Source organism: Strix aluco, chromosome 17 (assembly GCF_031877795.1).
Source record: "Strix aluco isolate bStrAlu1 chromosome 17, bStrAlu1.hap1, whole genome shotgun sequence".
NCBI lineage: Eukaryota > Metazoa > Chordata > Aves > Strigiformes > Strigidae > Strix > Strix aluco.
In genome coordinates, this window is record NC_133947.1 from 3,667,568 (window position 1) to 4,222,519 (window position 554,952).

General features: G+C 46.4%; 13 protein-coding genes and 2 long non-coding RNA genes across 34 annotated transcripts; 10 read left to right on the forward strand and 5 right to left on the reverse strand.

The window, feature by feature from the left end:
- The first annotated feature begins 74,456 nt into the window (after positions 1-74,456).
- Positions 74,457-87,620, forward strand: GATA5 (GATA binding protein 5). 2 transcript variants are annotated; one of them, XM_074843259.1, is made up of 7 exons: positions 74,457-74,887; positions 75,585-76,184; positions 78,274-78,440; positions 83,921-84,046; positions 84,899-84,986; positions 85,574-85,698; positions 86,732-87,620. In XM_074843259.1, exons 2-7 carry the CDS (start codon positions 75,665-75,667, stop codon positions 86,888-86,890), a joined length of 1,185 nt encoding a protein of 394 aa, XP_074699360.1. In that variant the 5' UTR covers positions 74,457-74,887; positions 75,585-75,664; the 3' UTR covers positions 86,891-87,620. The 2 variants fall into 2 exon arrangements, with proteins under 2 accessions (XP_074699360.1, XP_074699361.1); XM_074843260.1 differs by having other exon boundaries at positions 74,606-74,887; positions 86,735-87,620.
- A 12,728-nt stretch (positions 87,621-100,348) lies between these two features.
- Positions 100,349-103,456, forward strand: LOC141931405 (uncharacterized). Its single transcript, XR_012625569.1, has 3 exons — positions 100,349-100,625; positions 100,893-101,099; positions 102,820-103,456. It is a non-coding gene; the product is annotated as an uncharacterized LOC141931405 (long non-coding RNA).
- Positions 103,457-151,308: 47,852 nt separating this feature from the next.
- On the forward strand, positions 151,309-165,619 carry RBBP8NL (RBBP8 N-terminal like). Its single transcript, XM_074843084.1, has 13 exons — positions 151,309-151,426; positions 152,739-152,781; positions 153,308-153,403; positions 153,803-153,915; positions 154,988-155,060; positions 156,383-156,549; positions 157,053-157,135; positions 158,594-158,757; positions 159,803-160,619; positions 161,059-161,167; positions 163,226-163,290; positions 163,601-163,727; positions 164,999-165,619. Exons 1-13 carry the CDS (start codon positions 151,360-151,362, stop codon positions 165,115-165,117), a joined length of 2,043 nt encoding a protein of 680 aa, XP_074699185.1. The 5' UTR covers positions 151,309-151,359; the 3' UTR covers positions 165,118-165,619.
- Positions 165,620-174,037: 8,418 nt separating this feature from the next.
- Positions 174,038-198,114, forward strand: CABLES2 (Cdk5 and Abl enzyme substrate 2). Its single transcript, XM_074842910.1, has 10 exons — positions 174,038-174,555; positions 188,242-188,313; positions 188,488-188,580; positions 189,317-189,394; positions 190,770-190,878; positions 191,492-191,657; positions 192,403-192,506; positions 192,908-193,014; positions 194,314-194,518; positions 194,988-198,114. The coding sequence occupies exons 1-10, from the start codon at positions 174,038-174,040 to the stop codon at positions 195,126-195,128; spliced, it is 1,593 nt and encodes a 530-aa protein (XP_074699011.1). The 3' UTR covers positions 195,129-198,114.
- A 344-nt stretch (positions 198,115-198,458) lies between these two features.
- Positions 198,459-203,521, forward strand: RPS21 (ribosomal protein S21). Its single transcript, XM_074843382.1, has 6 exons — positions 198,459-198,510; positions 198,710-198,803; positions 199,729-199,792; positions 202,498-202,569; positions 203,224-203,279; positions 203,459-203,521. Exons 2-6 carry the CDS (start codon positions 198,754-198,756, stop codon positions 203,466-203,468), a joined length of 252 nt encoding a protein of 83 aa, XP_074699483.1. The 5' UTR covers positions 198,459-198,510; positions 198,710-198,753; the 3' UTR covers positions 203,469-203,521.
- Positions 203,522-240,614: 37,093 nt separating this feature from the next.
- On the forward strand, positions 240,615-338,228 carry LAMA5 (laminin subunit alpha 5). The gene is made up of 80 exons (XM_074843364.1): positions 240,615-240,968; positions 247,045-247,197; positions 280,964-281,081; positions 284,966-285,084; positions 285,331-285,501; positions 285,977-286,074; positions 291,019-291,134; positions 292,065-292,183; positions 292,975-293,065; positions 293,811-293,945; positions 294,404-294,466; positions 295,833-295,973; positions 296,354-296,491; positions 296,738-296,872; positions 297,363-297,497; positions 301,403-301,540; positions 301,720-301,772; positions 301,951-302,050; positions 302,571-302,623; positions 303,028-303,133; positions 304,102-304,201; positions 304,397-304,553; positions 306,252-306,390; positions 309,210-309,352; positions 309,453-309,559; positions 310,272-310,425; positions 310,746-310,906; positions 311,475-311,583; positions 312,102-312,199; positions 312,741-312,942; positions 313,345-313,471; positions 313,665-313,804; positions 314,612-314,727; positions 315,010-315,221; positions 315,455-315,659; positions 316,298-316,442; positions 317,013-317,153; positions 317,539-317,700; positions 317,884-317,985; positions 318,068-318,151; positions 318,411-318,641; positions 319,207-319,320; positions 319,604-319,731; positions 319,974-320,054; positions 320,500-320,714; positions 321,285-321,385; positions 322,548-322,728; positions 323,012-323,155; positions 323,239-323,390; positions 323,467-323,577; positions 324,607-324,718; positions 325,274-325,444; positions 326,334-326,530; positions 326,626-326,742; positions 326,820-326,974; positions 327,202-327,343; positions 327,648-327,750; positions 327,835-327,948; positions 328,067-328,246; positions 328,644-328,786; positions 329,024-329,209; positions 329,488-329,624; positions 330,072-330,225; positions 330,365-330,498; positions 330,623-330,785; positions 331,215-331,346; positions 331,547-331,698; positions 332,055-332,187; positions 332,439-332,579; positions 332,806-332,936; positions 333,019-333,186; positions 333,282-333,414; positions 333,540-333,697; positions 333,794-333,980; positions 334,246-334,398; positions 334,520-334,679; positions 334,766-334,896; positions 335,617-335,707; positions 336,597-336,716; positions 336,857-338,228. The coding sequence occupies exons 1-80, from the start codon at positions 240,684-240,686 to the stop codon at positions 337,009-337,011; spliced, it is 11,082 nt and encodes a 3,693-aa protein (XP_074699465.1). The 5' UTR covers positions 240,615-240,683; the 3' UTR covers positions 337,012-338,228.
- A 161-nt stretch (positions 338,229-338,389) lies between these two features.
- ADRM1 (ADRM1 26S proteasome ubiquitin receptor) lies at positions 338,390-346,076 on the reverse strand. Of its 3 annotated transcripts, none has more exons than XM_074843371.1 (10): positions 345,990-346,076; positions 344,785-344,995; positions 344,411-344,527; positions 344,208-344,331; positions 343,700-343,786; positions 341,352-341,433; positions 340,889-341,115; positions 340,408-340,565; positions 339,240-339,342; positions 338,390-338,615 (listed from the first exon to the last, which is right to left on the reverse strand). In XM_074843371.1, exons 2-10 carry the CDS (start codon positions 344,992-344,994, stop codon positions 338,509-338,511), a joined length of 1,215 nt encoding a protein of 404 aa, XP_074699472.1. In that variant the 5' UTR covers position 344,995; positions 345,990-346,076; the 3' UTR covers positions 338,390-338,508. The 3 variants fall into 3 exon arrangements, with proteins under 3 accessions (XP_074699472.1, XP_074699471.1, XP_074699473.1); XM_074843370.1 differs by lacking the exon at positions 345,990-346,076 and adding an exon at positions 345,201-345,529; XM_074843372.1 differs by lacking the exons at positions 343,700-343,786; positions 345,990-346,076 and adding an exon at positions 345,201-345,531.
- A 143-nt stretch (positions 346,077-346,219) lies between these two features.
- OSBPL2 (oxysterol binding protein like 2) lies at positions 346,220-386,916 on the reverse strand. 4 transcript variants are annotated; one of them, XM_074843368.1, is made up of 16 exons: positions 386,823-386,916; positions 385,869-385,965; positions 373,950-373,988; positions 371,926-372,090; positions 364,131-364,278; positions 363,809-363,884; positions 361,994-362,128; positions 360,843-360,940; positions 359,949-360,131; positions 356,973-357,080; positions 355,566-355,655; positions 354,815-354,938; positions 352,798-352,926; positions 352,106-352,229; positions 351,363-351,453; positions 346,220-350,131 (listed from the first exon to the last, which is right to left on the reverse strand). In XM_074843368.1, exons 4-16 carry the CDS (start codon positions 371,960-371,962, stop codon positions 350,029-350,031), a joined length of 1,446 nt encoding a protein of 481 aa, XP_074699469.1. In that variant the 5' UTR covers positions 371,963-372,090; positions 373,950-373,988; positions 385,869-385,965; positions 386,823-386,916; the 3' UTR covers positions 346,220-350,028. The 4 variants fall into 4 exon arrangements, with proteins under 4 accessions (XP_074699469.1, XP_074699466.1, XP_074699470.1 ...); XM_074843365.1 differs by lacking the exon at positions 373,950-373,988; XM_074843369.1 differs by lacking the exons at positions 373,950-373,988; positions 385,869-385,965 and having other exon boundaries at positions 386,823-386,910.
- Positions 386,917-414,623: 27,707 nt separating this feature from the next.
- Positions 414,624-417,545, forward strand: HRH3 (histamine receptor H3). The gene is made up of 3 exons (XM_074843060.1): positions 414,624-414,864; positions 415,192-415,358; positions 416,234-417,545. Exons 1-3 carry the CDS (start codon positions 414,654-414,656, stop codon positions 417,116-417,118), a joined length of 1,263 nt encoding a protein of 420 aa, XP_074699161.1. The 5' UTR covers positions 414,624-414,653; the 3' UTR covers positions 417,119-417,545.
- Positions 417,546-430,577: 13,032 nt separating this feature from the next.
- Positions 430,578-438,838, reverse strand: MTG2 (mitochondrial ribosome associated GTPase 2). The gene is made up of 6 exons (XM_074843093.1): positions 438,597-438,838; positions 436,749-436,896; positions 435,999-436,114; positions 435,151-435,369; positions 433,529-433,667; positions 430,578-433,102 (listed from the first exon to the last, which is right to left on the reverse strand). The coding sequence occupies exons 1-6, from the start codon at positions 438,834-438,836 to the stop codon at positions 432,708-432,710; spliced, it is 1,257 nt and encodes a 418-aa protein (XP_074699194.1). The 5' UTR covers positions 438,837-438,838; the 3' UTR covers positions 430,578-432,707.
- Positions 438,839-439,455: 617 nt separating this feature from the next.
- On the reverse strand, positions 439,456-456,429 carry SS18L1 (SS18L1 subunit of BAF chromatin remodeling complex). The gene is made up of 11 exons (XM_074842900.1): positions 456,184-456,429; positions 452,465-452,541; positions 451,607-451,691; positions 450,641-450,785; positions 447,503-447,700; positions 446,351-446,515; positions 445,326-445,427; positions 444,828-444,920; positions 443,427-443,546; positions 442,010-442,137; positions 439,456-441,818 (listed from the first exon to the last, which is right to left on the reverse strand). Exons 1-11 carry the CDS (start codon positions 456,250-456,252, stop codon positions 441,792-441,794), a joined length of 1,209 nt encoding a protein of 402 aa, XP_074699001.1. The 5' UTR covers positions 456,253-456,429; the 3' UTR covers positions 439,456-441,791.
- Positions 456,430-456,811: 382 nt separating this feature from the next.
- On the forward strand, positions 456,812-463,283 carry PSMA7 (proteasome 20S subunit alpha 7). The gene is made up of 7 exons (XM_074843155.1): positions 456,812-457,049; positions 458,514-458,640; positions 460,024-460,148; positions 461,435-461,557; positions 461,948-462,067; positions 462,607-462,669; positions 462,940-463,283. The coding sequence occupies exons 1-7, from the start codon at positions 456,954-456,956 to the stop codon at positions 463,030-463,032; spliced, it is 747 nt and encodes a 248-aa protein (XP_074699256.1). The 5' UTR covers positions 456,812-456,953; the 3' UTR covers positions 463,033-463,283.
- Positions 463,284-466,244: 2,961 nt separating this feature from the next.
- Positions 466,245-478,765, reverse strand: LSM14B (LSM family member 14B). Of its 12 annotated transcripts, none has more exons than XM_074842856.1 (11): positions 478,511-478,764; positions 473,813-473,976; positions 473,392-473,455; positions 472,744-472,860; positions 470,768-470,938; positions 470,563-470,643; positions 469,412-469,573; positions 469,079-469,232; positions 468,667-468,749; positions 467,940-468,119; positions 466,245-467,557 (listed from the first exon to the last, which is right to left on the reverse strand). In XM_074842856.1, exons 1-11 carry the CDS (start codon positions 478,629-478,631, stop codon positions 467,313-467,315), a joined length of 1,542 nt encoding a protein of 513 aa, XP_074698957.1. In that variant the 5' UTR covers positions 478,632-478,764; the 3' UTR covers positions 466,245-467,312. The 12 variants fall into 12 exon arrangements, with proteins under 12 accessions (XP_074698957.1, XP_074698956.1, XP_074698955.1 ...); XM_074842855.1 differs by having other exon boundaries at positions 470,563-470,640; positions 473,320-473,455; XM_074842854.1 differs by having other exon boundaries at positions 468,667-468,746; positions 473,320-473,455; positions 478,511-478,761.
- A 327-nt stretch (positions 478,766-479,092) lies between these two features.
- On the forward strand, positions 479,093-486,682 carry LOC141931260 (uncharacterized). Its single transcript, XR_012625532.1, has 3 exons — positions 479,093-479,698; positions 480,837-480,948; positions 485,915-486,682. It is a non-coding gene; the product is annotated as an uncharacterized LOC141931260 (long non-coding RNA).
- Positions 486,683-495,039: 8,357 nt separating this feature from the next.
- TAF4 (TATA-box binding protein associated factor 4) lies at positions 495,040-534,777 on the forward strand. Of its 3 annotated transcripts, XR_012625518.1 has the most exons (17): positions 495,040-495,372; positions 497,326-498,414; positions 516,524-516,690; positions 517,218-517,337; positions 519,040-519,159; positions 519,928-520,050; positions 521,077-521,166; positions 522,254-522,505; positions 523,975-524,119; positions 524,476-524,590; positions 525,244-525,413; positions 525,990-526,120; positions 526,726-526,851; positions 529,098-529,154; positions 529,236-529,355; positions 531,333-531,622; positions 533,251-533,369. XR_012625518.1 is itself a non-coding variant. In XM_074843021.1 (16 exons), exons 1-16 carry the CDS (start codon positions 495,057-495,059, stop codon positions 533,416-533,418), a joined length of 3,309 nt encoding a protein of 1,102 aa, XP_074699122.1. In that variant the 5' UTR covers positions 495,040-495,056; the 3' UTR covers positions 533,419-534,777. The 3 variants fall into 3 exon arrangements, 1 of the variants encoding a protein (XP_074699122.1); XM_074843021.1 differs by lacking the exon at positions 531,333-531,622 and having other exon boundaries at positions 533,251-534,777; XR_012625519.1 differs by lacking the exons at positions 529,098-529,154; positions 529,236-529,355; positions 531,333-531,622; positions 533,251-533,369 and having other exon boundaries at positions 525,244-525,416; positions 525,992-526,120.
- Positions 534,778-554,952: the final 20,175 nt, after the last annotated feature.

Here is a 554,952-nt window from a genome sequence, read left to right on the forward strand (position 1 = left end):
ATTGTGCTGAGAACTAAAGTTTACAGCCACAAAGTATGAAAATGAGGAGAGATTAAATGCAGGGTTTAGTTTCATTGCTAGAGCTTCCTTTAAAAAAAAAAAAAAAAAAGCACCTTTTATTAGTTTGTAAACACAGAGCTGTTTCTGCATTAATCCCTCTCATGCATAATACAGTGAGGGGAAATGGGGCTGGAAATGCATTATATGAGGCAGAGACACTGAATGCCCAGGGCCATTGGGGTGAAACCCATCCACATCTCCTTGAATCCCATGAAAGACGGTGACATGTAGCTGTAGCTGGAGAAGTCACGCGCCCCATGCTGTAAATACACTGTGGTGGATTAAAACACTAATCAGCCCTCTTCCTCATCTCCCCTCACTTTAAGTCACCGGAGAGCATGACCCAGGAGCCACGTGCACCAGAACTGGAATTTCTAAAGAGAGGCACCTTCACCATCCAGCCCTGCTCTGCTCCCCTCTGTCTTCAGCTCCCTAATGGGCAACGGGGCTGGTTCCAGCTGACCTGACCAAATGGAGCCACCGATACCTCATGTAGGTCCTGGCTGCCCTTTCTCTCCACCAACAACCCTGCTACATCATGAAATTCCCCCACTCTCTGCTCCTCCCGGCTCTCTCTTTCAGCTCATTCAAGTAAGCCGCAAAATGGCACAAATCCAATGTGATCAAATGCTTTCTTAGTGTCAGTCTTTTCTTTCAAAGGACAGATAGGAAAGGGTACGCAGTGTGATATTTATGAGCCTGTCAAGCTCGCTGCTCTCACCAGAAAGTGCTCTCAGGTTTCCTTCCATACCGGGGAAGGGACAGAGCAAGTGCCGGGGAAGGGCAGCCGTGTTTGTGGGAGCTGAACTATTATCTGAGAGGCATCTTCCCATTCCTAACAGGCACAGTGGCATCACACAGAGTCACCCCCAGCCACCAGCCTGGCCCCAGCACAGGCAGGTTGCAAACGGAGGGTTTTTTCTGAGCAGAAAGAGTTTGGGGACACATCAAGTACTGCTCCTACCCTGTGTTCAACCATGACACCCAAGCAGTTCTCTGCAGAGCAGGAGGAGATGGGTCTGAATTTTGTCCCAGCAGATTCTTTTTCCCACTTCCCCAGAGGATAAGTGCGTCATGAAACATTTCCTATTTGCTTTCTTTTTTAATGTAACGTGACACACATACCTGAGAAAACACGAGCAGGGGATTGTGCTTCATGCTTTGGTGAGGAGGTACAGTTTGTGTTGGGGTGTATCTCCTAACTTGGCGAGTATACATGCCCTTGCTATAAACCAACACACTTAAATCTGTTCAGAAGTGGGGAAAATACTGTTTGTTTCTTCTCGTCTGCATGCCAGTCGTTTGCCATGTTGCTTCCCTGCAGGAAAATGATTGAAGTAAATGATAAGTGGTGCCTCTAAAACTGAAGGCCAGATCCACATCGGCTGCACATCAGCACAATTCCTTTGACTTAAACACATGTTTACAACTGCTGAGGAGCCTCCAAAATGAGAGCACTGTAATTACAGTATTTCAATGTATTTCAATGCCCCATGCCATGTCAAATGGAGGGCTATTGACAGAGAGCAAAGACCTGAGAAACACCGATAAGAATGAACTGCAAGTCCAGTCCTCCAGTGCAATTGCCCAAAATCCATAACTTATGAGCCCAATTTAGTTGTCTCATCTTCAGGAGGAATTGGCCGAGGGTTGCTTTTCTTGGAGCACTGTGCCAAGAGGTTGCCAATACCATATATGTTTCTGAGTGGTATCTGACCTGCCATTGATCTTTCGGGGTCACAGATGTCCTCCAAAAGATTTTCTTTAGGCTCAAGGAGAGCTGCATAATTTGCTGTCGTGAGGGTTGTCCTGCTTGCTCCTCATCCAAGGAAAAACTTGATGGCAATGGCTCCTTTAGGGCCATTGCCTAGAGATGACAGAGCCTCCCACTGACCCTTTTGACCCATCATCTACTTTCCATACCCTGAGGGAAGGTGGAAGGCGTGGGCTTTTTGATCAGTTCTGTTGGGTTTTTTTGCCGAAGAGCTTGTAAGTGTGCTGGGTCTCTTGGCCAGCTACAGTCTCAGGCACGTTGATCTGACATTTCACAGGGAGATCAGGAGATCACTCTTCTGGTCCATGATGGGAACTCACAGTTCTTCCTCTCAGGTTACCAGTAACGTTGAATCTACTTGCTCAATTATAGCAGCAGATGAGATCTTCTGAGACAATTAAATTAACAGTTCTCTAGTTTAAATGAAGAGGATGATGGCAAGAAATTTGTGATGAGCAGTGACCTCGGACACTGAAATTTTTTTCTCTTTTCATCCAAAACCATCTGAAATGCTTGGCCTTGCTTTACCCCTCAAAGGTTTTCTTTTTCCCTCCATTTTTAAGAAAAAGGGCAGTCAAACCTTAGTGCTTAAGGGCCAGCGAAGTAATAGCTTGTCATTTGATAGAGGTTTATGAGCTAAGATTAGTGACCCTTTCTGTATTGTACATGTGCTTAGGGGGAAAGGCAGGACTTCATGCGATGCCAGCAAAAAGGCTTACATTCATTTCAACAGAGCTGGCACACTGCTGTTAGAGGGAAAAATCCAAAACAAATAAAAGAGACCCTAATCAGTTATTCAGCATGTGACCATGCTGAGAAGACAGTCTCTCAGAAATACAAAGAGCAAAATTCCAAGATTTATTAATGCTATTATGCTTTTCCTAAAAGGATAATTGATGTAACCAAAGTCTCTGAATCAATATTTATCCCTCTCAAGCACGGTATGGTAAAGAAATATTCCCGAAAGCACTCACTTCTGAGATTTTGTTTTCTTGCATAACATTTCAGTCAACTGCAGAATGTCTCCAATAATGATGATAAATAAGTATAAAGCCTACGGTGGTCTATCATATAGAGCAGGTAAAATAGATACACCATGTGCTTCGTATCAAAAGCTCAGCCCCGAGTAGACTTGACCTCGTGATCTTTTAAATGTATGGCAAAGATTTTATCCACTAGATTTAGGTTAACAGCTTTGGGAATTTTCAGGTGTTAAATTAACCACAAGAGACAGTTTCCTAAGTGCAACAGAAACACACCGAGCATGATAAGGAATAATAATTAAAAACTGAATTAAAGGGCTGTAGAATTTAAGGAAAAGTATGTGGCTTTTCTCATATAAAAGTGGCACATACTCAGGAAATAGGTCTGATGTTGTGTGATACCCTGGGCAGTAGTTTAGGTACAACCCGTTCAGCTTCAGCAGAGACCTGGCCATGGCCCATCTGCCAAGGCAGAGATCTATTTCACCAAATAGGTGTGAAATCTGGAAGCCCTGTAAAACCCGGGGTCCCACAAGTGCTGCCCTGGTGGTGGGCAGCTCCCTTGGGAAAAGGACTGTGCTCTCCAAGCAATATGGGCTCCATCCCACAGAACAATTTTGCTATTTCAGGCAGATCCAAAGCTTTAACTCCTGCCTCCTTCCTCAGAGTCCTCACGCAGAGCAGGGCATACTCCCTGATGCCTCTTAGCTATTTACTTGTTGACCCATTGACCTGGTTTCTAGGTTCACTATACATATGAGTAATCAAACGCTGTTTCAGTCCAAGCACAAAACCTAAACTATATGAAACCCCCCAAATCATTATTCATTTCTTTTTCTCACCCACACGGCCTTCTAATTTTCCAGGTGTGCCACTTCTTGCAAGCATGCTCAGCATGAAAGATTAGATATTTATGCAAGTTTGGCCAAGATTTAGGCTTAAAGATAGTGCCCAGTGCTATCAGCTGAGCTGTAGCTCTATATCTGTAATTATTGCTTTAGCTGGGTGCTGAGTAAGGCTGGACAGAGATTTTCTTGCTCTTGGCTCCTTGCTTGGTTCCTTCAAAGCCATCAGCACTCTCAGGAGGCTGAAGCCAGGGACCAGGGTGGTTGTTAGCAACCATGCTGTTGAGGAGTATGGGGCATAAATACAGCCAGGGCTACAGGGATGAAGTTCAGCATTTCTCCCAGAGTTGGTTATGGAAGACATCCTTTGAGGTGCTTGAAACTATGCTGGACAAAACTGGAAAACGAACTGGTGGGAATGGTGCTTGGAGCTGCCAGGTCAGCCTCTGGTGTCCATGATTCACATAGCCCCAGTACAGTGTCCTGTTCCTGGCAATCACTCGGTAACGATATTGGAAGTTGCCTGGTTATTGAAGCCATAATTACTACATAATTTGCAGCTGTAAGATCTCATGATAACCCTCTCCCTTGCAGAGGGGAAAAAATAACATAGTATTTTATTTACCCTGTCAACATGTGAAACTTGCCTTACAGTGTAATTACATGGTCAGTAGTTACATGGCTCTCTGGTTGATGGTGTCCTGTAAACAAATAAAGATCTACACATTCCACCTGTGGGGATTCAGGCACTACATAAAACCGACAAGGTTTTTAAAGCCTCCTCAGTGTATGCAATACTGTGCCCACAAATCTGTGTGCCCAGACATCTTGCCCACGTCTAGATGTGTGTGAAGCATTTGTGCCATTCAAATAGTTTCTCCTTGTGACATCACCTAATCTACATGGTCTATACCTCGGGTATTCAGTTAGCATTGCAGCATCACCTTCAGGGCCCCAGTTTAGGTCAGCATTCCTTTCTCTTACACATCTATACCTATATTATAGAATCATTTAGGTTGGAAAAGACCTTTAAGATCATCAAGTCCAAAATTCTGAGTGTATTACACACTTCATTTGTGGCTTCTGCCCCAGCAAGCCAACAAACTACCTATTTTATCCAATTTACTGGTGGGGAACAGAGTAGCTCCCTTATGGCCCCCAGGAAGCTCGTAGTAGGATTAGGATGAGGAGTTGAGTTTCCAGAAGCCAAATCTAACATCCTGGCCCCCAAATCCAATGTTTTTCTCTGATGGGATATTGTTTTTGGTGACTCCACTCCCTGCTTTTGAAATCTGCTTTGTTGCACACCCTGGGAATGTGCAGTGGGTGGCAGGGGGAGGGCTGAGATAAATATGAAGAGTTTTCCTGCTTTGTTTATTTATATGACCTTAAAGATGATGTCCGCGCATAATGTTGAACATGACGGAGAGAAGCTGACAGGGCAGTAAGTTCTGGCTACTGCAGAGCAAAAACAAAATTGCATAAAAATATCAATTGTAAAATTACTCAAATCCATTAGCTTAATTAGCATCGTTAATCAAGGCAAAACATTTGATACGCCATGTACTTTCACAAGAGATAAATGAGCCTTTGATGAAAACCCAGCAGGTTGCCCTGCTTTTGGATCTGCCGGTGGCTGCCTGGACACGGAGGTGAGGCTCAGCGGGGCACGGGGCATGCTGGCAGCTTGGTGTGAACACCGTCCTCCGAGCAGGTTTCCAGCTCAGCGAGGGATTGGCACTGTATTTGGCCAAATCTGGCCAGAGTTTAATATTGTCAGGTCTATCTGCAAGAGTGTAAAACTGCCTAATGGGCTACACTCATGCAATATCATCCCCTGGTCTTAACTGGTTTTGAGACAAGGTTAGCAAGGATATAGCAAGGATATTAATAATTCCGGTAGCAATTGCAATAATAAATTCAAAGACTGTGCTACACTGTCTTACTTGAGGAAGGGAGGTTCATTGAGCTCTTGCTTTTGTTTCCTAGGGGAATCTCTGGGGAGAGCAGTATTTCTCTATCTGTAAACCCTTCCAGGGAGAAACACTAGAGAGATCTTGATAGCACACGACAGCACATCTGCAGGCAACCCATTCGCAAGATCGTGTCTATCTTGGAGGGTACTCTAGGCTCTCATCTTTCTTTTTCTTTCTAGATTCACATTGTTTCAGTCAATCAGGTCTCCAGTGTGCAGTTCAAGGAATCGGTGATTACTGTATGACTTTCTTCCCTTTGCATCAGGACTCAGTTGTTGCTCACTCCCTCTCCCCGTGCCGTGGCACATAATTGAATCTTCTCTTTGGCTCCTTGTAACAAGACCCAGCTACAAAGGCTAAATGCTTTATTCCCAAGAAAAGCCTTAGAGATAAGATTCACCAGCTGTGGCAGCACAGTGCGGATCTTAGTAAGAGAAATAAATGTCCCTTCACTCCACGACTGTCTTTCCAGCACTTTATCTGCAATGGGCCCAAACACAGTCCTCAGCTATTTGTATTGCTAAATATAATAAAAGAGAAGTCAGCAGTTTCTGAGGGATACACTTCCATAAAAAACAGTTCGATGGCATTTTCTGCATTAAACACATTATTCAAGGGCTTTTCTCCTTTCTAATAGCCAGTTTCTGCTGGGTGTACATGTGGCTGAAGCTTCCTTTGACACATACGACACCCAGACTGTCACTGAACTGCAAAAAAACTTATTCCAGTGGAAGACATGAAGTTGGATTTGTTTATCTAATTTGAGGATATCCTGAGCAGTAATTGTCTGCATAGTGATTGGGAAAGAAGGAATGGACTGAGAGCATTTCTGGCTAGTTGTCTGTTTGCCTTTTTATTTTCCTGACCAGTAGATGGTTTGGATGGGGATGGCTGCAACCAGCAAGGAAAGCCAGACGGCAGAAACCCAGGGGGTTTAAAGAGCTCTGCTTCAGTCTTGCAGGCAAAAGACCCACACGCAGCCTGTCCTTCCAAGAAGAGCTTTTCTGACCACCCTTTACTCCTTCCAGAGGCTCAAAGGCAATGCAGCTTTTCTCCCTTGCTTGCACTCTCATTGCCCCATTCGATGGCGGGTACCTGGGAAAGGACACGGCTTTGGGAACAGTGAGGCTTGGTTCTGCTCTGGGTGCAAAGCAAGGTCTGGATCTCACCCCAGAGATCCAAGAGTGCTATGAGAGCTGGAGGCTGCAGGTACATACACTTCTGCAAAGGGCATCACATCGCTGGCAGGTTTGAACCTGGAGCTGTAAACCATTTCTGGCTGGCAGACATCAGCACTCAGAGACACGGATCGGTTTTGGCCTGTGCTTTGCACGTTGATGTAAACACTGCGATGATAAAGTAATCAGAAATGGGTATACTTGATTGTAAGCCTTAATTAACTATTAATTAAATTTTATTAACCCACTAGTAAAACTGATGGTACCAAGCAATGAATAAAAAGGCTGCAGTCAAAGCAGTTAATGTATCACTCATTTTTATGTGGAAAGAAGACTCATCATTTTCTTGAGATGGCCAATATGTAAGGATTCCTCCTTGCTAAATCAGTCTGGCCATTTTCCTACATGTCACTGATAAGGAAGTATTTACGAATTTATTCCTAAATTCAAAGTATACTTCAGGCCTTAATTTACTGTCGTAATTATATCACTGGCTCAATTAGTCCCCAATAAAAACGTTATGCTATTGTATCAAAGAAATGTAGTACCTTTGAAGTAAATGGATTCACTTGCAGAGTAAGAAATCTTCTTTTTTATTGTGTTTTCTCATCTGCTACTTATAGTCACCCTTGTCTTAAATTGCCCTTTTTATTCTGTTCCTTGCAAGTGCAGTTTGTGCCTGAGCTCCGGATGCTCACGTAGAGTGAAATACTCATCTCTAGCCTTGGGGCTGCATCGGGAAGCTTGGTGGTAACTTTATCTCCTTAAAGCTTTGCCAGCCTCATTTGCATGGTGATTTACATGCACTGCCTCTGATGTTTGCTCTGCCACACAAAGGCTAGTGGGTCTGTAGGTTTTTCTTGACTTCCCTGCTTTTCCTTCTTGCCAGTGATGTGACCATGTTATGAGCTTTAAGGAAATAGGGCTGTACTTTTTGTCCTATAGATTTTCTCCTACTGTATTTGACAAATACTGGCCATGCCCTCAGCCTCACTCTACCTACCCCAAACCAGCTGACACCGACACAGAAAAATAGTCCCTGGGGTCCCTGCAGAGAAATTGCTGCAGGACCTCTGGTTCACTCATCCGCGCAGTGCTTGTGTTGGGCGAGGGGGCAATGCAGAGCTGCGATGGATGCAAAGTCCTTGTCTCGGAGAGTTCACCCTCCAGACAGGGCAGGAAAAATGGTCAAATTGGACAAGCGGTGTGTCGAAGGGATGAGGTAATAGCACAGCAAGGAGAATTTGGCAGGAAATCTATAAGCTGGCTAGACAGCACAGGACAGAGATCCGTCTAAGAAATGGGAACGCGTTGCCGTGAGCAGGATTCTTGTGGACATGGAGCTCTTTCAGACATCATTTGGCATCACTGCCTGTCCTCACTTCGGCAAGCCTCTGGAGGCCTCTGGGTTTGATTTTCAGACTCGGGAACTAAAGAACCATCCAACTATTCATCCAAAAAGTTGTTCGATGTATCTTTGATTGGCTTCTAAATATGCAATAACAAGACCCCCTTCAGACCCGAATGAGGCTCAAAAAACAACAGTAAAATTAGCACTTTCTGCGAATCTCCTCCATATCCAGAGCTCTGAGCTGGGTGACCTTGGAGGGACATGCCCCTGGGGCAGCCACTAGCCTGAGATTTGCTACTTTCCAATTCTAGCATAAAGAAGGAAGATTTTGTAATGAACCCATTAAGAGATGATCCTCCCACACAAAATTGCATCTTAATTCTGGCCAGTGCTGGCTGAAGAGCTGGCGGATTGCACAGCCACAAAACATGACAAGCACCAAATTGTGTCTTATCTGCATCTTCTCTCTAGCAAACGCATCTGCCTGTGGGTCAACACATTTCAGCTGCCAGTTGAACGACCAATGTCCGTGTCACCAGTTTCCCCCAGCACTCGGCAGGGAACGCCATGGGAACACCAAGCCACACACCAAACCCAGATTCCTCATGCTCTCTCTATGGTCGATCCAGTCATATGTCCAGGCGTGGCTGGATTTCTAATTTACCTGTCTCTAGAGCTGACATGCCAATGGGTATCATAGGTCTGTTCTCCCAGTCATATTAGTGGAGATCTCTACTATTCAACAGAAAGTTACCCCTGGACTCCTGAAGAAAACAGGGGTCAAGTCCCAAGTATCCCTGTTATCCCTAAGAAAGTCTATTAAAAATGGTCCACAGGTTTGTCCGCTGGCAGTGAAGCTATAATGAGGGAATAGCCCCATGTGCAAGTGCATGGTACGTGAGACTAATACTTCTTTTATTCTATTTATCAAAACCAACATATTTGACATTAAACATTAAAAACTCTAAATATTTTAAACCCAGAGAATAGTCTTCATCTCCTTTTCATGTCTTTAAAGTAGATGAGATTATTGGAGCCTACCATTTTGCCTCACCTCACATAAAAAATGCTAAAAACCAAAGTCAAAAGAAAGTGAAATTTCTCTGCATATACTGTTTTCTTAACGTCTGACTTATTTATTTTAGCTGACAGTCTCTGTGCCCAGGTCCATGGCTGCTCTCTGTGCAACCTGTATTTATCCAGGTGGCTTTGTGCCTATTAAAAAAGGGAATGTAGCAAAATTAATGTATCTTTTACAGCAGCAGAGCTGAATTTATTGGTCTCACCACGGAAATTAATTTAGCACTCCCAGCTCTCCCTCGCTGGACAATAAAGACACGAAATGAAACTGCCACACGAAGTTTTGACAAAATTCACAGTCACATGAAAAAAAAAAAAAAAAAAAGGCCATGAGTAATTTACCACCAAAACTGAATCAGCCTTTTATGCCAGTGATGCACCAGTGATACCATGAAGGGAATTTCCACTGAGTGACCAAAAAACTTACCTGAGGGAGTAGATAGAAATGCAAGATGGAAACAAACAAGCTCCCAAACAGATTTATCTTAATCGTCTTCAGTTTGAAAAATAAATTTGGGTGATAAAGCAGACAATGGGTCTTGTGCAAGGCAGCATCCTTTGGCTTCACACACCCCCCAGCATGTGAACAGCACACCAGTGGGTGCGTGGGGCTGAAGGATGCTGCACGTGGAGGTCCAGCAGTGGTGGAAACCACAGCTCTGAGGAAGCAGAGGTTGTTCTGCCTCTCATCTGGTCCCACACCAGGAAGAATTAAGCCAGCACATCCTCCAGATCAATATATAATTTACATGTTGGTCCCCACCTATCTGTCTGCACCCTTGTTTTAATGTTTCCTAAATATAAAAAAAATCAAATATCTACTGTTAAAGGAAAAAAAAAAACAAAAAAACAACAACAAAAAAAACCAACAGAAACACTTTTGTATTGGGGTTGACTGGGCAGCGGGTGGTGAAAGATTTATCTTGGTAGTAAAGCTGGAAAAGGGCTATAAACCTTAGCAGAGTGCCTCTGTGCCTGGGTCCGAGGGAGGCTAATTGTTTGTTTGTTCTTCGTGTTTATGGTTTATCTGCGGCTCAGCTGACAGGAAACCTAAACCTGAAGGAAAAAGCACATCAATCGCCATTATCTGCCTTCTGTGCACGCACTAAAAATAAAGCCAGGCAAAGGGGCGGCTTGCACACCCAACCCATTGCGATGCCAGCCGGAGAGTGCCTGGCTCCGTGATGCACCAGAGATGCAGGGGAAGGAGGGAGGGAAGAAGAGGGACTTGCCACCATTGAGTTCATCTCCCTCCTGAGCCCACTGCTGCGGTGAGGATGTCAATGTTGGTTGGACAAGAAAAAGAGTAATGGGTTTTTCCTGCAGTACTGCCCCCAAAATAGAGAAGATTGATCTAAAAGCAACATCAAGTGCCACAAGCTTTGAAATTCCCTTGGGATTTCCTTCTGTTGGTTTCTTTTACCCAAAAGGTGCTTGGGTGGTGGAGTGAGATCCACAGATCAGTGTTTTTAGAGCATGATAAGCATTAGTGCAGTCAGAGCAGCGCCGATCGCTGTCCTAGGCACATCCCAGCCCGTGTCTTGTTTCCTCCCTGCTCGTCGATGGGATCTGTTGTCTGTCTGTCAGGAGGTTTTGTACCAGTGTGGCAGAGCAAGCCCACCTTGAGGAAATCAGCCCAAGCCACCACTGCAGGGTTTCAGCCCCTCCAAGGGTTGGGCAAACTGTGAGAAGGACCATGGTGCCCCACTCACCTTCCCCTGCCCCGCGGGCACTGAGGAGGGGTGTGGGATGCAGGGAAGGGGGCTCCTGGGGAGGGGAATGCCCTGGCAGGGGAGCCAAAGCTCGAGGGGACATGGCACAAAGCCTGCTGTAAAATGGTCCGGAGCACAGTTGCATCATCTGAGTAGGTTTCTATCGCTGCCAGAAACACTCAGCCCCCAAAACATCAGCCCCACAGTGCTTTTCAGGGGCCCTGTGACTCTTGCACTGCTGCAGAGATGCTCCTGTTGGACTGGGACACCCTCATTCCCTGCCAGGGGACTTGGCAGTGAGGACTGAGATTTTCTGCTGTGCCATAAACTTCTCTTTTGAAACAGCTCTCTGCCTCAGTTTCCCTGTTGCTTCCTTCCCTTCCCACAGTGCATCGCTGCTACCATGGCTGTAAATGTTCTGAGTGAGGGCTGGATCCTGGAGTGAGGATGCACAATGCCCCACACACCGGAGACCCGGAGACACTATAATAATAATTATTGATTTTCCAGTTTACTTTATGTTTCATATGGTGTTTTGCTGGAAATGATATAAATAGCTGTCTCTGTCCCTATCCCAGGGCACGATACAGCAATGTATATTTTCACAGTCCAAGGAAATAAAATGCAAAGTTCATTTCGCAATGATTTAAAAGTTATATTAAGGCCCAGCGTTGGATGAAGCAGGAGCAACGTGCTTGTAACTAGATAACTCCAAAGCAAGAGTGACCGTTGGGGTAAGTCACAGCTGTTACATTTGATTTATCCCAGCTCATGGGCTCGAACGCTGCACCCCAGGTTTCAGTTTACAGTAACTCTGTGCCCACCACGAGCATCCTGCAGCAGAAGCAACTCCAACAACACACCCAGCAACCCCAATAGCACACCCAGGGCCATCAAACTGCTCTGCAGCCACTCCCAGCAGCCCACTATCGAGACACTCAAAAAAGTGGTCTTTGGGGAGAGTGGTTTCCATGTAGTAATGCATTTACTGTACCTGTGCTAAATATAGTAACAGAGCACACGGGAGTGTGGTCTCTCGCCCTTGTGAATTGCAGGAGAGATTATTCATTTTCAATTTGTTCTACCTTCATGCTGGCAGGAATTACTTTAGCCAAACAGGATTTAATAAATGATCTGTTCATAAACAACTGATCATTTATCTGGCCCCAGTGCTGCTCACATTCTGAATTTCTAGAGGAAAAGAGCATGAGAGCCCACTCGCTGGCAGGAGGGGCAAGGAGTGCCTGCAAGCCTGGAGAGCCAGGCATTGGCACAACCTTGCTCATTATACTTCCAAAGTATTAAAAAGTCCTGGTGTGATAAGGAAAAGGAGGCTGTAAAACTTCGTCCTTATCTTCCAGATAGTGGACCTGATCTCGCTTTTATTTATGCTGGTGTAAAGCAAAAGTAATTCCATCACTGCTGTTGGTGCAAAACCTGAGCGGGTGATCTCAGAAGCGTGCCCAGACTCTCGGCTGGTGTTTTCTACTTTTAAATCTATTAATTTGACAAAGGTTTTCTTGAGCTGCTGGAACTGCAGATCCAGCCTGCAAGGCTCAGAGTGAAGGGGGGTGAAAATGAAGCCACGTGTGCATCTTTTCTGCATCTTTTATCATCTCCACCTGCATTGTTCTGCTTGGTATGAATTTAAAGACAGCTGACCAGGTTTCCCGGGGGGCCAAACACAGACGGAGTGGGCATGCACAGCCCACAGGATCCTGCGTGGAAACCCGGGTGTGTGCTGGGGGCCAGCAGTGGGCAAGGGTCTGGGGGTGTAGATAGAACCTTTGCATATGCCCAGCTAAATGCATTTTCCCTGCTTGTGGACTTATTCTTCTCTTACACTTTTTTCCCCTGGTGACAAGAGGAAAACAAGTCCAGATTTGCATGTGCACAAAGGAAAACAAAATCATGTCCTTAACTTAATGCAGGCAATTCTAATTATTAGTCTTTGTTGTTATGTTAATTATTATTACCGTTGCATAAAAGGATTGTAAATAGATAACATCACCTTTTCTTTTGCACCATGTAGTGTTTTTTCTCCAGCATTTCCTTGATGACACCAATTAAGAAACCACAAGACAAATATTCAGGAATCAGATTGTGGGTGGTAATTTTCTTGACAATGAAGAAGACAGAGCAGAGCCCGCAGCCTGCTGCTCTGCAGGTACCGCCACGCTGCAGTGCTGACAGCAGTAAAAACTTGTCTCTGACAGTAAACTAAGCATGTATGACCCGGAAGACATAGAGAGCAGATAAGGGCAGTAACACAGACTCCATTTAGCGCTATTAAAACGGTTAAGTAGACTTACGATCAGAGATGCCAGGCTGAAATTTGAGAAGCTCTGGAAGTGAGGAGTGGGAGATGGATGTCCCGGGAGCCACGCTGGTGCTCAGGTTCCCGCAGCACAGACAACTTGTCTCATCTTTCCAGGCTAGGATTTTTTAAAAAATAAGAATATTTCACTATGAGAAACAGGGGTTTTTTTGCAAAGCAGTGTTTCTGAGAATATTATGCAGAGGGGAGAAGCAGCTTTGGCATCACTTTGTGGGACTCTGCCAGTCATAGCAGTAATAGAAAAGGATTTTTCTTATTAAAATACGTGGAGACACTCACAGGTACTGACCCACACCCTGCAGTACCATTGCTCAGGATGGGACACCCCAGTATTTTAAATATTTCAGTTTGGATCTGGGATGTTTGGGGAGGTCTGCAGTGAGCAGCTGGCGCAGGGCTCAGTCCTCACCCTCCATGCCAGCATGTGGCTGCAATCCTTGTCACACCAAGAGTCCTTGACTCTTCCCCCCATACCCCTGGTGCCACCGAGCCGTGCTGCCCTCCCAGGACCACCATGGCAAGGACCACCAAGTCCAGTGTCCAAGCACAGCTATAACGATGCTGCAAAAGTTGCTTGAATGTGGTGTTTAAGAGAACAAACACCTCTTGTTTTATTACCATCTATGTGACAAATTGATTTATGGTAGATAGTGACAGAAAGTGCCTGACACAGAAAAAATATTTTTTTTAATCAAGGAATGATCACCATAAAGAATGTACTATATCAGTCAAATATATCCAGCTGCAAATACCCTATATGGTAGCATTAAGAAGATGTAAACTCTCAGATCTATTATAAACAACTTTTTAAGGTAGCTGAGGCTTGGAGGATTTTGACACGGGAAAGGATGAGGAGTATCATAATTCCATATGTGTGCAGGCATTGTGGACTTCTTAATGAAATTTCCAGGGTTTGTAGGAGCTTTTGATATATGCCTGTTATAGCTGTCATGAGTAGTACAGGTCCTGAAATATTTATTGTTGCTTTTTTTTCTTCCCATTTCCCTATTGCTTTCCTTGTGCCCTGTAACACTGAGGCTCCCTGACACCCGTCACCTCATGTATCAACTGCTGTGTCCCCATCTGACGTCTTCTGTCCCTTACAGCGTTCTCAGCCTTCCTTCTCCCCAGGAAACTCCAAGGTACTTTCAGAAGAATCCTCATGTCCCACAGCCCAGCAGCCTCTTCTCCTTGCTCCTTGGGCCTTCATTCCCATTTTCCCATCCCTTACTTCCAATACTTTCCATCCCACTCCATAGATGACCGGAACCTCAGCTACTCCATCGGAACAGCAAACAAGACAGGAAAAAATGAAGGAACAGCATTCTCCAAAGGGTAACCCAGCAGGTGGATTTTCATGTATCCACCAGCGTCTCCCTCCTACTCCCTCCAGCTGCAGGACCGTGCCTCCCTGCCCGCCATCCATTACCCTCCATCCTATTACAAACACAGCAGTCGATCATTTGTTTCTTGTCCTTGAGGCATTGCCAGCGTGAGACCCGCCGAGATGGCTCCAATTCTTCATGCTATTCCTCACGGCTGGTTGTTTCCCCATCTCTCTGTGCAATAGCAAACATACATCGTCCGTGACTTCGCTCCTTGTCTTTTATCTTCCACTCCATCTTCTGAAGGTGTGTTCATCTTTTAAATTCCCGTTTATGCAGGTTTTGAAGATGGTCTGTAGAAAAAAACCTGGGGCTAGTTTATGTCAGGGGGGTTTGCTCAGTGAAAGTATAGGAGTAAATGGAGCCACCGTGTATCAACTAGAATCAAGACTAATATATGGAAAAAGCATCTGGAAAACCAGCCTCTTGCTTGGAAATTTTGATCCAAGAAGTACTTTTTGACCTTTTCCCCCTTCTAATTTTGGGGAACTTGTCCAAAACAAAAATAACATAATTCATGGGAACAATTCACATGCATAAAAGAAATGGAAAGGCCGCTGTGTCCCCACTTAGAGTGGCCTTTTGTTTCTTTTTTGTCCTCTCATTTTATATTGAAAACAGTGGGGGTGATGAATAAGCAAGACAAGGGAGAAAGAAAGCTGCTCTACTCCTTTTTTTGTTTTTTTCCAAAGTTTTTTTAAGAGTTTTGGATCAGTGTGTTCCTATCGGTGCATTTTCCCTGTGCCCAGCTGAATTAGTGCTACCTCCCTGAAAAGCAAAGCAGGAATGGCCCCAGGAGAGAGGAGAGGTGTCTCTCCCCAGACATTATCTGGCAAAGGCAATAGCTGTTTTGGGGATAAACAATGATGAATTGGCTCCAGCTTCTCGCCAAAGCGTTAGGTAAGCAATGTAGGACAGTGCAAATCAGTCCTGCCTATACCTGGTTGCATTTGTGCCCCTTCACCTTCTAAATGTGATGGTGCCCGAGGTGCCCTTTGCTGGCTGCTTGTTTATGGATGGTGTTGGCTTAAAATGGACGCAGCCAAAGGGAGACAGACGGCAAAGTGAAAGCGGCACCGGGCTGGTCTCTGATCCTCCCCTCCAGCCTCCGGACCTGGTTCTGCAGTGTCTGTATGTCCTTCGTTTTCTGCAACCTGCACTCAGCCCTGCATTGCAGCAGCAGAGGAGTCCCCTCGGCTGCTTGGCTCCTGGAGCTCAGCGTGGGGCTGCACCAACCCGCAGCTCGCTCGGAGACAGAGGGGAGAGGCAGGGGAAAGGCCCTGGGGACCCCCAGAGCCCCATCCCTCCAGTGGAGGTTTCCCCAAGCCAGCTCTGAAGGCTACACAAGGGGGTTGGGAAACCCCTCTGTACCAGAGCAACCTCCTCAAGCAAAGCATGCCATATTTTCTACTGGTCCTAGAGAGAAACAGCCTCTGTCAATGCTTTAGGATAGATCGTCTATATTCCTGTGTGCTGCAAAGATCCTCTGGACGGACAGACAGACACTCATTTGTCAGAGTCATGTCAGCAATGCGATCCTGGGCTGACGTGATTAAAAACTGTCATCCCAGATTTGGGGGATTTTCTTTCCAATGTCCTTCTTCCATGCACACACCCCCCAAATGGAAGAGGAAAACGAGCGCAGTCAAACCTTTGGCACAGCCCCTCCGTTGTGGCTCAAAGTAGAAAATGTTGGGTGCCAAATTTTTTACTGCAGTGTAAATTAAAATGCCTGGACTAAGATGATAGACACATCGCATGGAGATCGGCACAGCCTCCTGCCTGTTAGGAGATGTATTAGAATAAAGAGGAAATGATTCCCGAGAGCAGGGTCTGCTTGAGAGGAAAAAAAATAAAATAAAACACAACCAAGGGGGAATCAGCAGACTTGTGCCAAGGTCTCTCAAAGCCTTTGGATGGCTCGAAGGGGCTGGAGGAGGCTGACGGCTCTCGGGCATGAATCCTGCCCATGCAGACACGCTGCAGATATTTGTCTCTCCAAGTGTGATTACACTCCGAAAAGTGACTTGCCATTACTACCCTTGTGGGATTCTGGGCTTATAGGCTCCAGTTCATTTTCCAGGTTAAAAAAAAAGAACCATGACAGAAATGAAGGGATTTAGTTTCTTTCTTTTTGTTTGTTTGGGATTTTTTTTTTTTCTTTGTTTGCTTGTTTTCTGGCTGGCAGCTCAACAAGCTCACTCTGGGCTCTGGGGGTGAAGAGGATCTGTAGCTTATCCCATCAGTGGGACACAGTGATGGGAAGAGAGGCAGCTCCTGACCTGAAATCACTGCTGCAGTGGCTATGCTGTGCTAACAGGGGTAAAATGTAGTAAGAAAGACATATTTTATCCCTAAAGTCAGTAGACCCGAGGTTGAACATGCAGATCTGTGGGGTCGGAAGCTGTTGGGTTTTGCAGGCACGTCTGACGTGTGACCACAATTTAACCTGAAGGGATTCAATAGCAGAACACGGCGGGGACCAGCTCGCCCCATGGTCCAGGGGATGGTGATGGCACACACAGGCAGCACGGGCTTGTTCCCGAGCTTGGCAGCTGCTAAACCTGCATTAACTCTTAACCCTGGTAAACATGTACCTGCTCAGAAGGGAAAGGACCCTCCCTTCAGACAGCAGAGGAGTTAACTGGAGTCTCCAGGGTTTGTGCATAAGTGTACCGTGGAGTTTGTGCCATTTGGGTCATTTCTTTGATTTGACAATTAGGTTACTCATGGGTGGTGCTTAACTCCTCTAAGCCAGAAGGACTTTCCATGGCCTGGGTTCAGGTCCTTGAGCCCTTTATGATCCCTGCAGCTGCCAGCACCCTGCTGAGCCCCTGAGTTGGTCTGAGAGCCCCCACCAACGCTGAGGACCAGCCTCCCCACTGTGCTCCAGAACAGCAGCTCAGCATCCCTTAATTGCTGTTTCTACCCTGCGCATGGTTTCTGCCTGGCACTTTTGGAAACAAAGTCCCATTTTGCAGCATTGCAAACAAGTAAAATTCAGGCAATGGGAGCAAAGAATTTAGCAGGAGCAATTTCCAGCAACCAAGTTGCGTGTACTTGTGCATTTTTTCATGATTGCATACAGCACGCTCTTTGCTCACATTATATATATATTTATTAACTCACACTTGACTTGGTGTCAGCTCCTTGATGTCAGGCCCAGTCGTGGGGGCTCAGCAGCAGAGACCAGTTTCGAGTATTATTTCCTCATGTCATGTGTGAGCAGCACTTACTATTGAGGCTGCAGCCTCACACTCCCAGTGAACTGTAAAACCAATTTAAAAATGACATTTCACGAATTAATGCAATGACCACTGCAATTGCACGTTGGGCTGCTGAGGAGGCATATTCCAGCCTGGAATTTGTTACCTAGCCAGGCCATTCGTCACTGCACAAGAGGCAAAAAATTCCTCGTCTTGTAGCCCCTCTGTGCAAGGACAAGTTAGAAATACGGACAGCCAAAGGGCAGCTCCTGCCATCCTCTGCTGGGATGTGTTTTTAACCCTGCTCCCAATTCTTTGTAGTCAGTGCCATGCTGTGCTCTAGGTTTGCAGGTAAAGGGGTTTTTTTTAGCAATAACTGCAATAATCAGCCTTTTGGTACCACCTCTCTCTCTGATACAGCTCTTCAGCAGGAGATCTCAAAGGATTTCCCAAAGGCATGTGAATAATTTAGTTGCTGCATAAGGAAACTGAGGCAGGGAGAAGCCTGCCAGGCACCGGGGTGCAGGAACGGGGCCGGGGGCTGCGTGTCCCACGGGTGCTGAGCCACGGTGCAGCCGCCTTGGCACAACGTTCGGCACCGGGGTGCCGCTGGCAGCAGCCGCCCCGCTCCCAGGAGCCGGGTTTCAGAGGCAATTAGGTGCCTAATGATGCAGGCAGACACCTGGTGGCATTTGCACTGGGAATGAGGTGCTTTACATGCCTAGGCACTTCTGAAAATCTCACTAGGCATCTACCTGCAGCTGTAAGAGCCTGCTAAAAGCCAGAATATTTTCACACTGCTGCCTGGGAGGCTGCTCTGGGCTATACAAAAGGCCATTTTGGCTGCAGACATGGGCCTTCAGTATGGGGAAGAAGGGCTGGAGGGCACCACTTACTCAACCAGTCCCTTACAAGAAACACCCATCGCCCTGGACTTCCCCCTGGCCACCATCCACAGGGTGCCAAAGCTCAGCCACTGCACACAAGACCTGTCACCATGTCTAACCTGCTCTTCCAATGTTGCCTTTGGGTGAAGTTTAATAGTTTTTAAAGAAGGTTTTAGCACAGTCTCTGTCCCTTTTGCACAACCACTCCGTACCTGCACCCATATGTGCTTATACCTCTTACACCTGCAGGCACAAGGGCCACTTCACTTTGCAGGGCAGAGGCAGGCAATAATCCCTGCGGATGTGAGGGTGCAGGGGTGAGTTGGCTGGACACAGTGTCTGTACGTCCTTCACCTGCTTGTAAGCATCTCGTTGGGTTTATAAACATTGTGGCCAGTAATTTTACCATAAGCTCTCAGGACACCTCAGCTGCAGTTTGATTTGGATAACGAATACTTGTTATTTGGGTGATCAAATGGCTCAGGAAGGTGATACATGGGGATATTTAATAAATGCTCTGGTGCTTCTCCAGTTCCTATCTGCTCCCATATTCCAGCAACAAGCAGCACCTGGACCCCCCCCTGCCAGGCTTTGCAAAGGCTCTCACAGCTCTGTATCCACACCCTGCCCCTGCTCTGATCCCCCCAGCAGACCTTGGCCAAAACCTGCCTTGCTAGAGCTTCCCCCAGCCTCAGAGAGTGCTGCTTGCACTGCCAAGCTGGAAAGCCAATAATCCAGTAATTTATTATTAAAACCAATATTTCTAGGTGACTCCCGTAATAGGGAATTTACTTCAATGCTGTTTGGCAAAAAGTAGAAGTCACGCCTCCTGGTATATGGTTTATTTTCCACATTTGTGGAAAGCAGGCAGAGAAAATGAATGGCTTCAGTAACTGTAAAATAATCTATAAGGCAGAGTGCGTCTCCTCATCTTCTTTCAGAAGGTTTTATTCAGCTCAGGCTTTCTATATGATACAGTGATGAATGAAATACCTGGGAATGGTACAAAGTAACATTATTTATGGAGAATAGTAAAAGAGCATCCTGTTTCTTATCATGCAATTTTGATAACAACAGAATTTTGAGATTAAAATGAGATTCCCCTCAGATCATTTCAATTCATCCCAAACTTTAAAAAAAGTCTTGTGCAGAAGTGGTGTTGGCTTGGTCTTCCCAGTGTTCCTCATGTCTTTCAAACATCCATCCCTTGGTAAAGTCAAGGACTGGAGGACTGTGAACACAGCCTGAGCATCCCAGTTTTCCTCTCCACTACGCAAATTTTCTCATCAGTGAGCCCTAATCAACCATAAAGTCATACCCCACCATCACTTGGGACATTTAAAACTAGACTGAACAAAGAACTGGCCTTCATCACAGCTCAGTAATTTGGTGAGCCCAGGTACCTTGATCTCTGCAAATGACTGCCATAGCTTCAGACATAATTTAACCCATCACTGCAAGGATGCTGTGCTCCGGACAGGTACCTGCCTTCCAGAATTGCTCCTCTTGGCTCCAAATTCAATAAGCCCTTTGCAAACGTGTTAAAAGTTCGAGCTGGGTAGTGCCAGCTGGCTTTGGTGGCACGTGCCTTGGTACCATGCTGAATCGGGGCCCCCACTTGGCAGGGCTTAATTTGACAATGCCCCATGCTTGCTAGGCTTGGGATGAAAAACTTTTTTTTTTTTTTTTGTTTAAGATGGTTTGTTTACTAGTAAATTCACAGTATGGCTGAGATAGCACATTTGTGTTGTTAGGTACAAAGATAATGGAGGATTAAAATGCTGACAAGTGTGTAGAGAGGAAAATGATTTGGTTACCTCTTAGCGATGCAGCAGCAGCTGGAGTGATCCCCGCATCTGTGGCTGCTTCCAGGCAATTACTGCTTCCCTCCCAGCGCTTCTGACAAATGCTTCTGCTCTCCTGCTTTGAATTGTCAAATGCAAAAGTTGCCATGAGAAGTGGTTTCCCTCCCTTGGCCTTTCTTTTAGCTTTTCTGTGATCAGTCTGGAGTATTTCCATAGGAAAAAAATCCAAGTATTCTCGTGGTGTGAAATTCCCCCCTTGTCCGGGCAGGAGGGTGAGACGAGTCTCGGCACTCAATACATTTGTGCACTTTACAATTTTTCTCATAAAATACCCCAAATGACTTTAATAATATCTTTAATTCAAGAGTTTCACACGTTTGGGGTCAGGTCTGGTTTAGCGTGGTTTTACCGGTATTCCCCCTGGCTGTGCCAAGAGCCCATTATGCGGGTGAATGAGCTCCCCTTTGGGCCAGCCATCGCCTTCCTTCTGCCACCTCCAACTCCTGTAAAAACAAACAGGGGCTCCCTAAGTGCAATTAGCATCTGAGGAATGCCAAGAGAGGGAGATTAATCATTCATAAACTAAACAAATACTGTTCTGATCCCATTAGCCAACAGACAGCGTCTCCCGTTAATTTACTTCTGTTTGAGGTGTATCTATTAACCCCTTTTAATCAGCTATTACTCTAGTTAAACTCTTAGCCGGGTTTGGTTATCAGAGGAAGGTACCCTTCTGACACAAGATCAAATTAAGATTATGGAAAACTTGTTCAGGAATGAAGACCTTGCATTCGTAATTGAGTTATAACCTAATTAAAAAAAATGAGGTATGCTTCTGAGGAGGGCCCCGCCAGCACTACTTCTCCCGATCATCCTCTTCCCTCAATCGAGGTCCCTCTGCTGAATTTTTCATCCTAAACTCAACCAGACAGGTGTCATCATTGTCTGCCTTAATGTGCTCACCCCCTGACACGCTCAGCTTTTCTCTGTGTCTTCCTTTGTACCTACGACAGAGTCGAAAATCTAATTTTTTAAAAAATGTCAGAGAGGCACATAAAGTTAATATACTTACCAGTTTGCAGCCCTCCACTTAAAGTCAATTACTGGTGGTGGATATGTATGCCCCGGCAGTGTGGCTGCCTGCTGCGGGACGGGCTCGCCTTGCCTCCTCATTTAGGGAGCATGCTGTCTAGGGAAAATTTAATATTTTAGACTACTGGTAGCAGTGTATTAGATCTCCAGGTTTCTGAGGTCATTTTCAGTGAGTAGCTTGTTTCTACCCACATCCACGAGCAGGAGGCAGCTGGGGAGCTGGGGGGAGAAATGTGTGCCCCGGAGATGCTGCTGGCATCCAGCCTCATGCCACCTGGTTGTAGCACTGATGCCAGGTCAGACTTTTTTTAAAAAAAACCTGCCTTGGGATCACTGCTCTGTACTTAATGACATAAGTGAATGACAGCAGAGCAAGGGTCCCTGCCTGGTGCTGAGACCACCCTGGGAGTGCTGGCTTTGCTCCGGGGTTTGTATCAGTTATTCAACCCAAAAGTGAGAGGTGAGGCTGTCTCCTGCATCGTGGCAGGAATTGCTCACCCAGCTCCCAAATTTTCAACTTTTGGGTGTACAGCTACTGCCAAAGCAGAGCTGGCTTTGCCTCTGTGGGCAGCCCCAAAGGAGCTTGGTGCTGGGGCTGAGCCCCCTGGGATAAGGCAGCCCTGGACCCGCGGAGGCGGGAGAGCTGCTGTGGAAGTAAGCATCTGACAAAATTGTTTGCTTCCTATTTTAAAAACCAGAACAGCTCAAATGGATTTTGTTTTCCTTTAATTCAGACCAGAATTTTAAGAAAAGTTTGCAATTTAAGCCTGAAAATCTTGGTGCCAATTATATCCATTTTCATCCCACTGTTTCCACACCAGGAGTCATTTCCATGACGGCTGCAGACAATAACCCAAATAAAGGAAAAGGAGGAAAGTCTCACCTGAGCTGCCCAGCTCCCAATTAGCAAAAGGTAAATAACTCTTATTTTCTCTCTCTTGCTTCTTGGGCTGTAATGGCTGATGAGACTTGTAAGACGAGAGCCCTCGCTTCTTGCTTCAGTGCATAAATACTGCATCTTCGGGGATTTGCTTTGGTTAATTTAGGAGCTGCTTGAACTTTGCTTAAAGGCGCCTGCGTGTTGCTATCCCTTGGAGTCACCCAATGTATTTGTCATAGCTAAACCTGCAGTTCATTAGAGGTACAGAGTCAGCTAATTATTCCCAGAAAATGTAGTATAATTTTATGAATTATGCATAAAATATTAACTAATTGTGAAGTTCCCAGATATATATGTAGACTGCAGGGCAAATGCTTCTCTACTTGAGGGCTATATAGAAACTTGAAGCAAACAATACATATATTTAATCTAGAGCTGCAGGCAGGGTGGCTGCACACTGAGGACACGAGCATCTGGGGGAGAGTGTCATGGAGATGTGGGGTCCCCTCCCAGTGCTCAGACCATGGAGGGGGGCTGCCAGGCAAAGCCCCGCCCCACGCTGGTGTTTACAGTGAAGTCCCCATCGATGGAGTCTCGGTCTTTAAGCCAAGCTAGTCTGAGAAGGTCCACATTGAATTTCATGGATATTGTCCAAAATACTGCCTTTTTCCAGCTGAGAGGTTGTGGTGAAGCCCTCCCCACCAGATCTGTAGGTACGTACGTCCTTCTCTCAGCCTGGGTGCACTGGAAGGACAAACCCCCATCACACTCTCAGCCCCGAGGCCCTGCAACCTCCTGGGAGGTGCTGAGGAAGCCATCCCCTCCCAAACACACAGCAGCAGCGACTCCCCAGGACTTGATCCATGGACATTCACTTCAAAGATGCAGATCAGCAACAGCGGTCCTCCTCCCCTGACAGATACTCATTTCAGAGTTCGCCAGCGTGCTTTGGAGACATAAAAATCAATAGAACAGAGGGAACAATAAAGTTTCATTGTTCAGTAATGAGGTAGACGGCATCTATCACAAACTCCCAAAGTGCTGCTCACTGCAGGATTCTTCTCCACTGTCTCCTCCCGGCTGAAGATAAAGAGCCTCCGGCACTGGAGCTGGACCTCAGCTAAATAAGAGATGGGCTTAGCTGGAAGAAATCTGAATTCCAGAAGATGAGCATCCCTCCATGGCCAGACTCCATTGCTTCTTTCTCTTGCATGCAATATTGTAGCAGCACTCTAATACTTTCAACTCAAGATCTTGAGATGGTTGCTGAGTCCCAAATCTTGACCTCCAAAGGGTCCAGGAGTCAATACAATCATTTACTCTATTCTCACACGAGGATGTCCCCATAGTTGCTGCACTGGGTGGTACGGCAGCGTGGCAGCCAGCGTCTGTGCACACCTGGTGCCAAGGGACTGCCAGCAGTGGGCAACTGTGGCTCTCTGGAGAGAAGGGAGGACACCAGAGGAGCCACCTCAAACCCTTCAGCTCCAAGGATGTTAATACAAGTTACTGAAGTTTTAAAACTTTTGAGAAATAAGAAACGGGAGGAGTGTTTGAAGAGCAGTTATAGAGGGATGGCTGGAGATGGGGAGGCTGGAAAAGGAAGAAAAGCCTGAGACAGGTCAACATCAGAGCCAGACCCGCTGCCTGCAAAGGGCTGGAGGAGGAAATGCAGAGATAACAAACAGACTGACGACAGGAACCAAGTTTGCCCTGAGGTGCAAAACCCTGGGTGCTGATACAGAGGACTTCACTACGCAGAATATGGGGGCCCATGAGACACCTGGGTGGTGTTTCGGAGGACAGTGGGGGACTGACAGTGCAGGTTCAGGCTCTCAGCTCCAACCCCTCTGAGTCTCAGTTGCCCTCCCATCTTCACCAGAGGCATCACCCAGAAAAGCATTTCTTCCCTACACTCACAGCAGCTTTTAAGTTGTGTTTCATTTAGTATTATTTTAACATAACTTTAAATCACCTGCTTTTCTTCTTTTTTCCCCCTACTTTTCTGCTGAAGAAGGGGAAATGAGCTGCTGGCTATGTGGAATCATTTATGCTTTATCCAGAAAAACCTTTAAAACCTGAGACAAGGCACATGCTGCAGCATCCAGGGGAGCACAGGCTTGTCTCTTCCTGGTGCCCAACTCCCTTGTACTGTCACACTAGCAGGAAGAAATATGCAGTCACCCTTGCTGCATATTCTGGCAGGGTTATTGTCAACTTATTATTTTTTGACTCAAAGCCAAAATTGAAGGGCATTTGCATCTTGCAATTTTGCTGTTTGCTTGTCTTGCTTATGTTGCTGGAAATGACCTACAAGGAGTCAACAGCAGGCAACTAGGACAATACAGGAGTGGAAAAGGGATGAAACTGGAAAGTTCATATCTCACCCTAAAACATCCCACAATATTTAGTTAGTGAGAAGGGAGCAATTAAAAAGCACATGGACATTTTATCTATAGATTTATTCCAAATTTGCAGGGGTTTGTGTCATAAAAGAACACAAATGGGATTTGGATTTCTCCCTGAAAAAAAATATCTACAATTAAATTAAATATAGCAACCAGATGCTAGACCTGTACATGGAGATGACTCTCATTAACATCCATGCAGTCAGTGCAGAGAAAGGAACCACCTTGCTTGCCTTTCCTTTGTTTTATCTTGTACCCTATCTTAACAGCATCATTTTGCATCTTAAAGTCTGAGGATACTTTACCGGAGGGCAGCAGAATTTACATAGATGTGATAATGAAACTGCACAAATATAATTTACTGTAAGTGGCACTGAATTATATAACAAAGACAAGGTGAGGATCTTTGTGAAATATTGCCTCTCACAAAAAAAAAAAAAAAAGTCCTGAGAATAATATCTTCTTAAAGACAGTTTTGCATAATTGCTCTGTACATCTGACAGGGCTGGAATATACTTTTTCTTTTAGGTGTCAAAGACTCAGCATTGACTAGAAGAGTGGTGCACTCTGCAGTCTTTGGTGCAATGCCTGGTGCATTACGCACACGTTGCGAGACACCTCCTCTGTGCTTATGAAATGGTTAATTTTCAAAGATAAGAAGAGTTGCTGTACAGCAATCAAATGGAAGCTAATGCACACCTAAGGCTGCAGGCAGCAGCTCTCTGAGCTGCTGGCATTGCATGAAGAGTGAAAAAAAAAAGAAATAAAAGAAACCTGAATTTTAGCTATATGAAGAAAATACTCTCCATCCACACCTATCTCTGCTCTGATGACAATAAAACTTTACACACGTCTGTGTTGGCCCATACTCTTCCAGCCTGATTGTAGGCACTGGAGCACCTACAAAAGAAAGAGGAAAAAAAGAACTGGCTTTGCAAGAGGGGGTGTCCCGTCTCGCCTGCCTCCTTCACAGGAAAGTCCCTGGAGTTATTTTCCTGCAAGCGGGCAGCGGGACTTGATGGAGGAGGAGAGCAATAGGGACAGGCAGTCTGCAAATTATGTGGGTGCAAGACGTATCAAGACCCAGCCCTGACTCAGTGCACAATTTGGATGCAATGAGCCACGGATACAGATGCAGAACACTTATAACTTCATTTACTTCAGTGGCTTTAGATGCTCTGGTGAAAGCAAAAGCAGAATCCAACAGTGTTGCAAACACCCAAACCCCCATTACCAGCAGATCTCTCCTTGAAATGTCTTATCTCAACAAAGGCCCATTTCCAAGTCGCTGTGATTGTCCCCCAAAAGCCAGTGATGTCCTAGTGACCTATGTCTCAAGGTCGCAGCTTCATGAACTTGGCAAATGGGTTTGTTATTCCTGTTCTTTTAAACACACTTCTAGGTGAAACCCCTGGAAGAAAGCCTTACACTGCAGCTGTCTTTTGGGCTTAATCTGGAGGATTTTTCAGGTTGGATCACTTTTCTCAGGGTATAGTGTCCTTACTGGGTGGCATCTTACTGGGTCGCGTCATTCCAAGGCAGGTCTCATCCTCTGTTCCAGGTATGAAAACAACTGGGAGCTGCATGGAGTGAGAGGCTGCTAAATAAGGCTCTCACACTTAATTATCATCAGGCAAAATAAAATAAAAGAGAAATGTTCACGTAGTTAGTCATTACAGAGTACAACATCCAGATAGCTGCTTGGGCAGATCCCTCTGGTTGATGTGGAGGCTCTGTAGGAGACACAAAGTGCTCTTAGTTCCCTTCTTCTGTGAACAACTCCCTGTATCCTCCACTTTGTGATTATTTATTTCTGAGGTGAGTAATTATCAACTGTAGAGAGAAAGCTGCTGCAGTGTGAAGCGTGGTGAAGCTGCGATGGGCGGGAGGGCTGCCTTTCACCGGCTGCACGCATGAACGTACCCTGCCAATGTCAACCAATGCCACCTGCAGCTAAAATCGTTCTTCTAAAGACGGGAGAGCCCCAAGAGGGGACAAAAGTGAGGGAGCAGAGTGTGTTTCTCTCTTTTAGAGTCAACGGGAGACTAAAATGGCTGCTCCACTCAAGGGAGCTGAAGCATCCCAAAGGACTTTCCCTGCCCCTTGAGTGGAGCAGTAAGGCTGAAGCTGGTTTACACTCACTGTACACAGCCACAGCTACCCCCAAAAGGTGTCCCACCCCCCGGCTGATGACAACGTGGTCATTTTAAAACACAGCCTCTGCAAGCGCCCTTTCCAGAAATAGCAAGGCGGAGAGACAGCGCGAGGTGCCTTATCTGCCAGCAGTTCTGCACGGGAGAGAAGCCCCTGGGTGGCTCCTTGGGGAAGCGGGAGTGGGACTGGCTTTGCAGACAGCCCCGGACACTCATCCCTGACTCAGCAACTTCAGGCAGCAGAAAAAAATTATTCCAGGAGGTTAAATTGATTGCCAAGGAGGTCCTGCAAACTTGACAGCCTCCGAGCGGCTCAACTTCATTTAAGTTATTTCAAGGCAATTCCGGGAGGGCAAAGAGGAGAGCAGCACGGGGAGCCACCGGCCGCCAGTCTGCTCTTGAAGAGCACAGTCACGTTTTCCCTGGTCGTTTTCTCTTCTACTTCTTCAAGGGATAAAATTTCTTGCAGATAAAAATCTTTTTCTTTTTTTTTTTTCCTTTTTAATGCATGGGTGGATGTAGAGCGGGGCAGGAGCTGGCCCACATTCTGAGCTCTGCATTGGTGAAGCAGGAGCACCACTGGATGACTGTATTTCAGGAGGCTACAGCAGAGTCCCACATGCGACATCACGAGCACTACAATTAACTATTGCACTGTTGGATGCCAAACAAATTACCTGAGTGGCTGCTCTGAGGCACTTGGGCTATGGAGGAAGCAGATAATGTACTATTTGCCAGATATTTTCATAAGTAGGAGATAAGAGAGGCTGAAGGAGAGCAAATCAATGCCTTTTTTAGATCTATGGTGCTTGAGGCATCTATCAATGCTGGAGAGTAAATATTTACTTTTCAACATAAAGTCCATATAATCACTTTTCTATCAGTCACTTACTGCTTCTGAGTGGTTTTTACTACAATGTTGATATTTGCATTAGCTACTTACATTGGCTATAAGATTCATACAGTTGTCAACTGCATTTAGACTTCAGCTGAAAATCCCCGGGTCCTGTACCACAGCTGCTGTGATTGCTAATGGCAACTGAAAAGAGAAAGCTGAGATATTTCCCACAGCAAATAGCAGACAGAGATAAAGATGGAGCTACGGCATGAAGGGTATAATAATAGGGTCTCTTGTGCTCGTTAAAAAGTCCCATTGGATTCACACTGTGCAGATGTGGACAAGAGACAGAAAGCTAGACATAGTGAAGAAAACTTAAATTTGGAGAGAGGAAGTGTTATTAAGCCCATTTTATTGATGGGGGAACTGAGGCACAGATGTAGAAAGTGACCTTGCTCAAGGTCAGATGCAGAATTTTCTCAGAGGGTGAGGAGCTGAACCCAGATCTAGAAACTGGGGGCTCAGTAAAATGACACAGGACCATTTCTGCTCCTTGCACACTCAAAACTGGCAGGAAATCACTCGTGCAAATACATTCAGGTGGATGGAGAAAACAAGCAACATTTTTTGACCTGAGCAATACCCAGGGCTGGTATGGATGGGGAGGATGGAGGCAGCATCGGGCACGACTGATGACTGGGAGCAGACACTGCTTCAGCCACATGTCCCTACTCAAAGATACCAAATGAGTCAAATTAAAAGCTTCAGCAATGACCCCAAATACCATGAGAAAAGTCTTGAACAGCAACTTCCATCTCAACCATCAGAAATGACTTTCAAGTCTTTGCAAGTGGGGGGAGGCCCAAGAACTGATGGGGCAGCCAGAGCAGCTGGAGCAGTGCGGTGTCACGGGTGCCCAGCTAGGCACCGCGTCCCCGCGACACCGACTTTGCGCTTCCGCAGGATTTATTCCCAGCATTTGGAACAGACTGAGTAAACCGCACAGTCTGGTGTTTTTTCAAGACAGTGTTGCTCCAGCAGAGCAACTGCATTTGTGCTGGTTGTGTAAGTCTCTGGTGCAAGATGCATGAGCCCCCCGTGCCTCAAGGCTTTTCTTCTCCTTTTTTACAGTGCAGAGGGAAGGTGGAGGTTTGTGCTGAAGGGTGGGTGCTGGTGGGGAAGCCTGGGCATGGCTCTGCCTTGCCCACTGCCTCCCCGCAGGGCTCAGCACCCAGGGAGCTCCCTCAGCATCACCCAATCTATGGGGCTGGGTACCCAGGAGAGGTGAACCCTGATGATGCTAATGCGAAAGATTAATTCTCAAACTTGTGAAAAAAAGCCCAAAACCCCAGCCAAACAAACAAACATGGTTTATGGCTTAAGGAGGCCCCAGTGATAAGCTTTGCCGGGACATTAATCTCAGCTTGCATCTTTCCTGGCTGTGCTCCTGTGTACGAAACACTATGGGCCAGATTCTGGCAGAGTTATTCCTGCTCGCCCCCACCTTACTCTACAAGCACTAATTCAAATTGATGGAGCTCTTCATACAAAAAGCTGCTTCTCAGTGTGCAGGTGGCAGGACGTGGCCAGCAGATCAGCGTTTCGTGCTTGCCCGCTGCTTTCCCCCCCCTTGTCTTTCCTCTCTCCCCCCATCCTTCCCGCAGAGAGTGGTCAGCCTTCTCACCGCCCCGGCGTGTTGACATGCCAGAAATATCTCTGCTTCGCTGCCTGTGCTCTTGGAAGTGTTTTGCTGCTCTCTCACCTCTCCATGAGAGAGACACATTCATCTGTCAGCTTATCGGAGGAATTTCCAACAATCTGTGGCAACGTTACAAGTCTCAATCTTGCTGTAAGTACCTAAAGCCAATTAGCATACAAGATGTTTCCCTCTCACATAGTGCACCAGTGGCCTAAGGGCTTTTTTTCTGTACATCGTCTTTTTTTTTTCTTTCCTTTTTTTTTTTTTTTTCCAGGACTGATAGCAAATAGAAGCACACAGCAGCATCCACCCAGCATAGACGGGGCGCGAGAGAGGATCCGTATGGATCGGCGAGGGTTCATCTTCTCCTAATGAATTCCTCAGTCGCGCAGCCAGTGGCAGAGGGATGCGGGGGGGCGGGGGGGTCCCGCTACCCAGGGCCAGAGCAGCTAGAGCTGCTGTTTCCCACGAGTGCCCTCTCCTGGAAAAGGCCTCCTCTCCACGCGTGCCCCCTCCGTGCCTCTCACCGGACGGAATAACGGAGGATATTAAACACCCGATTTTAATAGCAGTGAAGTTTCACGTATCATCCCCCTCCCGTTTCCTCTGGCCTGTGAGCGCGCAGCTTGGTGCCAGAAATCCTCCCAGTGGTACTTTTCTGCAGCCGTACCCTTACATTTATTTTGGGGCATAATTAATCCTTTTGGCATGCTGGATTTCTCCTGCCAAGGGAGCCCAAACGCTGTTTCGGCAGAGTTGTGGTGATTTGCCGGTGTCCTTGAACGTGTGCCGTCAGCCGGGGGCTCTGTCGACAAACCTTGTCCTTGCTATCACACATCCAGCGTGCCCTGTGTATCCTAACGGAAAAAGGACACTTACCTTCCACATTGCTGTGTATTTTATTTGGGGTGGATCCATACATTTTCCAAAGATTGGATTTAAGACTCAAAGCTGCTGCAGCAAAGCTGCCCCACCGTCCTGCCAGGGCATTTCTCAGCCCCCTGAGGTTGTTTCTCACCCTCATCTGAACATGAAGCTCTGACACCGAGCGTTGAGCCTGGAGTTGGTTTCATACGGATGGGGATTGCTCTAATCGCAGATTTGTACGGGCAGATTGGGGTACACCTCTGCACCTCTTCCTGCAGGAATGTCTCCCCTCCCACCTGTGGTCAGAGCACTCCAGGTCAAAGAATCCTTCAAAAAAACCCTCTTTTATTTGAAACTGGGGCATAAGCAGCTTTACCATCGTTCTAGCAACAGCTATTCTTACAAGCAATTAAAACACCCAGCGAACCGATGGCTGGTCAGAAGGTCCTTCCCACCACGAGATCCGGGCAGATGAACCAGTTAAGAGGAACTTAGGACAATTTATTTCTTGATAGATAATGATGGGACTTCTCACCAGGGATCTGTAATTTTCCATTGATGAAAACCTGCCTTTTCTGATTTGCAGGGTTATCTGTCTTTCTCAACTTCAGGGCTCTTGCCAAATTCGCAGGCAGCCCTGTGAAAGTGGCGTGTCCCACAAGAGCCATGTATTTTAATATGAAGTAGTTTTCTTTGCCCTGGAACCAGGAGCAGTTCTCCATGCTGACAATCCATAAAAGACCTAATGACCCATCTGAGGAACGTTAACCAGCACCGTGGCCATTCCAGGCAGAGTATTTGTTTGGTTTTTGCCCCCCCGCTGCTTTGGGAAGCTATTTTCTAGAGAGGATCTTTGAGGGCACTTTGAGATCTTTTAGCATTGGATAATTAAAAATCAGGCTGAAGGGTGGCTTAGCCTTTAAATTTAAAAGCCCAATTTGTCAAGCCGAGCTTTGTTAAAGAGCTGTGGTGTGTTCCAGCATGGCCAGCAGCCTGCAACAGCCTCCTCATCCCCCAAAAAGTGGATTTTTCAGGCAAAAACCCATTATTGCTTTCACCAAGAGCTTGCAAAAGTGACTGCTAAGTTGAAGGAATTTTTGTCTTCTAACTTAATTGGCTTTGTTTATAATTTAGTGCCATATAAAAGCAAACTATTTACACCCTGCTGTATTTTCATGATCTATAGTTAACATTTGTGTTTAGCTGGAAGTTATGATCTGGCTTCATTTAGTCTCTGAGAAATGGTTGGAAATATTTAAATGCAAAAATAATCTGTCGAGGTCAGAGCCTTTCTGTGCTGCTGGGGATGCAGATGGGACAGGGAGGATCTCTACCACCGCTGCCATTGCAGCGGGAGGATTGGATTTGCATATGCAGGTCTGGTCCTGGCCACCCCACGCAAGCCAAGGTGGTTTCTGGGCACATATTTCCTCCCAATTCATCTCTTACCGCTGCCAAAGGGGTTTGCCATCAAAATGATTTCCCACTGGCAGCCAAAAGCAAACAGGTCAGTGGCGGTCAGCATGCTGAAGCGCCGGCTGTCCCAGCTGAGAACCGAGGAGCTTGTCTCACGTGTGATCAGCATCCCAGAGCTCTCAGCATTTTGCAGCCAGCACCAAGATAAAGGGGTTTTGCATCAATCCCCTAAGATCTTCCCTTGCTGCCTCTGAAATGGATTTAAAATCTGTTTGTTCAGGGGCTTGTGAGTTCTCCAGCCTTCAAGAGTCCTGTCATGCATTGAAGATCTTCTCTTTTTTTTTTTTTTTTTACCTTTTTTTTTTACCCTTGGAGTGCCCTAATTATACAGAGCATTGATTTTACAATGCATTCATGGATTGATTGTACTGCCATGCTCCTCCCACAGGAAACAGCTTGCACATGAGCACTTTTTGATCTCTCCAAAGTATTCCCTAAGGTGAATCAATGGCTCTTGCATCTTGTCTCTTGCTTTAGTTTAGGGGAAGCTGAAGATGTCTTGCCACTGAAATGAGCTTCAAGAAAAATATCTGAAGGGAGAAAAAGAGAAGGAAAATTATTCATTTCTTCCTCCCCCCCACCAAAGATTGTCTCATGTACAGCAAAATATGTTCTTGTTAACATAATGTTCTCATCCAGCTCAGCCAATTGCAATCTTGGAGAAAGCATGGGAACTTCCATATAATTATCTTTAATAAACTGGCCAAGATAAAAGTAATGATATCTTAAGAAACAGAGTGCATAATAAAATATGTATCTATATAAATGACATGCTAAAATGAGGAGAAAGAGGCAATTTATGTATTTTATAGCTTTGGCACCTCTGTAAGAGAAATCTTGAATATGGCACTGTTAACTAGACCAAACTTTTTAAAACAGACCATCTTTTTTAGTCTAAATGGTGGGTATTAGCTCCTGTTCCTAATGATACAGCGTGAAGGGGGTAATGGATTACACTCAGATTCAGGCTGAAGGCTCTAATCCCTGTGCCCTAATGACTGTACATGCCACCAGCCCCAGCCGCAGCCCTGCTCCGTGAGGGCCTGATCCACCCCCCCTGATGCCACAGATACCCCCAGTACCATCCAGCCCTTTTTGCATCCAATGCAACCAGATTTAGCAAAAAAGCCTTGACCTTGAGGAAATCTTCCCAAAATACGGGTTAATTCAGAGTTACCACCCAGACCTGCGCTGGATATTAAAGGGGTGATTTCTGCTGCCAAAAGCTTTATTTAAAGGGTTTGATTTCTTCTTAGGTTAATACTGGCGAGTGCACTTCTGCCCATTAAGTTGCTCAGTATTTATTTCAATCTGTACAGGGTTCATTTCAGCATGCTCTGCTGATTGCAGTGGTTAATTACCAGACGAGCATCGTCTCTTTAGCATGTGGTAGCAGCGTGCCAGACTGCAAGGGGTCTCGAGCCCCAAATAGGACCCCGAATCACTCGGGGGTCCACATGCTGCCCTGCAGCCCCTGCCAAATTTGAGCAGAAGTTCTGTGCTTCCCTTTACTCAGCAATTTCCAGAGGAAAAGCTGGTAGGATAGAGAGGGGAAGGCAAATCCCTCTTGTTCGGCAGCTCAGCGGGACTCAGCCCGGAGTCGGGGGATGCCAAATAGCAATTTTTAATCTAGGTCTGCCCAAGGTTATAATGCTCTGTCCTCCCCTCCCTGCCATGCTGCCTCTAAACTCTGCATTGCAGCACGATGTTGGGTTTCTCTATCAGTTTTCAGGCGCACGAACACCCACCCTCGGAGCACTGCTGTGCAGGTGTGTAGGTGCATGCAGAACGTGCTGTTATTTGTAATATATATATATGCATATGAAATATAAAAGCAGATTATTTCTTACCTGGTGAGCTGAAGGCTGTGATTGCTGGCTTATATGAAATATTTAGATCATGCACAAGAGATAACTCATAAGATATAATGGCGATGTACGATGGGAAGCTAGTCTTTATTATCACAGGTGTAAATTTTCACACCTCTGTTATCAATTTTGCAATTATAACTGGGTTTCCTGGTAAAGTAATTTACTACTCACTACCAAATAGGATGAAGAAAATGATCATTTATCCGCCTTCAACTCAATTAAATATTCATCGTTCCCAAAAAAAGGGGGAGAGAGGATTTAAATCACTTCCAAACTGTTCTCCAGGATTTTTTTTTTTTTTAAGGAGGAAGAAGTCTGCCTTGTAAAAAGCATAGATTTGATGCAAAAAAAGACAATTGGAGCGTAATACATTCAGGGATGCGGCACAGATTTGGCTCATCAGTCATTTGTGTTGTGGGAGTCCAAAACAGTCATAAAATCAACACAAATCCAGCTTTAGCATGAGAAGAGAGGGCTGACTCTCAAGTCAGATGAAAGCAGCATCATTCCAGCTCTGATTAAAGCAAGCAGGTTGTGCTTGGAAAGAGGGGAGCATAACAAAGTTCGTTCTGGCTTGTGGTTTTCAGCACGGATGAGCAACCGCTGACCTTTCCTCATTTTTGTCTCCTTTGGGAACTTAATATTTTGTGCAAGAAATTTGGGATTTCTTTGTTTGCAAGTAAGGAATTTTGGTGTTAGTTTGGCATTTGGGGTATTTTATTAATATGAGCCTGTGCTGGCCTTGGGGAGAGCTGCCTCCTCCTTCCCACGGGAGCTGGGTCTGTCCGTGGGAGCTCAAAGCTGAACCGTGAGTGTGGTGACATCTCATCTCCACTCCAACACTGGCAGACAACTAATTTTTAAGGCTAAAGATAAATATCGGATGCTTTCCTAGTGCTGCTCCCAGGGCTGAAGCTGGATGTTATAGAAGAAGCCAAATTCGCAACTGCAAAAAAACCCTCATCGTTCCAATCAGTGTTAATTACTCAGGAGCTTAACTCTCAGCACCTTTCTCCTTCTTTCCTGCTTTTCTCCTGTCCTGACTCTGCTCTGTCAAACTCTCCATCATTAAATCTGTGATGTCTCATGGCTCCAAACACGCTCCAGTTGTTGGCTAATTCTCAGCGAGACTTTTATTCCAAAGGCTTCTCCAACAGCCTGATTATATAATAACAGCTTGCTCATTACCCTGAATATAAATAGTTGAAGTATCCCTCGAGAATGGACACAGCTGGTGGAACTTCCCATATTAGCACCACATTAATATTTATGGCAGCACTGCGTAAGTATGCAAAATATTGGCATCCCTCCATGCAAAAGTTTACACATCTGTCATTAATGACTCTGCCCCAATATCACAGGCAGGTTAGGAAGTGAAAGAGGGGAGCCAGCATCCCGGCTGAAATCGCGATGAGACAGCCCCAGCTCTCATCCAGCCCCGTTTTCTCTGTAGCTGGGTCACCCATTCATATTTGGGAGGGATGGCAGTCCCCTCGCCCCGCTGGTGCCCCTGTGCTCCGTATGGCTGCCGACATCCCGCTGATTTATGGGGGTTTGTTTTGGCTTATGAAGTGAAATATTAAAGGACGTGATGAGAACCAGCTAATTGTACATATAACCTTTAAGATGTCTCGGACAGGATTCCAGCCTTCACCTAGGGTTATAAAGAGAAAGTAATGGGGCCATAAAAACACATTTAAGTATGCCTTTAAAGTTTAAGGAGAGTTTAATTGCGGGCGCTGGGGTGCCTGGGAGGAGAGCCTCTCGCAGGTAGCATTTCCCCGGGAGAGGTTCACAGAGGGCCAGGCTCAGCATCGAGCTCCCAGGATTTGCCTGTCCCGAGGGGAATTGGTTTGTGCTAATAAATGTCCCAGCTGCAGGTCAGATTGTAAGTGAAAGTGATATTTAATGGCCCGGATCCTCCACTGGTGTAAACCAGCCCCCTCCACTGCTCGTGCTGGGCTCTGGCTTGGTTTAAATCCAGGTGTTACTGACCTGTGTACGTGACTTTGGGAAGGTCTTGCGAGCCTGACACTGGTTTATAATGCTCCCAAGGATGGAGCAGTTGCAATGAGACAGCTCCTGCCAGGCTCGCAGCAGCCTGATCAGATGCACGAGGGTCCCCTGGAATCAGCACGCTCCCACCAAGGCAGGACCCACTGCCCTGCAGCACTCTGCACCCTGCACCGCGGAAAAAGGAAAATAGAAGAGGGGCAAGGGGAGTTGTTTTTTTTTACTCACAGTGTGACTTTTAGTTCTGCGGGTCAAGATCCTGCTGCGGAGCTTGTCCAGTGCCCCGGGAGGGCTGTGCTGGGCAGCCGGGGGTCACCACGAGGATGCCATGGGCAGCAGCATGCCCAGAGCAGGCAGGAGAGCTGGCCCCAGCCCCCTTAGAGGCAGGGCGAGATTCAGCAAAGCATCAAGAGGCAGGAGCTGAGCAGGCTCAGTGATCGCTGCACACATGTGAAGGTGCAGAGAAGAGATCAGACAAGCTGCTGATTTTTTTTTTTTTTAATCTAGAAAAAGCTTTTATTGAGGGGAAGTAGAGGAACAGAAAGCAGAACAAAACCTGGAGCATTTCTAACAACTATACATCCATGAGCACCTTCAGGCTTCAGTATAACTTTCACAGTCTGCGTTCGCAGGCTTGGGCACAAGAAACTTCCACTTGACAACTGTCCGATGGACCTCGAGGGACTGATAACTCTGAATGACACCTAAATGGGGACATGCAGATGTTAATGACATGCCTAATGGAGCTGCAGGAGGGACACCACCGGCTGAATTACCCTCTCAGAGGTGGTGGTGTGGTCAGAGAAGGGCAGTGCTCCGGTTGTGTTCCCAAGCGCATGTCCCACCGGGCTGCTGTGACACCAGGGATGCAGCTTCCAGCTTGGCATTGCTGTTCTGCTATTGCACAGGTACTGCCGGGGGTTTACTCTGCAGCGGGAAGCACCAAAGTCTTCGATATTGGCACTTTTCTGAAGAATCAGTATCAACTATACAGCAAGCGGAGGCCAGCCCACAGCCAGCTCCGCTCAGGTCTGTCTGCTGGCTTGGGTCTGCGAAGTGTTGAGGGAAGAGACATGCAATAGCTGATTTGCTTCTCCATCAGTCAGTCAATCCCGCATTCCCCTCAGAGTCAACGTTGATGGAGCAATATACAGTCTGCTGGCAACGGGATAGATAGCGCAGGAGTTCTCCACCTCGGAAACGTGGCCGGTGAGACACCTACTGAACAGCAAATATTTTGGGAGAAATGCTTGCAGGCAGGTGGAGGTTTAGTCTGTGCACACACAAACTTTCCCAAGGTCCCTCAAAGCTGAGTGCTGCAGGAGTGCAGGCAAAGGAGCAGCGATGTGACCTGCTGCCCGCTCCCGGGCAGCCCCTGCCTGCGCCGGGGAGGGGAAGGTCAGCAGGCACCCGGCACCAGGAACCTCTGTCCTCTCCGGTGCTCTGGGTAAAATTAATTGATAAAACATAATCGCTGTATCAATGCCTTTTTAGAAAAGATAAAGTACATTTCAAAGCTAATTTAAGCCTGCAGACAAATGGCTTAAAGAAGAGCTACTGTACTGAAAAATGTCCATGTCATTTTTTCCCCAAATCATAGTTTCAATGCACACAGCCTCAGCCTGACATTCTGAATTATGGCTTTTATTAAACATTAGTAATAGAGTGCACTTAAATCATGGTTTCCCTCTAAAAGAGAGATGTGTTCAACTCAGATCTGCACATTTTAATGCCATATTTCTTCCTTTTACTCTCCCCGCAAGATAAATTTACTTACTCCACAAAAATGTTTTGCTGAAAAGAATAATTCATCCTTCAGTGTCCATCTAATGTACCTTGTGAGTAATGTGAAATGATGCAAAAATTACAATGCACCGGCCATGTCTGGAATGCTTAGATGCCTCCAAGTTAGAGGTTATGCACACACAGTATTGAAATTAGATTTAACAACTATCATCTTTTACAATGTTGCCTTGATGATTTTTTTTTCCCCTTTTATAGCTTTGATCAGATGCCTCCTGAATACATTGCCGGTTGCAAACCTCAGAATCCGCTGCTCTGCAAGCCTTGCTCAGCTATGAGCCAGGTTGCCAATAGCTGCATTTTTTTTTTTTTTTAAGTGAGAATATTTGTAGCCACAATTTGCTCTAGCAGGCAAAATTCAGATCTTTTTTTTTTTTTTCTTTTCTCCAAGAGTAGATCAAAAAATAGGTCGTGGGGTAACCAGACAGCTAGGGAAACAGCATCCTCTAGGTACCAGTTTTTGCTCTGCTGAGCCCCCGGGTTCCTGCAGAGTGAGGGCATGCCTGTGCCCGAGGGCTGGCTAGCCTGGGAGAGCTCTGCATCCTCGGCACCAGGTGAATGGACCAAGGGCTCCATCCCAACGCCTGTCCCAACGCCTGTCCCCACCCCGACACTAGCACAGGGCACAGCAGCTCGCTCCTACCCAAACTCCAGCTCCAGCCTTCCCCTCCAGGTACACACACACACACACACACACACACACACACACGAGCAGAGCCAGCCCCTGCAACGTGACCTTTATTTAAAGGACAGCAACTGTACCACTGAATCAATGTCCCTCTGCCAGGAGCTCTGCATCAGAGCTGCATTGCAGTGTCAGCACCAGGACTGATCCAGCTACAGCTCTTACCTGAATCCCCCACGACCTACTGACCCGCGAGCAAGCGTGGGGCCAGCAGACCCGCTCTGGTCCTCGAGAGGGATGCTGGGTTTGATATTATAGAGCACCTCTATATATTGGGGCTGGTGAATTTGATGAAAATCCGGATGTTAACTCAACATGGAGTTTGATTAACAGGGAAAAGACTTGTATTTAGTAAGCACTGCAAATCTTTTGCTTTATATATTGGTAGCATAGTACAGACATTAATTAATTGATCCCCCAAGACTCCTCCAATGTTGATAAAAGAAGAAGCATCCCTCTCTTTTGCCAGCTCCAGGTGCCTGGGGAGTAGGAGCAAGCACTGTCCCCACCAGCGCTCCCCTGGGACTCCCCCAGCCCTGGAACTCACACTAAGGCACTGCAGGAATATTTATGATTTATAGGGTTTTTTGCATTGGTACCTGGGAGTCCCAGCAGGATTATGATCCCATTATACAAAGCCTATTGGAAAACCAGTCTTGTATATTGTTTGCAAGAGAGCTATAAAAATGTGACTAAGAGAAGCAACTTCATATATACCACACAGCAGTTTAGCGACATGAAATTTCTAACAGCATCTCTATCAGCTCTGGTGACAATTCAGAGGCTCGCAGAAAAAGGTTGTCTGAGTTATCTGCTCTACAAAGAGTCCCCAAAGAGCATGTAAAAGGCTCCTCAGTTTGACCTGCTGAACTGAAGTCTGGTGGGTTGTTATTAAGACCTAAAATTATTGCTGTGCTCTTGCTGTTTGGTGGCTGACAACAGGAAAATCACTGGACGATGGACGTTGGCAGTGACTTTATTGTTAGGTTGGTGGCTTTGGCTGTCTTCACTATGGTCCTTTCCAGTGAACTTCAGTTCCATTCAAATGTCCTCTCAAAGAGCATAAATGCGTCCAAAATGAGGTGGAAAAATCTTCAGCACATTAGCTAATAGCACATCAGAGGAAGTGCCTGGCTGCAACTGTAACCTCAGTAGCATCTTTACATGGGAGGACGTAAACTGTCTCTGAATTATTTATTGAACCAAAGACATCAAATTGGACAATTAACCTTGAAAACTTAATTTAAGCACCATAAAAGAAACATGTCCTGAAAAACGTGTCCTTAATAAAAGTCAGAAGAACAAACTGTAGCAGGTTCTGCCATGGTCTGTTGCAGGAACTCGGAACTTCTGTGGGTTTGTCCCTGTGGAGGGATTAGTGCTGGATGTGATTTGGCAGTAATGCAGCAGTTTGGAGAGGAGGGCAGGAGCATCCCCGGAGCCCTCTGCGTGCTCCTCCGAAGGACGCTCCTCCTTTGCCCCTGCTGGGGAGGGAGCCTGGGCAGCCTCAGGCTCTGCCCTGCACAGCCCCAAACCCCACTGCAGTTTCCCAGTGCCTCGGTTTCCCCGTAAGGACAGAGGGAGATAACACAGGCATGCTGGGGGCTGTGAGGTGTCTTCACACCCTCCTCTAAAAGCATCAGGTCAATGGAGCTGTTCAGAAGGGTTTTACCGGTCACACGATTTTACTCAGCCTGGAAACTCCTCATGTTTCAGTTTGGCAGCCAAAGGCAGTTTTTCCCCTGACTCCACTCCGCTGTGGATGAGCTCCTGCTCCCCCTTGGTGTCTGCCACACTGCGCTCTTCTGATGCCGCTAAATGATGGAAGCTGCAGAAGGCTTCAGCAATTTATTCTGTTTAATTTCCTCCACAAAGGTGTTTTATCCTCACTAATAAAAAGAGTGGAACTTGATCATTTCTAAAATATTGTCCCTTCTAAATCTTTATGGCTCAAAGTGGACTGAGATCATTAGAAGTTACTTTATGTGCAGCTCAATCAGTTCCAAAGGGCTATCTCAGTCACTCCGTGCTTGCTGAGAGCAGATCCCATTTCCCAGAGGCAAAAGGACAATACTTAATCACTTCCTCGCTTGTTAGGTGTTTTAACAAGTTGTATTAAGCTTCATCAGTTGGAGCTTTCATGCCAGCTTAAAAACGATAGTTCACTTCTCCATTATTATAGAACATCATTTGTTTTCTTTTATTTTGCTGGGCACTTGCATGCCACCGTAATTTCACATGAAAATATATGACTGATGTCACCCAGAAGTAATTAGGTTTTAAAAGCCTTGATTGCAATAGACACGAACGTTACGGCTTTATGGTGCCAGTGCATTGCCATCCATTTTATAGCTGTTGATTCTGCAAGTATTTCATAGATCTGTCAATAGGAATAAGTTAGCTGATGTTGACTGGAACTATTAATCAGAAGGAAGGAGAATATACATTCTTATTTCTGTGCTCAGACTTGATAGCACAGTAAAAACCTCCCTACCCAACTTCGCAACACTCCAGGGTTGCTTCATCACTGAAACCTGCAGGGATATCCCGGGCTCCTTCAGCATTATAGACAAATATAGACATTATAGACAAATTGCTTTAACACGCTGTGTTGCCACTCATTTGAATTCTTGTTGTACATGGATATTGTATTTTAATGCGTGGAGAAGAACACATTTGATTGTTTCAGCCTTCAAATAATATTCTTATAGGGATTCATAAAATTCCAGTAAGGGAGGGATATAGCTGCTGCCCCCCCAGTGTGCTCTTTAGGCAAAAAGCAGGTCAGAGTCAAGAGCTTGCGGGTTTGCAGCTATTCATTTTATCTGGGCTGCATTTACATCTCAAATCTCAATTCTGGTTGCAAGGAATTAGACCACTCATGTCAAAAGACATTTCTACAGTCGTGAAAGCCATGGAAACCTTCTGGTGTGCTGACCAGCAAGGAAACAGAGAGAAATACAAGGAGGTGAGATCCTGGTCCCGCTGCAGGTGATGCAGAGCATCCATTGATCTCAGTAGGACCAGGAATTTGCCCAGCCAGCTAAATGCTGATTTAGGTCTCAGAAAGACTGCAGAGCTTGGGAAACAAGGTAGGATTATTTAGGAAACTTTGTGTGCAGCCCAGCAGCCTGAACCATTTCAGAGAGTGATCAAAACCCCTTAGGCTTTGTCATGAGAACTGCAACAAAAAGTTCAGCTGCTTGTTTCACTTGTGACTTCAAATTCCCCATTTTAAAAAAGTTGGTCCCTTTCCACAAAAGCAGAAATGTTAGATATTTGCTTTTAAAGAGCATTTCTCCTACCTCACCCTTTCTTCTGATGTCACCTCGCTATTAAGGTGCTCCCCTAACCCTGGTGAAGGTGCCCCTGGGTAAGGCAAACCCAGACCGTTGCCATTGCTCACTCTGCAAGCTGTCCCCCTGAAATGGATGTGCTGGGACCTGTCCCAGTACATAAGAACCTCATTTCTCACTGGTTACAACAACCTTTTAATCAAATCCTGGGCGAATGTTCCAGGTAGCGAGAGTGGACTTTGCTGTGCCAAGAACAGGGAGTCCGTTCCAGAGCTGGGGACCTTCTCCCACCCAGTTCACTCCCAACCACATCGGCTACAGCTACAAAAACCTTTGAATCCAGCAAAGTGCGGAAAAGGGGAGCTCTCCTCTGGAGCACTGCACTGTCGTTGCTTTCCTAATGCAGAAGTTGTACCCCGAGGGCTCTCACAGTGCCATCCCCGGGGGGTCCAGCCATCCAGGAGGCACTAGGAAGAAGTTTGCAGGTTCAGGTGCCAACTTCTGTGCTTTAAAGTAGTGAGGAGACTTCTATCTGCTCATTATTTAATGGGAAAAGGACTTTTCTTGCACTATTGCTTGCATGAAGGGAGCTCTGACTTCCCTGTAATTTGTAATAATTTGGTGGTCCCAACAGTTTCATCATTCAGGGAAAACAACCCCTGGCTTTTCCACCCACAGTGCTGTGTCTGTCTTTCATCTCCCAATAGCCCCCAGAGAATATTTTGTTTGACTCCTGATTAGAATAGGGGCTGGTTTACACTTTCCTTTTTCTTCCTTTTTTTTTTTTTTTTCTCCCCCAGAAGAAAATTCTAGACAGCAAGCATAGGAAGAAAAAAGGTTAAATTGCCAGCAGATAAGCACAATTTCACTTGACCCCTGAGCTCTATCGGTCATTCTTAACAATGGGATGTACTCTTATCTCAGCACACCACTTAACACCCATTAATGCTTTGGGGAGTTAGTCCAGCTCTTTAAGATACCCATGTAAGGATTTATTTCAAACACGGAGATGAGGGGGATGACTGGCTTTAGCAGCTGCAATCTGAAGTGCTGGACTGTCCTGGTCTGTACTCTGTTCACTGTAAAGCTCTAACCCAGTGGATTAAGGACCTGTTTTTAAAAAAAAAAAAAAAAAAAAGAAGATCACTTAGAGCAGATTTACAGCTGGTTTGAATTGGTAAAGCTCTTGCAGTATACACTAGTGCCCACTGGTACCAGTTCCCTTACTGGGGGGCATCGGCATTGCTCCACAAAGGTTAAAAGGTGAAGGTTTCAGCTCCTCAGTGAACATTAATTCATCCAGGTTCACTGGCTGATGGTTACGTTGACTTGCATGGGAGGAGGGTCTGGATCCTCACTGAGCCTGGAGACAGATCCTGACTTTGGATACAAATTCTGGAAGTTTTTGTTGGGAATTTGGAGTTTCTCTGAATTGTCTCAGTTTGTTTCATTCTGCTTGGATGGCATCAAAATTCAGGCTGTACTTAAAAAAAAAAAACCAACAAAACAAACACAAAAAACCCCAAACAAAACACAAACTTCTAAAATATAATTATTCTTGAATATCTTAAAATCGGATGAAACTTAGTTGCTTCAAAGTTCCTCTGTTCAGGAAGGTCCAGGGAAAAACTTTGGGATAGCTGAGACAGATGCACAGATTTTTCGACCTCTTATAAATTGTTTGTCACTACCGGGCAGAATTTCAGAACTTCAGTGCAAGTTTGAAATGTTGACTTTATAATAGAAACAAAACTTAAATAAAGAGATACAATGAAGTAGCCTTCCCATAGCCTTGGCTACAGTGATTCCCACCACCATTTGGGCCAATACAACTACCCCCAACAGACCCTTCTCAGGGAAGACTGGCATCAGCTGAGAGCTCCAGTGCTGTTAGAGAAGTGTTCCCAGGCTGACAGCAAAATCTACTGCCTTCTTGCATACTTAGAGGAATAGCAGAAAAGTTGGCTTATACCACTGAAAAGGAAAAATTAAACTGTGAAAATTAAAAGAATCATTTTCCTTATTGATTCTGCTGGAGTAGAAGAGGCTGAAAATTGCAGCAATGAGCTCATCTCTGCTCCATCTGCATCTGTCCCAGGTGACTTGGTCCCAGTCACTGGTCCCAGCCAAAATTTGGAACAACCAGCTTGCCAGCACTATGAACGCTAACCCGCCTCATATTTCCAACTGGTCTTAAATTTCTTATGGATTTTGATTGAATGTAACATCTGACTTCAGCAAAGTGTGTTTTCTTTCTAAAACGCTTTTAGCCCTGATTCATAACTGGTAGGAAAAAATAATCTATGGAATGAAATATGCTGAGGGTTTTAAGCAAATATTTAGGCAAAAAGCAGCTGGTAAATCTCTAATGAATGGCTGTATGTAGAGCTAACACATAATTCACTGCGTGCCAGCCAGAAGGGTCTAATCCACCTCCTCTGCTCCTAACTCCTCGTGACACCCCAGGAGCTGGGGCTGTATCATGCACACTGGAGGCAGGCAGCAGGAGAGGAGATGCATCCATCGGCCTTTCCCTGTCTGTCCTGGGCTCTGGAACAAGAAGGTTGATGCTCGGGATTATTTTCTCTGGTTCAGCTTCTCCTGCCCTGGTTTTAAGGACAGGTTGTTTCTTGGGGGAATCCAGGTGACATAGGTTTGAAAGGACGAACTGATCATCTTTAGCAGAGGCCATCACTGCTAGAGACACCCATGCGCTCCCATTCCTCTTCACACACAAGAGCTTAATAAAATCCCACATATCCTATAACAAATCCCATTTTCCCCTTTAGTTTAGCAACACTTTAAAATAATGGGACATTGATACTACATTACAAAGCAATTCCCTTGGATGGATCCATGGCAGAGTCATTATTAATATCAAGTGAGTTCACGGTGATTTATGTTATCATGGTGATTTTGCATCTTGTTTATTACCTTCCAGAGATCACTTTGCAGTGATTTTTAAGGTGGCATGGAAATTACTATGTGTACTGCATCTTCTAAATCAATGCAGTCTTTTTCTGCCTGATAATAAAGCTCTCTTATGGTTTTCAATGAGCAGATATTAGCTAATGCTTAATTACTGTGGAGGAGCATGTACTAAGCACAGGAGAGTCAACAGCATTAATAAAACTCTTAGAGTAAAAATAAATCAGGATGTACAATAAGGGGGATGTTAAAGAATGAAACATTCACCTCTGGCTTTGCCTCGAGGGGGACAAAACTCTCACTGCGAGATTTTAGGTGCTCTCGTGTGAGTACCCTGGAGGCATCAATAGCTCCCTGGCTCCGCTTTCATGGTCCAAAAGCTCCTGCTGAAGCAACTTCACGCTGCAGTATGGCAATGCTTGTGCTTCCCCCATCAGTGTTTCACGGCCACCTCTCTTCTGTGAAGCTGTTGTTGACCCAGCCCATTGCTGCCTAAAATCCCTCACCGCTCAGAGTGCCGCCCCCACCGCAGGGCTTCTGGCTGGGATTCTCTTCATTGATTCTTGACACAATTTCCCATTGATTTGCAAGGATCGAGCTGCAGTTGGCACGGGAAGTTTTGTATAAATGCATCAGCAGTGACAAGCAGGGCAGGTTTTGCCCTGGTGATGTGGCAGCAGCTGATGCTGATGTTGGTGAGGCTTGTGAACACCTTGACTGTCCTGAGCATGCAGCTCCCACGGCCATGCCAGCAGCAGGAGGAGGAGGAGGAGGTTGCAGAGAGCTCAGCTGGGCAAGAGCCGTGCTGCTTCCTCCATGCCCTGCCCATGCAACGACTGACCCGCCAGCCTTCAAGCCCTCTCCCCTCTGCAGAGGCAAGCCACCTTCTCCTCTGCTTCACTGCAGACTAGCAAATTATAGCTGCAATGCCCAGCATTAAACAAATCACAAGCTGCTCCTTTTGGGAGACTCCCATCTGCTTCAAAAGCAAAGCTGGCTGCTGTCATCTTTCTCCATGCTTTCTCATGAGGAGGCCTTAAAAAAGCACATTTTCCAAATTTTCCCTGCTAATGTGGTGGCTAAAAAATACACTTTAATATGAGAATGGGGACTTGGCTGCTTCTTCTGTCACAGGACTCTTGGAAATGGCATTCGGTGGTGGTTTGGGCACAAGTTAATGGCAGCATAAAGATACTCAGGTGTGGGATGGCAAAAATTACCCACACCTGGGTCCATCCCAGAGTCTGAGCACAGGAGCAGAAATACAGGCTGGTCGTTGCAGACTCTACAGCTGCTTTTGATCGGCAGAGCCAAGCCACCGTGCTGCCGCCAGCCTGAGCATCCTTTTGCATATCATACTTTGCAGCAATGCTTAACCAAAGATGAATTACAACAGAAGCTTTGAGGATGATTTACCAAAACATGCTGAACTCACAAAAACCCAGCACTAGCAATAAATACTCAGTGTAATCTTAAAAACGGGATATTTAAACGTGACCAATACTCAACAAAGAGCATGCTCTAACTCTTGTCTGACACCCGCGTTACTTCCACTTCTGAACAGGTTTATTTTCATTCCTCAGAGGAGTTGCATATAAAATAGATCATTTTGGTGTTACTTCGTAATACATTCTTATAACTGATACATTGTGTAAATAAAATGAAACATTAATAAAAATGGTTGGTGTCTATCTCTGGGTCTAATTTTAATACTTACAGGGTGGGGGCAGGAAAACTCTTGGAATCGATGCCAACAAATTTCACAAACAAGGCATAAGAAAATGTGAGCACTCTAAGAGAAGGTAGCCACACGGCCAATAAATCATCTCCCTTAAGCCAACTAGTTATTGTCTATAATGCTCATAAAACTCTTCGTACAGAAGACCCTTCCCAATGAAATAAACCATCAATCTCAGCTGCATTACTATTCATTTTCCATGTGCGCTGAGAGCAAATGTCATTCAAGGCATTACAGTTCTCTCAAACTATATTACAATACATAGTTTGATGTTATATCTTTTCGAGCCTCTCTGTTCATAAATTGTTGCTGCTGATTGGAACATAAAACATATTTTATAACACCATAAAGCCCCAGAAGATACAAGATCACTCATGTTTGTCTTTATGGCTCAATGTGTAGGACTTTGAGACATGAAAGCGTTGTGTATTTCATAACAGAAATGGCCAGGGCCCAGTGGAGAGGAAGACTCAGACATTTCCATAAAACATTATTACCGTATTCCTTGATGACTGAAACACTGCTATGCACAGAACCCTGAGCCCTTAACTTATGGACTGTAAACAGATGAGTTTTCCTAATAAATCAGCTTTGTTTAGGAGCAGAGTTATCCCACCCAATGTTTGGCTTTAAATGTTATCTCCAGGTGTCAGCGTAATGATGACTTTTTTCCCTCCTCCATTTTTCTTTTCTTCCTGATATGGTTAAAACTCCCTTTCTAGAGATAAGTCCCCTGAGAAGTCAATGAGATGTTTTGACATATTAGGAAATTAGATCGGCTCCTCAGTGATGTTCCACGGCTCCATCAGACCTCCTATTTCTGGATCCTCTTTGGGGAGCCGTGGCTATCACCTTCCAACGTGCTGAAATGCTTCTGTGTGGAAGGAAACTTCCTGCCACCAGCGCCTGCAATCCCTAATGCCTCTCTGCCCTTATCTACCCCCAAAGCTTCAGTGCAGAAGAGCTTTTACACAGTGCTTACCACACTACAGCAGTGCCGGGATGCTCCAGCACTGAGCCCTGTGCAGTCAAGGTCACAAATCAGCCTGCAGGTTGCACAGGAGCCCCAGGGTGGGGGCAAAGACTGGGTGTGAAGCCTTCAATGATATGACCAGCACAGCTAAGCCAGCACAAAAGGCTCCCTAAATTGCCTCTGGCATCAACCAGCAAATGGCTCCATCGTTACTGGGGGCAGGAGAGCAGCAAAGCATGGCAGCTTACTTCAAGGCGGAACAGTTTATGCACCGTTCCCTCACCTGAGCTGGGTCTTAGCAGAAACAACAGCAGTAATGTGGGGTCTTGCCATTCTGCAAATTGATGAGACTTCCAAAAAATCACTACAAAGGTGCATGGCAGCACCAAACACCCACAGTTCGCTCAGGGGAGCCAGGATAGACACATGACTTTATGGCACGAGAGTTACAAGTGCTCTCTCCAGTTCATTGCTGGTACATTGAGTACTGAGCTGCCTGTCCTGTACGTCTGCAAGAAGCCCGGTTTCCTTCTGTACAGGCACTGGTTAGTGCTGTCCTTCCTGTTAAGCAAAGGACTGCTCTGTTCCCAGGAATCACTGACATAATCTAACACAGAATTGGCTTAAAACATACATTTTTCCTGGAGTCCCTTTATATTTCAAACAGTTAAATGTCTCCTGCATTTTCCTACGCCTTCCTTGTAAGTAGCACAGGCTGCCTGGTCACCAGCATCTGTGCGATGCTGCACTCCTAATAACGGCACTTGGTATTCACGCAGGCAATGCATGTGCCTCACACAGACTTTCTACTCCCATTTAGCTTTAATTATTGGACACTTAGACTAATACATTACTGGAAGTAGCTCCTGCTATATTTAGCCCAGCAATTTTATATTTTGCTGTTCCCCAGTCTCCCGATGAAGGAGGAGGGGGAAACCCAGGGAAAATTGGAAATCTATAAGGTTGCTAGTTTGGTTAATGACCTGAGAAACCTGAGGTTGTGCCAGCACCTGAGGAGACCAGAGAGGACACTGCAGGAAGATGGGTCCTGCATCTTGGAGGGACTGTCCATCGCCAGAGCATCCCAGGAGTGGCATTTTGGGTGGAAAGAAAAGAAAGACCAGCAAAAATAGGGACAGAGCCTGCCCAAATAGATTAATTTGTCAGTCAGGTTGACAAACCCTTAAAGACTTCAGAGAGCCAACCTCTCAATACAGGAGCAAGAATGCGACCTTGTTCTGCTCTCAGGAAAAGGCCCAAATACTCCAAAATTTCCAAACCCTGGGGCTGGCAGGGGCAACCACAACCTGCCCTGGCTCCAGCTTCCCAGACACGGGTGTGCGAGGGTCCTGGCAGCCCCAGTGATCCAGCAGCTCGGGCAGGACACCCTCATCCCATGTGCCACATAGCTAATGCCTTGGTATTCACGTGGTTTCCTCTCCACAGAAAGCCATGCAGTATTTCCACCCATTTAAAGGTCTATAAGAGGTCTCATCAAAGCCAGGTATAGTTTATATTGCAGATGGCTGCTGACATGATATAATCCACACTAACAGGCAGGCTGTTAAAGGTCAGAGTCTCACTTCACTTCTGTTATTAGCTTTGATGTTGGGAAGATGCTGAATTCCCTCCATGTCTTTTTCTTTTAGAGGGAGAAAAGACACTGTTTACTGTCAGGCTCTTCATCAACATAATTGGTGGCTTCTCTGGAATCACCCCTTTGCTTTAGAAAGTGCTGTAAATCAGCTGTAGGAAGCCTGGTCTTTGAAAAATCCTCCAGCGGAAGAGGAACATGAGCAACAGTTTGCAGGATCGGCTCCATGTCTGTGCCAGATGTGTGCAGGAGGCAGGCAAGGCTGAAGCCTTTCTCATCCTGCATCCCTATGCTGGCAAAGCTGCAGGTCACAGCTTTTGAGATGTGAGTATGCCAGAACCCCAGCAACTTTGGGGAGCCCCCCAGGAGCTGCTGGGGGCTCCGGGTCTGGATGGGACCTTCAGCTCCATTTGCTGCTTCCATCCACAGAGGAGGAGCTGCTCCCAGCATGTGCATGCCAGGTTGAAATGTGGCTGCTTCCAGCCCTGAGCAGGCAACACCATATTACCCTTGCCTGCTCCGGAGCCTTGGAGGTCTCCGAGAGAGCGGAGATCCCCCCAGTCTGGCTGTCGGGGCTGTACAGCCAGACCTGCAGCTCTAATGCACACCGGTAAATATTGCTGGGAGTAGTCTGAGCAAAATGAGGTGCAATAAGCGTTTTAGGGTTTGCAGTGCCTGAGTTGCTGTCCTTAGAGCCCCTGCAGGGCTGTATCCTCCCCATCCTTCCCCCCAGATCCCATCCTGCAGAATGGGGGAGGCAACACAGTGGGAATCGCCAGCCCTTTCTGCTACCCCTTTTTAAATAGGACCCAAAAGGGATATTTTGTAGGTAAATACCTTATTCAGAAAAACACTGACATTACACCAACTTCCAGCTCGCTGGGCTGGAGTTTACCTGGTGGCTGCTCCAACTCCTGGAAAAACTTCTCAGCACCTGATCTCAAACAAGAGGCACTGTGCCCATCCCCACAGTCCTTGGAAAGTCCCTGCCGGCCTTGATCAAATCACTCATCCGTACGGACCCCAGCAAGTGCCGAAGGCATTCCCAGGCCTGGGCATCGCAGGACGAGGAGCTGGCTGCCTGGTTGATGCCATGCTCGGCTCTTTGATCTCAGCAATATTTAAGCTTTGCCTGAAGATGGCACTAAAGAATGGCTGGGGCGAGCGTGCGGCATCCCAGCTGCGGCTGCACTTGCAGTGCGATTAATACAGCACTGTCTGACCAATAATCACAGCTCATATTCCCTGTAAAAGATGCGTGTCCGTCTGCCTTCGCCTGCGGGTTGGGGTTTGCTGGGGAGAAGACAGCAGAGGTCACTGTGTGCCCGGCAGACCGCAAACCCCAAATCCCCGGTCAAAGGCTGGACTCTTCTCTCCCCTGCAAAACTCCAGCTTCCCGGGGTGAAACTGGCCTCTTGCTTTTCATGTTCATACATTTCATCCATCTTGCTCCTGACTTGGTGAAACTATAGCAGCAGTTTTAGTCTGTCCATGTAAAAGGCACCGCATGGGCTGACAGGGTGCGGTTAAAGTGCTGAAGTGATCATAAACCCCCTTGTTTCGGAATAACACAATGGCGTAGTTATTCCCCCTCTCTTCTCCTTCCCCATTCCACTGGCAGCTCCATTAAAAACAGCCCACAACACAAAGAAGCTACCAAACTGCTCAGCCTCTGCGCAGTGAATTGTATCTCCCTCCCGCACCACCGGACCACGGCTCCAAAAAAACCTAAATCCCCACGAATTAATGACAAAGATCCCCAAAGCCCTGAGGCTGCTGGCACAGAGAGACTTCAAAAGCGCTTTCCTAAGGGTTTGCTGTGGACTCCATTGGGCAGCCAGGGGAAAATTCCTGGGCCAAGGGCCAGGCTGCACAGGGAGGGAATGGGGAAAAGTCAGACATTAATTGATGTACGCCCGTGAGGGGCCCAGGGGGAGGCAACATGCCTGGGCATGGGGCAGCCGCCCGGCGGGTGCCACTCAGCTGGCGGCAGGCAAGAGTGGCTCCACGTTATCACTCGCCATCGGATGAGGAATTGGCTTTGCTGGTACCGTGTCGCACCCTGTGCCTTTGTTTCCAGCTGAGGAGAGATAAAGGGCTCTGTACAAGCAGTGAGTGGGGGTTATGGTCAAGGAAAGATGAGTCCTGATTAAATCAAAGCTGGGATGCAGGTCTGCTGGAGATGGCCAGGAGCAGGATGCTTGCTCCGGCAGTCACCCCCAGTCCCCCTGTATCAGGACCTCAGCTGCAGGCAGGAGGGCAACCTGCCAGAGTCAGCTCAACAGCAGTTTACTGGAGAACATGAAGAATTTAACTGAATTGTCAGAGAAGTCATATGCCTGTGCCTGAATATGAACCCGAGAAGCCATCGCACACAAAACCCATCTCACTTTCAGTTACCAGCACTTTCCTGACCACTAGTCAGGGTTCAGAGGAATTTGGGTCCCAGCCCAGGACTAGCTGTGGCTGCTGTCTATCAGCGGCTCTCACCTCCACGCTGCAGGATGAACACAGGCTCATGTTTGGGGAGAGGGATGCATTGCTGTTCCTCCCCTCTGCAGCCTGTGCAGAAACATCCCTGGAGTTTAACCAGACATTTCTGATGCATTATATGAAAAAAGGCATTTTTTTACGACAAGAGTAATGGACCGTGATGGGGTTTAGTGTCATTTCAAGGCTGTACACATGGTTTTTCCAGTGAAAAGAGAATGTGAGGTATACCAGAGGACTTCCCAAAGAGGATAAGATATGAGAGAATGCCAAATATCCATATGGCAGCACAGTGTTTGTGTTGGAAGCAGAGCTGAGCCACAAAGTTCAAAGCTCCAAGCAGAGCTCCTCCAGAGTTCAAGGTCCCTCCAACTTGATGGGACGATTTTGTCCGATATAGCTCCAAACCATGACATGGCACTGGCACGTGCTCAGCAGGGCTGGTGATCACTTTCCAGTTTGACCCACGACCAAGCTGTAAAGTTCATATTTGAGCCACTCCAGTGTTTTAGCTCGTCAGCTTTTCTAAGCCATTTCTACACGAGACATGGCTGAAATTAAAGGCATTACAATGTGGATTGGGGCTGCCAGCCCGCGCAGGTCTGAATTCCTGGCTTTTCCTAAATCATGTCATCTGCCTGAGCATCCTTCACCAGCTTCCTAACATCTCCCATCCATCTTGGCCATTGGAAACCCTTTGGATCTCCCTTTTGTTTACAATGAGTAATGGGCAGGAGTTAACAGAGGTTCCAGAGGAAAAGGTCAGTGTAGTTCAAGCAGCATTAGGAAGACACTCTCAGACCCGCTTTGATCTGCAGAGGATTTAAGCGGTCAATAAGGCAGCGCGGGGAGCAGCAGCGTCGCCCAGATGCCCCCTCGGCGGAGCCACTCCAAGGGCCCCGGTCCCGGTCCCGGCCCCGCCAGGCTGCAATTCCTACCAGTCCCTCGGGGTTTATGGTCGGGGAGGGCGTGAGTCACCCGGCCCCGTGTCTGGCGGTGCCATGCACAGCTCCCCGGGCAGCCGCCCGCCGCCGCAGCCTCCCCGCGTGTTTGTAATTGCTGAGGCAGACTGTTTGCTTCTGCCACGTCCATGGCAATCCAGTAAAAGTTTACAAAGGGCTAGAGCTCAATCGTGAGCTTGTGAAAACATCATTCTGGGCTCTCCGGCTCTGCGGTTCAAAGTCTGAAGTGTGCCCCATTGATTTACACATTTATTTATTTTACAGCTGCGCCGTGGATGGGAGCCATTTCACAGAGATCGCTGTTCCAGGAAAACAGGGTGAAAACCCCTGAACCAGTGGGAGTGGGTAGGACTTTTGCTTTTTAACCTTCAAACACGTTGGGCTTATGGAGCCTACCCGAGTATGGCCAATTACTACAACAGAGGCAGATGATGTGCCTGGGGCAGGGCTGGGTATAAGGCAGCTCCATCGCCCAGGATGCACGCCTGGGCTGTGGGGCTCAGTGTCTGCTGGCAGGGGTAACACTATGGGTCAGATACCCAGCAGTTCAGCTGGACCCAAATTTTAAGAGTTATTTCCATCTCCCCAAAACAGAAAGACCACAGCCCACCGTTCCAAGAAGGATCTTTTCTCTAACATCATACCAGCATAGGCTATGGCAGGAATTTAAAGATGCATTTGTCATCTGAAATAACACCCCACACGGATGCTCATTTCATATTCATGATGGTCTTTTTCCGGCTTATCCTAATCACCTTTTGAAGTAAAATCAGCTAAATGTAGAAAAGGTTCTGTCATCATAATGTAGCTGTTTCTGTACAACTTTTGCAGAAAAAGTGCATGAGTTCACCCAACAATAACAGTCACATTCACTGTGGACAGGAGACCTGGCCCCATCCATTGAAACGCCAATGCTTAAAGTTACATTTCACCCTACAGTGCGTGATTTCCTCTCCACCCCTCTACCTGTGTGTCCCTGCCCCACACTCACCTTTCTTCTGCTCCCTGCCCACACACAGCCCCCGTCCCCAGCTGCGGGTCCCTTTGCCGTCCTGACTTTCTCCTCTACATCCGTCCCTCTTCTCAACCCACTGTCTCTGATGAGCATCTCTTCCTTGCTCAGCCTCCTTCCCTTCTCTCTCCCTCCCTGCTTGGCTGTTGCCTCGAACAGCAGGATACATTTGGAAGATGGCTTTTACTGAATAAGCCGTATAAATGAAGTTGCTCAGTATCGTACATGTCTCCTGATGGTTCCCCAGCAGGTTTCCAGATTAGGGAGGGGGAAACAAAAAGAAAAGAAATCAAAAGGAACCAGATGCTCAGGGGATTGATTATTCCTGCATGATCCTAGGGATAAATAAAGTGTTTGGAAAGTTCTTAAAGCACATTGAGATGCTGGGATCTAATTTATAAAAAGCAGAGGACAGGAATAGATATGGGTTCAGGCTTCCCAGCTGCCAGGAAATGATGTTAGGTTGGGTTTGCTCAGGGCCATAGCAGTGGAGAAGATCTGATGGGTGCCCACCACCCTTCAGCTGTGAAGTCTCCTGGGTGAAGTCTCATGGGTGCCTCCAGAAAAATAATTTTTGGGACAGGTCCAGGGCAGGTACAGACAGCAGCTCTTGCATTTTCTCTAATGTCCCATGTGAAGAACAGCCACAGTCTGCTCAGAGCCTGGCAGAAACAGCCTCTTTACATCCTCTCTTAGTAAGATCACACCCTCTCGATCTGGTTTAAATAAGTAGGTGGGTTTCTTCCCAAGCAGGGCCACACATGCTCCTGGGTGTGGGCGAAGCTTTGGAAATGGGGTCATGAAAGAATGTGACTGGGAGAAGCCAAAATCCAGGGCTGCATGCCCGCCTGGGGCTCACATGGGATGGCTCAGCAGGAGCAGAGCGGCCACGCTGCTGGCAGCTGCCCAACACGGCTTCTCCTCCCTCCGGAGGGGAGCGAGGAGCTCTGGGGCCAGCGGGCAAAATCCAGTGTCACCCCACGAGATGAGCCAGCGCCAGGGCGATGCTCGGAGCCAGCAGTGGGGACTTGATCCTGCACATCCCAGCGGGGGTCCCCTGTCCCAGCTACCCCCCATCATCCCACCACCAAGGGTTGAGGGTCCCCAAGCGGGACCTGGCTGGGGGTGGCAGCGAATACAAACCCAGGACAGGCAGGACAGTCACCCCACACACCCACAGGGACACTGCACATCCTTCCCCCGCACAGGTGTGTGACAGCAGGGGCAAAGGCAGTGGGTATAAAGGCAGGAGGATCAGAGATCCAAGGACGTGGGGTTGCTAGAGGAGATAAGCACTGGAAAAGGTCATTAGCCAGAAAGGTTAGTATTTATCTGGACATAAGGCAAAACTATATGGAAAATGCTGTAAAGTGACAAGGTCAATATTTCAAGTGGTGTTTCCATTAGCTGCAAATTCCCTTTACAGATTTTACTTGGTTTTGCTCTTGGACTTGAAGTCATTGCTGCCTTCGGTGACTTTTTGGTTCTTATCTCAGTTCTAAATGCTAAACTCCTTGAGTCAACTCATTCTAATATTTTAGCGTGTTGTTTCAGTGATTTATCAGAGCAATACAAACCAAAATGAGGTGTTATTTGGAAAGTTTGTTTGAAGCACTTAAAGCAAAAAGCCCATTTCTGAAAACATGAATGAGATTATTTTTTTAAAAAAATACCTGTATGGTAAAGGAGCTGAAATGAAGGAGTGACATTTTTCTGAGGAGTCTGACAATCAAAAGCTCTGAAATAAATAACCTTATGACCCTGAAACAGTATTCCTGCAAAGCTTTTTATGCTATTAATAAGTGTTAACGTTTCTATTACATAGACTGTTGTGCAAAATGCATTTCTGCCATCAGCACCTTCATTTATATGAACCTTTTTGTTGTGCTTTCATTGTTGGTATATTTTCAAGTTATTTATTACTTGTTTATTTCAAATCACTTCTCTATGTTGCCTTTATATTTCTTGGCTGAATTAAAAATACATATTTAAATAGTCTGTGCCTCTAAGAGGAACGATCTTTATGATAAAACATCCTGTATTCACTCGTCTCTCTCCTAGTGACTTCTGCAGGTTTTATAATCTCTATTCTTCCTCACCCTCTTTTGCCAAGGCTTTTTTTCCTCGTTGTATTTATGCAGGGTATAAATACCACAAAGGAGATATTGATATTATTTGTTTACAAGGCACATAACACATTTACAGCTAGGGTCCAGAGGTTCTCCCATAGTACAACTAAGAGAAACACAGGTTATTTTTAGTGTAAAATTCCCATATGGCTTTATAACAGAGATATTTCTGGTGTGCAATATTTGCTTTTAATGATAACGATTCCAGTTCTGATGATAAAACCCCGAATCTTGCAACAAGTGTTTCTTTTTTTTCTTTTCCACTACTCCTGGAGTTGTGTTATTGTGCAATTATCTCAGCTTTCATTTATTATAATTTTTTATACCTTATAGCTGCCAAGAAGAGCTTGAAATGACAAACCCTGATGTTTTAGGCATTCAAAGGTACTGAGAAGCGAGAGGACCCGAGGCAGGGCTCGTGTGGTGAAGCTACAGCACGGGGCCCCTCTCCACAATCCCAGGGAGGAGTTGGGGGTCTGCTACAACACAGGGGGCTCTTTCCTCCAAACTGGGGAGGAACTGGACGTTGGGGTCCAGCCTCGTGCCCTGCAGGCTGGCTCTCATCCAGCCGTACTCTCTGCGTGCAGTGAGATGTCTACTCCTACATCCAAAATTAGAGGGTTCTGTGAGGATGTTGCGAAACAGAAATATTTTTTTAAATACCCCTCAAAGAGGGGGCGGGTGCCTGGGGGAGGCCGCAAGATGCCCATAACACAGGCACATGGATGGGGAATGTGCAGATACCAGGAGCAGGCAGTTACGGCTTCCCAAAGCATCCCCACATGTTGCACAGCAACGCCATTTAACCCCCCCTAAGACATGTCCCCTGAGCCTGGGATGGCCCCAACCTGTTCCCATCCCACCGTCCCCCCCCAGTGCCAGCGCGGGGACCTGCTGTGCCCCACCGTCTTTGCAGCGTGACCTGTCAAAAGCAGGGTCAGCCGCAGGTCAGCCTCAAAGAGAGAAAACAGCAATCTCCTTCCCGCTTATCAGTCCTTTCGGCGGGTGGAGAGACACCCGTGGGGTGGGCGCGGGGAAGGGGGCCACAAGGACGGCCCGGGAGGGTCACCCCTGGGTTACTGCCTAATAGCTGCTCTGATGGGGAAACAAGATTTCAACGGAGATTAATCCCATTTGGTGCCCACCTCCCGCATCGTTACAGCTTTGATACAAAGCCAGTGCGCACTATGCAATGGCAAGTACCTGCCCTACTCAAAAAAGGTGCTTTCCCAGTCAGAATTACGCCCATTTCCATGCCTGGCCCAGGAGAGTGTGTAGCTTTGCTGATGCACAGAATGATCCTAACCAAGGCTCTGAATCCTGCCCGTATTTATTCTCATGCACCTTGCAGCCTGCATCTATTTATATATTTAAGGCTTAAAAAAATGAAGCATTTAATCATGTGCTTAACATCAAGGCCACCAGTAGTTTCCCTGACATTGATGAAATTATTCCCGTGTGGAGCGCCAAGCCCGTCACAGCCAGCTGGTTGGGACCCAGGCAGAACCCTTCCCAGACCCTGCTCAGAGACATTTTGGGGCAAATGTGCACAATTTCAGGAGAAAACAACCCCATCTCAGAGCAGCCAACTCCCCCACAGTCAGGGAAATACAGAAAACTCAGCACAGCCCAGAGCCAGGGTGAAGCAGCTGTCTAAAAAAAGTATGCAACACTCAGTGTTTTGGGGAATTTCTCATTTTTCCTGATTTCTGGTATAATTTTCACATCTCAGATGTGCTCCTGTTAATTCTCCAAACAGAGCAGTGAACTGTCCCCATTCCACTTGCCTGTGCAAGGGACTATGTATTTCTGAACCTCCCCGATGCCCGTGCCCCTTGTGTAGTGAGGGCTGCGGCGCTGGCACTCCGGCTCTATTTTTCTTTAGCCCAGCTGATCCAATCTGAGAACAAAAACAGAGGGAAACAGATGGTCCATTGTACGCGCTGCTCCTGCCCACACTGGCTCCCGAGAACCCAGTGCTGGGGCCAGCTCTTACCTCTGATTTTCCATGTTTCGGGTTAAATGCATGCGCCAATAGGAAATTGGGCAGGACAGCTTGTGTCCTTGCGGTGGGGGGCACCTCGGTCACTCCCTGCATTGGGATGGTTTTCCTGCTAGTCCTGAAGAAATTGGGTGGAGAAGAAGATCCCTGGGGCAAGAATTGGTGTCCTGGAGCCAGGAGCCCCAGGCGTGCCCACAGGGGTCCTTTTTGTCATCCCCGTTAATTGCTGGGTGACATCTCAGGTGTTACATCAGCAGGAAAACTTTTAAGTATAATATGTTGTTTGATATCAGTGGGTTATGTCTATCACAAAAAAGAGAGAGTTTTTACACCTGCAAAGGAAGGCACATCATGAAGACGTTTCCAAACTGTGTGTTACCATCTTCCCTTTGCAATTTTTTTGTACTGTATAATAATTCATTGATGTGACAGCAGATTTGGTATCAAACTCTGTCTCCACTTAAACCAGCTCCAGGGAAGTTTCTGTTTCACTTCTGCATAGCGAGCGATGGCCATATCCAGCACAGCAAACACCAGACACATGCAGCTGGTAGCGCCTAACCCTGCTCCCATTTTCCAGGCTTCCTGCCTACCTTAGGAGGCAAGAAAAAGCAGAAGGCTGACCCCCAGTATGATGAATTCTTGCTGAGCTTTTTCCCATTATCTTCAGTAAGGGCTTAATCCAGTGGTTTTCAGAAGCTGGGTGGCTGGTAGGGATTTCTGATGGAGGCAGGGGAGAGAAGACAGGGTGTTAACATGTATTTCTGATTAATTATGGTGTTCTCAAGAGTAAGTGAATAATAGTACTGGTCAGAGCCAGGCATCACACAGGTCTCAGCCCTGCAGGGTAAATGGTGTCTGAATTGTGAGTAATGTTGACCTGGCAGAGGCCAGATAAGATATGGATTTTTCACATCCAGGACTGGACAGAATTCCACATATTGATAACAAAATGCACCAAAATATAGCCAGTGCTAAGCACGCAACACTTCCTCGCTCTCAGAAATCGTATTCAGCCGGGATAGATAGCAGAAGTGCCGAGGAGGGCAGGTAATTGCGTATGCGAACGATTAGCCAGGAGATTAAACAGCTTCAATAACTTTCAGCTTGCTCCCTATCCGGAACAAGAAGCATCTTTTCCTGTTAATCTGGGTGAGAGCCGAAGGCCAGATCCTGCAGCCTTTGAGAGGGATTTCTGCAGGGACCCTGACAGCTACTGGCCTGAATTATGCTCCAGTGCCACCAGATAAAATAACAACTAAACAAGTCTTGGTGCTATAACTAATGTCATGGCAGAGATCTGGAGAGGATGGTGTTGTCCCTGCACGCTGCGTGTGTTTGGTGTCTGAACCATGCATGCTACACCAGCACCTTTTGCAAATAGCTCCTAAATTTACCAATACATCTCAAAGCCATCTCACTGGCCTATGTTAGAGCTGCCCAGAAAACTAAAAGTTCTCACAATAGTTTTTCAAAGCATAATAATCTGCCTAAAATCACCTGTGCTTGTTCTTCAGCATTTTGAAAATATGGAGATACCCAATGCTCTGAAAATACGCAGGAGGAATGCAACAAAAATAATAGTGTGACTTTCCTGGTTTTATTCTGGTATTTATTTCATATATATATATCATGACATCTATTTTTTTCTATTATTGACCTGTTCAGATGTTTCTCAATGGCAAATGTTCAAAATTTCCAGTTTACGAGCTGTTTTTGGAGAGGAGGTTACTTTTTGACACTGATTTGTAGTGAAAAATGGTTTGAATACTTCAAGTTTCCTACAGAATATAAGCTCCACCTTCCATCTGGATCTGGGAATGAGGGATAATTTTCCTCCTATCCCAGGTTTTCTTACTTATTCAAAGAAAACAGATATATGTCATGATACACACTTGAGTGTCTTGCATTTTTGCCAGGCTAAGTGATGGAGAAATTGGTTCATCCCTTCTGATGGCACTAGTGGAGGTGCTGAGAAATGAGCTGTGTTTAACTACATCCTCGCATTAGGAATCTGCTAAAGTCAGGGCCAAATGCAAGCAAGCATTTCCCCGGGAACAGCTCTTAGCACCCACAACGTGATGAGAACCAGTCTCCAGCAGTTCTCCCTGATGATGTGGTTCCTATTTACAGAGGTGCACTCAGGGGTGGGAAGAGTTAAACCAACCTTAACTATTTTAGCAAAGCACATTCAATCGCCTTCTTAAAAGATGTCAGAATGAGACGTTACTTATAAAAAGGTGATAAAAATACAAAACCAAACAGAAACTTGGGACCACCGCACCTATTCAGCACCGCTCTGTGCTGAGCTTTGCAGAAGCCCTGGCGCTGCTCTGGCTTTTGAGTCACATCACTGTAGTGTCCCTCTGCCCGAAACCTGAGTGTTGTAGGAGCTTTTCTGTTATGAGTGGGGCAGGTGACATCTCTCACTTTCTTTTTAGACTTTGCAAAGTCAGAAATGTTGCATCTATTTAGTATTAAATATTATCTCTTGCAAACATGACTTAGAAGCCTGTTTAAAAAAACACATGGGCTTTCCATCCCAGTACAGCAGCGATACACAGACCTACATCAAATGCTTCTTTTATGAATCACAAAATAGATGCCATCTTGCTTATGAGTATGTGTAAACTGGGAGTTATGACTAAAACCAGCATTTGACCCCCTCGCATTCCCCGTCGGATGCATCCTGGCATGCCTCATTGAAGATGCCCGTGTTCTGCGCTTTGCCTTGTCACTGGGAGATATGGCATACAGATGGAATGATCATATTGGCCTCTAAAGGAAAATATTTAACCCGGAGATGTCAATGGAATATAGAAATGATGGTTAAAATCCCAGAAGCCTGCCTTGTTTTTGTCTTTTTCCTTTCATCTAGCACTTTGGGTCATGCCATCACTTATACGCTTCAGCCCAAACAGGCAATTGCTGAGTTAAGAACCTGGAGTTCAAAGTGAACCATAAACCTTAGTCTATAAGATAAATCATACAAATTACTTTACAGAAATAAATAGAACATTTGGGAGAGAGGTTATCTTCTTGCCTTCAGTTTACATCTCTAATGACTGTAAGTTCACAAATGCATTCTGTCAAGAATATAAACATTGCTTTTATTATACCAAAGACAGATATTTATTACCAACTTTTACAGTATGGCCAGCCAGCTTAGAGGAAAACCCTGGAATCTGGGCAAGAATGTAGAAACTTTGTAACGATTATTATTACATTTCTGGGTACCTTTTTAAGCGCAACGAACACCACTCAGAAAAACCTCACCATTTGGGTTAAACTGCAGAAATCAGGTTTTTAAATGAGTGGACGGGACTGAGCTTTGCTAAATTTTTCTTGTGTGGCTGGTGCTGATAGGCAGAAATTGGTGTTTCCACAAAAACACACCCAGGTGGGATTTTTCTAAAACTTTGAACTCATCCTTCCTGCAGTTCTCAATGATTATATTATTGTAACCTTGCATAGGGCCATGTTTTGGGGCACAATCCTTACTCTCCTGCCCTCGCTGCCAGAGTTGTTTAATTTGGATTAGTCTGTCACTCAATTCTTTTTTCTCTGGCACAGTATAATGAGGGGTGGGGTGGGGTGAAATTATTAGATTAATAAAAAGGGTTTTGCTGAAACTGGGTGTTAGAGAGGTCAGGGAGATACAGAGCCAAACCCAAAGGGTGCTTGACCCAAGGATCCCAGCAGGGAAACTGGTCCTAATTCCTTCCTTAAAGAGCTGCCTCGTCCTGCTCTGCCCAGGCCAGCACCCAGACCAGATTACAGTCCCCAACAAAATAAAACCTTTTTCATTGCTCTTTGAAATGTTCCTCCTGCAGAGCAAAGGAACAGCTTCTGTAGGATGCAGTTCGAGTACCTTGGCTGAGGCTTCTGACACGCAGGATATGGGGATAAATAACATTTTCCTTGCACAAGTCTGGGAGCACCGAGGTGCCGTGATGCTGTCTGAGAATTTGGCCTTTCATCCTTGCTCTGGTTTTAGGAAAAGGCTTGCTGGAGGGAGGTTGGAACGTCGGGGACAGGAGGTCCTCCTTGTGCCTGGGGAAGTGGTGACATCAAGTGTTTTCGCTGCTTGATGGACTCAGGGTGCTTCTGGGGAAACGAGAGACCAGATCCGGGTCCAAAAGGATAAGGGAAAAACCTCCCTGGGCCCCAGAGGCAGCTATGCAGAGCAGGCAAGAGCCGTTTGGGCTCTGGTCCATCTCATCTCACTTACTCGTCCAGAACAAGTCCCTCTGAGCCCAAGCTAAGGTTAATTAGCAAAGCAAATGTGGGCACATTTCCATTCTCGGTGCCTGGGCTGTTTTACATAAGCCCACGGGTATTTCTCAGCTTGGCCAAATCAGCACCTCTCAGGAGCCCTCTTCTCTCCCAGCAAAAGCGCCTGTTTTGGAGCAAGAGAAGAGAAAAGACACACCGAAAGCATTATGCACTGCGTATCGCTGGGCTACATGTGTTCTGTGATTGCAACAGTCATGAATAAGGTATGAGAAATTGGACATGATATTGCATTTCCTGCTCATGCATCTGTCGGATAAGCTGTTTGGAGCCTGCCGCTCCAGCCAGAGATTGTTTCTTTCCTACATCATGGTAGTCACGGTGTCTCTGGTCAGTTGGGCTATGTTATGTCTGGTAAGGGAAGGAAGGGAAAGAAAAGAAAAAAAGGGACATGTTGAAGACAAAAGCGCTTAAGCCTGGACACGTCTGTGAGCATGTGTGTGACACATTCATGGGCTGGTTAGTCAGAAGCAGGAATGCAAAATCTGTGCCCCCAGTCGCACTCAGCAAATCAAAGGGTGGAAGAAAGAAGGAATTCCTCAGCTCTGGCTACGCCTGCAGATCTTGCCCAAATGTTGCTGGCGTGGCGCTTCCCCTCCCGGCGGCACAGCTCGGAGGAGCTGCTGGCAAATCTGGGGTGCAGACCAGCTCCTGCTGCAGATTTCACATCTGCAGTGCCCCCCAAACCCACACTGAGGGAACCCGGCGTCGGTACTGAGCGGTGGGAGGACGGGAGGGCTGCAAATAGGTCCTCAACGCTGATGAGAGCGAATTCATCACTGGTCAGGAGAGCTCCAGGCTTTGCCCCTCAACACAGCATCTGGCCAGGAAGCATACGGCAGTGGAGGGGAGAGGAAGGACCATCAGGCTTTGGGCATGGGTGAGTTTTGGGGTGAGTGGGATGTGAGGGGGCAGCAGGAGGGAGCAGGACTCCACCTCCAGCAGAGTGTCAGCGAGCAGCAGCAGCCCTGGTGTCCCCTGCGTCCCCAGTGCCACCACACCCAGGTCTCCTCCTGGCTCCATCGGGGTATGTCAGGGGGTGTCAGCCCCTCCCTATCTCCCCTTGCACCTTTTTGCTTTGCATACAGGGGCTGAAATATAGATTAGAATCTCACCTCTGCCATATAAACCCAGGGGACCGTTTAAAAACCTTTCCCGATGGAGGGACGACTCTGCTCTCTCACAGCGATGCACCAGAGGGTGTTTTGATAAACTGATTGTATCCTCAGCTCAAGTGGATGGGAGTTTCTGGATAAAGTCCAGGGATTTTCTGCTCGGTTTGACATATCCCACACAGACTCCTCCCCTTCTTTCCAAACAGAAGTGTTATTTTCCTTCTCTTTCCTTACCTTTTATTTCCAGAGGGAATCAAGATATGAGATAGGAAGGAACACAAATGAACAAACAAACAAAAAGCCAAGAGAAATTATTTTTTTATTGAATCATGCAGAAAAAGGCCCACTCCTTTCAAATAGAACTGAACAGCCAAGAAAATTCTGAGAAAATGGAATTTAATGGGAAAAGAGCGTGGAACAAAATAGATTTTGCTTCATTGAAGATCTTCTGCAGGAACGCCTGTGACTTCTCCAGCAGCCCTGCTCCTGTGCCGCCTGCCCTGAGCGCAAGGACCATGGGCTTGGCCAGAGCCCAGTCCTCATCTCCATCCTCAGGATTGCCCTTCATGGAGAACTTACCATGCCCCCACCATAAGCAGTGCATTAACCTTATATTAATATAGGGATTGATTAATATTTTGATTTAAATGGTGTCTCTGGGCTCTTCATTACTTGACTACTCAGTTGGAAGCACCAATAAATGTTTTGCATTTTAGCAAAAAACTGAGAAAGGGAGCGTATTAATTGCATCTCTGATGTAGTGTCCATGGATCAATAATTCCTGTTCCTTGGGAGACCCAGACATCTCCAGCTACTTCCCAGGCAGTCGTCTCTTTCTGTTGCACTGGAGCCATCCTCTCAAGGGCTCTTCTCTCACTATGGACTTTCCAGAATGATAAATTAATTATGACTTGCACTAAAACCAGTGCACTTCAATATGAGGTCTGTCATAATCATAGATGAATGAGGTATCTGGATAAACACAGCGAAAACTTGTTTTGTTGAAGCCATTTATAACGCACAAGTATGCCAGGATTAGGCCAGTTGTAATACAACAGGCCAGGACAACAATGATTAGGCATGAAATTGAACGATGGTAAATGTTTTAATACAATGGTTTATACAAGAAATAGTATAAAAAAATATCACACAAGCATGTTACCTGAATGATAAATGAAAACAGAGCCTCAAATAGTAATAACAATGTAAAACAATTTGTGAAGCCTTTTCTAAGCAGCACCCTGGTTAGATTCCAAAGAAAATACATGCAAAAAATATTCAAAATCCCATGTGTTACATTGACTTTGGCCAGCTCCCAGCTCTTGGGTATAAAGTTTTCTCCCAAAGTTTTGCAAGTAAAACAAGTTCTTTGAATGAGGGCCTGATCCTGCCAGCTGCTGAGCATTCTCTGTTCCTACTGAGGTCATTGACGTCTGTGGTTTGTAGGAAAGATCTAATGCATAGGTCAAAAAATATCATCCAATAACGAAATCCATCATATCAAACACACAAAAAAATGAAGCTTTCAGGATCCACCCCTTAGTTGTGTAATGCTTTTTTATTTTTTAATGAAAAATATCAGAGATTTTGATACTTAAGTCAGTGCTGGAAACTGTTCCTGCATCTGAAAGACTGGCCATGAGGCCCGCGTAACTGGACAGCTGCTCTCAAGGTTAGGGCCAAACACTCCTTGCTCCACTTGTGGGAGCAGCCTGATGCTTGGAAGCCGCTTCTGGAAATGCTCCTGCACACGAGCAGCCCCTTCGCCTCCGAGCACAGTGCAGGATTGGGCTCTGAGCCCTTAATCCCCGTGGTAAGAAGTGGAACACTGCACACAAGATGTAGCAACAAAACAGATTTAGTTCAAGGTTAGTCTCAAGAACCCTTATCTGATCACTGACAGTAATTTATCACGCAGAACCCATCATTAGTGTCAAGCTGTTTTATTACCCACTAACTTAACACTGTTTTACCAAGAGTCAAGTGTGATGTCACTCATGTTAAAGTAATTTACAGCTAATAGATATGAGGTAGGAGTCAATGTGGGCTTGCTGAGTTCCTTTCATACTCAGTGCTAGCTCCTTTCATTTTGCTCAATAAGCAAATAAGAGAGCATGAAGAGGTGGTAATAAAGGGGAAACCAGCCACACGTGTGTGTGCCCATGCACTCACAGAGGAGCTTTAAAATCTCCCAGCATTTCTTCACTTCAAATACAAGAATTCATCCAAATACATGAGCTCTGATAATGCAGAATTGAAATGGCCAATAAGATTTAAGAGACAATAACAAATAATCCGGTTTGTGGGACAAGAAAAGTGTAATGCTCTGGTCATGTGGAAGCTCCAGCACATCAGCAGATGGGGAATCCCTCCTGGAGTCACATCATGTACCCCCAAAACCTATGAAATCTGTCTCACCAGAAAAAAGTGAGCTTGTGCTGATTTGAAATTCCATTTTCAGTGGTCTCAGTTTTCAGGGTGAGAGTGCCCTTCATTTAGAACATGAAGAGAAGTTACAGAAACCTTGATAATGAGTTTTGTTACAAAAAATGGAGACCGTTGTGTATGAACATTGTTTTCCTTCTCTGCCTTCCCCGTCTCTCCAGCCAATTCTATTCAGTCTTGAGGTCAACCCCAGTGCAGGCTGTGTTTATAAGAGAATACATTTCCCATTTCCAAGCACTTGCCGTCTCCTCTAATGAATCCTCCTGCTGACGTCTCCAGGATCCATATTCTTAGCCTGCTAGACATTCAGAGATAATCCTGACTAATGTGTATATATTCAAAGAGGTTTATTGTGGAGAATTGTACATTTGGGATAAGGGAAAGGGCATCCTATATCAGTTCACCTCTCCAATTTTATACCCATTAAAAACATTTTAAATCACTGTATCTGCTCTTATTTCCTCTGGAAGTTCCTAAACTCTGGGCTGTTTGCACGGTGACTTCAAATGGTCCAGGAGGTGTGACCCTTCAAGACACTGCAGAAAAGCCAGGAGAGGTCTCCAGGGATTAAATTTTAACAGTTCTTGGGATCTCAGGTAAATATCTTGCTCTGACAACACACCTGGACTGTAAATCATTGGAGCATCACTTTTGTCAGGCCTGTCAATAACTGTCCTGGTCTGTAAATTCTGTTTGATCAAGCAAGTCTTGGAAACACACGATTTCAATGGTGACCTCAGCTTCAACCCACAGCGCCGATTGTATGCAGATTGGCCAACGTCCCCTGAAAGGAAGACCCCCGACACTTGGCTGCGGGAAGGGGCCAGCTGACCAGATGTGGGGCTGAAGGTTTGGAAAAGCTGGACAATGGCTAAACTCTACCTAAAGATTGGCCTGGGTACAGTCAGATGGGATATACATGCTCATAATTTTCCTCCCTTCCATGGGGAACTGAATAAAGGCTTGCCAGGACTTCTGCTTCTGCATATCTTCGCTCACTTAAAATCGTTCCAGTGGTTCCTTAAAACACATGGCTTTGCTCAGCTTGCTTCTGCAAAATCTCAAGAGTGAGCGGGAGATTGCAAGTGGCCCATTGCTGCGGCCTCCCCCATCCGCTGCTCAGGACTAGTGGGTTTCCACTGTGTTGGGAGAAAGCAGCTGGGTAGTACCAACTATGGTCTGTGCCTAAAACTGACGTGGTGCAAAGCTCAGGTTCTGGCTTAACTCTGTATTCACAAGTCTGGAGAAGCAGGAAAAATCTCTCCCCTCCTTCTCCCCAACTCTGGAGCATTCAACCAGGAAAGCCACCACATCTCCTGGGTAGCTGGGGTGCCCAGAGAGAGAGAAAGAAGTGCTTTGCTTCCTGCTCTGGCCAAACCAGCTGCCTCTCCACCTCTCCCTCTCCATACCGCCTTTCCAACTAATTGGAGCCATGTTTTCATGCCAAAGCAGATGAAAAATGCAGCCACTGAGGGCTGAGAGGTTGCTGAGAAAGTGAAAAATGAGGCTAGGAGAGGTCAGAGATGCAGCCGAAGAGACTGAGAGAACTAGGAAGGGGAGTTTCATGAGGTGGAGGAGAAGATTTGCTGACCCAAGCCAAGGCAGTTCAGATGTGGCAGAGAAGCTGTGAAAGGAAAGCACAGCCTGCAAACACAGAGAGCGAAGGCAGGAAAAATATTGGGCATGGGGTATTAAAATAAAGCGTAGCAAAGCAATGCAGGGAACATTAAATTTAGTTCTAGTAGATAGGAAAGGCTGCATCATTCATTTGTCACATCCTTTCAGTAACTTTCTTATGAGAAGTCGTAGTGCCATTTCTCCCTCATGGAAGATTATTTTTAGACACATAAAATATATGAGGAGAGAGGTGCAAAATTAAAATTAGCCCATAATGCAGCTAGTGTCCCGAATTCATCCCTAGGGCATCTGCGTTAACTTCAGTGGAAGACTTCCACCAGAGATTAATTCAGACCTGTATATGTAAGTGCACACCTGTGTATGCTGGGTTTTGAGTCAATAACTTCACACCAAGTCAGTAATGGGAAAAAGAAGTGTTTCTAGTTATAGATACCAAAATTAAGCAGACAACGAGCATTAATATCACAACTGCATTTGGGCAGAAATTTTATAGGATGTGAAAGTCTGTCCCTGTTATTGCAGAGTTAAATAAAGCTCCAGTAAGTAAAATGAGGAGTCATGTTTTGGTACCATGCTGCCTCCTGGGCCTTCAGAATCAAATCTGCGCAGTCTCCTGGTTAAAAAACCAGACTTCTGCAACCCTTCAGACCTTGGAAGAAGAAACCAGCTTCCATGCAGCCAGATTCTCAAGTGGTTGGATTTCCTAAGCGCTTAACATATTACTATTTTCTTTTTAAGTTCAAAATGTCTTGCCTCCATCTACTCTGTACACACGTGTAATGGTAAAAAAAAATGGGGATCTGGATTCAGAGCTGCTATAAAAACCCCAATTGGAAAAAAATGGGGATCTGGATTCAGAGCCGCTATAAAAACCCCAATTGGAAAAAAATGGGGATCTGGATTCAGAGCTGCTATAAAAACCCCAATTGGAAAAAAATGGGGATCTGGATTCAGAGCCGCTATAAAAACCCCAACTGGTTTATCCCACTGCAACACAGGTTCCTCCTGTCCTGAAGCTACACGCAGAAGAGGGCAGGCAGACCCGCTCACAGTTAACAGTCCTCCAAACCCTTCCCACGCTTCCCTCCAAGCGAGCAAGGACAAAGAACCAGGAATGTCTCCAGATGGTGAAGGGGCTACAGAAACCATGAGAACAGTAACACAGGTACAGCCTTGCTGCAGGGAGGCTTGTGTAGGGGGTAAATGCTCCCAGAAGGTGTAACTCTATCCTTTGGGTAGTTTTGGAAGACATACCTCCAAAAGAGACCCATGTTCAGGAGCCATAGACCATTCAAAAGCTGTAAACCAATTACTACAGTGAGCGAATGCTCTCTCATTTTCCAGATACAGGTTTTAATGTTGTATTTAAAAAAAAAAAAAAAAAAAAGACTTTCCACCAAGAAGACTGGTTGGAAGACTATCCAACCGCGAAGCAGGGGCAGAGCACCCATCAGACAACTTCTTGGTCTCCCACTTTTCTCCCAGGTACATGAAGTCAGTAATGCTTCCTGAAAGTCATGGCACTCCTAAAGAATAATGAATCTGAGGGTCTCCGTATTTGTCAACTGGATTTTTCTTTTTTAATCCTTCAGATCTCCCCATTTCCAGTTTCTTCTCGGCAGCCCACATAGCAAGGCGCTTTGTTTATGAGAACACTGCTGTTGATACTAGATCTCATGACTCTAGAGTCTGAAGCTTTAAGGAAAAACAACCAGTATCACAGGACTTGAAATGAAAAAATGATCTCATACCCCAGAGATGTCCAGCTGGGAGAGTCCACTTTATGAGAACACTCTACAAAGGTCTCCAAATGACTTGGGCACCAGCATCCCATCTCCCAACATTTAGCAGTAACATAATGGTCCCAATTTCCTTCCCTGGCAGGGGAAGAGCAAGATCTTTTGCACATTTCTCCCAACCAAGCAACAACCAGGTTACATCATGACTTTGGTGGCCGAAGCTCCTCGCTTTCCTCCCTCCCCCACCCCAGGAACAATGGCTAACTGTTCTTTTTCCATCTATAAATTTGTCTGAGTTAACAGTTCCCAAGATCTGGCAGCAAGCTGGAGCTGGGAGTGAGCTGAGAGATAGGAGAGTGACAGTCTGAAATGAAACACAGAGCTGCTGGGCCTGCAGCCGTCAGACAGGAGCCTGGCTCCCTCCCTTAAAGATTAGCGAGACTCCTTCGCTGGAGCCCTCCGCATTCCCCAAAATCCTAGCAACAAAGTGCTGTCTCTCAGCCGCCAATGAATCATGTGAATTTAACCTTTCACCTGGCCACAAGGAGGTTAATATACCAAAATAGCCTTTTTTTTTTTTTTTCTTTCCCCATTTATTGCCTGTAATGGCAGTGGGGAGCATGGTGGAAACCCCGCGTAGCTGGAAAGGCTCTGGAAGTGGTTTCATATCGGAGCTCTTTGCTCGCTGGCCTCTGCCAGGATGGGGCTGGCATTGCCAGCATCAGCCCACCAGCTCAGCGCATACGGGCTCAAGTTTATTCAGGGAAATAGTTTCCATTTCACAGTACAGAAGATTTTTGCCTCTCACTGCCTGGCCGGTGGCTCACTGTGCCCTCCGGCTTCAACCCCACAAGCATTTACACGCACAAGCAGTTGTATACACAAGGCGTCCCCCAGCATGCCCACACGGCCAGAGCCTGAGTCACTCGTTGAGCTCCTGCCTGTGGCAAAACTCCTGGAGAACTTCCCAACTGGGGTCAGATCCTCACCCCCTGCGAGGTGCTGAGCCCCTGTCTGGACTGGACGTCCTTGTCCTTTGGGCTTGGGGCAAAGTTGGAGCCCTCAGAGTCCCCTGCGTCAAATAAATCTGGAAACCACAGTTTGCCCATCTGCAAAAAAAGAGGTGGTTTATCCCTCGTGGGGTACTCCCAGCAGCGGGTGCTGCAGCCCCGGCCTGGTCCATTGGCCCTGCCATCCTCAGCCTGGGGATTTCATGGCTGCTCTGAAACGGGGAGTTTTCTGTTAAATCAGTCTGGAAGGAAAATAAATTTTAAGCAATTGGGGACAAAATCACACAAGCAAAGTTTGTGTTTAGGAGGCACGTGCCAAGTTACCCATCTTAGGGGGACACACATTGCCATCTGCATTTTGTACCCTCTAAATATTGAAGGACGTGGGGTGATTTTTGTAGCCATTGTTGGCTCGTGAGTGGCTGGAGGAACGGCTGAGACTGAAGCATCCCCATAAAATGGGTCCATAGGGGACAGCAGGCAACATCAGCTCTACGGGACCTCTTTTATTTTCCATGCCAGTGAAATCTTTACAGGCTAAAGGAAGAAAACAGGATTTCAAAGAGGAGGAAAGATTTTAAATAGTTCCCCCCACTCTGTCACAGCCCCCCTTCCTGAGAGCCACTGCCACATGCATACAACAGGAGATAAATATTTTTTGGCGGAGCCCGCTGTTTATTTAACCCTTTTGAGACACTCTGGCATCCCCTCACTCCTCCAAGCACAAAACCCTGCTGTCCCTGCCTGGCTGGGCTGGGGCCTCCCCCAGCCCTGGCTGTGTCCATCCCTTCTCTCTTCTCTCCGGTGCTGCCCTACGAATCAGCCCGGCCTCGGCCGCAGGAGGTACCTGAGCTCGGTCCCTGGGCAGGGGCCAACCCACCCCTTGGAGACGGGGTAGGAAGGGGCTGAGGGGGAGGATGGAGGGATGGAGGGATGCGGACCAGGGGATGGGGACCGTGGATGCGGACCGGGAGATGCAGACCAGGGAATAAAGATCCCCTCCCGCGTCTATCCCCGCCGCTCACAGTCCACCGGGCAGGGGGAAGCAGCCCCCGGGGAGCTTTTTCTCCCCTCCCCGGGCTGCTCGTCCTTCTCCCCCCACCCCGGGTCGTTGGCTTGAGAGCCGGGGGCAGAGCCGGGAAGCGGCCCGGCGCCACCCGCCGGGGCTGCAGGGGTAAAATAGGTGATGGGTGTCCCCCGTTTTCAGCGGGGGTGCACGGGGCGGGGCGGCTAGAAGCGGGCCCGGTACCGGCTGCTGGGCGGGCGGCCCGGGGCGAGCCCCGCCGCCGAGCACCGGGTTGGGCTCGACTCTAACGTCGGAGCTCGCCCTCGCCGGTACCCCCGAGGGCTGCGAGCCGCCTCTGAGGCCCGGGGGAGGATGCTGCAGCCCGTGGGAGGCTGAGAGAGGAAAGGGCCCGTATTTAATTCATTGCCACCTCCCGATGCACCGAGGGGGAACATGAACCCGCGGTTCCCCGCTCAGGGCGCGCCTTGCCTCTCCCCTGTCCGGTGCAGCAGGAGCGGGAATGCTTCTGCCCTCCTCCGTCCACTTTCCTTTTATTTTTTTCCCTCGGTTTTCGCTGGGGGGGGAGGAGGGGGAGCTAAAAGCCCCCCCCCCGGGGACCGCGCAGGACGCTCCCACGCGTCCGCCCCCTCGCAGGACTCACAAATCAGCCGGAGCGGGATTAGGGCCGAGGGGCCGGGGCGCCGGGCAGTCTGTCCCGGCCCGGGGGAGCCTCACCTGGAGGGGTCAGGGCTCCCCCGGGAGCCGCCCCGAGCCGCACCGGCCCCGCTCGGACCCGGCCGGAGCCAGGCTCTGCCTGGCCGGGGCGGAGGGAGGTGGGCGGAGAGGGGGGGACCTCTTCCTAACCCCCTCCCTCCTGCAAAATGTCGCTGTATCCCCCAGGAAGAGCGGGGCCAGGTCCGACCCAGCCCGTCTAATGGACCGTAAGCCCGGTAAGGGATGTGCACGGGTGGCAAAGCTCCCGGTGGGTACCGTCGGGGTGACACCGGGCTCTCCCGGGAGGCCTTCCCGCCTGTCCCCGCTCCGGACGGGACGGGAAGAGAGGATCTGTGGTCACCTCCGGGGAATCCGGGGGTCACCTGCCCCAGTGCTTGTGTTAGGTTTTTTTTTTTTTTGTGCCCGTCTAAGCCTCGCCGTGAGCTGGGTGCCGGGCAGAGAAGTCCGGCGCCCTGTGCCTGCCTGCCACGTCGGGGGTGCCCTCGGTGGGGCAGGGAGCGCCAGGGACCCCCCGCCTGTCCCCGCGGGAGGGTGCCCGCACAGCCCGGGCTCCCCGCGTCCCGCACCCCGGTGTCACCTCCCCGGGCGCAGTGCGAGGGCTGCGGACGGGGCATCGCCGCTGGCACCGGTGCCACGCTGGCACCTTCCCCCCCGGCTTCACCTAAAGCATCGCCCACGCCGGGCCTTCCTCAAAGGAGGACCCCCGCACCCCCCCGCCTGGCTCCCCGTTATCGAGCGCAGCCCAAACTTCACCAAATACCCAAATCGCAGCGATAGGGACGTTGTGAGCGCCGGGTGCGGCCCTCCCCCGTGGGCAGCCCCACGCAGGCCTCACGGGTGGGTGGCACCACCCCGGACCGGTGCCCTGCTGGGACGGGAATATGGGGCCAGTCCAACGGCGAAAGCCGCGGGTGGTGCTGGAACCCCCCCCCCCCGCGGTGTCGGAGCACCTTGCGCGGCGGCGGGAGGAGCCGCCTGTGGAACCCGGCGCCCCTCGCCGCGGCCTCGGGTCTCCACTGCCCGGTGGGGCGAGAGCCAGGCAGCCCCGGCCCCGCGGGGAGAAAGTGGGTTGAAAAAGTGGTTTAAAAAAAAAACAAAAAAACAAAAAACCAACAAAACAAAAAAACCCCAAAAAACCCACAACTGGATGGGTCTGAAGACAGACACGCAACACGTCCACGGGCAGGTTTTCGCGCACGGCGGTTTCCTCCGTCGTGGACGTGCTCACGGGGTAAATCCCTCCGGATTTCAGCAACGCCTCGTTTCTTTCAACGTTTTCACATTTATTTGAACGCCAGGAGCGATCGGAGCGGGCAGTTCGCACGCATTGAAAGGAAAAAAAAGAATAAATAGAATAAATCACAGTTAAATAACATCTTGAAATTGTAAAGCGTGGAAATCCACGTGTCTCCACGGCTTCACCCAGCTTTTAACTACCGAAACGAAACGAAGGAAGCCCCGGCGGTGGCTCAGCCACAGCCACGGAGGGGTTGGGGCTGGTTTTCCGCGGGGACGTTTCTGCCCGTTCAGCCGCGGGGCTCGCTGAGCAGGAGCCTCCCCGGGTTGTTATTTTCTTTTTCTATAGCTTTTTTTTTTCCTTCTTCTTTTTTCACTTTTTATTTTATTTTATTTTTTTCTTTATTTTTTCTTTTGCTCTGCGGGCACAGGGATACCCTGCGAGCCGTAAACGGCCGCTTTCACGAGCAAATAAATACATCTCCAGTCAGTTGCGTTGCATTATTCCGAGGGAAATAGCTGGCATTCCTGCACCAGTTTATTTTGGAGCTGAAATTTCCCACCCTTCCCGCAGCGCCGGTCCCTGCGGAGCCGGGGCTGGACGGGGTCCCCCGGGCGCCGGGACCCCACCGCCGGGCAGCGCTCAGCCGGGTTACGGGAGGGCTCCCGGGGCCGAGCAGGGCCCGATCCTGTCGGCAGAGGCCTGCAGGCGGCAAATCTCTGCCCGCCCGTGGATGGAGCAAGCGGCGGGTGAGACTCGCCGAGGCTTTTTCTTTTTTTTTTTTTTTTCCGTTTCTCCGAGGAGGAGAGCGCCGGAGCTTTGGGGCAAAGGCGCAAAAATTCCCCCTGACGCAAAACCCGATAACGATGAAATTATTTCCTCGCTCCGGCGGCGGGTGGGGATCAGCCTTGCTGACCGACACCGGAGGAGAGTTAAATCGGTCAAATGACCCGGGCTAAGCGGGCAGCGGGGACTAAGCGCTCCTTCCCCTCGTGCCGCCCCTTCCCGGGGTCGCACCGACGGGGAAAAGCGGGGCTTTAGTCCCCGTCGCAAGGCCAGAGCCCCTCGGCCGGGGGGAGCTGCAGGGAGGAGGACCCTCTCGACTGCTTCCCCCGGGGAAGAGCAGAGCCCCTGCAAGCGGGGCAGCGAGGGGTCCGGCGGCCCCGACGGGACGGTGAGGGGCCGGAGCGCTGCTTTCCGAAGCGGCCCGGCCGGCCAGAGCCGCCTTGAACCTCGGGCACGGCCGGGCCGGGCAGGCTGCAAGCCTCGCCCCAGCCTCGGGGGGGCCGTGGGCCGCTTGAGAGAGACAGGATGAGTTGTGGGGGCAGGCTGGTGGGACCCCCCCTTCCCCCTTAGAACGGGTTTTATTGCAAAGAGGAGCCGGAGCGCTCGCTCAGAGCAGAAAACCGCGCGGCCACGTCCTCCGCTACCCGAAACTCCCGCCGGAAAGTTTTCGGTGTGTTCCCCAGCACCTACCGGCGACCCGGGGTGGGGGGGGGAGGGGGGAACATCGCCTCCGGCCGGAGTGCCGGAGTGACCCCCCCAAGAAACGCAGCGAGGCCCGCAAAGGAGGGAGCCACCCCCCACCCCTCCCCGGGGGGGCGGGCGGACACCTCCAAGCTTGCGGGGGGCGGGGACGGGGAGGGGGTCAGCCCGCGGGTCCGGGGCGGTGCGGAGCACCCTCGGGGGCCGCATCCTGCCCCCGCGCCAGGGGGGAGCCGGCGGACGCATCCCCCCCCGCCGGGAGCGGAGCCGGCGGGACTTCTCCAGTCCGTCCGTCCGTCCGTCCCCCCCATCCCGCCTTGCCGGGAGGCGCCCAATCCTGGCCGGGACCGGGGCTACCCCGCCGGCCGTCACGTGGGCCGGACCGCACCGGGACCCGCCGTAAAGAGCCGCCGCCGCCGCTGCCGCCGCCACTTCCCCGCCGGGCGCAGCCAGGGACGCACCCACGGGAGACGGCGGTGGCGGGAGGGGAGGGACCGGGGGAGGGCAGCCCCTCTCTGCCAGGGGGTCCTGGTTGTTTTGCTTTCTTCTCCTCCCTCCCCTGTGAACTTTATTCTATTTTTTTACCATTATTATTATTATTATTATTGTTATTTTCCTGGGATTTCTCTGGATGGTGTGAGCGCAGCTTCATGCCCACCCGGCCATGCCCGGCTCCGCTCCCGGCCCGCTGCCATGTGAGTACCTGCCCGGGAGGGGGGCCGGGGGCGGGATGCTCTTGCGGTGCGCCGCGGTTCTCCTCCCGGAGAGGCCTGCCCGAGGGTTATTTTGCTTTTTAACACGAAAGCGGCACCGCTGGTGGATGGGGAACACCGGGGACGCTCCCAGGCCGGGGACGCTGCCCAGGGTCGCCGGGACCCGGCTCCCGCCCGGCCCGGGCGCCCGAGGGGCCGCCGGCTGCCTCCCTGCCAGCAAGGCCCTGAAGCGCGCTCCAGGCCCTGGGCTGATTTAAAAAAAAAAAAAAAAAAAAAAAAAAAAAAAGACGGGAAGGAAAATACTTTTGGGGAAAAAAAAAATTAAAAAAAGATCATTTTTTCCGGCCCCCTGGAAATGCCCAGGCAGGCGGTGGGACGGTGCCGGCGGTGCCGCTGCCCGTTCCGCGGAGGTTTTTTCTCGCCGTGGCTCGGCCGCTGCTCTCGGCCCGGTTTCCCCCGTGGGACAAGGTGACCAGAGGAAAGTTTAAAGGAAAAAAAAATAACAATTACAAATTACATCTCCTGCTTGAGGCAGGGAAGAGGCGATTTCGCCGCGCGAAGGGCCGCGGGCCGGGGTCTCCCGGAGTCTCCAGGAGTCTCCCGGGGTCTCCCGGAGTCTCCCGGGGTTTCCCGGGGTTTCCCGGGGTCTCAGCCCGTGGCTCTCGGCTCTCCCCCGCAGGTTCCTCTGAGTGAGCCCCTCGGCACCGCCGGGGCGCAGCCGGCCGGGCCCTGAGCAGCCGCCGCCGCCGAGGACGGAACATGTATCAGGGTCTGGCCCTCGCCCCCAACCATGGCCAGTCGGCTTATTCCCACGACTCCAGCAACTTCCTCCACTCGTCGGCCGGCTCGCCCGTCTACGTGCCCACCACCCGGGTACCCTCCGTCCTCCAGACGCTGCCCTACCTGCAAGGCTGCGAGCCGCACCAGAGCCACCTCGCCAACCCCCCGGGCTGGGGGCAGAGCAGCGGCGAGGCCGCCGCTTTCAACGCCGGCAGCCCCCACCCGCCGTCGGGTTTCTCCTACTCCCACAGCCCCCCGGGCAGCAGCCCCCCGGGCCGCGACGGCGCCTACCAGGGGCCCCTGCTGCTGGGCGGCGGGGGCCGGGAGCAGTACGGCAACGCCTTGGTGCGCTCCGTTAACGGGTCCTACTCCAGCCCCTACCCCGCCTACGTGACCCCCGAGATACCGCCTTCCTGGACGGCCGGACACTTTGAGAGCAGCGTGCTGCACAGCCTGCAGACGAGGCAGGCGGCTCTACCCGGCCGCAGGTCCACTTTCGGTAGGTCGCCGTCGCCCCTCACCGTCGCCTCGGGGCGCCGAGTCGTTTCCCGGCTCCCGGAGCCATCCCCATCCCCGCGGCGTGTTTGGTGGCCCGGCCCCGGGGTGAGCTGCCCCGCCGGCATCCCCGACGGGAAAGGAGGGGATGGTTTTATCCAGGGATGGAGAGATGGTGCGGGCACGGGGGGGTGTGTGGCTGACCCTGGACAGAGGGGGGGGGGGGGGGGGCGTGAGGGGGGGGTGACACGAAGGGCAAAGACCACGTTTCAAAGGAGAGCAATTCCCCCGGAGGACAGAGGAGCAGAGGCCGTTCAACCCCTTCCCCCCCACCCCCACGATATCTCCTTCCCACAATATCGACTTTGTGCCTGTGCTTCAATACTTACCCTTGTGTTTAAATTAGCGGGGCAGATTTATAGCTCCCTCCCTTTTAAGTAATTTATTGTGGTAAATTAGTTTATATTCGAACAGACTCTCGGTCTCCTAATTCGCCTTCACCCAAACAGGTCCGCAGCTGCATCGCTCTGCGGCCTTTGGAGAGACACTGAAACGCGCTCAGGCGTTGAACAATAAACCTCACTTCAATTCGTTTGCATCCACACCGGAGAGTCCTTTAAAACCAAGCCCCGAGCAAATAAAGTTTTGGGCTTGATTTAAAAGGACTCTCCGTGTGCAGGGTTTATAACCCCGGGGGTGTTTCACCATCCTCCTCCGGCGGTGGTTTGCAAAGTCCTTTAAAAGCCACTTCAAGATCTCAGCCGCGTTATCATCTTTACTGCGGTGAACCGAATTATCTTATCTTTACCCCAAGAACAAAGTTAAAGCAGGGAAGCATCCCCCTCCCCACGGAGCTGCCTCCCCGGCTCGGCTTTTCCTCCCACGCCGGAGGTGCTCGGGAGCGGTTTCTTTCCAGGATTTTCTCTTTGTCTGGGAAAATCCGTTGCGTTGTGCGGGAAGGGATCGCCCCGGTCCTGCCGAAGGAGGTGATGGCGCAGAAATCTCTTCTGCGCTTTGAAATTGGTGGTTTGGGATCCGGAACAGTGGCCGCCGTCCTCTCCGCCGTTTATTTTTTGCTCTTGAATAGTGTAAACCGCTCTTAAGTAACATAAACTATTCTTTTTTCATTTAATGAATTATTGCAACTTTTTAATTTTTTTTAGTTTTTACATTTTGTTTTTATTTTCCGTTTTCCCCTTTTTAATTTTTGTTCTTTTCCCTTTTTCTTTCCGTTGGATCATTATTAATACGATCGAAGACGATAAAAAATAAGAGCGTATTTTTCTTCGGGAGGAAATAACATTCCAAGCGGAGGAAGTTATTTCAAAAAGAGAGAGAAAAGCGGCAGGAGGAAAGAGACCGACTCTCAGTCGAGGTGTCCCTCGGTTTTGCTCCGGGCTGCCCGATTCCCGCGGAGCCGCGCTGGGGGCAGAGATGGACCGGGGTCGGTTCTCGGGGCGGGCGGCTCCGCGGCTTCCTCCCGGGGCTTTCAAGGGGGGGGAGAAAAGGGAGGAAAAGCCTCACTAACAGGAGTTCGGGGCCGCGGGCGGCCGGCGATGCTCTCCCGGGGAGCCCCGAGCACCCCGCGGGGCGAGCGGAGCCGCAGCCCCCCTTTGCTCCCTGGGCAGCGCCGAGCCCTTCCCCAGCCGGGCCGCCCCCACCGGCCAGCGACCAAGCGCCTTGATGGAAATCAGGAAAATCACCCCATTTTGCATCCCCCCACTCCCACCCCCAATTTATTTTTGCAGCGCGGCACAGGGATAACACCGCGCTCTCCCGCTGGTGGGCTCTGTTCCCATCCCAGCCGCACTCAGCCCTTTGGGGTCTTTTGGGGAAAAAATGTTGGGGAAATATGCTGTCTTTGAGCAGAATATTGAAAGATTAAAGCATGGAGGGAATAGGGGGGTTTGGTCTGCATGTTGTAGGGTGGAGATAAGCTCCCCCCCGGGCAGAGGTTGTCCCTCGCAGGGGAGTATTGGGGCACAGAGGATTAGGGACCCTTTCTCGCAGGGTCCCCGTGGTCAGACTGGCCCTGGGTGTCCCTGGGTGGTGGGGACGGCTCCTGACTCGCAGGCCTTGGGTGTCTCTTCCAGAGTACCTGGAGGAGTTCCCGGGGGACGGCCGGGAGTGCGTGAACTGCGGGGCCATGTCCACGCCGCTCTGGAGGAAGGACGGCACCGGGCACTACCTGTGCAACGCCTGTGGGCTCTACCACAAAATGAACGGCATCAACCGGCCGCTCAAGCCGCAGAAGAGGCTGGTAAGAGGGGGAAACCCCGCAGGGATCCCCTGCTCCATCCGGGGGGTGGCTGGAGGGCAGGAGTTGGGGGGCTGTCACGGTGCCTGCGCTGTTGCGGACTCTGTATGTGTTTGGGCCTGTTTGGCCCTTGATCCTCTCACAAATGCCATCAGCACATGCAGGAGCCCTGTGTTGCGGTGCAGGGCTGGCTCGGGTCAGGAGGAATGGGGTGAAGCTGGAGGGGGTCCTGCCCTGGACAGGGTGGCAGGGACCGGAGGGGTCCTGGGGCGGCACGGAGGGGCTGCACCGCAGCTGAGTGGGGGGCGATCGGGCGATCAGCCCTGCCTGTGGTCCAGGGCTCTGTGGGCTTCCCCGGGTCCGTTCCTGCAGTGGACATGTTGCTTTTTATTCTATAGTAATTATATTTTCTAATTCTGCATGCAGACACACACAGCCTAGGCAGGGTAGTTGAGCAGGAGACAGGGCTGATCCTGAGCTGGCCCAGGCAGGATTACAGCCGCTCGCGATGGGAGCAGGATGGAGCCCAGTTCTCCCGCTGCCTTCACCCGTCCGCCTAAGGGGGAAATTTGGGGTTTGGTAGTTCCCAGTTTCTCTGCAGGTTAAAGCATTAATTCCCCCCTGCAATGGGATATTGGGCTTCCTCCAATTGGAATCCCATCGTGAGAGAGGAAAAGCGCCTCCTTTTTTTTTTTTTTTGTAGAGTCGCTTTGGGATGTTTAAATTTGGTGGTAACAGTTTTAGTTTCAGAGCCTGTGGTCAAAAGCCGTCGTTACAAACAGGATGTTTGTTGGAGCCGTGCTGGGGAACAGCTGGGAGTTCCTTTTGCTTTCACTGGGGTGTATTCCCGCAGTTATTTTTTTGCATTGCAAAACAAATTATTAGCAGTAACCCAACAATGACAAGTTTCTGTGTAAGAAAAGCTTAAAAAAAAAAAAAAAGAGTTGTTTCATTCTGATTCCAAACCCGGAAACGTGGCTCTGGATTTGCAAAATGAAATGAGCAGCGGCTCCGTGGAAAATCACCCCGTTTTGTTCATCACATCAAAATCGAGGCATTTCTGTGAGACATTTAGCATTATCCGACAGGATTTGCCTGTCATACCAAAACCCTCCTGGTCTCTTTTAAAATAATGACATTAAATCTGCACCCCCGGCAGCAGGCTCTGGTCACTGCTGTGCTGCAAGTCTGGGAGTTACGCTGCTGATTTCTTCAGAGCAGATACAATCCATGCACAGAGAGATAGGTGCAAACCAGTTTAAATCCAACTCTACATTTCGAACTGGCATCAAAATGTGGTGCTGGATGAATTTCCAGGGTTTTTTTGAACAGCTTTCCCCTAAAGGAGTTGGAGAGGTCTCACTGTTATTCAGTATTTTGTTTCGGTGCATGGGAAGGGAGACAGCCTTGCATTGCCTGCACCCTGCCTGCCTGCACCCTGAGCTCCCTGCCTCTCCTCTGTCATTGCTGGCAGAGCCCCGTACATAGCACCCCTGAAGGCATTTTTTGGCAAATATTTCAACAAAGTTTCCTGGTGGAGAACGCTGGCTCACAGAATTAAGACCGTTTCTCAGGGATGAGCAAATCTTGACGGGAATTATCAAAGCATTTCCAACCATTTTTATTATTATTTTGGCAATCAGTACAATAATGATAAAGCCCAAATGAAAGAGCTGATTCTTATCCAGGGGAAACATTTCAGTTAGGTTGAAATATTTGAGGGGATTTTGTTTTATGAATTAGAAAAGGGGCCGCAATTTTGACTTTCCATCCTGACTCTGGAATGAAAATCATGGATTTTTCCAAGGGTTTGAAATGTCATGTCGTAACAAGTTCTGCCCCGTCAGAGGAACAGGGATCTGATGATAATGGTCAAGAGACTGCCAGGTGTAATCTGCAAATCCACCACCGAGGGAGTGACCTGCACCCCTGTGGCTTCTTCCCCCTAATGATTTCCATGGTGGGGGACGTCTTCCCTGCTTATAACCTCACCCGCGCGGGCTGGGTGGGAGCAGAGCAGTGAACACAGTGACACACCATTGCTCTAGGAACGGTGAAATACAGACACGCGAAGGAAAAATGGTTGCTTTTGTCCTTTAGATTATGACCTTTGTTCTGTAAGTGCAGGGAGTTATTCTGACTTCTGTTTTCACAAAGCAAAGTCCTGCTGAAAGCCCTGGAGGACGCAACGTGGCCCAGACAACACTGCGGGAGTGACGTCCTGCAGCTCGGTAGCGCTCAGCCTGCTTGTGCGTGGGAGAGGGCAAGCAAGTGAAGTGTAGTTTCCAGTTCATTTTTTGTTTCTTTTTTTGAGATAAGGGCAACATCCTCTATGCAGCAGGGACAGACATTTTGCTAGAGCCTGCGTCTGGAGTCAAAGCACTGTGGCTTTCAGCAGAAAGGATTTATCTTAGAGGAGGATGGAAGCAGCACTTTAGCTTAGGCAGTATCTTTTCTAGCCAAGGTTTCCTGGCACATTTCACAAGATGATACCTTAGACCCAGACCTGAAAGCCAAATCACTTTTACCATCCAGGAGCAGCTGGTGGAGCTGGATGACTCCATCCTTGCGGGTGCAATTCCCCCGTGTTAGGAGCAGAGCTGCACGGCGCGGCGCAGCACGGGGGGCAGATGCAGCTGCCGTCCTGTGCTCAGCAGCTCCCACACCATCCTGAGTCGAAGGACTCACCTGGAGTTGAGTTTTGCTGGCTTGGCTCAGGGGGTATTCTTTCAGCCTGTCCTTTTTTACAGTTTGCGATGCATAGTGAGTTTGGTGACGCTTTTGGGGAAGGTGGGGATTGGACTGACAACAGCCCTGGGACAATCTAATAGGACCCTAGAGCCATGCAGCGTTCATGGTGTGCGCCTTGGCTTTCTCCTGGCCGTCAGCTCCTGAAAATCCCTCATCCTCCACGGTGCAGGTTTCCCCAGAGCCATGGTAAGAAAGGCAAATCTCAGAGGATGCTGCTGCCTTCAGCCCTGAGGCTCAGATCTGCTCTCTTTCAGGAGCTGAGCTCAGGTATCTCATCACACTTTGCTGCAACCTCTTTCCTATCAATCAGCACCAGATCCCCTCTATCCTTCTGGCAAGCGGGGCAGAGAAGTGTTGATTAAATCTGGGGGTTCAGAGACTTCTTTTTTTCCTGTGAAATCCTGTGGTTTCATTTCCACCTTCGAAAAGGAGATGAAGCAGTCTCTGACAGCTTTGGGCTCCCTTGGAAGGACCTGCCCTGCTGGCTCTGAATTTTTTGGGCTCTCCAAGCAGCACTCACACACAGCTGATTCGATAGGCACCGACTCACCATTCCTTGAGCTTATCAGCAGCACTTGGCTGTCAAGCCCAGTCCGTGAAGAGTTTTTGTTTGAGTGTATGCCGCATTTGTATAAATAAACACTGGAGCACAATGTTGAAGTCAACAACTTCCTAGACAAGGTCAGAGTGGTACAAAGGCAGCCGGGTGGAGGCAGGCAGAAATGCATTTTCTTTTAAGGGAAACTGCTGGGAAACCAGCAATAATGTATTGTACCCTCGTCCTTCAGTGAGCAACAGTAGCCTTGACTGTCTTTTTCTTGCTAAGCTGGCAGGTTGTGGTGCAGGGCCAGGTTCTCATGGGGTTTCTGGGGTTTAAGTTGGATGGAGGATGGTTTCTGCTCTCCCTGGCTATGCAAGGAGGAGGCAGCCCACAAAGTGATGTGCAGGAGATGCAGAAGGCACATGCTGCTGCCCCAGCAGAAAGCCTGCGAGCAGGTTGCGATGCAGTGCTGGCAGGGCGGGCAGAGCTCTAGCAGGGCCAGCATTGCCCTTGGGCCACCGGAGCCACAGGTCTCACTGCCACCTCATCTTCAAGCCACGGACAAAGCGTTGTATGAAATAGAAACAGTGTGTCCCTCCTGCCCAGGGACCTGCGGTGGCCCAGAAATCTCAAGGCTTTCCAAAGAGCTTTGTGTTGGCCTTCCTCCATCCCCAGGCGATGACTGATCTCACCGGCCCATGCTGGGCACAGCCACCCCAGGGCTGAGTGCCTCCAAATTCCCCTCCACACCCACAGCAGGAGCTGGACCTCAGAGCCCTTGTCCCCGTTGGGTGTTCGGAACCTCCCTCTGTTCCCATCGGGGCTGAGGTCCCTCCTGGTTGCAGGGATGAAGGGCACAGCCCCAGCAGCTGAAAGGCTTTAAAGAAGCTCCAAGATCTCGCTGTGACACCATGTCCTGTATTAGGGACAAGGATTGCTGTCCTCTTCTCTGTCAGCTCACACCTCGGTGTATTATTATTTTTGCCTGGTTATTTCTTGAAAGCTAAGTAATTTCCAAAGCAATACCGTTATTTGCGAAGAGTTACTGAGACCTCTTTGCTGAGCAACAAGTGAATCAAAACTTGGGCATGTCACTTGTGTCTCTTGAAACTCAAAGCTGATCTTTATTTGACTGCTGACCTTGTAAAAACATTTAATTTTTATTCCTACTCTTCCCACCTCATTCGTTATATTGCTCAGTCATGATATCGAGCAATAATAGAAGAATAAACAAACAGGGAGTTCTTTATTGCCTACATCACCTATCGTCTGCTTTGAGAGGAATCAAAGTAATTTTTCTCAAGGCTGAAGAACATATTCAGACAGCTGAATGTGGAGAGCCTGTGATATTACTTATGTCATTGGTATCTTATACTCAGTGAAGTCTTTTACTAAAATAGTTTCAATACCTAGTGTTAAGAGACTTTCAAATGAAATGCCTATTGAGCTGACAGGTCTGTATATAGAGACTTGTGAATTTTCCAGTGGCTTGAAGTACAGTTATCAGAAATGAGTTTGCTGCTTCTGCCAGAATATTTTCCTTCTCCATTTGGAAGTATTAATGTTTCAGAGCCAGCGATCACTGCACTCACAAAATATGTCATTAATTAATGTTTGCACGGTGTTTCTGCAGTCTGTAAAAGAACAGATTATCTGCGAGACGTGCAAAGAATAACCTCCCTGGTCCCATCATGGGCCAGTTCAGTTTGGTTCTGCTCAGTTCAGCCAATTGATTCCAGTTGTCTTAAACCAGAGATTAATTGGGATGTTGCTAACTTTAGTGGTGGTTCTGAGTACAGAAAAACAGGTGAAGAGTTTGCCTAAGCATGAGTTTTCTTTGTGCGATTAAAACCTGGCTGGCATTTTCCATCTCCTTCTCCATCTGAGTGGATCTCCTGGAGGAAAGTTCTCTGTGCTCTGAGCCCTGATCACTTCCAGCAGATTTGCTGGAAGTTTGTGAAATGAGTTGCAAGGATATTTGCCAGGTTTATCAGGCTCAATAAGAAAAGCACTTGCAAATTACAGTGATCTCATTTGAATGCAATTTCTTTGATCTGAATTTGGCTATCGTGTGTGTTTCACATTTTCCAGGAAATTGGTGTAATTGGAGATTTTATTTTTATATGAAAGGAAACTTCCCAATTAATCATTCCTACGTGTGCATTCATGTGTTTGTTTGTTTGTTTTTAAGTCTTCATCTAGACGTGCTGGCCTATGTTGCACTAACTGCCACACAACCAATACCACCCTCTGGAGAAGGAACGCCGAAGGGGAGCCCGTCTGCAACGCCTGCGGGTTGTACATGAAGCTCCACGGGGTGAGGAGCATGTCCGCACCGGGAGGGACCCTTTGGGTGCTGGGATCACCACCCAGCAGGTCCAGAATATCAGGTCTGGAGGGACCAGCCTCTAGACTGGACCCAGAAGAGCCATAGCCCAGTCCTGTCTCCTTGAACAGTTAAAAGTTCAGTCTACTGAGGTTCTCCAGAATAAGGCTAAAGTGGTACTGGAAGTCTCTCAGGAAGTACCTGTGTAGAGGAGAGATTTCTGGCACTGGGTGGCTCTTAATTAGGTTGTTTGCCAAGTTACTCTCCAGAAAAAAAGCTCACCAGGCACCAGTAGCTGTAGACTGAAGCTCCCCAAACCCAGACTGTAGATAAGGAACGTATTTCTTATAGATGTGGTAGTTAAGAATGTGTGAAGAATGCTCAGAAGTCCACGTGGAGGCTAGCTGATAACATCTATCCACAGAGGATGGGAACTGTTGGTAACATGTCCATCAGCCAAAGAGGACACTTCAGAGACAGGCCTCTTCAAACTTCTGCCATAAAGTTTAAAGTCTCTTTATCCCATGACCATTCCCTCTGAGCCATGTAGGCTCTCAGTCTGTCAGCGTAATTTAATAGGGTCCTGTCATAAAGGTCACTAATAAATCAGGAAAAGGAAAATAGGAAGTAAAGGAAAAAACAAAATTTGTGGGAAAGCCTTAGCTGTTAGCCTTATACATCTTCCAGCCAAGGCCTGTTGCAGAGAAAAATAGCACTTAGTGAAGGACAAGGACTTTAGGTGCTTTGCATGAGCTACAGCATGTAAATAGGAGAGCAACATGTGTGTGGGAAGGAACTAAGTAAAATGCAATATTAATGATTCCAAACTTTATGAATGTCAAGGTACCACGACCTCTGGCCATGAAAAAGGAAAGCATCCAGACGAGGAAAAGGAAGCCTAAAAACATTACCAAAGGCAAAACCTCAACAGGTACAGTGCTGCTACGATCCATCATGGGGGCTTGGAGCATAATTCACCTCAACATGTCTTCTGCAAGAAATTATGATAATTAGAAAACAATATTGTGATTTTTCCCCCTGATGATTGCTTTGGATGTAGGGCTTGTATTTATGCATAGACCTCATGTGGAAGGAAGATGCTGGGTGGGAAATCTCAGTGCTGTCATATTCCCTTGAGGTTCCTCTGTGCTGTAGGCACCTGGCTCCAGCCCAGCAGCACTTGTGTTCACGCAGATCTGGGCTAAATTGAGTAATGGGAAAAATCACGGCTGGGAATGGTGTATTAGGGAGTCAAGGGGAAGGTATCATGACAAATTCAACATTAGCCCACCTGGCCTGTACCAGAACCAGCACTGCCAGGCTGTGAAAGGGTGCTCCTCCTCCTCCATCAGCATCTTGGCAGCCAAATACAAAGCCTTACCCTGACAGAGATGCAGTGGAGAAAGAGAACAGTAGAGTTGTACCATGAGATGTGATGGTAGCCATTAAAATATAAATTTCCTTAAGAGCAGATTTGCACCTATGTTGCTTCACTGTCCTGTACCAATTGTCTTCCAGGGTCTACAACTTCGGCCACTAACTCCCCTTCTTCCATTACGAATTCAGACAGCACGGTCACTTTAAAGTCAGAGCCCAGCACGACCTCACAGTATCCCGGACAAACCATTGTGTCGGTGTCCCAGGTAAGGCACAGGGGCCCGCAGCCATCGTCTGCTGGGGTGGAAGCTCCACACGCCTCGGTAGTCGCTGACTGGGTAGTCTTGATGAGGCTAAGCAGTTAGTTCATTGCACTGGGGGCCACTAGCCTGATGGACTGCCTCAGGCTGAGAAAAGCAGGGAGCATCAGCCAAGATGTTGCGGATCAGGAAGGGCTCCAGCCTGCTGGCTCCCCATTGGCTCTTCCATCTTGCAGTGGGGAACTGGGAGGTCCAAGCCCTGCTGCCATGGAGGCGATGGGGGGTAAACCAGCTTTGACACAGAGCTGGGTTTATTTCCTGTCTCCTGCCATGAAATCCTGGGAGTTACAACCCTGTTGAATTGGTGGGATCAGCCCAGGGTGGAAACCTCTGTAGCTCCCAAGAAAAACCTCCCTGGGCACACGTTATCTGTACTTTATAGCCCTGAGGTTCTCAGCGCTCACAGAGCTGTAATGCTGTCAGAGACCCCAGGTTGCAAGGCTGTGCTTCTGCCTCAAGGATTTCTTTGGGGTGGGTTGCTATTTTGTCTTGGCAGAGGGAAAAATGGCTCTAAAACAACCCACACATCAAAATTTTGTGACCCAGCACTATCTTTATGCTGGGTCTGAGCCCTCCCTGAGCTGGACATGTGTGCATGGAGGGGAAGCTCAGCTCCAGCACCCAAGTGCCTGGCGTGGCGCCAGCTGCGCCGTATGGGAAAGGGGGATTTTTGGCCAAAACCGATAAATCTGATTTGTGCTGTGCTCTTAAAAAATATACACATGCCTAGAGATCTCCAAACTGGACATGTTTAGTCAATAAATAAATGCAGATCGGCCCTGGGATGCCTCCTCCGCACTGGGGATGGAGCACCCTTCCTGCCCAGCTCCGAGCATCTCTGAAGGGCAGCAGTAGCATCAGGGATAACCCACCCTGTTCATAATCCATCCTAGTCCAGCTACTGCATTATGACAAGGGGAAGAGTGACCCGTTGGCTAGTAACAGGTTTTCTAATGACTTTCTACTTCTCTTCCTGGAGCAGGCACAGAGCCAGTCAGACGAGGCACTAGCTGGCAGCCACGGCGAGTTCAAATTCGAGCCCGAGGACTACACCTTCTCCCCCACCACCATGGCCTCACAGCCCGGGCTGAGCGTTCCACTCCGACAGGACTCCTGGTGTGCCCTGGCGCTCGCCTAGAAACCTCCAGCAAAAAGCCTCGGGACCAACGTTTTTGACTGGCCCTGCAAACGGCTGATGGGCAGGAGGACAGGCTGCCCCAGCACTTTGAGACTGCGGGGTGTCGAGCTGCGGCTGCAGGACAGGTTTCTCTTGGAGGATGCGTGTGGAAAACGTTGGCTGGACGGGGCCGGGATGGTCCCACTGTGGCACCAGCTCCCCAAAAAGCTCATCCTTGGCTGGAGCAATGCAGGGGTGCCTCCCCAAGGCCGGAGCCCCGGGGCTGCCTCTGTTTTCCCAGGGAAAGCCTTCCTCCTTTGAGATGAAACCAGCAAATAAATGCATCCCAGAATCTATGTTTATTCGCAGTGATTTCTCCCTCCTATGACTCCTCTGTGTGCAATTTATTCCACTTTCCAATAAAGACTGTAATAACATGGCACCAAATAACTTAATTTTATTAAAATGTAAACTGTGTGGCCTCCCTTATGTTTTATTGGCCACAACAGGAAGAAAAGAGGAAAAAAAAAGGCAACGGTTGTTTTAAACATTTACTGTTTTATATTAAAAACGATCATCTCTATAGAGTGTTAGCTTCTGAAGCGTTTAGCATATCACTGATGAGTCATACATGAAATAAACACGCTGCTCTTCCCTTTCCAGCTCCAAAGAAAGATTTTTTTATTATTATTTTAGGCAAACCACATGACAAAAATGGTCAAAACCTCCCAATAATAAAAGAATACTGAAATGCTGGTTTTCTTTTGTATTTCCTGATTGGTTTTGATATTGCCAACTCTGAGCTTTAGAAAATCAGAAGTTAGTCCTCCAAAAGTTAAGAGAAAAGTTTCAGAGACTGAAAAATAAAAGATGTGTTGGAGGTATATTTGCTTGCATCCAGTTTTGGGGATGTTTAGAATGGAGGATTTCCAGCTTTCAGCCATGCAGGGCAGAGATTCCTTTTTAATTATTTTAACGAAAGCCAAGTAGAAAACAATTTCTTGGAGCCGAGCTGTGGCAAAAGATCATCAGTGATGCAAAACCTATATCACTCTTCCAAAATCTGGCAACAGCATGTTCCTACAGCTTCCCGGAGCTGCCCCGGGGAGGTGGGCGATGGGGAGATATGCTCTGCTGGGAGCATGCAAGGGGACCCTGAAGCTCCCGAGGAGCCTGAGGGTGAGGAGAACACCATACCAAGTTGGGGAGATGGGTGGGAAATGAAGGGGGAGCAAAGTTATGGAGTTACTTCTATGGCCTGCTTTATTTGTTATTTCTAAATAAAATCCCCAGCCTGGCTGGACAGCTATTTATGGCCAGGAAGCCGTCAAGTAATAGTTCCTTAATATAGAAGTTGACCTGTCCAGGGCTTCCTGGAGCAACTCTTCCTCTTGTCAGAAGAGATGGATCACTTGATTTTTATTATAAACAACAGGCTAAAGATGATCAGGGAGAGTGAATCTGACATCGAGTCACGACTCAGCTGAGGTGGAGGAAGATGCTTTCCACCATGCAACCCTTGCTAGAGGAAAGGAGATGCTCCAGGCACTGGGGAATATTGGTCCCCTCCAGTACTGCCATAGCTCTGTGACTGGTCCCTTGACATGCGGGCATGGACAGGTTCAAGCCACCTTTTTATCAAAGCCCATGGATGAAAACCGTCTTTGGAGGAGTATTTCTTGTTCCTCCAGAGCTTCATTAGCAGCTTAAATCATGCCAAGCTCCAGTGCTGGGGCAGGGGCTGTCACAGGGGGGCATCCCTCCAGCACCGGGCTCGGCGGTGGCACACGGTGTTTGCATGGCCGGGCTCTCACCACAGATCCACATCACCACCGTTTGTTTTTCCACTCTCTGGCCTGCCAACACCCACAGCAGAGCCGGGCACAGCCGTGCAGCAGATAAGCCAGCAGCATGGGACTGGCAGGGTGACACCGTCCCAAATCCAGCCCCTACCGTACCTCTGGGAGTCAGGAAAATGGGTGATGTGGCCTGGGCTCAGGCGACCTGCAGGCGCCTGAGGTGACGTGTCAGGACACAGGCAGGCAGGAGGGAGGCAGGAGCCCTGGGCGTAGCATGAGTAACACTCATGGGCAACTCCCCAAACCCCAAGCTGTGCAGGCAAAAAAAAAAAGCCGCGCAACACAAGTCATGGCAAGATGATTTCTATGGACGATGGCAGGGGGTCCTCATTTTTTCATCTGCGTGACCCTGAGGGGGAGAGTTATTTTAAAGGCAAACAAGAAGACCCAAACAATGCCAAGATGTTGACACCAGTGGCTCCAGAGGTTTTATTTATTGCCTGTTGGTAACCGTCGACCGGGCGTCGGGATGCTCCGGGGGCTGGTGACTGACGAAACAAGGCAGAGGGACAAGAAGTGAAACAACCAGGACGTGTGTAATTTTTCCTTCCTGCTCGCTCCCTGCACTCACTGAACAACATCATCCACAACGCTGGATTTTCATTTCTCGGGGGTGTCTTCCAATCATTCGCTCCCATTGCCAAGGCAGGAGCCATCCCCACAGAATTCTGTCTCCTGGTCAGCCGTAATGGGAGAGGCAGCACTGTCTGCACAGCCCTGTGGGAGAGGGGAGCTTTCCTTTCCTCCTGGTCCTTGCACCCCCAGAGGAGCCAGCACCCTGGGAACCTCACCCTGTGCAGGTCCCAGCCTTGCAGCAACCACATCCAGGGGGACCCTTGCACCTTCCAGCCATTACCTTCCCAACCTGCCATTTTGAAGACCTTCCCTAGGGGATCCATGTCCCTTTGTATCCCTCATTACATGGCAAAGAGGAGCATTTTCCCCAATAGGTATGAACAAAGACCACAGGAAAGCTTGAGTCTTCCCAGCTCATGTTACATCCTCAGTCCTGCTCCTACAGCCTCTGGGTGCCTGGTTGCACAGCCCAGCTCAACCCACATGCTTGCAGGAGTTTGAATGGTTGGGGTGGCAGCAATGGAGGAGATCGGACCCAAACCTGAGGTCTAGGAGAACCAGACGCCCAGCTGATCTGGAGGTTATGGGCTTCCCACACGGCACCTGCTGTCCTGCCCTGCCTGACTCCAGCCAGTGGGCAAGAGGTGCCTCTGGTCGGACCCTGCCCAGGCTGTGACCAGCCTATGACCTCCACCTTCTGTGACCAGGCTCACCCCCCTGCCCCATCCCCAAACAAAGCTGGTTCACAGACACACTTCAGAGATCAACTTTTACTTCACTTCCCCAAACCTTTCTCAGTCCCCTTGGTGTTGTCTCCCCTTCCCAGGCATGGTGTGTATTTGCTCTCCTACAGGTCTGGTGGCTTGTGGACAACTATTATCTTTACTGTTGTTCTACAGCTGCCTCAGGGCTGTCAATTGCCTTTGTTCAAAGTTCACCTGCCCAGATGATTTTACAACATGACTGCAATGATCTGTTCCATTTTGCACTTTATACTGATGCCGCGGTGATTTTTACCAAGTCAGTGAGTGAGTAATGAAGCACTTGAGCCTATAAACACATCTTGTTCTTGTTTACGATCATATTAATAGCACAATAAAATCATTGCTCACACAAGCAGTTGCTTTTTTTAAAAAAACAAAAAAAGTTTGTTTCTTTTTGATTTCTGAGGGGAAAATGGAAAGTTGTGGTTTGATTTCTGCTGGGAGCCCTAAAGCCCCAGACTCTCTAATGGGGTGTCACTTTTACGTTGGAGCACAGAGAGCCATCATTTTTTCTGTGTTGCACACAGAAGTCTTCAGCACAACTTGAGTGGCAACTCAGCTGCCAACCGGGCTCTGCCTGAACTGCAAACACCACCCAGCTGGCAGACAGGCTTGGCTCTTCCTCTGCACAAGCACTGGGGACACACAACCCCCAGGTGAAGCTGTGCACCAAAGTCCCTGGTTAGGCTGATTTATGCCAGCTGAGGAACATGCCCATCATGGTTATAAGAGGATGTGGCTATTAAGCTTCTCTTTGTGCTTGGCAAGTCTGTGAAGTATTGTGGGAATCTAAGAGGGTTTTTCCTGGAAAGAAGGTGGAAGCCAGTCTGTGAGCCAGGTACAGTGGTGCTTAAGGGGGTGTAGGGCTTCCGTTGCTGATTTTTGATCACACTGGAAGTGTTTGGTGGTGTGGAGAGGCAAATTCACTGTTACTTCCTAGTCTTTGTCTCCTGCTCCTCTCCAGTGCTTTTTATTGCAAAGTTGGTTGTGTACCAGCAAGGTGCTGCAGTAATTAAATGTCCAGGCTATTTACTTGTGTAGCAGCTAAACCAGAGCCAAATATTCAATCTCACCATTGTATGCATAGGAGAAAACAAACAGCACTGCTCCTTTCATCACATCAGGTGGTCCTTCTTGGAGAAAGCTTTGTGTTGAGGGGTGAGGAGGAGGTGGTGTCTTCAAGAACCTCTCCTCTTCAGCATCAAATTTACATTGAATAACCCAGAAGACACTAAACGAGGAGCAATAATGCCTTTTGCAAAGTGTTTTTATTTCAAAGAAGCTTCTTCTCAAGGGGAAGCTTGGTGAGAAGCAGCACATTCAGAAAAGGCTCATTAAAGGAATTCCATCCCCATCTTGTTTTCTTCTCTGAAAACCCCAGTTCCCATGCTTCATTAAAATTTCTACCCAACAGTATCACCATAGGTAGAGCGCTGTGGATAGAGTAGGTGTTGAGAGGGAAGAGGAGCAGTGGTGGAGTGGTCAAACTTGGCAAAAAGCAGCTTTATCTACAGAGCTTTAATGCCACTGGGGCTGTTAGCATTTACCAACTTTTTTTTCAGTTTTTTTCAGGCTGTCATTAAGAAATGCATTAGTATTGGAATTTAAAGAAAGATTTTTACAGCCAACACTTCCACAGCAGTGTTAAACGTGGCCAAGAGCAAACCTTGACTATTGTGTTGTTTGCAAATGTTGGAGTCTGAGCTGCCTCCAGGGCCAATTCCCGAGCTGGTGCAAGGTAACAGTGCTGAATCAGTCTCCCATATAAACCTCTAACATCATTAACACAATGCTATTTACATTTCCTGATGATCCAGGAGAAAACAAGAGAAAGTGGGAAAGTTTTATCATTCAAGTAGAAGAATCTGTCTTGCCTTGGGTGTAGAACTAGCTGCTTCATGCCTGGGAAAGTTTTGGGAGAGCTCATCCTGGGGATGAGTGCCACATAAGAGCACACATAGGGGAAAGGATGGGTAGAAAGGAGTAAAGTAAGGGTGCCTTTCACTTTTTTTTTCCTTTAAACTAAGTGGCTTAAAGCAAGCACTGGTGGAAACTTCCAGTCCTTGCCCCAGTCTCACCTGTGTTTCCATTTCCCTGGCTCCAGGGCAAGGCATGGGACTGACCCTCCTGCGGGACTGCCCGAAAGATTGAATGGGAGGAAAGGAGAGGTGGGCACAGACGGGACGTGGAGCGGGGCCCTAATGTCGCTGTTGTTTCAGGTGTTGGTATCATTCTTCCCATCTGTTCACTCTTTGCTTGTAATAAAGAAGAATAGCTCCAGCTCGTGAAATGAATGGAAATGACGGGCGTTTAGCTGCGGGAGCCCGCTATAACATCTGACTAGAGAGGTGCTTAAGCTGTTTTTAGTGATATGGCTTTAACAAGCGGGGTAGGAAAACGGTGCTGGAGACACCACCCCTCCATGCGTGAGCAGAAGGACTAAGGTGAGCAGCAAGGTGGAATTGGCAGTGTTAATCATTTACCCCAAGTGCGATGAAGGCTATAATAGACACTCTGTGTGTGTACAGGGATCTGTAAGCATAAATGTTAAATGGGGAAGCCGCCGCTCAAAGGACACCATGAAGTGGCCTTTTGGGGAGGCAGTTTATTCAGATCCACCTTTGTTTGTTTTGTGGGAGCACATTCCTGTGCTGTGGTGCTCTGTCACTGGCAGGGCCATCCCCATGAGACAGCATGGATGGGGACTGCAGGGTGATTGTCACTCCTGAGCCTGACCTTGACATCTTTCCTCCCTGATTAATAATGCCTCAGCACCAAATAGGAGCAGAGGACTTCTTCCATGGAAGGTGATGGCTGAAGGTGAGCATTCAGGAATAATGGTTGTATTTGAGCCTCACTCCATGGGAATTCCCTTGGAAGTGTGTAAACTTACTTTTCTGCTCTCCTACAGCATTTAAAACCTATTATGTCATCATGGATATATTATTTTTGTATTTAATAATGCAGATATAATAACAAGGCAAAATTTGGGATTGACTTGGCACTCGGATATAGCTGAACATTTTGCCATCACCTTCCTTCAACAGGAACAAGTGTTAAATACAGACTGTTGTTCCTCCATAACCAAGTTCATCCCAGTCAACAGCAACCCAGACCGCACTGCCTTTAGCTTGGGTTGCTGGCTGCAGTGGTGCTTCAGGTCATGCCCAGAACAGGCTTTCCCCAGCAGCAAATCCTTCCTGCATGCTGAGGTGCCAGATGGATCTCGCAGTTCCACAAGAGTCTGTAGAAAACCCATGATAAAAACAAAGGGTAAAGGGATGTTGTTCCTGAATGTGTTTCTCTCTTGGTGCGTTGCAGAGCTTGCTCCTAAATCCAGCCTTGTGTCCACAGAAGAGGGTTTATGAGCATGAGCCCTGTGTGCCAGCTTGGTCCTGTGTTCTACCTTCAGGTTAAATGTTCCTGCAGTGCCTGTAGCTCCCAGGAAAGTCCCAAAGCATGAAAGGCCACACAGCTGCTCTTGGAGGAGGCTGAGGACCCAGTAAAGCTGTTCCAGAAGTACCTCTTCCTGCAGGAAAGTTGTTCTCATCAGTATTTCTGCAGCAGGCTTTGCTACGTGCCCAGGAGTGATTGACAGTGGCTTGAGCTTTGCTTTTAAATCAGGCAGCTTTGCCTCATATTAAAACATGATTAGAAAGGATTTAGCAATTTAAAATATTAATAATGGATAACTCATTTCTGAGCAGCAAGTTTTAATAACAGTGCTCCTCTTGGATGGGCTCTGCTCTAAGGTTATTGACTTTGACATTGCTGCTTGCCCTTATCTTTAGACAAAGATGCAGAATTGGTCCTCATGTTGCTTCCTTTTCCCTACTGTGTGCAGTTCCCTGGGCACCCCCATTTCAGAGCTGGAGTTACCTTTGCAGAGCTAATGGCAATAAACCTGGGGAGAGAAGAGCCACATCTGCCCCATCACCTCGAAGTCGCACAGTTGGGAGAGCACGAGCAGCACCCTGGGGTGCTCATGGAGAGGGACCTTGACCTGCCTTTGTCTCCCACCCCCTAGAAACTTGTGCTGATGTCTAAAACAAAGTTGCAGACAAGAAAAGTACTGCTGTGTACCATTTTGGGGGATGACAGCCAGGGCATATTGGAGACACCACTAGCTGGTTTCAGAAGGACACTGTGCTTGCACAGAGTGTTTTTTTTAAAAAAACTTTTTGAAGCTTATGGTTGCTCTGAAATGAAGATACCTCCTGATGTTTCATTTTCTGGTTTGCTTTTCCTTTCTGGCTTGGTTTGTGCATCACCAATCACTTCAGTTTCAGTGGTGTCAATGGGGCTTGTAACGTAACCACAAAATCAGTTACATCTGGAGTGTGCTGAGCAAGGTCACCGGGGACGGACTTTCTTTTGTTTTTTTAAAGGCAGCCTGAAGAAATGGCAACCAAGCCCTCTTGTATTTGCAGGAGGCAAAAGCCAAGAATAAAACCACAATAGCATTCGTGTTTTCCAGTTAAAATAGCCATCTTCTACTCTTGCCACTCAGTTTTGATTTTTTTTCAAAGAAAAACAGGCTAGGGATCAGTCCATAATTAGTAGGGAATTGGTTTGGATAGAATAGGAATCTACTTATCTCTTCATCAGAAACCAAGTCTAAACAAAACCAGAACTTGATTTGGGGTTTATAAGCTTTTGAACCCTGTATTTGAGTGCTTCTGAATTTCCCACTGAGATTGAAAACTAGGAGTAAAAAAAAAAAAAAGTCAGGAGAAATCCCTATGATTTCTCAGTCCTACTCAGAACCAGGAAGTTTGGGGACTTCCTTTGGAGGTTTCTTGGGAGACCAACATGCTTTTTGTTATCACCGATGCCTTTTTTTTGAGGTGCATAATTGGGCTGCAGAAAACACCACAAATGTTTAGGTTATTTTTCCATACTGAGTTAGGCTGCCCAAATGTGTTAATTCATTAAGCATGCTGTGCTCCTGCAATTGCCAGCTTGGGTCTAGGCTTCAGCCAGCTCAGAGTGTATCCTTGGAGTAGAGGCTTATCTTGTGAGCTTCCTGAGTCTGCAGAATTGAATGAAAGTCTCACCAGGAAAAGTGGTTTGTTTTGCTTTTAGTTTGTTTTGTAAGAAAGCTGAGAATTTCCCTTCCCAGCCAAGTCTGAATTAACCAGAGAGAAGCTCACAAGTTTCAATGCTTCATATCCTCAGGCTCTCCAGACTCCAGAAGTGCTAAATTCCTTTTTTTAAAAAATAAAAAATATCTAGCTATGCATTTTCAGCCCTCCACTTAAATTGAATTCAGTTCTAATTTGGAAAGAGGCTGTGAATATGCTGTCCTCTTATCAGTTGATTCCTTCCCTTCCCCAGAGAGATTTCTGGTAAAATATTGGTAAAATGTTTAATATCTATCAGACTTCCAAGCTTGGATTCCCAACTTTAATGCTGCAGTGATGAGGGCACTTTCTGGTGTCACTTTCATGTAAGAGGTCATCTGTCACATCCACACTTCGTCGGTGATGGAGCTGAGATGCAGTGAGGCAAAGTGACTTGCCAAAGGTCCAACAGGAGGTCAGTGGTAGGAATGGTCCTGGTTTCTTGACTGGATTTTGTCATGGAATTGGAGTAAAACCAAACTAGTAAAGTTTAGACTGTGTTTGAGAAATGCAACTGCTGCTGGGGTCAGCCAGTGGGCATGGGATAGTCCTGCTGATGGACCCGAATCTGCAAACCCATCCTGGAGTGGAGAGGAGCTGTTGTGGAGCAGCCCTGGTCATCACTGCCAGCACCACGCTGTCCTCCCCGGGGCTGGAGCACGGCTCCTGCTGGGCTTCTGCGCTCCAAAGCGACAGGGGCCTCATTCACAACGTGAACCTTGGTAGGATACTTCCACCACTAAAGTGATGCCCAACCCAAAGCCTCATGTATATACATAAAAATCCTATAAAGGCAGATGTATAGTAAATAAAACTATTCTCTAGGAGGTAGACTTCCAGTCCTCTGTAGTCTTCCTAAAAAAGATCATTTTAGGCTGAAAGGCAACAATTTCAGAACAAAAAGGGATTTTGTTGGGAGGGGGAAATAGACTAAATTTGGAAAACACTTAATAACAAAGTCGCCTTAATTTAACAACAGCTTTTATTAGATTGCACTTGTCCAACGAGATTAATGGACGTTTTCCTTTGAAACTCTGGGAGTCTTTCCTAGACACTGGGAATAAGTAGGCTCCTTCAAATGTTCTGCTTCCTACAGGATTTACTGGTGAAAGATTTAATACAATTCAGCACAAACATTTTAACCTTTCCATCTAAAATGCTGAATTCAACCGTTTCCTGAATGTGTATAATTTAAAGGCTTGTGTTTTCCCGTGTCATGCTCTCTGAAGCATTTTATGTCGCCTTGCTCCTATTGACTCTTTTAAGAAAACACTACATAAGTATACAGTCACTTTCAGATAACTCAGATGTTTACTTTATGAATGAAGGAGGAAATTGAATACTCAAATAAAGTTATGCATCGAAGTGCCAGAAGCTAACTGCCCTCTTAAATTCGCTTGTCTTCTTGAAAGAGCCTTTAAATACAATTTATGACGTAAAGAGTCTTTCCGTAGTGCTGAGTAGGATCTCCACTGTCTCGGTTATAAATGGATGCTCTCATCAGCTGCATGTGGCTCTTGCTGAAGTCTGGGCTGGGGATGCTTGTAGGGCAGGGACAAATGGGCTTTCAGGAGCCCACATGCACCCCATCGATCTGGTGAGGGGTGCAAATAAACAGGTTGCTGCCTGTGCTGCTCTTTTGATGTAGTTACCTGGTGCAGGCAGAGCTACAAGTGGGTTTCTAGCATCATCTAACCACCATCATGCTGAACCTTAATATTAGGTTTAGATTTCACAACTGGGGGAAGCGGCAGTGCCATTTGCTGTCCTGTTTCTGCTGTCCTTGGCTTGGAAAAACTTAAATATGTTTGGGTTTAGGGGTATAACTTAGGTCAGTCTATAGTTATGTTTGTCTCTGCAGTGTGTTAGCACCCGAGGTAATTGTGGGGTTTTTTTAAATAGTTGGCAAGCATGATTGAATTTGCCTTGAATTAAAGAAGAAAGCAATTCCCCAGTGAATTAACCTTGTAGACTCTCACCTGTTTCTCCTCCCCTTTCCTTCAAGAAGGTTTCTCCCAGGATCTCATTCCACTGCACTAGTGAATCGCTACAGTAATGGGAATATGATTGACAGGTTAAATGTCCTTCCTTGAGTCAGAGAGATTATAGGATGATAAATATGAACAGGCACATGTGGCTGGTTTGGCTCTGCTAGCCACAGGCAGGGCTTTGTGGGAGGCTCAGCGTGTGCCAGGGTGCCAGAAGGACTCGGCTGCAGCCCTCCCTACAGAGCATATGGCTTTAATGCCCCTAAGCTCATCAACTGGCACAGGACTTCTCAGGTTCACATCCGAGTATAACCCTTTGACATATATCACTTTATGTATGAAAAGAGGAAAGGTTTCAGAGACCCTTTGGGTCCTGTTGGCTGGGGTTTGATTGCAGCATGAGGGAACAAGGTTTACTGTCGTGGTTCCTAGTTGGATGTGGAAGCTTGCTGGCCTTCAGCTCTGTACTCCTCAGCAAAGCCATGCCGTGCTCAGAGGAGAGAGTGACCAGGAAAAGCTGCCTGCTTCTGTCTGACATCCCTGTCCAGAAGCAGGGCCACAGGCCAAGCTCTGCTTCACGCAGTAACCTTTGAGCCAAGGACTGCTGTCACCTTCACCCTGGAGCCTGGGCTGTGGGTGCAGGTATTATCCCTGAATGGATTATTTAGGGGACAAAAAGCTTCTGCCAGTGCAAATCCACTCTGGTTTGTTCCAGTTCAGTGAGTTCTTATGATTTCTTATTAGCTTTGGAATATTTGATTATTTTTTTTTTCCTTAAAGATTCAGCTTCTGATTTCATGCTATTACATCTCAGCCTGTGCTTTAAAAAGCAGTCTGTTGTCTCTGTGGATGAGGAGGGCAGTTGGATCACACGGGTCCAGTGACTTGAGATGGGGCTTCAGATGACTGCCCTGCTGATTTAGGATGTTAGGGTTGGAGGGATGAACCCAGCTGTGGCTCAGAGCTGTCCTGGAGCAGGGTGAACTCAGCAACCTGCCTGTTGGGGACAAAGTTGCCTGTCTCCCCACACCTCCTTCTGCACCCAAAAAGGGGAGCAGTGCGCCTGACCTGTCCCCCTAGAGCCACTGCCCTGTGCTGTTGAGGGAGTGGATATTAGGAGAATAAAGCACAGATAATAGCACTTCCACACCTCCTGTGATCACTGTATTAAAAAGGTGAGGTCCTTGAAAACTGGAGTAATTGAGCAAGTGTAAGTTAAACAGCAGGAACCCAAACAAGCTTGTGGCCTCCAGGGCAGGGGAGAGGGCCAGATCTGGAAGGGAGACCCATGGGAAGAGTCACTGATTTGCATCCAACACTGCCTTCAGCCCTGCTGCATCTCCCCAGCACAGAGCTCTCCCCGTCTCCCACAGTCCTTGCCGTAAGCTGTGGAAGCTTTTAGGGTGTGATGGAGGCCCAGAGAGATCTGTCTATTCCTGATGGCTTGTCCCTCTTACACAGCACTTTGCACAAGGGCAGTGACTGAGGAGGAAGGGTCCCAGACCTTCATCTCCCCTCCCAAAGTCACAAATACCCGTGCTGGAGCAGGGACATGGCAGGGGTTATGCGGCAGGTGAAGGCAGACCTGTGAGTCAGGCAGAGGTCACTCGCAACGTCCAATCTCTCCCTTGGCACGGGCTGCACCACCAGCAGGATCCCTATCGCACACTAATATTGGATTATGATCGTGAGACTCCACAATGTCACACTGATAAGGGCGAGGTTTTTACCCCGTACAAGTCTGTTTCATTTTAACACATAGGTATGTCAAGTGAAGGGAATATTTTCCCTTCTGCATCAGACTCCAACTATGCTGAGGTCGGTCACAGGAGCATGTGTGCAAATGTCAGGGCTGGCAAGGAGTGCAGTTACGGGGTACAGGGTGCGCCAGAGGCTGTGGGGAAGGGAAGGTGCTGGGTGGGAAGCCCTTGATGGGAATGGGATGCTGTGAGTCAAGAAGTGGTGAAGGAAAGTCTGATGTTCATGAGCCGCTCTGGCAGAACTGCCTGGCTCTGCATTTCAGATTACTGCAATATTGCAAGGACAGTTAAATCATGAATAGTTATCAGTTTACCCAAGTTTGTCCAGGTAGTGTTTCTAGAGCAGGCCAGAACAACAGCTTCACTCTTACTTGCTCAGGTCCTCCTGACACAATGAAGAGCTTGGCGCAGTCTGTGGGGGTATCTCAACTCTCCATTTACACCATCCATCAGTGGCCAACATGAGGTGCTTCAAAGACAGAGTTGGACCAAGAAGTCATAGTGGAAACAGCTTGCTTCATGGAATGAAAGAGAAAACCTTTTTGCAATCCTAGATAAAAATTTCCACCAGAAACTGATGGTGCTGAGACAGAAATACTCTGGGGACTGAAAAACTTAATGCTGCTTCCACTTGAACGTGGCCTGCTTGCACAGTGCACACCCCAACCCAAGTCATCTTTGAGGAAATTGAGGTGGGAGTCATTTGAAGGAGAAAAATACAGTGGCAAAAAGCAAATATGCGTTGGGAAACTCCATTGTCCCGGACTGGTTCCCACGTAGGCGGTGCGATCGCCTCCTTGCTCCCTTCAAACCCAAAGGTCCCTGGGGGAGAAGATAAAGTGGTACTTGAGGAAGTACACCAGCTTCCCTTGGGCTGAGCTCTAATTAACAAATTAAAATGCAGAAATGCACCACAGCTTGTGTTCCCTGGTCATTTCCTACTGAAAACCCCCTTCAAAACCTCTGCCAGATCCATGCACATCCAAGTCAATGCTGTACACCAAAATGTCAAAGTGGACAATAGCAACTAAAAATAGGCAAAGACAGGAATTTGCCTAAAATATTTTTAAACTTGGAAGATGGCAAAGCTATATATAGCCAATAAAGTTAAATGGGGTTTTTTGCTTAAATGAGAAAAACAAGAAGTGTAGCTGTTTAGCTGGTTTGATGTATGTTTAATTTCAAAACCAATAACCTTTTTTGGGTACTGTACCTTCCTGCACTTACCCTGGAGCTGTCGTGCAGTGTGTGGGGTTCCCAGGGGAGCTGGGGGGCAAGTATGGATCGTATCATAAAGGCACTGCGTGTTAGTGGGGTGGTTTTACCCCTTTCTCCTGTTTGCTATTTAGCCAACTAGGGGAAGGTGTGGAGGACAGGGCTCTGATTGCAGGCGCAGTTTGGAAGCAGGATCACGCAGCAGCGGCTGCCTGGCGCTCTGAGCCATGGAGCAACTTGCAAGGCGGCTCCTGACTTCACATTTTTCTCTCCAGTTTACGCTGGAAACCTGCTACCCACACTGCTCCTTCAAGGGACAAGGAGATGTGAGCAAGCCAAGGCTGCTGCTCCCTCTGCTGACTCTGGCCAAGAGCAAGAGGCTCAGCCCAGGGTGAGCTCTCGGGCGTCCCTCCGGTACCTGCACCCAACCCCACCGAGGATGGAAACCTGGCTACCAGAGGAGCTGCTTCGGTAAATATTCCAAAGAGCAGTGTTGCCTCACATAAGAAGTAGATGCATAAACAGGAAATAGGGGGTTGAGCAACTGTTTCTTTTTTTTTTTTTCATGTATATCTGTGACAAACTATATGATTTTTACCAAAGAATATCTTGATGATAAAACATTTAAGATCCAACCCTGAATCAAAGAAAACTTTGCCATTTAATTTAACGAGAACATGTTCAAGTCTGTAATCTGCAACTAGAGCTCTTTCTTTTTTTCTTTTTTTTTCCCTGCAGATCCCTTTAATCCTTTAGCAACTATGTGTATTTTCTAAAGAGGTTTTCTGTATGTCCCAGGGATGTAAAACCACAATGGGAAAGAAGTGCTGCTTATAAACTGTGAGCAACTGCAATCTGCCTCCAGCTCTGTTGGTAACACCCTGTGGATATTTGCTTCTCAGAGATTAGAGGAACAAAGCAAGAAGAGAGCAGCGTTCCATTATGGTAGAGCATATAATATTGTGATTATTACTCATGCCCTCCGTCTAATTAATCATTTTGTGTGTTATTTGAAGGCAAACAGGGCCTTTGGTTCATTATCGCTTATACATACACAGAACTGGAGTCACTTCAGTGCTGTCAGACTTGGTTAATCCCTGCCTGGGTTTTGTACATGTCTGGGTATCTGAATCATGTACATGGCAAATGATCTACTAATATGTTTGCTCCACCAGTTTGTTCATATGGAGCCAAATATATGAAAGCATTCAAACTCCGGAAAGTGCAGATATGGTCCTAATGGACCTGACAAAGGCACCTAATGCTGTGAAAAAGGGTTGTGAAAAAAGGGGTTGCTGATGAAATGCTTTTTTTCTTTTAAAGTATTTTGTTTGTATTTCTCTTATTAATTATATTTTATCCTGCTCAATGTTTTGAACTGGGAGGCAGAAGAGGGGATCAGGAAAACTCTGAACTCTATGAAAACAGAATTAGGGGGCAAAAATATAATTTTAATCTAAAGCAAAGGAAAAGTGATTGCTGGAGATGGGTGTTTTGTGGTACTCAGGAATGGGAGCCAGACTATGAGCTGCAGCTCAGCCAGTTACCAGAGTTACTGTGATGCTGCAGTGGTGGAATAAATCACAGTGGCCACCTGGTTGCTCCGGTGGCTACAAAGTGCAGCTATCCTGCCTGTCTGTCCCATCAGGGCAGCTGCCCTCATCCTGCCTCGCTGCATGGCAGCCTTTCTTATGCTGTCACCCTGAAAATCTGGGCCATGAATTTTAAAATTTGAAGAAGCTCCGATCCTTTTCTTCTCTGCTCATCCGTACAAGAATGGAGTCTGTTTTCAGGCTCTGCACTTGGAAGACTTCGCATTAAGACTGTAACATTTTGATTACAAGTGATATAAAATGCAGTTTGCTTTATTTCCTAATTAATGACAGTACATAAGGCAACTGTAAACTCAATTGCTTCCAACAGCTTTTTATATTCACTCGGAGGCATTTTCAGAAATATGACTCGTGTATCCAGCAAAATCTTTCCTTGACCAGATGTAGAAGGAAAGCACTTTTATTGGCTCTGTGATAATATCACTAAAGAGGAAACAAGCTATAAAAATAAAAAAACCCACACTGAATTTGAGAGTTGCTAAACTGAAAGATATAGAAACAAATACAGAGAAGATAATAAGGCCTTTTACTGATAGTGGTGTCCTGTGTAAATAATGCAGACACACTGAATAAGTCCCTCTGCAACGAGACTCATTAGAAACACGTACATCAGCCCAGAGCAATTACTTTGATTGTTCTCCAGCTGCTTTTCACAATAAATGTCCGCGGACCCACCAAGGTTGCAGCCATTTTGCTCACCGCATGTCCTTGCAGATATATGGCCAAACTGAAAACAGGTAAGTGCAATATATTTTCCACTCAGGATTTTATGCTTGTTGCTTTATAGACCAGCTTTCAGGAGAGGCGCTAACCCGGGACAGTAGATTAAACAAACCTGTTCAAACAGGTGGAGAATGAAGCACCCACTTCCATAAAGAATGAGTATGGCCAAGGAATATGTTGACACATGACTGTCTGGCACATAGATATTGCCTTGGGTTTGCATCTGCAAAGGGATGAGATGCTCCTGAATTGCAATGAAATACATGTAGACATTGTCTTCCTAAACCTCAAACCTATTCTAATTCACGCTTTTTTGCTCAAAATTAAAGATAATGGACTTCTGTACACATCGGCACTCCAAGAACTCAACAGTAGGTTCTTAAAGATGGGATGTGCCTGTGTCTCGCTGCAGCATGAAGATGAAGGTGGGATTGCCATATTCTGTCCTGGAACTCCTGGTTGGAGAGTTGTGTGCAGGTAACATGGACATCGGGAGCTCAGCACCAAAGTTGGAAGCACCCAGCAAGTGCAAAATTATGCCTAATGCCACCTAGACACAACAGAAGAGGGAAAAAAAAAAAAGAGCCAGGGGAAATCCTAAGAGTTTAGGTGAAAAACATACTGGTGTGTGGCTCAGATCCACCAGCTGTTGTTTACTGCTTAGCATCAAGTCATAGCCGCGGTGGTAAAAATCTAATAAACAACCAGCATCATTTTGAGAGGTTGCAGCAGTGACAGTTGTTAGCTGTGGGATCACCTTCAACAGCCTCTTTGACTGGCATAGTGCCCTAAGAGAAAAGTTGCCATCAGCTAATCAGAAACACCAACAATCTCCTCCTCAAGTGATCTTGCTGGAAAATAAGAGCTACGCACTCTTATTATGTGCCGAGCAGCAGGACGGGCTGCATGACTCATTTAAATAAGAGAAGTATAAAATTCAGGTGTTGATCATGCAAAGAGCTTTATTAAAGGAAAATTGAAATATTTTGAATTGTCATCCTTCTTAGATAAAATCCCATCCCCTCGCCTTGTAGAGTACAAGTACCCACACCGCAAAGCACGTTTCTCCTGTGGGAGCTGCAAGAAGTCTAGAGAAGTGTTTGGCTGAAAGTCAGGAATGAAAGCTAAATTTCCTAAGGTAAATTTTCTTTTTTTTCTCTTGGTTTTAAATATTTTGACTGGGGAAGGTCCAATGAAAGGACAAAATAAATGAGCATGGGAGACTACAGCCTTTGGCAGCATGATAGAAGTGTAATGTAATAATAAAAGTGAGCTGAAAGCCAGAGTGAAAATATATATATTGAGGACACTTTCGCCTTGTACAGTATTAGTACTGTACATCAATAATCTGAAGGTAAGGAGGTGGGTAAATGATACCCAACAAGCAGAAAGAGTAAAGCTGACTCAGCCATAAAATTTCACGGTAGCATGGGGAAAGATGGGCAGTGAGAGTCAAGACTGAACAAGACATCAAATAAATTTGTATATCACTGTTCCTAAGTGACAATATCCTATTTCCTTCCTTTTGGTGTCACAAGTTTCTTCTTCTCCTTGCAAGTTTTACAGAGGGATTGGACAAAGCTGGCCAAAAGACTTCCTCTAGCAGAAGCAGGGCAGTTGCTCAATGTCCAGCTACTGAAGGCAACTCTTAATTTGTCATGACCATCCTGCTGTGGCAATGGAAGGGAGGACATATCCTTTGGCAAGGCTGGAAAATGGGACCCCAGGAACAGGAAAACATAAAAATATATATGGAGAAAATTGAAGGGAAAGCAAAGAGGTGTCTAGCATTTCCTGAGATCCCCTTCCTTTGCAACAGCGCAATCCTCGCAAATGAATCAGAATGCGTATTTGCTCAAAAGAGTTAATCTTTATTAACAGCCCCAGAATGCCCTTCAGCTGGTGTACAACCTGGTTCAAAGGTTTTCAAGAAAAACAACATACCATAAACCAAAGTGCAACACTAGTTGGAAGCAACGTAGCTTCTCTGAAAACAGCAATACCTTTCTGTGGGTTAATAACCGGAAATTAAATTTCATGTGTGTTAGCATAACCCATCATAAAGCACCAGGTGAATACAGGGCACAAGCAATAAGGGCAAGGGTTCGGAGCACACACAGTCACTGTCTGACAGCAACCCCTATCCCTTGATCAGTCAGTATTCCTGAAGGATTAGTCTTCAGCCTTGATCCCCCTGGTTGAAGGAAATGGTTTGTGCAACGCAGCTCCAGTTGCTGTTTTGGTGGTGGAATAAGGAGGGACATAAATTCAGCTGTCCCCAGAAGCAGCACTGTGCTGCTCGTGTCCTGGCATGGGGAGCTGGGGCAGCAGCAAAGGGTTGCTGTGACTTGTCCCTCCAGTTTGATGTTGCCCCAATCCAGTGCTCACAGGTCAATGGTGCTTCAGATGACCTTGCCTTCTGCGCTGGATACACAAATGAAATACTAATCAAAAAATGAATAGTTTCAATGTTAAAATATCATTAAATGAAGAGTGGGTACAAACGCATGCTGGGATTGAGCTTGCTGATGATGGCATTGCCTGAAATGGAAACTCAGCTAATATTTGGACTGCAGGGCGTGTGTCTCTTATAAGGAAATGGCTTAATCTGGAAAAAGAGGCAGAAACACAAAGTCAGATCCTCTCTCCTCTGCTCTCATTTCCTCTTCTGACTGCGCTGGCTGCCCAGACACTGCAGAGGAGTCAAGAGGCTGATGTCTCTGAGACCGGTCCCCAGGATGTCTCTTACTAGGGATTCCGGCAGTGCAAACCCCCAACTCAGGGTGTACTGGCAGCTGTGAGTGGTGGGTGCTGGGCAGAGATGCTAGGGCACCTCTAGTTTGGTGACATCTTGCAGGTAGTACGGTCCTGAGGAGATGGATCCTGCCCAGAAGTTGTCCTGACCCTGCACAATATAATGAAGTTATCTGCTGGTCAAGCCAGATTGATCACAACATTTAGTTGGAGATACCATCATGGACCACCTGCTTTCCCAGGAGCTTGGTCATGAACAAACAGATGTGGCCTCAGGCATTTATTGTGTCTGTGATAGCACACCTGGAAAGCCCACACCTCTGCTTCTTAACACATTAGAGAAATGTTTGCTGTTATTTGCTTTATTTCCAGCTGTTGATCGTTGAGTTGAAGGGTGGGAAAGCCTGAAAACCAACATATGCCTGGGCAAGAGAAAAAGCTCTCCATCTACATCATGGGCTGCAGAAAAGATGGTGACAACCAAGTGGCCTCGAGGAGGAATGGATCTTTGTGGCTACAAACCATGAGCTCTGCTCATAGCAAGCTGCTGCTGCTCGGGGTCTATTTTATTTTTGCCTGTCGCTGTGTTTGTGAGACTTTTTGTCGGTAGGCCTCTCTCCCACTGAACCCATCCATCACCAGCGCTGACAGAGGTTCCTGCTGCCCGAAACGGCCAGGAAGACTCACTGGAGCCAGAACCTCAGGGGTCAAGTCCAGGTTGTCGTGTCTGAGTGAACACTGCTCAGGATACGCGTGGCCCGACGTCGTGTTTGGAAGGCAGCGGAGGACTGAGAGGGAGGAGAAGGAAGGATAGGATGTAATCTTTCATTCTGCAACCAAGCATGAGGGATGGGAATATTTCTTTTTGCTGCTGCCAGGGGTCTGTCCCTGAGCGGGTGGAGGAAGGGAGTCCCCAGCCCGGGCAGAGAGCAGCCGCTCTCTCCAAAGCCCTGGCACTGCTCTCCTGAGAATCTGCTTGCTATTTTTGGCTGCAGGAAAAATATAAAGGCAGAAAATGTCAGGGACACTGTGCTGAACTCAGTGGTGCTTCTTGTGTGGATGAAGAAATAGAATATCTAAGGGCACAAGTGCTCCACAGTCATGGTCCAGTGTGGGTCTGTGAGCTGAGGAGGAAGGCAGTATGCATGGCATTGAACTGATGGACACAGACATGAGCTCAGGGTACCCCAGGGCAGCTGTCTCCCAGCTCACCCCATAACACAGGTTGTGCATGCACTGGGCTTCCTTCCTCTCCAGGGTACCACCACCATCTTCCTCTTCATTCTCACCAGCCATCCCAGCAGCACCAGTACTGTAACCAGATAATACATGCAGCTGGTTTTACCCAGAGCTATTGCCCAAAGCTCCCTGCACCATGTCCCCCAGTACTGCCAGTGCCAACACTCAACTGGTCCAAGCTGGCAGCCCTTATTCACCTGCCAGTCTCACCCACAAATCCTCATGTCTCCCTCGTGGGTTGGGAGCATTGTCCTGGGGCTGAATCCCCAGCACGCGGCTGCTCCCGTGGGCTCCCCATTGTGGATGAAAAGCTGGACATGGGCTGGCAATGTGCACTCCCAGCCCAGAAAGGTAACCGTTATCCTGGGCTGCAACAAAAGAAGTGTGGCCAGCAGGTCGAGGTGATCCTCGCGCTCCGTTCTAGTGAGACCCCACCTGCAGTACTGCGTCCAGCTCTGGAGTCCTCAGCACAGAAAAGACATGGACCTGTTGGAGTGGGTCCAGAGGAGGCCACAAAGATGATCAGAGGAATGGAACACCTCTCCGGTAAAGAAAGGCTGAGAGAGTTGGCGTTGTTCAGCCCGGAGAAGAGAAGGCTCTGGGGAGATGTTATTGTGGCTTTTCAGTACTTAAAAGGGGCTTATAAGAAAGATGGGGACAGACTTTTTAGTAGGGTTGTGATAGGACAAGGGGTAATGGTTTTAAACTAAAAGAGGTTTGACTCAGACTAGATATAAGGAAGAGATTTTTTATAACGAGAGTGATGAAACACTGGCACAGGTTGCCCGGAGAGGTGGTAGATGCCCCATCCCTGGAAACATTCAAGGTCAGGTTGGACGGGGCTCTGAGCAACCTGGTCTAGTTGAAGATGTCTCTGCTCAGTGCAGGGGGGTTGCACTAGATGGCCTTTAAAGGTCCTTTCCAACCCAAACCATTCTATGATTCTATACTCCAGCTAACAGGGAATGTTGTGTGCCACAGCCCACCTCAGCACCCCCACTTTATATCAGGCAAACCCCATAAAGTGACCCTTATTCAACACAGTGGGACAATGGCCCCAGGGATGGGCACCCATGGAGCTTCCCTTGAGCAGGTGCTGGAGATTCCACACCAAGCAGTGACAACAGGCACCCTGGTCATATCCCACTCCCAAATTGCACTTTATTCAGTCCTGTCTCTCTGGAAGGATCCTTTACTCCCCGCCGTGCCCCGCTCAGCAGCCGCAGGGCTGCCTCCTGCCCCAGGAGCAGCCCCAGCCAGTACACACAGAGAAGTAAGCACCCAGTCACACTCACATTGTTTCAACACATTTACTTAATTAGTTTATCAAGAAATGTGTTTGGCCTCGTCTGATACTCGGGAAATGCTGTCTGTCATTTGCAGGCATCCTGCGGGGCCCCGGGGAGCTGACAGACCCTGGCTCCTTCCTATCTCTCCTTAACTCCATTTGCCGGGCCTATTTCCCATTATTTTTTTTTCCATGTAGCACTCCCTCACCATTTTGGGATTAAAGTAATAGATAACAACATTATGCCTAAAAGAAGACCTTGACAGGTAGAGGAATAACATGAGTAAGGACTGGGAAGAGTATCTGGAAAAATGTTAAATTCATGAAAGTGTAGGAACTTGAAATATTTTTTTATACACTTCCAGCTAAATTCTCTGCAGATTGGAGCCACTTCATAGAAGTGACAATGAATGAAAAATTACTAATTATGTATAAAATATTAATTCTGCACTTCCCTACATGGAGTAGAGTATGCTCTGTCAATGCTATGTGGCCCAAATAAGAGGTGGGCATTACCCCATCCACCCCCAGCTGTAGCACGTCTATCAGCCACTGCCCAAAGTTTTCCTTTGCAATCATCTCCCCCTAACAAAGCCTGTTCCAGTGAGGATGGGCCAGACCCAGACAGCGTCTCTTTAAGAACAAGAGGGATGTCCCTCAGCCCTGGCTGGAGGGGCTGGGCTATATAAGGGAAGTTATTTGGGTGCTTGGGTGTTGGTGAGCAGGGGGGGTGAAGGTACTGCTGGTTCCAGATAGGCTCAGGTAAGCAGCAGCCACCCTTGATGATGTAGCATTTACCCCTGTGTAAGTACTTGCTGCTCTTCTGGTGTGCAGCAAATGAGGTTCAAAGTCCAAGGGAGCCCAGGACAAGTGAGAGCATGGACCTGCTCCTGTCTGGGGCTCCTGCAGACTCCATCTGTGTTAAACTGCATGTTGTCTCAGGGATGCAGCTTCAGGGTCTCAAGTAACCTTGGCGTCTGACAGAGGTGCTTCCCTCATCAGTGGAGAGACCTGAAATCTTCTCTGTCCCCCAGTGAGGCTTGGATCTGAGACCTCTCTGTTCCTGCTCCCAAACTGCTGATGAGGACATGCCACTTACAGGGTTTCTGTGCTCAAATTTGGTGGGACATGGCCCAGAGAAGCCCACCTATTCAGCTTCACCTGCAGCTATTTATCTATATATGGGATTACTGGGGTAATGCAGGCAGTCCTGGCTGCTTTATTAGCTCAAACCCAGCTTTGCTGTGATAACAGCTGAGCATTTTCAAGGGATTACTTCTATTCTAACCCCTCCCATGGCTCCTGATGATAGTCTTGGGTATCTCATTTTGTTTCTTCTTGCTTCATAATAATCTTAAATTAAGCTCATAATGTGGAGGTTTTTTTGGTGTGTAAAACATAATCACAGGACTCTCATCGGTTCTCCTCTCAAAGTCATGTTAACAGCTGGCTAGCAGTGAGGAGGCTAGCACTGCGTCTGGTCTTCTGGTCTCTAACAGCCAGTTAATTACTGGTTGGCGAAGTCCCATGGTGTCCAAACTGGTGTTTCATGGGCTTAATGTCTCTATTCAGCTCCATCCATGTCTCAGACCCAATGAGCTGGAGTCAGACTTGCAACGCTTACACAGCAGCCAGCTTGTTACCTGACATTGGTACCACGGGAACAACGTGCTGCTCGGGACAAGGCTGGGGCAAAAGGGGTCTGAAGGGGTGATTCAAAATCCAGTTTTTGATTTGGTGGGCTTGGTGCAGATACATCTATTCTGAAACGAAAGCCTAAAGATGAGATTTAACTTATGCAAGCTGCAGAAAAAAACCAATACTATGGCTTTTTCCTCTTGATAGTTACCCTTATTTAAGTTAAACAAAAATAGCTCAGGTGGGAGAAAAAAACTTATTCTGCTCAATGCCTGGAAGAGGAACAGAGGAAGCATTTTCAGACTATTCCTTTCTTCCTAAACAATATTTTCCCTAGAGGAGTCAAAGTTTACCTGTGTAGGCATGCCGTGCTATAGCATCAGAGACCCATCAGCCATCACATAACCAGTGACATTTGGGTCTCCGTACAGGCAAGTCGCTGCTCCAGCAGAGTCAGCTCCAAGGAAAGGCAGGAGATCTTGGCATAGACCTACGGCTTCAACATGCGTGCCCCAAAAATCCTGTGAGTACTTATGATGATCCCAAAGGGGTCTTCCTTATATTTACACTATTACTTGGAGCTCAGGTGTGTGGCTGAATTGTGTCACCTAAGCAAGATGCTACAGTATCTGGTGAACAGCAGCAAAGGTCTGGGAGTGCTGTCAGCCCAATGCCAGTGCTAAATGTCTGCCCATCACTGGTGGGATGGAGAAAAAAATCTCTTTAATTGCTGTTGTTAAATTATTTTTTGCACTAATGGGACCATTGTGTGATGTTCAATGGCAGCTCCATTGTCTTTAGTGTGTCTAATCCCACCTGTTCATGTTGAAACTTGTGTGTTGTGGTTGTGCAACCCTGCTTGTATTGGTGAGCTAGAACTGTGGTTTATCCCCTTGCCCTAAATCAGACAGGAGGTACTGTAACTCGTCCATCTGGAAAGTGATGGCTTTCTCTTCCCTTAAGATTGATGTAATTCCACTTTTCCTTGTTGGGATTAGGAGAAGCATGCTTGCAGGCTTTCATTATCATAGTGGAGGCAACGTGGGACGGAGCGAGGGCAGGTGGTGTTGAGTGATCTTTGCCAGGTACCCAGCTGGCGTTGCCAAAGCATGCGGGGCTTTCCTCCAAACGCTTCCACCGCAGGAGAAACATGTCTTCTGCTGCCAAGGGTACAGGAATGTCACTTAACTTGGGGAAAGCACGCCATTGCAGTATGACAGCCACTTCACCAGTCAGTCCAGCAACGCTCTGTAAAAACAAAAGGTTGCGTGTTCCATGCCAGAAGGGCTATCTTCACTTGCAGTGAAATACATCAGATGTCTGGCAATTTCAGGGAGCCTTTCTCAATAAAAACATGAGGAAATGGGAGTCATGAGTTACACAGCCGTGTCCTCTATAGTTCAAGTCATGTTGGCTAAATATATATCACATTCTTATAGCTCTTCTTAGGATAAATGTTGTACAAACTACATCCAAAGTCTGCTTTCCTTCCCCATCAAAAACCCTTTCTAGATCCAAAGCTGAGCCACTTACATCCTGGATTTCTTTTGGTTTGGTTTTTTTTTTTAACAAATGAGTGAAGGTGGGTGTTTGTTTCTCAGACATCCCTTAAAATATAACACTATTCCTTTGACCTACATCTATGTGCTTCTCTTCCTATCACAATATCATTTCAGAACTATGACAAAAGACAAGAGAATCTTGTCTCTGTTTTATCAGTAGAAAGCTTGTGTGTTCTTTGTCCAAAATTGCAGAGCAAGCCTATGGGATGGAAAAAATGGAGAGGCGCTGAAGGAACACTACCTCTTGACCGCAGGTCTTTAGAAAAATGTGTTAACGGCTGGTAAAAGTTGTCACTTACACTGTCCAAAAAAATTATGGAAAGTAACATGAAAGCATCACTAAACTTTCCTATAGATCTAAGACCAACACGTTAACTCTCTGAGTGGTTGCATAGCTCTGAAAACAACTCCTTTTTATGTAGAGGGACTTAGTTCTCACTAAAAAAGTTCACTGCATCTTGTCCAATCTAACTCCCACTGCAGTCTTTTCATCGAGTTCAGTGAAATTTAGTCTGGTTTAAGTACTATTTAAGCACTCGCTTAAATTGAGGACACAGTCTAACTCCATCCAGGGCTCTGCTGTGCTGTAAGCAAGGTTTGAAGAGTGCCTTTGAGAAGGCGACCAACGCTTTCTGCTTGTGTACTCACAAGTCCTGAAGACCTCTGCACACTCTGCCCGCGTTGCTGATTTCTTACTGGCTGGTCATGGTCTCCTGTCCTGGAAGGGATGGCCTGTAAATATCTAAGCACAATTCTGCTCTGGAGAGGCTGGTAACATCACTCTTGTTCCCGTGGGCTGGGAGAATGCAGATTTCACAGATGCATCCTAAGCCATATTTGAAGAAGTCTCTTCCTTTACTGAAGGTCTGTGCCTGCATCTCAGCAACAATAGTGTGGTGTCCACAAGGCCACACCAGCCTGCCAAACATCACACAAATACAGTGTGAGTCACTTGCCAGCACTAACACTCAATATAAATACTCATTGCTGAAGAATAAATAACCTCTCTCCTTAGAAAGGGTCCTAAGCTTCATTAGGTGGCAAGTAACTTAAGAACACAGGAACCTGTCCCCAGGACTGTGAATATGCTCTTAATTAAGCATGTAGTTAAGTGACAGTACAGCTGCAACATATATATGATGCAGAACCATAAATTTCTTATTTATCCCTTCCTATATTCCCTCCAAATGGCTTAGGGAGACCACCTGGATAGCGTTACTTGCTGAACTACTAGGAAGCACGTAAATGTATAACAACCTCATTCCTAACTCTGCTAAGCAAGTATGTTAAGGACAGGTAACTAAAACATTTCAGGGAATCTAGTAATCCGGACTGGGATTAAGAAAGGAGCATCAGTCTGCCACCACTGCTGAGCTGGAAGGGCTGTTTGCTGCTAACTATATTCCAGATTTCCCAAGGCTGTCATACCATCAAACACTGCCATGATCTGTGAGTCTATTCCTAGATAAAGATGTGAACTCCCGGCTCTTGTCACAGATAACAGCACAAAGCATTACAGCGACAATACAAAGACTTAAAACTCAGCTTCAAATACACAGCCATTTGTTACTGTCCTCAGTGCAGCTGCTGAGCCGGGCTGCTGCAGGTTGTTCACAACTGGGAGAACTGAGCTGTGAGAGCTCATCCCTATGTCGTCTGGTTCCTTAGGGGTTTTTATCCTTCTGTGTTGCTGGGCCAGTGCCTCTGTACCTGCCATCAGCTGCTGGGGGGCTGCTAAAGGCTTGTTACAAAGTGAGGATGTGTAGCTTTGAGGTTCTTCACGCCGAAAATGCCAACATTTCTCATGTGTGGCCCCATGGGCATCCTTCCTTGCAGCAGGTACCTCATCACTGCTGTTCGACTCTTTAAGTGCTGGCAGAGCAGGAGCGGGTGCACATCAGAGGCTTTGTGCTGCTGGGACCAGGATCTGGCCCATGGGTTTCTTTCTCCACTGAAGGTTGAGAGTTGAGATCTTATTTTTCTGTTGCAAGTGTCTGACCTGTCTCCACTGGATATCTGTGACTCTGGTTCACTTGCTACATCATAGGAAAGTTCTCCAAAAAAGCCAGCTTTTATAAGAAAACCTGTTCTGAAAGAAGTTGTTCAATGAAGACACATCTGGAATCTTCTATTTACAATGGCAATGAGTATAGAGTAAATTTAAATTATCTTCAGAGCAGTACACAGCAAGAGCTACATCTTCTGAAGGTGATGTCATTCCTTCAAGTAGAGTTCCACCAATTCTGGGCTGATGTAGCTGATTTTGGGGGATTATCTGAATTACTGATGACGTATTTTAGAGCTGGAAAAGCTCCTTGTACATCTGTCCCTGGTAGAAAACATTTTTAAAAATAGTTCTCTGCTGTACTGTGTTGCAAGTGACCTCTTCTATGGCAGTGGAGGCTGGTACTATGGTGGTCTCCAGCATCCTCCTTTTGCTCAGCCCACTGCCAGTGCCCGTGACCAGGCAGGGACCGGCAGCGCCTGCCCGAGGCAGGGCTGGAATTGGGATCCCCAGCGTGGGGCCACGGCCGGGCTCCCATTGTTCCTGGCCTGCCAGACAAAGGGTTAAGTAAATGTTTGGAGAAGATAAGGTGCCCTGTTGACAAGCAGCAGGCTCCAGCGGTCTCAGCAGGATCTCTCCCAGCGGTGATAAATGGGGAGGTTTTCAAAGTGGGATCAGCAGACGCCATGGAGAGGGCGGTTGCTGATGCCGTGATTGGCAGCGGGGAAGGAATCTGAAGGTGTTTAATGATCCCACACTCTGCCGCAGCTTTTTTAAAGACTCTCTGTCTAGCCAGAGGAAAATCCTCTATCAGCCACAGAGGCTCGCACTCCCAGATCTTTTTGTTGTTGTTGCTTTTTTTTTTTTTCCACTAAAACATGAGAACATCCACTGAAAAGGATCCTGATAAGGACCCTCTGGGATTCCTCATCCTCTCATATCGGTTTTGTGCCTTTAATTTTCTCTTTGAAGTGTCCTGTGTATAGTAAGTGGACTGTTTTGTTTGGCTAACTTTAGTCAGGAGCTGTGTTTTGGGGGAAATAGTGTGTATTAAACTAATAAGGTGGTTTTTTGTTCTCTGCATAGCTGTATTATTCCAATTACTGACTTGCCATTTCTTTGCTATAGTAAATATATAATCAAATGACACCAAATGTAAAACCCTATGAAGGAATTGAACCCCCGATTTGACATTTTTAGGTATGCAGACCAACCATTAAAGGGTTTTCCTCCTCCTGTAAATAGAGCCCAAAGGCTGTTTGAAGGGCTGAACATCAAATACTTTTTTTCCAGATAGGTGAAATATTTTCTGTCTTCATCTCTGTCCAGAAGCTGCCCTGGGTGCTAGGAAAAGCTGCAGTGGTGGTGTGGGAAATAGGGTGGGTCAGCTGGGTCTGGGAGGAAGAAGCTTTGCCATGTGCATTCATGGGCTGCCTCTCAAACCAGGGTTTTAGACAGTTGCATTCCCTGCGGAGTGAGAAATGGGTATAAAATGCTGCCTGGTCCAATCTACACCTGATTTACCCCAAGAGGAGTGAGCTGGCTGGGAAAGTTGCTGGATAACAGGGATCCAGGCACAGGGAACAAGCTCGTCCCTTGGGCCAACCTCATCCTGGAAGGACTGGGATGGGCGGACAAGTCTTTTTTTGGGGAGAAAGCAGCCAGGTCAGTGCTGCGGCTGCTGAGCTGGGCGGCTGGAGGGAGCGAGGGATGGGAAGCTGCTCAGCCGGGCAAAGATGAAAGCAGCCGGGTATAACCCAGTGAAGGGCCAAATGAGTCGGGACATGAAAAGCCGTGGAAGGTATCTGAAGAATGTAAACACCAAGGTGGAAGAGGAATTATTTAGCATGTTATGGGCTTGAAACTAGGTGAGAGGGGATGAAACAACAAGGAAAACTCACCCTTGTTAACAGGGAAGCCTTGCTAGGGGCTAAGTCTGAAGGTGAAAAGGAAAGAAATGGTTTCAGCAGAGCAACTCTAGAAGTCTCAGTGTCTGGAGGTGGGAGGCTGCTGGGGTAGGGGGGCAACTGGAGCTGCTCGCTTGCAGCACGCATCCGCGCTCTCTGCCTCGCCGCCTCCTCCTCCAGCCATGCTGGGGCCGAGCCTGGGCTGCAAGCCAAGGGGGGGTCACGCCGAGAACAAATAGGATTTAGTGATCGTAAGAGGGGAATGCAAAATGCCCGAAGGAATTTTCATTGAAATTTTATAACTTAAAGAAAAGTCTTTTGCAGATAAATCAGGAGGTGGTTTAATAAACAGTTTGAGAGATTAGTATTGAAACAAATCCCAGTTAAGTCTCAGCAGAGGGATGGGTAAGGGAAGACCATTGCAGCTAAAGGACATCAGGGGTATTACAGGCACTAAACAGAAGGCTTTCCAAAAATATAAACAATCTGGGGAGGGGGCAGATTGGGAAATGTGTAAAAATAAGCAGAACCACATTAAAAGGCTAAACAGTGCAGCAAAATCAAATATTGAACATGGGTTTGCGAGGGAGCTTTCAGTTCATGGCATTGGCCAGACCTGTCCTACCCAGGCAGGAGCCAAGGCTGGGTCCCCAGGGGTGCGTGGGGCTTGGGGGGCACCGCCTGTGCCATGGTGGGGCCCTGGCGAGACGTGGCAGCCTGTGGCCACAGCAACAGCATCCTCTTCCAGAGATCAGACATGAGATAACAGGGGGAAATATCCCTTTAATGAGTATCCTAAATGTATTAGACACTAAGCAGATGTCTTTCACCCAAGATTTTCTAATATCTGAAATAATAAAAGGGATCTGTAGCTAAAAGGCCGCACAGCAAAGCCCTGAAGATCTGCAGGACGTGGGGATCCAAGAATAGACAAAGGATCCGGCAGAGAGTGCATGCAGGTGATTTACATGGAGCGAAAGCTGGGCCAGCCAAGTCTCACTGTAAGCAACAAGCTACAGGACCAGGAACGGGTCTGCAGAGATCTTACCCATCGGGACAAATATCAAACCCATTTCCACTACAGAAATCTGTACATTGGTCAATAAAGTCGCTAAGAAAGAGAGAGAGGGTGGTGGCAGGGATCTTCCATTTGGGAAATAATTTGAACACAGAGTCTAAAATGAGCTTGTAATACATCTTCAGCCCCACATCCCGCTTTCTCCAGGGCACCTATGGAAGAGCAGGCACACTGCTCCCTGCCCAGGATCTGGGTCTCTCGCCTGCCTGCAACAAAGCCACAGTGACTCCAGGTCCTCTCCCAGGTGGACAGACCAGGAGCTTCAGTTCAGAACCATCCACTGGGCACCTTAGACTCCCCAGATACCCGTTACATCTCTGTACCCCATCACTTTCACGAGTATGGGCAGCCTCTGTAATGACAGTTGCTGTGCAAGAGGGTCTGTAAGGAGCAGGAGCCCCTCAGCCAGGGTGGTGGAGGGAGCTGGGCACTGATGCTGAAGGCACAGGCAGGTTTCCATGTGTGATGTCCAGCAGAGGAGCAGGGAGTTCAGTTGGAGCTGATGGCATCCTCAGATATCACTGTTCTATCTGTCAGGACCCATCCAGATGAAGCAGTGTTGGTCCATCCAGCTCATCTTTTGACAATCAACTTTGCAGCCTACCTAGACTTGAGCGATCAGCCCTAGTCCAAAACACTCAACCCCTGAAGAAGGATCTAGGTGATCTGGTCCTTTCAAAGCAAGATGTACTTCAGCCACCAGCAGAAGTAAAGGGAGATGTTCTGCCCTTGGGCTATGTGACCCCTGCTGAGGGGAAACTGAGGCACGGGCAGGAGGGGACTGCAGAGTGTGATGGAGCTGAAACCAGGAGGAGGTGGTGCCTCCATCCTGGTCCTCTGGCCAACGCTCCCCATCAGTGGCTCAGTGACAGATCCTGTAGGTGTTCATTGAGGACCTATTTTTAATCACCTTTCCACTGGCTTTTTGCAACGCCCTGTTCACACTTGCTCTGTGAAAAAGGATGTTGGAGCAGATTAACAGCTGGTTCCTGCCTGCTCCGACAGCTCTGACAATGCGTCCCTTCTTCTCAAGGTGACAGGAACATGCAGCTGCCTAATGGGTACAGAAGTGTCTATTCTTTCCCAGTGACATTTATTGTGAAATATCTGAGTGGGACTGAGAGACATGCAAGGCTTTCCCTCTCTTATCAGGTGACCCTGGTCAGTGTCCTGCTGTCAAGGACTAAAGTAATTTATGTCAGAGCTGCAAGTGTTTACTTATCTGCCCCAGCGCCCAGCTCAGCCGAAAGCAGCCAGACTGGCTCCGGTGGGGCTCACCAGCCTTTTCCTGCTGGTGGGAAAAACTGGGTGCCGGCCCCATCTCAGCCAGCTGGGGCAGGAGGGGCGAAGTGGGGCAGCTGAAAACCTTCCGCAGCTCCAGGATGGGGAGAAGGCAGCAACGCGGATGCGAGAGGCAGGACTGTGCCAGCAAGAAGTGACATCCCGGGGCAGAAGGGGCTAAAGCAAAGCCCGAGCAGCAGCATGGAGCATCTGCACAGGCAGCATGGGCCGAGGAGTGAATTTAGAGAGGGTTTAGCCAGGCAGAGGGGAGCAGTGTCCAGCTGGTGGAGGCTGCGGCAGGTCCCTGCTGTGGTTTCCCCGGGCACCACACCTGGGAGCCCACAGAAAACGCTGGAGAAGGGTGGGAGATCTTGCTCAATAACTTCATGCGCTCCTGGTTTCTCGTCTTACGGACCTCTGGGGTTCCACTGAGTGGAGGTTTGTTAGGGCAGAGGGGCCCCAGGGAAGCAGAGCTGTTCAGGGTATGGGGGCAGCCCAATACTGGGGACCCACAGCTCCATAGGAGCTTGGCAAGAGCATCCCAATGAGCCTTACGGGTGGCTTTAAAGGACTTCTCCAGTGCTTCTGTCTTGTGTCATGACAAAAACTGGAGCTTTTAGTACATCTGGCCCTGAGACTCTACAACTTTCCCTTAGATTCAGTTCCAAAACTCTCTAGTTTTATAAAGCAGCACAATCATCCCAGCGGTCTTCCCCCCACACTGGCTACCATCCGTCATCCCAAACAGAGGGACAACTTTCATCTCCTCTGGAATCGCACATCCTTTGCAGCACGGGAGAGATGAGCACGGGCCTGATAACTCCGCTCCCGCGGGTGACTCCTTCCTGACGTATGTGCCCAGAGATAAATATTAAGCAGCGGTAGTTTCCTCTCTGAAGCTCACAAGCTCTTGTTGTTGGGCCGGGAAACCTTTAGCCAGTTGGGATGTCGTGCACAATAGATTAAAGGAGACAGACTATCTCTTGCTAAATGAGCTGTTATTCTAAATTAGCCTTTTTTTTTTTCCAATCCAGGGCACTCCTCAGAAAAAAATATTCCACTGACATTGTATTTCTCTTGACAAATATTTTTCTGAGCTGTCTCCTCTTCCCACCCAGCAGGGCATGATCAAAGGGCTGGTCCTGTGCCGGGGAGGAGCTGTGAGTGCTTGGGGTGGCCGTAAGGCCCCGGTCCTGTGCTCCCATCCCTGCCTGGTGGCACTGTCCCAAACGCTGATGGACCCCACATGTGCTCTGATATTGCAGCAATGCAAAATCCTCTAGAGATGCTCTTTGGGGAGGCAGCTCCGTGGCCATCACGGTGCCATCAGTCCCCTACCCTGCTCCTGCGTGCAGACATATAGCGATTTGGGGCACAGGTGCAGGAAGGAGGTTGCACCCTTTGGGCCACCACCACTCCCCTGTAAGTCAGGCCAGACTCATCACATGGCTCCCCAGTGACCCCTGGCCTAAAGGCAGCTCCTCAGCCTCAGGTTGCCTGATTCTGTGCTGGTGTGGCGACCAGGCAGGGCTGTGGGACACATTTACCCCAGGAGCGATGCCAGAGCAAGGGAGGCTGCAACCAGCCCCACAGGGTGCCTTTCACCTGGGAGAAAAAAGTGCATCTGCAGCAGGCGGAGCAGGAGCCTGATGTCTGCTTGCCTTTCTTTTCTTTTAAATACCGGGAGATTTTTTAAGTGCAGTCTGATCCTATGAACTGCAATGCCTTCTATTTCTCGCTCAAAACCCAAAGCATGGCAGACAATAACACAGCACCAGTGCTCATTCCTCCATGCTCTGACAGGCTCGTATGCAAAAGTACAAAAGCCTCACTTAAAAAAAATCAGATATTTATTATGCCTTTGATGTTCCATAAGAACAGTTGTGGCTTCTGCTTAGTCTCCAACGTCCGATTGACAATTGTTTATTAGTTTTAAAATAGCTGAAATTCATGTCAAACATTCCGCATGTTAGAAAAATGTTTATGAAGTGTTATCATAGTTTATTTAACTGTGAATGTTTAGGAAACCAGCATAAAATATAATGGACCACACAAGGCTCCGAGCAGCCTAATGATGGTAGGCACGTTTTATGGACTGCGGGGAAGAGCGATGCCACCTTCAGCCTTGTGGAGAGTCCAGTTGTGTGAAATGATCTCTGGGTATGCTGTCACAGCATCAGGAGACCAAGAGAATTGGGTTTTCATTTATTTTAAGGATATTCCTCCTAAAAAGTTTACTAGAGCAATGCTTGCACTTGCAATTTTTGCACAATTGGATTGAGCACAGATTTTAAATCCAGGGAGAGAGGGATCTCTCCTTGTGAGCCACAAAGGTTTGCTGGCGGGGACTGAGTGTCCTGAGAGAGATTTCAGATGCAGGGCATTAATATTCATGAATCATGAATAGTTACACTACACAAGCATTATATGTTCTGCATTAATATTTATGGTGTCCAAGATACTGCAAATTGGGCTTTATATGTGGGGAAAAAGATGTCTTTCTAACAGGTCTGGATGATATTTTAGTCCTCCTTTCTCCAGAGGTGTGATTTCCAGCCTGGGGGTGTGCTGGCAGTTGACCATGCAGCCAAACTCTTGATGTGGTCCTTCGTGTTTGCCTGGAGCTGGGCAGGCAGCATCCTCCAGACATCAGATACCAAATGCTCTCTGTTCAAGCAATGCCCATCCTTTTTCGGACCGTACTGCTCTGCAACAAAATCTCTTCACCTGAGAAGTGCAGATAAATATCTGTAAGACAAGTATTAAGTCAGCAAATAATTGCATGCTGGTCCTGATTCTGTTCAGGACCCCTGGATGTTAATGTCAGTGAAATATATAGTGGAACCATCCCTAGACGCATTGACCATCAACAGCTGCTTGCCATCAATGGTTGCATATTGGAGATCAAACTTGAGAAATTCCCCATTTTTGTGAGCTTTCCCTTGAAACCTGTGGTTTAGCAACAGGACAGGGGAAGGAAATGCCGGGTTGTATTTCCCAGCGTCTGACAGAGAAGTGGAACAATAGGAATGGATATTTTAGTCATTGGGTTAAAATGTTTTCCTCTGTTAAAAATGAACTCGTGGGTCTCTATTATTCCTGAGCCCCGATGAAGCCAGGAATACCAGCCACAGGATCAGAGGTCTTCATTCTGTTCTGCAAAGCCATCGGTTCTGCAAAGATGCTCTGATGCTGTGAGCTCTTCCTAGGACATTTCTCCAAGCCCAGAATCAAAAAGGAACAATCCACATCCAGATTAATTGCTTTTGTCTCTAACACTTGAATTTGACAACAATGTGTTGTTTCTTTCATTGATTTTATTTTTGTCTGTTGGCACGCAAGTGCATCTGGTTTAAGTAGCTTTGCTTGCTTCTTGTTTTACAATAAGAAATTACTTTGTGCCTGTATCTCTGGCTTCTGGGGCCTGATTCTGTTCACATTTAATAACAAATCCCACCGGTTTCCATGGATGCAGAATGGTAGAGGGAAGGGTTGACGAGCCAGGTTGGTGGGGACCCCGGCTCAGCATGGCAGGGTCGCTGCCCTTGGTTGTTGCTGGCACCACCAAGGGTACCAGCGCTTTACTTCTGCGCTTTTGCCATTCCCGTCACCTTCATCTGAACATTTTTTCCCCTCCAATCATAAAATTTCCACTTTTAATATTTTAAACTCTTATTTCTCATAAAACCCCCAAGTATGAAAATTTCTTTTAAAGAAATATACCATTAATGTATCTTTATGATGTGCAGCTGATGCTCACAGCATGGGCTATGACTTTTTTATGTTCCCTACTTGTCCTTGAGACATTTTATTTTGACACCATATCCTTACATTCTAAATTAAACCATATTTTTATTATCTGTTATATGCCAGTAGACAGCAGTGTCTTAAAGCTGTTGTACAGCTCCTCGTGTCCATCTCAGGGCACCTTCCCCTTTTCCTCCCCACTCCCCCCATCCCTCCACCTCTCAAAAAATCCATGGATCGAGTTATCCCCACTGACAGCAATTTACAGTCCCCATTAACGGTCATATAAATTCCAGTGGATCAAGGAAGCTTGGAGTATATGATATTCAGGCACAGCTAATAGCTCTGGGCTAATTGCCATCTCGTGTTTCTGCTCTCCGAGCCCCACTGTTTATATCTTCAGTACAAGCAAGTGGTAAAACAAGTTTCCAGGTTCCCTGAGTCACCCAAGGAGGGCTGGGAGCTGCTGGCTCCAGTAGCAAGCGGAGGGCTGGAGGTGGCAGTCATTTCCCATATTTAATGTGAGCTGCTTCTGCGGGGCTCTCCCGTAGGGAATGAGGTCAGTCCAATGGCCCTTCTGCAATAGTTGAATGGGAAAAAAATAGAGTCAGCTTGGTGTTATTACGGTTATCATCATGGCTTGAGGGAACAGCGAGTGGCTGGTGGCTTCAGTTCATGCTGGGGAATTCTATTAAATAATCAACATGTAATCTATAATTTTCTTTTTGGAAATCAGTAGCTTGAAAGTTTGATTAATAGGGTATTTATTGTGGAATCCATGTTGGCTTGGAAAGCTGGATTAATGGGGATATTAACCATGAAATCTTTGCTGATAAATAAACACTCACATGTTAACGGTCAAAGGAGCTTGGAAATTGGGACGTGGCTCATAGTGAGGTGGATTGGCGTGGTGGTGGCACCAAGGAAAGCTGTCCTCCTTCTTCCACCAGCCTACAGCAGAGGGGTTGTTTGTGTAGGACCTGGAATATATGTGCTCTGAGCACTGCAGAGCCAAAAGGAGTACGTCTACGTGCATCCCATCACCGTGGCAGGGCTGGTGCTGGAGCCACAGGTCCTGCCTAGGGAACCTGTCAGTATCCCCGGGAGAATCATCCAAGTGGTGCTGGATCAGGATCAGCATCACCTCTCACTCTGTGTCAGCCACTTGCAAAGAGGTGGAGAATTGTCACACAGGAGCATCAGGGTTCAGTTTTGTATGGAGGGAAATATTCATTGGGAGGATCCTGAACCTCTCCAGGGAAAAGAACCTCAGTTTGGGGGAAAATTCATGTTATTTTTCACATGAGTTTTTTATCTTCCTAGTGATGGCAACTAAAGATTATTCAAAGGATGCAAAACTGAGCATCTTTATGATTTAAATCCTGCTCATGTGTGTCATTTCACCAGGATTTTTTGGGGGAGGCGAGTCTGCTTTGTTGAAAAATAAATCCAGTGCAAAGAAAAATTCAAGATTTTCTTAGGCAAGACCAATACTGCTCTAACAACTAACTTTCAGCTGAGTCTTTTTGATCCTGCTCACGCAGACAGCATCATAGGAAAGTCTTTGGAGCAGGATGCAATCGCTAGAAAGTCACCCAATGATGCTCGGAGCCACCCCACGGTTCTCCCACTCCTGCATATCTGCCCAGCAGTGGGTCCCCAGCGGGTATCACCCCTTGGTGACAGGTTTGTGATGGCTTTATGGGTGGCTTGTGCCTCTGCATTGGGGCACGTGGTTCTGACCACCCAAAGGAAGGGCGTCGGGCTGTAGTTACAGGTTTCCATCACTGATCTGTCATCTGGTGTGTTAGAGGTGACAGAGACAGCTCTTCTTGGAAAAGTAGAAATCAGCCGAGCATATTTGTGGTGTATACCATGCCAAGAAGCAACTACTTTGTGTATTAAAGACAGGCAACTAATTGTCCTGGAAGGCACGGGCAGAGCTCCGCACTGGGCAGAGCGGGCAGGACACCATGGCCCAAAATCAGGAGCTATCAGATGTGGGGGAACAGCTGAAAAAAGCCAATGTCCCCGCTACCATGCCCTGGGGAGGAGGTGTTGCTCCAGCCCCCAGCATGGCCGTGCATCCCCATGGGTGCCCCCTCCAGCCACCCCACAAGGCAAGGAGGGTCTCCAGGTTCCTGAGCACAACATGATGCCCAGGGCTGAGCATCCATTGTGGAGACAACACAGACTGTCCTGCATCCCCACCCACCCTTCCTCCATGATTCATTGCAGTTTAATGCCTCTTCCCCCCCATCTCCCATTTGGTCCCTTGCAAGCCAAGAAAACCTTCTTTTTTGGGGGGGAAATTAAATCGAATCCTCTCCATCACACATATTTTTAATAAATTATTTGTGAGCTCACGCCTTTCATGTTGGTGGGGTCTGTCAGCAGTGTTTGCTCGCGATTGATTCATCCCACCCAGTGCTGGGGGGGGATTTGATTATGGCACAATTAAGCCTGACAGGGTTATCAGGTGACCTCTGGAAAAATTGTAAAACACTTTCCATCTTTTACAAGATAGATAGATAAAGCTTGAGGGGCTGCTTTGGTGCAAGAGCTGAAAAATTCAGTTGGGGTAGGACTGCTGGAGGGGTGTCAAGGTGTAAGAGAAAGGGCAGAAGTCCCATCTCTATTTGGAGTAGGTCGTGTTCACCCTGCTGGAGTGTGCTGAGGGATGGCATCCCCTTCGCAGCCATTTGAGCTGTCTTGTGGGTACTGTGCCCTTAGCAAGGATGGAAGCAAACTGTGCTAAGCTTAAAAAAGTGCAATGTAAAGGCTGTTTGCACTGCATGGCCCTAAAAGGCTGAGAAATACAGATGGCCACAGGATGAGGGTGTCACTGGGGTGGGGGGGAAATAGGACTTAAAAAATTAACCCATCATCAGCAATGTTTTCATAGTGCCGCTCAGGTGCTGTGTGTCCAAACCTCCCCATGTGCCTTCCAGGGGATGGACCCAGTGGTCCCTGGTCCTTGCTGTTATTTTGGGGATGCCTAAGAGCCCCCGGGCCAGCCGGCAGCGAGGCGGCAGGGCCGGACACTGCGCTCAGAGCCAGGGTTGTTTACATTGCCCATCCACGGTTCCCCCATCAATCTGCGTCCTGGCAAGCGCCGCTGGTTCTCTGCAGGGAGACACCGAGGCTCGTTCCAGAAGCACCTCGTTTATACAAGGTCCCCCCCAAAGGTGGAAATAGGGACTGCGCCTGGGGCTTCCAATCGGCTCCCTTGGACAGATATCCACACACACGCCAAAATCTGGGCACCTCACTGTTTTTGGGGGGGCAAAAGAGGAAATGTTTGTGTGCCAGCTCCCAGGTCTCCTATACCCAGAGAGAAACTCCCCCGTGCAAGCCTTGGGGTGGTGAGTGGTGCTGACCCCGAACCCTGTTGTCAGGGGTTGCAGGGATGCGGCTGGTGTGGCACCCAGTACCCAGCCTGGCTGGCACACCAGGCTTTGCAACCCCTCCTTCTTGCACACCTTGTTTTCATGTGTGTCTGACTGTGTTTCACCGTGGAGAACAGGCCAGACCTATTAATATCGGGTAGGAGTTTCACCCTCCCACCCCAAACATGCTCTCCCGAGCTGTGTGTCTCCTTCCCGGAATTTGCTGTTATCCCCAGCTATTTGCTGACTTGGTCAGTTCGGCAGCTTTCATCCTCCTCATCGCTCCCGAAACGTTTGCTTTGACTATTTGTAGAGCTGACCTAACCCTCTTTCAATATTTTTCTTTTTTTTTATTTGGGAAAAAAAAATAGTTTTTCTGCTACAATTTTTCCAGAAATTATCAGCTGGGCTGAAATTCTCTTTATATGAAATATTTGCATTTACTGAGAATCGGGACTCTGAGGGCTGAATGTGTCAAACTGTGAAGGATTTGCAAAGTTTTACCAGTGTGGCAGCCTGGCCATGGATCTCTTCTGGGCCACTGCTAAGGGACAGTAAGCCTGAAGCTCTTTGGCCAAACTCTTTGCACCACTTTCCACTAGCTCTGTTAAAACATGCATTGATTTTAGCCTTAAAAACTCCAGAAATTGAATTAAAGGAGTGGCTATGTGGGATTTGTTGGTGGGTTGGGCTGCACTGAATGATACCGAGCCACAGTGAAGTGACTTCTATGCACCTGCTTTTCCATTTCTTTATTATTTTGACCATTTGAATCACTATTACAATATCTTGATATTGTTTTGAACATGCATATTTGCACTTTCCAGCAAATAATCCAATTCCACTATAATGAAGTTCTCATGAGGGTTTTCATGCTTTTAAGCAGCTCCTTTTCTCGGCCGTATCCTTCACCCAGATCCCAAACCGTGACTCATGGCGGGGTCATAAACATAACCAAAGATACTGGTGGAGGAAATGGGCCATTTCCTTTTTGTTCAGTGTTTGTTTTTTCAGGCTGGACTTTTGGTCTTCTTGGAGAGGTCCAGCGAGAGGAACCCCAGGTAGGCTGCCAGCCACAGAGGGCGGCTTTGGTTGTCACTGGGAGAGGAGCCATGGGGACAAGGCAGAGAGCGGGGCTGTGAGGGACACGTCTCTCCCCGGGCACAGGAAGGGAGAGCAGCAAAGCTGCGGATGCTGAAAGAATTCAGGTTTTCACTTTTGTGATTTTGCAGTAAACTCAAGTTCAGTAAATTGATTTTCTTAGTAATAAAAACTGAACACTCATAACCCCCAAAGCGATAAACATTTTACTGCTGTTTAGAATTTATATTTTATTTCTAGTCTTTTCCTTGGATATGCCCTTAGGGGGAGCATTTTATGTGCAGCTCTATAAATGAACTGAGTGCAAATATTTTTATTTTCTGCTAAGCATCAAAATTTTGATGCATTCTCATGAGGACAAATGCACTTCTTAAAAGTACAGTGAGCCAGCAGAGCAACTTGGCTGTTTTTTTTCTGAAGAAAAAGCAGTATCAGTAAAAAAGCTGGGCACCAGTCACTGGGCAAAACAGACTGGACACAATAAGCACCAATCTCTGATCTCGACCCCTTTGCTTCTTGATCTTCAGATAGAATTTATCAGATTATTTTCTGTGTTTATAAGTCCCTGCAATTTCTACTCTAAGAGCCAGAGGAGAAGATACTGAAGTGCTTCAAGAAGGATCATTCATGTCTCTCTGGTCTTGGATCAGCGTTTTCTAATCTAGAGCTGTGTAGGTCAAGGCTTTCCACTGGTGTACGATAGCAAGGCTTGGTGTCTTGGAGTGGTGCTGGGCTGATTTCCACCCACGGAGAAGCCGGTCCGCCTTCTTAATTGTAGTTATTAATTTCTAGGAGGGTGTGGAGAGAGGACATGCAATGCTCACTTGCAGACTTGGGAAGTCCCAGGATGTTGAAGCTTAACATGGCAGTGCAGTGATGGATGAGGAATCTATTGCAGGTGCATTTTAGAGATTTCTGAAATGTTTGAGCTATAACTCTTCTCTCCTTACAAGTCCCAGGTGGCCAGATTCACGGCAAAAAAATACACCTAGCTTTTTATGCAAAGGGATGAAAGAAGCAATACATATAAATGATATTAATGCTCTCTAAAACATCCTGGAAACATTCCTTCTGTAAAATATATATGACAAGTATAGATGACAACTCATAAGGTGACCCAGATGATTCAGCACTTGACTGCACATGAGTAATGTGGCCATCCCTATCTCTATATCAGTAACCTCTTTATGCCGTGTAATACCATCCAGGAGAAGATGTACAGTGGTTTCTGTACATATAAATGAAGGCTGGGGGGATCCGGATGCTGGATTTTGGCAAGCTCTCTTAACCACTGCAATGCCCCAGAAAACTGGATGTGGGCAGGGAGCCTTGCTCGTGCATTCCCTCTGGCCCATCGGCTGGTTGATGGGCTGCCTGGGCCCTCAGACGTGCTCCCTTTGGGCTTGCTTTTAATTTACATTTAAGATTAAGAGTCACTTCTGTGCTACATCAGCAAAACAAAAGAAGGATGGGACCTGGAGAAACTTCCTTTTGCTTGGCACCAGCTCCGAAATCGCCTTCTCATCAATGAAGCCATACAATGAGCCATGCTTAATGAATCAAAATGTTAATTAACACACACAAATTCAGCAGCCCTGCCTGAATGATGGCTGGCCCCCTCTGCTACTATGAATTCCTCCCTCTCATCATCATCACATCTTCTGGCTCTCTCCTTCATTAGTTTTTATTTGATGATTTAATACCACCGTTAGCCAAAAAATTATCACAGCGTGCATGCACAGCAGACTGCAAGTGAGTGTTGTAAAACATGAGGCAATTTATGTTGCAAAGATGTCACACAACTGAAGAAATATCTCCTTCATTTCCACTGAGGACTGAATGGACATAAAGACCTGAAAACTTGGGCAGCACGGGTGGATAGCGCTTGACTCTTGTAGGAAGAAAAGCATAACAGCCAGGTAAAATGAAACAAAAAGTAGCTTCTTTGCAATAAAACTGGGTATCCTGGCCAGAAGGAAGAGGAGCATCACCTCCTGGGACTGGCATTTTGGAGAACATTGTCTTCTCATTGCATTTGGGATGAGGTGTAGTGCGTCCTATACAAGACATATTACATTGGAAGCATGAAAAGCCTAAATATGACTCCAGACAGTCTGTGACCAGCCCGGCTGCCTTTCCCCTTCGGGTCTGCCTCCGAGAACAGCCCGTTTGCCTCTGCAAACAGCAGGTATCACATTTTCCTCATCAGGGCGGTTTTCAGGGAAGTCGTGTTCATTTACTCTCTGGTCTAATGGTTTCCATCCATCCCACCACAGACACCCCGGTTCAGTGGTCTGAATCAAGTACAGTGGTAAGAGAAGGGGTAGGAGCCCTAAATGCCGAAACAGACGGGGGCCTTTGCCTGAGCTCTGCCCGAGTTGCCTCCAGCACCCCAAGAGGACGGAAGTCCTGCTGCTTGGGGCGGGCAGGGGACATTTGCCAGAGGTGTGGCTGTTCAGCAACAGGGCTGGGGGAGAATTAAGAGGAGTTTTCCAGAAGTGGAGCCACCCCGATCCTTTCCAGATACCTTGAGTACATCTTAGGCATCTCTCTACTCCCTAAGCCAGTCAAAAGGGGTCATTAATTCCTAATTAGTTAACCCTTTGTGGTGATCTTTTGCATTCTTCAAATTGCATTGTAAGAGCAGCTGTTAACTTGGTCACCTAACCCATGGGGGCACCCTCATGTCCCTGCTGTAGTGGGATCTCCATCCAGCCGGAGCATCCCATGGGTGCTGCCAAACTGGGGAAAAGGCCAGCATGCCTTAAGAATACACCTAGCCCTTCCCCCAAAGCTGCACCCCAAAGCAGGTCACCCACAGCCATGTTTTACATGCAAAAACAGTAGGGCTGGTGTTTTAACGTGTTTTCTTCTCATGAGCATGCAGTCCCAGCAAGATTGACTGCCCTGGTAGAAACCACTCACAACCATGGGCAGAGGAGCTCTGGGCTGAAAATAAATCCCCGGGTTGATGTGTACCCTCTGGGGTGCCTTCTCCTGCCCATCAGCATTCACTCAACACACTCCTATCAGTTTGAATTTTGGGGACCCAGCATCAATCACCACGGGGAGAAGTGTTTGACACCGGAGCCTCTGGGTGGGCTCAGAGTAGCTGCTTTTCTTTGGTAATTAGGAAAGATTATACAAATGATTAAGCCTTTATTTACCATTACTGACTTGAGTTTACCAAGCTGGAGGACTGATCTGTCAGCCCCACATGCTGGGGATTCATCCTGAGCACCAGGAGCCAGAGGAATCCTTGGGCAAGGTCAGAACTGGGCTTCAAAAGGGACTTTTGGAGAAGGATGGGTGCTTGCCACCCTGGCTCTCTAAAGGTCTTGAGCTGCTGATTCAGGTGCTGCTGCAGCCATTGTCTTTTCTGGGTTTGCCCTCAGATACTGAGCAGAAGGGAATATGTTAAGCGTCTGAGGCACTGACAGCTAAACATACACACAGCCTAGATAGCTTGTGCGCTAGATAAAGGAGAGAAAACATCTCCTTGAGAGAAAACACAGGATTTCTCCTTCTGCCATTCTTCAACTTTGTTGACTCCTGATTTTGATCTCCCAGCCCACCGGGCAGGCGGCTCCCAGCTGCTGTCCCTTGGCTGTGGGGCTTTCAGAGCCACTTCCTGCGGGGTAGAGTCGCCTTCCCTGCAAACTGTATCATCACTGAGTTTCCCTATAGACTGTGCGGGTTTTATGGGGGGAAACTGGTTCCCTGTGGTCTTTGCTGGGTTTGTTGGGTGCCGGTGGTGGCTCCAGTAGGACAAGGTTCTGGTGACGTGGCACACCCTAGACCACCCCTCGCCCCCCTTTCTCTAAACATCTTTCTGCACTATGCAGTACAAAAAAATTGCAAATGCCTTTTCTTTGGCTTAGAGAGAGGGAAACGTTTCTGGATCTAAACCAAATATTCAAACTCTTGCTTTCTGGCATCCAGAGAAATCCAGAGGGTTTTGTTTTGGGAGAAAGAAAGTGCTGGAGATTGAAAAGTGATCTCCACAGGTTAGATACAGGGCGTTTAAAGAAGAAAGCACCTTAAGAATAACGTTAATTATTCAAGACTAAGTGCACTGAATGATATGCTGGGAATTTTTTGTCCATCAGACAAGAGTTTGGATCAATTTGTGGTGCCTTTGCACCGCCATCGATTTCCAGTCCCAGACCATTAGTGCTGCCAGGCGGACCTGCCCGTGGGTGGGGGCTGCAATCTCTGCCAGAAAACCTCTGGCCGCATCTCCACTCTTCACATAAGAAAAATAATTCAGAGGCTGTGCAGCCCCTCAGAGACAAGCCCCTTTGCCTGGCTTATATGTGCCACCACTTGCTGGTGATGGGCGTTGGAACCCCTGGCCAGTCCCCCCATACTGAGCTTCAGGAAAGCTGCTGAGTGTAAGCCAAGGACGGATTGGGTGAATAGGCATGAAATCTCCCACTAATGGCCGAATCCTGCTGCCAACCCAGAGAGCTGGAGGGCTGCACATGTGCCAGTGTGGGCAGACTCCCTTCCTAAAATAGATTTTTGGGGTTGATGCTCACAGGGCTCAACATTTCCAAAGGTGTGGGCATGATGCTTTGTTATGATGCGCCACGTTGGCCTGTTAAACATCATGTCGTCTGCCCCGATAAGCATCGCAGGGACTAAAGGAGCTGCAGGGAAATTAAGTGGAAAACTGCATCAGTCTCCCCCCAGAGTCACAACTCTGTGTAAACACATATCCACCGTAAGGTCACTGGCTGCCCGAAGCGGCAGCAGAGCAGAGCTCTCTTGTAGAAAAGCAGAGATTTCAGGGATTTCCTTCACTCCTGCCCCAGGCAGGGCAAAATCTCTCTGGACATGTGTTAGTGTGAGTCGTTTTCATTTGACCGCAGTGCTGTGAAGGATTTAAATTCAGGATTTTGAAGAGACTGCATCAGTCCTGTCTTTTTGATTTTCTTTATTTCCTTAATACTCACAAAAGAACTGGGATATTTGTATCCCACAGCTCTGCAGTCCTCAGATGTCACAAATCTCTCCTAGCATTTTTATAATGCTGAAATATGGCCACTGCAGTCGATCCTTTGGGACAGGGAGACATCACGGTCCTGACCCAGCAACAGCAGAGGAAAAAAGGATCAACCACTTCTGAACCAGTGGGACCAGCAATTAAGGGAGAGTTGGCTTTAAGTTCTTCTCTACAACCTTGCTTTTCTGTTATTCTTGAGGAACAGGGCACAGCTGTGGGGATGGGGTCTCTGCATCGAACCGGGGCCCATGCAACCACCACTCTCCTGCTGGGATTTGCACCCACACCAGGGTCCTGCCAGAGCAGCAAAGTAGCCGGCACACAGAGATGAGGGGAAAAAGCTTATTGAGAAAGGAAAGGGCTCTACTGTATCCAGATATAGCTTAATAAGTGAACCATTCATCTGATAGGGACACGAGGGAAGTTTGCAGGTATTCGGCCCCACTACAATTCAGTAATACCACTTGGCTTTATCTCTTGCCCGAGTAACACAAACATTTATGGAATTACATTTTAAGGCTTTTAAAGGTGTATTTAGAACGTGTTTTCTTTGAAGTGTTATCTTTGCAAGCTCTCATACACTGATAAAACCCATGTTTAGCTGCCTCGCAAAGAGCGCTTGAAAACTGTCGGTTTGAAGATATTTCACTCTCTTTGGCCAGGGACAGGGCGGCCTCCGTGGGGGCTGTGCTTCACCCTGTGCTGCTGGTGTTTGCCACAGCCCTTTCCCAGCAGAGCCAGGTGTTTGCAGGAAAGCAGTGGTGGGAGGTCTGCCGTGGTGGGACTGATGTGGTGGGTTGATATTTGGAGGTGGGTAACATCCTCGGGGACTGAGCAGCTCTTCCAGGACTATGAAGCTTTGACACAATGAAACAAGAGTGCTGGGTTTTTGCAGACATCGACGCCTGCGAGCTCCGCTTTCCTCCCTGGGAGCCTTCAGGAGAAGGGAAACAGCACGGTGAAACAAATGACTTCACTCCAGGCTGGTTCCAGTTAGCATCCCCGTCCCTCCTCCCAGCCCTGCCCAGAGATGAAGACATTGTTCAACAGCTCATCACTCACCGGCAGGCTCCGAGCAAGCAGCCAACGCGCATACCCTGAGCCTCATCCCGCAGGCAGAAGACTTGACCCAAAGCTCCTTGAGATCCATGGAAAGGCTCCAGTGGATTTCTATGGGTCTTGGATCTCAGCAAATGTTGGCAAACTCTGCCGGAGCTAATGGGAACGTTGCTGGCAGCACAGGCTGACGGGTCAAGCAAAGGGAGAAAATTAATTCATCAACCAAGAGGATCTGTCTTCCCTTGAAGTTTCCAAGGAGTTTCTTAACGGGGTACTCATTAACATACCTTCAAGGGAGGAGAGATGCCTCTCTACATGCCGTTTTAAATACCATCGGCTCCGGATTGGCAGCAGTTTATTGCAAACAGCTCGAGGGGGTGTAAATATCTCTCCCCATCCCCTTTACCCCTTTTCTGGTCCTCCCCAGCTCTGCATAGGCTGTCTCGCTCCTGACCTCCACCCTCGCCTGGAGCCGAAATCTCGGCACTGGAGCCCGGCCACGCTCACTCCAGCCCCGCTCAGCCGCCCTTTTGGAGTTGCTTTCATTCATTTTCTTCCCCCCATACATAACCCCCCCTCCAAAATCACCAGGCATGACTTGTCTGAACGTATGCCGAAACTGATAAGCCTTTGGCAACTGCAAGAATAAATTGCTTTAATAAAAATGAAAACCATTTCGAGGGGGGGGCAGGGAGAGAAGGGAAGCAAAAGCAAATGCGAAAATAATGTGCAGGCGAGGGCCCATGTGATCACCTGGCAGGAAGAGGCATTCGCAAATCAAAGCATAAATCATGGGGCTGGGAGCAGCCCGGCCAGGCATGGAGGCAGGCGGCGAAGCCCTTCACCTTCAGGTTTTATTTGCACGTTCATTTCTGCAAAGGGCACAGAACGGGTGTTGCTTTTACCGGGCAATGGAGTGAAACTTGCTAAAATACTTCCCAAAAGGAGTTGCACGAGCACCGGGCTCCTGGGGGGGACCCGGCAGCGCGTGGCTGCAGCAGTTTTGCTGGGGTGGGTGTGCTTGGACCCCTCCAGGCAGGACAGGCAGATGTAGGGGAGAGGGAGGGTTTGCAGGAGCCATCCCACCGGCCACCCTCGTGTGCTGATCATGTTTGCTCAACCTTTTCCCATGCCAAAGCAGGGAGCAAGCTGGGCGAGGGGACCCTGCAAAGATCACGGCTGGAAAGTCATGATTTGTACACAGCCCTTGGCGCGGGTCAGGGGAGAAGTCGTCCCAAATAAACCACATTCCCCAAAGGAGCTTTCACATTTGGAGAAGGAAATTTCTCAGAGGTCCTTGCAAATCCTTGAAAATACATTGGATGACGTTGTGCTCAGGAGGAAGGGACATAAATCATGGGCTCGCACAGCTCGAGCTGTGGCATTGCACAACTGCATACATCACTCTGCGAGCGTTACACCATGCAAACGGCCGATCAACAACGAGGCCCTAGGGCAAGTCTTACATTTCCAAAGATTTTGGCCCCATGAGGAGAACACAACATCGCTAGCACCAGCTTAGCAATTTGTCCATGTAAGTACAGTGCTTGTTTCAGTTGTTTTATTTACCTTCTGGGTTTGGAGGCTATGGGAAACCTCTTCTAGGGGTTTTTGAAGCCTAACTTGGCAGAGAGCTACTTTTCTTGCCTAAGAGTTGACCACCCACCGCTGCAAACCAAAAAATTAGGTTTTCTATGTTTTTTCTAGAGAAAATCATTAGATAACAGGAGACTGGTGAGAAACCAGTGATGGGTTAGTGGCACTGGCTGCTCCACAGCTGGTTTGACATTTACTCTTTCCACTTCAGATGGACTCAGGCAAAACATCTCTTCCTGCCTTTTATTGTGGTGTGACCACTTTGCTGCTCATTTTCCATCGTGGGGAAGAGGAGATGTAAACAGAGTGAGAAAAAACCCAACTTAGGCACTTTCAGGGTTTGTACATTGAGTATTCAGGTGCTGCCCTGCTGGTGATAACACAACAAGAAGAGCTGAGGAGAGCAATGAACGTGTTTCTTTCCAAGGATCTGAGCCAGAAATTAAGTTCAAAATAAGTTTTCTTGTCTTTAAGACCAAGATATTATTGATGAATTAATTACAGAGGGATAAATGTGTTATGGGTAAACCGTTTAAAGCCTACCAAAAAAAAAAGAGCTGTCATCCTTCCCCAGCTCTTGAGAGCAGGAGCCTTTCCAATGAAAAGCTTTGCTAACGAAGCATTTGTGAAAAAATATTTACTGCCAGAGTTTCTTCGATTGACATTTGCATCTTCTATAATTTGCCAAACTCTCTGTGCAATTGGAGCCATTTTCATGGGACTATAATTTACGGGAAGGGTTTTTCCTTCACTTCTCAGTGTCTGCTTAAAAAAACCAAAAGTGTCTTTGGCTCTGAAATTCACACTTAATTTTTTATTTCTTTTTGGCCAGGGGAAGAGGGAGGGGCAAGGGAAAATGGATATTGTAGGAGACTGAGCAGAGATGGAGGAGTAAGAGATAGGAAGGACTGTTAAGTGCAGTGTTTCTCAAACTATAGGTCATGACCTCTTAAAAGAGAGCCAAGACATGTCAGAGGACAGTGGGGTCCTCCCCAGTTCAGCCGAGCGGGAGCCAGCTGAAAACGGACCTGGCTCCCCTCTCCCCATGGAAAAAAAGATGAATTTTGGGCAAGATCAGCATCCTGGTCCAGCTTGGATGGGAGCGCAGGCTGGAAGAGGGGCTGTCCAGCCATCTTCCATCCCTGGGAGGTGGGAGTCAGCTGTGAACATTGCCTAGACATTTTCATGTTAGTGAGGAAATGGTTAAAAAACCCTAATTGCGTTAATCTCTCATCCTTGCAGAAAGAAGGAAAGGCAGAGGTGGAGGTGAGGTGAACCGCAGCACATGTAGCCTGTTCTCGTTTCCCCAGCTTGGGCCGAACCGCTTCCAGACGAGGGGGTCGCATGAAGGTGGATGAGCCAAAAAGAGGGTGTTTTTGTAAAGTTTAAGACATGCTCATTTCAACAGGCTGATTCGCTGGGAGAGGGGGGGATAACTTCTGGCACAGCCCACCTGGTCCTCAGCATCCTCAGCATGGAGCCAGGCACCATGCACTCTGCAGACCACCCCATCCATGGAGCCAGACTACTTTTTTAGGGTATAAAATATTCATACACTGGGCTATTGGGAAAATCTGAGCAACAGCAATAGGAACAGGTGAATTTAGGTGGGATCACGAAAACTTACAACGTGTTTTCTGACTAGACAAGTTGTGCCAGAGCCTGACATCGACAGCTACGTTTCCATCATCCTTTTGCACTTCATTGATAACAGCTGTCACCCAGTTTGCTGATGTCTTTGTACTCTCCTGCACATTTGCAGCACCTTGGAAGGCAAGAGCCACTCGCCCAGGGTGTTTGCAACCCAGATGGTGCAGGTTCAAGAAGGTGAAATAAAACTGAGTTGGACTGGAAAGGACTCATCTGCTTTTCCTTCCAATCGAGAGAAAAATTACAGCTAAAGGGCAAAGCAGCACCGGTGTGAGGAGGTCTGGGGCGCGGGCGCAACTCGCCGGCGTGTGTCCAGGGCCGGAGCTGGCAGCCCTGGTTGAAAGAGAAGGAAAAGTGGATTTTTTGCAGGAAATTTCCTCACTTTCTGCCTGAGTCTGGACAACATATTGCCATTTTGAGAGGCAAAAGTATAAAAATTGGCCAGCTCCTCAATTTCTAAGTGACTTGAAGTTGTGCTGCTGGTTTTGTATAGCATGTTTGCCAGTGATGGTATCGCTGGAGTGACACCAGCTGTGAGCTGGACCCATCCCTGCTGCACAAAGGACCCCACAGCACCACAGCCACGCTCCCACAAAGCATCAGGTACGTTTCCTAGGGTCACAAGCGAGCTCCATTACCTTGAACAAGTCACTCTGATCTCTCAAATTGGCAGCCTCTTCATCTGCAGGGGGAGATAATGATATTTACCCACTTCAGAGCAAAGAGCCGGGTGATCTGCTGGAGAGCGGGGCTGCATAAGCGCCACACATTTACCTGCTATCACCATTTACCTGGAGTCTCCGTGGCCACGCCTCGTGCAGGTGGGTCCTTTGATTCGGGAAAGATTTGCCCAAAAGCACTGATATCCTTATACCAAGCATCCCTTCCAGAAATAGCCTTTCCCTGCCCGCAGTACTGCTGTGTCAGTGTGAAGCTCTGAGGTCTGGGAAGTCATACCCTTTGCTGGGGCTCTAAATGTTTAGAGGTTTCCTAAAGTTCATGCTCTGCCTTGATATGCGTTTTGCTCCAGTTTGCTAATTATGACAAGAGGTTTGCAGGAAGGTAACTCCTGGTTTTGAAATCAGTGAGATGACTCAGAGAAGCAGAGTTACACTCTCCAGGAGCAGATGGCAGGAGGAAAACTCACATAAAAACTGAATTTACTCTGTCTGTGCCATCAATACGCTTGCACTGGCCGCCCTTCTCCCAGGTGATCTGCTTTTATATCTTTCCGTAATGGAAATTTAAGATAGGTAACACCTTAAAACAAGGTTTTTCCAAGCAGATTTCCAAGGAGATCTGTGGGTGTCCTCCAGAGTTAAAACAGCTCCCTCTCACCTGCGCCCTGTGTCACTCAGTGCCACCCCATGCAAATCCAGACTGAACTGGCGCAACCGCCATGCACAAAGGCAGGATGCCCTTGTTATTTAGTGTTATTTAAATGCTTACAGTGCCAGCAAACAACTGGTTTAGCTTAACCTCTCCTTATCCCACTTTTACAGGGCCTTTGCAAGGCAGGAAAAGCAACTGGCAACCTCCTCCTCCCAGTCTTCCAGGCGATGATGCATCCAACCCTCGGGTCCAGCATCCAGCGCTGCCCGGTCTGCCGGGACCCCCTCCAGGCCCACGGGCACACGGATCCTGCCCCAGGCAAGGCCCGGAGCTGTGTCCTGTGCAGGCAGCTGCAGGCAACAGCGGCATTTCCAAAGCCGTCGAGCAGCCTCTGGTGGATGCTGCCTGCTATATGTGCTGCCTGCTGTATGTGCGATATATATATAGCCGGAAGGCTGCCCACTGAGGGGATGGCAGGGTTGTCGGGATAGGGTGGTTTTAACCAGGGAAAATGTCATTATCTCATTGCAGCACCTGCCTGGTTGTGTTTATATAGCTCCCCTTTACATCTGTGCCTTTGTTTCTGCGTGTCTGCCGCAGAGCATCATCCTGCCGACATGAGCCTGGTGATGCTGCTCCCATCTGCTTGTTCTTGCTGCGGAGAGCTCTGGGCATCAGCCAGTGCGTTTGCTCTTGTGGGGTTTTATGAAAAGCCCAAGAGGATCAGGCTCTGAATGTCCAGTGACGACATCGGTCAGACAGGGTCAGAAACGGGGACACATCAACCCCAGGCTCATCCTCGTCAACACAAACCCCACTGATGCCCCAAGCAAGGGGAACGTTTCATGCCTCACCTGCACGCTCGGCTTATGATCAGGGACCCATGGGTGGGGGTCAACTGTAGGACCAAGTTGAAAAGCCCTGCATAGTCCATGGGAAGATTTTATTCTCCTATTAGTATGGATTTGTACGTGGCACAGACAACTGCGTTCAACTCGCTTTGCTTCCCAGAAAACCCATGCCAGTTGCTTCCCAGCAAGGTCTCTGCATGCAGAGCCCACATCACTTGCCTTCAAATGAGGGAGAGGATGTATTTCCAAAAATTTCCTGTTCACATGACACACACTAATGATTCCTTCAGAGAAACTGTGTTCATCGTGGCTGCAAAAATGCCAGATCCCTGCTGACAAGGCAATGAGGATTGCAAGCCTGGAAAAATGTTTCTCAATTCTGCGCTGAGATGACAGTTAACAAAAGCGAAACAGAGGAGGTGGTAAGAAACCATACATGGACATTTTTTATGCTGGATCTCCAACCTGAGGTCACCAAAGACATCAGGAGCTCTGGTCCTTAATTGCACTGCCTGCCCCGCTGAAGCTGCACTGGTAGGTCCTGATTTCAGCCTAATCCCAATTTATTATTTACTTACAGTGTAACAGGGATAAGGGCCGTGCTTCTTGCAAAAAGGCAGCTGTTGGCAAGGCAAGTGGAAGATAGAGGTTGTGACCTTGCCTTGTATCTAAATGGAAATAAAAGTGGGCAGGAAAGCTTTGTGCTGAATGGCCACTGGTCAGGGCAATGCAACCAAGAATGGCAGCAGGTGATCCTGCTCTCTGGAGCTGGCAGACACTTCTGGCTCCTCGTGTCAGCCTGGGTTTCTATTTCATTTTATTTGACCTCAAAACACTAATCAGAATAGCAATGGGGTCTGGTGGAGTTATGTTAGCAGGCAGGGAGGTGCACACTGCAGGACCACCAGCTCCCAGGTTGCTGCAGATGATGTTGGCTCTAGTATCACTGTGGATGTACCCTAAAATTAGGCATTGAGCTCTGCTCCCTGTTTGCCTGATTCCTCACATCTGTAATTGGTTGCTAATAATGTAGGGATGCTTTTATCAGGGTCCTGAGAGCACTAATGGGCTTTAATAGCCCTGAAGAGCCTCACCTGTGGCCTCCACCCACATCCATGGCCTGGGAACCCATTTTAGCCCAGCATGGGGCTGGCAGTCCCTGTCCCAGTGATGCTCCAGGATGCTGGTTTCCAGCTTTAGCCATGTCACTATGAACTTACCTGGTGACCTGGGCTCTTGGGTGAACCTGCTTGTGATCTCCAGCTCTGCCCTGCTCCTTGCTCAGGTACTGCATGCCCTGGGTGTCTTTAGTCCCCTGTGGTGACTCCTTCAGTGGGAACAAATAATGTGCTTTCTTCCATTAAATAGGAATTTTCCCATTCTACTGAAACCTGTGGAGTGAAGGATAACCTACAGGCATAATAGATGTTATTTTTGGTGACTAGCCTTCCCTGAAAGCCTAACTCTTTCTTATCTGCTGATTTTGGGTGGGGTCAGCATGAATCAACTCCAGGAATGGGTTTTCTCACCATCAGACAGTTTCCCTGTTACATATATTGAGCTGATGCTCTCAGACCAATTATCTTGTTCCTTTCTAATGTGTTATTGAGTACTCTGGTACAAAAAGGTGGTGGGAAAACTATAAGGGTTACTTTCCTCTGTTAGCAGGAGAGGGAGGTATTCCCCCCCACACCTTGGGTCCTGTTTAGATTGACTTCAAAGCTATGGGCAAAGAACAACCAGCTTTGGGAATAATGGCTGTTTGGGCCCTGGCCTGGGTGGGTTGTGGTAGAGGATGGAGATGGCTCCCACAGAGCAGGCAGCTGCCTAACTCAGACCTCCCAGACCCGCAGCTGGGCTGCCTGTCCTGGGAGCGCAGGGCTCCCTTGGCAATTTCAGTCACGTCTTTCCCATCCAGCAAAGAGGTTGAAACCTATTGAAGGCCCTTCTTGTCTTGTGCAGTAAAGGTAACAGCTGGAATTTGGCAGGGCAAGAAGTGTGCTTGCAAAGGGAAAAACGTGCCTGATCTTGCAGAAAGAATCAATTAAGGGGAGAACCTGTATTAATTTTTTTTAAATGTACATTCAGCCTAATGCCCAGAGTCTGCTCTGGACATCCACCCTGGCAAATACCCTCCTCCAGGTTTCTTACAAGTTCATTGCGCTTTCCCAGCAGCACATACCTGTAGTGATTATAGAGGGATTTCTGCCCTGAGTCCAGTTAGTGATAATCCTCTTCAATGGCTGATATATTTTGGCAGAGCCTCTGACAGCTCTGGCTCTGAACTGGATTGCTTTTTCCCAGATGCAATTATCTGATGGCCCCTTCTTCCACAGCGCCCATCGCAGCTGGGGTGCTGCAGAGCCTCCCTGCCTGCCTGCGCAGCACCACTCTGCCCTCTCGCTGGCTTTCCAGTAGCAGCCACCTGTCTCAGTCTTGATCAAATACCTCCAGGTTACAGTAGTGGTTTTGTGTTTCTTTGCTTAGAAGTTTTGGGGTTTTCTCTTCTAGAAAAAGGGCTTGAATTTTTTTTTTTTAATTTCATTTAAGTTCACAGTTGTAAAGAAACTGATGTCCTGTTCAGATCTTCTGGCTTTTCAGCCCAGAAGCAGAGCAATCTTTGGTGTAATCATGGTTCTTGTGAGCAGTCTGCTTGATCTCCAATAGGTACGTGCAAGACAAGGTGGAGGCTATTTCAAAGTGCACCACTTTCTGCTTCCCAGCAATATCCATTCTGCCTTCTCATGGAGCAGCACAGCCCTTCCAGGCAGCTGCTTCTGTCTCAATTCTCCTCACTCCCCACAAGCAGCTGCTACCACCAAGCCCTCCCTTCTAGTGTTTGCCTTCCCAGTGCCCCTGTGGGTGATGCTGCAGATAGAGCAGTTGCTGCACCGTTGGAGGCAGGTGTGAGATGGTGGTGGTGCCCCCACGGCTCGTGCCGGGTGTCCCACTGCCGCTGCTCAGAGGTCTGCTGCTGCAGGTTATCTCCCCAAGATCCACACCTCCCTGTTACCCCACTGCCGCTCCCACGATATCACTGGGCTGGTCAGAGCAAGGATCTCCCTTCCATGTGGTTGCCTTTAATTCTACCACCGCAGACATCAGCCTGAGGTACTGGACTGTATCGAGCAATCAATCTCTAATTGCCATATCCCTCAGTAAAAGAAAAAGCCCAAAAGGAAAGAGAAAGGGAATGAAGAAGCCAAGAGCTTCCCTCTGCCTGTTGCAGGTGGCTTGTGAGAAGCCTCAGATGGAAAATAACCCCCCTTAGCCCCGTGCTAGGTCCCTCTTGCAGAGGAACAAGCCAGGAATTTCATGCACGCAGAGCAACCACCAAACAGTCCCTACAAGTCTGCCGAGGACCACGGCTCACCAAGCGGCTGCTTGTTTACCTGCCACCCATTTCCATAGTGTGGGCGTGCAGCCACATTCCTGGGAGCCCCGACTGCTCCCCACCTGCCCAACCTGTCTGTGCACAGGTAACAAATCTCAAAGCCACCATTTGGCAGCAGAGCTGCAGATGGGCCATGCGATTGCTGCAGGGAAACGCTGCCAAGGATGCTCAGCGCTGTGCTAGGCTTACTCAAGGAGCCAGCTCAGCAGCTGGGGTGTAAATCAGCGTGGTGATGTTGCTGCAGGTGGATGGATGCGACTCTACGCTGGCTGAAGGTCTGAGCTCTGGGGATGCACAGCATGGCAGAGCTGCCTTCCTCGTACAACGTGGCTGCCCCAGAGGATGACTCGGAGGAGGAGCTCAGCCTCAGTGTTCCAAATCTCCTTTCGCAGAAGCTCTCCCTATCCACTGGCCCTGGAAATATCACAGGGAAACCACCCTCCCCAGCTTACGTGTCCTATTAAGCAACACGGACGCGTCCCTCCCGAGCACAGAGCCACATTTGGAGGTGGTTGTGCCAGCACAGCAGGGCCCTGTGCTCATCGGGCAGCTCTTGGCCAAGCAGGACATGATGTCTGGGCCTCGGATATGTAGGCAACAGCTTTTTACTGGGTTTTATTGGTGCTGTGCTGATAGTGAGTGAATGCATCTCTTGCTTTCACAGCCCCTGCATGCCGCTGATGTCTGCAGTGACGTGGGGGAAGGCTGTCCCTGCCCAGCCTGGGCAGGGGAATCAGTGCCAGCATTTTCCTGGGGGATGCTGAAAGAGCTGCACTTCAAAGGCTCAGGACATGTCCACATTGCCTTCGGCTCCACCAGCCCACGGCTGGGGAGGAAGCTGCTTGTGTCAGCAGCTAGAGCTGGGAGGCAAGCCGGGCTGAGGCAGGGCTGATGGCCAGGATCAGCACCCAATCACCCAGCCTTTCCCCACTGGTCCCCAACGCATCCCCAGCCACTGCAAAGTGCCCCCAAGACTTTCATCCTGCACTTGCAAGTAGCCAATTGTGTCAATTTAGACACATTCCTGAGCCTTTCATGAGCTGTTTGGGCTCAGGGCTGTTGTGTGCCCTGGGCCATGCCACTCTAGTAGGATGCTGCTGCTGTCACATTTGATTTTTCTTTTTTCTTGTCCTCTCAGAAAGAGCAAAGTTATATAAAATGAAAAAATTCCCATGTTAATGGTGGATGAATTATTTAAATGGGTCTGTTTGCTAATGTGATTGACTTCAACCAACAGCACAGGTTGAACTGTAATTATGGGAAAACAATCAAATCTCTATCTGGGTTCACACCGTACTGGTCTTGCCACTCTTTGTATTATAGCAGAACCTGTTGGGCAGCTTTAGTTAAGCTGAGCCTCCTTTCTGCTGCTGGGGCAAAGAAATGCAAACCAGTAGAGCCAGTCAGACTGCAAGGAAAAATTATGGCTTATTGTCTGTGCAAGTTCACCCACACTGCTCACTCCTGTCTCCTGTGTCCCAGATGACCGTCTCCTGATCACAACTTAACTGAGCCGGAGGAATCGAAGGAGAGACGCAGAGATAGTCCCCCAATGTGAGTATTGTGCCTGCACTGATTTTTATCTCTCCCCTGGCGTTCCGGGCAGTGTTACAGAGATGGGAAGGGAGCTGGTGTGAGCCATGCATGGAGAATTGCCCAAAATCGGCACCGCAGCGTGCCGGGGAGAGCTGTCACTTGGTGCTGGCAGCTGGAGCCTGTTCCAGCTCCCATCTGATGGGCAGAGACTGTCGTGTCACGGGTTTGCTTTCTTTTCTGTCCCCTTTTGGAGTTTGTGGAGAAAATTTGGATTTTTCCAGCAGCCAGGGAGTCGGTGCTTGTTGCGAAGTGGTGGTTCTGCCTCTGTGTGCGTGTGGGGCTGGCAGGGAGCAGAGCTGAGCCTGGCCGGGCTGTGTGGTCACTGCCCAGAGAGGACCCTGGCAATTCCCTCTCCTCTAACAAAAACTTCTTTGGCATTTTCTGCTTGAGCGTGAAAGGTAATGAGATACCACTGGAATCTGAAATGCAAAGAAAGGGCATTCAGCTCTAGCTCGGATGAAGTGAAATGGCTGTGTGAGGGTCAGAGCTGTGGGTGTCAGGGTTTGTGTGAGTACCGGGGAGTCTGGTCACATTTGTATCTAGAGAGCAGGGACCAGAGGCAGCAAACATCAAAGATTTCTCTGACCAAAGATCCGGGGTGCGCGGCAGCTGTGGTGTGAGCAGAGCTGGGTCCACGGCCACGTTGGGATGTGCCGTGGGAGCACGTGGTCTGGCAGCGGTGCCCATCAGCACCACTCACCCGGGTGTTAGTGCCTGGAACTGGGGGTGCATCACCTCCTTTCATGCCTGATTCCACCTCCCATGCAGCATCTCATGCAGCACTGGCCCGCACTTAGAGACGCATATGCTTGGCAGTAAATAGCTTTCAATGGGGTCATGGGGCTCCCTTCCCACCCCCAGTTTCCCACCCTAAATTAACCACATCTCTGTTGGTAGGGCTAAGAAGAAATTTGTTCCCTTTTCCCTCTGGCACAGTGGGTTGCAGTGACCCCCACTAGCGGGTGAAGTGGCCCTCTGTCCCCCCCACCCCCCCTCCCCCCTTCAGACCCTCTGTCCCCGTTGCATTCCTCATGGGACATCCTGCCCGTGCCCTCCCAGGGCGGGCAGATACACTCCTGCAGGCAATGCAAATATTCAGCAACTCTGGAGCTTGCTGGGGCTTCCAGCAGCCCCAGGCACAAGGTGTGATGCTACTGGGGGGGGGGGGGGGGGGTGTGTGTCGTCCCTCTTCCCTACTTTAAATCCAGGTCAAAGGATGTGATGGTGGGATTGCTGCAAGGCAGAAGCTGTGTCCACACACACTGCCTCCTGCACAGGGATTTTGTTGCTGTGGGTTGGACTGTCCCCATTGCCTGCTCCTTGTCCCTTCTGCTGGGACGGCCCCACGATGGGGAATGCCCTGAAAGCACTTACAGGGGAGATGACCATAAATCCTCCCAGAGCTTCAGTGGAGGACACAGGACACTGATGCGTGGTATTGATTCAAAACCCAGCCCAGGCAGCAAAATGTCCTCAACACCAATGCATCTGGGACAAGCCTCAGCCTATAAAAATGCCTGGCTGTGGCTGTCCTGCTTGTTGGACAGCACAGTGTGAGGCTGAGCTGGTGAGAGAGTCCATAATGCTGCAGCAGGGCTAAAGCCCAGCTGGAGCGGAGCTACTCCGGAGAGGATCAAGTCACCACTTGATCTGGATCAGATGCAGGATGAAGCTGGCAGGGCTCTGCCCAGCAAGGTGGGGAAGCATGGTTCTGTGCAAGCCTGTTGAAGAAGCAGATATTTCCCAAATACAGCATCTCCTGCTGAGTTTTGCCCTCAGTCTGCTCGGAAGTGGTGAGACGATGTATGTGTCCTGGCCAGCCCGCAGATACGCAGTGTGTTAGGGGCTGCGCTCAGGAGTGGACTAGCTCTGCTCGGCGTGCCTGCGGCTGGCTGGACTGAGGTATGACTGCGAGGAAGGCAAAGCCCCACTAGGTGGGTTTTTCTTCCCAATTAGAGGTGTTGGGCATTTTCCCTTTCCAGAAGTGGGAAGGTAAGTGGGACCTTCTGCCTGTTTCGACATGAGCTGCAGGAATTCCCAAAGGTTGGGGATTTGGTGGAATGGGTCCTTGGCATCTTTTGTCAAGGCTTCTCCAGGGCTTTTGGAGGCAGCTCATTTGTTCCAACTGCACAACACCATGAGCATGTTCCCGTATCACCTCAGCAATGGGAACCTGGCTCCCAAACCTTGCCAGGGGCGGATGCCAAGGCCAGGAAGAGAAAGCATCCACCCTTCCTGTCCAGCTTGTGCTTGGGAGGCCCCAGCTGTATGACACCTGAAACCCTGTCATTGCTCAAATTACCCAAAAGGAGCCTTGAAAGCAGAGAAGCAGCACCTGGAGGTGTGCTCTACCACTGGTTTAGAACAGCCTTGTGGGATGTACGGGGAAACCCAAAGCACAAGGTCTTGCCCAAGACCAGAGCAGCAAGCACGGCTCATGTGGAGCAGTTCCCTGTGAATGAAACAGACCCTTGCAGCCCCCCCAACCTCCTCTTACCCCAAACCAAGCACCACTCTGGTCCCAGCGGCTCTCAGCTACTGATGCCAAGGGGACTGCATCCCACACGGGTGCCCTGTGGCTGCATGGGGAACTTGTTTTTCAGAATAACAGCAAACACAGCGATGTTGCTCTGGGTCTTCAAAGCATGCAGAGCCTTTCTTGCAGCTCCCGCTATTATAAAAGAGAAATATTTACTGACCACCAAAACTTCAGCCTTACATCAGTGGATAAAAGCCTGACGTGGTCTCACAGCTCTCTGAACGTTGGGGCATCCCCATTGGCAGGGGGTCCCCAGGGCATCCCTCACTGGGTTATCCTCCATGGGGGCATCCCCATCAGCAGGGGCTACCAGCCTCCTGGTTCAGCTTTTGAACCTGCACTACCAGTAGCTTTAAACTGCCCTGGCTGTGGGGATAGGGCCAGATCCAGCACCCTGAGGCCCTGCAAGCTCCCACGGAGAAGTGCCACAGGCCATCCCACCCTCATCCGGCTGACCTGGTTGAACCAGCGAGGCCCAAGCATCCAGGATGGTTTTGCAGGACTGAATCTTCCTAGCACATAACCCCTTTTTTAAATAGTGCTGAAGAGAAAAGCTGATTCAGTTAAAGACTTCATTACCTGCACCATATCCAGAGGAGAGAGATTTATTCTTTTCATTTGCATGGCCATTAGCTTGACTCAGGATGCCCACGCACACCCTAACACAGCAGGAGCAAAGGTGCCAGTTTATGTGAGCATGGTTACGATGGATCTTCATGCCCCTTACCCCACATAAGACCTGCTTGTCCATGCAGGACCAGGAGTGATAGGAGCAGCCTGAACTCCAAGGCATGCTGCTGTCGAGGTCTTCTGCCATGGAGGAGACGGTGAGACCAAGATGCTCTCCAGATGCCATGTGCAGCGTAACGGGATCACAAGCGGAGCGTGGGGTGATACCACCACCTATCAGAGCTTCCCAGGGTATTTACCACCCACTTTTTCCAGCCAAGGGCTCTGGGGACAGGGGAGGCAGCGGGAGGATGTTGGCTGGGCTGGGAGGAGGCGGCGGCCATGTGCCTCCACTCCCAACAAGGCCTTGAGCTATTCCCTGAGCCTCACCACTTCTCAATTAAAACACCTGAAAAATGTGATAATGCTTCATTACCCATTTCCCAGAGCATTTTGAGGTGTTAATTAAGTAATGTTTATAGAATTTGTGGTTACCCCAAGATGCACCAACAGATAAGCGTCTACTTTTAATCATCTCCTGAATCCTCATGAGGGCACACAGACCTGCCCGCGATCTGGCCAAAGCCCACCACGCTCCAGGGAGCATCGCAGCATGGTCAGCAGGTCCAAATGCAAATGTGTCCCCTCTGAGCGGGGAGCAGGACAAATATTTACTGCTAAACCTCAGCAAAGCATCAGGGAGCTGTTTGTTGAAGGAACTGGGGAGCAGGAGGACAAAGCCTCCCTCCCAGCTGGGGACGGTGCAAGAACAGACCCCTTAACAGCTCATCCCATTACATAAAAGCCAGACTTCAGTTCCTGGATGTACTCGGGTATTGCAGAGGACCAACTTCTCCTTCTTTAGTGATCCTGCAACACCAGGGCAGCAAAGACTCTGTTCTGGAGGAGGAATGTCCCTGTGTCCTCTGGACACCCACCAGCTAGGGGCTTTCAAGCAAAAATAAGGTAATAGAAGAATATCCCCATTGCTTTGGTGGTTGCCATGCTGGTTAGAGAACCAGAAGCTGCCCCCAAAGGGCCAGGGTGGTGGGGGAGAGGCTGAGCTGCTGGTTTTGTGATAGTCCGGGCTGCGCTGTATTATGGCAACACACTTTATAGGGTTGAAGTAAATAGGTGTGCAGGTTGGGACTTGAGGCTGGAGCTTCATCTTGGAGGATTCACTCTTGTTCTCCTCTCCCTGCAATGGGGCACATCTGCACACACGTGAGTAGGGGCAGCATCTCCCTGGCACTGCCGGTTCTGTTTAACTTGTTCAGGGGACTGTGACCAGCACCGGTCCCCAGCAAACCCAAAGGGACATCGAGACCACTCGTAGCCCCACTGCAGCTGCACGCTGCCCAGGTGGGATCCTCATCCTAACTCAGCAGAGGTGACCCTGGGACAGGGTGTCTGCAGCAAGGGCTCACTGCAAACCAGCCCCCGAGCTGGCAGAGCAGCACAGAGCAGCTGCCCTGCTTCGGGGAGGATTTTCGGGTTATGTGAAGCAGAGGAAGGCACTTTACCCTCCTTCCCGGTGAGGCGAGAGCCAAAGCTGCTCATCCTGTCTCACCTGTTGGGGGTAATTTTGCAATCTGCCAACCCCTATCCAACACCCACATGCAAAACCAGAGTGGTGGAGAGCGAGCACTGGGCTCCATTTTAGGACAACCTGTGCCACATTAAGTCATACAAATAAATAAATGCCCAGAAAAGAAAAAAAAAAACCTAAGGCACATAGAAAACTCTCTCCAATCTGCCAAGTGCACAGTACATCAGCAAAACAGATCAGCTTCACGCTGGCCTGCAAAATACTCCTGGCACTGCAGATTTTCCATGAGTGATCAGGCAGCTTTTCTGGGTATAAATTCAATTTATAATGCTAAAATTAGACCAGGAACATAGTAGGGTAGCCAAGAAAAGAAAGTTTGGCTGGTGAAAGGAGCCCTGCCCGGCAATCGCTCAGCGAAAGGTATATTACATAAATCCAGCCTGAAGCTGAACAACTCCAGCACTGCTGATGGGGAAATATCTGGTTGTAAATCCAGTAAGCTTCACTGATCCGACAGTGTCAGAACTTCAGAGTTCTGCCATTTTTGTTTTTATTTTTAACATCTTAAGCTTATTTAGCTAATGAGCTGCTTTATTCTTCTGAAAGGAAACAGTACTGAGGGTGAGGATGTGCCATGGCTCAATGTAAGTGTGGCCAGCAGCACTGGGGATGGTAATGAGAGGTCAGAAACCCCCCAGGGATGAGGGAATTGGGGACAGCTGTGCTGTCAGAGCCCAATGTCTGACTCCGTTCCTTCTCAAGACCGCTGGCATGGGCTGGGAAATAACCTTCCTGCCTCTTTTCCTTTCCCCAACCACAGTCAGGAGGATCCCACCCCGAGGAACAATGCCATTGGTACCCAGGCGATGCCAGAGGCTGCACCAGCCCCACGTGTGAGAGCCAATGTGCCGGGGACCCTGTGCCCTAACCCAGACCCTGCGTCCCACCCTGAGCTGAGCGTCGGAGGACACAGAGAGCAGGTGAGCAAAGCCACGGCCATCAGCGACTGTCCTGCCTAGGGGGCTTGGGCCTTCCAAACCCACTAGATTTAGGGGCTGGATGAGGAGTTTGCCTTTGGTCCCCAACACTAGGGCTCTGTTTGCAGAGGGTACCCGTCACTTTGAAATATGCCTGGCCCCACTGGCACGCCAAAGGGCTGCTCCCGGCCCCGCTGCGGGGCCGCGTCCGGCACCACCGGGTGTATATTACAGTGACAGCTCTGGAAAGGGCTCAGGGCTGTAAATGAAATCCCTGTCTCAGGGAGTGAGCTCCACACTGAGGGACTCTGTGGTCTGGTCTTCATCAATAAATCTCCCTCAATAAATCCTCTTGAGTGGAGCGGAGGAGCCGGGGGCTGCGGCTTCATGCCTTGGTCAGTCCACGCCGGGTGAGGAGGGAGCAAAGCTGAACCCCTCGGAGAGCCTGGGCTGTCTGTGGGTTTGCTCTGCTGCAGCAAAAGGCCAGATCCTGGGTACAGATACATGGGACTTGATGCTCGTGCAACATCTCTGTAACCAGGTGTGTGCACAGACCAGACACCCAAAGTCCTCGCCAGGTTTGCCGCAGAGTGGCAGTCCAGTCTGCAGGCAGGGATGGATGCTGGCGTCTCAAAAAACAGCAAAAATGGCAATAGCTTTTCTGATCACTGATCCCCGCTCACCTGTGGGCTCTGAGGAAAAGAAAATCAGGAGTGAGCCCCAACCCTGGTGACATTGCAGCTGCAGCCGTGCATGGAAGGCAAAGCTGCTGCCCACGCCCCAGCCCCAAATCCTGATCTGCCGGGCTCTACCCGCAGCGCTGAGTCACAGCAGCAGGGATCTGGATCCGGCGCTGAGCACCTGGGCTGCCCCGCGCCCTCCGCCTCCAGCCACATCCAAGCCCAGCCCTGCCTCCCTGAACCACGGCTGGCACGAGCCCCAGCCTAGATGTCACCTTCCTGGGGTGTCCCAACTGGAGCCTTATGGGCCAAAATACTGGGTGCTCTTCAGCCCCCAAGACATCAGCCTTGGGGAGAGGGCAGCGCCGAGGTGGGCAGGGGCTGATCCAGCATCAGCGAAAATCGTAGGAAGCCCACGTGGCCACCACTGGCTCTGCTCCCAGTTGCAATTCCTTCCCAGTTTACAGCACTGGGGAATGCAACAGGAATTAGTGCCTGAGCACTTCAAAGCCTTCGCAGCCAGCACTCGGGGTTTCAGCCCCATGATGGCAGTGGTGGGTCTCACAACCTCCCTTCAGCCCTGGGAGGGTTCTTTGCCCAGGGCAGAGCGGAATTGAGGACTCAGCAATCCCAGGAAGTGTTTACCGTTAACATCAGGGGTTTCATTTTTTTCTTTTTTGGAGTAGAGCCAATTATTATTTCCTCTGGCTCGTTATTCAGCAGAGATTGGTTCCCAATCCCATTTCACAGCAGCCGATCCTGAGCTGCACGAGCCGCAACAAGCCGTGCCATGCCTCGGGTGGCTTTTACTTGCTGGGAGAGATCACCCAGCCCTGGGAAACGGTGGGTTCTGCCCAGGGAAGTGAGAGCAATGACTATTTTTTAAATTGTTTTCAAAGACTGTGAGATCTCTGCTCCATTTTCACCAGATTTGCTCAAAAGGCAAACGCAGTGACTCTGAGATGGTTTGTGTTTAGGCAGCTGTTTCGCCAATCCAAGCATGCTGAGAACACGCAACCCGAGCTCACTGCTTCTGCTCGCTGGCGCGTGCCTCATTTCTTTTGAAAATCAGACGCTTTAGGGGAAAGTTTCTTCTTCCAGCTCTGCGTGCCCACATCTTGCATATGCAGGCGATCCGGCACACCTCTGCTCTGCATGCAGATAAAGGCACAGGCGGGCTGCAGGCAGGGAGCCAGGCTGGGGGTGTGCTGGAGCCCAGCAGAAACCTCCCCTGTGCCACAGTGGGGCTGAAAAACCCGGGTCCCAGCTCAGCCTTTCACCTTCGAACAACAGAGGAGATGTTTTCTCCCTGGTCATCTCTGTGTGGTTGAAGGCTGAGTGTCCAGGTGCTTTGTCAGGAATGGGATTACTGGCCACGACTCAGTAACCCAACATGACTTTTAGGGGAGAAGCTCCCGTGTGGCGGTGCTCAATGCCCTCACATGGAAGTACCTCTTCTCCCAGCGTGGTTTTGGTGGTCCTGGAGGACACCCCAGGGTGTGCAGGGATTTTCTGACCTGCTCGTGGGGGCAGGGAGGTTGCACACCCCTCCTGCCCAAACCCCCGGGGGACCCTCCACGATGCTCTGTGGGGATACTCGGACACACGTCCCTCCCCAGTACCACCATGGTCCAGGAGGGACCTGGTCCCACAACCATTTTGGGGGATCTGAGACTCCCCAAGACTTTGGCTGATGGAAAAGAAAGAATTTACCCAACATCAGCATCGCAGGGAGGAATGAGGTCATCACCGATGTAAGGAGCTTTCTCATCTCCAAAGTTTCCGCTTTCCATCCCTGCTAGTAATTTCAAAATTCATGGGATTAGGGCAAAATTCTAAAAATTAGGGCAAAAGTTCTTAAAAATTCTTAAAATTAGGGCAATATTCTTAAAAAACAACCCCTCAGTTTCAGGCTATTTGTTTACCTCCTGCCTTTCCCAGCTTACTGAGCTGGGGGTGTCATGGGTTGCTCTCCACCTCTCCTGTTGTTTGGGGATGTTTTCAACCAAAAAAGGAAAAAGCAAGGTTTCTTTTGAAAGTAGAGCACTTTATCTGTTCTTGGGGATTATTGAACACTACCGCCATCACTTAGTGATGGCACTCAGCATGCTGGAGCATTAATAACCCCGTAACATCAATGGGGAAACTGAGGCAGGGACAGGTGGAGCAGAGACCTGAGCCTGGGGCAGGACCTGGGATGCTGCTCCCAGTACATGGGGACTGAGGGCAGCCAGTGCACCCCGGGGTGCCCCCAGCTCATGTCCAACCCCCCCAGCACCCCGCACCAGCTCTCCACCCACCAGGCTTCCTGCAGGGCTCGGCTCTGTGCATCACCTCTCCAGGTTTCTCTGTAAAATGGGGTGAATAACACCCAGTTTGGTGTCTCCCAAGGGTTCAGAGAGGCTGCAGCCAGCAAGGCCATGTGGGGTAGCTGAGCAATATGTGTTGCCTCTGTAGAAGTTGTGTGTGGTGCCAAAGGGAGGAGAGATGCACAGAAGCATCTCGGGAGCCAGTGGGAGATGGGTCCATCAGGCTCAAGCACCAAAGCTGTAAGTTTTCCCATCATCAGCCCCCAGCAATGTGGTCCCGACACGAGTCCTGCAGTTCCTTCCTCAAGAAGATGTCTTGCCCTGCCTCATCCCAGAGAAATGTATTTTAAACAGCTCAAAAAGTAGAGGAAAAGCCCGATTTTCTACCTGGGCTTTCATTACTCTTCCATTTTGCCTGTGCCCCAGCCTGGGGCTGAGACACTGTGGACAGGTCTCAAAATGCATCCTCAGATGAGCCTGCTGCTTTATGTGTGTGCGTGGTTTAGCAAATGACTTCACCTTCCAGATCTGGGCTTTGCCCTGTTTCTGTGACTTTGCTAAACATCACATACACAAGATACTTCTCTTTTATTGGACTTTTTGTTTCTATTTTAGGCTGAAACCTGAATAATTTGAGACATCCTCACCTGGCGTGCAGCACAGCCCTGAACATGACCACAGAGAGTTTTGCAGAGTTCCTGAATAAGCTCAAGGAAATCCATGAGAAAGAGGTCCAAGGTAAGGAGACACGAGAAGTCATATTAAAAACTGGCCAAGGTCCATTTCTTTGTAATGCCACCTTGATCTGTTTGGTTTCAAATAACCTGAAGGAAGGAGGAGCGGGTGTGGGTTAGGGAGCTTTGGGAATTAGGGCTCAGCAAGTATCACCCATGGGGATGGATGGGGATGCAGGGTCACAGCCTGGCCCTCAGGGGAAAACACCCTCTGATACCACCTTGGTATCTCTCACCAGAGAAGAAGTAGGTTTACTGAGAAAATCAGTAACTTTGGATGATGAGGAGGAGCAGAAGAGAGAGGGTATTCCTGCATCCAGTGTTCCCGGAGGGCAAGCCACAGAGGTGCTGAGTCCCTGCAGGAATCCCACTTGCTCCAAGCATTAATCACTGGGGATTTGACTCCTTTCCTGCTGCCATGGTCTGAGATAAAGGTGAATTGGGAGGTTTGCACAAGTGACTTGCACACCTGCCGGGCATTTTCTCCGAGCAACCTGGATTGGGGTGTATTTGGATACTGAGGCATCAAAGGCAAAGTGGAAAGATGCAATAATCTATCAGACAGAAGCAGCAGGAGGATGAGGCTCTGTTAAAGAAAACCTTAGAGTCAGGTTGGAGAGTGTATTTCTCTAGGCAATACATTATTCCTCAGGTCATACATTATTAAAATAAGAACCACTAGGTTAAGCAACCAAATGCCAAATCCAATTGTTTTCTTATTAGAATAATTCCCAGTATCAATATTATGAACAAGACAACAGCACTTTTGGAGGATTCTGGCTTATGAATTCATTCTTCTCTTGTGTAATTTCAAGCCATGTGAGAGTTAGAGGAAACTGTTGAGCAATTTAAACCACATGTTTACATCTACTTTGCATAAAATGGATTTGACAAGATGTAACGTCTGCAGATCCATCAACGAAAGCTGTTCTTGTTCAGCTGTAAATATCCTCCAAGATGCTCTGCAGCCCTAAGAGTTATAAAATACTGCCCTCCTGGGAAATGCATGCTGTAACAAGAAATAAGTAGAAACAAAACTGAAACAGACTTTTTGGGGGTGGGAGGGAAATGCAGACTCATTAAATAGTGGAAGTACAAAATGTGCTCACATTTTGTACAACTTTCCCAGCTATATTAAACTGCGGTATTGTTTAACACAGGCAATGAGTTATTCCTTCTTGGAAATAAGGTTTGTAAATTGATGAGGTTTCTGCAAAGCCGGGCACCCTCCTGAAATTCCATCATCGCATTTTGTTTCTGAGTGCCAGGGAATTGGCAATAAATACCCACCTCTCCATCTCTGTTAATTATTCCAGGCCTGCAAAGCAAGCTGACGGAGCTGACGACAGAGAAGTGCCGGTAAGACATGCCACGTCTGCTCTACCCACGCCATGGTGGGATGGGGGGTGGAGGGGAGGTTACACCTCTTCCTTTTCAGATCTCCCAGGCACTCCTCCGAGGCTGCCTGATTTAGAGAGCACAGTTTGCCTGTCTGGCTCTGCCAGATTCAAACCTTTTGGTGACTTTTGCCATGCAAGTCCCCAGCACAGGCCAGGCTTGAGGTAACCCCAGCCCACCTCCTGTTTGCCTTCCCACCAGCAAGTGATGCTCGTACCAATGGATGCTTGTTCTCCTGGGAAGCAATAAACTGGAATGAAGCAAGCTGCTAACTCCAAGGGTGGGTGTCACAGGGCATCGTCTGGGCTCTAACACATTTGTTTCCCCTCCTGCCACACAAGCAAAAGCAATTCAGCCATACTGGTGTGAGCAGCACAGCAGGCTCAGGGCAGAAATCCCTCCCCTTGACAGGGCTCTGCGGATAAAGGCACAGATTTGGGGGAGAAATCTAATAACTTTCTTTTATTTGTTCTGTTTTTTCAATTAGTGATGCTCAGAGAATTGAAGAGTTGTTCGCTAAAAATCACCAATTAAGGGAACAACAGAAGGCCCTTAAAGAGAATGTAAAGGTGTTAGAAAACAGGTAAGATTTATTTTTCAGTAGGGTGTTGGTCAGTGGCAGTGAGTGCACCCTCCTAGGGGCAGAGTTTGGGGTTTGCTGTCTTCCCAGAGGTGGGATGTAGCCCATGAACCTCTTTTTTGCTCATACGTGGCTGCTGGGAGAGCTGGGGGAACCCAGACACATGCAGAGGAGCTTTCCTAAGTTGGAAACTGGAATGGAACTGGAATGGTGGAACTGGAATGGTGGAACTGGATCTAGGAGGGGTGGAAGGGCCAGGGCTGGGCTGTATGGGTGATAACCCCTCTGACCAATTCTGGGTGATGGACTGGGTGTTCATACTTTTCCATGGAGAGGGCAGGAGCTTATTTCCCCCATGGGAACCATGTGGTAACAAGCTGCTGGCCGTGGGTTTTCCTCCAGGCTGAGAGCGGGTCTCTGCGACAGATGCATGGTCACCCAGGAGCTGGCGAAAAAGAAGCAGAATGAGTATGAGAGCTCCCATTTCCAGAGCCTGAAGCACATCTTCATCCTCAGTACGTACCACCGCCTGCTGTAAGCTCAGCTTTGGCTGGCTGAGTCTTTGCTCAGTTAATGCCTCTCCCAGATATTTGCACATGAGTGTCCCGGTGATGGGGAACCCAGGAGGGGTTTGAGAATGGAGATAAGGGAGGGAGCCAATGTGAATGTGGGGATCTTTAAAAATCAGATCTGACCAGGACTGGCAGCTCATGTCCCCCCCAGGCAGAGGTAACCACTCAAACGAAGTGGCAGAGCTGGGGAATGAGAGATGCTCATGTCGAGAGCAGCCCCAAGCTGGCCAGACCATGTCAGCTGCCTGGAAAAAAGAAGCATTTGGCACTGCAGAAGCAACACTCTGGCAAAGACAGGAAAGTCATAGCAGCAGCTCAGCATGGGTAAATGGAAATCAAGCAACACGTGTGATGGATCTTCTCCCGAGCCTTTGGCAGAGCTCCCAGCACCACTCAGGCTCAGGGTGTTTTTCCCTGGGGATCTGGCTGGCCCAGGAAGGGTCATGGGGGTAAAGGAGATAAGGCATTCAGGAGGGATGGAGAGGTGCCAGCAGCCCTTGGTTTATCTCCCCTGTTATGCCATTCCTGCCCCAGTGCTGCTTTTGAGCAACAGCAAGCCAAAGCAGCAGCCCACCCTGCCCTCGCTTGCTGGCTCCTCGCTGGGGCAACTGTCTGCTGGGTGCTCACAGATCCCGCTGGCCTTCGTCCGATCCCCCCCAGGCCCCCAGCCCTCCCCTTAACACAGCACCCGCTCCCCAGAGGCGGCCGTGGTGCTCATGGGCTGGCTGTGTCCATCCCGCCGTGCCACAGCCACCACCCCATCTGGGTCATGCTCTTCCCCCAAGTTGGATGGGCTGCAAGCAGACCCCAATCCTGACCAAGCCCGAGTTGGAAAGTTGCTCCCTTTTATCCCTTAGCCCCCAGTGTGTTTTTGGAGAAGGAAGGAAATTCAACACCCCTCCAAAAGCTTTTGTGGCATTCCCTCCTCCTCCCCCATGTACCCCAGCAAGCTGTGAGGAGCATCAGCTCTCTCCTTGCAACACCTGAATCCACAGCACAACTTGTGTCCCTGCAGCTAACGAGACGAACCGCTTGAGGGAAGAGAACAAAACTCTCAAGGAAGAACTGAAGACGCTCCGGAGCCTGGAGTAAGTGTTTTCCTGGGTTTCATTTATTATGAAGGGTGTTGGCAAGGACAGAGGCATCTTCATAGCTGAGCAGGGCTACATCAAGTCCAGGTTGTCCTCAGGAGTATTTCAGCATCTGCTTCCCATGGATTCCTGTAGATGTTGGACACCAAAACACCCATAATGTTCTCTAAGTCCTTGTTGACCTTTGCTCACTTCCCTGTTTACCTGCATCCAAGGATTCAGTTTTTGGGGAACAACAGTATTCAGCACCCTACCATGGGAGACTGCTTATGGGAAGCAAAGCCCTGGGCTTCTCGCCTTGGCCATAGACCTCAACCTGGGCTTCCATCGCTTTTCCACGGCACCAGCTCCCCTCCTGCAGCAGCCAGAGAGGGTCTGCAGGAAGCAGGTTGTGTTTTGGGGGAAGGAGAGTGACACACAAGGGACTGAGACAGGGTTAAGAGGGAGAAGTGATCTGCACCAACAGGTTCATATCCCAGCAGAGCACTGTGCTGAAGCCAAGTAACCTGCCAGGCTGGCCAATATATACAAATCAGTTCATTCCTCAAGGGTTTAAAGTCCGGAGGAATTAGCACTGAGGGATTAGTTTAGAAATGTGTTTTCTTTGGAGCACAGAAACACCATATGCTTAAAGAGAAACTTGTTTTTACTCCCCAGTGCTTCCCAAGGCCTGAGGAGTTTCAGATCTGTAGGTCGGGTTGGGTTTGCTGAGCACTGAGTGCTCCTCCTCTGCTCTGCTCTGCTCTTCCTTGGGTTGCTCAATAGGAAGATTTCCAGCCGTACACCCATGTCTCAGCATCAGGGTCCAGTCAGGACTTTGTCCGTGGCATAAGCGTGGATCTCCGAGACTCAGTGATTCCCTCATAGTGGCCAAGAGCATCAGCCCCACCAGGTCACTATGGTGAAGGGGGACAGCTGCCATGTCCCCATGCTGAATCCACCCCTACGTCAGGCTGAAAGCCCAGTCAGGGACGTACAGGTTCTCACAGAGCTTTTGCAATAGCCACAGTTGGGTTTTGGCTTACCCAACGTCATGGCTTCCTGCGATGTTACCCACAGCCAAGTGGGGAAATCAGACCTTGAGCTGTCGTGCTGGCTATGTCCCATGCTCCAGACTGCAGCTGAGCTAGCGATAAGCTGCAATGGAAGGAGGTAAGTCTGAGGATCCAGTATATCCACATACATATATACATATATATATATATGAATATGTATATTTATATATCAGGCTCTATAACTCAGTGCTCCCAGTACTGTGGCTCTCAAACCTTCCTTCTCCTGCCCGAATTCATTCATTTGTGACCTTCTCCTTTCAACAGAGACAGGACAAAGCACGCAGGAGTCACTGCCAGAGAAAGCAGCTCCACCCCCAGCTCCCCCTTGCCTTTACTGTCCCCAGTGAGTAAGAATGCTGGCACTGAGAAAGCAGCTCACAGGGGAGCAGAAGAAACTCATCACGATGTGTCAGGCCTCGAGCTGGAAGAAGGTGGGTGCTGCTGGCTCCCACCACCCTTGAAGACCTGGGAATGGGGAGAGTGACTGAGCCACAGTGCAAAGCTGCTCTGGGAAAGGGTCTGGAGAGCAAAGACCAAGCTGTTGGCAGCTCAGATGGACATTGCCATGGGCAGAATAGCTGCTGGGGTGCGAAATGCATGTCAGGGGAGAAACACGCTGCTCTGCATTAGAGCAAGAGTGGTTGGGTGCCCTCACTGTAAGATGAGTGCTGTGCAAGTGTGGACCCGCCACCCATTTCATGCAGCGACCATGTCGTTGCCTTGCTGTCACCCACACATGCGATCAAGGGTACATTCAGTCAGGTGCTGGCTTAAGCCAGACAGAAATTTTGACTCAAAATCTTCAATAGGAGGTTGTTGGTACCAGCCAGTGACATCCTTGGGAGGTTGTGAGACTCCAGCAGGCTGCAGGGCAGGGCAGCCTGCAACAGCTCTGCGGGACCACCACAGTGGCTGGTTGTGTGTTTTTTTGCAGAAAAGCCTGCAGGACAGAAAAGCTCTCCAAGCAGTAGGACTTCCCCAGGCACTGTTCTCCAAGAAGTCAGCCTCGCAGAAATGGTGAGTTGCCAGAAGTAGCCTGATGCCCTCAGGCCTTCTCCCCACCACTGTGGTCATCTGAACTGGATCAAGAGAGGTAGACTGGGATAGGGAAAGGCAATCAGGGGTGAAACAATTAACCAGACTCAGGGAGTTTGCAGTTGCCAGAGCCAAGAAGGGCACTAACCAAATGCCAGATGCATCCTCTCTGCAGAAATTGCCACTCACTGCAAGCAAAGCATTTGGAGTTTGGCACAGGGTCCTGTCCCTGCTGCGAGCGTGCACGCCTTTGTTTTCTCCTGTGTTTATCCTCCATGACAACACGTCTAGCATCCCTGAGTCCTCTGCCCATTGCTCTGGTTCCTCTCTCAGATGTCTTGCTGGGGAAAGCTCTGAGGAGTGAAGGATCTGGGGAGATTGTGCTGAGCCACATTTCATTGCAGCTTATCCTGAGTTATAGTCAGCTCTCCATTATCTGGGCGAGCAAGGCGCTGGAGCATTGTGTGTCAGAAAACCCTGGAGAACATGTAAACTGTGGGAGTTGTGGGTACTGAGAACAAATACACCACAGCAGCCCTGCCCAAGAGCTTCGCAGATGTGTCTCCATCTGCAGCATAATGAATATTGGTATTTTCAGAGGGCCTGGCATTCAGTGGTTGCCATTTTGTGCATTGATGCAAGACTGCCATGCCTTTAAAACATGGAGAGTATGTGTCAGCTGAGGGATGCTGAGTGATATGGTGATACTGGGCACTGGGAGATGAGACTGCAGGACCTGAAGCCCTGTTCCTGGTCGTGGGAACTCAAGCCCATATACACACCCACATAGATGCTTCTGTTCTGGCACAGGCTTCGCTTACCTGAACTCCACAGAAAACTTGAAAGAGCAGGTGAAAAGGGGTTTTGGTAAGGCTGCAGGCAGGCTGTGAGGATAATTAATAGGGATCGCAGGAAGGGTTGGTGACATCTCCAGGTGGGCAGGGGAAAGTCAAGTCAGAACATGTGGTGAGGCTTTTATGACAGCAGATGGAGATGATGATGTCCTGGCCTCACAGACAGGTACTCCACTGGAAATACACCCACCAAATCAGTGCGTGCCAGGAGCTTGCATCAATAAAGTCTAGTGGCCTGACTAGGGGTCAAGGAATTTGCAGGGTCTTATCTTGGTTAAGCCACTGAATCATGGCTTGACTTGAGAGGAGGCACAAGACCTGCTGGGTTACAAATCAGTGCAGCCAGAAAATAAAGAGTACTGTATATCTTGCTAGAAAAAATGAAGGGGAAATTTCCTAGGAAAACCAATAAAAATATGGCTGAGTCATTGACCAGAATCATACCAAACAGAGCACTTAGGAGCTGTCTGTCTTGTTCACACTGGCGAAGAGCTGCGTCTCTGCTTGGTGGGGGTCCCCTTAGCCAATGCACTGCCTGGGTTGCACAGCAGAACAGCTCACCTGGACTTTCTCCCCTCTGCCACAGGCATCCCAGAGGGTCGCCAACCAGCTGCATGGAACCATCGCCCTGGTGAGACCTGGTTCCAGACCCTGCTTCCTGGAAAAAAGTCCCTTGGGGGCAGCAGTGTCCCCACCAGCAAGGAAGACTCCTCTCCCACCAGAGCATGAGCACAGCCCCAGCCTTGAGGCGTGAGTTACCTGTTCGTGGGTCGTGGTGTGTTGCAGCTGTCCCACCGGGCAGACTGTGATCAGATGGCCAGTATTCGCTGCATCTGCCCACTTTCTTCTCCACACTTCTCCCACAGCCTCAGGGAGGGGGGGGTCTCCCTGTTTACAGCAGCAAAAAATGACTGGAATCCAGCCTGACAAGATCAGCCTCTCATTACTCCAGCTTCCTCAGACAGACCCATAAAGTAAAGCGGGTGCCCCCATCTCCAGCCGGGAGGAGAAGGACTTGCCTCATGGGAGGCAGCAATCCCTGCTCCTCCTTATCTTTTCTACTGGGCTTTTCTGCAGGGATCAGCATTTCCCTGGGCTTATCCTCCCCATTGATTTCAGAAGCGCAGAAGGCTGAGCGAAGCCAGTGAGTTCACCTGTAGAGACAGTGAGTTTCCCAGTGTGGGAGTAGATCTGCCGAGCATTCCCAGGAAAAGCTCGCAGTCACAGAAGTTGCCAAATAACCAGTGATAGCAGAGACTCGGTTTGTAGGGGAGGATCATGCACCATACTGACCTTCTTAGCATGGCTGTAAAAATCTCCCAGTGAGTGAGATCGGGGAGGATGGGCTGTTCCCCTATCCTGGAGGTCTTCAGGCCCACCAAGGCACTAAGAAAGCCCAATGCCGGGTATTTAGGATGCTTCTGGCTATAAGGCATCATTTGACAAGTGACTCCTCAGCAGCAGTGCTGATGTGAGCAGTCACTGCATTCCCCCACTCACTCAACCCCCTGTCTGGAGCTGCCGTGGCCCAGGGACAGCAGAGAACTCTTGGATGGTGGGATGGCGGTGGTTTCCTGCGGTGCGTGCTGTGCAGAGACCCACTGCCGGCTGCCTGATGCCCGCAGCCACCGGGACCCTCCTCCGCAGCACAGTACCCAGAGGCAAGTGTGATGCATGGTCCAAGAGCTGCAACAGGGCACAGAAAGAGCAGGAGAGACCACACACATCACTGCAGGAGCTGGGAAATCACATGAAAATTCTCTAATTGTCATTATTTTTTTCCTGCTTCTTTTAGTTATTTAACAGCAAGCAAACCGGACTCCCCCAAAGTTGCTCCATCCTATGAAAACCTAAAACTGACCACCCGGAGAGAGCAGCTCTGCCTCCTCCACAAGCACCTTTCCCTGCACCAGTTGGGACTGGCGAGCAACTGTGCCTCAGCTGACCGGGACGGCAGCAGCTTCTCCAGCCATTTGCTCAGGACCAAAGATGCCGACAGCAGGACGCGGTCGCGTGATGGCTGGGAAGATCACGCAACCTTGCTGAAGCTCCCCGCCGCTATGGTGTACGTGAGGGATCAGCAGCTGGAGGAGAAGCTGCACCTCCTCAAGCACAGGGAACGGCTGCAGCATTTCCTCATGCAGCGGTGCCAGCCAGGCCAGCGGGCAGATGGAGACCCAAAGCCCCTGCCCGAGGAGCGGCCCCTCTCCCCATGGCCAAACATCACGGCAGGGTGCAAGGAGGAAAGGTCCTTCCTGGAGGATGCTGCAGATGGGAAGGAAGAGAAGGCGCTTTGGCTGAGCAGGGACAGCTCTGAGCTCCAAGAAAAGGTGAAGGCAACAAGGGACGATGGTGCAGACGCACCGCTGGATCTGTCAGACTCTGGCCGTGGCAGGGACACAGGCTGGCACAGCCGCCGGGAGCCATGGGGGGCCAGCAGCCCACAGCCAAGCCCCGGGGAGAGCCCCACTGTGTCGGCAGCCCACGGCCCCGGCAAGAGACACGAGGCAGAGCGGGACAACTTGCGTTTCCCCTACCGCTGGCCCAATGCCACCCGGGCACTGCCTGGTGCTGTTGAGGAGGAGGAGGAGGAGGAGGAGGATGCAGCTGTGGTGAGTACAGTTCGTGTTGGCATCAACCATGGACCCTTCCCCTCCCCAAGGTGCCCGGCACTGGATGCTGGCACCATTATGACCACCATTAATGACCCGTGGGAGGATGGCTTTGCTGCCTTTGAAGCCAACGGGGACACATTTAGACATGGCAAAGCCACAGCCGCTCAGCCCTGGCTCTTGTTGCCCATCTCCCCTCCCTTCCAGTGCCCGTGGGGTTTCCATCCAGGTCCAAGGACCAGTGTGCAGGAGTGCCTGTGTCCCATCCCTCAGGTTGGTGCAGGAGGGGTGCTGAGCTCCCCTGCAACACACCACCAGTGCATAGAAAGGCCTCTGCGATGCTCGTCCCCACGGGTGTCACAGTCATCATGTAGGGGCTGGGGACAGCCCTTTCCTCCTGCCTGGCAAAGGCAGCATTTTTGCTCCCTGTATCCTACAGCTCACGCTCTCACGGGCACATCCGACAAACAACTCCACGCCGAGAGACCCAGAGGCCCTTCCAGAGACTGGGGTGAGACTGGATGCCAGTGCACAGAAGGGAGAAGCAGGTAAAAAGCCCCAGGCAAACATGACTCTTGATAAGGCAAGAGCAAAAGGCACATTTTGGTGACGGTATCTTACAGCAGGAGCTCTCTGTGCTGGGCTCTGCACGCACCTGCAATCCCGCTGACCAAAGCAGTAGCTAACCAGCACAGGATGCCCTTCCAGGGACCCAGGTGGCTCCCAGCTCTTTTGGGCCATCAGGGGAACTTCGTGTTTCACATTTCCATCCTTGAGGTCTCAATTTTCAACCCTAGGGATGCCCAAAATTTAGGCTCAGTATCTATAGGGAGAAGAGCCCAGTATCTCTGCCCAGCATAGACCATGAGCCACCCGTGGGGTGCCCTTGGTCACCCTGCAGAGCACCCTGCACTCAGCTGCTGGGTGACGCGGAGTTCTCCAGGAGCTAAAGAGGTCAGTTAGCACCGACCCATTGGCAAAACCCACCCCACGATGAGCCGTGACAAGACAAAGTTGCTTCTCCAGCATTACCCGCCCCTCTCAGGGAAGCAGAAGCTCAAAAGTCACCCCAGCAGAGATGGGAAAAATCTGGGTTTGCAGGACTCACAACTGGAAAAACCATCCCTGTCTGTGCCCCCTTGCTCCAAAGCATGCCCTGTGCTGGCACAGCGTGTAGGGTTGAGCATGGAGCAAGGGATGCTGGTACCTGCAACAGGTAGGACAGGATGCTCTCCTCCCCTTCCCTTCTTCATCCTCTGTAAGAGTCCTTTCCATTCCCAAAACCAGCAGTGCCCTTTGTCAGGGGACACGCGGTGCTTTCTCCCTGCCTGGCCGCCATGGGACATGGGTGCCAGGTTTGCCTGGGCGGGTGGGAGGCAGCAGCCATGGGGAGCGGAGCAGGGAGCACGTCTGCTGAGAGCTGCTCGGTACCGGCCTTACTGGCTTGGCCAGAAAGTTGAGCTCACCTGGATTAGTTGGTCTGGGCGTGTCAGAGCGGTTTGGGAACACTCTCCAGAGCAGGATTTTGCATGGTGGAAAAAAGAAAAAAAAAAAGGGAGTCCTCTGTGATTTATATGCTAAGGAGATATCATCACAGCAGAAGAATTTCAGCTGATTACATTCTGGGTGTGGGAATACAGGACTTTCTTCAGTTCTCACCTTAAGGTTGACACAAAGCCCAGGAAACAATACACAAATACTTCTGCACTTTCTAGTGAACTTTAACCCGCGGAAGAATAAAGTGAGGATGGGATCAGACTACGGGGGCTCCAGGAGTGCCTGAAAGCAGCACCGTCTGCTCTCCCACCTGAGCAGGGGCAGCGGGTGAGGCTGCCCTGCCAACAGTCCTACCCCAGCTAGACCACCTAGGTGTCAGGAACAAGAAATATTGAGGTCCCTGCCCCTCGGAAGAGGGCACAGCTCCATCCCCAGCCTTTTCTGCCCCTCCACGGCCAGCACAGGTGTGCCGGTGTGGGTGCAGACAGGGTGATGCCACCGCCAGCAAGGCTGGGTCCCTGGCGCGGGCAGCTTTGCTCTGTGCAAAGGTCGGGTGCGTGTCTGGTGCGTGCAAGTACGTGTCAGGGGTTGTATAGCCTCGGGGCCTGTGTGCAGCAAAATCCTTTTGCTGGGCAGAGAAGCAGCTCCCCCACCTTTCCTTCCTCTGCTCCTCAGCACATGTTCCCTGCCGAGAACCACCAACTGGCACAGGCAGTAAACGTGAGGATTTGGCCTCTTTACCCAGACATGCATCTCCCCACCTGGGTCTCAAATGGGAAGGTGCAGTCTAGGGTTTTAAATATCCCTCAGCTTCCCAACCCACACACGGCCACAGACTTTGGGGCAGCACTTGTGACCTTGGGGTAGCAAAGTCCTACAGATACAGCTTTATTGGGAGCTAGTTCCCTAACAGAGTCCTGTTGGATCTCCCATAAACATTCATTTCAAGCCACATAGCTCAGAGTGCCTCTGCTCTACAACACAGTTTATTGCTGAATCTGTTTTCTGCCTCGATGTCTCTCAGAGCCTGGGCTGGTGACTCTACACCTGCTCATGAGCTTGTCGGGCCCCCCACCAGCCAAAAAAACCTTCCTTTTTTGTTTCCTTAGATGATGATGATGACACTGAGTCTGGGAAGCAGGAATCTGATGAGCCAGACACGACGGACAGCGAGGTGTGTTTGCTCTCTTCAGCCATTAGCTTTGGCTGTTGGGTCCGAAAGGTGTAAGATGGGTTGTCCCTGCCTGAGCTCACTCCAGGAGGTGATGGCTCTTTCTCCATGAGGCGTCAAACCCCATTCCCACACTTTTACCCAACTTGTTGCTGAGGGGTAGAGATATCACTCTTTCCAGCTAGTCAAGACAAATGCATTTGTCACCACTCCGTAGCAATGGTCACAAAGATCCCCAGTAATGCCGCTGGGCCATCAGCTTCCTGAGAAAGTGGGGCGGTTTGTAGACTGACTTCTCTTCTTGTTGGTGTAGGTGGCTGCCTCATATGAAGATGATATCCTACAAGAAGCTCAGGCTGAAGGGAAATATTTTTGCACCAAAGACAAAGCTCATGCATTGCAGAAGAAGAGAAAAAGAGGACAGGATCCCTGGACGAAAGGTAGGAAGGAAGAATTCCTTGTGACATCAGCTCAGGGCTATAGCTTCTGCTGCTTCCCCAGGGGCTCCCGTGAGAAATACCCGAGGGCACCAGCTGCCTTCCCTGTGGTGGAGAGGAGGGTGCTCCTCCACCGAGTGCATGCCACACTGCAGACAAATGTTTGCCCAAGGTGATACAGTGGAGTCTTTCATTTCCCAGTGATAAGACACGCTGCACTGTGCTTTGGCAACGGTTGTATCTCCAGCCAGAGGAGCCCCTGCTAATGGTTAGCCAGGGGAGCCTGGGCAGGGTAGCCAGGAGAGCACTCCTGAGCACCTAAGCTAACAGGGTTAAGTCCCACGTGTTTGCTTAGCTGGTCAGGGAGGGGGTGATTGGAGAAGGACAAATTCCCAGGAGTGAGTTATTGACATTCAGGGAAAGGTTTCTGCCAACTCTGTTGATCTTCCAGTGAGGCTGCGGAGGTTTTCCCTGCTGACAGAGGAATGTGTTGTACCCATGTTTCCTACAGGTGAATAAGCAGAAAACTGCTCCTGATAAGGACAAGGATAAGACAGTGTGTCTGTCAAACCTTAAAAAGTGCTCTGTCAGAAATACCCCGCTACAAACCCCCTTTGTACTCTTGGTAAAGACAGGGAAGTGTTGACTCAATTATAAATGTAAAGAGGGCAGTTGCTTAAGCATGAAGGGAGTTTGTTTAATGGCAAGCACTGCCCTTTGTGCCCAAACTTTTGAGGTGCCTGCTCGCTCAGGGGACACCACCACAGCTGAGTGAGAAGAGGATTTGCTCTATAAAACCAGCCACTCAGAGCAACGGGGTGGAAGCTGCTCTGTGGTCCCTGGAGCAGACACCATCCAACCCTCTGGGACTGGATGGGGATGTCCCAGGTGAGGGCTGGATGCAGCTGTGGCAGGCATGGGGTGATGGAGAGGTATAACCCCTTTCTCAGCATGTGGTGTGTGCCATGTACCACACTGGAAGCAGGAGAAATCCAGGAAATGCATCCTGCTGGTCTGGGCACCCTCAGGTACACTCCAGCACCAGGTCGGTTCTCTGCCTATTTCTGCTTCACATATTTCTGTTTCCAGAGACACAACAGCCTGCCCCAGGTACCCGTGCATCTCACGTGTGAGAGGGGTTTCTCTTCATCTTTCCTTTGCTGAGCTTTGCTTCCTCCTGCGCTGTCCCTATTTCGGGAGGAGGTCACGCTGACCTTGTACATGTAAATCCATTGCGCTGCAGTTAACTCTTGCGGTCATCTTGCTGTTTACAGGAGCTAAGAAGTCAATGAGAGGAAGAAAGAAAGTCAAAGTGGAGCAGGGCTCAGCAGGGATCATGAAGCAAACGGAGAACTGCTCTGCTTCCCACAACGATACCTCCGAGGAGAGCTAACAGCAGGGCAGGAGGAGAAACAACACACACGCTGCAGACCAAAGGAGAGGGCTCAGAGACCTCAGCACCCCACCCACGCTGGGAGAGCAACTTCTCCTGCCGTGCTGGGCCAGGCAGTGGGGAATTCATAAGGACTTATTAATGAGTAGAGCATCCTGAAAATCCTCACTCAGTGCCCTGGGAGAGGCAAGGAAGAGCCGTGCAGATGATACCTGGAGCAGCCAGGTCACTGCTGGTGGAGCAGCGCATTCAGTGACCCCCAGCCCTGCGCTGGAGCAGACCCTCAGACTGGTGCAAGGAAGAGGAGACACCCTCTTTGCAGCACTGACCATGTTCTTCCCTGGAATTTCATTCAAGAACGGACTACCCAGACCCCACTCCCCTTGTATGATGTCCTGGTGGCTGGCCCAAGGGTGGTGACCAAGCAGGGCCCCGTGAACAAACCTGCACTGATTAAATCCCTATCCAGGTTTCATACTGGATTGTGTTTGCCTTGGAGAAAGCCGATGGTTTTCTTTTCTAGTTAAGTGAGGAGCAAGCACGTGGCGGGCAGGTGGGACTTGTCCCTGGAGAGGGCAGGGAGAAGAGCATGGGAAGGGAGGGCTTGTGTTGCCCCCTCTCCCCAGGGTGTCCTGCATGCCTGGAGAAAGCAGGTGTGTGAGACGAGCTCAGCAGTTCACACTGACCTTGGCAGGATTGCTGGGAGCTTGTTTTCACGTGAACAAACTGTTCTTAAACCATTTTTTCTGATGTGTTAAGCACGGGCAAGTATTCCTTCAGCATCAAGTATCCCTGCAGCCACGACACTGCACCAGGACCCAGGCTGGGTTGTTCCTAGTGCACGTGGGGAGAACAGGGCAGAAACGGAGGGAGACCAGAGGAGAAGTGCCAGAGATGATACCTGCCCTGTCTGATGCACCACCATTTCCTTTACCCACAGTTATTTCTATTTAAACATGGTTTTGTTTGCCTGTTCACAAGAACGAAGGGCAAAGCACAGCAAGCCAAGAGCACAGCCTGCCAAAAGCATCCTTTCGCAAGCAGGCAGCAAAAAAAACCCACCCCAAAAAGCCCCACCTGCAAAGGAGCTGGGGAGAAGAACAGGGCTCAGCCTTGCCTGGTGCAGCTGGAGGGCTGGGGGGATGTCAGCCCTGCACCCAGCCAGGGAGGAGGATGTTTTTTCGAGGGAAAGGTGAATCCGGGTGGCCAGGGAAGGACTAGGGAGGGTGTGGGGATGTCCAGGGAAGGCAGGGGGGCGCCCGCAGGGGTGGTTGCTGCCAGAATATTTCAGAGCAGCTAAATGTCCCAAGCTGAAAAATTATTTAGACAGCTCTCATCTGCCTCCCATCTCTGCAGTTTTGCAGGACTCGTTGGGCGCCACGGGGTATTTTCATTAGCAGCTGCCCGTGGAAGCTCAGCCTCCAAATGACCCTCGGCAGAATCACAGAATCATCTAGGTTGGAAAAGACCTTGAAGGTCATCTAGTCCAACCATAAGAGCAGCGAGGCAGGACGGGGTGTTACATCTTGTGCAGAGCACAAGCCACCGTGTCCCAGGTGGGCTGTAGCCCTTTGCCAGAGATCATGTCCCTTGCTGATGGGCTTTTCCTCCTCCCATTCAATCACGTCTCTCAGCAGCTTCTCATTAACACAGGCTAAACCCCGAAAAACAGAGAGGGTTGACAGGTTGGAGCCGTAGCAGGAATTTGTAGCTCTCTTGCACTGCTGTGGCAACCACTTCCCCTCCTTCCCCCCCGAAAAAAACATGCAGTAGAGGCTGTGCTCAGCTGGGAAAGCTCCTCTGGCTCAAGCCTTTAGTCATGCTCTGCGCCAAGGAGCAAAGTCCCAGCTTTTGAGTTTCCGACTGGCAGTGGATATTCTGGGAATCAACGTCCTGGAGGTCTGTGCTCAGAAATGCTTGAGCCATCCAAGTTATAAAGTGGTGATGGGTCTAACGGGCCATATCCGGGTGAAGCAGAGGGAGGCGGGTGGGCAGCGCAGGAGGGAGCCCAGGGCTCTCATGGCATGACCACCCGATGAGCAGACCCCAGCTTACACAGCACCTTCTCCTGGGGGCCAGCTCAGCCCAGGTAACATCCATCTCTCATTTTGCATCTCAGTGCTGGGATGTGGACCCAGCACACAGGAGCTGGCACAAGGAGGGGGTGGGCAGGTGGGGGTGCGGGGTTGCAGGGCTGGTTTATCCCAGCTCAAAGCGTTCATCAGATCACAGCCCTGGGAAGTGGATCAGGGCCACAACTGACACCTTCTCCTTTCCCTCCCGGGCAGCCAGCAACGCGTCTGTCCCTTGCTCAGACTGACTTGCAGGGGGCAGCAATACCCAGAGCAGCACCGAACGCTCCTTGTGAACTGGACAAATCTGTCTTTTAAAAATACCCCATCCAGAAAAAAGGAAAAAAAAAAAGAAGTTGAAATGTAGTCCTGTAAAGAGGCCCCTCAGACTGCAGGGAGGCAGCCTGGGATCAGGAGAACTGAAGGAGGGAGGGAACTTTTATGTGACTATAAAATAATCTCCTCCCTATAACAATCCCTTGATAAGCAAAACGTGCAGAAGTCCTGCCAAAAATAATGAATTCCTCAATTTCTTTTTTTTCCACAGAGATTTTTTTTTCCTCCCAGTGCACAAGACCACCACAGAATTCACCTTCATTTATCAAACTTTTATTTTCTTTTATGTTGTTTCTTGCCTTTTTCCAGCAGGCATTTTCAGCTGATGTCCCATATCTCTGTGCAGGATGTGTTTGAGGGTCTGGCAGGGACACATATTTCATAGTTAGGGCAATCCCATAACTATAAAAACAAAAAATAGTTTTGTCAGCTCTGAGCAAAGTGCTCTTCCGAGGAAGTTGCTGAAGTGAAATAAACTTTATACGGTGCACTTGATCCAGCCCTGGAAAATCTGCTCCTACCCAGCCCCTGGCTTGCTGTTGCCCCCCACCCCCACCATGTTGCAGAAACATGGATAATTGCTAAAGTCCATTAATTCTCGTAATTATGCTTGTCAGTCTTTTGTTCAAGTCATTCTTGACAGATAAATGTATGTATTGATTTGGTGATATGCAGGCAGCCTCAGACTTGAACTATTCTGCAGTGAGGAAGAAATCTGAGACCTGCAAGGAACTCTGGAGCTTCGCAGAGGTTTTCCGTATGCAAGTTCAGCTCTGCTCGAGGTAACGCGTTTGCAGGAACACACTGAGCAGCATTCAGCCCAACGGGCTGATCCTGCCTTCCCTGAGAGCACAGCAGCCTTTTAATAACTTCACTGGAGTTTAGCTAATGATTCCAAGGGGCATCTGTGTAGCAGACCCAGCAATCTGTGTTTTTTGCAGAGTTAAACCATTCTTGTTGCCACGTTTCTGTTCAGCACAAGAAGGACGTTTTACACAATGATCTCCAAAAAGCCACTGAAATTACCCTTAAGAGTGCATGAGTTATGACCCGCAGAGCAGTAAAGAAGAAGAGAAGCTGTCCCATGAACAGATCAGTCCTTCTGGGAGACTGGCAGCTCACGTTTGTTTTGTTTAGACAAATTATAGCTCTGATGTCACCAGTGACACGATGTAGGTAGGATGTCTGGGTCGATGAACTGGTTTCCCAGAGGAACGGGCTCAGAGCACAGCTTGGGTTCGCTCAGGTCAGGGGCTGGATTTGAAATTGCACACAAATTTGAAAGAGGAATGGTGTAAGCATTTCAGTTCACTTTTAGTTCATTCAAAATAGCAACAACTGGTTGCTTTATTGCCTGTCATGCAAAACAATTCCAATAACAGACCATCACAACTCTTTTGCTTCCTGATCCTTGAGCCTCTGTACATGCTGAATCATTCTCACAGCACAGATCGCTGCTCTCAGCTTGCAGACCCCCCCCAGTCCTCCCTACGCGTCATCCTCCCACTAAACTCAGCAGTAAACTGACATTTTCAGCTACTCTCTAGACCTGATTTGTAAAATTTCGTAAGAAATAAGTTTGTGCAAGTCTAGCCGTGAGTATAAATCTCCATCTCGGAAAAAAAAAAAAATCGCCACCACACAAAGGTTCCTCTGTTGCCTGTGTAATGGAGACGGTGCTGTGCAGGGCAGTAGGAAGCCCAACGAGCTCAAAGCAAAAGGGAACTGTGCTGGGGACGCAGCTGGCTGCAATGTAGGAACCAAAAGCACCGAAAAAAGGAGAAATGCACATCAGATTCTTCCCCCTTACGATCTTCTGTGGTAGTATTGCCTCTATGGCAATAGATATTTTGAAGGTGACTCAATCCATGCCCTTTTCATGAGACTGAGCACCACCTTCTCTGTAGTGAAATGCTTTTAGCCGAGATCTGATCAGTAAGTGATGCCCATTTATAGTGCTGGCTTTGGAAACACAGCTTCAGTCCTCAGTTCACCACAGGAAAACTCATTCCAGGCGTTACTGAAGTCTTGCTTAAGACGTGTTTTGGGGATTTAACTGGACTGGGCATTTTGTGCGGGTCCTTCCCAAGGTCAGATGCACCCTGCATGCGTGATGAAGGCAGCAAGCACTCTGGCAGTCCCGTGTGCAGCTCTGTGGTGCACAGCTGGGAGCTCGGAGGGGACAGGGACAACTCGGGCGCTCAGAACAGAGCACAAGGGCAAGGCTTTACACTTTTGAAAGGAGGCTGTGAAGTTGTGGATCAGTTTATCAAGCCCAGCATGCAGTGGTGGTTCTTGGAAGGGAGACATTTGGAGAAGTCCTTTGCTCCTTTATCTCAAACAAAGTTTATTGTAGGAAATTCTGAGCCAAAGTGCATGTCCCTCCTGCATCCCTTGGGCATCACAGCTTTCTGCTCTGCCTTGAAAGTTGTCATCAACCCTTCAAGAGTTCCCCAGCTCCCGCAGGGCTGTGCTGCACACCCTGCTCTTACCAAACTTGCTGCTAGGTGGGGTGATGTCCAGTGGGACCTCTCCAGAAAACACATTTTGAAAGATCTTCCCATGAAAATTATTGATCTATTAATAACAGCATGTAGTGCAGTGCCACATGGTTCAGGGGAGAGGGTTTGATTCATTCATTCACAAATCCTCATGTAAACACCACATACATTTTTCATGACTCGAGCACACGGCCCTCCTGAGTGCAGAGCTATATGATTAAATCAATCAGCTCTGTGTTTTTTAAATATTTCATGTCACACAGGAGAGCCTGAGTCATTTTCCAAGGCACACCGTTACCAGCACAGAGGTCTGTTGGCAGTGTTTGCCTCCTGGGGCTCAGCATGTTATTCCGCTGTAACGGGAAATCTGCAGTGGGAGCAGAGGATTGCGTCACCCACCATGGGTGACCGCTCAGGAATCCAGGGGACACAGTCACTCTGCTCCAGCAGCGGCCAAGAGAAACCAGGACTCACAACTGGAACCAACTGGAGGCAGGTTGCCACTGCAGGCTGCACAGATAATGTACTGGTAGGGCCAACAGCTTGAGTCAAACCTGGCTCACAGGTTTGGGATGCAGGAGGAAAGCGATGGAGATGGCTGTGCCAGCGGAGAGCAGGAGCAGTCCAACATGTGAATGAAGCTAGGAAGGGTTTCATAATTTCTTACATGCGTAACATCTGTAGGGAATGGTACCTCCGGGCGTTTTCTGAGAGATAGTAAATAGGAGGGGGAAGACGAGCTCAGGAAAATGCGTATTCCCAAAAATGCGGTGGTTGCTCTTTAGATGGATGTGGTGAGCCTGAAGCTTAGCTCCAAAGAGTGCTGGTCCCCCTGAATGTGTTGATTTAAGGAGAGGATTTAAAAGGGGTGAACTGCGATAGATCCTCGGTACAAGGTCCTTGGATTAGAGCCTGTTCAGGAGAGAGGTGACAGTAAGCTCTGGATGCATGTTGCACTCACGCATCGCCCTCCCAGGCTTCCAGAAACCACCCTGGTCCCCTGTGAGGCCTCTTGGATACCCAAAAATGTGTACAGAAATATCTGGTGCCTTATCTTAATACTAGCAGTTCCTCCAACTGGAAGGCTGTTCTTCTGGTTCCCAGCCTAAATATATTCATGACCTGTTTATCTTTCCTTGATTTTGGGCCATAATTTTGCAAAAAATGTAACACCCAGCCCACATATGTACTTTAAAATGCTGTTTCATATCAGATGCTTAGACCAAATCCTGCAGTTCTTAAATGTAGAAAAATCTTTGGTGGCTCTACTCGCCATATAATATTGGAATAAGGGCTTGCAGGCTCGGCCTGCTCCACACCAGCTCCTTATTGCAGCTCAGACACGTATCCAAACAGCCCAGGACTTCCTTTAAGGCAAAGCAAGAGCTCCAGGAGCAAAATGAGCATAAGTATGGGAGATTCAGAGTAATGCTTTTCCATTTGTGCAATAATGCTGTTGTAAATGCAAAGCTACCTGTCCTCCCGTTTGCCTGGGGTTTTGCAGGAGTGAAGATCGGAGCGTGCTTCAGCCCAGAACTAGAATCTGCTGTGCAGCAACAGCGTGATGAGTCCAGCCTTTCCCCAAAACACCACTCCTGCGTATGAATTAGGAGCATTTCCAGTCAAAACAGAGCTCGGGCTCCCTCCATTCCCCCCACTGTGGGAACTCCCTCATTGCAGAAAACAGGGAGCAAAGGTTGCTTGGGGTTGTACCCAGTCGCTGCCATTTGTGGAAATGACGCTGATGTGCCACCCATCTGTTTTAGCGGCAGATTCCTTGAAACACAGCAACGTGCCCACTGTACTCGTGTACTGTGAGCTAGTTCGCTCGTCAGACGTGGATGAAAGCTCCCCAGCATTAACAGCAGCAACATTCAAACTGCTAAATTCAGCTTTGAAGTTAGCAACCCACTAAGCTATGGAGGCTGGCTTCTCTCTGCTTCGTCCTGCGCTGACTCAGTGTCACAATTTACATCCTACAGCTGTTTTTACAAGGAAAGAATGAAAAAAACTCATTTCTTTTATAAAATCCAATCTTGCATTCTAGAGAATTGTTTGCAGCAAGCCTAGTTAGGTTTCCATGCCCCTTTACCCCTTGGCTTATTTGATGAGCTTCCCAGCAGGAAGAATTTTAATTCCTTTTTATCCCAAATTATTTTTTCCGCAGCTGTGATATGAGATGGTTCTGCCAAATAATTTAGGCTCAGAATCTGACCTATATTGAATAGCATAAGATGCTGAGGATGTTCTTGGGATTTTAAGGGGAGAGTTTATATTTTTAATGGAAGCCTACAAGAAAACATTGTCTTATATTTCCTATCCTAATCCTATTATTATTAGTAAATACTTTTAATGTGAAAAGACAAGTGTTGATGTCCCACTTGCAACAGTATACAAACAAGGATCTTATGAGACAGCCACATGAAAAGACAAAGAACCTGTATGTGTTTTATAGGACAGTTTCAAAATCTATCTTTTATTCAGTACCCATATTTCAGGTCATATCCTCAGACATCAGTTTGATTGCTGGTATAAATGGAGACCAATATTAAGAATTGTCATGCAGCTTCTTTAAAGATATTTGGCAAAAGCATTTACCATTCCAAGGGTCCAGTGTTGTGAATACATTAGTACTCGGTTAATTGTGAACATCTCAGTAGTCCCTTGTTAATGGCAAATTTGGTCTGGTACGTCCATGTCTATGGGCAAAATCCCACTTGGGAGCATGACCTGCTTCAGAGCATGTGAGGTGGGAAGCATGGGAGTCTGCCAGGGCCATTTGGGTTTCAGAGGAACACAGAGGCCACCAGCACCCACACCCTGCTGTTCACAGCACCAGAGGCTTCCTCACGCCCAGCAAAGCTCCCAAACCTCCTCTGCCAGGCCCAGTGGCATGGACATCATTGGTGCACATCAATGTCCTCCGAGGACGGCAGAAAAGGCAGAGCTTTCTTTCTTGGCAAGCCGTCAGAGCATCATCCTGGGATGTGGCAGACATCAGTTTAACTGCCTAAGGGGTATGTTTATTCCGTGCAGTATAAACACACCAGTCCGGGAAGTGGCGTGCTGCGCAGAAATGCCTTGAGTCACTTTGTGGAGATAAATACTAAGTTTACGCTCTCCCAGATGCGGGTCTGCCTTGCCCATATACGGCCCACGATCAGCACTGCCTCGGCTTTGCTTCAGGGGCCAGGAGGCGTGGGAATTCACCCCTCCGCAGGGGTTTCGGGGGCTGCCGGTGAGTCTCAGCGCCGTGCACGGGTACACGCCACGCACGGGGATTCGCACAGGGATCCACGTCCTCGGGGCCAGGGAGTTGGGGTCCACCCCAGCTCCACAAACGAGGACGCCAGGTCCCAGGCTGCTGGGCTGGAGCAAGAGGAGCAACCGCCTTCATCTGCTTTTTGTAGGAACGGTCTGATGGGCGCAACCACCTGCTGATGGTTTTAGCTGATGTGTGGTCCCTGCCTGCAGGAAGGCCACGAGACCTTGGGAATGGGAGATCGGTGGAGTCATTGGGGTGTTGGGTGAGGAGATGAGGGGAGGAGAAGTTTTTAAAAAGTCATACAAAGGGACACGGCGGGTGTTTGCGTGGGCACATGGTGCGTGGTTGGGTGGGGACACGATGGGCTCGTGGCTGTGGTAGGGGAGTGCCTGAGGGAGGAAGGAGCTGCCTGCGTGACGGGGAGAGGGCCAGGGAGCGGGGTGCCGGGCCGCGGCCAGCCCGGCCGCCGGGGCAGCGCCTGCCCGCCCGGCGGGGGCACCACCGAGCCGCTTGGGCCCACGGAGCCGCTGCGCGCCGGCACTAGGACCCGGCAGAGCCCCGCCGGCCGGCGCGGGAAGGGCGGGGTCTACCCGTGATGAGCAGCCGAGCCAATGAGCGCGGGGGCCGCTGCCGGGTTCATTTACATTCCGGCGCGACGCACCCAATGAGCGTGCGAGCTACCGGCCGCCCCGCCCCTCCCCGCCGCCCCGCCCGCCCGGCCCAGGCGGTCGCGGCTCATTCGGAGAATGGCCGCGGCCACGGCGTGCGGCTCCCCGCCTCCCCGCCCGCCCCGCGAGCAGCCGCCGCCGCCGCGGAAGCGGGGCGATTCCCGGCGGCGACAGGCCGCGCTCTTCTTCCTCAACAACATCTCCCTGGACGGCCGCCCGCCCTGCCCGCCCGCCGAGAAACCGCCGCTGCCCGCCGGCCCGGGCGATGGGGAGGAGGCGGCGGCGGCGGCGGAGCCGGCCGGAGCCCCCCCCCCGCGCCTGCTGTCCCCGCTGCCCGCCTGCCAGCCGCCGCCCGCCCTGCTGCTGCCCGGCGTCCCCCCGCTCGCCGCCGCCGGAGCCAAGGGGGAGGCGGACCCTCCCCGCGGGGGCATCTTCCTGCCGCAGCTGCTGCTGGGCGGCCCGCTCTGCCCGCCGCCCCCGGCGCCTCCCGCCCTGCCGGGGATGCTGGCGGCCGCCAAACCGGGCGCCCCGGGGCTGCTGAGCCCCACGCAGAGCGCGGCGGGCGGCGGCTTCGCGCTGGAGGCGCAGCGGCAGAGGTGAGTGAGGGGACGGGGCACGCCGGGCCAGCCCGCACCCCCCAACACCACACCCCCCCCCACCCCTTCCCCGCCTCGGCGGGGCCGCCCTGACCCCGCGGGGCGTGGGAAGCGGCGGGACCCCCCGGGGCTCTGGGAAGAGCCGGACTTTCCCAGGGCCCTCGGCCGGCCGGCGGCTGCCGGGGGGGGGGAGCGGAGCATGGGAAACGGCCGCCCCCGGGGAGAGCGGCCGTGGGAGGCGGCGCCGGCCCCGCTGTCGCCTGGCCCCGGGACGGGAGCACCTGCCCCGGGGCAGCCCCGCCGGAGGGGTGCCGGGGGATTGGGGGGTGGTTCAGCCTCACAGGCAACCGGGGAGCGCTGGGGGTGCGGCTCGGCCCTGGGAGGGACGGCTGCTTCTGCGGGGGGTACCCCCGCTTGCGGGAGGGTCTGGTGAGGGGCATCCGCAGAGTTTCACCACTTGGAGTCTCTGGCTGCAGCCCTGCGGGATCCTGAACCCCACCTCCTGCTTTGCCCTAGCCCGGTTTTTGCATTTTTCTGTTTGCAGATGAAGCCGACAGAGTCATTGCTGGGTAGGACGCTTCCTCTGTGTAACGGCCACACTGCTGATGCAGTTGCCTTCTCCTAACCTCTGCTGCTTGTCTGTGCAGTAACTCTGGATATTAATAAATGCTTGTACGCTGGGAACTTTGAGTCAGCCTCAGGGGAGGATGTTCTGGCCTTCAGTGCAGGATTACCGTTGCATTTCCAAAGGACTTCTGTCAGCCTGAAAGTGTTGGTTTTCTAATCGACTGGAAGGCGGGCTCTGGCTCAGATCTTGGGGATGTGAGCTCTGAAGGAACTCTTTTCAGGCCGTTTCTTGCATAAACAGCTTTGTAAAGTGAGCTGGCCCTCTGAGCCTGCAGATAGGCAAAGCCGTATCAAAGGCTTTAAGTCTCCGTGGTTTTTATAGTGGCTTCCAGAGCTTTGTTAGCGAACTGAAATAGAGATGTTGTCTGTGCTTTAAAGCCAGGGAGCTTTGCTACTGCAGTTGATGGGTGTTCCTTTTCAGCGTACGTCTCACAGTGGAGGTGTCGTGTGTATCCCCAGGAAAAAGGCTACTTGGAGGTTTGAGTGAATTTAAAGAGAAGTAGCTGTCTGTCAGTCAGGTGTGGGGGCCCTCTTGTGCATTGTCCCTCCTGGGTTTTTTCCTTCTTGAACTGTCATTTACCACCCGTTGCTTCTCTTGCAATGGAAAAGACCTTTCTTTCCTTACTTCTTGGAGAAGTTGAAGCTGGGCCTGCTAGATGGATGCCCTGTATGCACAGATTGCACTGTTGTATACTGCTTGTTGAGCAGGAAAGCCTGAAGTGAGGGTGTTGCTGTGGCACAGCTCCTTCCTAGCGCTCCTGCTCCACAAAAGCCGGCGCACTGGGTGCTGTGTGATTCGTTTTATTGCCTTAATGCTGTAGGTAAAACTCTTGAGGGCAAGTTTTGCATCAAGAGCTTCACAAGCACAGTTACCTCTGTGGGTGTGACACTCGGTGTGCCTGTGCGTACTGACTTCTGGACTGATGGAGTTCGTGTAAATGATTCAGTCCTTCCCCTTCCCAAGCCAAGTCAATAGGATGCTAAGAAAATATTCATAGGATCTTCTCATTTGATGTCCTTCCTGCCTCTTTGCTTGGCATCTGACTTTAGATGTTATGTTCCACTATAGTAACTCTAATCAATCCACCTGAAAAGAATGATAAATCAGAAATAAAAGATAAAGAAGTATGAGGATGTAATCAAGGGAATGAAAGGGCTTCTGTCTGACAGAACAGACCGTGATTTTTCAGCTTGGAAGAAATGGCTGAAAGGGTATATTGTATTGCATTTATCATTTTGTACACTACTTACGAGGATGATTTGCAGTGAGAGTTCATGTATTTCTTGTCTTTAAAAGGAGTGGAGAACATCTGCTGAAACTATCAGGCAGAAGATCCACATCTTTACTTGGAGATACACCCATCTTCTGACAAAAGGACAGTTTTATGCTGCCTGTGGGGATGTGTTAGACCCACTGTATTTCCTCCCAGTCCTGCTGGGCACAGGAGCGGGTGAGATAGTCTGTCCCTCTGTAATTTCGGTTTCACCTGTGACTTGCAGGGTGTGGGACCTGGAGTACTATTTTTTTTTTTTGCTGGACGGTTCCATGTTTGCTGTGTGACAGACTTCCCTTCATCCCAGCAGAACAGCGGCGTCTCCTCCTGTCACAAATACACGGGTGATTCGGAGACTTTCTTTCCTGCAGGACGGTGATGGTTATGCTGCTTTCCCTTCTGTATGTGGCATGCTGTTTGCACAATAAGATTCAGAAATCACCGAACAATCACAGAATGGGTTTCCTTTTATTGGGACTTGGGAATCTGGGTATCGTTTTGCACGGTAATGTTGCTACTTAGATAGGTTAACTGTGTGTGTCGTGCAAATATACAGGCACATGAAATCATCAGAGGGAAGGGGGAGGTGGAATCTGTGCTGCGACTCTGGACATCTAATCTTTGGTGCCCACTTAAGGCAGCTGCTCTCCTCAGAGTCCTTTTTTAGTCACTGTCAAGAGCTGCTTTGAATTGCCCTTGGTGGAGCCTCCCTTAAATGCACCAGGAGCACGGGCTGAAGGGTCTCCAGATTTGCTCCATCTGTGATCGGTGCCGCTGCAGTCGTGTGCCGTGACGGGGATTTCATCGCGCTGGACCTTGCCTCGATCCACGGAGATCACTTTATCTAGAACTGGCCCTTTCGTTGGGCAGAGTTTTATTACAAAACTTGATCTCCTTTGACTTGATTGTGAAGTTGCAAGAAGCCAATGAGACCAGCCAGCGTAGCTCGGGGCAGGTTGTGACGGCACCTCTGCTAGAGTTGGTGGTTCTTTATTAGCAACAGGCAGGATCTTCGGTACGGCCCAAGGAATCGGTGATCTGCTCAGCTGATGTAACGTGGAGTTTCTCGGAGTTGCTCGGTAGCTGTCAGGTCCTTTAGGATGGAAACTTCAGCGGTGCATGCTCCCTGGGAGGCACCATTCAATCTGGATGGTTTCATTGCGCTGCTGGCTGAGCATTATAAACTTAATGACTTTAACCTTCTACTTTTGTTTTCCTAAGGCGTCTTCTGTTTACAGGATCTTAATTTACAATGCTGTGTTATACCAGCTTGCTTAATCTGAGTGCCATCCCTCCTCCCTTCTCCTTTTCCATCTTGCTCTGTTCTTTTGTTCTTTCAGAGAACAAGCCTCACAAAAAGCAGTGGAGGGAGGCAGCAAACAGCGAACAAATCGGCATTCACGGATTTTTAATGAATTTCTGCAGCTGGGTCTGAAACTGGCAGAGCTGTCTGGGGAAACACAGATAACAGAGGGCCCTGGAAATAGCCAGGTTATGAAAGCTTGAAGAATGGGAACAGCAGCCCTGAATGGCAATGCTTGTTGTGCTTCTGAGGTTTCAGTATAGTGCCACGTAAAGCAGCCAGTTCTGCCATATAATCTGCATTTTGCTGGGCCTGAGAATAAATACGGAGACTATTATTTGCAACTGATGCTTTAATGTCCTTGGTGTTCAGTGGTCAGGGAGCTGAACCGAATGTTCATGGTTGCTGATAAATCAGAAATGACTGAGCTAATTTAGGTCATTATAAGGGGGGGAGCTTAAACAGTAGTTGATAAAAGCAGAGTTGGTCCAAAGTGCTGCTGTTAAGTGTTAATTGGATGCTGGATTGCTGACATAGGTGTGATCAAATTAGTTCCTTGGGTGGAATGGCAGAAATGCTTGGTCAGGCTTCTATCCTTGTGATGGTTAATGTGTTGTTTTGTCCTACTGTCAGCTTAGCTGCTGTTTTCAAGACATACAAATATTTTTAAAGAAAACCCTATGCTAATCAGCAGATTTTGTTGAGATGGATGAAATATAACGTTTAAAAGTCTTAGTTTTAATTTCGAGCCTTATTTGGAATAACCTGAGCGCACATGGTGCTTTTCAGAAAGCAGCAAGATCTGTGGGAGCCAGTAAGCTTTGACCTTTCAAGCATGAACAGTAGATTGGGATGTGCTGCTCGGAGCTGAAAATGAACATATTCTAAACCTGAACTTTATTTAAACGTCAGCTGAAATGTTAGGGCTGTAGTCTCCTCCTTGGGAAGCACAGTTTGCTTCGACAGCTTTCTCTCATATTTGCAACTGCAGGTGAATTGCATGTGTCCAGTGTTAAATGCTTATAATTTATAGCTGCCTGTAGTATTCATTATCTGACATTCCCAGCCAAGTATATTAATCAGAAGTTGTATGCCTAGCAGGAAACTTGAAGATCAGAAAATCCACGTCCTTAAATCCTGCACTCCTCTGCGAATGGGTCTGGGTCAAACAATCCTAGACACTTTTAATGCCAAGGTTGTTTGACCTCTTCATTTAAAAGAGTCCAGAGGCTTTTAAAGTAACTTTGATCTCCAGGCAGAAGAAGTCTGTACAGAATTAACTGTACCTTGCCGTTGATTTCACCAGCTTTTCAAAGCAATTGTGCAGGAGCCCCAGCCACGGGTTTTGGGATGCTGCGGGAAAGGGGATGCTCTGGAAGCCCCATTTCTATCTTTGCTTTTCCCTGGCTGCCAGCTCGCAGTTCCTCTCTGCAGGAGGCGATGAAGGTGGTCGGAATGATGTTGTCTTGCTTCTTCAAGTCAAGAGTCATCAGCTGAGAGGGAAACTTCTATCAAATGAAATGTAAAAAGCTGAATAGCTTAACTTTGGGGAGGAATTGGTGGGACCCTTTTTTAGACCTCCAGTAAGCAAGTCCTGTAGGAGTGTTATGCCGGTGAGGAGGACGTGTTTAGGTTGTCGGGGCTCCTTGCCATAGCTTTGCTGAGCCCCAAAGTCCTTCTTGATAATTGCAGAAACGTGAACTGCCCAAACCTGCACCTGCTTTGCCGGTTGACCAGACAGTTGTCCCGCTTAGCTGTAGATGAAGCTTCTTCAGGGCTGTTGTGTGCTCTTGGCACCGTGACTGAACCAGTTCAGAAGTTAGCAGAGGTGGTGATTTTTTTTTTTTTTTTTTTTACAAGCTCCATGAACTGTGGAATGAGGCAGGGAGGGAGGGAAAGATCTTTGCTTTCAGTATAAAGAGTAGTTCTGAACTACAAAGGAGCTCCTCTGCTCTGGGTTTGGGTATGGTTTGTTTGGTTTAGAAGGAAAAAGAAAAGGTGGAGAGAGGGGAAGTGACTCTTGCAAAATTCTCTATTAAATTTTTTTTAATTTCCTGCAGTATGTGTTTTAGTTATATTAAATCTTGAAGATTTAATGTCAGCTGTCATGTGTTCCTCCTTTTTCCATCTGTCAAACAGTTAAAGCTGTGAGGCTGTCAGGCTGAGCAAGCCTGAAGATGCTTTTGAGCCTTCATTTGAAGATTGTTCTGAAGTCTTCTGGCTCTGTAGTTTGAGTTAAAAAATGCATAATTTGACGTGCACGCAAGCATAATGACATTTGGATTCTTTAATGAGCACGAGGTATAAAAAAAAAAAAAGCAGGTGACTGCAGATGGAGAGTGCTCGGCCAAAGCCACTCTGTCACGCTAGCTCTTCAAATGCAGAGCTTTAAACTCCTAACCTTTGGATTATAGCTGTGGTGTATATAATTTACTGTGAATTATTATAGTCTAACCTCTGAAAACAATGTTAAATGAAGAACCTTTAACAGGTCTCTTAAGTGCAAGAGAAGAAAGTGTTTCACGAGATAGCCCTCTAATTCATGAGATGTAGTGAGTCTTTTTAAAACTAAAAGCTTGCTGCCAGCTGGCCCTGCTGCCTGGGGCTGTGATCCCGCAGCCCTTCCCCTGACTGTGCAGCCACCTTCTCCAGGGAAGGCTCCTCTCAGGCCAGCTCTCGCTCAGCGTGGTGGTACCCCAGCTCAGCGTAGCCCGCAGAGCTGCCTCAGAGCTGGGTAGCCGTTTCGTTTGCTAGCCAGCCACAGCATGGGCTGAACTGATGCTGGTCAAAGCTGCTTGCTTGACAGCATGGACAGATTTGCACTTGCTCTGTTGTGGTTGTTGCAATTTAAGCATTTTGCCCTGGTGAGGCTACAGCCTTTTGATTGTGGGTTAGAGGGGATGACTGATGTTGCGGTGGGAAGAACCAAGTGCCCATAAAAACACTGGGAGACCTCTCTAAACTTTCTTTGACCGGGTTTCCTCCAGTCGCCTATTTTGTATTTTCTTCTCCTTCCCAGTTAAAAGCTTCTCTCTTTTTTTTTTCTTTTTTTTTTTTTTTTAGCTTGGGAGTATTATTGTGCTGAAGGCTTTTATTTTAACAAGGCACGTGATGAAATGACAGCATCATCTCTTGGGGAAGTGCATGAATATTTCTAGCATAATGCCCGCAGTGTTATCAAGGACACACTTTGACTTTATCTTGCCTGTTCTGGTCATTGGTTCAGTGCTTAGTGAGCAGAGCGCAAAGCATAGAGGGAACCAGGTTGGTGAGCGAGGAACACCTCCAGAAACAGGAATAAATTTGGAGAAATACAGTTACTGGTTGTGTCCTGGCACCAGCACATCCGGTCTGCTTTGTGAGAAGCAGCAGGGATTTTAGGAGTGGGCTTTAGAAGTGGGCTCTGAGCACGGCAAACCTTGCATCTGGTTTGGTGGTTCTGTTGCAACAGATGGCTTTCATAATACTTACTGGAAGGCATTATTTTATCCTTGGATTGTCTAAACATTCTTAGCACCAAAACAATGTGATTTATGAAACACAATGAATACAAAGCTCATTTCCTAGTAGCATTAGGTCTTAATCATATGTGGTTGTGAATCAGCAGTGAAGTAGCAGCCGCTGTGAAAAGTATCTAATTTCTTTCCTTGTTAGTATTTAAAACTCTCCAGGCTTACTGAGCTTCCCACTTACTCTGCCTCCACCTTCATTCAAATTATACTTCATTTCTGTTCTTTCTCGCCTGTCCTGTAGGCTGCATGACACATTTTTCCCCCTTGCGTGTGGCTTTACTGGTGTTTGAAGAGCGCAGGATTTTCTCCTGGCTGTTTGGGACCAGCAGGAAAGCCCTTGGTGACCCTTCAGTTTTGCAAACAAACCCTGAATGAGAACACAAAGGTAAAGGAATTGAGCCTCCTCCTTCATCCTGAGGTCTCACAGAAGGACCTGCTCTGAAGCATAAAAGTACTTTCCATGCTCATGTGGCTAATTTGATTTTACTCTTTAAAATTAACATTACTGGAGGAATAACTTAAACTAGCCCTGCTGTGAGATTTGTATTTATTCTCTGGCAGTCTGATACTTAAACAAATGTCAGAACAAGCTCCTTGGATGGTGGCCTGCAATCCAAACTGCGTGTTTGTGGTGCCATAAAACAGTGAGTAGCTGACTTTGTAAAGAAGGAGCACTTAGCTGTATGCTTACTATTGGTTTTGCAGGGTGTCTTCTCTGCCACTGCATTGAACATCAGAGCTGAAACCATCTATCCATGAAAATAGCTTGCTTGGTGCTGGGCACTTCATGGTGTAGATTCTTCGTTAAAGTCATTTGTTTCACCAAATATGTGGATTTGATGGTGATTCAGTATAAATGTCTCTGACTTCTTTTGGCTTTAATAACTGAGAACTCGTTGCTACTGGTGAGCTGTCCTCAATCTGCTTTTGAGCAGGAAGCTCAATGTAAGCACCAAGGGTGGTAGGGCACGGGGCACTGATGGGAGAATAGGGATGCTCACAGTCATACACTCTGAGATGCCAGCCTGAAAACAGTAAATGTCTCTGGGGCTGCATAAGTAATGGCAGTTGTGAAAAAGTAAGCTTAAAAACTGGAACTGGTTTTCTTAATCCCTTGATGCCAGTATTTTACCTAGTCAAACCAAAGCACAGTTCATGCCTGGTTGTTGACTCGCCCGTAAGGAAGGAAAATGATATAGCTTAATCTTTAAAATATGGCTTGGCAAAACAAATCTGACAGGTACGTCTTCCTATTGTAAACAGAATTTGGGATCTGGATTTCTTGTGCAAATTACCTTTGGCAGTTGTTACTAAGCTAGTGCTTCCAAAAACCAATAAATTATTTTTGTCCTTGTTATATTAGTAACTCGGTCCCTTGATGCCTGTGATTATACTGAGGCCTGTAAAGGACCTTACAAAGGGACATCCAGATTAAAATAAAACTCTTTCAAGTGAGAAATAGGAAACCAAATTTTATTAGCCCCTAATTTACTCAGTAATTAAAAATCCTTGACCTCCCCCATTCCACCCATCTATTAGCAGTCTGTATGGGTAAAGAGCAACAGAGGATAGGAGCCTTGCTGCTAATTTTAGCCCAGTGCCTGGGGGCTGTGTGCCTGCATGGGTGCATGCAGCGTGACATCCTTCCCCCAGCAGAAGGGCGATGGACGTGACTCCATCTGAAACAAATCCACCCTGCTGGTCCCTTTGGCTGGAAGAGGTCTCAAGTCATGTTACTGTCTGGCTTTTGCAGGCTCTTTGAATGCTCGTGTTGCAGGGCTTGGCGATGCTAGAAGTGGTGAAGGTAAGAAGTCACGGCGGAAGATGGGCTCCAGGTGCTGCATGGCTGCAAACAGCTGAATGCTGATGGAACGCTGGCTGTGTTGGCTCAGAGTGCAAACCTGTCTGTGTGAGAGAGAGGTGGGGTTTAATTGGGATGAGAGGAGAATCCTTGTAAGATTTTAGAAACTTCTGATTTAACCCTTCATGAAGGAGCGAGACCAGTCGGTCTGTTCAGCTGCTGGGGCAGAAATGCAGGAACCAGACGAGCAAAACAGAAAAGCTTCAAAATGGCCAAATGGCAGCTGCACACAGGGGCTTAAGTAAGATCACTGGCCACTGTAAGGCCCAATATTAGGGGTTAAAATGAGATTCATGAGGGCTGTTTGTTTCCAAGCTTGGAAGTGGAGCCTGGGGCCTCAGTGGGGGTGTGGGTGCCCAACGGGCTGCCCCACTGTCCCTTGGAGGACACAGTGGCCGAGAAGCAGGTGTGGAAGAGGCTTGCCTGTGCCTGAAGCCACGTCTGATAGCACAGGGTTAGTATCTGTTTTGCACTCCACTATAATATCTGCTAAAGAATGGTCAGCTTGGACACTTCCAACTATAGCAACATCCTGAAATGTTACCCTTGTCTTCTTGGGTGTCTGCAGGTAGCCCAGCGTGTGGGTGGGAAGGGGGAAAATACTCTTGGCAAGCCATCAGAAAGGTCACTGTCCTTCAATCTGGAGCTGTGACTTAACCAGCTTTTTCCTTTCAATTCCTAAGACAGGACATGTAAGGATTACCAGTGCTATACATAGATTGCTATTAGCTGTGTCCTGTTCTGCTGGAACACTTAAGAGCTGTGTCAGCATCAGGGCAGGGGCTCCTGCATGCTGCTTGTCTGTTGTTTGCCCTCTGCAGAGAGTTTCTCTGCCATCACTCGGTGGGGCAGTGGCAGGACTGGAAGAGGACAACTCTGAAGCTGGAAGCACTCTGAAGTTGGGTTTCCTCAGTGGGAAATCCATCAGAAAGGATAAATGTGTGGGGCTGGCTACTGCTTCCCAGGATGGGAGTGAAGATGCAACTCAACTTAATTTGGGGTTTTATCTGAACACAGGAGGTTTTGTGGGTTTTTTTTCCAAGTGCATGTTTAGCTCATCAGGGATTTGGCAGCAGTGCTGGATTGTGTGTGTCCGTGTGTGCACATGGAGATAAGCTAAGGCGTAATCCAGAATTCCTCTGCTTGTTAGCCCCTTATCTCTGAGCATGTGCTGCGCATGTTTTCTCGCTTGGTGGGTCCCCTCGGAAGTGCTGGCTGTGTAAACACAGTTGCTGGTTTTAATGTTGAAGTTCTGGGAGGGTCCTGCTCTATTGGCTCCTGAAATAGCGGGGGGAAGCACCCAAAAGTGAGCTCCTGATCAAGGATGTACAAACAGGCAAACTCTGTAGCTTGTCGAGGAAATAGCTGGTGTTGGTGAACAGAGTTTGAACTTTCTTTAGGGTACTGTTGAAATTACAGCATGCTCCACAAAGTCATTAACATTTTAATATTGGATACTTCGATTTCTAATTGTCAGGTAGCACGTCAGTAAGGGTGTGTGTAAGGTAACTTACAGTGTATATATTTAATATTCTGGTTTAGTATTTGGGTTGCATTTGGCAACAAATGCTCTGTGTAAACTACTTAAAATCCTTTGAATTCCAGTGGATCAGAGCACAACCAAGAAGTGTTATCCCAGGTGAAGCTGCCTAGCACAGGATACATGACTCGATGTTTTTTTCATCGAAACTAGCAGCTGCTGAAGTGGTCTTGTGCTGCCTCTTGTTAAAGTGTGGATTGGCTGCATGAGAAGAGCACTCTAAAATGTGTATATGTAAGTGCAGACTTCTCAAAGTATTAAATTTTGCAGCATACTCCAAGTACTGCACTACCTAATAAAGAAGCTCTGCACATTAGTGGTACTGAGGAATCTCTTGGACTGCAGCGAGGGAGCTGTGTTGCTGTAAAACATTGGCTGGAGCATAGAGACTGGGTTGGGTACTCTGACTGGATTAGTGAGACTCTTCATGTACACCTTGTTTTGAGATTTCAGGGACAGTGTCTTGCTTAGCACCTGGGATTCCTCCAAGGTGACAGCTTCGCTTGAGGACAGAAAATATTTACAAGCATAGCTAAAAATGAAGTTTCCTGTTGGCAGAGTGGGGATGAGTCATTGTGGTTTTGAGTCAAGGGGCAGGATCTTCCCTTCACTGCAGCAGGTTTTTTGTTCCAGATATGCTCTTACAGAGCAGGTTCAGGTGTTTGTCACTCTTGTCCCTGTTACTGAGGAAACGAGGCGGTGTTCAGAAGGTGTAACACTTCGGATGAGTCTCCACCATGGTGGTGAGCACACCCTCATTGACCCTGAGGGCGGTTGCCCCTACAGCACTGTGGAGTTACTAGTGAGGGTCTAGCCCAGGCTCTTCCAGTCCATCCAGTTACTTACACCAGCATCCTTTTACAGAAGGACATGGGTTTTTTTGTACCAGTGCCTGTTGTCATTGGTGTTAGCTGTGTTTCCCCTTTGCTCACCACGCATGGCGTCTGCATCCAGCCCTGTTTCCCTCAGGAGGGGAGGAAGAGTGTGGATGTTACCAACTGCATTCATGCCAGGAGGTTTGAGATTGGCCTCCACGTTTCATGAAGGGTTTTTTATGGCAGGTTAGGTGTCAAAGTAGACTGGAGAACCATGTCGACATGAAAGCGTTAAACTTGCCTGTGCAGTTCTTGCTGAAAAGCAAAAAAATAATAATTTTAAAACTGCAGTGCTGATGAAGGGCATTGAAGCTGTGCAAGGAATGTTCTTCAGTAGCACCCTTTAATAACTGTGGACGTGTAGGAGGCAGTCTCTAGCAATGCTGAAGGTGTTAGTCCTGTGGGAGGATTTACCTCCCTTGTGTTTACAGAAGGGGACACTAATTTTTCATCCTCCTACCTGAGTTGTGAACAGCACTGCTGAGAATCTGAAGACAAGTTCCTTCTAGGGAAAAAATAAAGTCTTATACAGAATGTAAGGTAATACAAATTCACAGAGAAAAGGCACTAATTATATTTTGTTAAGGAGATTGTAAGCAGACTTGGGGAAGAAGAAAAATATTCATTAGTTTGGCATTCATTCTCTCTGTACTTGAGAATACAGAGAAAACGGTGAATTGTTTCTCATGAACTTGTAGTGAGGAACAAACCTGGTTTCAGGAATACTCAGATTGAGGTGTTATTTTGCAAAACCTCTAGGTAATCGTTGGTATGTACAACTACAGGAGTAACTTCAGAGACCTTATTGCAGAGGCTTGCCTGCAGATCAGCAGTTTTAAGTAACATTTATGTCAGTGTATAAGGAAGAATACCAGAACACCATCTGTTCTGAAGTGCCGGCTTTTGTGTTCCCAGTGTAGCTTGAAGCAAGAGGGGTAAGTGCTCCTGTTGCTGGTAATCTGCTTGTTGTGGAGATCTGTAATGTTACAGCAAGTCCCGTGCATCAGTGATGCTGCCTGTAACGGCGATGTGCCATGGAGAGGGAAACTGCCACGTCTTGCTGGCACAATTTTTGGCAGGCAGCTCTGGCAATAGCTCCAAGTGGCTCAGAAGAGAAGAAATATCTTGCAAGAAGAGGGGAAAAAGAGGTGAAAGCACCTGTTTTTTCACTCAGGCAATTTGCGTTTCTAGATACCATGCTTAGAAAAAGCAGACACTTTGTTCATGTCCCGAATTCTGGTGTATCTCTTCTGTAGCAACAAAATAGTGTAGTTTGGTTTCTTACCCAGCTCAGGCTGGAGAGGAGGAAAGGCAAAGTCACTAGGATTAGCAGATTGTCCAAATGTTTCAAAACCTTGAAGTGCTGGACTTCAGGACCAGACTTAATCCTCAGTAGCTCTTTTTGATCTTTAACTTGAATGAACTGAAGCTAAAAATGGCTTTGCTGTGTAAAAACTTCCATAGCCGTTAACAATAAATCCCATTTTTCTCGACCTCTCCCCCCCACACACACCCTCCCCTTGCACCCACCCAAGGTGCCATGTTTTTGTGTTGGTGTTGGATGTTAACTTCCAGTCATGAGAGCCTGGCCTGGGTCTGAGTGGTTTGGCTGCTCATGGATGCCAGAACTCTGATGCAACTTAAAGTTTGAACTTTTTCCAAAAGTAAATCTTGTCAAACAAGACACCTGCAACTTCTGTCTCATATGCTGCTTCTGCATTAACTTCCGTGGCAGTATTGTCCATTAGTTGAGTTACTGTGTCACTTTGGAAGAAAACCTTGGACTTGAATGCATGTGGCTTGTGCTAAAAATGCAGCACAATGGACGTTTAAACAAAAGCAGAAAATATGGAATCTGGTAGCTGTAGTGTCAGCATTTTGCTGGTGGCAGTTGAATCTGAGTGCATTGTTCCTATGGAAATTGCAGTCATAGTTTCACAATTCATTTGTAATTCTCTACCAACAAAGAATGACTTGGCTTTGACAATAGTAATGTTTCTTTCTTTGCCAAAGTCTAGTTTTTTGCTTAAATGTAATATGCTATTACTGTTACACTAACTCACATGATTCCTACTATTATTCTTCTTACATCTTCCATTCTGGGATTTCAGATGGGTACTGAATACTCTTTGCTTCCTCTAATAACCCTCTCTATTGTTTTCCGGAGAGATCTGTCAATTTTATTGAGCCACTGCCATAGACTCTCGGTCTGCCGACTCCTGCAGCTGGAGACAACTGTCTTCTGAATCAAGAATACACACAGATGTTTGGTCATCATACAGATATATCTGTATTATCCATAGATTGATATAAAATGACTTATTCCCTTGCCTTGATGGGGGGAGGGCTTTTTGTGGTCTTTCTTGTAAGGTTTTAAATTAGTATTTGGAAGCTTTTTAAGGTGTTTAACTTATAGGTAGGTGTTCTTATTTGTTGAAGGTAGTGAATGCTTTTGTTAATGAAGTTAGTGTAAATATGTACTTCAAGGGTCCTGGCGGGGGAGACAAGTTCTTGGCCTTTTTAGGAATTTGAAACTCTTAGTTAAGTGCTCTTCCAACAAAACCAAAAAATAAAAATAAAAAAATCCCCAAATCCTGCCATTTGTCCTAAGAGCTCATAGATCTGTTGCAGTTCATAAACTCAGAGGCCATGAACTAATATTGTTCACTCTTCGTGGTGTTGTACATTTTGCAGAAGGCGTTTTATCTCCCAGCGCTGCTCTCTAGACTTTTTAGAAGACATAGTGGAATATGCCAGTGTACGAAGGTACTTTTTTCAAAAGCAGCATTAATCTCAACTCGTTGCATGCAGTCCTCTCCTCCCTCTACCCTCTTCCACGCCAATATCTGAGGTCCTGCATGCTAGTGCTGCCATCTGATCATACAACTGGCATGACTTTTTTCAGAGCACTTAACAGGTGTTGGTTTTTTATAATTGCAGAACCAAGCATATATCTGGGTCTCCAAGACACAAAAGTTTGAAGAAGATGCACTTCATCAAGAACATGAGGCAGTATGACACCAAGAACAGCAGGTAAGTTCTTGGAGAGGAAGGTGCCTCCTGTACTCGGGTGAAGTAGGGTGTGCTCAGGAGACTCTAGTTCAATGCAGTTAGGCATTTCATACCGGTGGGAATAAGGGGATGTCCTTGGGGTCTTGTTAGTTTTATACGTACTTCTATCGAAGGCAGTAAGTGATCATATCTGCTGCATCTGCAGCAATTTTCTGGTGGTTCTGCCATCCTGCTTTGAGGAGGTTAAATCATTCTCTTCTAACACCCTCCTTAACTCTAGTGCACAGAGAGGTCAGAGCTGAGGAGGATTTAAGAAGAATGGCTTGATTTAGCCAAATTCCTGGCTCATAGTTGCTGGGCAGAAGAGAAAGGGGAGGCTGCGTTCATATTTATTATTAATAGAGGTGTGAGTCTTCATCTAAATGTCAAAAGATGTAGATAATATTTTACAAGGGGTATGTAAAAATTACATGAATATAGATACATCTTTAAAGAGTAGGATCTCCTTTGAGGACCTCCCAAGGTGATGGCAGTTACTGAATGTCGGGCTTTGATACAGAGCTTGACTCTAAGGATCTGCAGTGTCAGAATGAAACCTCGGCTTTTGTGCTGCTTTCTGAAAACATAAAACCCATCGCGGTATCTATGTGCCTTGCGGAGCAATATAAGAAGAGTCTTGTGTTCACGTTCCATAAAAAGCTGCTTTGTAACTTCTGAATCTTAATTCATATCCTGATCTTTTCCCATCTGCTTACAGGATAGTGTTAATCTGTGCTAAACGAACACTGTGTGTGGCTTTTTCTATCCTACCTTACGGGGAGAGTTTAAGGATCAGGTGAGTCATCTTTAACTGCTTTGTGAAATGTCTGGTCTATTGTTTGCAAAAGATCTTTTTAAGTGAGTATGCTTGGTGTAGGTCTCCTGTTTTGCAGCAGGTGAACTTATTTAACTTTTAACTTTACATTTACATGTAAGGACAAGACCTTGCTGTCAGAGCAGTAAAATCAGACATTGCCACAGTGTCAAAGTGTTCATTCACACTCCAAGAGAAAAATAGTGGAAAAAGTAGACTTTTCTTCAGGTGTCTATTCACATTTTAAAGCCCTCCAGTCCTGTGAAATCCCTGAAGCCAACTTTGAACAGATGATATTTGTTGCTGTGTAGGATTTCCTGTACTCTTAAAGTGGTCAGAAACCAACTGTCTGTAGTGCAACAAAAAATAGTGCCAACAAAAAGCATACAGAGCATCAGGGAAGGGTGCTGCTGTTTGGACTGATTGAAACTGCTTTTAGTGTTTGTACTACATTTTTGTGTAGAACTGTCAATATGATCACTTATGAGAAACAAAACCTGCTAACTGGATTTCCCTGCAGCTTTGCTTAGTCTCTTGTGAAGTCTCAGTTGATTCTGTGGAGGTCTGTGATCTACAAGGATACCATAGAAAATACTAATTTTATTCTAATCCACTTTTGGCAAAACAATTGTGTTGTCACTTCTGTCCTGTACATAATTTATGGGTGAAGGAAACGGATGTTTAGTGGTGGGAATTGTATTGTATGCAAATGCACTTGCCATAAAAATAGTTGATGGGAAAATATTCTCTCGCTTAATAGAAAAGCAGCAAGGTCACTGGAGCTATTTTAGAGCAGTTCTGAGCTGTCGTTCTGCTTGTATGCTGGCAAGGCAGTTCTTCAACTGAAAGCTGCTTTTTCACATTGGAATGTAGGTGACAAAGCTACATGCTGCCATCGCTGAAGCAGAGTTCTGCCAGCAGCCTTAATTCTTAATCTGAGCTTGTGTGCACAGTGGTTGGAAAATTGCACTTGAAAGGCAAGTTTCTAATCCTGGAAAACTAGTAATATAAATCATGTTTGCTGTTAAGTGTTTGAGCACTCGTGTGTTTACGAGTGGTATGGTCTTATGCAGAAAGACCGTATTAAAAAAGTTGATATTTGCCAGGTATATTGTTACAGATTTGAGTTAAAATTATATGAAATCTGATTCTTCAGTTAATGAACATCTGTGTTTTGAAAAGAGTACTTAAAAATTAATGCTTTCTTGGAGATGGGATTGAGGGATTGCACTGTTCTCACATAGAACCCTGACCTGGTGGTGTTGGCTGCAGCTGGTGGATGGCCCTGGTGTTTAGCATAGAGGAAGCTGGGCTTATGCTGCATTTTCTAATAGTGCATTTTCTTATCTGCATTTAGTGATCTAAAAATGGAAGGACAGAAGCAACGACATCCTTCTGGGGGAGTTTCAGTCTCTACTGAGATGGTGCTTGGACTGGAAGGAGTAGAGCTGGGTGCTGATGGCAAGGTAAGGATTTTTTTCTTTTTTTTTTTTTAACAGAAGCAGGGGACAGCAGGTGGGTAAGATGGCTGCTTTCACCCCAGGACCATTTCATGCTGGGGCAAATCACTTAATTTATGCAGTGCTTTGCCATCCATAAAGTGAAAGATGTAACTTTTCAGAGTAGTGGAAGTTTGTTTTGATCCTAAAAGTTTGAAATGTTGGGCTTGTGGTAAAGCTTCTTCTGAGGAGGCTGTTGAAGGCTGTGATCACTTCTGCCTGTTTCTGGAAAACTGGTTTGATTTTGGTACTTCAGGCAACATGTGAGTGATGTTTTGATAGAAATATAGGCAAAATTTATACCTCTTTAGTTAAATTTATATACTGCCAGAATTTTACTGATGTGATTCTCCCCTTTGCCACCCCACTAAATCTTCCACAACACTTCCATACTGAAGCTGTGGAAGTAAGGCATTCCTCATCCAACTTTTCCCTTTCCTCCTGTCCCACAGTTTCAAGGTCCCCACTCCCAAACACAAACTCCAGGGGACTCAGAGTTGGAAAATCCTGCAAACAGGCTTTTCAGTAAATTTTCCCCTATAACTACTACAACTCTCTTTTTTTTTTTTTTTTTTTTAAGGTTGTGTCCTATGCAAAATTCTTGTATCCGACCAATGCCCTAGTTGTTCGCAAAGCTGACAGCCATAGTGCTGTTCCCTCATGCCGAGCTGGTGCTTCACGGAGTCTTCCTGGATCAAGATATAAACCTGTGACAGCAAAAACGATACCAGCAGCAACAGACATTGGTAAGGACAGCCGCCAGCTCTGTCATCACTTGTGCACACAGCAGAAAAGCATAAAAGGAATATACTGGCCTGAAACAATTGCAAGTGGTAAAGTGCATTATTGGGAAGGATGTGCTGCAGCTGGAAGGAAACTGTTTTTATCACAGCCTAGTAAAAAGAAGGCTTGTTCATGAAGTATAAATGATGAGCCTTAGGACTGAGACTTGCACATGTTCCTTAGATCCTCCATATACCTGGCCTAGTTCTGTTTATGCAATTGAAGCTTTTCCTTGGAAATGTGAAATTTTATATTACTCAACAAGAACATCTGGTGTACATGGAGACAGGTGGTCCTCCTTGCGGTCTAGCCCAGTAACAAGGCAGAAGCCAGCGTTTGTGATAAGAATCCCTTCTCTTGTGTAAAAGAGCAAGCCTGACAACTCTGCTGTCTGTTATAGGCAAAAGAATTCAGTCTTGTGCAGTTGTATTCTGCGCATATTTGTAGGAGACAAACTTAGTTTGTGCTGAGGCTAAAATGGTGCATCAGGCACAGGCTGGAGAAAGAGCTTGTGTGGGTTTTTAATAATTCTTATACCTGACTGGTGCATTTCTGACATGCAAACATGTGGCTGCAGCTGCAGTTTGCCTGTACTATGGGATCTGCAGACACTCTTAATGTTTGCTGTTTGAAAACTTTTTTAAAGAGGAAACAGGGAGTTTAAAGCTCTGTATCCTGTGACCCAATGTGCTTTCCTCGTTCCCTCAGGAAGCGAAGCTGGGGAAGCCGCGGAGTATGATCCAAATCTTCTGGATGATCCTCAGTGGCCCTGTGGAAAACATAAACGTGTTCTCATCTTTGCCTCTTACATGGTGAGTGACATGACGCTGAACAGAGGAGTGAGTGCCTGGAATATCCTCCTATAAAGAACTTTCTCAAGGAAGAAAGCTTCCTCTAGGAAGAAGTTGAGACTTTTTCAGAATTGATTAGGAAAAATACAAATAGTTGGGTTTGTATATGCAGCTTGTTGAGGACGAACCTCACACATATTTCCATGTTGTCATTTGCTTCTTGTAACCATTTGCTTACTAGTTTTTTTAAAATTTGTCTCTAGCTGAGGTTCGACTTGGTCTATTACTTAGGATGTTACAGAGATGTTAAATTGTGAATAATAAAACTCAGGTTTGCCTTTGCATTAGTGTCTTTGGAAGACTTGTCTGGCTGTCAGTACTGCTCACAAGAGAAATTATAAGTTTTGCATCTTGTGTTTCAGACTACAGTCATAGAATATGTGAAACCCTCGGACCTTAAAAAGGATATGAATGAAACCTTTAGAGAGAAGTTTCCTCATATCAAGTTGACACTGAGCAAAATTAGGAGGTAAGAAACAAGCATTGAATAGTGAGAATGTCTTCTACGCTGTGCAAGGCTGCTTTTATCTTCCACTATACAGAGATAATGCTAGATCTATCAATAGTATATATGATTAAACACTAATCTCTTGTTGCCAGTTGAGCTGACTGTAGGATGACAGCCCTGTACAGGAATGTTTAGGATGCTGAGAAAGGGTAACAGTTGGTTTTCATAGTTCCACCTAAAAGGGTTTTGTTTCACCATCTGTGCTGTACTAACACTAATGGCCAATTAACGGCGAAGCAGCATTAGCCTTGAAACAAATACTTGTAACCTGATTGTTTGGCTGTAGCACAGTCCCACTCTAACTGGATTGTCTTTCTGGACCCTCTGGCTATTTTCACCCCTTAATTACCAGACTCTAACTAAAGATTCTAGGATAAAGAGCAGCGTTAGGTCTGGGGAGTCTTGGTAAAGAAAAGTGTTTTGTGAAGGCAGGACTAAACCACACAGAATTGCTCATCTTCCAGAAAATGCATCTGGCTCATCAGCGAGATGCACTGTTGCGCCTTCAGAGAGCTGTAATCTTGCTGGTATACGTGGCAGTTAATGCAATCAGGGCATTTTGAAATAGCCAGCTTAAACACGATTCTGCTGAATCACCAGGGCTATGTGTAACTCGGCTCCAAGGGGAAGGCTTGCTCAGGCAGAGCCTGTGTTCTGCAGTGTCCTGCATGCTCCTCTTTAGCTGTTTTCAGTAGTGTGTTTGTGCAGAGATCTTGCAGGGGTAGCGTGGATGGCAGCTGTGAGAGGTAGCATCCACCATAAAGTCTGCCTTAATGCTGAAGTGAAGGGCTAGCTGTTGTGGGACATGTGTAAACCAGTCTGCCTTCTCCCTCAGACCTGATTCTTTCTCCAGGTGTGTAGTCGACAGGTCTGTAAGCAGCAGCTGCTGTGATCTGCAGGGCTTTGATGTGGTTTTCTGTAGGTCAGGGTGGTTCAGTCTTACAATATGAATCATGAACCAGTTTGGGAGCCCAGAGGGAATCATACAGCAATATCCTGTATGACAGTGAGGCAGCTAAGACCCTGATGTTTATGGGCAGATGAGGAACTGCTCTTCCACAGTTGTCAGCCAGGTTAAATCAGTTTGTGCATCAGCTCCAACTTGCTGCCAGCTGGACTTCTCCAGTCTAGGATAATACTTGTCATGGGTTTCCAAATATGAGTCTTGCCCATATGTCTTCTGAGCTCGTGCTGCAATGTTTGTAGACCATGTCATAAAAGCTGTCGTGTTTGAGAGGGTGTCTTTTTTCCTCTTCCCAGTTTAAAGAGAGAGATGCGGAACCTGAGTGAAGAGTGCAATCTGGAGCCGGTTACTGTCTCCATGGCTTATGTTTACTTTGAGAAGCTCGTCCTCCAAGGCAAACTCAACAAACAGAACCGCAAACTGTGTGCTGGTGCTTGCGTTCTGCTTGCAGCCAAGATCAGCAGTGATCTCAGGAAACATGAAGTTAAACACCTTATAGACGTAAGTACTGAGGCTTGTTTCAGGTGTTGTCAAAGTGTTCTCTCTAGCTCATAGAATAAGACAACGATTAAAGCCAAGACTTTCAGCAGTGCATGCTTGCATTTAAGACCAGCTCTTTCAGTCAGTTTTATGTCTCATTAGGGCTCTTCCTTGATTTTTTTTTTTTCTTAATTCCCTTAAACTACCTGACTGGTGCAGTCTAATGCCCTACTGATCCTACAGTGAGGTTACTATTGCCCCTACTGTTTCTCAGGCAAACACATGTAACTGTTGTGTGGGTGTCACAGCTGAGCTGATAAGGTGGTTTACTTGTCTGATCCCTGGCAACACTTTCAATTCTGTAGGTACAGCTCTGGCCGTGCATCACTGACTCCTGTTTTATGCTGACTTAATCTAACAGTGCATTGGTATTCTGTGGATTAACTGATTTTTTTTTCTTCCCACCCTTTTTTTTGTATTACTATCATAGAAACTAGAAGAGAGATTCAGATTCAACAGAAGAGATCTCATCGGTTTTGAATTCACCGTCCTTGTAGCTTTGGAACTGGCTCTCTATCTTCCTGAAAACCAAGTTTTACCTCATTACAGACGGCTCACGCAACAGTCTTAACCAAAGCTGCGCTCCAGCTGACAGCCAGTGGCGCTGGGGATCGCATCACTGACTGCTGCTGGTGACGTTGCCACTGGCCTTTGTGTGCCGCTGTGTGCATCCTGCCCTGGCTACAGCTAGTTGTGAAGTCTGCAGTGTGTTATTAAACTGTCAAGGTGTGCATTATGGACACGTATGCCAAGTCTGGGGGATGGTACGAGAAGAGTTATTGAACTTTATTTTCTTTTGGACATTTAAAGCACAAATATTCACCAGTCAGCTGTCATGGCTGCTTTTATTATTCCTTATTTATCTTTTTGGTTTTACTAAAACTGTTCTTCCCTATGAAGAATACTATGGTATTGTTTCTTTTTTATTTTAAGCCTTTATTGTATTCCTTAGACTAAAGGAAGCATCCCTTCCATTCCAGTGCACCATAAAGTTCAGACGTTTCTAAGAATCTTCTTACATTTTTACATTAATGAAATGCATACTTTATTTTTTTAAAGATGTGCCTAAAACTGGTCTGGTACCAGTGCTTTTTAAGTTAGTTATGTTATTTAGTGGGGAACCCTGAATTTGTATAGCCATTTATTCTTTACCTGCATTGGCCTTGCATATAAGGAAAAACAATTCCAGTATATCTGCACTAACGATACACAGGGCATCTATTCTCTACTATACTATAGATCTATAAGTAGCAAGATTGAAATTACTCCGTTCCAATTTAGTTAACTATTAATACCTTAAAAATATACATTTTATTTAAAAAGGAACGATTGTTTGAAAATCTGTCATGAAGTATCACATGTTGAACAAGGTAGCTGCAGCAAAGCGATTGCCATCCTAATTCACTCTTCAGTGGAAGGTGAGCGCTTGACTAGGAGCATTTTGCTGTCAAATGTATCATTATGATTTTTTGGATAAAGTTTCAGTGTTCCGTAGTCTGAAATAAGCACCTTTTTAGTACGACTGTATTATATATGGTCTTATGTGCTCTGAGCAAATACTTGTCAGTAGAGCTACTGCTGCCAAACTAAGCCAATGAAACAAAGCATGCTCAATATTTAAAATGCTACTTTTTTACTCTGTTCTTCCAAGCATTGCATCACTGTGACGGTCCTCATAAAACTGGCATTTGTTGCACATCTGAACAGCCACATAACGGCTGGTGCCCAGCGGCGCTCTAATGCTTATGCAGAGGTTAAGGAACTTCTTACCATTGGCTATTCTTTCTCTTTTTTTTTAAATATCCGGGTTGGGAATGAACTTTTGATTATATGTGGAACCTTCTGTGATATCGGCTCTTGCGTTTATTTTCTGAAGCAATATTATGATGCAAGTAACTGTGTCCATTTGCAAGGAACAAAACTGATGCTTGGCTATTACAACTGAGAAATTCATAATTTAAGTTTGACTCCTAAATGAAATACTAGACCTTGTACTGAGGTGAGGGACCTGCTACCTAATATGTAAAGTAATGTAAATTCCTGTTCCTTGTATTAAATGTTGGTTGTAGCCAAAAACAAAGCTGAATCTTTGCTCTTCAGCTGTGTTTTGTCTGAAGCTAATTTGGCTTCATTAGAATTGCAGCAGACTTTACTGGAGCCCCTTCCTCTTTAAGTAGGGCTGAAAATGTATTTTTCATATGTAATACTTACAGTGACTATCAAATCTTTTGTAACTGTGTTCAGCTGTATGTAGCTTCAAGTTATTTGTGTAAAATTTAATATGCTTGTGATTTCTCTCTAACACAGAAGACTTTGCAGTCTCTAAGTGAGACGGTAGCTACTATGTTAGACAGTAAGCTTGCCAGTTATCTTTCAAGAGGTTTAAAAAATTGCCTACTAGTTAAAACTTTCTACTGAATATAACTGTGCTTGCATGCAGGAAATAGTGGTGTACTAAACACCTAGCATATAATGAGCCTTCAAATTAGCAAACAGTGGTGAAGATGGCTGAAGTGGTCCACCAATTCCTAAAGTCATTAGGGGAGGGGACAGAGGTAGAACTGAGCAAAGGAATTTCTTGCACGCTATCTCCAGAACTAGTAAAACACTTTGGTTAGTATGAGTGAAATCAGAAAATGTCTTTCTCTGGGAACTTCTTTGTTTAGTATATAAAGAGTTTTCTGTAACAGAATTAACTTTCTCACCATCAAAGGAAAAAAAAAAGCACTTTGGTTTGCAACACTTTGCAGTCTATTCAGTGGAAGTTTGTCTAGTTGCAGTGGGCGTTTGGGGCTGTAGTTACACTCCCAGAATTTACGGTTTCATGTCATAAACGGGCAAGCTTTTCTCTTTCAGAAGAACAAATTAGGATGAGGAGCATTAAATTAGAGAATGCTGACCGTTGTCTGAAGGTTACTCTAAACATTGGCATGGGCACACGCAGTGTTCTTGAGCTCAAAAGCTGTTTTGGAGCACAGGCCAAAGACTCCGCGGTGGAGCAAACGCTGTGCCAGTGTCTTGTGGAGTGTGGGGTTGGGGCTGATGCTGTTGGATAATTTTGTTGTGGTATCTGTGCAGAAACAGTCCTTCTGCAGAGATACAGTAACTTGTGTGTGTATATGTGTTGATTTTTCAGTTTCTAGTGTGGCTTGCAGTCCTGTGTGGGAATACTTATCTTTTCACCTAAAAGCTGCCACCATGTGGCAAAGGACTATTACTACGTCATCCATTGATAAACTGAAAGTGGGACCCAGGATAATAAATGCCGGCTTTACATTTTCACAGCCCAACTCCTCTTGCTTTGACGAGAAGAGCTGGTTTATGCCGAGGGGTGGTCTAGCGCTGTGTACCGTGTAAAGATGCTGCTGGGTGGACTCAGCACGGAGAACTCTTTTCATAAGAGGCTGTACATTTTTATGTAAACAATACTGTCTTACTCCATTATTTAAGTCTGAGTTGTAGCCTGTTCCATTTCTCCCCCCTCTCCCCCCATATCAACTTGTGAAATTAAGATGCTGTGAAATAAAAACTGTTTTGGTACACGTTTTGTAACCAAACGTCTTGTTTCGGAGTGGTCTTTCGCTCTCCGTGAGGGTCGCTCCGGGGGTGGTCGGTTCCCCTCAGGTTCATGGCGCCATGACCCTCCCTCAGCCAAGGGCGGCCCGCGGGGGGGCGGGGACGGCACCCGCCGTGTGACCCACTCCCCCCCCCCCCCCCCCCCCCAGCCGGCGGGACGGGGGTCGAGGGGTGGCGGGGCTGGTGCCCTTCTCCCGGAGCCGGTGCCCTTCTACCCGGGCCGCCTCAGCGGGGTGAGGGTTGGGGGGGCGGCGACCGTTTAAGGGCCGCGCTCCCGCGCGCGTGACGTCACGGCGCCACGCCGGAAGCGCTCCGCGCGCGCTGGCGTAGTTCCGCTTCCGGGACCGTGCCGTCCTTTCCGCCGCGGCGCACGCGAGGTAGGAGCGGGATGGCGGCCGCTGCGCTGGAGCAGGCGGCGGGGGGATGCTCTTCCATCGCTTTCCGGGGAGGGAGCGGCGTGCTCCGGGTCGGGCCCGCTGCCCCGCGGGGCGGGCTGGGTGTAGGGCCCGGGGGTTGCACTCTGCGCAAGCCAGGCCTTGCGGAGACGGCCCCTGAGTCCGGCCTTGCTTCCTGTAGGTATTACCGCTTGGTGCCTGTGCCTCAGCGGCAGCCCGAACAAGATGCAGAACGACGCTGGGGAGTTTGTGGACCTCTACGTCCCTCGGAAATGGTGAGCGGTTCCCTTCAGAGGCCAGGGGAATGGCGGGTCTGCCGCGCGCCTAGCCCGGGGAGCTGGGCCCTGGGGAGTGAACCGCGCCTCGGGCCCGTACAGTCTATACAGAAGCAGGGCTTTTGTAGTAGCGAATATCTGTGTGTGGGGGAAATCTCTTCAGTTTCTGTGTTTTTAAATACCTTGTGTAAAACGTGAAGTAAAGACTTTTCATTTTCTGTTACATAGCTGTCAGCCTTGCAGTGGCGGTGACAGCTCATCTATGGTTCATTTCCGAACTAGATGGACATGCTTGTAGCGTGCTAGTGTGTCTGTGCTACAAGCCCTTGTAGTGAACCTGTTAGGTAATCGCTTGTTGCCTTGATAGAACGTCTTAAGGACAATTCTGAGATTATAGTAAATGGACAGTGAGAAGCTTTTTGTAAATGCGTGTGTCAAAAAATAATCACTAAAAAAATAAACCATTTGTAAACATTTTATTAGGTTTAAGTCAAATGGTTTTTACAATCTGTGATTTCTGAGCGCTTGCAACACGTATTTTTTGACAGCCTTAATGGATGCTAATAAAAAAGGCATAGAAACTGTACTCTTGTGTATTATTTTAATTGCTGTATTTTTTGTGCTTTAGAAGAGAAAAACTCGATATTCTGTGTGTTTTGAAGGCGTGTGTGGCTGTGTGCAGTGTGTAGGGATGAACTGGACATATAAAAACCAAAGTGAAGGGATGGTTGGTAACTTAGCATGACACTACCAAGTGAAAGTCTTCTCTAACTGTACTTAAAACTGCTTTTTAATTTTCTGAGCACTGAAAGCTTAAACTGTTACTGTGCAGCTTTAATTTGCATGTAAACTTGGCTTTAATATTTTTTTTTCATTGTCACTGTTTCCTTTTTTTTTTAATATATCTTGTTATTTTATTCCTCAGCTCTGCCAGCAACCGAATAATTGGTGCTAAGGATCATGCTTCTATTCAGATAAATATTTCTGAGGTAAGTTTCATAACAGAAATGTGTGATGAGAGCGCTGCACCTTTAAACTTATATCAAAAGTTAAGAAATGTAACAGCTTGTCATGCATCTCCAAATAATTCAATAGAGACCATGTCAGTGTAGAGCTTGAGGGCTTTCAAACTTTTATTACTATGTCACCACTGGTTATTCTTCAGTGTATTGGAACATACTCATTGGAGGGAATTTCATAAAGCTCTGTACAGTCTGTTCCACTGCTTAGCTGTTTGACTGAATACAACTTCCAACTTGAGATATTAAGAGTTATAAATTAGGGAATTCCTTGTCCTGAAGGAAAGAAGGAGAAGAAATGCTTGTTTCTGGGAGTTTTTTACCCATTCTACCTTCACTTGTCTGTGAGAAAGGACCATTCTTCGGTCTCTTCTCGGGCACCCTGATTTGTAATTTTTTATTTTCGTTGATCTTCCCTTGTGCTTTTTCTAGTTTGTCCAGACTTTAAGAAAGATACAGTTTCCGAAATACTCCCCCCCCAAAATAGTCCCCCGAATGCTCTCCCCTGAAATAGCCCCCACTGAAGTAGTCCTGCTGAAATAGGCCACCCCCAAAATGCTCCCCCCCAAAACAGTCCCCCCACAACAGTCCCTCCCAAAACAGTCCCCCCTCAAATACTTGTCCCCCCAAAATACTCCTCCCCCCAAAAAGCTCCTGCCTGGAATACTCCCCCCAAATTACTCCTTCCCCCGAAACACTCACCTGAAATGCGCCCCCTGAAATAATCCTCCTGAAACACTGTCCCCCAGAATACTCCCCCTGGAATACTACTCCTGAATTACTCCCCCCAGAAATACTCCCCCCCAAACTGTCTTCCCAGAATACTCCGCCCCCAAAATAGACCCCCCAAAATACTCCCCCCTGAATTAACTTCTCCCCCAAAATAGTCACCACTGAAATAGTTCCCTCTGAAACACTCCCCCCCAAAATACTCCCCCCAAAAAACTCTCGCCTGGAATACTCCCCCCAAATTACTCCTCCCCCAAAATACTCACCTGAAATACCCCCTGAATTACTCCCCAGAAATACTCTTCCTCCAAAATACTCCCACCTACGATACTCCCCCCTCCTTCCCTGAAATACTACCCCAAAGATACTCCTCCCCCAAAACACTCACCTGAAATACTTCCCCCTGAAATGCTCCCCCCGAAATAATCCTTCTGAAACACTGCCCCCGAAATACTCCCCTGAAAACACTCCCACCGTAATACTCCTCCTGAGCTACTCCCCCCCTGAAATGCTCCCCCTGAAATACTCCCCCCAAATACTCCAAGAGACTCCCCCTGAAAGTCTCTCTCCGAAACAGTCCCCCCCAAAACAGTCCCCCCTGAAACACTTCCCCTGAAATGCTCTCCCCAAAACAGTCCCCCTGAAATACTCCTGAAACACTCCCCCCCGAAATACTCCCCCAACACCCCACCTTGGTTAAGACCCCCCAGTACTTATATTAAAAATTACTCTGCCTTTACTAACCACCCTTTACTTGCACCCCCTTTACTTACCCCCCCCTTACCACTGTTTACTCACAGCCCCTTTACTCACCCCCTCTTACTCTCCACTGTTTACTCACAGCCCCTTTACTCGCCCCCTCTTACTCTTCACTGTTTGCGTGCACCCCCTTTACTCACCCCCCTTACTCTCCACTGTTTACTTGCCTGCCCTTTACTTGCCTCCCTTTACTCTCACCCTCTTACTCTCCACTGTTTACTCGCACCCCCTTTACTCGCCCCCTCTTACTCTCCACTGTTTACTTTACTCACCGCCCTTTACTTTAATGGGGTGCGAGGCCAAAAAGGGATGGGAGACCAGAAAAAAGTGGAGGTCAAAACATGGTGGGAGACCAGAGGGAAGTAGAGGCTGGAAGGCAAATATAGGCCAGAAAAAAGTAGATGCCAAAAACTTCTGAGCTATATAGCTTGATTCATTTCTTCTTAAATGGGAGGTCACAAATCTACATTCCTATATTTTTAAATAATTGAGTCTCTTCATCTGTCTGACTAAAATAATTTTTAAAAATGTGCTGTTTTCAATTTCCTGTAAATGTTAAGACAAATACTTTTCTTGTTCACTCTGTTCCATTCCTTCAGTGATCCCTATTTCTTGTTTTCAAAGGATCAGAGATGAGCAAAACTTGAGAACAAACCCACGCGGTATTACAGGGTTCACTACACTGTTTAGTTTCATGATTTATGTTGTTTAGTCTTTTTTGCTGTTAAATTTCTCAGCAGCTGGAGGAAGTGAGACAATTTGTGTCTCTCAGCTTGGGCATTTTTCTACCTGTGTAACAAGACTGTCCCCTTCCCCCCTTCCTTTCAATTTTCCATAATACTGACCTTAATTAAAAGAAATACGAAAAAAAGAGCAAAGGCAGTAAAACCCACAAGTAAACTTTACATTGAACTTTTCTATTATTCTCACCATTTTGTATTCTGTTCTTGTTATGCTGTGTGATCTATCAAATTTTATAGGTGCACTATGTAATTAACTCTAAATGTGCTGTGAAAAGCTATAGTTGTCTTTGTAACTTCAGTATTTGCCTTGGGGTTTTGTAGTTTGAAGAAGAAATATTTGCAGTATTTAACAAGTAATTTTTCTCTTTGGGTGCTCGGCAAGTGTGATGTGAGAGCATAAAATTTTACAAGAATCTGTATGGAGTAACTTGCTTGTGTTTGCAGGTTGACAAGGTAACAGGCAGAGTAAATGGCCAGTTCAAAACATATGCCATTTGTGGAGCAATCCGTAGAATGGTAAGTACTTTCTTGATCCACAAAATGATTGTGCTTCCTTTTATTATTAATTAGTAATTTTTTAGATTTATATTTGGCCCTGAAAATACAATATGCCTTCAGCTCATTCTAGAGGAAGAGCTTTTGTGGGGATAATGAAGACAGTGAAGACATGAACAAATTCACTTGCAAGAATCAGTTTCTTCTGGGATTTTTTTTTTCTCAGTCCTTTGGTTTGTAGAATTATGTATGTTTATATTTCTTTAAAAATCACTGAAGGATGCAAGTGATTTTTTTCTTTTAAGAATGTACCAAGTTACTAATATCTGGCTTTTATCTGTTGTTTATAATTATTAGAGATGATACTACCATGACTTAAATTTGTTAAACATGTTGTCAAGCTTCCTAGAGTTCATCAGAAGTCTGCTTACCCAGAAATATATCTTGTTAATGCAAGTGTATATTTTATCAAGTTAAAACTGTTTCTTACCCTGAAGGGTGACAAAGACTTTAATGGCTTGTTTTGAAAACCTTAATCTTTGCCTGTAAAACGTAGTGATCTGTGGAAGGCGTTGTGCATTTCACTACCAGCATTAAATACTGCAGCTGCTTTTCTTTTTAATGTGTATCAGCAATTATTTGATCACTTCAAAATAATTTTTATTTTTTTTAAAGGGTGAATCAGATGACTCCATTCTGCGTCTGGCAAAAAATGATGGAATTGTTTCCAAGTGCGTATGTTTATCTTACCCTCTAACTCTTGCAGGGTAACTTCCATACCCAAATCCAGCTTTTAGGATTAAAGTGTATACACTGTATTTATGCGGTGATTACACAGTTGATCAAAAATATTTACTTGAGCTGTTGAAGCAAACTAGTTTGTAACAGTGTTTGTTTCATTTTTTTCTAGGAACTTCTAAGTGAAGAAACTCCAGTATGGAACATCTGATGTAAAATAAACAGTTCAAACCTATATTGTGCTGTGTCTTTTGTTCAAGTCATAAACATCGGTGGATTTATTACAGCTAGTCTTAAAAGACTTGGAAACGTGTGTCTTTAGAAGATATACAGATTCGGATTATTAATTCTTAAAACAAATCAGCTTGGAAATTCTTGATTTTCAGCTTGCTTCACTCTTTGGTTCACTATCATCTTTCTTTTCCAGATTTAGTAAGTTTTGCAACTGTAGTTCAGCTCTGGTTTTGTAATGGAACGTTTTGCAATGTAGCAATCTAATTCAGCTTGCTGCTTTTCACTGACAAAACTAAGGGAATTCTTTTGGTTTCGATATCAAAGTTTAGTGTTTTTTCTGCTGATAGAGGCTCACAGTATTTGTTCTGCCATTGACACAGTCTTTAAGTGAAGTATTAAATTCATGGTAAACTGTCTTATCAGAAATACTTCTTGGTGTGCTAACAGATTGATTGCCCTGTGAGAGAGACTTAAAGTTCTACCTTCTTACTCTTATATAAGACCTTAATGTTGAATAGCAGGGAGATAGTTTAAGGAGAAATAACTCTGAATAATTGGCAATATTTTCATAAATTGCTTAGTAGCCCTTTAATGGCTAGATGGACTTTCTACCTGCTGATGTGATATTTTCTTTAGCTATCTTACTAGCAGAACCAAGGCAGGATGCAAGCAGTTTGAATGATACTACATCTGCTGATATTGCCTCCCTTATCTGTCAGTTCCCTGGCTCTGGCTAATGTCCATCACTTCTTCTGGTGTAACACACACACAAGGTTTTATGATGTAGATTGAAAGAATTGCTTCGAGATTCTACCTGTTGTACATCAGGTGTTTTAGTTTTAATATGAACTGCTTGGTTTTCTGATAATGTAAAGCTTCTGAAGCAGTTACTGGGAAAGAAAAATATTTGTTGGCTCAGACTACACTGATACTCAAACCACAAGCTTTGCTGAGTTATCGTCAGGCATTAACTTCAGATACTGGATTAGAAATAGAGTTGATTTTTCTGCAGGGCTGAGATCATAGATAGACTGTCAAGCTGAGGTGTTTAAAAAAAAAATAATAATCATTCTGACCTTAGAGTACTATATGCTGACACCTCTGAACTTGCTTCTGCTGTGTGTGCCAAAAGACACCAGAAATACGTTGTTTCATGGCCTGTTCTTCAATCAGCTCTTCACATTTGGGTTTGGTACTGCATTTGGGAAGTGCTCAAGGTGCTACAGCTGCCCTGAAGAACCGTTGGGATCTCGCGTGTCGTTCTAGAGGGCCACTGCTTGCAGCAGTATTCTGACCTTGTTATGTCTTAACAGCATTAAGCACTGTATTAAATTGCAAAAGCTCTCCACAATATTTTCCTATACTGTCTGCAGAAATTGAGAAACAGAATTGCAGTAAGTGCTAAGCTAGAAGCAACTGCTGGCTCTAAGATATGGGTATGAGAAAGGGGAAAGAACAGGTGTTCAGAGAAGAGCAGATGCTTTATTTTTATGTTAAAATCATAGGCACCTCGGGGAAAAGAGATTTCTCATTTACTTTGGCTAATTCCACAAGGACTTAAAAGCATGGTGTCTTTTCTAGTGGTATAATGTCTCAGATTCTTGTTTTGCAGGAGACATACAAGAAAAGGCTATATCCTCTCTTCCAGGTGCTGCTTTTGTTTGCATACGGTACTTTTATTTGTCAGTTGATGTTTATTAAACTAGAATGTCATATATGGTTTTGGTAGTTTTAAAGTATGCTACTGTGATATGACTGGTAGTGAAAACTTACCTTCTCAGCTGCATTTTACCAATTTCATAATATCTACAACTATACTCAGGCTGTCCTTCAGGTTGTGCGTTCTCCAGAATTACCAAGGGAGGTTATATCCAGACCATACCGTGTTCACTCCTGTGTGGTCATCTCTAGGATGATATTTGCAGTTGCCCTTACATCTCTGCATAGGTCCTCTCTCAAAGTTTCCTCAAGCGATAGAAACTGTTTTGGTGACGCTTTGCTGTTTATGCTGTAAGCTGTCTCCATGTGGAGTCGGTTACCATGTGGCTTATTTCTGACTTGGTTGCAAGTTACTGTGGCTGCATGTGGGTGTGGGAAACCTAAGCCTCTGGCTTCTCTCAGGAGAGCCTGGAATAGGGATGCTGTTGCCTCTGAACTAAGGAGGATGGCCGAACTACCCAAGTGTATCTTTGTCCTTATCTGTATTTTTCTTGCTTCTCAGGCATGTCAAAATGCGGCATGTTTCTTTGGAAGATCCAGTCTTGACACCATGGATATCTGTTGAATCTAAACATAGCAAACCAGGCCATGTTAATGTGTAGTTGCAGTGTGGTGTGTTTTTTAGTTTGAATCACTTTTTTTTTTCAAATCATAAAGTGAATTAGGATTTCAAGTGTAAGCTGCTGTATAGATATAATGAAGTATGTAACTAAACCTTTGTTTCAGCAGAGAAGACCGAAAAGGACAGGCTGTTCGTCCTTTTTAGCAGAGCTATAAACTAAAATGTCTTTACACATTTTGTCTTTACACTGATAATGCTTGAATTTACTAGTTGTCCTCCAAGCTGATAGAACTTTTAAAAGATAAACTCCTGGATGTTTCAAGTTAGAGAGAACTCAGATGAAAAAAAAAAAAACACCACCACACAAAAAAAAGGCTTCTTGTTGAACTTAATAATACAGAAAGCACGCAAGAGAGATACCTTTCAAATACCACAAGCAGAAAAAAAAAAAATAATAACCCACACTTTATTTTTGACCTATTTTCTTCTGACACCTAAGTGAACCATAAAAGATGCGTTAAAAAGAAAAGGGGGGGGACAGGACGGCAACAACACTCTTAGTTGTGATTCTCCTGGAAATAATTCGTTTTTCCAGCAGATAAATCTCTGAAAACACTTTCTGGAAAGACAAATACAGTCTCCAAACTGGAGAGATTTCAGCTTGGCTTATGTCCAATGCTTATTACTTTCCTTTGTACACAGTAAAAGGAGATAAGTTTTAATTGGACTTGATGTCACTTTCTGACATATCTTAAATTAGCTGCTTCTGCCTTGGCGTTAGGGTAGAACTTTAAATAAAACCAGTAACTGTTTACTGCTGATAAATGACTAGTTTACCAAAGAGTTTAAATATTGTTGACTTGCTTCTAATCCCCTGGGACTCTGTTCATCCATGTGGATTTCAGTGGAATTCCTCTGTAAGGCAACGTGAACTGACAGCTTAAAAGTTCAAGATGAACTTGAGGTCTCTCAGATGTCTTTTTAAGCAGTGAAACTCCATTAGCATACAGTTATACCAAATTCACACTTCTGTATTGATTAATTTTTTAAGAATTATGTTGTAATTTGAAGCTTTCTTTGCTTTGTAATACTGATTGTTGCCCTTTGCTTTTCAGACTTTTTAAAAGATTGAAACAAATTACTTTTTCATTAATTGTCAAAATAAGCTTATGAAATGTTATGGTGCCATATCCTAAAACCTAGTTCAATCGGAAAAGGATTAGTGCTGTGCTAAAGGCTTCCTGACGTTCACGCCATCTTCACTAGCGAGACTGCATAGCACACGAGATCTTATAAAAATTTCTGCAGAATCCTAACAAGGGAGGACATGTGTCCCTTTAAAATCAAATTTGAGTTGCATTTTCTAGTATTGTGGTGTAAAATGTTCTTTGTTTTCCTCGGACAGGAATAGTTCAGATCTTCTAGAGCCATGAAAGGGAATGAACTGTACTTGTACTGTACAAGATGGACAGAGTTGCCCTTACATGGTTACATTGCACCAAGTCGTGAAATTCTTTTCTGTTACTTACGAGGACTTGGCAGTGACATCCTAAAGACATCTGATTTAACTGGGGCTATTTTCGTGTCTTTGGCCAAAATTTTGCTACTCAGACAAGAGCCTATCTACTTCTTAAAACACCTGTTTTTTTGGTAGGCGCTTGTAGATGTCTCATAATACTGATTTTTCTTTTAAGCCTTGACATTCTTTTGATGAACTACATGGTGTTGAAAGGCTGCTTTAGTCAATCTCAGCTGTAAGTGTGTTGTGGTCAGAGGTCCAGGGTTAGGAGGCCACAGCATCTCCTGTTGCTGGGGGTACAGAATTAGCAGCTTTGATAACATCACCCTTGCTTGCAAGGTGCCAAACAGGCAAAACGCTGCCAAGGCTGGGAGGAGGCAAGAGGCAACTTGCTTCCCTGGCATCACTGGTGCTTCACTGCAGAGAAAGGAGCACTGTGACTCACCAGAGACATAAAAGAGGCCAAGAGTGCCTTTTGCCTTCCAGTATATCCATTACTGCTGCCATCTGTTTCCTGGCTCAAGCTCCGGAGGAGAGTGTGGAGCAGAGGCTGTCTCACTAGTGCTCCCTACAGAAAGGAAGCTGGGACAGCTTGCGAGGGGTATAGTTTATTTTCCTAAGTGTGCAGTGAAAGCCTACCTAGAGTACTGAGCTAAGCTGTTACACTAGATTTGGCAGCAATTTTGTCTTTCAGTTGGATGTTAGGGAGAGCTGTCTATTCCCATCTGTTTTGTTCAATTGCTGTCATTCGTGGTGATAACACAGAGATAAAAACACCTCTGCTGCAAATATTACTTTCAACAGGTTAAGGGAGGTTTTGATTTTAGTGAACTCATTGATGACCGTTTGTGTTGAGGCATCCCAGGGGAGGCAGCTTCCCCATATGTATGTTGGACTAATCAGCCATGGAAAAAACACAGAAAACTAATTAGGCATTTTTTCCTGCTGGGAAATACACTATTGTTTAATATCAGGCAGGAGTTCTCCTTGACTAAATCCTCATTGGGAACTGCAGGTATTGAGATTTTAAGAATTAAGAGCAATTAATAAGGTCAATGTGGGATTGGTTTTTTAGTGTCTTATTATGTAAAAGGTATTATTTTACCATCTATTCTCAGATAGCCGACAGTGAGTAAAACAAATGTGGCCAGGCTGAACCAAGCATATTATTCTGCAGCTACATACACAAGCTTTAGTCTGTTAATAAATCCTGTTCCGTGGTTTCTTTCTACTAGACTGGGACTGTGAAGAAAAGCAGACACATGCCTCTTCCTCTGAGGATGTGGGACCCTCAGTTCGGGAGCAGAGCCTTAGCTGGTTTTTGCAGTCCTGGGGCGGGTTGACCATGGCCGGCTGCCAGGCGCCCACCCAGCCACTCCCTTGCTCCCCCTCCTCGACAGGACAGCAAATAAGATGAAAAAGCTCGTGGGTGAAGGCAGGGAGATCACTTAGCAATTACCGTCATGGGTCAAAACAGGAAAATTAATTTATTGCTTATTAAAAAGGAGTTGGATGGTGAGAAACCCCTTCCATGCTCTTTTCCCAGGCTCAGCTTCAGGGCAACACCCGCTCTGGTGCCTGGAGCTGCCTGTCCTCCCCCAGCCCCAGTGCTCGCAGGGCTGTCTCTCACAATTATTTTTTTTACCTCACCTATTTTGCCCATTCTTACACGCGTTTTCCCAGCCATGCCGACAGCGTGGCGGGGGGGCTGGAGCCGGCCAGATCCGGCTGTGTCCGGCATGAGGCGGCCCCGCTCCTCCTCACAGAGGCCCTCACACTGAGGCCTGGGCACCCACACCCTGCAGAGCTCTCCTCCCCGTCAAAAGGTAGTGGAAATAAAAACTTCTGGTGCTACAACTGGTGATGGGCTTCAGCAATGCCTCGTTCTTGCGTTGTGTTTCTCCTGTGGCAGATTTCCACCAGCTTTACGGAGACATGTATAATTATCCATGTCTCGCACCTGGGAAAGCAATGGCGCTCTAGATGTGAGGTATGGTCATGGGTCAGACATCTGATAGAGCCAGGATTAAAATGCAGATCTTGGGAGCCCCAGAGCTGTACATATATTATCTGTTAACCCACAGCAGATGTTCTTCTGAGAGGACAGAGGACGATCCTTATGCAGGGAGGCCAGGCTTGCTGGGCGTTGACTGGAGATTATTGCAGGAATGGAAGTAAAAGTCACACTTCATGTTTTGATGAGCTGATTATAAACTGTGTGCTAGGACACACCACATACATCAAAATTAAGCTGTTGCTTATTTGGCTCTAAATGCAATAATCCTTTTGCTGCTTTTGTAGGGCACCAGAGTCCTGAGAATCACCTTGATCCATCTATCGATGCATACCAAAAGGCAACCCACCGGCATCCTGATGTGAAGTTACTCAGATTGTTGCCCACTCTCACGAGTTGCAGTGCCTCTCAGGTAAGTAAGGTTGAGCAAAAATTCTAAGATACTGCCTGTTTTATTTCACAAAACAGCATTTTCAGAAAGTGTTTAGCACAACTCTATATGGGTTGCTCATTGAGCTGGGAAATATAATAGTTCATGCTCTAGGCAAAGTGTTTCAAATGTCTGAGGCTGAATAAAAATAGCACTTCAAAATAAATTGGGTAGTGCACTGGGGAGGTGGCAGAGATCATTACTTGTAGCTTGTCCCTGGTTCATTCAGTTCTTTCCTTTACAAGGGCTAGAAAGGTTGGGGATTTAATTCTGCCTTTGACTAGTTTGGTGCTAAAAGAAAGGGATTTACATGCCTGATTTCTGTTCTGACCAATGGAGCCATGCTCGCAGCAAACTCCCTCTGCATTCCTGGGAAAATGGGGTCATTTGTGCCGGATCACTCAGCCAAGCGCACGAGCCGGATCTGTGACTGTACAGCCCACAAGCCAGCTGTGCTGAGGAAATAATGACCTTAAAAAGTTGATGCTGCAGTTGAGTTCCGTGTCTGATGATGGGTCACTTTTGCTGCTGTCTTGTGTCTGCCCTCAAGTGCCTGGAACCGTCATCCCAGAGTTCAGTACATTAGCTGGCAATCTCAAACTTGGAAGAGTTTCCAGGCAGGCTGACCAAAATCTGAGAATCTAAGACTGCCTGTACCCAAAAATAAGTAAATAAAAGGAAGCTAATCCCAGATGGTGCTGATTAAAATGTGAGCTACAAAAGGCAGATTAAAGAAGCGGCTTTCAGGCTGCAAAGTATATTACCTGAGAGGGAGCTTGATCTTTGTAGCACAGAGCTCATATTTCTGGAAACCCAGCACATCTTGACACAGCACTGCCTTTGGAGAGCCTGCATCCTTCTGCAGAAGGTAATGGTGCCACGCTTTGGGTCTTTTGATCACAAAAAGAACTGATGTCTGGGCAGTCACCTTCTTACCAAGTGATACAAGTGTGACCATGTTAGGCATAAACCTTTTCAGGGTAAAGGGAGGCGATTTTATAATATTTTTATGACCTTCTCCCAAATGCTGCACTTGTCTAGGGAATGGGAGGCTTTGCAGGTGTGAGACAGGTGGCAGTGTACCTGCCTGCCAGTGACCCTGTAGCCAGTGTTCATTTCTGATCTTGGCTACTGAATGGTAGGTGTCAGACCTGGTTTGGTCTTAAGGCCCTAGATGCAGATTTTTTATTTTCCAGAACGTATTGTTTGTCACGTATCTCTGTGGGTTTTCTTTTCCAAGCTGGTTTGAGACTATCCTGACAGCAGTATTAATTCTTGCCTCAGTTGGAACCAGTGCTGACTCACTGTTGTGAGTCTTAATTCCCTGAAAACTCTAAATATTCAGGCAAGTGTTATACACATGTATGTATAACAGCTTTCCATGCGGTTATGTAAAAATCTCAAACTATGTCACTTCATCAGGTATCTTGTGGCACATGTCTGTTCTGTTACTCAACCTTCATTGATTTCAGTGCCTTTAAAAAAAAAAGAAAGAAAAAAAAAAAGTGCTGTTTGTTTCTGCTGAGGAGAGAGCTGTTTCTGGCATGCTTCCCAAGAAGTGTGCATCACAGGCATTCAGAAAAACTAGAGCACTGGGGCCAAGGCTCAGGAGACCTAGTTTCTACTTCTGACAGTGACATTTCTTTTGAGCAAGACCTGTTGACTGCTACATCCTCTACTAGAATTTGCCCATCTCTACAATAAATGTGACGAAAAAAGTAGGAAGCTTTGAATCAATCTGAGGAGTTCTCAGAAAATGCAATATGAGGAGTTCTTTAAATAACTGTTATATGAGGAATATACTTTAAAGAAGATCTGCAGTAAGGTCAGTAGAGTTGAGACAGAGGCAGGTGTCCTAATTTATCATTGTAACTTCTGATTTTATCCTCTATTCAGCAGGGAAATTTTACATCACCAATTTTCTGGACATGCAAATAAATAATCCAGGTATCTTTTTTTCTCTTTTTGAATCTAGTACCTTTCACGAGGGTAGGACCGTTTGAGAGTTTTTTCCTCCTTTAAGTAGTAGGTAATGAGAGGGAGGCTCATATCAAAGTTGACTAGTGGAAAGAGTGACTCTGATTTATAGCACTCTGCAGCTTGAGATAATGCCTCTGGTATGTGGCAACTCCAAAATGCAAAAAGCCATGCTCATGGGGAGCCTGTTCTCAGCCAGCCATTTCTTGTACCAGTAGCCATGAATGGCACAAAGAACTGATCACGGTACAATCCACTGCTACCCCAAGGTTCACAGCTGTAGCTGCCGTGTTTGCTCCTACTCCTCTGGCCCAGCCTAAAGATTTCTTGGATCTCTGAGGTCAGTGGAGCCTTTAATGCAAATGCACAGGATACCATTAGACTTAGATTGCCATTTTCATGAATCTGCAAAATACAAAGCTACACCGAACACTCCCCAGAAGTGCTCAGAGCTGGGAACAGAACAGACCAAGAGAAATTCCAGCAAAGGTGGTGGTAACTGATTCTAGCTCCAGATAACAGTTGTTATCAGAGAAGCTCATAAATCCACCCAATTTAAACAGAGTGTCAGGCAGCATCCCGTTCTGCGTTGTGTGTCGCCTCAAGGGATCTACAGCTGCTTGTTCTGATCAACAACTTCCATTCTATCCTTTAGGTTCCCAAAAGTCACTGTTTCCTGGAAAATGTTTGTGGGGGTGCTAGATCTGAATGTCTGTGTGGCCTTAGGGAGAAGGAGCAGAACATGTTACTGTTCCAATAAACAGCCCCAAATTATGGTTTGGCTGTCACTCAGGTGGCTGAAAAATGCACTAATGAGTAAAACAACATATATTGGCAAAAAACAGCATTCCCGAAGTCTGGAGGTTGTTTAAATGTTGACTTTGGGATCTGATTTTCTAATCCAAAGTGTCTGTTGGAATACAAAAAGTCTCTGTTAAAACACAGTGCCAGTGTCTCTCCTGGGACTTGTAATTAGACACCCAATAGCCTCACGCTTCTTGAAGCATGAACACACAGGTAGCATAGCCTTCACCATGTCACTGTCGCCCTTCTGGTGTCATCACTGCATTTGCAGAGCTACCCTGCACCTTGGGGGATGAAGATTACTTGAGGAGAAGGGCATGAGACCACACCATGGTAATCTATGTATTTTAACTCTGGTTTTGTCTCAAGAATTTGTTTTGAGGTACTATGGCTTAACAAAAACAAGGCAGACCTCTGGGAGAAAACTCATGTTTACTGTTTGGAAAAAAAACCCACAGCTTTGTTATGGAAAACTATGGATTTGCTGTTAAAGAATGATGTAGATGTGAGAAGATGAGCATCCCCGTCAAGTAGTTGGTCCCAAGTACAGTGTTAGGCTGACTGTCATGTGCTCCAAGTGATTTCTCAACTCCTTCCTGCTACATGGAAAAAATAATTTGTATTGTGGTCAGCCATCCCTTTTAGGGAAGTACCACAACAATTAGGAGCAAGAGGGAATAATGACCTTGCTATTATTCCAGCAACTCTATTAGGGGGAAATCTGTGGATTTATTTCAACTACATTTTGTCTCTTCCAGCAAAGAGTTCTGTAGTTTCCAGTACACCAAAAAGAGCATAAGGGGATTTTGCCTCCACTGTCATGACTTTTGAATGACCTCGCAGAACAAGGACTAGATGATGAAGTGACCTCATAAAATACTCTTTTAGGAAAACACCGTATCATACACTGCTGGGTTGAATTGTCTGGAAGAGGATGCTGGGAATAACTCTGACATTTTGCATGAACCTATAAAACAAGACTCTGGACTTGCCCCACAAAGTGGAGAGAGAGGTATGAACCTGTGAAACTTGGTGTCAGCCAAGGAGATGCGTCAAATCTCTATGGCAGCCTGCAGTATAAGTGAGGGGGTATGGAGAGGGGAAGGTTGTTTCTTCTGCTATACGAAAAGGTTCAGGATCTTGGCTACCTTCAGAAGTGTGCAACGTAGCCTCCCTGACTTCTGTGGTGAGGGAACTCAGGTCACAAAAGCTATGTCCTTCTATATATCCAGGTAACTTCTAAATAGGCCGGTTTGTGCCTAAGTAAAATAGTAGCTGTATGCTGAGAGACAGTGCTGGAACACTGCTGGAACGCTGCAAAGTGGTATTCCCAAAGAACAGCTCTGGGGAGCAGCATTTAGGGGAAGAAATTGATAAAATGAGGAAACAGTGACACAATCATCTTTTTCCTTTAGTTTTACTGTTGTAAAAGGTCATTGAAAGAAAGGAGCAGATGGAAATATTTTGTGTTTAGTGAAAGGTGAATGCAGGTTGGGCAGCAAGCTCTTCTTACTGTCCTGAAACGAGCTGCTTACCAAAGTGCTGAGCCTGTGATCTTGCTTGAAAAACCATCCCAATACAGCATCACACAGTACGGAAGTGACAGTATGGATGGAGGCATTTCTTCCTGCACTGTTTTGAAATGCATTGCGCCAGGTGAAGGGGATGTTTTACAGCTGGATGCAACCCTCTCTCATGGCTGAGAAGGGAGGGCAAATGGACCAGAACAGAAAACAAGAGGTGAGATGTGGAGAGAGAGAGAGTGGCGTGGTAGAGAGAGGTAAAGAGCAGGGAAGCCACGAAACTGAAGCTGATGCCACCAGAACAGATCTGCTGAGCATCTGGAGTGGGTCTGCTGATTCCCCATGCCTGGCCTGCCCTCCTTGTAAGGAGAGGTAGAGCAGGATAAATGCAGGACAATGGACACGTTCAGGCAGCAATGGGTGAGGAAGGAGTGAGCAGCTGACAAGACTGAGAAGTTCTCAGTCATCATGACTTGGGGGCAATTTCAAGGAAAGCAGCAGTGAGATCTGGAGGGAGGTACTGCTACCTGCTGGAAGAGATTGGGAAGGGAGAGGTTTTGTGTATTTATACACTATGTGGGGCCCAGACATTCAGATCACTGTGCAAGCACTGCACTGCCACGTGTTCTTTGTAAACGCGTGGACAATCACAGCTGATTGTGTACTTTCTAACCAGCTGTGCCGCATTCATCTGCACTGTCTGGTAGTGGTTAATCTTGAAAAGAAGTAGTACTTCCCTGTCTGCTTGTTAGAAATGACCTGAGCAGCAACAGCGTAATCACTTGCACTGAACACATGGTTGGAATCCTTTTGATAAAGTCCAAGGCACAGGACAGCTTCCTACGCATGCTTTCCTAACGGCCTGCCTGCCTCCAGGGCAGACCTGACCGTCTGATTCCCATGGTAGTGACACTGCAGAAGCAATTTTATTTGTTCCGGTCGGCTTTAATTGAACATCTGGGTTAATAACAGGGAGATTCCCGAGGTTGGCATCAGAGTCGGGAAGGAAAAGGAGTCATTTTGGAGTCCTTCCTTAATCCTAGCTTCTTTGTTAGAAATGTCGGTGTTATTTAATTGACTGTTAAATCCTAATCACATGAGCACCCTCCCTGGGTGTAATCTCCTGTGATAAATTGCCCAGTACTCATGTCAGAGGCGCATTCTGGTCTCCAGCCTTTGCGAGACTGAGAGTGCCCTGTGATTACAGCTGATTTTTAGAGAGGGAACAAGGGAGTAATGGATCTTATTTCAGTTGAAATAGATTTAAAAAGACAATTGACTCCAGATTTGGATAAAGATACTGTTCTCTAGTCTGCTTGAGGTCTTTGCAGATGTAGCTATTTTTACCATGCTTTTCAGCAAATGCTTACAGGGTGCAGGTCTTATCAGACAAAGGCAAGGTGGTACAGCCAGCCCTTAGGGGAGAGCAACCAGACAATTGCACAAGGTCTCATCTCACAGGCAGGAGAGAAGGAAGGAAATGGGCTAAGTTAGGGTTAGGTAGGAACTACTTATCTGTTGGAAGCAGCCTGCACACAGTCAAATCTCTAGGATCAGGAAAGAGAACTTGAAGGTGGAAATGGTAAGTAGATATGAAGAAGGAACTGAGCAGATAAGAGGATGGGAAGGAAGACCTGTAAGTCTGAAAGAAAACCTACAATCTGCTAATATTTCCCCAATTGATTCTGGTCATTCTCCCCTGTCAGAAATCTCAACCTATGTCTTGGGGTATCTAAGAGCAACCAGAGCCAGGAAGATAGGCCAGAGTCAGAGCAAGGTGCTGGCATCCTTGAGGAGCACAGATGCTTGCATGGGTCAGTGTGAAGGGGACAGTAAGTGACTTCTGGGATGCTCATGACTCCACTGGCACTGCATTCCCCAAATCTTGGGAGTTAGGAAGGTGGCAGCATCTGTGAGCTGTGCACCAGAAAGGTCTCTGATCTCAGACCTCTACACTTGAAAGAGGGGCAGAATTCGTTGGCTCTCAGATGCAGATTTCCATCCCACTGTGAAGCCACTTACATTTATACCCAGCTGAGAGGGCACGTTTAGCTTTGCTCACACGCTCTCCATTTAGAGATTCTTCACCTGATGTTTTCTTAACTCTCAGGGCAGCAGCAAAATAGCAAAGGACTCCATGCCTGACTCTGGGAAGGTGGTGGCATGCAGCAGCAGCCTAGAAGTTTGCTGGGATCAAAGCCAAGAAACCAGTGTTGTGCGGCAGGAGAGGAGCAGCCCTGTGGGAAGCAGCTTGCAGCATGAACACGTCTAGGTAGGACAAGAAGTCTGGCCCAGACGGGCTGCACGTGTGTGCCAGATGCAGGCAACTACACCCGGCAGAGGCATGGTCTGGAGTGACTGTCCCTGGTGTCAGGCATCTGTCTCCCTTCTGGAATGCAAGGCTTGGGCTGGGACCAGCTTGTGGGGTGCTATTTATCCTGTAGTTTTAAAGCTATGGCACTAAGGGAAATGGCAGCGTGTGTTGTGGTGGGCTCAGGAAACACAGCCCTGGCTGAGTCACGGGACAGCAATACACCCAATCTCGGATGCCTGTTCCTCGGCATGCTGCCTGCATCCAGCCCAGCAGCAGCTGTGACAGGGCCTGATGTCCCACCACGCTCACAGCACGTCCTTTGGCATGGCCCTGCTGATAACAGCCTGTTCCCTCAGCCAGCTGCAGGCACATCACAGGCCATCTCATTTAATCCAAATACCATTTCCCTCCCCAGTCCTGATTCATCACCGGGCTAATATCAGTGCCTGTGTGTCAGTACCAAAAGAATGCTTGATAATATCCCTTTTTCTCCTCAGCTTTCTCCCAGCTCCCTTTAAATCCAAAATAATTTGTACTTCCTTATGACCCCAAAGGCAGTACAAAACAAATGTATCAACATGAAAGTAAGCGCTTTAATCAGTAAAATCCAGGATTTTTTTTAAAAAATAATAACAGGACCCTGAAGGGAGAGAGACTGAGAAAGGAAGAGCAAATAAAAAGAAATGCTATGTATGTCCTGGCTAGGAGCCAAAAGCCCTCTGGGCCAGGTTTGGATAAAATAGGGTTTAATTTCTGGTGTGAGAAACCGCTAGAGTGAATCTGTAGCAAACAAAGGCCAATTCACAAAAGGACGTGGGCCATGGATGGAGGAGGAGGGGGCAGCCTGCCAGTTCTGCCAGCTCCTGTGATTTTATCATGTCTTGCAATATCAGATGTTTTGCTTGCAGCTTCCTTTTCTGCTTGCATTTTTTTAAAACTGCATTTCTACTCATGAAATCTGTAGGGAAAATCTTGAAGTACACCCCAAAGATGGTCCAGAAACCAAAAGGCAGATGAAAAACAAGAGAGTTCATTAACTTATTGAAAATTAAATTGAGATTCTTAAAGAAGACTCAGGGAGAGGAGGGGATTTTTTAAATGTTTGGGCCAGGAAGTATGAAATGCTTTTTTGGACCATGAACAGCTGTTTAGATTTGAAAAGAAATGCTGTGTCAGCAGTCCTACTGGGCTCATCACTCAGAGACAGCATTATCTTCTTGGAGAGCTTCCAGTGCCAGAGGAGTGTGAGATCCCCCAGAAATGGTAGGGCTTAGCACTGCCCCCTTCCAGACCACCAAAAACTCTCCTCTGCAGCTCAGGGGGGTCAGAGAGATGACATAAAGCCAACTATGGTAACAGGGTAGTACAAACCTACCAAGGGAATTCTCTCCATAATGGGAATCTTGCCCAATTCTTAAAAGTTCAGTCCATTTTTTCCCTTGGGAGCATACCAGAGAGCATGTACCCAGACCTGTGGCATTTCGATCGCAGCCCACAGTATGGGTGGTACTGTGCTCATGTCCTGTTACGTACTCTGATTCTTTCCAATAAAGTGAGCAGAGAGTTCTTGTTTGTTCTGAAAATCTAAAGCTTTTCTATTAGTTGCACACTGTGCTTAATACCCTTGATAATTAAACAGTTGGCTGGTAGAATATACTTCATTTTTTTTAAATTGCTCAGATCTAGGCAGTGTGTTTGGTAGTCAACTCTCAAACAACTAGGCATTTACAGAAACTAATGGCATTATGTGCAGTGAAAACAGCTTCAGAGTCCCTCTCAAGAAGGCTGTTGGGGATACAGGATTGCTTCCCCCAGGAGTTATCCCTGTGTTTTCCCATGATATTATCTGATTTTTGAGGCCAGTTGTGGACTCGGGAATTCTGCCTACGCACATTTCTTCTGGCTGTTGTAGGTCCTGGGATGACAGTAGTTTGGCCCACACAGGGCAGCCTGTGACCATTTACCAGTCCAAGACAACATAAGCTCACTCCTAATTTTTGATTTTGAAAACACCATTATGGGGGTGTAGGGAACAGAACTTTTGGGTCAGCATGTCCACTTGGGCTTACATCAGGCAAACATAAGTTGGGTTTTCCCTATAAGCTTGATGGTTGAACACAAGTGGGTGTGAGGTGCATCTGTGGAGTGGTTTTGGCTGTCTTGACGTTCAGCCCCAACAGAGGCACTTCTAGAAACTGCTGCTTGAGTTGCTGCCACTCTAGCAGACCAAATCCATTAATTTTTTGAGCAGAGATTGAGGTAAGGAGCTGAGATGTCATGATGTAGTTGGTTGAGAGGAGGTTGGTGGAGTTTACATCAAACCCCACTTTATGTTACTGAAGGATTCAAGCCCCATCCCAAAAGCAGGGAGGCCATATATACAGGAAGGTGAGGGATGAAATAACTTCAGTTTGCATGACAGCTTGTAGTAGGAATCCAAATTGCTCCATCTCCTCTGTGCTGGAGGGGCACTGCCAGGCACAGGCCCACACAGACTTTTGTACACCCAAGGCACCAGCTTCAGTGACAGCCAGTCTTGTAGCGTTGGTGACAGATGCGTTAAGTTACTTTCCAAGACAGATGTACTGGGAGTGACTGATGGGCCAGTAGCCCTCTCCCAGTCTCCTGTGGCCACGAACAGGTGTCCGTTGCTGGGGAAGGGAGCCATAGCTGCAGCCTCCTCGACCACTTGTCACTGCTGCCAGCTTGCCCGTGTCTGGAGACCAGCCCTGGCATCATTCTGTGGGCACTGCCCTGCTCAGTGCCTGGAGGTGGGCAGATGCAGTTTTTCCACTGTGTTACACAGGCTTGATGTGACAAATGGAAGGGAAACAAGGAGTGTTTGACCCTTGTTAGTGTCATAATTTCAAGTGATGCCCACCAATTGCATGAATAGTCTTTTACACTTGCAGGGCTCTGACACAAAGAGGGCTGTGTTCTTGCTGTATATGGTTAACTAAATCCTGTGTTAGATGTAACAGGCTGAATGGGGAGCTGAGGATGCTGTTTGCAAAGATAAAGAACTTGCAGCTGTATCGGCACAGGCAGTGCCTCTGCAGTAGTGGTTTTTTGAGCGGAGAGAGAGCCTGGCTCCTGTTTTTATCCTGTTTGTAGCTGTGGTACTTACAGTACATACTTGAAATTTGAAAAATCCCTTTGTTTGGCCTCCCTCAGGCTTCCCACGTAGAAAAAGGGTGTGTGGGGATGGGAGTGTATGTGGCTGTGAACACAGCGTGCTCTCTGCTGCTTGCATCGCCCAGGCTGATCCGGGCAATGGTGAGGGAAGGAAAAGTCACTCGCCTGTGTAATGGTAATTCCTTGGCTACCACCACTGAAGAGGTGAGGCTCTGCACGTCACCCATCAGGGAACCCCCCAGGGATCTAGTTCTCCTGTACAAAAACTGTTCTCTTTTCTGCTCCCACACCAGTGTTTCCCACTGTTTAGACACAGACTTGCTCAAACACCACTTTTTCTCCACTATTTCCACTTGCCTCTGTTCTCCTGATCCAAGACCACATACATCAAAATATTATAAGGATCAGCTTCTTGCAGGATGAGGAGATACAGATAGGTCCCCAAGACTTTACATGCTAATTCATTTCAGCATCACATGTCTCCACTGCTCATCAGCTAACACTAGTTTTATTACTCAGAATTTTTCAAATGGAGTCAAATAGTTTGGGCAGGTCAATTTGACTGCAAACGCTTTTGAAGATTGACGGGAACAACACTTAAATTGTCACATTCCAGCATGAGCATACCTTTCACATCAGTGATTGGGATAAAAATGATATATTGTTGTGGTGTTCCAGGTTTCATTTCACCTACAGCATCTGTATATTATATGGCAGCAGCCGTTAGAAATGAATGATGCCAAAACCAGACAGAGCCTGTGCTCTTAATTGTAGGGGCCATTTGCTCTGCTGATGACAGACAGTGACTGCCTGTGTACGCTGACTTCACCCTATTCACGTGTTTCTATGTTTTTGCTGCAGTGTTTGGTATGGAGGCAAGTGAGAATATCCCATTTTGCACCACCTGTGGGGCGTTTTTTTCCCCAAGTGTTCTGAAAGATTAACTTGTGTTCAGACAAGTGTGATGTCTTTGAACTGCTTGGAGCCCACAGGAATTCATGCCAGCTTCAGGAAGTGGTGTAGAGGACACTGTTCAGAAATACTAGAGTCCAAAAGCTTCCCCACGTTATCCTGGTATGGCTGTGTCTTGCCTGACGCTGCTGCCCATGGCACAGCCCCTCCCAAGCACATTCACTCAAGGGAGGAGCAAGTGTAGAGGCAAACGTGGTATAACTGCTCATGCAGTTTATTGCCCAAATATAAGTCCTTTGCATGTAGAAGCAGCTCACCACGTCATAGTGTGGTGTTCATCAACATGCAGGGCATCATTTTTAATGGGTTTACCTTGGTATAAATATTCAACGTGAATTAAGGTAGCCAGTGGGACTGGGAGAAGTGTAAAATCCATACTAGATGCTTTCTGAAAGTGTCATTAGAACAGTATATTTTGTGAGATTTTTTCCTGTTTGCAAAAATGTGCGTGTCTATATACGCACATGGTGAGTCTCTCTTGTAATGAGTCGTCACCTGTTTGCTAATTGCTGCAATGCAAAGCACTGCTGCATTTGGCATCTGGTTTCCTATGAACACCTTCCCTTCTGGATAATTGCTTTGGTAATCCTAATGAAAGCCATCCTGACAGCTCTGACTGATTGTCCCCATTTATAAAAATGCATCTTACTACCTAATCCTCATCACCACTGCCAGTCTGGCAGTTTCATTGTTAAAAAGATTAAACTATTATCCCATACAAATACCAACCTCTAATTTTTAAATGATATGCTAGAGTCTTCCAATGATGGAAAATGCCAGGATGCGTGGGACATTGCATTCTCTGGAGTTTCATGACCAACATGTTTAAAACTCTGTGAAATATAACCCACTGTCTCACTCATTATTTCTGTAGGTAAATTAGTGTCCCTTCCCCCAGTCCAAACTCAGCTGGTTTGTAACTCAGAAATGAAAGTGAAGCATCTTTTGTTTTGCTTTTAAAATATTTTTAAAATTTTGCTTGAGTCACAGGCTAAAATTATAGTTGATTTTGGACTATTTACAGCATAAGGATTTTAATAGCAGGCGTTCACTGAAAACTCAAAGAACAGTCCCCAGACACGGACAATTTAAACTCTTTGCTACTGTGTCTTGTACTAATACCAACTTTTTCCCATGGATCAGTATCAGACAGAGACATGACCTAACCGAGGTGCATTTTGAGTCAGATTTTGGCTCTCTCAGAAGAGCAAACTTCTTGTTTTACGTATTTAGGAGGCTTTCATGAGAAGTCATTTGTACCGCGTTGGGTTTTCAAGCACCTTTGGGTTTTATCAAGCCTGCTTTGAAAGGTGCAATTACACCCCAACATATGTTTTAAATTAAGCCATTCTGGCTGACGGGAGTCTAATGTAGAACAGATTTAAGTAGCTTGAGTTACAGTCAAAGATACCCACGAGATTGAGCTTGGCCAGCTGAACACTTGCTAAAGGATGACTCATTTAATCTTTGTCAGCATGGTAGATGATGCATGTTAAACTGCACAAGCGGACGTATCTAACAGTAAACCTTTGTCCAGGCCAGCTCGTGGTGTGGGGCACTGCTGTGAACCAGCCCTACCGAAGCTCGCAGGGTGGTTGCAGATGCCTGTTCTTGTGCGTGAGCGAAGGCAGCAGCAGCCCGAGCCGTGGGGGTGGTACGTCGGGACGGCCTGTTCATTCGTGTCACTTGCTGGAACTGCTGAGCTATTGCATGCAAGATCTGGAAAGTCAGCAGGGTCTAGAGAAAGTGATTAAACAAAGATATGGGGGCCTAAGGAAATGCCCTGCTTAGCTGAGATTTATGACCTGTGGTCGGATATGTCACTTGAAACTGCCAAAACAGAGGGGGATGGGCCTTGGCCCTTCCTGGATGTGGCTGAGAGCTGCAGGCGGTACGTTCCCACCCGTTTGGTGTCCATGCTACGATACAGCCATCTAAGTGATGCCTGTAGCTTCAGGTGTCTGGGCTCTTCCTTAGTGTTTCTTGCCTTGTCTACTTTTCTTTAGTAATAAGAATTTGGTGATCTCACTTATTTTACATCTTCATTTAAGAAAAAAAAAAACCTATTTTTCTACATGGGCTTGTCTTTTTCTGCAAATCTTTTTACTGAGGAGGGCAACTCAGGTGAGGAATTGTGAGGCTGCCTGGTGGTGCTGTGCAGTTACTTGTGTTGTGATGGCTCTGCATTGCACTCAGGGCAGGATCCGACACTGATAGAGCTGCATGATGGGCTGAAGAACTGATTTTGGTGTTTGATCCATAGCTGCTGATGCTGGGGAGTCTCCTGCTGACATTAGAACGCCTCTGTCTATAGCAGAAAGGGACTCTGAAGGGTTATATTTTAATAAAGCAGCAGCATCTCTCTGCTTTGCCTGAAGTAAGAGAATGACTGGACTTAGTTGCTTGTGCTTTGGTGATTTCTGCTCCCACCAGTTCTGGAAATGAAGGGGAGTCACCAGCCTCAGAACAGCTCCTGGGGCTTCTTTTCAGAGCTAAAAAGAGACAGTGTCCAAGCTGGGAAGAAGACAAAGCAGATGCCCACTAACTACAGTGCTCTGAAGAACCAGGAATGACCTGTGGGATGAGGATCTGTCCTATCTCTCCATGTTGCACAGCTGTGAAAGGGGTGAGAAGATGGTGCCAGATCCCCTGTAGCAGTTGTAGCCTTTGCCACAGCCACCTTGTTGTGCCAGGAGGTGACTGGGAAAAATACCAGCCATGAAGCACGGAGATCCCTCGAGTGCCAACTGCTTTCATCTCAAGGAGAGGGCATCTTCTTCTGATACGTTTTATCTTTAAAACTCTCGGGGAAAAAATGAGCTACAGGGGCTAGAAATGGCAGTCAGGCAGGGGAATGATTTCAGAGGAGAAAAATGCTCATGAACCTCTGCTCCTTCCAGGCAAAGAAGCTGCCAGCCTTGATGGGGCATGTCATTCGTCAAGCTGTCACCCCGGGGCCTGGAGATCATTCTGCCGACGTTAGTTCACCCAGGAGGGAGCGTGGGGCACACCTGTAACCTTTGCCTCCCAGAGCTGTCTGCGGTTGTCCCCAAGGCTTGCTTTTGACTGCAAATACAACAATAGGCTGCGGGGGAGGTGGGGAGAGGCTGCGGATTTCAGTGGGTGTTCATACCTGCAGGGGTGAGAGCCGGGAGTGTGGGGAGAGTGAGTGCCCTGGAAATCCTCAGCTCTGCCGTCTCAGGGGTGTGTTGTAGCTGAAGGGGCACCCCCCCCCCCGTTACAGCGAGCAGCAGCACAGCCAGTCTCTGCCCTGGGAGTGTCGGCGTTAGCTGAACCCAAACCCACAGAAGACTCATTTCTGGGGAGGAATCCCTAGTGCTGGATTTGTTCGTGCTGAGAGCTGCTTCAGAAGATTGCTGGTCGCCTTTCTGGGATGCAGAGCACCTCCCAGACCTGACCTACCACAAGCAGACAGGTTGGGGCTGTCAGGTTTTGTTTTGAAGTAACTCTTCCTCTGCCCATCAACTAAAGACATGGGTGTGCATGTTCAGATTTTCTTTTTAATGCTAGTTTCCAGATGTTATAGCAGCTTAGTCTGTGTGCCTTATCTTACAGCAAAGCACAAAAGAAGAGTCCTGTGCCCGTTCCCCAGCTCCACGCAGGCAGCACAGCTGCTACCCAGCCTGTCAGAGCGACAGTGGGCTGTACAGGCTTTGTGTTTGCTGAGGATATGAGCTGCAATACGTTAGCAGAGACAATAACTAGGCAGGAGATGAAAAACACACCTGGTAGGAAAAATGAGTGGATGCCAGCTTTTTTTGAAGTAACATGTGAGTATCTGTGCAGAGGGAGTGGTCTTTAAACCAGTGCAAAGGCTTATCAGGCTGGTAAGTCCCACTCTTCTTGGTTATTGTATAATTTATATAGTACTTCAAAGGTATCAGGGCACACTGCAAGCAAGTACTAGTGGAGAATCCACCCCCCAGAAAGCCTGCAATATGACCTTACAAGTATTAAATCCCTGACTCTCCCTTTTTGCCATAACCTGGAACCATTTCCTGCTCTAAAAAGTCTCCTGAGGTCCCTTTTCCTTCCCTTCAGCTGCTTTCTTCTTATTACATATAAGTCTCTAAATTAAAGCAGACGCTGTTCTTCCTGATATTTAAGAAGATGCATCAAGGAATCAATTTCATTTCTTAGCCACTGAATATTTACAGATATTTATTACTTTGTGTTTTAAGGTCTTGCTCCTTTTTTTTTTTTTTAAATTTTTTTTCATTTAACCTTCCAGCTCAAAGGGAAGTGGAAGCCAGGTGATACCACTTATTGCTTCAAAACAAAAGCTACGCTATTTCTGATATCAGGGCTGTAATGTTTGCTGAGGATCAAAGGAACCTTTTCAAACATCATTGTTTGTTACCGTTAAGATGTGGTAGCCGCATCTTAAATAACCAACCCTTTCATCCAAGGGAGTAGGCATTAGTGATTGAGATACACTAAATCCAGCAGCGTGGGCTGGATTTCAGTTCCTTTCTGGTCAGTTTGGGCAGCCCAGTTCTTGTAGCTGAGCTTTGGCCCCAGTGAGCCCCCAGGGGATGATTTGACCTTTAGTATGAATTTAGATCAGGCGCTGTGACTTTTCTAAATTATGCCTGCCAGAGGTCTGCGGGTCACAGAGCTCTATCGTCAGAGCACTTCCAGCTCCCAGCACACTCCCGGCAGTGTGGGGAAAGGGAGGTAATTATTGATATTAATTTCAAAAAAAGCTGGATGTAAACTGGGTGTAAAAATGACAATGCTTGCGGTGTGTTCTTGATATTTGTGACTGCTATGTATTTAGGGATGCTTCTGCTGATATAAATGGCACCACCTAAATTACTGGTGTAGGACAGCAAATTAGCTTTGCACATGTCCCAGACGGTAATGTTTCTGACACCATATAAATGGTTAAAGTAGAAGAGCTGCTCTCTTTCCTTAGATAAACAGGGTCCCTGTGTGAATAGCTTGCAGCCCCCTGGTCATAATCCCTTTCTGATCTTTGCTTATAAAAATGATAGATGGAATGTAAACTCCATAAAGATTTGTAATCACCAAGAGAGTAGAAAAATTATTGGGAAGAGTTGTAAGGTTTTTCTGCATTCCTGAGGAATTCTGCAGGGATTCCTTTTCTTTGGTGGAGCTTGTGCTATTCCCCAGCTCATCTCCTTTCAAATCGCTGTCTGGAGATGGTGGAGATGTTTGTGGAGGATTTTCAACTATTTTTAAAGAAATCTGGCATGGATTCACTGTGACCTTGTGTAAATGACATGACCATTGTTTGCCTTAATTTCTGCAGTTGTAAAGCAGGGTAACAGGATGTATGTACTTGTCAAAGAATTTGGGGATTTACTGCTGGCTGGGATGGTGCTGTGGTGTTCTCAGAGAAGGAGTTCTGACTGTCAAGCGTCATTGGTATATGGCAGAACAGCAACCCTCTGTCATTCTGTACATTTCAGCGTATTCATGTGAGATCTAATCTTTTGCACGCAGGGCAGCACTTCTGAACACAGGTATTGCTCTTGAGTGTCTGGTGTAGCATGTCTGATTTTCAGAAGCTCATGGTTTACCTTAAAATGTAACCATTTACAGTGTACAGATTTGGAATGCAAGTCGCATCTCTCTCAAAGAAAAAAATCTCAGTCCTTTAGTAAACCTTGTGAAATACTCTGGGGTTAAAAAGCGTAAAGGTAGATCTTCCCAAAAACTGAATGGTTGGGAACTGGGTTATGACAGCTGCAGCCTTTGAAAAATCCGGCCCATTGCACACATGGAGGATTCACTGTGTTTTTGCTAACTGGTGATAGTAACGTAATTTGGAGGAGAGGGAAATGCATTCAAATTACTCTTTACCCACACCTGTGAGTTAGGATATTGTTGGTCTTGAGATCCATCTGTAATATTGTATTCGGAGGTTCATGATCGATTGGAGGAGGTTAATGATTGATTGCTAATGCACAGCAAGTGGTAAAACAGAAGAGCTGAACCTCTGGCTGGCTCCTGCTTCCTGTTCCCTGGGTGTAAACCGCTGAGCTCGATGGGGGTCCTGGGCAAATCGCCAGCAGCAGTTTGCCAAGCTTGTCATTTCACAGAGCTCCACTTTGGGGAGGCTTTGGATGCAGTTCAACAAGAGAGATGTTCCCATCCTTTGGGATGGGATGGGCCGGGGGGTGAAGGTCCCAAGTCCAGCTGGGGCAGACGGTTCAGTGGGGTGGGGAAGATCTGCTGGGAATGAACCCATCGAGAGATTGTGGTGTGGTGAAACTACCAATGCAGAAGCCGTGCCTGGGCTGTAAGCTGAAGGATTTGGGGGAAATGAGAAGGTTGTTTCACCAACACTTCTGCAGGGTTTTCCCATGTACCTCCCACCTTCTGCAGGGCCTTTGGACCGTGTTCAGAGCAGCTGTGTCAGGTTGAACAGTACGCTCCAGGGACAAAGTTGGGCTTTCATTTAGTAGGAAAGTGTTTGTGGTATGTTGCCAAGATGGTGTTTTATTGCAAATTACCAGTGCGAGCTGCATTGGAGACCACCCAGATCTCTCCCTGAGAACATGGCTGTGCTTCAAAACTCCTGTCAGGAGATCCCATTGCCATCTTGTCCCTGCAGTGGGGACAGGCTTCCTGTCCTCTGCTGATGCCATGTGCTGGTATGTGAGTCCTTTTTTTGCAGTTATTCTAGGAGAGTCTTTTACCTCAGTGTCTAGCATTTCATCTGCTGTGTCTGCAGTGCTATTCCAAGTGCTTCTTCCAAGACCATGTAGGAAACTCATGAAAATCAAGGACTCAATCCAGCACCCAGATAAGCACTTAAAATATTTTTTGGTTTTTTCCCTTTTGCTGCTGATGAATGCAGCTGATTTATCTTTCCTGACTAACTCTGCTATGCTTATTGCAAATCAGGATTTGGCCGGAGACTACTTCAGCAAAACATTTGGGCTTTTTGCCCTAACAAGATCTGTAAGTCTAGCTGAAACAGCACAACTTATGCGTGCTCCAAGAATTAAAAACTCTTCTATAAGTGCATTGACCTGTCTTCCTCTCCCATGAAATGGATGGATCACTTTCAGTTCTGGCCTGGTCATACTCCACTTTGCTATACATCATTGTTCTTAATATTCGGAATTGCTGTCTTAAATCAGCAAGAGCTGGGTGTCCCTTTCAACAGCTTCTAGTGCTTACCTGTGTTAACAGCCTTGTATAGAAATAGTTGTGCTTCCAGATGTCTGACTTGTGCAGTCTCACAAAGAGGGCTATTTCTTAAATGGCTTAAGATAGTTTAAAAAAAAATAAACTGTAAAGAAATTGTTTACACCGCTTTTTATAGCTGGGTCAGTTCCCTGTTCTGGTTCACAGCCTAGTTCCACAAATGGTTCTGTTGGCACAAGCAGAAGAGGAAGGAGGGCAGAAACAGATTAGGTCACCACTGCTGCCAAAGACAACATGTTGTCAAACCACGGCCTTGGTCCCTCCTGTGTGGGGAGCAGGTCTTCCCCGTTCTCTCCAGCCCTAAACAGGATCAACAAATAGCAAAAGAGAATCTGATGCTTCCTCTCCCAAAGCCAGCCCTCGCCTGTAATAATAAGGATTTGGTAAACACCCCAAAGCACTTAATCTGCTTTTTCAGTGAGCTGCAGGCCAGGGAACAGCCAGAGAGACATTAAACAGCAAAAGCAGAATAGATTGTAATTAACTTTAAAACCCTGTGAAACTCACACTGCTGTGTGTGGCAGGCTCACTTTGGAACAAAGTTGGGTTTAGTGCAAATTCTAATCTTGGTTTCAAGTCAAGGCTTGTCCAGAGAAAGTGTATGTGCCTTTATTAGCATGCAAATCACATACCCTCTTTATTACACTGTCTCTGCATCCCACTCTCTAGAGTGGTTTAATAGAAGCAGTCAAGAACTAATTAAATTCCTTTATTCATACCTCATGCTTGAAGTGCAAAGCTCAAGGCAAGAATGCCAATGGGCACACGCCCATACCCTCTCCATTTCCAGAACGAGCGTGGCAAGCCTGACCTTCACCTCATTAGGGAAGGAATAAATCCCCTAGCATGAAGATGAGGATGTCAGGCACTATATGCATAAATCACCTAAGGAGTTTCCAAATGTCTTTTATCTTGGGAGTCCTTAAAAGTTCAGAGCTATGGATCAATCCAGAGTGGATACCTTTCAGCAGTAATTCCACATCTGAAGCTCTTTAATAATGTGGCTCCTTTACATAAAATTCTAAAAGCCCAAACCAGCTGAAATGGCCATATACAATCAAGTTAATGACTTTAATTTCTATAAAATTACCAGACAGTGTATTTGTAATTTTAATCTCCTAATCCACAAAGTACCTTTTTCCCTTTAGTGTTCCTAAAGAAAGTAAAATAGCTTTTGGTTTCCCTGCCAGTTTTTCAATGATCTTTTAAAACTGAGGAGAAACCTCCACAAATAACCCAGCTGTGATTATGAGGTTTCTTTTTTCTTTATTTAAAACATTATCCTTGATATTAATGTGAAATATTTAAAAGCAGCATCAGGATCTATCCCAGCAAACCAGCCATTCTGAGTTTAAGGAGATTTCTTTGGTTACCTGTACAAAGGTTATGCACAATACAAACCTTCCTTAAAGTGCTGAGGAAAAAATTGGAGGTTATTGCAAGGGAGGAAAATCTCATGCGGAAAACCAGTAGTCAAAGAACGAATCCAGGATTACTCTCTGTTATGTTTTCAGCTACTTTATTTGAAGTGTTATGGCTGGAAAACTGCACTCAAAATTTTGCGCTGAAGGATCCCAAAGTGCTTCCTCATGTGTATAAACGAGGGTTTCTGACCTGCAGGAATGCAGCCATTCTGCACCCCAGCTCATCCTCTGGGGTGAACCGAAATTCTCCAGCTTAGCAGGATGGCTTGTAGGGAGGCTGCTGTAGCAAGCTGCCGCAACCTCCTGAGCTCATAGCCTTGGAGAATCTCCTGGGCTGCCCTGTGTGTGAGAGCTGGTGATGGCCTTTCCATTCACCAGCCCTTGGAGCTGAGTTTAGAGACTGCTGTGTTTCTGAATTGTGTAAATCCTGACAAACCTGTCAGGTTTTGTGCCTCCTGTTTAATCTCCTGGAAGGTGAACTGGAGAGGTTGTGCACAATGTGTGGGATTCTCACTGAAGTTTAGTGGACCTACAAAATCAAGCAGGGCTTAGCTGTTAAATCAATTTCTTACAAACTTAAAGATGCACCTACATTTGATTGTTGAGCACCTCACAGCTTTTATTCTCATCATACCCCATGACTGCGACTTCTTTTCATTTTGAGTTGATGAAGAGAGGCAAAGAGAAAGTTAGTGATGTGTCCAAGATCGTGCAGGAAACTAGTAGAGAAGGGATTTGAGTCTCAGCCGTAGCCTAGGTTCTTGGCTGTGTCACCATCTTTCTCTGTGATGTTAGAAACAAGCTCATAGCTCTTCTATTTTGGAGAAAGCACCTATTTTCCTATTTGCCATCTCTTCCTACTTGGGGGAATTATTTTAAGCACAAAATAGCTAGCTGTTCCTATTAAGCTACTGTAGGAATAATCTGCATGGAAAAAACTCAAATGCTTTCCCAAATAGGAAGTAATTTAGATTTCAGATTAATGGCTGTGACAATGGAAATATGTAAAATCTTTTCCTGATATGGAGCCCAAACCATGGCTAGTTCTTATCTACGGTGTACACAGGTGTGAAAACTCACTTGTGGTGCACGCAAGAGACAAACACTAATAAAAGGCATAAATATCCCCATTACCGCAGCGCACCCAGACTGCGGTTGTGTTTAGAGGGTGAGCCAGCTGGTACTGGTGAATAGCTTAAGAGTGGGCAATAATATATTTTCCTGTATCCCCTATAAATTGACTCTTAAAGCTGGTTTTTATGCATCTTAGTAAAGCACAAAACCAAACCGTGAGTCCCTAGTGCCAGGAGAGATTGTGCTGCTATAGTTATTTTTTCCTTGTTGTTAAAGCAGCTTTTTTTCAGGAGTAGGTTATGCTGATCAGAGTCCAGGGCAGGCACCAGGAGGTTCGAGTACCCCATGCAGTGCAGCTGTCCTTGTTTTTACCAGCCAGTCAGGCAAATATTGCAGCCTGAAAGGAGCTCTGCCCTGCAGCAGCTGTTCTGTTAGCGAATCTGGTGCTGCTTGTTTCAGAGCTGAGCCAGGAACATCTGCAGGAACCACAGCTGCAGGCTTGCAGCAGCATGGTGTTGTGCACCTTGAGCTGCAGGAAGGAGATCCAAAACTTCTATGACCTTTTGCTTTCACCAGGAAAGCAAGGTCTTAGCTGGCTGAGGCTAATCCCTGCAGAGGATATGGTTATGTCTCATGTCCCACTTGGGGATGAAAACCCACAGGCAGGTGTGGAGAACCAAGTGATCTTGTAGCAGCAATAAGATACAGCTCAGTGGTCATCTTGTAGGAGCTACACAGTGCTCACTGAGCAGTGCTTAGTCTTCCAGCTCAAATGCTTGGACAGCTACTGACATACCCCCTCATTTAACTGAAGAGAAAACATCACAGTGTATGTTTTCACCCTAACCTTCTCTGTCTCTGATATTGTAATTGCCCTCCCTCATGTCTAAAGCAGAAATCTTGGGAGCTTGGTGTGCTGGACAGAAATAGGGGGGTCTGAATTCTGAGATTATCTTGTCAAAAGAAATTATTTCATGCATTTCCAAAAAGTTTTAAATAGATGAGAACTCTTGATCTTCCAAGTCTTCCTCTCTTGCAGGCTCTCTTCCCCTGATTTCACTCAGGGAAATGAATTGTACTCCTAGAAATAAGAGCAAGAGTGAGAAGTAGGGAGGATCAGGGCACCTCTGGGACCTATAAATCCTCAGTCCTGGCAGTGAAAGGAGCTTTGTAAAAGAAAAATTAAGGGCTGGGTGGACAGCTGGGATAGAGGGAGCCAGCACAAGAAGTGAGCCCAAGTTTGGAGTAATGATAGTACTCTGTTGCTGTCAGCTGCAGCTTACAAAGGAGCCACTTAAGTTTCTCCTGCTGTCACAGTCCTGTGGGTGGGATGGTGCCAGCCTTCCTGGGGACAGCAGGACTGCAGTCTGGGGCTTTCTTTGCGGGCCCTTGCACAAGCAGAAGAAAATCTCTTTTCTGTGCAAGCCTTAAACCGTGCATGGTCAAAGGCACGTACCTGAGCAATTCAGATTCCACCCAGCAGAAGGGGATCCCTGTGCATGCAGTGCCAGGGAGCTCATGGGCAGGGAAGTGATGGGGGCAGAAGGCTTGTTCAGGCCAGGTGAGGATCTCTGTCAGTGCCTTTCCCTGTGTCTCATGGTTCTGCTGGTTTTCTCTCACACCAACGGTTTTAAGCTGCTGAAAATTGTGATCTGGGTTTTGTGGCAGAGGGGCCGGTGAGGCCTGTACCTGGAGTGCTTCTTGCTTTGCAACACATGAAGCCCTCCACAACCCCCATGCGTTACGCTCACTGATAAGCTTAACAGGATAAAGAAAATGTTACCAAATGCATTTTAGCAGATGACTGCAATTTGCACTCAGCTGTTAGGCTGCTGTTTTTTCTGTCTTAGGAAATGCAGAATGGGAAATCCTAGCCTGAATTAGCAAGAGGGGCAAGATGAAAGTGAGGAGCTAATGATTGCAGAGTGAAGCTCCACAAATTTCTCTTGCACTCAGTCAAACTACAAAATAATCAGATTAAGCCATAACTGTATAAATGGGGCTTGAGTGTGTTTGCTCTGCTGACTTGGTCATGCATTCAGGACGTTCAGAATGGTGTAACTGCAGCCCAGGAGGTATTAGTCACGCTGAGAGAACTTCAGTGAATATAAGAGGGCTTCATCTGGGCAGTTACCAAGGCAACTCTTGCTAATATTTCATTACAATGCTTTCGCCCTCTGCAAGTCCCACGGATTAGGACTGGGAATCTCAGAAAGAAGAGTTTATTGTCAATATTGTGCTTGGATTGAGTGTATCCCAGAGAAGAAAAAAAAAAAAGGTTAAGCATTCCCCATAGGCAGAGCTCACAATGTGCAGCTGGAGCTAAACTCTGTCTTTCATCCAGCACTGCCTTGTGCCCTGTGGAGAGTCTTGGATAGTAACTAATGTCCCTCTTTCTGGCCCTGAAATAAGTGAAAAATGCAGATATGAACTCATCCTCATCTGTGTTGAGATGATGCTAAGACACCCTGCAGCAGTGCTGTGCCAGGTTCCATTCAGCACAGCTTGCTCCAGTGCAAGCTGGTGCCCTCAAAGAAAGGGGCCAGCCTGCTCCAGGTGGTCCAGCTTCAGAGCGAGCTCCTGGGACTGGGATCGGTGTGTTTGCTGGAATCATGTCCCCAGTGCCAGCATCTGGGGGTACAACAAGCAGAGGCTGTTTGACCTTCGTCCGCCATGGGGGCTGAGGCACTGCACACAAATGTCTGTTGAGTGGTTTATTTTTTGCATTGTGGCTTTTGCCCTGGTAAAGGATGGGGACTACTGGACAGAGTTAGTGGTATCACATTTATGTCTCCTAATGTGCTTAAATCAAATAATGTAAACATGAGGGTGTTTAATGTCAATGGTGCATACCTAGGATACCAGCTCCTTCTGCTTGTCCGCATTGGTCTTTGTCAGTCCAGAGGAGTTATCCTCTCCCTCACCTTTTGTGGCCCTTGCCCTGTCTGAAGTGAGAAGAAAACACAAGACCTCTGCATTGAGGCTGGTTTTTGCCTTGACAACTTGTACACAGAAGGTTCCAGTAATGTCTTAGTCTGTAATTCTGACGAGTAACGCATGAGGCAGGATGGCAGATGGCTGGTCTTTGCTTCCCATCTTGCAGCCAAAGCCCTGTGGCTGCTTGGTGACGTGTGGCAGAGACCTCCTGGCAGAGACCCCACAGACTCATTATACCAGTGCTGCTGGTATTGGTCATTCAACTTCCTAAACATGGGGAATGAGGTTATTTCCCACATTCAAAAACTGCTTCGAAAGGGACAAGGGAAGAAACCCTTCATTTTTGATTTTTTTTTTTCCAAACTTTGCATTTAATCTCTTTACCAGTCGGCACTCTTTATAAGACCCACAGTTCTCATTTCATCTGGGAAAACATGTGCAGCAGCACAATTAGAGAACATACTGGGGAGCAGCAAAAACTGGAGCTTTATGGCTGGAAGGTGTCTCTGCTGCTTCATTCAGTTTTGTGCATTTTTAAACATCAAGCTAAACTGCGTATTGGAGGTAACAAGGAAATTCCAAATTTAAATGTTTGTTCTGCTAAGTCCAACATGTCCATTGGGTGGCTGGGTCTGGGCACCTTCCTCTAACTCTGTTCCTTGTGACTGACACAAGAGCTGTTGCTGATCCCTTTGGGGACCCACAGCCGGGGTGTTGGACTGGGCATCCCCTTCAGCTGGCAAAACACACATGAAAACCAAAGGACATCTGCTGTTGTGGGGTATTTGTTGAGATGACCCCTTCCTCTGGCTTGGCATTTGTAATGTTGCTGGGGTCTGTTACTTGTCCCTAATCACACTTTTCAGTAACTATGTATTATTTCTCAGTAAAGAAACAGGGCTTAATAGGAAAATGCCAATACTACTATGCTATATGGCAGAGAAGATAGTCTCTCCATGAAGTCCATGTACTAGAAATTGATAGTGAAGGGGCTTTAAGGCATATTTTAGGTCTCATCAGTCCTGGGAAAATTGGCTTTACATGATATGATAATGGAATTAGCCCTAACAGGAACTGTTTACCTTTGTACTGGGTATTTGAGCGCATGCCCCATCATCTCATGACTCTAGTTTAATCTAGATTATAAGTAGAAAGATTTCCCATGCAAAACCAGAAGAGTAGATTTGGATCAGTCTGATTATAGGAAAGGAGAAAGCCTGACCTTAAAGCCCCTAAGCACAAGTGGCAGAAGTTACTGACAAAAGACCAGTTTGAAGGTAGTTGTTTCCATAGTAGGAGCTCTGTGCTTGCCTGGGGGGCAGGTATATCTCTATCAGCGCTGTGGTCCCTGCAGACAGCCATGTTACCTACCAAACGCAGCACACAAGCTCTGTTTTGTGCTGGTTTAGTAGCAGTAATGAAATCAGAGCATTTCCCTGATCTAAGCAAACCCGTAGCTTTCCAGCTGGACAGATACGCGGTTAATGAAAACGCAGTCACAAGGGCAGGGCAAGCAGAGGGAAACTGTGCAATGGTCAGCTGGTGTCTTGCCTTTCTGACCTGGATGAGTTCCTCCTTTTGACATGTTAGCTACTAACTTTCTCCAGGACCTATTGTCTTCAGAGTTATTTGTGACATAAACACCAGCTCTCATGAATGGCAAGGAGAAAAGAAATCCCTTGAATGGAAATGCAGTGGATGATTTAACCCAAGAAATCCTTACTGGCATGAAGCATTCCTTCCCTCCTTCAAAGAAATGTATGTACTTGCATTAGAAGTGCTAACTGTTTTTTCTGAATTCCCTGAGTTTCCTTGCCACTAATAATTTTCATGTACATTTTGAAAAATTGGATGTGATGTGATGTTAGTGGAAGCCAGCAAGGGTCTGTCTGATCCCATGCCTGAAGAATATTTGTGCACATAGCCACAGGGTACAGAAACAAACCCGGGTGAAGTAATCTGTGGGAGAATGAACTTCCCGGTATTCAAAGACGTTATAATGACATAGTAGGAAAAATCCTATTCTCTGAGTCAGGCTTGAGTCAGTCTCCCATTTGCAGTGCTGGATAGGTCCCACCTTTCAGACAAGAAGTAAAAGCATGTCTCTAGCTTGCCCCCACTGCTCATTCACACTCGAGCGGGTGCATTAACTCCCATCATTGCACTGGTTTTCATCCTGAGCACATGCACTCATCCCCCTGCTTCCTCTGTGGCTTCAACTTGACACAGCAGTCTTCATTCTCCTGCAGTGCTAAGCAGTTACCATGTCTCACCCTAGAAAGTAGCTGCACTTTTCTGGTGGGTGAACTGATCTCTGTTGACATGTCAGCTCGTTAAATCTGCAGGGCCCTTCTGGCTGAAGGGAGAGCTGTGTGGCATAAATTTAAAGCATGATTTAGTTATTAACATAAAAGCAGCTGTGTTGCTGTTTGATTTGTGCAAAGAAAAGCACGTAGCTAATGATGACCAAGCCTGAAGCATGCCTAGGAGACAGTACATACGTATGTTTTCAGTGAACCCTAGAATAACACAGAGTTTAGGCTTTAAAAGAAAGTATTTGGGTCCTTGCCAGGTAGACAGACAGTATGAATGAAACACCTGTTCCGGCTTTGGGAGGGTTTTGGAACCATTTGATTACAGGGAAGGTACAGGCTGACCTTAAAGTGAATTGAATTCTCTGGTGTAGAGTAACATGTCCTGCTACATTATGAAACTTCTTGATCTCTTTGTGAAAATGGTCACAGCAGACAAAACACAGATCCATGCCTTCTTTTGTTTTTAGCTAAAAGGTGCTGCCTGGGCATGGCAAATTGACCAGCTGTGTATCAAAACAGTCTTTTTCAAATTTGAATGAGTATTAAAGGGGGAACACTGTAAAGGAAGCAAAGATAAGACACATTAAGGTAATTTTATGGGGTGGGGGAAATAACTGATAATTCCAGATGTGTCGTAATTCAGCTCTTGCTAATGCTCATTTGGCACTCCTCAGTTTTAGGGGTTTGCATTTTCACATAATGTAATTAAATTCTGAAACGATATAAAGGATCCTGTCTTTCCTAGTGTTGCTTCCTATTGCATCACCATATCAGTCTGGTCTGATTTGTCCAGTTTTAACCATTTCTGTTAACACTGTAAAACCAGCATCAGGAATACGTTAATAAAAGCAGAGCTGTGCTAGGTATAACACTGTGGGGTAGAAGTTTATGGCCTGTAGTAGAAAGCAGGTGAGGTAGTGTGATGAGTCCGATCGTCCCTTCTGGCTTTTGGCTGAGAAAGTGAGGCAGATCCCAGTCAAATTCCTCATGCCTTCACCAAAACTCTTCAGTCATTTCCCACTGTAGATTCAAACTGTGCCCTAGCTCCCCTATGCAGAAGAGTTTAAAAAGCTGTAATTGAGCTGTCAGTTTGAAGAACAAACAGGGGAAATGTACTTTGGGTCTCTGTTTGTGGGCTGTTTGCAGAACTGTCTGTATGTGCATGTGTGCGGGGGTCTGGGTGAACAGAGGGGAACTCCTTTTCGTGCCTCTGGGAACTCAGCAAACTCAACGCAAGCCTCACTTGAAACCTGCTTATGACTTTTTCATTTTGTTTTACAGTCTTCTCAGGTACAGCGTGTGAAGCTTGTAAAATTATAAAGCTGGAGATGTGCGTGAAGCATATTGATTGCTCTTCTGGCTTGTGTTGGTTCAGTTCCAGCTCATGTGGAATTAGTTCTTACCTTCTAGTAGCTGTTCTTGACACACTCATGTCAAGACACGACATGCTTATGAAAATGGTGATCTTGGTATAATCTTCTTAGGTCACCACAGAGCAGAGCTCAGGAAACATGTTCCTTCACACTGCTTGCAGAAAAGTAATTAAATCTTCCGTAAGATAACATGTTCCTGACCCTATACAATACACGGTACAAGAACCATATGCTCACTTATTTCTCTTGGCTCAGGCACTGCTTTTACTGATGGCTCTGACTGGTGGTACCTTGCTAGGAAATACTGCACATGAAGGCAACAGTTCTTCTTCCACTGGCCATATGCTGATTTTCACAGAGTGGGGAGCACTTCTCTCATTTCTCTATGTAATAAACAACACAAAACCAGAGAATTTATTCACAGCAAGCAGAATGTGTCTGCATTGCCACTGAATTGCTCAGACCTTGCTTCTGTCTGTGGGACACTTCCCTGCACTTCTGCAGCAGGTTAAAAGGGTCTGTGTAAATAGGAAAACTCCTGTTTGTAATTTGCTGAATCTTTGTTCAGATTTAGGAACTGGGTTCCCTCATCAAGGTAAGCTGTTGGGAGCCCAAACATTAAATTTGTTCTCAGATCTCTTTTAAGCTCCTCCTGTCCATCCACACTCCCCAAAACCTGCTGTCATTCTACAGCTTGCTTAAAGAAAGAGCTTGCAGTTTCTGGTGACAGCTCCTGGCAAGCTCCTCCCGGTCCTGCAGTTTTTTAGGGAGGCAAAAGTAAAAACTTCAGTGGAACTCAGATGCCTTTAATGGTTGCAGATGGATAGAAGCATGGCTGAAGTCGTGTTGCTACATGTAGGTTCACAGAAGATTGGAGTAGGATTGCTACAGGCTGCGGTTTTTTTTTTCCAGTTCTTTCTGCATTCACTGGTAGTGGATTGGTTTTAAATGGAAAAGTCTCTTCTGCTTCAACACCTCCTGTTTTTGAAAGTGTGTCACTATGACCAGTAGCTTTGTGAAGCCAAGCCAAGAAGCACCACTGCTAGGCTCAAGAAACTAGCAAAATTCAAAGAGGAATCAGAGCAGATAATAACATGAATGGTAAATGGCCAGGGCTGTTGTAGTTAATGCTTAGAAAAGCTTCTTGAATGGAAGAAAGGCTTCAGTATTCAAGCTAAATTCTACCTGTTACAGATCAGGGGATGTCTTTTTTGGGAGCAGAGTATTCCTTGCCCACCCACAAGGGTTTCTACCTGAAATGTTTGCTGCTGGTGTCTCTCAGATGAGATGATGGACTAGATGGCACTTGTGTCCACTCCGGATTAGCAAATGTGCCTTGTTTTCCTGAGTGTGGCTGACCAGAGATGGCATCAGGATAGGAGTTCAAGCCGTTAACCTCAACTTTTTGGTTAACCTCTAAATTGGATGTTTAGCTATGTCAGAAACCACCTGCCCCTTTCTTTCTGTGACGGGAAAAAACCCTCAGAATCCTCTCTCTTCAAACCATTTCCATTGTCCTGGAAAACTCAGATCCCCTCAGTAGAGGTAGCCTGAGTATGTTTTCAGTCTTCAAACTGTCTTTGCAAAGTAGCTCTGTGGTTGACTAGAGGCCAGTTCAGACTGCACAAGGGTCATTTTTTCTGCATGGGGCTCCTGAGTCACTGCCACAAAACCCACGTGCTAACTGTGATTTCACTTTCCTTAATTGCATTTTGGAGAGGTGATTAAATACGTGCTACAACGTTACCACTAGAGGGATTAGGGATATTAGACTGGCCCAAGTGTTTTGCCTTGTAACTCTTGTGGGAGTGGGAGAAAGTTACTTTCCTAACCTGTGCCCGGCTTTCTTTATTAACTCTTTTGACATATTTACAGGTGCCATGGGGTGTAAGTAGCTAATTAAATATGGCATTTGATAAAGTTTAAGGACGTTTTAATTCCTGTCCTGTGGAGTATTGGTCTCCCATACATAAACAAGTTAGTTAACGATTACTGCAGAGCACAAGTATTTTCGAAGGTGGCCGTTCCACTTTCCCCAGAGCAAGCTACCCATTTTCAAGTGCGGTTTAAAGGGCAAACACTGCCTGTTCTCTTTACAGGAATTTGTTTTAAAAGGTTCCATTTAGCTTTTAAAGGATACATTCATCCGCTGAGTGATAAGATCTTGCATTAAGTGGGGAAACCAGGGGAAAGATCTCCAAAGAGACGGACAAGCAGGAAGGGGTTAAAAAAATGTCTGAAAGCCCTTTAGGAAGTCTTTCTAACTGAATGGGCTTGGCGGCTGTGCTCCAGTGCTTCCTGGCCATGTGGAACCAGGCACCTCTCACCACCCTGCCTTCACAGTCCTGATGTCATGCTAATGCCATCTGACCCTGCGAAGTGCCAGGAGAGAAACAGCTGGCACTGGATGGCTCCCTGCTCCCTGATGGCATGTGGGTGTGCCGTCCTCCACCTCCTGCCGTTGGGAATGGCCAGTTTTCCCGGGCAACACCTGGCCACAGGGCTGCGAATGTCCCACTGCCCGCAGCACAGGGCACTGTGGTGAGCAGGGCTCCACTCTCGATAATCTTACAATATCTGGCTATATGATAGGTCATGTACGGTGCTTTACATACGGGAAAAGGGATCTTTGAAAGGCCCTTGAAATGGGTGTAATTGCATAGTCTGCCAGGTACATGTGAATGGAGTCTGTGGAACTACGTATTTGAACTACACGCATCACGATGCTTTTTTTAAAAAGAGCTTTTCATATGTAAGACAGTAACTTTTCCAAGAGGGCTGGTTCCTGCTAGGCTGTCCCCAAAAGAGAAACAAAGAGGATGATGTGAGGCAACGAGCAAATGCCCAGCATCAGCCTGGGAAGACCTGGACACTCTTAAGAGCTTGTTTTGATTCCTGTGGGGTTCAAATACCGTGGCAATCCAACTGCATGGAGTCCAGACCTGATCTCCCTTGGTCACTCCGTATCTTCTTCATTTAAAGAAACAGTATTGGCCAGTTCAGGCATAACCTTTTGTGTGTATCATTCAATTCTTGGATTTAAAAAAGTCTGTGCTAGAAAATCGAAGTAGTGTTTTGATGAATTAATTTATGTACTGGTGTATATATAACATTTTGTAATATGTTCAGTTTCTTATCTGTAAAGTATCTTCCCCCCAGTAGTGTATAAAGACCTGACTCTGTGTGTGTGTCCTTGCCAGTCCCACCATGGAGGGACTGCGGGTGGGCAGCAGAGGGATGGGGAGAAGGTTGGGTGATGGCTGAGCTGCTGCTTTCCCCCTTAGGTGAGAAAGCGAAGCCTTTCCCCGAGAGCCAGCCTTTCTGGGAAAAGCGGAAACAAATTTCCACTGTCCAAATGTAATGAGACCCAACAGCACACCCCGGGGAGAGTAAACTGGATTTTGTGGAGCCTTTTACTGTTTTGTTAATTAGTAATCGAGTTTTTTCCTGGAGACAAACCGATCTATCAGTTAATGGAGTTTAACGTACTAAAATACCAGCGAGCGCGACCAAGGCAGCGCAGCCGCGCAGATACAATAGGCGCATTGTTTCCCTGAGGATCCTATCCCCCCTTTATTGGGGGGGGAATCACTTCACCCCATTTGGCCTCTCCTCCCGCAAGGCCGCGGCTGCCCGTGGGACTGTGTGTGTGTGTGGAGGGGGTGTTCAGAGGACCCCGGCGCTGAGCGAAAGGGTTAAGGGCGGCGGGGCCGCGCAGGGGCGGGCGGCCCCTCCCCGCCGCCGGGGCTGAAGTAGCGCGGCCGCGGCGGCGCGGCGCGCAGTGCCGGGACGGGACGGGACTGGACTGGGGGAGGCCGGTGCCGCTGCCCGCCGCCCCCCCTCGCCGCTCGGGCAGTGCTCGGTGAAGATGGCGAGGGCGGCGGAGCGGGGCGGTGCGCGGCCGGTGCTGGTGGTTTTGGTGGTGCTGGCGCTGCCCGCCGCCGCCCGCCCGCCCGCCTCCTTCCCCAGCGATGTGAACGGGCACAGCCTCCACCCGCCCTACTTCAACCTGGCCGAGGGCACCCGCATCTCCGCTACCGCCACCTGCGGCGAGGAGGCGGCGGGCGCCGGCAGCCGCCGCGCCGTGGAGGATCTCTACTGCAAACTGGTCGGGGGACCGGTGGCGGGGGGGGACCCCAACCAGACCATCCAGGTACGGCCGGGGCGGGGGGGGGGGGCACACCCGGGCAGCTTGCAGAGCCTCGCTAGGGTGGTAAAGCCGCCTCCCGGCCGGGGGGGAGGAAGGGGAGGGTGTGCGCAAAAGGGTCCGATCCCCCCTTTGTGCTCCCCCGGCCGTCGCTCCCTCGTCCCAGCCCTGTTTTTCAGCCGCCGGTGCGAGCAGGGGCAGAGCTCGGTCTCACCGGGGGCAGGGAGGGCTGGGAGGGGCAGCAAAGAGTGGGGCAGCTCGGAGATGGACGAGCGAGCGGGGTTCAGGGCCCCACGGCCCCCACTGCCGCTGGTGTTTTCCCACACGTCCCCCCGACTCGCCCGGCCCCTACAGCCGGACCTTGTGCTGAGCTGGTCCACCGGCTGGCTGGTGGGTTAGTGGGGGGGTTCTCTGGCAGGGAGCGAAGGGGTGGGCCTCAGGGCATCCTCCCCTGCCCAGGCCTGTACACTAGAGCCAGGAGCTGCCCCCGAAGCCCCCTGGAGCAGTGAGGTGATGAGACACACGTGCTCTTTCTCTCCCAGCCTTGCCAGAAGTTGCACATGTGCAACGCGGCTTGCTGAGTTGCTTTGGCGTTATTTTTAAAGTTATTCGTTCTTTATGTTGACAAAACCCTGGGCAAACCAGCTCCTGAATTCCTCTGCCAGTCAGAGAATCAACGTAGGATAAATGTGATAACATTTGCCTTTATGGATCTTAACTGTGCCATTCCCTCTGTGTTCAGTGGCGCACTAGGATGAGCAAAGGAGAAAGTTAAGAGGGTGAATTTTACAAGCCAGTGTCAGGTGACTTATCTCAGGGGTCCCATTTTAACTGGACCAGAGGGAGCTTGCAGCAAGGAATGTAGATGCTAAAAACTGCTGTGGGGTTTAACAGCTATGGCGCTCTTGAAACGAGGAAAGAACGGTTGTAAACAGGCTTGTAAAACATGAGTTGTAGTTGCAGGAACTCCAGACCCGCTGCTCCCCCCCCACCACCTCAGGGCAGCCCAAGCTGGGAAGAGCAGCTCTGATTTGAAATGCTTTGCAGCCTGAAGCTTGTCCCAGAGCCACCAGTTGCTGCTCGCCACTGTTTTCTGCTTGTTGCTTACGAGGTTGACAGTGCCAGTTCACCTGTTGCAGTGGAGCAGTGGGGTTGTCCGTGCTGTATATAAGAAAGGAAGAGCAAGAAAAAACTGTCAGTGTTTCGGTTTGAGCCTTGCTTGGCTTTTGGTCGGGGTGGCTTTGTTATGAGATGATCTCTGAAGCATTTTTCTCATTCTGGCCACATTCTCCCAAGTTAGTGCTGTACTGGGAATTTTCTGGCTATTGTGTGGTTATGACATGGAATTTTTCTCTGTATGTAGTAGAAATTGTTAAAGATGTTACTGGATGGCAAAAAGCTGATACATCCTCCTATGAGTGTTGCCACCTTTTAAAGTGATCTATTTCAGTTTGCTGTACGGTAAAATAACATAACTTGAAGAAACTTTGCTTTAAGTAGGAGACTTATAGGGACCTCAGTGTGGTAATTGTACCTACAGTGAGGCAAAGGTAGTAAAGAAGTAACTGCTACTGTGTGCACTTGCAAACAAATGTGAATGATCTGGCAAGCAAAACTGGGAGGATAAGGCTGCTTGGAAAAGCTGGCAAATGCTTTTATCACTCCACATCTGTCCACCTGTGCTCCAGCCACACCGCTAGCTTAGCATTACACGCTGCACTAACGATGCTGGTGACAAAAATAAACCCTTCAGGCTGGACCAGCTCTGGGGGCAGTTGTAACTCATCCTTCAAGTGCAGCCCTTTCCTGGCACCGCAGGGTGTGCACATTCTCTCAGCTTCCCCCGCTGCTGAACAGGGTTCCTTCTCTGCGGCTTTCTGCAGTGACCCCCTCCTGTCCCCTCTGCAGCTCTGGCACAGGGTCGCTTTGATCTGAGCACCACTTCCCAGGCCCGTGGTCTTCGGTCAGTCTGAAAGCTTTAGAAAAATCCTTTTGTAGTGGCTCCTTTCCGTGACCACAGGCAGCACCTAAAAGGGAGGGGAAGAAACAGGGGGCATCAGAGCAGAGGTCAGAGTTCCCAATTCATCCCCTTTAGGGGTTTCAGCACCACCCGGTGACTAAAGCAATGAGGGAGGTGGGAGGGAAGTGTTCAATTTGAGCAGACTGAAACAACAATAATGAACTCCACATGCACATCCTCGCTGCTGGCGTGTCCCACCAGCCACAGTTCCCTTCCCTTCTCTGTTCACCTGCTCCGTGCTGCTTGTGCACAGTGCAGCTGTGATGTAAAGGGGGTTTTGGTCAGGAATTCTGGAAAAACACCTCTTGGGACTCCAAGAGATTTCCATGTGCTGTGATGGTAAAGGGACATTTGCTTGATGAAAGACCAAGCTAAACATTAATACAATCATCTAGTCAATGAGTTCAGTCCGTTCTCTGCTGGTTTTCATTTGACATTGTAGAAGACTTTCAGGAAAGGGAGTTCATTGACTTTAAAACGTGACAGTCTTAAAATGTCGATAATCGTTAAGCTTTCTGCAGTAATGCTGCCCTAAAGACACTTGCAGTGGTTTTGGCACAGCTTGTGGGAAGGCTGTAAACCTTTTCAAGGAGTTTCCTTTGCTTTATTCAGGGCTTTTTGGCAGAAGACAGCATTTCTAACTGTGGGGGGCTTTTCAGTCCGCAATAATGTGATGCGCAGTGATGCTGAGGTGTGCTGAAAGGGACTTGTCATGGAGGTTTGCTTCCCTTGTCCCACTCGCTAACCAGCATGGGCAATCCTACCTTAACGATAGTGTTTGAAGATGAGGCAAAAGAGAGGGATTATAGGTTTATTTTTCTGTTCAAGCTTTACTGAAGATGCTTGTAGCTATCTGTCTTCCAAGAGATAGCTCTGCAAAGGCATAGCCAATGTGCTCATGTTCCCCATCCCACCCAGCTGCCTGGGGGCTGTTCAGAGACCTGCCAAAGCCGACAGGGATTGTACGCTGCTCAGAGAGACAGAGTTGTAGATGATTGTTTCAGGAGATTAGCAGTATAACAATAAGGGAAGTTACTAGCATTAATTGAAGCAATTATAGACCTTAGAATTTACAAACATGCAACAAACCTCATTGATTTCAAATCAGTGCTGCTTGTGCTTTCAGCGGAAGCCTGTCTGCACCCAAACCCCACTGCTGCAAAAAACTTGTTTGCACGTTGATTTGCAGCATTGATCTACACTTGCCTGAGCAGTGCTGGGGCTAACCGGAGGTCTTGTCCTCTCACTCTTCCAGGTGTTGGTAACAGATGAAGTCTAGAGCTGCTTCACACCTGAATCTCTCCTAATTAAGTGGCTTTCTCTTCTGATACCCTGCAGTAGTCGGTGACCATTTGGCCTGGTACTTTACCCAGTGCCTCATCTCTTGTGTGTGATGCTGTGCGGCACAGGGGAGCTGGCTCAGCCCAGGGTGACAGTTGGTGCTGTACCTCTCTGTATGTGTCTTTTTGTGTTTACATACACGATAGCACTGGACTTCAGTGGCTCAGCTGCAGCCGAAAACATATTTTTTAGAACAAGTTGCTGTTGCCTGGTGAGATAGCACCTGCTTAATTCTCTGTGAGCAGTTACTTGATCTGCAAGGACAGCCCCAGTAACAGTTTGTAAGCATGCACTTTCTTTGTCTGAAATACTACTTTTTGCCCTCCATTTCCTGCCCTTTCTACCTCATCCCCAGCAGCCCAGGCTGCCCCATGCTCCCTGTGGTTTTCCGATAAATTAGGTAAGGTTGGGTCATGGCAGGGCCAGATAAACTGGGACAAAGCCATCTGCTTTCCCCCAGGCCAGCAGTGCCAGCGGGGTGCCAGGCTAGCCTTTATGCTCAGGGCAAAGTTCCCACTGACTTGAGCTGGGAACAGGATCAGGCCTCGAAGGTCTCTGGAAGCTGCCCTCCATTCAAACCTCCTCCTTATCTCTCTCCCTTTGCAGTTTGCTCTGATAGTGGCAGTTTCATGTTCTCTAAGCTGCCTTGCAACTTCTCACATTGCTGAAGTTCTTTCTTTGGTGTACCTTAGTGATGTCCACGCCTCTCCTGCTCTGGCAACCTGCTGTCTCTGCTAAGCCTGCAGCTCACAATTGCTTTGTAATTAAAATCCTCTGCTGATGTCAGAACTTCTCTCTTCCCTGTAGAGACCTGACGCACTGTGCAGGAGCCTGAGTTGCTCTAAAATACAAATAGCTGGAAATTATTCTCTTTGGGTTTAGGTCTGGCTCTAATGAAACAACTAATGAGCAGGTGCATCAGAGGGGCTAAGCCACTTTTAATGGCAAACTTAGTTCAGCTGTTGATGTGTTACCAGCCCAGTGGCAACTAATGCAGGCTGCACAGCAGTGGGGAGGGATAACAGCAGTATTACAAATGGGGAGCAGCTGATCCTAACTTTTAGTCCTCTCTTACTAAACTTGAAATGACTTTCACCCATCAGTGTGAACTTAGGGTTCAAAACGGCTTTCACATCTGTGGCAAGAATTTAAAGTATGAAAAGACTTTATTTTTCTGTTATTTATCCTCATTTTGTAACCTTGCCTCGCTTCTCCCCCCACCTTGGTGTTGTGTATTGCATGGCAGAAATTTCCACACAACCTGTTGCACCGGTTCCCATTAAAGGTTTGAGCTGAAGAGTTGGGTCAGTTTTATCTGGTCTGCTCTCCCCCCTCGCTCGATGCGTGTTGAAACGAGCCTTGTCCTGACCTCTCTGTACGGTGGGAGCTCCCTGCGTGAGCGTCGGGGTTACCTGGATGGCTTCAGCCGCCCTTTTCTTTGGCCTTGTGCTTGCCCATCTGCTATTTTCATATCTCTAGAGGAGTTAATTAAAAGGTGTTCTTATTCAGAACAATTTGTGTTGCATAATTGCCTGCAAATAACATAGCACATGGCTGTGGGGAAGAATGCTGTGAAATCTGTTTCCTTTGCACTGAAATTCCTCCAGAGTTTGGGGCATCTGGAAAATCACACGCTCTGCAGTGGCTCTGTCTTGTCTCAGCCCTTGTAGGGCTGCAGATGCAGTAAGCAGGAAGGAGATTGCCTGTCTTGAGATCATGTACCTGATACAATATTAAAGCTGGCTGCAGCTTTCTTGCCTGGGGATAACTGCGCCTTTAAAAGGAAAAGTGCCTGTAACAGAATTCCCTTCTAGGCTGTTTGTAGCAGCAATTCAAGTGACAGAACAGTGGCTTCACAAAACAAATAACTTTCAAATTTTCAGGTCTATTTGCAGATTTCCTTAAGAGTGGGTCAGATTCATTTGTGCATTAAATGGGAAAGAAAGAATTGCCCCTAACAGCTCAGGTCTTTGTCTGATCCTGCTTAGGAGGTGCTGTTAGAGTTGCAGAGCTGTTTTCTCTGGCAGCGTGTCCATGGAGCTGACAAAGCCACTTGCACCACAAAAGCGAGGCAGAAAAGTGCTTGCAGCTAGGTCCCTGGCCGGGTGACAGCAGGGGCTGTCCGTTTCTGGCCTTGCATTGCAGCATCGCCAGCAAGAGGAACTTGGCTGCTAGACTATTAAGCTTGAAAATGTAGCTGAAAGGACTATACTTGTGAAATGAATAGGTTGACAAGAAACAGATTGCAGGGAGCTGGGCAGAACTGCCAGTCTGGGTCCATAGGAATGACTGAATGGTCTGGGTCAGGATCTCTGGGTGTCAACAGGGGGGTGAGTGGCAGCCTCAGCAGAGGAACTGGTGGCCCTGGAGCCTGAGATACTGCTCTCCATTGCCGTGTGGCTTCACCCTCTACATACTCTTCTGCATCTGGCAACCTGTTCTTTGTGCCTGGGTCCCTTTCCTCATGCTCAGTGCGTATCTGAAATACAGAAGAGATGCTTCTTAGAGCAGCCCGAATTTTACACTTGGTGGTTGTTGTGGGGTTTTTGAGCTTTTTCTTGTTCTTTTTTCTGTCCATGCTCTGAATTGGTGCAAACAAAAATATATTAATTTGCATTAGCAGGTTTACACCCTATGTTTTCTGAATTGCTGTGATACCTGTCTGCTTTGTGCCACATTTTTCTGGCTACAGTTAAATGTTATTTTTGCGCTTTCCAACAGGGCCAGTACTGTGACATCTGCTCCTCTGCAAACAGCAACAAGGCTCACCCCATAACAAATGCCATTGATGGGACAGAGCGCTGGTGGCAGAGCCCCCCTCTTTCCCGGGGGCTGGAGTTCAACCAGGTCAACGTCACTTTGGACCTTGGACAGGTAACCTGAGTCCTCCTTGGTTATGTTGTAGGACATGCTCCTCTCCTACTAAAATCCTTTGGTGGTCCTTGCTGGATGGGTGGGACAAAACCCACTCATTTAATGACAGGGCAGGAGGCTCTGCTTAAAATATGAAAGAGAAAACCTCTTGTCTGTCTGTTTGTAGTATTAACTGCAGTCTGTGCTATTTGCTGTTCCTATTTAGGTTCTCCCTAAAAGTTGAGTTGCTCATGGAAAGCTACTGCACTAAGGGGGTACCTGGCTCCCAAAGGGGGTTGGTTAGCAAGGCTTCACCCCAGCACAGAAAAATACAGCCCTGAGGAATTTGAGGTTGGGCTGTATAACTTGAGCTGTTACGTTTAAAACTCTTTTAAAAAAAGCAAGTCCGTGCTGAAGATCTTCCTATAAAAGACAAAGAATGACAATGGATGTTTGGTCTCTAATACTGGCAAGTCAAAGGGAATTAACATTGTAATAGCATGGCTGCCAGCCCCCACCGCCTCCTTTGCTGCTCCTATTCATCTGCAAAACTATCACTCTGGAAATGGGTTATTCTCTCAGACTTTCCTCAGCTTAGAGGAAAGCAGCAGAAAAGATGTCCTGGCTGAAGCCGCAGAGGCAGGAAGGTACTACAAGCCAGAGACCTGAAGGGCTGCGGGATGTGGCTCTGCTCTGGCTGTTGGATGGGGGAACTCCTCAGTGCTAGGCCCAGGGCAGGGGGTTCATGAGACGCCCCTTCGGCTACAGTCTGTTAGCCCTTGTAATTCAGGATTTGGGGCATTTGCTCTGTAGTCTATGACAGTTTAGCAGTTAACTACTGAAGTGCCTCTGTGGGGATAGGCTTTCACCTCCTCTGCTCCGCTTCCCCAAGCTCCGCTACCAGCCCTGCAAGCACCAGAGGCCAAGTTTGGGTCCTCCTTAGCAGGAAGGTCTGTGGGATGGGGCAGTTGTGGGCTGCGGGCAGCTCACCTCTTGCATAGAAAACCTGTCTGCTGTGATTGCTCGGGCAGCCTTTTGGGGACTGGGTGCACTGCCCCTTTATTTGGGAGTTTGCATGGATTGCAGTGATTTCAAGCCTTGTTGGGCACTGAAGCTTTGCTCTGACCTTGCAGGTGGCTTTTTCATCCTCTCTGGTGGAGTAAAGGCTCATTTGTCACTGCTGTTTGTAAGGTGTCTGGCTCCAAATTTACAGCTACAGATACCTGGGATGGGAATGTACTGGTGACGATACCCTTCTGTTAGATGCCTCAAACACACACTTTAGTCACCAGGCTTGTCTCTGATCTGCTCCCTACCCTGCTGCAGCACTCACTTGGAGCCTTTCAAATACTGTCCACAAATTTGTTCTCTCCCATGAGCGCCAGCTATCTAAAGCTGTGCTATACACAGCACCAGCAAAATATCTCCTCTAACGCCTGGGGCACATCATGCATCGCATAATAGCTGTGTGGGCAAAGCCTCCCGGGGCCGCACACAGTGTGCTGATCCCGTTAGCCGACGTAGGTGGCATCTGCTGTGTCTCCGTGAAACTTCCCAGCTGGCAGGGGTGTGCTGGGTGGGTGGATGGCTTGCACTCCCTCCTCCAACCAAGGGCCAACCTGCAAGGCAGCTTTCTGACCTTTGAAAGGGATTTTCAAAGACCAACTTTCCTTGAGAGCTTCTCCTCCTCTTTGGCATTCTCTGTGGCAGCTTTCTGGCTTCAGGCCAGAGCTACCCCAGCTGTGCTGTGTGCTTGCAAGCTGCTGCAGTTTGGATCACCTGGGGATTCGCAGCCTTCAGAGCTGCAGTGCTGTGAGCCAGAGCCTGGAATAATGTGGTGAGGCTGCAGTACTGCTAAAACTCAGCTGATGTAAGTTTACCTTCTCCCTCCTGCCCTCCTCTCCCAAACCTCCGTATTTGCTTTCGGTACCCTGGGCAGTGGGATTGCACCATCGTTTCTGCAGGGTTGGTAGCAGAACTTGCACACGTGGTGCTGGTTGTAGTTGCTTCACCTGGTCAGGGGTTTCTCTGGGCTCACGGATCCTCTGCTTCTCTGCCACCTTAGCAAAGCAAGCTGTTGCCCAGCTGGTCTCAACAGGAGCACAAACCTTAAGCTTCAGCCCATTTTTAGTGGTTTCCTCTTTATGCATGCCCTTATTGTAAGTAATTGCTATAGTAATCTGTTTATGCTCCGGGTGAGAGTCAGTTCTTTGCTTTTCCCTCCTTTGTTTTGGTAGGTCGGGCAATAGGAACAAGATGAAATGTTACAGAATCGCTAATTTCCTCCTTTTGAAGTTGAGGCTGGTTGAAGGGATGGCAGATAAAAAGATGAATTCTTGAGACCCAGTGGGGTCTGCAGGGGCGGTGCTGGATCAGGCGGTCATACCTGGCAGCCAGGCTTTGCAAATTCCTCAGATACCTGTGAAACAGCACAGGTAACACCCTCAAAGGCATGTCTGAGAGCAGGGCCTTTTTTGGCTGGCAAACAGGGCCTCTCCTTGCTCTGTGTAACCCTCTAGGGAGCTCTTGGACCAATTAAGATTTAATTTAAAGGACTGGTGGCCACTAAAAGCTGTTGTCCCTTTGGGGGATCATGAGTGCCTGGAGCGCCGGTGCTGATGGCGTGGTGCTTTGGCAGGGCACCGCAGGGGCTGGCACAGGAGGTTGTGGTGTCAGCCCCCTCCCTTCACTGCTGTGCTTCCCTGCTGGCTTTGTCCCTCTCAAACCTAACTGCTTAATTACCACCAGGAATCAGGTTTCTCCAGCATCTGGCAAGGCTGTGGCAACTGGGAGAGGGGCAGTTAATTAAGCAGCCTGTTGGTCTTTGCTTTTGCTGGCTGGGAGCTTTTTCTCCTCACAGGGATGTTAAAATCCTATGGGAAGGAGAGAGGGAAGGAATATCGTTCACAGCCAGCAAATAAGTTAAAGAACGGCTCAGACTGGCCACCCAGCTGGTGTGAGTATATTAAACACTTGCATCACGTCATCTTAGTGCCAGCAGTGGCCTAATCTTAACGGCTTCATTGGCAAGGCAGATCAGAGCTCCCACCACAGCATGGGAAGAGATCATGTCTGATTATCTGCTGGGGGGTCGGATCTGAATTGCTCCTGCTGGTGCTGGGTCTGTTCCTGCCTCCTTTGGGAAGGATAGATTTTCTTTTCAGAATTGGTGAGGGTAAAAGCTGGGAGGGGATGAAATGTTGCTGAGGGTTCCCATGTCAGACAGAGGTCTGGGAGTCAGAAATGGCATATGACTTCAAGGAGGGAAGTTAAGTGGACTTTTAGGAGCTGCTGGGAGGGGAGTGTGAAGAGGGAATGTTTTTCTGTTCTTGCTTTTAACCATAACCTTGTACTTAAAGCTTTAGTATGTTTAGGATGAATGGCTGGGCCACTGCATCAGTTTGCTGCAAAATACATCACGGCACCATGATGAAGGTTTTGTAGGGTGGAAGAATTGAAGGGTGCTCTTTGCTGGGAGATCAGCATTGTGTGTTGTGGTATTGCTGGACAATCTGGACTTGTCCCCAAGACTGGCCACCCTGCCTGGCTTGCAGGGCAAAGGCCCGCATTGTGACGGAGGCTTTAGAGCCTTGTCCCATTGCGGCTCAGCTCCGGGCTCCTTCCTCTCCTGCCCGGAGCCTCCAGACCAGCTGGAAATGGGAAAGTGCCTCTGCCACAGCGGGGCTGTGTAGGGAGCAGAGGGACAGGAGATCATGACTCACTGCCACCACGGACACTGTCCCCTGGGATCCTGCTGTGATTAAGTGCCACAGTGGGTGGAGGGGAGGAAAGGGTGTGATGGAAGTTTGTTGGTGTTTTTTTTTTTTTTTTCCCCTCCCAAGAAGGTCGTTTGAGTCAGAGCTGACAAAAATCAGGAGGTTTAAAGAAACATGAATGACTGGCTTCCTGCCAGGGCCTGACATCTTCCTTGCATGAAGGTGAACCCAGGCCAGCCCTTCCCAGCGATGTTTATGGATAGTTGGTGCTTTATGATAAACTTGTGGAGAGGAATGCTTGCAGTCATGCAAGAGCAGGAGCTTCATGCCAGTGCTTGCTTGAGGTTAATTACTGCAGTGAGAAGGTGGCTGGATAGCATCCCCCTTCTCCCCCCACCTCCATCCCCAGAATCTGCTGGTCCCAGTGACACTAGAGAACAGCAGAATTTCAAACTGAAGCTTTGCAAGTAGTTTTAATTTACACCCCAAAGGTATTTAATTTGGCAGTGCCGCAGAGGGCACGCAGCCTCCCCTACACACTAGTCACCAGCAGAAACCTCTATGTCCATTCACCTCTGCCAATGAGGAGAGAAGAGAAACCTCCTCCTTTGGAGAGCTCCAGGCTGTTACTGCTTAAAATGCAGATCCCTTTAGGGTTAAAAAGAAGAAAAAAAAAAAAAAGTTGCATTCATTGGTAACTCATGAAGATAGAAAGGAAATGAAAAGGATTGTGAGCTGAGCTCCTGGCCCAGTCTTGAAGGTATGTTTTGTAGTCACTGTAGGATGTGTCTAGGCAAGGGAGTAGATCGATAGCTTACCAGGTGCCTTGAGAAGTACCTCTTGAATTTTCTACTAATTAAAGTGGGATCTGCCAAAGTTACCATTTTTTCTGGCCTCTGTTGAACAGATTTACTTATGCTTGCCAAGCTCTTCTAGCTCCAAAGTAAAGGTGTTCATTGGCACAATACACACTGGATGCTTCAGCCCTCGGCCAACAGGCTGCTATTCTTTCAGTGTGAAACTTCTCTCAAAAGGAGGTGGGTGTTCTTCCTGTGGTGGATTTCCAGGGCATAAACCTACTTCCTTTCCCTCTTGCACTGCAATCGTGGCCCCTTGGGATGGGCTTTGCACAACGGTTAGACGTGCAGGATGGTTGTAGGTCCTGTGAATGTGGCTGAATGCCTGACTTGCATGAACAAGTCAATGCTCTTTGTGCAAACTTATTTGTTGTTAATGAATATTACGTTCCTACTCATCCTTGGTAGATCTGGGCTGGGTTCTGGAGGTGAAAATGCCACTTGGCCTAATGCTAAAGAAAGAGCACTGAACCAGAGCATAGTACCTTGTCTGCTCCGAAATCTTCTTTCACCTCAGTTTCTAGCCTCCCATTTATTTTCATTTAATTGAAATATTAATGGCAGCTGCTGGTGGAGATCTTCAGGAGCCCTCTTTGAAAAGCAGCTGGAAGAAAAGCCTTGCAAGCTGATGGGCTGAGTCTTACCTCCCTGTCCCTGGCAAAAGCCTTCAGCACACAGATAAATCTGTTTATTCCCTGGCTTAATTAATTGAAAAATCCTTCTTGATGAGTAAACTCATGAAATCTCAAGAGAAAGCTCATGTTTGTTCTTGAATGGAGCTGTTGTCCTAGTGGTTGCTTTCCCTAGGCTTGGGGTGGGATGGGGGTGATGGTCATTCAAGAAGAATTTTCAGCTAAAAACTAGATAAATTTCTCTCTTCTTTCACCTTGTTTGTTTAGCACCTTTGTTTCAGTTGCTGTGAGGGCTCTTTCAACCTCTGGGTGATGTAGCTGCTGCCCACATTTCCCTTTGAGGCATCCTTGTTCATTCTTGCTTTACATAGGGGAGAAACTTGAAACGAGTCTCTTCCTTTCCTCCCCTTGGTGGGGATGTCTTTTGCATCATTTTCCCCAGCACACATCGCTGGGAAATACACAGCTTCCCCTTCTCTTGCAACCACAGGCTGCCTTATCTGCCTGGCATCTGCTTTTCATGAAGCATTGCAAGAATGGGTGAAGATTTAAGATATTTTTTTTTTTGTACATAGTTTTTACTTCTCTTAATTTCCCTTACTGTAAGGACTCTTGGTTTTCACTGTGCTGGGGCACCACTGTGGGAAAGGGGTAGGAGGACTTTGTGTCATTTATTGTGAGCTTTTGCACCTTAAGTAAAGGGCTGGGGCGTAAAAATCTCTTAACAAAGACATTCTTTCTACAAATTGTTCTCCAGCTCTTGGAGCAAAAGCAGTATTAAAAATAAAGCACATTAAGCAGGCTGAGCAGAAATCCTTTTTGCTTTTAACAGCTGAGCCTACAGTCTCTTCTCCTGTGTAGTGTCCTCTGCAAGTGCCATAAAATCCTCCAAAAGTAGTTCGAGATCTCTCTTTGTCCATTTATAGGCTTCAGAATCCTAGTTCCCTGGTCTGAAACGGCCTGTGGCTCCCCTTTAGCTACAGAGCCTGTTCAGTGCTGCTGTATTTTAACATGACTGTCAAGTGGAAGCAGGGTGCATATTTGTAATGCTTCTCTGGGAAAAACAGAAAAGGTGTGACTGTGAGAGAGAGCACAGCACTGGGAGCTGGCACTGAGCCCGGATGTATGGATCGTCTCTTCTCTCCCAATATATTTTCCTTTTATTGTTTGAAATAACTTAGCTTGTGAAGGCTGTTCTGTTTCCTTCAAAGTTGCAGTTCCCCTGACCCAGACCAGCAGCGCTTTTTTTTTTTTTTTTTGTGCTGATAAGGGGAGATTTTTGCCTTTGCCCCTTCTCAACCTTTTTGTGCTTTCTGCCAGCTCCCACCGGATTCCTGGCTCCAGTGGCTGTGCAGGAACCGCTCAGGTGAGTGGGAAGGGAGTGCCTGATTGTTACTCGAGTGGGGATCTGTCTCCTCCAGCAGCAAGAGCAGACCCATCCTCTTTTCAAACAGCCTTGCCAAGTTGGATGCCAAGTTCACTTCTCCAGGATCCAGAGCAGCTGAGGCTTCTTTCCTCTTTGTTACTGCTGATGTTGGTTGCTGTAAGGGAAAAGATGTGCAGAGTATCAGTTTAGGTAAATCATGGATGACATACAAGTTTTAATTGTATGTTATGTTTAGTTAAGTCATGAACCAGTACTGCTTAAAATCAGTTTTCCAGGGCTGCAGTGAGTAGATGGTATTTCACTTGTAACATTTGATTTCCAAGAGAGCTGCTGTACCTCACGTCTGCCAGGCTGTGAGCACGAGAGAGGAGAAGGCTTGCAGCGGGGCAGGAGGCTCTGGGCAGATCACTCGGCATTGTGGCACGTTTTGTGGTCTCCAAGGAGGGTGTTTCTGCCCATCCTTTGCATCTTGTACAAATGACCCTTGTGCTTCAATGGCTTAATCTTCCCAGAGGCTGTGCTTGCTCTGCCTAGACCTGAACCAGCTCCGGAGAATTCAGGTGTTAAAATAAGCCTCAGCCTCCCCCCAGAACAGCTCCAGGTAATGACTGATGAAAGGATAATTACTCTGTTTCTAAAACGTGTGTGCAAGATTTCCACTGTAATTTCTCCCTAGATATTGTTGCCTATTTTTAATTTTGGCGTGATGAGAAACGAGGAGGCTGATGGTGAGGTTTCCTGCCATGGAGCTCCCCCTTCCCTCCAGGCTGCCTGTTCCTGCTCAACTCCTTGGGATTCTTCAAAGATTAGGAGAAAGCCTCAGGGCGAGCATGAGCTGGGGAGAGGTCAGGTGAGCTGCAAGCTGGCGTATGGGAGGCTTTAGTTTGTAATGAATAGCTGGAAGGCAAGCCTTGTAATTTCTTGCTGTTCTCCTGGAAAGTGTCTGCTTGGCTGGGCTGGTAAACAAGAGCGTGCCTTGAATCGGGTGTGAATGTGTGCAGATATGCGTGCTCCAGGGGTCAGCTTCCTCGGCCTGTTTGTGGTTGTACCAGGCAAGTTAAAACAGACCAGTACCGTCTAGGTCAGGCCTCTGTTTACTGGAGAATCATGTTTTCCTACTTCAGACAGATGTTACAGGAAGCATTTTGTGAAGGTCAGTGTCCCCAGTGGAGCCGGAGAGGTTCACAGCTCTGACATGGAGTGTGCTGGTATCCAAGTAAGTGAGCTAGCATTTTCTGCACTTTGGCTTGTCCCATCTCCAAAATGGGAATACTGCATCTGTCTCCATCATTTTGGATGCACAGCCTTTGTGCTGGAGCCTGCACAGCACCAGACCAATGAGTACAAAATCGTTTGCAGAAGAGAATGATTTCTTGAGTCAATCCCCCAGGACAGCTCTTGGCTTGGCCTTGTGCAGCCCTTCTCTTCTGTCTATCGTCTTCCTCCAGCAAGCGACAGCATCTCTCCCCACTGCGGGGGGTGCTTGGCTGTCCGTGAACTCATGTCCTGAACACGCACCCGAGTGCACGCTGTGGAGGCCAAAGGCTGTGAGCCTGTTCTTTGTGTGACCCAGACAGACGTGGGCTAGGAGACACACTCATCCTGTGGCATTACACAGTTGGTTCAGTTCTTGACGTTTGTCCTGATGATGATGATAAGCCCCTCAAGTGGGCTGTTCCTGCTTCCTGGGGCGGGTTTCCAGGAGCGGTCCTTGCTCTCTGTGGCTCCGGCACAGCTATGTCCTGGCTCAGATCCACTGGGCTGGCAGGGAGGATAGTAAATACACTTCTGATCATCTGCCTAGTCAGCTTCTCTGCTCTTTCAAGCCTGTTCTAGCCCCCTGCACCTTTCTTTTGATGCTTTACCAAGCCTGGCTCAGCCCTGCTTTCATCTCTGCCTTATCCTTTTATTATAGTCATAAATGTGGGCCTCCGGGCTGTGCCCAGCCTTGATCCTCAGCCGTTTCCTGTTTTCTGGATTCAGTGCTCTTCAAATTCCAGACCTCCCCTGCTATGTGTGATGCCAAGCAATGCAATAAATAGTCCATTGCTTCCCATTTGATAGAAAATAAAAGGGAGACCAGTAAGGAAGACACAAAATAGAGGCACATGCCCAGTGACACAGCATGGAAGAGTCTAAATGGCTTATGAGTAGACTTAAGATCAATGGCAGCTAATTAGGAAATGTGGCTTATTCACACAGACCTGATAACTGAGTTTTTGCTGCTTAAGGCGTGTTGAGGAGATGGTTAGAGAGGAGAGATTGGAACAGGGATTTGTCATACTGGGATATCCAGGGAGGAGGACGAGGCCTTGAGAGTGGCACGTGGATGACTCTGTGCAAGGTGAGGAAGGTGCAGTGGTCTGAGGCTACTTTGGTCACCAGAAACTGGCAAGGATGGGAGGAGTGATGTTATTTTGTGCTCTGTAGAAGGACTTGTCAAGCATGACTGTAAAAAAGATCTTTGTTAACATGATGTCACTGCTAATGGAAGGTGGGTCTGGATGGTGCCAGCTCCCGTTTGTGCAGCACAGGTAGCAACAGTGCCTGTTTCCTTCAAGCGCCCCAACCTGGCCCAGTGAACGCTGCTTTGGAAAGGCAGCCACCCAGAGACAGGGAGAACAGAGGTGGGGCTGTTGGTGTAGTTTAGGTACTCAGCATCCACTTCCCTTCTCAGTCCTCTTCTGCGATGGTTCATTGTGTTCTCTAGGTGGACTGGGTATCACCTGCTTGACATCAACAAGGGTGTGTAGTGAACTGCCTGCCAGCATGATGCCACCACTGATAGGGTGTCTGGTGGCTCTGAAGCAGCTGGGATGGGGACATGCTCCTTCCTGACAGGTCTGCTCAGAGGGGACAGCAGCCTTTGGCAGAGAGCACGAGAAGGTAACAGGGGCCAGCCATTGCTGCTGCAACAAGACTTGCAGGGGCTTGTCAGTCAGAGCTCCTGGAGGACAGTGTTAGGATGGTAGTTGGACTGTCTTGTCCTTCCCTTTGTCAAACAACAAAACATTCATGGGAGACATGAGTCTCCTGGATGTGGCAGGAAGCATCATACCTCTTCTTACCAGCCACATTGACCTTAAGAAGCTGTAACTCTCTGCAGCAGGGTTAAATTAGCTGAGCTGCTGTTGCAGGGCTACGTTTGCCTGTGTTGCATGGTGTACATGGTTCTCTGGAAGATGGAGTAAGTTGCCTTTATCCTAGAAGATTTGCATATCCTTGATGACTTTTACCATTGTACCTCTGTATGCTGAAAACCACATCTTTGATGGAGCAGACTTGCTGGCAAAGCCTGCGTGTATAACTCTGCTCTAGTTGGTGTGTTCTGCCTCAGAATAATTTTGTGTCTTCTGCTTGGCATCCTGAGTCTTTTCAGTGGTGGTTAAACCCATGCAGTGACAAGCAAACAGACAAATCCTGAGGGTTGCCACTATTTTTCACACATGCATTTAGTTGCTCTTTCCTGTTTCTTTCTTTGCCTGCTTTGATACAGAACTCTTCCTCACACACACACACTCAGCTGAGCTCTATTTATGGGTTCCTACAAGTTCCCGTCACTGTGGATTGGAGCATGCCCTGTGACCAAAAACCAGTTGGCATGCTGCTGTAGGCATCTCTTGGATCTAATTAAATGCATGTGATGCCAAGCCCTGATGGAAAGGGGAAAAGAATGGCTTTCTGGTATTTGCACATAGTTGCCAACTGTAGACACAGACTCACGACTGCAAACAGAAATCTGTATAACTGGCTTCATCATGACTTCACTGTTGTTGTCCTGGCTCTTTGCTAAAGCTGTTCCTTAATCCTTTTCCAGGCTTTTGCAAAGTCTGCATCCACCCAAACTTAGCGGGCACAAAGATTTTTGGCTGGACTCCAGGACGGGTTTTGTTTTTTTCTTTCTTTATCAGTCATTGCTTTCTGACTTGGAGTAGCCTTGCTTCAAGTCTCTTTAAACGGGACTATAAATACAAGGGGGCTCTCGGGGGATTGTGAGTGCAAAACCCATGTTCTTGTGAGCCTTGAATGTCCAAATAGCAGCAAGAACTGCCCAGCAAACGCTGTAGCTGCAGATCTCTGCTGGTGTTAGCAGTGGCATTGGGAATGTTAATCCTGCTGCGGCCCTGGTATGTGCTGCTGTTGGGTCGGCTAACCCAGCTCTGAATGACAGTGTCATGGTGGGGAAACTTGCTGACAAATGCTAACATAGTGCATGGCTATAACACAGATTTTTAGAAGAATAAACTTGCTTGCACGTGTCAGGTTTGGCTTTGTTGAAATCTGCTAACAACTATAGCTTTAAACCCAGTGTTGTCAAGGCTTGCAGGAACCGTGCAGAAGAATTAGAGAAAAGCGATGCTTCTGAAATGTCTGGAAACTTGGCTCAGTTGGGTTTGGCACAGGGAGCTACTACATGGTGCAAGGGAGACTTTTCCTGTTGGAGCTGGGTCTGCTCTGTATGTGTGGGACCTGGAGCTGATGCCTGACAGTGGTCCAGAAAGGGACCTTCCAAAACTTCTTGGCCCTGGGAATGGACAAGGTGAGTAAGAAAGACAGGGAATGGAGAGCAGAAAGGAAATGGCATTTGCCATCTCCTAGAACTGGGGTCAGAAGCAGACAGAAATAAGGTGTTGGAGCTGGAGCATCCATATCTTCTTCCAAATCCAACAGAGGAAGGATTTAGGTATACTGCTCTTGGATGCCAGAGGGCTTGGGACTCCTGTGACGCTTGTGTGAGTCATTCATTTTTGGCATTTGGCCATTTAAAATGAAAAGTCTTCATGGATTTGGTGGCAGGCTGAGACCTCTCACTTTGTGCCAATTTTTAGCTAATTCATCCTCTTCCGTTTCCTTCCCTTCCTCACCCTGCCCATGCGCGCAGGTTTGTGACAGGATATCCACTCCATTCAGGGGAATGGGGGAAATATTTGCTTGTAGCATGGCCAGCTGCCAAGGTTGCTTTGTTCTCCTTGTTACTGAAAGGACGTCCCAAGGAAACCCTCGGAGCTTAAGTTGGCATGCGACTTGGAGTTGATTTCCTGCAGCTCTGGAAGTGAAATGCATGACGTTGGGACTTTTTTTTTTAATCCCATAAACGCAAGGAAAGGGAAGACCTGGTTTGGGCTACAGACAGGCTGGATCTGAAACCCTCTCTTCAGTGGGAAATTGCTGTGACACAGCCATAAAAGTTGTACCTTGTCAAGGTTAAAATCAGTCTAGGTTTTTTTTAGGTGGATAAGGTTAAAATCAGTCTAGGTTTTTTTTAGGTGGATATAAGCTGAGCTTGCAACAGGCCTGGGTTTTCTAGGAGAATTCAAATTCAGTTGTGTGGTTAAGACGATGGTTGCCCCTGCATCCCTCAGCATGTTGTAGCTGGAAGCTCTTCTTGGTGACACCCAAGCCCTGCCATGATTGCAGAAGACCCTTTTGTAACAAATTCAGAGCTATAATGATGGTGGCAAGAAACATCGTGAATTGCAGTGTCTGAGGTTTAACTCCTTGGTCTGGTCAAAGCAGGGCTCTGGGGTGATGGGGTTATGGGCTGTATAGAGAGGGTGAGACAGCTCTTCCTCAGTGAAGCGGGTAGTGCAGCGGGCTGACGCCTGGGCTGATGCTCTAACACCTTGCTCTGCCTGCTGGCCCTGCAGGACAGAAGATTGGGCTTCTGTGTGTCACAGTAGCTCAGGTGGCATCTATCTGTGTGCATGCTGTGTTGTGGTGGGATTATTACATCGCTGCCCCAGGCCCCCATGAAAACTCTGGAACTTCCCAGACATCTAATTCACTGTTGGCCACAGAAAGAGCAGGAGCTCTTTCAAGTCTCATCTAGTGTCTAAAGCACAAAATCGTATTTGTATCCTATGGAAGGGAACTTGAGTGCTTCTTTTTTCAGCCCATGATTTAGCCAAGGGCTTCCTGAATAAACAGATCAGCAAGGCTTTGTCAGTACTGAAAAGGGTTTTACTATAGCTCTTTTACAGTATTTTTTTTTATTGTTAGTACTGCAGGGTCATGGAGCAGGTCCCATATTTGTACAGCTCCTAGCATGCTTTGGAGAGCCCATCCCAACAAGCTTGTGGTCCTAGCTGTTATAGCTGTGCTTGTAAAACTATCCTGCAAGCTGCAGAGACAAGTATTCTTCTGTCTGGCTTTTCCATTTCAATCGCAAACTGACCCAGGAACTCTTTAAGGATATTTAAATTGTCTTGTGCAGTGAACCTGGATTGATATTGCTATAACTTAAGTCATAGAATGTACAGTTGGGAACATTTGTTTGCTCTAGATGGTAGGAATGTCCTCTTGAAAATGTGCTATGCTTTGGTAAGTATGAATAAAGGGTTTTTCCATCCCCCTCTCCAGGTTTCGGAAGGCCAAAGTCTTGAAACCACTTCGAAAGCGTGCTAAAGCTGTGCTGATAAGATATGCAGCAAATGTGCTTGAGAGCCTAATGTAGGAACAGAAATGTCTAAGCTGTTTACTTTCCCCTTAACAGTGTGAAAAATTAGTATGTCTTAAGGAGCCTGGGGAATTGTATGCTCAGAGTAAGGGCTACACCAAAATATTATTCCTGGTTTACGTTTTCCCTGGGGCTGACAGCTGAAACGCTTGGTTCAGACTTACTGGGTAGGAGACTGGAGCAGGTTTGGACTCTGCAGAGCCTCAGTGGTTGCAGTTTCATTTCTAGCCAGGCTCCCTCTAGCTCTCTGAGCTTGGTACAGAGGTGGGATAGCCTCTTGATACAGCAAGTCCCATGTTGTTTGGAGATGTGATTTTTCTATCCCGTTAATTCCTTATTTTCTTCACCCACCACTTTGTTGTTAACCTTCTTCACCCAATGAGCCAGGTTATCTCAATTTTGGTAGTAGATCTGTGCACCTGTTAGAGTGCTGGGAGCTTTTGGCAAGTCTGGATTCACAACACCAGCAGCCCAAGTCAGAGCAGGATGCTGTACTACACCCTCTGTTTTACACCAGTGTTCTCCTTCCCCGTGTCCAGCACCCAATCTCTACCACTGCGTTCGTGATCCAGAGCGCAGCTTAAATTCTCCAGCAGGAGGACTGGAGACTGTTCCCTGGAGGTGATCAGACTGCACAAAGAAATTGTGACTCAGTTGTGTGTTACCTTTAATGTGAGCAAAGGGCAGATCTGGGCCTCCTGCACTGACAAACGCAGCTGGAATTCCAGCCTTTTCCAGCACATGTTGCTCACCCAAACCAGGGTGGAGGCAGGTGCTGTAGCCTGCCCAGCAGAGAAGCAGGTCTGCTTCCAGCAGGGAGGATGGATGGGTGCTGCAGGCAAGACCCACATGGCTTTGCTTCCCTCTTTGCTGCTTTTTGCCTGAAAAACTTGAGTGGTTACCCCAGGCCACGGGGCAGAGGAGCAGGGCACTCATTTGAGTTGGGGCCCCGTCTCTGCACACGCTGGTTCCCTCTGACATCACGAGCCATCTGCAGAAAAACACTTCTATGGAAGGCCAGGTGCTGTGGACTGTAGTACCGTGAGAATGACAATGCAGTTATTGCTTAAAAACTTGTTTTTAACCTTCCAAGTAAATGACATACCTGTGCTATGCCCCCACCCTGGATACATGCCATTGCACATGCCCTCCCTTCTTTCAGCAGTGGTCTTTCTTTTAGTGGTGTGTGCTTACACACCCAGACCTTTTATCTTCACTAAATCACAGCTTTCTTAAGCCCTTGTGTTTTCTGTAGCACTCCCCTTATCTCTGTTCCTTCCCAGGGTTGGGCAGTGGGAGCAGGGAAGCAGGAGGGGCTGAGCAAGCTGTAAATGCCTGTTTGCCCTGCAGTGATGCTGTCTGGCTTACAGCGACACACAAAACTGAGAGCAATAGGGGCACCTGTAGGACAGTTACTTTCTTCCAAATTGCTGGGCAGTTGGGGTTTCTGCAAGGTGATTTTTTTTTTTTAAGGGTCTGAGGCAGTAGGATTTGCAGCATGTTCGTGCAGCACAAACTTGCAGTTTCTCATGTGGATGTCAACTCATGGAAAGGGGCTGAAAACTGGATTGAAGGTTGCTGTCAAGTATCTGTATGGTCTTGTCTCTGCTCTCTGGCCCCTTGTCTCTGCCTTGTTCCTTCTTTCCAACCATCAGAATAAGGATACTGGGAAGTGCTTGCAGTGATTCCAGGCAGACTGCAAGACCAGTACACGTGCACTTTCACAGCCTGGTGTGCTCCGGGGTGCTGGGACAGGGCTCTGCTCTTCATGCAGTCCGGGGCTGGGCAGCCCCACACACTCTGCTGTGCCTTTCGGTCATATGTAACACTGTCAACAAGGACAGTGTGGCTGGTGTCCTGCCCAGCTCATGAAATGAGTGTTTCTGATGAGAAGTATTGCAGTTCCTCCCATACTTTCTCTCCCTTTCCTACAGTAGGCATTCAGGGGTGGCTTCACAGCATGTGGTCACCTCTTGGTAGCCCCCAGGGTCTGGATCAACCCTGTGTGTGTGCAGGTGTGTGTCCATATGTGTGTATCTGCTCTTGTCCTCCTGTGGTTGAACCTGCAGAAAAGACCTTGGGTTTCATGGCTGCTCCTTGCAAGGACATCTTACTTGCTTGTTGACCCTTTGAGTTGCAGAGCGATGGCTCAGAGCTCTGCTTCCCAGCAGGTTTGTTTTCTGTATCGGGTTTACAATCCACAGCGAAGGGCAGCAACTCCAAAGCTTGCACCACCTTTGCGCCATTCTGTAGCCAGAGCTGAAGGTTTGGGGGATGATGTGAAGAGTTGCATCTTCGTGCTGTTTTGGGAGAAACCTGCAACATGGGTGCACCTGGATGAGGTATGATGCCTGCGGTGGTGCAAGCAGCTATCCTTTTACAAGCGTATCCTTTGAATAATGTGCAAATAGTTGCAGAGCGCTATCAATTTTGCTCAGTTTATAAGGCATCTGACCTTTCTTTTGCTAAGGCTTTCAACAAGCCAATTTACAGTCTTGGAAGGGACCACCCAGAGTCTGGTTTCATGGCCAGCAGAGGGGGAAGGGAGGGAACTCTTCAAAGAGCAGAGGAGGCAAAATTACTACCGTGGCCTCTATATTGATTTCATGAACCATGAGGCTCAGAGTCAGATGCCAGTCTGCTTTGCTGTGATCTTAGCAGAATGTGACCCCTGTCCCTCAGCAGCAGAGGTATGGAGGTGATCGCGTTTCCTCAGGCAGATCCGATTTCTGGAGGCCGTGAGGGTGATGTACCCTCCGCCTGGGAACAGTGCTGGGAGGCATCGCAGGGGAGGCTTTGGCTGTGCCTGGTAGACACACCATCTAGTATAAACAGCCACCACAACAGCTTTGGAGGAGAGTGCCAAACAGTGTGGATTGCTTGTAGCTACCCTGTTTGCACGAATGGCTTTGCCTCCCCTCCTTTGAAGACGATGACTCTCTTTGAAAACAGGAGACCAAGAATCTGGTCTCAGACAAGTTGAAAGACACTATTTACAAATGTTTATCCCAGAAAATATTTATAAATCTCCCCTTGGGAGCAGAGCCGTACAGTACCGTGTCCTCCCTTGGACTGTGAAGTACAGCTATCTAACAGCTCGTGAGCCAAACCCGCGCAGGTTAGCGTGCATCCTGCTGAGGGACACTGCTTCTTCCCAACAGCCACTTATTGTTGACCCCATGGTGTTTAGATCACTGTTATACACTGTGCTGTATTCAATGCTAAATTGCACTGGCAAGGTCCCTGCCTCTAGAAGAACTGTGAGTGTTCAGCAAAGGAGAGTAGCTAAATGGCTGCTCTCAGCAGCTGCTCTAAAGGTGTTTTGGAATATTCACACCAGGTCGTTAAAAGCTTCTCCTTAATCTCATAGTAGGATGACATGCTATAGCAATGCTACTGCTGCTTCCAAAATAACAGCCTCGTGCCCTTTGTTCTCGCTCCAGGGTAGCGTGCACCTCCCCAAGTGCGGTTGTGTGCTGCCCCTTTCCCTGTCCCTGCCCCAACAGCACCGCAGATCCTGGAGCCTGATGGAGATGAGCTGCCTGTGCCTGCAGTGCTGGTGGTCTCACGCCTCTCCAGGGAGGACACGCGCCGGGTATTCAGGGCATGCTGAGTTTGTAATCCCATGTTTACGCTGTATCCATAACTAGTACTTAAATTGCGGTCCTTTTTTTTTTTTTTTTTTTTACACGTTGAGGGTAGTAAATCCCTGCGGTGATGCTATTTTTTGGGCAGGGAGTGAGGATAAGGGCTTGGATTTCTGCAGTGGTAGGACCGATCAGCTATCATGTACCTACACCACCAGGAAGGAGGAAATATGAGCCGGCTGCTGCGCAGACTGGGACCCTGCCTTTGGTGCCAGTGTTGGAAAGGCTTTGGGGTTTATTTTCCCCACATCCCAACGTCTGCATCTCACGTCAGCAGTGAGGCCTGGTGCAGTTCAGTGTTCCTGCCCCACGTGCCTCAGTGTCCCCAGGGCCGGGACAGGATGTGAGCACATTTGTGGCGTCGCTGCCCTGGGTCGGGTTGCTGAAAGGGAGAGGGGGTGACAGGTGCCTTGCCGGCAGCACGGCCAAGTGCCACGGCGCAGCTCCCCGTGAATAGAAACCTCCCGGATTTGAAACTAGGTCAGAAGTGTGACCTGAAACACACTGCTGGGCTTGAGAAGCTTCAGGCTGCACCTCTTCCTCCGGTCCCTGGCCGCTGGGGACTGTGCATGTCTCATCTGCCAGAAATTCGGTGTTAAAACTGCGAGCAGGTGGATTAGTGCTGCTTCTGTCTTGATGCTGTCTGAGCAGAAGTGCTTACAGGAGTAATGTTGTTTGCAGTTGGCCTCTTCTTTGTGTGCTGATACCTTTCTGACCAGGGTAGCGGGAGGTGTATTGAAAGCATCAGTTCTCAGCTAAGTGAAGCTGTTGCTTTTGAGCTGGGCTTGTCTGTCAGCAACAAGACCCACTTTCTGCAGCAAAGTACCTCCAAGGTAGCCCTGGGGCGGATCAGAGAAAAGCCAGGTTCTACGGTGAGCAGAGCAAAGCAGCTGCAGATGTCTGAGCTGCAAGAGCTACTGGGACTCAAGACCAGAGTGACCGCACGTGTCTGCAGTGTGCTTCGTCTTAATGCATTGTTTATTTGATGTCCTGTTTGTTCTGGCAAAGCCTGATTGCCTGCTGAGATAGATAACTGAATGTTGGAAAACAGCATGAGTGAACTCTGTTTCTCAAAAAGAAATGTCTTGCATTTGCCAGAAGCAGCTTTTCTGCCAGTGGCTGGTACATGGCAGCCAGGGATCCCGTAAGGGAGAGGAGAGTCTCTCTGCCTGTCCCCAAGGCAGGGGAGGTGGCACACCTTATTTTGGAAGTGCTTTTGGTGTCCAGGGTAGATGCAACAAACCCAGATTAAAGGCTTTAGGCTTCAGTTGCCTCGCAGCTCTGGGTGTCAGATGGGGTGCATGGGAAGGCTTTGGCTCTGGGTTGTGCCTTCCCTCTTCCCTTGTACCTGCTGCTGGCCCTTTGAGGGGTGCCCGGTGCTTTCAGCAGTCTCCACTACACACCCAGCAGTGACAGCCTGCACGCAGGACATGGCCACGGTGGGGACAGTCAGCAGCCTGCCCCAGAGGGACTGCCTTCTGCCCCACCACATAGCGAGCCATTAATTTCCTGTTATTAGTTAGAATAACACAGTGTGTATTTAAAAACAACCCCACATTAGTCCTCCCTCTGAAAGAATTCGAACCTGTCATGAAATTCAGAGGAGAAACGTTTTCCCAGACAGCCTGTCCAAAGCAGAGCATTTCTGTTCTTGTCAGCTGCTTGTGTTTCTGGGAAAAGCAATCAGTGCATCCGACAGCAGGGCTCTTCTGGAGGTGTGGGGGCAAAAAGCACTGTCCTGGGGAGCGCCTGTCGGGCAGGACTTGCCGCAGAGGTGCCCAGAGCAGAGGCAGGTTTGGGCAGCCTGGCACCACCTTTAAGTTGTGATTCAGACATGATAAAGGTCATGGATATGTGTCAGCAAATAATGTGTAGCCCTGCTCCCTCCCACCATGGCCCAACACCGTTGCTCCACGATGTTTAATCAGCAACTGGCTGCAGAAATTGGGGTGCACTCAGGGTGTGGAGAGCGATGGTGTAACAGTGAATTGAAATAATTCCCTGGTTGTTTACTGTGAGCATCTGCCCTGGACGAAGCAATATTTTATGTGCATGCTTGCAAGTGTGTGTGGTGGTTGTCATGCCCTCTGCTGTGTTCATGCCGACTTGGGCTGGAGGAGCTGGTCCTAGGGACAGTGTGAAGCTTGTGGGTACACCTGAGAGGGTAGAAGTTGTCATCCCAGGGGGGAGGAACACATCAGCATCGCCCAGCTGAAGAGATGTGAGATGGAGATTGAAGAATTCTGTGATATTTCACTGGCTGATGGAAACCATACTGAAAACCTCTGCCTGGGGGAGTTGCTGCATTTCATTAAATAAAAGCAGCTTCTTTTCATCCTGCTGGAATTGAGCTGCCAGGGGCAGACAGAAAACACGTTGTTGATACCACACTCACAATATGATCTTATCAGCTCCTGCCCGTGAATTGTGACCAAGTTTAATTGACTCTTTCCCCAGGTTGGTTTTGGGATGGTTTCTCTTCCCCGGCAAACAAGTTTTCCAGATGCTTACTTTAAAGGAAAAAGGAAAAAAAAAAAAAAGGTATTTTCTTTGGCCACCTTTTCAGCTTCCAGCTGTTAAGTACTGGAAATGTGTTCTTCATTATGTCCAAGAGAGAAATGTTTCTTTCTTCCGATTGGGGTGGCAATAAATATTTCAAAACATAATATGCTGTAGACAAGTGAGTTAGCATAATTTGTTTTCTGCACAGCAGCATGCAGCAGGCTGAGCTGGTTGAAGTGGGGAATGAACGTCGGCGTGATGAACGGGCCAGGGAGTTGCTGTGGGCTTGCCTTAATACATCAGCTGTCCCCAGGATGTTCACAGTTACTTTTTTGGGTATAGATTCGATAACCAAGTGTCTGGTTCTGCCTTCAGGCACCTTTGCATTAATTAAAAAAAAAAGGCAGAAATCATTAGCAATCCTTAGCAGCCCCTTTGCATCAACCTTCCAGCGCTACCACTTTCTGCAAACATGCTCCTGCCTTCACAGCACATCTCCAGCCTCCAACTCCTTTCTCCTTGTCTGACCCCAGAGCAGCTGAGTTCTGGTGTGAGCCCGATGAGCCAGCGATGGGGCTATTTTGGATTAAGAGGAGGAGGGATGAATTCCAGCTTCGTGGAGTATTCCCTCCTCTGCCAGTGTTGGCTTTGCTCAGAGCAAGGTTGCTCCAGCTTGTGTGGATCTAGTGATTGTGGCCAGGGCACCTCCACAAATAGGAGGGTTGCAGGATGCCACCTTGCACTTATTCCAGCTAATTTAGTAATTAAGTTGCCAAAGTTTGGCACGTAGTTTCCTGCTTTGGTCAAGAAGGTGCATGGAGGTAGAGGATATAAATTTGGACATCTGCAGGAGTTGGTGTCTCTAGTCACTGCATCCAGCTGGGGCTTCCACAAAGGTGATGATGATGGGGACTGCAATGGCAGCATCCAGATCTGAGGGAATCTTCTCGGAAGGACAGAGAGAAGGAGAGAGAGGGCTGTCATCAATGGTTAACAGCAACCCATGATCTAAATCAGCTCATGAAAGTGGTGGTGCAGCCAGGACACATCCATGAATAAACCCTTGGATAAACCCTTGGAGCAGAAGAGCAGTGGCTGATGCTGTAGATGATAATTTGTAGTGTGAGAGAAGAGGGGGGAAAAAAAAAAGGAAGATTTTGCTATGGGTTAAATGAAAGTCAAAGGACTATGAGCCAGCATAAGCCCCAGCTGGGAGAGGAGATGATTGAAAGAGCAGAGCTGGAAAATGGGACTGAAGTATTTCTGAAACGGGAAAGGAAGGAGTAGCCCAGCAGGCAGGAAGGTGGTTGAGCCACAGAGCTGAGGTTTCTCCCAGGTCTCTGATGCGGTCCCTGTTCTGCAGCTGGGACAGACGGCTCTTGCGCAGCCCGTGTGGCGTTTGGGACATAAGGAGGCACAGATACCCGTGCAGGAACGGATGTGAATGCTGCCTGTGGACTGGGCGAGTTACTAAATGTTTGTTTTGTAACTGCCATCTCTGCAAAGGCTAACTTGAAGCTTAAATCATCTATTGTGCTCTCTCCTGCCTATGTACCTTTAAAGATGTCTCCATTCTTTTTGTTTCTCCCCAGTTTTCTGTGATAACAGCCTGAAGCTAACAGGAAAGGCAGGATGTGAATAGACTTTTCAGACATTCTAGACCTTCATTCCCCATGTGGGAAATGCTTTAAAGTATCTGTTTTGTCCACAAAGACTGCAGCATATTTTTCCCTTTAAAATAATGTTTAATAAGATTTTTTTTAAATAGAATTAAAATACCAATAGAAGCAGGAGGGCATAAGACAAACATTAAGAAAAAACCCTTGAGGATAAAATGAGTTTGTGAGCAATTTGGTCTTGAACTCTGTGGGAATTGGACTAAATCTGTGAAGTCTTCCCGGATATCCCTACATAATTTGGAGCCCTAAAAATAACACAAAACTTGAACAGCCCAGATGACCTCGAAGCTGCTTTGCAAGAGACTTGCAGTGTTGCCAGAGTAGGTGAACACCCTGCAGCACATCTAGGTTTCAGAAACCCCTGATAAGGCAGTTGGGGGATTGCTAATTGGTTACTGGTCTTCATTAGCATCAGGCTGTGATGGATAGGCCCCTGAGTTTGCTCCTGCAATGAGCAAATAGTGATGGGGGACAGTGGCCTCTTGGAAATGTGAAGCGAGTCTAAAGGGTCCGATTAAGTTGGTCCCAGGGAGGGCTGTTTCACAGAAGACAGCAGCCCTCGCTGCCGCTGGCTGTGCTGGCGGGGAGCCTGCTGCAGTGATTTATTCTTGGGCTCTGCTGCTGCACTGAGCGCCAGTGCTGACCCATGGGCCCGAGCAACTTAGTGGAGGAGATGAAGCATATGCAAAAAGGTACTTACAACAGAGTTCTGGTTTGAAACAAAGCAGCCAATTTCCTTTCACCACAGACAAGTCTTATCTTGGGAGATTACGTTTGTCTCAAATGGAGCCGCTGGTGTCATAACCACGCTCTTCCTGGGCAGATACAGGCTTGTGCAAAAATCCCATAGCGGCAGGCTGGGCTCTGGCTGTGGCTGTGACTCATGAGCCCTGGCCTGTGTGGGAGGTGCTGGGGCTGGGGAATTTGGAGCTTTTTGGTTTGTGGTTTTTTGGTTTTTCTTTTTAAAAACTGGCAGAGGAGAAGAGCGGCAGGGCTTGTCCTCATGTGGTGAGTGGGGCAGCTCAGGTGCCTTTTGAGGCATCTCGTCAGTGCCTGACTGCTGCTGTGTGTGTGTGCCCTTACAGATGTGTGCATCCTGCTGTGCTATCAAGGGAGAAGGCTGCCTGCCACCTGGGATCCATCTTACTGGTCTGACAGGCATGGACTTTTCTCCCAGGAGGCACAGATGCATGTTGTCCATAGCAAAAGGTCCTTTCCAGGACATGATCTCCTCAACCAGACAGAGCAAGTTGTTTTCTCCAGCTCCTCAGAAACACTTTCCAGTGCACTCTCACAAATACAACTGCAGGAATCAACTGCTACATGGTTGTTGTCCTAAAAGGATTGCAGCATGGATTGCAGATAGGCTGCTTAATTAGTCTGTCATACCCAAGAGTGGACTGTGTTTTATGGTCCTGGCACAAATGTAACTGGGATGTGTTTGCCTTTTCTCCTCCTCCTATGAACCCAGTGGATGCTACCTAGCTTGAGATTAGTAATGGGCTGCACATAGGTCTGTCTGGTTTGACCAGCAATTTACCAAGCTGCACTCAAGGTGCTGGGGGAATTTTGTAGTTATCATGCCCTCATCAGCCAGGGGAGATTGCTTCTCCTCATCTCTACGTGCAAAACCCCATCCCGCCTCTGCAAGTGTGCTGGGTAGCCAGGTTGCCAGTGTTTAGACTGGTGTATGTATATATATACACTTTTTTCTTTAGCTGATTCATATTTTCTGTGATATTGTTCTTTTTGAAGCTGGGGCAGGAAGAGGCTGGAGATAAGATGACAGTAAAAGGCTGGAGTAAACCCTGCAAGCAGAGATAATGCACTTCAGAGAATACAAGTGAACTGGCAGACTGGAAAGTTCAAGGAAATCTAAACTTCTTGCCAGTCCAGTCAGGACACTTACTTTTCTCACCAGCTGCTCTGCACAGCCAGCTTGGCTTGTGATGTACCTGAAACAGCTTCTGGTTTATCTTGGACTACATGTTAGATACAAGTTCATTATGTTCGAAGTTGTATGACATCATGTATATTACTTCACTGAATTTTTATTTTTTTAACCTTTGTCCATTTAAAGGATTTTGCTTATACCTGGTCTAAATCACAAGGTCTCTCATGTACCCTCCTCAGCTTTTCCTTCCCTGCATTCTTGTTCCATGAATCCATCTTGTGATGTCTGACACTTCTACAAAGAGGAGAAATTAATCACTGTGCATTTTTGTCTTGATTTTCCACCCTCCCGCCCCAGCTTGTTGGGCAGTCAGCATTATATCATTAGGGATTTGTTAACTGAGTGGAGAGAGGGCTCCTGGCTGTCTGCATTGCAGGTTTCTTTAACTGCCTGAGTTCGGGAGGGGTTGAAGGCAGAGTGGTGATGGGGAGATAAATTGAGCTACAGGAACTGGTTGCAGGGTCATGCAGGCTCCAGGGGGTTTAAGACTTTCAAACCAAAATCGCTTCTTGAAGCATGGTTTTGGAAATTGCCAAGCATTACCTCTCATAGGAGCTTGAGAGACAGCTTGGGCTGTCTACCTACCTGCTCAGTTTGGGCCCAAGCTGAGAACCAGGCAGACTCTTCTTTCTGACTGTGCCAGTTTCTTTGCTTGGCTTGAAATACCTTCAGGAGTTCTGCACTGGGAGGCACCCCGTCTTTATTGGGGTGTAATTTAACCACAAACAGTGTTTGCTGAGCTTAGACATCAGCATACAGGTGCCACATATTGTGCCACAGAGTTATTTACTTCAGCACTCCCAAGCTCATCTTCAGTGGCCCATGCTGTTTCCAAAAATTGTGCAAAACTTAATGATCGTGCTCTGCTGCTTTTTAATTGTGGAGCAAAAGAATTGAAGTGGTATGAAAGGTCAGACCAGATTTCTTAGCAAGGAGCTGTTTGCTGTTTGGAGGAAGTTGAGGAATTTTGGCCTAGTGCATGCTGAAATTCCTGCTTGGCTGTGTGGGAGCTTTGGCTCAGGGGAGGCAGCTCCATTCGCAAATCCATTGAGGCTTCGCCTTGACTTTTATTTATAAGGACACAAGCACTTTGCATCTTGCAATCTGTATGGTGCTTGCCCCAACTGGTGGTGGCTTGCAAGAGTGGGCAAGCAGGAGCCATGCGGAAGAGCCCCTCTGCTCTCCCCAGCCTCCTCCCAGAAAGGCTCACGGGGAACGGGCTGCAGCGTGGGCAGAGCCTGGAGGACCCAAGTACATCCGAGACTTTGAGCTCTGCTGTGCTGGGCCATGGACCTGCACTTTCTCACAGCTGTGCCCATACATCTGGGTCTGGAATGTGCCACGTTTTAATGACTTGCTTTCGTCGCGATTGCTGCCAAAGTCACGGATTCCTTCTATATGTTTTAAAAGCAAACAATCCGTGACTACAGACACTTTATTCTCCGCATCTCAGCACTCATGCAGCTGGGTGAACAGTTAACCAAATTAAACGAGAGCTGTTAAATTATACTCAGAGGAAATGAGAAGGATTGGGAGCAGCGCTGAGCTTTGACTGGCAAACTCTTGGTGAAATCCTCTCGTGGTGACGTTGTCCTTGGCTGGTAGAGGGATGAACGTGGTCTTTTAATGGGATTCTTTCTCTTCCTTGTGCTCAAGGTCATAGTTTCTACCCTGTTAGACTGCATGTTGGTAAACAGGAGGTACCAGGCAGGGCCATCGTTACTAAAAGTATTACAGCTCTTGACTTCAAGCCCATTCTCTGTCCCAGGAGCAGATGCCCGTGGAGGCCTTGCAGACCATATCTGTAGCTGCTGGGACAGTTTGGCAGTAGGTGGGACCTGGGCTGGGCTCTCCTCCCAGCCGTGCCAGTGCTTGCTGTGCAAGAGGTGGTCAGTCACTGGAGAAGAAAAGAGGGACGGTTTTCTCTCTAAAGCTGGACTTCTCTCCTCTGCATAGCAAGAAGTAATGGATAGATGGGTGTTTTTAGCTGTGTGGGAAGAGGTTGTGACAACATACTGTGCCGTCCTTCCCTTCATACATGTGTGTTGTCTGTTGTTTGAGTCTTCCTTCACAAAGCAACCAGTTGATGTTCTTCAAATATCAGTGTAAGATTGTTCCCGAAGCAAAGGCTGTGAGCTGCTCTTGAGGGAGGTTGGCCATGTGAACAGGAGCATTGGAGAATGACCCAGACAGATGCAGAGTGAAGTGGACTGAAAAGGTTTATTTGCAGAGTAGTTCCATGCTGGAGCTCACTGTGAGGTACTGAGCCCTTCATCCTGGGCATGGGGACCGGCCATGTCCTTCCAGGCCAGGGATGTGCTCGTCATCTAAAATTTGCCGTGGTAGGGTGGGGTACTCCAAGGAGAATTTTTTTTTTCCATTAACCTCTTCAAGTCTAGCTGGCATTAAAAACTTGAGCCAGTTCTTTCCCATTAGTTACCAAAAAAAATACTCTCCCTATGTGTGAACTGACAGGTCCATGAAGAGACTGCTGCTTTTTGCCATCTCAAATAACTGCAGTCAGATTACATCCTTCAAGTCATGCTTTTTCTTAGCAATTTCAGATTTAGCATGCAAGCACATCAGTTAGTGTTAGCAACCAGGAACTCCCTGATTTTCCTATTTATAGAAAAGCACTTTTTCCTGTATGTTTTGGGATTACTAGAGTTTTTGCTGGTATAGTTTTCATTTTGCTAAAATTAGTTACAAACTCCTGTTAATTCAAGGGAGGAGAATCAAGGCAATGGACCAAAGGCCTTTGAAAATCAGCCCCAAGAACAGTGTGGTATTTTTTTCTGCTCAAAGCCATCATCGTGTAAGTGACTGGATTTATTTAGCTGTCTAAATTTGAGTAACTTCCAGTTAAATTCCTCTACACTATCAAGTCTCTGGCGCATCTGCTTGTTGCTCACCTATCTACATGGAACTGCTTGCAGGCAGTTTGACTTCTTTGCTTCTGCACATCAGACAGCACGGCACAAGGATATGTTACTTCACGGTGGGGGCCATCAATGCCTACCCGTTAGTCCACCTTGTGAGCCCAAAGACTGATGTTCATTTTCCATTTTTCTACTTTGAGCCATTTTTTTCTTTAACCCTCTTTTCAAGTAATACAATATTTTACTGGGAGGAAGACCCTGTTGTAAACTGCTGCTAATCCTGCCAGTGACTAATTATGATGGAGATATTTTCCCAGAACACCTGACTCCCAAAAAACATTCCCAGAAGCTTCCTAGAAGCATGTAACAGTCAAAGACAATTGACACCTCAAGGTAAATAGTCTGAGAATCTGAAATCCTGAAGATAGTTACCATGTCTTATCTCTGAAGCATTAGGAAGTTTTAAGGGCATTGTTACAGCCACCACTGTGCTGGGCTTCTGCTGGTGTCTGCAAGATGATTAAAGCAACTGGGGAGGACTGCAGCCCTCAGGATTGAAGGACCCACTTGTCTCCACGTTCGTGGCTTCAGCCTGCTCCTGGCCTGGGCTGGCCTTGTGGACCAGCATTTGTCCCCCTTTATGGGGTGCCCAAGGCTGTCCGTGTTGTAGTGGCAGGGGAGTCCACTTAGCCCTTCCTAAGGGAGTTCAAGTTTGGGCTAAAAGACAAATATTTAAGTCTTGTCTCTAAGGGATTACTTTACACTCTTCCCAGCAACCTAGAAAGTGCAAAGGCCATCTCAGCCAAGTCCGCTCCTAATCCACAGTGAAAGCCTAGTGTGGGCGAAGTCCTTATCTGTAAGTGACTGAAGCCTCATCCAGAGGAATTCCAGCCATCCCCTTCTGTCCTGACAGCATTTTGCTCTGCTGTGACGCTTCTGGTTACCTACACCCACCTTGGGCACGTCTGGCTCCAGTAAGTGACGCTTGGGTGGCTGTTGTGCAAACACAGAAAGGGCCGATTCTGAATTCAGAAGGCACCCCAGTTGCTGGGGTTTAAGCACAGGCTCGTGTCTGGGCACGTACAGGTTGGTGTGTCCGCGTCCCCTGAACGCTGCACTGTAGCTGTGTGGCATTTGCTGTTTGCAGCTCCAGGCGGGCACAGATTTAACAGGGTGCTCCCCAAACCCCACGTCCTGCCCGTACTTGGTGTCACCTGGCTGAACTTGCTGCACATCAGGCTCTCAATGCTGCACTCTTGGTGGTCATTTCTAAAAGGTGGCTATCTAAATCTTCAATTCAGCACTGTGCAGGCTCCGCGAGGCACAAGTGATGGCACTGCTCTGTCCTGCCTTGTGCCAAGTGCTGCAGATTTGGTCCCCCAAGGAATTTTGGCAGAAGGCGTGCGTGGTGCTGGCTGGGGAGGGACAACTCGCACAGGAGGATGCTGTGAAGATAAAGCCATGCTGTGTGTGAAATTAGTGAATGAGCCAAATCCCTCTCAGAAGTGGTGTTTAAAGAAAAAATCCTTTGTGGAAAATGCCCTATCAGCTGTTCACCTAAGCCAAGCTGCTTAGAAAGGGAACAGTCGCTGTTTAGAAAATAACATCGTAAAACATTGGCTTTCTGTTGCTGTTAGTTATGACACTGAGCAGGTTTCATGCTGGCTGGTAATTCCAAATCTGTAGTTTCCAGGAGAGTGTTTTCTTTGATCTGTCTCAGTAACTCCTGAGCTTTGAGAGAAAAACTTGAAAATGGGTTGGTGCAAAACTCAATCCCTTTCCTGTCCCCCGAGTCTCGGTGCTCGTCTCTCTCCCCAGCCCTGCAGAGGTGTTTGAACATCTACAGCTTTGCAGCTCTGTCCTCTGCCCTTGGGCTTGGGTCTGCGCAGGGCTCTGGCTCTCTGGTGCGTGTCCTGGGCCAGGCAGGGGCTGGGTGTCACCTCCCGGAGCTGCTGTGGGCTCAGGGCAGCCAGGGCACTGCTGCCCCTAATTCTTTGCCTTGTCCCAGGGTTTCTGGAGGAAGAGAAGAGCTAACCTACATACCGGGGCAGGCAGCTCTGGCTTCCCTCAGAGGGGCGTGGGACACCCTGAAGGGTTTCTGAGCATGGGTGTGATGAGTTGCAGCAGACTCTGCAGATGGTGAAAAGGGATGGGTAATTTTTTCTAAAACTTGGCTATCAAAATGTTGAGATACAAGCATAGCGGGCCTTTTCATTCAGAACCCTGTAACCCTGCATGGATAATTTGGAAAAATGTCATTTTTAGGAGTGAGGGTTTGACACACGGACATACAAGAATGAGGCAGGAGGTGCTGTGAGCAAAAGAGGGAAATGGAGGCAAAGTGTGTTTTTGTACACGCCTGTCTTTCAAACACCGACTTTTGTGCTTTTTTTATTTGGGGTTTGTTTGGTCTAAGGGACTTGAGTAATTTATAAAAAATGATTGGATAAAAAGCCACGCCTGCTTGGAGTGGAAACAACTTTTTTTGTGCTGCCTAGAAGGGTTGAAATAGTTCTTGTGTGATTGGAAATAAAAGGTAGGCACGTACTAACCAACAGCTAAATGTGAGAGATTTTAATAAACGATACTGATGTATGGGCTAGAAAGAAATAAATCTGCTGTAGGACAGCAGAAGCTCAGCAGGGGGACAGCCACACTGTTAATGAGTAAATCCATTTCTTCAATGAGAATAAATGATTACAGGCAAAAGATGCAAAAGGGGCAGATCACTGACCTAGAGAAATTCAAAACAAGTCAGAAGCTCTCTGGCTTTCCAGGGCTTTTTCACCTTCTGCATACTTGTTTTCGGGGATAAAAGGTGCATGAAGAGGCTTATTAGCTTTAGCTTCTGCCACTGCTGGGAAGAGCAGATGCGGTGCCAGCGCTGCCCGGTGTTTCCAAGCCTGATGAGTGCTTGCTGTGCCCACCCCTGAACGCTGGTGCCCAGGCTGCGGAGAGAGGTGACCTGTGCTCCTGGGGAGCTGCTTGTCCCTGGGGCTGTGGACTGACAACCCCATCCAGGCTCTGGCCTCTGCCACGTCTTCCAGGTAGGCTTGTGGCTGCAGTGTTGGACCAAGGCAGTGCCTGGGGGATGGACAGGCCTGGGAGGAAGCAAAGCGTTGGTCACTTTTGAATGCTCTAGGGAAAAATTAAATTAAAAAAAAAAATAATTAAAAAACCAAACCAAAACCGAAAAAAATCCACTTTCCGCAGTGGTTCTGACATGGTTTATCTGGATTTTTACTGCCTTCCCTGCTTCAGTCTGGGTTTTGTGGATGCCTGGAGCTGCCGTGCAGTGACCCAGCCTGGGGCGCAGTTTGCCCCAAAATGCTGCAGTTGCCCACTGTGCGTGTGCTGAAGCCCTTTGGGCTGGCCACTGCTCTCAGCCATGCTGTGTATATTCAGGAGGCCTCGTGTGCCCCTGAAGAGTGGGATTTATTGCCCATGTGCTGTGCCGTGGAGCCGCACCTGCTCGCCTGGTCCATCCGATCCTTCCAGGAAATCCCAAGCAGGAATACGGCAGCGCTGGTAATGCTATCCACACACACGCTCCACGGGGGTATTTAGCAGCGGTTAGGAAGAGATGAACTGCTTTGTTTTCACATGGTCTATTTTAGTAAGTCAACGCCAAAGGTAATAAATCTGTCTTACAGAAAATTAGAGAGTGGTTTACTGTATAAACTACTCCTGTGCACTCTGGGGCTAGGAGTAGAGCTGCACATAGCTCCCGACCAACACAGCCTGCTCATACCTTTCTGTCAGAGGACCAAAAAAGGGCCTCTCTTGCTGTTTGTCAAAATGTAGTTGCCAGTATTACAACAACGTGAAGATTTATTTTGCTTATTAAATGTTATTCTATGGCTTTATGGCACCTGGGAGGAATATCAGTGAGACTTCATCAAAAATCCCTCACCAAAGAAACATGGGATGTGGCTGGGTCCAGCTTGCTGTCTTGTTTCCACATGTGCCTCCCAGACCTGGAAAACTGAAATCAGTGTTTCAAGGGAGGAAATAGAGGAGAAATGTGCAAGTTTGCTATCGTGTTTTGCTTATGCAGGAGGATGGATGGACAGAGAATGTGCTGCTCCAAAAGCAGCTAAGTTTCTCTTGCCTTGCTGGATCCTGGTTTTACTCTTCAAATCTTTGCACTGTCACACTGGGCAGTAATCAGAATTATATTTTCATGGATTTTGGTGCTGGATAAAGCTGCCTGCCATTCAGACATGCAAAGGGATGGAGTGGGTGGGAGATGGAGGAAATGCCCTAATCTCGATCTTCCTCTCCTGGCTCCAGGACTTGCTCCATCCTTCCAGGCACTGGGGCAGCCGCAAGTGATTGTTACTAAGGAAACATGCTTCAAAACCACTAACAGCAACATCGGCTAGATGTAGGGATGTTACTGTTTTCAAAGAAAGTTGGTTTCTAATTAAAATACTCGTGTCAGAATTTCCTGGCTGAAAGCTCGTTTCATGAAATCCCAGGCAAGGGTGGAAGGTTGAGTTGTACCTGGCATGCTTTCAAAGGTGGTAAGAGCAAGGGCTCTGCTTGCCTGGAGACAAGTGTATCAAATCTGGTGCTTCACCTCCTTCCTCCATGGAGAAGGGAAAAAAAATTGCCTAAGAGGCTGGGAGCATAGAAGTTTTTATTCATCTGACTGATAATAGCAGCTAAATAAAGGCTTTGGAAAAAAACCCAACCATTTCTCTTGCAATATTGGTTGGGCAGAACTGTACTGGAACTAAACACGGAATGAAAAGTCTGGCTTTTCTGCCAGCTCTATTTTTAGAGCCACTGCTCCATCTTTCTATCTCTCTGAGTTTTCTCAGCATGTGCACTTGAAGCAGGCAATCTGCCTTTATTTTTTCTGGCAGGCTATGATATTCTGCAAGATAAGGATGTTGGATGGAGGGGCAGGGACTCGCCAGATTTGACAAAAATCCTGAATACCAGGATTCAGGTCCTGTTCCAGGATTGGGTTCACAGTGGTCACAGACTCCTGAATATTTTCTGTGCTCCACATAGGAATGACCCTAACTCTTACGTGCTGGAGGGGAGTGGGTGGGCAATATTGTCTGGCTTCTTTATGTCCTAAAATTGCGGTCACGACTGGAATAAAATTGAGCAGCAGTCTAACAGCGTGCAGCAGTGCTAACGATGGGTTGGGTATGGAGCAGAGGAATTGTGTTTGGCTTTGAGAGTGGAAGCGGGGTAGGAATATCCAAACTGGGCTTCAGCTGAGATACTGTGGCTGATCCAGCAATATCCAGCAAGAAACCAGAGGTTCTTGTTCTTCCCTGTGAAAAGCATCAATAAAAGATAAAAAGTTAGCATGCTAGCCCTGGTCTTGGATATTTAACCCAGCCAGTGGGGGTGGGACTGGCCTTTTAGAGAGCTCCCAGCAAGCATGGGTGCAGTTCTCCCCAGTGCCAAATGTGTGTACATGCACAAACCCACATCTCCCATGACTTAAAATGTACTGAAAACAGCTACATCATCTTCTTTCAGCTAGAGGGGGCTCGTACAGGTCATGAGCCTGTGCGCTGCCCAACCCTGCCGCTCCCCTGTCCCAGGAGCGCTTACACTAGGGCTTGCAACCAGCAGCACTATGTTCTTTTTTTGGCTGTTATTTTCACTTTGTAAAGCACTGAGCCCTAGGCTTGGTTTTGCATCAAGTTTCAGTTTGTGCAAAAAAACAGTGCTCACCATGCACCAATTAGACTGGATTGTAACCAGTGCTCTCCAGAGGCATGGGACTTCTCAGAGCTAGGAGCATGCAAGGAGATTGAACTTGAGGACATTTAATTAGGATCATTTCTCTCCAGCGTGGAATTGAACAGCAAGGAGGACCCCTCCAAAAAACTCCATGGGATTTACTGACTATAAATGCATGGCTGGCTTTGCAAAAAGATAAATGCAGAAGGTAGGGATATGCCTTGCATTTCTAATTTTATGTTTGTGGTTGCTGTTCATTCAGAGCAGAGGCTCTCCCAGTGCCTGAAAGCAGAACACGTGCAGGTACGTTGGAGCTGCAGTGAATTTTGTCCAGCTAAAGGCTATGCCAGATTCCAGCAGGAGCACTAACTTATTCCGTGTAGAATAAAGCTGGAAGAGGATTTGCAGTGGAGGGAAGGTATAACTTCACTGGCTGGTACTCAGCCCTGTTCCCATGCCAAGAGGCAGATGTTAAGCTGTGAGAACTGGGCCTGCAGAGAGAGCAGCTGCCTGAGCTGAAGCCTCTCGGGCTTCACTAACAAATAACAGCTCTGCTGAGATGGTGAGCGGGCAGAAAATGCTGTTCCTCCAAGAAAGCTTGGTCTTGTATGCCTTGACAACATGTAGGTTGCAGAGGGGAGTTAAGGCAGGATTTAGGTCTGGTTTTCCTCAGTTTTTAGCAACTTGAAAAGGAGGTCTGTTTCCTCCTTGATTGGGCTCACAAGTCTTTTGGCAGCAGGGAACCACTTTGATTTCTTCATTCTGGATGGCACCAGTCCTTACCAGTGCAAACCCCGAGAGTGGTGACAAGTCCCACCCTCCTGCCCATTCACAGCTGAAGTATGGCCCCTGACCTACTGTGCTTCAGCATCACACAGATTTCCCAGCTGGATCTTGTTCATTCCTCCCCGAGCATCTCTCTCAAGCCCCCTTAGCCTACACCCGGGTGTAAGTTCAGGTGCCACCAGCCTGTGGTGGGAACCAGAGCAATCCCTGATAAGTGGAGGAGAGCCTCGTCCAGCAGGGGCCTGATGGAGTTTTTGTCTGTGTGTCCTGCTGAGGAGAAGGCTGAGCTGGTGCCAATCCACAGGGCTGCACCCATCCTGTTGCTCCGTACCCACACAACAGCGCTCAGACCCCCTCGTCTGAACGACCATACCAAGACGTGCTTTATGAATGACGTAGTAGATTTAAATGCCTCTTTCTTGTCTCTTCCCTTTAAAAAGCCTTCTATGGATTGTCGGGGCTATTTTGGAGGCATGTTATTGTTAATACTCGTCCTTTGGCTCAGCGATGTGTGTGGCCAGGGCAGGACCAAGGTACGTGCTGCTGTTCTGGCCCTCCTGCAGCTGGTTATGGCTGGGGCGGGCAGGCTGAGATGGGCACGGAGCCGTCCTTTTCCTCCCCTTGCTGAAGTGTCCCTCTGGAGACCTGATAGTCTTTGGGGGATGTATGCTCATACAGCACCAACTTGGTATGAGGAGGAACTCCTGAGCTATAAATCTCTCCTTTTCAAGTACTAAACTCCCTTTTGGGTTGTTTTTGACATTAGGAATTTTTTCTGATAAGAGAACTTTATTTGCCTTTAAATATCACTTTGTGACAGGATGATGGAGTGGGGATTCTTGGAGCGAGCCTGTGCCAGCCGGAGAAGGGAAATTCTGGTGGGGCTTTTGTTTCTCCAGCACTGACATTTTAGCTCTTGAAAGAGTATATTTACTTTATTCTTGGCAGGGGTGTGTGTGCACACGTCAGTGTCCAGACAAATGGGAGCAGCCCAGTGTTGTGCTGAAGCCAAGTGGGTCTCCTGCTCTTCCCTCCCGGTGGCACCTGGGGAAGAGGAGCTGTGCTGGGACTTTTCTGCAACCAACTTCTAAACACAGGCTGCATGGGTGAAACAGGGCTGCCATGTGGAGACCCTTAAAATTAAAAAAGAAGGATTTTGTGATAGTGTGTGCAAGGTGCAGTCGGATGTTCCCAGGCTGCCACCTGTTACTCCAAGAACAGCCCACAAGCCAGGTCCCCCAGAACAGCTTCATAGCTGGTTTATAGTGCTGCCTGCTTGGGTCAAGGCTAAGTCTAAGGTGTAGCCCAGCACAACCTCCCGAGTATGGCCCGTAGCCACAAAGCCTGGGGTTTGTTTGCATTCAGACTGGTGGGAACTGAACTCCCTAATCTGTCTCTCTCCAGCAGCCGTGTCGTATCACGATCCTTTTAGATATGGAGGATTTTGCTCCACAGGCTGCTTGTGAGCAGCAGGATCTGTGAAGTGCCAGTTTGTTTATTTGGCTTGGATCCCACTAAGCTCTCCTTGATTTTCATGATGCCTCAAGCAGCCAACTAACTCTGTATTCCTTTCTTTCAGCTCTTCCACGTAGCATACGTCCTGATCAAATTTGCCAATTCCCCTCGTCCTGACCTCTGGGTGCTGGAGCGATCGACTGACTTCGGCCTTACCTACGAGCCCTGGCAGTATTTTGCCTGTAAGTATGCCAGAGTTATGAGAGAGCTGCAGCTTAGTGACAGGTAGCGAGGCCACAGTGAAGGCCACTTGCTCTTTGTGCAAATATGAGGCTGGGTTTGGAGTTGTTTCTGTGTCGCTGCGGCAATGTGGTACATGTCCTCTGTTTCTTCTGCCCAATAAGGCTGCAAGAGTTGAAGCTTAGATCAGAGCAGGTGGGTGAAGTTGCAGCACTCCTCAGGGCAGAAGAACTTTTTTGCTCTCTGGGGCTAAATGTATTTTTTAAAGTATTGTCATTGGTGCCCACCCAAATCTGTGTGAACGCCAAAGTTGGCACTAGTGTCAATAGTTGGACATTGCTGATCTAGGTCTGGAACGTGAGATTTCTTATCATTTCCTCCCTGCCCTCCTCTCTCTGTCTGTCTGCCCTGTATTGTATCTAGACTGGCGTGTTTCAGCTCCTCCAGAACTAAACCAGCGGCTCGCTTCCAAGTGGCTGCTGTAATAGAAAAATCTGGAGGCAGAAACAATCCCCTTGCACTTATCAGTATGGAGATCAGATACAGCCTGTGCAGGGCAGGGAACTGCTGTCCTGCTGCTGGGCAAGGTGGGATCAGAGATCAGGATGGTGGCTGCAGAGATCCAGTCTGTGCATTTGGCTTCCCTGTTCTCTGATCCCTTTAGAAACAGCTGGTTCTACAAAACTCATCTCCCAAAGGGTCTGTGGGGTAGCTGAATGCTGAGGAACTTGTTAACCACCAGCCCCTCCCAGAAGCAGCAGCAGTAATTGGGAGAAGATGTGAGTTAAGATCTACAGCCAGAGCTTAAAAGCTGGCAAGGAAGGACCTCGGAGCACACAGAGGCCTCACCTTGGGCTGCCCCTAAAGGCTCATATTTCTGGCTTACCTGTCAGCCTGTGCTTGAGATTTTCTGGCCTTCTCTCATGCAGGAAGGAGCTGCAGACATTTTACTTGCTGTGTTGCCTTAGCGTGGTAGCTCCTCTCCAGTGAGGGTGTTTCCCCACGAGCACAGAGAAGAGGGGAAATTACTGCTGTCAAATTGCCTGCTTTGTTTTTTTCTATTTTCTCTGAGAATTTCTCTTCCAGCTCTGAAGCCTCTCTTGGGGCCCGTTGTGGTCACGTTATTGCATGGTCTGGGGCTGAGAGGGGAGCTCTTGTCCCGCTTGCTCGTTCCTGCTTGTAGTGTCAACGCTGCAATGTCTGGAGTCCTCTTCCCTCCCACAACATCAGGCCCTCTTACTACCCCCCTTGAGAATTGACATGCAGTGACACAGCCCAGTGGAAAATTCCCATGGAAATAAAGAGGTGGCTGCTCCAAAACCTGCCAGATTCGCGAGCACAAGAAGTCCTTTGCGGAGGTTTATTTTTGGCATGGGGAATTCTGTAGGTGGTCTAATAAAAACACGGGTCAGTTCAGTAACAGGGTTAAAAGCAGCCAACAGAAATGTAAGTGTTCTCCAGAGCAAGCCTTGCCATGGGTGACACTGACCCCGCCAGCTCAGCGCCGCCCCTTGAGCCCTGCTCATCGTGGGGGGTGTTCGGTGCCTCGTGTCCCCCAGCAGTGAGGAGGCTGCTGAAGAGCTTTTGGGCTTAGCTCTGTGGGGGGAGGGAAAAATGACTGTCGTGGAAAGCATCTGTCAGTGCAGCTGATGGGTTCTCTTGGGTAGCGAGGCTGGAGGGACCATGGCAATGCGAATCCTCCGTGCATTGCGACGGGGAGGCACCGTGCTTTCCTCGGCCACCAAAGGAGAAGCAGGAGCGCTAGGGAGAGATTTATGGTGGTGTTTATCTGCATGAAGGGTTCCCCACACAGCGTTTCAAATGGGGACAGGACATGAAAGATGCCCAGTCCCAGCTGTCCATCCAGGCCCACGGAGCCTTGTCTGCCCCAGCTCATCGTGTTGTGCAGGATTAGCCCATTTCGTCTCGCTTTGCTGGGCAGTGCCACCATGGAGGGGAAGGCAGTGATAGTGCAAAGCGAGGTTCTGTCTTTTATCTGCTGAGGGTAAGCTTCCACAGTCTGCTGTTTCCTTAAAGCGTTGCTGTGGTTTAAGGCTGATGGGTTACTACTCTGTTTTGGCTCAGAGTGCCCGGCTTCTGGCTCACATGGTTGTGTAGATTTGCAATAACTGGAGGAGTTCTTTGGTCTTCCTGAGTAGCTGCTCTTGCTGAGCATCTTGTTTCCATGCTCAGCCATTGCAGTGCTCTGGGAATCAATCATCTTGAGCCAGTGGTGACAGGTTCCTCACTTGGGGCTTCAGAATAAATTGCCTTTAAAAAAGCACCTGGTGAAGCAAAGCTTGGTGGCCAGAGACCTGATGTTAAATGTTTCCACACCATCTTCCCATGGATGCAACTGAGCTCCTGCTGTTGCCAAAACAGTGTTTCATGGAGCGAAGCCACGTTACTGGAGATGAGGTGTGGGCGGGTGCAAGTCGGAGGTGAAGGCAGGGGAGGCAGAAGCTCTCTGTGCTCCCCCCTTCCTGTTCCTCCTGCTTGGCTTAGCCTACCAGTGCAGCATCTGGAGAGAGGGCCATGCCTGCTGGAGCCACATTGCAACAGATTTTGGAGGATTATTCCCATGAATTAGGTTAATGTTTCCCCGTCAACTCCCAGTATGATCTGAGCAGTGCTGACAGGAGCAGCAGGTTGTGTTGGCTGCCTTTTCTTCCTTCTCCCTGTGGAAACACCCTCAGGAGAGCTACAGCAACATGTGCTTCAGCATGCACTGCTGAGAACTCCTAGCGCAGGTGAAACCAGAGTGGGAAGGAGCAGCAGCCTTTGTCCCAGGCTCTTCCCTGGTGGAACAGCCCCAGAGAGTGGCCTGAGAGCAGCACTGTGTAGGTTCTTGCATGGGTAGATGTGGTTTGCTCACCACCCTGAACAGTCAGGTCCTGAACTGCCCCAGCATGTTCACTGTGGTTTGGTTGTCTCTGCCAGCACAGGGATGTCAGACATCCTGGGGATGAGGGTGCTGGACTCGCGGAAGTGGCTGCGCAGGGAAGCCAGGACATTCCTACAGCTGCAAGGACAGTCTTGGCACGCAGTGTCCCCAGAGCAGGTTGCAGGGCCAGCAGTGTGACTGCCTGGTGGTGCCTGTCCCCGGGCTTTAGCCAGCCTTGCATTGCCACTTAGTGGCAGGAGCCCTCGATTGCTGTCCCCAAGGGGTGGTTCCAGGTGGCTTTGGCATTTCTGTTTTGTAGTGATGGTTTAAGAGTGATTGCAGAGTTCAGAGTAAGGTGGGAGAAGGAGACATCCTGCAGGCAGTTGCTCTGTCTCTCCCGAATGCTGCAGATCCGCTTCCCACACCTGCCTGTCCACCCTGCCTGGTGGGAGATGTCGCAGTGGTGGCTGTGGCTTGTGGTTGCTCCCGTGGTGTGGTTCTGTGCTAGCTCACTCCTCAGGACTTACCCAAGAAGTTAAGGAGCCATGTGAAGGTGATGGTACAAGCTCCTACATCAGGAGCAGAGTTCTAGCAGCAAACAGCCCTTTGTCAGTCCAGTGGAAGCAGTGTAGCAAATCCAGTGCCAGCAAGCCAACAAATTCAAACCAGGGTTAGATGTCACGGTGGTTAACTGTGCTTAATGCCAAAATTAAGGGATAGGTTTCTATGCAGGTGGTTGCAGTAGGTGCAATGGCCATTCTCACTCTCCTGCAATGAGGTGATTTGGGGGGTTTTCTGACCATGTTACTCTCATAGTGACTCCCTCCCTTAGTGGAGTACATGTATGTTAGCAGTGACAGTTAATGATACAAGCAATCTATGTAGTAAATGCTTAACAAAGAGTATACACCCTTCTCTCTTGTTGGTCAGTGTGGGAAAAACTATACAGGGCTCTGAATTGTTCCTTTTCTCTTACTGCTCTTATCTCTGGTTGATGAACAGCTTCCAAGAGGGACTGCATTGAGAAGTTTGGACTGCAAACTGTGGATCGTATCACCAAGGATGACCATGCCATCTGCACTACTGAATACTCCCGGATCGTGCCTTTAGAAAATGGGGAGGTGAGCAGTTGCACATTTTTATCACCTAGAGTTTCCAGGGTTTCTCAGTGAATGTAGGTACTCTTATTAATTGGTTCCCTCTTGACTTTTGGATGCCACTTAAACTACTCAAATTAAATGAGACTGGCAGGGAACTGATTCAGTCATCTTGCAGGGAGGTAAAGATTGGGTTCGGCTGAGGGAGAGATTGATTTCCTCCCGCCTCACAGGATTACACAGATTTGTCTTCTCTCCTTGCATTCACAGATTGTTGTCTCTCTGGTAAATGGACGCCCGGGAGCCATGAACTTCTCCTACTCTCCTCTCCTGCGGAATTTCACAAAAGCCACCAACATCAGACTGCGCTTCCTGCAGACAAACACGCTGCTGGGGCACCTGATGGGCAAAGCTTTAAGGGACCCTACGGTGACAAGAAGGGTAAGGCAGGCCTTGATACCTCTTGCTAATGAGGTGGAAGTGTTTGAGGGCTGTGTGTGCCACCTCTGGGGAGAAGACATCCCTGGGTGTTGCCCATGGGGATTTTCTCTCTGTACTTGTGCTCCCCAAGCTGAAGGTGTCTGTGGCAGATGCCACTGCTGCCGTGGCTGGAGCTGGAGGCTGCTTGGGAAGAACCGTGCTTAGCACCAACAACGTGAAACTGGGAAACACCTCTTGGTGTTGCAGGTGGCTTTCTGGCTGTGCTGAGAGACCCGACTTGTAGCTAATGGGCTCTATTAGTGGTGGTGGGTCTTACCATAGGCAGATATTGCAGCCTACAAGGTCCAGCTTGTCGCTGTAAGGGAAATATCCCAATGCATCGTTTTACTGGTAAAGTCCTGCTGAATCCTGGGAAAGGCAGATATGAAGGTTATTCGTAAAGATATTAATGACTAACTTTTCCTGTGCTCTCCAGTATTATTACAGTATCAAAGATATCAGCATTGGAGGGCGCTGTGTCTGCCATGGCCATGCAGACGTCTGTGATGCCAAAGACCCAAATGACCCTTACAGGTACATTTTTCAAAGTCCCAGTTCTGTGTAAAAACATTTGAACTGTTGTGCTAAGAGTGAAAGATACCAGTGTGAGTTTTGTCCTCTCTTGAGCTCATAATTGTGCCAGCACTGTTGTTTGTGGCTCTGTCCTGAGAACGAATCAGAAACTGGTCCAGTCGAAGTAGCAAAAGCTAAACATTTTGTCAGGCCGTTTTTCAGGCAGATCAGCTCCCTGGTCTGGTTTCCCTGCCCACAACTTTGCTATCCCCATGGGAGCAGAGTGCTGGAATGGGAGGGTGGGTGTGCAAAGCTGATATGTTGTTGAACATGGAGGTTTCTGGTCAAAACCCAGGGCTGTTTTTTGAAGTTGTTCAGAGAAGTCTCTTGCTTCCCATGTGGCTTCTTAAGAGTTGGGGCAACGCTCTCATAAATAAATGGTCTCCCAAGAAACCAGAGATTCTACTGCCCATTTCTACTCATAAGAGCCATAAATCGGTTATGGACGTAGCTAAACAGCTACTCTTTGCCAAAAATCAGGAGCATGCAAAGCAGTTACATTATGGCTCATGGGATTCTTCCCATCCGCCTTGGCAGCTTGAAATACCAAAGAGCTCCTTCAAACCATGAATGTGTTGCTTCTTAGCCATCTGTTCGCAGCCTGAATGTTGCCTTTATGAAAGGGATGGGTAGATTCAGCTGGATGAGGGAAGCTTATATTTCTTTCTCATCAGGATCATGTAGAGCTTTTGGATCTTCTAAAATAAAATTCCAGTGAGTCTCAGCCAAGGTTAAAGCTGCTAAGTATTAAAACAAAGATGTATTGGTAAGCAAGTCTGCCTTAGCGTGCCAAACTCTCTGACAAAGGGAAGTTCATAAATATTTCAGTGTACAGTTCCTTGGTTTTGTTTTAGACTTTGGTGTTGCTGGATGCACACTACACCTGTGTACTAGGGCAGAAGGGCTTCATGGTGCGAAGTGATTCTTTAACAGAGAAACGCCATGGCATTTCTTGGGTGTATCGATGGCTCAGGGCTCTCCAGGAAGAGAGGGAAAATTTGAGGGACAAGAGGTGTGTTGGGAATCCTTGTTCAATGCCACTTCTGCTGATGACTGTCTCTGCCTCCCAGAACTCCCCTCCTCCACTCTCATTTGGATGCATTTGGCAGCTTCGCTCTTGGCCCCAAACTGTGCTCTAATGTTGCAGCACATGTTCGTAAGCAGCTGTTGCATTTCACCCAGAGCAGATTGCTCTTGCCTGGAGGAGAAAACATTTCCTACTTGGGTGCTTTGTACAGTCGGCACATAACATCTGTAAAGCCCTTTGGGATACATCAGGACAAGGGTGCTGGGTAAATAGAAGAACATCTCATGGCATTGCTGTACCCTCTTAGCCAGCTCTGGAGCACAGAGAAATCAGCAGAAATATGATACTTTCAGTTGAGAAAATGAGTAATTGGTGAAACGCTGACATATTCTCCAAGGCTCCAGCAGCAGCTGTGTTGACAAGCGGGCACTGCTGGGCAGTCATCCCACCCCTTCTGCCCTGGTGTAGCACAGAGCCCTGCCATAACGCTGCATGACGAGGCATCGCAGAGGCAGCTGGGGCTCAGACACACTGTCCCTTCGTGTCATGGGCTCCAGCTGCCAAAACATGTCATTTCTTCAGAAATCTGTGTGACCTGTCTTGAGTAGGAGGTGCGGTGTGTCCCTCTGCACATGTCCTGCCTTTTCAGATGCCAATGTGTGACAGCAACAGGGCAAGGAAATGCAAATAGAAGGAGACAAGGAATGTGAATTGGCCTGACCTTATTAAAAATCCCAGTTATGTCTCAGCCTGTCTGGGAGGTCTCTGCTTCTCATTTTAACATCCCTCTTCTGCACATGCCTGTGTTTCTTTTGCCTGTTTCCCAGAAAGGCAGGATGAGCACTTTGATAGAGGTGAGGTGAGCTAGAAATCTTGGCAAAGACTTTAGGACGTGATGGAGCATGTTCGTGAGCTGACTTCCTGGCTATAAATGATCATGTTTATCCAGCTTTGGAAAGTTTCTCTGAAGTGCCAAGTTGCAGAGACTGCACATCCAGCTATGTTAAGTTGGCAGTGTGTCCGGTCCCCGTGTGAGTGTGTATGTGCAAGGGCCTACAGTGTGTGGGCAGATGCAGCCTCCTCAAGGGTCCTTTGCACTTTTCACAACTGTCTCTCCTTGCCCCAAGACCGAATGGGCTGAATTAAGCGGAGGGAAGGAAAGTTCTCCTGGTTAACACCAGCAGGACCAGGCACAAACCCTTCTCCTGGCAAACCCCGTGAGCAGTGTGATAAGCATCATCAGGGACCTGGCATGTTGCAGATGGAGAGCCCAGATGGGAATGCAGCCGCTGTTGATGTGAGCTCAGGAGAACCCTGCAAGTGCTCTGCATCTGTCTGATAAGAGCAACTGTTTCCATGGGTTCACTGCCCCATCATGGATGCCACAAGAGAGGGAACAGTTGGAGAGTCCAGCTGCAGCTTCTGTGCCTGATGCTAATCAGCATGACAAGCCTGGCTGGTCAGAAGCAGATCTGCAGGAGACCAAGAATGCTTTCCCACTGCTGGATCCTGAAGGCTAGCTTGCTCTTTCCCATTTTGGAAGGGAAAGCACCATGCATGCTGGTAGATTTGTGCCGTCTGCAAGTCTCTTTTGCAGATGATTTTCCCTCAGTACAGTCAGAACCAGTTAGGGGAAGGGGCTTTTTTTTCTTGATTGTGCTACTCGGGTGTCCTGGCCAAATCCAGATGCTGTAGTGCTTGTGTGCTGCTCTCAGCTCTGACACAACTGCTCCCTGGAAACTGTTTATAGTCTCTGTTACTGAGCATCAATTCCAGTGGGAAGACTGTGGTTTTATTTTTTATGGCAGGATGACCAGGAAATATGTCCTACGTGAACACAGCCGCTCCCTCTTCTTCCTTGTATATATTCAATCAATGAAATATCTAAATATTGTAGTTTATGCACATTTGTCCATAGTTCATTAGCAGCACAGACTCGGCACAAGGTGCGGTAAAGCTGCCATGATGGATGAGCTCTCTGAGAGGTTGTTGCTAACTCTAGACAGCAGAGACTAAATAAATAGCTCCTTCTCCATCTGAAATGTGCATCTTTACTCATTGAATGCCATCTTTTTGCATTCTGGGAACTGAACCAGTGCTTTTCAAACATCTTGAACATTAAAGAGCTGGGGTGCGTGGCTGGAGCCACATCCTCCAGCCAGGGAGATTAGCACTGCTCAGCAGGTTTATAAGTTCCCTGACTCAGTGACCGTCTTTCTCCACACATATGTATATGGGTGTTAATCTTGATCTCCAGCTGCTGCCATGGAAGAAAACCATAAAATAGTGTTTCCTTGAAAACTGTGTTTCCTGAGTGGGAGTCAGCCAGGTCAGAGGTCTGCGAGTGGTTTCATTGCAGAGGCATGGCCAAGGTTTGCCTCTCATTGAGTCTTCCTGTTGGGTCTGCAAAGCACGGGGAGAACAAAGTTCTTGGTGAATGTTTCAGGGCTCATTTCTGCCTCTTGGGCTCCAGCCAACCTCTCAGGGGCTCAGTTTCATGTCTGGACTCTGCCAGCCACAGCCCAGCCCGTGAATGTGGGTAGGGACAGGGCATCACAAGCGCTCAAAGTGCTGGCTGCGGCCAAGCGTTTCATGGCATCTGCAAGGGGAGGACCAGGAGCAGGGCTGGGACCTCCTGCCTCTCAACCCCTCTGGCTGAAGCAAACATGCTGAGTCTCGATCCTGCCCGCATTCCCCCAAACTTTCAGATCATCCTCCATTTCATTAAAATTAGTTCACTTGTCCCATGCTGCTGCCTCTGTCTGGCCATTCACTATACATACACTTGCAGGTCCCACATCTTAAAATACATGTAGGTGGAAACCATGACACTTAGCTCGCTGCAACCATGGAAGAGTGTATCTGCACTCCTGCAATTCACCCAGAATGACTGCTCCATTTGTTTCTAATGTTTTAAAAAATTACATTTATTTTTAAACACTGCTTTTGAATGGAAAAGCATTGGGGGAGGGAGAGATGGGAGTGGCAGACCAGCCCTGAGGGGAAATGAGTAATTGCACAGATAAAAGCTGGAACATGCTGTATTATCCATAAGTCTAATACAACAGAAAGCGTTTGTGTTGGATGGGAATCGCCTTCTGCTAAGTGGAAGTTTTGGAGATGATGTCACTGATGTTAATGAATCACCGTTGCGGTCGAGCAGGGACGAGATCCGTCAGTCCACTGTCGAGATTTCTTGCCTGGCGCCTCTGGAGCTGCCTGTTTACCCAGCACAGCCCTGCCTGTGCCGGCTCAGAAAAGCAGGAGGTGCATTTCACAGGGAGCATGGGGCCAGCATCTGCTCAAAGTCTGAATTCAAATTTCTTGACCTTCCTCTCTGCAAGCACAGGTATAGCTGGAGGACCAGATGGGACCCCTGTGGCCTCATCCCTTTCTGGCTCTGGGCTGTCATTTATTCTCTTCACGCTGCTGCTGCACGGTGGTGGGGACATCTTTGTGTCCCTGCACCACGCTCTTTCCCCTCAAGTAATTTGCTTCAGCTCAGGTTTCTACCGCTGCCACCTCCAACCATTTCACACTTTATTGCCTGTAGAGCCGGCTAGGCAGTGGCACGCTGATTTTTCTCTAGTTCTTGTCTCCCTGTGAAGAAAAGAGGAGTGATGGTGGGGGAGAAGGAAGGGCGAGAATGACACTGGAAGAGCAAAGTTTGGTGTTTGACTCAGGAAAAAAAAAATCAATTCAAAAGTTAAAAAAAATGCCTCAAAAGCCTCTTTTTCAGAATATTTGGATTAACAAATATCACCTGGTGTATCTGACTAGCGATAGTTCTGCACAGCAGGGTTATGCGTCGGCTTCCCATCCCACACATCCCCGTCATCGCCACCAGCTTGGCTGTACCTCGTTCCTCTCCCTTGCAGGCTGCAGTGCGACTGCCAGCACAACACCTGCGGCGGGTCCTGCGACCGCTGCTGCCCCGGCTTCAACCAGTTCCCATGGAAGCCTGCCACTGCCGACAGTGCAAACGAGTGCCAGCGTAAGTTGGAGTTGGGTTTTTCCTTCCTTTTCCAGCTGTTTTTCAAAGCACGGATTGACCATGTTTCTCCAGCCCCTTGACCTTGCAGTGCAGAGAAGCCGTTGGCTGAAATGGTGGGGTTTGTGGTGTGTGGTGCTGGGTGAAGTGGAGATCACTGGCACTGCAGACAGGACAGTTTGCACAGTGGTAAATCGTGTTCAGTCGAGGCTCACGCAGGGAGGCCCACGGGGTCTGTATGGGACTTTGATTCTGCTAACGTTCCAGTTCCTCCTCCGTGTCCAAGGGTTCCTGCAGGCAAGTCTTGTTGCTCAATTCTGTCTCCAAGATGAATTACATTTGGATGTGTTTACATACAGGACATCTTTATTTGTCTAGAGAAACCTTTGGTAAATGCCGACAACAGAATTTATGCTGCACCGGGAATGCAGAGCACGGAGTGTAGTTACATCACATGTTCTCTTATAAAAGCAGGGCGGCAAGGGACAGTTGGATCTTAATCCTGTGGGTTTGCAAAGAGCACCCTCACCGGGTGCTGATCTTTACCGCTCACCTCTATCCCACATGGGATAAAAGAGGGGAGAATGTTGCCCTCTAAACCAGACTACTTGAGGCCCCAAAGTTGGGTAATTTCTCTTTCTCACCTATACATGCCTGCATGTATTTTACTTCCGATTTTGTGCCTGCTGCTTTTTTCCAGTCGCACACTAGATTTTGTGAGAGAGTTGCTGCTTCTGCACTTTTAAACTTGAAGACTTCTGGGAGCTTGGGTGATCATGTAATCCCCCAGATGCATTCAAGCATCTTTCCTCAATGAAAAATAACCCATCCAATGTCAAACCCGTGAGGAAGAGTTCATATCTTGAGATCCAGCTGGTGACTGAAGGACCTCCATGGACTGGTGGCTTAGCTTGCGTCTCTTTGTATTTTCAGCTTGCAATTGCAATGGCCACGCCTACGACTGCTACTACGACCCAGAGGTGGATCGCCACAAAGCCAGCAGAAGTCGTGAAGACAAGTTTGAAGGGGGAGGTGTTTGCATTGACTGTCAGGTAGGCCTGAAGAGCTCCCGTGGAAAAGGTTTTTGTAGATTTTTCTGTTTGTTTCTGCTGTTGGCCTGGAGTTCAGCTTTGCTGTCAGCTCCACCAACCCCCTCGCATGCCCTCTGTTATCTTAATAAGGTCTCTCCCTGGAAATTTAGTCTCTTTACCATAGATTAGAGTGTGCACCAGTAATGAAAAGAGCACTTGGGTTCCTAGCTGTCCCCTGTGTAGTACCATTACCTTTCTGATGCTTTAGGGGTAGGTCTGCTGAGGAACAGGCTGGTGTTGAGCACGTTGGGAAGTCCTTGCCTAGTTTGCAGTGCTCAGGTGCTGCCATCTCTCTGGATCTCTCTCTGACCACCAAAATGCCAATTTCCTGTCTCTGAAGTTCCCAATAAAAGTGGGAAAGTAGTTCTTCTGCTCCCAGTTTGACTGTGAGCTGGTTAATTCATGCAGTGGTATGAAACTTTTAGCTGTGCTTTCTTTCTGGGAGGAAACAGATTGTTCCCATCCTCCTAGCACAAAGTGGTCAGGACATTTTACCATCTGAAGCAAGTGAAATAGGCTTGAGGTCAGATATGAACCTGAAACTCGTACTGCGTTTATGTGAGGATACAGTTTGCAGGAAATGCTTTGTTTTCAAATTGGTGTATGTGGAATTTTGAGCAGATTTAGGTCTTCTGTGTCCTGACACTCCTGAGTTGCTTCCTCCAGATCCTGAAGCTTTTAGTAAATCTGACAGGTGAACATGAATCCTGTGGGCAGAGGAACTGACACCCCTCTAACCCGTTGTCTTTCAGCATCACACCACAGGCATTAATTGCGAGAGGTGCATCCCAGGATACTACCGGTCCCCTGACCACCTGATCGACTCTCCATACATTTGCTATCGTGAGTGTGATCTCCTCTGCAGGTTGTAGATGCCCTCCTGGACTTTGTGACACTGGGGAGGATGGTCTGGAGGATTGGGCTGAGAGATTTTTCTGGTGTAGGCAGTCCAGCACCATGAGAGATGTGGCCATATGGGTGGTTCCTGCTGCAGCTGGTATTGCCTGTGGAAATGTACATGTGAATGCAGACAGTATGTGTGTCTGTAGCACCCATGAAAGCAGAAGTGGTGGCATGTTCCAAGGCTGAATGAGCTAAACATGTGTTGTCTCCCCTGCTGTGCCCACAGGGTAATCCAGTCTTAGCTGTCATCTCTGTGCTCTTTCAGCTGGCCACTGGTCTCCGTGCCCTAAGACAGGGATTTCTAGGCAGCAGTGGATTATATCCCTTTTGTTGAGGAGTCCGGCTCAGTCTGGGAGCTATGACACATCAGCTGTTCTGCACTGTGTCCTTGTGACAGCGTGCCACCACTACCCCCCTGGGGCAATTGGGGTCTCCCAGAGAAGCAAGTCAGGGCTGTGCTGCTTTTCTTGGGACCCCACAGTGGGACAAGCACAGTGGCAGCAGTTCCTCTAAACCAGACTCCCTTTGAGGAGGCAAAATCTCAATTTTTATTGTTGGAGAGTATTTGCAGCAGATGGTGGGGTCTCTCATAATGTCCCTGTATCATAGTGATACCTCTGTGGTGCTTGTGGCTAGCAAGGGTCTCTGTCAGTGACAACTGCTGCTGGCTTGTCCCTCTCTGCAGGCTGTAACTGTGAGTCTGACTTCACTGACGGCACCTGTGAGGACCTCACCGGCCGCTGTTACTGCAAACCCAATTACACCGGAGAGCACTGCGATGCCTGTGCCGAGGGATACCTCAACTTCCCCCACTGCTACCGTAAGTGGGGGACGTGGGACTGTGGAGTGGTCAGCTTTGGGACTCTGCAGACCCAGCGGCTGCAGGAAGGGCCAACAGCTCCAGTTGGGGCTGCTCTCCAGGTGTCTTTCCCCCTTGCCACATGGCAGTTCTGTCCCAGGAAGAGTTCTTGCAGGTGGGGATGAGTCCATGTTTGGCTTGGGTGGAAGCCGGACCAGAGCTGAGCTCAGCCCAGCTCTCTGGAGTCAGCGGGAGCTTCCCATTTGGCTGAAGTGTCCTCTCTCGCTTTCTGTGAAAGGCATCTTTCCAGAGCCCAGGTTAAAAATGGCTGTAATGATCTTTGTTTAGTGGGATGCCTTCGCTTTGTTCCATGTTTTCATTCAGTCTGTTCAGCTTTGGGGCTGTCAATGCCTTGATATCCCAACAGGATTTCTTTGAGCATGTGTGATGACCTGTGCAATGTCTCTTTCTCTGCGTAGCCGTTCCAGCTTTCACTCACAACGATACTGGAGAACAAGTGCTCCCTGCAGGACAGATAATAAGTAAGCAGTGCAATTTTCCTTCGTGCTTTGGCAATCACCATGCTGTTATTTCTGTTATATCTCACCATCCAACGCAAGATCAGGTCTTCAGCTTACTGGGCACATATGTTGTAAGAGACAGCCCTGACACAGAGTAGTTCTGGGAGAGAAGGCAGCTAAGGGCTGGGGGAAAGGAAGTTTTATGATCCCCTTTTATAGACAGGGAAACTCTATCCCAGAGTGACTGTGTGATTTTCTGGAGTCCAGGCCATGGGGAGATGTCCCTTCTGACCTCCCTGTAAGGCACCCCCACTAAGATCACGGAGGGGCTGTGGCTGAACTGGAACCCAAGCTGGGTTCTCCCAAATCTCAGCCTTTGGGTTCAGATACAACCCTGTCCTGCTGCACCTGCATGCCCTGTGTTTGGGGGTGGGTCGTGCCGATGGCCCCCCTGCACAAAGCTGCAGGTAGCACTGCTGTGGGCGCCGGGGAAGCGTGCACAGGCTGCCACTTGCTCTGTGTCGCTTTCTCTGTTGTTCCAAAAGCTCACCCGTGCCCTCATCCCTGCTCCCCTCCACCTCCCTCCTCTCTCATGCTCATTCCTCTCAGTTCATTCCCTCCCTTATGCTTTTTTTTGTCTCTTTTCCCACCAGATCCTCCCCTGTCTCATGCTCACCACCACACTCCAGATAACCATTTCCTTCCTTCTGATTTTTGAAACTCTGTATCTTCCAGACAGGTTTTTCTTTCCTGATCTGGAATTTCTCACTTCCCCTCTTATTTCCCACCTCCCCTTCCCTCTGGTTCTTGGATGACTTTTGCCCTTCCCTGTCCCAGCCCAGCACCCCACACCAGTGCTGTCGGTGAAGGCAGGGCTGGTCGGTGAAGGCAGGGCTGGTCGGTGAAGGCAGGGCTGGTCGAGGGCCTCAGTGCTGCTGGCCTGGAGCACCCTCCTGCCCTGGCAGCTGGAAGGTCTCAGATGCAGCTGAGCATGGAGTGAGCAGAGAAAAAGCCCAAACCCCCACCCTGATGGCTTTGGTTGTTCTCGCACCGCTCTTGGGCAGTGCTGCACTGAATTGGCCCTGTCTGGGCTTACGCAAACAGCATCTGTCTGCCCTGTGCTTTGCCCTGCTGCCCATCCAGCACCTTGCCCATGTGCGTGATGCTGAGGTCTCCCAACCACCCTGTGACCACACGAGCCAGGCATGCTGATCACTTGAGCAGGGTTTGGTTACATTTGCATCTGGTAGAAAAGTTATTAGAAGGCAAGCACTTGAGCTGTTGCCTCTCATGGCAGCTCCTTCCCTGTCCGTGGGACCTCTGCCCAGCAGCAGAGATCAACTGACAGCCGTGTGTGGTGTTGCTTGTTGTGTCCCCCCACTTCCAGACTGCGATTGCTACGCCGGTGGGACGGAAGGCAACGCCTGTCGCAAAGACCCTCGGGTGGGGATGTGTGTGTGCAAACCCAACTTCCAGGGAACACACTGTGACCAGTGCTCCCCAGGCCACTACGGACCCAGCTGCCAGCGTGAGTGACTCAGGGTTAGCGGCCCCAAGCTCGCCCTGCTCGCCTCTCTGCTGGGGAGGAGCGTGCCTCTCCCCGTCCTACGCTCGCCCTGGGGAGGAGGAATTCTCCAGCCCCACTTCCAAGTGACAAATTCCCATGACTTTTGCTGGTATTTTCCACCCAACCCTGACCCTCCAGCATCCTCCCAGCCTATGGGGGGCTCTTGAGAAATTCCCTGTGGATGTGAGCTATGGGCCAGGCATGTTTGCTTTCAGCTGTGTCCTTGTGGTTTCTCCAGCGACTGCATTTCTACCCCAGAGGAACAGGCACTCTCATCCCTTTCCTAGGAAGGGGAGAGGTGAAGAAACTGTTAATTTACTAGTCCCCTTATTTCTTTCCAGCCTGCCAGTGCTCTGGCCCCGGTCAGTACGATGGCACCTGTGACAGCGAGACAGGGCAGTGTCTGTGTCGAATGGGATTTGAAGGGCACTTGTGTAACCAGTGTGCTCCCGGCTACTTCAACTACCCTCTGTGCCAGCGTGCGTATCTGTCCTCCCGTGGGCCTGGGTGGGTATGACAAAGCCAGAGTCTTCTGGCAAGGCTTTGAAGGAAGACTGGGAAGTGATTTTGTGGGCATTTTGGAGGATATATGCAATGGGCAGAGATCACCAGTTTGAATGCTTAGAGCAGCACCTAAATGCCCAAGAACCTCAGGAAAAAAACATGTTGCCATGTGCTTTTCCCCATGCTTCCAGCACAGGGCAAGTGGTTTCTCTCTGTTGCAGTGTGTGGCTGCAGCGCGGTCGGGACGCTGCCAGAAGGCTGCGACTCTGTCGGGAGGTGTTTCTGCAGACCCGAGTTTGCTGGGCCGCGGTGCGAGCAGTGCAGTCCTGGGCACCACTCCTACCCCCACTGCTACGGTAAGGACATTCACATTCAGTTCCTGCTGGTCTGTCGCCTTCTGAAAAACATGGCTAGTTCTGCAAGACCGGTGTTTCTCAAAATCAAAACCCGTGCTGTTTGCACTGTGAATTTGGCAGGCTTGTTCTGGAGGCCATGGATCATGCCAAAGCCTGGAAGACAAAGCAGTTTTTATCAGTCACGCTTCCTCATCACAACCCTGCTGTGGCCTGGTGTCTCAGCTTATGCCTTTTTTTGTCTTTTTAGTGCATTAATCTACTAAACTGCTGAGGAACGTTGAATGGACTGTAAAAAAACCCTCAGTGGCATTTTCCCAGTATGGCCATGACTCTAGCTGAAAATATTGCCTGTCTTTCCAGGGGATTAAGAAATTAATTTAGTTCTGATGGAAATGGCTAATTCCTCTGGGGCTGAATGACAATTCAGACCAGCAGTGGTTGGCCACAGATCGCATGTTTCATCAGACTATTGAGAGTCCTGCTGTTACAGCTTGCTCCTGCGATGCCCGGGGTGCGGTGGACAACAACTGCAGCCCAGCTGGCCAGTGCCGATGCCATGTGAATTTTGCAGGACATAACTGCAACCAGTGTGCCCTGGGCTTCTACGGGTACCCCAGCTGCACACGTGAGTACCCACCATCAGCTCTCAGGGAAGGGAAGGGAATAGCTGCTGCTACTGGCTTTGTAATGGTTTTCCTTTCCATAACTTGTCTCCCGGGGTTGTATATGAAAATAGTTGGCTCTTGCAGCAGGAATCAGTTTTCCTGTGCACAGTTCACCTGCCTATCTCATCTGACAGGCATGCTCTATAATGAGTAAACATCTCAAAGAAATGCTTCCCCAAAGGCTGTGTGGTTTGTCTCCCCCAGTTCATTCACTGTCACTAACAGCATGAGCTTAGGTCTGCCTGCTCGGTTTGGAAATAAAACCCAGTCTGGATGTATGGCCTCTAATCCAGAGACCTATTAAGAAGCAGACTTACAGAGTATGGCCAGGGGAGCAGCTGCAGTTTGGACTTTATGTGCAGATGCACATAAAACATGTGCTGAATCGCATCTGCCTGTCCTCAGGCTGGAGTGCCTGCAGCCAGAGGGAACAGGGCTCTGAGTGGGGTGAGCAAAGTCTCAAACCACATGTTCAGATTATACCCCGGTGCCATGAGATGCTCGGGTGTGGCTCACATGACACATCCAGGCTCTTCAGGGCTTACTTCACCTTGGTTCATGCCAATGCATAGGAGGAGCAACAGTGCTGAAACCAACGGTACGGTTGCACAAGGTGAACAAAGAGGGTCAGGATTCGGGGTTTCATGTCAGCCCCAAATTCAAGGTGTCTGCTGCCATGGTGAGATCTTTGCATCATGAAGTGATAAGAGTTTTCTATTCTTGGAGAAGTAAGGAGGGAGGGTCAGCAGAACTGCTACCTTGGACTTCCGGAGGGCAGACTTTGGCCTGTGTAGGAGCCTGGTTGACAGAGGCCCTCGGGAGGCAGTCCTGAGGGCACAGGAGTCCAGGAAGGCTGGACACTCTTCCAGAAGGAAATCTTAAAGGTGCAGGAGCAGGCCATCCCCTTGTGCCAAAAGATGAACCAGTGGGGAAGACCAGCCTGGCTGAACAGAGAGCTTTGACTGAAACTCAGGGAAAAAAGGAGAGTTTATGACCTTTGGAAGAAGGGGCCACTCAGGAGGACTACAAGGATGTCGTGAGGTTATTCAGGGAGAAAATTAGAAGGGCCAAAGCCCAAATCAGACTACTGCCATAAAAGACAATAAAAAGTGTTTCTATAAATACATTAGCAACAGAAGGAGGGATAAGGAGAATCTCCATCCTTTACTGGGTACAGAGTGAAACATAGTGACAAAGGATGAGGAAAAGGCTGAGGTACTTAATGCCTTCTTTGCCTCAGTCTTTAACAGTAAGACCAGTTGTTCTGTAGGTACCCAGACCCTGAACTGGAAGAAAGGGATGGGGAGCAGAATGAAGCCCCCATCATCCAAGGGCAAATGGTTGGTGACCTGCTACACCACTTAGACACATGCAAGTCTATGGGGCCGAATGGCATCTACCCAAGGGTGCTGAGGGAGCTGGTGGAAGTGCTCACCAAGCCACTTTCAATCATTTATCGACAGTCCTGGATAACTGGGGGTGTTCCAGTTGACTGGAAGTTAGCAAATGTGACACCCATCTACAAGAAGAGCTGGAAGGAGGATCCAGGGAAGTACAGGCCGGTCAGCCTGACCTCAGTGCTGGGGAAGGTTATGCAGCAGATTGTCCTGAGTGCCATCACGTGGCAGGTACAGGGCAACCAGGTGATCAGGCCCAGTCAGCAGGGCTTTATGCTGGGCTAACCTGATCTCCTTCTATGACAAGGTGACCCACTTAATGGGTGAGGGAAAAGCTGTGGATGTTGTCTATCTAGACTTTAATAAAGCTTTTGACACTGTTTCCCACAGCATTCTCCTGGAGAAACTGGCTGCTCATGGCTGGGTAAAACACTCCTTGCTGGGTAAAAAAACGGGCTGGATGGCTGAGCCCAAAGAGTTGTGGTGAATGGAGTTAAATTCAGTTGGTGGCTGGTTACAAGTGGTGTTCTCCAGGGCTCAGTGCTGGGGTCAGTTCTGTTTAATATCTTTATCAATGATCTGGACGAGGGGGTCTCAGTACGTTTGCAGACAACACCAAGTTGGGTGGGAGAGTTGATCTGCTTGAGGGTAGGGAGGGTCTACAGAGGGATCTGGAGAGGCTGGACCAGTGGGCCAAGGCCAATTGAGGTTCAACAAGGCTCAGTGCCGGGTCCTGCACTTGGGTCACAACAACCCTGTGCAACACTACAGGCTTGGGGAAGAGTGGCTGGAGAGCTGGCCAGCAGAAAAGGCCCTGGGGGTGTTGGTCAACAGCTGGCTGAATATGAGCCAGCAGTGTGCCCAGGTGGCCAAGAAGGCCGTTAGCATCGTGGGTTGTATCAGAAATAGTGTGGCCAGCAGGACTAGGGAAGGGATCGTCCTCCTGAGGGAACTGGGGGTGTTTAGGCTGGAGAAGAGGAGGCCCAGGGGAGACCAGAGGTTGTAGTGAGGTGCGTGTCGGTCTCTTCTTCCAATTAACAAGCAGTAGACAAGAGAAAATGGCCTCAAGCTGTACCAGGGGAGGTTTAGATTGAATATTAGGAAAAATTTCTCTGCTGGAACAGGCTGCCCAGGGAAGTAGTTGAGTCACCATCTCTGGAGGTATTTAAAAGACGTGTAGATGTGGTGCTTAGGGACATGGCTTAGTGGTGGACTTGACAGCACTAGGTTTATGGTTGGACTTGATCTTAAAGATCTTTTCCAACCTAAACAATTCTTTCCACTTCCCCGGGCACAGCATCGCTCCTGGAGTAGAGCAGTGGGTGCCAGGGCTGAGCAATGCCCGAGGCAGGTGCCTGTGGCCTCAGATACTCTGAATAACCCTCCCCAGCTCAGGGCAGTGTCCCCATCTCCCTCCCTGTCAGCTGTCCGACTGGAAGCCAGATGTAATCTTATGTCTCCCAGCAAGAATTTACTGCTCATTAAAAAATAATCTGTGATACAATTTCCCTGAAGCAACAAAAGAGCATCATCACCCTCTTGCACCATACTGAATGTAGACGCCTGAGCCGCGGCCAGCTGGCAGAGCGCTGCTCGCAAATGCTGATGCCGGCAATATGCCTTTGAAGAGGCTGGAGGCATAGATGGAATGGTCTCACAGGAGTTCAGTAATCACTTCTTTCTTTTTTTTTTGTCTCCTAAAGCTGTGCCCAAATTGCAGAGCTGTAGAGTCACAGAAAGGAAAGAAGAGAAGAACCTGATTTTTATTTTTTTTTAATCTGTTGTTTTGTGAACAATGTTTTGCTGTTAGCCAGTATGGGGGTGTCAGCCTAAAACATCCCCTTTGGCAGGGATTTAAGGAGTGCTGGCTGGGCAAGGAGGGCATGGGCAGCTCCCTGGCAGCTTGCTGACCTTTCGTGTGATAGGGCAGCAGGATCTTGATGTGCGTTCGCAGGAGGCAAATCATTCAGGAAGCCACAGAGCCATTGCCCTGCTCTTGCCCTCAGCTGCCAGCAGTGCCAAGACTGGGTTGCTGGCCTGGTGCTGCAGGTCTGCTGCCCACATACAACATCCACAGGGCAGACCCTGAGGGCCAAATTCTGCTCTTGGGTGTTTGGGTGCAAATGGGCTTTTGTAGGGTCTGAACTGTCACTGGTTGCTGTCCTTTTGGGGATGAGATCACATATTGCCCTTTACCTCAACCAAAATTTCTCCCTGACTCCAGAAATACACATAAATGTATGTGAATAGATGTGATAAACATTGCAGCTTCTATTGTTTTTGTTGAAAGATGGGGTGTTTTTAACCAAAAGCAAAGAATGACTGTGTATGTTATTTATAACCCATATTTCTGGCTGCTTTGATGGTGGTGAAGGTCAGGCAGACAAAAGAAGTTGCTGGTGGGATGCCTTGAATGCAGGAGTCCCCATGCCCTGGAGCTCTAGCCGTTGCTCTCCCCTCTTCTGCAGCTTGCCAGTGCTCCCGGGAGGGCTCTCTGCACAGCACCTGCGACCAGGAAACGGGGCAGTGCAGCTGCCGGCCCAAAGTGACGGGACTGCGCTGTGATAGTTGTGTGCCAGGCGCCTATGGATTTCCACACTGCGAAGGTATTCCCCTTCTACCGGGTGCAGGGGGACTCCGGAGTCTTGGGACATAGTGGTGTGGTGCTGGTAAATGGGCTTATCAGCCTCCAAGAGCTTTGCAAGGGAAGAAATAACCCCCTTTAGGAACAGCCAGGGTGTGAGCCATGTCTTTGTAAATCCCTCCTTGTGCCTCTCTTCTCTAGTGGGCTCCTGTAACCCAGCAGGGTTGGTGACTGAAGATCCCTCACTGGTCCCGGTGAGTATCGAATGAACCCACCAACCCCTGCAGGTCATTTTTGCATGATCCCTTTTTTCTCACTTTGGGACAAGTTATTCCTTAAGCACAGCCTGAAACCCATGCCAGAGTAGCAGACACGTTCAGCCGCTGTGCTACAAATTCTCACCTGCTCTTTTCTCTCCCTCCCTCTCCCCAGGGCTCCTGTGCGTGTCGGGCATACGTTGAAGGCCCAGCTTGTGACAGATGCAAGCCCTTATACTGGAATCTGACCCCAGAGAACCCCTACGGCTGCCTGAGTAAGGAAATGGCATTTGCACAGCTCCAAAGAGTTCCCTTCGTGCTGTAACGGTGCGAGACCCAAACCCAAAGCCAGTGGGGAACATCGTTGCTGGATGGAAGTGATGCCCTTCCTTCCATCTTCACCCTGAAGTGACATGTCAAAGCTGGAGTGGTCTGGATAACTGCCACTTGAGAGGGGAGAGGCTGGAGCCTGGAGCTTTTTGCCTGGGATGAAACACAGGGCTCATGCAATGAGTTGTGCCATTCTCCGGCCCTCCCTGCAGACTTTGCACACTTAATTTTTCATGGCCAAATGTTCAGGAAAGGCAAATAAAAGTCTTTGGTAGTTGTATCCTTAATAGTAACTGTCCAAAATGAAATGTGAGCCCTTGTGCAGCACTACCCTCTACTTGACCAGTTCTCAGCTCGTCTTATCCCAGCTGCTGTCCTCTGCTGTGCTGGATACTGTCCCCCATTAGGCTTCTTCTCAGGGACTGATTGATCTTTTGGTTTTCTTGTTCATCTCCCTCTTTCCAGGCTGCAAGTGTGATACCAAGGGCACCATCAGCGGAATCGCAGAGTGCCGGCAGGTGGGTTTGCTCCTCTCTGCTTACAGGTACCTCGGAGCATGTCCTGTGTTGTGAGTGTTTCAGTTCTGTCTCTCTCAGCAGCTGCTGGAGAGGCCTGTCCTGACGCTGGGCTCTCAAAGGTTGCACCACAGTCTGAGTTTGCATGAGAACACAGGATTAAGACCTGTCATAAATTAGGCACCTAAATATTTCTGGGTCTGGCCCAGGATGCCTGGATTTTTGTTTGCCTGCATTGTTGGGTAATTTAACTTATCTGGCCCTTATCTGGCCCACCCACGCACAGGAAGCTGTGTAGAGCATGAAACGCAAAATGCTTCTCCAGTGTCTCAGACTAGGAACTGGGAAACGGCTTAGCCGTGACAAGCAACCAGAGGGAATGAGTTTCCATGCCTGCTCTCTCCTAGGGTGACGGGCAGTGTTTCTGCAAACCAAACATCTGTGGCCAGTTCTGCTCGACGTGCAAAGACGGTTACTTCAATATGGAGAACGCAAATTACTTTGGCTGCCAAGGTGAGCATCCTTCGTGATGTGTCGGGTGAATGAGGGGGGCCACAAGAACTGGCCCCGGAGCAAGCGGCTCTGCATACACCAGCTGACTGTTGGCCTAGGAGAGAAGGAGCAGGAGATGTCCAACCTCTTGCTTTTGATCATACCATGGTCCAGAGCAGGGGCTGAGTCTTGCTGTGGATCTGGAGATCTGAGTTCGTGCTTTTGCCACCACTGGACACAGGTCGTCAGGCTGGGGAGTGAAAGGCCAGGAAAGGTACTCCCTTGGGTACCAGAAACTGGTGTGTTTTAACCACTGGCCATGTCCTTGAAGCTGTACCTCTTTCTCCTGTTGGGAGCAGGTGGGCATGGACGTGTATATGTTAAATATATGTGTATATATTAAATATAAGGAAGAAGTTTTTTACTGTGAGGGTGGTGAGGCACTGGAACAGGTTGCCCAAGGAGGTTGTGGATGCTCCATCCCTGGAAGTGTTCAGAGCCAGGTTGGATGGAGCCTGAGCAACCTGATCTAGTGGGAGGTGTCCCTGCCATAGCAGCGGGGTTGGAACTAGGTGATCTTTGAGGTCCCTTCCAACCCAAACCATTCTATGATTCTGTGTGGGGTTGGCTGCTCTCCGTCATGCCCATGGGAGGAGGTAAAGGAGCAGATCTGGCTGCTCTCAGCCGGCCCACCCGGTCCTGGCAGGGCTGGGAAGAGGGAGCAAGGCTGCTGCTGGCAGCAGGGCTGTGGCGCCCGGCCATGAGGGTTTGCAGACTTGTTCCTCCTGCAGCCGTCAGCCGTCTGGAAATAGCTCGGCGCTGAGGTGGAAGAGGGGACAGTCCAAGTGGGGCCGGGGCCAATATGAAAACGGATACAATGGAATAAAAATAGTGGCCCCAGCCTCCCCGCCCGCTGGGGCGCGCCTTTGATTAGTGACCAGGAGCTCGTTAGTGCGACAGGAATGTAAACAGGCGCTTCCTGCCCGCAGGCTGCCGGTGCGACGTCGGCGGGTCCCTGGGGCCATCCTGCGAGGAACGGAGCGGAGCCTGTCGCTGCCGGCAGAGCACACGTGGCCCCACCTGCACCCAGTAAGCTCCAGGAGATGCACCTTGGGGTGCTCTGCCTCCCATTCCCTCCCTCGGGGACAGTGTCCTCTGCCACCACGGGGATGGGGACCTCATCATCTGGGCTGCTGCCACATCAGCCACGTGCCTGGCGGAGGTGTCCTCTTGCCTCTCCCTTCAGGTAGCCCAGCAGGTAACGGTGCTCCCTCTTTTTCCCAGACCCGCACGGGACCATTATTTCCCTGACCTTCACCACTTGAAATTCGAGCTGGAGGAAGGCACCACGCCGGCTGGCCGGGCTGTGCGCTTCGGCTACAACCCCCTGGAGTTTGAGGGCTTCAGCTGGCGAGGATATGCACAGATGTCCTCCATCCAGGTACGCCTGGTGTCTCCAGCCCAGCCCAGCTCCCCCTGGGGAGGATGCAGCCGGTGGAGGACTGATGTGCTTTTGGCACACATCTTTCACCCCAAGTGCTTCTCAAACCCCCAGATCACATGATGGCCAACATAAACAGCACAGTGTATATATAGCCTGTTTGCGCAGATATTTCCTGCAGTGCTGGGGATGGCATAGACTGATGAGGGGAAAGATCCTAAATTGGGAATCCCGTGACATCCTAATCCGTTTAGACAAAGGTGGTAGCTTGGTGATTACTTACAGGGATGTCTATAAACACTGTCTCTGAGTTTCCTTGTGGCTCTTTCATCTGACTCTGCTCTTTCCTGCAACTCTCTGCATAACCTTCCCTTCCTTCTCCAAAAATAAATTAGCTCCTCCTTAGCTGCCATGTTCAGCTTGAACCTCTTGTTATCATTCTGCCTCTGCTCTTGCTGTTAGCTGGTCTGCTGTAACGATGGTTTACACTAATCTGGAGTTGTCTGAGCCCTAAAAGTGAAGCTATTTCATCTGTTGACCCTTTTTTCTCCTCGGTGGATTCTTCTTTTGCATGGCCCCCCACAGAAGTGTCACCCATGTGTGAGTTTGGGGATGCGGTGCAGGGCAGCGATTCTCTGAGTCTTGTCCCATGTAGGGTGCTCCTTGTTCTGGTGCATGTACTTTCAGTTTTCTTCACTTTTTCATGCCTAGGTAAAATAACAGGCCGAATGCGTTAGCTGTTTCCTGTTGAATTTGTAGGTAGGAGTTAAGCAACAAACTCCTGTAGGCTCCCTTGAGAACACCCCAGCCTTAAAGCTTAAGGATGGAGCTCATGCTGGAGCTCGTGGCTTTTGTTTCGCATCCAGTGTTGGTGTTTGAGATAGAAATAGGCCTTGACAGAAGGGCTAGCACATGGCTTTCTGCTGGCAGGTCTCACCCGTAGTTTGCTCCCTTCAAGATCCTTCCAGTTTGCTCTCCAGTGGGAGGATGGTGTGTAACTGTTGCTTTGAAGAACACAGAGCCCTCATTAGGAGTCTCTTTGGGCAGACCCCAGCTTTACCCTGTAGGCAGGAGGGTATTTAAGCATATGCTGAGATCTCTTTGAAATGGGTTGAATTTAAGCATCTCCTTAACTGGGGTCTTGCCAAACAGCGTCCAGACAGGTGGAGGGCTGATGCAGCCATCAGTGGCGCACTCCGTTAGCACCACTAGTCCTCAGCATTGCAGATTCCCGAGGATGAGGCACCAGCTCAATTTGCAGGCTCCTCTGTGGGCATCTGGGCAGAGCCCTGTAAACACAAGGGCAAACGCTTCAGCGTTTGGTACCTGCTGGCTGGTTTACGGCATACTAAGCCCAAAAGCGACATACTGCTAACAAAAGCAAGAGCTTCTTAAAACCTTTCCTCTGGCATGTGGTGTGTGCCCCAGGATAGCCAAACCACTTCCAGATGTGGTCAGAGCCTTTCCACCCCCTTCCCACAGGCAGGTTGCTCCCTCGGTGGCTGCCCCAAAAAGGACAGTGTCGTGGGGTGCCCGTGCCATGACTCTGCAGTAGGGCCGGTGCTTGTCTCCTCCTTGCTCTGTGGCATGTTGCTTTGGGAGCAGTGAGCCGAGCGGCTGCGCTTGGGCTGGTAGCTGTCAGCGGTGGAGGTAATTGAAGGTGTGCTCTGCTTCTCTCCCCTTTCTCTCTCCCACCAGCCCAAGGTAGTGGTGACTCTCAATGTGACCTCCCCCGACCTCTTCCGCCTCGTCTTCCGCTACGTCAGCCGGGGGCCCGCCAGTGTGGAAGGGAGGGTCTCGGTCGTTGAGGAAGGAAAGTTTAATGTTTGTGGCAACTGTAAGTGCATTTTTCACTTCTAGACTAACTCAGAGCATCCCACGCTGCGACACTGCTCCTCCTCTGCCCCTTCTCCTGCCCCAGGTGTGCCCGTCCCAGGTGTGCCCATCCCAAGTGTGCCCGTCTCAGGTGGCCGGCCAGCGCCGTGCCACGGGATGGCGAGGGAGGGGGAAGAGAGGCAGGCAGGCAGGCAGGTAGGCAGGCGGGTAAGGCTCTCCCGCAGAGCGGGTGAGCAGCCAGGAGCTGGCCCCCCAGTGATGTGTGCCCCGTGTGCTTTTTTGCTTTTTGCAGAATAAAATCAGAGTCACTGTAGACGTGAAGGAGGCAGAGCTCTATCTGTTCCATGTCATCCTGAGGTATATTAATTCAGGAGGGGCCACTGTGTATGGCAAAATTACAGCTTATCAGCCACGAAGGAGAGGTAAGGATCCCAGACTGCTCTGCTCCCCTGCACCATCGCCACCTCCTCCCCATCCCAGGCAACCTTCTGCATCATCCTTTCCAGAAGACACTTCCATATGGCTTTATCCCATTAATCCTGCCCTACCAGTTGAAAGGCTGATTTGAGTTTGCAGCCCCCCTTATTTAACAAAGCAGCAGCAAGTTGGCCCCAGTCCTGGGGCTGTGCACTGAGGACTGTTAGCAGCCAGGCTGCTGTGAGATAAGGCTGCTGTACGATTCGATACAGCCTTTCCAGCATGGGACAAGATCACCCCAGTGCCCCAGGCACAACTGAGTTGAGTTTCTACAAAACCAGAATGGGCTAAGTGCTGGGAACTGGATCCAAATTTTGGCAGCTGGACATGGTTTTACTTTGCAGGTGCCCTGATGTGGCAGGCCTGCCCTTGCCTTGTGCTTCTCCCAAACCAGGCTGCTGGCTTCACACCTTGTGTGGGGTTTGGAAGTGGCGTGGGATTGCGCATTATACAGGCATTGCACCCCGGTGCAGTGTCTTCTCATCAAGCCATGAGCTGCCAGAGAAGAAGAGCCACCAAAAGATGGCTGAACAAGCCTAGAGACCTGGACAACAAATACTCTGGGAATCAATATAAGCAAGACTGCATGGGGACAGACCTGAGGCCATTCAAGTGCCCTAGTGGGTGGTTGACTGATTGATTTTACCCGTTCTAATGCTACAGCCCCATCATCCTGCTGAAGCTCTTCCTCCAGACCATACATGCACAGCACAAGGCTGTCGACACCAGCTACCTAATTTATCAGTGTGGGAAGTCCTCTCCTCTGTCTTGAATTGACATAGATGTTTTGCCGTTGATGTGAAACGCAAGGTTTGAAATGCCAAGATATTATTTTTCTGCTGGTTTTTTTGGAGGGTAAAAATAGCTGGTTATTTTTATGGCCAGTCATATTACGCAGCAGAAAGACAAGAGAAGCCTGGCCCATGCTCATGCTTTAGATTCCCACCAAAGGTCAGGAAGTATTTAATCCGTCCTATCCACCAGCAGAGCTCATTTGCCTTATAACATGCTTCCCTCCTTGCTCAGAAGCAACATTTGATTTTTTTAGTGCTGAAGGCAAGCTGCCAGACTGATGCATCAGCAACAGGATCCGGGAGAGCAGCTTCCTTGATAGGCCAGATCAGCTCCAGAAATGCTGAGCCACCTTCTGCCTGGGTGGAATGGGCTTCACGTGATAAAGGACAAGCAGCCTGGAAAGAAGAAAAGTTGGAAGATGTGGCTTTCAAAAAAGGAAGCCTTTTCCGAGTATATGATTTGCAGACTGGTTTCTCCCACCCCACCTCCAGAAGCCATCTCAGTTTGAGTTTTGTATCATCTCAAAGGGATGTGAAACTTCAGTTTGTTGAGAAATCTACCCCTTGCTTGTTCAGGAAAATCTCTTCATTTCTTACATCCTCACCTCTGCTTCCCATCTGAGAAAGCGAGGGCTTGGCCTCAGCTGATGCCAGGCACGTTGCAGAGCTGGCACACATGGGACAGGGCTGACCCATCCCAGTGGTAGCACAAGCCCTTGCTTTAGTTTCTGGCCTTCTGCATTATGCCTTGATGTCCATGTACCACACCAGGATAGTCAGCGTGCCACATTCCCCACTTCCTTCTTCATCTCATCGGCTCGCCATGCAGCCATGCTCAGTGAATCCCTCTCACCCGTGCTCTTCAAAACACTCCTGAGACTGCTAGATAGGCAGACAGTCTGCTTCTAGGTGCTGTATTGTTATTGCATCCAAAGTTAATGAATTCAACGGTTATGGGACTGTGTCAGCTGAGCCAAGGAGCTGTTCAATAGCAGCAGGATCAGGCCTTAAACCCGTTCTATCCTGTCTGAATCTCGGGTGCAGAATCTGTGGCTGGCAAGAAAGACAGGAGCACAACCTGGGGGTCTGAGAGTTTGCCAGAAGACAGGTATCTCGCCTGTGGAGCTGGGGTCAGAATATCCCTAAGGAAGAAAGTATCTGGGCAGTTCTTTTTGACTGTCTCAGAACAAATTCTTCACAGATGAGTTCCTTCCTTCTCTAGCTGGCAAAACGCTCCTTGGCATGCAATACTCCGTGCTTGGCAGTCTGGGGATGCAGAGCACACTGTGAGAACTGGGGATTAGCATTAAGGATTGCAGTGATTTTGTTTTTTTTTTCTCCCATTAAGCTACTGAGCAGATTCAGAGCGGATGTCTCTGTTACAGGACAGTGTGGGATTGTGGTGCATCTGCTACGGCAGCGCCGAGAGAGCGGGAGCCTGGGACTCCCCACTGCACTACAGACCTGCTTCCCTGAGCATAGCCTCCTATTTGCAGCCCCAGGTTTTCTATCCCAGTCCCTTCACAACCTCTCATCCCTCCTGCTTCAGGTACAGAGCAGACCAAGCAGATTGTCTTTGCTCCCAGCACGGAGCCAGCCTTTGTCACCGTCCCCCAGAACAGCTTTGGGGAGCCCTTCGTACTCAACCCCAACACCTGGTCTCTGGTTGTTGAAGCAGAGGGTGTGCTGCTGGTAAGGACCAGCCCCCATGCTCCATCCACTACAGGGGCTTCAGCAGCTCCCTGGGGACAAGTGTCCCAAACATAACCAACTCTCCCATCTCTCCTCCTAGGACTATCTGGTTTTGCTACCCAGCTCGTACTATGAAGCTCCAATACTGCAGCTAAAGGTCACAGAGCCATGTACCTACCAGCCAGCCCCAGAACAAGCCACCCAGAAGTAAGGATCTCCACGTCTTTGTGCTGTGTGGGACCTACTCAGCTTCTCTTGGCCTGGGGTTAAGAAATACATACAGTCCACTCTCTGGATGCAATAAAACTGCTTAGTGGAGCACTTAGCCATGGTTGATAAACCCCACTGAACCTGCACTGTCCCAGAAAGCCAACACATAGATCTCCTCATCCATGGCTCAGTCAGTCTGTGTGTTCTCATGGACCCTGGAGGGTCAGCTCACCCAGTAAGACCATGGCCCTCTCCTCTGTTAGGCTGAGTTCCCAGTGCTGGTTTGTATGTTAATCAACAGCCCTGGAAAATGGCTACAATGAGTTAGGTCTTGCTGGAATATTTGAAAATGAATGGGCAGAGTCTGGTAGTGCTTGGAGCATCTCAGTGCATCTGCTTGCTCTGTCCATGTTGGCAAGAAGGTTGGTTGGGCTCTGGACACCAGTTGTCCCCTCCACTGTAGCAGTGGTCCCCAGGATAAAGCACCTTGCAAGGGGAGAAGCTTTTTGTTGTCACTGCCCTCACTGGTCCCACAATACACAATCTCTTGCTCCACATTAACCAGAGATGCTCCTTTGGGCAGTGGGGCCCTCACGTTAGACCAAAGTTTTTTGCAAATCTTGCAGGGATCAGGCTGCATGGATGCTCTTGACTCTTACAATCTTGATGTAACAATCATCCTTCACAATTTTTTTCTTAATGTTTTTAGCTGCCTCTTGTATAAGTACCTGTCCGTGGACGGCTTCCCCACTGCGTCAGGGGTGGATGCAGTCTGCAGGCTGGACAACCGGTTACCCAGAGTGTGTCCCACAGAGCAGCTCACCCCCTCCCATCCCCAGATGGCGATGTGCAGCGGCAGTGATGTGAGTGGCACTTCTGTTTCAGCCTTCGCGTGGGCACTGTGGCACTCCTCCCTCTGCTCCCACCGCCCCCGGGGCAGGTTCCCGGCAGGGCTTTGCACCCATGTACACCCCACTGTTGCCCCATCGGTCCTGCAGCTGTGTGCTTGCATGCCCTGTTGTTTAAGGCACCCAAAAGCAGTGTGTTGCATGCAGAAGGCTTGCAAGGACGTGGTAAGAGTTGTCCTGTTGTCCCCTCAACTGCAGAGGAGGCTGGTTTGGAGCATGGGCATCCTGTACACGCTCACTATGGGGAGTCACTGAGACATCTCTCTCTCCTCCAGGTGGAAGTCCAGCTGTCCCTGCCTGTTGCCCAGCCCGGAAAATACATGCTGGTGGTGGAGTATGCCAACACCAATGCTTTGCAGACGGTGGGCATTGCTGTGAGCTCACCACACTTAGCCATGCAGCAGGGTACATTCATCTTCTACCCGTGTGTCTACAGGTATGGTCTGCTCTGAGACTGAGAAAGGGTTCGGTCCTCCTCTGGCATGGCAAGGACAGGCCACCCCCTCCAGTTAAGCTGTTTCTGCTTTATCACATGAACAAAACAATGCCTCAGTGTTGTACATCTGAGTTGTGTATGTCCAAACTCATTCGAGCTGGACATGGATGTTAGTGACTGACCATCCCTGGGAAATATCTACCTGTGCCAACATAGTCTTCTAATGCCTCTGCCAGGAGATAATCTGTTGCTTCCATTTACAGCTGGGTACATTGGTGGGAGCCTTGATTTAGGGAATGGCCTACAGGCAAGTTTATTGGAGCTGTTGGTGCAGGTCAAACCCTGTCCCTTACTGCATAAGTGCCTGACTTCAGACTGCAACCTTTGCAATAGGAAACAAGTGTCTGGGGTGTCCTTGGGAAACTTTGCTCTTATGACTTGCCAGAAAAGGCATCAAAAGTTTTCCAGGGACTTTGTATAAATACCTTCAGGACATATAGCTGGCAAGACAAGAAATGGGTCATGACCCTGCTCAAGGCTGGCTTCAAAATCAGTGTTTCTCTTACAGTTTCCTTTGTCGCGGGATTGCTGTGGATTCCCAGAGCCGCATGGCAACTTTTGAACTTAACTCAGAGGCCACCATTCGGTTCACCTCTGATCTGGCTGACTTCTTCCTGGTAAGGCTCCCTGTGAGGGCAGCTCTGTTGACAGGTTGCAAGGAGGAGAGGCAGGACTGGTACCTAGCCTGTACAAGGGATTTCTAGTCCTGTTTGAACTGGAGATTGCATCTTAGTCTATGTCATGAGCCAAGGTGGAGAATGTGGTCAGTGGTGTGTTTTGAAGTAGATCGTGGGACTGGGATTTGGGAGACGATGGGGAGAAGAAGCTGCTCTTTGCAGAGGGAGCTCTGCAGCAGTGTGGCAGTGCCTCTTCCTATTTTACCTTGAAGGCATTCACAGTCACTTAGCCAAGACCAGAAGAATCCCATAAGTATATGGAGCTGCTAAATGCCTTAAGGCTTGTGCGGAGGAGAAAGGGGCAGTAAACAGACTGTGACCTGCCATGTGTTAGCTGAAGTGTCTGATAAGGAGGTCCTTAGTGTGGTCGGCCTCCTCGCTGGTGGGCACAAGAACTGCTGTAGGCTCCCAGTGGCAGAGGCTGTCATGTAACCAGGCATTTGTCTCTTGTGTGGCAGCACAAAGTGTACCTCATACCCACTGCACAGTTCACCATGGAGTTCATCGAGCCAAAGGTGCATTGCATCAGCGTCCATGGCATGTTCGCATCCAACAGGTAAGAGTCTCAGTTCTCTTGGGGTTTTAGCATGAATATGGCTGTTTCCAAAAGCAATTGCTTCCCCCGCTTCCCTCAGGTTTGGAGCCTTTTCAGTTCTTGACACAGTAGAAAGAAATCTCTGGCTGAGGTGAAGTGCCTTGCCCATGTCCACCGAGCAGGCAGCCGTGGAGTAAGGACTGGAAGTCAGGCTGCTGGTCCCTTATCTGAGCACCACACTGCCTCCTGCGGCAGACACTCCTGTCGTCCTGAATAGGCCTTCCTGTGCTTGCTCACATACAGCAAGAGACACTCGCTGTATCTGAATTTTTGACACTGCTTTGAATAACTATTTGCACAGAAATGAGCCTGTGCAAGGTTCCTGTTCTTCCTGTTGTGCCCGTGTCACAGAGCCCCAGGGGTCCTGGTATAAAGCTCTCCCTCGGCAGGCAAGCTTTGTAATCTGCCAGGTGATACAGGGCATGCTTCTCCTGCCAGGACCCCGTAGCCTCTCTCTTTCCTTGTCAGAGATCTTTACATCCTGTTTTCTCCCTGTTTGCAGCAGCTCCTGTGTTCCCTCAAGGTTCCTGAAGCTTTCTCAGTCAATTGTTTTGGAGGGGGGCCAGGTTCTGCCCATTGCCCCTGACGTCCCCCTGGCTCAGGCTGTTCATGTGGCTCCGGCTGGGGTCCCGGTGGAGCCCGCACCTCGGCCCCCCACGGCGGTGGACCCCACCGCAGAGCTCATCCTTCTCCAGCCACCACAGGTAGTGGCACGGGTGTGGGTTGGGCTGGTTTGCCGGTGCTGTGACACTGGATACTTGGGGCAGGGAGGAGTTTTCCTTCTCTATTGAGTAGCTTTAGCAGTTAGCATTTCCAGAATTTAATCTGGACTTTAAACCTGTCCCTGAACTTGTAATTCCTGTGGACTCTTCTGTCTTAGCTCCATCCAGCACTGCTTGATTCTCTGGGCTCCCAGGAAAAGCTTTGTAGGTGACATTGTTAGACAGGGCAGTGTGGAGACAGGGGGCGTTGATTCACCAGGAGTCTCAAGACCTGACAGTTGTGCAATAAGAGCACAAATCTGTGCAATAGTAAAAAAAGTCCAGGCTGTGAGTGCAGGTGTCAGATGTGGTTTTTTGTCTCTTTGTTCTCCTGTTTTGGGCCAGGCTGCTGTTGTGTTTAACAGCCGGATCCAGACCCTGGGACGCTATGCTTTCATCCTCCACTACTACCAGCCCAACCATCCCACCTTCCCCGTTGAAGTGCTAATCAACGGTGGGCGCATCTGGCAAGGTGAGAAGAGTGGGGACCTGGGGGAAGCTGCTGATAGGCAGAAGCCCTGGAAAGCTTTTCATGCCAGGAGATAACTGCTGGTTCTCTGAAGATCACAAAGATCAAGCAAGACTGACTCATCTCTTCCAAACTGGGAGGGTGTGGTGGGGACTGCAAGGGAAGTGTGGGACCAATACGTTTGTTGTCTTTTCAGGTCAGACCAATGCTAATTTCTGCCCACATGGCTACGGGTGCCGGAGCCTGGTAGTTTCCGAGGACCAGATTATCCTGGATGTTACCGATAATGATCTGACTGTGGTTGTTCGAGTGCCAGAGGGCAAGCAGCTGTGGCTGGTGAGCCTCTCTCCAGGAAGCTTTCAGGGCATGCTGGACCAGGCTCCAGCAGGGCTGGAGTTTGTCCTTGGGGATTTTTGTCACTGAGTGACCACAGGAACATTTCCCACTGTCACTCAGTTTCTGAACTACTCTAGAAAGTTGCAGTCTCCAACCTTAGTGGTGTAGAACTGAGGGCAGAATTCTCAGAGGCAGGATCTGTATATGACAGTTATTCTTCACTGTGTGGTTTTGATACTAAAACAAGGCAGAAATTGAAGCTGTTGCTTTGCATACACAGCTTGTGATAATCCAGAGTAAGCCTTATTCCTGCCCTAGCAATATTTTGCACCTGCGTAACATTGTTTGTCCAGGCAGGTCTCATCATGGGAGCAGGTAGCCCTTGTTATCCTTAGGCAACAGGACTAGAAGATTGATTAAAATTTGGATAAATTACTGACAGACAGGATTGGAACCCAAGTGCCTTTGTGTGTAGGAGTTTGAGATGACAGTGACTGCCTGTCTCTGTGCTAAAGCACAGCCACTGCTGCCTTTTTGGGGTATTCGGCCTCTTTTAACTACAGTGAATTTGGGCCACTCCTCATGTAGAGCATTAGATTAGATGGACCCTGACAGACCCCGGTAGAGAGGTAGTCCCCCTGGTCTTTCCAGTACTTGGGCACTTTGTGTGTTATGTTCTGTCCCAGCACGTGGTGAGCTGATGAGAAGGTAAGGGTGCATTTGGGCTTTTGAGTGAGCGCATTTTGGACTGTATCTGTCTGGCTCAGCTAAGGAGCCTGGCTCACCCATCTTGTCCTTGTTTTGCAGGATTATATCCTTGTGGTGCCTGAGGACAGCTACAGCTCTCAGTACCTGCAGGAAGAACCCCTGGACAAGTCCTATGATTTCATCAGCAGCTGTGGCATCAACAGCTTCTACATCAAGTGAGACCCTCGGCTTTGGGTGGCCGCTCTGCTGTCCACAGGCTGCACACTCCTCAGGGAGCAAAAACCCATTCCCTTCATGTGTGGCAGGGGAGGGATTTGCTTAAGGCTTTCCTTATCTAATGATCAAGCCTGAGGGTATTTGGGGGATCTCAGTGTCACGGGGATCTCCCTCCCACTAATTCAGTACCTGTTGCTGCAGGAGATCCTGCTGGATTTTGGGGTGGTGGGGAGGCTGTGGCGGTGTGCAGCACAGTGACTACTCCTGCCTTCCCCCTGCAGCCCCAGCACATCGTCGAGGTTCTGCCGTGACTCTGCCATCTCACTCTCCCTCTTCTACAACAACGGGGCACAGCCCTGCCAGTGCCACGAGGCAGGGGCGCGGGGCAGCCAGTGCGAGCCCTTCGGCGGGCAGTGTCCATGCAAGTCCAATGTCATTGGGCGAGAGTGCTCCCGCTGTGCCACCGGCTACTGGGGCTTCCCCAACTGCAGGCGTGAGTTGTCCGTCTCCAGCATTCCTTTCCCAGCACTTGCTGCTTTGCCTCTTACAGGCCTGGGGCTGATTTGGGAAATGGCTGCATTTTCCAGCCCTGTAATGGCTCTACTTGCATGAAAGCAGCCCGGCTTCATGCCAAGCAGTTGAGACTCTGCATCTATTGCCTCATGCTCTCCTGGAGCTGCCTGGGTCTTGCTCCCCCAAACACAGCCCCTTTTCTGCCCCTTTCAGCCTGCGACTGCGGGACACGTCTGTGCGACGAAGTGACAGGGCAGTGCATCTGCCCTCCACACACCCTGAAGCCAGAGTGCATCGTCTGCGAGCCCCAGACCTTCGGCTGCCACCCCCTCATCGGCTGCGAGGACTGCAATTGCTCTCGGCCCGGTGTGCAGGAGCTGACAGAGCCAGGCTGCGACGTGGACAGCGGGCAGTGCCGGTGAGAGAGCCCCGGCCTGGCGCAGGGCACGTTGGGCAGCATCCCCAGTCCCTGCTGGAGTGATGGAGCACAGGTCTTATGGGGAGCAGCTGAGGGAACTGTGGGGGTCTAGTCTGGAGAAGAGGAGGCTGAGGGGAGACCTCATCGCCATCTACAACTCCCTGAAAGGAGGGTGGAGAGAGGGGGGATGAGTCTCTTTGATGAAGTAACAAGTGATAGGACAAGAGGGAATGGCCTCAACCTGTGCTAGGGAAGGGTTAGACTGGCTCTTAGGAAGTATTTCTTTGCCGAAGGGGTTGTTGGGCGTTGGAATGGGCTGCCCAGGGCAGGGGGGGAGTCCCCATCCCTGGAGGGGTTGAAGAGTTGGGTTGACCCAGCGCTGAGGGATCTGGTGGAGTTGAGAACGGTCGGTGTGAGGTTCATGGTTGGACTGGATGATCTTCAAGGTCTTTTCCAACCTTGATGATTCTGTGATGGGGCTCATCAGCAGGTTGCAGGGAGGAAACGTGTAGGATGGGGAAATCCTCATCAGCATCGTATCCCTGCCAGGGTGGGTGAAGCTCTGAAAGCTCAGCTGCTCCCTGCGCAGCAGCCCAGGGCAGAGGTTTCTAATGCTGTGGCTCTTGTGTCCTATCCAGGTGCAAGCCCAATATCATAGGGCGACAGTGTGACCTCTGTGCCCCTGGCTTCTACCACTACCCCAACTGCCGGCGCTGTGACTGCCACCAGGCTGGCACCGAAGCAAGCGTGTGCGACCCAGTCACAGGGCAGTGTCACTGCAAGGTCAGTCCGTCGGTGCCTTCCCATGGTGTGTTTCTGCTTGGCTCAGCTCTCCTGCTCTGGCAATACAGCTGGTTCAGGCCGGGGGGGCTGTGGGTGTTTGGCATGCCAGGAGGGAGCCAGGCTTGAGAAGGAGAATGCCTGTGTGCTGAGCTGCAGCCAGCCCAACCCATATGGTGGTGGGTTCGGAGCACCCTGAAAGACTTCTTGTCCCCATCTTTCCTGGCCATGAAGGCTGTCACTGGGAGAAAAGACAGTCTGAGTCCTGCCCTGTGTCAGAGCCTGTAGCAGGTAAAGCTGTCAGCCCTGTTGACTCCTCTGGCTTCTGTGTGACAGCAGAGTAACAAACTGCTGCTGAGCTACCTCCTTCAGCCCCTTTGTAGGGCTCACGAGTGCTTTCTCCAGGTGAATTTAATGTTTGATGGGTGGTATGCAAGCAAACCTGTTTGGCGACTGCTTAATCGTTTTTCAGCATCACATCGTTGTGCTTTGATCACTCATGTGGCCATCTCTGTCCTCCACTAAGGTCTAGTGAGGAGCTGCTGACGCTGTTGAGCTTTGCTTGTCTTCCAGGAAAATGTGGACGGCCCGAGGTGTGACCAGTGCCGTCTGGGGACATTTTCTTTAGATGCCAGCAACCCTAAGGGCTGCACCAAGTGTTTCTGCTTTGGTGCGACCGATCGCTGCCGCAGTGCTGAGAAGCACCGAGCTGAGGTGAGAGGGGCCAGGGGCTACCAGAGCCTGCAGTTCAGTTGTGGTTACAGCTGCCCTCGGGTTTCTGTCCTGCATTAATCCTACCTCTTTGGAAGATACACTGTGAGGAGAGTTATCTTTGTCTCCCTGTGCCTGTTTCCCACTTTCAGTCCCTTTTCCTGGTCTCTGAGGTCTCAGAGGGTGGAAAGTCATGGCATGGGGGGACTGTGCCAGGCGGGAGGCAGGGGTGGTGCTCAGCTTGCCAGTGGCTTCATCGGGATGCGTGTGAGGTTGTGAGCCTGTTGTCATCCTTTCTGCTGTGCTGGGACTTGCTCTTCTGAAGCACCAGCACCCGAATACATTCTGTAGCTCCACCAGAAGATCTACAGTTGCTCTTCCCCCACAGTTCGTCAACATGAATGGGTGGCTCTTGCTGAGCAGCGATCGTCAAGAGGTGCCCACGACTCTGAGCCTGCGGGAGCAGCTCCTCCGCGCTGATCTCAAGAACCTTCCAGATGCCTACCAGGAGCTCTACTGGGTTGCACCCAGCTCCTACCTTGGGGACCGGGTAAGAACACAGTGGCAGCTGGACCAGCTGTCATGCACATCCCTGACCCCATCGACGTGTGTGCCAGCAGCACACCCACTGACGGGCAGGCATTGCTCATGCTCCGGCTGAACCTGGACAGCTCTGACTCATCTCAGTGGTGTAAACTTGTGGCAACATCTGTGCAATTTGTCTCTCCCTCAGGTTTCCTCCTACGGTGGGCACCTGCGCTATGAGCTGCACTCCGACCCGCGGAGGGGTGATGTGTTCATTCCCATGGAGTCTCGCCCGGACGTGATCCTGAAGGTGCTGCCCAAGAAATTCCCTGCTGCCCCCTGCTAATGCATGAGCAGGATGAGTTGGTGACTGACATCTTTGATTTTCCCAGGGAAATCAGATGAGCATCATGTTTCTGGAAGGCACCTACCCATCCCCAGGGGAGGTACATGAAGGCCAGCTGCAGCTGGTGGAGGTGAGTTTGCACACACAAGTGTGTGTACCAAGTGCTCAGATGCTACTGAAAGGACAAGTCTAGCACGTAGACAGAAGGGACAATTGCTTTGAGCTCGGTATTTCAGGTGCTGCCTATTGCAGCAGAACTGGCTGTGAAGATCCAGGGGCTCTTTTACCTGTGCAAAGGGAAGACATCCCAGCAGCAGGGAAGTGCAGGCTGGGCTGGATGTTCAGGTGCCTGTGCTTCCTGCCAGTCACATCAGGTCTTTTCCCACTAGGGTAACTTCAGGCACACAGAGACGCACAACCCTGTGTCTAGAGAGGAGCTCATGATGGTGCTGGCAAACCTGGAACAGCTGCAGATCCGGGCGCTCTTCTCCCAGCTCTCTTCATCCGTGTCCTTGCGCCGTGTGGTCCTAGAGATGGCAACAGATACAGCTACAGGCATCCACGCCAGCAACGTGGAGCTGTGTTTTTGCCCAGCTAACTACCAGGGGGACTCCTGCCAGGTAAGAGTGAAAACAGACGTGCTGCTCCAGGCAGAAGGGAGTCAAACAGTCACATTTTGGGTCTCAGCCACCTGTCGTGCTTGGTGTGGGTGGCAGCCACGGGGTTTGGATGTTTGTGCAATACAGTGGTGCCAGTGTACCAGCTTCCAAGCTGACCCCTGAGGGCTTCAGTTGAAATTACAGCTCAGGTTGTGCTGGAGGGAGGAACAACATCTCCCACACCAGCCCTCTCCCAGCTCCCCTCCCACGACAACATAGTGCACCTGGGAGAGGTGCGTTAGCTGCATCTGCCCTCTTGGAAGAGGCGTGATAGGGAGATCGTTCAGGTGTTGCAGACCAAAATTACAGGCATGCAGTACCTCGGAATAGGTCCTTCTGTCTGGCCAATTATCTCATATTGACGAGGAGCAGGAAGGAGCTGCAGTGAAAAAATCTTTATTGTTGCTTTTAATCTCTTCTCCATCAGTACAACCCTGTGGGAATTCTGTCATGGAAACTAGTTTCTTTGCTTTGCCTGAACGTATCAGGCTGTTTTTCAGATTTCTGACTTTTTCTGTCTCCTCAGGAATGTGCTCCAGGTTACTACAGGGACACCAAGGGGCTCTTTCTGGGAAAATGCATCCCATGTCATTGCAACGGCCACTCAGATCAGTGTCTGCCGGGCTCTGGGATATGTCTTGTAAGTAAACAGTGAATCAGCATGATTATTTTGGAGTTATAAGGTCTGTAGCATGTGATTAAAAAGCTCTTCACATACTGAGCTGGCAGGACTGGGCCTGTATTGGAGCATTAGCTGCATGTGCCATTTCAGGGGTGGTCCCGCTCAGGGTCAGCTTAGGGTGCAAGACAGTTCTGGGAAAGAGGAAGGACTGAAGCATCCAGATACCTGGTGGGGAATTCTTCGTGCAACCCACCATTTCTTGCTGTCAGTGCTGAGCCCGCAGCCTGCCTTTTCCTTGCAGAACTGCCAGCACAACACAGAAGGAGACCACTGTGAGCGATGCAAGGATGGCTATGTGGGCAGCCACTCTGCCGAAGAACCCCTGCAGTGTGTTGGATGTCCGTGCCCCCTCTCAGTTGCCTCCAACAAGTAAGCACCCTTGGATAGGATTGCCTGTTTGGCCTCACTGTTTAACCACTGGGAACCACACCGTGCCACATCAGGGCACTGGCTTAGCACTGGCAGGTGTCCCAATGCCAGTCTTGTCCGTGCCCCCAAACCATGTCCGTGGCCTCTTACTCACAGCCCCAGCAGCCCACACTGAGTGATCAGCTCCCCTGGGACCACATCAGGGGTAACTCCACCTCCCTGTTTACCCCTTATCGTTTCAGTTTTGCCATCGGTTGTGTCCACAAGGGTTCCAACACACAGTGCCTCTGCAAGCCTGGCTACGCTGGACCCAACTGTGAGCGGTAAGGGTGATGGCACCCATGTTTCTGGGGCCTCAGACACACTAGTCCCATGCAGCCACTGCTGTGGCAGAAGAGAAGTTGTCCTAGTAAAACTGCAGAGGAAGCAGTTGGCTCTGCCCCCAGTGTGATTTGTCCTGGCAGTATTTCTTTCAATACTTTTCAGCCTGCAAATGCCCTGTTGCTGTCTCCACTGCTGAAATACTGTGTTACCGTGGGTGTATTACTTAGCTGTGCTTTGCCTTGACTTGCACTCTGTAATAAAGGCACCTTTCTGGGTTATCATAAGGCAAAACACCAAGTGTTTTGAGATCCCTGAGGGTTGCAGCACTTAAAAGTGTCGGATGCTGGCACTGTTATAATTGTACAACTCAAGCATGGTGCAAGCATGAGCTGTGGGGATCCCCCTGATGCCCTGACTGTGTTTTCACTTGCCGTATTTCTCCAGGTGTGCCCCAGGATACTACGGCAATCCCTTGGTGATTGGCAGCTCATGCCAGCCCTGCGACTGCAGTGGGAACACGGATCCCAACATGCTCTTCAGCAGCTGCGACTCCCTGACGGGCGCCTGCACAGGGTGCATGCACCACACGGCCGGCGCGCGGTGCGAGGTCTGTGCCCCCGGCTACTACGGGGACGCGGTGGCAGCCAAGAACTGCACACGTGAGTGGGGCAGGCAGTGAGTGCTGGTGGGGGCAAGAGATGGACAGACTGACTGCGGGTGTGTTTAGTGCCTTAGCCAGGCTGTGTGTTGCCCCAGTGAGTCACATCTTTGGTTGCACACATTGCAGGCATCCTCTAAAGATGTTGATAATAAAAAAACCCTCAAAAAAACCTGCCCTCCAGCATCACAACTCCATAACCTCCAGTCCACCCCCAAATGCGAGCCACCAGGCCACACCCAGGCTGGAACAGTCTTCCCCCGAGCAGCTACTGCAGCAGCGGCGCTGGTGTTCCTTCGGGCGTGTGGGTTTGCGACTCCCAGCACTGCTCATCTCCCTCCAAGGAGCAGCAGCCAAATTGCAGCTCACAAAAGGGGGTCTGTGCTGGGCAGGTGTCATGGGAATAAGTTGTCAGGAGGAGCAAATCCAAGTGGAGAGAGGTTCTGTCTTTGCTCTGACTGTGATAGATAAGGGGAAAATAGGATTCCCTACTGAGAATAAGGTGAGTGTGAGTGTGTGAGTGCCTGAGCAGGCTCTTCAGTGTATAACTGGGGTTATTTTTTCGTGGCAGAGTGCAACTGTTCACCTTGTGGGACTGACTCATGCCATCCACGCACTGGCCAGTGCTTCTGCAAGACTGGAGTGACCGGCCACCACTGCGACCGCTGCGAGGTAAGGGGCCACCTGCGTGCTGGGATGGGGCCTGTCCTTGGCACAGGGGCAAGGGACAGCCCTGGTGTGTTGTCCCCAGGCCTGTCAGCAGAGCAGTGCTGGCAGCCAGGTGGTTAAGGCTGGATTTGCATGGTCTGCCTATACGAGGCCAAAGATCTGGCAGCAAGCGATGGAGGCAGCGTTCAGCTGCAGCCTGGGCAGTAACGTGGTGCCCCTTGGGGAACTGCAATAAACCCCATTTCCCTGTATCATCCAGTGTGGGCACTGTGGGGCAAGGGCAGGCTTGCAGTGCTGGGATGTGTCCGGGTTCTTATTGCAGCTCCGCGTCTTTGCCATGTTGATAGGAGTTTTGTGGTGGTCAAAACCAGTCAGAGAGGGACCTGGGGGTGTTGATTGATAGCCAGCTGAACAGGAGCCAGCGGTGTGCCCAGGTGGCCAAGGTGGCCAATGGCATCCTGGCTTGGATCAGCACTAGCGTGGCCAGCAGGGACAGGGAAGGGATCTTACCCCTGGACTCGGCACTGGTGAGGCCGCCCCTCGATGAGTGGGTTCAGTTTTGGGCCCCTCACTCCAAAAAGGCCATTGAATGACTCGAGCGTGTCCAGAGAAGGGCAACGGAGCTGGTGCAGGGTCTGGAGCACAGGTCTGATGGGGAGCGGCTGAGGGAACTCAGGGGTTTAGTCTGGAGAAGAGGAGACTGAGGGGAGACTTCATGGCCCTCTACAACTCCCTGAAAGGAGGGTGCAGAGAGGGGGGATGAGTCTCTTGAGCCAAGGAACAAGCGCCAGGCCAAGAGGGAATGGCCTCAAGCTGCGCCAGGGCAGGGTCAGACTGGCTCTTAGGAAGGATTTCTTTGCAGAAGGGGTTGTTGGGCGTTGGAATGGGCTGCCCAGGGCAGGGGGGGAGTCCCCATCCCTGGAGGGGTTGAAGAGTCGTGTTGACCCAGCGCTGAGGGATCTGGTGGAGTTGAGAACGGTCAGTGTGAGGTTCATGGTTGGACTAGAGCATCTTCAAGGTCTTTTCCAACCTTGGTGATTCTGTGATTCTGTAAAACGTTCCTAGAAAGCACGGCTGGGGTCCCACGTTGCCTCAGCCTGCCCCAGGAGGGAGGCACCCATGCCCTGTTGCTGAACGGGGCACCCACTGTCCTGCTTTTCCCTAGGAGGGATACTATGGCTTCGAGGGATGCTCCGGCTGCCGGAGGTGTGACTGCGACGTCGGTGCTGTGGGGAGCAGCTGCCACGTGCAGACGGGCCAGTGCAGCTGCCTGCCCGGCGTCAGCGGCCCACGCTGCCAGCAGTGTGCCCCAGGCTACTGGGGCTTCAGCGAGAGCGGCTGTATGAGTGAGTCCTGCTTCCCGGGTGGTGGGTACTGCGTGTGGAGGAGCGGGAGAAGGTATTGGTGGCACGTGTGCTTGTTGAATTGTTGAAGGTGGAAAACAACCGACTGCTATCTGAGGTCCTGTGCGTGTTGCTAGACTGCACAGGGAAACCCCCAGCAGTGGCATGTAGATAAGCAGAGATGCGATTGCACAGCTGGAATAAAACCACTCCCTCTCCCCTCTCTCTGGGGTGGTAACAGCACAAAATGATGCCACGGGCATTTCCTTGTTATTAAACCTGGCAGAGTGCGAGTGCAGAGGGGGCTCCTGCGACCCGCGCACCGGGGAGTGCACCTGCTCCAACGGGCTGACGGGGAAGCAGTGCGACGTCTGCATGCACGAGCACGAGATCCCCGTGGCAAACGGCCCGGACAGCGTGAGGTGTGAAGGTCTGTATCCTGCTGTTCTGGGGGAAGAGGCGAGGGAAGGCCCAGGAAAGGGCCCTGTGCTGACCGCTCCGTTCTCCCGGCAGTGTGTGACAGCTGTGTCCTGCTTCTGCTGGAGGATCTGCAGAGCATCGAGATGTCCTTCCCCTCCATTCGCAACCAGCTGGTCAACCTCAACGCCAGCTCCATTGCCTGGGCTCGCCTCCACGGTCTCAACAGCACTATGGCAACTGTCGCTGTATGTGGAAGGTTTAACATCGCTTTCTGCCCGTGTTTCCTGGCCTGTTGGCCTGATTTCAGCTCTTTTTTTCCAGAACCAGCTGCGTGAGTACCAGAGAGCCATGAGCAAGGTCAGGCAAAGGGCTGACGAGCTGGAGGATGAGAATGTGGACCTCACACAGGACCTGAACGCGCTGCAGCACAAAGTAGGGTATTTCTCCATCTTTCATTGCCAGAACACGAGTCCTCCTTTTACCTAAAATGAGGGCTTTGGTGCGAGGAGCCTAGTTCAGGCAGGATGGATCTCCTGCCCAGCCAACACTAGACTTGGGGGTCGGGGTCTCTTAGATGCTCAAGCTAGATTACCTGCATTCCTCGCTTGGAGTGCTGTTAAACATCTTGTGATATTGATGGTTGATTCTTGATTTATTAGTTACTTTTGAGACGGCTCCAATTTTAACCAGTAAAAATAAATTCAATAAAATGTCATTTATAGAAGAAGCATATGAGGAAGGAACATAAGCATCCAGGTCTGTCCTGAATGTATCTGTGCTGTGGCAGGGAGAGCCTAGGCCTTGTCAGCAAATGAGTCAACCCTTTTTATTGTAATAGTCCTTGGTGGCCTCAGTACAGCAGCACCTTTTGCAAGATGCAACGTATATACAGTCTAAAAAACACCAGTAATGTCTTCAGAGAACTTATAAACTGAGCAAGGTTTGATTTGATTTATAAACTGCCTGCTCCTAATCTCAGGGAGAGGAAAAAGTCTTTATTTGATGATGTATGTCCCCAGGCAGCCGCATGGACAAGCTGCCTCTGGGTATGTGTACAACTACACACATCTAAGCTCTGAACAGCCAGACTGCAGCCCTCCATCTCTTCTTGTATCCTGGTCAGGACCCATGTGGGCCTGGCTCCAGGCTCTAGGGCTTTTCTTATGTTAAGAGCAGAGGACAGTACTGTCCTCTGTGGTTTTAGGGTTGTTTCAGGATCCAGAGCCTGTTGCATGGGAGCTGCATTTATTGCTTGTGCTTCTCCGAAGGTGCTAAATAAGACCATCACTAAATGCATTGTAGGTGCGCAGCACAGGGCAGGCTGTTGGAGGAGACACGGTTCAAGGACCTCAAAACCTGTGCATTCCCAAACCATATATGCCTTTGGGAACATCTTTCCTGCTGACAGATCACATAAAACATAATCTCATACTTCAGCTAAACCAGTGTTGTTTGTTGTAGATGACAATGACTCACAGAGAAGCAAACCGCATTGAGCAGCACACGAGAGAGACTTACCAGAGGGGGGAGCAGCTCCTGCTAAATATCCAAAGCATTCAGAAGGGCATTGCAGGTAGGTAAAGAAGGGTCTCTGCTTTGTGGGGTTTTCCTGCTGGGAAAGCCACGCTCTTGCTGTCAAACAGCGTTGAGTACTGCGTCACTTGGAAAGAGCTGTGGAGAAAAGGGGAAATAAAAATGAAATGGAGATCCCTGCAGAATTCTGGCTGTTCAAGTAGACCAGGCTTATTGTGAGTCCCAGCTGTTTGGCTAAACACAGTCTTTGGAAAATGCACATTAAACTTGTACAAATGTTATTAAAATACCTAAAACCAGGGCAACCTGCACTACTGCTTCAGGAGAGATTAGCAAAAATTGGGAGTGACTGAATCTGGGAGAGGAGGTAAAGCTGCAAAAAGATGCTTGGGATGTAGCATGTGTTAATGTAACAGCCAAGGAGACAGAAACGTGGGGCAATACCTCTGAGTGATCTCAAGCAACTCGGGTGCCTGAGTGCTGTGTAAAAGCTGGCCGCAGTGTGTTGAGGGTGATGTAAGAGAGGAAGGATCTCGGGGGGTTATGAAGGACCTGGCTCGATCAGTGCTAACAGGGGATCTGGATTTCTCTGCAGACTTGGTGCGGCAGATGGCCAGGTTTGGGGCAGCAAACGCCAGCACCACCTCCACTGAGGAGTTTCGGCAGAAGATGGCCGAGGTGGAAAGAATGCTGAGGGAGATGAAGGAGCGGAGTCTGGGCAGCCAGGAGGAGCTGGCAAGGCGTGAGCACGAGGAGGCTCAGAAGTGTGAGTCTGGCTCAGTGGCGTGGGACAGGACTAGACCTGCTGGGTCTAGCCATTCCTCAAAGCCTGGCCTGGAGCCCACGTGAACGCTACACATCATGGTCATGTCTGGAGAGTGTTTTAGTAAAACAGGCACCCCCAATGAGTTTTAGAGTAGTTTTAGGGTCCCCTGTGACACTCCATTTATGGTTCCTTTTCCCTTAAGGTGAATTGTAGAGCAGATTGTACTAGCTGGGTAGTTCTGTTGATGATGGAAAATGACAGCCCTTAGAACCAGGAGCTACCATCACATGTGGATGTGAATAAGTCACCCCATGTTTCTTCATATTTGCTGTCACAGGAAAGGGGTCCAGAGTAACAACCAGCAGCCCACCACCCTCAGCAGCTCTGCCATCCTGAGGGCATCCCTTGCAGGAGCAATGGCTTGGATTGTGCTCCCACACAAAGCCACACTGCATAACCAGGCATGCTGGCGCTGCAGGGAGCAAGTGCTTCTGATTAACAGGCAGAGGAAAAGCACAATTCAGCATCTGAAAGCTGGAATTATAAACTGTCCCTTGCTAAAAATAAGTAATTTTTCACAGTGGGAGTAATCAAGCACTGAAACAGGCCTCAGGTGGGGTTTCTCCTTTATCTGGAGCCTTTCAGGCCTGGCTGGGTGTCTTTCTGAAAGAGACTCCATCCCTTCTACCAGCATGGGGTGTTTGGGAGACAATTTTGCACGAAATCCTGTGCTATCCAGGCTGAAAGAGGGAGGGAGGGAAGATGGTCACTTTTGCCTTGATACCTGCCAAGTGAGACCAGAACCAGGCTTTTCCACAGCCAAGCACAGAAAGAGCCCTTTAACACAGGAGGATGAATTAGCAACAGTTCTCATCTCTTCCATCCTCAGTGCTGCACCGGGTGAAGAGTGAGCTGCATGCCCGCTGGGAATCCAACCAGGACCTGGTGAGCAGCATCCGAGACCAGCTGGCGCAGCACAGCTCCCAGCTGATGGATCTCCGCGACGCCCTCAACGAGGCTGTGAACAAAACCAGGCAGACGGAGGACTTGAACAGCCTGAACCGCAACAACCTGGAGGAGAGTCAGGTAGACCTTCAGCGGGTGGTCCTGTACTGCCGTGCAGCAACGGGGGGGGCCTACCCCGGCCATGCCAGTGCCTTACCCTGCCTCTGTGTGTCTAGCAAAAGAGCCGTGAACTCCAAAAGCAGCACACGCTGGTGCAGGAGACCCTCAGGATGGCCAAGGACTCCCTGGCCCAGGTCTCTGACTTCTTACAGAAGATGGAGAGGGCAAAGGAGGTGAGTGATGGAGGTATTTCGACATGGGCAGGGTGCGAGGGAGTGGCAGTCCTCGGGAGTGCTGTGTGTCCTTGCAGGCGTATGAGAAGCTGGCAGCTCTGCTAGATGGGGCGAAGTTGCCCCTGACTGAGCGGGTCAAGAAGTTCTCCCCGGCCAGCAGCAAGATCCCCATCGTGGAGCAGGCGGAGGAGCACGCCCGGCTCCTGGACGAGCTTGCGAGGAACCTGTCCAGGTGAGGCACCAGTCCTGACCCACAGTAGTCAGGGCGTTTCTGACCAGAGTTGGGGATGGGAAACTGCAGCCCCACACCATGGCAGGGGAACAGTGGGGTGCCATCTCCAAAGCTGTATCCTGGAGAACATGTGATGATGAACTCAAAGGGGTTTGTCTGTGGGTACATGGGCAAGAGCCCAGCCTGAGCATTCTTCGTGGACTTGATGGCTTCGTCTTCCAACACAGCATTATCCAGGGCACAAACCAGGATGGCTTTATCCAGCGGGCAATCGATGCCTCTAATGCCTACGCCAGCATCATCGAAGCTGTGAAAAAAGCAGAGCGAGCAGCCCACGATGCTGATGAGGCAGCCGGCGAGGCTTTGATGGTACGTGCTGTGGAGAGCCCCATGAAGATGAGCAAAAGTCAAACTCCCTTGATAGTCCTCTGGCTTTTCACACCCACACGTAGGGCTCTGCTGCCCCTTCCCTCTGAGACTCGAGCAGTTTGTTCTGTGCCAGAGAGCAGAGTCTCTGCCACGGCTGGGGCCAGACTCTGGGGGTTTGGGTGTCCCCATCACACCCAGCAGCACACCCCACTGCAGTTGTCTGAATGAGCATTTTTCTGTGCAGTTGGGGCTGGAGGCTGGAATTCCTCTTCAGACTCCCAGGCAGCCTGTGTTTGTTTTACAGAATGTCATATCAGAAAATCTCGGGGCTATCTCTAAAGAGCTGAAGAGGAACAGCAGCAACCTGGAGGAGGCTGTGAGGAGAGAGCAAAGAAAACTCAACGGGGGTGAGAGAGGCTCCTTGCAGGGTGTGGTGTCCTTCGGGCTGAACTGAGATCCAGCACACAACGTATGTATTTCTTTAATTGCAGCCATTAAAGGTACTCTGCAGACAGCAAAGGACAAGCTGGCTGACCTCCGTGTGAAGAAGGATCAGCTCCTGAGCCAGCTCCAGTCTGTGCAGGACATGCTGGGCAGGGACCAAGGTTTGTCCTGCGATAGCTAGACTTGTCTCTCTGCTCCCTTCTTGCACCCAGGCTGTGGCCCAAGGGTGTTTCATCCCTGCTCCTGGCCATCCCAGAGATTTTTCTCCTTTCTTTCCAGAGGACACAAAAGAGATGATCCAGAATGCCAAAGCAGCAGCTGCTGAGGCCAACGAAACAGCTGCGAGAGTTGAAGATACCCTGAGCACCATGAAGAAGCAGCTGGATGAGTGGAAAGACCAGTACGGAGGCCTTCGAAATGAAGACCTGAACGAGGCAGTCCAGGACGCCAGGAAATCTGGTGAGTGCTGAACCTGCTGGACTGCCAGGGCTGAGTCTGGCATGAGCTAGTGCATGGACAGATGTCCCCAGGGAGCTCTGTGCTTTTGGAAGCTGTGCTTTGCAGCTCCAGGTCAAGAGTAGAGGGAAGTAGCCGCCAATACTGGGTGCTTTAAGTCCTCTCCCTTTTTTTTTTTTCTCTCCCTGCAGTGTCTATATCACCTATACCTTTACTGCAGGAGATTGCATGCACTAGAGCATTTTCACAACCCCCCATCAAGGCTGCTGGATTTAGGGGATCATTCTGTGACTCCGCTCCCAGCTGCCGCTGCTTTGACTTGCATGTCTCAAAACTGCCCGAGCTTCACATCTCCCTTCCTCACTAACCTTCAAAACCCCTGGCTCCTCTCCAACCCCAGTGTCCAGCCTGGAAAGCACCATCCCGCTGCTGCTGGGGAAGCTGAGCAGCCTGGAGAACAGGAGGAACAAGAATGCCACCGTCTCGGAGAACATTGTGCGGATCCGGCAGCTCATCACACAGGCGCGGAACGCCGCCAGCAAGGTAGGCTCATGGTGGGGTGAGGCCTGGGCATGGTGTGCCGGGGGCTTGGGGTGAATGAGCGCTTACCTGAGGGCAGTATGCAAAGGGGAGGGGTATTTAGAAGAGTTCTGGTGCCACCAGGCAGGGTCTTTCTCATGGGAAGACTTTAGAAAATGCTTTGACTTGTAGAGCTGGCAGTGATGAGGGAGGCAGCAGCAGTGGTTTCAGTGCCGCGGGTTTGGATTTCTGTCCCTCCAGGTGAAAGTCCCCATGAAGTTCAACGGCAGCTCGGGCGTGCAGGTCCGGATGCCCAGCAACCTGCAGGATTTGGCAGCCTACACATCCCTCAAATTCTACATCCAAAACCCCGAGCCCAGGAGCCGGCAGCGACGGCAGGACGGGACAGAGGAGGGGCGGTTCGTCTTGTACCTGGGCAGCCGGGAGGTGAGACGGGGCTGTGCGGACAGGAGGAGGGCAGTGGGAGCCCGTGTTTTAGCATCAGTGGGGGATCACGCCTGGACATCAGCCCTTCTCCCTTCACCAGCTCCCTGAGTGTCTGTGGGGAACATGAACAGGCCCTGGGTGCAGTCATCAGCCTGGCTGAAGGTGGATGGGGAGAGCAGTGCAAATTGGGGTGCTTGGCCAGCGCAGCCCTGGGAGCATCAGGGGGCTCCTGCCTGTCCTGAATGCCAACGCGTGGCCCTGGCTCTCCCTTCATTCAGGCCGTTGGAGACTACCTGGGCATCGTGCTCAAGGACCGCAAAGTGCAGTGGGTCTACAAACTGGGTGATGAGGAGCCAGCCTCCCTAACCGTTGACGAGGATATTGGAGAGCAGTTTGCCACCATCAGCATCAACAGGTAGGAGACTGCTGGGATGCATCCTGAGGAAGTTCAGCGGGAGATTGTCTCTGCAGCGGTTGCAGGTATTGCTGTGCCCAAGCCCAGACAGGCCGTGGGCTTGCAGAGGTGCCACCCACTCCAGCATCCAGTCAGCTCTAAATGACCAACACTGAGATACCTCAGAAGAACTAGCAAGGAGCTGGTGTCTTACCAGGTCATGGAGAGTCTGGGGGCGTCTGCAGGAGAGGAAAGATGAAGCTCATCATGGAGGGTCCCTTCAGCCTTGTGGCAGTGCTGAGAACATGAGTGCTGACTCCTTTCAGTGCACTGCTGCTATGGGGCTCCCCAGTGGGAGATGCACCCCTTTTTGGTAGAGCTGTGTGGGGAGGCCCTTTGCTCAGGGAGGACGGGGTTTGCTCCTCTTTGGGGATCTCCCCTTGTCTTGACCATCCCTCCTGGCTGCAGGATCCTGCAGTATGGGCACATGTCGGTGATCGTGGAGAGGCAGACGGTGCACGAGACCAAGGGAGACAGCGTGGCCAAGGGGGAGCAGGGGCTGCTCAACCTCGACCCGCGCAACGTGGTCTTCTACGTGGGTGGCTACCCCTCCAGCTTCACGGTGAGACAGGCAGCAGGGAGGGAGGCTCGGTTTTTAGGAGGTATTTAGCAATACCTGTGGAGATTCTTGCGGGGAGAGCCCTTGCTTTCATGGGGAAACCAGAATCAAACTTGCCCTAACTGTCCGGTTTCATTCCCAGCCTCCTCCCACTTTGCGCTACCCCAACTACCGCGGGTGCCTGGAGCTGGACACGCTGAACGAGGAGGTGGTGAGCCTGTACAACTTCCAACACACCTTCCAGCTGGATACCACCGCTGAGAAGCCCTGCGCAAGGTAGGGCACTGTGCCCAGGCCGGGGGCAGCTCCGGTACGTGGCACTTACCCTGACCCTCAGCTGCCCCAGAGCACGGCAACGGGATTTGGAGTGATGTCTCGTGCCTCTTCTCGTGTGGCTCAGGTCCAAGTCCACAGGAGACCCCTGGTTGACTGACGGCTCCTACTTTGATGGCACCGGTTACGCAGAGATCAAGTTTGAGAGCCAGTTTGGCACCACCAAGCGCTTCGAGCAGGAGATCCGGGTGGTGTCCTACAACGGCATCCTCTTCTTCCTGGAGAACCAGGCAGGTGCTTGCTCCCCTGGGGAGCTGGGACAATCCCAGCCCCACTCGTAGGCATTCCCAGTTCAGGACACTGGGGAGAAGAGGGCTCTGGAGGCTGTAGGGCTGCTTTGAGCAGTATTTCTGCATTATTGTTAAAAGCCACAAGAGGGCTGGACCCAGACCTCACAGCAATCACTTGTCTGGTGCTGGAGGGACTCCCCTGAACTTGGAGAGCACCCATGCACAGACCCTCCGAGCTGGGCCGGGGTTCACCGGGGCAGGCAGCGCTGCTGTGTGCAGATAAATCCCCAATAATTGTGACAGCCACCCTTTGGGGCACTGGCAGTAGGACCTGCTCCCACCAGTGCTAAAGGGCATGTCGGGCTCAGTGCCACGACTGCGTGCTGGGCACCGGGATGTGGGGCTGAGTGTCCGTCCTGCCTCCCCCAGGGTCAGTTCCTGTGTCTGGCCATCCGGGATGGGAAGCTGGTGCTTTACTACGACTTCAGCACGGGCTTGGAGATGGCAAAACCCAGCAGCAACTCCTCCTCCCTCACCATCAGCAGCACCACAAACAAAGCGGTAAGGGGGAAGAGCCACCTGCCCGGCTCACTTGGAGAGCAAAACATCCAGGGGTTGGGGGGAGCACCCAGACCCCTGTTTTTGTGGGGGGAGAGCTACAAGTTCTTTGACTAGAGCCATGAACCGGCCACCTCATGCTGCTGTCTGTGATGGACCTAATGGCCCCAGGCTGGTGGATCATTTTTCTCCTCTGTCTGCAGATCCAGATTTTCCTCCTCAAAATGAATAACAAGAAACGCATTCTGGTGCGGCTGGAGCGCCTCACCATCTTCATGGTGGAGCAGGAGAACTCCCTGGAGAACGCTGTCTCCTACTACCTGGGTGGTGTGCCCCCAGCTGTGCTGCCCCCCAGGTGGGTCCACCCTGCAGTGGAGTGGGACAGTCCACATCTTCCCCTCCTGTGTCCCTGGTGGTGGCCCTGGCCCTTTCTCAGCCACATCAGCTGAAGCTCTGGGGGGAGATTTTCTCTTCCTGCCTGTCACCATGAGCTTTTGAAGATGGGACATTTCCATCTCTGGTGAGGAATGAGGTGCTGGTGGGTGTCACTGAATCCTCCTTTGCCAGGCTGGGTGTTTCAGAGCAGCCTTGTGCCTGAGGCACTGGAGATACTCGTGGCTATTGTGGGTCCTTCCCAGGCGCTGTTTGAAGGGCTGTGGGGCCAGATCCTGCCTGGGGCTGTCCTTGTAACACTTCTTGCTTCTCCTGCAGCTTGAAAGCACTCTTCCCCACGGGTGGGCCCATCCGGGGTTGCATGAAGGGCTTGAAGGCTCTTGGCAAGTATGTCGACCTGAAGCGCATGAGCACTGTCGGCGTGAGCTACGGGTGCACCTCGGACCTCCTGGTAAGCACAAAGCCCTGGCAGCCTGGCTGGCGTGCTGGGAGCACAGGACTCCCAGGACAGGATCTCCCCTTGTTCACACAGAAATGGGCATAAAACCCCCAGGTCCTCAGTGCAGGGGGGGTGGGGCAAGGTGCTCCACATGGCTGGCACTGACCAGACCCAAGGAGGACCTGATAACCTCAGTCACCCTCCCAGCACCCCTGTAACACCAGGGCCGGGCTCTCACCTTGCCTCCACGGTGTCCCTTGCAGGTGGCTCGCTCAGTCAGCGTCCATGGCCACGGCTACCTGACCTTGGCCCTGAAAGACGTGCCAGGGCTGCGGGACTTCTACAGCGGCTTCAGCTTCCGAACGAGCCAGCGTGAGGGGCTGCTGTACCACCACGCCACCCAGGTGGGCTCCCTGCAGTCCCCCCGGGTACCCCAGCAGCAGGGCAGAAACTTCTGCTCCTGCTCTGGGAATGCTGCTGCTCCCTGTTGGCAAATGGGGAGGATTTTGGTGGGGCCAGGGGGTGAATCTGCAGTGAGCTCTGCACCCTGAGCTCCTGGAGGGTGGTGGGGAAATGGGCCTTTCCTTGGGGTTCAGCTGCTGAGCAGCAATGCAGTGATGCTTTCTGCAGGAGGGGATGTGCCGGGTGTCCCTCCAGAGGGGCCAGCTGGCCTTGAACCTGCTGGAAACCGAAATCACCACTGAAAATGCCTACGCGGATGACAGGACCCACTACGCAGCCTTCTACAGCGATGCCCGTGGGTATGTGTCCTGGTGGCGCACGGGGCGTGGGGCACCAAGAGCTGTGGGGACGTGCTCAGCCCGTGCTGCTCATCCCCCCCAGGGTCCGGCTGTATGTGGACGACGAGCTGCAGGACACGGCGGCGGGTGCTGGGCCCGGCCGGCGGCAGCGACGGCAGGATGGGTGGCCGCTCTTCCAGCTCGGGGGTTCGCCGGAGCCTGGTGCCCTCAGCAACCTCACCGGCTGCATCGGGAATGTCTTCGTCAAGCGGTGAGCATCTCCGTGCCACTTCCAGAGAGCAGGGCTCCGCCCCTTCCCACCGCCCAGCTGCCCCGGTGATGGGAACCTCTTCTCCCTGCATGTAGGATGGCAGAGCCGCAGATGGTGGTGGACCTGCAGCAGAACGTGGAGAACATCAACGTCACCATGAGCTGTCCCTGGGGCGAGCAACCGCAGCAGCTCAGAATCACTCCAAAGAAGGACAGGCGGAAACCCAAGGTACCAGCTGCTGCCAAAACTCCCCATATCCCCCTCCTTGTCCTCTTAAGATGCCACCATTGCCCCCTCGCTGAGCACCTCTGCCCCATGGCACCCGCTCCCCTCATTCCATGCATCTTGTGTAGGTGCCGGGCAAGCCTGCCTGGAAGGACCGCCGCCACGATCAGGATGGGCTCTGCCGGCTGCACCCACAGCCCCGCGCAGCCGCGGGCACCTTCCACTTCGGAGGTGCCCCAAGCAGTCGCTTGGAGTTTGAGGAGATCCCAGTCTCCTTCGGGCGGAGGTGAGCCTCACCCTGTGCCCACCCCACCCAAGCTCGGCCCTGGGGACCATCGCATGGAGAGCAGGGTGCTCCCCTCACCCCCCCGTGTCCCTGCAGGTCCCATTTCTCCCTGGAGGTGAAGCTGAACTCCTCCAGCGGGCTGCTTTTCTACGTGGGAGGTGAGCGGGGCACCTTCCTGGCTCTCTTCATCTCCAACGGGCGCTTTGTCTTCCTGCTGGACGTCGGCGGGCGCCGGCTGCGCATCCGCAGCAAAGACAAGTACCGCGACCGGCAGTGGCACACGGTGAGCGGAGGGTTGGGGCTCGGTGGGACCCCCCAGGCCACACCACTCCCCCTGCACCGGTGCCCCTGCAAGGATTAGCTCAGTGCAGCCCTGCTCTAATTGCACACGGGACACCTGCAGTCCTGTGGGAGCAAAGGGGACACTAAAAACACAGCCAGGGCTGGCAGAACCTCCGAGCTGAGGTTTCCCTTCCCTGGGCACAGCCCTGGGGCTCCTCCCAACCCAGGAAGCCCCCAGCCCTGGCACTGACCTTTGCTCCTTGCAGGTCTTCTTCAGCAGAGACCAGAGCCGAGCCCAGCTGGTCATCGACGGGCTGCGAGCCCAGGGTGCTGCAGTGGCCACCGCAGGGCTCTTTGTGGCCCAGACTCCCTTGTATGTAGGGGGGGTCCCGGCTGGAAAAGCCAAGGCTCACGTACCGGTAAGGGCTTGGTGGTCCCGTGGCATCGCTCCGTCTCTGCCAGTTCCCAGTCCCGAGGCATCACCCTGTGCCTGCCGGTTTCTGTCTCCTCTGCGCTCACTCCTGGGGCCTCTCTCTGCAGGCTGCCTCGGCCTCCAGCTTTGACGGCTGCCTGAGGAACCCCCAGCTGGACGGGAGGCCCCTGGGGCCCCCCTCGCGCACCTTCGGGGTGACACCGTGCTACGAGGGCGCACTGGAGAGCGGGGTCTTCTTTGCTGCGGATGGCGGGTCCATCGTCCTGGGTACCCCACAGCAGCCTGGGCTGGGAGGGACACACCTCATGGGGGGTGCCTTGTCCCTCTCCTCACCAGAGGCATTTCTCTTGCAGCTGATGCAGTGGTGACCGAGCAGGACTTGGAGGTGACACTGGAGGTCCGTCCCCGCAGTGCTTCTGGCCTCATCTTCCACATCAGCACGAGCAGAAGCCACCATCTCCTGCTGTACATGGAGGAGACAAAGGTAGTGGGAGGGCGACTTCCCCACGGGTCATCTCCTGCCCATCCCACTCAGCTCACTGGGCTCTGATGGGTTTGTCCCACACGACTGAACAGGAGCCAGCAGTGTGGCCAAGAAGGCCAAGGGTGTCCTGGCTTGTATCAGCACTAGCGTGGCCAGCAGGGACAGGGAAGGGAACTTACCCCTGGACTCAGCACCGATGAGGCTGCACCTCAATGACTGGGTTCAGTTTTGGGCCCCTCACTCCAAAAAGGCCATTGAATGACTCGAGCGTGTCCAGAGAAGGGCAACGGAGCTGGTGCAGGGTCTGGAGCACAGGTCTGATGGGGAGTGGCTGAGGGAACTCGGGGGTTTAGTCTGGAGAAGAGGAGACTGAGGGGAGACTTCATGGCCTTCTACAACTCCCTGAAAGGAGGGTGCAGAGAGGGGGGATGAGTCTCTTGAGCCAAGGAACCAGCGCCAGGCCAAGAGGGAATGGCCTCAAGCTGTGCCAGGGCAGGGTCAGACTGGCTCTTAGGAAGGATTTCTTTGCAGAAGGGGTTGTTGGGCGTTGGAATGGGCTGCCCAGGGCAGGGGAGGGGAGTCCCCATCCCTGGAGGGGTTGAAGAGTTGGGTTGAGCCAGCACTGAGGGATCTGGTGGAGTTGGGAATGGTCAGTGTGAGGTTCATGGTTGGACTGGCGGAGCTTCAAGGGCTTTTCCAACCCAGATGATTCTGTGACAGGTCACCGTGAGAGCCAGCACTGGGGCTGATGAGTTCTCTGCATCGGTGATGTGCCCATCTCTCTGTGACGGGCAGTGGCATGCCATCGCAGGTGAGGTGACAGCCAGCGCTTGGCTCTGGGGCGCTGCTCCACTCCTGCTGCTCACCCCACATCTGCTGGGGGGAGGCCAGGGCCCTTCCTCGGGTATTTAAACCCCAGCTCCCACCTGTATGCACTTAATTTTGGAGATTGGAGCTGCCATTAAGTCATTCCCTAATTAGAGTCCTTGGCTGATCTTGTTAGTGCTGTCAGGTCTGGTGGGCAGGAGGGATGGGGTGTTTGCCCTGGTCACGGAGCAGCCAGCGAGGCCAGGGCTGTCCCGCAGTACCGGCTCCATCCAGGATGGTTGTGTCCTGCTGAAAGCGAAAGCCCGGCTCGCTCTGGCCCAGAGTGTGTCCAAAGGGCTCAAGCCCACAGCTGGGACTGGTGATTTGCAGGAGTCACACCCAGACAGGCAAAACTCAGCCTTAAATGTAGCTGCCCTTGAGCAAGTGCTGAGGTTTTTGCATCAAGCCCTTTCCAGGGGTGGGGGTCACAGCTACACCCCCCATGGCAGCACGGCTCTGTTTTAAGCCCTCATCGTGCTCGACCCAGCACTGGGTGAGAGCCAGCGTGTGCTCCTGGCGCAGTTTCAGTGACAGGACCTGTCCCCATCTGTGGCCGGAGCCGGGCTGAGCTGATCCTGGCGTGTGCTGTCCCACCCCGCTGGGAGAGGGCAGCCCTCTTCACTAGAGCAAGACACTTCGTGGGTGGCTGGTGACCCCAGAACAGATTTGGGGGAGGCTGTCCAGACTCTGGGCATTTCCCAAGAGCCAGGCCAGGTCCTCTGACCCTCCCAGTAGTTGTTGTGCTCTGCTCCAGCACGGGTCTGGGCTGCAGGGCGGAGGTGGACTTGCTTTCCGAGTAAGGAAGCATCACTGACTGTTGTTTTCTTTTGAAGTTACCAAATGGAAAAACATAATCCAGGTTGATGTGGACACACAAGGTAACTACACAGCAGGACCCAGCCAGCCTCCTGCACCCAGCACAAGGGCAACCTTCTACGTGGGAGGGCTGCCAGGTGAGTTGGAAAAGACGCGTTCCAGAGCGAAATACCCCAAAGCCAAGAGAGATGCTCTTTCTGGTGCAAGTAAGAGATACTCCATCCCCTGCCCTGTTATTTGCCAGACTAACACTTGTTTTCACTTGTTCCTTCTGCAGAGACAGACAAGGCCAGCACGGTGTCACCATTACCTCCCCTCCCTCATTACGTGGGCTGTATAAGGAACCTGGTGATTAACCGGAGCAACGTGGACCTGCCACGAGCCGGGACTGTCAGGGGCTCCGTTGGCCTTAAGGGCTGCCCCGTGCTGTAAGTGCACTTCCGTGTACAGCCTGACCGACAGAAAGCTGCACTGCTCCCCGGGCCCCAGGCATCACCTACTTGATAGCATTAACCTGGTCAGACATACTTGATCTCCAGTGACTGCAGGCACAAGTCTGGGGCCAAAACCAGAGAGGGGCCACGAATCCAAGGGGAAGGAGGGCAGGGGGGAAGAAGGGGGCACTTTGGGGACATCTGTCACAAATACAACCAGAAAGTTGGAGCAGGATGTGGAGACAGGTCTGAGTCCTTGGTCAGGTGTCTGCCCCAGGGCTCGTGGGAAGAGTGACTGTCCTCTGCAGAGCCGGGCATCGTGTCCTCAACCCCCGTCCCTTCACCCCACACTCACAACGCACAGAGAGATTTAGTTCACGGAACACTTGAGGCTATTAATAACAGTCACAGACTGTCTTCTGCTAAAGGCTGGAGGCAGTGTCTGTTTTATAATAAATGCAATTAGGACAAACTGGATTAATTCCGTCACTTTTGTGTTTTTATAAGCAAGGACGCGTTTAACCTCCCCCCCGGGGCAGTCTCAGTTCACCTGCCACCGCTAAAAGCTCTGCAAGGGGGAACTTGGACAAAATTCTGTTCACAGAATTAGCATCTTCTTATCAGATTAATTTATAAGAATAAAAAAACCAAAAGGAACAAAATGGGCTGGAAGAACTGCTGAGGGCAAGCAGAAAGACACAAGTCCCGCTCTGACTCTCTGCAGTTGCCTTCAGCGCTGGTAGATACACTGACAGCAGCCCTGTGGCATGAAGCAAGAAACTGTTGCTTGAAAGGGAAGAAATAAAGACAGGTTACTGCCGAGTCTGGCTGGGGGCCCTCACCCCCCCAGCAGCTGCCTTCTCCTGCTCAGCCTCACTCCTGCCTGGTGTAGTGCAGTCTTCACTTGAAAAAAAACCTTTTTCTCCCAAGACACCCCATTCACTTGTGCACTTACACGTCATATATATATTTGTGTGTGTATATATCTATGTAGCCACTTGGGGACAAAATCTTGCTTCTGAAATGGACTTATAACTTATATCATTATATTGTGGTTTTTTTATGAGGGGTAAATATTGTAAAATGGGTTTTTAACATGTCTATCTTAAACAAATGTAATTATGACCTGTTTTTAAGTTGTAGTATTAAAGATGGTCTTTGTAAATCACTGGTACTTCGGAGTCGAATAAAGTTTTATGTTACTCTTTCACTTTACTGGTGAAGTCACAGGGCTCCACCCTTTCATCACAAGGAAAACAGAAGACTTAGCCTAGCCCTGTGTCAGAAGCATCACAACTGAACAGTAAGCAACCCCACTGAAAATAAAGAGTAAATACTGCTAAAGTGCATGTTAAATAGACTGAGAAAGAACAGTATGGCAGATAAAGAAAATTCCTTTATTTGTAGATTTATATAAGCATAATATGAAGTTAGTAATCCTACTGCAGTTGCTTAAGTTAGTATCTAGGAATATCTGTAAGGAAGAGCAAATAACTTAATCTAAACTCATATCTTCCTCTTCGTCTTTCTTGTCCTTAGAGTCTCCTTCCTTTTGGTCTGACTTGACACTGTTCTGCATTGCTTTGGCAAACGCTTCTACATCTAGAAGTTAAACACATTAGTTATTTAACTTTCCACTTTCTGGGATGGCGTTCACTGACCACATGAGGTTAAGCATCATTACTTGGAAAATAAACAGTTGCTTTAGTAAGAATCTATTAGCAGGGAAGAAAATTTTAAGACTCCTTTACTCTCTCACACACATTTGGCTCTCCCTGACACAGCGTTTCCTGCACTGTAGCCCTGTGCACAGGCAGCCTGAGACCGGAACTACTTCAGTCATGGAATGGATGCTAAAAGCTCCTCAGGGAACCCCAACACCCCCTTCCCTCCAGTGCTACTGGCCACAGCTGTGCACTCACTGCAGATGACACATTAAAGACTTCAAAAAGAAAATCTTGAACAAGGTGACTGACAGCTCCAGTCCTGCATCTCTTATCAAGGAACAAGGCCAAGAGGCTGTTCCACACCTCTCTGTGCAGAACCTCTGCTGGGGAACACCCCAGCCCCTCACCTCTTCACCGTGACAAGGAACATGGCAAGAGGCGGCTTCCGACAGCTCCTCAGCAGCTACTCGTTACATTCCACATTCGATGGCTGCGTGCAGGGCAAAAAACAAACCCCAACCAACCATTTTGTCACGTTCCCGACAGCACCGGTACTTACCTCCTTTATTTGCTGCATCTACTGCCTCCGCGGGTAAGCCAAACTGACTCATTAGTGGGCCAAGCTGTCCTGAAGCCAAGGCAGCACTGAACATGCTCAACGCCTGTGAATCGGAGTCAACCGTGTCGAAAAAAAAAAAAAAAAAAAAAGAAAAAAGTTTGTATTCCTGTTTCTGTCACAGCAGGTGGCTACTGCGCAGTAACGGTGAGGAACAGCCACGCTCCCTCCCCAACCCCACGGGACTCAGCGATCCCCCAGTGGGGACCAGCCAGACACCAGTAAGCACAAACCAGTAACCCCCACTCAACTGAGCGACACAACCTCCCGTCGGTTTAGTGCTTTTTCTAGATGCAGATACTCTATAGATGCAGATACTCTATAGATGCAGATACTCTATAGATGCAGATACTCTATAGATGCAGATACTCTATAGATGCAGATACTCTATAGATGCAGATACTCTATAGATGCAGATACTCTATAGATGCAGATACTCTATAGATGCAGATACTCTATAGATGCAGATACTCTATAGATGCAGATACTCTATAGATGCAGATACTCTATAGATGCAGATACTCTATAGATGCAGATACTCTATCAAAGCACCAGTGAAAAACAGCCCTTGTTTCCGAGTCGTCTGCACAAAAGAGGTGCCATCACTTAAACTAAAAACAGTCCTCTCAGCCACTGAAATTCTGCAAATTGGCAAATTTCAATCAGTGTAACTACTTCAAATTGGCCTGTGATACACCAGCTTTAATCACACGCAGACAGTCCTGGAATTAAGTACCACCCTTTCAAGAGGAACAAGGGATGTAGTGCTGTAAACGTGAGCTCCCTCCCTTCTGCGTCACCTGAAGGGATCTTTAAGGAGGCTGCTGATGAGCCACTCGGGGAATAATGAATTATCTACTCCTGTCATTCGCCAGAGAGCATTTAGAATAAAGAGAAAGGTAAAGCCCAATTCCAAAAGAAAAAGTAGAAAACATTCTAATCTGCCCATGGGTGACTGCAGGAAGGAAGAACTAGTGCCCCATTAAACCACATCCCTCCTTTCCACTTCTACTGAGCAACTTCCCACTCGGAGCAGCGTCAGGAACCTGATACAGCAGGGGATGGCGAATCACGGCGTGTGGGGGAGGAGGGAAGGAGAGCCAGGAGCTACCTGCTGAAACTGGGGAGACGTCAGGGTATTCTGAATCTCTTCTGCAGTCTGCGGCAGAGATTCCCCCGAGGGAAGGTAAGGCATCAACCGCTCTTGAACTTCAGCATTGGCCAGGATGGGAGCCATTATCTCGGGAGTCAGAACAGTTGCCAGGTCAACTAGGAAGAAAATGAAGGGTTGGCTGTCAGACTATGCACAGAACACCACGTTTTGTCACGCAAACCAAACGATCTGGTCGGAGGAGTGCTGAAATGTAGTTAGCACACTGCTAGCATCATCCCCCTCTCAGTTTTGCAGTGAGAATAAGACTCTTGAAGCAGCCAAGAACAGCACTCAAATAAAAAAAAAAAAAAAAAAAAAAAAAAGAGAGAACCAAAAAAATTGCAAGAGACCTTTCAAACTGATTTGGAACAGGACAGGACAGTAAAACAGCTCCAAAGGACTCTTGGATCCAAGAGTTGCCTGGTCAGAACACTGTTACCTTGCTGTCCTCCTGCTCCAGATGGCACATTCATAGTAGCTAAAATGTTCTGAAGGTCACTCAATTGAATGGGCTGGGTTGGGCTTGTGGCTGAGCTGGTTCCATTGCCCGAACTGGGTACGGGGCTCGGACTGGTCACCGAGGCAGCCGCAGGAACGGACGGGGCAGGCGTTACACGTGTCGAAGAAGTGGAAGATGGCGTCACAGCAGCTGATTGGCTGCGAGAGCTGGAGAAAATAATTATGACAATAATTCCCTGCAAAAAAAAACAGCTTTGCTTCTCGTATTTTGAAAAGCTGCTTTTCAAGCCCTTACAATATGAAGAGCTCCTACCTCATTTTAGAGAGGTCATAAGCAGTCTCAATTCCCGTACCTCCTGTTCAGTGGGCCACGATTCCTCCCACAGAAGTGGCAACTTTATGGTACAAAAATGCCACAAACCCAGCCCCGACAGACATCCTACCTTGATGAGGAACTGCTGGTCGGGGGTCCCCCACTTCCAAGCAGACTGGCCAGCCCAGGCCCTGTCAGTGCACCCAGCCCACCTTCCGTAAACATAAAAGAAGAACAGGTTTAGAAATATATTTCTTCAGGTTTTTTGCACCTCTCTGCTCTAGAGAGGTCACTCTTGTACCTGAAATGTTTTATTTGCTAAAATAAAGGAGGAGGGGGTGAAAGAGCCCAGACCAAACCCCCCACCCCCTTCTGTACATTAACAGCTGTTTTCTGGTCTTGCATCCCTATTAGAAAACTGCCTTAGAGAGAGTTGCACGTTTTAGAATTGACTCAATTTCTAGAGGTACACAAGGATAAAAGGACTTTGGTTTGTGCCGTACGTACACGATCACTGTAACACAGCCCTCTCTTATCTACTGGTTTCCAAAAATCCAACTTTTCTCTAAACTTGAAAGCCAAGGCCCTCAGCAGAAGGTTACAGAGGCAGCCTTTTTGTCACCACCACCGCTGTCTCCCCACACACCTGGGTTTTGCAGCTTCAAACCTAACACAGAGATGCGGCAGCAGAATCAGCCGAGTCCTTAAACACTTCATAGGCAAATTAAGGACAACCCCGTCCAGGAGCAAAGTGCTCCTGGTAGAGCAGCCATCAGGAAACAACAGGACACCAACACTCAGTCTTTAAGCCTTTGCCATACGCAAAAAAATCCAGAATCAGCCTCCTTCATCCACACATCCCAACTACCAAGGACTTATTGCAGCATCGAGAACATCCACTAAAAAGAGCTGGGGAAAGGCCTGGTCTAGGTCCACTGGAGCCGTCAGTGGCCAGTTGTCCTCCTGCAATTCTTGTGAGCCACATCAGCCAAACATTGCATTTACCACACACTTCCCACCCAGTGGTTTCTTGTCCCACATCCAATTAGACACACGTCCCTACATTCAACACCCACCGTTTGGGAACCACCCGCAAGCAGAGGACAGAACAGCAGCGCCCCAGGAGCAAACACAGGATTAACAGAAGCTGCAGAGCACCGGAGGTCCGTGGTCAGCAGCCACCAGCTCCTTTGTGCTAGACCCACTCCCCCAGAACCATGCCCATAACACTGATGTTCACTAGTGACAGAGCTTCCACGGAGCAGGGATAGCAGGGTGAAGCTAACCGGGCTGTACTCTACTTGGTTTGCCCTTGCTAGGAAAGTTTACCCAGGAGCAAGAAAGCTCCTTTGTTGCAGGAGTTCTGCAGTAAAGGCAGAGTCCTGAGAGAGATGCAAACCAGATGCAAAAGAACAAGAAGCTACCGAGGGAAGAGATCCACACGGATTCACCACAACCACCCTTTGTAGAGGCAAGCAGATGGTTTTCTTTGCGTTACAGTAGGGAGCTTCATGTCAAGCTGTCTTATGGCTAGATGTAAAGGCAAAGAAAGAAGAGCTGCTGAGAAAAAAGTGTTGAGAAGAAGAGGAAGACAGTCTCAGGAGTTACGTGAAGCTTCAAGAAGGGAGATCCTTTCCCAACACATCCTAAAAAGCCAGAATCTTCCAACATTAACATGAGATTTGCATCTGAACATCCCACCACCATGAGAGTTGCATCTGAAGCTAAAGAGACCCGAGCTAGATCCACAAAAATGGACTTTGGAGCTTAAGCACGGAACCTCAGTCACCGCCACTTGCCAAGCATTCCTTGGCCTACTTCTCCTCTTCCCCTCGAGGGTCTGACCTCTCAGAAAATGCTCTATGGGCTTGCAGCACTGATAGCGTTACAAACACACCACAGCAGGGACTCCAACACACCTCTCATCCCCTCCAGAAAAACAGCGCTGTGATTTGAGCTCTCCTCAGGACAGAAAGCCCTAACCTGAGCCTTACTCCTGACTAGAGCACACTGTGGGGTGGGTACGCTCCAACCTTCCTCTGGAACTCTACTTTTTGCACACAAATATTCACTGGATCAGAGACAACACCAGCAACTCCACAGCTTGGTAACTGGGACATTCACTGGGGATGAGTCCCTGGTTTTCACTCCCTGCTCCAATGAATATTTAGGAGGAAGAGGAGGGATGGAGAAAAGGAGGAGAGAAAAAAAAAAAAGCAGAAGATTCAGCAGACCAAGGAGCAGAACCAACGTTCCTTGCAGATCAAGCCCTAAGATGAGTGCTGTGTAGAGTCTGCTACCCTCCGTTTTCTGCATCTTTTTTTTGCTCCTTAGCTCATCTTTCAGGCAGGGCCTTGCTTTCTCATGTGAAAGCAGCGCTATTCAAATCAATAGCACTACTTGAAAAATATTGTCAGGTAAGATTTAACCTGGCAGGAGAAAATACCATTTTGGCATAAAGATATTAAAGCATTTTACCAAGTCCTCCTAAGCCCGTTGGTCCGATCAGCTGCATGAGCTGGTTATGGCTCATGTTTCCAAGAAGGCTTTGCAAGCCACCCTCACCTAAAAACAAAAACATTCTGAAACACAACATATTCACATAGTTTTTTTCACAGCACTCCAGCTCAAACAGCAGGAGATTAATTGGCATCACATTCTGTATGGAAAAAACAGTTTCAAGTGTTTACTGATTCACGATGCTCATAAAAGATAAATGCAACTTCATAAAGAGGTAAGACCCCAGAGAATCTACTGGAAACAAAGAGAGATCTCTTCTGGCAGTCTTAACTTTCGGCCTGCACCTATTATAACAGCACAGTTAATTCTGCTAAAAGCATGTTTAGACTTCTGGTATTAACACTGTCCCCAACTCACCCTCCACAGCCATCAGGAATTTCTTCCTAGGGAACTATAAGTGCTCATTCTAAAAATAAATTTAAAAAAAAAAAGCCTCTCACATGAAGGAGCAGAGAATGGACTGTACCTCCTAACGCCGAGAGCTCGTGGCCTCCGCTTGCATTTCCACTCAAAGCACCAGGCATTGGTGGATTGTTGAGATATTCGTTCACTTTACGGCAGTGTTCTTCATCCTTGTCCGTCTTCGGCTCCTGCAAGAAAGTTGCTCTTGGTACAAGTCAAACTGGAAGTATTTTGTTCCAAGACCTTTATTATTGACTTCCCACAAACCTGCATCCAGAAGAAGAGTCGTTTTGATCCTGCCTTGAACTTCAATACATACACACGGCCAGTAGTGCACTGAGGTACCCTCTTGAATTCACAGTCATCCGGAAAAATAATCAAATCCTGGAAAATGTGGCAGTAAAAAGAAACGTTTGAGGAAATACATGAATATTCCTTTTAGCCTCCCAGAGATCTCTGCCCTCCTCCCCAAACCTTCTTCCATCTGTTCTGGAAGGATTAGGAAGTGCTGGTCTGTCAGGCCACAGTGGCACTCTCATCCTCATTTGTCTTGGAGAAGCTCTTTCAGCAGTGCCAGCGGAACAAGAACAAGACAAACAGCGACTTAACACCTCAGCACTGAAACACAAAGCCATACTCACATCCTCGACATTGCCCGAAGTCCTGTCCTTCCAGCAGAAGTGAATGAGGGAATCATCAGTTTGCTGGATGTAAACAAGGCCTTTTCTCTTGTCTGGGGTTACAGTGCTGCCTTTCAGGGACATCTTCCCTGCACGAAATTCCACCAGGTATTTGCTCGAAGAGCCACGGGAGCCTGGCACCAGGCTTGGAAATAACGCACCTGAAGACATCCTGGAAAGAGAGAGAGCAGATGGGATGAGAAACCTTCCCACAGTCTCTCCTCTCAATAGCAAACTTCAATCTTTATCAAGTGAGCTCCACAAAAGGGAACTGTCTCACTGCCTGCAGAATTTCAGGGCGATCCAGAAGAGCTAAAGTGGAACCCAGGGTGAAGACAGGATGCTCCACAGATCTCCACTAATACCCAGGAGCCTACCTGCTAAGGTACTTGAAAATGAAACCACCTGCCCCCGACGCTTCCTTTTTCTGGTTCATATCGCGGTTCACTGGATCCGGGACATTTTAACCGCAAGCCGCCCTACTGCAACGCTCACCCTGGGGCTCCTGCTTCAGCGTCCCAGCGGAGACCCGCGGGTTGCCGTGTGCCAGAGCAGCCCCGCGCGGGTGACCGCCCCACAGCTCAGCGCCCACCGCCCCCGGCCTCACCCACGGCAGCTCCGCGCCTCCCGAGGAAAGCCGTCACCGGCCTGGCGGGTCGAGGCGGTTAACGCCGGCAGCCCGCTCGGCCTGCATGACTTTGCAGTTGTTTTTAAGCTCGCACTACCGCTTAACTCTCCCCCCCCCCCCGACCCCGCGCTGGCCGATCCGAGCGCATCGCCAGGACCGGCCGGTCAGACCCGGCACCGCCGCAGGGGAGCCCGGCCCGAGCCCCCAACGCAGGCCAGGCGCGGAGCTGCCAGCACGCCGGGCCGCGGGGGCAGGCCGGCAGCACAGCCCGGCGCCGAGCAGGCCCCTCGCCCGGCCACGGCCGCCCCCGGCACCCCCCCCACCCGCCCCGAGGCCGCGATCTCCCCAGGGCCGCCACGCCGCCTCCCCTCGGGCCTCCCCCGGCAGGAGACCCCGCTCCCCCGCGCGGGGCGCAGCCGACCCCGGGGCCGGCCGCCAGCCAGCGCCGAGGCAGGCGGCGGGCCGGGCCGCCAGCAGCCGAGAAGCCCCCGCTGGAGCCGGGCCGGGCCCGTCCCGCCGCCGCCCCCCCCGCCGGTACCTGCCGCCGTCGCCCGCAGGCCCTGTGCCGCTCCGCTCTTCCTGCCCCTCGCACCGGAACCCCGCCCGCCGCGGGGCGGGGCAGGGCGGGCCGGGCGCCCCCGCGGCCCCGCGCGGTTGGACGGCGCGGCTGTCAGTCAGGGGCGGCGGCCCGAGGCGCCCTGCTGTGTCACGGCGGCGGAAGATGGCGGCGGCCCCGCCCCGCCCACCAAGCAGAGGCCGGAGCCCGGCTCTTCTCCAAAACCACCTTTATTCCCATTTACAGCTTTACAGTGTAACAGTTGCGTCCACAGACCTGTACAGACCAGGGTTGCCAACAGAGAGGGAGCGACGGTTATTAAATATTACAAAAATAAATCCATTTCACTGCAGCGTCTCTCCTGCAAGCGGGGACAGCGCTGACGGGGGCACGGAGGGGCCTCGCCGGGAGGGATGGAGGAGGCACGTGCTGAAACCACCCAGGCTCACAGCAGGCGTTAGGTGGATTACCTCAGCAGAATTTAAGTATTGCTTTATGGTGCAGATGACCCAAATCTCAGGTGTTTCCAACGAGACGGAGCTGCAGCACAGGTTTATTCCCAACAGGAGGGCGCAGAGCAGCTGCCTCCCCACCTCTCTGGGGAAAGAGGCCTGATTTTGCTTTTTAAAAAACATTTTCTGGCAAAAAACTTATTGAGAAATTACTTTTAATTATTAAACAGGAATAAATACTGCTAATTAGTTCTGGTTTTTTCTGGGTAATTAGGGTACATGCTTCCTGTCCTCATTAATCTGGGTACCGATAATTATATAAATGCCGGATGTCTGAACAAGCTTCTCCCCATTTACAATATGACTTTGCCTCAAAGACACAAAAATGCAGATGTTATACAGCAACTATGAAGTTAAATTTTCCACTTCCACTACATTTTTTAGTAAAAGTCCACTGGCTCGCCTGCTCCAGCTCACACGCGGCCTCTCCGCCATCAGGCTGGCGTGAGGCCGCCGCCCGGGGAGCGCTCCCGCCGCGCCCGCAGCCGTCGCTCTTCCTGCACCTCGCAGGGTCTAACCCAGCTTCCACACCGCACGGCCCTCGCCATCGCCGCTCTCGGCGTACGCCACCATCACCCCACGCTTCTCAGACCCGGCGCACCGCAAGGCAACAGGCTGCTAAGGAACCGAGTTCACCCACGGTTGGAAAAAAGCTTCGATGGGGGGGCGGGAGGTGTTCAAAGCTCTGATTTAAATCATCTTTGTCTAATAAGCATCACGGGGAAAACAAAGTGCAGACCCAGACCTGGCTGAACAAAGCCAGAGTCATCTGCAGCTCTCCTCGTGCCCTGCCAGACAGCTGCCCTGGTACAAAAGTCTCACAAAAATCTCCGTCACCATCTAGAGGCCCAAAGGGTATTAAGTATTTATTATAATTTCTTTCTAGATGGTTTCTCTACATAGCTGTATTAACATATACTAACACAGTTATCTTATATACAGTGTTTAATCAAGTTATAAAAGTGACATTCTTTCAAAAGGTGCAAAGTTATTAATGTTTTGACACATAAACTACTAAGGCGAGATCTGCATTGAAAATAAAACTTTTCCACTTTCAGAGCATTAGAGGTCCCATGGCCAGCCAAGCATAGATGTGTCAGCAGTGAGGGGAAAGTATTTTGTAAGTGTTGTCAATGAAGAACAATAAATTAGAAGAATGGATTTGGAACTAATCTGAAATTTTACTTAAAACTTTACACTAAAGGAAGGGGGGAAGGGGGTGAAGACATAACTAATGAAGTGTTCTTACTTCAGAAATTGTCCCCGTTTCTTTTTAAATCCCATGAAGATTCTATACTGAAGTTTGGATTAAATGCGTTGTCACAATTTTTTCATGCTTTCACATAATGACAAGGCTTTAGGTCTTTGAATTTAAATCATAACTTAGATGAGAGGGATGCTAACCTGTACACTTCTTATAAACAGAGTATTTCTTTAGCAAGTACTCTACAGTTTTTCCATTTAGGCAATTGCTATTTATATGTATTGTTTTAAAAACACTACTCCAGCATTAAACATACTATTTAGTTTAAGCAAGTTTTAAACTCCCATGAGATGTCAAACTGGCATAATACGTGAATCCTTTCAATCCTCACCTAACAAAGGGTTCCCTATGCTGCTTGCAGCGAGTCTGGAAAGGGGCTTACAGTGCCTGGCATAGTCATTAAAGTCCAATTTTTTAATAAAAATTATTTTTATGCTGTCCCATATGGTTCAGCAATGTCTTTTAAAAAGTCAAGTGTCTATGCACTTACTAGGAACAAATACAACCCTACGTCTGCACCGTGTGGCCAAGTCTAGCTTGTGAGTCCTAAAGGCTGTTGCAGTCAACACAAAGTACAATTTCTGGCAACAGAATAAAGTTGCCATAAGCACGTTTCAGATTAGGCCCTTACTTACTGCCTTGAAGTTTTACAGCTTCTCTTATTTTTCCAACGAAGACAACAACTAAATTTCCCAAGAAAATAAAGTTAATCCAATCGTTAGATGCATGATTTGATACAAAAATGTTTCTCCATGAGTACGTTAATTTTCTTTTGCTTTTTAATCCTGTGGCTGGGAGAGAAGCACTTCAAAAATCTACCGTTTGGATGAAACCACAAGTGTGTTCTGACATCAATCAGACCACTTCTTCCACAAATTCCTCAAGTTGCTGGTGCTTAACACCAGCAATTTCTGAATTACTGTAAACTTCACGGCAGTGTAGCCGCTCTCCATTTTTGCCTGGTTACTTAATTAAAAACTTTCATAAAAGAAGCAGCAACACTAGGATTAGTTTTAATTACTGGACCTAATTTTTCAAGCCTTTCTCCCCTCGTCCCCCAAAGTATACCACTTGAAAGAAAATTAATGCGTCAATTCAGTAATTGATTATTTCCAGTATTATATGGCTTTGATGGTTTGATATGGACAAAAAAAAAATCCCACTTTTTGACATCACGTGCTCACAGAAAACTTGTAATAGGTATAACTCTGCCAAAGCTTTAAATTGATTCTGCTTTTTCACAACATACAAAACAGACATGACCTAATAATGAAAAACATGCAAACCAAAACTTCCCCAAAATATGAACCTGTGTGGATATACATACCAAAGTGCTTCCAAATAAAGTTTAGTCTAGAAGCATACATAGTGCCAAAGCTGCCAAAGGTAGTGCAGAAAATTTAAGCCTCCAAGTGGTAGCAAGCAATATATTTTACATTGTAACCACTTCTACATTCCTGCAATTGCTTCCGAAGCTTCTCTATTTTAAGAACAGCGTTTGACTTCAGAAAAAGCACAATTTTTAATGCACCCTTCCCTTTGCCTAACGTATGCTTTATGTAATTTTATCACAGGTACACAGTTTAATGCTCACAGTGTCCAAAAGTTGTGAAGACTCTGTAACAGACAACTACAGTTTGAGAAGCTCAGGTAGGTTTTTGTTTCCCCGAGTCTCTGAATTATTGAATTGTACTGAAAAAGAGGGGCCAGGAGCTCCAGTCCCCACGTAGTGCTACATACCATATGGAAGTTCACATGCATCTCTTCACGGGGAGTATCGACAGCACTAGATTTGATCCTGTTGGTACCATATTAGCTTTTCATCCCTGCTCCAAGTTCCAAAAACTTCAGATTCTTCACTATTGTACTAAGTAACAAGGATTATTATCTCTATTTTACTTAAGTTATGTAGTTTTCAAGGATGTTTATTAGGTGCTCTACTGGATACAGTGTATCTTCCTGACAAAGAAACTAGGGAAAAAGATGAAGAACCAAAGGTTCCTTTGAAAATTAGTGAAAATATGATGATTTCAGGTGCAGCTTTATGGGAAGAATGCAACAGTATTTAAATATTTGGCAATCCAACATTAGTGATAATTAAATCCTTGATTGTTGACTGATAGAATTTTTGATAAAATTTACTTAGAAAAGCTGGTTTTTGCTATCAACAAAACCAGAGTAACTGGCTTGGAATGAAATCTAGTAACTAGATGTCCAGATGAGATGAGCAATTGGTTCCATAATTTCAGTATATGTCTGGACAGTCTGAGAAATTTCTATCAAAATAGCCACCTGAGTACAGCCAATCTGAAGTCCCAGTGTATGGGTTAGTGCCTTGATGAAACCATCTGTAAAAAAAAAAAAAAAGAAAAGAAAAAGGAAAGAAACAATAAAAGAAAAAAGCAGACAGAGTGAACAGTTATTAATAGGGAGAAAAAACCAATTTTGCTTCTTTCACAGAACATTGTAAAAAACACACCGGTATTTCTTATCAGAAAAGAAATTCTCAGGAAATATTCTGACCATGAAAAATAAAGCATTAAACTTCCTATACAATTATCACCACCTTGTAATGCTTTTTTTTTTTTTTACATAAAGTCAAGAAGGAATATGAAATGGATTTTAAAATTGCTGTCCTATTCCAAATAAAAATAACATGGATACCCTAGACTATATATTGATTGTATATATATTCATTTTTACTTTAAAAGAATGCCAAATCAGTTACACAATCCTTTTCATAAACCCATCCAAACAGGAAACAGTTTTGTTCTGTGGAGCTGTACTTTGCAGAGAATATTAACAGATGCTCACTTTTTAGCCATGCTGACTGAAAACAATTTTACGTTCTCTGGAAGAGATTTTCAAAGGCATTATCTGGAATTAGTCTGTAGCTGCTCCTCCAGGCTTTGGGAAGAGAATGCTTTCTCTTCTGCATTTCATGAAGTCATGGGAGCATCCCAAAGTTCTCGCCTTTGAAGGAAGCACCTGCAGCAACTGGCCCTGAGCGTACACTTGACTGCACAGCATTGGCATCTGTGAAAAGCAACCAGCAGGAGCCGGAGCCAAATCCCACATGTACTCCGTGATGCATTCTGTGACTCAGAAGTCACTTGAATATGCAATCAAAAAAGCAATTTCTGAAGTATCCGGGCCAGGAAGTCCTAAGAGTGTGAAAATAAAAGGCCCTAGAGGGCCACAACGTCTTACTCAACTGCCAAATGCTGGACAGGAATTGGTTAAAGGAGAGATGAGATTTCACATTTTATTCATTCTTACAAAAATGACCTCTGTAGGTTTTAAAAAACAAAACAAAAAAAAATCCAGCATTACCACAGTAGTTAATTATGACAGATTTCAGCATTTATTGTTAGATAATTTCTCCAGGACAAAGTTATCAGGAATTTTGGCTTCCAGCTACACTGTTTAATTGTTGACCCAGCAAATGCTTTAAGTGACACTACAAATTGTGCTATCATGCAGGAAATCAAACACACACTGTCTTGAATAAAAACATTTCAAGCAGTATACCAAACCATTCCAAGCATTAAACAAACGCCCAACTTCCTTCCCCCTTACCGTGTGTGCCACTCCACTTCATCTTTCGCACGCTCCTTGCGAGCGGCTCTTTGTTTCTCTTCTAGTCTCTCTTTTTCTTTGCTAGCCACATCTAACAAACATTCCGAGAGAGATTGGTTACTTAGTAAAATAAAAACACAGAAAAGACTGCAGAGACATTAATTACAGTTCATTTAGGAAGAGAAAGCATTTGCTGTACACAGTCTCACTGAACAATGGCAACAAAAAACTACAACTGTCATTTCAGAAAAGTTGCTACCACAGTCTCAAAAATGAAATTTTGGTGTTTTATCTATCAGAAACACTGCACTGAGACAGCAGGAAAGAACTCAGATTAGGCATAACAGAGTGAGTGATTTTTTCACTATTTGGCCATGTGTTTTTCTGACAAACACCAGAGCAACAGAGCACGTCTGTTCACCACATGTCTTTCCAGACAAGCTCCACAGCAAGAGAGTGTGTCTGCCAGTTCCCCCCAAGTTAACAAACATGCAAATACACCATCACATAGGATAGCAGTCTTGGGATCCACCTTGGACACATTTCCTCTCCCAGACTTTTCTGGGAAAAAACAGACATCATACATGGTTCAAAAGCATGTTCATTAACACAGGATGAAAAAGAGTTAAGGCTGCTCTGTGAATGGGAAGCTGAAGACAGTGTTCCTTTATCAACCAACCTCCCTTCAGTCATCCCTCTCAAAACTTACTAATGTGAAAGTATTTCCTCCAGCAAACACATACCCATGTTTCCGTTTTCCATATTTCTGATATCTGGACGTAGCCGACAGTCAGTGGGAGCTAATATTGCCTCCATGCCCTTTTCTAGCTCATTGAGACTCACAGCAAAACTGGTGAAATTGTACATCTTAAAAGCAAATTAAAGATAACATACAAGTTATTTTGGAAACGAGGCACTGGATTCCCTATACCGAATGGATACAACAGAACTTCCAGGAGAAATTACTGAGTCAAACCTTCTCCCACTATCTAACATCATGACTTTTAAGAAAAAAACACCCACACCTAAAAGACCAAAAAGTCTTGTTGAAACTATTGAAGTTAGTATCCAGCTGTCCAGTTACTGCACTCTTCGGAGGGCTGATCTCCGAGAGCAGGGTCAGCAGAAGGGAACATGTATCCATATTTTAGCCTCTCTAAGTGCAAAGATCTCACAGACAGGTTAACCTAAGACACCAGACTCACACTGAAGCAGCTGCAGTCAGAGCACACATTCTTTCTACCAACTTTGACACAGCAGTGATGCTTTCAGCACAGGAACAAAGCAGAGAGCTTGTTGTAGTATAATTTCACTGCTGCAGCAAGAACTGCCAGACATGCTAAGGACACACACTTCAACAAGGTTTCCCTTGAACTCCTGTTCCCTTGGGTAAGTCACTAGTGACAGCAATACACAGACTGGTTGAAACAGTTACCTGTGATGAGTTTGGTGGCCTACAATTTATTCTCCAAAGCAATTTACTGCCTGGTATGAACTGCACTGTGTCCTGAACCTCTGGCATATCATCAGCCTCATCATTTTCAGATTTAATAACATCTTCACTCTGAAACAGAGATAACATTTGGCAGGGGAACAAAGGGAAATTGGACAGTTTCATCTAGAGTTCTACAGTGACTGTTGAAGAATCTGGTCAAATTTGAGATATTAAACACTCTCCTGTACTTCTGCCTCACCCCTCATGTTTGATTTCCCTCACTCTGTATATTGTTCCTCTCATTTTTATCTTAATGTCTTGCTCCCGATATCTCTGAATAGTCTTCCATCACTTATGTACAACTTGAATGTCTGTTTAGAAAAAATTAATATTAATGTCTTTCAGAAATCTTTTCTTTAGCTTCCCTTCTATCCCATGTCATAGCTTAATTTCACCTAACATGACTATTACTTCTTCAGGTTGAAATGAGCGAAGACTGCAATTTAAACTAGTTCCCATAATGGGCTAAGAAAGATAAATAGGGCATGCCTGCTTTTGGATATTGGTTCATCATTTGCAAAAGATCTGGATGTGTGATTAAAAAAAAAAACAGATATGCACTTTTTTCAGTCTGATTTCCTATTATCTAGATTCTAATAACTATTATCACTGCAGATTTTCTCACTACAGAGACTTTGTACTTAAGTTTATAGAGTGTCTTTCCAAGATCCTTTGTTATGGGATGCACTGCTTTAATGCATATATAAAATCAAATGCAGTATTCTTCAAGAGGCTGCTCTAAGAATCTGAGAGAATCTGACTGTCATAGGACACAGACAGCTACACAGTCGAATTTCAGAGGATTTTATCATGAGAAATTATTTAAAACCACAGTCACCAGAATGGAAGTTTAAGGCAATAACATCTCAGAGTGATAGTAACACTCCCCTTACTCCCCCTTCTATTCTTACTCCCACCCCCTTTCTATTTTCTTTCTGCCCCCTCTGACATGGCTCATTTATTTTACTCAAAAATACCCTATTAAGTTAAACAGGGCCTGTTTTATACACTAGAAAACAGCTCCATATGGTTAAGAGTCTAATTTCAATCATTTAGTTTGAGTATTCATTATGTAAAAAGACTCTTTTAAACTACTTTCCATGTCAACATCTGGTTTACTGTTAAGACAGTTCCCCATCTAAATATAGATTTAACAGGAAGGAAGGAAAGAAAGAGTTGATTTTCATAAGATGAACAGAGTCTTATTATTTTAAAAAACAAGTCAAAATATAAGCCTGTACCCTGACAGAATCCAGAGCCAAAAGCAAGGCCTGTTGTTGCTCTAGATTCTTCTGATGTGAATACTCTTTAGAAAAAGTTTGAGCCTCTTCAACATTCAGACTGATTAGCTTCTGTTTAACTTATCATTTTCAATGAGCAACCAGGGTCTGCAAGACCCTGTGGATATCAAGAAACCCAACAGTTCTCTGCTGCACCATACGTTTTGCATTTCCCATATAACCTTGAGGCTTTGGCAGTAACCTACCTGACACTGCTTACATGTGATGAAAAAAACCCTGCATGTTTCCAGACCCCTTTCCTGTCAAGGCTATCTACATCATAAATTTTGAAAGGTTGCATCACCATAAAGCATGACCAACTTAAAAAACATGTAATTACTTTTTTTTTTAAAGCCCAAATCCTAATATTTTTGAAGTTGGCAGTAGAGCCACTTTCCTCATTCAAGGACTTTACAACAGCAGCTTGGGGGTTGATATTTGATGACTTCTCTCTGACAAATCTCTAGAATGCCATTTCTATGAGCTCTCTTCAATACCAGCAGCTCACACAAAAATCTACACAAGCTAAAATTGCAGTGCCTTCTCATGGGGCTAACACTGCCCATCTCTGTTGAACCTTCCATTCACCACCATCTGATCATTTCTGTGAAGAAGATGTTTTCCTTTCATTTCTCATAGTTCGGTATCTTTTCTCTCTAAAGAATCCTTAACCTTACCGGCTTCAATTTCTTCTGCTCACCACCTCTCTTCTCATTCTTTTTGTAAGTCTCATACGTAGTGGGATCAGTGCACCATAAGCATTCTGTCCACTTGCCATAGATCACGCACAACTTCTTTCTGCTGCAGAGAAAGCAAAAGAGACTTAGCTTTTGCTTCTTATAAAGCCTTCTAAGCCAAGTCACGAGGATTCTGATCTATATTAAATATCCAGCTTCCTACTTTGTTGTATTTTATGTTTCTTTGTAGATTTCTTAGGAGTCAGATATTTGATAATGCAAAGAAAAGGTTTCAGCTTATTCTGGTCTTTCTGGCATTCAGCCCTGCAGAACACAGCCTCATGACTTAGTTGCATGCTTTTGCACTGTTAAAATGAGTGTGGGTGCAATAAAGTCAATAGTTTACAATAGAGAGACTCATGAAACAGGTTTGGGTTTGATTAAACATTTCTAATAACCATATTCTCATTATTTTAAACTGAAGACTGAAATTTTGGCTGTACAACAGTAAAATCAGTTGCATTTTCCCTGGCTACCTTTATTTCCAAAGACTGGAACCGAGAGTTTTTCTAATAATGCTTAAAATTATCATCCTAGAATCAAGAGGTTTAATACTGACACAGAGAACAGAAATGGGTTACAATCTGCATTGGTAGTGACTTTGGAGTCACATCACTTGTGGTCACTATGCCAGCACTAAAGAAATGCCACAGGGCTCAGAAATAGAGGCCAAGAGGCTTTTATCACTTACTTTTTGTCCTGAATGTATCCCTCTACTCTGTGAAGCTCTTTCCCAAACAGTCCACATGGTTTAAAATTAAGGACACATTTATCTCCAGTACTGTAGAGGAAATAAGTACATGTGTAAAGAAGCAAGCCTCTAAATGGATTAGTAAGTTTACTTTTCTACCTTATTTAGCTTTTTTTGTATAGTTACAGTTAGCTGGGGGGGGGGGTAGTCATTTATATAATTATTTTTCTTTAACTATGGTTTATTATCTGACTAGGGCATTAGAGAAAAGGCACACAAATTTCAGAATTCCATAGAGAGGACGAAAAAGAAATCAATGTTCACATGAAGACATCAGCCTGTGAAAGCCCAGTGAAAACATGACCATGCTTCCAAGTTTCACGTACATCTAAAATTTATCAAAAGTACTAGGAATAAAACAGAACGCAGTCTTGCATACTAAACCCACGCTATTAACACACTGCATTTCAGATTAGTATCTATTCACAGCTAATTGTAATGAGAAATAACTTTTACAAATGACCTATGCAGGAAAGTCTAGTTAAATGCATTCAAAAGTACCTCTAAATTGCATATCAAAAACTCTGAACTAAACATTTTACAAACAAAAAACAGCATTATATTTCCACATCTTCCTTGCATTGAGATGTACATATATGTAACTAATCTCTCGCGGTGAGGTATCAGGTCATGTTTCTATGTCAAGCACAAACTATACTGAGATCATCCTGGGTCCTGTGTGCCAATACAGGAGATATAATTGTAAATTTGATGCTATGAGAAGTATCAAAACAGCAGCCCTCCTGGATTAAAGCTCCGATTTATTGACAGAAAAATATGTGCAGAAGTAATACAGTTTTTTACAAAATTCTCTCCCACATCATTACAGGAGATAATTTATTTTATGTAAGGTAAAAAGCTTTTATATAGGTGGTTGGCAGAGCAGTTGACATGCTCTAAGTTCACATTATCCTACTCTGCAGTCATTTTTCTGTGCTGTACCCTTAATTTATGACATTCTCTATTTTCAAAACTAAAAAGAATGCCAAAATCACAATCAACATGGAGGTCCACTGCAAGCCTCTGACAATTACTCCATTTAATGGTTCTGGAGTTAAATTTAATTTCTGTTCTCCGTCAACAGGCCTGAATTTGAATAACCCACAAATATAAAATCTTTGTATCCTATAAGCCATCTAGCCCTGTGCCTTTTCATTAATATTATTATGATACTAAGCCCAGTCCAACGTCTAGTTTGCATTTGTCAGAAGGGAAAAAAAATGAAAAAAAATTAGACTAAACAAAGCTTCCTATGTAATCTGACAAAAATCAAAACTCTGCTTTGTAATAAAAGTGACCATGTACCAGTCCCTATAAGCCAACCCTCAGTTTCATGATTACCATTACCTGTGATTTACAATTTCTACTGTTCCATATTGTTCTAACCACAGTTTACCAATAATTACATTATGTACACAACAGGTTGGATTTGTCCATGTGTAAGCTTCATTGTGTCTGTAAAGAAAATAAGAGAAATAGATCATTTTCTTGAGTTTGAGATGGAATGTAAGCCTGTTTTTAATTCTGTTTATGGCAGGGCAAAATATTTAGCACTCCTATGAACAGCCAGCAGTTAACCTCAAAACAGAAAAGAAACAGACTTTTCTTTATAAGTCAAAAATCTGTTGTATCTAAACATTAGTGTAAGTTAATAAAGTGATATTCCCTTTATTTTTCTTCCTTCTCACAGAGTTGAAATAGTAAGTTTTAGAGTTGCTGTGCTTTTGGTCACATATTCCAGACCAACATAAACAGCCATCCAGGAATTTATCTTTTTCATTTGCACTTTTAAAGTTGTACATGACAAAACATAATACTCCCAGGAGAACTGGACCGACAAACTAAGGCTCACAGCGCCTTCTATTCAACTACTGCAGCAGCACTGCAAACTTCTTCCTAAAGCTCTTTCTTGTAAACCTCTATTATAATCTAGAGAGCACCTTTTTGTGATAAAAAAAGCACTGAACAGAAATATTTGAGTCTTCTACCAGAGAAGTTAGTCACTACCTGTTCTGACCAAGGTTTGATAGGAAGATACTCCTCCTCTAGGGTTGGTCAGACTAACAGCTTTTCATTTTACAAACACTGAGCCATAAAGGCTTCTGAACCTGAAGAGAGGGACACAAGTCAGCAAACTGCGTAAGTGGTTTTCACAAATATGCCACAAGTTTCCACATCAGTATATGAGGTCTGCTCCAGTGTCACCGAGGGCAATTTTGGGGGTGTGTGTGGTTTTGGGGTTTTTTAGGGTTGGTTGGTTAACACCAGTGGGACACGATAGCACTATATTCAAGCTTCATAAACATGACATTTAAAAATCCAATTTATTACTCAATTCCATCCTTTCCCAAAGATTTACTGAGAAGAAGTCCTACAATTGAAAGATTTTCCACTTAGTTTTATTTTGGTTTTAATGTTTTGTGAAAAGCTTTACAAAGATGAGTTAACAGATTCTAAATCCTTAAAAGACATTATTCTAAAAGGGGTCAAAATGTTAAACAACAGGATTCCTGTTATCACTAGCTCAGCAGAGTCAAAGCCATGTATTCTCACTCATCTTTCCATGCTGGTAAAAGAAATGCTGAAGTTACTTGGTTAGTAATCAATCCATCTCAGGAAAGCCTGCAAACTCTATTTTAATACAAAAAATATAGAAACACAGTGTCCTCTTTGTAACAAATGCCTTGTACTTCTCCTCCCAATAAGTATGGAGAGAACACTGCTACTTAGTATTTCCAACTAGTCTGTCATTTTCCAGTACAGAGAAAAAGCAGATCATTAAAGTCTGACTATTTTCCACAGCAAATTGTCTTCAAGCATGCTTTAGAACAATGACTACTCTTCAAGTGGGGAAAAAATACCAGAACCCCCCAAATTCATCCTACCAGCCTTAGCACATTTTGATTCAGGAACTACTTGACACCAAAAGCTGTATAGCATAAAACAAAACACAACACACTCGTGGCCAGCCCTGATAAATTGAAACACTTGTGCTGCAGAAGTGAGGAAGAAGTGTGTTTTCTAATGCATGTTTTGAAAACATAGTCATGGCTATCGTAAATGCAATACTTAACACTGACTTGCAATTTTGCTTCCTAAAGAGCTACTTGTTCACTCCGGCCCTGAGCAGTTCTCAGAGTACTCAAACCAACAGAATGGTATGAATCACAACACTGAGAGGCTCAACATTTGATTTCAACTTCTGCTGCTAACTTGAAGCAATTATTTAAAATAAATGCTTTAATCATCTATATCCCAGTTTAAACTTGTGCAGAGCAAGAATTTTAATAGTCTTCTAAATAAAGGCTCTCTCTCAAGCAACAAACTTTATTTTTGTCACGTCTACATTCTACACTAACATTCATAGTTCCTTCTACACTCAGAAGAAATCTCCGCTATTTCCATCACCATGTATATCTAAGAGCAGTTCATACTTTTATAAGCTTTGGAAGATTAGATGCCAGCAGCTCAACAAATAAACTGTACTTTCAAAAGAAACTACAGGAAAAGTCAGTGCTTGATATGGCAGGCAAGTTGACTCTTTATTGAAACCAAATGTCTAGAAATTTTCTAAGTATTTCAAAACAACCTCAGAGTTAGGCCTGAGAAAAGCTTTTATGAAAGCACCTTCAACTGCAGAATACTTTTTCTGCAACTATTATCTACTGCATCCTCGCGTCCTACTTGGGAAAGCTCAAGAGTCTTTGTGCCACCAGGGCACAAACCAACCTCTGGAAGGTCACGTAATTTATGAGACACACGCTCAATTAGAGACGAGCCTGGGAGCAACCTGGAGAGGCATTCTTGATTTTCATAGGAAGGTGATCACACACAGGAAGCGTTAAACAGGTGACAAGGCAATCCTGACAAGTTTCTCATGTTTTCTTATCACACAGAACAGCTATTCTGAAGATGCAGTTCTTTCCACACAAACATATACACACCAACTATCAAAACCAACAACAATATTTAAAAGTGAGACAAGTTTGAATAGCCCGGTAATAGAATTTTATCTCTCTATTTAAATTTTACATGCCTTCACAGAACTAGCTTTTGGTAGCATTCAGTTTTTAAGAAATGTTAATTTTCATAGTGGAAAAACTGGGTCAAATTGTTACATATGCAAGTGTGACATAACATAAACAGAGCCCTGAAATTAAGCAGTGAAAATTAACTTGTAAATAAACGCTTATACCTTCTTCAGCAAGAAGTGTTTAGATAATCACCTATGATGAGCCAATAGAATGATTATTGCTTATCTTTTTATTCAAGTAAATGTTAAGGAGATCAACATAAAAAAAGGTATTTACTTCTCATACTCACTTCAGAAGCTCCAAAGTAATTGTTCCCCGAGGTTCCGCTTCTATACTCTTTCCCCAGAATTTTAGTTTGGGATAAATTGATCCATGAAAAATAAAGTCCTTATTGAGGCCTTCAGAATAAAACGCACTAATAGGTGGGTGGTGGCTGACTTGCTCAGATATAAACCTAAATCCTAAATCCTCCCTAGCAACAACAAAAGAGAGCATTAGACAGTAAATATTTTTTTTTAATATTACAAGAGAAAAGAGCTACTTGATACTTTAAAAAATTTTGAAGAACTTCTAGATTAAACTGAAAGTGAGACTTTTGCTTTTCTAGTCCTGTGACACATTTACAATTAATGAAAGAATTGGTACTCTGAACATTCTCTCTTTATACCTAAAACCAACTCACATTCAAACACCTAAATGACTTTCCACCCAGAAAGGCATCTGAAGAAGTTTCACTGAAATAACTCATGAAAATACTGAAACTGTTTGGGCAGCAGGAGAAGGTCTGACTCTAAATTCTCTTCTCCACTGCAGACATATCACCCATTTATTTAAGCAACCTGGAAGTCCTTCAGACCAACTCCTCTATCTGACATGATCAGCAAAACACTATTTAAATTAATTAATAGTGTCTGATCACAAATATCATTGGTGGAAGAACATGTAGCAGTTTTTCTCTGAATAATTCAAAGAATACTCTGTCTAAACCTAGAAATAAAATTATTAGCTTTATAACAGCTTCTCAAAGATTTTGAGATGGTTTGGGGAAAAGAATTTTAGCTATACTCAAATATATTTTAGTAGATTTTTATTTATTTCACTGAATAAACAACCGAACTAGTACGAGAGTCTGCTAACTCAGGAACACAAATAGCCCCAGCTCCCAATTTAAAGTAATTATTACCTGGTTAATTCATAAGTTTCTCCTAACAGTGGGTTAAATGGTTTGCCAGTTCTCTCCCACTGAGAAGCTACAGCAGAAACTGCAAAAGCAGCTACAGCCTATAAGCAAATTGAGAACACATTGTTATGAGAACAGTACCTTAAAACTCTAAATTTAATATATTTGTTGCACGTTAGAGTATTTCATTATTCTTTCAAAAACAAAGCGCTATATATTGCTTAAGGCCAAAACATTTGTAAGCCATAGGATAAGTGATATAGAATTGGGAAATACATGCAGATAAGAATCTCATTTCCAAAAGGAATTATTTTCTGTAGTAAATTCTGTCAGGTTACACTCTGCCCCACACTTCTCCACCTGTCTCTAAGAGGACAGCCTGGTTTTTTAAAATCTACTTTTCCTCTATTTTGACTGTCCCCTACACTCAGCTTGTTGGGAACAGAGTCTTGCTTTTCCTAGTGTCAGACAAGCATTATTTTTAACACAGATGAGATTTCTTGAATCATACCAGCAGGTACAAATGACACTTAGAAGCTCCCGCAGGCTGATAAGTAGAGGTATGCGTTACACAAGCACAGAATACGAGATATACATTCCAGATTCATTTAAGTAAAACCAGAGCTATGTATAACCTAATGCACATGGGTCTGGTTTCACCATATTCGGTCCCTTGTTGTGAGACCAGCCAGGTACTATATTCTACTCCCAACAACAACCAGGTCTGGAGAAGAGTGGTAAAGCTTATCTCTGTCACAACAATTTTTCATCCAGTAATATAAAAATCATGGAGCTACTCAACAAATCAATTTAGGGTGACTTAAAGCCAAGATTTCATCTTCACAACGCAAAACTACAAAAAGAGTCACGGTTAGAGCAATCATGAAAAGGGTTGAGGCCCTTGGGCATCATCAGTTGTGGCACTCTCCTGCACTACTTTTGGCTCAAACTCTGTGCACAATCAAGTGTGAAAGTGTCACAAATATCTGATACAGCCACTATGAAAGAAGTTTTCTAAACAGACAAATATGGGCATTCTTATGATAGCCCCAGGGGAAGAAATACATGCAAGTGAGAAATTGTCTTAAAATTAAAGACTCGGGGAGAGAAAAAACTTCTTCTGAATTAACCAGAAGGTGGTAGCTGTTACCTACCTGCATTCTTTCCAGGGGGTCTGCATGACTACAAGCCTTATTAATGAGGTATATATGTTCCATATATTCTGTTATCCGTTGAAGGAAACTCAATGGCTCATTGAAGACAATAGGCATCGTAATCTTAGACAGCTCCTAGGTAACAAAAGGATAAGTTAATTTCTTAGACACAACACTAAGTTAGCAACTGACAACAACAAGAATTTTGAAAATAGGTTGTGAGTTAGTTTATTTCTAGCATTTTTCAAAAGACATTTGGCAAGCTTATAGTAGACCTTTAAGTGCTACAGCACAATCTTTCAGATTTACAGGATCTTTCAGAATAAGTAACTTCAAAAATTGATCCATCTAACCTAGTAAAGTCAAGAAAAATGTTACATTCTATTCTGTGGTCTACATAAAACAGAAGAGCTTAAAATTTCCATAGATAGCAGCAATAATGTGCCAAACAGTTCATTACTGATATTTAAGAACCACGCATTCCTTTGAAATCCTCACATATGTATTTGCATAAAATCTAACTATTTTACTGGAGTAACCACAAATTATTTTTTGAAATGAACAGTTACATAAAGAATAGGGTTTGAATTGCTCTAACAAATTTTAGTGGCTTTATTTAAGCAACCTGTTATTTGCGTCAGAATGTTTCTCATTTCACATGTGGATACAAGATGGACATGAAGTTCACACAGAGATTTCCAATTCCCCAGGTCTTTTATGATATCCAAGCAAGTTTGGCTGTTTTTAATTAAAAAGTTGCACTCATGACTGAGAACGAAAGCACCGTTTAAGTGCTTAAAACTTAGTGGAAAGGATAATTAAAAAATTAACCAGATGAAATTAATGCAATGTTTTCCTCACATTGTTATAGGCAGTAATAATGTTGCCCCTAACTGACTTAAATTGATTTGATCTAAGCAAAGCATTCTAGTAGATAGGTTGCTCATCCTAACAAAAAGAGTTTTGACAGAACAGCTGTATATCCTAGATGACGTCAAATCAGCCAGCAGAAGGGCTCACTGACTTGTCTGTTGCATTCACAAAGGACTGTTCTGGCAGACCTAGACTACACAGGAATGTAATGCTTAATGCTTCTAAAAAGGAGCTACGGCAGCAAGACCCTCCAGGGAAGAACATCATTTTCATTCCTAATAAGAATGAAGTAATCAAACCTGTAACTGAATTCTTAAAGGATTAAAAGAAAACAGCAGTGATGGCCAATAATGATGCAAGCATCAGGCTCATTTAACACAGAGTAATGTAAAGGTCTGTGTCTCTGAGTTCAAGAACAAATCTTGTGACCCAATTACATCACATCATCGGTACCCCAAGCCCACGCTGGGCTTTCTAAGAAACTAACAGATTCGAAACTTTTCTATCCCTTCAATCAGATGAAAGAAATTTTTGTTGGCACAAACTGCTTAAATTATGGAGGGGAAGAAAAAAAGAAAAAACCCCACCAAAATAAGGCCTTAAATCACCTTTTGCCAAGTAAAGAATAAAAAAAGCAGAGAAGAGAGCATTGTGTTAATCAAACCATATTTGACTATACTTTTAATGGCTTTAGTCCAGTTCTTATAGGACAGCATTAGAAATGCCAATCCACATGCTCCAACAGCTAAAGAAGATAAGGAAATGGTGCCGTTAGTAAATGAATGCTGCGATTTAGAGATTTGCAGCTTAAGATGATGTTCCCTACAGAAAAAAATGCAAAATGCACCAGGTGTTATTCTGTGTCTTAAGGTTTAAGCAATAGAATTAACCACTTGAAGTTAGGAGACCTAACATCAGCATGTTTCATTCAAGCTAACTTACCAGTCCAATGCATTTTTTTAATATGCTCCACACACTAAAATCACTTCTAGAAAACATTGGGGCAGGTAATGATGTCCTGTAATTGGAAAAAATAACTGTCATTATCAGCCCCTTAAACAACAAGACACTTTCATTTGTAGGTATTGAAGTAATTTTTAAAGCAAGCAAAGCATTAACCTAGAGTTGACATGGGAAGCAGACAACTGAAATGTCTTTTCAGTTCCAGAGAATTAACCTCTCCCAATGAGAACAGTAATGCCCCAAAAGATAATGAGCCAGCACATACTCACTTGTCATTTACTAGGTAGTACTATGTGTTTACCTGTGTCTCTTAATTCCATTTTCTTGAATCTCAGTCTCTCCATTATGCTTTCCAGTCCTATTGCTTTGGTGTGGATCTAGATCAAGCATTTCTGCAACTTTATGATTTGCTTCTGAAAAGTCTCCTGAAGAATTGTCAGAATCAAAGCCTGTATAAAAATCATAAGGCAACAGTTTTCTTAGGAACCTTATTATGCCAGAGTGCCACTCACATGATAACTCTCACAGCATAAATACACTTATACCAGGTTATTTTATTTTTAAAAATACCAGAATGAAAACCCTTTATTAAGTGACCTCATTTCCAAGAGTATTTAGAGCCAAGTATTGCATTAGAATCAAGCATTCTCAACTCATTTTTCACACTGCTGAATATAAAACCAATTTAGAATCTTTCAAGTTCTTCAGTAGCTCTTAATCAGATTAGCTGTATTGTCTCCTCTTCAGAGTTGCACTGTGATTACAATAATTTTGTTGAGGAAAACTACATAACTGAAAGACCTTAAAAGATTAATACAATTCCCCTTCACAACTGTCACAGTATCACAACAGAGAGCACTGCTGATCATTCACAGTAATAGAATCACAGAATGGTTTGGGTTGGAGGCAACCTTAAAGGTCATCTAGTTCCAACCCCCCTGTCCTGGGCAGGGACACCTTCCACTAGCCCAGGTTGCCCAAAGCCCCATCCAACCTGGCCTTGAACCCTTCCAGGGAGGGGGCAGCCACAACCTCTCTGGGCAACCTGTGCCAGTGTCTCACCACCCTCACAGTGAAGAATTTATTCTAATCTACCCTCTTTCTGTTTAAAAGCCATTACCTCTTGTCCTATCACTACATGCCCTTGTAAAAAGTCCCTCTCCAGCTTTCTTGTAAGGCCCCTTTAAGTACTGGAAGGTGACTATAAGGTCTCCCCAGAGCCTTCTCCTCTCCAGCTGAACACCCCCAACTCTCTCAGCCTGTCCTCACAGGGGAGCTGCTCCAGCCCCCTGATCATCTTTGTGGCCTCCTCTGGACCCGCTCGAGCAGGTCCATGTCCTTCTGATGTTGGTGCCCCCAGAGCTGGACACAGCACTGCAGGGGGGGTCTCACAACAGCGGAGCAGAGGGGGAGAATCCCCCCCCTCAACCTACTGGCCACACTTCTTTTGATGCAGCCCAGGACATGGTTGGCTTTCTGGGCTGAGAGTACACGTTGCTGGCTCACAGGCAGTTTTCAATCCACCAATACCCCCAAGTCCTTCTCCTTGGGGCTGCTCTCCATCCACTCCTTGCCCAGCCTGTGTTTGTGCTTGGGATTGCCCCGACCCATGTGCAGGACCTTGTCCTTGGCCTTGTTGAACTCCATGAGGTTTGCACATCCCACCTCTCCAGCCTGTCCAGGTCCCTCTGGATGGCACATCCCTTCCCTCCAGCGTGTCACTGCACCACACAGCTCGGTGTCGTCAGTGAACTTGCTGAGGGTGCCTCGATCCCACTGTCCATGTCACCAAAAAAGATGTTAAACAGCGCCAGTCCCAACCCCGACTCCTGAGGAACGTCACTCGTCACTGCTCTCCACTTGGACATCGAGCCATTGACCTCAACTCTGAGTGCAACCATCCATAAAGGAACATTTTTGTTGAAAATAATTCAAAAAGCATTAAGTCCTTTTTGAGTGCCACAAGGGTCAATTCTTCATCAAGAATCACAAGACGACTTCCAAGTTTCCAGCTTCCAGAAGTTTCCAGCTTCCAATTTAAGAATCAGAATCCAAAAGCAACATGAAAACATGTGTATTCACTGGCAAAGGATTCTTGCCACGGTTTTAAGGAATACACTGAAATTATTTTTGTATTCCTCTCATTCCAGCTATCACAACCTGGGCAACCGCTTTTCTATGTGCTGACAGTTACCATCACACTCAGCTACAGCCTATCCGAAACTCCAGCTGTAGGTAAAGAAATATTCCAAAATATTACAAACCATCTAAGCACTCTATTGGAGTAAAGAAACCAGTTTTGACAAAGATTATTTCAATTTTAAATAGAGTAGAATTTTGTGATCCTCTGCCATTAACTTTTTAAAAATAGAGAGTATCTATCATAAGTAGTACTTTAACTTTTCTTTTTGTTAACATCTCCAGCAGACTGCTTTTACTTTATTAGAGCAATTCATGCAAAGCACATTCAGAAACAAAAAGCTGCGTTTTTTGAGGGATCAAGACCATGACACTAACATTCAAAACTGCACAAGGAAGTACTACCGATATGATCTTATTTGGTAAACAGCAGGTGTAATGGGTGATGTCATGTATTAAACTGTCTCCTACATTTTGATGTCACAAGCATGTAATTATACAGCAATAACCACACCTTAGCAGTCTTAGTACTTAATTGAAAAGTATGATAGTCATATATATATATTCAGGTCATTAAAATGAAGACTACCCTGAAACACCCGTCTTCAAAAAAAAAAAAAAAACCCACATGCCTATCTTCAGTCAAGCCACAACTAAATATTTATAATTTAAAAATGGCAATTCTAACCACATATTAGCTTTTCTTGGAATCTGCTACAGTACAAGGAGATGGAAAAGGCAGGTACTGTAGGGCATAACAAAATAACCTTTATTAGTTTGACTGATGAATTTGGAAGAAACAGATGAGCTCTCTGGTACACGTGCCCTCACCCAGAAAGCTGGTCAAGTCCACACAACATAAGAAACAGCATCACATTTAATGGGCACTTCAGTGAGATAAATGCACCTAAATGTAAAAGTAAAGCTTCATAACAGGAATAGTCAACTGGCTTATAGGAGAACAGTTATGAAAAATGTTACTAGAATTACAGCCTTTACACTGTACCTGAAACCCTCCAAACCCTATCAAATGTTCATTGTTTTTATCCACACTGACCTTTCTGTTTCTCCATGATTCAGAATTGGTTTGCCCTGTTCCTGTACAGCTCAACGAGAATTTAGATTCAGGTATATATATTATTTATGGACAACAATATATTGATAAGTAAATAAATGCAAAATCAAACAAGCACCTTGCATACAAACAACAAAAATTAAATCCCTGCTCCAGAAAAATAAGGTATATCAAAAGTACAAATTCTGCTTTATTAGAGTGCACCTCCACCTAATTACCTTAAAAACCAAACCAAACTCACTAGGATACACAGCTAGATAATCACTAGACTTTCAACCGTAAGTATCAGCTGGTTTGTCTACTACAAACCCATTGAGAAAGTTTTAAAAGCTGTTTCTCAATGAAGTTCTAAATAATATGGTTCTATGAAGAACTATCCAAAGAATGTTCTTCACAGAGGAAGTACTGATCTGGAATAAAAACAGCTTACTGAAATGATCTGTTGTAGTTTTCCTAAGTTACAAAAAGAGCCTTTCTCCAGCTGCCATTAAAGCCTTGAACTTGCAAAACTGAGTAGATAAGTTTTAATTACAGCACAGTTTTTATAGTGAAAAGCCACTGGGAGTGAGGATAAAAATGAGGATTTAAAAGGGGGATAGGGGACCACACAGAAATAAAATGTCAAAAATTTGGTTAACCAGAAGCCTCAACTTATGTATGTTGAGGGTGAAACAAAATCTTTTAAAGAGTCTTAAATTTTCAAAGTCAAATACATAAGTGCCAACATTAATCTATTTCAAGAGCTTAAAGAAGAGTGACTTGCCAGTAACTCTAGTTTTCTTAGCCTTCTTCTTCCACATCCTGCAAATGAAACAAGTCCACCCAGACTATGCTATACATCCACCTACGAGGGAGCAGAGAGGTGCACTGCTCTGTGAGTCATGTATGAAGACACAAGACCGCCCCTTTCGTACAGTCAGCAACTTCCTTAAATACTAATTAAGCCTTGTCACTCAAGACGGAAAGGGAGTCAAAACAGCATAGTACTGAGAACCCCAAGACCTAAAAAGGGCATAAGGAATAGGGATAAATACACTGGAAGTGTAGACAGTAAGTGAAGCAAGAGGTAAGTTTTTCTTTGCCAGAAGTTACCATTCTCCACTTTCCAAAAGCAATCCATCTTCACAACATGTAGCCATATCACGCTGCCCTGACAGGAGGCAGGCTGGCCTTTCACGAGAGCTGCAGTACTTAAACATTATGGCAGAATCCGCTGATTCGGTTTGATCCAGATACTATGAAAAGACATAAATTTGGCAGCAGATACCTCACTTCCTCTGTCCCAAGTGAAATAAATAGTTTACAGTGAACAACAGCCAAGCAATAGGAAACAGAAGGGCAACATCCTCACAAATACACCAGGCTGGATTAACCTCATGGGCACAGAACAGGTTTCCATGGAACTGCAGGTTAGCATTTCAAAAAGCAAAACTAAACTATTCATGTTTGTCAAATAAATTACCCTGGTAACTAGCCACGTATTTTCATGTGCTGTGGCGATCCTTTCACAAAACACTTTGGCAAATAGATATTTGGCAGAAATAATGAAGGATACAGTTCTGACAGAGCAGAACCTGATGGCACACAGTCTTTTACAAGTCTGTGATGAGATTAATAAACCCAAGGTGATACAGGCTAGGAGGCCAGTGATCAAAGCTGTATGCTCCCCATCTCACAAAAGATTTCAAAGAACATGAAATTCATCCAAGCATTGACCACTTTACCTGATCCAGTCTCAGAAAAGATTACCTCTTGTATTTGAGAAAAAGTAGATGCTGTGCTGTCAAGAATTAACTGAGACCACAGGAAACATTCCCAAGAGATTCCCAAGGGGAGTACTCATTCATGAAGTAAGGATGTCAAGTGTCCAACTAATCAGCAATGCTAATAACCCCTGAAGGCAAAGAAACTTCTCTATGGAAACTCTTTTCTGGTCACTAACTCGATTCATCACCTATACAACACAGTCCATCCTGCACATTTACAAGTGTAATCATCATCCAGTCAGGGTCAAACCATGTGCCAGGAGGATGATTCCCAACCACACAACGTGCAATTCCATCACATGAGCATCTTTTGGATGTGATGGGGACAGTGTCAGAAGCAGGAAACTTCTCAAAGAGATGAAATCCACCACAACAAAAAACAGGGGTCTCCTTAGGATAGATTCATGTTCTAGAAGTGGATGTCATCAATTGACAACTACAGAAGATTGTGGCTTCCTCAAGGAGTGAACTCATAGTATCTTAAAGGAGGCAGTATACTACTTGGCCTGCCACTGAGACTGCTGCAGAGTTCTAAAGCCTAACTCCCCATGGAGTTCAAGTGCTCTCCTAAGCCTGGTTTGCTACTTACAGGACACAAAGCACAGTACCCAGTTACTAAAATCAGTGAACTTGTGGGAACACATTGCAGCTCCCTCTGGGGAAACAAGGGCCCGGGACTCTGAGAGCAAGACAAGAAGAGTATAGCGTACATGCTGTTTTCATCTCAACATGCAGCTAAGACACAGCTGGAGAACGTGCTCGTTCCTGGTAGCCGTGTCCCAGTCCTAGACTTAGAGCAGAACAAGCGTGTGTCTAAAGGTGGCTTCTGCCCATCTACTGATCTGACCTAAAGGAAGAAGAGTACCCCTGGAAAGAACAGGAGTCTGCCAAGAGAGTTTCATTTTTTTACCGAAATTTGCAACCCCAAATCCTGAAGTTTTCTCTGTGGAACCTGAAAGCTCACCTTGGCCCAGGAAGGACCTTGATTCTGAACTTGATCTCCTGGAAGTACTGGGTCTACATCTACCATGTTCAGACCATCCAAAAACTAAGAGATAGGCAGGCATAACCAGGACCCATTAGAACCTAAAAAATTCAGCAAAGCACTGTCTGCAAGATACAGTCCATGGTGTTAACAGGAGCAAAGAGTTGCTACAGGCATCAGCAGTTGGAGAACATGAATGCAGAAAGACCTATTTACAGTTGTTCTTAGCATCACACTTATGCATGATTTAGACAAGACACAGCTACAAAGAACTAGGTCTAGACTTCACTAGGTTTGTGCAAGTAATCTGTCAAACTGTCACCATCTTCTAAAGCATCTAGCTGGACAAAGACAGTCCCAAGGGAGAAAGAATCTGAAACAAACTATTCCAAACTTAGCACTCCTCTTAAACCAAGTACCTGTGGGGCATGCTCCAGGGCAACATATATACAGTGGGGGGGTGGGGGTGGGGGGGGGTGGGAAGTTCAACCTCATTAAGTTTCTGGAGTGGCTGTTGCAGACCAAACACTCTCCATCACAAGAGGGCTGTGCTGAAAGCCTATAAAGACACCAGATCATTCTTGCTTAGAAACTTCTCTCCTGCCACCACACTCCTCCATGTGAAAGAATAAGATTAGGACAGGACAAGGAGTGCTCACAGAACCGATGCACAACATCCCACTTCTGAGCAGAGCCAGCCAAGACTGCAAGGTACAGCAACATCTCCTGTACAGAAGTCATTACAACCTTGAGCACCCGCAGGGAGAATCAACCTTTTGAGCTTGAGGAGAGGGGAAAAGAGGATGAAAGAGGACAAAACCAGAGCGTTCAAATGTGGATGACCCAAACACTGAGGGCTGTGTATTTCTGCAAGAGACAAAGGAACGCATCAACATCAAAGCTGTACCACACAGACCTCATACTTAGAGGCACATTTCTGTTCACCTTTTTCAGTGGGGAAAAAAAAAAAAAAAATCTAGTTCATTTATGGCCATGGTCCTGAGCTCTTGAAATTGAAAGATTACTAAAAATATACAGGAACAATTCATTGTGTTTTCAATATTTTGATGGTACAATGATTTGATTTTACAGATGAACTCTGAGTACTAGCCCCTATCCCTCCTAGCTAGCATGAATGCGACCCAAATTTCCTTCTCTCCTCCATGACATAGTTGTGACAAGTCCTATACAATCCACTGTCAGTCACATTGCTTCACCCAGCCCCCTGTTTACTCCTCTCATGAATTTCCAGCCAACCATGTCTAAGTCTACCTTATCCACTTGTATCTACCACGCTACATTCCTTCAGCTTTCGTGCTTCCCATTATTCTCTTTTCATTCCCATGATTCTGCATTAAGCACTCTACACTCACCATTGCCAGCATTTCTCATTTCACCTCTATTACAGGATTTCTGAGGAGACGTTTAAGTGGAAGACTTTAAAATTGTTTGCGGTCTTTGAAAGGATTTTTTTTTTTTTTTTTTATTAAAACACTAAGCATTTTATTTCACCACTAAAACCATGTAAAGCTCTTATAAACATCCATTCATCCTTATTAGTTCAAAGAAAAGTACTATTCGATACACTGCTCAAGTGTGAAGTGATTCATGTTTGCTTTTCAAGAAACAACACTGGATTGCAAAGACTTTTGGCTCCCTATCCTGAAAGCATACTTTTACAGTAATTTGTTTCTGACTAGAAACACATTTTCTACTTCAATTCTTCAGGATAAGTTTTCCATTAAAATAAAGAAATGAATAAAATAACAATAAAAATAGCCCACAGAAGATATTTCACCTTCCAAAGGGTCTTAAAAGCATTACTTCAAGCTGCTATTAAATTACCTGTATTTTACAGAAAATGAAAGCAAGACTTGGCCACTAAAGGACTGTTACAGTGATAAAATGATAGCCAGCATTAAGCTTTAATAAAAATAATCTCTCATTTACAGGTCTGAACCTGAATTATAATTCTTCCTTTCTTCTTCGCAGAAGATAGTGCTACAAGTTTTACCAACAGCGGTTTACTTTTTATTTATTTATTAACAGCAATATATCACTAGCCCCTCACCACACACACAATGCAGTTTATAGCTTTCTATTTTTTCTTGGCACTGTGCCTGTCACTCACCCGTAACGGCATCATAGAACTCTTCTTCACTATTCATCCTTCAGTGTGAAATCTCCGTACAGCCAATCCAGCTTCCTCTAATGCATCGTTGAACTTGATTTAGAGATTAAGTAGCTGTGTGCTGTTGAAGCCTTCTTTTGCAAATACCCAGCTGCTTCAGATGATCTATTTGACAAGACAGGGAAACAGAATCAGCAACTTCCACATTTCTTATATGCACAAACATGCACACTTGACAAATACTAATTTTCCTATTTATTCCCATGGTAAAAGATGGATTTTTGCATTCATAAGTAAACAGCCTTCTTTGATACCAAAGTCATTCTGAAGACAAGTACTACCTACCACAAGAACAGCTGATGTACTATGCCACACTCCTCTCTATATAGATACATCATATACACTACTGTAAAATATATCTTATTGACTGCAAGTTACATTTCAGGAAAATACAGCTCGAAGGAACAGAGAACTGAAGGAAGATACAGCTGGCAAAACAAAAATTCTCCTCTTCATCAAAATGATTAGCTTTACTGCATCCTCAACTGAGAAAGCTGGGAACAAGAAAAAGAACCTTGTATCTCAAAATCTCACTGTTGCATAAAAGTGTTGGACCTCACTGTACGTCATGCAATTAGTATCTAGTGACCATTAGAGAAGCTTTGTCAGGCTACTGCTATGAAGTCTTGAAATGACAACTGGAGATTTTTCCCTCTAGAGGGAGAGTGTAAAGAAACAACAAACTTTTTCTCAGTAAAGCCAAGCATACTGCAAATAACTTACAGATTTATGAAGCATTCCAGCTCTACTTTATGGATAGCCTAAATTAGATTTTTTTCCAGATGGTTGGCAATGGTGTAACGTAAACATTTTTACTTCACCCAATTTTAGTCTAAGGAGAATAATGAGACAATTTAGCTTCCACTCTTACAAATGTTCATCAGGTACCAATGACGAGCCAAGTACACAATGATAAACGACAGCATGGCAATGCTATAGATATCTCCTCCAAAACAACCTCAATCTGTCAGTCTCAATTTTTTATGATCCTTGAAAATCCCACTGCTTTTGTGACAGTAGTTCTTCCAGAGTAATTATAACTTGCACAATTCCTTTCCAATTAAGAGAAACAAAGCCAGAAGCGCACTCTACTCCTAGCAGAAGAGCTTGCTATGTTTGAAGCCAATTCCTTCTTCCTCTCTGCAAGAAATCAAGCTGCATGATTTCTCCTGTGCTTCAAGTCTTTTTACCTCACCGCCCAGAACAAAAGCTATTTGAATGCCTCACACACATACAGTCCTTCCAAATCTCCATTTAGAAGGAGAAGCTAAAATAGCCTATTTTGAAACTCATCTAAGTTAACGAACGTAGCGTTCACCTTGAAGTGTTACGTCTGTCAAGGCCAAGTATTTTAGCTTGTCACTTTTCCCTTAGGAACTCCCTATTTCCTTGCCACTATAGGATTTCATATCAAACTCTGCATCATGGTATCTGAGCTTCCACATAATCTTCATCAATTTCTTATTTACAAGTCCTCACCTCCACAAGGACAAGACTTTATACAGCTGCTTCTCTTGACTGTTGCTGCAGTGCTGTTGCAATTGCTCTCAGATGGATGATAGTTTTCTCCCCTCTTTCCTGTGCTGTTATCCAGTCAGAGACCTTTAAAACTTTTTCAACATTCTTGCTCATCAGCAACAAGTTTCTAACTAACTTTTGTCAAAGTGCTGCATTCTCCTAGGCAAGGATGCTCAAGACATTAACAAGTCTGGCTGAAGAATTCCAGTGCAAGGCTATCAGCAAGTGCTCTGCTTGCATAAGGGAAAGGAGCATCAGCTTCACTTCAGAAAGATACAGGCAGTTCAGGCCACTAGCAATCACACTGCCTCAAAATCAAAGAAAGGGAGAAATCCTCTTAACTAACAATTGGTTCAAGAGCTAGCTCAGATTTCTGGGTGAACTAAGCAGCAGAATTGATAACATTGTTCTAAATCTGCACTGTAAGTAGAAGCCAGCGTACCTACCCCTGCGTTATCTTGCCTAGGGGAAGCCAGACCTTGACTCTGTAAATAAAAAAAAAAAAAAAGAAGCTTGTTCATACCAAAGTTGCTGTCAGTCTTAAGAGTTTCTCCAAACTTTCCAACCCCACCAGCAGTGTATCTGGAAGGACCCCTTCCAAGATTTCCAAATGTGTCATATCTTTGCAGAAAATCTGTCCTTGATACAACTATGTAAACCTTTAAACAGGGGCAGAAAGTGGGAATCCAAAGAAAACTACTGCTACAGAAAACAGGAACTCAACATCTCAGAACAACTGTTCACCCCAGACGCCGTTATCACCATGCTGGAATGACTCCACCCGTTTGCCAAAAAAGAAATTGCATTAGAGGGCTTCTTTAACTCTCCAAGGTACTGTACCCTTGAAGATGCAAGACATTTATGGTTTCAATTGTCCACAAGTATTGCATCCTTACAGCAAAACAATAGCCAGTATTTCCAGAAGGAAGCCTGTATATGCACAAGATAGAGCCCTCATGATCAGTGCTACAATCCCCTCATTTTCTCCATGTTTTCTTGTTTCTTGCATCTTCCCTTTTTATGTTTAGTCTCTATTTTTCATTTAAGCTCTTGCAGCAGGACTATCCTGTTGTTGCATACAGCTCATGCGCTGAGATTCTGTTCTGAAACAGCCTTATATCTATCTGCAACACATAAAAAGGAAAAAAAGAGCTAATTCAACACCCACCCCCATTCAGTTCAAACACAAAGAGCAGGCTTCCTCAGGGTCCCTATCCAAACACAGGCACATTACACATCAGTTTGCAAGCTCCAGAGATGCTTCAGAACAGCAACTCCAGTATGCTATAGTATTGTATAGAAATAAAAATTATGACTTAAAAAACTGTCAGCTATTTTATTGTTAAGAGCCTTAGAGTAAACAAGGTCATACAGATGAATGCCAGTTTCTCCGCTCCCCCCTCCTGCACTATAACAACTGCATTACAAAAGGACTTGTGAAGTGGAACTACATCACACAGCAGTTTCACTACAAAGACAGCGAAGCTTTCCTATAAAAATACTCACCAAGTACAAATGAAGTAACTAGAATCAAATACTTGAGTTAACTGAAAGCAAGAGTTATGCTGTGTTCTCCTGATGAGCACCTCACACCACACCTTAGGCTCATTGTTACTTGAAAATGAAAGTTCAGTCATAGCCCTGTAAGTTATAGACAAGCTTTGTAACTATTGCCTAAAGAACAAAATACTTGTGGAAGTCACTTTAAATAACAGTCACAAATTCTAAGGTGCTAGAAGGATTTTTAAAAGGATAAAGTAATATACTTTGCATCAGAGTTACACTAGGAATAACTTAACACTCCTATCACTTCTTTTATATTCAGTTCTTTTACTTAGCAGAGATTAACATGAATTTGCATGTAGCTGAACATGCAATAACAACAGCATTTAGCTTTCATGAGCCAAAAAGCTAGGATTAAGTCCTTTTCTCTTACTAAAAGCAACAGTAAAAGTTACTTTCAACTAGGTTAAAACGCCAGAAGACAAAAACATCCTGTTTGCTTCATATTCAGCATTTGTAATCTGTATTTCCTCCTTCGTGTCCACAATGCACCCAGAAAAATTCACTTACACACTAGCAACTGTAGTTAACAGCTTTTATCAAAATTGCCATTCAAGGAAGTGCAATACTCCTGCATCAGACAGACCTTCAGGAGCTTAGGACCAACTGCCATCCTGGAAAATCTTTCATAAAGCATAAACATCATGTTCACATCTTTCAGTCCTACAGTGTAGTAGAAATACAGAGTATATTTAGATTTTTTTTTTTTTTTTTTTTAACATACATAGTAATCATTAGGAATGTAACAAACAGTTTTCCATACAGTACTTCACTCACTCTTTGTTGCGGAGAACACTATTCCAGCCATTAGGGTTTGCTGGTTTACAAGTTAAAATTATCTTAGTGGGCTTCACTTTCACAGCCAGCGCTAAGGGGCTGGGCCTGGGTACTCCAGGCACCAACACCCAGAAAGGTGCTTTTGCCTGGGGACTGCAGCCTGGCTGCATTGCCACATTGACGACCAAAGAGAGCCTGTATATAAATCATTTTATAAGTAGGAAAAATCTGCAAGTAGACATCTTCAGAGAACTGGAAATGCGTAACTTAATGATGACAACACACCCCTGACCACAAGCAGCCCAGATTTTGTGGTTTACAAGATAAGTGACAAAGCTCATCTATTTCCTCATATGGTAAGGCTATGGATTGGTATATACTAATTGGATTTATTATGGGATTTGTGTGCATGAATAAAAACTATCACATTTACTTTTATAGATTAAATAGATTTACTTCCCTACAGGAGATATGCTATTTTTGAAGCTCAAACTGAAAGACAACAGATAAAAACATCCAAAAAAAGTACAGCACTCATCATAACAGTACAACTTCATAATTGGTTGGTAAATTTGTACTGCAGACTGCATTACCTTATATTTTGCCCTAAGAAATTCTCTGTACTAGGTTGTCCAGAATATTCACAATATGATCTTATTCTTTGAAATGACATCTAAAGTGAGAGCCAAAGCAATTATCAGAAAACAGTGAAGCTTAACATAATTTATTGAAGCAAGTCTTGAACAAGTTATTTGGGCAGAACCTAGTTTTTCCTAGTCACTTTGCTCATTTGTGTGTCAATGACCACAATATACAAAACCAGACTAGCAAGAATTAAGCTAAGCATAGCATGCAAAGTCAAAAATTTTTAAAAGCTTCTGGTATCTTCTAACCAAAAGACTATCATTTTGATTCCTCAGAAATAAGCTTTGCTCCTTGGTGATGCTGTAAAGCCATCCACTAACAGGTTAAACAAGATTATTATGCTGTCCAGTAACACAATTTAGCAACGCAGATACCAATGCTGAAATAAAAATGCCATATTTGTCCCAGACAAGAACCCCCAAAACCTGAACAGGTAAAGGACAAAGTCTGGTTTATACTTTTGTTATTAAAAGGCCTCACCAGCGCTGTACAACTAGTCAAAAGCCGGTTAGTAATTAAAACTCCTTTAAATCCTCACAGTTTATCAGAAAAGGTTCACACGTTCCTGTATGCCTGATGACCACGGACAGTCCTTTTCTTAAAGGACACGAGGATGTTTTGCAAAGGCAAAGGACAAAACAAAGCAGCAGCTGCAATAAATACTACAGAAACACAAGGAAACACCTGCACCACATCCATAGCACACCTTGAGATAGGTTCTACAAAGAGGAAGGAATTACTAAGACTGACATACTGCTTTCCAGAAGTACATCTATCACAGACAGAGAGAACAAACTGTTTTCTCTGTTCCTAAAGGGCTGTTCCTAAACATGCGTGGCACACCAGTGATCACAACAGGTACTAAGATCCTGAGAGGCTCACTCTCAGGAGAAAACATGCTTCTCTCAGTGATCTTTACAGCCCTGATGCAGAGAATGTGACTATTCATACCACCCACACTACAGTGACAGCTAAGGTCCCATGACAAAGGAAGAACAAAGTCGTAGCGTACCTGTCAATCAGCTGGTTACAAATAATATCAAACAAAGTGTTCTGTCAAGCAGTGTTGAACCTGTAACTGACAGTGACACATACCAGGTGATCTGGCTTCCAGTAACAGGTTTTGCTTCCAGAAGTTTAACTCTACACAGATCAGAGCATCCCCTAGAAGCTCACAGTCCCCAGCAGTAGAAGGTACAGGGAACTCTTTTCCAGAGATACAGTGTCAATAAGATTAGTCCCAAACTTTGCACAGTTCCCACCTATTTTTAACCGTTTCCTCTCACTTGAATTTGTTTTTAAAACCAGGACAACAAAAGTGCAAGACTTTGCAAATCATTTTATAAAGTATCTCATTTGCTCAAAACATTCTATGACACGTGTGTGAGCACCTATATGAGGAGGGAGGCACACACACCTTGGAAAGAGAGGTTCTACCTTCACAGCTTCCCTCTGAAACCAAAGGTGTGGAGACCCGCTGCCTGCTGAGCAGTCGAAGGCTGCTCTCTGGCACCTGAACTCTCCACACCGATATGCCAGAGGAGGCTGTGGAGATGAGCTGTAATAGCTCTCCATAACATCGTTCCATTTGCTTACAGCTCTATCAAGTACTAAAAGTTGACATTTCCTATGCCATTTATCTGGATACGTTCAAATTCCTCAAATTTGTCAGAATGTATGCTTGCTCCTTCTCAAATTCCGTTCCTCAACAGAAAAAATTAAAAACCCAGCTTACGTCTGTGTCACTAAGACCCTGGATCCTCAGAATTTATACACCAGTTAAAGAACCCCAAACACTAGTGCCTCTTCAAAACAACCCGTAAGAGTTTAAACATGCAATCAGTATGACTTAGTTAATTCAACATAACTAGTTACTCCATACTAACTTGCTCTACGTTAATCCTCAACAAAGACCCAGCTGGTTAACCAAAAGTTACTCCTCCTTAAAGAAACATTTACATTTCTATAGAAAGGTAAGCATTTATGGCTGGAGTAGCTAATTTGACTGGAATGCGGTTCAGCAAGATCAGTTTTGAAGCCTGGCTGGCTGACTACAGCTGCAGTGTCTTATCCCTCCAGACCTGCAGTTGAAGTTTCACACCACGCAGCAACTCTGGAAAGCCACTGCTTTGTTGACACCATCCTATTACCTTTACAAACCCTGGGTTATTTTGCTCTTAAAGCACATGTTCTAGCTCCGTGAGACATATGTAAAACACTAGGTCACGTTCATTACACAGACATTGAATCTACTTGTGAGATCACGGAGCATTTAAGTAAAACTAAGTACGGAAACACTAAGCAGCCATGAAAATAAACTCAGGCGCTCACCAGCATGAGCAGGTAGGGTGTTAGAAGTTCCATACACTGGAATTAGAGGGCCACCAAAGAATTAATGAACTAGCACATTCATCAGCTTTTTCACATGCCTAACACGGTTTTGTTGGATGTGCACGTCCACAGCAAATTTTAAAACAAATTAAGTTTATTAACTTGAAAAGAGAATACTTGCAAGAAAGAAAAAAAAAAGGGCACTTGAGCCCTTCCTCACAAAAAAAACCCAAACACCCCAAAAAACCCAAAAAAACCCTCTTTCTGTCAAATGTCACATGATAAAAATACTGTACAAGTATTGCTGGGGGAGGATGAGAAGGGGCAAATTCCACAAACTCTGAAAAGACACTCAGTTTTCAGGTTTTTGCTTTTCTTTAATGGGTCAAAAGGGCATGAGCTCAATTTAATAGAAGTGGTATTGACAGAATTTAAAATTAGCTTGATACAAAGGAAAATTCATTCCATGGCACATTTAATCCACCTAACAGCATATGTCAATAAAGGACAACATTTTCATTAGTTTGATATCCTGGGTTCAGGATGCACCTTCTGTCCAAAAAGAGACTCTGAAAGAGCGAGCAGAAGATCAAATACACACATACCTTCCATATTAACACTAAAAATCATAAATAAAAAAAAGAAAACAAAAAACCCAACAGTCCTACAGCATGGCTGGTGGAATAAGAGCCAACCATCTCCTCTTGAGCTGCCAGCTGAAATAAAACATAGCTGTAGTACTTCAAGGGACAGAAATAAATAGCTGGAACTAGAAGATAAATATTCATGTGTTTTTGTTTCATACGCACCTCCTGAAAGCATCAAACTGCAGTGTTTCATCTCTGAATGAAAGCTTCAGCAAGGATGAATCTTAACTGACTCATGAAATTAGGTTACCAACAACACTGGATCTAAAATACCTATAAAAACTAGCCAAGAAGTCAATTTAATTGGCAATTTAGATACCTGCTGTAATTATTATGCATTTAAAATCTCTTCAGCTAGAGAACAGCTACACAGATGGCAGAATCCAGAAGAGGATTTTATTTACCAAGTTAGATCTGTTTCTTACTTCAAAGTTTGAATGTAATAGCATCTTCCACCAAGATGTCTTGGCAACGTGAAACTCACTCCGCATCCACAGTACGAGAAGGGCAACTTCCTTCTCAAGGCTGTTAAACAAAGCGCAGAGAGGTTTGAGCAGAGGATGAGCTGAAGATCTGGCTCACTGTCACTCTTCCATTTCTCTGAAGACTGCAGCTATCCTTACTGAAGGCCTTAACGTAGCTGAGAGTTATTAAATGCCAAGGGGACAGTCGAGTACCTGTACTGGGTTCTGCTGGGATGGTTACATTTCCTTTCTAGCAGCCTGTATAGTGCTGTGCTTTGGATTTGTGACCAAAGCAGGGCTGATAACACACCCATCTTTTATTGCTGAAGAGTGCTTACACAGCAACAAGGCTTTCTTTCTCTCTTTCTCACTCTGCCCCCACAGCGAGCAGGCTGGGGGTGGACCAGAGGTGGGAGGCAATGCAGCCAGGCCAGCTGCCCCAGACTGATGAAAGGGATATTCCTACCATCTACCATCACACTCAGCAATAAAACCAGAGGGGAGTTTTGCAGGGGTTGTTGTTGCTTGGGGACTGGCTGGACATAGGTGAGCTGACAGTGACTGACTGCTTTTGCATCTCTTGCTTTTCTTTATTTCTATTTGGCTTTGTCTCCCACCTTTACTTATTAAAGTGTCTTTCTCTCCACCCCCAAGTTTTCTCACTTTTGCCCTTCTAATTCTCTCCCACATCCCACGGGGGGGGGGGGGGGGGGGGGGGGGAAGGCGCTCAGCTGCCTGCTGGGGTCAACCCACAACACAACCAGAGCAGCAAAGCATCCCAAGATGATAGTTTATAGAATCACAGACTCATCTAGGTTGGAAAAGACCCTGAAGATCCTCTAGTCCAATCATTAACCTAACACTGACCGTTCTCAACTCCGCCATATCCCTCAGCACTATGTCAACCTGAAAGCTGAACTTAATTTTAAAGCACTTGAAACAACAGCGGCAGCAAACTGAACATCTGAAAATTTAGCTTTGAACACATGAGCCAAACAGATTTATGGCAGAGAGAATCATGTTCTGTTCTCTCAGGAATACAGATTTTTGGTGATACTTCACAAGAATGAGAGCCAACTGAAACACTAGAAGTCTGGTTTGCAACTGAGTTCAGACTACAAAATCTCTTTCTGCATCAGAACAAACCACAATAATTGTCCCACATACTAAGTATTACCCCCAGCACAAAGCTACAGTGCTGCTATCAGCAGTATTATTTATTGAACATAAAAATTGTAAAGATGAGACTGGACAGAAAATGCCCTCACGGTATAGTGCCCAATTACCTATGGAACCGATGGCTAGCCCCAGTTTCACTTCAGCCAAAAATGTTGTTCTACAGCCAAGGATACTGGCTGGCAGAACTTCTACCAAACCTAACAAACAAACAGACCAAGGAAACTTGGTTCCAGCAGATTAATATTTTCTGATGCAAAACACTTCACTGAAATTCACACAGAACTCTGTAAATGCTCTCCTTTTTTAACACTATATCAATATCCGAGACGTTTTTCCACCTGAGTGCATCTCGTACAGCATTCTTTGGACTTTGTAGCCTTCCCTTGGAAACTATTTCATCCCCCACAACTGTAAAAGATCACAAAATTCTGTTTTACATGCCTTCTCTACCCATGATGCATAATGCCAGGTTTAATCATAACTGATAAACCAGCTCATTTCTAGCCACACTTAAAAAAAATTAGTAATTCAATACTGTATTTTTAAACTAGTTACTTCCTAGCAGTTTTCTGAGGATTTGTTTTATCTTATTTGTAAGAGAAGATAGGAAGTAATCAATAACTCCAAGCACAGTAGCTTTGGACACAAGTATCAGTAGCTATGTAATTATCATTTATGAACACTTCTCTTTGAACTAAAACTTACTCTGAAGGTAAAATTAAGTATGCTTTAATATTGCTCATCATAATGTAACCACCCCTACAAACCAATCACTGAAGTTTACAGATGTAAAGACAATTACAGCATATAGAATCACTAGAGAAAACCCCTAGAACAGTAAAAATAGTTACAGGTTTAAGTTTATAGATCTTCCTACTCAAAGGCAGTTTTCAGACTTTACTTCTGTGGACCCATTCTCTCCGGGCAGGTGTAGTTTCACATTTCTTCTGTACAAGGTATCTTACAAATCATTTTCATGGAGACTCTTAAACAATTATGATAACAATCATATTGCAAATAAAGCAGGAGGACAACAGCTGACTAACCTAGTGCAAAGCCTTACAGCACAAGAAACCATATTTTTAAACCTACTAACGATTCCTCACACACTCAAATACTGCAGCATGAGCTCATGCATACAGCTAGCAGACTCTCTGTTAAAGAGTTTAAGATGACACCACAAATTTGCAAAAGCTCTAGAGTCAGAGTTTCTGCTATGGTTGAATTTCCTTTAAAGCTACATCTATAGTAGGTACCTAATGGATTCCAGTATAAAGGTGTTACTATGTTCACTGTTGTCAAGAGATTAAGGAAAAAAAAAAAAAAAAAAAAAAAAGGATAAACTTTGACTTCTCAAGACAGGGTAAGTATCTCTATAGAGATCAGTTTTAATAAAGAATCCACCTAGCTATCTGCTCAGTAACATTAACCCACTTGGATAATAAAACAGCACTTATAACTACGTTTAAGACAAAAATAAGACCATGTAAATAAAGTTATTTACATCTCTAAAGATAGGTAGCATTTTTGTTTCACTATTAAACAACCGTTCAAGTTTCACTGATGTTGTGCAAAACCTAGAAAGAACACACACACGGGGAGTTCTGCTCCTCTAACAAAGTTCTCATTTCATCCATAAACAAACATGCTGCTAAATGGACCATTACAAACAGGCTGGTGAGCTAACTTCTCCATAGCCTTAACACATACAAGTTTTATAATTGAAAGTTATTAAAATGATTCTCATTCTCACTTGATTGCACTGACACATTGCAGGGAACAGGGTCTACATCAGCCTCTGCCACTTCAGTGGCCGGAGCTGGTGAGGTCTGAAGTGAACCACAGACACCTCAGAATTCAAATGCTTACCATCTTCAGACTTTCCATATCATCATTACTTTTGAACTATCACTACAATCGAAACCCAGTGAGATATATTAAGAGATTCTTTGGGGAGCCCTTAAAAAAAGATTACTCAGAAGAGTAAAAATAATGCTAGTAAAAATATAATGAAATTAATGGAAACACATTTCTTGACAAACATCATAAGCATGCAAACTTCTTTGCAATACCCCAGAGGTTCACAGCATCCCAACAGCCACAACCCTTATCTCATCTAAAACTCTGAGCAGCACAGCAAAGGAACTCAAACAGGAATGCTCCAGATCAAGGTTTTCATTCAGCCTAATGCCAAGCACAGATGTTATGCGTCCAACCGAGCAATATATAGTTTAAGTTTTGGGCTATAAAACCAAGAGGGCCGAGATTAAAATTGTGGTCCAGATGTATTTCTGCAGCTGCAGGCACAATTCACCTTTTGTGCACGCTCCTGCCAGATTTATAAACAATCACAGGAAGACAACGCTATCCAGCCTCCTGCATTTTCTGAATGGAGGGCTGCTGTAATTTACTAAAAATCTGTCTCATTAAATTACATGCATAATAAATATACTGAAATAATCTAAAGGATCTGTCTAGGCAAGCAAATGAATTTCCAATTGTAACTGTACAAAAAAAAAAAATCAAGTTTAAGCAAGCCTAGTCTATTCTTGTAAATTATTGATCCTGAAAATTAAGACATTATCTTTGTGCACTGAATCAACAACAAATTTTTGAAGAGTATAACTGAAAGTAATGATAAGCCACATTTGACACATTCTAATTGCTTACTGCTCTCATGCAACTTGCTATTACGAGCCTTTAAGAATACAAAGTAAATAATTACACCACTATATATTCTCCTGCACAGTAATTATTAAGAATTTGAGGATTGAGATGATGTATTTTTTAATTCCAAGTTCTACAATGGTCTATTCCATAAAATAATAAAAAACCATAAAAGAATCAATATCATGCATAACCTATTTCTTTTGCAAACAGAAACATATCAAAGTCCTACATCTTCTAAAGTGGCAGATACAGGGTGACCAACTTATTCACTGTTCTCACTTTCCAATTTATTCAGCTAGGTGGAGAAGTCCCTGTGATCAGTTACATACTCAAACTCAGCAAAAATATTCAAGATGTATTTAAAGCATATTCTTTGCATGCCTGATTTTGTGCATTTCTTTCAAAAAATGTATGAGAACCAAACATTTTAGTTATTTCACAGGGAACAGACTAAACACTAAGCATTTTAAAGCACCATATTAGCATCAAATGCAGACATTTCTTACATCTTCGTGACTCAGGTGACAAAACCGATGCTGAGTGAAAGACTAGAAAAAACGCCAACATGTAAACGGAAGTTCTAGTTATCAAGTAGCATGATGTAACATTGCATTGTTCAAGGACAAGTTACTTCAAATACCAAAGCTAATGAATTATCTGCTTAAAAATTCAGTGTACTTCCATGCGAATCTTGCTTTCAAACAACAACAACTAAAAAAAATCATCTGACTGGCACTACAAACAGTGATTTAAAAATACAGCCTTATCAAAGCAAAAAATCCTGATTGGTATGTTTTCCAGCCAACACTAAAGTAACAGAAAGCTAAGCTTTCCACCTTTGTTCTAGGTCAGCATGTGTGAAGTTCACACAGTAGAATTCACAAGAAGAAAGACTGAAAGAAATACCAGTTTCAATCATAAAACCTCTCAGCTTAAGCACATACATATCATAGAAAGCAGTAACAGTATTAAAATCAATTTAAAGAAACCATCCAACAGTGAAAATTACCCTCCATGCTCAGTTACCAAATCAAGTACATTTGCATAGATGTTAGCAAACAAATAACTACGTGCACAGCACTGTTTTTCAGTATTGCATCAACTGAAACCTTTAACCCATCTAGTCCTCAACTACTTGCAGGCATAGTTTGCTGTCTAATCATAATTTTCTACACTCAATTTTTGTGTTCTAGGATTATATTGGTATGGCTGAAGAGCTAGTTTTGGAGAAAAATGGCACAGTTATTCCCGGACAGCAGATGTCTCAGTGTTTCCTTCCGAGCACTCCCTGAAGTTACAAGTTCATTATGGGGTGCTGTTGGTTCAGGAAAGCAACATTAAGAATCACTCGTGATCTTATCCTAGATCACCCTCAACTTTCTGTCACTTGACAACTATTTTAAGAAAAGCTATGTTTACAGTAACTGAAAACCCAGGGGGATACTTAGGGGAAAATCACTGCTTGGAATTTCTTGCTTCCATGCTAGTTCAGCCAGTTCTCCTACTTCCATCCCACAGCGCAGTGCTTTATGTTTGGAAGTTACCCAAGTCACTGCTTCCAGAAGTTGCCCTGAGGTTTTAGAAGTCCCAGAGCATATGGTGTAAAGTTTGTTAAGACGATACATATGTGGTTGCCCTCAGATGTCAACATGAACATGGAGTTACTGAACTTTGGAAGGCTAAATTGTAATGGAACAAATTCATTTTTTCTTGCATGCATAAGCTTTAAAAAAGGAAACACTGAGAAGAGTGGTACAGTAATGCTAATCCACACTGCGGATCTGTGTCTCCTTTTTACTCTTTGCTTTTGAAATCTTAAATGAAGGCTGCGTGTTTCAATTGAGAAAATTCACAGTAAAATGAAAGCAGTATCTGCTCGTGTTCAACATGCTTTGGCAGGTACTTCTGAGGGGAAACACAAGGCCATAGCAGACATAAAAAACAGAAGGCAATTTCAAATCTACATCTGAAATTCTGGCCTGCAAGTGCTGCAGAGGAACAAATCATTTCCAAAAGGAGTCCTGAATCCAAACATATAGTACAAACATGATTAATATCCAAATTAAATAAATGGCAACATAATTTATACCTTTGTTACCATGCAGAAGTTCTGGTGGCATGTTATTTAAAAAAAAGCCTTTTTTCCCGCTATTTTTCCCATCTTGCTTGTCTCCCTTTCAGGAGCTCTGTAAGAGAAACATTGAGTAGGTAACTGAAGAACAAAAAAAATACAGCCAAACTCAAATGACTGCTCTCTATGCTTCAGCTGTGGCCTAAAAGGCCTCTTGAGGCTCCTGTATCGTGCTGAAGCTGAGCTCAACAGAGTCATCTTGGGAACTGGGTGTCATAGACTCCTTTGCTAAACTACCAAGCTCCAAAAAGCAATCAGGAAAAAAAAAAATTTGAAAAATCCCTACACTAGGACTGACAGAGCTCCACTGACCTGCAACCCGCACCCTGCACAGCAACGTCCTTCAGCCCCCCGCTACCTCCCCCGCCCCCAGAGACGAGCCCCACGGCTGAGAAAGTGGTTCTGCCACCCAGCCCGCAGCTCGGGGCAGCCGAGCTCTGCCGCCTGCGCTGAGACGTGGAAGGGGAACACCGCTTGGATCCAACCCGCTGTGGACTCAGCTGCACAGGCCTACGGCTCGCAGCACCCCGAGAAAAGAAGCGAACGAGTCAAGGATCCCGCGTCCGCCGAGGAAGACAGCGCAGCGCCGGGGTAACCGCGCTCCCTCGGCCCGGGGACCGCCAGCGCCCGGCCGGACCGGCCCCCGGGCCCCGGCCAGACTGACAGGACAGCCCGCGGCGCTGAGGAGAGCCGGCAGCGGCCCACCGGGGAGGGGACCCCCGCGCCGGGCTGGGCCGCGCCAGGCCCGGGCGGGGCTGGGGGAGGCGCTCCCGCCCTTCCCTCAGCGGGGGCGCCGCTGCGGCAGGTGGCGGGGAGCCGAGCCCCCTGAGGGGAGCGGCTCGGCGGGAAGGGGAGGGCAGAGCGGGGCGGCGCGCCCCGGGGCCGGGCCCAGGGCAGGCACAGCGGCATTACCTGACACCGCGCTCCCGCGACGACCCCGCCGCAACACCCCCCCCCACCCGGCACCGCTGACACCGAGGCGGAAGTGCGGCCCTCGCAGCGGCGGAGTGACGCACGGCTCCACCAATCGCAGAGCGCGGCCTCGCCCCGCCGTCCGCAAAAAGACAAACCAGGTTCTCCGCCCACTCGCCCGGAGGCGGGGCCAATGCTAATGAGGCGCCGAGCCGCACAGCCCCGGGCCGCACCACCTCCGGGGAGGCCGCTGGCCAATGGCGCGTCCGGGGGGCGGAGCTATGCAGATAAAGATGGCACCGGCATCCCCCGCTGCGCAGAGCGGCCTCACCGGGCGCCTTTCGGAGGGGGCGGTGCGGTCCCCGGTGCACGAACGAACGCGGCCGGCTGCAGCCGGTATCGCCTGGTTGTGTTTTATAGGGCGCTCTACCGCCAGCCAGCTGCGGAGCGGAGCCCAGCTCACCGTAACCTATAGAGGACAAAGTGTCCTACTGGCTGAGGGGTGGGAAAGATGTGAAGTTTTGTCACCCAGTAGCTGTCCGTCTTGTAGGGGTGCACTAGGTGGGTCCCCACAGGGCTGCCCACATCCCGGTGCGCACATGGGAGGGTTGTATGCGCTGCAGCTATTTCCTGACATGATTTTAACCAATTTTGTATTTTTTTTTTAACATTCTAACTGGCTTTGAGGTGTGGCACATGTCACTCGTTGACATTTTGTCATCCCAGTCAGCTCCAACACCCTCCCTGTGTGACCAGCTGGTGTGTCTGGAGTGTCCCCATTTGCCTGTCCAGCAAGTGTCTGCAGCCAGCGCTGCTGCTCCGAGCGGGTTACTGGACATCTGGAGATCCCAGAGAAATGTTCGACAAACCCATGGGCTGGCAGCTGATGACTTAGAGTCATTCCCTGCCAGGAGAAAAGCTGGCAGGTGCCTTTATTTCTCTCACCCTAAACTTGCACTTGTTCACACACAACAGGTAACTGGAGGCAAGTTTGTAATAATCCCCTTCACTTCAGAGTAATTACCAGTGTGCTAAAGCAATTGAGACTCTTTGGAGATGTTGATGCAAGTATCAGAACTGACTCAGAAGTTTAAAATTAATTTGACTCATAAAATTTCTCTCACAGGACACCTGTTCTGCTCTTTTTATTTATCTTCTCATTTCTGAGTCTGCAAGGCGTTTTTCTTCACATACACTCAGGCTTCTTCCATGATCAGAGACTTAAAATTCTTTTCTACCAAAATGTCTCCCCTCCTTCCCTTTTCATACCTGAAAGCTAAGAATCAAATGAAATCTCATTGGACCCAGCAACCACAACTTTAAAAAGAAAAAAATAAAAAATATTGCAAAGCATGCACAGAATGAGGTGCTTCAAGAGATCAGGCATGGAGGTAACAAGCATCCATGCTGAGGAGCTAGAAACCGCTCTGGATGAAGTACGTCCTTATCACTAAGACAGAGTGACCCATTGATATAATTGCTGAGGGAGACCTTGTCCTAGGAAATCATACGGGATGTCAGGAGGGTCCAGCACAAAAGTGAACAAAACCCCTTTGGGTATGACGAGCTGGAGCCCTGAGTAAGGAAGGGAAAGGGAATGAAGGAGAGAGATAAATCACAGAAATATTTATCCTCAAAATGATCTTCTACCATTGACATATTTCTCACAGAATCACAGAATCATCTGGGTTGGAAAAGCCCTTGAAGCTCCTCCAGTCCAACCATGAACCTCACACTGACCATTCCCAACTCCACCAGATCCCTCAGGGCTGGCTCAACACTACTCTTCACCCCCTCCAGGGATGGGGACTCCCCCCCTGCCCTGGGCAGCCCATTCCAACGCCCAACAACCCCTTCTGCAAAGAAATCCTTCCTAAGAGCCAGTCTGACCCTGCCCTGGCACAGCTTGAGGCCATTCCCTCTTGTCCTGGCACTGGTTCCTTGGCTCAAGAGACTCCTCCCCCCTCTCTGCACCCTCCTTTCAGGGAGTTGCAGAGGGCCATGAGGTCTCCCCTCAGCCTCCTCTTCTCCAGACTAAACCCCCCCAGTTCCCTCAGCCGCTCCCCATCAGACCTGTGCTCCAGACCCTGCACCAGCTCCGTTGCCCTTCTCTGGACATGCTCGAGTCATTCAATGGCCTTTTTGGAGTGAGGGGCCCAAAACTGAACCCACTCATCGAGGTGTGGCCTCACCAGAGCCGAGCACAGGGGTCAGATCCCTTCCCTGTCCCTGCTGGCCACGCTATTGCTGATACAAGCCAGGATACCATTGGCCTTCTTGGCCACCTGGGCACACTGCTGGCTCATTATTAATCACCCCCCCCCAGGTCCCTCTCTGACTGGCAGCTCTCCAGCCACTCCTCCCCAAGCCTGTAGTGCTGCTGGGGGTTGTTGTGGCCCAAGTGCAGAACCCGGCATTTGGCCTTATTGAAATTCAATGCAAAGCAAATATAGGAATTAGCATATTAGTTCTGTAGCACAGAACTTGTTCATTAGAGGTGAATACAAATAGTTTTTAATGGCTGCAAGGCCTGTGGGGAAATCATCGCTACACCAGACCTCAGCCAGCAGAACTCACCTCCGCAGGGGGTTGGGAGAGAGGGCAGCCGGGGCAGGCAGGAGTGGACCTGTCCCGGTGGGGTGGCTGCATCTCCGGGGGATAACCCGGCTGTGGGCACCACTCGAGGGCTCCTGCTGCAGAGCAGAGACCAGCCGCCGACGTAGCACCATGAACGGTTTTCTGCTGTAGGCACCCTGCAAGGAAGAGTGGTGGTCAGAGGTGGGAATGGCGGCAGAGACCCACATCGTGATGGGATTTATTCCTCCACCTGCGCTTGTATAAAGTATGTTTTCAAAAGTGCAGCAGCAAAAATACGAGCCACTCCTTTGCTGTGTGGCTCCCTCCTGCCCTCCCCAAATACTTTACCTGGCGCACTGTCTGTTGATTCTGGAGTATTACTCACCCCTCAATGAGCCGACAGCTCCTGGCCGTCAGCCATGTGCTGACGATATACGAGACATGAATTAACAGTGATAATGCTCCTTGCTCTGGCACGAATGTGAGGTTTTAAATGAAATCTCCACTTAGAATTGTGTCTCACACACGTTGGGATGGAGGAGTGTTTTGGGGTGGGCACAGCTGGCTCTGAGGACGTCTATCGGTCTCTCTGGATCCCACCTCACCGTACCCACATGTTTCACTCCTGCGTTCACCCAGGCAGAGTTGCAAGGCAGGTGTTGTTGGACTCATCTTTAGGGAAAACAAATCTTTGGGAGGACAGGAGAATTTGTATCATTCCAAATCTGGTTTTAAGATTTTCCTGATTTGCCCAGAGAATTGATTATTTTTTTTCCAGTAAACCCTGATTCAGCAACCCATTGTTGGATTGCTCAACGTTATAGGCTCAACATTAAGCTCAGAAATATTTCTATTGCAGCTTTTAAGCAAAGGCCCACAGACAGAAAGTAAGTGTCAATTTAAATTATTTTCTGACTGAACAGGCCTTTGTCATAAGTAAGTGGCTGATCTGGAAGAGTTCTCTGAAGAGATAATGAAAAGAGAAATCCACTGATTAGATGACCAAGGAATATTGAATTTGTGTAGCTTTTGCAGGTCTTAATTGAAGGCATGTGCATTCAGAGCCTGCCACAAAAATCATTCTCCCAGGCATTTCATGGGCATTTGAACTAAATGCCCATGCTTAGCGAAAAGAAGGCTAATTGACATTTTCTTCCTTTATTAAATATACACTCCAGCAATCTAAAATCACAAGAGCCCAAAATTGAACAGGGAGAAGAATCTAGCTCCATATTTGTTTCCCTTCTGTGTTGGCAATGAGGGGAGAGAGCAGTTACCTTGTAAAGGAGATAGCATGGAAAATTTTGCCTTGCTGGCAAAAGTTTTGCAACATTAAAAATAATTAAAACGGGGTTTTACAATGGAAAGTATTGAGCAACTGTCTCAGGCATAGGTGTAACCATCAGCTCCACCTATAATAAACCTGACGGCTCCCCTCCTGCAGAGCAACGCAATCCTCTTAGAAAACTGATCCAAACAAACCTTGTTACTGCAGCAGATTTACAAAACCTAAATTGCGACAGAATAAGGAAGGGCAAAATGGAAAAACGAAACACATTGATCCTGTGATCTAGAGATAAGGCAAGGAAATGTGGCAAGTTACAGCAAAAACACTGATTGTCTTTCACCAGTTGTATGTAAGGCAGAGTCAAATGCCTCTTCTCTCCTCCTCCAAATAAACCGGTGGCCAAAGGCAGCCCCTTCAGTCCCAGCCCCTGTGGGCAAGTGCTCACCTCTGCCACGGGAAGCTCTGTTCAGACAACGACTCCTTGCCAGGGAGCTTCAAAACCAAACCCATTCGTTTAGCGAGCGCTCCAGCATCTTCTGCCTGATGTCACACCGGTCCCTCGTCCATGTCCTGCTCGTCTGCAGCGCGAGGCCGGGGCTCCTGGCACGCTGTGCCTCCACAGGGCTGCGACTGAAGGAGCTGGGACTGTTCGGTGTGAGGAGGAGAAGGCTGAGGGGAGACCTCATCACTCTCTACAGCTCCCTGAAAGGACATTGTAGAGAGGTTGGTGCTGGTCTCTTCTCCCAGGGAATTAGTGACAGAACAAGAGGGAACGGCTTTAAACTGCAACAGGGGAGGTTCAGACTGGACAGGAGGAAAAAATGTTTCCCAGAAAGAGTGGTCATACAGTGGAATAGGCTGCCCAGGGAGGGGGTGGAGTCACCATCCCTGGATGTGTTTAAGGGTCATTTAGATGAGATGTTGGGGGATGTGGTGTAGGGGAGAACTTTGTAGAGTCAGGCTGAGGGTTGGACTTGATGATCCCGAGGGTCTTTTCCAACCTGAATGATTCTGTGATTCTGAGGGGGAATGCCAACGACACAGCGTTGTCCTTATGTGCCGAATGTTCTTGGAAACACTCCTGTTCCTGTTTACCAACAGCTTCACCTCAGAGGATATGGGGTTTGTCCACACCTGAAAGCTAATTTGGATTAGGGGAGGGTGTGAATTAAAAGCACAGGAGCAATCCCAAAATATCTCTGGGCAGATAAGCCCTGAGGTATCCAAACAACTGGTTAAACATAACCATCACTAATTGCAAAATCAGTGGAGAAGGGAAATAAGTGTGCACAAGAGAGAAGGTCGTGCATCCCGGCAGCAGCAGGAACAGGGCAGGTTTGGGTTTACCCTCAGCCATCAGCCACAGGGAGATGTGGACATGGAAGTGGGACATGGGGAAGGAGCAAACCTCGCAAGAGGATGAGCAGGGCTGCAGCCAGGAGCAGAGCCCACCTCTGGCTGTTGCCCAGCACGTGGCACTGGCTGTTGGGCAGGAGCTCACCGGCCCAGGGCAGGTATCAGCCTGGGCAACCACGCTGTGCCCAGGTGGAGACAGTGGTTTTCATATCCTGTTCTCTGCAGCTTCCTTGTTAAATATTAATTGTGATTATTATAAGATGTCACACCCCTGTCACACCATGCCGGAGGCTGTACAAACACGGAATAGAAAGAAACTTTCTGCCTTAAAGAGGTTGCAGTGGCAGCATCTCCCTCTTCCCAAGTGAGAGGAGGTTGTGTCCAGATACAAGGGAGCCAGACACCACTTTGCCAAATGGAAAACATCCAAATCTTCCACAATCTGAATAATAACGATTTCCTGCTATAGCCTATTTCATCTCAAAGGATAGACATTTTGAATTCTATTGATGGTGATAGTGTGTTTTGAGCTGCTGGCACTAAAAAAGGGAAAATACTGTGAAAGAGCTAGTGTCACATAAATTTATCTAATATAAAAAAGACATTTTAAAAGCAGACATTGGTAACACTGATAAGGCTTTAGTGAAAAAAATGGTAATGCTGAAACCACATGAATTTTAACCAGAATCTTGAAGAAAAGCAATTCAAGAGAAAAAGGAATCCATAAATAATGAGGAACATGGCAAAAGCTGAATAAGTAGAAATAGCCAGTCTGTTAAAAGGCTGAATAAGCATGTTCTTTGTAACAGCATGGAAAGGAAAAGACACAACAGCCTGTATCCTCCGCTTCAGTGATAATTTCCCTGGGAGCTGCACCCATTCATCTGGGGGCACCTCAGGGCCTGAGCCACTTCTCTTCAATATAAAATAAAGTTTTGAAAATCTCTGTGGTCAAAGTTGTGAAAGCTTGAAAGCCAAATTGCAAGCGTACGAAGGGCTTTCCACAGTAAGCAGGAAAGCTTCTTAAAAAAACATGCTTTCTCACAAAGTCTAGATGTCATCCTCTGCTGAATCCTGAATTCTTCTAATTCCAGATATGACTTCTGGCACTGGAAACTCCCGCTCCTGGAGCCGAGTAGAGATGAGCAGGGGGTTGCAGTGGGGATAAAAACAGTTGGGCAAAACTAGGTCACTTCCAGATCCCGTCTCACCCTCCCTGGGATGGAAGTCCATCGTTTTCTTGTATCTCCATAGCAGGGAAGATGGGGATGGATCAGCTTTGACTCACAGCTTCAATCCACCCCCCGCTGTAGGGGGATACCAGAGACCCCATGGGGCCCAACTTTTAGACACCCACTCCCCCTGGGTACCCACGAGCTTCGGCTGTTTCTGTTTCAGGAGCAGATCTGAAGATGCTTTATTTTCCCAGTGCCCATGCGCCATCATGCTGCCGCCAGTTGATCTGCCAGTGATCAATGATGCTTTATATCCTAATAGAGGTTTATTTGTCAAACTTGGCCACAAGAGCATCTTATCTAGAATTAATTACAATGTCTGGTTTTAGCTATGTGTACAGCAGTATGGCAAGTTACCCCTGTACTCTTTGGACCAAATTTCTATCTACGGATGGCAGTACTTACATCAGAGATTAATTTAATGGCTTGTATGATGCTTTCTTTCTGGAAATTCAAGTCAATAGAAGCTAATTATACTTATTGATGCAAGATCAGAATTGACGTATGAATAAATTGTGCTTCCTTGGTAACTTATCTCTGTCCCCAGGATCTCACCCGTCACAAGCGGCTGAGCAGGATGGGTGTGCATGAGGCAGGGCAAAGGGATGCTTCTCACAGCCCACAGTATAAGGGATAATTTCCTTTGGATACTCCCCATGCCAAGTAGAAAGTCAAACAGATTTCTACTGCCCAGGTAATATGGAGGTGTTGGTGATGTCGGGTGAATTAATTTAATTATTTACTGGATTAGATACTATTAATTCAGTAGCACAGTGTTTCCCCAAGTCAGCACCAGTTCCCTTTCCATTTTGCTGGTTTTGTGGATGAACGGACAGCAGATGAGTGTTTCCTGTGGCATGCACGTGTATTTTTCAGGTGTTCCTGATGACACATCTACACTGTGCCCCAGAGCACAGGGAAGAGTCACCAGGGCTGGCAGAGGACACAGCACAAGGACAACTGCCCTCACACCAGGCTACCACCTCCTCGCGATGCAGCGCAGAGCTCAAGCATCTGCCGTCCCCGGGAATGGGCTCATGCCAGTTCAGCCCTGCAATTCTGTAAAAAATCCCTGGATTTTAACCCTGCCGCTTGTGGTTGCCAGCAACACCTGCAAAAAGAAAAAAAAAAAAAGACAAACCAAACCAAAAAACCACTAGGTATAGCAGACTGTAAACTTTACTGATACACTATAGACTGTTTCAAATCAATTCAGCATGTAGTTTTCTTTAACTTTGTAAAATTAGCACCTGTGATCCAGCAAATATTTATACGAACATATTACTTGCTGGGACAGTCTACTGAATGTTACAAAGTCCTGTTCACTGGTCCCTAGGCAACCACTGAAACAAACTAATTAGTAGCTACAAATTCACACACATCCATCAAAATAAGATCCAGATTAATTTTGTTTCCTCAGTACCTTCTATGCTTGAAAATTAGCATCTAAACTTTCCCAAAACAAATTATACTAATTTACAGATAGGTTTTAAAAATAGGTATTAAAAGGGTCTCATCATGAAATTCCACAAAAAAAAAAAAAGTAATAAAATAGGATATTTGAGCATGAACCAAAAAAAAAAAAATCAGATCCTGTCCCAGACCCTGTCCCAGATGGAGCTGGGAAGTTTGGCTCTGGATCTGAAGTCTGCTATACAAGCACTCCCCGACAGGCAGACAAACTAATGTGCCTCCCTCATCAGCTTCTGTGTCAGCTACAGCTGACTCTATTTACTTTTAGCCCAGAGGAGGAACTGGGAGCAGAAGGAAAAGAAAAAAAAACCTTCATTGATATTCACAATGATGTCTTACATGTCCAGCATTATTTTTGTCCAAGGGAGCTCTTTCAGAAAATGGGAGAAAACAAGTGATTAGGTGGAAGAATGGCTGTCAGGAGTGAAGAAAGGACCCTGTGGTGGAGGAAGGGGCTGTATTACTGTGTCTATTAAAGTACCATGGATCATTTTGATTACTGTGTGTATATTTGGTAACAGCAAAGTAAGGTGGACTCAGTCTGGGCACTATGAAAAACCAGGGTTTGCTACCTTGACTAAGCTAAATGCCAAATCAGACGTCTCTAATGATGAAGGCAGATTGGTTGAATTTGCAGCTGGCAAGTAGCAATTCCCTCATCCTTGTGGTGAAAGAAGGATAAAATCTCTCCTTGTCCCCATTTCCATGCAAAAGAAATGGTGTTCTGAACCCAAAGGACAACCCTGCTCCAGCCCAGGGAGCTGCACTGAGGGTAGCGTTCGCCATGGGTGGAAGTACAGCCGCTGAGCTCTGCAAAGACAGAAATCATCCCCCGGGTGTCTGCCTGGCTGGGCGTCCGGCGTCCGTGTTTCCCAAGCACTGAACACGAACGCCCGCATCCCCAGCCATCCCGCACCCCCAGCCATCCCACACCCCCAGCCATCCCACACCCCCAGCCATCGCATCCCCAGCCATCCCACGCCCCCAGCCATCCCACATCCCCAGCATCCCACATCCCCAGCCATCCCACACCCCCAGCCATCCCGCACCCCCAGCCATCCCACATCCCCAGCCATCCCACATCCCCAGCATCCCACATCCCCAGCCATCCCACACCCCCAGCCATCCCACACCCCCAGCCATCGCATCCCCAGCCATCGCATCCCCAGCCATCCCACGCCCCCAGCCATCCCACATCCCCAGCCATCCCACATCCCCAGCCATCGCATCCCCAGCCATCGCATCCCCAGCCATCCCACGCCCCCAGCCATCCCACATCCCCAGCATCCCACATCCCCAGCCATCCCACATCCCCAGCCATCCCACATCCCCAGCATCCCACATCCCCAGCCATCCCACATCCCCAGCCATCGCATCCCCAGCCATCGCATCCCCAGCCATCCCACGCCCCCAGCCATCCCACATCCCCAGCATCCCACATCCCCAGCCATCCCACACCCCCAGCCATCCCGCACCCCCAGCCATCCCACATCCCCAGCATCCCACATCCCCAGCCATCCCACATCCCCAGCCATCCCACATCCCCAGCCATCCCACACCCCCAGCCATCCCGCACCCCCAGCCATCCCACATCCCCAGCATCCCACATCCCCAGCCATCCCACATCCCCAGCCATCCCACATCCCCAGCATCCCACATCCCCAGCCATCCCACATCCCCAGCCATCCCACATCCCCAGCATCCCACATCCCCAGCCATCCGGCCCCACAGCCGCGGGCAGGCAGGCAGGCAGGAAGGAGCCCTGCCAGCTGGCTGCCTGCTAAGGGTTTCCAGCAGTGAGAAACTGCTCTGCCTGCATCGCTGCCCAGGGCCCCTTTCACATTTCGATTGATTCCTCATCAGCGGGGGAGAGGACCTGGCGGGGAGGGGAGGAGGAGAAGCCCCTTTACCTGTGCTCGGCCGCTCTAGGTACAAAGCACACTTGCATTTTTCAAGCCCTGGGATTGGGAAGAAGATTTTGCAGGTACTTTCTCCTCATTTACACGTAGGGAGGGTTCCTCCCTGGCTGACAGAGCTCAATTTTGGCTCCAAGCATGGCATTTACACTGGTGTGAATAATGTCCAAGAAGGCACAACTCACAGGAAACTTCTAATTGACCAAGATGTGATTCATTAGTAGGCTTTCACTGTCTGAATTAAAACAGCATTACAAAAAAAAAAATCAATGAAACCCCAGGCTGTCTGGCAAGCAAGTGCCCCAGTAACCCTGACGTGCTGGTGGGGGATAACCAGGACTTCTTGCAGGCTGCTGTGGTGCCAGAGCTGGTGCAGCCCCTCAGGTGCAGAGCTGGGGTCTGTCGATGGTGCAGCTTGAGCTGGATCCAGCCAAACCGTCCTCCCTTGATGGCTCTCCAGATGTAGCAACTTGTTTTTTGGCAGTGGCTTTACACAGACCAGAAACGACTCTTCTCTGGGAACATGGAGGTAGAGGGAATGAAGGAAGGAGTGGGATGAGGAAGGAAAAACGACAAATGAGCCTCCAATTTCCTCGAATTAATCATAGCATCATAGAATGGTTTGGGTTGGAAATGACCTTTAAATGTCACTTAGTCCAATCCCCTCCACTGAGCAGGGACATCTTCAACTAGACCAGGTTGCTCAGAGCCCTGTCCAACCTGACCTTGAATGGTTCCAGGGATGGGGCATCTACCATCTCTCCGGGCAACCTGTGCCAGTGTTTCACCACCCCATTGTAAATAATTTCTTCCTTATATCTAGTCTGAGTCAAACCTCTTTTAGTTTAAAAACATTATCCCTTGTCCTGTCACAACAGGCCCTGCTAAAAAGTCTGTTCCCATCTTTTCTGTAGCCCCTTTAAGTACTGAAAGGCTGCAGTAAGGTCTCCCCAGAGCCTTCTCTTCTCCAGGCTGAACAACCCCAACTTTCAGTTGCCATAAACACAGAGCATCCACTCCAGAAGCACAGAGCAGAGATCTGGAAGGATGGACCTCGAAGGGAACCCCAACTCCCACCTCAAATTAAAAGCTGGAGTGAAGCTTGTTGTGACTTACCATCATCTCTGCCTTGGCAAAACCCTCCACTCGTCCAGGGCCCGCTGTGAGATGGATCGCTTTCCCAGTCTATTCCTCTTCCCACCTATTCAATGCAAACTCATGAATTCGGGTGCGTGGCCCCGGACTGTGGCCCCGTGGATATCCCACCACTGTTTCACCAGGCACCACCAGAGGAGGGTCTCCTGCACAAGTCTGCATGAGCACAGGCAAAACCAAACACACAGAGGCAACTGGAAAGCCAGGCAAGAGATAGGGACAGTCAGGGGAGAAAATTCAGCCCATGAAGCGTGAGCACAGGAGCAGCCACACACCCCTCACTTGGGTTGTGCCATACATGGTCCACCTGATGATGCCCAGCAAGCTCAGCCCTCTGTCCAGTTGTAGAGGGGAATAGATACACCCCCAGGAGAGGGATGTTGTGAAATTGGGCTTTCCAGATTCGCAGGCACTGAGGTGATAAATGCAATGGTTGGAAACTAGACAAATAGCCATCCCTGGCAGTGCTCAGATCAGCTCTGGGTGTTTTTCTAGCCCAGAGAGGGATTAGTCCAGAGAGACCCTATGCCAAGTGTCAGAGCGGAGACACAAGTGCCCTTTCAGCCATGGTGAACTTTATCAGGTTTTCAGTAGGAAAAAAAGATTATCTGCTCACAACAGCAGCCTTGTGAGGCTGCACATGTTCTCACCGCTTCAGGGAAGCAGAAGTGGAAGGGCTTTTTCCTATCTTTTGTATGTGCAGCCGCTATTTAATGTAAATGTACTTACCAGAAATTGAATAACTCCCACACGAGTAATTTTATACCCATCCAACATTTAAATTATGAATGCAATAATCTGCAGCACCATGAGTTACAAGGCAAGGCTAGAATTCCCGAGGCAAGAAAAGTCTATTTTTAGACCTTTCAAGCTGAAATTTTTACTAGATGTAGAAATTTGCTTCCTTCTGCTGCCTAGGGTGTTGATCCACATTAAAAGTTTCAGGGTTTTGTTTTTCAGACTTTTGGGTGGTGCCTGGTCATACACCAGCAAAACAAACCAGCTACTTTCTGCCACCCATCACTGGGGAAAGGGTGCAAGAAGGAACCCTCTGCACATGGCTCTGCAGCTCTGCCCGGTAACTGATTGCCTAATGGGGCTACTCTGAGACCACGGGGAAATGATGAAATTGCTGGTTTCCCTTGATGACATCCTCCAGCTGGGATGTAAGCTGGCTCAGGAGTTGTGTGTGTCCTCCTCGAGCAGGGGCTGTGCTAACCCTCGCCAAATCGTTCCAGTTTTAGTCCGTGTAGCTGACAGCAGCTGTACAACGCTGCTGTCTAGAGATTTCAGAAAAGATGCTCCTGACTCATATTTGCAAATGCCATCTAAATTCATGGGTTATTTTCTTCTCTAGATTTTTTGATGGTTTTTTCATAATGCAGGGACTTGGTGTTTAACTTGTTGGTCTTCTTCTGTGTGTGGTACCCAAGAGAGACCAAAACACAGCGCAAACCTCTTGTCACCCACTCGTATGTGGCAGTAGTGGGAAATAAATGAGAGAGAAAAGGAACAGATGCACCACAATAACCAGAAGCTCTTTTTTGCTTGCCCCCATGAGGGGTCTGTGTCACCCAGAGCACAGAATAAGCACTAGTTCAGGACGAGCAGCTCAGGGGTGGATGACTTTTTGCATCACATAAAGGCGTTTATCAGCAGGGCTGATAATAACTGGTTGGCAAGATGTGATGCTCCTTCCAAATCAGGACTGTAGAGTAACGCCTTCCGTGCCAAGCTCTGTCTGATTTACAGCAGGGTGAGAAATCTCAGCCCTGGCACTCTCTTCTCCAGGCAAATCACCCCATCACCCTTTCTTAATCAAATGCTGCCAAAATGGGAGTGCTAGTACCAGCTCATCTGCCCAAACCCAACTGTGTGGCCCCTCAGTAGCAAGAGCTAAGCACCATTATTCTGCCTCTGTATATCATATATGGACCATGTACAGAAACAGATGCTAAATCTCTGTAGGAGCCCAGGTTCCCCAATATCCCATGAAAGGCTGTAGCAGAGTAGATGAACATTAATTTCCTCCCCTCTGCAAAGAGATGCGCTGCTTTCCCTGATGTCATCAAACTTCGGCTGTGCATGGGGGGGAAAAAAAAAAAAAGAAAGAAAATATTGTGGCAAATGGAGATGCAATTCTTTTAAAATGTTGTCTCTTCTGAGAAGTAGCAGCAACAAAAATTACACAAAGATCAAAGAGAAAGGAAGCTGTACTCACGGACAACTCAAAAATAATAAGGGGCAGTTGCCGAGCAACTCTCCAATGCAAAGTATTGCTATTTTCTGGTACCTCCCCCATCTGTACAAGAGGGATGGTGTCTAGTATTAGTCAAAGAAAAAGTCTGTGTGATTGCTTGAGTACAATTAGATCTGAGGTCTTTGCAAACAGCTCCTATCAATCAACCTCAAGCTATTGATCTTACATCTAAAGCACTTATTGAAAAATAAATTATGCTTTTTTGATCTAATCAACTATTAAGGATTCTTTTCTTCCTTTTTGAGGCTGGGTAAATAAAATTCTTCTATCAGAACTTGCTTAATAATTATTCTGGACACACAGTGGACCAAATCCTGAGTGAGAAGCAAAGCGATGACTCAGAAACCAAAGGCTGATTTCTTTTTCTCTAGTCTTTTTTGTTGGAATAGCTATTCTTTAACCAGGCGTTCACACGATTTGGTGCACAATGCTAACTGCATTCCCATAATCAGGGTATTGTCTGTTATCTGCCTAGAGCTGCAAAGCACATGTGCCACGGGGCTCTGTCTGCTTCAGAGTGGTACCCGAGGATTTTACCTTCCTCCTCCCACAGTCGGTTTGTCCCTGTCCTGCTTTTGTGCGGCTGCTCGTGCTCGGTTCCAGATGCAAAAATGCTTTTGTCCTCCGAGGAGGGGCAGCAAGTCTCCATCTGTGGGGACCCTCCAGCATCAAGCTTGCACTGGCACTATCAGATGGCACGTGGCCTCGGGAAGGGCCCGGAGGTGCAGATGCAATGACAACTCCATAGCAGGGCTGGGACCTAAGTCAGGTGGTCGCCATCCTTCGCTCCTGCTGGGGTCTCTGGGGAGATGTTTAGATCCCCGATAGCCATGGAAATATGTCACTTCATCTCGTTTTGTCACAGAAGTGAATAAACTTGAGGCTCCAAAAAGTGAGGAATTAGCAAGACTACCCTGGGGCTGATGCAGGCAAGCCAGGCAGGGAAGCAAGCTGGTGTGTTCAGCTGCCTGCCAATGCACATCTGGAGTACGAGGCCACCGCCCACCGCCTGCAGCCCCTTGTCACACAGAGGGGAGGAGCCTGGAGCTCTCCCCATCTCCACCCCAGCCCACAGAAATGGGGGGACCCCACTTTTCCATCACCCTCTCCAGTGGAGCGGGATGGAGATGGGACTCACACCACACTGGGAAGGGTCCCTGCGAGCATCCTGGGAGCTGGGTCAGCCACAGGATCGGGGACCGGCCAAGGCCCCACGCAAGGCTTCTTCCCAGAGAACGGACTTGAGGCAAAACAGATGCTTGACCCACGCTGACGTCGGTGCGGCAAGGCTTGCCCTGCTATTTCCCAGTGGTTTTTTTAAAATACCCCTTTGAAAGCAGCACAGCCAGCTCAGCTCTGCCTCTTGGATGTTGGCAGGCTGCCACCCTTTAATTAAGTCTGTTGTTATGTCTAACGCTGGTGGCAGCGTTTCAGGGCAGCAGCACGGAGGCTGTGGGAATCGGAGCAGGATATCAGGTGGCTTCAGAGCTGTGTGATGACTTAGACCTTCGAGCTAATATGCCAGAGTAATAGTGTCAATATTAGCACCCTCGCTGATCAGGTTGGCTGGTGAGCACAGATCTGGCCAGGGCATGGAAAAACTCCTTCACCTGCAGGGAAGAGGCAACAGGGAGCAGAGAGCAATGGTTTGAAACCCAGCTCCTCACTTCATGGCACAAACTGTGGGGAGAAGTGCTGCCAGAGCCCTTTCTAAGTCCCCTGGTACCACGGTGTCTGCCTGAAGCATGGAACCAGCTCAGCAGGCTCAAAGCCACACTCACCTATGCCCTGAGCCCATGGGAAACCTGCACATCAGGGGCTGCTGCTAGTCTGTGCCCAGCTGAGCTGGGCCTAAGCTGAACTTCCAACCCAAGCAAAAGGAGCGGGGACTGAGGAAGATGCAGCTTTAGCATATCTCACTGAGCTGGAAACCTGACCACAGGTCAAGTCTGGGTAGTTTCACCTCCACTTCTGGTTGTTCTGTGTGCAGCAGCTCAGATTCATACAGTTTAACACACTCATCAATAACATCAGAGTCTCAACCAGCTGCATTTCAGTGTTATGGAGTCTCTTTTTTGCAAGATACAGCTTAATTTGGTGCATTCTTCAACCTCACTTCTCCTCACACAGCCTCCTGGGAGGAGAGCTCTGTTCCTCTCCCATCCACCCAGCCGCTGCGGTTGTGCAACCCCAGAATTGCATTTTTGTGCCAGTGTGCAATGGCCATGCAGGGGACATGGTGACGAGGCACAGCAAAGTGTGTGCCCACCTCAAACCCAGGTTTCTAGCAGCCACCGTGCTGCAACTCCTTGTCCCCACTGGCAGCTGTGTCCTGCAGAGTGTGAAAGCTGAAGTGGATGCTTTGGAAAATCAGCCTCACGTTGCAAAACTCTGTGGGATCTTGACTGGGATGTGGGACTCTGCCTCCACCAAGTGATCAGCAGAAAGAGGAGGAGAGAAAAGCCTGTTCAAGGCAGCACTTGTGTAACTGCAGACTGGCGTGCAGCATCCTGCGATTTGTATTCTGCCTCTTGATCTTCGTCAGCTGTACCCCGCTGCCCTGGAGAAGCTAATCGCTCCCTTGTCCCCACAAGGCAGGCTGATTTGATCTGCTCTGCTTGCAGATAATGTCATAGACAGAGCGGTGTTGCAATTAAATATTTTCCCCACTCTATGCTAATAAGCAGGAAGAGCTAACAGAATGCACAATGGCAGATAATTACAGGCGAGCAATTACAGACACAATCCTCTCTCCTCCTTGTCCTTGCACTGCTTTTTCCACTGCTCCACACTTGCCGTGATCCTGACACAGCGACCAGAGCTGTGAAGATGATGAGCAGAGCAATAGAAAAGCTCTCTGAAGCAAATCCCCTGAAGCTCCATCAGCCCTGATCATCTCTTCTTGTTATGATTCTGCAGGACTGCATGGCCAGGGCAGGGAGGGAGAGGTTGACTTCAGCTGGTCTGAGCTGCTAAAATTGGTATCATACAATTAAAAAAAAATAATCTTAATTGTGATAATAGAATTAAAGGAATATTAAGGAATATTTCCTGCTTTTTTTCAAGAGGGCCTGTAAACTTGCTAAAACTTTTTGAAATCTGTCTGCTGTAAATAGCAACCAATGTGTTTTCCCAATCGTTTTCATTTCTTTCTCAATACTGAGTATCTGTTTAGGAACTGTTTTTTCAAAATACTGAGCACTTTGCACGTTAATTTGGATGTAAAAGCCTGCCAGTGTGTGCCAATGCTCAAAAAAGGGCTGTGACAGGCTGGGGAGATCACACGTATAACGTTGATGCGTGCGAACAAATAAGCACATTTTTATACATGCAAGCTTGGACAGGATTGCTTTGAAAGTGGTGAAGTGCTTTAGAAAAATGCCATAATGTTCTTAAACACCAAGTGTCACATGAAATGTTATTCAGAATCACTTCCCTCTCCTTCCCAACCTGCCTGCAAACAAGTGGGATCCACAAAGCCTGGCTGTGGGCGCTGGGAACAGCATCAGCTGCATGTGATGTATTATTAACAACTGGAATTATTAACTCCGTTTCAGAAAACTGCTCAGAACTGATCTCGGTGCCTCTACGCACAATTGTTTGCAAAATGACAGATTGTGGTTTAATTTAGACAATTCATCTCGTACCTGAGCAAATGAAATTAATTTATCGCTGCGCTCTGCGATCCCTCCCTTTTTTTATTCCACCGTGTTGTGTTGTTGGACAACACTGACAGATGGCAGGAAGCAAAGAGCAGGGGAAACAGCATCTGAAGTGACAGGTAGAGCCTTTCCCGCAAACCACCTAACTCACAGAGTTAAAGTGGAGCAAGACAAGGGGAAATTAAAAGAGCAATTGCACCAGGGTCCTGGTCGGGAGGTGGCAGCAGGATGGCAGGACCGGTGAGAGGTGGGTAAGGCAAATATCCCAGCTCCTCACCCTCTGCCAAAGCTTTTAGCCACGAGGGAAATACTAAAGGCAACCAGCACCAGTTTGGTCCCCTCCTCCATTCCCAGTTGCCCTGACTGTGCTTCTCCAGCTGGCCCCTCCGCCAGCTCCCGGAGCACCCCTTTGCCCACGGGGATTCATTGCTTTTTCTCTCCTTCAACATCTAGTTGGGAAATAGGAAAACCACCTCTGCACAGTGGCCAGAGAGATACCAGCGGGCCCGTGGGAGCTCTATAACCACACAAACTCTCCGTACCCTCACTCCAGAGGCAGGTCTGCATCTTGTTCCTATTTTTGCTGCTCTCCTCTGTTTTCCAGGCAAATTATTGAGGAATCCTTCACTTGTCTAGCACCAACACAGTCTTCATCAGCTAATACCACCCACAAAAATTGCACAATAGAGTTTTGTGGCTGTTTGACGTTCATTTTCAAGCTTCCCAGTGTCTCGTAGGCCCTGTGAAAGAAAGGAAAGAAGAACAAAAGAGACAGGTGAAGGATTATTTCTTGCTTCCCCTTCCCTACTAACAGGCAATGTTTCACAGCCTCTGCGTGGCAGAGAGGCGTGGGAAGCAACAGGATAAGAGGAGTTTCTGTGGGTGCTTGTTTTGGGATAAGCAGGTAGGGGTTGTTGTGCAGGCTAAAAGGAGACCTGGCTCCTGGCATCCCCCAAATTCTTGCTCCTATATATAGGAGCAGGAAAATCACTGACTGACCGTCATCCCCTGGAGGTGCAGGATCCGATCAGCGACCCTGTGCATTACCAGCCGTGCTGAGGCAGAGGACAATGAGCAGGATGATGGCAAACACCCTCTAGAAGGAAGACCCAGCTCCTGCACAACTTGTTTTCCTACAGCTCTTGTGTGATTCAGTCCCTTAATTCACACCGGAGGTGTCTAACGTTGTTCCTTGTCCTCAGCTTCTCCCAGCACCCCACCTCCCGCCTCCAGAGCAGCTGCACCCTGGTTAGGCAGAGGTCAGCACTGGCAGGACGTGATTAGTTATTGCAGAGAGGAGGACTTTCAGTTTTCATTTTTTTCCCCATTATTTGTTCCAGGACGTTCTGAACTCTGCTAAGTTCACAGCAACTGTTAGATTCGGTGGCAGCTATGTAGCATTTGGAATCCCCCAAAGACAGCTTAGCTGAGCGGTTTCACAAGAAGAGGAGTATCATAAGTGCAGTCAGAAAGGTGAGAATCCTGTTATTTACAGGAGCAAACTCCCTCTCTTTACAGAGGAACAGGCCAGAAACCTCAGCGAACACCAAGCTGGGTGGTGAGATGGATTTTGTTGCTAAAACCCCAATAAACAGACCCACTGGAGGTTTCAGCTCCTCTCTAGACCCAGGAGAGCTCTGGTTCCTTTGCCCTGTACTATTTCTCTCTGCACAAATCCACATGACTGGCTTGTCTAGAGGCCAAAGCAGCTCCAGCAATGTCAGTTTGGGCTTGGAAGGGAAGGACGGTAGATACCAGCACAGGCAAAAACATCCCGAGCTTCACTGCAACTTCACCTGCTGTGAGCTGATGCTTCCTAAATGCTTTGTCTTCCTCCTGTCACTGTGTCCCTTTTAATCCCTATTTCCCATGCTTTTGTAGTTGGATGCCTGACAAACTCTCTATTAGTCTCTGCTGCCTTATAATGAACATCAAAAGGAAGCTGGAAAAGATGAGGAATCAGAGATAAGGACCTAGAGAAATAGCTAATAGAAGATAATACATTAGGCACATCTAGGCCCAATATGAAATACATTTTCCATCTGCCTTTGTGAGACAGATCTAAGGGCAGGCTTGGTATTGTCACAAGCAGCCAAAGATGGGGGTTGAAACAGCGTTTTTTATGAGAAAAGCCAGGAGTCAGGGAAAATTCTTGTACAGATGAAGGTCTTTCTAAATTAGACTGATCTGGACATTCTAGGTGATGTTGGCTCAGGCTTTGGAAGGCAACGGGTAGGTGGGGGGAGCTGCATCCCTCTAATGCAACCTTGTAATGGGAGCTGAGCAGAATCTGGCCTCTTCAAACATGGAAAAGAAGGGTCATGGTGGCTCACAGGGGGTGGAACAGGGAGCCTGGCAGAGCTGATGAGGGCTGGAAGGACAGAGGGATGTTTCCCTCTCCCCAGGAAGGGAACCTTCCTTCAGAGAAAATCCATTTGATAACCGACTATGAAGCTGTTGGACCTTACAGCCTTTCACAGAGTGCCCTTGAACGTGCTTTTAGAGGCACAGCCACTTGGAATTCCTGCTAAGAGTGACAATAGCAGCACCTCTGGTAACTTTTGTCTGAGAGATCACCCGTAGGATCTCTCAGGAGACAGATCTGCAGGTCAGCCCATGGTGCCCGTCTGACAAAGGTGCTGGTCACAGCCCGTAACCATACAGTGACTGTTTGGACAGGCAGCTTTGGTCCAGCCAAGCCAGTTCTGCCTGCACCTCCACTTGTAGCTTCTACCTCCCCAGCATCTCCTCCCTGCCCTCCTGAGCAGCAGAGCAGAGTTGTCCTGTCCTCTTGGGGACAACCCACATGCTTCAGATGAGGTCCCCAGCGGGCACAGAGGTCACCGGTGAGGAGCTGTGTACCCATCCCAGGGCTCTGTGGGTGCAGTGCTGGGCCATTCTCAGGGGCTGCGTGTAAACAGGAGCCTCTTCTGTTTCTCACGACTGGCTCAGGTGAAGCATCCTCTGCCATAAAGAGGTGCAGCCCCGCCTGGAACCACAGAGGTTGCCCTGTCTGCATGGGAGAGGGACTTCTGAAGAGGGTGCCTTGGTGAATGAGGGTGCTGCCCACAGGACCTGGACAGATGCTGCTGCATCATTTCACAGGAGCCACTGGAGAGGGAGAGATTAACAAGAAGGTTCAGTCCCTCCTGGCTAAACACTGTCCAGCAGCCTGGAGACACCAGGCTTCATTATCAGGGGCTTTGCAGAAGTCAAATTGTCAAATAAACAAGTTAAAGCTAGCTACACTGCTGATTTTCCTAATCTCAGCAACAAAGATTTTCTTTGCCTTCCACTTTTCAGAAAAATACCTTTCTTTCTATGCTGTGTTGCTTTTACAACCAGATGTGCTTGGGAAATAAGTACCAGACAGCGAATCCAAGCTTCTACTTACAGAAAATCCCCTCAATTACTGTGTCTGAAGGACCCTCCAGTTTGTAAGACACTGAGCACGTGATTTGGAGTGTTTGGGGACAGCTTCTGCTCTCAGCTACACTGGCATGACTCTGAAGGAACTCTCTTGGTTCAGTCAAGTCGTACAGAGACAAGAGCAAAGTTGTATTTATATTTCTGCTTGGAGATGATCTGGCAGAATGAGAGCTACATTGTCCTCCCTGATGCACACAATGAATTAATGCAGTTGCATCATTGTAAGGGAGAAGAGAATTGGGCCCATGTTGAGCAGTGGTAATGAATTAAACTAAATTAAATTTTGATACATATTAGAGATATGTTAGTTACTATATAAAGTAATATACTTAATTAGCCCAGGAAGTCTGTTAAATATTACATGAGGTTACCAATGAGTTCCCCGTGGGCCAGCGGGAAGTGAGGGAGCTGACATTTGTAGGTCTTCTCCCATGAGAACCTGGTGGTAGCTCTGAAGAAAACCATGGGCTCCACAAGTGGGCTTAAACTCTACCCCTCTAATTGCTTAATGTCATGAAGTTTTATGAAGTTTGATGAAACGTTAAGGAGCACAATGCGCTGCAGCTTGCACCAAAGCCCAGAGAAACCCAGCTCATTTCTCTGCAGCTGCTCTGTTTTTTCCATCTGGCTGGGAACACCACTGGCTTCAGTTAGAAATTGTTTAGTCCTTCCCAAATGTCTTCATGTCATTCCTAACCTACACCACTTACTGCCATTAAGAGTATTAGGAACAAAGCCCAGCCCTGCTTCTTTAAACTGTCCCCTGATGGAGTACCAAATTTAACTGATACTTTTTCAACAGAGCTTTAACATTTAGTCCTCCACGTGGCAAAATGCTTCCAGCGTCATCAGTAGCAGCTGTATATGGACATCATGACTTGTTATTCAGCCCCTGCTGTCTCTCTGTGAAAACATCTATTGGTCTTAACACTGGCCGCCAACTCGGTCCAAGCTGACAGATGCAGGATGACTTTTGTTTTTATTCCCCTTGTGCTCTGAAATTTTCATTTCAAAATGCAATATTGAATTGTCCTTGACAAGAACCAGGTGTTAATTCTGATCAGACAGCTACTTCATTACTAACCATATTATTCATCCTGCTCTGCTGTGTTTTCCTCCCCCAGAGTAGCTAAACTCAGCGTTTTCATGCTCACAGAAGTGCAGTTGGTTTGCACAAGACTAGAAATGTGACTTTCTCTGATGACAAGGTGATTTGTAATTTTAAGGAGTTAGTTCCAAAGAAGCCAAAAACGGTCACGGCAGTTTGGGACTGGTCCAACTACGAACAGTCTCCCTGTGCTAAAGGATACATTTTTGGACACTTTGGGAATTTGGATTTGCAGGTTACAGCTACAGCTGGGAACAGAAAGAGAAGGAAGGAGAGGAAAGAAGAAAAGAAAAGAAAGAAGTGAAAAGGTGTAGGACTTTTTCTGAATACAGATGGACACATACGATGCCCAGGCTGGGGGCAAGTCCCCTCCAGTGTTTGTGGTCCATCTCAGAGATGCGGTGGCTTTGGTGCCGTTGGTGCTGTGCAGTAGGACTCTCAGCATGTGCTGCTGGTAGGGTAGGGATGTTAGTGCTCTTCCTACCTTTTTGAAAGCTGGTTCACAGGGTATATCTTTGCATTTTTGAGGACTGTATCTGTCATCATCATCTTTAGCCAACATCCAACTTGCTCAAGTAAGTCCCTTTGCAGTGTGGTAAGGAAAAGACCTGCCACCAGCAGAAGCTGTTTTGACATCTGACTGAGCAGCAGGATGAAGCACACCCAACAACTAATTTCATGATGTCCCATCCAGGTTTGGATTGCCATGCTATTTTTCAGTACTAATAGCTCTCCAAGTTTGACAGACAAGTTGTTCTTGGGTTTGTTATTAAAAGAGAAATATGTATCAAAGAGTAGCATTTCACTGCAAAGGTATCTCTAGAATGGGAAATGCTCCCCTGGCATTTTCTGTGTCCTATCTTCTGATGTTAGGTGTAAAAAATTTATATTGAGGTTTGGCTTGCCCTTTTGTGCAGTAGCTCATGGTCTGGCAAAGCAGGAGCTCAATGGCTCCTCCGGAGATTTCATCTGCAGTCACTCTGGGATCACTTTTCTCTGCCACACTGCACCCACGTGTGCTGGTAACTTGTGAGGGGATCTCAAGAAAGGGAATTTTCCGAACTGAATAAACATTTCCCATGATGAAAGGCAGAAGAAAAGGAAATAAAACAAAGGGACTGGTTTCATAGTGACAGATACTTGCATGAATGCCAGAGCACTTTCAACTCTCATCAGCAAAGACATGAACACAAAGAGGTTTTTTAATCATCTCTGTCTTTAAAGTTTGTTTCTCAGACAAGCTGGCTCCATGGGACAGAAATAAGCAATGGAAAAACTACAATTCATGCACAGCAGTAACAGCACCTCTCCTGGAGGTTTGGAACTTGACCTGTCTCCAGCCCTGCACATCCTCATTGCCCCCTGGACGAGCAAACTCCTTGGTGTGGAAGCTCTGCCTCCATGGAAATACAAAGACAGACATACATCAAAGAGAAGGTGTCAAGAAAGCTCTCATTTCCCCATTAAATGTTACTGATGCTAATGTGCCTTCTGATTTCCATAACTCTTGTTTTCAGGGCACAGCTGTCCTCACTGAGTAATTGCAATGATGCATATCTAAACCTGTACCAAAGTGCAAATTCCTCCGTGGGAGGGTGGGATGAGGCTGATTAACATCCAGGGGATGTCCCTACAGATTGTGAATAACCCCCTCGTCATTAGCACCTAATTTACCAGTTTTATTTAATTTATTCCAGGAGAAACAGGACTTTCCATCTCTCCCCTTCGTGAAGAAGAGATAGCGGTGCCCAGACGGGCGCACACATGAGCTCACCCGCGGGTGGGATGCTTTGCCCACACATCTGTGCCCCGCGACGGAGGCACTTCTGATGTCAAAGCACTGTGTGATCCCTGAGCTGGAGCCAAACCCATCAGTGCAAGCACTGAATTATAGATGTGCCTGCAGTAGAGGGGCAGCAAATTTCTGAACCTTTTTGGCCATCTGCTGCCTCATGGAGTCAGGGGTATTTGCACATAGAATTTGGTTTGGACTGGGATGTGTGTGAAAATGATTTCAGGACATGCCTCCCGGCACAGGGAGCAATCCAACTCCTTACAACTGGTTTTCTTGGTTCATTAGAAAGATAAGGGGCATCTAACAAAATCTAAGAACCTGAACTAGCTTCTAACAACATCTCAGCATCTCTACAGCACTCCTAAGAAGCTGAAAACAGGTTTTGGAGCATGGTTCTCCTCATCCAGTGTTTTGGCGTATGTCGTCTTGAGATTTTCATGAATTGCAAATAAATGCCTGAGGTAACCAGTGACAGTGGTCCAAGACAAAACAGATGCATGTATAATAGGCTCTGATTTGACATGGACTATAGCATATGCCTTGTAGCTCAAGGAATCCCTCGAGTGTTACAGTGAAAACATCTTGAACTGAGTGGTTAATAAAACCATAGTATTTTTATAATATGGAAATTATGGAGATTTAATAAAACTATAGGATGCTAAATTTTAGAAAGAAGGAGAATTAAACCTGGCCTATAGAAGAAGGTGCCCCACTGGGAAGAGCTGATCCCAGCACTGTGGGATGGCCAGCATAATCAGTCTGCACCAAAACTTTACTTATTTGGACACGAGTTCTTGGAGAAGACAGAACTTCTCTGTACCTCCTCTGTCCAGCTTGTAAATCTACGTGCAATTCTGCAAGTCACAGGAGAAAACAAACACGATGCTGAACAGAGGAAATATGTCTGTGTAAAGGAAACTCCAAATTGGTCCCTGTAGGACCTCCAAACTAAAGTAATAAACAACAGACACAGAAACAAGTGGCACTAAGCCACATGCCTACAAAGCATGTACAAAACAGCCCGTGAGTCAGACCGATGGCCTGTTTCCCCACAGTAACCAGTACCAAGCAGAGTGGCAATGGTCACCAGCGAGGCTTAGCAAAGCCAGCAGCAGCTGATGGTCCTCAGGCACCGCGCTGTGATGTGGCAATACGCAGACTTTGCAGTGCCCAAAATCCAGGATAGGGCCAACTGCTAAATTACATCCAAAGCTCAAGTTCCCTAAACACCAGGAGGCTGCAAAAGCTATTTGTCTCTTAGCCCGAAGGCTTCACATCATAGAGAAAATCCTCAGAACAGGCATCTTACAAGAGGTTATTCACTTCTTACTCACTCTCTGCTTGAATGCGAAACAACTTCCAAGTGCAGACTTCTCTTCTAGTACAAAGCAGCCTTAAAAAGGCACACATTACCCTTGCCTCTTTTTAAAGATACAGAAAGTCTGCAGAATTCATGTTCAAGCTAAATGCTTCTCAAAAATAAAGTAGGAAGGAAGCAGAGAGGGGAGGAGAGCTCCCGGCCCCCTTGCTCAGGAGCCCTCCAGGAGAGGAATTGCTTTGCAGACAGTGGCAGCAGGGCTGCTCAAAGCTCTTCACCCTTCCTGGGGACTTCTAGGGCTTGTCCGCTAGCACAGCTGAACCACGAGTGTGTGTCCAGGAGACACTGAATTACCTTAGCACCCAGGCTGGGAGCTGTGGCTCTCCCAGTGCCTCGCTGCAGCCAGCTGGGACGTCCCTGCAGCAGGTCAGAAACCCTCGAGAGCAGGGTCAGGAGGGAGATCTGGGCTGGGACCTCTGCATCCGCCAGCCCCTGCTTCTCAGTCACAACCTTAGAATAAACAGAAACCAGGCTCAGGAGAGCGTATAGCTGAGCTATAGCTCTGACCCTCCAGAAAGGTCCCATTTTGGCCCCTGTTTCTACACCAGGATTAAGCAGTATTCAGGGTCTGAGGCTTTGGAGGCCTCCCAGCCCAGAAGAGCACCTCATGGCCTGACTGCAGGGCGATCAATACACCCTATATGAACATAGATAAGCACTTATGAACATATGGGATATCTACATGTGGCATAGGTACCGCATAAAACAGGTGAAAACATCAGCTATTATACCATCTGCTTGCATGTCTGCATGTAACCTGCTTTAACCACCCCTTCTAGGTTGGGTGATTTCCTTTGTTTTATTATCAAGATAGCACGTTTCCTGAAATATATTAGAAATATATTTGTCTTTCTGCTGAAGCAAGAAAGAAACATCAAGACCACGAAAACTATAGTCTGCTAAGCTCTGTCATCTCCTATTTACCTAACACTCCTGGCAAATTACCCTGGATAAACAATAGAGATTTGTCCACACTGCATTTTGCAGATCACTTTATAAATTACCTTGTGTAGAAAATACAGTTTCTGCTTTCTATCTGGATGGTGAAAACTCTAAATAATGAATGACAGCTAACAAACAGCGGAGAGCTCCTAGTGATAATGCTGCAACATGCACACAATAATTTGAAATTTGTAAACATTTCAATGAATAGCTAGAGATTACAAATAATGCCAGATCACAGTCACAGAATGAAAGTGGTCTGTGGGTTCATTAAACATCACGGGAGGGAAAAAAAAGCCCTTTCTCCATCACATCTGAGAGGATATGCACAAAATTCAGGTCCTCTCTGCTGCAGCCATGCTGTAGCTGCGCAGCCAGGCTGCTCCCCACCGCGCTGGGAATTCAGTCGGGATTGTTGTTAAATCTGACCTTCCTCAAAGCAGCGCTGAGGCCACGCACGAAGTTTCTCAGAGCCTCGCTCCAGCCGTTATCCCACATGCAGCATCCTCTGCTCTCCCACCCGCGGCTCCCACGAGCCCACAGTGACATCCTCCGTCGGGAGGTGGCAGCGGCGGGGACCGAGTCCTCTGCTTCGTAGTGTTTGGGGACACTTGGCTCCCTGAGGAAGGGGACACAGCGCAGTCAGGCAGCTGCAGGCCTGCCCGGCTGCCTGCCCGTCAGACACAGCCTTGCCTGCACTGTCCCGGCACAGCACCCACGAAAGGAAAGTCCAGATCTGAACTCAAAGCCAGCGTGTTGTCTCAGTGCCAGGCGAGTTAAGAGACAGGATGAAGCTGATCCTTGCTGGAGGCACCCTTGGGTGGGGGCCACCAAAGGCCACCCTTGTGGGAGCGCTGAGAGGTGCTCTCACCTCCCGGCTCTGCTGGCTGCAGATGATTTACCATGATTTAAAAGAGCCCTTTCAGCCTCCTCCCAGCAGCATCAGCATCTGTTATCAAGACAGTGGCGGTGGTGGTGGGTTTGAAGAGGAATTCTGCGAGGCTGTAACAGTTCTGATGGGAAAATAGTTTTTGGAGTAGTCAGAAGGCGGCAAACCCCCTGGGCATTAGCTTCATGCATGTTTCTGGGTTTGCACAATTTTCTTGCTTTGCTTTTTTGATCTCTGCTCTTCAAAGATATACACAACTTATCAGACTTTCCCAGAAAGAAAGGGGCTTGGCCAGGGTCTCCAGCCAGTATCCTTCTCCGGTTTGCAGTGCTGATGCTCTGCACATCCCCGTGCTGTTCTCGAGCTGGAGATTGTGGTGAGCTGATCCTACCTCGGTGACACAACACGCGAGGAGACGTTTCCACTCCTGCAGTCTGGAGCAGGTGCTGCGCACAGTGGGGCTACAGTGGTAGGTCACTATCCTGGAGTATCACCAACTGAAGAAAGTACTCAAACAGAAGTTACTCTCTCTAGCTATGAAACACTAAACAAATGGAGGGAGGGGAGAGCATTATTCACCTCCCTGGATCTGGGGGCTGTGGGCAAGGACTCCGTTTGCAGAGCAAGTGGCATGGCCACTTGGTAAAGAGTCGCCTGCTCCCAGGCAGCTTTACCTCTTCCTCCTGCCACCAGTGAGGGGCACGGGCGAGAGCATCACCCTCCCTGCTCCCCTGCCCAGCGAGCCCTCCTGGCTGACCTCTGATTAAAAGGGAAGTTAAGCCTTGACCTCCACTCCTCTCCATTGAGGAAGGGACCCCGAGGCAGGAGCCATAAGCATTTCCCATGGCCTCTGTCTTGAGGGAGGATGCTTTGGGGAGAGGCAGCAATGTCCTTGGGGGGAATGCAAGGGTACTCTGGGAGAATTCAAGGATGCCCCCGGGTTGAAGGGGAAGGAGGAATGTAGGGATGTCCTGGGGGGGTGCAGGGATGGTCTGGGGTAATGCAAGGACACTCCTGGGTTGAGAGGGGAAGAGGGAATGGAGGGATGATGCTCGGCAGAGCTGCAGGGATGCTCTGGAAGGATGCAGGGATGCTCTAGAGGGATGCAGAGATACTCTGGGGGATGCGGAGATGCTCTGGAGGGATGCGGAGATGCTCGAGGGGATGCGGGGATGCTCTTGGGGATGCGGGGATGCTCTGGGGGATGCAGGGATACTCTGTGAGATGTGGGGTTGCGGCGAGGGGACGCAGGGGAGCTCAGGGCGGGAGTGCCAGTCCTGGCGGCCGCGGGGCTGCGGCCCCCGGAGGGGCGGGCCGGGGCGGGCCAGGGCGGGGAGGGGCGGCAGCCCCGCGGCTGCGGCGCGGGCCATGGAGAGCGGCGGGGCGCTGAACGGCTCCGCCGCCACCGGGCGCTTCGCCGCCGCCGGCACGGCCGCGCTGGGCGCGCTGATGGCCCTGCTGATCGCCGTCACGGTGGCCGGCAACGCGCTGGTGATGCTGGCCTTCGTGGTGGACTCCAGCCTGCGCACCCAGAACAACTTCTTCCTTCTCAACCTGGCCATCTCGGATTTCCTAGTAGGTAAAGTGCCGCCTCCGCCGGGCTCCGCGCCCGCCGAGCCGCTGCCCGGCCCGGCCCGGCAGAAACTTCGCGGCGGGAGCGGGGAGCGGCCCCCGGGCTGCCTCCTGCCCGGCTGCTCTGCGTCCCCCCCACCCGCACCCCCGCGGTCCCCCGCTCCTGCCCCCCGACACCCCTCTGCAGCCCCGAGGTCTCCTCCCGGGGTTCCCCGACGGCTCCCCCCGGGCGGCGGCCGCAGCGGGGTGCGGGGCTCTTGCGAGGCGGGGGAAGGACCCGGCCCGGCGGCTGCGGGTCCCGCACCTCGATGGAAACGGACCCCTCCGGTTGCAGGTGCCTTCTGCATCCCCCTGTACGTGCCCTATGTGCTGACGGGGAGATGGATCTTCGGGAGAAGCCTCTGCAAACTCTGGCTGGTCGTTGATTACCTGCTCTGCACCTCTTCGGTCTTCAACATCGTGCTGATTAGCTATGACAGATTCCTCTCGGTGACAAGAGCGGTGAGTCCTATCATGGCAGCTGAGGGGGGAGTAACTCTCCTGCTTTATTCTCCAGATTCTCTGCGGTAATTAAAAGCTCTTTGAATCCTCCAGAAATTAGGAATCTTTCAGCATGGTGATGGAAAGCAATAATTATCCACAAATACATCATTCAGTTGTGGTTTCAGATTAGTATTTCTGGCATAATTAAATCACTTAATGTTCGGACCCCAGTGTGCAGGTGTTTCCTTCCCAGATGACAGGATAGTAGTGTACAAGTGAGTCAGCAAGGTAAGCAGACCTATTCCTAACTTGCAGGGGCTTATTATCTCCAGGACAAACAAGCAGATTGCAGTCGGACTCCCAGCTTCTCCTTGGCTACCAAGGCAGTAGATCGCAGTGTCAACTTTGCCAGGGCACAGCCATGAGGTCTCTGGGTATGCGGTGAGATGAAAGTGCTCAGCCTTTTGCAGGAGGTAATGAGCAATTCACAGGCAGATCAGGTCCATTTTCTTGTTCCCTGACTCCAAATACAACATGGATTAGCTACGAGGCTCGGAGAGAGCTGGGGCTAGATGCCTGCCTAGCCTGGGAGTTACAGAGACTAGCAGGGGACAACTCAGGCAAGTGGTGGGGTGCAGCAGACCGCTGGGCTCCAACCAAGGCAGTACATTTCCACTAAGCAGAAGCCACGTCTTGTGGAGCTGCAAGTTGAGGGTTTTAACTCTTCCCTGCAGGAGTGTGATTTATCTAGCAATTGCTCCTGTTGCCTATGGTGTATGAATTTGTTCGATGGGATATCGCCTAGCAACTTTCCCAGAAACACGAACAGTTCAGTTGTGAAGAGCCTCAACCAGTTGGGGTATGTGACCATACTTAAGGTTTCCCCATTGCAGGTCGCCTACAGAGCCCAGCAAGGCAACACCAAGCGAGCGGTGCTGAAGATGATGATGGTATGGGTGTTAGCGTTCCTGCTCTATGGACCTGCCATTATCAGCTGGGAGTATATATCAGGCCGGAGCATCATACCCACAGGGGAATGCTACGCTGAATTTTTCTACAACTGGTATTTTCTCATGACAGCCTCTACGCTGGAGTTTTTCACCCCTTTCATCAGTGTAATGTTTTTCAACCTGAGCATTTACCTGAACATACAGAAGCGCACCAGAATACGCCTGGATATTTTCCATGAAGTGCACAACCAGTCCTTCACTGAAGAGATGGAAATGAGCCCAGAAGCAAAGCTTTCTTTGAAATGCTGTAAATGGGAGCAGAAGGAGCCAGCTGAAACCCTCGACCTCTCTAAGAGCAAGGCTCAAGCAGCAGCCTCCACTGCCAGCCTGGGTGCCAAAGACCTGCTGTCAACAAGCTGTGAGAGCTCCGGGAAACCCAAGTGTTGCAACAAAAAGAGCTGTAAAAATGCAGCATCCACTCTGTCCTTAGAGAAACGGATGAAGATAGTGTCCCAGAGCATGACCCAACGCTTCAGGCTCTCTAGAGACAAGAAAGTGGCTAAATCACTGGCAATCATCGTGGGCATTTTTGGGATTTGCTGGGCACCGTACACTCTCCTGATGATCATCCGTGCTGGCTGCCATGGCCACTGCATCTCTGACTACTGGTACGAGACTTCCTTTTGGCTGCTGTGGATCAACTCGGCTGTCAACCCTGTCCTATACCCTCTCTGCCACTACAGCTTCAGAAGAGCCTTTATTAAACTCCTCTGTCCCAAGAAGCTAAAGATCCAACCTCATGATCCCCTTCAGAACTGCTGGAAGTGAAGGGTGTGGATGAGAAGAGCCTTGTTGTAACACACCTGTGTTATGGAAAAGGACTGTACCTTGCTGGGAGCACTGGTGTGGCGTATGTGAGGAAGGCAGCAGTGAGACCGCTATTCATTTATTCTAGTCCATCAACAACAAAATCAGGCAGAATAGAAGGGTAAGAGTTTTTGGACATGAACCACAGGCAATGAAATCTGTGTCCTTCACTTGCAGGTGCCACAAAAGAGCTCTGCTGCCACCTAGTCAGCCAGAGCTGCACCAGCATTTTGCTAAAATAAAGAAAAATTAAAACTGAACAATAAAAGCTGGCAAAAATATCTAACCTAAAACCACTGGACTAAACTACAACCTACCTGTTTGTAGATCTGATTTCTCCCATAAACGGGAGCGTTTTTTCCTTACACTTAAGATACTACACATATGTGATGATACAGAAAGAAAAGAAGGAAAATACCCATTTATCATTATTGCTACAGCAGCTACAGCCATAGTCTAGATCCCGGTTGCATGTGGTGTAATAGATGCCCCTTCTGCTCCCCAAGAAGGGACAAATCTCTGCCCGGAGTTTACAGCCAGACCCAGAGGTGCCGAGCCTCCTGAAGCGCCCTGTTGGCATTCCCTGATCCCTGCTTCAAAACCGATCCAATGTCTTTGCGTCCAGCCACCCACCGCACACGGGAGCACTTCCCTGCCACCCGGAGCTGTGCGGCAGAGCCAGCCCTGGCCCTGGGCCTGCAGGACACGGGAGCCCTGGCAGACCCGAAGAAGAGGGCTGCTGTGCCTACGGGAAAGGTGCCAGCAGGGTATCAGCCTCTCCAGTCTCCCTCGTGATGACCCAAAGACATTTTAAAATCTCTTTTGCAAGATCTTAAAAATACTCTTTCAGCAATGTGTTAGAGAATGACAAGCACTGAGACAAGTGAATCTTGTGTTCCTTTTTCTAAAGTTAGTCCTCTTAATTTTAGCAAGTTTCAGAACTCTTGCATGCCTCCTTTTAAAATACATAATTTGAATGGAGACCTGGGTTGAGCTGATCCAGGCAACAAGCATCAATTCTTTTATTTTTAAATTTTTTTAAAGCAGTCAACTGATTCCGCAGATGTAGCACCAGATTTAAGAGACCAGGGCTCTAGCCTCCGTCTTAATGTAAAATCTTGGGCATTTTATCTCTGCTTCCCAGCTCCTGCTTCATCATATTTGCCCATTTACTCTGTAACCACTTTGGGAACAGAGGTAGTATCACCACAAAGGAAAAGACCTCAACTGCCCAGCTCTGTTGGCACTGCTCAGTGATACAGTAATACAAATGTGTAATTAATTGCCATGACAAACACTCATATTTAACAGTATCATACAGGGACACTCAAGATCATGTCTGAAAAGTACATTTACAAATAGAAACCCAAATGCTGTAAAGTAGTACCCAAAAGCTTATGATGTTGTGATTGCCAATTACACTTCGCTGTTGTAAGCAAACTGCTTTTTGGCTGCTGCTGGGAATAAAAGAAAATGCTATCCAACTTTATTCCAGTGATATTTGTTGAGTAGATCAATATTGTCATCTGAAGTCAGGTTTTAAATGATGTCTTGTTTTGTGTATAAGATATTTTAGTCTTGTGACATGTTCAGCCAGACCATTATATGGCTTAAAATATATCCTTTGAAGTAAGTGTACTAAGAATTGACAGTATGTACTGTTGAGCCTGCTTGTACCTTTTCTTGTGTCTGCTACCTTCTGAAAAACCCAATAAAGTATTTTTATAAAAAACTTGCCAAATATTTTATTGTAAACAGGCTGTTGCTGGAAATGATAAAATCCAACTGAAAGAAAAACATCTATGGATTTGCCTGAGGAGATAGTTAAAGTCTATAGATTTCACAAAAAAAACAGCTCCTGAAACAGCTGAGTTTTTCTTACCTCTGGTTAACAGAGGGTGTGATGAGCACACATCACTTAATTCTTTCCAATTTCAGTTCTTTTCCAGAGCATGTTAGACACAATTTAGATCTGAAAAGGTTACATTAACACTAACTCTTCCTGTAACTTACAAAATCCACTGGCCTGCCTAAAAATGACAAAGTCATAATGTGAGCAAGGTACCACTTTCCAGCTGTGGTTCTCTTCATTTGTTCATGAAGAGAAGTGGAACCCTTGGGTCATTCAGTCTGATGACGCTACCAGCTGTGTTATACCTTAAGAAAAGGGTGAAGAAATTGTTGTGTCTGTTGGGTTTTTTTTAACCTGATATTAAATAGTGGTTACCTGCTTCACATTCTCAGCCTGCAGAAAAAGGACTTTGTTTTCTTCTTTTAAAGACTCTCCTCCACTATCTTTAAGGGATCAGTGGAAGGTCTCTGAAATACCGTAGAGGCCAAGTAACTGTTAAAATGATACTAAACTGGCTGCAAAAAGGGAAATAGGCCCCATTTCATGTGGTCTTCCACCATTCAAAGAGCCAGCTTTCTCCAGGAATATTTTACCAGTTTTCTGTTCAGATGTTCTGAAGTCATGCCCACAACACTTGCTCCTGTACTACTACTTCTGCCCCTACGTGACACCAAAGTCTATTTCTTGTACCTGTAGAGCACACATCCCTCTGACACCCCAATTTCTGCTCACCAGTCCTCAGCATGCTTGCAAATAAACACAGATTGCGTGCCATCTACTGCCACCAAAACCAGTATGATGCTTCAGGTAACTACTGGAAAGCCAAAACAGATACCAGTTATTTAACAAAACTGAATAAGATTACAGCTTAATGCACCTTGCTGGGTTCCTTCCCTTTTCTCTTTTTCAGGGGATTGTTTTTTCACAGAAATTGCTCAAAGCATAACTGAAAGCCCAAAAATCTTATTACTTCTACCATTTTAAGAGAGAGGAAACTTAACAGAAAAGCTAGAAGTTCACCTAAGCAAACTCTCAGCTTTCTGTGGTTAACAGCTGAATCTCTGACAAAGCAGACCTGAGAATACCTTCCATACCACGGTTTTGTTACTTCTGATTAAGCAAATGAAAGAACAAAGAATTTCTCAGTCTGTCCTATATGAGATATTTGCCTGAGCAGGGACTGGCAATTTGGCTTTCTAGTAGACTAAAAAAGGAAGATGACAGAGGGGGGTGGTTTTGTTTTTCTTATTTCCTCCAATTTCCAATACACATCAAGAACATTAAAACATTATTATGGAAGAAGACCAGAGCTAAGCAACAGGGAGCATATACTGAGTTATTTTAGCAGACTTGCTTCCCTCCTTCTATGAATTTCCCCTTCTTAGTGCTTGAATTCATTGAATCAAATTAAAGCAAAACCGAAACACATTAATACTCCTAGCTCCAGAACTGGTTTTCCTGCTCATGAGGAGCTGAGCAAGCAGCCTTTTAAAAAGGGAGTTGCAACTGTTTAAATTCTGAACAAACGTGACTTTTTTTCCACATAGCTTGAGCCTCCCATCTCAAATTCTTAGCTTACGGTTAAGTATTTATTTATTGAAGGCAAACAGCAGGTTTTCCCTACATCCATTGGTAGTAACTTTGTTCAAAAGTGATGAAACCAGCTTTAAATTTCAAGGTGACTTTGCAAGCACAGGGGCTAGAAATTCCTTTCTTTCATATGTTCACACAGACAAAGAGCTAAAGCTGTAAGCAAAATACCTAGTTTTAAGAGACTCATAAAATTCATAATACTCACAGGGAGGTGGTGGAGACTGGTTTTGCTTTCAGTGACCACGATGTACCTGCACTGAAGTGCAAGTGCCATCTGCACAAGCTTTCTTAGAGTCCCACTAGTGAAATCAATATATTTCTGTATAATTTAAAGCCCTAATGGTATGTTTCTCTGAGCTTTCAGAATGTGCTTTTGGTTTTAAAGTCCTTTCCCAAAGACTGAGGGAATGGACACATTTCACTGTGAGCCTTTTGCACAGTATTTTTATGGTCTCTGACCTCCATATGGGCAGAATTACCAAAACTTGTCTGAAAGTAATTTTATTCATTGGTGGATTTTACAGGGAAGGCATTTATATTCCTTCCTGAAATAAGAGCTCTTTCCTTGCCAAATAAAAAAGGAAAATAACTACTTATACCTGGACATGGGGTCACACCTGAGCCTGGTTTTCATACTGAAAGTGTTACGAGCTGGTTTGAAGTTTCAGAATAACTGATGACTAATTCAAATAGGCTTAAAAGAGTATTTGAATTTTGCTGATTTTTAGTGTTCAGAATATAAATGTCTATATCCATTTGGAAGCAGCAGGGACTAGGGAGCTTTTAGGCATAATCAAATATGAACTGTGAAAACACATTACCATTAGACAAGGTAGGGCTTCTTGTCAACTAGCCTAGCAAAACATTTTTTTTTTTTTTTTTTTTTTTTGCTACCATACCTGCTAATAAAAATGCCCCAAATCATATTGTCTAGACAAACTGAGCAGGCAGGACCTGTTTTCAAAAACCATGAAAGACAACTTGCTGTAATTACAAATATGTATCCAATATTTGTGGAAGCACATAGGCTTCCCCACAGAAAAGAAGCCCGGGTATTTCCAGAGAAGTTTTATGCACGGAGTGTTAGTAAACAATGTTCATGCAGCTGTAGATCGTACCCAGGAGCTTTATAAAGAAAGAGGCTGAGTGACTTCCCGTAAGACCTGTGCGGAGGTTAACAGCAGTTCCCTTCTCTTAATACAAACCTACACCCCATTAACTCGAGGATGTAAAGGTCACCACAGCGAGGTCTGTGGTCCTTTCACAGAGCAACATCTGCATATCAATAACCTATCAACGATTTTCCCTCACACCTACTTTCCTTTTTGGCTCTGTAATGCTTCCTCCCTAATCACCAATAATGAGAGATCTCTTTACACAGACAGAGGAACTTTGCTCCCACTGCCTCTCTTCAGCGCCCTTCCTCAATTACCATTCCTTATTTCTTCTCCCCAACCTGCAGTTATATAAATTGCTCCATTGTTCCAGAGACATCACTGAAGCTTCATTAGCTCAAGTAGGAGACTAGAGAAGAGAGAAAGCAAGGAGCTTTTGTTGAACAACACCTGTCTGGGATAATTAATGAGATTTGCCGAGAGGGATGGCCTCTGAAATTGGGAAGATGTGATTGTACTTTATTTGAAAGAATGCTAATGATTTTCCTTCCACATTTGTAAATGAACATGCATTTTCATAGCAGAACTAGGACGGAAAGATGGTAGGTTAGCGTCCTTGCTAGAAAGAAGTTTAACAACATGATTTCTATGAGGAAGGATCAATTTTTCATAACCCCAGCTCCCATGCAGTGACACCAGCACAACTTTGCAGCATAGACCTGGTCTTGAAAAAGAGACCTTCTCCACTCTGCAGAACTCATTCTGCAAATAGATGGGACACAAGAAGGAGTATTATCTTTACTTGTGATGTGGGAATTGCAGACAAGAATGAAAACACTTTGCTAGCTGCCCTGGATGAGTGCCACAAAAGGCAAAAGCTCTCTCGATTTCTAACCCCACAAAGCTAGCCTTTCATGCAAGGTTTCACAGATGTCCTTGCGAACCGTAGGGAACTCACAGCACTTCTGCGTTCCCTTAACCTTGACTTAAATCTCCTCCTTTCCCCCTTACCACTGCACAACATACTTTTCCACCAATATAGTCATATTTGCAGGATTAAGGAATTATGGGGTTTAGAAAAGCAACTAGGAATTCTGCAGGGTGAAAGGTATTATCTATAACCTGGTACCATCATTTTATTGAGATACAAAACTATCATTGGCATTCACTTCAACAAACCCACTGCTACCTGGGAGAGGAAGGCTCCTACATACCTCAAAGGCAAGAAAACCCAGCTCTGTCCCTAAACCTGTTGTGAGCTCAGGAACGCTGATGACTCATTAAATCTGCACCATTTTTATTGCTATAGTCCAGGATGCGTGAGTATTACTTATTACTAGGCATTTACAAGCCCCGTATTCTTACTCCATAATTTACAAGCCGCTTGCACAGTCTGGGTACAAAAGGGAACTAATATTTAATCCAATTACTAAACATTATAGGTAGAGCTATGCGTGCACATTTCTGGGGGAAGAACAAGACTATTATTTTTCCATTTGTAAAATTCTACAAACGGAAATATTTTTTTTAAATGACTCAGATGCACCAGGCAGGACATTTTGCTGTGTTGTAAAGGCGTTTCTTATACATCCAATACCTGGTTAATAATTCCTAGGACCCCCTGCCATAACATACAATGATTATGTATCAGAGATGGCAAGGAAAGGGTACAAAGGTAGGTAGTTGTGGGGGGTGTGTGTGTACAAACATCACAGGTATCCTTCCCGTGCATGTAAATGCAGATTTCACTACAAAAATAGAGTTTTTATAGGCAGACTGTGCCCACAACTTAGGCATGTGTTCTTTTAAGCACAAAAATGCACCTGTGATGCAACACTGAGTTTTGAATTATTTTTAACACAATATCCTAGGATTTAGCAGCACGATTAACACTGAAGGAGAGCTGCATTCACAAACAACAAGCTCTCTGCTAGAAGGGCAATGACAGTTCTGGCAAATTTTGTAGCTGTTAAGTAACAGCTCACACACAGCTTTAGTCATTAGAAGCTGTTTATTAAACAACAAACAATACTGGGAGTTGCATATATAATTCCTTGAACATGAGGTTGCATGTACACCCTGCAGTGTTCATGAACTGATGATGGATTGACAAAGCAGAGCAATTACCCTCCATTATGAAAATAATTTACACTCTAAGAAGCATAAATTTAATACACCACTACAACTAAAGCACTGTTTAGTATCTCTGATACAGCTTCTATTCAAAGTATACAGGGATAAAGTAATATGTATAATATTTGCATGAAGCCTATGTTAAGTGATCCGAGAACTAGGAATTAAGCTGTTATTCCAGCGTTTTCATGAAAGTAACAAGTAAGAAAATCCTTTGTTGCTGCTGTTATTACTTTTAATCGAAATGAAGGTTGCAAAGTACTTTACAGAACTATACAGACAGAAGAATGCTGACATACAGCTACCTCTAGAGTAAGGGAAAGGCTGAAGCACGCATGGATGACTGTCATTGCAAGTCTACAGCAACAAGGTAAATTAAAACCTCAGCAGAGGACCAAAATGCCCAACATATCCTTCCTGAAGCTCTCACTCAGAAGCAGCCATGCAGACTGAAGTATGCAGAACAGTTCATCTATTTCAGAAAAAGAGCTGAAATCCCTTAGAAATTCCCCCTCAGAAGTCCCCCATGCTCCTGACCCCTGATACAAAGAGACCATCTCAAAAATAGTTTCTGAGAACATGGGTTTGAAAATAATTTGCTTTGAAAAAAATAGAAATACAACCACCCTTCATTCATCTCTTGAGAGGCTGCCCCAGCTAAAGTACTGAACAGGAGACTAAGAACTGGGAAATCAACTATTTAAGGTCATTATGATCAACTCATCTTAATAACCATGTTTTCATCTCAGCAATTAATTCACTGAGTACCATCACTATGCACCACTTTAGTAGAGTACCTTTCAATCACAGTTTGTAAATAGGAAAAATTTCTAATCAATATTAATCACTGACAACTGTGGCATGACAAGTTATCAAATCAGCACGTACTACAACAGAATTGCCTCCTCCAAACCAAAACATGAACTTTGGTTAGCCTAAATGCCACTTGTACGAGAATCTTTGCAGAAGTATTTGTGTGCTGACAGGATATACCAAACTGCCTTAGAAAAACAGATGTATTAACGACCAAAGACTAGAACAAGCATAAAATATTTTGAGAACATCTGAACAAGTTCCTTGTTTATTCAATTACATTTGTGACTCTCTGCAATTATTTTCTCCATTAATATATAAACGCTCAGGCTTTACTAACATGAAAGTGGGTATATAGCTATTTTTTAGCTTGAATATTCACTAAAAGCAAATTTCCAACTGTGCACTCATTCATCAAGCGACCTGGTTAGTTAAATGTATTACTGGTTTTGTTCCAGACTAAATACATTAGCAAATTAACTTCTGTAGCACTAACTTAATTTAGTCTTAATATACAATTCTAGAACTGTTCTCTGTTGATCAGTTTCATAAGCCACTTCAATACATTTACAAGCATTAAATAAATCCCTATCTTTAGAACATTTAATTAGTGATAATTTACATAAATTAGCAGCACTGGTTAATAAACTGTTTCACGTGGCAATCTTTGTTACTCATCTACAAATCAAGTTTTATTTACTGTGAAAAAAATCCTGAATGCCTTCAAAAAAACCCAGAAGATAACTGAGTTGGCTCATAGAAAGCTCCTGAATGCTAAAATGGACTGCAATAGCATGAAGAGGGTAGAATGGATACTGGAGGATTTTGGGGAGGGCAGATGCAAAGCAGCATCTGAACTGGGCATCTCTTCAGTGAGTCGTGTATTTCTGTGCTTCTCCGCCCACATTCAGGTGAAGTATTTTGAAGCTACAAATGCAAATAAGACATATATGGTTAGCTGGAAGTTACACTTGTACAAGCCACCTAAAAAAGGACTAGCACTACACTAAGTTGTTTCCAGATTCCAGGTCCTCTGCCTTGCCACAGAATTTCTGTGTGACTCTGCAAGCCATTGGGATCCAAATGCAAACAGATATTTAAATTCAAAGTTTCTAAAATTCAGTGGGATGTAGACTTTTCCCAGCCTGGCTAGGTTTGGACCTCAGCCTCCTATGATTCATTTTCTACCACTGAAAGAAGGTTAATAAATCACCCTCAAACATAATGTATTGCAGTATTATATTTAAAAAAAAAAAAAAGGATGTAAAACACATGAAATTTTCATCTCTCAAAGCCATTTTCCTAATGGTGATAAATTAGTTAATGAAGCTAGAAAAGTTTGGTTGGTATAGAAACAGAGATGAGTTAGCTTACCAAAATAAAATAAATTTTTTTATATCTATAGTTACAGGGCCATAAGGACCTTGCAGAGCTAGCATGGACTTAACCCATCACATAGATGGGCAAGCTTCAAAACCACAAGTTCTGGTACTGCAGATACTGTTACCAGTTTTTGTTTTTCTAGACAGAGGTCACTGTCCCAGTAATTGTTGATTAGAACTACTGTTTTCAACTTCCACTACATGTCTGGTGTGGGGGTGGGTAAGTGAAGGAAATAAACATTGTCTAAAATAATGCAGTAAAAAAATGTTGATTTAATACAGTGACCTTCTACCAGGTTATTTTTTAAATGTGATAAATGTGTGTCCTGCCTGGACAAAGCAAACTAGCTGCCCAAACTCATCTTCCTGATTTGTAACAGAGGAAAACAACAGGAAATGAATGGCCACAAAACAGTATGAGTTCATGAATAAGATAATCAAAATATGGATACTTCATCTGTAATAGCACAGATGTCTTCTTGACAACCAGTGTTTTAGCAATTACATTGCCTCATGCAAATATTTTTCTTCATAAGCATTCTCCACTTTTAGTGGAAGATTAATTTATCTAGATTTATACAGTGAATAGCTAACTTCTATCAATGGTTGATTAGTGTGTGTACAAAGGATGTACTGGGTGGGGATTCACATGTCTTTGGAAAACAGTGATGTTCCAATCTCAATGGTAATTAAGCACTGAGGAACCAAATGTCAAGATTCAAATGAAAAATCTTTAAAACTATGACCAAGCTTTTCCATATGCTAAAATTGATCCCAAACCATAGATTTTTCTAAAATATTGACTCTTACCTACACATTGACTATTGATTTTTTCAGTTACAAAGACAAAAAGGTACCCGCTGGGGATTTGAATAACAAAAGATAATTTGTTCTGCCGTTAGTTTTTAGTCCTGCTTTTTGATCGGTGCTAATAAACCTGGATCTAAGTGCATTTCTAAAGTGTGCATTTTAAAAGGTGATGTAGTCTGTATAAAACATTTTCAGCATATATGAACAAGCACAAGGCTCTTCATGTTTTCTGCCTTATTTTACCCAATAACCATAACATAAAATAACAGCATTTGAGTATACTGCAATGCTACATTAAGGTAAAAAAAAAACCAAACCAACAAACAAAACCAACCTGGGCCTGGGTCACCACTGCATTATACCAGAGTGACTCCAATTAAAATTAATGGAATATTACCAGAATAAAAAGGATTGTAACAAAGTCACACCCGTTACCTCTTACTGAAATTGATCATGCAGACATGAGTTAGTTATTAAACCATAATTACATGGTTTAATAGTATGGCTAGTCTTTTGTCTTCAGTCATCATTCAGGAAACACATATATAGTACACAAATACTTCCACTTGGTGACATAACAGTATAGCAATAAGCAAAGAATAGAGCCTAACCAAGGAATGCACACTTCAGGGAGTCAAAGCAATTTTTCATATAAACAAGGGCAGAGGAAAAAAACCCAAACAACCTAACCCTGTGGATAAGAAATCAGACACTGTTAAGACCTCCTTGGACAATCCTATTTCAATCAGGAAAGAGATGAAAAATCACTCTCAGTAGCAAAATGAAGGACAAACACAATCTTAATATTAAAACAAGGTTGATAAAAATCTCTCTGCCTTTGTCCTACCAGCTATATTTTATGTCTCAGAAAAATGGGCACATACCAGATAATAAATTTCAGAACCACATAGAGAAAAATCAAGAGTGCAGCCTGAAGGTAGCTTTGTTCTATTATCAAGAGCTGCAAAATCATTCCTCATCATTACTGCCACACATATATAACCTTCCCTCCAAATATTAATAACGTCAGTCTTTCCAGACCTCTGTAGTTCAGGCACAATTAATCCCTGTTTAACAAGACAGGGAAACTTGTTAATGGGGAACAGCATTGGAAACTGCAGTATGGAAACAAACAGAAGAAAAGAAAGCTGTTCTTTAAGAGCCAGGCACACATCAATATCAGGATAAAGTTTTAATTTATATCAAAGCCATTTTCACAATGGTGATGAATTTCATTATTAATAGAAGTGGTCCAAAACCAAAATACAACTTTCACAGGAACAACAGGGCTGTAGACCTGTTGAAGGGATGATGAGCTTCAAACTTACTTGTTCTCTACACACACTGCACAATGAACTACTGCTCCCAAAAAGCTTCATCTCTCATAGCTTGTATGCAAGACAACAACCTCCAGATGATGGGCTACAGTGTCCCCAAAAATAAGAGCTCCCAAAGTAAAGGTAATCTTGCTACTAGTAAAAATCCATTTTTACACAACGATATTCATAGAAATATTAAGTCAAAACATGTATTGTCTTTTAATTTCCATGGTGGAGTTAACAGTTCAAGCAACACATTAGCATTCCAGCAGCCTGTCTGCTCCCTATTTACATTCCACCTGCCATTCAATTAATAACTCATTAAGTAGCACACCTGCAACACACCTCTGGTGCCAACATCAACCTTACATTGCAGGTATCAGGCAATGAGCCCAGTTAGCAACATCCTGTGGAAGACAAGACAGCAAAGAAGTTAGATTGGTGTTCTGTATCCAGCAGCTTGTACAAACACGTGCAAACTACAGCAAGGTCCTGTTCTACCAGCACTAGCATCTCTGGTTCACAGCCATTCCTGTAATTTGAATCAATATGGTCATGAGTTTTCAAACATGTTCGAGTACCTATTCACTTACCACAAATTCACTTAATAAAAATCACTATGAAGAGGCTTAATAAATACACATACAATAATACAATGCAAAAAGAAGCCCAGTGAGATCTGACACTCTGGCAGCCCTCACTTCTCACTGTATTCAAGCAACTGGTGACCTACCACCGCTTTAACAGCTCAACTCTAAGCACACAGTGTCGGGATGAACACAGGCAGACACTACCCAGCAGCTGGTGTCACATCCTGCCCCTCCGTCCCTTCGCTGCAGCCGAGCTGGGCTGCTGTCTGCCGCTATCTGCACCCTCCGCCCAGCGTGGGCCACAGGCTGGAGGCAAGCCTTGCTCTCCTCCCAGCATGGTGCTGCAGCAGAGCAGAGCCAGTGAGTACAAGTTCAGCGGGGGTCTCATTTTTATTACTGTCAGTTCAGTTTGCTGCAAACACTTTCTCATTCAGCTTAAAAAAATATTATGTAGTATAAAAAAGTGATTTACAAAACCATATAAGTAAAGCAGATTGCAAAAGATACCATACTTAAACACACCAGTTCAATGTTTTAGTTAATGTCCTGCAATGAATCCTCATTATCCCTATGTTTAAAAAGCATGGTTCTTTTTAATGCTTGTTTTTACATTAACATTTCATTTTCTTTTTCTGTTCAATTGATACCACCTACACTTTCTGAGAACTTACAAAGGGGGAGAGGATTGTAAATAAAAACAAAAAACCACAATTCACACTAAAATACTGTTGTAATCATGGACCAAAAATGTATTAAAAAGATGAGTCCTAGAAATGTAAAGTGCTAAACAAAATTATGGCTCAAGCTTCTCTAGGAAATAGAAAACAGACTGGACTTCAATTCATGTTAAAATAAGGCTTATTGTCAGCATGAGAAATAAAATCCCCCACCTCTTTCCTCTAGTCAACTTGAAAATCAAGGACAACATCAAAGGTTTCATCAGAGGAAAGCAAAAGCTAGTTAAGGAAAGTCATGCAGAAGAAAGCCAGCAAAATCCCTCCAAAACCTAAAGCAACATAAGCCTGCCCACCCCGACCAAAAAAAAAAGGAAAAAAGTGGGAAGTCCTATAGCACATCATTCTTCTCTGAAACAATTCATCATTCTCTCTCTTAACCTGATTTTCTTCTCTGTTCCTAGACATAAACCAAGTTTCTTTTGTAAATACCTTATTTTCAGCATAACCAGAAGTTACTTCTCAGTTCTGTACCTCATAATTAGAATGGGATGCAAGAGATCTTCATGCCAATACTGAAGGAGCCCTAACAGGAACTCGGCCCAGGCTGTTAACTCCGTATTGTGCTGGGTAGCACACAGCCCCTCCTTTTGTTCAGCATTAATGCGGGGACCCCAAGCAGGAGGTTACTTCATTTGGTATAAGTGTATATTGACTACAGTACGTTCAAACTCCCACACACAGTCGTTCCAACACTAAAGCTGGAGCTCTCCGGCCCTCTGCATTGACAGATGAAGGAGTATGTGCTCCTGCAAAGCCTCTTTGAACCCTATCAGCATGTGGTTAGGAGCTTGGTACTGTCATCTCAGAACAGGCGGCTGAAATGTTAAGAACAAAGAAACCAATTATATGATCAATAGACATGTAGCAACCTGCTGTGCTTTTGGCACATCAGTACTCAAAATACTCTCCACTCCAAGAACTGAGGTTGTATGAGCACTAGGAAGTAAGGGTGAAAGCTCCTCCTGCGAGCACAGAGGCTTTTCACAGCACCACCTGGCATTCCCAAAGACTGCTAAATACCAAAATACGCAAAGTATTTGTAGGTATCAAACGTTCTGCAAAGAAGCTGCACCAGCTTTTGTGTTCAGACAATCTTCTCCTGGTTTTATTAAATGTGACTGAAACACACGTAGCAATAGAAGGATAAACAACAGTGACGCCTAAAAATGCTGCACAAAACCAAAGAGAAAGACAGAACTATTCAGTTCTACCTAATTCAGTTTGGTAAATCCCAGGGATGAAGTAAGTATGAAACAAATCATGAGAGCAACTTTGGGATTTAATATTCATTTTTTCCTGATCATATTTATACCATTATCACTGCTTAGAACGCATAGATTACTTTCCATACCTGATCATGGATAGAAATACTCAGAATGTGAATTCAGGAGAGGTAGTTACCTGTTTTGCCCATATTTTTATTAAATAATTCAGGCATTTGAGTTGACCTTGCACTTTTTCAGAATAAAAACCTGCTGCTCTTAAGAATAAGAAGGATATGCACCTTCTTTCTTATACAGGCAAAGTTAGTTCTAATTCATAATCACAGAGCTGATCCCATCACTGATAGCACAGGAGCGTGTGAGTTGAGCTTTAATTAAGAGATTGAACGAGACTGCCCCTTTCAGCCATAGGCAGTCAGGGAAAAAAGTCCATCGTTCACAGAGTCCGAGAGAGCCAGTCTTTTAAGGCTGCATCATTCAGAAGCGTTAGAATATTAGAGATCAAACAAAATGTGCAAAGTGACAGGAGCAGAGAGTATTATCACCTTCGCTGTAGCGTACAGAAAAAAGTAATTAGAAGCTACGGCTGATTCCTTTTTCTAAACCCACCGAGTAATTCCCACTACTGCTGGTACAGTAGAAAATAGCCAATTTTAGTTTAAACATAATGAAATCCTTATTTATAAGCTAACAAAGCTTAACCAAAGACAAGTGATAGGCGTGTGTTCATAATGCACCAAGCTGTCCTTAAAACTTAATACTGTATTTCCTGAAAAAACAAAGCCTAGTTTACAAACACCACATCTTTCTGTTTTATGATGGTGCTAATGAGTTTACTTTGTACTCTGCTGATGTGACAAGGTATGTACAAGGTTTGTAATTCCACACTGCCAGTATGGAAGACAAAGTTAATCTATTTTAAAAGTCAAGAAACAGAAGTAAAGGCTCAAGAACAATAGTTTCTCTTGACTACTGAAGTACGTGTCTCAGCATTCCACAAGTCTGTTAGGGTCCCTTATGAAAAAGCTTACTAACATGCTTTGATAAATTTTGACTTTTCACTATCAAGATAATCATTACACAGAATATAACCAGAATATACAGAAGCAGCTCTTTTTTCAGCATGAGGAGAGGGCAAAGACCCACTGTTCTACACGACGATTTATGAATTCCTACAGCAAAATTTAAGAACTGCTCACAAAACGGCACAGTTAAAAAAAGGGGAGGCAAAGAACGGTATTTTTCTTTTATTTGAAATATCTAAGCCTAGAATTTCCCAGAACATTGCTTGAGACTCCTCAAGGAAACTGGAGAACTCAGAAGAGAGTCTCAAAATGACTGTTCCCTGATGATTTTATACAGCTACTTAGCTGCTGCCAGCATTTAAAGAGTTAATTATTTACACAAACAAGGAAATAATTTCAATCATTAATTGCAGCTGTTTCATGCTCCTCCTTCCTAAAAATACTGAGCAACTGGTGCCTCCTCTGAGACAAAAAAACACACCCAACAACAAAACAGGAGAAAGAGATGACTGAAAGTGGTTACGGTACAAAAAGAGATGAACATGGGACCACCTTGTTTTATTTCAGAATTTTTGATTAGTGAAAACTGAGAAGTTACTGCACTCTGATTCAGAAAGCAAGCCAGCAGCTCCTGCAGATCCTGAGTTTCAGTAATTTCTATTAGGTAGCATTCTCTTAATTCCATAATTAAATACCTAATGTCAAACAAGGTCCAGGTTTCTAATTCAACACCCATCACGATCACAATTTTCAAATTTTGTTGTAAAACATGACACACCTCAAAGGTGAACAAACAAAATCCTTCCAATGCAGCAGTCCAGAACAAATCCACATGCCATGCCGCTTGCACATAAAAAAACCACAACCCATTAAAAAACCAAAACCACACAGATGCAATCTAATCAAATTATGGGGTTTTTTTTCCTCCTTCCACTACAATTCACAGTAGTTCTGGTTCCTACCACTTGACTGGGCTTTGCCCTCGTGATTGTTCTGTCTTCACATAAGCATCATACAGTTCTCTCAAATGCAGCAACAGCTCCTCTAGGTTGTCTCCTGTCAATGCAGACAGTGCAATGACCCGGATATCTATCTGTTCTTTAAGGAGTGGCAGATTGATCCTGGACTGAGCAAGGTCAATCTTGTTCCCGATGACAACACAAGGCCTCTCAGACAATCCTTTTTTATATTGTTCCAGTTCGTACTTTAAGTCTTGCAGCTGAATCCACGGCTGAGACACAGAGAGATCCACCACATATAAGAGAAAGTGGCAGCGTTCAATATGCCTTAGGAAGGCCATCCCAAGGCCCCTGTTTTGATGAGCACCTTTTATTAGGCCAGGAATGTCAGCAACTACAACGAGAGAAATTCCACAGTGAATCCAACATATGCAACAACAACAACAAAAAAAAACACAAACCAAAAACCAAATCTAGTCTTTTACTGGCCAGTGCAAGTACTTTTAGAATGACACCTCAATGCACCAATATTAAAGCACACCTCACGTTAAGTTTGGCTGCTATTACCTTTTAAAACCCCTAAATTTAGATTATTCCAGTGGAGGCAAAATACAGAATGCTAGTTTGGTATTAAGGGCACATATAAGTGAATGTGAAACGGGCTTTCAGTATTGTTTTGTTTGAAGTTCTTTAGAACTAGTAAGAATTCTACAGAACTGCTAACCTTACTTCTGCAAACCTTACTTCTGCAGCATTTCAAAGAGTAACCCAGGTGATACAAACTGCTATCAAGGTACACACAATGTACTACAATTCTGACCTGCTACTTGTTCATAGTCTTGATAGTGGACAACGCCAACGTGGGGATTTAGGGTTGTGAATGGGTAGGCAGCCACTGCTGGCTTTGCCCTGCTGATTGCTCTCAAAAGCGATGATTTGCCAGCATTAGGAAAGCCAACCTGGAATACAAACACTCATTAAAGCCACAGTTCTAGTTTAATCCCATTATAAAAAAAAATCTGTAAGGTTTTGCAGATGTGGCAAGGTTCTTCCAGCATGAATATAATATTAATTTTGCATACTTAGTTCTGAAAAGCATCCTGGTTTCCCTTTTTTGTTTCTCCTAAACCCTATTTATATGTGTATTTACTCATAAACATTAGATCAAACATAGAAGGGTCCCCTTAACTTTCTTTTGTGCCATCTTAAGTATTTACTTTGTTCAAAGTCAAAAGAGTATATAACATAAGATTTCTTTTATCCTGAAATAATATTACAACACTTTGCCCTGCACTTCCCATTTTATGTATTTTCTAACTCTGATTTATTATTTTCCAAAAGAATTCAGAACTGGCTTTGTCCCTGATTCAGTTACATAGTTTGGCCTTCAAGTAACCAGAACGCCTACAAGTTTGGGATTTTCATAGCCTTGACATCAAAGAATTAAACTGAAACTTGGCCTTCTGGGAAGAAGGCAAGAATTTAAACAAACCTATCCCAGAAATGACGTTACTCCGGGATACCCTACAGCTGACATATGATAGCTACATAGATGGTCAATAATCCCCTGATGAAAGTAGATCTAATCCTAAATTCTCCTATTCGCTGATGTCAGACACTCTGAATTCTTGTCAGAGGAAGTAAAGTAGAGAACAGATTCATCTCAGGTTTCCAAATGAGTGTCAAAAATGTGAGAAGTGGACCAGAGTGTCCAGCTGGTCAGAGAATTAAGTGTATTGATCCACCAATGCCAACTCTTTTCTCAGTCTCTAAATAAATTCACCAAATTCTGCTACACCAGACAGTTATTCTGCAGTTGTTGAACTACAGCAAGAACTCTTTGCAGCAAAGCATAATTTTAACAGCTTTACCAGCTGGTGTTAAAACATTTCCATACTTAAAAATGAAAACAGCTTAATCCCTAAGTTTACTTAGCATTCATGTCTAAACAGTATTTTCATTTCAAAGGATGCTAAACCTGGAACTAACAAAGTCAAATGTTTAATATCTGTAGAAAGACAAATACAGGGATGAAATAGATGATTTGAACTTTATCAATTTTCTTTTTCAAAAAAAACCCCCAAGAAAACAGAAACTAATTTAGAAGACCTCTTCACACTTTATTGTTCATGTGCAGAATCAAAAGACAAAAGACTGCTGTACATCATCAGTGAGTCTGTTACTGATGAATCCTGCATATCGCTTTTCTATATATAGTGTTGATTTTAGCAACAGTAGGATGACATCAAGTAGCAAGAGAGCGACAGCTCTGCAAATCACTTTGGACACCCTTCTACCAAGTAACAGCAAGAAAGCATTGAGTTGCATCTCTAAACAAGCAAGCCAAAAGGCTAAGAAAAACGTAATCAAACATTATTTCTTCAGTCACTCAAGTGTCATCCTGCAATGATAAGGAAGTTTAAGAATCACAGCAACACTCACCAATCCTGCATGAGCTGTTGTCTTCAGTTCCAAATGGAGGACCCTTTCCTGACCTGGCTCTCCTGGAGTAAATAACGTTGGAGCTCGGTTTTCATTGGAAAGAAAAAAGCGATTACCTTTCCCTCCAGCTCCTCCATAAGCTGCAACATACTCTTCACCATGTTGAGAAAGGTCTGCCACAACTTTCCCATCCTCCTTAACCACTGTACCTAGAGGGACCTTAAAGCAAAAAGAGATGCAAGCATTACACTGATACTCAAAGTCTGCAGCAGAGCTGTCTTCAGCAGATCCTTTACCGCCTTTCAGATTTGTTGAAAATCATTCCTCCACGCTGGGGAACCCAAAAAGAGAAAGGTACTTCATGAGGCTCACTTTCTGAACCCAAACAGCACTGTCAGACATTTACACTTCATTAAAATGTACTATAACCCTCTTTCTCTTTTATTCAAAGAAGCCAAAGCACAGTAGTGAGCTAAGAAACATATTGCAGGTGTGAACCAAAACAGGCACGTTGAAGACAAAAAAAAAATATGAAAGAAAAAAAGTCTGCTCCTATTTAAGTAGTTCTGCATTATAATTGCTCTAGGCATATGACCCCTAGAAGTAAAGCAAATCAGAACCATATTTGGTTTGGCCAGATGTACCTTCCAAAGAAGTCTAATTTTCATGAACAATTTAAAGCAGCAGGATCTGCCTGTGTCCCCGCCAGCCCTATCTCAGCAGAGACAGCACACAAGGCTCCCTGAAAAAGCACACATGAGATTTTCTCACAATAAGGTCATCCAGCTTGAAAATCAGCAGTGTTAACACAAAGCTAACACACTAGCATGCAACCTTAATTTACTTACTTTAATATACACATATGCACCATTAGCTCCGTAACAGTTTTTGCTTCCTCCTTTCTCTCCATGAAAACCCTGATAGAAGGGGAGGACTGAAGAAAGTGATTTCATTTGCTGGTCAGCTGTAAAGCAAAAATACACATATTTTAAACACACTGTTTTAGTAGAAGAGGCACAGAAGAGCAACCTCTTGACTGTCCTTTCCCTTTCTGAATATTGCATGAATGCATATCCTATTTACTGTCTCAACAATAACATATCAGGGAAGACTAATATTAATGTAAGTTATGATGAAGTTTAACTGCCTTTACTTATCTGCTTAGGTTTATTAACTATGCACTTTATTAACTGGTCATTCCAAAATCAACCATTACAACATACTCTGGAAAATTCGTTTGCTAGATTAACAGATTTTGCAGCAGGGTGGTAGCAGAAGCAGCTTTACCCATCTTAAAGAGTAAAATCTGATCAGATCCCAGCCTTATCATAACATAGTCAGGCACGAGCCACTAAAATGTCTGCAAAATACCTTTATTTTCAAAATTATTTCTAAGGCCGTCAGTGTTATTTGTGTCACTGTTACCACAGCTCAGGGCAAAGCTTAAAAAGCAAAGACATCTTACACAGAAATAACCATTTTAACATTTTTGACATTTACATTTACCATTTCCTACCACACATGTAGAGGTTTTTTTGCTGGAGGGGTGGGGTGTTAAGCGATAAAACACAAAACAAACCACATTTAGTGAGTTTTACCTTTCAAAATGATGTGACCGCCATCACCTCCATTTCCACCACTAGGACCTCCAAATATCTTTCTGGGTTCACTATAAAAAGAACAACCCCCTTCTCCTCCTCGTCCTCCAACCACACGCACTTTCCGGTGATCCACGAAATAGCGTGTCTGTAACAAGGATGGGGTTTGTACCCTTTAAGTACAGTTTATCAGAGTCATTTTCCAAGAAGTTGACTGTTGTGCAAAACTTAGTAATATGCAGACCTGCTATTCCTAGTCATGATGAGTTCCATTCAACAGTAAAAAAAAAAATTATCAGAACTCTGCTGTCATTCACAGATCAACTAAATACAGTATACTAAGTATAACAATAAAGAACAATAGTTCTCAAAAGTCTTTTTCAGAACCCTCTTAAAAGTACATGCCTGAGGCTATGCTGATATAACCTAATGCAGCAGCTCAGATACTAAAAGTACAAAATTCACATTAGGGAACTAGTAACAGGAAGAGTATCCTTTTAATACAGTTGTATAATGCTGACAGGTAGCTCAAGAGAGCTATCACACTATAAAGGAAAACCACTCAGTAATTGTGTCCCTACTCATGAAAACAAAAATTAAAACCAAAAAAAATATATATACACATAAGCTTTTCACTTCTTTAAATTGAACTGAAATTTAAAAAAAGGACATAGTGCATGTTCGGGAGGGATATTCTCATACCACTTCACACTTCCTATACCAGGTGAGGAAATTAAGGCAAACTTCAATCTTCTAACAATTCAGAAAAGTATTAAAGACAAAGAATATAAAGTATTTATAAACAGAATAAGTAGAGGAAATCTTAATATATGCCACAACCGGTTGCTCAGGGGCTAAAAAAATACAGTGTAAAGAGAATTCCAGATCTCAGCTCTATTTCTGACATTAACTTAATATTCGACTTCTAGCAAACTAAGTATGCTGCATTGTTTCAGCTTTTCTGTCAGCAAAATAGGTTTGATAATTTTTACCTATCTCCAGGAAGTGGGCTGAAATCCCCAAGGTAAAATATTAGAGAAGTAAATTCATATAGGCAGGTGAAATTCTTTATTTATCGGGATGAAAAGAGATAGCATGGCCTTGATTGCGGTAACATTCAAATTCTGTCAATTACTAAGAGACTTCATAATGAGAATGAGCAATAAGGGTCACTTTAATTAACAGCCCAAACGGTATGTGAGGGGGAAAAAGTCTTATTAGTATTATGGTAACAAGATAATAAACTGAAAACCCCTGACTCTTGGTAATTAAAGTCATACTATAACCACTGATTTCTTTAAAAGCCTGTTTTAGAAAAGTATTTGGCACCACCTCACGGAGAGACAGGAAAGTATTGCTTTAAACGGGAAGTGATTTATTGATCTTTAGAAAATAAGATTTTCTATAGACGTTTAACTAGAAAATGAATAGTAAGAAAAAGTTCTAGAACGTGGCACGTTCTCTGACATAAAAAGCTCTTTGTTTGGCAGTTGACTACTATGCAAGACTATAAAAACAGTGAGAAACAAAACAGTATTTTAGCTTTAAAGCTATGTAAGACTTCTGCTTTCTCGTCTTTCTGCCCGAGCGGTCCTGAGGCTGAAGTAACACCGTTACTACAATCCTTCTGAACACCCATGCTGTCACGGGGCAGATTTATTTCCTCACTATTCAGCAAGTTTACTACATTTACAAAAATATTTCCTCACATCAAAAGTGTATCTTTGATCACTGTGAGGAGAAAACGGCAAGGAGCAGGTGAGCTGTTTTCTGACGCGTGGCTGGGAGGTGCCCACCCAGCAACGTAACTGCACTGCACACCAGCAGCTGATTTACTTCAGGTCTTACCAGTTTCCTTTCCGAAATGACTCTTTTTTGCCTCAGCCGCCTGTTCTGTGACCACCTCGCGCAGGTTGTGGAGAAAGACGGCTGCCAGCTACCCGCCGGCAGCCGCACCGGGCTGAGGAAGAGGAGGGCCAACCTCCACGGGGGCCGGCCGCCCAGCCCAGCCCAGCACCGCGGCAACATGACGCTGGCCGCCGCCGGGTCGGCCCGGTCGCCCAGTCCGGGCCAGCCCCGGGACAACATGGCGCCGGCCGCCGCCGCGCCGTGACAGCCCGGCCGGAGCGCAGCCGCGGCCCGGCCCGCCCCGCGCCGCGCACGCGCGGTTGCGCCGCTGTGGAGAAAGCGCGGGAAGGCGCCTCCCGCCCTCCCCGGCAGTTGCTCTCCTCAGCCTGCGGCCTCCCCTCGCACACCGGCGGCCGCTCCAGGGAGGGCGTCGAGCCTGGGCAAAGGCCCGTGGTATTTGTGCCCCAGCCTAGAATCTCCCGGACGGAGCTCGCTCCCGTGAGGGTTAAGTTGCCCCGTGAAAGAGCGGCCCTGCGCATCCCGGGGGCCGAGCAGTGCGGGGAGGCGGCGGGAAGCCTGGGAGCCCCGGTTTTGGGGTCTCTTCCCCTCAGGGGCGCGCTGGGCGTCCTGCCCGCTTCGGTCTTAACGGCGCTACAAGTCGCTGTCCGCGCCAGCGAGCCTGGAGGGGGCTGAAAGAACCCACGCGTGGGGCTGGCGGGCTGGCCTGGGGCCCTCCGGGGTGTCTGCCCCACGTCCCCTGCTCCGCGGCATCTGTGAGGTGAGCTGCCAACCATGTACATCTGCTCTGCGCACACAGAGCGTTTGGTCCATGAGTATCAAATAATTTGAAAGCTGGAACAAGCTTTTGTCATTTATAATTACCTATGAAGCGTATCAGAGAAGCAGGGGAGAAGGTACATCAAAAGAATCTCCCTTTGTCTGTTGTTTCCATTCAAAAGTCTGTGTCGTAAGAAAAGTACCACCAACTTAATTTTCAGATAATATTTAACCTAAACAATTTTCAAGCATTCTGTATTACAAAACAGAAAATGATACAATTAATGGAAGAAGTCAAAATGCTGGCATCACTTTGTTTCCACATTAATACATAAAAATGGACAACACATTAAATAAACATTTTGTTATTAACAATTAGAAATATTAACACCAAAAATCATGTATAAATTAGGAAATAAATGTACAAACTATTTCCAAAGTGCTCTTTCAAATACATTATATACACAACATTCAAGAAGTTCTTAATGTAAGACATTTCAGATTGATGTAATGTTGCTTTTTCATTTGAAGTGTTGTTCATATTCTCTCAAAAGTATTTCAGCACTTTCAAAAACCACATAAAAGGCGTACTTCCAAGCTGGCAAAGAGCAATATTGCATTCTTCTGGCTACCTGTAATATTAATATATTGTAAAGAAAACAACCTTACTTCCTTTCTGTTCCTTGCTATTTGAGAGTACTTGTTTGTATGAAAACACCAGCAGGAAAGATAAAAGAAATGAGGACTGACTAAAAAAATGTCTTCTATTTTATCAGTAATTAAAATTATTAATGTAGCAAGGGCAGTGCTTGGACAACAATTAATAGTAAACTCTTTAGTTGACCAGTTAAAGACTTTCCTCTACAGGAAAAAAAGTAATGAATTGAGAGATCTTTTATTTTCCTTGTGGTCTTGGTTTTTCAAAATATAAAGTACTAGAACTCAAAATCCCATAAATACACCAGTTCAGACAAAGGAGGAAATTCTACAGAGGGTGTATTTACTCTAGATTGTAAATTTGCAGTTAATCTTGTATTAAAAAATGCTCACGGAGTATAGTCATCCTAGCCTTTTGCCTCAGAGAAGTTCAGACGTGGTATTTCATTCAGCACTTACATAAGCACTTTATAAGTGCTTTTTTTCAACACTTTATAAGAACATATAAAACTGAGTAAAAGTGACTTACATTGTTCATACTGGCTTTTACATACCACTAGCTTTTATTTCTAAATTCTCCCTCTATAGGCATTCTCTCACTGGTTGACCCCATTAATAGTTCCCCTCTCTATATGCATAATATTGTTTTACAATTAAAGCTGAATTTAGTTGCTTATCTGCAATAAAGATGGATTTTTTTTCTTTTACTTCTGAACTATTTCTGTCAAGCTACAAGAGAAAAGTAAAAGTGATGGTGAGCTGTAAGAACAACAGACCAAAACATTTGACAATATTTATGGTTACAGTGCTGGAAAATCTGAGCAAGGCCAACGGACGAATCAGAAATAAAGAAGGATGCCAGCCACCTGCTTGTGAAATTTGGCATGAAAATGTATATGCGAGTTATAAAATTTGGAGTAGTGTATTTAAGACTGGAGTTTTGCCAGATGTTTTTCTCAGCTAAGCACAATATGAAGCAATATTGACTTCTAGTAGGCTGACACTGCAGACCTCAGAGCTCCCTCCTATTTTTCTTTCCACGACAGAAATACCTTCGTTTACATGGGTATATAAAAGGTGCCTCTAGTGATTAACATTTCCATGAATATAGGTTTTGATCTTCTTTCTGTACCTTTTACAACAGAAATGTGCACTTATGCAGATTACTGAATTACAATACTTGGGTAGGTAGGTATTACAGAAGTTGCAGTTAATTTTATTTTTATTATATAGCATAGAACTGTCTTCACATAAGGAATGTATCCATCCCCTTATTCTTAAGAAGTAAAGAGCCATGGATTTCAGAGGCTGGCAGGTGATCTTCAATGCATTCAGTTAAAAAAAGATCAATAACCTACCACAGGATACCTCCCTGGACTGAGACATGACTGAATGGCTTTGTATTGAGCCAGACTGCAGAATAACCTGGCTGTTTTCCAGAACGGGGCACAACTGCGATCAAATGATCCTAAAGCTATTTAGAAACATCAAGAATGGGGCGAGGGGGGGTAAATGAAAAACTTCTGCATTGTATCAACATACAGTACTATACACAGCACCAAATATCAAACCATTAAAGCATTGTCTTGTTACCAGTAGTGCACTGCTTCATATCCAGCATGAAATGAACACTGTTCACATACAGACGCTGCTTTGTGCTAAGGGGTAACCAACATATTACAATTAATCAAAACTGCCTGTACATCCAGTTCAAAAGATGGAGATACTATTGAAATGAATCGGACACAGGATCGTATTCTTTTATTGCTGGTAATTTCCATATTGTCCCTATAAAAAAGAGAAAAATGTTGGAGAATAATATATCAGAGGTTTACAAACAGTAAGTTAGACAATTTCTTTTGCTCTATGAACTTTGAAAGACCCACTGAAGTGTCACCAATGTGCCTGTACCAAATTATCAGACAGATTTATATGCGGAGCTAACAGTTTTGTCATAGCAAAAGATTTAGACAATTTACCTGCTCATAGCCGTAAGGCCTCTGTTGCTGAGCGGATGGGCCTGTCTGAGAAGCTCTGTAACTTCCATATTGCTGCCCCTGGCCCTGTTGGTAGCTGGAATACTGTGAAGAGGCTCCTTGTGCAGGACCTGAGAAGACAGTGAAATCCCTTCCTAAGGCTTCATTTGCTAGGGGGAGTTCTTACGGCTAACATGTAAAACATGATGGTAACAAAGTAAGCTCTGCGAGTATGAACTTTGTGAGTAAATTTTGCTAGACATCCCCTCTAGCTTTATACCAGAAAGTGTTAATACTAATAATGCTCTAGTTGCAGCAGCATAAACTTCAGTTCAGGTTTTAAACTTTGCTTTGATATGCTTTTAAGAGATCTGCCTCTCTGAAATCTGTATTGGCACAGCTCAATTACTATCTATATGCAGGCTACCTGGCCTTTATTTTAGTAACAATTGCACGTTTAACTTCCTATTTAATCTTGCTGTGCCACTGTAAGCACTGCTGACCAGGCAGAACCTAAGAAATCTCTTGCACATAGAGATACTTTTAAAAAACATGTAAATCAAACACACAACTGCATGGGGATATTGACTTCCTTTTATTTGGGACTGTATATTCTGTGTATAGACTGCTATGTGCACTTTTTAGCATTATGGGTGGATTTTTATGAAGAAGAACCTTTAAAAAGAGCAGGCCAGATTTTAACATTGTAAACTGAATTTTGGATTTAATTTCACAGAATATGTCTGGTTTGAGTAGTCCAAACTATCTACTTGTACTGCAGAGTTAAGTGTTAATAATTTAATTCATTTTTTAGGCTTGTAGGTTCTATTTCACGAGATCTTACATTTCTAAAATGGATTTGCTGTTTATATTAAACTCAGATTCCTTTGATGGCAGCAGGGAGATGTGCCACTGGTGACCTGAACGGTTCGAAAGCCCTGTGCCAGTGTTAGCTCCGTGTTCAAAGCACTTCCACTTTTTTCCTTTTGCCTCCATCCCTCACCAAGGAATAAACCCCTATGATGCTGCAAGAAATCTAGGTGAGGGCGTAGTGATTCTCTGGACTGTTGATGTTCTTTTTTTCATGTCAGTTATTAACTGTGTAGGAGGCCTGAGAATCCTGGCAGTCACCTCCTGCCGACACTTACCAGGAAGTCAATGTGAAGCAAAAGTGTATTTTCTAACTTTCTTTCAAAAGAGAGAGGGCTGCAGGACGTTAACATAACAGTATGGAATGCGGTGCCATACTAATGTCTGTTTCTTCCCAGAATCCCTTCCATACTAAGCTCTTTGGCTAGTTTTGGCATGTGGATGTCCAAGGTTAATCAAGGAAGTAATTTACAGCATATTTTAGCTTAGGAATGGAGGCATCAGGATGAAGTATTGCAAATGCTTGACTGGTCAGTAACAGTTTTCTTACCGTATCCTTGCTGTTGTCCTGGGTAACTCTGTTGGTTTGGGTATTGCTGCTGGGAATATGTTTGCTGTTGTGCAGCTCCCTGTTGGTATCCTGCCTGCTGCTGGCTGTACTGAGAATTTCCTAGAGGGAAGAATGGAAATAGTTTGGTTATAGATGAGGCAGGTATTTCACTGCACATGTGAATCGTAAGGAAAACAAAGGCGTAAGGAGCCTTGGTCTGGAACTCATAGACAAGTACTTTTTTCAGAAACAGATGATTGCATTTTGCCAATCAGGATGTTTATTTCTTCAGTGATTTTTAATTCATGTGAACAGGAGGAAATTGTTTATTTATACACATCACTAAACAAACAAACAAGCAACCTGTTCCCCAAAGGATTTTTTTTACCCCCTAAGTGTTTCAGGATTAAAGCACAGAGTCACAAAGATAAGGGTGCCAGGGTAAATAGCCACTTTCTCAAGAAGCCCGCCTGCTGTATTTCCTTCTAGATAATGATGTTCATTCATATAGCCCAGAAAGACCACTTATCTAGTTGTTACTGGTATTTTTTGAAACACCTATGATGGAAATTCCATTTGCAGTATCCTGAAACAATAAAATGAACAGAGACTATACAGATGATGACATTGCTTTCCCTAAATGCCACTTCACTGTATCATAATTAAGTTAATATTTTGCAGTTAATATAGAGTTCAGATATCTTAATAGTATTACTGAATTTACTGATGTTTTTAGTGGTAGAATTGTAAACTCAGAGTATTGATGATTTTCAAAGATTAGTTTCATTTAACCCATTGTTTTTCACAATTTGTAAGGTGAATTAAGTAAGATTAAAAAAAAGTTGATCCTGGAATTAACCAGTAGGCTTTCTTACTTTAGAGAAATTTCCATTTACAGCTGCCAATTTTTTCCGGCCCTGAACCACATTTCTAACTGCAGTTTACCTTTGTCAGCATAACCTTTTACTTTAATGCAATCATTGTTATTTGCATTATATAAAATGTTTGTTAAACAGTTTTGTAAGAGTGAAGGATACTTTCTCTTACTGCAAAAAAAGTTCAGTATCCATAGCTCTAATTCCACCTGGCTCAGCTACAACCAAGAATCATTTTTCTAATGACTATGAGGCTACGCACAAGTTGTTAGTGATGCCCCAAGGCTGCACAGCATGACTGCCTCACAATACAGTTCCTGACACGACACACAGTCTGATACAGTCTTGGTATAACAAATGCTATACATAGCTTCATTCTATCTCCTGGACACTCCTTAAGTAGTAGCTAAGTAGCAGTTAGTGATGCAGAAACTGCAAGTCATATTTTACATTTTCATAAGCATTTCATTAGTATTTTAGGGCATTAGAGCTTTGGTTTACAAAGATTGCCAATATATTTTCCTACCTCCTTCATAATAGTGTTGTGTAGAGTCGTCAAATGACCTGTCATAGCTCTGCTCAGTATAGGATGACTGCTGATAGGCATAATCACCATGTCCTACAAGGAATTGCAAAGATTTATCAGGTAATTGTTAATGTAACTAGAGATATATTGTTGAATGATATATTATGAAGCTGCTTATGCAGAAAGATGAGGCTAAGAGGAAATACAGACCACTTAGACAGGAAGTCAAATACATGGCAAGGAAAGTCACACCTATGGGTGAATCTCTTGCATTTACTAATCCAAACTTGGCTTTGTGCCCTTTTTGAAGCAGTTTGGTGGATAGCAGGATGCACTGATGCGTCTGTTTGTGTACCAGGCTCCCGTGCCCTGGGATTAGAATTTTCTAGCATTTAAATTGGAAATGAGTTGTGATGGGTTTGCCATGTCCTTGGATGGGGCAGTCAGGGTGGTCTACGCGTTATCAGTATTACAGTGACTACAGCTCAGAGGAATTACCATCTGGATAGTATTGCTGATTCATAGGTTCTGATGAGCCTTGTCCATGACTGTACTGTTCACTGTAATATTCTTCCTGACCCATGTACTGCTGTGAGGAACCTGCAAGGCAAAGACAAGAGAGAGCAAACTGAGCCCCTGGACTCCTAAGGGATGGGTTTTTCTTATCTATTTTTTTTACGAAAACAGTGTTTACATCTGGACAAGTAAACAAGCTATGTATGTTGAGAGCAGTTTCAAAGATGTCCTGCTCACTAGAAAAAGGAAATAAATTTGTATTCTCAGAAGCAGCTGGCTGAAATTGAAATTATACAACCATCAGTAACATGTCGTAAAACCACTCACTTCTGTGGCAATACCAAAAGTAATGGCTAAATTTCATCTACTAATCTGAGTTATTAGAAAGCACAGGAATGTATTCCATGCTCAAGAACACAGTCAGAATTAAATATATTTTAATTAATGTATTAATTTGTTTCTCAGCAAAATTCAATTTCTGGTAGAATCCATCTCGCAGCTTTATTACCTCTCAGAACTTCTTCCGGAGAGGTCTTAGAGCATGGTAGTTATCCTCTGGTGTTTTCCTTTCCTTGGCCTAATTTTTTGTACTAATTGCTGGCAAACTATATCTGCTTGCAGAAATGTGTTCCTTGTTAACTGTGCCATGTTACATCTGATCCAATACCATTTGAAAGAACTGAAAAGATTCCCAGTGGCTTGAGTGAGCTGTATATCAAATTGTTCCTCTTTTCTTCAGAGATATATGATCCCTTTTAGACAGAATTATGTTTTTAAACATAAATAAAATGATTATGAAATAATTAAATAGATAAATCTTGAAAATTGATTAAAGTTCATCTGATTGTCATGATACTTCCACCATTCGAGATACCCTGTGTTCCCGGGTGGGATTCCCTGTTCATACATGTGCTTTGGAAATTTTATTGACTTACCTACCCCACAGAACAGACGGAATATCATCAGTCTAATAATAATCATATCAATACTCTAACAATAGATGTTACCTTGCTGTGAAGCTCTGTAAGGGCCCATTGGTCGCTGACCCATCATGCTGTTGCCTTGGTTGCTCTGACTCATCATGGCAATGGAGGACTGCCCCTGGTAATGCTGGCTCCCTCCTTGTGCTGAGTTGTAATGTGACGTTGCTGCTTGCTGGTGCATCATGGAGACTACAATGTACATGGAAAATACTGTTTTCTAAAAGGATGTGACAGTTCTCTCCCTAGTTTCTTCGGAAGCAAGTTAAAACCTTCAACTAACATGCATCCTGATAATTCTGTGAATTTTCCACAGGGGGAGATGTTTTCCTACTGCATGTATTTAACTTTTCTGCACTGTAATCCAGAAAGGATGTTATTACATGGTCAGTTCTTGCCATTTGCTTCAGTTGGATATTTAAAAATACATCTAGCCTTGATTATTGTTACTTTATTTAAAAGCATGTGATCATTATTACAGTAGGATTAAAGAAAGAAAGAACTGATGCTTGTTCCTCTCTGCCTCCTGACTAATTCATTGCTCCATTTCTTTTCTAATCAACCCTTTCTTCTACTTCCTTCTGACTATATACCTGATAATTACACAGTTTAAATAAACTGACATTCTAGGATTTATTTGATCCCTAAATTTCATCATGATGGAAAGAATTCTTAAGCACTGGACATCCCATTCAATACTCAGTAGCAAACATTTTTAAAAATTAAGAGATTAATTCTGAGTTGTCTGCTAGTTTCTCTATGCCCAGCAAGCAGTGTGAAGTATCAATAAAATAACAAAAATGGGGTAGTAATGTACAAACGGTAAATGTGTAATAGTCTTTGGCAGGCTCCTTCAGCTAGGATAAAGGTGCTTCTCAGATCCCTCCCACGGTTGTGGGATTTGCTGCCAGGTAGTGCTGCTGCACTTTTAGCTAACCCTCTCTTCCCCAACTCAGTGCTAACCATAGCAAGTCGGTGTAAGTCAAAGCAAGTCTGAAACTGGTCTGACTTACACTGGTGCCTGGCACCTTGAAATTCAGAGATGTCTTAAAGCTGTCTTTTCCTCTTGTATGTTTGTCTCTGTCTACAGAAAATATTTACAGAACAAATTCATGTGTGGTAAACCTCTGAGGTCACTGAAAAGTCAAGCTGGCCCAGAAGGAGGAAGAGAGAGTTTACCTGGATTAGACTGCATGTTGATGTTTGTTCGAGAGACATAATTGCCTATTGACCCCTGGCCTTGCATTGGCACATTCTGAGATGCAGGCACTGTATGGCTATAACCAGGCCCAGTTCCATGACTGCTGACAGTCATACTCAGAGAGGTCGTGGGCATAGTGTTCTGGCCTGACTGCTGCATAGACACGTGATTAGGACCTAGAAAAATTAAAGAGAGCAACAAGAAAATCTGTGCTATTATTGGCAACGTACAGTGAGCATTAAAGCCCTCGCGGCCTTTCTAAAATACCTTATGATAAAGCAAAACAAAACAAAAAAAGTCTTCATTATTAAAATTCCCTGTTATCTACAGACAAATTAAAACTGCCTACTGCACAGTTAGAGTGATCCTCCTCTTCCTGGCAGCCAAATCCAGGCTGTACAGAATTGCAGACAGGAAGAACAAAACCAGCAGCAATGCCCTACAAGCAGTTCCTCACAGGCAGCAGAATTAACAAATGCCAGTAATTTCAGATACTTCAGAAAATATATGGACTCTGGAAACATCCCAGCCTTCTGAAATTTGTCCTGTCCTTCCTGCTGCCCTGCTGTTGACTCCTCTTCCCCCTTCACACAGATGGTGACAATGGGAAGATACAGTAGTGGCCGAGAAACTCTTTGCACATTGGTGCATCCGTCTGGTTCCTCTACAGCCAACTAACCTTAGCTGGGGCTTATCAAGCACCGAGGGACCCTCTCCTCAGAGGACAAGCCTGTTTCTTCCTTTCCTGAAGTTTGACTGAAAGTACCTCAGACTTTCGGAGACAAATTTTCCAAGTTATCATCATACTCCCTGTTGTTACGGTACTCCCTTGCCAACATCACCGAATGTAATCATCAGACTGCTCCAATTATCTCCTGGGTTTGTATCATCCCGCTTACCTGGCAGTATGCTTATTTTTTAAAAATCTGTTGCTGTTGGGTAACTAAAATTAGGGAGAATCTAGTTCTTAATTTTTGTTGTTTGTTGCTGTAAATACTTTTATGAATGAGTTTTGGAAAGTTCTTTTCATTGTGTATTGTTACTATCTAAACTGTGATAGTGTGTATTGTTGTCTATCTAAATCCAGCTGTATTGTTGTCAGTCTAAATTAATTTAGGTAGAATGGAAGACATGCAAAATCCCCAGAACAGACAGAATTATGTTGTAGTGTTTAGATAACGATATTTTAATTCACAGTTATTATCTACAGCCTCTGAAAAATGTGTCTAATTCTCTTAGTACAAACCTCATTAATTACTCTTAATGGTATTTATAGACATCAACATGAGAAAATTTGCTGTAGATTATTATATTTTCCTTTGATGGAGAGATGCAAGCACCATTTTTAGGAAGAGATAAAGAGAACCAGCTCTACTGAAATCAGTGGAGTCAGGTCAATATATGGCTACAGAGATCTAGCCCTGTGTTTTGCTTCAGTTTCTGTATGTTTTGTAAAGCTGATGCTTCAACTTGTGCAACACAAGGCCAAATGGTGCTTGAATGGAGCTAGCAGTTGCTTTGAGTGACGGATGGAGTGAAGCAAGTGTCGGTAAACCTCATCCTATTCGCATGGAAAAGCTTAAGAGAATCTTGGCCTTCTTTAAAGAAAAAAAAAAGGTTTGGCTAATTTGCAAGGGAAAATATGCAAGCAGGACCAAAAGTGTTTAAATAAAAACACTAAAACAATAAGATCAATATAAAGCACTGAACCTCTTTCATACTCTCATGAATCTAAGGCAGTTGGGTTTTTCTTTGAAAGGCCTCGTTCATGATTTCTGAACAGTTAAAATTCTCAGTTGGGCCCGATTCTGTTGGAAGGCAGCTGAGTTTCACTGGTTGGTTTACTGAACCTAGTGCGTTTGCCTGCAGGGCTGCGGCATGAAGAATCACTTGTGGATGGTGGATTACTTGAAATCTCAGTGGGTTGTTTTTTAGCTTGTCCCCACCAACAGAATTATCACTACAATTGATCTACTTGCCACTATGCAGTCACCATGGATGTAGGGAATTACCTAGTCCCTCCAGTCTTCAGGACTGCCAGCCTGGTTCTTTCAATCAGCACTAAATTACTGTGAAGAACTGGAGGGTGGAGGGCAAATAAAAAAAGCCAGCAACAATAACAGTGAAAATGTAGATTCTTAGTAACACAAAACAATGTTTTGACTGACTTATAATACTTATACTAGGTGATAAATATTTCAAAAAGAATGACCAGATAAATTTAGTAAGTTCACTTTACAAGCTGTAACTGTTTAAAGCAGGTACATCATCCATTAATTTAAAAGGTACTATCAGCTTGACCACAAATGGATTTTTAAGAAGTCAAAAGTAATTTCATGGCTTGCATCTGCTCTTGAGTCCCCCTGCCAAGGCCTATGATTTTACAGTCAGATATTTCTGTTTATAGAAACCGTTTTCTCTCTCTGTTACTCTGGGAAAGACCCACAGAAACAAGAACTGACTAAATAACTATGAACTACAAAATAAACAAACAGATCATTCATACTATAAAATGCACAGAATAAAAAAAAAAGTTTGTCTTTCAATTAGTTTCTTTTAGTTGCATGAACAAAACCAAATAGACAAAGTGTATTATCTTATTCATATGAAATGTCTGTGCAAACTCTTTGGCTATGTAGTACAATCTCTGCAGGCTTCTGTAGAGGACGAAGACTGATGTAACACCAAATTATTTTTAAGAAGGCATGTACCCTGGAAGTTCTTTGCAATCTAAAGGCTTGGTTGTGCAGTTAGTCATGCAAAGAGTTCCACTTTACCCTGGCCAACACCACCACTTTCAAGAGAAAAATACCACAATATAAAATTTTTCTTATGAAAAACTTGGATGCATCTTTACTTGGTGATTTTCATTACGCATTTTTTAAAAAATGTTTTTAATTTCCCCTATAGAAATACTAAGCAGATCGGAGTCCTTGCAGAAGCCAACATCATTCCTGACTGTAGCCATTTTGTGATGATTTCAGCATGTGCCTGAAATCCCCATATGCCTGAAAGGTGAGTTAGGAGAGGTCTTTTACAGCTCTGTAAGTATATTCTGCATTAATGATTTTGTTGCCAAGCAACAGCAAAGCAGCACAAAGGGGACCAAAGCTCACCATTGCTAATCTGACTCTGCATGAGGGAGGAAGGAGGAAGGCCCGTCCCAATTGCATCGCTGAGATTGCTCTGTGAATGGAGAGATTGGTTGGATGCACTCTGAGTCATTGCTCCTGGGCCCAAGTTTATGTTTTGCGTTGGTGGCTGCAAATAACAAGGAGGAGAAGCAAATTTTTGGTTAGGTTTTTAATTAGAAAAATAATAACCCCCAAATTAGCCTATGACTAAAAACTGCCTCAACTAAATATGTGCTTCCTTCACTTTTGGGGCTTGCTTGCGTAAACCTTTCTTCATTAGACTACCGTGTGTGAATGTCATTCAGCACGATACAGAGACGCCGGCAGGCAGCACAGTGAAGATCTTAAAATTGTGCTTATAATAGAGTCTGGCTTCAGTGCCCATTCTTCTGTACTGACATGAATTTCATATTGTGCTGCTCAGAACATAACTGCTGAGGGGATATGCGTTAGCAAAGACGATACAGAAGTGTGTTGACAAATTGACCTTTGTCAAGCGTAAAGCTATGCTGTAGTTTGTCTTATGTGTGATACCTCCAAAATCAATCCATTTAGCAAGAATAACACAATCTTTAAAGACAAACCAATGCCCAAACGCTGAATTAGATTTTTGATATAAAAGAGTGGCATTTTTTTCACGAGTAAAGAATACAGTAAGAATAAAGAATAATGAATCAGCAACAAATGGAGCTCAGATCTGTACTGCTGCACCATTTACAGTATACAGAACCTGAGCTACCGAGAGAGATTAATACAAATGTCCCAAAGAATGTGTTTTAAACACAGTAAAAGTAACTTTTGATTTGTTTAGTGGTCTACTTGACCACTTCAAAACTTTTAGCTGGAAAAAAAAATAAAAAATGGTTTATTGACAGTGATCAGTAATGGAATCAAAGAACATTCCCCTCTGGCATAGAAAATGTATCTGATGGTAGCACTGGTACTTACAGCAGGAAGCAAGGACTGCATATTCTGGTTAGAATCTGCTATTGTTGCCAAGTAAACCAGGTTTCTGTGCAAGATTTGTTGGTATCTACAGAATAAGGAGTAAAGCTTATTTGGAAAGGGTTAACAGTACAGAAAATTCCAAACCTTTATCTTTGGGTTTTCTTCTATTTACAAAAGATTAGTTAAATTACATTAGCCCACTTTTCATCTGTCATAATAAATAGCAATAGCAATGACCTGTCATGCTTTTCATCAAGGATCAGTGTGTTCAATACCTCTTTTACAAATGGCTAAACTTGACTTCTTTAGCAAAGGTATCCTTTTTAGACCTTTTTTTTGAAAGTACACCTTTCTGCATTTGGCCCCATAACTTGACCTTTCATGGGGCAGACTGGCTATTCCTCCTGACTGAGATTTAACCCATAAAGTTTATAAATGCCTTTTGCTTTCAAGACTAGTAAGAGTAAGCAGTGACACAAACTGGTATGTCTACATGCATATGGTTTTAGCCATAGACAACCACACTGCTGATCCTTAACATTCAATTACTTTATGATGAAAATGTGTTAACTTTGTACCTGATTCTACTTGTATTTAATGAATCTGCATAGAACATGTGGTCCATTAACCATAATAGTTTATAATTATTGTAAATAAATGATCTGTTAGAAATATTGTAAATACTCAAATACTTTGGTAAAAAAATCTGTTCCAAGAACAATATACATGTCTTAATACCAGCGAATCTAAAAAAAACATAGTCCAAGTATTTTCTCAGTGATCAGAGATACATAGTACTGTTCTTGAGAAAAAGTACACCCAAATTTCTAACATACTCCCAAAACTCATAATACTCACTGAGTACATTCTGCAGTTTTCCCCTTGCTCTGATAATCCATAATACATTGTATTAGGTGGTGATTTTCATCTAGCATCTGCATAAAAGAAATACGATCAAAACCCGTTACTATGAGAAATGTATTAAAGCCCTGTGTTTTTGTGATACTCCACATTCACCCTTCTGGGCAGTGGATGGTGTTTTCTGCAGTTTTGTTGCCTTGGGATATTACAAAGTACTTACACATGTCTTTACTGAGACACAGGATCGTCCTTTTCAAATCATTCATTTATGAACAGTTATCTTTAAAGGAGTTAGTTGAAACACCCAATACAAGAATTATTAGACTTACCTTTTTTGCTCCTTAAATGGCAGAGGGATTTTTATGCTGAAGAAGGAAAACACTTTCTCTATGAAATACCTCTGCCTCATTCTAAAATATCACCCAACCCTTTCCAAAACTTCAGATTTTACTAACATGCCTACTTCCAAATAAGAAACATCCTTGCAAACAATTTAAACCTACCAGTTTTCCCACACAGGACTAGTGTGTGCAGGCTATGAACTTGATGAAGTATAGAATCTGCATCACTGGGTCTACTGAACCCACATTTAAGAGAACTACATCCCAATATGTTCTTTGTGGTAGTTCAGTTCTAACACAGGGAGAACTTAAAATGAAAACATAAGAGTAATTACATATCAACTAATTTATGTGTATCAGTGGCTGCTTGCTTAGCTTCATTCAGTAGATTCCACGGGCTGACTTGTTCCAAGAAGATCAGAGCTGCTGGACAAAATGACCACTGACTTTTATTTAATGAACCTATAATACAATTAAAAGCTTAAAATATCCTTTGATGTGTTTTAAAATTTCAAATACAATAGTTTGTCTCTTTCCCCCAGCTTTCTTGTGAATGCGGCAAGCTTTCTGCAAGTGAATGAACAGAAAAATAACAGTATTTACAAATTTAGGTTTGCTTCTGGCAAAAACTCACTACACAATATTTGTAGGTACTGCTGCTATTAAGTGCGTGCAAGATTGGGCCTTTGAACCACTGTGTCATCAGGATAGAAGAACTCTTGAGGAAAGAATAGCATGTTTTCATATGAGTTAAATGTGAATTAATCCGTGCAGGTGTCTGTTCTGATCAGAACAACTTCTTGACCCATTCAGATGCAAAGGCCCAGATTATAGGAAAATGAGCAGAAGCGTCTTTTTGATGCACGTGCAATCTAGCCAGTTCCTCCCTTAGAGGACTCAGCCTGTCCTGCTTCTAGCTTGTAATTTGCAAGTTGGTCTTAACTTTGCCAGACACCCTCATCCACGAAGGCTCCAAGTGCTGGAACCTGCACTGATCCCCCATGGCTCAAGTCAGCGCGGGTGTGGGGAGCAGCGGCGCTGCTGTGGCCTGCCACGGCGGGTCGGCCGGCTGCTCTCTCGGATGCTGACAGGGAACGGCAGAACTGTGTCAGTCAGGAATCCATGTTCCTCCTGCATGCGTGCCCGTGCTCACATGGCAACCCGGGTGCAGCATGTAATTTTAAGAGAAAATACTCCTGCCTGATTCACAGTGCAGCTCTTTGTTTCATGCTCTCATCGTCGTACAGAATTTTCACCTGTGTCAGTGGAAATTCTGTGTATAGAATTAGCAAAGAATATAAACCTGTCCTTTTCAGCTTCCACAACAGGTATTGCTGACATTTTCACATTCAGTTAAGATACGTATTCAACAGCAGGAGTCCAATCAACATTACAGATATCTTCTCCAGAAAAAGGCTATGTTTCTACAATTAGCTGAAGAACATTTTGCTTACTGAAAAAGGAATCGGGAATAGCTCTTTTCCCAACTTACTAGAAGAGAACTGAGTTCTGATCTTCATTACACAGAAGAAATTGAAGTTTGCTGCCCTGCAAATGTGATTTGATGAACTGTTTTAAAGCACCACCATCGCTGCTCTACTGCCAAAAGCTCCAACTTCCTCCATGTGAAATCTATTTTAGGAGTAGTTGGTGCTGGAACAATAACAGCTTTGAAAGACTATCAAAATTGAGTTAATAAATAAAAGTAAGCAGCTTATATATCACAAATGCAAATAAGAATAATATTTTTCAATGAAATTGGTATGTGTTCTAAAAAGCTCACTTTAATGAGGATTTTGTGAGTTCGTAGCCCAGCACCTGCTCCTTCTCCCCCTGCCCCGTTTCCATACTTGACTATAAAGCCCATCCAGTTACTGTGCCTGCAAGTCTCTTCCTCAGCATCACCGCTGGTCAAAAAGAAAATCTCTGCCAACAGCCCAACATGGATGAATGGTCCTGAAGTAACATGCCAGAAAATGTACCTGAGATGGGAAATGTTCTTACACATCATTTGTAAAGAAATAACATTTTGAAGCTTCCATAAAGTTTATGAATATGCAAAAGAGGAAAGAGGTTGAAAATCAAACCGAAGACGCTTTGGCCACCCTTTGTGGCTACAGTCATGGTTTTAAGTACAAACTGATTTATGAAATTCTGAACTAATTCCACGCAATCTGGAGGTTAGAGAAAACCTCATCCACTGAGTCTGAAACATTTTAGTATTTAAAATTAATCGGTTCACAATACCACATGTGCTGCAAGAGCTACACAAAATGGGATTAGTTGCCAAATAGTCTCCTAAGATTCAAGTCATCTCTTCAGTCGGCTCTTGTGGCAGTTTGTTCTGCCTTAACCTCTGTTCTGTCCCAGTCTTCCTCTGACGTTTTTTTCCTTAGAAGTCATAAATTGGCAGCAGATAATGGTTTGGCTGCAAAAGCCGCTGATGATCGGTTAATTGCTGTGCTAGCAATGGCACCTCTTCACTGGCCACTACTTAGGGGTGGACCACACAGCACAGACACACCTCGCCTCCACCGCACTACACAACTCCGCATAAACTAAACACCTACGCAGTGGGGAACACGCAAAAAACGTGGTAGAAGTACAAATGACAAGTAGCGGTCAACGTAAAAGCATGCATGTTCTTTATTGACATTTCCAGCCTCTCCCTTGCTGAAGGGGGAAGGGGTGTCGGGCGTGTGGGCACAGTCCCTGCTGTCAATCCTGCGAAACAGGCAACAATAACTTCCCAACTGGGAGCCCTCTGCTTTGGCCTCCGCGTGAGACCCATACGGAGATCTCCTCTCCAGAGAAAATCCTGCAAAATCTTTGTTTGTCATTAAACATCAATAAGCACATCACAAATAATAATAGTAATAGTATACGAAAAATCCCAGTGATTGGTGCTCCCTCTGTCTTCTGAGAGATTAAAATTCTGCATCCAAATACAAAAGAAAACCCTTGCAAATTCAGTATTTTATTTTTGCGGTTGTTTTTTTTTTTTTGGGGGGGGGGGGGGCAGAAGCTGACATACCATGAGAAACGAATCATATATTTGCAGATTTTATTGCCATTTCCATTGTATCACTGGCAGCTTTTTTCCCCTCTGCGAGCAGCAGGGATAACGTGCTATCCCAATTTTATTCCCTAGGTCCTTCTCTCGCTCTCTCTTCGCAGTGATCTGAACACCTTTGCTTTGTTCCACCTCCTCCTCCTCCTCCTTCCCCCACCTCTCTCTCCAGCTGTCCATCTCCGCAGCCCTCGCAAATTCACTCGTTTTCCTGATCGCCCTAGAAATAAGCCTCCTTCCTCAGCTACAGGAGCATGGACGGAATAAATGTCTAAAATTGTCTGTAGAAAAGCATGCTTTTTTACCTTCTGGATAGTTTGCTGGGTGACCTCCCCTTTGCCTCTTGGGCGAGCAGAAGCAAAGGCAACCGACATGGTGGGTTTTTTTTACGGGTCTATAATATATCGGTTCCAGGCTCTAATAATATTGTTATTATCTGGCCGCTATTGCCGTGCAAAGATTCTCCGCAGTGCATGGGGAGGGGAGCCGGCGCAGATGGTACGATCTGCGCCCCGCAAAGAGCCACGGGCACCGCACCACCGGCCGGCACGCACCGCCCTCGCCCCGCCGCCCGCGCCGGCGGCTCGGGGCGGGGGGGGCGGCGGAGGGGATTCGGGGAGGGGGCGGGAGGCGGCCGCCGCCGCCCCGCCGCCGCCTCCCCGCCCGCCGCACATGGTGCGTCCCTGCTGCCGGGCTTCCTGTCGCAGCCGAGCGGCAGCTCCCTGCCTCCGCCAGCCGCCGCCAGCTGCGCCAACTGCGTAGGACGGCCCCCGCGTACGCCAAGTGCGCCAGCGCGGGGAAAGGGAGAGCGCGGAGCGGGGAGAAGGGAAGCGGCCGCCTACGCCGGATGCGTAGCGCGGGCTCCGTACGCCAAGAGCGCAGGTGGAGCCCCGCCTCCCGCCCCGCCGCGCTGTCGGGTGCAGCGTACGGAGTTGGCGCAGGGGGCGCCGTCGGCGTGCCGCCGGAATGGCGCGCGGCCCCGGAAGCGGCGGGCGGGCGCGGGGCGGGGGGATGAGTGTGCTGTTTTGAGGGAGGCGGCTGGTTCCGGCCCCGCGGGGACGCACGGGCGGCCGCCATGAGCTACGACCGGGCCATCACCGTCTTCTCCCCGGACGGGCACCTCTTCCAGGTGGAGTACGCCCAGGAGGCGGTGAAGAAGGGCTCCACCGCGGTGAGTGAGCGCCGGGCGGCGGAGGGGAGGCCCGGAGCGGGGCCTGCCCCTCACCGCGCTCCCCGGCCTGCTGGGCCCGCCGCCGCCCCGCGGCACGATGGGGCTGGGCTTGCGGGGAAGGCTTCAGCTGGGAGCGTGACCTGCTTCCAGAGGGACGCCCGCGGGGGCGGCGTTCGGGCTAAATACTGGGCTTGGAGCTGCCTTAAAAATCACCGTTTTCCTCAGAGTGGATGCCGTGCTGTCTGTAAAGCTCTGGCTCTGTTTCGGGCCGTTACTGTGGGGTTTTTTGGGGGGGAATGTCGTAATTCTTACGCGCTGAGCCATTGAGTGTGAGGCCCAGTGCTGGTGGGTGTCCGGAGCCGTGACAGCCATTGCACTGCTGCTCCTCAGCCCGCAAGCCCTGCAAGGCCGTTAGCAGAGCTGCCTCCAGGGCCAGCGGAGCTGCTGGCAACCTGCGGCAGAACAATGTTTCGTTATTCTGTATGTGCTGAAAATGGTAGTGGCTTATGCCCGTGCACGATGCGTATTCCCAGTGGATTGGGGAACGTATCAGTAAAGGCACGTAGAAGCAACTTTCTGCCTCCTAGCTTCCAGTTCTTCCAAGCTTTTGCTCAGTGAAGGGTTTTTTCCTTTGGAGGGCGGGAAAAAGATGTATTAATTCCCAAATAACAAAGTATCTGGAGGAAAATTTATTGCCTTTGGGATGAGAATAAATGTAACAAGAGTTAGTGGCAAATAGACTTTTTTTCCCCCCAGAAATTAAAAATACTCTAAACCAGTAGCTAACATATTAAGCCAGCACCTAATATAGTCCACCTCTGCCTTGTCTGTTGTTGAGTTTACCGGTTTTGGAAACACCTGTAACACTAACAGCAGGGCCACCTGTGAGAAACCATGGTTCCCATCACACCATGGGAAGGAGTGTGAAAGGTCAACTTTTTTTTTCCTCCCTAACTTTGGAAAAGGTATATTCAGAGTATGAATTAGGACATTAAGGCAGCGAGGTACTGACGTGCTGCTTGTAGGGTTTTGCTTGGTCTAATCTTCAGTGTTTTGGGCTCTGACTTGAGCAACACCAGTGGAACAGCTGTAGTGACTGTTTTGTTGTTGATCCTGCCTCTGTGCCTGCGGAAACACTAATGCTGGTATTGGGGAGAGTTGGGGAAATCACAGTTGGTAAAAGCAGTGGGAACTTTATCTCTTGGGAGCCACGCGGATTTCAATTGGTATAAGCTGATTGTGAAACTGTGCCCTGAAATCTAATGCAATTTTTATTACATCAGTCCTTTCTCCAGGTTGTGGCAATACAAAATAAAATACTGACTTCCAGTTTAAATAATGTTTATAATGTGGAGGTTTTGTGTGGGTTTGATTTTTCTCACTCATTTCAGTAAAGTCTGCAAGTACTAGTTTTTTTAGGCCCAGCTTAACTTTTTTTTTTTTTTTTCTTTTAATGTGTTGAAGGTTGGAGTAAGAGGGAAGGATATTGTTGTTCTTGGTGTGGAAAAGAAGTCGGTGGCAAAACTTCAGGATGAAAGAACTGTACGGAAGATCTGTGCTCTCGATGACAATGTCTGCATGGCTTTTGCAGGTATATGATCCCTTCAGGGGGTTTGACAGTTGCTGGAGCACTGCTGGGTATGTGTATGGATTCTGGAACAGAAAATACTTAGCATAACTGGCTGAGGACTGTGGGGAAGGGGTATGTTTCCACCATTGCTTATTCTTTTTTTAAATAAAGGTAGCCTACTGTATGGATAAATATAGAGAGAGTGCACCAATGATCTAATGAGAGGAAATACATGTTACTAAGGTCCTCTAGGTTTAGTGTGAGGATGAAGACTGAAACTGATGTGTCATTGGCACAGATGTTTACTGTTTAAATATACATATTTAAATGTATGTATATATTAATATATTTATTTTAAATTAAATATTTAAAACTTTATATATTATATATAAAAGACACATTATTAATACATATTACAGGAGCTATGAGACATTTGTCAATTACAGGGACCTTTTCCCACATGCATTAAGCCAAAAAAGCTAAATTTTGCAGTCTTGTATAAAACAAAGAGAAATCTCTCCTAGTTCAGAAGACTCCTTCTGAATGAACAGCTCTGGATTTGAAGCACAAATATTCTAGTTCCACATTCTTCCTGGACCAAATGCTTTAATTTTCATTGTTCAAGGCTTAAAGAGGAGACATGAAAGTTAAAAAACCCGATGTAAATGGAGAGAAAATGTTATTTCAGAAGGTTTCTCCTCTCTTCAAGTAGTTTAGAATCTTTGGTCAGTGTTAGTAATGCTTTAAGGGGAGATCTGATTTAACCCACAAAACCAACAGATTTTAGATTTAGTGTGCTGCTCTGTGTCCTTAGCTAAGGGTTGTGGTAGGGGCAGGTGGGTTCACAAGCTTGAAGAGAAGTTCTCTGATAGAAATAAGGCTGTAAATTGAAAATGGTGTCATAAGCTAAAGAGTGAAATAAATTTGAAAATAAACTTATTTTAAAGGGCCATACTAATTTTTCTCACTTAACATCATGCTGTAGCCTCATCAACTAGACAAGATTTGCTGTGTAGATAAAGCTGGCTTATAATTAAGGGGGCTACATAAGAAATAAAACCAATGTGTGTGAGAATTGAGATTGCTTTGCTAATTTGCTGTCAGGTGAAATGCTGTCAGTCTGCCAGTAATATTCTGATTACCTGGTTCAGAGTTGCATGTGTTGCCTAACTCACAAACATGAAAGCTGTAGACTAAATCCTCTGCTTATCTTGGTACATTATCTTCTTTCTGTTGCCTTAAAAATGCTATTCTTGCTCAGCAAACCTGCGAAAGTGTAATCTCTCCCATTTGCTTTTTTCATTGCTGTTGACACTGACCTTGTGAGCCTTTTGGGGCAAGACTAGTCATTTTATTTGTGCATGTGATACAAAATACGGATCTGAGAATACACTGTCATTTCAGGGCTGACGGCTGATGCCAGGATAGTTATAAATAGAGCTCGTGTGGAGTGTCAAAGCCACAGACTCACAGTGGAGGATCCTGTCACTGTGGAGTACATCACACGTTACATTGCCAGTCTGAAACAGGTACGTTGGACCACACAGAGGTGCTTAAAAATATGTCCTGATGAGCAGCACTTCAGACTAAGTATGTAAAATGTCTGTCCTGGCCTTGTTCTACTGAGCTGGTAAAAATCAGCGTAACAAAACGCATTGCAGCTGCTTATTGGAAATAGGGGTGTAGTAATAGAAAAGGAGGATTGATTATGGTTTGGTTTTTTTTCCCAAGATGAAGAGATTAATTAGTACTTGTAAGGACTGTGAACTACATTTGTGATATCATCAGGAACACTCTGCTGATCTGCAGCTCTAACTCACTCTCCTAACAGTGGTGCTGTGTTATTGTTAAAACATCTTCATGGCTCCTGCTCGTTTTTCCTCCTACCAAGCCATTGCAGGCAGGGGTAAGAGGGGAGCAAATCAGTGCAGTACTTAATGTTTTACATTTGATACTCATTAATTTTAAATGAATTACAGTGTCAAAATATGCCCAACTGCTTTCTGTGATAAAATTATTCATTTGCTAATGTATTAAACTGATTTTCAGCAACTAATGGGGATTAGAAAAAGTCTCATTTACTTATGCACAGACATGTGTTAGCGTAGTGATGATGATAACAGTGTAATTCTTGTAATAATCACTAGCCTGCCAGAGCAGAATGCTGCTTTCCAAAGTTTCACTTTATTCCTTTACAGTAATCTCACAGTTGTGTCCTTCCATTCTGGCACATTTCTCTAAAACTGTTACAAATCCTAAATCTCTCTCCGTATTCCTGCTGCGACAGTGCAGCTGGTGTCAGGCTCCTTGTCCGTGGGCACTTCTGGTGTTCGACCTGGCAACGACCCTGCTAAGCTGGTGTCGGCGGGAGGGCTGTAACCAGGGGGCTGTGCCTGCTGGTGGGGCTGTTGCACATTGTTGGTGAAAACTGACTTAGTGTTGGGGTGTCCTCATCCTCTCCTGTGGCTCCCCCCGCACACCGGTCAAAGCAGAGCGTTACAGCCAGGCTGGCAGACTGAGCTCTGCCTCTCGGCACCGCCCAGCAGCCGAGGGAGATTATTCCCCGTAGCTGTAATCACGCAGCAAACTTCAGTGGGTGTTGGGAACAGGGTTGAACAACAACTGCCTCTTCCTTGCCTTGCTTAGGGTCTTCTCTAAGACACAGAATCCTGACTTGAACAGGTAGATTGGTAAGAGAGCCCACTAAAAATACTTTTGCTGCCTCTTCTGGTTGTAACTTCTACAGTGTCTGCTTTCCACTCTAAAAATGTTGTTAGAACTGCTTCTGAAGTAAGTGCCTGTTCTTTCTGATCAGAGATACACGCAAAGCAACGGTCGCAGACCTTTTGGTATCTCTGCTCTTATCGTGGGATTTGACTTTGATGGAACCCCCCGGCTGTACCAGACCGATCCCTCTGGCACGTACCATGCTTGGAAGGTGAGTTGATTCTGTCTCTTGTGGAGAAGTAATGAAATATTTGTGAGTTACTGTCTCCTTTAAAGAGGGTCTGGTGTAGAAGGGAGATCTCACTGGCCAGATGGTGCTGGCTCACTGCTGCAAAAATCCTTAATGATCAAATTTACTGAGAATGGCAGTCTGCAGTTCAGCTTTACTTGGGAAATCTTGTCCTGTTTTCCACAAAAGAACCCACCACCTGTGGCTGACGACTGTCTTTTTGTGTGACATGTGGGAAGTAACATGTTCAGCCGCCTGAAAAATACATGGTTTCAGATTATGTAATTGCACAACTCCTGTATCTTGCTTATTCTGTAAATGAAGTCATTTCTAAACTTCCGTTCATGATCTTTTTTCCCTCAATGTTTCCAGGCTAATGCCATTGGCAGAGGAGCCAAATCTGTGCGTGAATTCCTGGAGAAAAACTACACTGATGAAGCCATTGAAACAGATGATCTCACTATTAAACTTGTCATCAAGGCTCTTCTTGAGGTGAGTCTGTTTCAGATCCCGTGTGTGACTGGATTAACTTCTTAAAGGTGAGTACATGGAAACCTTGGTGCGTGTCACAGGGAAGCGCTATAAAAGGATCTGTGACAACTGTTCAGCGTAGGCCATGGGTGGGGGTTAAAGTCAAGGCTCAGAGTATTTCAGGTAACAATTTCTGTCGCTTACACAGAGGAACTTACTCGCAGGTCTCTGGGGAGGAAAACAGGCTTCAGTTCTGGGCAAATGCACCAAAGATGTGCTAAACCATATGCAGAATATTTTACTTTTGTATTGAAGTTCAAGATACAGAAAATAGCAGAAGTCTGAGGTGGAAGCGGGGTGTTCTTCACCAGCCACTGAGTGGGTTGATGCCAGAATGCAGACCCTTATTTTCTGGGAGTTACACTGCTACCGGAGCCGAGAGCTTGGAGCTAATGAGCGAAATACTCAGTATCTGTTTTCCTTCTAACAAGACCTGGAAGGGGTTTGTTAGAATTAATTAACCGACAGGCTCCTAATGCCTCTGTCTCACTCCTGTTAAGGTTGTGCAGTCTGGTGGGAAGAACATTGAGCTGGCGGTTATGAGGCGAGAGCAGCCGCTGAAGGTAAAAGTCTTTGTTTTGCTTTTCTCCCTTTGTAGCCGCTTCTCTGTTGTTGTTGATCTGCATTAACTTCCAGCCCTTAATCTCCTGTTCTGCCCTGGCAGATACTTCTGTTTATTATTAGTGGCCAAGGAATGTTGTTGTGTCTGCACAAGGTACCTGCCTCTGCATAAATACCACTTAACTTTCTTTCCCTGTCAGAACTAGAATTGCTTAAATAAAAGCCCTTAAGTTGTATTAGTATCTCGAGGGTCACCTGTGCTTCTGTTTTAGATCCTAAACCCTGAAGAAATTGAGAAGTATGTTGCTGAAATTGAAAAAGAAAAGGAAGAAAATGAAAAGAAAAAACAGAAGAAGACAACATGATGAATGAAATTCAACTGCTTAGCTGCTGCTTTTTAATTCAAGTGATGGGTTATTCTGTATAGACATGTAGGCATTCCACTTACTCATACTGTGTCCCTCTCGAGACCTACAATAAACCTACTGGTGTTTTTTTTAAAGCTGTTATTTTAAAAAAAATTGGTCTGTTCCTTGGATTTTAATTCCCTAGGATTATTTGGTTGGCTACAAAACAGCAGTAGTGACCCATTAAAGGACAAAGACTTTTGTTTGCATTTTTTTCCTCAGACACTTCACTTTGTTTAATGATTCTTTTCCACACTCGGTTGTTTAGCTGCTTTTTTTGTTTTGTTTTGGTTCAGTAGCTGTCTCAAGGGAACATAATGCCTCCACAGAACACAACTACTACGGAATGACGCTTTCCCTTCCCTAAGCAGCACCATCAGGTCTAGATGGCAGGGGCTGTGCTGCAGGGGTTTGGTTTAGCTCTCAGGGACTGAGGGGGGGACAGCGTGAGCGGTGCCAGCTGCAGGTGTGTTGTCACAGCAGAGGTGTGTGTGGTGGTGCTGATTCACCACATCCAGCAGCAAGTGTTGCTGTTCTGAGTGCTCGTGGGGGATTTACAGACCAGCCACTTCCTCATCTTAAGAATAACAATGAATGTTCCATACAACATTGAATGACTTGAATGTGTCCAGAGAAGGGCAACGGAGCTGGTGCAGGGTCTGGAGCACAGGTCTGATGGGGAGCGGCTGAGGGAACTGGGGGGGGTTTGGTCTGGAGAAGAGGAGGCTGAGGGGAGACCTCATGGCCCTCTGCAACTCCCTGAAAGGAGGGTGCAGAGAGGGGGGAGGAGTCTCTTGAGCCAAGGAACCAGCGCCAGGACAAGAGGGAATGGCCTCAAGCTGCGCCAGGGCAGGGTCAGACTGGCTCTTAGGAAGGATTTCTTTGCAGAAGGGGTTGTTGGGCGTTGGAATGGGCTGCCCAGGGCAGGGGGGGAGTCCCCATCCCTGGAGGGGTTGAAGAGTCGGGTTGACCCAGCGCTGAGGGATCTGGTGGAGTTGGGAACGGTCAGGGTGAGGTTCATGGTTGGACTGGAGGAGCTTCAAGGTCTTTTCCAACCCAGATGATTCTGTGATTAAAGGTACCACTATTTCTCTCTCTCCTTTTGTACTTACCCTCCCACAGTCCCTCTTACCCCAGGAGCCGGGTTTAACTCAGGTTCTGGCTGAGCCTGTTGCTGCTCCCAGTCCAACCATTGCATAAGCCCGTTCTCTGCCCTCCGCTCCCTGCAGGAAGGGGCACAGGGACCCACCTCGTGCTGCTGCCACATCGCTCCGGAGGGGCAGGACCTGCCCTGTGCCATCTACACACTGCAGACATTGATGTGTATGATGGAATAAACTTAGATAAATGTGGAGATATCAGGTGACAACTGTTTACTCAAATGCCTCAAAACAATGCGATTGGGATAGGGAATTTTATTTCAGATCCTTATTTGCATTGTGACATCTCTATCCGCTTCTGGCCCTTGAAAAGCTCTTGGTGGCTGGTTCATCTGCTGCAGGAGTGGACTCTGGTGACAACAGCCTGTGCCGAGGCCCCGCGGTGACAGGGGTTGTCCTGCTCAGGCCTAGGCAAGGCCATGCCCACAGTGGGGCTGAGCTGGGCTCCCCTTGCTCCTGCTGCCCCAGGGCAAACAGGACTGACAACAGCCCTTTTAGTCCCCATCTCCATGTTGGAAATTGTATTTTTTTTTTTTCTTTTGTTCTTGGGGCCATGTCTGTCTTTCAATACAGCCCTGAAGGTTCAGCACAATGAAAGGCTGTGGAAGTCCTTTCTGTCCTCAGGGCCTCTCTTCCCTCCCAGCTTTCAGGGACCTGGTGTTGGCTTTTCCCACCTCAGAGAAGCCTCTTCCCCCAGGAAGTAATTAGAGGTGCCCCTTTATTCTAAAAGTTTCCTTATTTATACCCACCAAGGGAGTGGGACTGAAACCCCTTGAAAGCAGCTCTTCAGTCTGCCCTTGACAACCAACACCCAGTTTTACAGGTACAGAGCACCACCGGCAGCGGGCCCAGCGAGGGCTGGAAGCAGCCCCCTACCCCGGCAGAGGCAGCTCAGCTCCAGGAGCCCCTGGCCAGCTCCCCCCAGGAAGGCGGCTCAGCCCCTGCTCAGAGGGCACCGACCCGCCGGGACTCTCACACCAGCACCGAGCTGTTTACAGCCAAAGGCTGCAAAGCAAAGTGTGGGCAGAGTCTCACCCAGGAATCAAGGACAGGAAAGCTGCGGTGCTGCTCCCGCTCAGGAAAGCTTTAGCCCACATCAGCTTGGGAGGGAGTTGCTGGAATACTCTGTTCTTTCATTTATCAGCCCTTGGACTGAAATTTTGAAGTTACAGAAGGTGTTTAGTTCCCTGCACAAGTCACCACCTTCTTTCCCTTGTGTTGGGAATCTTCCACCTGGACACTGACAGGGCAGCCCTGGCCCTGCAGGAATGAGCCTTCCTAGTGGAAAAGGGCTCATGGTTAACTAGCCCAGGGCTGAGCCGTTAACTAGCCCAGGGCTGAGCCCCCTCACACTGCTCCCACCCCCCAGGAGCCAGGCACAGCACTCAGGACATGTCCCAAGAACAGTAACTTCAGCCCTGTCAGTAACAATGATGGTGTTTTATGTATTAACTCTGGAGCTTTGCTGTAGAAACAAGGGGAATTACTGCCTTAATAAATAAAGGCAGCAGCAGCATTATTACACACAAGTTGACGATTTCTCATTCTGCCCCAGCCACCTCAGACCCATCCGTCAACTCTGGCAGCACAACCCCATCTCTACCCCCGTGTCACCCTGGCTGCTCTGCCAGCAGAAGCGGAGCGAGCAGCAGCTCTGGGGGAAGCCCCTGTCCTGCCGGCATGAGCCCAGACACAGGGGGCTCCTGTGGCCACTGAACCAGCACAGAACAAATGGGTGCTAAGCCCCACAGCCCAGGGGGGTTGGGGCAACAGTGACACCCATGAGGCTGGTCCCTCAAGAGAGCTGAAACAGCAGAACAGGGACAAGGGAGGGGAAGTGCCTGGGGGGGCGGTTAAAGCCCTTTTCAAACACTGTGTAATAGCCCACGGACCTGCCAGAACTCTGCTGCTTTTCTCCAGCTCCCATTTGAGCCCAGCTAGGACAGGCACCTGACAACCCCACGGACTGAGGCCACTGAGCTGCGGGCAGAACAAAGGAGGAGGGAAACATTAAAACATTTACATGTTTATTATAATTACAATTTACATTACTCCAAAGAGCAGCCCCACTGCTATGTTCTAATTCTTAGCAATAAAGTCCTACAAAAATAAATCCAAGCTTTTACAGTAACCTAGGTCAATGCGTAACTAAAAAATTCTAGCTATGTAAGGGGTTCAGTCATCAAGGTGCTTTTTCAACAAAATTCCCTACCAACCAAAAAAGGGACACATGCCTATAGCAATTTAACCCACTTATTCATGCAAACAAATGTAACCCCTCCCTCCCAGCCCCTCTCCCCACATACAGATTTTTAAAAACAAAAGAAAAACAACTAAACTATTTACAGTATGGGGGTATAGAGGAAACAAATTAAACATGCCCATCTGTTAAGCTTCATTATATGGACTCCCATCCCTAGTTTAATGAAAACATCCCATAGTGTTCCACCACAGTCTACTAGTGTACAGAGAACTGTTTGTGTTTGGTACTACCCATGAGCGAGGTACAAACCGAGGCAAGAAGTCAGAGCTGCAGATCCCCTTCTCAGACAGTCAAGTACTGCCAAAAACTCTTTATTCTGAGCACACGAGCAGAGACACTTCCCACTCCTGTCCCCTGCCTGCCCTGACCCAGCAAGGAGCTCCAAGCCTCCGAGGAACACCCAGCACCCTTCAGCTCGAGCGCAAGTCACACCTCTGTGTAAACCTGCAGTACCTCCACACTAGTACCGGCTGACAAACAGTTGTACAGTCATTTACACTACTACATGATCAACAATCCAGTATTCCCAAGTGACAATACACATAACTCCTCAGCACCAGGAATCCATTCTTCCAGATACCAAGTGCTACTTCACACCTGCTGCCAAGAACAGTGAGACCAGCAGCACGAAAGGATCCATTTGGTTACTCAGAACAAACAAATTATAGCTGGTTTATTTCAAGTGAGCTTTGGTTCCATGTTAAAATAGCATGATTTATCTTCTTCAGGGTTCAGAAAAGGAGTCTGACTTTAAGCTTAGACTATAGCAGCCTTTGAGAGACCCAGAAAGAAGAACCATGTAAGTCAGTCTGCACTTAAAAAAACACAAACAAAAAAGACACCCTGAAGAAGGTACCCCTGAACACATTCCCTCTTCCAAAGAATATTCCAGCTGACAGTTGCTGGTCCAAAATAAGTCCAGAATATAAGCAGTAGTACATGAAGTTCTGTCGCTTGAGCTGAGACAGTAAACAATATGAACCATTTTCCCACATTAGTGCAGCAGTTGGTTGTTTTCTTTCTATATACAGTTTCATCCTCTCAGGAGAGGTGTTAGAACCTAATTCAGAAAAAAAAAAAGTAGAATTAGATTTGATATCATGGGGATCTTCTCCCAGGAAAAAGAAAAGCAGCAAAGTTCACCCACATGTATCAGCTGAAATGCTTAGCTAGAGCCTCAGCTCAAACAAGCAGCTCCTGCCTTCTCGGACAGAAGGCTTACCCAAGAAATCAACAGAACAATCAACATGTTTAAAGAACACCTTAAAACCGCTCACATTTCCTTCTACCACACTTAGAAGGATTGATCAGATACAATAAGGAACAATTCTTGATATATCCATGAGACTGGAGAGCAAAAGAGCTTGCACAGACAGTTCAGGCAAGGAGTAAAAGACAAACCTGGCTCAGACACAGTATTTATTCTTGCTAAAAACACTTGCCTCTGAAGTTACACTCTGCCAGTACCAGCTCTGTGAGTGGTTTGGTTTCGCCTCGCTGCTCCGCTACCCCTTCCACCTCGAAATCCACCACGGAAGCTGCGGCCACGAAGGAACCGTCCAGACACTCCAAACGTCTCTGTATTGAGCTTCCTTTCCTCAGCCCACGTGGTACGCCTAGAACTGCACAAGACCGCGTTCAGATTCAACATCAACATTAAATAGCCACCAACTCATTTAGGTAGGAAGCCTCAAGCACTCTATTTTGTTAACTGCAACAAGAACCAGCTGCAGCATACACTCACTAACTCAATCCCTCTGCTAAGCATGGATTTGAAAGCAACAGCCATTGGCTTCTGTAAACTGCTTTCATACTGGAAAACTAAAGATGGGCCTAGAAAAGGGTTGAACATAGTCTTACAAGAATTTCAAACCCAGTCTTGTTTTCTTGAAAGCTACAAACTCTTGACTCCAGTGAAGCCTCTCCAGAAACCTGGGAAGCCCTGTCCCAGCTGAGGTAGCTCCGCAGCAGAGCAGCCTGCCTGGCCCTGCACTCCTCCCAGCGAGCACTTGGAAGCAAGCTTTGCTGAAGGAGCAGAAACACTACCAAGGAAATCCCACATACTGACACTAAAGGGATGTCTGACTGCACCAGGCAGTTGGTAACCAGCAGCGAAAGATGAAGCTTTAACCCTCCCAGCACTGAACTGAATGCATTGACAGACCTGACCTCCTCTCTGCTCAAACTCCAGGCTTAGCTTGCTCCTGTCTGCAACTTGCACCATCTTCAGCACAGCATGACCCTGATGCCTCCTCCCACAAACAAGATAAGAAATTTGTTTAAAATCAATGGGTTCAAAGTCAGTACTGGGAAACAGAACAGGAAACTCCTGTATCATAGCTTAGGCAAGCGTATCGGTAGCAGCTGAAATCCTTGCTTTTTGTTTGATCCCACTGCATGAAGCTTGGTTAATATCACTTGTGAGCCATTAAATGCACAGCAATACTCCCTTCTAAAGACCATTTTGCTGACTTTCTTGCATTCTAAGATTTTTAAAGAATTAAACCACGTGATATAGATTATGTCTATAATTCTATGCCTAAAATTGCATTTAAAAAGCAAGCTTTTAGAAAACACTCACCTAGATTTCAGTTCTGAAGAAATGTTGTCAAAGAAAGACTTGGATTTATCATAATAGCAGTTGGGTCCCAGAAGGTCCTCCTCTGCATTACCGTCATTGTTTTGAGTTGCCACTCCAGGGTCCCCTTTTTCTTCCCCCGTCTCTGCTTTGTCATCTGAAGATAATAAAACGTATTACACCTCCTTGATGCATACTGAAGAGCCATCTGTTCTCTTGCTCTCTCAAACAAGATTTGAGATGCTGCCACATGTAATCATGCAGTTTTTCAGAACAAGTTTGTCTATGCAGTGTTTACTACTAGCTCAGCAAATCGTATTTAATGAAGTCACAAACCTTTAAAGTTTAGTTTCTTCTTGAATTCCTTATCAAGTTCCTCTCTGTTGAATTGTGCATTTGCACTTTCAAAGTCAAAGTCACCTTCAAACTTTATTGTATTTTCCTTCACAGTAGCTGGTCTGTTTTGTCCTCTAGAGCGGTTTCTGGTTCTCCTGTTTCCTGAAAGCAGGAGAGTTCAAACACTTGGTAACGCACAGGGAGGTTAAATTACTTGCTCAAGACCAGAGGAAATCAGGCTTAGAACTCGGGAGTTTCTGGCTTCCAGTCCTGGAAGCCTCTTTTCACACCTCTTTGAAAGTAACTTCTGAACTTGGCTGCAGAAGACATACTGCAGCAACACACTAACATTCCTGGATGTCAGTCTCAGCATTAAGACAAAGTATATCCAGTTTTCCTTCCAGTGTGAGGAGGGGAAATCAGAACACGTACTATACCAACAAAAGCTGAGGGGAAAACTGTCTTTCCTGTCTCCTATTCATCTGCAAGCATGGTACTGTAATTAGTCTACAAACCTGTGACAATGGCAAAGAGGAGCAGGTCACTGGTTTCAGAAAATCTACCCAAGACTCATCTACCCACAAAGGGAGCTTGTGTTTTGTAGAGTTTCTGTTTCCAACTGAAACGCTACCAACTCCTTTTTAGAAAAACTGTAACCCCTTCTACAGTGCTGTCCTTAGGCAAATTAATTTGAAGACCTAAGAGTCTTAAGCCCTGCCTTTCCTCATTCCACTTGGGCAGAAATACCTGTTTCAATTTCATTTCACTTTCTTTTGACCTGTGTTTAAATTGCAGTCTTGAGGGCTCCATGGTTCCTCTCAGTTATAAGAGCTCTGGAAATTCTTAAACAGGTTTCCCTTCCAGTAAAAATCCTTCAGGTTTCAGAGAAATCTAGTTACTGCTGCCAACTCATAGCATCAATTTTTATAACGTATCTTCAAGTCTCTAGAAGAGACGCTAGAACTCCGTCCCTGGAATGTTCTGAACTTCTGTGACTCCAGAACCTATTTTGTTAGGGAAGCATCTCTGGATGCCCAAAGCCTTATCAAGCTTTGTTTTGCTCTCACTCTTCTGTCTGGTCATCCTTCACTGAAGTTAACAATATTTGCTGTTACCTGCTAACGCAACTGTTTAATGACAGGTTAACCTACCCGATCTTCTCCGCTGAGGTCTTCTGTTTTCATCATTCACCTGTCCTTGGGTTTGCACAGGTGCCGCCTGAACTGTATCTACTGAACAAGAAGGATAAACTTAATAAAGGAGCACAAGAACAAAACCGAAACAGTTTAGTCTTGCTCTGCACCCTTGAAGGATGCTTCAGACCAGCACTTTAAAGACACAGTGGTGCATACATACCATTTGTCTTACTGTTGCCCTGTGGAACCTGCCGTCCATTGCGCTGGATCCCTGGAGTTACTTTCACTGTGGGTGGCTTTTGTGAATTCATGTTGTCAACTGGGCCAGTCTGAACAGCCTGCTCTACCATGGGGCTTTTGCGGACTGGGTGAACAGAAGGAAAGCCAGAACCTGGAAAAAATCCCAATGACTAAGTGCCTCTCAGAGAACATGCCAACACTACTCAAACCCTACCCACCTCTATGGAGAAACAGTTTTGTCAAAAATTACTCAAAGCCTTGAGTGTTTATCATTACACACTATGTTTAAGTGGCATATGCACTAGGTAAGGCCCTACTGCCACACAAGTCATGGCTCACAAATCTAGAGCCTTCAAATCAGGAAATCTACCCATTTATTTCTAAAACCAAGTTAGACACGCATTAGATAAACAAGCCAGGTCAGTCTCTTAGACATTTTATACCAAAGTCTAATTTCTAGGTGTATTCTTGGTTATGCAGGATTTTACTTTACACGATATTTTAAATCTGAAGCAAAAATCCACCATTTTGAAACTGCTCAAGAAAGCTTCCCCACTTTGACAAAGAAGTTTTGCAGTAAAAGCTTAACCACCTCAACTACATCCCATTTTGTAAGTCGGTTTTAGAAGTCCTTCAATTTCATTGCTTATTGTTAGCTTTCAGACAAAGAAAACCTGAAACCAGACCAGGATCTCAAAGTTACCCTTTTAAATTCCTTCTTGGTCAAGGCCAAAGTGTTACCAAGACTTCTGTTGCTCTTCCATCCAGGCTTATTTATTCACACTACAAAACATGTAAATACTTTTCATGGTTTGGTATACCTTACACCAATTATATTAAAAAGTGACAGTCTTCAGTACTCAGAAGAAACACTGCATTCTAGATTTAATTAGAAGTTTTGGAGTACTACAGGTTTATGTAGTTATGCATAGAACTGCTTGGAAGCAAACTTTAACTGAATATACTTAAAGAGCGAGAAAAGTGAAAAGCTGAAGAGTACACACAAACCAAGCCACTGACACTTCTGGGTCACCCAAGTCCACATGAGATATACCCAGTAGGTAACATCATGCAGGTTCCCTGTTAATGTACACCTGGAAAACTTGCAAGGAAGACAGACATATCCTAAGGATTATTCAGTAGGACAAAGCTGCTGTGCAAGTTTAACATGAGAAAGTTTCAAAGCTTAGCCAGAATATTGAGAAAGTATTTACAGATAGATGGCCAAAACCAGAAAGTAAAAACAGTTTCATGCCAACACGAGCATACATGCTTAAATGAAAAAACAGATGAAACTAATTACCATGTTTAAATGCAGGCTGCACCTGGTCTCTCTGCTCTGAGGATGGTCAGTCTAGTATCTCTACTCAAACTCCTTTAAAAGTTTTTACACATAGAAGCAAGCACCCAGAACTAGGTTATCTCAGCTTACCACAACTCAGAAGTTGCTTACTGTTAGTCATGCTTTACTAATTGAGTCTTGACAAAGTACTATGCCCCATCATGCATGAAATTTATCCTGATATTTCCTCGATTACAGCAATACTCCTGAATTTTCTATTAACCTATGTCTCTAACAGCAAGGCCACCCACAATTTAAGCAGCATGCTGTATTTCCAGGAAAGACTAGTTAATTCCTTGCCCAGTCTCTAAGGTGACACATGCTCCTGGATAGGATGCAGCACATCAACATCCCTAAACCTCAGTCCTCTCCTGATACTTACACAAGAGGATCCGCTGTCCTGTACTTTTTCCTTTCTCCTGTCTCTCTAATTGATACTTCTAGGACAGGAGGAATACTTCATGTAACGAAAGGCAAAAATAGCTAAGAACAAGCTAGTTCTACTAGCATTACCCATATAAGTACTATTGTTCTAGGAGGGGTTAACAAGAACAGAGTGTTTGCAAGTGCCATGCAGTTCTTCCAAATATTTGGAGTCCTCAAACTGCTGTTACCCTTGGAAGAGAGCTGATGGGGCTCTGAAGACATGTCAGGCTCTGAAACAGGTTGTGGAGACGGAGAAGAACTAGGGCTGGAAGCAGCTGCTGATGCTGGAGGGCTTACCAATTTCTCTGAAGAGATAGAGGGAAGAAGAGAAAGCAAAGATATACGGATAAGATACAAGGTAGTGAAACATCTGAAGGACTTGGAAAGAGATACAAGAATCTCTAGAACAGCATTAGAGCAGCTATTTACAGTCCTCTCTGGGAACACAAGTTCTTTTTACATGTGATGTACATGTAAGGTATGTTAGGTTAGAAATGAACTAGCCTCAACTGTTTGATATTCACATTACTTTCAGAAAGAAACTTGAGCTGTTTAGTTCATTTCTTTCTTTTGTGTGCATGTGTGTGTAAGTGACATGCAGGCCTCCTCGCAATAAAATCATTGCACAAAGTTAACTACTTATTCACTGCTTGTTGCAGCCTGACACTTGGCAAGGAATTCGGTATTAGTTACTGTTATCTGGTTTCACAGTAGCTGCATACAAGGACTGTACCTTTATTCTAGCAAGTAAAATTTTTACTTACCTAAACCTAACGAAGCTGCGTATTGCTGGCTAAGTAAAGAGCTGGCAGCGAGCTGGCTGTAAGGTGGCATACCTCTAAATGGGCTGTAAGGCACATGTGGCTGAAAGGATGATGTAGAGGCAGAGCCCAGTGAAGACTGTAACAAAACAAAGTACATTTCCATTTACAGTGTCCAGAAGTCAACTTGCCTTGGCAGTGATTCTCTACTTCATGTACAGCATTACTAAAGCTTAAGTAAATACTGAAAAAGGTTAGTTTACCTCTTTATGATCTTCCTGCATTCTCAGCTAGGTAAACTAGCTCTGGCTTTTGTTGACTCAAGTCTTTAAGGCTGCTGCTATTTGAAACATTACAGTGAAATTCAGGATGCTTCTAACAACCTAAAGATTCCCAGAGACACTTACTGGGCTTCATTTTTATAAGTTTATACTAAAATCCAGCCCATCACCAATGTTTTATCACAGCCTTCTGTCAACACTTCAGGCTAACTTACTTGAACAATGGCAGGATCTTGTGGCAGAGTATGTTGAGCTTTTGGAGGTTCACAGACAGTGATGTCTTTGATGTCACTTCCTCGAAAAATAATGTATTCATAGATTTCTTCTCTTGGAGGAGCAGGTCGGTCTGTGGGCCGGTCTTCAGTACCAAAGGATCGCACTTTAGCATTAAAAAGATTGCTATTAGTCCCAAATTACCACTGCAGCATTGTGTAAGTTAAGATTTATGCAATTAAGAAACACTCTTGTAATACTTGCCAATTGTAACAAAAAAGTTACCTCCAGAGTCCCGAATCTCCTTATCGCACACATCTGTTCCCTTAAATGCTAATTTTTTCAGCAGCCTGTATAAACAGTTTTGTTTACATCAAGCTGTGAAGGTAAAGACCACAGACCAGCTGGAGTGAAGAATCCTACTCCAAAAGTGAGGACTTCCCCACAGTTCTCTGCTGCCATATTCCCCTTCCCTCTCCAGCACCTGTCCCATGTAGGCATTCAGCCCGAAACAACTGCCACTGCAACAGACCGCAGGAGAGGCCCCTGAAGGAGCAGGGGAACAAAATCTTAGAAGGCTTTAGGGCTCAAACCTTTGGTTTCATATATTTATTATACAGAGCAAGGTAAAGTTCTATCAATGACAAGAACTTCCTCTTAAAGTGCTCTCTCTACTCCATGCCACTGGCTTTATGATTAATATCCACTGAGTACAAAGCAAGCTTTCAGTGATAAATCTAAAACCTCAGTGCCTACCGAGGCTTTAATGAGTCCCAGCTATTGGAACACTTGAGCAGGTACTAACCAGTGATGTTACACATTAGAGTGGAAAAAAGGCTGGAATTGACCGTGGCAGCTACCAGGTAGAAGCATAAATTAATTTGAGCTGCTGAAGAGGAAGAGGTCATACTTACTGGATTCTTAGTGCAGGAAAAGAGGTAGCATAGTTACATCAGACACTGACATACGAAAGCTTGAAATTTCGGCCACAAGTTACAGAAGCTCATCGAGTTTACTAGTCTAATTGTTTTCTGTCTTCATGAGGCTTTGCCAGTTCAGATAAGCACCAGCACGTACTGGTTTGATGTATGCTTTCTGCCAATAGAAAAATTCTGTATTGCAATTGCATCAGTTGCTTCTAACAGGTTACCACAGACATACTCAACCTCTCTGCCAGGACATGCCACGATTCCTGCAGCACCTTTACAAATTACATCCTTAACAGACCTTTCACAAGCACCTGCCATGTCACAGTCTGTGGTGATGTGCCTGCCAGCTGCCACTCCCAGCTGAAAAGATAGAAGCACAGACAGCCCTGTCACGGGGATGATAGGGGACAGGGGGCACCACAGCTTCCCCAGAAAAAGGGCAGGAAAAAATGGATCCACTCAACCCCACTGTTGTGCATCCCCAGTGTACTATACTCCTACAAACTTACTAGGAGTGCTGTTAGAGACAGGGCTGCTCATCAAGAGCCCTGTTCTCAGAAATGAAAAGCTGTACCCACTTGGTTGCACCCACCGAGCAGCAGTTAGTGCTGCCAGCAGTCTTCACCTCTGTTCAACATCTGAGAGCTCACCAGGAACACAGCAGGTCAATGCCAAACTTTGTCCCTATCACACTGATGCTGTTTAGCACCTCAGCTTACACCTAACTGGAAGGGAATCTTAACTGGTGCAAGGACAAGCTGTTGGTCACGTGCTTTGAAGGACTGTCTTCCATTAGTTCCTAGGATATATAACCTCTCCAAGTTATTTTAGATCTCCAGCTGCCGTTTGATCATATTACAGCTGTAACCTAGTCAACTAGAAGCAGATTATAGACTGAAAGCAATGCTTGTGGCCTTTTAGACACAAACCGTACCACTGATATCCCCGCTCAAGATTAGATTATTACAGCACATAGCTCATGGCAAGACATACTAAAGCTACCCAGGGACTACTGCAGAATCCCCCAGTGAGTTTGGAAAGCACAATGCCTTCTCTGAACACCAGGATCAGCCTGTCAGCTTCCACATAGAGAAACACATGCCCTGCAAAGCCCGAAGCTGTCCAGGCAGCCTCTCAGTTGCCTGGTCCCAAGGTTTCTAACTAAGAAGGTTGAAAACTACGTCCTTGCGGACAAAACAGCAGTGAGGGCATTTGAGAGGGCTCTAGAGTTGAACATGCCTGTCCCTGCATTTGGAGTGTTTAATGGTTTCTGACACATCACAAAGCACAGCTTTAAGTTTCTGCGGAGGTCCGAAGGGCTGTCTCCCATGAAGAGTTACAGCGACTATTGTTTACAGACGAACAGGAAATCAATCCCACACCACACTGCAGCTAGTGTTTTACAATACAGTTTGTACTCATGTCTAGGGCTCTGTTCAGCTAGACCGCTGAAGGGTCAGGAAGCAGAATGAGTGACTGGATGTCTGGAAAGCAGAGCTTACGTGGATATTTTTTGCTCAAACACTCTAGTTTCTTCAGACTTCTACAAAAGGAGGAGTAAGTTTCTGGTGTTCACTGCCGACAGGACAGTAATGGGCTTAAACTTCCTTCGTTTGCAATTTAAGTTTAGCATCTTAACAAGGCAGTCAAATTTCTTGCAAGTGCTTAATTAAGCACATAGAATCTCCTTATCCAGTGTTTAAGATATTGTGCATGTGTTGAGATTTAACAGGAACCAAACAGAAATCAACTCAAGTTAGCCCTGCTTCCAGCAAGAGGCTGAACCAAATTCCTTCCTGAGGTTTCTTTCAACCTAAATTTTTCTTTATGTCACTCAGATGATGAAAGTCAAGAGGACAACATTTACATTACATACTGAAGTTGCTTGAGCCTTAAACAGTGGCATCTGTGACTTAATAATAGTTTACTAGCTATCTGGACAACTTCAGCTGCATGTCAATACTTCAAGGTTCTTCTAACCCTAACTGAGATCAAGTGTTTTAAACTGCTGTCACTGACTTCAACATTGTTGCTATGTTTGTAATTCTAACACTAATTTTGATATAAAGTCTCTAAATTTAAAAAACCCTCTGAGCTAAAATGTAAAGCAGGGTTTGTACTGTAAAGTTTATAGAGCAGCACTTTTAAGTGGGGAAAAAGGTATTCTCTGTCTGTTGTAACAACTACTTCTTAGGCATTCCAGTTCATCAAAACTGAACAAAACACTAAGAGACCAATCAATACAAGAACTGCCAGAAATCTTATCCAAAGCATGTACTTTCTCACACCATAAAGCACTTTAATCACATATGCCTCTGAAACACACCACTTAAGCTCTGAAGTAGCAAGTGCTATGTGGAAGCCAAAACTATGTAAGAGATCATTTTTCTACTTGCTGCTGGGTAAAGGTGAAGACCCTCCTGCACATACAGTAGGAATCGCATCCTACCTCTCAATTACTTTGAGTGAAACACCAACATACATAGCTCCATTTGCACATTTAAATAAACAGCTACATCCCTAGGAAAAAAGTAAATTTGTGAAAACTCACATTTTTAACTTCAGCATACACACTAATAGATGTCAAATACTCATGTCCAGCATCACATAAACATCATTATACCAAATAAATATTGAGGCACAGGCTGCCTCAAGGATAGCTGAGAATCAGGCAAGTCAGTGACTCGTGCCAGCAGATATCTTTTGTTTTGAAAGACTGTTTGGTTTGTGGACAACCCTGATGGGTTGCTGGAGGCAACGAAGAAGGTGTGAACTTCCCAGAACAGGGAAGGACAAAACCGAGGGAAAGAAAAAGCTGATGCACATTAGCTGGAGTGGCCAAGCTGGACATTAAAGGCAGTACAGAAATAAGCTCTTGTTTGAGAGACTAAACAAGACAGGACAGGTTTTTCTGAGGGTAAACACGGGAGTTCCCAGCACGGGTGACAAATGAATCCGAATGACACCATTTAGGTAGAAGATAAAGATCACTATTTCTACAGGGGAACACAATGTAAAGCCTTAATGAGCATCCTGCAAGGTAGGAAGAGCCAGACCCACGTGCAGATACCCCACAGCACTCTGTACACGAGCTCTCACCCTCTTCACCTGAGCAGAGTCCAGTTATTGATCACGTAAGGAACAAAGACACATCAACAGCAACTCTCGTTGGCCTGGCGCCCCGCTCTAAGCCAAGCACCGAGATACTGCCGGGCATCCACGTACAGACAGGAGAGGGGAACTAAACCACGAACAGCGATGCCGACCATCACCTTTCTGGCTCTGACAATAAAAGGAGGTGGCAGCACTGCTGGCAGCTCTTCTTCCTCTTGAGGGAACTGATAACTTCCCGTGAAAACCAAGGGCTCCTCAGCATCCCGGGCCCTGCCCGCTCCTCCGGGGAGGCACAGCAAGCCCCCGCCACGGCCCGTGCCCGTCCCCGCGTGGCGGAGCGGCCTCCCAAATGCTGACTCACGGAAAGCCAGCAGCGCCCAAGGCAACGGGGCTCCAACCCCGCCGCCCCCCAGCTCCCCGCACTCCGCCCCGGCCGCCAGCGCGGACGAGCCGCGGGCCCCGCCGCAGCCCCTCAGGGCGGGCGGGCTGCAGCCGCCGCTTCGCCCAGGCCGGGCTCATTGTTCAGGGGACGGAGGCGGCGGGCGAGGAGGCGGGCGGGCCCCCCGCGTCCCCTCAGCGAGCGCCGCGGCGGCAGCGCCAGCCTAGGCCCACCCGCGGCCCCCCCCGCCCCCGGCGGGCCCCGCCGCGCCGCCTCACCCTTGGCCAGCGCCACGGTGGAGTTCTCGGTGTCGATGGTGTAGAGGATGCCCTCATAGCGGATCTGCGCCTTGGAGATCAGGCTGATCTTGCTGCCGATGTAGGGGGTCCCCGAACTCATGGCGGCGGCCGCGCCGCCGCTGGGGCCGGGCCGAGAGGAGGGAGGAGGCCGCGCAGGTCGCCGCACCGCCGCGCGGAGCCGCCGCGCCCGCCCACGCACACTGCGGAGCCGGGAGCCCCGCCGCGCCCGCCTTATATAGGGCGGAGGGAGACGGGCTGGGGGGGGCAGGGCGGGGGCGTGCTGCGGCCCCTCCGCGCATGCGCCGCCGCCGCCTGCTATTGACCAGACGGGAGACGGGGTCAGGCGCGGAGGGGAGGGAGGGGGGTGAGGAGGGGGGGGAAGCCCGGAGCCCGCGTCACGTGACCGGCCCAGGCGAGGGTGCCACGTGCGCTGCGGGCGGGGCGGAGCGAGGCGGGGCGGGGCGGGAGCGTGCGGCCCTTCCCGCGCTGCGCCGCCGCCGCCGCGGCTGAGGGGAGCGAGGGGCGGGCGGGCCCCGCCCGGCGGCGGGTAATGGCAGGGCCGGGCCGGGCCGCGCCGCGTTACTGACACTAGCCCAGCCGTGTGTCACTGCCCGCTCGCCCGTGTGGCGGAGGTTTTGGTCACATAACGCGGGCGGGTGTGGGGGATCGCCTTCCCGCCGCCCCCCCTCGCTGGGCCGGGCGCTGAGGGGAGCTTTTCCCGCCCTGAGGGCCGCCTCAGCTCACCCCGCTCCCCGCCAGGCCCCCCGGGGTTCTGCAGCAGAGGCTGCTCCAAGGCTGCCCGCGGACGCCTGCTGCCTCCAGGCGCAGCAGCGCTCTGACGAGAGCAGGAATGGCCGCCTCCCACCCGAGCCCCTTTTCCTCCCTCCGGTGCCGTGGCAGTGGAAGAGGCCGGTTTTGTGCGGGAAGAGCCCTTGATGCCTGCCGGGGACCTGCCCCGTGAGGTGCCTTTGTTCCGCCGGCGAGGCGGGATGTCCCCGGTGCGCCGATGGCGGCAAAGTCACGTCGTGGCAGAGGGACCACAATGCTTGGCCGCAGCTGGAGAATGAATCTTTCAGTGCAGCGTCTCCTGGGATTTCTCCGACTCCCCAGCCATCTGCGGGTCAATGAGAGACAACCGGTAGCATCTGGCAGACATAGTCACAGGAGGTGAAGTCGCTAACCAACGTGAGGGTGGATGGGGATCAGGCAGGGCAGTTACATTTGGAGCAGCAGGTCAGAGTGCACGAATCTCACTAATTTGTGTGACGCAAATGAATAAGATTCAAAACCAGCTGCTGGAGACAATACAGTGGGAGCCATTGTCTAAGTGTAAAGAGGTTTGCTGGAGCTGCATGTGCCCGTGCCTTGGTTACATGTCTTCCATCGGTGATAAAACAGTGACACAGTAGTGTGCAGTCCACAGGTTTATCCTCATGGCATGAGGACCTGCTTCCTTGTGCACACCATGGCTCAGAGAGCTGTTCTCCAAATGCCCCAAGCTGTCTGCCCTGTGACCTTACGTATTTTATGGCACCACTCTTCGTGCTGCTTATGCAGCCTGGAGAGCAGATCTCCCTGTCTGAACAGGCAGGATGCCTTCCTTCTCACTCTCTGTTATGGACACACATGTGCAGTCTTTCTCTTGTTAAATTGTCATCGTTCTAGCATGGAGAGAGTTGCTAACAAAAAAAATAAAATATTTCCTATATATTAATTGAGCAAACAGTATTTTTGAATAAGAAAGACAGCCCTTACAGTCAATCTTAGATTTTTAGCTTGGCCTTAAGTATAACCTATACAGAGCAAGAAAAGATTCCTTTTTTACTGCAGTAACAGTGCCCTTTAGCGGGCAAATTACTGGTTAGAAACTTCCCTCATGAAAAAGCTCATCTAGCTCCCCTGTATGAGGAGTGTCTAGTTAAGAGTGTAGAAAAGTTCAAGTGGAGAAAAAAATAGGGTGAGAAATAATAATAAAATGCTCAGTTCGGGGCAGTCACAATTATTTTGAATGGGAAAAATGATGTCAGTATAGGCAATGCAACCAAAGGTAGAGGAGCCATACTCTCTCTTTTAGTTTATATTCTCCAGCTTCTCAATATTTAACTTGATGTTCCTTATTTCCACTCTTAAAATATTTTTTAGTAGTGCTACATGGGCCTCCGGGTTTTTCAGTTCAACTCTTTGGTTTTTTTATATACACCAAAATGTCACTGATTCTTAAGCACCTCTAGTTCCAGTATTTTGTTCTGTATTCAACAAAAGGTATTATGATTGTTTTATCCTTTCACTTTTTTTTAAGTACCAGGAAAGAGAAAGGGACAATCACACGTAATACAGCAATGTGGATCCCACAGGAAGACTAATTAAAGCAATGTGGAAAAAGAAGAATACACCAAAGTGGCATGAACTATACACCGGTAAGGAGAGATATGCAAACATGTAGAATTTTAGTTACAGTCATCATGGCCGTAAATCGACCCGCCTCTGGAAGATGCTCTTACTGTAATGAATTTCGCCAGTATCTTCTGTTTGACAACAGTCAGAGATAACAAGTGATCAGCAAGAAGAAATACGATGCCTGACATTTTAAATGCCCTGTTAGTCTTATTTATTCTGCTAAAAAATACAGTTGTTCATCTATTAAGTGTTGAAAGGGGGAATAAAAGAGCATCTTTCACTGTGTAAATTCATGACAAGTGTGCCATCCTGGGCATCCCTCGTATGAAGAGGGAGTATTTGGCTTCATATGAAGAAGCCGATTGCAGTTCATCGTGGCACTAGGAAGAAACCTAGCAGAGTTGCACCTCGTGATAGTAGCAGACACAGCTTTCAGAGAACAGCATTTTGGACCACTGGTAACTGTGGTCTTCGGAGATGATACAGGAAAACCTGTGTTGCCAGAACTAAGGAGACTCCCGTGGCAGTTGGAATGCAACTAGTGGCATTTGGGATGGTCACCGCCAATACATCTAATAACATTTCATAGCAGTTAAAAGAGAAACCTATGAGTTACATCAATGGTGAAAATTTGTGGGGTGTGTGATGGTGAGAGCGCACTTCTGTGGTGGCTGATGGCCGTGGCCGTGACAATGTGAGCTGAACTGACATCTGGCAGAGTCAGTGACAGAGGACAGCTGTTGGAAAGACATCTGTAACCAGCCCCAGCTGCCAGAAGGCACTGGCTGCTGAAGCATCACCTCTTGCACCTGGAGACAGTGGGATATGTTTGCAGTTGGTGGTGAAGAAGAGAAGAGAAAAGAGGCTAGCATGGAAAATGGAGGAGGTAAAAGTGGAACAGAGATTTGAATTTGGGTGTGGTGAACAAAACAAATGGTACAAAGGAAGGGAGAAACATGTGAGCCCTAGAGGAAAAAAAAGTTAGAAACATACCAATGGTTTCAAAGAAAAAAGTGGTAGCTGCAGGGAAGGAGGTTAAGGTCACCAAGTACAGAACACGATTCTGTAGTGGTGCGGGGAATAGGTAGTAGAAAGGAGCCCAGGAATGAAGGAGGAACTAGAAGAAGATGGATAAATTGAAAAGATGCAGGAAAGATGAGAAGGAAAAAAAAAATCCATCTATGCAAGGGTTTTTATTCTAAATAAAGAAAAGCAGAGAAAGTAGAATAAAGAAAAAAACATGTAAAGTCAACTTAAGGAAACTAGAATAAAGGGAAGAGAAAGGGAAGGAGAATGGAGTAAGGAAACGAAAAGATAGAAAAAGGAATAAGTAGAAAAAAATTGAAAACCTGATAACTTTTATTTAGATAATGTGTGCTTCATACAATTAGTTTCTCCATTTCCCAGAGTCTAAGAACAAGAGATACAATGATGTATGTAGGAAATAGTGCTTCATTACATTAGTTTGTCTTGCATCTCAGGAAAGGGGGTATCTCTTCTGAAAAAATTCCGTCAAAACAATAGGTGTTGTTTTCTTTTTTTTATTCCAGAAATAAATACAGAGATTGTAATACATGCTATACTGTTCTGTCCTCTCTCCCCTCTCTCTCTCTTTTTCTCAGTTTTGAGTCTGTGCCTCAGTCATTTCAATTTTGACATCTTTCATTCCACCCCCATATATCAAATTTGAAGTCAGTTTAACTCCTGGATTTAAATGAAATATTTTATAAAATGTCATAATTTTAGGCTTGTGTGGGATTGGGTCTCTTAATTAGTACCTCGACTGTGTTCTTAGTGGAACTGGCATAAATCTGCATTATTCTACTGCATTTCTCAGCAGTCAAGACAAAATATATTTTACCCATCAGGATGCAGTGGCAGAGAGCTTAAACTTCTTATCCAGACTCACAACAAAGTTTGTGAGTGTCAAAGCCAGACCACAGTTTGGGTATTGCTGTTTATTTCAATGCTCTAACTGTATGAAATACAAATATAAGAGGAGGAAATGTTCCCGTGAGTTTGGCTGAAAACAAACTTACTATTTTGTACAGATACACAGTCTTTATAAGGCGTGGTGTCAGTATCTCAGACTAAGCTTTAGCTGTAGCAATTAAAGAAGTAGCATTTTGAATTACCTACTAGATTTAACGGGCTCTTAATCTATACTTTTTAACACCTTTATTATAAATGCACTCACATTAAAATAGTATATTTTCTTGTTCCATGTATGCATTCAATATCAGTTTTCATACTGTATTCAGTTTACTCTTTTCCCTGCTAAATCAACAATTTTCTACATGGAAAGACAGTTCTTTGCTGTAATGCAAAATGATAATTTCTTTTTGTATTTGTGAAAATCCAATGGTAAAATTACAAAAAAATGCTGGAGAATTTTTCTGTTTGTGTAGCACTTCCATGTGGAAGAATCAAATTACCATGTGAGGATTCAAATTACCAGTCTGACTTCTAAACTCTTCCGTTTTTTTAACATAGGTTCAGTATATCCACTTAAATTTATGGGATGAGCCAACAGTGCTGTTCTGACCTGCCCAGTCTTTGCTGTTTGTACCTCATGAATCTACAGGGCCTACTTACAAAATTGTGTTTGATTACTTGAACCTATAGAGGTTAGAAGTCATTGAGACGCTTCTGATGCAACAGAGTAAGGAGGGAACATACATGTACTTATTTTTATGAAACTGAAATATCTTGGACATGCATAACATCTTTCATTAGAATGAACAGAAACCGCTATGCCAGACTTTTCACACTCACATCACTACACTACAGTGTCTACGGGCTGTGAAAATGAGACTAAAAAACCACACTCAGTACTAGACATAAGACCAAGAACACAACCCAAAATCCTGTCTGCTGTTGTGATTTGTTTCATCGATGAAGCATGGGGGGATGGAGCAGTTAGAGAAGTGCAAATACCTTCTATACTGAGGCTTTCTGAATCACAAGTGGCAAGATGAAGTCATCCTGACTAACTAGATGGTCATTTACTCATGGATTTGGAAGCTGGAGATAATTTTAAGAGATCCTTTTATGAAGACAGGTGAATGGATAATGTATGTGATACGAAACAGGTTGATGAAGTTTGCGGTTTGGTCACAAAAAATGAAGTCTTAAAGCCAGACCTAGATTCTAAAAAAGGTGTTTAGGCATCTGTCTCCCATTCAAATGAGTAAGAGGATTCAGACCTAAGTTTAGAAATAATTAGGGCATAAAGAGAGAGAGTTGTCTATCTAGGACAGTGGGAGCACTGAACATAGCCTGAAATACAAAGTTCCATTAGGAAGAGTCTCTGACTGGTTTTTTTTGCTGCGTAGGCTGCTTTTTCTTGGGTAATATTGTGCTGAAGTGAACTGCAAGCTCTGTGTATCCTTCTCACAGATGCGCTGATGTGAGGGGTTGAAAATGGGATTTCATCAAGCTTTTCCAGGCATGAAGCGAGCAAAAGGTGGACTGAAGAGCATACGGAAAGGCAAATGGGAAATAATCAATGGAGAAAGGAGGCAAAAAATTGTCTTTGAGGGATTAAATGCTGCAGAGGATTAGTCTGCAAATAAAGATTTTGTAGGGTTTCAGGTTTATGCATTAACTGGGATAATAAGAATCTGTGTATTTAGCTTCATGTCCAACTTTCCAAGAGGTTCAAGAGCTGCAGTGATAACCAATGGTCTAAATCCACTTCTAGGCTGAAAAGAGTCCAAGTTACAACTAGACTGTCACAACTGACCTACTTGGTACACTTGACAGTAGTCTCAGCAGAGAGACTAAGGAGCAGATGGAGTACAGCCTGATACATCGCTCTGTGGACAGCCTTTTCAGAACAAAATCATATGTTTTAGAGGGTACAAGTTGTATTCACTGCATACCTCAGACTCCTGGATGTTGCAGACTAGCAAATTTCACCATTCCCTGTCAGAAAACTATCTTTACTAATTGGGTTTGCCTAAAATTCCAGAAGACTTGATAGCAGTGTTTCTTTAAGAGCTCCTCCTTTTCCCTCTGTACTTTTTTCTCTTTCTACAAATTATTGAACACATTCCAGCTATCGGTATTGAGCACTATTTCATTGGCACTGAGGCTTGAATGGGGTTGAACCGAGACCTTGCTGCCCAGATCTTGCTTAGTGCAAATCAAATCATAGGATAACATACATCTCTGGGCTGAGAACGTAGAGGAAAGAGCTTCTTTCTTAGATGTTTTAGTTCAGAGACCTCATTTGCATTGATTCTTTATAGTGGACTCTCCTCTTGAGCCAAAGAAATGAATCTCCCTCTCCTTACCTGTTTTACAAATGACTAGTAGATTCCGCTTCTTTCTGTTCCGCTAGGTAACGTATCATTTTACCTGGACTCGGCAGTATGCTGTTCTTTCCCTGCATAACATCTGCTGCCGTTTTCATAGCTTGAATTGTTCTTGGATGTGTTCTAAAAGGCATGTTTCAGAAATGTCTTTGAGAATGTGAATTATTAGTCATTGCTTTATCTGCCAGCGTGTTCTTCCTTTATGTTTGTTATTTTAATTTTAAAAATAAGACTAAATAGGCTTTGGAGTTTAAAGTTTATAGGTTTTAATTCATGTTTAGGTTAAAGATACTAAGAATGGTAAGGTAATAGGATTTTAGTGCAGTTTCAGAAAGTAATTTATTTTTGTATGACAATAAACTGGCATTTAATCTCTTTCACATTTTAGAAGCTAAACTGTAAATCTCCACATAAGACAGCAGTGTCTCTCTGGCTGGTCACTTTCCACATATATCTGAAAATTCTGACATTTGCTGTTCCAAAGCCTTTGCATTATTTGTATTTCATACCTCATTTCTCTATTACTTGATGTATAGCAAGGGTTTTATTAGTTAGTGCACTTTTAGACCACATTTTTATTCTGTAAAGTAACCCTCATAATAACATTTGAGATTTGGCATTTCAATTTTCTCACTTAATTCATATTAACATGCTTATTTTTTTCCAGAGAGCCTCACAGCTTCATCTTGGACTCTGCATTTTACTCAGCAGCATCCTCAGCGTTTACTCTGCCCATGACATCACCTGTGACAAACTTCTAAGGCTATCTGGGACATACAGTTGCTAGTAAGACATTTTGAAGGCAAAAGTTTTGTGCAAGTATAACTCAGAGCATAAACTGGTCTGAAGAATCTTAATTGTTTTTGATGAAGCAGAATAAAGCCAGTCTTTTATTCTAAACTGAAATAAATCTGATACTTGTATCTGCAAGAGAATGGACTGGAAGCCCAAAGTGACATAATACTGAATAACTTTTCAAATAACCATCCGAGCTGTGATAGGATAATAATGCACTCTGGTCTTTACAGGACAAGAGTTGGTGATTCAGTCTCTGTGTGAGGCAGGTGCTCACTACTCCACCCAGATATAAAAGAGGATGGTGTGGCTCCTGTAGGAGAGATGGTCCTTCTGAATTAAAAAGTTTGAATTTAGAACACCTAAAAGCAGTCAAACTGCAAGAAAGGTTTAAGGGTTCTGTTTTCTGTGAATCTCTTTTAATGGCAGGAAAGCTTGAGGAAGGGGGAAACTTGGCCCCTTCTTTTTTCATTTTGAGTCAGTGGAAACACTGGTAATAGTAGAGGGATAAGAGCCAGCGTGTTGTATGATCATACCAACACATGTACCAGTATGCAACTTCACACAGCTTTGAAACTCGCAAGGATGTCATGTTTGATGGGTTCTTGCTGGGGATGAGGGTGTAGCAGGAATGGCTTCAGGCTGCCAAGTTGTACAGTTCTACTTAGGTGGCTTCATGTCAAGGAATAGTAATGAATGAGTAAACTTACTGGTCCACTAAACTGTCCAGAGCAGCAAAACTAGCTCCCTCTTTTGCTATGCTGAAAATAATTAAGAGAAACAAGTTTTATAGTTTCATAAAAACAATTTGACTTTCTTACACAAGAACATACAAATTGTCTATTGCTTCCCTAACTGATCATCTTTCCTAAACAAGATGTTATATTTGTTCCCTGACATTTTGTCTGGTTGTTAATAAATGGTTAGTTTACACAGATGGATGGGTTTACTGTCCTAGCTAGAAAATTAATAGTGATGGCAATCTTGCCATACTTCTGTGGTTAATGGAAGAGGATTGCAAGTAACCCCATACAGACAAAATTGACAATAAGGAACAACCCAACATAAAAAACTTGGCCCTCCATCTGGGTGTGTCATTTCCTTTGGCTTGGAAGTTTTCCCCATCTTGTATTTTGAGAGATAAAATATTTGTCCAACTTGCTTCAAAACATGTACTAGTTTCTTCTGTCAAATGTGGGAACACATCCCATATTTAATTGAGTTATTGGATTTGTTTGGAGTTTCAAAAATGAGCAAAAGCTCATTAAAGGAATAGGGGCAAATCCTTGAACTCTGTCTCTCACAGTAAGAATATATTTTAGGTAGTGTAAGAAAGTAACCTATAGTCTGGAATCATATCCCTAACTATTTTAGACTGCTGGAGAATTCAGAAAAAAACCTTGTATAATAGCCTTTCGTGCTGTGTTTTCATTAAGTCTGAGGCAGCTCAATAAAGAAGCTACAGCATGATTTACTTTAATCAGTTATTACAGAGAAGTCATTAAAAAAAAAACAACTTGGCAAAATCTTGCTTACATAGTTTTTGCATTCCAAATCCACAAAATGGTTAGATACAATCTCATTTCATTACAACCAAAACAAACCTCCTTTACTAGATTTCCTTCATTTTTTTCTTTAAATGATGATGTTTCCATACCTCTTCTGTCTACACTGGCTTTCCAGTTCGGGGTCTTTTGTGTCTGTTTTCTTTATAATGTCACTAAGATTTGTCAGGTTTCTCTGAGGAATCCTATCATCCCATAAGGCTTGGTAAGAGCATTTGGCAGACTATGAACTAGAGGTGGAGTAGGGAAAATGATTTAGCCACTTTTGTCATCTGAAGACGACTTTCAGAAATGTTTGCACATGTGATTATTCTTCCAGTTCGAACCTACGAGAATCTGGATTTTGACCTACGTATTGTATATACGCTGAAAGTTTTACCAACTTTTCGGCCTGTTAGTTTCATTTGACATTTCTTATTGCTGAGCTAAAAAGTGTATATTCAGGCACACACACAGAGTCCTCCTCTTAAATAACTCCTCTATTGTAAAAGAGTTGTCATGGGGCTATTGATTGATTTAGATAGGGGCATAGGGACAAAGAATGTGTCCAGCTCTGTTCCTGTAACTTATGGTCTCTAGGCATTGTGATAAAACAAATGCCTATCAAATTCCATAGGACAAATGTTTTCATGTACAGCAACTGCTGTTTCATGACTGACGTAGCATTAACTGTACCTGTTCTTGGCACTGACCAAGAACAAACAAGATGAAGATTTATCTTCAGTTCTTTCATTTATTTTTGTTTATGTATTTTTGAAGGTGAGTGAGTGAAGGGAAGCATATAAAGAAAGAGGATAACACCAACTGCCATAACTGGTCAATTGTTAAACAAGTGTCCAGTAAAAACTCTTTTTGATGGGGCAAAAAGACAATGATCTAAGAATGCTGTATCATGGCATTCACAGAATCACAGAATCATCTAGGTTGGAAAAGACCCTGAAGATCCTCTAGTCCAACCATTAACCTAACACTGACCATTCTCAACTACACCATATCCCTCAGCGCTATGTCAAGCATATCTATTGACTGGAAAAAAGCAAGCAGTCTTCAGTTCTTTAAGGAATTTTAAGAGCGCATGCTGCTCTGCTCTTGCACAGAATGGAGGGTGTAATAGCATCACACCATCTAGATTCTCATCTCCTCTGGCTCTTGGCTTCATCCGATATACAGAAGGTTATTAGAGAGATGGGGAAGCAGTCCACGGCAGCACATACAGCATAATCAGTGACAAGAGAACAGTTAGAGTGTTGACGTAGACACGGAAATTTTCTGTGGCCTTTACATTTCAAGTTATCCTAACTATACCTCTTAAGAGTGACCCGGGTGACTATTAGTGTATGTCATATATGAAGCTGGACAGAGCTGTAAGCAGAACAGAAGCTACATTCTGACCATAGCAGGCTACCAAGCCTGTGTCTGGAGGCCATGGAACGATTTGTCCATTGTTTTTTAAATTGCTGGGAGGTGGAGAATTGGAATCTAGAAGAGGAGTAAAGGAGGAAGAGGACCAGTGATCTCCACTGCTCAAAAAGTAAACAGTGAGGACTGGTGGAGAGACTGTTAGATATTGAATGATGCTGGAAAGCTCAGGGAAGAACTAGAACAGCTCTGAATCAAGAGGGTGCAAAAGAGTCCAGATCTGGAGTATCTGTTGTATTAGTATACTGTTTAGGTTGTCTGGGGGTATGTTGATAAAACATCCTTGGCAGGGTAACACTTTGCTCACAAAGAATCCCAGAACAATTGAAGCAAAAACTGCCCAAATTACCTCTCACTAAAAAGAAATACTTCCAACATATTCTAACAAATCCTGACTATAAAATGTGCAAATTGGATTTCCAGTAATGAGACCCATCAGTAGGCACATATTCTTGACATATTCTGTCAGAGTATCACTTGGAAATAGTGATTCAATTTTCCAAAAGTTACTTTAATTTGCTTAGAGAGCAAAGCATTTTCATTTCATCCAGTCAGTTCTAATAATTTGCTAAATTCAAAATATGTGAAATTATTGAAGCTAGCTGTAGTGACCAGAAGGACCACTAATCTTTTAACAATATTTTTTTTCCCATGAATCATGTAGACTTACACAAGAAATTTTTCAGAACAGATAAACCACACAACTTTGTTTACATGCCTGCTTGTTGTGTCTTCCACAGACATAATTCTGGACATTTGCTAGTAATCTCCATTCAGAAGATTTGCTTTAAAAACTATCTGCTAGCTGCTGGTGTGTTGGTAATTCCCATCTTCTTACACAAGTGCTCCTTTTTCTTAGTAAAGTTCCCTTGCTCTTCCCTTACAGATCAGTCTGGATATTGATACTTCCTATCTTGGCAGGCACTAACAAGCATGACGAGTTAGATTAAGAGCAATTGGGAAGGAAAAACGGTGTTCCACAGCTCTTCTATGTGGTAAAACCTTGAAGGCCTTTAAACAATAATCCTTTATCCCACAGTATATCATCTGGGCATCTTCTTTTGGGCACAGGATGTTGAGTTGCATGGACTCTGGTATGCCTCAGTGCAGCCATACTTAAATAACTCCTGGGTGAATTGCATGTAGCATGTATTAGTGACCCAGTCTTCTGTCTCATAAAAACTAGAGAAGATTGCCAAGACAGTTGTGCGCTCAGCTAACTTTTCTTTTTGAAAATCAAGCTTGTTAGTAGCCTCTCTCTAACACATCTTTTCTATGTATTTCCCAATTAATAACTAGGTATTGTTATATAATTTATTTTTAAAAACGATACGCCTTAAGCTGTCACATGATATATTTATTCAATCATATCTCATGAAGAGTTGTTTTTCTGCTCCGCTTCTGGAGTTCCAATAACTGTTACGCAGATATAAACACTTAAATAAGTTGGTGTGCTTGTAGCTGGCAGAAACAGTCTAGTATGCAGCAGGGTAGACACGTCCTTAAGTGGAAATAGGAGTGTAGGTAGGTGCCATTATTGTAAAATAAAAAGAGACTGTACAGTTGCTTTCCAAATCTACTGTTTATCTGTTTTTATTTTACAGTGCAAGGATTAAGTCATTTTCCTGGAGCATACCATACTTAATTTTGAATATTAATCCCTGACTCTTAGGAGCATTAGATTTCTTCAGAGAGTCACCTAAGGACAGCTGAAGTACATGGGATAATTTTAAGACCGAGACTTTAACAGTACCTTCAGATTCCAAGAAGACAGTAAAGAGGCACTAAAGTTGTTTATCTCCATGCACATGTCTGGAGTAAGACTGCATTTGCCCCTAAATTCAGAGTAAAATATTTAAAACAGGAATATTTCCCCTACAGATTGTCAAACATTTGTATTCCAGATGCATATGAAGTCTTGCTGAACACTTGTTAGTGCAGACTGACACCCATTTGCAGAAGAATCAGCGCAGACTTTCAAGTTTACAAACTAGGAGCTTCTGCATAGGACTGCATCATCTTCAACCAGGGCTCCATTCCTCCCGACGCTGTGTATTTCTCAAATTGTCCACTGAGCTCTTGTGCTCCTCAAAAAAAATTGGAAATAGGGTACGAGGCAGGAAGGTGGTGTGGGATACTGGCTACAGGGACAGTGAAGCTCTCCAAATAAACCCCAACTTCGTGTGGATTCTGTCATCTTGTTTACTGGTTAAAACCCAACTTTCAACATTTAAAATGATCAGTGACTGGGTAAGGAGCAGAGAAAGGGGCAGGAAAGGAGAGCAAAAAAAATCACCAGTCAAAACTATCACTGTCGGTTTTTCATCTATTTCCTGATGGGACTTCAGTATTCTGAGCAGTCAGTTAAGACTCACAGGAGCTGTGTACAGACAACCAGAAGTGACTCTCCTTCTCACAGACCATCTGTAGGCTTCTCTGATACGCCCCTTATCACCATAATCCACACTGCTGTCACCTCTGTCAGATGTTCCTGGAATGAATTCTAGGCTAACTACCTTTTTAGAAAACAAACAAGAAGAGAATTGCATTACCACTTGTATCTCAAGACACAGTCTCTGTGCCATGATCTACATAGGCTAGTTCTAGGGGGAAAAAAAAAGTATTTTAAATATTAATATACTAAAAGGAGGTTAAGGGAACTGTCAGTCCTCCATCTTTCCTGTCTAGCTCCTGCTAGCTTCTACTCTTTAATACTAGAGAGAATCCACACATGCCTGTAATGTTCAAGATCTTTTGATGTAGTTGCTGATGGGTGAAATACTTAACATTCACTGTATATTGAGTCTGATTATTTTTACACCAACCCCATGAATTACCAAGTAATCTGTTACCAGAATTCTTATGCAAGTTGCTCTTTTATACCATTTAAAACAGAAGGTGAGCAGTACAGTGCAGAGGAGCTGGAATCCCAGTCCTGAAGAACCCAGTCTGGAAAGTTACTTCCAATGTCAAACAAGAGGCAGAGAGTATGAAAAGATAAATTATTCAGTAATGAATCCTACACACTTATAATGCACAAGTTGTAATGAATCTCCGTTGCTCTTGTAATTTTGTAAAGTTGTTTACCTAATATGGTAGATATGCCATATGGTACACTAAAGAGAGTGTTAGAACAAGGACGTGAAGATTTCTAGGTTTTTATTTCTAGTTTTGTATGCAACTGTAAACTACATTCAAGCTGTCCTAGAATGTGAGCAGTAAAAGAATATGGGCTGCTCTGACCCTTCATTCCTCTACTGCCCCTTGATCACTTCCTCCACCTCTCCTGTCACCTGCTCTTCCTCCATCGCTCCTCGGGCACTGTGGCCCAGCACTGGGCTGTACTGGTTGGATGCCACGAAGGACAGATTTGGGGCCACTCTGAACCTTTGGGCTGTTCTAGCTTAGGTCTAGCTTTTTCACCCTTCATAAATCATTTGAGCAGCTGATGTAGATTAACTCTTCCACTGTTTAGGGAATGCGACCAGACTTCTATTCTAGATAGTTCTTTGGTATGTTGCTTATAGAATTTCACCATAGCTAAAACTAGCAATGTGCTCGACTGTGGCAGCAGCAAACTGGTGGGGACTACCCTGCTTGAGGCAGCATTCCTGCCTTGTAAGAAACAGGCAACATGACCTACAGTGATGTCTGTAAAATCACAGTTACTTTGTAGCACTGTAATTTGGCAAAAATTGATAAAATGGAAGTTAAAAGTCACAGAGAAGGAAAGGGCATTTTCTTCCTCCTCCCTCGAGTTTCGAATGATGAGTGAGAAAAGCTGCAGAGTACAAACATTTGAGAACAAGAGTAGAAGATTAATATAAAACTCCTCAGAGGAGCTAGGCTGTCCCTTCTAGTAATGCCACCTGGTGAAGCGATTGGAGCCTTAGGAAAGGCTCCGTGTTGTGTAATTTTTACTCAGCAGCCAAAGTCTACTGCAGGTAAGAGGAGGACATGAGAAACCAGAACTGTAATATCCCTTGCCATAAACTGAATTTCTAAGATTTTTGATTCAAACACATTTACTCACCCTATTATTGGAGGTCTGTATGCTAAGAACAAATACCTATCAGTTTTTATGTTTCCCCTGTGAGCTTCTGGCAAACAGCTTCTCCCTTGTAGGCACGTTGGCATATTTGGGGGCAGGGTGAGGCATGGGACAGTGCTTCAGCACTGGTCCCATTGCTCACGGGGCCAGCTAGCCAGCAGGGCAACTGAATTCACGTTACAGTACCACAAGTTAAGCGATCACCACAAAATATGTAATGCAGGAAGTGCTGACACCCATGTTTGGGCAACCCTAAGTAGAGAATACTTTGTCTCTGACCTATTTAAAGCAATTCCTTCTCACAGATAACTTGCAGCTCTTATTCTTCCAGGTCTCCACCTTCGCAGCCTTCAGCCAGTTATCAGGCCAGTCAGTTCTGGGCATCGTCAACCAGGGCATTAGCGGGTGCTGAGTCGATCCCACTGCAACACGGTTCCAGCCTCTAATTCCATCCATTCCCAATACGTAAGAGCAAAGCTTATTTTATAATACTGAAATAAGAGGTGCTATTTTAAGCCTGATACCCCTTAAAACTTACCACATGCTACGATTTATCTTTCAGTTCGTAATTGTTCCAATAGTTCAGTTTTCTGGGGAAACAGTGCCTGGCAAAAGAGGGCATTTATTAAAAGGCAGGTTGTATTTTTTACTCTATTTACTTCCTTCACGATGGTTGCACAATAAGGTCAAAGTGCAGCTCCCTACTGTAAGGGAAGACATGTCCACCTGCAGCCAGCGCCTGGCTCAGCGCCGCCGCGCCCCTCCGTACACGGCCGGGGCTCCGGGCCGAAGGCCGGCGCGACGGGGACCGGGCCGCGGCGGGGAGCGGCCCTGGAGCAGCCGCGGGGGCCGGCGGCTCCCGCCGAAGCTGCCGTTTTGCAGAGGCACGGCTCTCCCCCCCAAGGGTTAAGCGGCAGCGGGGGTGTAACGCACGCTGACACACAGGCGGGGATCGTCCCCAGCGCGGCAGGGCCCCCGCCTCGCCGGGCCGGGCTCGGAGCTGCGAGTGGACCGTTTAAAATTGTGATCTCCCTCGCTTTTTTCCCCTCCCCTCTCCTCTCCCTTCTCCCTTCCCGGCGCTGGAATCGCAGCCGCCCGCCCGCCCTCCTCGGGCGCGCTTCCCCGGGGCTCGCCCCAGCCCCTCCGCCGCGGGCCGCGCCGTGCTGAGTCAGGCTGCTCAGGCCGCCGAGGGAAGCCTGCGGAGACCGCGCCTGGCCCACAGCGGCGGCGCCCGCCCCCGCGGCCCGGCCGGCGGGGATGCGGCCGGCGGCGGCCGCCCCGAGGGGCTGCAGCACCCGGCCGGGCAGCGCTCCGGGGTTAACCCGCCTCTGCCAGCGGCGGAGGGAGGGTGCGGGGGCTGGCGCGCTCCTCCTCGCCCGCTGCCCCCGCCCGGGGCTGGGCGTGGGGCCCGGCCGTCCCCCCCGCCGCCCGCCCGCCCGTGGATCAGTTACACGCAGCTGGCACAGGTGTGGGGCGCCCTTCAGACTCGCGCCAGCGGGGGAGACCCGGCCGCAGGGAGCAGCAGGCAGCCATGCAGCCATTTTGGGCCGAGGCAGACAAAGAGCCGCGGCGGCGGCCTCCCCCGCCGCTCCGCCAGCACGGGCTGGCCCGGCCTCGCCCGCGCCCACCGCCGCGGCCCACCGCTGCTGCTGCTGCTGCTGCTGCCGCCGCCGCCGCCACCACCACCCCGCCCGCCCTTCCTCCCTCCCTCACCCTCCCGGCCCCGGCCGCCGCCGAGCCGCTGCCGCCCGACTCCCAACTAAGCGCTCGCAGCCATTTGCCCTGCCTTTTATAGGCGGCCGCCGGCCAATCAGCGGCGGGCGGAATCCCTCTCCGGCCGGTGATGTGAGGCTGGGCGCGCGCGCCTGCGCAGTTGGGGGGGGGCCGAGTGTGTGTGTGTGGGGTGGGGGGAGGGAGGGAGGAGTGAAAGGGGAGGGGGGGGAGGAGGGAGCAGCTCACAGGAACCCTCCAAAAAAAAGATGGCGGCGGGCTCGGATCTGCTGGATGAGGTTTTCCTGAACACGGAGGTGGATGAGAAGGTGGTGAGCGACCTGGTGGGCTCCCTGGAGTCCCAGCTGGCGGCCTCCGGCCACCACCACCAGCACCACAAGGCGCAGGAGCCCCTGAGGGCCGCTGGGGGGCTGCTGGGGAACCATGTTGTGAGCAGCAGCAGTAGCAGCAGCAGCCCTAGCCCTAGCCCTGGAGGAGTAGTAGTAGGAGGCAATGCTAATGCCCAAACAGAGAGCAGCAGCAGCAGCAAGATGGGACTGAGTGCCCCAGAGATCACAAAAGCAGGTAACATGGGCAGGGGTGGGGGGCTCTGAGGGAGAGGGGCCCTCCCCTCCCCCCACTCCCCAGCTCCGGCTGCCTCCTTCCCTTACTGCTTTCCCCCCTTTTCCCTCTCTCCTCCTTCTCGTTGTGGCAGGAGCGGGAGTGCAAAGGGTGGTATCGATCATATGGGGGAGAGCCTCCCCTCATCATGCCCCCTCGGTGTGTATCCGCGCCTCTGCTCCCTCCCCTTTATTTTCCCTCCTCGCTTCTGCTTACTAGAGGGTGTTTTATCATGTGTGGGGGCAGCCTCCCCGCCGAATAAGCCGGCAGTGCCCGTCCGTGACTCTGCCGGTCCCCTCTTCTTTTCCTGCCCTTGTTGCTGGAGTGTAAAAGGGCTCTCCTAATCTCGGGGGCTGAGGGAGGCAGAGCCCACCCCCGTGGTAATGGCTGTTTGCCTCCCGTGCCGCCTGTGACTGCTCCCCTTCCCTTTCCAGGGGTGGAGGTTATGGGGGGGATTCCCTCTTGATAATGCCGCCTTAGCTGTCTGTGTAAATGCTCCTTCCCCTCCCCCTTCTCTGTTGCTGAAGTGCAAGGGGGTGTTATTAATCATGACACCTATTTCCTGTAGAGGAGGAAGCGAGGGGGGATTTCAAGGGGAGGAAGTCCCTTAAAATGCTTCCCCCCCATATCTGCCTGCCTGGATATTCGTCCCCCACCCCCTCCCTTGTTCCAGGGGCTTGGAGGGGGCATTCAACACCTCTCATTCCTTCTCTGCCCTCAAGGGGGTGTTGTCACAACACCAGGTCCCAGGAAGGGGGGGAATTCAGGCCACAACACCCCACCTTGTACAATGTCTTCTCCCACCCACCCCCCCCGTAGCTACCTGGGAATATTCCCCCCTCTTCGTGGTGTGAAGATTGTAGGGGAATAGTGTGAAGGCTGGGACTAGGGGCTCACTACGTGAGAATGGAGGGAAGCTGTTTTTCAGGGGAATTAAAAAAAATGTCTCCCCAGAATCTCTCTGCAATTTCTCCCCTCCCCCCATTTTTTTTTTTGCTTGTTTTCTTCTTGCTGAAGTGTAAGAAGATATTACAGACCTTCTGTTATGATTAATGAAGCTCTTCTAGGAGGATCTCCTTAACCCGTATAACGTGCATCTCAGTATCTGTCTGTCACTATTCTTTTCCCATTTCTGTCTCCTTAGGGCCAGGACCTGGACTGTGTGTGACTGTACTTGTGATAACACCAGGCCTCATCAAGGGGCATGAGGATTATTCAGGACAAGAAGCTGCATCATCTTGTCCCTTCTCAAAATCAGCTTTGCTTTTTATTTATTTATTTTTGACTATCTCTGGCTGTGGGAACTTTGGATCCAGAAGAACAAATTCTGTAATAAAGTGGAGGGGACTTATGGTAACCTACTCCAGGCCTTGCAGTACTTCTTGTCTTGCCAGGCTGATGTTTTTCTTTCCTTTCACTTTTTCATATTTTGCTGCTGTTGAGCCCCCTGATCTGACTTACTCTGTAGGAGATGAAAGGATTAGAGGGTAACGTGTGCTGGGCATAGGGAATATGTCTTATTAACGTGTCTTCCATTGCCATTTTTCCCTCCTTGCAGTTGTGGTCCTGTTGCTAAATGTGATGTCAGGCTCTAGAATGGGGAAGAGGTCTAAGATTATCTTCCTCCTCCCTTCCCTTGGTTCATATCAAATCTGTTTTTCCTATTTTGTCTTACTGTAGTGTTGAAAGCAGGGGTGTTGCAATTATTATTGAATCTGCCAGTCTTTGGTGGGAAATTGGAAGCTTCAAGATAATGTCTTCAAAGCCATCTTCAGTTTGTACTCTGTCCTGTTTTCTTGGCTCCAGGCAGGCAGCCTGGGAGATGGAGAAGACTTGATGATGAGGGAGAACATTCTGTCTTCACTGGACTTCTCTTCTTGCTCATTCTCTCTGTTTAACCTTGTTGTTGTTTTGCAGGAGCAGGAGGAGTGCAAGGGGGCGTTATTAATCATAACACCAGGTCCCAGACTTCAGCTCTCGATGGAGCCACCACAACAAGCACCAGCACCACCACTGCAGCAGCAGGAGGATCTGAAGTCACTGCTGCTCCAGGGACCCTCAGTCAGGGCAAATCGGTGGTTATCAGCACCATGGCAACTGCCTTGTCCACCAGGAATGGCAAGATAGGGACCACAACAGTGCAAACTTTGAATGGGAGTAATGTGGTGATGAACTCTCACCATACAGCAAGTGCGGCTTTCTCTGGGACTCCTGTAACTGCTAACCCTGCTTCTGCACCTGCTGTGGCCCCTCTTGTTAACAATGGACCTGGATCTGTGGGGAAAGGAAATACTGTCAATGCTGTTTTGCCATCAGCTTCCAACACTGTCATCCAGACTTCGTTCCTTAATACTGCTGTGTCCTCTTCATCTTCCTCCTCGCCCACAGTTATCTCCTCGCAGCCACCACCAAGCATTGGAACCGGGGCGCCTACGGTGACGCTTGTGAGGCCACCGATACACACAGCAGGACCCACAGTAGCTGCAGCTGGTGCAGCCACTCAAAATGGGAGCAATACTGTGATCAATTCAACCATCAGTGTGGGGAGTTTTCCTGCTGTTGCTACAGCCACTGTGGGATCTGGAGTTTCCCTCCAGACATCGCTTGTGAACAGCCAGTCTGGTTCCACTGTGCCAGCAGCTCCCGCCACACAGGTCATCAAATCTGAGTCTCCTAAAACTATAGTCCAGGCAGTATCCCAACAGCAGACGCTGGCTACTGGTGGCCAGCCCAGTACTACAGGGGGTAACATGATTATTGGGCAAACTATGCAAGCTGGGCTCTCCAATGTTGCTCCCAATCCTGGTGGGATACCTCCTGCAGCTCCTGGCACCCCCACAGGAATGGCTAAAGGCACTGCCAACACGGTGGCACAAAGTCTGCCAAGGACTCCAACAGCAACTACAAGTGGAATCAGAGCAACTTTGACTCCTACAGTTTTAGCACCTCGTTTGCCTCAGCCACCTCAGAATCCAACTAACATTCAGAATTTTCAGTTACCACCAGGTAAGCAAGAGGATTGATGTGTTTTATTTTGGAGGTGTATTTCTTGCAGGGAGGTAGGAATCCAAATAAGATTTCTTGCTGTTTAATTGTGAATTGTGGAAAAGGCATTACATTCAACAATGAGAATCGTCTGGTTTTGAGTAGTAACATAGTAGCGTTCCACTACTTAGCATATGATTTTGGGTGACCAAAAAGTCTTTTCAGCAGTAATAATTTGAAAATAATTCTGCCTGGTATCTTTGTTACAGTGTGAGTGTAGATGAAGCTGCAAACTGCCAAAGCGTGACAATGGAACATTATCAAATGAAATGTTGCTATTTCATTTTCACGTAAGGCATTTTGACTTTTAAGGCGGTTTTGTCAGTAGCTCGTATAACCTTCGCGTGCTGTTCAGTTCCCTCTCTGTCCCTGCATGCCCCCAGTACCACAGAGCACTCATGAATAGAGAAGCAGCAGATACAACACAAGAAAACTACCTTCTTTTGCTTTAAATACCTTCAAAGTCTGACTTAAAAACTCACAGATTTGAAGCTTATGATCATCTTTTTAGTTGCTGGAGTTCTGATACAAAAGGCAGTCTTCCTATGTCCTTACCTCACCCTGTTGTGTCTAGGGTTGCAGCTTTTGTAGTAGCTAGTCTCATGCTTAGTGCTGAGCATCTCTGGACAAGCAATCTAGTCCTGAACTCAGTGGGTGAGTAAAAAGCAGGATGAGAAGCATTTATTTTCTGACAACTGTTCTGTCCCTCCTTAAATATTCTAGATTTGGAGATTTAAGGTTATATATTTGCTGTTATTTTGAACCTGGCTTGTACATGTATCCAGTTTCATTTTATACTGAAAATGCTTGTGTGGACCTACACGGAGTTTCCTGGCTTTTTAATAATATATAGTAATAGCTGTATTCTTACTATTCAGGGCAGTGTTTTCAGGGCAGTGTACAAAGAACAACTAATTGAATAAAATCAGTGGAGGTTGTTATCATCTATTTCAGTTGATCTTAGTAAAAATAGACCTATTGAAGCTCCTCACCAACCTTAAAGCAATGCAGCTGTCACATAAGGTAGATCAGAAACTGTACTGTGTTACTAGTACGCATCATCTTTTTGTGTAATATATATGGTATGTGATGCCATGTAGTTTGATGAAGTCTGTCAAACATTCTGTGTATCTTAAGTTCTAACTGGCATAAATATTCCTTTTTTTTTTGTATAGAAAATTATTCCCTATATGAGTAATTTGAATGACACATGTTGCTAATTTAAAAAAATAGCAGTAAAACTCAGACCTTGAAATCCCGGTGCTTAATTTGAAGCTTGTAAATTGATAGGCTGGAAAAGCCTTATTTATTTATTTATTGCCACAATGTATCAAAGGATTTTTCAGGTTTACAGTCTATTGCCATGTATACCTACTTTTTCACTAATACTGCATTATAAACCTGATTATGGGAAAAATACGACTGTTGAGTCCAGTGGGACCTTTTTTCCAGGTAGCTGATGTTTTCAAACTGCCGTAACATACTGAAATGTGTTACTCTTAGAAGCGGCGTTGCCAGTCCTTAAGCATAATTGGACTGTAAATTGCTCCTTTGGAGGTCTTGATAGATCAAAGTAAAACAATATGGGTTCTAAACACTTGAGGTTTTTTATTAAGCACTTTTCTTGTCTGTCCTGCACTTTAAAAATTATTTATAACTTCAAAAGAATAGCATGACTCTTAAAATAAGCAAGTATATATGACTGAATACATAGAAATTGGAAATCGGGTTCTTGAACGATAAGACAGAATTAATATTGGGAAGGATTTTTTTTTTTAGTGAAACTGATCTCTTTTTAAAAATTGCTTTGGTTTACATTTTTATACTTTGCGAAAGTAGCAAACTTTGAAAATGTTTTGCATAAAGCATTTCTTACAGAAAGCGTAAGAGCTGGTGGATGTTGAGCTCTTACAAACATCTCACAGGTGCAAGGGCTGGGCACTCTGAAAGTCTAGCCACATGCAACTGCTTTAATCTTTAGTAGAGTGCACATACATTCATAGTGAAAGGAGAATAGATGACTATGCTTTTGAAATTGTATTTCAAATTACAGCATCATAGGCCAGATTTTTAAAGGCAGTTTGGTAGTATGAAGCTGCAGCTGCAGTGCTTGTATGTTGTTCATCTACTGTATGCATCGAATTTGCGTTCACAAGTTTTTAAAAGTTAGTAGTGTGTGCTAATAAGAGTTTGTAAGACTTAGTGCTCAAAATAGCTTGAGATCATACACTGCACATGTCGCTTTTTACCAAGATTTACAAACACTTGGAAAGAAAATCCTTATGGAAGGTTTGACCAATAAGCAGCACATGTTTTATTGTTATTTTCTTACCCTGAATTACTGTTTCTAGCTCTCCAAAATACAGCTACAGTTTCACACATATGGAAAGCAGAATCTAAAATGTCAGTAAGCGTTATTAACCTGGGACTTGAAAATTAGAAACCTTAAAAGGTTTCAAATGTTCTCTTTAAAAAGAGCTTGTGGAAAATAAGCTCGATCAACGCTCTTTAAAATATATTACTTTTAGCATAATGCTTTGTATTGCATCAAGGCAATTGTGTAACAAACATGAACTGACCATATTAGAGGTGTTCAAAGAGCTAATGGGCCATAGTTGTGCCCTTACTGGATTCCGGAATATTGCTTCTCAAAGATACTGGACTATTCAGAGTATCTGTGCATTAATAATGGTTTTGCACTACTGACATCTTTGGAAAGAGGACTATTGCACTTAGTCTTTTCTTCAGGAGCCTGTGTTTGGAACTTTGTGGTCCAGTTGGACAGATCTGGGTAATGAAGGTCCAAAAATAACCTCATTTATAGCTTCTTAGCAAAGACGTGAAAATATTGTCAGATGATTTTCTAGGGGGCAGGAACACAAGTTTCTCTTTATACAATGCTGCTTTAAAGATGCAACGTCTTTTGAAACTGTGACTGAAAACAAATTGTATGAAGTTCTTTGTTTCCAAGTACTTCAAGCAATAATGTGAAATGTGTTGTGTACAATAATATGATAAGAGGTAGGAAAATTGGTGAGTTTGTTAAAGCATTAAGTCAGTGTTCTGCTGTTACAGATGCTCAGAAAAGTGCAAATGAGATTATGCCCGAAGATTGATCTTTTGCAATGTAAGAGTTTGTAAAGTCTTTAGAGGTCATTGCTGACACATGGTAGAATCATCTTGTAAAATGACAAAACTTGTATACTTTAAAATCACTTTTCAAAATACTGTCTTCTCCAGCAATGCTATAATACAATTTCAAAGCAACGTCTATGAGCTTATGCTTACTTCAGCAGTATTGTCAACTTGAGGGTTCAACGATTTGGTTTCTGTTCTTGCAAATGCTTTATGTTGTTACTCTCTTCTGCTTTATTTTTATGTACAAGCATCTCATAATAAGCTTTTAAGGTGCCTGCTTAAAGAAAGGAGCAGGTTGGAGAGAGTGCTGTAGGTCTGGACAGTTTTCTCTACTGGCTGAGATGAAACTGAAATCTAGAAACCTTCACTTCCCCCTGTCCCCCTCTTTTATTTTACCTTCAGAGTGAACGTTAGTACTTATGAAAATCTGCTAGCTTGATCCTAAAGACTAACTTTTTTTTTTCCCCTGAATAAACAAGATTCTGTGACACTCAGTCCTGTTTGAAGATAGCAGATAGAATAGGTTGTCTTTATAGTTCATGTAGTTTTTTAAATTCTGCGATCATGATCAGTATCCTCATTAGCAGTAATGCAGTTGTGCGGCTGTAGAACAACTGCTATCACAGATTTGTTTTGCTTTGTATCTAATAATAAAACTTCTTTATTACTTCCACAAAACTCAGTTGGATCTGTCAGTAGCTGATGACAGGGGATGAGACTAGACTTCTTCATTACTTTCTTTCTGGAGGGCGTCTCATGTGCCATTTCTGTGATGACTACAGGCTGGGCCGTTTCCTGACTGAGAAACTGCTGGGGCTTCTTTAGAACTGGAATGGTGGAGAGTTCTGAACAGAACTGAATGCAAATGAGCTTGACAATTGGTTTAAACTGACCATTGGTGCTTTCTAGAAGCAAAAGGTACCTGGAAGAGCACTGGTGCTATACATCTGCAGACCCTGGAGGATGGAGTGCATTGATTTGCAGAGTCAAGTTTTTGTTCACTGCCGTAGAGGCTGAAAGCTTAACTTTTGTAGAAACTGATGACTTTTAGCTTGTGGTAGCTATCCAAGATGGATTCTACCTTAGGCCTTGGTCATAGTGGCTTTAGGATGGGAAAACTACCTGAACAGATACTTAATTTAAAGCATGGGTTCAGGTCGACTTGATCAGTCATACTTTTTGGAGCTGGAATCACTGAAAAATAACTTCCTGGGGAGTAGTTCTGTTTCCTTCACTAAGGAGTTGGGGTGCTAGGCTGTCGAGCAAAAGAGAGTGGATAGAAATAGGAGAAAGGCGGCAGGCTGAGAAGAATCAGACAATCTTTTCATTGTATAATAATTTGTGTTACTTTTTCATACTGAATGCGGCATTCTTTGGGTTACATTGTACTTGAAACATGTACCCCAGAAGTGCCTAAAGTAACTAGGAATATAAATAGATGAGAAAATCTACAGACTTCCATAATATAAGAAATATAGAAAGAAACAGGAGAAATACTATGAAGTAGTGGAATGTAGTTGTTGCTATTTCTCAGTGACTAGCAAGCGAGTTCAAACATATCCTGATTATAGTTTCCCTGTATGTTGCATGTGCTGCCAATATTATGCCTGTTAACTGTTGGCATGGCTCTATTTTGTTAAAAATAATGTCTGTAATGCACAATGATAATAGGAGCTTCTTATAGTATGTTTAAGTTTCAAAGCATTTTACAAAACTTAATCCATGCAACATGCCTGTGTGGTTGGTAAATAAAGTAGTATGAACTCTGCTTTAGAGCTGGGGGAAAGAGCAAGTTAGAGAAGTTCTGACTTGCCCAAGGCCATGAGGGAATCGATATTTTGCCAAGATTAGAGCTTGGGAGCCCTATACTTGGCGCATAAAGTGGTATCTCTCTTTCTGAAAGATAACTGTGGATCTCTTCTGCAGAACTCTTCTGGGTGGGGGGTGGATTTTATGTTCAAATCATGCATCAGCAAAAGGAACATTTTGCTTTATTTGAAATCTGCTACATCAGATCTGCCATATGTCGCCAGACTGAAAGTTGTGTTTGTTCTTATTGCAACTTTCATAACTGAGGAATCCTGCATGTTTAGCTTTGTACCCCAAACAACTTAAGACTCAGAGAGCTGTGCAATAGGATTTTTTTGTTAAAATGAGTGTCATGAGATGTTTTGCACATCTGATAAGAGTGTCTCTTTAAGTGATGGCATCTAATGGAATTATAATGTGATTCCGTTATGCTATGAAAGCTCTTAACTTTGACTACGTATTGTTCAGTTGTCCTATGGAAAATTCAGTTGTTCCCAACAGCCTTTGGAAGACCATGTATGGATTTATTTCATATGCCTACCTACATTTCAGACTGTGGTGTCTCTGAGTTTTTCGGATATCACTAGGCTTATGATCAAGGTTATTGGTCAATGACAGAAGCGAGTGATTTATTCTTTATTCTTTTGAGCCATTTTTCATTCTGCTGCTCTAGAAGTTACATGGTGTTTCTGTGTTCAGTGAGCTAAACGAGTTTTCCATCTCTGGAAATCTATGTGGGTTACTTTTAAAATGCAACGTTTTGGTTTGAGGACCACAAATTTGAATGCTGCCCAAGACTTGAATCACTGACACAGGATGCTGCAGCAAAGTTAGCCATCCAAGGTAAAAATGCAACAGTTTTGGGCACTAATAAGACACAAATTAGTAGGTATCATAAACTCTCTTCAGATTAAATTGGTGTATGAAAACCCTTACTATTGTTTGTCTTCTCTGTTTTGGGAAATGATATGGAAATAGAATCTTAAAAAAATGTATGAAGTAGTTCAGGAATGCAGTTGAAAATACTGATATTAGCCTAACTGGGTTTTAGCAAAGACAAGATATTGGCTTGTGGAAAGCTTGCTTCTGTTCTCATAAAAACTGGGTGATCAAATACGTAGAGTCCGCTTAGTAGCAACTGAACATAGGAGTCACTTAAGAACACAGCATGTTAAACTTTTTTTCGTTACTACATGCAGTTTTTGTCAGAAATACTGGAATTCAGCTTTTTGGCCTAACGAGTAACTACTCTTGTCAGGATTGTTCTCTGCGTTGAAACTTTATAAATGTTTATAACTCCATATATCTGTCTGAATCTTCTCCTTGAATTTTATGTCATTGCTTGATGTTAAAAAGAAGGCTTTTGGCAGTTGGAAGACAGTAAGTGTTAGCAAGTTTAACTTTTTAATGTTAGGCCTGTTGCCTCTTGTGGAAGAAGATTTGAAGAGGTAGTGCCATGGGAGAAAAAATATGAAAATTGTTTCTCACAACTGAAGACAATGATAGAAAGGAATTTTTAGTCATACTTAGAAGACAGTTATTTCAGTTGTATTATGAACTGTGAAGCTGTATGTGAGGGAACGCCAAACTCTAGAGAGAGTATGTGGTGCTCACAAGTTACAAAGGGCTTTTTCTATGCATGGCCACAGGGATGTTCCTGTGTACAAGTAGTTGTGTGATCTGTGAACGTTGCCGAAATTTCCCTGGTGCGCTTCTGGGGCCGAAGCCTCGGTATGTCTCTATCCCTTTGACAGGTCGCACACAGTTGTTTTACAGAGACAGAGGCTGTGGGGATATTCAGGCTTTATTTTTGTATTAGTATAAGTTGTTAATGCGTTAACTTGAATTTGTTTTTAAACTAATTAAGGTCTTGCCTAAATACAAGACGTTGTAGTGTATTTCTACTGATACTGGTTTATTGAAAGTTGTAAAACCTTTCTTGTCTGGATACAGTTTTTGCTGTATCAGCCCTCTTGCATACTGCTTCCTCACAAGAGAAGGAAAATAGGTTATACAGTAAGCATCTTTTACAATAATACAGTTGTATTCGCACTGGAGATTGTACCACTAAATTATTGAGGCAAAATGGTCCCATTTCCAGCTCAAATGTTGAGAAGCATAAAACCTGTACACAGACCAGGCTGTGATTAAACAGGTGTAAAGACTGTGTGATCATTCATATCTTGAATTAGATGAGCCTTTTTTTTTGTTGGGACACATGAATAGAACAAATACGTTGGGTGTGGTTTTGTTTGGTTTGGGGTTTTTTTAACCTTTTAGGACAGTTTTACCTTGGCTTAATCTGGAATTTTTTACCCCAGTTCTATTCTGTGGTAATTTCCTTCCAGAAATGCTGGTTGTCTGGAGGTACAGGTGTCTCAAGGAACTGAGAGCCAAGTTTTTACCACAAAGCCTCCTGTCTTGGAGTAATTTTCTTCAGGTGTCTTTAGCGTAATACTTAAACTGAAATAATTGTCCTTGAGGCCTTATTTATGCCTTTAACTAAGGGTTTTTTAAATACATAATATTTTTGGTGAAAACAAAACCTTGATTATCATCACTATGTAACGGTATAGATTATCAGTAATCAAGACAGAGGTGATAATCATAAGGAGTTGATACAACTGTGTCCTGTTTCTGCAGTGAGATCTGTATAGGCAGCGTTCAGCATCTCAGTAGAGCTTTCTTAAGGCATTGTACAAATGTAGATAATCTTTGGCTCTCTAACTGTTGTCAGGCTAGAAATAACATTTTAAAAAGATGAGTTTCAGTACTTTTATTACCAGTGATCAGAAAGTTACACTTTGAACATAAAAGGCTGATTCTCAGCAAAGTGCATAAATAGGTTATAAATCCTTTTACCCAGGGACAGTCCTTTTACTGTGTATTTGTACAGGATTTAGTGCAAGGTTCGACTCGGTTGCCAAGCTCTTTCTGTGGGATTTGGAAAAGTATATTGATAAAAATTGAGCAACGTCTTGTCAGTGTAGGACTGTTTATAAATTTGAACTGTAAATTATGAACACCACGTATCTTTTAATTTTGATGCTTTTTTCCTTAAAATGCATTACTAAAATACTTTGTTCAGCAATGCGTTGTAACCAGTACCTAGACAACTAGTAACATAAAGCTCGCATCAGTTTGTAGTAGTATTTTGCACATCTGGCATGACTGTTCTAAGATTTATATTGAATCAAATAAGTCTCTCTAGTAAAAATGGTCTAACTTATCATTGTAACTTGATTAATATATGCTTCTGAGAGTAGCTGTTAAAGCCATCACTACTTTTGTACAGAATAAACCACGTGCTGGATAGACTCTCTACAGACAACCAGTGTAGCTTCAGTTGAAAAATCCGTGCTCTAGATATCAAAGTATAAACAAAAACTAAGCAGTAAGGTGTGGTGCCATGCTCTACTCTGTCTTAAATGGTTTGAGGGGGCAGCAGTGCTATAGTAAGCTGTCTTCACACCTTCCTTCAGTTTATTAGTCAAATATTTCTGTAAGGGAGGGTTAGATTTAGTGTGCCTCTCAGAATGTAATAACATCAGGTGCATCCAGCATAAGTGGTGGTGTGGCGAGTGGGACCAGTTGTACTCACATGAGTCAGAAGTATCAACTCCAAGGAGTAGCGCTGAGGAACTGCAGCACCAGTGGCAAAAGAGTCAGCGGAGGTGACCAGAAGAGTGTCTGCTGAGAGATCAGTGGAGGAGGTTGGAAGAAGAGATCTGGAGTAGGAAGGCTGAGAGTAGCTGAACTGTGCAGAAGTTTATAGAAAAGCATGTGGAGTTGTTAGTTTCTAATAAACATATGTGCAGTCATGTTTGCGGTCGTATTGCAGATGCATTGGAAGAAGAGACAAGTGTTCATGCCATGAACTTCAACCTCTTATTTCCTTTTGTTCTTCCTTTTTTCCAGTGTATCATTTGATTTTCTTTCCTTCCCTCTCCTCCATGGGGGAGGGGGAGAAAAGGCACTAATTATTTATAAGTGTTAGTCATACCCAGTCATTAAGCTTAGTCATTACTCAGGACTGTGCATTTGATGGTTAGTAAAAATCAAAATGAGACTTGATTTTGTTTAAAAGCTCTCTGAGTTCAACCTTACAGGTGTGAAAATACTTTTATTTCTGTGTTCAGACTAACTGAAAAATCAGTGCTATTTCATAAATGTTGCTATCAGCCAAATGACATGTAATATCATGTCCACGTTGATAGTTTGTATTTGAACTCACAAGGCATAGTGTTTGGCATATTCTCAAAGCAGAATAACTTCTGTATTGGCAGTGAGAGAGTCATAAAATCACAGACTGTTTCCACAGAGGAGGATTTGAAGGGGACATATCTGCTGAGGCTGCCCTGGGTAGCTGTCAGTTGGTGGAATTGTCTATCGTTGGGTCTCCACAGCTCCGGGTGAAAAGGTGGCATCAGCAAAGGGTTTTGTCACTGCTAAAATGACAAAGGATATATACCTGGAGTAGGGCATTCACAGTGGGGACAAATTGAAGATATGCGTTTTTTATGGGTTTTTATGTACTTAGTTGTTTTAGGGTGTTGCTTTTTGAAGGAAGGTAAGATGGATTTAATGTATTACTCCTCATTAGGTATTTGTGTGCAGACTGCAGTAAATGCAAAGTAGCTTGCCCATTCCCATTTTGTCAGGTGCTTGGACAGCACTAATATTGATATGCCTTGGTATAGACAAACTGTTTGCCAGAAATGAAGACTAGTTGAGTTTTAAAATCTCCTATATAGAATGACAGATCAAAAGAATTAGTGACACTTTATTTTGTGTCTTCCTTTGTCAAAAACAAATCCAATTTGGTATAACTGCATTGTTGTTTGATGTGAGTATATTGAAATTAATGGCAGAGCTAAATCTGAGTCGCTTCGAGATCAATAATTAAAGTAATTGGCTTATCTCTTGATAGTGTTTTTCTTAGTTCTTTCTGCATCAGGCTAAAGGCAGATTTGTGTGATGGTTGGGTTGCAGTTTGACAGAGCACTCTGGTGTTTTTGCTTTGTATGCTTGACTAGAAAGGAACATTAGCACCCTTTCAAGGAATATAGCTTTCCAGATAAGTCAAAATAGTTTCAAATCACATTGTTGTTGAAGTGTTTGTCAATTGTTGCTATATAAAATGACATATTTCCTAGAACACTTCTTACCCACCTTTGCAACTGAGCAGGTGAGATTTTTTTTCCATATGGGTTCACTGTTAATGCAGTGGCTTTTTGGCACTCCAGCATTACGTTATTCCTTCAACTATATTTCTAAGAGACTTGTGAATCAATACTTTACAAATGATTCACTTCTTCATTTTTAGACAGTATAGTTGAGTTCCATAGTTTGAATTCTTGCATAGTAAGAGTAAGCAAAAGCTTTTACTATGAAGTTGAGTTTATTTTGTCATTTGACTCTTTAGTAAGAAAAAAACAAAAGCAGTTTTCATAACGTGAACTTGTGTACTTGGTCTGTACAAAATAAATTTTCTGTGCGCTGCAGTCAGGATTCTGGATGATTTTTGAGAATGTATCTTTCATTTACATTGGCAATAATCTTAATCAGTTGTTCAAGAATTAGTATTTCACAGACCATAACTGTTGGTGATCTGTGTGTGCAGATTGGGCATGTGGGGAGAGTGATGATAGGCAGGTGAAGCGGAGTGCTGTAGTAAACTAATGCTGCACCAAAAATTTTAGGCATTGTGTCTGGGTAAAATTTGACTTTATTCCAGGGTGACATGAGTTGAAAAGTGAAAGGAGTGATGTGCTTTTGTAGCTCTGTAGTAAGTTCTTGTCTAAGACTCTGCCGTGCCAATCTTCACTATGGTGTAATGGTTAGTGCCTGTCAGGAGACACTCCAAGTGTTTTCTATTAGAGATGCTCTGAAGCAACACCTGACAGTCATGTTTTTTCATGCCGAGTTGTAGCTCACCTTAAGCACGACAGGTGCTGAACATTTAACAGGCACCTTTAAGACGAGTTCAGCATAGTGTGCACTGTGTGCTCTCCATCCGGTTGTGTGCAAAACCTCAGCATTCGTTGCTTTAGGGTGCCCATTACTTTGAAACAAGATGTGAAGGGAATTTGGTACAGTATCTCAGGTTGCTTCAGTGTGCTGGACAGCTCTAGCACCGCCTGGCAGTTTTATGGCCTGTAGACCTGCAGCACAGGGAACATACCTACTACTAACTCGTGTTTGTACAGGCTGACTTCATCTGTGCCAGAGCAGCGCAAGCACTTCTGGAGCAGGTGAAGTCACAGATAGTCGTGGGTTCATTTTCAGCTAGCTGGTTTACAGGAGCTGATATCTGCACTGCGTAGACTTCGCTGTAAGCACTGTGGTTATCATTGCGGAGCTAAGATGCCTCTGTAGAAGTCAGGAACCAACCATGTTTATTCATGGAACTCAAGAGCCTGGATTGCTGACGGTGTCAAAGACTTTGGCAAGAAAGTTCAAGGAAAAGTTTTTTCTGTATTTGTTGTGCAGCACAGATCACCTGAGGTTCTATCTAAGCACCTGAACTAAGTGCATCTAACATGGTGGTGCACATCTCTCATCAGGTATAAAATAATGTGTCCTCAGTAGCATCTAATCCACGGCTGTGTTGCCATTTAAAGTTCTGTGCTATTCATCTTGATGTGTAATCCTTGTTTCTCATGAGTTGGTGTATAGATTGTCCATGAGTTGCTACGTGTCTGCTGGTTTACTGCAGATGGTCTTCTCTGAGGTGTGTAAATAATTGTAAACCTGGTAAAACTTGTCTTGTGTTAGGGAAGATTCCCTTAATTACCCAGTTTTTCATGGAGCTGCAGTGAACTAGTAGACTTTGATAGATTCTTCCCTCTTTTCCTGGCCTTTCATTCCTATAGAGTGAAAACTTTGCCAGCTGGGTCAGTTGTCATAAGAGGAGGAATGATGGATTGTTGGCCAGCTTTGATGTTGGTACCAGGTTATCATTTCCTTTTCTGCAATAGGGGACCCCATCATATATATCAGTTCTGCAGAAAGTTTGTATAGGCAGCTATCCTTTTCCCCAGCTCTCTCTCCAGCATTCTTCTAGCTTTTTTTGTATTGGGAAAATCTTAGAAACTTTGTCCTTTTATAAAGGTTTTGTCATACCAGGGTCTCTGTATAGCCTGATCCAATCATCCACAGAGCATTGACTCATCCCCTTTGCTTTATAGGGCTTTTGTGGTGTGTATGATACCAACTTGCATAACCTTACATGCACCTGCTTTCCTTTTTGTTGCAACAGAATCTCTTCTGACAATACAGAAGGGATACTATTAGCAAGCTTTCTTCTGCTAATATAGCACAACCCGCTTATGATTGCTGTCAGATGTTTTTGCCATCTCAAATGTTTGCAGCATCTTGCCACAAATGAGTATGTGCTTGAGAGCTTAAGGCACAAACTACTTTGACGTTAAGATAACCTCTTAGTGAACTTCCTTGGCAAATCTAGTTAGGATTTGAAGATTTGTCAGATGTCAGTGGACTTTATGATCAATAACCCTCTTTGCTAGAGATGTTTGTAAGGACTTTGATTTCCTCCACCAGAAGCATCAATCCTCTAGTTATTCTGTCAGGCTTGGACATTCTTTCTGAACATCAGCATGTGTGTGTATTGAAGGTAATTCTTTGCTGCCTAATGGTTCTCCCTGACCTTAACTGTTTTTTCTCTGGAAATAAAGTTCAGTTACTTTTTTACTTTAAGAAGAGAATTTCCTCAGGAGACTGGAAATGGGTATTCTCCATACAATTTCAAGATCATACATCCATTAATTCTTCTGTTATGTCTCAGCTACTAAAAAAGAAGAACTTATTAAAAGTCTAGGTTCCTTAGTAATGGTTCTGAATTGATCTGGATTAGACCATGAGCTACATTGTGGGTAATGAGCAAAATCTGGAGGCTTGAAGCTTCTGTTCAGTATCCACATCAGAAAGAGAGGTGTTGTCACTTGTGATCCGATAGGATAGTTTCTAGGTTTTATATTTCAGAGATATGCAAGAGTTTCATTCTTGCATGCTCGTATGCCCAGTGACAAGCACGGGCATACCTTTTTATGGACCTCACTTTAGGTGCTTGCTAACTGTAGATGAAGTCTTTCAGTATGTGACCTACTGCATGAATCGAGTCCTTGAGAAATGGAGCATTTATTCTGAGAGAGGGTGACACCTAAATATGTGGCTGTTTGAGTGGCTACTTGCTAGGTGTGGTTGGCAGAGGTGACAATTTGCTGGACTGTGTCTTTCCTCAGAACAGGAATCTGAAGAAAGTTTTAACTCTGTCATTGGGAAGTCCAGCTCCTATAAATGTTACTAAGCTGAGTTTACCAGCAAAAACTGGTAACAAAACAGGAAACTGTTTGGTCTGGGTTTTCTGGATTTAGAGGTTCTCTAGCAAGAAAGCTGTATGTCTCAGGATTTACACCGATAATCGGAGTGGTCTGCAAAAGGCTACAGAATATTTTTTTTCATTCTTCTTCCTTTATTATTCTGATAATGTTTTTTTTCTTTAGTCTTTGCCAAGTCAAGCCATGTTTCAAAGAAAGAAGAAAGAGGAAGGCATTAGAAAAAAGCCTGGTTTGTGTTTTTCTGACGTGTTGTATGGCCAGAGATCTTCACTTTTATTTCAGCGCATGATTTTACAAGTTTTATTAATTAAAAAAAACCCCAACCAACAAACAAACAAAAAAACCCCCAAGCACAACACTTTGTAAATAGAAATGCCGTTAGCAAATGGAAATACAAATAGCAAGAGGCAAAGACAACACAGTGTAGAATCATGCAGCTACATCGTAATAATGAACTTTTTCATCCAAACACTTGAAAACAGGAGAGGTATCTGGGAAGGTCTCCACAACAAGAACACATGAGATGACTGTTGTACCAGTCAGGAGCACAAGTCTTTTTGGCATAAGGAGCAATCCAACTCAGTTTTGTTAATCCTTCATTTGGAGCTGTAATGAATTGTTTAATTCAAACTAAAATATGAACCACTTTCAGAATTCTCTTAAGCCTCTAACTTCTAACAAAAATGGTAATTAATTTTAATTTTAATTAGCTTTTTAATGAGAGACTTGGAAAGAATGCTTGAATGTTTGCATTTTTAATAGTGAATATGATTTTAGAGTACATGTGATCAGACTTTCTAGGAAAAAAACAAGGCAGAGAGATATGTAAAATGGCCAAGTTTTGTTGTCACCTCTTTCGAATTGAACATTTCCAATGATCTTTGTTAGCTGTTTGGTCTCAAATAGCAGTTCATCTACTTTTGGGACAAAAGCCTGGATGGTAAACTTGAAACAAAGATATTTTTCTTCCTTACTTCAAATATGTTGCTGAACTTAGAGAAGTGAGATACCTTGGTGGAATTCTAGCTATCTTCTAGTAGCTGGTAGTCATTTCTGATATGGTTCACACAGCATTTGCACCCTTACGCATTCGAGTTTGAGGTTATGATACTTCTTTGTATTTAAATATTTAAAATACAAGTTTGGGAATGTAAGAGAAAAATTTTTTGTTTTCTACACATGTAGCTGTCAGTCCGTTCTTTTTTCCATTGTAATGAATGAATTGATTGAGTGGTGGTTAATGTATATATGGAGAGAGGGGGCTCTTGCAATCCTACATTGACTTTGTTTAGAAGTAGGAAATAAATGGAACTTTCTTTTTAATTCTTAATCAAGTTAGCTCCAGTGAGCTTTCTGAACTTCACTGAAAATTCACTTAATGCCAGCCTGCGTATAGTTTTGGTTTAGTGAGGTGGGTTTTTTTTAGCTAATTGGGTTGGAAAAGAGTCTGTAGTTGGGCTGGGGAGAGAGAAGCTGAGAGAGCAGCTCCATCTCCCTTTTTAAAGATTTCTCAACAAGGCTGGGAAGGTGTTAAGTGTTCAGTCAAAAATTACTTGCCCACACACTGTATTACTGGTGAATTTCTGCACAGAAATTTCAATAACAAAGTTCATTGCGATCTGAATTTTTACCCCTTTTCTGAAATTACCCATATACTAACAAGATTAAGTTTCAAGCAGGTAAAATGTCTTAGATCATCATACCGTGATTAAAGTTTATGCAAGACTAGTCTTACGTTTGTATATAGCCCACTAAGCGTGCACAGCAATTTATCAGTGTTAGACCCTAATCTACCCTTTAGACCCTTGGAAACTGTATAAATTGTTGGAAACTGTATAAATTGTTGGAAACTGTATATCAAATATGAGTTCAGTATAAAAGAACTATTTAAATAGGGACAGGTATGAATGTAGCTTTGTATGAATTACTTTTTTATTATGACTTCAATACTTGAGGGGAGGTTCAGACTTCCCATAGTTAGAAATCTATCAGGATAATGCTTAGAGTCAGGGTTTGTGTTACCAATGATTGTTTTGTCTGTCTACTGCCAAAAATTGAACTTTCTTGATATGTTTTCTAAAGCTCACGTTAATATACTTTTCAACTGTCTGTTTCAGCAGTTGGGCTATATTAATGTGTAGGCATGTTCTAATTTTGCATGTAGCTCAGGGAGAATATTTCGTTGTTCAGACATTGTGCTTAGTCTTCAGGGGTAGTCAACCTTCATTTTGTGGTTATCTCCCTTCTTTTCTCATTCATATTTTGGGGAGCAAACCCAGGATTTGGCAGTACCGGTGCCCTGAGGGGTGGTTGTGCTGTTGCAGGATGCTAATGCGTGGTGCAGATTCATTCTTGAGCCTGGTGTGTGTATGGAGTTGGAGACTGGAACAGCCAGCACACAGCTATGTGCTGGTGCCTGATGCTGTAAAAGTTCTTATATGCAGGTGAGCAGATTTGGGTTGGCACTTTTAAATAATTTTAGTTAGTTTTGCACCAAGATAGAAGTTTCAAAAACAAACAGCCCCCCTCCCCAAACCCAAAACTAGAGTTAGGATCTATTATGTTGCCGCTGGAAGGAAAGAATATGTAACTCCTTTAAAGAATTTGGATGGTATGTTAGCTCTGGAATATCCTAGGGAATCCCCCAAATGGTGAATTTTAAGATAAAAGTTTCTTATGGAATGTCAGTATAATTCTCTGACGTTTAAGGGCTTCTGAAAGCCCGAGCATGTATAGTGGCATCAGGCCTTTTCAATTGCTAGGAACTAAATGATAATCAACAAACCTTAATATTTAATATCGACTTGAAAATAGCTCCTCTTGTCAGGCTTCCACTGAACTATGTTTTCAGTTATAATAATATCAAAGATTTCCTTTGATTCAGTGTTTAGCTTTTTTAGCTGATTATGAGGGATGACAGAAGTGGGCAACATGAGTGAATTTCCCAAGATTTTATGTTTGCACATTGAAAGAGAATGTCAAGTTCTGATTGTGTGGGAATAAGCTTGATGTAGTAGCAGGTCACTCTCTAGTCTTTAAAATACTGAATTTCTCTGTTTTCTGTCAGTAGCCCTCTTGCTGTAGCATTAGGCTGATGGTGAGAAAGTGATGGTTCTAACAAGCAGCTGACAGGATCAAGCTCTATATTCACTACTGAGGTTTTTAAAGTTTCTTGTAAGCTGTGGTGGTGGTATATGACTTCCCTGTTTTAATGAAAATGCTTCTCCCTACATAAGTTACAGGAGAAAAGACCTTACTTCTTGGTATGGCTTGGAAAATGTTTTTTGGACTTAACAGCTAAACTAAGCATATTTATTTCTACAGTCTGCAAGATTACAAATAAGCGTTCCCCCCTCCTCCTTTTTTACACAAAACCAGTTTGAGAATACTTGTTTCTAGATAGAACTCTTGTCCATAGCAGATTTCAGTCCTACCTTAATACCTCTAAGCTGCAGTGCAAAGTCACCTTTTTGATGTAAGCTAGTTTAACGTCTCTGCGTGACTCTGCTTCTTTAAAACAGAGTTAATATAGAGAATGTAAGGAAAAAATTAGGGGCAAATTAACTAATATAATCTGGTTTTCTTTTGAACTCATTTTTGCAGAAATCAGTGTATGGATTTTTGCCGTTTAACACTAATTTTCAAACAGTCCAAGAAAACTGTTTAAGGCGTTGCCTGTAAACATTTCAGCACTTCATCTGAATAGAAAAGCAAATAAAAGCTTGATTCTTTTGAAGTAGTCATGCTCTGAGATGGCATAGACCAGATCTCCAGATATTGTTGGGGAGTGTGTATAGGCTTTTTATTCACTAAACGACACTTAAGAAAAACTTTCTGATTTCAGTAGTGCCTCTTGATTTTCATGGTGAAGTTTTCTTCTGTAGTTTGTTGCTCAGAAAGGCTAATTTTGAGTGCCCAGTTCCTTAGGTGGCTTTTTCAGAGCTGATGAGGTCCTGAGGCTCTCATGGACTGAGGCATGCTGAATGAATACGCTCTTGAAAACCAGTTCATGTTGTCCAGATCCTGTTTGTGCCTTCAAGAAAGAAGGACTATCATCTGAAAATCTGCCTGTAAAAATCTGGTTCCCTATAGCTACCCATTGGGGTTAAATCTGTTGATCTGAGTGACTGAGCAGGGAATGACTGCCTCATTTCCCTCTCCATTTTATTTTTCTTTTGGGGTGTAACATGGTACAATGCAGTCTGTTGCAGATGCACATGAGAGAGATTATGATTTTATAGCCACTTTCATTACTAAATTTGTTATGGGAAATTAATTTAGAACTCAGACAATTGTGTTCCTTTTGATGGTGAAGCCTATGTTTGATTATTTTTTTTTTTCCCTCTTAAAGAAAAACAAACAGGAATCTTGCCTAATGGCAAGATTTTATTTTATTTGCAGTGTTTCATAAACCAATTTCTTGGTAAAGAGCAGGTAGGATTTTTACATGATTGCTAATTTTAACCTCTAATCACATGGAATTTTTTGGTTGGGATGAATATGACTTACTGCGTGTTCTGATACACACCATACTGAGCATTTTGATAGAGAAAGAATATTTTTGTAATTAAGCTATTCTATACAAAATGTGATAATGCAGCTGGGTGTTTAGATTTTATTCTAAACCATTTCTGTTAGCTGTGTAGTCCTTCAACAGTATATTAATTCTATATGTATCCAACTTGGATAAAAAAAACCCCTGAAAAAACATGTTCTTTCATATTTGAAAATATATGTTTCTCGACCAATTTCTTTTTTAACAGGCATGGTCCTTGTGCGTAGTGAGAACGGGCAGTTGCTCATGATCCCTCAACAAGCCTTGGCGCAGATGCAAGCACAGGCACATGCCCAGTCTCAGCCTCAAAATACTATGACTCCTCGTCCTGCTACACCTACCAGTGCTCCTCCAGTGCAGATATCGACCGTGCAGGTTAGTGCAGTAATTTGCAGTGTTAAAAACTGTAAGATTTTTTTTTTTCCTGTGAAGAATACACCAGAAAGTAAGGTATGATGTTAGTGGTTTGAAGAAACCATTGAGTAAGCTGGTGCTGTACAGGCTTTTCCACATGGCATAGGCATTGCGTTTTGTTCCTAATTCTGTTATAGTTTGGCTGTTACTCATCAAAAATATTTTTACTTAGCTGAATCACATTAAGTTTAAAACTGTTTGATATAAAGACCACCATTCAAGACCATATATGGTTAACGTGTGCAACTCTCTTCCCCAAAGAATCATTATTCTTTGTAAAACTATAAGAAAAAAGTGAATATGGGTACATACACACTGAAATCATCACAGTTGCATTAAGTTCAAGACTAAAAATCCTTCTCATAGTGATCCAGATGCATTCTTTTGTGTCCGTAATAATGGCAACTATCCAGAGACAAAATACTAGATGTTAGATTATATTTAAATGTAGGAACTAATGTGTTTTGGTTTTTTTTCCCCTTCCACAGGCTCCAGGAACACCTATTATTGCACGACAGGTGACACCAACTACTATTATCAAGCAAGTGTCTCAGGCTCAAACAACAGTGCAACCCACAACAACGCTACAGCGTCCTCCTGTTGTGCAAGTGAGTTTGTAGAAAAGTAATGTATACATGAGATATATCAATTGTTAAGATTAGCTGAAAACCTGCTTGAGACAGCCAGAAATACATGAAGTATAGTTGCTAAGTGCTTGGAAGAAATGTCTTCTGGATTATCCTTTCTAAAACATTTGCAGATCTCAATTTAATGTATATTTTGGACATATATGTATGTTTTTATATGTATATTTTTATTATTTCATATTATACCGATATGCATATGTATTTAAAGGTATCCTGTTACTACTTAGAACTGACTAAAATAAAATACCTTTATGCTTTCTGCCTCAAGAAAGTCACACCAATTCCCTTTGGATTTGGAGCTGTGATGTTATTCCTGTGGTGGCTCTGTACTCCTCTGAATTCTGCAGCAAAACTTACAATTAGAAAAAAGACTGCAATGGAAGCCTTTTCCCTCTCACATGAGTCCCTGCTTTGGTCTATGTACTTAAGGAAATTCTAGCAACTCAAGGATAAGTAGTAGTGTCTTAAGTATGTGGGCTCTCTTCTAATAGCCCAGCCTGTATTAATGATAGGGTTTCTTGTAGATATTTTTTTTTTTTTTGAGGAGTGGTGGTGTGAGTTTAAAACACAGTGCAAAAGTGGGAAATTCTCCACATGGCTTCCAGGCAACAGAGTTACAATATGATTGCTGTCGCCTAATCTGTTTCATTGTGCTTTCTTCATCCTTTGAGTAGACAGGATTAGAGAGTTTTAATTTAAAACATGCAGGTTTTGCTATGCATCCAGTTAACCTTTTTCCCCTCAGAGAGCCTTTGCCTATGCCAGTGATCTTTCCAGATCTAAGAGTTAATTTACCTAACTGAGTCTCCTTAATATGCACTGCTGTTATACTGGACAAAAAAAATCATTCCATCTGCATATTTTTTGCTGTAATGAGCATACCATGGACTTCATTTATCCTGATTTCAAAAAAAGAGACAAATTAAGTCCTTGTCTCCTTTTCTGTCTCCCAAAATACCACTGGAGCCTCTTTTCTTGTGCATCTTTATATAAGGAGCAAGTTTACAAATGACTTATTAAAACTCTAAGAGCTAGCTTTAGCTTGGTAAGAATTACTCTGTCTCTGATTGGGTTGTCATTAGTAATCAGACTATGTTGGAAGTCCATGAATGAACTGTGTACCTGAAAAGTTCTTGTTTACAATGTCGACTTTTTAAAGGTGGTATTCCTACTTTGAATTACCAATTTTTCTACAAAACTAGAAAAATGTTTTGTCCCATTGTTCATCAAAAAGACCTGGATAAGACCTGAGCTTTTGTGTCCATTGTGCCTTTTTAGAAATTCCTCCCTTTGAAAGTGGCATTTAAGGGAACAGGCAAAATAAGCTCTTGCATTCACAGAAATTTAGTACTCGTTTTAATTGTGTTTTGAAACTACAGTGTATGAGGAGATGTTTATGGTATTATTTTGCCATTTTATTCAGTAACCAAAAATTGTGCGGTTCTTAATCAACTTTTAGGATTTCCCTTTTGAATGTGTAGTGTTTTGTGCCATCTGGTGGCTCTTTCTTGCCACTGCAACAGATGGCAGATTAGTAACTTCTTTTTATAGCAGCTATGAAAGGTGTTCTACTGTCCTGTGGCTCAGTTTCTGTTTGACGGTTCAGGAAAACAGATTTGAGTATGTTCCAGGTGAAATGATCAAATCTTTGTATTCTCTGCAGCCTCAGATTGTTCTGGGTGGTACTGCACAAACAACTACGTTGGGGACAGCAACAGCTGTACAAACTGGAACTCCTCAGAGAACAGTGCAAGGAACAACAGCAACCTCCACTGCTGCCACAGTAAGATATTTGAGTGCATTTAGAACCCTTTTTTGTTCATTCACATATACATGTGTGCATATATGTATATACATACATCCACATAAACACAGATCGGAGTGGAGAGTAGTGAAGATGCAGGAGTTCTGTGAACTATTGGTCTTGAAAAGGTAAGCTTTTAGTAGAGCCATATAATTTACAAAGTGAAAACACAAGTCACTTGAATTTTGACAGCTGTCAAAGTATTAATTTTGATTTCTGTAACAGTTTTAAAGCACTCCTTTTTTTTAAAAAAAAAAAAAAAGCATTAGCTGTATCTTACAGAAGAGTGAATTGTTCAGCACTGCAGAGTAGAATCGGTATGAGAAGGGGTAAGAAGTTGGCACCAACTCATTCAAGATGCGTGTTTCCAGGACTGCAAAACCTGTGCATGATGTTATACACTGGGAAGGAGGAGCTTTGCTCTTTGTTGTCCTGCTAAAGCGCATATTTTCCCATACACCATGTGTTATTCTTAAAATACTTGGTGTTTCCTAACTTCATTAAGAATCATAATTTGTTAGATTTTGGTAACAAAAATGTACTATATATGTATATATGAAGCAAAACAGTAATTTCAGTTGATTATGTCTTAGGTGGTGAGGGACATGAATCTATAGATAATGTTCTGCAGTGATGAACTAGAGAAGGACTTTATTTCTCAGAGTATATAGCCAGATCATGTACTAAAAAGAGTTTATCTTCCCTTCTCTGACTGTTTCCTTTTTACCCGTCCTCCTCCCGTAACAGGAAACTATGGAAAATGTGAAGAAATGCAAAAACTTTCTGTCCACGTTAATAAAACTGGCATCATCTGGAAAACAGTCTTCAGAGACTGCGGCTAATGTGAAAGAATTGGTACAGAACCTGCTGGTAAGAGAAGTTCATTAAAAGTTGTAAGAAACAGTACAGTATCTGGACAAATTTAGCCTCAAAACTGAGGGGTTTTCTTTTTGAGAGGAGGGAGATTATAAAATCTGCGATAAATCAAATGGAAATTTTGCTTCTTCTCAATTAAATATGTGCATAAATTTTCCTTTAAGCTTGTAAATGAGATATTACTGCTCACATTCATGTGTGAGAACATGAGTTAAATTGAAGTGCAAGTAATGTAAATGGTGACTCTAAAGTCTACATTTTTTATTGATAAAACAGTGAATAAAAAGATGAATTATGTACTAGCTGTAGTGTCTTCCCTCAAGTACAATAGCTGAGTGTAGGAAATCACAAGTTTTTGCAAAAAAAAAAGTAAGTTATTATCTGAAGCTAATATAAAAGCTTGACATATTTAGTATTTATAGAATGAGTACTAATATTGCTTAACCTAGTTGTTAGCAACCTTTAAAGGTAGAGCTGTGTATTCCAGATGTCACAAAGCTTGTCACAAGACCAGAATTTGAAGTGTATCTTCCCGTGAGGAATATACATTTAGTTTTATGAGAGGCATCTGCCTTTTGAGCATGTCAGTGGGCACAACTTTAGTTATTTGAAATGGAGGAACTATAGTACCTTTGGAAAAGAGAATACCAGAGGTGGGGCTGCCCAGCTGTTCTGAGCAATGGTGGTTGGCTGATTGCAGGTCACATGAAGTATTCCTGGAGGTTCCACCTGGTTCTTTGATCTTAAAGATAGGACAATTCCTGTAACTGAAAATGTTACTTAAAATTGACTGAAAGATGGGAAGGACAGAAGAAAAGATGGGACTGTAGGTCTTACTAGTTGCAATTTGTAGTAAAATTAGTTACTACCATAAAGATATTGGTAACTAAAATTAGTGAGGGATGATAAAACCACTCATTTTCAATAAACTGTTAAGTCTTAATCTTTTTTTTTTTTGTGTTGAGTATCTGTAAAAGTTAATTTCTACGAGTTTGTTCATTTGGATTTTCTGTTTTGAAGGATGGAAAAATTGAAGCAGAAGACTTCACCAGTAGGCTGTACAGAGAACTTAATTCTTCACCTCAACCTTACCTTGTGCCTTTCCTGAAGGTAACTTGAGTTCACTAGTCCTTATATATTTCTGTGCTTACGAATCAGCGGCAATGAACACAAGCACATCTTTTACTAGTATAGATGGAATTCTAAAATAGTGTAAATGAAAGTTTTAAATGGTGCCTGGTTAGACTTTTGCTTCCTTAAAACATATTTCTGCCTCTTGATTCCAAGAGTTTGTTAAGTATGATTCATTGGCACAGTTAGTACTGTAATTTCTACCACAGTATCTCTTTTGAGAGATCTGAAAAGTTTGCTTTCTATGACTTATAAGCAGTTTCTTTCCATAGCACCAAACATATAAATTGATTTATTATCCTCTTTTTAGTCTTGGAAAGAAAACAAGGGATTGAATGATACAGAAAACCATACCTTCTGGACAAACTCATTCTCTTTTGCCTGTGCTGTATACCTGTTTATATGGATAAACAGGAAATTTGTCACCTCTCAATAATAAATCCTATTTGTCATAAATTTTGTAGTAATTGGACATATCTCAAAATGTTTGTTTTGAAACATTTACCATCTGAAAATCAGAGAAAGTACAACAGCACTATATGGTGAGAGTATAACTCTGCTTAATGTGTGATGAAAGGATATAGTTGTAGGTGTGTGGTGATGTTTCTGGGTTCTTAAATGCTTGTTCAACCTTGAGCTGTTCATGAGGACAAAAACTGTTACCATAAGAAAACAACCAATGTGAGAATCCAGTAAAACACTGTGGTCTCTGAGCTGTTCTGAAACCTTCACCGATGTCTTTTAAGCCATCCCTTGTTATAGCTTGTTATATATGGAGGAACACAGTCAAGGGAGGCAGCACGGGCCCGGATTGTTAAATACATACCAGGGGTTCCAGGTAGGTTTGCATAACCTAGATGCCCATGATATCCAGGCTTCTGCAGCCACTCTGTCTAGCTGTAAATGTAAAGTAGCATGGTATTTCTGTGTGTGCCCCTGTCGTGTTTTCTCAGGTGCACGCAGACTGATACAATGGACTGAAATGAAATACGTTGCTTTTTACAGTTAATGTTTTCTTGTGTGATCTGGGATTAAAATGCTCAAGCAAATTCTTTCCTCTTTTCAGAGGAGTTTACCTGCCTTGCGACAGTTAACACCAGACTCTGCAGCTTTCATTCAACAAAGTCAGCAGCAGCAGCCAACAACACAAGCGACGATAGCGACGATTCCATCTGCAGCGGTGCTCCTAAGCTCCTCAGTTCAGCGCACAGCAGGGAAGGCAACTGCAACTGTAACGAGTACTCTCCAACAACCTGTCATCAGCCTAACTCAGCCTACACAAGTTGGTGTTAATAAACAAGGGCAGTCTACACCACTGGTGCGTAAGCTCAAGTGCATCATCTGTTATTGCACAGCATTTTTTTGATAATACAGTGACTTTTCTTCTCTAAGTTGGTGGTTTAGCTCAATCAGAGATCTTTTGACCTCTTCAGAGAAACTAGCTACTAAGAAAAAAAAGTATAATCTAAAATCCATTCTTGATTAAAGTACTATATTATTTCCTATTTTAGGGTGAAATATTGGTAGATTGTCTCAAGCACTCCATACCCATGAGAGAGCAGTGTTCTGGAGGATCTTTCATTTCCCATTTCATAAGTCTAATGATAGATGACCCTAAAAGAGGAGAAAGAATAATTTTCTCAGGCCTGAACATAAACCAAATAAGAACAGTATAATGTGCAGCACCTTTTTTTCCTCTTCTCATAGCAAAGCGGTGTCTGAGTGTAAGGTTTTTCTAGGATGTGTATTAATTAATCTAGATTATTACATTGCTAGGGTTTTTTTGCTACTTAGTACTCAATGTTCCCTATAGAGCATTTGACATTCATCTGAGCTACTTGGTCCAGAAATTTTCACATAAAATGAAAAGGAGAGATCTCTTGTCAGTTCACAAATACTTGTCACTTACCTTGAGAGAAAAGCTAGTGATTCTATTGGTCTTACTGCCTTTATAAGCTAGGTGTTATAGAAGGAGGTTAGGAACCTAGGGAAGTTATAAAAACTGATCACTGACTAATTAGTTCTGGATTTGCAAGAGAATAGTTCGGTCTTTAACTTAAACATATAGAATAGTAGCAAAAGTAAGACTTGCCAAGTTATAGAAATGAAGCTTGTGAATAGTCAGAGCTGGTAATGTCTTTACAGTAGTTTGAAAGTAAGTTTCTGAAAACTAACAGAGGCCAAAAGATGAGTTTGCACAAAAGGCTCTGATTGTAGCATTGCGATGTAACTCTATTTTTATGAGTTCACATTTAGAAACAGTATGGCTACAGCTGCCTGAGACTCAGTCTAACTTAACAATCTAATAGTAGAAAGCTACACAGCTGTAGCTTATCCTGATTCTGGATGAAAACAGCATATGTAGAATCAGCTGGATTATCTTTATCATGTCTCCTGTTATTTTTAGTTCTAGAGTTTGTTCAGGCAGATCCAATTTGCCTCTGTATCTCTAATGTAGAAACCACGTGTAGATAGTTTTAACTGGATCTTTGTGATTATAGATGTTTGACTGTGTTGGTTTTTTACTAGAAATTGGTTACTGATTTTTTTTTTTTTGTATCACAGAAAGTGGAATATTGGTTTTCCTGTAATGCGTAATTTATCTAAAGAAACTTTTAAGTACCTTAAAGTGTGCTGGTTCTAAATCAATGAACAGGTGTGTTAACATCATAACTTACAAGTTGATTGTTAGGGTTTGTTCTTCCCACCTGATTCTTAACCTTAGTTATTTCTTAGCTCGTTTACAGTTCTTTTTGTTTTTTTGGGTTTTTTTATTATTATTTGCAGGTTATCCAACAGTCTCAAAAAGCAGGGGCATTGATAAGGCCTCCGCAGGTAACGTTGACACAGACACCAATGGTAGCACTGCGGCAACCACACAGTCGTATTATGCTCACTACTCCTCAAATTCAACTGAATCAACTTCAGACAGGTAAGATGTCAAGATACTTGGTATAGGCTATGTTTGATAGCATGAACTGGTGTGGTTTATGAATATCAGTTCTTAAGTGCCCCGTAGCTGTTTGAAGGCTGTTATACTACTGCTGAAATCTTCAGTGCATAGCACCAGAGTGGCTGAGCATGCACATATGTCAGGGCAGCATCTACTGTCAGAGAAATTGTTTGGGTACTGGAATTGTGTGGGAGGGCCCTGTTTTAGATGCGTGAAATGCTGACAGAAACTATTGAGGTAAAGCCTTTGCACCAGAACTATTGCCATGACTGGCTTGTAGATCTGAACTCTGATACAAGTTTGATGGAGTACAAATCTTGTCTGTCTTCTTGCAGTACCTGTGGTAAAACCAGCAGTATTACCTGGAAACAAAGCTATTGCCACTGTTTCGACACAAGTAGCTGCTGCTCAGAAGAATAAACTGAAAGAACCTGGGGGAGGCTCTTTTAGGTGAGGAACCATATGGTTATTTGTGCTTGTGCTGCCTGGACAGCCTGCTGAACTCAGTGGGAACCCTTCTGTGTACTCCAGTGGTGCTGAATCTGGCTGGGTAAACTCACCAGAACTAGAGGTGGATTTTCTGTGGGCAGGTTTGCTACTTTAATAAAGACTTTAACAAACAGCTGTGAGCATACTTGTGCCAGACTGGTTTTAGCATTTAGCTGGCATTAAGGATAAATATAAAACCTCACAAACAATTCCTGCCTGGACAAGCAAATAAAATCAATTCCTTCACTCCTCCCAACTCTGCTCGGGTTATTCGGATGCACAGCCTGGCTTACAGTGATGAGTCCAGTTTATTATTGTTCTGTGGTAGTGATATGTTGGATCCCTTGTTTCTCAAGGTGTTGAAACATTATGTAAGAAAGGATCTTGAGAAAACAGTTAGGAAGTACAAAACTGCAAAAATATTTCTAGTGCTCTTTGGAATCAAATTATGTTAGTTTTATTTTATTGTGTAATAAAAGCAAATAAAAGGCAAAAATGAAATAAAGTACTCAGGTTTACTGTGGAATTCATTATTATATGCAGCTGTGGTATTGTAGCAGTGAGTGCAGATAAGCACTAAATGTTATGATTATAATGAGTTTTCCTTTCTTAAGGGATGACGATGACATTAATGATGTTGCATCAATGGCTGGAGTCAACCTGTCAGAAGAAAGTGCTCGGATATTGGCAACAAACTCAGAGCTAGTGGGCACATTAACAAGATCCTGTAAAGATGAAACCTTCCTCTTCCCAGCACCTTTACAAAGAAGGATATTAGAAATAGGTATGTTGATTTTTCTTGAACTTTAAGAAACAAATTTTACTAGTCTTGGGTTTAATTGAAGGCATTTTGTGTAGAAATTGAGTCCATACCTTTTGTATATTCTGATGCTTGTGGGCAATCATGCAGTTTACGAAAGCAGAATAGTGTTAAGGGATAGCAAAACTATAGAGTTGCCTTCTAAAATGTTGGCAATTTAACATCAGAATTACTGGACCTGGTTAAAATCATGACTGTATAAACTGATAAGGCTTAACAAAAATAATGACATTTGTTATTAAAAAAATAATTCCAGAAACACTTTTATTGTATTTACTTGTTTAGAATTGATGGTGGAACAAAAATAATTCTTCAATTATTTGTTATACTGCAGTATACAGCATTTATTAATATATTATACATTTTGTTAAGCTAATACAGATTTTCATATGTGTGCCATTTCTTGTTTAATGCTTGTCTGAGAAATACCTGAAAGTCTTATTTTGCAAACAGCATTTAAATTTCCATGACTGAGATTAGCCACATGTTTAGCTGTATTGTAAAATAATTTTTTACAACTGACTTCTGTCCTGATCATAGGTAAAAAACATGGAATAACAGAAATCCATCCTGATGTAGTTAGCTACGTTTCACATGCTACACAACAAAGACTACAAAACCTCGTGGAAAAATTATCGGAGACTGCTCAACAAAAGAATATTTCATACAAGGTACCTGTATTTAGTTGCACAAATAAAATGGCAAAATTGCACAAATTCAGCAGGCTATCATGTTGGCTGTAATGCATGAGTTCAGGTGTTCTTCATTCTGTGGTTAAGGTTGTTTATTCTCTTACGTTAAGATATTAATACACATAGATGACTAGAACTCTTTAGCTTGCATATACAAAATGTTTTTAAAACAAATGCAGAGAAACTGTGCCCTCCCCTTTATGTCAAATGTTCGGAGTCTGAGTGATTGTACAATCAGATAGACAGATAAAAGCCCTGCTTTGAATTCTCAAGAGACTGCTGTCTGACAGATGTGTGTTCTTAGTAGGTGCAAATGCCTAAACACCACACAGCTCTGTGAAATACATTGGTGAGGTTAAAGCTGTGATGATATTAGTTTAGAAGTCAAAATTTGATGATTCATGGAGTAGAACAAAATGCTTTTAAGAATTCTAGCTGGTTTGGTGTAAATATACGCTTGCTATTTGTTTGAAAGGGACAAAGTGAACATTTGAGCTTTAAATGTATATGTTCTTCTACAGCACAGTACAAGCTAACAGTTTTGTTTTTAAGAAATGTAATGAGAAATGTATTTGCGTTTTCAGGATGATGAAAGATACGAACAAGCAAGTGATGTTCGAGCACAGCTCAAGTTCTTTGAACAACTTGATCAAATAGAAAAACAGCGTAAAGATGAACAAGAAAGGGAAATTTTAATGCGTGCAGCAAAGGCAAGTGCTCGGATTTTACACGTTTGCAAAGTGTCATTTTTGACGTCAAAACTGCAGAGTTTCTTCTCATTTTAAAGCACTTGCAATGAAGGGGAAGACTGCTCTTCAAAGATGGAGTTTGATGATTATGTTCTTTGCCTAAGCTCTGTTCTGCTTTTCATGGAAAAGCATGTGAGACAGCTTCTTTGCCAGTCTCGTTGCATGTTCCTGAATTAAAGTAGGTCTTAAAATTTAGTTTTTGCACTTTGTATTGTGAAAAAGGTGAATTTTATAGCTTGGTGATACTCGTGAGTGGAATAGAGAGGTTACAGGTATTTTGGAGAACAGAAATACAGAAAGATTTTTACAAGTTGGAGAAATACAATAAATAGGAAATGGTTTTAATGTAAGCATTAGACTTTGTGGTTTTACTCAATGGCCCGAATATAGGATGAATATGACTAGGCGGGAGTGCTCTAGAAATAATTGGCAAAACAACCTATGGTTTCTCTTGGGTTTGTGATCTGGTATGCATTGATTATGTCAAAATCCAATTTTTGTATTGCAGTGTTCGCACATAAGTTGTGAACTAACACCTTCATTTCAGCTGGTTCCTGTTAGACCTGAGCTGGAATACTCTATCCAGTTTTTGGGCTCTACACCAGGTAGACTTCAGAAAGAAAGCAATTTAAAGGGCTAGAAAATGTGACCTATGAAGTAAGATTAGAGAGTAAATCTGTTTACTTCAGAAGATAAAAGACTGGGGTGAGACATGTCTTCGTGACTGTGTTTTACATATTCATATAATTCCCTGTGTTTGCTGTGCCTAAAGTGCAGCAGGGAAGACGTATGTTAATCATTAGGAAAGCTTAATATTTTAAGAGTACTCGAGCATTGAATGAAAATAATTTCTATTGTTGTTAGTCTAAAGAATGTATGGGATTAACAACAGTCAGGATTTGTTTGAATGTAGTTAGTCTTGCCTTATGTGAGAGTATGGATGAAAGACTGTCTTGAAGTTCTTCCTGTTTTCTGTTTGACTTCTTGAAAAAAAACCCAAGAAACTAAGAGAATTGACATATGTAGCAAAAAAAAAAGTAAAATTGACAAATGTGTTTTAATAGTGTTAGACAATAAAGTTTGCTGAAATTATATGTTCTGTTACTTATGTTCTGGTGAGGCCACACCTCAAATACTGTGTTCAGTTCTGGACCCCTCACTAGAAGACAGACATTGAGGTGCTGGAGCGTGTCCAGAGAAGAGCAACAAAGCTGAGGAAGGGTCTAGAGGACAAGTCTGATGAGGAGCAGCTGAGGGAACTGGGGGTGTTTAGCCTGGAGAAAAGGAGGCCCAGGAGAGACCTTATCACTCTCTACAACTGCCTGAAAGGAGATTGTAGTGAGGTGGGTGTTGGTCTCTTCTCCAAGTAATAAGCAGTAGACAAGAGAAAATGGCCTCAAGGTGTGCCAGGGAAGGTTCAGATTGGATATTAGGAAAAATTTCTTCACCAAAAGGAAGGGTTGTCAAGCACTGGAACAGGCTGCCCAGGGAAATAGTTGAGTCACAATCCCTGGAGGTATTTAAAAGACGTGTAGATGTGTAGTTTAGGGACATGGCTTAGTGGTGGACTTGGCAGTGTTAGGTTTACGGTTGGACTCGTGGATCTTTAAAGCTCATTTCCAACCTAAACGATTCTATGAATCTAAAAATATGATACATACAAGTAATTGTAGGTGCCGAAGTGAAATGGGCATTTGCTAATGTAAATGGTCTGTGGGTCAGTTAGCTGCAGTTTGTTCAGATGGGAGTCTGACTTGTGTGTCTAGGTGTAGCAAAAAGGTATGTTCTTAGTAAGTACATAGTTACACAGCAAGGGGAGGAATTTTGCCAAAAAGTACAGGTCTGATTCCTTTTTTCATGTGTGTGTGTTTCAATTCATGGATCTGTGTAACTTGTGTCTTGTGATGGTTTTGTTTAAGGCATAAATGCTTAGCTATTCCTTTGCTATTTTTAACACAGCTGAAACAGGATGATTTTTCAAAAATAGATACCTGAAACTAAGAAATGGAAAACTGCTTTTAATTTCTAAAAATTATTTTCCCCTGTTGATGTCTCTGGGAGTGGTAGGTGTTCTCCACTTCGTGCAGAACTTTAAGAAAAACTTTCATATGTTATGTAAAACTTATAATCATTAACTGCTTTTGTAACTATATTAATTTTTCTTTCTTTTTCTCCAACCATTCCATGTTCATCCCTTACCAACATAGTCTCGATCTCGACAAGAAGATCCGGAACAGCTTAGGTTGAAACAGAAGGCCAAGGAGGTAAGTATTCACCTTAAAGTGAACTTTTATTTTGGAAATTGAAAGAAAAATAATTAACTGTACTTGTTCTGGCAAATACAGATGCAGCAGCAAGAGTTAGCACAGATGAGACAGAGGGATGCCAACTTGACTGCATTAGCTGCGATCGGTCCCAGAAAGAAAAGGAAAGTAGATTCACCGGGATCTGGATCAGGGACAGAGGTACGGTGTAATTGTAGTGTTCGGTTTTGCTGCGTCAGCCTCTGTAAAAAAACCTTTCTGTTCAGAGCTTTTTCCCCAGTTTGTGGAAGCTTTGAGCGGCAGAAGTGTATTTTGTGTTCAGATTTGCTTGCTCCAAGGCCAGAATCAATTTTTAGCATCTGTGTAGTGGTGTAGGGAGTAAAATTTGAGTTGTCATTCCCTGATTTATGGAGCTGGAGGAATGTTAGAAAAGCCATCTCCGCTCTCTCAAGTCTCTGCTTTTTTGGACCTCCATAGTTTTGGGAAGAGATTGTTGTGATTGTAGCCAATCTAACTAAATAAGAGTGCAGAGTAATGCTGCTGAGGTGGGTGCAGTGGTAGAATTGAATCACTGCTAAATTTGACAGCAGGAGCTTCAGGTTATAGGAACTTGCCTGATTATTTCTTCAGCTGATGATTTGCCTTAGTTTTAGTATCTCTACAGCAGTTCAGTTTGACCAATTCCATCTGTTTATGATGTTCTTTCATATCCTTTGTATATTCTGCTGTTTAATCTGACCTTTTAAAAATTTCCCTGCAGACTAAGTATCAGCATGCTCAGTGTCTGATTAGTTTAATATTAATTCAGGTAGATTGGTAGACTATCTGCTATATTTCTAAACAAGTTAATAAACATGAAATGGTATAAAATTGCTTTCTGCATGGAAGACATGCAATGTGGGATTTCTCCAGTGTTTAAAAAGAGCAAAATCTTCTTGAAACTTGTCATTTACAGGCCCAAAAGCTCTCTTCATAACTTGAGAATTTTTCCCTGCAAAGTTTTGTGTCTGATAGCAAGTGACAGGATAGTAATAGTTTAATAATTCTGTGTATTACCCCCTGAGCATTCAAAATTTTTAGTGCTAAAGCATTTACACTGTAGAAAAGCCTCTTATTTCAAAAGAATTCACCTTGCTTTATACTGAATTGCTACAAGCAATAATTTACAGGTGCTTGATATAAAAGGTTAGAGAACAATCTGAATCCTAGTAAATGTTATTTTTATTTATAAAAATAATCAAGCCTCTTGAGCATCTTTTAAAGTAATTCTGAGATTTGAAATTTACTAAAATGCCTGTTCCTGATGATAACTTATGTTAACAAATTACTGTATTAAAGGTTTATAAATGTGGTTTAAAATTATAAAAATTGTAGAATGTGGCACTTTTACAAAGAGATGGCTATATAAATGAAGTCGTCTGAGGAATATGCTGAAGTATCTCATGCAGTGTTAGTGTTGGCATTGCTCACGCATGCTCAACTGTGCAACATTAATAGTCTGTTAATGTCACTGAGGTTATGGAATGTATTTTACATCTACTGTGAACACTTGTTTGTATTTCATCTAAATCTGACTAATTTAGTTATCCTAGATTAATCACTTACTGGTTAACCAATTAACTACAGGTTCCCTGGAAATCTAATCTCTTTGTCTGTTTAATTAAGAACCAGCTGCTTTTGATCTGATAGACTCACAGCTGTGCTTTTGCTGCCGTGTCACTTGACATTTTTAAATTGAGCTCCACTTGTCACCATTTGTATGCAGTTTGTAGTTAAGGCATATTACAAGAAGTGTGGAGAATAAGGTTTGTCATTACTTAGACACAGATTTGTAAATGTAAGCTTTTGATGTCTAGGAATGCTGAATCTTAATTACATGTAAAAATCACTTTAAGTAGTAATTGTACTGTTTTGTTTCAGAATTCAACAAAACAGGTTCCTGTCACGTTTTTATGTCCATGTGACTTTATGGAAAGTTACTAAAAAGCTTCTTAACTTGTTCCATGTTTACAGGAGTAGCATAGTTCTGTGTCTTTAAAGACTCCTGAAATTTTAGCTTTGCATTTAAAGTATTATAGTATACATAATAAAATCAGGCTTGTGCTTCTACTGAAGAATATTTAAAAAAACCCCCAAAATTAAACCCCTTTCCAACCATTCTTTCCATTGTCTTGTTAGTAGTCCTAGGTATGTGTTTGACAAAATTTAGTTAGCATCCAGTGCTCTCCTGCATCTTTTAACTTCCATTGAAGTTGACGGAAATCAGCACCTAAGTTGTGTCAAGTGCCTTAAAACACCCCTTTGAAAATCCAGCCTTTAAACCGTCCGAACTACGGGATTTCAATGATTTGATGCTTGCTGGTTCAATGGGTAACTTGCTTGAGAAACAGAAGTCTGACTTCACTGTTAGCAGTGTGGTGAAGCAAGAACACCTGCGCTGGACACAGCATGCTACTAACCCAGAGATGGTAACTTCCAGCACAAGTTTACGTTGATTTCTTAATAATGTACACTGATCGTAAATATATTATGTTCACATGTAGAAAGGACTGTATTAGTGTGAGCCTCAGCAGGTTATTCACATGGCTTTTGCACTACTCTTAAATTTTGTCTCTTCTCAAGTCTGGGGTGTTCTTATTTAGAACAGTCTTTTAAAATTCTCCAAACTTTCAGGCAGATAAATCCTTATTCACTAGTGGAGTGTATTTGGACGTTCTTGTGTCACTAAGTATTGAAGTTCATTTAAAAAAGAAAAGAAAATACTATCCTTGTAAATGAAATTGGAGGGGAAAAAAGAATCCATAGATAAGCCACAGAAACATAACCTGTTCCCAATCACTCAGAACACCTTCATTATTTACATAAATACCCAGAGAGCAAGGTATCAGCAACAGGCAACTGCCAAAAAAGATTCCTGACTTTAAAATTTGAGGTGAAAGTTGGCTTTTCGGTCTCTGCGTGCCATCTACTGGTGACTGTGCCTTACTGCTGCCGCAGGCGAGGAGGAGCAGGGAGGCGGCTTCAGAGTGGCTTTGGTCGCCGCAGCTCTGAGCCATGCTGCTCTTCAGCTGCCCTTGCTGGGCCGTGCCCTTCTGCCAGCCCAAGGCAGACAGCACCCGTCTTACCCCCTGTGCATGTGCACAGGACGTGAGCCAATCCCAGTCTTCGCTGGAAGAGGCAACTTGTTACTGGATAGCGTTCCTGCCGATTCTGATGGCTGAGGACTTTCAGCCAGGGTTTCCTTGCTTGTATAAGGGAAAGTGTAACAGTCACGGAAGAATTGCTTTAATCGTATGTATTCTATCAGAACTGTGTCTTCTGCAAGTGAAAATGCATTGAGTTAGCCCCAGCAGCCTTGCTTTGTAACTCACTAGGCAGCGTACATCTAAACAGCTGAAGGATGTGGGTATCTCTATATCTCTAAAGATACTGGATTTCTTTTTTCTCCTTTTTTTTGGAGAGAGAAATACAATAATATACTACTTGTTTATCTTGCCAATTTGTGTGGAAAACTACCAGTGTGTACCAGAGGGATAAGTGTTGCTGAATGATGGAGAAAAATTCAGAGATCATTGGAGAATGTCTGACTGTCTAGGATAGCTATTTCTTAATGTAATCCTGAGCTTGGTTACAGCTGTTGTCACCAAAAGGAGAGCTCATGGCACCCTACCATGAAGATCAGGGGGAATCTAGGATGTTATTCAAGACCTCATGGTCCAGGGGGATAGAACTGCTCTCCAGTTCATCAGGAACTGCGGGACTACCCTTGGGATCTGTATGATGACATGTGAAAAATAGTGTCTTATCTATTTGTTTTGGTTCTTGGGATTGCCTATCATTAGTGCCTTCCTAAAGATAAGAGCAGTGCTTTGGGTTTTTTTTGTCTATTAAATATCACTGAAAACTTCTGATTGTTCAATGATTGTTTATAAATAAGAATGAAAAAGACACCTCTGATCTGGTCGCATACAACATACTGTTTGATAGCTTCCTGCACATAGTCACTTAGTTCTTACCTCACATGTTTTCTCAGAAAAGTTTTGGAATACCTGAGGGCACTGACACGTTCTGATCTATCTGTTCTTCTCATTTCCAGGGATCTGGTTCAAGTGCAGCAGTCCCAGGCAGCTCTGGAGTTGGAACAACCAGACAGTTTACGCGACAAAGGATAACGCGGGTGAACCTCAGGGACCTCATATTTTGTTTAGAAAATGAGCGAGAGACAAGCCATTCACTATTGCTATATAAAGCATTCCTTAAGTAAAATGGAAAAGATCAAGGTATTTTTGACGGAGAGACGCCTGAGGACATTTTTTATATATTTGCAAATTACGCCTTTTTGTAACAAGCAAATGGGATATTGTTTAAAAAACAACCACCTCTTTACATGGAACAGTTTTATATTCCTGTTTATAAATAAACTCTTCAGTATAAGAGAAGTACATTTCTGTAACAGTGAGGATACTTACAAGGCCTGTGGATACTATAAAAGGACAATTAAATTTTAACTCATCTCTTGATTGAGTGGCCTTCTTGCCAAACAAGCCATATATAAAGACTGATGGAATCGTTTAGCAAATAACTAGCTACCCTTTGTCAGCCCTGTAGCAGTTTCAACATTAATTGTGCATTTTAGTTCAGTTTTATTCAACTAAATCAATTATATAGGCATATGTCTACAGCAAATGACCTCATTTCATTTAGCTTTTTTTAAACAGTCAGTTAGCAAAGCAAACTGATTTTTTAAGAATATTTATCTTTCCCCAAAATGTTCAAAATCTAGAGGGATATACAGTTAATTTTAAACATAACCTCAATTTTAATCACATTATTGCTTATTAGAGGCCCTGAAATCCCATAAAGGAGGGTTACTTCTGAATGTTTTAGCAGCATCTGTAAAAATGCATTTTATTTGCTATAGTTTGTAAAGCTGTAAAGTTAAAAAAGGAAAAAAAGGAAAAAAAGAGAAACCTTTTCAGCATAAATATATTTTACTTGCACTGTGTTTTTTAGCTAAAGTGAAAGCTTAGATTAAATAAAATCAAAGTTGAGAGGAATCATCAAAAGACTGTTTCTCAGTGTGAATCAAGTGTTGAAAAATGGTTGGTGTATTTTGTCAGTAATTGTACATAATTTTTGGCACATAACATAAAAATGGCTATGTAAACTATAATTATTTTGCTAAAAGACTGTATGCAAGCTGTGGGCCTACTTTAAAGATGTCCAGAGCAAAGTCCCTTCTTTGTACCTATTTTTTTATTACAAATATACTAATTGGTTCTTTATATTTTCAGAGGTTATTGTATTAAATTGTCTATTGATAGTACTTTTATGACTGTAAATACTTTGGCTTTCTTTGTGTGAACTCTCATGGTAGAATTTAACTCTCTTGCGTGTAAACTGAATGCTGATCAGTATTTTTATCAACACCTGACAACTGTTACACCCCTTTTATTTTGTCTTTTAGGAAATCCTGTCTTTCCATTTTTTTTCATGTAAATTTTGCACAGTTACTTGTTCATATGTAAATATTTTACTTTCAAAAATGAAGTTTTTAATTGCTATTGTTTTATATAGGATTGAAAGAAAATTAACTCCTTTATTAAAAACAAATTTATCTGTATTTGCTAATGTATTTTTCTCTCTAAATCTTTTCTCCTCTTGGATTTATTTTTCTTGGTACAGTAAAAGATGAGTCTGCCTGAGGGGATGCTGTTTCCTAAAGATGCACTTTGGGGTTTTTTTTATATTGTTTTGTCAGTATTTTGGAAGTATGTAACTTTATGAATCTTGAAATTTCATTGTTGTCTTGGGGGTCTTGGACTAAGATCGGTGGATAGTGGGTTTTGTTTGGTTCGGTTTTTAAGCAGGGAAAGTTTCTGAAGAGATATTAAAAGTATTTTGGTTTTGTCTAGTGAAGGTTTCATAAAACACCCTCTCCTTGAGGGCAACCTACTCCCTCAAACACAATTAATTATGATGGTTTTCAGAAGGTGTGACATAAAACACAGAATTTGGAGCACAACTATAAAAGAATATAATCAGGGACACACTTTTGATTAACGTGAAAATCTGAGAAGGTGTATTTGTGATGCTCTGTACTGAATATTTAGCTTTTATTTGTTGTTTTTTTTTTTTTAATTCCTCTTCTCATGGGCAACCTAATAGTTCACAGTTGTGAAGGCCTAATCCTGCTATTAGATTACCAGAAAAATCTCATTAATTTGGTAATTATTTCTTGCATACAGACAAATCTATCTACAGGCTACTGCACCAAGCACACTACTGTTGAACTGGCACTCAGCCCGGCACTGACTCGGTCCACGTGAGGAGACCAGTTGTCTCTGAAAAAGCGGATTAGCTCCTGAAGCGATGTACTCACCTGACACCATGTATGGCACTTACTTGAAGATTTTAATTGTTTGTAAACTCCAAACTGTCTTTCAAATTGTGTAATGTTATTAAGTGGAAAGAAACAACTTTTGACTTTTGGCCAAAACATTGTCATAGCCTTCCTTTAATTGTAACAAGTGTTGGTTGTAAATATTAATCACCAGTGGCCGTCCGGCGACCGAGCACAGTATGTGTGAAGCTGTGGTGGGTAAGTTGGGAAGAAGCTGACCTTCAGGTGTTGCTTCCAATAGCAAGTTGGGGGTAAGACATGTTTGAAAAATTAAGGTTATTACATGGTATCCTGTACTTTGCACCCCCTCTTCAGTAGAGGTAGTAGCTTAGAAATACACTGGAGGGGCCAAGGGAGTTGGGAGGAAGGAGAGATCTATGGCCGTGGCTCTTGGTTTTAAGTGACGTGTTTAAGTGCACAGTCAGCCCTAGCCCTTCATATAATTTTTCTCAGCTTTTAAAAGTTCCTCTTCTTTTAGTCTGAAAAGCTGGTAGTGTCCATGCTCCCTCCATTAGTTCAAATCCATGTAATTTTTGACCATAATATTGGCACTTTTTTGTTAATACTGGAGTACTGCCTCATGTGGCCATTGGCATGCTTCTGAGGAGATGTTCTCATGGCAGATCAGTTGCTGACTCTGTAGATTTCTTTTTAATGATAAAAATGGTAACTATTTTTGAAGCTGCAAAGTCACAACTGGGGAGTGGTGCAGGGCAGTGCATCTGTACAGCAGCACTTCCCTTGTGCGTTGGTGATCTGTAAAGAGAGAAATTGTGACTCTTTTCTGGCCCCTAAGCTTGCACAGCTCCGTCCAAGAGGGAGGGTGAATGTGCAAGGGAATTCGCTGTCCTGTCCCTTCGTCCTCTTCGTCCAATGAGTGATGCAACTTCTTTGTAGCGCCCTCAAAAATAGAGGTGCATGCATTGAAGTTTGCCACAGCTGGGAGGCTCGCTCCCTCTGTGAGTCTATGATATTTCATTACACCTTTTTTTATCAGACTTTCAGCTCCGTGTTAGGGACAGGTTGCTTCTCTCTTGCCTGTAAGTTTACCAGCATGTGTGTGTGTGACCTAGAGGTGGACTCTCTACCCTGACGTACGGAGGTCTTGATGTCTCTCTCTCTCTTAACACCTTTGATTAGGTAGTGCATAGATGTAATGTTCCTGAACTACTGATGTCTGTCTTTGTCTAGCACAAAAATTCAACAGAACAAATAAGATATAATAAGACACTCTAAATTCAGCCTGTCTTTTGTATTTCACAGGTATATAATTAAATATATATGTTTTCAGGGAACCTATTGAAATATATAGTGAGAGATGCATGGATGAATGCTCTTGATAAATGCTGTCATTCACAGTAATTAAGATTTTATTAGAGATTTTCATCTGATCCAAGAAGTTTCTCCATATTTCTGAGGTTTGTCTAAATTACAAGTAATGGTGTGAGAAGTCTAATGCAATGATAATTTTAACCATTTTCTTATGTTTATAGTTATTTGTCCATCTGCAGAGAAGAGTCTTAACCTTTGTGGGTAAGTCAGGACGGCAGCTTGCTTGGGTGCAAACTGCAGTGACAATTTCAGCAGTAATGTTTCCCTGGAGTGTGTGTGCAGACCCATGTGTCCAGGTAAGCGTGCAAACCCTTATGGGTGTGTGTTCCAAGCTGGGAGGGGTCCCTTCTTTAAAGACTTCCAGTGTTTGTGCAAGGATTTTTACACATCAGGGCTTTAGGCAAGGGCAGGTCAACCTGCTGTGTTAAAATACGGTATAAAGCGTGGAGAGGGAAAGGTTTAGGTGCTCTGGGTTGATCCTAATCTTTAGACTTTTGTGAAATGTCATGCAAGCAGCACTGTGCATAAGACTGGCTTCTCAGTATTCTGGGATATTTTTTAGCAAGTGACGTTTCCCTGTTTGTGAAAGTTGCCAGGCTGATAAATTCGGGAGAAATTTGTGGCAGTGATAAATAGGGAGGGCAGCACCTTAAAGCCTGCTCTGCCTTACTGACCTGCCTTTAATTTGTCTAACATGTGCTGCCTCTGTAGGCGTGTCCTAGTCCTCCCAGTTAGAATATCCCACTACTGTACTTCAAACTGCATTTTAACAGCACAGCTCTGTCATCCCCCTGCAAAGCTGCTGTAGCCAAAACCTGCCCTTGACTCTCCTGTTGCCATCCTGGGCACGGTTTGCACCAGAGACCCAGAGGGGCAAGCCAGGACTCCTTTCTTTTGTGTGGTGTTGTTATTGCCCAGTGACGTCTGGAGCTGTGAGAAAGGGAGTAAGTTCTTTAAAACATGCTTTTAGGAATTCACAATCCTGTATTCCTGTGGCTCCTGGGAGAAACTTGCTCCGTGCTGCTGCAGACATGGGAGTGCGAGCGGGAGCTCTGGGTGTGCTGGGGGGAGGCTTCACTCTTCATAGCTGCTACTTGATTTTACTTTTTGTTCTGCTACTTCAGAAATACCTTTCCTCATGAAACACAGTATATTTTCCTTTTGTCTTCCGGCTCAACTTATTTACTGTTATTTCTGTAAGGAGCTGGGTTGCACCCTGTTTGGTTTCCTCCTGAGAGTTTTCCTGTTCTGAAGTCAATAGATGACTTGTACGAACACCACGAGCAGCATTTGGTCTGTGATATGTACCACGCTTCTGTAAAAGTACTGAATAAATGCATAACAAATCTTGCTTTTACTGCACTGTAAAAGTACTATATGGTTTTACTTGAGCACTTATGTACTTTTCAATCCAATAACAGAATTAAGTTGCCAAAAAAAAAGTTGCAAGTGCTTTCTAGTTTACTGTGATGCATTTCGTGCTCTAGTTTCAAGCAAACACATTGGAGCGTTGCCCAATTATTACAGATTGGGCTTTGAAGAACAATATATCTAATTTCCCAGGAGACCAATGCTGTGATGTTTAGATACAGCCTCTTTAAGAGAAAATGAAAATCCTAATGTAATCTCAAGCGAGTCACTGTTTAGTGCCCAGGCTCCTTTACTCCACTTTCAGAGGGACACAGGAAAAATCTGGGTAAGTTATGGGTAAGATCCTTCACCTCTAGGTGGAGTTGGTGGGATTGATCATTTGTATTTGAGAAATAAGAGTTGTTAAGTACCAAAAAAAAAAAAAAAAAAAGAAAAATTAGATGTTCTCACTCTTCATACTGATGCACAGCAGAGGTGTGTGATTTGATGTCTGTTTTTTCCTCGATATAGTAGCTTTTTCTTCCTCCTTGAATGGTGGGGGTATGTTTTGTGTGTTTTATTCTTAATGCAGATATTTCAGGGTCCCTCTTTAGAGCACAGCCCTGAAACAGTTGTGTTGTCAGAGCTGAGAGTGCTGGTGGAGGTGAGTTCTGTTCCTATCCAGCTGTGCTCCTCCCCAGGCCCCAGTGGAGATCTGTCCCTCCTGTCCCTGCAGGGCCAGCTGTGCTGCAGCAAAACCCCAGAAAAACTCCCCCAAAACTCCTCTGTTCCCCAATTGCAAAATGCCGGAGAGCTCCTGTAGGTAGGGGCAAGAGCAGGAGCTGGTGGCTGGGGAGGAGGGAACGAGGGACCTTCTCCTCTCCCCACCTTGTACCCCAGCAGCAGAGTGGAGAGCTGAGATGTGAGGCAGCGGGTGGGGATGGGTGAGCTGGAAACTCTGAGCAGCTTCACCCCACGGGAATGTGCCTGAGGCTGCCTGTAAATTTAAAAAAATAAATAAAATAGCTAAACCAGGTATCTGGTACCTACACAACACAAAGCAGGTCTGTGCGAGCATCCCCCATCTCCTTGGCAACAGAAGCAGGCAGGGAGCCTGGGGAAGGGCTGGGTGTGATGGGCCCCGTGGGCAGTCCCCCTGGAGGGGATCGCCCCTGCGGTGCCAGCATCCCACTCCTGAGCTGTGAGCGGCTGCCTGGGGGATTTTGTAGGCCTGGACGGATTCTTCTGTGAGTTTATGAAGTTGTTTTGCCAACATGGAGGAACGTTGCGAGATGCTGTGTGACCCCGGGCTCCTTACAGAGCCAGGCTTGTGGCTGCCCCTGCTCCCTGCCTACTTTATTTATATATCTATACAGACACTTAATGTGTGTGTGTGTGTATATATATTTAATACACACATATATATAAAAAAAGAAGTCTGCTTTATATGTATAAAAGTCTCCACAGGGAAGCTCCCTTCTCTCTGCTCTGTGACCCAGCAGGTCTCCTGTATCTCTGGTCCTGCCTAAACCTGATTTTGCAGAATCAGGGAGTGTAAATTGTCACCCAAAGCTGCTCAGAGGTGTAAGAGGGGAATCATTTTATAATCGTGCATCAAGAAGCCTCTTGGATGTTTCATCCTGCGCATAAAAGATGTGCAATGGGATGCTCACCATCTGTGCAATGGGATGCTCACTCTGAGGATGGTGATGTTAATAGCTACTTCAAGGAAAGCTACTGGGTTTATTTTTTCCCCTGTATCCAGTGAACATTTCTGTTGTAGAGTATTTTGTGGCTGGATTTGGAAAGGGGTTGGGGGGAGGAAGTGTGAGAAGCAGAGGGAAAAAAAAAAAGTGTTGACAAAGTAGTTCGACACTCAGCGTGAGTTTAATGGCAGAAAGCTGGGGTAAGTGTGGAATTGGGTGGGAGGGAGTAAAGAGGTCAGCGCTGGGGTTTCAGTGCCCTGTGGTTGAGGGAGAACGAAATAATTATTTCGGAAGAAAAAAAAAATTAAAAAAAGGAGGGGAGGGTCATGGAGGCAGCTGGTCCTTGCTGTCCTGTGCCTTCACCTGTCAGAGGCGATTAACACCGCATCCTATTCCTGCCTCAGCTGAATTCCTCCTGAGGGAGCACACAGAAACCCTCGCCTGGGAAATGCTCTGTAATTGCTGTTACTTCATTAATAAGGCACCGTATCGGTCTCTCCCCTGCTCAGGGAAAGGCCAGGAGCCGCATGCAGGTGGCCAGCTCAACTCGGCGGGCGGCAGATGGTGCTCTGAGCCCGGCTACGCTGCAGCTGAGTCCTCCATCCCTCCTTCATCCCTCTGCTGAAATACAGTCCTGCCGAAATCACAGGCTGTGGTGGGGGGAATGCTTTTCTGCTTAATGCAAAGTATAAATTATTCATTTGCTGAGCGCTAAATAATAGAAAGTGGGAAGGGGAAAAAGGAGGATGTAGCTTAGTTGATGTGGTAGAGAAAAAAACAAACCTTCAATTAAAAAATAAATTAGAAAGAAACAAGGGCAGCCCTGTGGTGCTTCAGCAGACTTTGATCAGAATGGGTGCCCCAGACTATTTATTTATGTATTTAACTCTTTTTGGAGGGCACAGTTGCCATGTGTAGCAGATGTCTGTGAGCTTACAAGTGCAAAGGCAGGTACAAGCCAGGGGAATTAGTTGAGGTGCAGAAGAAAGCGAGCTGCCGATTAGAAACATTTACAAAACAGGACACAGGCGTTCAAAGGGAACTTCTGGTGATGGCAAGATGTAAGAAAATCAGTGTCAAAAAGCACAGTACACACAGAATAAACATCTTAACCATTGCCTTTTAATTTCCCCCCTTCTTTCAAGTGCTGTGATTCCTACAAGTTACAAACCTATGAGGCTCGATACAAGATGTGTTTGAAGAGGGTCGAGGTAAGCTGATGCCAGGAGCTGTGGCTGCTGGAGGTAGAAAATCCCAAATATCTCAGGAATGTGCCTTGGGAGGGCTGTCAGGTGGGGAGAGCAGGGTCTGTCCTGGATCTTGTCACAATTAGCTTCACTGCTGCTTCATGCCTTTGCAGGACAGCTCCTGCGTGTGGAGGAGTGGGTTGGTGTGGGTTTCAGCCAGGCTCCCTGTGGCTCTTGGCCATGAATCCCTGTTAATCTGTGCTGAGCTGAGCAGTAGTGGATTTTTTTTTTTTCCTCCCTCATCCATCACTGGGGGATGCAGTGATGGGGAGAGGTGGGCGCAGGGCCAGGCTGTGGGGACAGCAGGGGGGTGACCCCACTTCCATCCCATCCATCCACACCACTGGCAGCAAGCGGAGAGTTGAGCCGGCCCCTTCTCCTGTCTCCCTGGGTGCCCGGGTCACCACAGACTTCTGAGATGCTCCCAAACCCACACTCTAACATCACCCCGTAGCTTGAGGGCTGGCTTGGCCCCAGCTGCCAGTGCAGACGTATCCCGGCTCCGACTGCCGCATCGATTCCAGGTCAAACCACCCCACGGGCAGTGCCGTGTCAGGGAATCACTGCATTTTCTAGGTCATTAAGTCCTTTGCTCTTTAATTCTTTGCCTCCTGAATACCCCCAAGGTGTGTTATAATCACCCCAAAATGCAGCCACTAATTGTTTGCTGTCCCCGGCGGGGGGAGGAAGAACAGGGTTGTATTAAATCGCAATAATCAAGAGCTTCTGTAACAAATGAACTCAAACCTGCTTGACAGGAGGAAGCAGAGGTTCTGCCTCGCTCTCTGTGAAGGGCCGTGTTTAGTGGCAAACTTATTTGTAATCTAATCAATATGTTTACTGAAGGAGAGAATATCATCAAGTATTACTTTAAGACACTTAGGGGATGTGACGCTGCTCACAGCTCGAATGTAAACATGTTAGTTGACTGCATTTGCTAATAGGAAAAGCATGCTTTGTTTTAGCAGGGCTGGCAGAGGGGTTTGTTTGGGGAGCAGGAGGGACCCCATCTGCTCAGGATGTTGGGGATGGGCTACCTCGTCTGAGCCCCTCCATGGCTCCTCATGCCACCATCTTCCATGCAAGTGCCCTGGCCCTTTCCTGGCCTCATGGGCAGGTGGTCACCTCCAGTCTGCTGTGGCTGATGCTGACGCCTGCTCTGAGCCAAGCCCATGTCTCCTGGTCCGTGAAGCTGGAGACATTTGTTTCATCAAGGTGATGGTGAAAGAGTTTATTTTTCCATAGGAGTTCAACACGTTGTTATAAAACCCCAACCAGTGCTTTCCATCAGGGAAAGACAAGTGGTGGTGTCTTGCCTTCAGCCTATCTTCTGCTTGCTACTTGCTTTACTTCACACTGATGAATCACAGAATCATCAAGGTTGGAAAAGACCTTGAAGCTCCTCCAGTCCAACCATGAACCTCACACTGACCGTTCTCAACTCCACCAGATCCCTCAGCGCTGGGTCAACCCGACTCTTCAACCCCTCCAGGGATGGGGACTCCCCCCCTGCCCTGGGCAGCCCATTCCAACGCCCAACAACCCCTTCAGCAAAGAAATACTTCCTAAGAGCCAGTCTGACCCTGCCCTGGCGCAGCTTGAGGCCATTTCCTCTTGTCCTATCATTTGTGCTGCACGTTTCTCATCCGTTACATGCTGTTAGTAAGGAGTGGTTGCTAAAATAACTAGGGTTTTCTGAGCAGTGCTTGTGTGCTTCTTCTAGGGCTCTGGGAGTGGGTTACAACATGCTTGGGCCATCAGAGATACACAGGCACAACCTGCCAGTGCTGCTGATGGAGATTGATGAGGGCTAAATGAAATGACAAAGGTGAGCAGGGACTGTGCCAGCCCTGGCACTGTGGGGCTGCACGACTGGGGGGATGAGCATGGGGATGAAGATGAAACTGCTGGAAGGTGCATTTTCAGAGCTGTGTCCCCCCCCAGACAGCCCCAGCTGAGGCAGGAGTCAGAAGTATGATGAATTAGACACTTTTTGTGTGTGTGTGTGTGTGTGTGTGTGCAGGAAAATTTGGAGGTTTTAGTAAAAGCTTATGAGGCAACACATAGCATCCATAACAAACAATTAGGTTCTAATGCACCCAGTGGAGGAGTTTCCCACTCACCCCAGGCAGTTAGAAGGTGCCTTTTATCCTGAAACATGAGGGTTATAGTATAAAAGTGTATAATGTTTCCCTTATAAAATTTTTATCCTGTCTAATGTATCCTAAAGCTCTTTAAAAACTGAAGATGCAAACTCTGGAGGTTTGGCTGTGGTTGCAGGTGAAAGGGACAGCTACTTGGTCTGATGCAGCCCCTGCAGAACGGCAGCATGGGGGGATGTTGTGTCCTACCAGGGCAGAGACATCATCCAAGAGAGGTAGGATGGGACCATCCCAATGGGTCTTGGCCAGACATGCCAAACTCCCAGAGTATCTTTTTGGGTCCAGAGCCCATAGCATCACACAGGCAGGCACCCACCCCACCACTGCAAAGCACCTTAAATCTGAGCTAAACTGACAAGGAAGCTGGTAGGAAAATGAAAATGACACAAAAAATAAATGCTGCCTGTTTAATTATTTAAATTAAAACTTATTTGAAAGCTGTGTTTGCAGCAAACACCCCCCCTCCCCTTTATTTTTTAATGAGCTCCAGTGCATTGAAAGGGGGGAAAAAAATCCAATAAACTCTCCCTTGCAGTTTCTTAACATGTTTAATTAAACAGGTAGGAAAACCCCTCCATCCGCTGTTTCCAGAACAGCCGGCATCAGCACTCCTTCCCCAGCATGTTATCCCACACCTGTGAGAAAGGCCCCAGGGGCTTTCCACTGGGGCTGGGGGATCCCCGCTGTGACCTGGGAGGGGTTTGGGGGGTGCAGAGCAGAGGGCTTGAAGAGCTGCTCCCTGGGGAAACCGAGGGTCACCACCTGCCCCCCTCATTTGGAGGCTTTCCTGCATCCCTAGTGCTGATGCTGCAGGGGAATGGGCTCATCCCTTGCCTAGACGAAAGGAAAAAATCACAGAGGGGAACATATGTCATTTCTACCCTCCTTTTGTCATTTTAATTGAATTGTGTCATATTGCTTTACTTTGCTAAAAATTGTTAATTAGCAGCTCAGAGCAGCAGGCCAGCAGAAACAGGGAGGTCTTGTCTTGCTGATGTTAATGCGGTAACGGCAGGGCTGAACTGGGGATTCAAATAAACTATAAAATATCTGAGGAATAATGAAATAGTTGGAGGTTGTTGTGCATGAGGAGGTCAAGCATGTGAGTTAGAGCCGGGGCTGTTTGCAAGCTAATTATGGGCAGTTATTTATGTGAGCAGAGAGGTGGGCAGGTGGGTTTAGGTGGGCTTTGAAAACTGTCACCCCATTCCTGCTGCAGCCCCAATGGACTAGGAAAAAACAGCTGATGGGATGTACTAGAAAATTATTTTTGCTTGTTTGTTCTTCTCTTTGTCTTCCTACCTGAGTTGTGCTGTGGTCTTGTTTGGGAAGGGCTGTCTCTCCCGGTATGTACCTCGCACAGTGAAGCCCAGTCTTGGGGGAGCCACCATTCATTGCTAAGCTTCAAGTTATTAGAAAATGAAAAATCAAAGGAAACCCTTATGCTTTAGTTTTACCTCAAATACAGGAGGGCAGTGCAGGGGGAAAGGGGAATCTCCGGGCTATGTAATATGGATGTTCTGCTATGTGTCCAGGGAAGCCTGTGTGCACGTAAAGCTATTTGCATGGCATGAAAAGTGTGGAGAAATGGTGTCTGCAGCCCCAGCTCTGCGCTGCCTCTCTGCAATCCCATCCCCTGCAGCAGCCACCCCTCGTCCTTTCCACCGACCCGGGCAGGGGGAGCGCAGGGGATGGGGGATTGGTGTCTGTCCCTTGGGTGGGTCCCCACCCTGTGCTGGGTCACCAAAGCAGCTGGAGCTGTTGTGCTGGCGGTGGTTGGTGGTGGGTTGTGTCCCAGTGCAGCTGGAAAGGTGTGACTGCAGCTCGCGTGTGCTTCTGTCATCCATCCCTGCATGTTGGCCAGCCCGGGGCTCGGATGTGGATCCATCTGTCTGGGAAAGGTGGGGATGGGACCCCACTGCTGTGAGGGCAGGACCCTGGGGGCCAGCAGTGGCCTCGGTGGGATTGCAGCAATTGTGGAGGGGGATGGACTGGGCTGGCAATCACGGTCCAAAGCCCAGCAGCTCTCAGGCATCAACGCACCCTCCCCGCGCAGCTGCTGCAGCTGCAGGGGCTTGACTGTGGCTTTTCCACCTGTGCAGCTGGAGAAAAACAATTCAGGAAGGTGGGAAGGACTGGCTGAACCAGCCAAAACATCTGCCAAATGACATTTGCCAAGGTCCCAGGGAGGCTGTGCGGGTGGTGGAGGCAGCGGGGCCATGCACACCCCGGGGCATCACCTCTGTGTCCGGTGCGTGTCGCTCGGGGTGAATACACCAGCTGCTGAGCTGCGTGATCCTGGCACAGTGCTCCTAAGGTGGCTTGCTGTGGTGTTTTTCATTCTGCTTTTTTTTAGAAGTGGTGTATTTTTATTTGAATAACATAAAGAGAAATTAAAAATAGACCCTGCTCATCATAGATGACAGGGTAGTCATAAAATCCAGTGTTTCAGGAGAGAAACGCCAACGCAACAGCCCCCAGGCAATTGGAAAAGCCGATGGGTAAAGGGTGGGTGGCTGCGTTGGGGCTGGTGCCCGGCACCAACCTGGGCTGTGAAGATGCTTCCTCCTGCCAGGGAACGGGGACATCGAAGCGAAGCGGGCGATGGTGTGTCTGGCACAGGGAGCTGCGAGTCCGGGGGCTTTCGGCTGCATGGGACGGTGTGTGACACGGGGGCAGCCGTGCCTTTCCCCTGCTTAATGTCACCAGGGCCCGTGGGGCGAGCTGCCCTGAGCAGGGTGGGAGCAGAGGAGAAGCACGAGCTGTGGGCGGTTCCACCAAAGCACGGTGTACGGATGCTCGGGAGCTGATGTTTTGGCCAGGGCAGTGGGCATTCCCTCCAGAGAAGCCAGGTAAATATTTGGGCAGCTCGTCCCCCTGAGCACCCCGCTGCTGTTGCTGCTGTAGCCATCAGGAGCAAGCTCAGGGGTGCTGGTCCTTTAATTTAAGGAATATTGGAGAATAAAACACAGGAGAGGTGCGATGTTTCAGGGATGTCTTACCTGCTGGAGCAGGTAGCTTGTTCCCCCGTACTGGCTCAGACACACTTTTTCCTCCTCATCTCCTCTCACTCCCTACCAAGCCTCCCAATGCCGGTGCAACCGGCCGTACAACCCCGAGGAAGCTGTGAGCAGCCACTGGCATCCCATGCAAGGCGGCAGCATGGAGCTTGTCTTCCTGCTGCCTGCAAGCAGGGAGCAGTGTCCCCACGCTGGTTTCTCTGCAAACCTTCTGCCGGTGTGTGGTGACACTTCCACAGTCAGAAACATTGTCCCTGGACACCCCGGCCACTGTCCCTCTGTCCCTGCCCATCCTTACGGCGTGGATGCTCTGCTGCTCCCACACCCACCAACCGAGAGGAATCGGTCCAGGTCCGGTGTATCTGACCCTGAGCACCACTGCTGTCTCCTGTGCAGGGAGAAGGCTTTACTTTAATTCTGTTATTATCAGACAGAGTCACAGCAAGATAAATACTGCAGATATTACAGTCTGCCTTAAAAAGATGTATTTGGATGCTAACATCACTAGTTGTCACCATGCTATGAGAAATGTTGTAGAAATAGAAATAGAGAAAATATAATAGATACTTCAGATTTGCAGCCTTAATAGCTTTACAGCACACCCTAATTATTATATATCTATCACATCAGTATACTGCAGCACTCGTGGTATTTTTATTTAGCTCCATCTGGTGTATGATAACATACTTCTCATACCAAAATGAGCATGAATTTGAAAGAAATTTAATATATAGTTCTGCAGAGGGTTTCCTTAAAAGACATCCAAAAAAAAGCACATATTGTGCAAAAACAGTGCTGCGGTTCGGACAAAGAAAGCACTTCTGGGTGAAAAGGAGGGACGTGAGCAATTGAAAATACACACGCACGGAAACACTGGTCCAGGTTCCTTTCCTGTGGCCTGCAAATCAGATGTCGATGTTGTATTTGCTGATCTCTTGGCACTTAGTGTGTACCCTGGGGTACAGGGGTGCAGGTTGATTTCAGGTTTTCTCTAGCTTTGCAGGAGATACGGGAATGGAAAGGACAGGCAAAGGGACACTGGAGACTGAGAAATGAGATGGGAACGGACCAGCAAAACACCCTGTGCGTAGGGACAATGGGGAAAGGCATAAATATTGAACAGCAAAAGAAATCCTGCTCGCTGCTGTCTCCTTTGCCAAAAGTTTTTGACTTCCTCAGCTGTGCTCATGAGAAAATGGCTTTACTTAAATGGGAAAAACAACAAAATAAACTCCCCGCTTGCTTCCCCCTCTCTCTGCCAGTGCATGCTCCCCTGGGCCATGCATCCTCCACCAGCAAGCGAGGGGCAGCGGTGCGTGGATGCTGCCAGCCATCGCGGGGCACTGAGAGCAAATGGAACAAAACTGGGGAGCGTGGCAGGACATGTGTTAAGAGGGAGGAAGGGGCTTTGCAGGAAGAAATCCATTCCCAAGCTGTGCAGGGTGAAGGAGACAACACACGTGCCTCGCTGCAAGCATCCCTTGCTGGGGAAGCTGCCTGCAGAGCCCCAGGGATACACCAGCGCTGAAACCCTCTTCTCTCCTGCTCTTGCAGAGAGTCACCTTCGTTCTCACAGATGTGCCCTAGAAAATGCAATTGTAGCGAACAACTCTGGTAATGAACTACTGGATCTGCAGAGAATCAGTTTATAGCCAGGCTAGCAATGAGCAAGTATTAAATACCTGGCTCCATCTAGCCTCAGGTGCCCTTGAAGCACGTTGGCACATTGCGTTGACCCTCCAGGCTTCGAGGCTGCTTGAATAAAAGCACCGAGAAAACTGTAGCTGCATTTCTGCTGGCGAGGAACCGTGCGAGATGTTCAGAGATTGCTCATAACAACGTGTGATATATGTGTGACACAGGCAGGTGACCTAAGACCTCCCATTTTGGCATCTGTGAGTTCAAGTGGGATTTTGCAAGGAAATCTCACTCTGCCTCAACACCAGGACATCGATGGCTGCACAGACCAAGCTCTGAGGTTGGGAAGGACAATTATATCACAAGCTTCTATATAAAACTGACCCATAGCTCCGTGCAGCTGGTCCTGCACTGAGTGCAGAGGCGTGCTTGGCCAACCTGTACCACAGCAGATGAATGAGGGGCTGTGCTATATTTACTGCTGGACTACTTTTAATCGTATGTTTTCCTCTAAACAAAGAATTGCCAACTTGGTGCTTGGAGATCAAGGCATTTTATTCATCACCTCCAGGCAGGCACCGTTTCCTATTAATGTTTTCCCCACTTTACAGTCTAATTAAGGTCATCCGACCAGCAGAATGCTGCTGTGTTTGTTTTAAACTACTATACCTAATTATTTTTTTAAAACCTTGCGTGGAGCAGCCTGTGTCAGACCAGCATGTCCCTGCTGCAGGCTGGAGGCTCAGCATCGCCTCCCTCCTGCTCCAGGTCAGAAGCCAGCACATGTGGGGACATTGCACATGGTCTCTTGTGATGCTTTTCTTTGTTTTAACATTTGGGAGCTCAGAAAAATCTCTGGAAGCTGCTTAGCATCGACCCAGCCTTTTAGCATTGGCGGTAGCAGGTCACCTTGCCTGCAGTGACCTCTGAGCGGTGGGAAAGTCCCATCTGAGCCCGGTGCTCCAGAAGCACATGAACAGTGGTGCATCTCCCACAGTTTTCTTTGATGTTGTCCCCATGCTGTCAGCACCGGTGTCATTGAGCTTGGCTTGGTGTCACATCTGATTTTGTCGCAAACAACCTCAAAATCTTTTGAAGGGCACAGCTCCCCCTAAACAGATTGTAGGACCTCCACCTACCTCTCCGCTACCTTTAAATCAAACTTCTCTGAATATATTACACCGCAGAGCCATATGTTCAGTGCCACTTCCCTTGGCGTGTCATGTATTTCATCGGCTATAGGCTTCCTGAGATATATGGACATTGCCAAGAAAGGGAGCGGTGGACGAGCCCTCCTCCCGCTGCAGCAAGAAACACATTTTCAGATGGCTGAGGAGGAGGTGGGGTGGGAGTGGGCTCGCTGGGCAACCGCTAAATACCACGCATGAACAAGTCCCTCGCATTTTCCTCTGCAGACCCCGTTTTGTGAGTGCTGCAAGGGTGACCCTTTGGCCATTGCCGATGGTCCTCCCTCTCATAGGAAACCTCTGCGGCTTTCTGCATCTGTCACCACTCGGAGCTTTATGGCCACACGGCAGAGGTGGTTTTACCACCCCACCGAGGCGAGGGGGTACCTCTGCCCAGTCCCCTGCTCCTGCTGCATTTGCTGGTACCCCCATGGTTTGTTGGTTTTTTGAGTCCTGCTGTGCCCATGCTAGCTAATACCCAATGCCCTTGGTATAGCCCTGTCTCACTCAGTATTTTTCATGGTTTTCAGTTTGCATTTCCATGTAATACTCGGCTGGATAAAGAAATTGGAGTGTGTCGGGCAAAAAGCACCAAGGGTATTAATAAATTTTTGCTGCTGTGGGGGGACAAAGTGTTCTTTTCCCATCTGAGGAGAATGCGATCTGCTAAAGGCCCACCAGGTTTCATCTTCATTACTATTAGCAGTCTGTCAACAGGGCCATCAGGTCCCTGTCCCCGTGGTGGGGACCATGTCTCCTGCTCTTCTCCCAGTGTCCCCACCCCAGGACGAGTCCCTTCCTGGTTCTATTTTGCATCTTCCTTTCCCCCACCTTGGTTTTTGCACCCTTCGGCTGTAACCACCCCTGAGAGGGGCTGCCAGCCCCACGGGCGATGTGGCCACCGTCTTTGGGGATGCTCAGCGCACACGGAGGTGCTGGACCCCGGCGCTCGGCCGCGGGGGCTGTCTGGCTCCGCACCCAGCAGCAGCTCCAGTGCAGGCAGGGCGCTGCCAGGCCCAGCTGAACGGGCGCCGTCGAGTGCAATTACGGCTCTGAAATGTACTTTCTGTGAATACGTTCCAGTACCGGCTAATATATGCTCTGATATTGGCACTGCTTTTGCTAATATTCCTGCCAGTGAATTCTCTGCTCTGCTTGAATATTCATGGGAAGTGAATGTGAAGAGAGGCACAAGCCTAAATGAGGTGAGTTCATTTAAAAATTCAGGCTCAAAATTCACTGGCTATTTCTTGCAGCATTCACCCAAGCGTTAGTTCCCGCACTCTATTAATTTGAGTCTGTGTTTCGGACCTCTGAGCAAATTTTCTGCGTTTCTCCCTCACTGACTCTGCAAACTCTCCCCCTCCTCAAGATCAGTAGCTTTGTATAAAAGCAGAACTCTCCATGCTGAACTTTGCAGTCAAAGGATTTGTTTTCCCTGGCTCTTATTTAAATTATTCTGCCTTCACCTCCTCATGCATGGTTCAGAGCGTGTGGTGGCTCTGCGCTGGGATTGAAATGATTCTTGCTTAGGCAAACTCTCATTTGAACTTGTCAAAGGAATTCGGTGTGTTTGTAATTAAATGCCTATCACACCTTCTTTAACCTCGCTTACACGAAGTCAAAGCACTAGAAAAGCCTGTAAGAGGCAGGAAAGGCTCATTTGCACCTTGAAATGCCCATGTTTTTGGAGATCAGTGCTGTCTGTATGGAACAAAACTATAAGCAACTTTCAAGTGCTGCTTTTATGTAGTGCCTCTTTTCCATATTGGATTTATGTCTGATTATATAGTGACGAAGGTGCAAGATAATAGGGAAGCAGCTTCTAATGCATTACCTCCTTCACACATGCAGTAGCTCTAGCTCGGCTTTGCTATGCTTTCTTGTGCTTACTCTCTCCTAAATATAATCACACCCAACCGGATGGTGGAAAGGAAACACTACGGTTACAAAGCCAAGCGTAGGAAGTTTAGACTGTATCAGAATTAGGGTAATTAGTGCTTGCATTAGGCTGTTTCTCAGCCGTATGACTAATTCCAGGCGCGGGAGTGGCAGGAGAGGCAGGAGGGATTGCTGCTCTCCTCCTCTTCTCCCGGGAGGTGCCACCAAGACAGGACGACTGTCCGACCTTGTCCTTGCCCTCTGGCTCCTTGGTGGCTAGGACCACGCCACATCCCTGAGTCCACGTTGAGCTGGGAATTGAGCAAGCCCAAGCTTTGCCCAGCTACCGCTCTGCTCACGCTGCTGTTGGGGTCAGCTGGAAGCAGGTACCTTGGTAATTGTCCATGAGCCACTCATGAAGAGCTATGAAATTTCCAATTAGCTTAGAAAAAGTGTAGATAAGCATGTAATTCTCAGTCCAAATTGAATCAAACGTCCAATCATGCTCTTCCCTCACTGCTATGTATCCAACACCACCATCTTCCCTCCACATCATTTAGCATAGGACATTTTTCTTTTTAATTGGTAACAGACATTATCCTTGTAGTTGAAACTTCGCTAGCGGATGGAAGGAAGGGGATGTCTTCTTAATTTAATTTACAGAAAGGCTCTGCTGTTGTGAGGACCTAATGCATAAAGTTTTTTGGGGCTTCATAACCACTCACACGCTGGGCTGGCTATGGCAGACTGGTTTTAGTCTGATGCAGCAGGGGAAAGCAGGAAGCTTAGTCCGAGATGTGGCATCACATTGACTCGAGGAGGGGAGTCCTGCACCTGGCTCACTGGGAAGCTCTGCCAAAGCGTTTGCATTAGAAACATGTTGACACTGCTGAACATGGAAAACCAAGGGAATATTAATGGAACATTTATTAAAAATCTCGAGGTCCATTTAGGATCCCATAGAGACCCTGAGTAAATTAGAGAACAGAAGACAAAACTGGTGTTGTTACACATCCAACATTGAATCTGTGCAGCCAGCCCATTCTGGGTGAGGAACATCCCATGCTGATGGGTGCCCATGAGGAGGACCAGACCCCCAGGTCTGCTGTGCCGCTGACAGCTCCCAGCCAAAGCCCCAGGAGACGCTGAGTACATCACAAATTGGAAAGCCTGCTACAAAAATAAATAAATGATGCATCAGGCATTGGCTTGCCCCACTGGAGAAGCATTTTGGGTGCTTCGAGGTGGCACTTATAGAGGTAGGTACCCACTGAAACTGTCCTTACTCTCTTTGCTCAGCAGAGTAATCCCACTCCTCACCCCTCGAGTGAGTGCCCTTTCCCAAGGCTGATGCTTACCACCTTTCAATATTGAGCAAACAAAACCCAACACAGACCCTTTTTTAATTGATTCTATCCCAGCGTGAAACTGTGAATAATGTCCAAGTCACAGGGGTGGTCAGGGAGCCTGTTCCACACCAGCTCGGTTGCTTTCCCAGTTCTGGGCTCATCTGAAGAAGTACCAGTCAATTATTTTTCTGTCTATGCAGCAATTGCTCCTAATTGCTGTCTCCATTGTGCACCTTCTGGTTTCAAGCATGGCTGGTGGGAGGTTTGTGCTTGGCTTGAAAGTATGAAGGCTTTTAATGATCAGAGAAAGTGCTGGCGAGTTGGAAGTTCACAAAGTGATGCCCTTATTTCTGATTTCCAGTGTGAACTTCTGTCTGCGGCTCCTGCAATTTAATAACGTGGGGGAACCCAGAGCCGGGCAGGGAGGTTGAGGGATGGATGACGGTTCAGCTGTGCAACCATGGTGGGGGTGTTAAAGCAGACTTCTGTGGGCAAGCGGGCGTTGCTCTGGGGCTGCTGTTCTTGGTAAAGCACGTTGGGATGGTGCTTGGAAAACTGCATGGGAAAAGCAGTGGTTCCTCTGGTGAGTTCACCTTCTTGCTGTACTCAGCAATCCCACCACCGTATCACCCAGATCCACCAGCTCTTCCCCAGTGATGTATTAGCAAACACTGGGGCAGGCAGGAGGGTTGGGCAGGCACTGAAATGCTGATGTGCGGCGGGACAGCGCGGTGGCATCAGCATCTCCTGCGCTTACGGCAGAGGCCTGGCTTTGCTTCAGCATTTGTGTAACAGCAGGAGAAACCCAAATCCTGCGAGAATGTGCCTTACGCCCAAGGAAATTCAGCTTGGGCAATGTGGAAGCAAGTCACCCTGTCCTGAGGTGGCCTTTGCCTTGGTGGGACACCCAGGTGAGACAGCCAGCAGCGATGGCCATGGGTTGTGGTTGGGACAGGACTCCAGATGGATGTTTTGGTGGGCTCCAAGGGCAACGCAGAGCCGATGAAGTGGGACCAACCTTGGATGCAAAGCCCTGCAATGGAGGTAGAGGGCTCCACAGCTCAGGGCTGAGCTTGCTGCTGCAAAGAGCTGGAGGAGAAGGTGGTGTCATCCACTTTCCCTACCAACCCACTACCTCCAGCCATGCATCTCATTCGGTGGAATGGATCTGGATGGGCTGCTTCAGTTGGTGACAGTGAGAGGCTGGGAAGGGCTGGAGGAAGGAACTGGTGGTCTTTCCCATGTGTCAGATGGAAGCACCACTCCTGCAGCCTCACACCCTGATTTTCTTGTGTAATTCCATGGAAATGGGGATGACTGTGTGATTAACTAGATGGGTTTCATTGGAGAGCTTTGATCCTGTCAGCAGAGATGGGAGAATGCAAGGAAGTGAGTGGGGAGGTGAGAAGCACTGCTGAGATGCTCCCGGCAGACTGGGAGGAGGTGATGGGTGTGGGGGGAGATGTTTCCCACTACTGCTCAGCTAGGCAGGGGGAGGACAGGAGCTCATTCTCCTTCTTGGGGAGAGCTTTCTTTTAAACCTAAGCTGTGATTTCCATTGGTACTGTCAGATCAGCCCCTGAAATGCTGGCAGAAAGGGCAGTTTGACACCAATTACTATAGTCCTGTCTCTCCCTGGTTTCACAGCAGCCCGTGGAGTGCATTCCAGAGACAGAAGTGTTTGACTTGCAGACATGATGTAGAGCAGAATATTAGACAGTGTGTTGGGTTTGGTGGTGCTCTGGGTGTTTTAGTGGGAACTAAACCACTGACTGAGCTGGAAAAAATAGCCCCAGTGAGGGATGAGCTGCCCAAAACCCTGTTCATGGGGCAGCCGCAGGGAGCTCTGGAAGTCACAACTGGCAACACTCAGGACATGGGGACAGAGCAGGCAGGTGCTGGCAGCCTGCCTGCTGACAGCCCATCTTGGAGCCAGTTACCTTGTGCCTTTATTGAATCCTCCCAAAATGAATCATCAGGTATCCAGGGGCTGTTGATAGTAGCCCTAGGTGTGCAATTGCCCCGGGCAGCTGAAGGATAAATAAACCTAATGCAAAATAATTAATGTCAGCTCTCCATTTTGACCTTTGTCTCTTTGCAGGGGAGAGCTGGGGAGTGCTGTGCATGGGGGTCTCACCTTCATCTTCCTCCAGCAAGAAGCTTGGGGTTATCCCACTGCTGTCACTGTCCTGCCTCCCCTTCAGCTTCCCCGGCTGCCCTGTATCCCAGAGGATGAAGCAAAACATGTCTGGATCAGATCTTTTTGGTAAACTAACCTTGATATCTCCACACTTTAATACAGCACTTCTAGTTCTCTGCTGGAGGTTTTGTAGTGAAGGCTTCTAAAAAAAGGGGAATTTCTGGCATTATTTACAGTTAAAAAGATTGGGTTTGACACATTTATGGCTGAGACAGTAAATATGACTTACGGCAAATCAATTTACTGCATTTGACTGCGATATCCGTGCTGCCAGGGATTTGATTGAGAATTGACGGGGTTATTTGCCGGAGGGCTGGGAGATG

Bases quoted from the DNA above. Each gene is read 5' to 3' on its own strand.
- HRH3 (XM_074843060.1), top strand. From the start codon at position 414,654: ATGGAGAGCGGCGGGGCGCTGAACGGCTCCGCCGCCACCGGGCGCTTC. The intron at 414,865-415,191 runs GTAAAGTGCCGC...CTCCGGTTGCAG, and splicing joins CATCTCGGATTTCCTAGTAG to GTGCCTTCTGCATCCCCCTG. The intron at 415,359-416,233 runs GTGAGTCCTATC...TCCCCATTGCAG, and splicing joins TCCTCTCGGTGACAAGAGCG to GTCGCCTACAGAGCCCAGCA.
- TAF4 (XM_074843021.1), top strand. From the start codon at position 495,057: ATGGCGGCGGGCTCGGATCTGCTGGATGAGGTTTTCCTGAACACGGAG. The intron at 498,415-516,523 runs GTAAGCAAGAGG...CTTTTTTAACAG, and splicing joins GAATTTTCAGTTACCACCAG to GCATGGTCCTTGTGCGTAGT. The intron at 522,506-523,974 runs GTGCGTAAGCTC...TATTATTTGCAG, and splicing joins AAGGGCAGTCTACACCACTG to GTTATCCAACAGTCTCAAAA.
- CABLES2 (XM_074842910.1), top strand. From the start codon at position 174,038: ATGGCCGCGGCCACGGCGTGCGGCTCCCCGCCTCCCCGCCCGCCCCGC. The intron at 174,556-188,241 runs GTGAGTGAGGGG...TACATTTTGCAG, and splicing joins CTGGAGGCGCAGCGGCAGAG to AAGGCGTTTTATCTCCCAGC. The intron at 192,507-192,907 runs GTGAGTGACATG...CTTGTGTTTCAG, and splicing joins TCATCTTTGCCTCTTACATG to ACTACAGTCATAGAATATGT.
- PSMA7 (XM_074843155.1), top strand. From the start codon at position 456,954: ATGAGCTACGACCGGGCCATCACCGTCTTCTCCCCGGACGGGCACCTC. The intron at 457,050-458,513 runs GTGAGTGAGCGC...AATGTGTTGAAG, and splicing joins TGAAGAAGGGCTCCACCGCG to GTTGGAGTAAGAGGGAAGGA. The intron at 461,558-461,947 runs GTGAGTTGATTC...CAATGTTTCCAG, and splicing joins GCACGTACCATGCTTGGAAG to GCTAATGCCATTGGCAGAGG.
- LSM14B (XM_074842853.1), bottom strand. From the start codon at position 478,631: ATGAGTTCGGGGACCCCCTACATCGGCAGCAAGATCAGCCTGATCTCC. The intron at 468,750-469,078 runs GTGAGTGTTTTC...TGTTTGTGGGAG, and splicing joins TCTTCAGAACTGAAATCTAG to GAGGCATCAGGGTCATGCTG. The intron at 467,558-467,939 runs GCAAGTGTTTTT...TTTCTGAATTAG, and splicing joins GGCAGAGTGTAACTTCAGAG to GTTCTAACACCTCTCCTGAG.
- OSBPL2 (XM_074843365.1), bottom strand. From the start codon at position 371,962: ATGAATAGTGAAGAAGAGTTCTATGATGCCGTTACGG. The intron at 363,885-364,130 runs GTAAACACATAG...TTCCAATTACAG, and splicing joins AATGGAATTAAGAGACACAG to GACATCATTACCTGCCCCAA. The intron at 362,129-363,808 runs GTAAGTTAGCTT...TTTGTTACCTAG, and splicing joins TAAAAAAATGCATTGGACTG to GAGCTGTCTAAGATTACGAT.
- RPS21 (XM_074843382.1), top strand. From the start codon at position 198,754: ATGCAGAACGACGCTGGGGAGTTTGTGGACCTCTACGTCCCTCGGAAA. The intron at 198,804-199,728 runs GTGAGCGGTTCC...TTTATTCCTCAG, and splicing joins CTCTACGTCCCTCGGAAATG to CTCTGCCAGCAACCGAATAA. The intron at 202,570-203,223 runs GTAAGTACTTTC...TTTTTTTTAAAG, and splicing joins GTGGAGCAATCCGTAGAATG to GGTGAATCAGATGACTCCAT.
- LAMA5 (XM_074843364.1), top strand. From the start codon at position 240,684: ATGGCGAGGGCGGCGGAGCGGGGCGGTGCGCGGCCGGTGCTGGTGGTT. The intron at 286,075-291,018 runs GTACATTTTTCA...TCTCCCTTGCAG, and splicing joins GACCCAAATGACCCTTACAG to GCTGCAGTGCGACTGCCAGC. The intron at 301,541-301,719 runs GTATTCCCCTTC...TCTCTTCTCTAG, and splicing joins TGGATTTCCACACTGCGAAG to TGGGCTCCTGTAACCCAGCA.
- ADRM1 (XM_074843370.1), bottom strand. From the start codon at position 345,259: ATGAACCAGAAAAAGGAAGCGTCGGGGGCAGGTGGTTTCATTTTCAAG. The intron at 344,996-345,200 runs GTAGGCTCCTGG...CTCTCTTTCCAG, and splicing joins ATTTTCAAGTACCTTAGCAG to GATGTCTTCAGGTGCGTTAT. The intron at 341,434-343,699 runs GTAAAATGCTTT...TGTTTACGGAAG, and splicing joins AACGGGCTTAGGAGGACTTG to GTGGGCTGGGTGCACTGACA.
- RBBP8NL (XM_074843084.1), top strand. From the start codon at position 151,360: ATGACCACAGAGAGTTTTGCAGAGTTCCTGAATAAGCTCAAGGAAATC. The intron at 151,427-152,738 runs GTAAGGAGACAC...TAATTATTCCAG, and splicing joins CCATGAGAAAGAGGTCCAAG to GCCTGCAAAGCAAGCTGACG. The intron at 156,550-157,052 runs GTGGGTGCTGCT...GTTTTTTTGCAG, and splicing joins AGGCCTCGAGCTGGAAGAAG to AAAAGCCTGCAGGACAGAAA.
- MTG2 (XM_074843093.1), bottom strand. From the start codon at position 438,836: ATGTTGTCCCGGGGCTGGCCCGGACTGGGCGACCGGGCCGACCCGGCG. The intron at 433,668-435,150 runs GTGAGTGTTGCT...TTTGTATTCCAG, and splicing joins CAACAGCTCATGCAGGATTG to GTTGGCTTTCCTAATGCTGG. The intron at 433,103-433,528 runs GTCAGAATTGTA...CTCTCGTTGTAG, and splicing joins AGACTATGAACAAGTAGCAG to TTGCTGACATTCCTGGCCTA.
- SS18L1 (XM_074842900.1), bottom strand. From the start codon at position 456,252: ATGTCGGTTGCCTTTGCTTCTGCTCGCCCAAGAGGCAAAGGGGAGGTC. The intron at 445,428-446,350 runs GTAACATCTATT...TTTGCCTTGCAG, and splicing joins TTACAGAGCTTCACAGCAAG to GTTCCTCACAGCAGTACATG. The intron at 442,138-443,426 runs GTAAGAAAACTG...CTGTCTTCTCAG, and splicing joins AGGACAACAGCAAGGATACG to GTCCTGCACAAGGAGCCTCT.
- GATA5 (XM_074843259.1), top strand. From the start codon at position 75,665: ATGTATCAGGGTCTGGCCCTCGCCCCCAACCATGGCCAGTCGGCTTAT. The intron at 78,441-83,920 runs GTAAGAGGGGGA...TTTGTTTTTAAG, and splicing joins TCAAGCCGCAGAAGAGGCTG to TCTTCATCTAGACGTGCTGG. The intron at 84,987-85,573 runs GTACAGTGCTGC...ATTGTCTTCCAG, and splicing joins CAAAGGCAAAACCTCAACAG to GGTCTACAACTTCGGCCACT.